The sequence below is a fragment of the Harpegnathos saltator genome, unplaced genomic scaffold, assembly GCF_003227715.2.
Source record: "Harpegnathos saltator strain DR-91 unplaced genomic scaffold, Hsal_v8.6 scaffold391, whole genome shotgun sequence".
Classification (NCBI taxonomy): domain Eukaryota; kingdom Metazoa; phylum Arthropoda; class Insecta; order Hymenoptera; family Formicidae; genus Harpegnathos; species Harpegnathos saltator.
This window is the reverse complement of record NW_020230196.1, coordinates 1-574,690: the sequence shown is the minus strand read 5'-3', so window position 1 is coordinate 574,690 and position 574,690 is coordinate 1. Positions and strand designations below refer to the sequence as shown.

General features: G+C 44.2%; 10 protein-coding genes, 1 long non-coding RNA gene and 1 pseudogene across 18 annotated transcripts; 6 read left to right on the top strand and 6 right to left on the bottom strand.

The window, feature by feature from the left end:
• Positions 1–33,378: 33,378 nt before the first annotated feature.
• LOC105185234 (AT-hook motif nuclear-localized protein 13-like) lies at positions 33,379–101,561 on the bottom strand. The gene is made up of 3 exons (XM_019842322.2): positions 99,321–101,561; positions 72,907–72,939; positions 33,379–33,674 (listed from the first exon to the last, which is right to left on the bottom strand). The coding sequence occupies exons 1-3, from the start codon at positions 99,892–99,894 to the stop codon at positions 33,448–33,450; spliced, it is 834 nt and encodes a 277-aa protein (XP_019697881.1). The 5' UTR covers positions 99,895–101,561; the 3' UTR covers positions 33,379–33,447.
• Positions 101,562–187,294: 85,733 nt separating this feature from the next.
• LOC105185233 (zinc finger protein 235) lies at positions 187,295–252,642 on the bottom strand. Its single transcript, XM_025300947.1, has 7 exons — positions 252,544–252,642; positions 207,050–207,458; positions 204,462–204,647; positions 203,284–203,750; positions 192,538–192,863; positions 191,358–191,734; positions 187,295–190,461 (listed from the first exon to the last, which is right to left on the bottom strand). Exons 4-7 carry the CDS (start codon positions 203,374–203,376, stop codon positions 190,229–190,231), a joined length of 1,029 nt encoding a protein of 342 aa, XP_025156732.1. The 5' UTR covers positions 203,377–203,750; positions 204,462–204,647; positions 207,050–207,458; positions 252,544–252,642; the 3' UTR covers positions 187,295–190,228.
• Positions 210,265–211,894, bottom strand: LOC105185232 (uncharacterized; annotated as a pseudogene).
• LOC105185227 (mitochondrial pyruvate carrier 1) lies at positions 238,624–242,036 on the top strand. Of its 2 annotated transcripts, none has more exons than XM_011144552.3 (3): positions 238,624–239,067; positions 240,836–240,936; positions 241,569–242,036. In XM_011144552.3, the coding sequence occupies exons 1-3, from the start codon at positions 238,994–238,996 to the stop codon at positions 241,736–241,738; spliced, it is 345 nt and encodes a 114-aa protein (XP_011142854.1). In that variant the 5' UTR covers positions 238,624–238,993; the 3' UTR covers positions 241,739–242,036. The 2 variants fall into 2 exon arrangements, with proteins under 2 accessions (XP_011142854.1, XP_011142855.1); XM_011144553.3 differs by lacking the exon at positions 238,624–239,067 and adding an exon at positions 239,607–240,366 and having other exon boundaries at positions 241,569–241,738.
• Positions 252,643–257,205: 4,563 nt separating the features above from the next.
• LOC105185225 (transmembrane protein 147) lies at positions 257,206–258,382 on the top strand. Its single transcript, XM_011144550.3, has 4 exons — positions 257,206–257,404; positions 257,478–257,616; positions 257,680–257,901; positions 258,020–258,382. The coding sequence occupies exons 1-4, from the start codon at positions 257,328–257,330 to the stop codon at positions 258,269–258,271; spliced, it is 690 nt and encodes a 229-aa protein (XP_011142852.2). The 5' UTR covers positions 257,206–257,327; the 3' UTR covers positions 258,272–258,382.
• Positions 258,383–262,079: 3,697 nt separating this feature from the next.
• Positions 262,080–272,549, top strand: LOC105185224 (6-phosphofructo-2-kinase/fructose-2,6-bisphosphatase). Its single transcript, XM_011144549.3, has 6 exons — positions 262,080–263,371; positions 267,806–267,970; positions 268,160–268,326; positions 268,606–268,989; positions 269,392–269,661; positions 269,902–272,549. Exons 1-6 carry the CDS (start codon positions 263,167–263,169, stop codon positions 270,328–270,330), a joined length of 1,620 nt encoding a protein of 539 aa, XP_011142851.1. The 5' UTR covers positions 262,080–263,166; the 3' UTR covers positions 270,331–272,549.
• Positions 272,550–273,770: 1,221 nt separating this feature from the next.
• Positions 273,771–278,321, bottom strand: LOC105185223 (uncharacterized). The gene is made up of 5 exons (XM_011144548.3): positions 277,309–278,321; positions 276,568–276,611; positions 276,329–276,391; positions 275,166–275,280; positions 273,771–274,319 (listed from the first exon to the last, which is right to left on the bottom strand). The coding sequence occupies exons 2-5, from the start codon at positions 276,583–276,585 to the stop codon at positions 273,880–273,882; spliced, it is 636 nt and encodes a 211-aa protein (XP_011142850.1). The 5' UTR covers positions 276,586–276,611; positions 277,309–278,321; the 3' UTR covers positions 273,771–273,879.
• A 1,006-nt stretch (positions 278,322–279,327) lies between these two features.
• LOC105185221 (neuropeptide CCHamide-1 receptor) lies at positions 279,328–309,921 on the bottom strand. 3 transcript variants are annotated; one of them, XM_025300948.1, is made up of 8 exons: positions 296,189–296,701; positions 282,812–283,069; positions 282,533–282,681; positions 281,794–281,993; positions 281,235–281,404; positions 280,890–281,104; positions 279,959–280,080; positions 279,328–279,782 (listed from the first exon to the last, which is right to left on the bottom strand). In XM_025300948.1, the coding sequence occupies exons 1-8, from the start codon at positions 296,201–296,203 to the stop codon at positions 279,778–279,780; spliced, it is 1,134 nt and encodes a 377-aa protein (XP_025156733.1). In that variant the 5' UTR covers positions 296,204–296,701; the 3' UTR covers positions 279,328–279,777. The 3 variants fall into 3 exon arrangements, with proteins under 3 accessions (XP_025156733.1, XP_011142848.1, XP_011142849.1); XM_011144547.2 differs by lacking the exon at positions 296,189–296,701 and adding exons at positions 309,270–309,355; positions 309,649–309,921 and having other exon boundaries at positions 279,376–280,080; XM_011144546.3 differs by having other exon boundaries at positions 279,328–280,080.
• A 14,342-nt stretch (positions 309,922–324,263) lies between these two features.
• LOC105185231 (neuropeptide CCHamide-1 receptor-like) lies at positions 324,264–362,617 on the top strand. Its single transcript, XM_011144559.3, has 7 exons — positions 324,264–324,370; positions 356,128–356,620; positions 359,559–359,751; positions 360,044–360,177; positions 360,361–360,534; positions 360,738–360,988; positions 361,705–362,617. The coding sequence occupies exons 2-7, from the start codon at positions 356,273–356,275 to the stop codon at positions 362,015–362,017; spliced, it is 1,413 nt and encodes a 470-aa protein (XP_011142861.1). The 5' UTR covers positions 324,264–324,370; positions 356,128–356,272; the 3' UTR covers positions 362,018–362,617.
• LOC105185219 (uncharacterized) lies at positions 340,241–344,145 on the bottom strand. The gene is made up of 4 exons (XR_849935.2): positions 343,948–344,145; positions 342,194–342,293; positions 340,662–340,751; positions 340,241–340,342 (listed from the first exon to the last, which is right to left on the bottom strand). It is a non-coding gene; the product is annotated as an uncharacterized LOC105185219 (long non-coding RNA).
• Positions 362,618–374,388: 11,771 nt separating the features above from the next.
• Positions 374,389–543,242, top strand: nrm (neuromusculin). Of its 5 annotated transcripts, XM_025300946.1 has the most exons (23): positions 374,389–375,159; positions 476,551–476,740; positions 483,285–483,439; positions 495,796–495,966; positions 496,851–497,012; positions 505,606–505,790; positions 509,946–510,096; positions 512,424–512,535; positions 512,875–513,053; positions 513,489–513,833; positions 514,444–514,710; positions 515,178–515,534; positions 516,038–516,298; positions 516,636–516,893; positions 517,466–517,483; positions 518,089–518,229; positions 520,766–520,802; positions 526,485–526,906; positions 528,469–528,579; positions 529,701–529,822; positions 535,662–536,249; positions 538,970–539,847; positions 543,073–543,242. In XM_025300946.1, the coding sequence occupies exons 1-22, from the start codon at positions 375,051–375,053 to the stop codon at positions 539,843–539,845; spliced, it is 5,217 nt and encodes a 1,738-aa protein (XP_025156731.1). In that variant the 5' UTR covers positions 374,389–375,050; the 3' UTR covers positions 539,846–539,847; positions 543,073–543,242. The 5 variants fall into 5 exon arrangements, with proteins under 5 accessions (XP_025156731.1, XP_025156727.1, XP_025156728.1 ...); XM_025300942.1 differs by lacking the exons at positions 520,766–520,802; positions 526,485–526,906; positions 528,469–528,579 and having other exon boundaries at positions 374,390–375,159; XM_025300943.1 differs by lacking the exons at positions 520,766–520,802; positions 526,485–526,906; positions 528,469–528,579; positions 543,073–543,242 and adding an exon at positions 541,684–541,745 and having other exon boundaries at positions 374,390–375,159.
• A 10,991-nt stretch (positions 543,243–554,233) lies between these two features.
• LOC105185218 (uncharacterized) lies at positions 554,234–556,316 on the top strand. The gene is made up of 2 exons (XM_011144542.3): positions 554,234–554,380; positions 555,585–556,316. Exons 1-2 carry the CDS (start codon positions 554,369–554,371, stop codon positions 555,984–555,986), a joined length of 414 nt encoding a protein of 137 aa, XP_011142844.1. The 5' UTR covers positions 554,234–554,368; the 3' UTR covers positions 555,987–556,316.
• Positions 556,317–574,690: the final 18,374 nt, after the last annotated feature.

Below are 574,690 nucleotides of genomic sequence, written 5' to 3'. Positions count from 1 at the left end.
CCGGATCGACGTTTTTCTTTATGTTGAACACGACCCAGCGTGCACATTGGCGATAAGCGATAACTTATATGTCTAATATAAAATAAGTAAACTCTCTCATAATTAGACAGAGAGAGAGAGAGAGAGAGAGAGAGAGAGAGAAATATATGCAAGCACGCATATCAAGTAAAAATCTGATAAGCTACATTATGCTCGCTTGGATGGTTTCGAGGCGTAGACTAACTTTCCCAAAGCCTTCAGGTTGAGCGAAAGTTATAAATTCCGACGTTTGGTGAAACTTATTTCCTTAACACGCAGAATTCCTTTAAATTCTAACGATCTCAGCCGTAAAACGAGAAAATCCTTGAATCTGAAATTACAATTTACTTTTACTTGCTATTTATGAGACAACACAAGCAGTGCAATTTAAGGTGCGATTAATGCATTATATTATATCAGTAAGATAAAGAGATGCAATCCAATGATACAGTCCGCCAGTATCGTCCGAATGGTTCGATTAATTCATAAAACTCGATCAATCCGGCGCGTTGCCGTATACGTACCGTGGACGGAAACGAGATTTTAATATTTAAGTCCGCGGCACGATACAATAAGTATAATAAGCATAGAAGCGGCCGTCGGTCGGCAGTTGCAAGAGACGGTTGCAATATTAATGCTGACATTTCGGTGCTTTGCGGTAGTTTAACCGCACTACGGACCCTCGCTCTAATGGATGCGGCTTTCCGACAAGGACGCTGCACGACTGTGCCAATCTCGTCAAGTGTCGTCAAGATACGCACTGTAACCAATCGATAAAGCCAGATAAAGGAAACGGGAATAAAAACGGAATATATAATTTGTAACAAATAAGTATAAATATAACTAATTCCCGTGAAAAAGAAAAGACAGCTATAAAAATCCACATATTTGACAATTAATAATCCGAATGCAGTCAGTAAACCTGCGCGACTAAATATATTATATATATATATATTTCTTTTTTCGAAAATGTTAATCAAATAACTTTCGCATAGTAGGCAATGAATTATTTATCATCAGCTTAAAGTTCAAAGTTCTCACGATGCAACATAAGCGTGTAATTATTCGTGCCCGGTGATGGTGTGTATCTCGCTTGTCTCGAGGTAAGCCAAGTTTATGAAATGAAATGTGACAGTATGTAAGCATGATACATCTGTACGGCATCACGCAGGAATAATTCATATAGTGACTTATTAATTCTGCATAAAGTCACGGTCGCGTCTTTTTCTTCTTCTCCCCTCTCTCCCTCTTCTCATTCTTTTCCTCCCTCTCTTTCTCTGCAGCCTTTTTCTGGGGCCGCGTCGTACAATCGAGCGCATGCTCACACACGGTGAAGACGTGCCTTCTCAGCGTTTTACGTCGAATCCGCTCGTTCGACTGAGCCGATCGCATGCAAATTAATGCAACGCGATGTACACCGTACCGTCACACTGTGACACGCACGAAGTAACAAGGAGATATCGCCAAGAAGGATGATATCTTCCTGGCGAATAGAATGCCACATTGTTCGCACGATTCGATTCTTCGCGGCGCGGCACAACGCATCCCTACGACGATCCGGCCACGCGGCCACTTGATTTTTTTCCATTTCTTCTCGCCCGATCAGCTTGGTCCCACCTTCAGTCCACCGCGCACCACCATGAATACAAGATGCGGCACCTGGATACATCTAGTTTGCGTGGCGGCGATCCAGCCCTCTCATCAATTTTTGAGAACCCGTGTCCGACGATATGTATGCACCGCCACCCCGACGCCGATAACCGATATGGAAACCACGTTCCGGTCGACCGACCGACCACGGCTGCGCCCATATGCCCGACCACCGCGGAAAATCATACGCCGTCCTGCAGCGCGCGTGAATAGTGATGAGAAATCGCGGCGAAGCATTCGCGCCAGGAGTCGATTGGGCGACCATCGGTACCGGCACGTGATCCTCAGCTCTTCAATTCAGCACCGTTACTCGAGCGAAGATAGTCGCACAACGAATACTTTTTAACACTGCGGCGCGCTTCGTATGCACCGGCGAGCGAGTCAACCGCGATTGGAAAACAATGATTTCGGGGAATCGAGCTTCTCACGGGCGTCGAGGTATTTATCGGGTCGGAGGAGCAGTGGGGCGACCTCGGAAATGTTTACCGCTTAATAAGATCTCCGGTGTTTCGCAAAAAAGCAATTACATAACTATAAAGTTCTATAATGTGTCGCGGACAAGCCGCGGCTAGTGGTTAGGTTTTACGCGTTTTTCGGAAAAATCCGGATGTTAGGTGAGACTTTAAATTCGAAACTTTCCAGGCGGAAGAGGGAAGAAACCAGCTGAGAACGTCGTGGAAAAAGAAGGTAGGAAGGAGCAGAAAGGGGGAGAGAGAGAGAGAGAGAGAGAGATAGAGCGAGAGTAGGGGAGAGGCAGAAATACGACAGGGGAACGGCTCATGTACACGAGTCGGGACTTTTTCCAATTACAAACGGCGCCATTCGCGAGCTGCTCGGCGGCGATTATTTTTGAAACAAGAATATTCCTCTCTGCTCCGGGACATAATGAGGAAGCGGGAGGTACGGTCGGAGGGCGCGATAATGGCGGCCGTTATGAAGAAATCAACCCACCGCGGCACAGCCACCCTCGTCTCACCCCGTCGGCAGGCCACGCTGGTAACCCACTTGATCTTCCGTTTCCATGGCGACCGCCTTGTCCAACGAACCCCCGCCGACTCGGCCGATGAGGATGGTGGTGGTGGTAGTTGCGAGCCTTCTCTCTTATTATGAGTTGCCCCACCCGGACGGAAGGGTTGGAAAGCCGCTCTCTCTCTCTCTCTCTCTCTCTCTCTCTTTCTCTTTCTCTCTCTCTCTCTCTCTCTCTCTCTCTCTCTTTCTCTCTACCTCTCTCTCGTTGCTCCCCTTAACGAGCGAGCCTCGCTTTCAGATTGCACATTTAATGACAACTCGGTAGGTCGAAAACAGATGGTGTTAAAAATCGATGCACTCGTGTGAAGCTTCAATCGCTGACATTAGCGACATGCAGAGTGACCGCAGCAGAATTGTATAGATTCGAAACACGCATCATTATAGATATTTCAATGATATTTCGAGATGTATAAATTTGTTGAGGCAACAGTACAATACAAAGCAAGTGGAAGAAATGGAAATACCCTGGTTATACCTCGGAACAAATAACAATGCTTTCTTGGTGCTCTCCTTTTCTTGTTTCTCACCCGCTCACATAACGCGGTCGAGCAGCTAGTACCCACGAGCATTTTGTGCATAACTACGATAATCTTCTGGCATAAAATAACCGATTATTTCCTTTCGAGACACTTCTGCGAACCCGTAGCCACTGCTACGGCAGTGACCCATAGGGCACACCGTCGACATTCGCGCATCCTGAATTCTGCGAAGCACGATGCATCTGATGCGGGCGTTGTAGATTAAACACATCCTCCTATTGCCACTAAAATAAAAATATCAGTTTCATCTTACGATATAAACTCAAGACGTCAATTTATATATTATATGAAATGGAAAGAAAATGTTTTTGTGTTTGTTGTGTGTGGTTGTTATTCTTTCTTCACCATTATTGAAATATTTCTTCTGCAACCCTCTAATAGCATAATCACATTCCGCCATAATGTGAAGTGTGAAAGAGAATCAGTAATTTTTCACAGCAAAATCAAGACAGATATTGAAAATATCTTTTCAAATAAATCTGTGATCACAGATATTCGTAAATATTCTTTTTAAATGCAAACGCAAAAATCAGAGGCCTTCGCCGCGCCTGATCGATCACCAGTCTGCACATTAATCGTTCTTAAGCGCGTTTTATCCCGCGGAGAAACTGATAGATTCCAAAATAATCGACGTTCAACTGTTTATTAATAATTCGGGATAGGGGAAAATTCGCAGGGGGTCAAGGTACGACAGGGCGATGCCCTCGCTCCTTGGACGGATGATGAACAGTGAGGCATGGCAGCCACAGGGATGCTGCGAGTAAACGAGAGGCGTATAAACGAGAGAAAGAAGAGAGAATGATGTCGCCCGACAGAGAAACGATTTGAAATTGATGAGACCGTCGCGACATGGAAGGGTTGGGGTCGCGTGCCGCACCTCGCATGCATAAAGAACCCCTAACCCCCTTTTTTGCTGCGCTCTATTCCCCGAGACGCCCCACCAAGCATGTTGTCTCTTGATGCACGCCCTCGTCTGCCCGAGATCTCTCTAAAATGGTGCTTCGGGGTGGATCTATCAATGATCGTGTGTGCCGATAGATAATTGAATCTCTGGTTTAATTCAACCTCAAAGAATAAAACGTGTCTGAAGATATATTCCAGAGGATCAAAACTCTTCCGTCGCGAACGCTGAGATTTTTCGCGAGGAATCTTAGCGGTGCTTACGATCGATTCATGCGACACACTACGCAACTATATTTGTTGCACATACCTTATTGCCAAGTTCAGAGGAGTCACGGCTTATCTCACGACCGACCACCCCATTTGAGGCGTATGTTAGCGACCGAGCGTCCAGCCTATGCTCTAGGTTATTCTCAGCGTTCGGTCGTAAGAGATAACGCCTGAGCTTTGCTTATTACAGTCTTTTCGTTCGGATTACCGTGATAGTGCACAGACACTATCCTCGCCACCGCGTGTCCGTTTCGTTGCACGTACAGCGGAGAGCGAGGGGCCGTTAACAGGGACGCGTGTACCAACATGTCGCCCGTGGGGGTGGTTTTCCATGGAGTCGAGAGGAGAGCACGGACTGTATCCGTAGGAGAAAAGGGAAAGAAAAGTGCTTCACGCGGCGAAGTAATGGAGCCGACTTATTCCTCGGAGAAACTTCTCGGCTGGGAGCAATCGAGGTGCTCAGCGATAAGGACGGCGAGGTATTCGAAGTATCGAGGGCGGTGGTGAGGATCGCTCGAGCGACGGATCGATACCAAGGTTGTTTCGTTCGCAACATGGAGAACTTATCACTATCGACGGGGAGATAAGTCTCCGGGCGTCTCGAGCACGATCTTTACATACGCCAAGTAAGTTGAATATTCTGCGCGCGATATATTGTTTCTAACATCGTACAAAATTCTCAGAGATGTATAGCACGTTCTTTCGAAAAGTTCTACACTCGACCAGACGTTGATCTTTCGGAATTATATAACTTGATGCCAATCCCCGTCTCGCAGACAATCAAGAAGATTCGACGTCACAATATTCTGATAGAGGCGGCAGTAGATCGCCGTTGTGGCAGATTGTGATTAACGAGCTTTAAATTAGATCTCGTGGCATACGATAGCGTTAATATCAAAAGCCCGAAGCTGCGCGTGTGATAAAATAGTCCGCTTCTGTCTTGCAGAAATAGTAAGTATGGACGTTTCTTGAAGACGTTTCTTTAAGACATGGACGAATTATTTTAGGAGGACTTCAGGGTGATGGGGGTGATCACAGATCATCGATACATTCAACGATACGTGACTCGGAAATGAAGAGCTCCAGAAATAACAGCGAAGAATCTATCGACGTGGGATCGCGACGATTCCTGAAACGGAGCGAAATCGCCAGACGATAAACCAACATTCCTGCAATCGTCGACATCATCAACATCGTTTAAATTATTATTATCGATCCGTACTTCACCGGGATCTGCCGATTGACGGCGCACGCACCGCAGTTTCATCACGCGATCGAGCGTCCGTCCGATTTTAATAAATAGCCGCTCTCGATTAAATATACGTCCGCGCCGATAAAATATTCATCGAATATAAAGGCGCGCGGCGCGTGTATAAGCTATTAAAAAATAATAGTGACAGAAATTCTCCTTAACCTTTAGAGGGTCGAAAAACCACTATGTGGTGGTAGACAACAGCTAGTTGCATTCATATTCAACATTCATCTACTTATGTATAGATATTCACATATCTAGATACAAGTTTGTACCCCCTGCCCTCCCCTACTCCTCTCCCTTTCCCCCTATTTGCAATTTTTTTCTTCATAAACGCGAAATTATATATTAGCGAAAATATGTAAATAAATAATTACATACACATACACGCCATAAGTTGCTATAACCTAAATAGGAAAAATAATACTTGAGTCAAAATATAACAACATTTCTAAAAAGTTGGAAAAAATGTTAGAGGTATAATTATAAAATGATGCATATAATTAGTATAAAAAATAAAAATTAAAAATAAAAAAAATAAAAATTGAAAAAAACAGAAAAGAAATTCTCAAAAACTAAAAATAAAAAACTAAAAAAAAAGAAAAAAAAAAAAGAAAGAGCTATACACTCTCTACGTCTACATCATCGACTCTGGATAACGCTAAAGGAGAGCATTATCATATTAGGGAACATCTCTCGGAATTTTTTGCGCGATATAACTATAAATTCTCATAATTTACAAAAACTGACAGTTCCATTTTATTCAGCGACCTCGAAAATCTCTAAGAACCTATTTTTTTCAAATTTGAAAATTTTAGCATTTTCTTTACCCCCCAGAGCCGGGACTACTACTTAAGTGGTGGTCTCCGTGATCAGTACTTTGTATACGATGAATATACGATATAAAGTACATTTTTTATCGATTTTCTTCGGGGAATCTTGTATTTCAAATGCCGGCCCTCTAAAGGTTAATTGGCGCAATAGCCAAGCCGAGCCGAGCCGAGCCGCGTTACGCCGCGCCGCGGCGGCACGACATGACGGCGCGAAGGGGCAACCCCCGTACAGTCCTGACAATTAAGCGCAACATGCGAGAGATCCTGTGTACGTATATAAGCCTCTCGCTGCGGCTGCTGCTCATAATTACGCGGTAATTAGAGGGGTTTGTCGGCAATTAACATCTTGAATATCATCGCGTTGCCGCGCGGTATCGGCCGGTATTGCCGTTACCCTTTGATCCGTCGGAAACTTGCTCCGGCGCCGGTTCCTGAGGACAAAAGATTTCAGCCCTCCCTTGCCACCTCTGGATCCTTTACAAAGTTGTTTATTCTAATTGCCTCTCGTATAGTTCCGCCTGCTCTTTATTTATGCGCTGTCTCCTCATTACCTTATTATTTCCCTTTCCAACGTAGCGTATTGAAATCGCATATCCATACACTCCAAGTGTCCATTTTTTCGCCAGCCGTCATGCGTTCTATTGAATTATAACTAAAGTATTGGCCAAAGACGACGGGGAAACGCCACTTGGATACCTTATGAACAAAGGCTGCTCATGCGTCATCGATCTCCAAAGCTCGCGCCCATAACCTCCTCGCCCGAGCGCTTCCATCTCTCGCACGAGGCACGTAGGCACTGGGATATCCTGAAGTTTCCGATCCAGGAGAGCCCTGTGTCTCGGCCGTTAATTGTTCCATCGACCGGAAGTCCGCGCGCGCGGAAGCTCACCCCCGCTGCAACAAAAGAAATCGAATATCCCGCCGTCGTTTCTCTCGCCCGTCTATCCCCTCTCTATCCCCCGTCCCGCGGCTATTCCCTGCTGCTACCTCCGTCCCTGGACTGAGATATAATTTCCCGAGGCAAGAAGTTTCTAATGACGGAAAATCTAATATATATCGCTTCGAGCCGGCGGTTCCGTCGGCGCTCTGCGAGCAGCTTTTCTTGTAATTAAGTTATAACTAAGGGCAGGCGCGGGCGCGGGCGCTATACGATGGAGATGGTTCCCCCGGGGGTGGTCGGCGGCTTGGAGGGAGGTAGGAGAGGCGGAGTGGAAGTGCTCGCTCTCCTCGCAAGAGTGGAAAACAATAAGAGGGCCTGCGCTAATCCGCGCCGTACATTGTGTAGCCCGCGTGTAGAGAGTGTTTCTGGCGCTGACCGGAAACCGGTACATATGGGCCGGCATTGTAATCTCCGGAAAATGGAGTTTGGTAACGAAATTAAGATTTCGTTGCGATACATTCGGGGGGAGCAAGAACAGAGAGCATCGAATAGCTTGAGGGAAACGCTTGAGGAAGCTGCCGGTAAAGTAATAAAGTAATAATCAATGGCCGATCGAGACTGCGGGTAGTTCTCAACGACGAGGAAAACGAGGAAAACGACAATTTGAGATCTTACGGTTTAACGAAAACTACTACGCAATGTGTATACCGCGACAAATTCTAGCACAAGTACCATAATTGCGGCGCGGCTCTTGCAACAGCAGAAGGCGGCGTGAGCTGCGTTTAGAAAAAAGAAGACACGAGAGCAAACGATGGTCATCGCGCTGGATTCGCTGGATTCGCGTGCGCACTCGCGCGGCGGACGTATTGTGCACATCTACGCGCCTTCGTATCGTGCGCTTTTCCCAAGCTACAGTTAACGACCACCTAGGTGGTCGCACACGACGTTGGTCGCATAAACGCGGTGGCACTCGTGATATGTAACGAGGCGCGCGTACGTGCACAGCGCACCTGTTCTCCGCGAATGCGAGAGGAGCGAGAGGGCGCGAAGGGGAGGGCCGGTCATTAGGTGATGGGGACTGATTTTTCCGGGGGGGGACTTTTATTTAGACATCGTGTGCGGCGGTTCCCTTGCCGCGCGACGGTTCCAAGTCGCCGGAGTCCGCGAGTTAATCAAGACTCTCTTTGTTAAATTGAAATTCGACGATGCCTGTGATAAAGTTATTTATAAAGTGGTAGATTTTTGTCTGCAAACGTATCTATATGTGTGTCCTTTAAATAGATAAATTTATCTTTATAGAGTGTACTTTAGGGAGTGCCCTTTAAATAGATATATCTGTATGTACCTTAGAGATATATTATCGCATATGATCGATTTCATATTGAAGATAAAGGTAATTCGAGAATCGTCTTGAGGAGTCACATTGTTTCATCTTTTTTTTTTATTGCGCGAGCGAGCCACGCAATAACTTCACGGAAACTGTCGTCGGGAGGACGGAGGAGCGAGTTGGTAGTTCGCGAGAGCAGCGGAATGGGGGAGGAGGAATAGAGCCGCGAATGGAATTGGCCGATAATTATCGTAGCGTGCAAATATCGATAATAACGCCGAGGTGGAAGTGGAAAACGGGAGAACGGTGGGTTGGGCGCCGCGCCTGGAAAGGAACAACTCAATTGCGCGAAATCGAGTTAGGTACCAGCGCCGGCGGGGATGTAATTAATTAATTCGAGAACGCCATCTTCTCTTGCTACTGACGGCCGAACGAGAAATATTATTTCCAGGACGCAGGGCACACACCGGGCTCCGGGAAGGGAGGGCAGAAAATTAAACGGGTTCAGTTCCCTCTTAATCCGTACCTTCGCCGCCATTCGTCCTTTCGGAACAAAGTGACGTCAAGCTTACGTGACGCGCTTTTCCCAGCTCAAGAGACACGTGAATGACGCAACCTCATATTGGTTAGTACATAATCGATTCGCTAAACAACATGTATTAACGTCTTGGACGTATTCATATTGCACGCTACTACCTCTTGTGTAACTAACTTCTTGTCCGAACAATACGGAGAATATAGTCTTTCGTTAACGAGGAGTTCAACTCATAACGCTTAATTAAGGTGCTGTACAAAGTAAGAACGAGAACCGTAGGAGCGAGAGGAGAGCCATGGGCAATCGGGCCCCGATCGTGACCGGCCCAGGGGCAGGAACGCGTTCAGATCCCCTGATAACGATCTGATAAACCGCCCTCCCAAGATCGCGAGGAGGCTACGTGCCCTGTGAAGGAAAAGAAGCGAACCCCATATGGTGTCACGAATAAATTCTGGGGCCAAATTAACTTCGACCTCGTTAAAACAGCTTTTCTACGGTCACAAGCGATTTTTCTTTTTTTCTAGCTAATCTGGGGACAACATGCAGTTCCCCGTCTCTTCACAATATTACAGATATACCGCTTAAACGTTTCAAGAGCGTTCAAAAACGTTCAGAGAAGAAGAGCTTAAAATGTATAAATCATATAAGAAAATAAGAAATAAGAGATTAAGCATGCCGAAGAAAAATATTTTAGAGAAAAGAACAAATGAACGCTATCAATTACCCTCTTGCTGTCTTATTGTCGCATTGAAAATTACGTTTAACAAAATGCATGGCAAAATTCGTTAGAATTGTGGCAAAAGATCGGTCGTTGGATACCTGTGCTCGCATAAAAGTTCGTAGGTTTCTTCAAGCTAGGAGACGTGCGCTCCGATTTCCACTTTTATAATCAGCTTCGCTTGGAAATCGATAAACATGCGAGAAATCCACCGATAATGCAAAGCATGACTGACATTCGACCTAGCGCGATATAATCCTATCAAACTATACCCCTAAGCTCACCGTGGAATCACCGCAAGTACTCGCGCCGTCGTTTCACGTCCACACATTAACGTATCATTAAAATTTATGAATTTTCCACTTGCAAGTGCGAGTTTATTTCCGAAGAAATTTCGATTTCTCTCTCATTCTCTCTCTCTCTCTCTCTCTCTCTCTCTCTCTCTCTCTCTCTCTCTCTCTCTCTCTCTCTCTCTCTTTGCCTCTCTTGTCAAACTAACGAACGTCAATCCGATTCTCCGATAAAGGGTACCTCATCTATATTCCATTTGTTGCACGAAGCTCGAAATTAAATCAAACAAATATCTGCCGTAACCGGCAACGAGATGAAGAATATTCGTGAAAGGAAATAACGCACGAGCCGGCCGTCGGCTCGGAGAGTGACGAGGACTCGAGTAATTCAAGTGCATCTACAGATTATCTAAAGCGGATGGGGCGACCCCGGAGTTTCAAGCGGGTGAAAATATGGGGAGGCTGTGCCTTAAAATAGCGAGGTCGTCCCCCACGACCTAAAAGCAACCCCAATCGCCGCACGCCGCTCTAATCACAGAAAGGGGATTGGTTTTATATTTTAAATCCTGCTGGCGTAACTATTGACCACGCGACGTTATCTACCGCAGGACTAATTCTTTACATTGTTTGAAATTGAGAATATGAAAGTGTGTGTGTGTGTGTATAATTTTTTATCTGGCCTAACACATGCGCATTATTGCATGCTTTACATGAAATATATCGCGTGAGTACATTGGATTCTATAAGTATACTAAATTTGCAAAATGCGACGAAATTTTGTCGGCTCGAGGAGCCAATGAGGGCGAGACTTGCATAATATATATTCGTGCTGGGAATGCATGCAAGAACGATGTTCCATAGCGAAGCGGAGGGAGAAACGATGATGGCAGTTAGACGACGCGATGAACGCCGCGATGTGGGTATCAGGAGTTGAATTGTAGGATATTTTTTTGTAGATACGTTAAAGTTTCGTGTGAAAGAGCACTGTGACTGATTTAAAGCGACACGCTTCCACATGCGGGAGACAATTTTTTCTCGTTAAAATTCGTCGAAATTCAGGCAGCTTAAATTATGCTGGTAGCATCGTCTATGACTAACATGGCATTAATGAATTTCAGGAATTGTACTAACTGATAACTTTCTATTCTAGATATATTTCTCTTAAAAACACAAAAATATTTACTAAGAATTAAAAAAATTAATATCTATGAAAAAAATAAAAATAAAATTTACTTCTTTCTCTCTCTAGATAAATATTATTTTAACTATTAACATAGCTCTCTCCTTACGTATTATCTTGGTCAGTTCCTTGTCGTTGATATTTCGCTCAGGATCCGTTGATATTGTCCTTGATATTGTCTTTAATAAACCCATTGACAACAACACTATCTTCTAACTGTTAATTTATCTTAACAACTTTGTGCAAGACGTTTGAGTTTATACAAAATTTTGCTCGATTTTGATTGAACGAATGACTTTAAACCAAGTTAATGAAACAAATCTAGAAAATACCCAATATGACACCGACCAAATGCGATTTATATCTTTTAATTTAAACGTCTCGTGCATGATTACGCACGAAATTATTTAAATGTTTTATGAAATCTTTAACGGTGAAATTCTCTTGAAATTTATTAATCACGTTTAAACTCAAGACTCGCGTGCATTTCTAGGCTAAAAAATCCGTTACACAACAATGCTCACCGTTGCAGAGTTAATCACTCTGCTTCTTTTAGTTCGCACTTTTTTCTCTGTGCTGTTACGTGAAAGTGAAGGCTTCAAGTTAACATGCCGGTTGCAACTTGTCTACTGGTGAGCCAAGAACGTCCGTTCACACTGGTCAGCGCTGCCCCTCTTCCTGCTCGCCCGAGGGATGTTACACCCTCACACAGATATTCGTAAGTGTGAGGAAAAGAGTGGGAGTTCCGTAAAGAGAGACAAGGAGATTCTACGTGGCTCTCGTGGAAATACCCGCTTTCCTCTCATCCGCACGGCCAAGGGTACATACATTATCCGTTCTCGATCCCCGATTCCGTTCGGCGAACGTTTCGATAGGTACCGTACTGAATTATAGAAACGTTTTTCCTCCACTTTTATCTCTCCCCCCTCTCTCTCTCTCTCTTTCGTCCCCACTTTTGTGCATATCGATGAGTGCAAAATTTTAATTTTGCCAATTAACAATTTCCGAGGTCATTCTGGGAAAATTTCTCAGAAATAAAAATAAATTCACTGTTTCTTAATCGATATTTCACAATGACCTGTCTTATTCGTCATTCGTAACGATTTTTATATCGTGGCATAGTTTTAAAATTTTCAGCGTATTAGCTATTAAATTTCATATACTGGTGATATCATTTGAAATGTTTGTTTGAACATATCATACGTCATTATAAATATATGTTACTTATATTATATATATTATTATTACATGTATTATATATATATGTAATATATATATTATTTATATATATATATATATATATATATATATATTACAAAAGAAAAGAAATAGATTCCTCAATAAAAAAAGAATAATATCTCTCAATTTCAGTGAAAACGTTCGTCTAAGTGCAAACATTGTTCGCAGAAACATCTGCATCTCTTCTTAGAATAATATCGAAACAGTGTCATTTTTTCTTTTTCTTTACTTTCTTTTTTCACTTTTTTCACTTCTTTCTTCACTTTTTCTTTCTTTTAATTTCAGCTTTTTTCCAATTCTATAAAAAAGTAGTTTTCCAAAATGAAACAAAAAATTGCATAAACGGCATATATTGATAAGATCACGCACAACTTCTACCATAAAAATGTAAAACAACTGCTTTAAAGAAAAAAGGAAAAAATACCTGAGTAACCTTAAAACGTTATTAGAAGCTATCGAACAATAAATTTACTTTAAATAATTGTAGTATTTAAAAGTTGCAAAAATTTGCAAAACAAGAAATTTCAAACGCACTAGCCAAGGACACAAAGTTTCTATTTTACCTTGTGATATATGTAGAAAATTTTTTGTAACGAACTATATAAATAGAATTTTGTCCAAAAAAAAAGGTCGAGATGAATTAACCTGACAATTTGTGACCTGCGTTCATTGTAAGAGAAATGTCAGGTCCATTCCAACCTTTTAGCAGGGGTCCTAACTTCAAGCATTTTTTTAACACGAAAAAGAACGTAAAAGATAATAACTGAGGACTGTAAGTTTCTCTTTCGGCATTTTTGTTTCAAACTGTATTCATGCATTGTAAAACGTAAGCGAGTCCCGCTAGTTTGTGTCTATGTATGATGTAAAAAAGAAAAACATTTCATAGATAACGAATTCACATTGATGCAACAAATCATTCCGAATCGCATATACCTCCGAAAAGAGCATTATTAGACATTTAACAAATATATTCCGTCCAGCTGAATGCTGCTATTAATTACTGTGAATGTCGATTAGGCAATTGCGATGGAATTGGCTTTATTGCAAAGCACAATATAAATAAACGTTCAGCCTGTAAAAAGGGAGAAGGAAAGAGAAAAAGAGAGCGATGCGTCGGGGCTCAATTACTTTTACGTCCGGATCGATCCGCAGATTATCTAATTCGGTTAATTAATCAATTGCCTTAATTATCGCCAGCCGGACCAGGCAACAGATACGCAGAGGCGCCTCCATCGTTCAATATGCCGTCTGAATGTAATCGAGTTTGTTAGTGGTCATTTCCAAGGCTTCGAGGCTTCCTTCTCATCTCCCACCCACATCAACCGTTATTAATTTATCGTTGTTACATGTTTTCCCAGGACGTTGTTACGTAAACAGAAAATTTTCCAGCTGGCACCGTACGATTCGGAGTTTGAAGAATTTAACACAGTGTTATTCATATACTGCTATGTATTGTCGATATATTTTACTGATATGTATACAATAATAACCAAATGAATAAACTTTTATTAAATGTAAATATAAATATTGTCAATTATATTTCAATGGAGTTACCTGATAAAATTTGTGAAGCATCAAATATATGAATAGAATTATGTCCATGATTATTATCTGCGGCTGCGTTCTTAAGAATTCTTGCAAGCAATTTTTAAAATATGTAACAGTACATTATTGGGTGCAACGAGAGAAGTATCTCCAGCGGAAGAGAATATATGTGCATACATTCTGGGAACGGCCGCAAGAGGAAAAAAGAGGAAGAAAGAGAGAGAAAGACAGAGAGAGATGCAAAACGAGGGAGAGATTGTACAAACAGGGAAACAGACGCAGCCGGCTGGGGTCCGCTACAGTCTGTTCCAATCTCACAGACCGATCGTTCGATGATGGATCATCCTTGTTGACGCGCTCGACTTGCAAATCGTTCTGATGCGAAGCGCTTTAAACGCATTAACGACGAGAAGCGTAATTCTCTTTTGTGCGATCGTCAGATGGCATCGATACTGAAAAAACACAAGCGACGCGTTTGATTTTTCACAGAGAAACACGTGGAAAAATCGGGCAACGCCTAGCTCTGAAAATAATCGCGCGTCGTGGCACGTGAAAATAATTGACTCGAGAAAATATATCCGCACGAAAATATATACGCACGCTGTGCGTATGTGTGCAAGTAAACGATATCGCTCCGATGCATCGTATATTATACGTTACGATGAGTATAATAAAACGCCCATCTCTCATTATTCATACGCTTGAGTGCATGTAATGGCAGACTCGTGCATCAAGCTGAGAGAGTGAGTGAGAGCGTTCGTGCTCTTCATATTAACGCATGTGCGGTAAATCCGAAAAAGAATACACGAAAACAGTAATTACTCAGACGAGAAGAAACTTATCATGTTACTGGCGGCCAATGTGTATCGGCAGATATCGCAGCCAGGCGTTTCTACGTTTTACTCTTTATCGGGAGTATCGGCTGATCAACGTGTGACTAATATGAGTTTCGTATTAACGAAACTTTTCCAGACACCCGAGTGAGATACACTATCGTTATTAAATTATAATGGCGAAATCATTGTGGTACGCGAGGCCATAAGGTGCCCCAGAGCAATTTTTACAGAGCTCATGGAGACATAAACTAAATTAAGACAAACATAAAAGTTTCATCTCGTATTGCGATATTCGCAATAATTATCGAATTAATTACAGAAGTCTGACGAATAAGCGCGCGCCGAGATGGCGATTGGAGAAGCGTCGCAGCCACTCGAGCCTTAGTGCAGCCCACTCTTTGGCGATAACTGTTGTCCAGTGGGCGGCCCAGTCATAGAGAGACAAAATACGGATAGAGTGGCGTTAGAACCAGAGTACAGACTTCTGCATAAGGCATAATATACAACGCTTCCTTTATTTCTGTCCTGAGGAGGGAAATGAAGAACTCTGATTCTCTTATGCGTTGTGTATTATGCGTTATACAAAAGCCTGTGTGATCTTGCCTTTGATCCTTTCGCTCGCGGCGCACTGGCAGTAGTTGCTAGATAGACTGGCTAGTTGCTGTGGACCGAGCGGCTGCAACGCTTCTCCAATTATCCATCTCGGCACGCGCTCATTCCTCAAATTTCTGTCATTAATAGCTCGATAACTATTGTGAATATCGTAAAACGCTATGGGATTTTTGTTTGTCTTAGTCCGCTCTATGTCTTCACGAGCTCTGTAAAAATCGTTCTGGGACATCCTGTGTAAGTATTTGTGAATATGCATGATAATTATATATCTTATTGCATGGCTCGCGGGTATTATACTATTTACCTCAAACGAAAACTCAATCGTCCTCGGAATAATTTTAATTATCGGATAAATTATCATTAATTACCACACGCGCGTCAAACGGAAATAATGCTCGACTTTGACTTTTGCATCGAATTTCGTTTCGTCGCGCGCAGATATCGAAGGAGGGGGAGGAAGGGGAGCTCAGGAAAAGGCAGCCGCGCGAAACCGTCTCATCGATTGAAAAGCGGGCTGACCTCACCCACGCTTTTTCGAGAGGGGGTAGAGTCAAAGATCGCCAAGCGCCCCTATTTTGCAACCACCCCCGTCTCGCCAACAGCAGTGCATTTGACCAAAGCATTGTCCGGAGGAATGGCCCATTGTCGGATTGAATCATCGGAACAGGGTAGAATATTTAGGGGTGGCCGATGGTCAGTGGCCATTATTGTTACCTACGCGTGTAGGGCCGTTCTGCTACCTTCCTCCTCCATCGATCCAATCGTGATCGACGGCTCGTCGAAGAAAATGGATACACTCGAAAATGTGGAACGCGGACAGCTCGGCCTTTCATTCGGCCGGACGCCCGTGTCGGATCTGCCCGTGCACGACCCTCACCTTGGCGGGGTGAATTATTGGTTTTAATTGTGTGCACGCGGTAATGGGCAGGCTGGACAAATTTCCGGGTGGGTTCCGCGATTCTCTGTGAGAGATCCGCGGGGGAATCCGACCGTCACAACGCGCGCGCGCCGCGCCACGCGACCCAGCCGAATTAAAACCGATTGAATGTTTTCGGGAAGTTCGCGTTAATATGTCGCGCGTCCCGTTGACAAAGATATTTATCGTCCCTTAAGCACAGAAGGGACATATGGATTCTGCAGTTCGAACTTGAAGATTCGACGACGTGAATTTATTGCCGTGACATCTGCACTGCGGTGAGGACGATATGCTACGTAGCGTTTGTGTTTTTAATTAGGGAGCTTTTGTAATAACGTTTCTCAGACACGGCGGACGCTGAAATCACTGAGTAACGCTAACGTTATTGGGTCAAAAAAGACGAAACTATGCATGCGCATCGTTCACTGTAAAGCCAAGTAGATAACATGGGATTTTATTATTTTAGAAATAACGATTTTAACGTTCGCTGTATCTGAAAAATATTATTGCAGAAATTCGTTATTATCGCTCAAACGCAAGATGCTTCGTTTTATGTTTTATTATTTTGCGCGCGAAAATTTGTATACTATACCCGCGCTAATAAAACCGATGTCCACTATATATCATGATGTTGCACAACTAATATATTTTTCGAATGTAGGATCACATTGTCCGCAACAAAGAAAAAGTTCGAAGGGTCAAAACAGACAGGTCGAAACTTGTATAGGGCGCGGTAGACTGTATCATTGTACGTTGTATGATGATATTTTTCATGTATCTTGACAGTCACGTGGTCAGCAAAGTCATAGGTCATCTTTTTGATAATTTGGGTTGATAAGTTGGGAATATACGCTTTGATTATGACGTATATAAAGCTTATATAGAGCCTTGAAAGGGAAAGTCATTTTTTACCAGTGATCTCGTTTCACAAGAAATTTCAAAGCTATAAGTCAAGATTTAATACCTTAATACCTTTAATACCTTAAACATGCCGACATCGAATTTGAAAAGCGTTTCTTAAGGTGCTTAAAATATTCGACCACACGTTTCATACTCTAGCATTCATTCTTCTGTCAATCACCAAATTTATGATCCTATAATGTGATTTTTCTATATTCTTTATATAACAAAAGAATCCTAGGCTAGTTTTGTATAGCCCATTGCTCTATAATACCAACCGTTAGAAATTCTAAACCAATCGTTTAGAACTTCTAGAGAAATATATAACGTTGTACAATAGTTTCTTTGTGTGTTTCTGTGTTCACAGTTTCACGGGAAGAAAATAAAACGCCATTCAAAATAATACCCAATGAGATTCAAGGTTTACGCGGAACCTTTCCTCAAAATTCAGGCAAATTATTTTGCGTTTGCTGGGATAATAAAGAATTTTATGCATTAGCAATAAATAATCATCAAAAAGTTAATGCACTAACAATAAGTAACATAGTGACAAATCACTTAAACAAATACATACTCATAGCATATGTAGGATTGTATCGTCAAGAAGAATCATACTTTCGCGAAATAGTAATACAAAAACAATAACAGAATTTTATTCTGTAGTCAATAAATTAAACGCCTATACAAAAGAAGAAGAAAACTCGCTACGCATCAACTCGCGTACGGAAAATTCGCCACGTTAAAGTCGAATATCGAAGTCGAAATCCAAAAACCGAGTCTATCTTTCTTTCTATTATTTCGTCGTCTCTTTTCCAGCATCGCCGGCTTTTTGTCTATTCTTCCTTGCGTTATTCTCTCGTTAGCAATGTTAACAGTATTTGTTCTTCGTCCTTTGTTAAGGTAACTAAAATATATATATATATACGAACGCTCCTCAATCTCGTGATCTTTCAGTCAAAAATCATATGAGAACCTACATAATTCGCTTGTTGATGTCTCACGATTTGTGTTTCTTCGCAATATCTGATTATCAAACGAAATGTTTTTACATCGCGCGAGAAACGCCAGTGATAGATCATGAGCAGCATGTGCTCATGTTCGTTTGTATCTGTCTAAAAACAGTTGATCCTCGCGAGTCTCCTTTGCACGTATCTACTTCATGATAATCAAAAGATAAACATATTACGACAAAGAAATAATATTACATCAAACATTGTTAAAATATTAACCGATCTTACAAAAAAAAACAAATGATGCCGAAAGCTTGTGAGATCTTTTCAAATGTAAATAATTATTAATAAAATCTACCGAACATCTCTCAGGCAAAAAAAATTCAAAAAAAACAAGGTCTGTCGAGCATGCCGGTACATACGGAATATCGTCGAAATCGACGAAATCATAATCCCAGGACTTTTGCATAGAAAGGAAGCCGATAGGTAGCCGAACTGCATTCCATATGCCCAGGCTTTTATGCTTGCTGCAGCAATCTCTCAGGACTGCGACCCAGGAAGTAGGTAATCATTTTGGGCGTAGGGCTCAGCAAAATTAGCAACCAAAGAACGAAGAAATGATTTTCCAAAATAACAAGTCCCTACCACAGAGAAGCAATTTCCCGGGCACCAGCTGCCAGCACCCTATCTGATTTATCATCTCGCCTTCCCGAAGTGGAGGCTCTCTTTTACCTCGGCTGACCGAGCGCAGGAACACCCCGTCCTGCGCGCGTTTTCTTTTCTCGAAGAAACTGGTCGAGGGACCTCTCCCGCTGGTAATTATCGTGCGCCAAGTCATCATGGAGCTTCCTCTGACACTTGAATGCCGCGCGAAACAAAAAGCAGGAAAAATACAATTTTCGTGAGTAGATTGAATATCAGTTAATTGAATCTCTTTTAGCGGGAGAAATTCGCCTGCGTTGCAAAGCTCGGGATTGTAAAAGTTCAAAGAGTTACTTGTTTTTACTTCCCTTTGGTATCCTTTCCTCCCTCTATGCGCTCACAGACGCACGTACATACTCAGTTAGCCGAGATCACGGTGACTTTACTAGGTGGGCAACCAAGTTTCCGGGTTTTTGTTTGATCAATGAAAAATGGGAAATTTCAAGAGAAATACAAAAAATTGGTTTATTCAAAGTATCGTCCCTCGCTAACTATACATTTTTGCCATCTCTCTGGCAATATATGAATAGCGCGACGATAAAACGACGCGTCTTTGGACCAAAACCATTCATCCAACCAATTTTGCACTTCTTCGAAATTGGCCAAGTGTTGCCCAGCCAAGCCATGCGCCATCGACCGGAACAAGTGATAATAGGAAGAAGCCAGGTCTGGCGAATACGGCTGCTGGTGCGGTAGCAGATCCCATTTCAGCGTTTTGATGGTGTCCTGGACGATGGAAGTGCGATGGCACGGAGCGTTGTCCATTCTGGCCGTTTTTCGAGCAATGTATGGTTCAAGTTGATCAGTTATTGTCGGTAGCGATTGACAGTTTCGCCCGGTTTCAGCAGCTCCATAGCTGGTCCCTTTCTGGTCCCACCAAACGCAGAGCATTGTCTCTTCTTTCCGAAGCGATTTGGCCGTGCCGTCGATGTTGATGCTTCGCCAGGTAAAAGCCACGATTTTTTGCGTTTGGGATTCTCGAAATATATCCACTTCTCATCGCCAGTAACAATTCGATGCAGGAAACTCTTTCTTTCATGCCGCAAAAGCAAAATTTCGGAAGTGGCTCTTCGATTTTCCATCTGTCTCTCAGTCAACTCATGCGGCACCCATTTTCCTTCTTTTTGAATTTTTCCCATGGCATGTAAACGTTTGGAAATACCTTGGCGAGTCATGTATAATACCTCCGCAAGTTGATCTTGTGTTTGCGTATCATCTTCATCCAATAACGCTTGCAGATCGGCGTCCTCCGGCTTGTTTTTGGTCTTCCGGAGCGCTCCTTGTCCTCAGTGTCGAAATCGTCACTTCTGAAGCGTTTAAACCAATCTTCACAGATAGTTTTCGATGGTGCATGTTCGTCGTAGACCTCCTCAAGCAAACGACGTGCTTCAGCTGCACTTTTTTTCAAGTTAAAGCAGAAAAGCAAAGCTTCCTCAAATGCTGTTTACTTGACACAAAACTCGACATCTCTGTTGTTAGAAAAAATATTTTTGCGTTGCGATATGTGTTGGTATTACGACTGGTTATTGTTAACAGATGTCCAAGCTATAAAAAAAAACACAACTTCAGACATGTATGTCGACTACATGTGTCGTTAGCGCCATCCATGTGTGAAACCCGGAAACTTAGTTGCGCACCTAGTAAGTACACGTCACATCGTTTCTCCTTTCTTTTCTCTCTTTTCGTCTCTTTTTTCTGCCTGGAGAGACCACGTCCTCGACGTCGATGTCGTTAAAACGTTAAAATGACCACGCTTCGTGTGAAAAATAACCACCCATTTCGAACTTCGAAAATTAATAATAATTTTCATCGGCCGCGTGCGCGGACCACACCAAATTGTCCACGACTACGATAAACTTCGCATCTGGGCTGCGAAACGCGGAATTGGTTGGCTGTTAGTTCGCCGGAATGCGATGGGGAAGCCAGATGGGGGTGGGGTGGGGTTTGTTCAATCGGTTATTGATTGGAAATGTAAGCCGGCGAGCGTGCAGAGGCCATGGGGCGGCTCGACTGAAGGAGAGAGACGATGTCAAGGGGAAGGGATAGGACATCAGCGCTGGTACGGACCGACAGATGGCCGCTGGTCAGCACGACCTCGTGAAGAAACGCCAATTGGGAAAACTACTTTTCGTTTGAGCCACGCCGTGGCTCGCCACCTTGTATCCCGGCCGTCCGCTGATTGCAGTCTTAACTTAACACCTGTCTAAGGTGCTGCGACCACGTTCTCTAACCCTTCGCACCGTGCGACTGCATTTCTTCTTTGCACATTGCTGCGGCGTTATCTTAGCGTGCAATTAAGGAAAGCGTATAATTTAAATAAATATCGCAATCAAGTGTCATTTGTTAACACACCCGCCAGGTTTACCTGGCAAGGTGCAACGTCGAATGGTACGTTACATCGGCGAATGGAAGCGAATTGACAGCTGGGAGAAAGAAAGCATAATTTTCTCTCGCAAAATCATCAATCTTGAACAAACTGTGCGTCATTATCGGTTCTATAACGCAGCGTGGTCGATTATCTCGTCGCGCTGACTACAAGTTGTTGCATTCACCGCGTCGCGATGAAGCATCACCGCCGAATCATGCAACGTATCCTCGCGCACGTCTTCATTATAAAACGGACGCTGCGCAGAGCTGCGCGATTTCCCCTGCGCGCAAGGCCACGACAAGGCCCGAGCGAGGAAGTCGATGGGGTTGACGAAGGTAGCGATTCTCGCTAATCGCTATCAACTTGGCGCGGCGCTATCAAGGCTGCACGCGGCCGCGGGAGACGGTTCAGAGGTCGCGCGGCTGGGTGCTTAGCGCCGTTGTAGGCGCGATATCGGCGTCAGCGATCGTTTACCTAAGTGCATCCCGCGCAAGAGATCACGTCGTTCGTCCGACATGTGCGCAACCGCGTATGTCCTATTGACGTAAATGCGCACGAGAGGCGCTACGTCGACCCTTCCTGGACCCCACCTTGGGTCACCTCTCTGCCTCATCCTGCGGCGCGGTCCAGGTCCGGTCACCTCACAGGCACCACCACCACCGTCAGCACGACGACAAGCAACGCCCGGCTCCCTCGCATCCCTCGGGCAATCTTTTCAATTTAAAGTCAAGTATTATGGCTTAAATTGCATTATGGTTTCCTTCCCCAGGAGGTAGGGCTCGAGAGGAGCAACGAAGGGCGGCTCCTTGTAAGCAAGACTCAATCACGCCGCTTAACCTCTGACCCGAAACCCACGAGACGCGCGCGCGCACATACACACACACACACACACGCGCGCGCGCGCGCGCGCGCGCATATACGATGCGTGTGCGCGCGAGAGGAAGACGCGCGTGCTCGCGATGCAGGCGTGTACGCACGCATACGCTCACGGCCGCGAGGAGTATCCTCACGTGCCGTGAAGGAACTGACCGTATGCGTCGCGCTCCCTTCGAAATTAGCCACGAAAACCTGTCGGAACGCAAGCGGGACGTGCGAACACTCGGCCGTCCCTCGGACGAGAAGGGAAGAAGTCTCGATGCGGCCTTAACGACTTCACCTCGGGACGCGTTCTCGAGCACCTACACCCGCTGTCAGTGTAACGACATCATTACTCTCGGCTCGGCGACCGATTCGACGGCGATCGCGGTGCGATATGGTGGCTCCAGCGCGTCTCCAGCGGTGTTGCACACGGGGAAGCGGGAGATACATACGTCAGGCAATGTTCGTTGCTGCTTATATGAATATCAGCGAACGTTCGATCGCTGGTAAAACACGCGCGCGACGCGAGGTAGTTCGATGTAACATCTTCAACTTTGTTTCCTTCGAAGGGTAAGTTTCAGCTTGTTCAGCTCTCCGTGAAGAAGTGAATGGAGATATTCACGAAACATCTCGAAAGCAAATTCTCGATTAGACACCATCCCGGTCAGACTACAAACCGAGACGTGGTAAACGATATTTTGAAATCTTTTCAAAGGGTGAGCCCTTCAGGTTGCTCCTCTCCGTGAAGAAGCGAATTGAAATGTTGCCGAAACGACGAATCCACCGATGGACCGATCCGGGAACCAAGTATTCTGGGAATCGAGCATTTTTCAGAGAATGCTCAGCCAATTGTAGCATTAAGCGCGCAGGAAAGGGGTAAAAAATGCCCTCGGCACTTACAAGGCCGAATACCTCCTTGAGCGACATCGCCAAGTGCTCATTCCTCAGGCACGCATCGCTATGTATACACACAGCCGATCGGAAAGCCACCGCGCGTATCTATAGCACTGCAACGTGCTCGAGCTATCCAGCCGCCGGATTGAGACCTACCTGCGTATACCGTACAAGCGCGCACGACGTAGCGCGCGAGATGCAAGGCCCGACTACACGCACATACTTTTCACACGAATGAATGAAACGACCCGGGCCCAACCCTGACCTTGAACTCGCTCGTCCAGGAAAAAAAGGCGCGATTCCTCCCGTACCGCCTCCCGACTGTAATAACGCGTTCCGCGCTGTCCATAAGGCATGTAACAGATACCTCGGCAAGGTGGTGCGCGCTTCTTACTTTTCCCTTTTCCCGTATTACGTTATCGGTTACTCCCCGGACTCGCCCGCGCGGGCGCGCGCGTTAGTGCGTGCATTTATCACGCGCGCGCAACCGCGCGGTGCGATAAGTATCGATAATTTTCATAGATCACTAATGCACACGCGGCGCTACGCGCGCGAGCAAGAGAGAGAGAGAGAGAGAGAGTAATTCCGCAGTGTTGATCTTGAGGACCGGTAACATCGCCGCCGCGGATAATGTTGTTCTCTGTCCAAGTGGCAAGTTTTAGCAATCTTCGAGTAAATTTGCGCGTCTCATGCGAATAGTATTCCTGCCCTCTCCTTGATCATAATTGCAGCAACGAATTCATAAAAAGTCGACTTTTTGTCAGTCTTCAGAAGAAGCCAAGGAGGGTCATTTCGATAGATTGTCATTGCGATCAATAGAAGAAAATAGATATTCAGTCCGTGGTAAAGGATAATGTTTGTCAGGCATATCAGCAATAATAATGATGCGCTTGACAAAAATAATTGGAATGTAGTTAAGAAAGATCTCTACTGCCGCTTCAAAGGTAACCATGATCTACGTTGCTTTCATAATTCACTCGTAACGAACTGTTCCAAAGTAATGAGCACGCTCTCAGAAATTACATGCTGAGCTTCTCGCCTGCCGCGCGGAAGTTAATAGGAACACGCTTGAAAATCGCGATGATAATGCGTGATGAAAATATATCCATCGCACAAATCACTTAAGGGGGGAGTATTAAAATTCGCCAAATAAAATATTTCTCCAAATAAAATTGTGAAATTACAAATCCAGAAGACACGTAAGTCAGTCAGCCAGCCGTGCTCATCGCCGGGAGCGTCTCGAACAAAAATGCGCGCCATCATTTCTCGCGATAATGAATTAAACAAACGTGATCGCGCACGCATACGAGAAGCCCCGTCTCCTTCTTACGATCGTTCTTACGATCAGCCGATAGCAGCGCAAACGGAACGATCTTGCATCTGAAATGAATATAAAGAATCTGGAAACATCTTCAACACGCATATACACATACACATATGTATATATATATATATATGTATATATATGTGATCCTCTCGTAATAAAAAAGCAATCGCGACGCGCGAAACTTCCATTATACTCGTCCCGTAACGAACCATCCCGAAATAACACATCCCCGGGAGTAAATTGCGGGCCGCGTTTCCTCGCCGCTTCGACGTGGCGATTCTTTCGAAAAAAAATCGGCGCAATGAATCCCGATAATGCCCGGCGCGTATCTACGTATACGTACATACAGAGTCGGGATCGCGACTACGGAAAATAGTTGCACCAGCTCGTTTTCTTAGCGCAGCGCGCCCGCGCGCGCGCGCGCTTCTTTAAGTAATATATTTCTCAGGGATAATTGCAGGCAGCGATTTCGTGCAGCTCGTTCAGATCCGGCAGATACGCGGCGGACTGTACCGCTCGGAACGTGTATTGCACGTGCAGGTAGGTAGGTACGAGCGGGGCCGGCTGGAGGATGAGAGAGAGAGAGAGAGCGAGAGCGAGAGAGAGAGAGAGAAAGGGGGGGGGAGGAGAGAGGAGGAGAGAAAGAGATGGAGAGGCGGGGACGAAGCGAAAGGGAAGAGCGCCGCACGTATGTCGGTAGGTTACACGCGTAGGTAGGCACTTACCTATCCACGTAGGTAGACACACTTATGTTTAAGGGAGGTTGTGCCCGGGCCCGAGAAGCGAGGGACGAGGTGTACGCGAGGGACGCGATAAGAGGTGGACGCGAGTGGGAGCGAGAGCGAGCACTGATAGAGCGTAACTGACTTCTTGGCCGGTGCATATTACCGGGCTGTTAGAGGGCGGAGTCGGCTGATGAGTTAGCAACGTATTGACTTTATAATAATCACGTTAGCCAGTCCACCGTGATCCCTTGGTATTACGCGGTGCTTCGCGCGAATTCACATACCGGGTGATGCCGTGCGTTCCGAGCGTACGCTCGCCTATACCAACGGTACATGCGTGCGTGCGTGCGTGCACGTCGTGCGGCAAAGAAAGAGAAGAAAACAAGGCGGCAACAATTTGCGTTAGCTCGTTAGAGACGGCCCGAGCTCTCTCACCCCGACTCGATTCGATTTTCTAATCGGCGCTGCCGATGGCCGATATAGCGCGCCGTCGCGTCGGCGCACCGAGGACGAGCGATAAGGTCGGAGTACCGCTGAATTTTCGCGGTAATTCTCGCTTATACGGAATGTTAATTCGCCGCTCGGACTCTCGGGCGTGCGCACGGCGCTCTCTCGCGCACGGCGCGTATCAAACGGTGCGCTAATCGCGAGACTGCCTCTCCCGCGAAGTGGTGTCCGTTCGCGCGTCACTTATCTCCGCGGATCGCGGCGTAGATCGCCGCTCGCGATTTCGCTCGGAGAGATGCAAACTGACGAGCGCGTGTACGCGCCAGAAACGCCGGTTGACATTTGGCCGTGCGGCTTGGCTGGCTGCACGAAGAAGCTGTTACACGCTGCTCGGGCGTATGAGATGCGTGGCCTAGAACACGGCGTAGTTCTTACCTGGCCTCTCCCCCTTAATTAGCGGTTCGGTTTATCTTAATCGTTCTCTCTCGGCTTCGCTCAGACTGCGAACCACGCGGAAGATGAGGAAGCACGTGAGAGAGAGAGAGAGAGAGAGAGAGAGAGAGAGAGAGAGAGAGAGAGAGGCGCGCAAGTCGTTACGTATTCACATGCAGCTGCTGCAGATAACGGCAGGTTATCTCTCAGGTAAAATAAGAGATCGAGGGAGATCGCGAGAAAGAGATGCCTCGTACCTCCCGCTCCCGTCCGCGCTTTCGTTCGCGTTCGCGCGCGCTCGCACGCGCGCGCGTGCGTTATTAATATTTCCTTGATCCTGGTGTCAATGGCATTGATGGATGACGCGGCCATTATACCTCTGGCTCCGTAGAAAACGGCTCGTTTATTATCAAACGAGAAGAATTATCGACTGTCGAAGGAGAGAAGCTAGCCGTTCCGAATATCCCGGCTGCGTGTCTTTAATTAGACACTCACCTGAGTGTGTTCGCCTGAGTTCCACCCTGACCATAGCGGGTTTTGACTTTTGCATGTGGACACGAGACGGTGCACACGACGGCTACTTGGAAATCACAGCGCCGATCGGCATCTTGCTCGCACGGAAAGTAAGATCGCCATTGCCTGTAACGACTTCCTATTGGCTTTTTCGTAATTACAATGGACAGTAATTACAAAATGGCCGCTCGTTAGGTACACAGATAATCGTAGAACTAGATACACCGGGATCTAGATATAATGAGTCTGCCCGCTCTCGTATTTCGCCGCTGCAACTTTCACGCGATCGATCAGCCGGACGCAATTTCCGGCGATACCTGGCCCGTGTAAGCGGGGCCTTTGCATGACGACGGAATCGAAAACTGTCAATGTAAGTCCCAAATTCGCCATTAAGAGATGCGTCGTTGTGCGAATCCGATTAATCAAGTTAACATCGTAAGAGAGCGCGTCGCGAGCGACTGCAGGGAGCAAAGAGCAACGCACGTCAACAGCGTGCGCAAACTCGCGAATCCGGCTTTATCACTGCTGCTTTCTGGGATACACTAGATTGGATCTAATCCACCAGCCACCACCTTCGGAAGAAATTTACCGCGTCTCGATTGTGTTCGTTCCCCGCAACAAGTCGGCGATGTAGCTCCGTCCGCTTGCTAGCGTGAACGCGCGCATGTGTATGTGTGTGTGTGTGTGTGTGTGTGTGTGTGTGTGCAATCGAGAAGATCCTCTTAATTTTCGTTTTCACGCATCGCCCTTCCTAGATTTAGATCGCGCGCGGATAGCAACTAACTTGCAAATCGCTCCTGTACCGTCCAGCAAGGGGGATAGCACGATGCGCGGTAACGGCCGATGCAGTCCTGACCTCCAATCTCACCTCAATTTGCCTACACGCCGCCATTTGCGTCAGCGCGAGCACGGAGAGAGAACGGCCTATCTAAAATTATGATCTGAAAAAGTGCACGACCGTGCGCGCACACGCTGTACGTTTGTGTATGTGTGCGCACACATACACACATCGTGTCGGTTGCACGCGAGAGGTCGAACATGCGCGCGTAGCCGATTAATTATAGCAAATCGCGTATTATTATAAATTTCGCGATTAATTGGTACCTTTTTGGAGCCACGCGAGGTACTCATTTAGCGTCGTGAATTCTCCTTGCCTGACGCGCCGCTCATTACGTATCGTAAAGTCGTAGGTGAAGGCGCGAAATTTTAGCACGAGAAGAAACTCGCATACAATTCTTACGATTTCTGTAATCAAACTCGTCGCTGATTCGTCGTGCCCCGTTGCGCTCGTCTCAACTGGCGATTTTTCTTCCGACGTTCTTCTTCACGATTTTCAACAATTTAAATGCTTTTTAATATAGTTTCGGTAGTTCGGCAGATAAATGAGCGCGACCAGCTGAGACTTTGCACTGGTGCGCAAAGGTCGTAAATATATCTTGATAATTCGCGTTAAAAATACGCGATGTAATTTCCGATGTGGGAAAAATAATTTTTTCCGTCGTGAGATCGGTCATCCGCGCACTGGCCTCGCGTCCACGTTTGACACAATCGCACTATCACGATTTAATGAGTCCTTTAACAGGTCGATCGGCCGCGCGATGTCTGCCGCAATGAATTTCGAGGGGCATGAACACCTGAGGGCGATGACAAATGAACACTTCCGGCGCGTGGGCACTCGGCTGGACGAATGGATTTTGATCGGAGCGGTTGACTTTAATGCGAGTTAATTAACTCTTCAATTATCGCTGCCGCGCCGACGGAACGGTAAATCGTCCGTGAATGAAGCGTTTACAGTCCGATGCTAATTTGCGGTACACCTGCTTTTTGGCGGAGCGGCCGAGGGCGCGAATGTTACCGCGCGCGCGATTTTTGCCGCAATTACTGCTCGCCGGTGATGTTTCAGCTCGTTCGTTGTCAATTATGGCTAAACGCACGCGCTCCTCCGTTGCGAACGAGTGACCGTCGGCGAACTGATCGTTACGCCGACGGTCGCTACCGGAAGAAATTTTATCGCAATTGACGTAACTCGCGCAGATAAATCGGCAAGAGGACAAAAATTTTTAAATACGCTTCACAATAAGACGTGTAAACAGAGACACTTGCATACAATATCGAGACTGAAGTCTCCCGAAAGCAGGCATCCTACGGGAGATTAAGCGAACACGTGGAACGTAACACTATCGCAAATGCTACGTTTCTGAGAGAAATTTTGCAAAACTTGGGGACAAGTGCGCAAATGCAAACATATCGATTGTTCGCGATAAAACGATGCACGCGGGTGGTCGTCTCGTTATACGAGTTTGCAGCGTTTATGTTGCATTTTACAATCGACCGGTGTATTTATTCGTCGGCCGGTGAGGAACGACGCTTGCGCTACACGATGGCGCGCCCTGATCGATTTAACGCCAAATGTCGCCGTGTTTTACACGCGGCAATAATGGTCGAAATCTATGTAGCCAATATTTCAAGCCACCCTTTCTCGCCTGCGCCCGTCCCCGAGCCCCACACGCGGAGAGCTCTCGTATACCGACGACACGTAGCCCTGGTTATTGGTCCGCATATGGACACCGCTCGATATTTCATATTCTACGGCGAAATGAAAGTATAAGCGCAATCACAACCGGCGTGTCCCGAAAAATGCGATTAATTGCTCATACGCGCGACGCGCGAGAATCATTCAACGAGGAGAATCGCGAGGACGAAGTACGGGTTTTCCGTTCTCTCTCCAGCGCGCTAAGTATCTTCTCTTTTTTAAGATATACAGTCCGCAGAATCGTCCAAGCGGAAGAAATAACAAAACGTACCAGAACAGAAAATGTCTGGGACGCACATTTTGGGCTGTATGCGGCAGAACGGGAAGTAAACCTGTAGGGACGATCGAATAAACGGAATTTAAATACTTCGGAGGCAAGAGGGCGCGCGATCCGAAGCGGAAGAATGATAGTCCCGAGGGAGGGATACGTACGATTCCTACCGCCCGAGGAATTCTTCCGTGACCGACGAGCGTAATTTACACGAAAACAAAGTACGTCGCACGCAGACTACGACGATTTCGAGGATTATTTTCTAGCCTATACCTTTTCTAACCTATACCTTAGTTCCTATATCTTCTCCTTCTTTAAACACGATACGCACACGTATCGTGTTTTCTGTTAACAGACATTCTATCCAATATTTAACCAACTTAACTCTTTACGACTTAAAATCAACACTGAAGAAATAAAGATATCATCCTCTCGCTAGATCTCAACTATCGCACCTGACGTTCACTCATTAGCCTATCTCTTTTACTGGCGACTTGAAACCTTCGTGATATCTTTCTTTGTCGAAGAGTACTCGACTATTACCAATGAATTATGTTTGATCACCTCCGATCGTTATCAATGAATATATTCTGTTAATGTGTGAATTCGCACGAATGATTTATGATATATTTACAGACTGTCGTCGTAGCTACATCGCGGATATATTTAACAATGGCTATCGTTTCTTCTTTCTTCTTTTTTTTTTTTTTTTTTTTATAAGGGAGCAGCGAAAGAACACGTCGTTGTAACACATGTGTCCTCGCACGCGTCCGTCCACGACCCTGTAATATTTTAGGGTGACTTCCCGGTCTTCGGCCTTTAAAAAGTAGCCGGTGCATATGTCGGCGCAAGCGACATAATGTTATCAAGCTGTCCAGAAGGACACGCCGCCGCCAGCGCTGGCGTCGCCGCTGCCACGCGAGGACGAGGTTCTCGGGGGACCATGTCCTCGCTCTCGCCCACTTCGTCCTTATTGATATACCGAATAAACACACTTGGCAGCTAGGCCAGGGCGGCTTTGCGAGGCAAATAGCTTCGCGAGAGAACCCTACGTCTGGGAAGATATCTTTCCTTCCTTAAAGTCGACATCGTGCTCGATGCCGATAACGATTCAGACACAGACAGAGAGACGGTTCTCCTCGGATTATTAATACTTGTAGAAGAGGAAAAACTTCTCGCGTCGAGCGTTAGCTCCTCATAAATTCTCTTCGTGCGAAATTATAAACGATAGCGGTGGCACTTTTACCGCCAGCTCTTGCGTTGCGAATAAGCAACGTATGCGTGCAAGTGTATCGTGAGATACGAGTCATACACGCCGGATTGTTGGGACGAAAGGACGAAGCGTGTGTGCCTGGCGGAACCGCCTCTGGCTTCATTTCTGGCGGAGAAATCGCTCCTTTCTTACGGTACCGTACGCTGTAATGAGATTGCTTCATTAGGCTTGACTTCGCACCGCGGCAAAAAGAGATTTTACCATCCACAGTCTAAGGAAGTAATCAATAAGTTTTAACATCGCCAGTCCCATCGGCATTCCTCTTTGTTCTTAACGACTCTCGTAGGCGCGGATGACCTTAAATTATTTTTTGTCGTGGCACAACATTTCTATCTCGGCGGGTCAATCTTTTCGCGACAAGCGTTTACCTTCGAGCGTAATTCAGTCACATCTGTGTACGCATTTTTCCTACTATATAATTAACAATTTTTTACCACTCCTCATCAACGAGAACTTTCGTTATCTCACGTCTTGGCACCTGCGTTGGTGGAAAAATGAGCTCCAAGTGAAGGCTCGGCTATCGCGCTGCGATACGACGGTTTTCTCTATTGAGAATCAGAATCGTGCGACGGGGGGCGATCGCATCGCACATTTAATGTCGGACACATTTTGAGATGATATGACGGACAGACGCTGTAAAACCACCCCGCAAAGTCCGACACACCGACGAAGCGTCATTTACCTCCCAAAATCGCTTGTGGAATCTCATTCCGGTCTCCGGTTTCACCCTCGTGGTGGCTTTTAAGTTTCGACCCTTATCGACCGCCACGGACTTAGCGCACCTCGCCGAGCGACGGTTATCCAGTAAATAAAGATGAGTAGTTTCCCCGACAACGCTCTCGCGCACACGCACGCACACAATCGCGAGCGAGTGTGCGTGCGTGCGACGCAGCGAGACGGTTTTAAATTCCGCGAGTCAAAGCGATGTTTGACATGGAAATGTTGAGCGATGCATTAAACATACCGCGCCGAGTGCCCCTTCCCCCCCGTCCTCGTCTTCGTCCTCGCCGCGATCGTAATTCCCCCTTTGCCCCCGTCCCCCGCCCGAGAAAGACGAAAACCGCTCTCCACTCCGGCAATCCGGAGGCCCGAACGTACGGCCCGACGGACCCCCGCGCAATTTTGCTCGCGTTGATCGAACGATGTTTATTTAAGCAAACGAAAGGGACCGCTGGTGATGGTTCCGCTAGTTCTCGGCTATCTCTCTCACTATTGTGAATTCCCACGAAGCAGCTCTCGGCTCGAATCGATAGTCATCACGGTGCGAGGAAAACGATAGGTCCGCCGGCAGGTGCTTCTATTTGCTTTGAACGATAAGAGTGTGTTACCCTTCGGCCGCGTACCGTTCTTATCTCCCGTAAATTATTTGCGGCCGATGCAGCGATGTATTTGAAGATTTTTCCTTTTATGGATATAGCTCGTTCGTTTATGGACGTAGCGTGTCTCGCTACGTCATTCTAAATCTTCGTGAACTTTTAAGAAAATATGAGAATATTTGACGGTTTCTTCAGAACGATAATCTTATATTCTTCGTCTCTTGTAAACCTCGAGTCCTTCGTCCTTTTGTAAACTTCGAGAGAAACACACACCAAAACAGGACCGAAAATAGGCACGAATAAGAAACTGTTAAGATATCAATGGCCTATGTGTAAAAAGAATGACAGTCGCTCGGCGATTCGCTGTAAATTATCTCGAGTGAGAGCGCGATGCATTTATTTGAGTAGATTTTAGATGATACATCGTGCAGTTGTAGTTATACACAATTTCACGGCAGCGAAAATTGCTCCGGATTTCTTGCGGCTTTGCGTTAATATGACATGCAAAGCTGTATCAATCGCCGGTATTATTATCGTCGGCGAATTGCGACGTACGGAGCAAGACCAGCATCGCGAATCCCAGAGTCGTGATTGGCGAAACAGTTGTCGAGGGTCGGAAGTACGCACCTGCGAGGCGCAATTTTACTGGGTCTCCCCATAAAAGGAACTCCCTCTCCATTGTCCGGCAAATGACATCAAGCTTATTGCATTATTTAAAGAGGCTTGCTTTAAGGCCGCTTTAAGCCACTGACCCTCGATTGTCAGAGTGCCGCGCCACAGTGAGGGCACAAACTGAGTTTCTCACGGGCGAATCGCGAGCACCCGGTGTTCTAAAAATTCGACGTTCCTTCGAGATATCACTTATTACTAGAAAAAGATAGGAAACGTCGAAATGCCACGCAGAAGTTGTCGCTAAACACATTTCTCACATTTTGTGTGTTATTTCTCGGATCTTGAAGCGCTTAGCATAGGAAAAATGTGTCAATAATTTTTATTAGATTACTTGAAATTTTTGTTTACTGCAATACGCTACTCGTTATAGTTAAATAAGTTATATAATTAATATATCGTTTAATGGAATTAGAAATTAATACAAATTAAATGTACTATTGAGATAATCGAGTATTAAGTCATTTTTAAATTAATATTTGTTTATATTTGTTTCTCTCAACGAAACAGCAATAAGTAAACCAATTGTAGCCAAAGAAGGTAATAATAAGACTTTCATATTATTATTATATGTACCAGAAAATTCTCCGTTATTACTCCTTCAAGATCGATCAAAAGGTGCAAGGTTAATGTAGAATGAAAATTTCGACTCCGGTATGTACAGTCACGAATCTGCTTGGTGCTTTGTCTCGCAGGATTTCTACTCACCGGGCGAGATGCCAAGCTTCGCATGCATGCTACTAGGGCTTCTGTGATCGGGGGTGGTAACAGGGGCTGCTATGGGTGGCGACAGGTGGGGATGTGCCAGTAGCCCACCACCTGTCGTCGTCGTGGTAGTCGTTGTGGCACAGGGATTTAAGGGTGATGTCCTCTTGAAAGACTGGTCGGTCCGCCACGCGACCTCACTGTCGCCTATCCAGACTTTACCTGCGCAAATCGGTCGAACGGGAATTAGGTACATGGAACGAATACGGAAACAGCTGGTCATGTAATAATGTCGCATTCAACGTTGTCGTCTTTCTGTATAAATACACCACGACATTATGCATGTACAAATTAAGGTGGAATTATATGAATAACCGAAAGATTATTTTGTAAATCAACTCCATAAAAACAAAATAGATTTTGTTCACAGTCGCACTTTTCCCTCGTTATTTTGAATATCCTGAAATATTTTTCTCACGAGAGAGGGCAAAGTGCCGCTGACATTTTCCTGAGAAATAAATTCGAACGGACGTCGCCATAAATACCGCCTTTCATAAATGCGAAAGCAAAAGATGCGCGACCTCCCTCGAACAGATACTACGGTAATATCAGTAACGGAAGATCAAATTGCAAAAGAGGCTCTCGAGATAAATTCTATACCCCGTGCACGTGTATTAATATAACACACACCGGCGAGGCTATGCGTGTGCAGAAAATGGCTTCTCTCCCCCCGAACGGACCCGTCGTAATTAGCGACCCTCTGAATCCCCTATCCCTGCCAGTTTTCCCAGTTTTCCCCCGTTTCCCTTAATTTCTGGGAACAATGCCCAGCTCTGGATGTTGTTCCAGACTGCAGTGTCTAATTACACGGGGGCATACCGAGCTTCTCCTCTCCTTTCCGAATTTGTAAGAGCGATGTACAGGGTGTGCCGAAATTCAAAGATAAAACCGTGAAACAATGCTATCGGGAGGCAGAATTTAACATATACGTATGTTAACTTTTATTAAACGCACGGATGACGTTATCGATAAAAAGAAATGGCACATGATGACCATTATTAATGACTCAGATTTATTGCTAGATCGCTACAAACATTTTTCTCGAGATACATTGTCATTAACGTGTTGTATTTCGTTAACTCATAAACGTCAATAAATTAGCATAATTATATTAATAATCGTTATAAATAAAAAATTCGTTAATTTCACGTAATTTAATCCATATTAATACTATTTTCGTAAATTATTGTACCGGTACGTACTGCTCTCGTAAATCAAACACCTCACGATTTCTATCCTCTTTGAATTTCCGTCACGCGCGAAATCTCGAGTATCCACATCGTGTCTTTACGAACACCCCGTAGGTGGCTACGTATTTATGAAACACGCGAATACCGTATCGCCCCCGCATGCGTGAATCATGACTCAGACTCGGAATTATTTGCCTGACGAATGATTTAGCCCGAGATACTTAGCTCGCTCTTCCCCACTAGCCCCGCCAACCCCCTGCTTTCCCCCGCCATCATCTCGCACCCTCTCTCTGGTAGGATGCTAACTTCTCTTCGTTCCTTTATCTGCGTTCCTAACTACGACCGGAGGAGAGCGTTACTCCAGAGACAGAAATATAGTAACCAGAAGACGAAAAGGGAAAAGAGGAGTGAGGCGGACGGAGAGGGAGGATTCAACGGGATGCAGGAGGGCGGCGAAGACAGACCGAGGGTGGTAACTGGAGGCCGTGGTTCCGCGAGAGAAAGAAAGAACGTTTTTCCTATCGAGAGGAAAAGGAGAGGCGGGAAAAGCGGTGGGGCTGAAGAAAGTGTAGCCGGCGCTAACTAAGGGCGTCGGCTAATCAATATCATCAGAGAATGGCCGCTGACCTCCATCCACTCTCCTCCCCTCCCCCACCCCCTCTAGATCGACCATTGTCCGGTATTCCGCGCTTCGAATGAGCTTCCACCGCGAATACGAACGAATCGATTTTTCCTCTTGTTCCTTTCCGTCGCGAGTTTAAAAGTCTCTAATGTCAAATTACCACGGCGGGTTTTAACGACGTTACGATGTCATTTCGTTACCGCTACCGCTTATCTTTATTCATAAAAAAGTACCGGTATAAATCGTTGTAATAATTAATCAGCTTATAATCAAATTATGTCTTCAATGCTGGATTTCAGGAAAATATCGTGTTTTAATTAATTAATTTATCACACAGTAATTGCTAAATGCTGAAATGTTTTCGGCCTATATTGGAAATTCTTCACTTCAATGCCACTTCCACAAAGACAGTTGGCTCGAGGCTACAATTCAAACGCCGACCACGGTATGGAGCCTTTCTTTAATCTCGTAGTGTTTGCATGGCCCCCTCGTCTCTTTCAACTCCACGGAGACAAACGAGACTACCCCTATGCAACGGCGAGTTTGATATAAAGTCGCGATTGTAGAGAACTCAATTATCTGAGCTTTTGGAAAAATCGTATCATGCATATCATGCGTCTCTTGATATTATTCGATAAAGAAATTATACAAAGTGTTATGATAGATTATTGATTTTTCCTCAATTGGACTCTTTTTATCTCGATATGAAGTGGATCCTTTTTCTAAAATTAGAAAGAGAAGAAATATACGTATCTCGATGACTACTTTATAATTTAGAAACATAAAAAATAAATGTATTATAACAAAATCATCCGTAGATGAACTTTGCGACGGTTCGTTCATCGACGCGATCTCCCCGCGTCGTTTCTTTCTCTCTCGCCCAATGAGGGTTGTCGTCACGTCCAAACGAAAACCAGTCGCATAAACAGAGCCATCCATTCCGCGATTTGCCTCCTTTCTTCCCCTCCCCGTCGCCCGCGTAGAAGTCCTTTCCCCTTCGTCCTTTGCATTTTCCCTCGCCCCATTCGTCCAACCCGGCGCGAACTCCATTCACGGGTTTATCACTGTCCAGATAACAACGATTTACCTACACGCGAACTCCTGCGGGTAGGGTTCCGGGAGTAGGAGGGTGCGTCTGGCGGGGTTGCGAGTGAGGAGGGACGAGGTGAGCCCCATAGCAAGGCTGTTGAAGAAGGCGAGACGGGCGGCCACCTTGCATTCGGGAGTATTTCACTTTAACGGCCCTCCGGGGGATTGGCTGACCCCGACCGAAGACCCCTTCACCGTTTCAGCATAATGGACCTCTACATTACTTATTCGTCCTGGCCAATGTCCTGCTAGCGGCATTCGCGACTACGCGAGAGGTCAGCGAGGACAAAGCCGCTCGTTTCCACATTTCGCTATTTACGGAACGCGATTAATCGCACGTTGCGGAAACGAGGATGTATAGTCGAAGTGATCGTTACCAATATTTTAACGTGAAAGAATTTGACTTGTGGGCATCTTTTTTGACAAGTAGGGCCATTAATAAGAGAGAGAGAGAGAGAGAGAGAGAGAGAGAGAGAGAGAGAGAGAGAGAGAGAGAGAGAGAGAGAGAGAGAGAGAAAGAGGAGTATATCGAAGCGTAGGACCTGAATATTTTGGATGGATAGTGCAATTGTTCAACAAGAGAAAAATTCCGGTCCAGTTTACCTCGATATATTTTTTCTGTTTTCTCACGAATTAGATGAAAAAATATTCAAGTGTTTAAACTGAATAAACTTAAGCACAGACACCGATAATACAAGTGATCCTGGACATACTCAGAATCTTTCAGAAAAGATGTCGCGTTCTGATGTCTCCAATTTTTCCAACCGATCACGTATTCCCGCCTTCTTCCCTGGCAACGACGACGACGAGACCATCTCCGCTGATTCCAGCTTCCGGGTACCGTCCGACAGCACGGAAGAGCAACATGCCTCAAGCAAACCGCTTTCCCCGCGGCACTCGAAAGAATTGAAAATTCCTGCTCGTCCAAGGGTTGAGGAGGTCGACGATGGAGGGTGGTGGCCAAGGGGGAGGACGGATGAAGAAAGGGGGGATGAGGAAGCGAACGCGGATAAAGCGCTCGATATAAGATTAATGCTAGAGGCCGCCGACCGGTCCCGCCGCACGTCGAGGGCCGTTCGGCCATATACGACGGCAATGGTGATTCCTCTTTGAAGGTAGAACCGTGGGTAGTGGCCAAATTGAATCCTGCTTAGGACAGAAGAAGCGTCGAGAGAACGGCAGGATGAGGGAAGGAGAGAGAGAGAGAGTCGGCGCGGAGCCCTTCCTCCAATAAATAAATCGCCGACCGTGCGTGGGTCTCCGATTTTCAGCTCGAACGTACGGATTAAAATCGACCGGCCGATTTGTAGCGACGAAACGCCGGAGGTAATTGCACGATTATCTTGTTCCGGTATCGCACGTCGATTTCGTTGTTTTTCTACTAAAATAGGAAGTTGCATAACAGGAACGCAGTCATCCACGTCGTACTTATTTCTCAGACATGCTTCGTATTATTATATGTACAAGTATATTATTTGCAAGAGATAATAAAAAAGAAAGTCAGATGGAAAGTCAGATGGAACTCAAGATGATCAAAGATGACGTATGGTAGTCCAATTTCAATGAACTTTAATACTCTTATGTGTTTTGCAGATCGCTAATATTAATCTCATATCTGCATCCAACAAACGCTATTAGCGTTGAGGCCTAGACGCATAAATGCGTCCTAAATTCGTTGACATTCGCCCTCGAAAAAAGTTATCGACTGTTGCGATGGGCATTCATATCGATGCACAACGTACAAACGTACAAGAGCCCAAAGTATTTTTTCTCAGTGACAGTATTTTCTTGAAGTGCTCTAAGATTGAAAGTGTAAGTGCAGCATTAGACGAACAAATGAATGACAATATTTCTACATTGCCCATTGACCCAAGTCAAGGAAGTTAAATTGATAAGAACAGATAAAACGGTTATTAGATAAAACAACGAGAAACGACAACAGAGGAAAAATTATTCGAAGTGTCAATATTCCGTGGTGATACATTTCCGATGCATCTCATCGAAGAAACGTTTCCAGTAGACAATCTTTTATCGTCGTTTGATTAAGCTTTATCGCGGGAATAATAACATGATATCAAAATTACCAAAACATGACATCTTCCACCGCGAGTTCGACTAGACTGCTTTTTCTCGTACTGATGATACATATTTCATATTACGACAATATAATTTCATTCGGAAAAACGAGATACGTCTAGGATGCAACGTCAATGTAGATATTTTTTCTACATAAATAGTTCTCGCTAATAATTAATATGAATTTCATATATTTAACATTAATAATAATCGCGGTATGTTTTCACATATATATCGCGGCACATAATCGTTAATTAAATTAAAGATATCACGATGTTATCGTGAGCACTTTTTGAACTTTCAATCTTACAAAACATTTCAATGTTCTTTGTGTACACGGAAATAGAACAGGAGATAAGTGGATTTAACATCTATTGCTGCACATTTTTTTGCAATGACATGATATTGTAACGATGATAGTGGAAAATTCATGCTATCTGTCTTGGAACTAATCTGAAGTTCTCCCGCATAAATATCTTGACTATCGCTTTATTAGCTCAAATTAACACGATATTAATAAACGAATATTCCACATCGTGAGAATTATGAAAATTATATTCCGCGACTTCAGACTTGTAATTTCAGTGAAAAAAAAATTGAACGACGTTACACGTATATATTTGTACATACACATATGTAGCTTCCATCAATCTTAATTTTATAAACCTTAATATTGTCAATATAATTATTGAAGGTAATAATATGATATAACGTGTGCAATAATAATGAATCTCGGTATTTTGCGATTACTTCCTTTAGTAGAATTACTCCTTTAATTCCTCGCCGCTTTCTCGAGTTTGGTGAAAACTCAACGACGTTCGCGAGGGAGAAAGACAAAGGATCAGCGTCCGTCGAGAGTTTCCCTATTTCTTGCTGCCCTTGTCGGAACGACGATCGATAAAGCCAACCCCTGCCCCCGCATTCTGGCTATCTTAATACTCGCATAAGCTTTTAACTTAGGAGATCCCAAAGTTCACACCTATGCTCATCATAATGGAACAATTGTTTAATTTATAATCAAGTTTTTTTTTCTTAACATTTGATTTAACTAATTTAACTAATCGCCATTCTTTACTTCCCCTCTCTCTCTCTCTCTCTCTCTTACTTTTTATCATTTATTTCACTAATCGATATTGAAATTTTAATCAGCTGAATCAAATTATGATTCCGCTTCAATGATTTCAAGTGAAGAAAATAAAGTTTCATCGCCAATATCTATTTCTGCCCACCGATCGCCATCATGCTACGCAAACTGCCCTGGCCTCGCCTTGCTGAATAAAAAATGTGAATAATAAAGAAACTCAGATCCGGCAAGGTGGAAGGGGTGGCTGTAGAAAGGCGGCAAGGGTTGTGAGCGCAAGCGCGAAACCGCCCCGCGAGCGAAGGATGTCGGATAACCACCCTTCGGCATAACTCCTTTCCGCCGACACCCAACCAATCTGCATGTAACCCGCGAAACGAGCCGCCATTTTGGACGAGGCTTTACAGTCGGAGGGGGGTGGAACCGCGCAACCACTTGCTATGATTTATAGGAAACAGAGCCGAAGGCGTGGGGTTGAGCACGAGTCGCTTACGTATTTCCGTCGCGTGGCAACGAGGAAAGAAAGTTAATATCGATAACACTTTCGACTGTATCAGTATGTGGAAATGGAAATAAAAATAGCGCTCATCAGAGTCGCCGCTGTTCACCTTCCCAGGTAGAGACGCATATCGCAGGACACTGTGAGCACAGCTGAATACCGTAACTCATGGATCGTAAAGGACACAGCGTTTTGGCACCCCTCTACGCACCATCGAGGTTCAAATAGACTCACAAAAGCGAGTTTCCAGAAACTCGCGCTTCCTCACTGTCTCGCCTGGGGCTGGAAAGAAAACGCATCAACGGAAACATATCTCAGCTTCCCACGGCCGTGCTTCATCGTCGCTATTTGGCAGAGAGAATCTACATAAGCGCGTGTGCTTTGAGAAATATTCCCGACAAATGTTACTCTTCGTCTCCAAACCGAAGAAATAGATGATTTCTCTGCTGAAGACCCAAGCTGTGTGTTAATCCAAAGATCAAATCATACGGTCAACCGCATCGCACCTACACGCCGAGCGGATCAGATAAGCGTTCGGCCGAGCCGGCAGCTCGTCCGGAGCAGGCTCGCGCCGTCATCGCCGCGCGGCCACTCCGAAGGGGTGAAAGAGTCTCCGCAGCTTCGTAATAGGTGGAGCTTTAACGAGCGACAGAAGCGGACGCGCGGTCGGGGTACCGATTTGAAAATTACAATGGCAGACACACGTCGCCGGCGTCTACCCATCCGTTCCGTTCCGTTCATCCCCCCCTTTCTCCCCTTCAGACACCGGCTGGCGGCTCCTGCCGCAGCATCTGCGTCTACCGCGCGCGCCTAAACGCTTCTCTCGCCTGTGCGCGAGAGACACGAGCCCGAAGGCCCTCGAACGCGTGCGTGAGAGAGTGCGTGAGCTCCCCCCTCACACACACACACACACACACACACGCGCGCGCGCACGCACACAACACAGAGCAGCGGACGCAACGCGTTGTACGTGCATGGCACGCGTTTCCAAAGGATCCGCAGGAACACAACCCCTGTGCCACTGGTACCTTGGGTGGTGCGGCCAAGAGGGAGCGCGCGGGGACGTAGTCTCCGCGCGGCCACCCCTTCCTCAAACATTTTAAACTTTTTTCGGAACCCCTCTGCACACGGCTGCGCTTCAGAGCGACGTTTAGCGACTTCGCGTCGAAAAGGGCTACATCACGCGACGGCCCGCTCTCGCCCTCTGCCGTTATGAAATTTTTTTTCTTGTACTGGATTATGTCGGACGCGGCCAAGTTTCACCCCTTGTCGCGATTGGCTGTGAAGGGAGGAGAACTGCGATTTGTATTGGAGATTGGAGATCGCGACGATTTCGCTGCTGCGTGTTCCTTCGGTTTGCCCTTTTGACTTGGACGAGTGACTTCGTTATTTTGACAATTGCGATTTGTTGTCGCGTGTGTCCCGCTCGCAACGCGCTTCGATTATTCGCAGGCGTATCGGCGGTATCCGAAACGGCGGATCGTCGATCGGCGATACAACAGGAAATGCCTGATTATCGCGGCGGACGAAACAGGAAGCGCATCGTGTTTCTGAAAAGACAGGAACGTTTAACATTCACTAGTCTAATTGGCAAGTATGTACCCGGCAGCGCAGCAGTGGAGAATAAAACAACTATTAACAAGCAATGAGAATTGCACTTATTACCGGCGAGTAATTAGCTATGATAATTCGGCGGATATTTGGAATTTCAATCTTGATAGCGGTAATGGGACTTCCTGCTGAGAAATCGAGCCTTGTTAACGGCGAGATGACAGAAATATAATACGGCACGGTGGCACAAAGGAGGCATGAAGTAGGATCGGCGTGTATCGCAACAGGCAACGATATCGCTCTTATTGTCAAACAGTCTACGAATTAATCCGCAAGCTGCATTATTCAAGCAATACTTCTTGCTAGTTTCTCGGCTTTTATTCCGACCGACCTTTCCCCAAAATACTCGCAGCTCCACCGACAACGTTTCCAATGAAACGAAAGAGAATCGCGAGACGTGCCTCGCTTGCGCGAGGCGCGCACGGTGCGCCTCGTGTTTAAAAATGAGCTCATTATTAAAATGAATGTTAATCGGAGGCGTCGATATTTCCCCGCTTTTCCCTTCGGTGGCGTAGCAGCGAGTAGCGGCTTTCTTGGAAAATCTCTACGGTTCAGCCTTCGCCAGTCTAATTGGCGGCGGCGTGCAGCATCGTTCGCTTGCTCACTCGCGCACGATGCACCGCGAAATGACCGTTTAATGAGTAACGAGAGTCCTGGTGATTAACTATGGTAATATCGCGGATATTCTGTTTCGGTCGAGACTCGCGCCGCGTGAGCTCCCCAGGCATCGGGAGGTTTCACTTATGCCCGGTTTGTCGGTGGATGCGTGCGTGCATGCGTGCGTGCGTGCGTGCGTGCGCGCGCGCGCGCGCGCGCGCGTTCGCTTGAGATCAAATCGTGTCTGCGGGCAGACAGTCGCGTATTCGCGATGCATTTATTATGCATTCGCAGTGAATAATGCCGAGTGCACGTGGGAACCGTCGATAGCGTCCGCGCGCTCGGAGGTGCCGGCGAGTGGGGGTCTTATTAAATTCCTGCCGGCTCCGTTCGGCCAATCGCCGGCAATCATCTCGGGGCCTCTTCTTCTCCCTTTTTCGTTCGGTGGCTAATTAATCTCTCGCCGCCGGTGCCCGTGTATCGTCGGCCGCGCGCACTTTTCCAGCCGACCGGTACCGCGCGCGCGCGCACGCGGTTGTTCGCGTTTGCGCGGCATATTAATCAGTGGCACCGGCGGCCTTTGCGCTTTCGATGGAATCGATGCTCCGCGTATCGGTATCTTCCACGAGAGGAAGGAAGAGGATCGGTGCTCGCGCGCGCGCGCGCGCGCGCGCGTGAGCACGAGTGCGGCGGCGGCGGCGATAAACGCGATAAACGCCCCTCGCAGCGGTGCGATATCGGGGCTGAGTGAGTACCGCACCGTCGGTAATCAGGGATCATTTGTGAGTCAAATTGCGCGATAGTTTGTTGATACACCCGCACGCGTTAGCATTCCACGTGCTGCTGCCGGGATCGACGTCTGCGAGCATCACACACGCGAGATACTTTCGATTCGGCTACTGCGATACACGTCTGGCGATAAGACGCGAGAGCGATTATTGTCGGTCGAGCGATACGTCTGATATATTCGTAATTAATGGACAGCTTCCCCAGGATGATCGTGGTAGAAAAGGAGGAAACACGATAACGGCACGCTCTGTTCTTTTCACCTCTCCTCCGCGAGCAATCGCAATCTCTCTCCTTCGGACGGGAATCACGTCCCGCTTGGCGGAATAAATTACTCGCCTATTTGTTCCTGGCACACATACAGAAAGACACGTTTCCACGAGGAATTTTCACGTAGTAATTTTTAGTCCCTTCGACCCTGTTAGCACTCCCTTCGCTACCTCCCGAGCCGTTTGATCCCCGGCCGGGAGAGCAGCTGCATCTTCTGAAGCAGGACCCCACGAGTCGCGGGACAAGGAAGCAACGGCGGCGAAGAAGCGCAAGCGGTCGGACTAACAGACAGACGTGAAGGGAAACTGGAGAATGGGAAGACGGAGGAGAGAAGGAACAGAGGAAGAAGAAGAAGAAGAAGAAGAAGAAGAAGAAGAAGTAAAGAAGAAGGAACAAGAAGATGCAAAAAAAATCGCCGCGGAGATCCTTAAAGCAAACTGCCCGCCTCAAAGAAGCCCGACTCGGCGGCCTGGAGGGGTGAATTCGTCGCTCGATAACCCGATTGGCTGGCCGTACCCGCCAATGCAACCGCGCTCTCACCGTGAATGCACTCGCTGCATCGCGTCACTGCTGACGCGTATGCGTCCGTGCATGCGTGCGTTTGTACGCGGTGCGTAGCGAGCAATGAGCGCGCGCGCGCACGCGCGCGAGCGCAAGAGAGCACGACGCTCGACGCGCGCGCGCGCGCGGTGCATCCCGCGACGACGACGTGCATGCGTAATGCGTCGCGTGTAGGCGCACTCCGCTTGTGCGGGTGCATGCGTACACGCATACGAAGCGTGCGTGCGCGTGTGTACGGGGCCTCGCGGGACCGTCGCAAAAACTGGTAGCCGGAGCCGCGACCGGTCGCCCGCATTGCCATTGCGAGACCGCTCTCCTCTCTCCCGATACGACGACTTCTCTCGGTCGTCCTGTTGCACTTTTGCAACCAGAGGGTGGGGTGGGGTGGGGTGGAGTGGACCTGCGGACAAGGAGTCGAGGGGCGAGCCGACGTCGATCGAGGGAGGACGGGCTTTTCTCACGGCGCGACCGGCGAAGAAATAAGGAGACGAAGAAACGAGCGAATGAAGGAGGACATTTCTGGGATGTCGAACGAATCTCCCGATGATGCTGAGGGACAGTACGTATAGATCGAACTGGGAGAGCTTCCCGTCTTACTGGGCGAGTGCAAAAGTTTTGATGGATTTTTGTGACAGCACAAAGAATGCGTGTGCGAACTGCAATAACTTTATTAAAAGCGATTTATTCAATCTATCAAATAATCGCCATTGTTTTTTCCATTGTCTTTTATATTTTATTATGTATATATATATATATATATATATGTATGTATATTTAAAAGTGCTGCCGTAAAACTAGAATATCCTTGAGAAATTCATGAAAATTTTTGCACTCACATAATATATTATTTATTTATTTGTTTCCCTCTCACACGTTCCCGCGACATTCGTACTTTTCTCACATGACTCGCCTCGTCTCGCGATCAAGGGAGAGGCTGCAGCGAGCTTTAGAGAACAATTTTAATAAAGATGCATGATATACGTATTCTATGTGAAGGCGGTTAGAGCGCTTCTGGCGTGACTTCCGCCGCGGTATGAGCGCGCAAGCCATAATAAGAAATCGCTGTTTCCTGCAAATTATTCACTTTTCCCGAAGCACTTTCTCTCTCCCCGTGCGTGAATCATTAGAATGTTCCGCCGATTTGCATAAGCAGTACCGATTCGGACCATAATTTTCCGCGAAACATCCAACTTTTTCCTCCCCTCCTCTCTCCGCTCCTCTCCGGGAGCTCTCAGTTCGTGCGCAGTTCTCCGTACGTTCGAGTTAATAGCGAGAAATTCCTTACGTTCGAGCGGTCTACCTGTCCAATTTTGGAGTTGGTTTTACATACGTACGTACGATTTCAGCGTTTGCTTATGCCACGGCGTTAATTATCAGAGTCCGCGAGAGGCGATTATTTCTCTCATATTTTCTACTTGCTCGTCTCTGTCTGTCGTTCGTCCCGAGAGGTAATTGGCGTGACGTCGACGTTATATCACGCAGGAGATAAAATGTTCGCGAAACGCGCCGCTATTTATTCATTTATGCACGCGAGATCTCAAATATGATAGCCCCTGGGCCTATGCTGTCGAAAGAAAGAGAAAAAGAAAAACATTCGGATGTAGCATGTACACCGCAAGAGCGTGTACACGCAATATCCGGACTCTCTTGATAATTCTATTACGATGTTGTCGCATGTGGCCACCTCTAGAACCGCCTCGAAACCACTCGCGCTATATATACCATCACGGAAGATTCCGTGAACACGTGAAAGCTTAATTGTCGATGTAGAACAAAGAATATGATGAATCCCCGTGTTCGTATCGTGAATCGCGTATTGGCTTTTACGCACAATTCCCAGCGAGTTTTCCAGTGAGAAGCAGATAAGAGGCAATATGCTGAGGACACGCCTTGGTTTTACATGTTTAACAATCAATAAGATTATCGTAGTGAATCAAACATCGCTGCGTGAGTTAAACTCACAGGCATCGATAACCTCGATGAGAGAGAGAGAGAGAGAGAGAGATATTCCGCGGGGATTTTCAGAAAGATACGTCTTATATATCGCGAACTTTCACGCTTTCCAGTCTCTCGTAAGTTACTTCTTATTACTGATATCTTAATATTTTAAATGAATATCTTCCGACATTCTCCTCCCCTCGATAAATACAGACTAGTGAGATATCTTAACTCTTTTACGTACATAAATGCAACCTATTTCTTTTCGTGACTTAGCTGATAATGATAAGCTATTAGATAAAAATACGTCGCTTACTCAAAATTAACAGGAAATCGTGTAATCTTAATAAATATCGAATATCGTAATACATTTAAAAATATATATATTTTTTTTTAACTAATCACACACGTATATATCGTTGATAATTCATTAATCACGCTTTGATCTTCTATCACGATTTATCTTTGTCAGTGATTAACTGCTGCAACAGAAAAATCTACATTCGATAATTCTGATTCTCGGTTTGTCACGAGATTGATAGTTGGTCAAATTTGGACGTGATATCAATCGGAAGCTTAATTCAACACCCCCAAACTTTTCCCTACCTGATATCATCAGATTTTAACGTGTTGTATCACTTTTTATTATACTTTTGCGCAACATCCTTCTCATATCACCGGCTAGTGTATCGATTGATCGCACGGTGACTGGGATGAACGAAAGTTTTACTTAAAGACCACAGAATGTGGCCATAAAACAGGACAAAGGAACAAAAAATGGGCACGTCTCAGGGGTATTGATACATGGTCGCCCTAATCTCGCATTACTGCGGCCAATTCCTTTTTATTCGATTGAGATTTCCATCGCGGTGCCATTATTAATTTAGAACTGAAACGACCACCAATGTGTGTAGCTCGGTGGAATTCGATACTTTACCCTACGGGAAAAACTTGTAAAAAGATAACGCTAATATCTTTACGATCAAGTTTGAGAGATATATTTTAATTTGATAAAAATTATTCTCCTGTTTTTAAGTCTCCTGAATTTAAGTAACATTCTAATAGCATAGTCGTACACATAATTTCAGGGACCAAAAGGGGGCAAGCAAAATTTCGAGAAGATGATTGGTCGGGTGTGGAAAATTTCGTTACGTTCAAACGCTGCTATCTGCTGGCATCGCGGCGTTTTAAAAGCCGCGCAACCCCCTTTCCCGTCATTCGAACCCCCACCAGGCCGAACGCGCAAAAACTGTGTGAAAAAGCGTTATTTTGGGGTGAAATCCGACGCTGCGCGGTCGTTTTTTCTCTTCGCGGGCAGCAACCCCCGTTTGAAAAAAAGAGGCGAGAAGCCACGGGGTCGTCGCGAAAGCATAGCGGGGTGCAGGTAAATTTTCTCGTGATTCTGGAAGATCACCACTCAGTGATCGCGCACACTTACGCGCACATGGCACGAAGGGGCGAGCTGGAAAGTAGGGATGATGCATATCCTGCATATTCACCGGATTTTTGTAGATCGCAGGGGGGAGGGGGGGGTAGCGTGGAGAGAGAAAAGAGCCGGGAGAAGCGAGCGGAGAAGAAGCCATTCACCCTAAAAAGTTCGAAGCAGAGAGAGGTTAAGGAGGGTCCGCAACGGGTAAAACCGCCTGTTTTTTGAACGCAAATCCGACGATCCTTTAGAATTCCCGATTTCTGGGTCATGGGAAGGTACCGAGATGAATGCGTCACGTTGCCCCGATCTTGGAAACTGATTTTTTCTTCTCTTAACATCTTCGTCCCCTCTCACTTCCCCCTCCCTACCCCGCCATCGCTGCTACTGCTTTTAGAATCTTCTTCGTCGTTGCGCGATCTCGTCCTACCTGTGTGCTCGTTCGATCGATTAATGCGACCCATATCTCGAAAAAAAGGGTTCCTTCTCAGGAAACAGAAATATTGGGAACCAGAGCAGTGAACTCGCGGCTTGGATCGCACGCGGAATACCGAATCTCTCAAAGGACGATCACACGTCGGCGAAACGTTACGTATACCTAAGCGCACGTGAAATTTCGCGAGTGAGTTGCGTCTCGCAGAAAATGTAAATCGTAAGTTTCTCGCTGTGAAAAACTGCACGTGGTGGTTAAAAAATAGTCCCTCGATGCAACGTCAAAATTTCGCGATGTAACAACAAGAATAACCTCGGTGAGTTCGGTGAAAAGGTGAAGCGCACATAAAAAATTGTTTGACTTCGAAGTGTTTGATAACCCCGACGCGAATTTCTCATCTTCAACAAAAGCTCGAGGAAAAAAAAAACAAAGCCAATGCAACCGCGTCTGTGAGAATCCTGTACGGTTGTGAATCGCCGAGTGGCATCGCGGTAAACAATTTCGCGAACGAGTAACGTTTCGGGCTCGCATACTATGTAAACTGCGTATTCACGTATCCATTCGCGTGCAATTCAGCCGCGATAGCGATCGGCACATTGTGCACAACGAGGAACTACGTATTGTGAATTCAAAATTGTCCCTGGCGGTGCAGCGCTATATTATATGCCTGTATTATAATTAGACGCACATTTGGCGCGGTGTCAGTTAATTACGTCGTGAGATTATTACCGTGATTATCATGACAGCGAATACGGAAACAGCGCGAGGAGCGAGATCGAGCCCGGGATATGCCCGTAATTACTCTCCTAAAGACACACAATGCCAGGAGAAAATCTCAATTATTTTATAGAACTTCCCCGTAATTGTGTCGACAGCGTCGATAATAAATGGCTGACTATTCGTGAAAATTTAGCCGAGCCAAGTCTCGCGGATTCTACACTCTGCGATGTCAAATTTACTTGGAAGTTTAACATCATCCATATATGCGCAATCCACCATGCGATGTACGCAACGAACTTTCTTCGTATACGAGCATACAACGACATTAATTAGTAGCTGTCAATTAGATCGGGCACGTATGCTACGTACTCTAGATGATCACGAGGTGGTCACAGAGAATGAATCAGGAACAGAGAGCGTAATCGAGATCGCGCTTCCGGAACGAGTGATCGTGCCGCCCGGAATCAGGACAAGAATACATCACGACGAATGTAAAATCATCGATTCCCCAATCGCTCTATCGGGCCACGCCGACGCGCAGGAATCTTTCCGTATGCGGGGAGAGAAATTCGAGCCTACCGTGAGTTCCCGGTGCATTGAAAATGCAACCGAGCGGCCGCTCCCTCCTGTACATATTGAATCGTCATAAAGCATTCGCGTGCATCAGACCGGGCTCATTGTCCTGTCATTCACTCGTCATCCCCCGCTTTTTTGGGCCGTGTCTATGTATGCGTGCATGTATGTATATACGAGCGCGTATGCACGAGCGGCTTTTAGATCGCCTCGCAGAAGAAAAAATAAACCACCCCTAATTCACGTTTACCTCCCCGGCACGACGCGCCGCGTCTCCGTGCGGAACACCGCGATCCTAAGCCAGGATCAAGACCTCGAAGACGTTCTCTCTCTCCCGCCCCTCTCGTCCGTTTTTATTCGAAACTGTTGCGTTTGAGGCTCACTGGGATTAAAGACGCCGGATTTGAAATCGAGGATTCTCTACCGGCAATTCGTCCCGCGGGCTGCTTTCGATGCAACGCGATGCTTCGTGTGCAACGATCTGAACGAATATTCTAAGGACTAGCTGCTGGCGCATACGATATGTATGCGAGAAATGTTTTAGTGTAAATATTAATACTTGTGCGAGAGAACACTTGTATAAACTTGTCGGATCCTTGCGCACGCAACGTCGAGAACTTTAAAAAGAACTCCATATATGAATATCAAACAAAATAAATATCAAAAATAAAAATATTAAATATACATCAAAATGATATAAATATTTTACACTGTAAAAAATCTCTTTTTCACACTCTGGGTCTGTAAAAAATAAAATATAGCTTAATTGTTAACTGCAATTACGAATACTTTTTCAATCGGCATTAACTGGAAAATCTACTACAATCGCAAATGGGGAGATATTAGAAGGGAGACGATGGGAAAAGAATTTTAGACTACGCGGCGATGATAAACCTCCCTTTTCATGCCTAAAAAATTCGATGCGACCGCCTAGCACGTGCAGATCGGCAAACGTAAATGTGACTTTTCAAAATTCAGCTAGGGTGAATTCGCAGCGAACAATAGATCGCTCCACGCAGCTGTCCCGTCATTACCAACCTCGTCATCGTAACTCTTATGTTACTATCCGGAAATCGTTCGACGAATTCTATTATACAATAGCGTAGAGTAATCTTCCCTCGTACGAAAATATAGACTATTTTTCCAAAGAAATACTGTCGGACAATTAAGCTCATCTCCGTCCGATTATCCGTCTGCAAATCCGACTTCTAGTGTTCCTTAACGAAACGAAGTAGCGCGTGGTAGCCATTGTCCGGCGACGTTGGTGAAATCAATTTCCAGCCAATTTACAGAGTCTTTGAGTGCAGGCGGGTGGCGCCTTAAAAGTGCGTAAATAAATAGATTCGGACGTGGGCGTAGCCTACGGATGAGGACCGAGGGTGAGGCCCGTGGAAACGAGACAATAAGCCCGGAGGGTCGTCGCCGAGAACTCAAAGAGTGCCCATGCTGCGACACTCGTCCGATAATCTAATAAAGGGGTGGCCGCCACTTTTCGCACCCCCTCCCAAGATGCGTGAACGTGCATTCCTTTTATCTTCTTTCTCATTCCCGCCAGCATTTCCATCGCGGATGATTCGAAGGTAAATATTACCCCAAAAGATTTCGATGGCCGGCTGCAAATGGGCAATTTCTCGGCCGCCCTTATATTCGCGCGAGATAAAAGGATGAAGATGAGAGGTGCGAGATTTTTCCGCTCAAGTTCGTGCGATCGAAGCGCAGAGAATTCCCGCTACGATCCTCCTCTTGTGAGAAGTGATGGAGAAATATTCTTGCTCTTCGCAATTTTGTACATATTAATAATCGATGCGTATACTCGTATATTCTGGTTGTTTTTGGGAAGAAACGGAAGCGTTTCGATCTTTGAGATAATTATACTGGGTAACTGCGTTAAAGACATGTTCTCTGTCTTCTTTTTTCAGGAATAATCGGCCAGAAATTCTGCCTTGCACGGCGTGAGATATGTTTTATACATGCTATAACTTGTTCCGTGCCCAATCGTTTTTCTAGTCAGGGACGTCAAGCAGCATATAGCATTTCCGAGAGATGTCTCCTATATGGCGTCTGATTCTGGTGGTCATTGGCATGGTTTCGAACGTGTTGCACGAGACTGACCTCGTCTGCTGCAGGACTTGTCAGAAAACTGCGGAACTTCCTCCCTCGCCAGACTGCAACCAACCCCCTCGAATGCGGCCACGACGTGTAATTGAATTGGGTTCTGGCTTATTCCAAGCAAATACATGGCGCGCTTTCCTCTCCTTCCTTTTGGATACAATCTTGGGTACGCGCGGAAATTTTGCGCCTGACAAGAGAGATCGAGAATAAAAGATATTTATTAAACAGAAATCCAGCGACATTTCAGATCGAGTGCACGAACGTGGCAGCACCTCGGCGTTAAACTGCGAGTAAAGCAAAGTTTGCCATTTTTTAAGCCCACCAGTTTGATCAACCTTTAATTGCTCGGCAAACCTTGCACTTATGGTAAATATAAATGTGAATGTTCAACTTTCACATGAGTGAGTGTATCTTCCCCATCGCTCATACTGGTATTACTCATGACACTCATATATTTACACTCGAATTAACGTCAACATACGGTAGCAGCCGCCGCGGTCGCCATGCGAAACGAATTCTCGCGAGATGGAAACAGACGCGACGTGTACGTGCGCGCGAGATACAGAAAGAGGAAGGGAGAAAGGTAAGAGGTCTTTCAGGAACGAGAGCTATTTGCGAGACTCAATGGAAGAGGGTCCTCGAAAGGGGGCGTCAGGCGGCCGCCCTCCCGCTATATCGACCGCTGGCTCCGCTCGGCCATTCCGCATTTTAAAGGGAAAATTTCCGTTTATTCGGGCCGGCTTCTCCCACGGAATTATTCGGAGGAGCTCGCTTCGCGGATAGCAGCTCAGATGGAAAATAACGTGACCTTTTGCTCGTGGCAGGTCTCCCGGGAGCCCGGCGAACGTTCCTCTCCTTCGCTTCCTTCGCCTCTCTCTCTCTCTCTCTCATTTTCGCTAGACATTTCGGCATGTCCCGACAGAACCGGGCGCGCACGGCGGAATCGGATCGTCGGAATTCACCGATCTTGAATTTGAACGCGTGAAATACATACGTCCATCGTGGCATTCGACGGGACGTCTATCTACACCCGCCGGATCTCTTTGTTTCCAACATATCTCGAGAACGTTTCTTGTAGACGTTGTCTTTCAAATCGATACGAAATCTTGTCACGTTGTATATGACGAGTTGAACGTTCGAAATCTGACAAATCCATCAGCGGCAAAAAACAGGATTGGACACGAGTTCCCGATGTGTAATTTCCCGTGCGCCGTTTGTGTATCAAATTTTCGCACTCGTCAACGTAATAATTTCCTGCGTATTATCCCAATTAATTAGGAAATATAAAACCAGTTAAAATAATCTAACGTAGAATCGTTATATATAATCGGGGGAGGGCGGGGGGGAGGGGGTGTTGAGTCGCGTATTTTACAAGTACCGTGGAAAGGGAAAGATGAGAATTCCAGATTTCTAAGTGGGACACCTCGGCGACATCGAGCGTTATATCGCGAATGGAAACATAGCGCGGCGAATATCGCAGGAGCGACACGCGATCGAATGGGACAAGAGGAATAGCGGAGGAGGCAGGGACTAAACAAACGAGACCTCTTCATCAGACAGCGAATTCCGGAGTTGTTTGCTCCGGCCGAACTTTGTGCACAGAGAAGGACTGTGCGAGCCAGTGCGGGAGCGAGCGAAAAAGATACGACGAGAAAAAGGGAGAGAGGGCGATCGGAGAAAGCGACTGCCAACAGTCCCGCACGTGACGTCCTTTCCGGCCTCGTCCTGCGTCCTTTTCCTTCGTTGGCCTTCCGTCGTTGGTCCCGCGCCTTGGTCTCCGATATTTATTCTAGTTATTTTATCACACGCCCGAGAAACGGGAACACCTCGCAAACTTCCGTTCGTTTAACTTGCCGAGCCTTCGATTTGGCATTAGATTTCGATACAGCTCAAAATCCGGCCTCCTGCCATTTTCCGCGCTCGTCGCATAACGCGAAGTAACAAACGCGGTGCGCGACGAAAAACGGAGGAAGAAAAGGATTCCGAGGCTATACTGCCGGAAGAAATTAAATGAAGCTCGGCGACGAGAGAGTTTTCGGTTAATTATTCAGAAAGTCGCTGACTAAGCCAATCTTAAACGCACTATGAGAAAGTTGTATTGTACAACGATTCGGAAAGCTCCTCTTATCGCGCGTTAATATCGCTCGGCATTTTGTAATGCGTCGTGAATGAAATCGATGGATATTATGCCGGGTACACTCATTACCCAAGAAGTGTAACGCGTGTCGGCGGACTCTTGATTAATTAAAATTATGCAGATCTCTTCTAATTAATAGAACAAGCTTAGCGTGAAATATTGCGTTTTGTTAACAAGTTTGCGAAACTTGTGGCTGAGCTTCCACTTCGAAGGTTTCCCCTTGGCAATAATTGTGCAAGTTTCTGTATGTAATAAGCGGTGCGCCCGTTCTAATTAGCATGCGGCATAAAAGTCGCCTAACGTAACAGCGTTACGCAACGATTTCGTACACCTCGCTCGCGCGCAAACGTCACGTACGATCCGCGTAGGCATTAATTATCCGCATGTGATGTCTGAACCGTTGGCTTATAAAGCCTGCTTTTTGCTCAAGGAATTGCAGCGTATCGCCCGACCTCGCGGAATTTCGTGCCCCTTTTCCTCTATGTTCCTCAACGATGTTGTTGGCAATTAGCGTTACACGCAGGAACTTTGCATACCGTTCGTCTAATAATTTAATTATTAGGCAAATAACCGCTGCGCCAGGCGCTGAATAATTAATCAGAATATTGCGCAAGGTGGATAGTAAAAGTTGCTCTGAAAGATCAGTGCCGCCTGCGGGCTGACACGCCGCCGCGGCAGAATTACCGCGCTTGGACGTAACATTCCGTCTTAATTGCGCTGTTAATTTATAATAGACCACGGCAGCGAAAATTCCATCGAAAAAATGTGCAATGTATACATGCGAGCGTATCGTATTTTACAAGTAATTTCTCAAGAATCATTCGCCGAGTATGCCGAGAGAACAAATTGATTTCATCGAGTAGAACGTTATCAGAGTCGGGGGGAGCTTAAATATACGAATTACCGTCGAGCCGATATTAATCGTCGACTTATGTAGGTCACACGAAGATCACAATAATCGTTGTCGAAGATAATGATTCACGCCTATCTAGCTGACGCATTTCCTAAAACACTGATATTTACGGTACAAAGTCATATCCCATCACGATGTAGCGATAAACTGAGGAATATACGATACCATCTCGATTGACCGTCGACGGAGAAACGATCGCTGATCACAGGAGCGAGTATGACCACCCACGTAACACAATTTATCCCACCGCGTAAGAATCAGGTCCCTGAACCCGTTTCTCGTGTAACCGCTCACGCGTCAAAGAATACAGGAAGATAACCCGATAACGAGTTAACGAAGGCGATCAGGTATATATCCGCGTTTTGCATCGATCCTCGGTGGGACGTAATCACCGGCGAGCACACACTCGGCCGCATCTCCAGGCGTACAGATATATGATTAAACCGCGCGATCGCGCATCCAGATCGCGCATACATCAAAGTCAACGTAAGCCGACGATTAATTAACAAGCGACGCCGACGCGCCTTCGTCCACGTGATCCTCGTGAACGCGCGAATGATTCCAACGAGTAGCCCGAACAACTCTGGAAGGATCAAGGCATCGAAGGTTTCTCCTACCGAACGTCCTTTCGACATCCTTTGACTACCTTCCTGACTCCTGCGAACAATCGCAAGTACGCATATGAGCAACAATAACCTTCTCACGACGGCAGCTCTCTCTCTCTCTCTCTCTCTCTCTCTCTCTCTCTCTCTCTCTCTCTCTCCTCAGGGCTCGAGCTCGATGTCCGCGTAGAGATGAGTCTCGCAGGAGCAAATCGCCGGGAGATCGACTCGCGTTCAGACGGGAGACGAACGATAAAGGCTGATCGAAGACTCCCGCGGAAGGTGGACGGATTATGCGATCGCGGGTGAAGACGCGAAGGATCCGTATGGGTGCTTCCCGTCCTGCTTTATGGCCGGCCAATCGCGGCCTCATATCTCCGCACCCCGAGATCATCCATCAACCTCCGCGAGCGAACAACCTACGTAGCCGACCTCGTCTGTCCTCCTACGAGTGTCATAACCTTCGCGAGCGTCACGACCTTACGTCGATGCCTCCGCAGGAACCTGCGCTCGTACGTTATATTCCGCGCTCGAAATAGCCTCGCGGCAGCGGCGGCGGCGGCGGCGGCGGCGGCGGCGGCAGTGGCGGCGGCGGTTCCCTTCATCGATTCAGCGGCGATGTATCTCGTGATTTGTCGGGAATACGATTTGATCTCGAGGTCGTTACCACCTCCGGAATTGTACGGCTACTTGGGTGATTATCTTCGCCGGTGTCCGTGACGCTTCGTGACGCGTTTGAAGCAGCACTTTAATAGTCATCATACTAAATCACTTCGCGATATGTATTATATATCGTGTACATATTTGTATGGGTAATCGTTTACGGTGATTGATAACGATGAGAATTCTTCACTCGATTCGATCGCTCAGGAAGCAGGTCGAATTGTACGAACACGAGCGAGTGTCGTCCGAGCAAATTGATCGTCGACTAGTAATGATGTTAATGTTATTGTTGCATCAGAGGCGATTATTTCGAATAAATGTCGGAATCGGAGGTTTGTTTAAATTGTACCACATTAAAAGCGGTACGGCATAATCATACCGTAGTATAATTGAGGCAGTCTTTCGAACTGTTCGAGGAATACGGTTGAAGGCGCTGTTAGTTTTGCGTAGCTACATTTTAAGGCTTCGATGAATCAGATAATTATGCAAGGCTAATAATTACAAGATGCCGATAATCTTCCCGTTGCATGTAATAACATGTGCAAGGTGCGTGAGTTTTATTGTTTCCCGGCGTTCCGCGATAAACCGCGGAGTTCGACGACTTGAGACTTTGCATGCCGGCTCGCGCATTCGTCAGGTTTATTTGCCAAGGTAAGCTGATGATGCTGCTTTATTACCTGTTTATTCGTTTCCGCGAAACGAGTCAGCACCTTCTTAATTGGACTACGTGATGGTCGCGATAATGTCTTCGGATGCCGGTCACGCGACCTCATCTTCGTCAAATTAATCGCTCCCGCTTTTTAACAATGCACTTAAATCGCTGCCCCAACAGGAAATCTGAGGCGTTCACGTTCAGCGTTTTACGTTCAGGTCGCACGCACCATTGCAGAAGCCCGAACGCTCCTTCGGTGTCATAAATGACAATCTCAGGTATCTCATTCTACGAAATTTCGCGGACTAATTGACTTTTTCGTACTTAAGAACAATACGTATGTCTAATTCGTTCGTATGTTTAATTCGTCGATGACAAATTAACAATTCGTGTCTCATAATACGGATATGTTTGAAAAATTAGGAATTATCACGTGTATTTTTTGCATTTTCCAGGAAGGTCCCAATATTGTCCAATACAATATTTTTCCGACCAATAATTGCGAGACAAAGACGCTACTGTTTCTCTAAGCACGCAGGTATATAAAAACGAATGGTGATTTTATGCAATTTGAGGGAAACGCGCACGGGCAATTTCGCAGCGAATTTGGCCATCGAGATCGTTGCACTTGTTGCCTGTAAAATTGCATTATTGCAGGGCAATAACGACCATTACGCGATTCTGATTCCTGATGCGCTTTACCTCTTCGTGCTTAACGAGACGCGCGTTAATGGCCTTTTATGCGCAGTATTATCAAAGATTGCGCGTAACGAGCAATCGGCCGAACTTTGTGCTTAATCGTGGTCGAAGCGCTATTTCCGCAAATGCTAATTCATACATCGGAAAACAACAGCATCGTATTTATTTATATATTTATGCGCGCAGGAATACCTAATGTGAATCGCTTAACTTATGCGTATACATAAGAAAACGACAACTATATAGACAATACGCAGACGCGTGAGGACACTCAACATCTCGAACGTCCTCGACTCAACATTGCCGACTTTCCACAAGAAACATCGCTCATGAAAAGGAGTGAAAAAATCTCAGTGCTCGAAGCGGCAGCGCGTGATCGCGAGAGAGATTATACTGCCCCGTTGTTTCTTTCCCTCTGTCTCTCCCCTACGCAGGAGGACGTCTCAATAATGCAGGTACCGAAGCGCGAGTAGTACTCCAAGTGGTGCCAAGAGCACCGTAATATATGGCCCTTAAATCATCAGGCAAGAGTGTGGATGTGGTGGCTCCAACGTCTAACCACCGCGCGGTAACCGCCCCGCAAACATATCAATCAGCGTAGTGTGTATGCGCTCCTAAAGAATCCTGCACGGCCGCCCTCGTTAATACAATATCCTTCGCCTCGATAGATCGCGTCGCGCGATCCTGATGCCTCTGTTCACTTCTTCCGTGTTCGTATTCCCAGGATGCTAATTGACACGATCTCGATAGCGGAAGAAGTCAACTTCACGGCGGGTAGGTATTTCGTCGAGAGCCAAGTCGCAGGGTCGCATCAGGCGGGAGCTTCTCGCAGACGACGATGGCACCGAAGATGCGAATAATAAAAGATGATAGTGCAAGTAAAAGCGACAAGACTAGAATTATGAGCTTTCAAATCCATATATCGATCAGAGCATAAAGCGCAGAGTGAGCGTATTAACTTGAAGCTGTGTTGCTGCTGTCTCTAGCTCTTCCGTTAACTTCCACGAGAAATATCTGCCAAGGTCTACCTCGCGCGCGCGCGCGCGCGCGACGGCCGTGCAATGACAGTCCCAGACGACGGGGAAAAATATAGAACGAGGAAGAGACTAATGGAGAACAGGCGATCGCGGAAGATTCCGCGCGATTCAGCGCAGGCTATCGCTTCGTTATATATAATATTATAAGAAGAGCAAAAGTCTTTCCCCGCGAAAGAGACCCGGACGAGTGCGATTCCACGTCGGCCACGGATCCATGTCGGCGGAATGGCGAAAAGTGCACAGCGTAATTCGAGAACGAGCGACGAAGAAAGAAACGCGGCCGAGCCGGCGAACGAAGAAGCGAGACGCACGCAACGCCGCGTCGCGTCGGCGCTTCCGCGGCGCTGCAACGCGCGGATTATGACTGCGGCGTACGTCGGCGTGCATCGCGTGCGTTCAGTCAATTCCTCGCGAACGCGGCGGGGAAACAGTGGGAGGAGATGGAGGAGGGAGAAGGGGAGGAGGTAAAAATCGCACGCAGTGTTTTCTGCTTATTTCTCTCTCGCTTGGCGCGCGCGAAGAGATATTAGCCGATGTTGCTGCCGAACGAGCAATTACGAGGTGCCGGGAAACGCCGGACGATTTCCCTCCGTGAAACACGGCCCCCGCCAGTCGGAATTAATTCGCAGCAACCTGTCGTTGCGTTATTTTCCGAGCGTGTTCGTGCGGCGATTGCAAATAATATCGGCGGACGGATAGTTAACAGTTAGTGCATGGTAATCGAATTTACAATGTCGGACCGCTTCGCCGCGCCGGCCAACATCGTCGACCGGGGGGGAGGAGGAAGAAGATGCATGATAACGTACGATTCGTCCGTATAGAACGCTCCCGGATAATTTCCACGGTTCAATTACCAACGAAATCGAGATTGCCGGCGAACGTGCATGCATCTCGCGCTGCATGGCGCAGTAATGATTTCATATCCGCGGCCGAAAGCCGTTGCCGTTGCCGTTGCCGTTGCCGTTCCCGCAGATTATCACGGTAATCAGGCGGTACTGACAGGCGCCTGAATGGTAGTAGCGTAGCCGCATGGCAGAGAGATGAAGTCGTATCGCGAGGACCGGTAACAATGAGTGCAATGATAATGCGTCCCGCGTCGCCGTGAATGGACGAGGTAAGACGAGGAAGGAAGAGCCGGAGGTAGGGAGGATGAGGATGCGCCGTGGATGCGCCGAGGAGATGCCTCAGGAGATCATTAGTCCACCTGGCTGCGGCCTCGGGTAACACTTAACCGCTTGACAAGCGTTGCGAGCCGTTATCGGTTTGCCTCTAATTATGCACACGTGACCACGCGTAATAAGTGCCTACCCAACCTTCGTTCCCGCCCGATTTGTCGTTCGCGCTCCATTGTTGAGACACGTGTTTAGCGAGGCCGCGGATCTCGTCGACACTGCGTCGCCGTGAAAGAATCGTATCCAAATTAATAACGACGAGCGGATGTTTCACATACATATGTATACATATTTATGTGTGTGTGTGTGTGTGTGTGTGTTCTTTATTTTCTTCTTGAGAATATATTACGAGTCTGGACTTGCATATGTCACCGGGAGAACAAGCGAACGTTGCGGCGAGATGACGGAATGAAAATTGGTTGGGTCGCGATGACCCGTAAATGTGCTCAGCGATTAAAACGTCTGCCATTGTCATCCCTTGAGAATCGTATCGCAGGCCGAATGCCGATCGATCCTCGGCCACGAGGGGAATGCGGGACGCTACGTTTGATTTATACCGAGCGGCAGTCCCGTACGCGCGCGTGTGCGTGTAGAAGCGAAAAAAGCCCAGCGGGGGACAAGAGATATGAGAAGACAGAAGTATGGCAGCGCAAATTTTAAATATGTCAAGGTAGAACGCGAAGGATCCGGATCGCGACGAATCGCAACGAAAAACGCGACAAGCAACCGAAGAGAGATGGTTTCTGAAGTACCGCGAGTTTTGAGTCCCGACGGTGTGCGGCTTCGCAGACGTTAAATTTGTTGACGCAACTGATAGTAGCGGAAGTAACAAAGTTTTAACAATAAATTGCACTACCTCACGGGACATTTCACGGTGAGAACTATATAGTCAAGAAATATACGCGCGACGATTTAGTCGAAATATAATTTATCGTATTCCTCAACGTGACGATGCCTCGATGTGAAATTAATGATAACAGCCATTACGTTATTGCAATATTCCACTATTTCCGCATGTACAACAATTATTACCTCTGCATGACTACAAAAGTGTTCAGGCACCTACTTCGAGCACAACGATGACGCGCGGGAGAAAAGGATGACCATTGCCTTGGCGTGGGTGGAGAAACTGCAGGAGAAGGAGAACGAAGGGAGCCCGGCGAAAGTGGATCCATGTAGCGCGCGGCGTGCACCGCACGGACACCAGGACGCCTCGGAATAGGCTTAATCGTGATTAATATCGCGAGCTCATACCGCATGTCGGTAATTATCTACACGTGTTTTACCGAGTCGAACCGATCGTCCGCCCGGCCTCCACGTGTGGGAACACGATTCGGACTGATCCTCGACACTCGCTACCATTCTCGACTCCGCTGCGTTCTCCTCTCGCCTTTATCCTTCTAGATCGCCGTTTGCATCAGTCGTCTCAATCGCTCGCTCTCGTTACTCGATAGTCAAATCGGCCGAGAACCGTCGCATAATTCCTCGCGTTTCACCTATCCATACTCTTGAGGGAACGGCCAACGTTATCTCTCCCGAGTGTTACGTAGGCGCGAAAAATCGCCGCGGACTTAATCGTGACCCGATACAATGGGAACGGGCCCATTGTGATCGGAAATATGCATACACACACGGCGTCTAATACAAATACAAATACCTTATTCAGAATTGCAAAACGCGCCTTCGATCTGTGTTAAGACTTCACGGGGCACCGTACACACGATTCCCTGAACGCATCTTTTAGCAACTCCATTGCATTACTAATTACTGTTCAACAGTCGTTCAATCAGAAATATTCTTATCGCCGAAAAAGGCACGTTATTTATTATTATTTAGAAATACTCACAACACACCTTGGTAGCGAGGAAAAATATCGTTACCACGTTTCTCCGCTTGCGAGACGTCGAATATATTTTTTTTCAATGTATCATTATCTCTCATCTCTCTCGTTTGAATAAGTACGCCTTGTTGCACGCGACGCGGCGCGTCTTCGCCAATTTTGAGCAACATGTGCCTCTAGAACCGCGGCTCTAACCGCGCTTTAACGCGCCCTAGTCTTCACCGGGGCAGCTGCTACAGAGTTATCGCGCTATCAGTAATGCGGAGCAAAGAAGAGGCTATCAGTAGTACGAGCAAAGAGGAGCAAAGCGCCGAGGAGGAAGGTCGGGATGAGCGGATCGGGAAAAATCAGGCAATGGTGGGAGGTAAGATCCCGGGCGCACACGAGAGTATAGCAGGACGTATTACCATATAGCAGCGTGACTCCGAGCGGCCGCGCCGGCTCATCTGAATAAATATCGTATTATAATTAAAGGAATCGTTCGATCCATAAATCAATGAGCTCGGTTTATATATCAGGCCTCACCTATATAATGTGTACCGGTGGAGGGCCCAGCGGGCCCTACACTCGCTGTGGGGGGTCCCCCTATGCTAATGGCACCCTCTCACGAAGACTTGGGGGAGGGAGGGAAAGAAAGAAAGGGAGAAAGAGAGAGAGAGAGAGAGAGAGAGAGACCGATAAAGACGCACTGTGTGTATCCGCGGTACGTTCTTCGCTCGGCCCTGACCTGAACCTTCATGAAATATAACCCCCCTCGCCCCCTTTCTCTTACCGGCGTTGAGCCTCTGATCTTCGCCGACCGCAACCGCTTATCAATTTGTTACCGAGCGCTGTTTGTTAAATCAAATCAAGGGCTCGCACGCCGGACCGATAAATAATCCTGCTTAATATGTGCCTCGATTTCTCTACAATCCCTCTACAATGTTAACTCTACGTGTTAACTCTCGGCAAATAAGCTGAGTCGCAGAATTCGGTAAATAGAAGTCGCGCCAAAGTGACGATGCGCGATCGCGAGGGAAATGCGCATGAACATTGTACAAAGTGCGCAGGTGAGGGCGCACAGCGACGTCCGCCGTGTGATTCTAATTTAACTAGCGCCTCTGGATAATCTGTTGACGCGAGCGGAGCGACTTGGACTCGTCGGTTTAACGATCGTCCATCTAACACATTACCGACTTCTCTAATGATCCTTCCTCGCCTCGATCCTCGCTCGGCGTTACCCTCCGGTATCCGTCACGTGTATTATCCTTTCGGACCGCGCCGCGCGCGCGTTCCCGGCTCCTTCGGCTCAGAAGGAGAGGGAAAAAAGAAACGACGCATGTCTCCTTTGTCCCCTTTACGTTTATTATGACGACTCCGGACGGAGCGTGGATGCACGGTAGTTTATTTGGGCGGCGATGCGGCTCCGATTTGCGGTCCCGAACGAATTAACGGCGCGGCCGCGATTAACAAAGGGCGATACAAATTAGATTAAATCGCCGTAGGGGGCGGCATCGCGGTAGAGAAAGGCGAATGATGATACTGCTTGATAAATAGATGAACGTCATGCGATGCCTAAACGGAGACTTCGTCCGGCTTCGAAATGGAATGCCAACGTCGATGGGATGCGTCCCGGCTATCTTTACGGGGAGAATATTTCCCCCACCGTACTGCGCCGTAAAAGCGGCTGTAATTAGCATAATTAACGTCGGAGCTATGCGCTTTATAATTTACGTGTCCTCCCGGTATCCAATTAATTAGGGACGCTTCTTAATCGATGGGGACGCATTAATCGGTCGCACATGGTCATGGAAAGATTTGTAAATCATTCGCGCGCCGCCGCCGCCGCCGCCGCTTTTCCCGCCCGTCCTTTCGTTAAAGACTGATGAATTTTCCATCCGGGAAATAAATCAATGAACGAAATCTCGTGCCTGGATGCAGAAGTCTCCTCGAGAAACGAGCAAGTGTTGGTCCGCCTGCCTACCTACCTACCTACCTATCTACCTACCTACCTACCTACCTAACCTACCTACCTACCTACCTACCTACCTACCTACCTACCTACCTACCTACCTACCTACCTACCTACCTACCTACCGGTGGCTGCAACCACCCACCTTCTTGCGTCCACATAAATTTCAGACACGCCATTCGGCACTATCATTATGTTTCCTCCACTGACGAGAAACGTCGCCGTAATTTTAACAAGTTCGTAGAAGTCTCGCAATTAAGGAAACGCGAGCATCACTTGCTTTCCGGCGCCGCGGCGTGGTTTCCTCGTGCAAGGGCCATCTTTTATTTATATAACACTGATTATATCCGCGCACGAAACAGAAACCGCAAATTGTTCTCGTAAGAGGAGAGCGGCCGATCAAATGTAATTGACACAGATACATCGTAACAATGTGCAGCTCTCACGAATTGCACAGCGGCATCGAGCGGTTCATTATCACCGGTTTTGCGATTTAAGGAAAAGAAAAGCCGAGCGAGAGAGGGAGAAAGAGAGGAAGTGTACGTTCCTCGTCAAATAATCGTCAAAACTGTGTTAAAGGTCATCGAGCCGAGAAAACGGCGTCTCGACTTTGTCGCAAAGATGACATGAATAGACACACGAATTCGTAGATTTTCCTTCCCTCCCCCCTCCACCTGCTTCTCTGTCTCACACCCGGAACCGACGCGTCGTGACGCAAGGTGCTCCTTTGTAGGGAAGAAAGCACGAAGAGAGCGAGGCAAGAAAAGGAAGAAGCGGCGATCGGGACCGGGGAGGCGAGGTGGGCAACGCAGGACGAAGAAGACGAGTACGAGTAAGGATTCAACGAACACACCCCTCGAAACGTTCGGTCCGGCCGGCCGGGCGGCCGGCCAATATTTAATTACGGATAATTACCGGTTATAATGCGCGGCAGATCGGCGGCCTGCCGTTTAATTGATCGGCTTTACGGTCTGATTTGTGTATCTGCCTTCGCGTTCGTGCGATCCGCCGTTAAAGCCGATTTTTAATCCTCCCGGTGCTGTTCCTGCGTCGCTTCGCGCGCCCATGCCTGCCGGAGAGGATCTCGCATTCGATCATTATTTAAAACTGCATTACGCAATCCACCCACCTCGTTGCCGCGCGGCTTTATTGCGCGTGTCCGCGAGTACCAATATATTCGAATGAAGCAGCGAGAGCGAGCGAGAGGAATCGTTGGGGGGAGGGGGGAGGGGGGAGGAGGGAACGACCAAAGACAGGGAGAAAAGAACTGAAGCAGCGTTCCCCTCAGCCGGCACCGTGAGAAAGCGATGGTGACTCGCGGAAAAGTGCGTTGTTTCGCGAAAGCGCGAATGATTGGTCGCGACCGTTGAGAATGAGTCAAGTCCCGTGTGTAATAATCAACGATACGCGAGGTAGTATCGCGTACGTTATCGCGTCGTCCAATCGCAATTCACCGCGATAGGACGACGCGTAGCAATCATATACTTTCATCTCACCGCTATCCAGCTGATTACGCGGAGATAATCATTACGTGGATTGCGTAGCGTCGCATAATTATCACTATCCGCGAGTGTGAAGAGACACATTGGAGAAGAATCGCGCGCAAATTTGTTTCAATTAGAAGCAAATTTGCTTCCCCGCAGTTAATTGACGCGACTCGGGTGGAATTCATAAATACCGCGACGCCAGGAGCGACGTTGCCTCGAGTAACATTGAGAATCCCTGGCTCGATAAATAGCTGGCAGGTCGGTGGATGTTCTGCACCTCCGCGGAGGTGCGGAGGTGGAGAGGTATCTTTTTACGGAGCGAGGGGGGAAGAAGGAGAAGAAAGAGCGAGAGAGAATATCGGGAGGAGAGTGCCCGGGGAAGTGCCGCCGCGCTCGGTATCCCGGTTCAATCCTCTATTGCGTTATTATCGCATTATATTGAAACGTGGGCCTCGAACTATCGGACCTCTCCTCCACCTGATCCTTTCCTCGTTCACCCCATCTCGGCGCGATCGCCATTCCGCTTGGACACGCGGAACACGCGTAAAAATCTCGCCGGTAATGCACGGAAAGTTCGGCACGGTCGGCTCCCTTTGCCGAGGTCGGAGCATGCAGATCCGACACGAAATATCATTAATAGTCGTTTGCCGGATGACCGAGCCCGGTAATCGGCCGTTCTGCGGTCCGGGATCGAATCACCCGAAAACCGCAACACGCCGGCGATGCCGCAGCATCGGCAGCGACGGTGACGGCAGCGACCGATGCGGCTTTAAACCCCCGTTCGCGTCGCAATTTATGTTCATGAACTCCACCTTGCCAAGTGCGAATAGTACAGCGCGGCGAGCCTCTCTCACGAGTGAGTCTCGTCGTCGCGTCGGCTTGGTCTCTTTGAGCTAATTTTCCGCTATCCGTCTGGAAACGAATGCATATCCAACGCGTATCCGGCACTTCACGAAAGCGAGAGCGAGAGAGCGCGAGCGACCGAGCGAGCGAGTGAGACGGAGAGAGAGAGAGAGAGAGAGAGAGAGAGAGAGAGATTGCGGAGAAGATTAATTAGCGGGCGAAAGTCCGCGAGAGTGAGCTGTTCGTGCTTCGCGACGGAAAGAGGCGTCGCTCGCTGTGTCGCACGATCGCGGCAAAAACACCGTGGCCGAGGGCACGGCGAGAAAGGGCTGAGGGGACGCGAGCGAGAGGGATGGAAGAGGGCGACAAGAAGCGGCAAGGAAGGAGGTCGCGCAAGAGCACGGCGGGGGAATCAGTTAAGGGCCCATTCTCGGCTCGGCGGTGGTGCGCCGAGCTTTTTGTCGCGGATTTAATAAGGCGTCGGGTGTGACGACCTCGCAAAAACACTGAGATCGAGCGGAGGGATGCGAGAGAGAGAGAGAGAGAGAGAGAGAGAGAGAGAGAGAGAGAGAGAGAGAGGGAGGGAGGGAGGGAGGGAGGGAGAGAGAGAGATGAACGAAGGGTGCAGGTAAGGAGGAAGACTCGAGGAGGAGGCGGCAGACAAGGAGAGCGGCATCGCTGCTGCTCGCGGGCCCTACGAGTGTTCTCACGTGAGCAGTGGAAGGCCCACACCGCGCCACCGCGTCGAGAGACCCGCGCGTTCGCTTTTTTTACGGCGCTTCCAGCAAGTCGTAAATACGGTCATCCGATGCAATAACGCGGCAAAACACAGCGGCAGCGCGAGCGCCGCGAGACTTTCCGGCGCAACGCGACGCAACACAGGCCCGCAAACGCGCGCGCGCGCGCATTGAGGAGCCTGTAACGACCCTTGCGCCGCGTCGCGACTCGCGCGCGCGGGCTCGCTTTTTCGATTTCCTCTCCTTTCGCGCCCAAGAGACTCGTGCCCGGGCCCACCTGGCCCCACAAAGAGAAAGGTTGCTGCGCGGGCCGGAAGCTAATCCCACGCACAATGTCCACCGAGACGCAACGCGAGCCGACGCGTGAAGTTACCTCTAGTCGGTGTCATTGTTCGCTTGATTGCTTCTGGGCAGCTCTACGACGCTCGCTTATGCGACTTTGCCTTTTATCGGGCCGCGATTAGACTCGCCGCTAGCCAGAGGCGGGAGTGATTCTCTCGTCGCTGTTCTTTTTATTCTGCCTCCTCGAACCACCTGCAATGTTTTCAAAATACCGTGAAAATGTACTCTCGCGTGCTCTCGCGGCGCGAGTCATCATACTGTGTGTCTCTTGATTTCAGGAAAATAAATTGAGAAATTTAACATTACATTATTCTCTCAAATATATATCATATATATTTATGTTAAGCGCGAAATATAAAGGGACTGTTTAAGATACTCTTGCAAGAGAAAGAAAGAGAGGGAGAGAGAGGGAAATTTCTGCCATTGCTACGTGCACGGCTGCGTGAGGTAAGATAAAATGAAGCACAAGTCGAGGCCTGTAGGACTGACTCTACACGGCCGACCGCTCCAAAGTACACGACGAGCGAAGTCCCGTCGACACGGCGAATAATTTCAGTCTCGCCGCGCTAATAGAAGTGAAATTACGATAATAAAGTGTCCTAGCGAGGCAAAGTGGCATCCATTAGTTACGTTCGAAAGTCTTCGAAGAAACGAACCTGCTCCAGATCCACTGGGAGTCGGGAGGCTTTGCAGCGCCTTTGCCGCGTCATCGCGATTCGCCCCGATACAAAGAGACAACGCCGCCGCCGCGAGGGACGACGACCCGAAAAAGTGGCTATGCTAAATAATAGTCCTTCCGTCGAGCCGCGCGTCATCCACTTGTCCCGCATAGTTCATTCATGAATCCGGATTCGGTATGCCTTTAGCGGCGGCGGCGGCGATGCAGTGATGCAAGCGTGTCGAATGCATCGGAAATCGAAAGACGAATAATATAGATCGAGAATTATTCGATGCAGTCACTCACTATATATATATAATCCACTTTTTCTCCCACGCATCAATCTCGTTGATGAGCACGACTGCGGATGATAACTGAAAAGGTAACGAAGACGTCGAGTTTTCCATCTCTCTGCAACGGTCCTCGTTTGGGAAGTGGTACGCGACACGATATTGTTTAAATTAAATATTGGTGGCAAGGTAGAGGCGTTGCAGGATTCAATTCGCGACTTCTATCTTCTCGCCTCGTACTCCGAGACGAGGACGTGGACGAAACCGCGTGATGCAATCGTAAATCGATAGCGAACTGAAATTTTACCCCCTCACTCTTGAGCGCAGTCAATTTTGCACGATAAAGCCTCGAACGGCACGCTCGTTCACGGATAAAACGAGGTGCCGTTCCGTCGGCAATACTCGAAGAAAGAAAAATATCTTCCGTCTCTCCGCCCAGCTAGCTTCCTTCCCCGCTCGAGTCCACCCGCGCTCTTTATCCTTCTCTCTTTCTCCCCCCCTCCTCTCTCGCTCTCTCTCTCTCTCTCTCTCTCTCTCCATCCGAACAGGAAAATAACTGCCGGATGCATGGATCTGTGTTCTCTCAGGCTCGCTTCCAGGAAAATGCGGCGGCAGCATTCACAAATTTGCGTAGGACCTAGGAGATTATTGTGACGAGGATCCCGGATCATGTTTTACATATTTTTTCTACCTCTCTTCCGCAGAAATGCACGGATATCACGTTCTTTCCTTCTTCTTTTTTCAAAGAGCCTTTGAGCCCAGACAAATGCCTGAATTGTTCCCTGCCGTTCTCATAGCGGAGCGGCGCCAGGACCGTCCGTAGCCTTTGCACGCAGCAGCGAACTACAGTGTGTTCTTTCCCTGCAGAAGGTGCTGAAGGTGAACGGACATTTCGCTCTCGGATAGAGGCCGGATAAGTCTCCGGTCTCCGGTTGTTTCTCATATTCGCTCGTTGACAGATTCCGGAAACACTCGCATTCCATCGCCGCTCTATTCAAGAGGCTGAATAACGCGCGCCGCGTGCCTCGTTGCGGTCGCGTATGCAAATTCGCGCGCGCGCGCGCGCGCGGGCAAGAGGGGATAATTACGGAAATTACCACAGGCAGTCCACTTTGAGACATGTTACCGCGCAATTTCCAGACTCACGCGTCTCTGTGAGACGTAAAATCGTCCCGGCACTCTTCCAGAAACGTTTCGTAGCGTCGCTGTTTAGAGAGTCAAAAGTGCGGTGAAATCTGCGTTCCTGCCTGGTTCCTGCCGTCGATCCCTAAACGGGACAAAGGTCTCAGGCGCGCGCCAACTCGGCGGCTCGTTGAACCGTCTTAACCATTTTAGAGAGGGCAAAAGGACGCGCCAGTGGAAGCTCTAAGATGAGGTTTTCTTGCGCACCCGCCGAACGAGTTCGAGACAGACGGCTGATGCTGTGTCCGCGGAGGAAAGAAAGAATCTCGTAACGGGATAAACGGGCGATCGAGAGCCGATCGTCGTAGTACAGTAGTACATTCCGATACGTAACGGCGAGGAGGAGGGACGCCATATCGCGTCCTCCCGGCGACCAGGTACGCGTGCACTGTGAATAGGCAACGACGGTTATATAAAATTTCTCGGAAGCGCGGCCTGCGAGAAGCGTGCATACACTTTTTGAGAAAACCGGCGGCAGGAGCAAGAGAGAAGAGGCTGAAGAGGGACAAGCGGCTGGCCGTACCGGTGCCTCTTGTGCGTGGAATTACTGTTCGCGGAAGAAATTTCTTTGATCGTGTTTGCGAGAACCGTAACAGATTTCCTGCGTAGAGTGGCTGCTCGGCTTGCTCTCTTCGCGCGCTCTTTGCAAATTAGATCGAGCCAGGATTAAAGTCCGTGCGAGAAGCGCTTCCGCAGGATGCCAGTTTTTAAGGTCGTTTAGCATTTTATCTCGGCCGTCGGTAACGTTAATCTCCCCGATATAAGCAAGTTCTTTCCCCTCGATGATCGGGACAAACGCGGATCCACAGGTTGAGAATCCACGTAGAACGTCGATTCCGCTGTTTGGACTCCAATTATTCAGCGGCGTGTCCCGAAACTCTCGATTCTTCTCGAATCTTGACCCCGAAGCGCACTCGCTCTTCCTTCCTTCCTTCCTTCCTTCCTTCCTTTCTTCTCCTTTTTCCCTGCATAGATAATAAACCACGGAAAAGGAAGCAAAGCGACTGAACGCGGGTGAACCGACGAACTAAAAAGCTTCACCTTCCACCCCCACGATTCACCGGCCACCATTTCCTGCTCGCACGGAGAGTACCTGCCCATAATCATTATTATTCGCCGCCAAATAGCCGGTGGCTCTCTTTCTCTCCCGCGCCACTGATTCATCTCCCTAATTTGAAAATGCCGAGGCAGTCGCGATTATCTCGGCGGAGAAATGCGGTACGCAAAATTTAGGAAAATTATTTCGCAACAACCAATTTAGATTATGACACGAAGTAAAACTTCAGGCTGAATTTAACAAAAATCTATTTTCTATTTACCTTTTGTGTGATGATTACAAAAGCCAAATTTTTTTCAAGGTCAACTTTATCGCATCCCTTTCCTCAACTAGTAAAAATTAATGATAATTGGTGCAAAATATCAGATGGAATAACGCGTACATTGTGTGGCGCACAGAGGTTATAATTTACGTTGGTTGTAATTTACTTAATGTAATTTCAAAGAGGAACGAGAGAAGACAGGCGATAAGAATGACAGAAATGCACACCGGATGCAAAGTACCGGCGAGGTCGCGACTCGTAAAGCCAAGCTGCTGCTCCGTCACCTTCGCAGGTAGTTGGTAGACGAAAGCATCGAGAGAAAAGGACTCGGATACCGTCGCGGGAGGAAGAGAGACGAGTGCAGAGAGAAGGGCGAAGAGAGAAAGGTGTACTCAGTCAGGGAGGAGGAACAAAGTAAAGAGACGTGGAAGTGGCAGGACGAAGAAGAAGAGAGTAAAGGCCCCGGGCGAGGTCACCCACCGCCCCCGCCCCCCTCACTCCCTCACACACCCTGATTATCCGCCGCCGGGGGCGGGACGCTCTGTAATGAGCATCGAAGAGGTGCTCAACCTCCGACTTTGCTGAAATTTTCCTAGCTATTATTAACGGACACTGAAGAGTCGAGTAAAAATTTTCGTCGCGTAAGTGAATTCAAGAAATACCACACACGCTGTAAAAATGAAAAAGAAAACGAGAAATTTATATTATTTATGAGATGTTAAAAATTCTCGAAATTTTCTTGCTGCCTTGCAAATGTATTATCACAAGATTGTCGATATTATTCCTCGTACAATGTAAAAATGAGATTTTATATCCATCTTTGAAATATCGCCAATAAATTGTTTAATTTTTACTTGTATGCACAATTTTTCGATAGAGTATACGCTATGATGTGAGAGAAGATGTCGAATACACACGTAGCTATCGAATCAACTGACAGCTATCTGTATGTTCATGTGGATAGGTTGACTCGCAACATACGTTGCAGGACAATCGCTGACAAGGTCGGTCAGGATTAGGATAGAGCAGCAGGAAGTGGCAAAGGTGACGGCATAGTAGTAAGCATTTGAATGGAGGAGCACGGCGTCGTCGGCTGTCTACGAAGACATCCGGATGATCGAGCGATGTTATTTTAAGTTTTCCGTGGGGGCCCTCGGCTCTCTCCCGCCTCGCTCTAATCGGCTGTCAGCCACCCCCGCGTGAAGCCGGCGGCCCACCCTTGCAACGCTTAATACACACGCGCGCGCGCGCGCGCGCGAGTAACACACGCGCGCAATTTCACCGATCGAGAGAGGAGCAGCCTGACACGACCCCCCACGGACAAGATTCGCCCTTTTTTCTCCTACATCGAGATTCGCGGCGAGGATTCATGCCCCTCGAAGGGTCAGATTCAAAACGCTTTACACTCTCATAACTGAGACCTGTTGATTCGACAACCCCCGAAAATCTCGACCACCTCGAGCCCGCCACCGAAACGCGAATTACAAAAGTCCTTCGGCGCATGTTCGTCCAAAGGTGCTCGAACTGATACGAACAATTTTTGAGTCGCGGACGATAAAACTTCTCGCTGAAGGAAGCAATAGCTAAGAGAAAGGTATCGTTTCTTTTCTTGACAAATTGAGCAAACGAGATTTTAAGCTTGGGTATTGAAAAGTCGTCGAACGAACAGATTCTTTCACTTGATATTACAATATTTTCACTAAACACGAACAAGCCAAGAATAATCCCAAGAGCATTCCGCCACCATTAGCAACGCAACACCTAGTCGACTACCGAGCCTCGGTGTTCTCAAACACAGGATAGACCGTGAAGATGGAGTCGCTTCAGGAAAGTTAGAGTGCCCTCGCAGGGCTGCGCGGCTCGTTTGATGGCTCTCCTCTTCCTCCGTCCTGGACCATCCACGTGTTTCCACCGGCTGGCCGTTTACACCATCAGGTTTGGTGGCACATATTATACACCCAAGGAAGGAAGCAGAAGAAGAGGAGGCCAAATGACGAAGACAGACGGAGCCAAAGGCAGTGACAGAGCGAGAAAGAGAGCGAGGTAGCGTGCGAGAGAGAAAGAAAGAGACAGAGAGAGAGAGAGAGAGAGAGGGAAGGAGATAGAGAGATAGAGAAAGAGAGAGAGAGAGAGAGAGAGAGCGCGAGATAGGCCGTTGCTTTCTTGGGCCCGGCGTGCTTATTGCGTGATATTAGCCACGGTCGCTGCCGCCACTGCTGGGATAATCATAATCTCGAAAGGGGGACAAAACACAGGCCCCGAATCGCATAACGCTGAATTTTACGACTTCTGGCATAGAGGAGTCGCGACCGGATGCAACGCGGCTTTTTATGCTCTTCTAACAGCCCCGACTTGATATCACGCCCGGAGATGGACGGCTTTTCGAAACGTCTTTCCGACCGTCGTCGGATTCGCTCAGCCGTCATTGAACGAATGTACGAAAGTGTCGACGAACGGCGGGGAAGCGGCAAGGAAGAGACGAAGCTAGCCAACGGCCACGTCGGGAATTACTCCGCGAAGATTCGCGGGAAATTGCATTTCGTCTGCCTAACGTGCTATCGGCAATGTGACGCGATAAAAGAAGACGCGACTCAGTCACATTATCTTGCTATTAAGCGCTCTCCTTCTTCTTCCTCTTCTTCTGGATACATGCAAACGAGATAAAGCATACCGTGATATTCTCACGGAGTCATTACAAGGCGCAGCTGCGTAACCTGTTACCTGTTACAACCGAAAGCACTTTTTGCCGGGATTTGATATTCTTGCGATATAAAACTAATCGGCCGCCGATACTTTCCACCGGCGGCAGTTATTCCGGGAATTTGAACTAATTTGCGCGTTTGCATAGGCGCACGACCGAGCCGGTGCACGCTATAAAAGAAACGGGAGAGAGGGATAGAGAGTGAGAGAGAGAGAGAGAGAGAGAGAGAGAGTGAAAGAAGGAGAGAGAGAGAGAGAGAGAGAGAGAGAGAGAGAGAGAGAGAGAGAGAGAGAGAGAGAGAGAGAGAGAGAGAGAGAGAGAGAGAGAGAGAGAGAAAAAGAACGGGCACCCAGCGGCGTTACATCGCGTTTCGCAATGCCGTATGAAATCAACGGCGAATGAGGCACTGAATGGAGGCGAATTGCGCTGACGGTAAGTCAACGCGATTCAAAGCACAGACTGCGTAATAGGAGGGATATTTTTTTTCACGGAAGATACTGAATAGAAGGTTCCGCGAGACGATTTTTACAGTGACCTAAGTACGGTCTTGTAATCTCTGGGAAATTGAGATCGTGAGTCACTCACCGTAAGGTCGCTCCGCAACGGGTTCGCACGAGTCTGCAACAGAAAGCATTTCGCATTCGATCAGCCATACTCCGGCGGCCCATAAGTGGAGCGATTAATTATTCGTTAGTGGATACTAGCCGGCCTTTTGGGTCTTTGGGCTAATGGCCGCTGCGATCAAGATAGGATGTCGCGTAATATCCTCCGAGAGCGATAGGGAGCGTCGCGATTATTAATTAAGATTTATAAATGACAATATCGTAAGTCGCGTGATAAGATCGCGCGCCAGGAAGAGAAACCTCGCGCGCGGCGCCACGAGATAACATTTCAAATTGCCCGCTATCGGACAGGATATGCCCGTTAACGTCGTTTTAATTTCACTACCTCACCTTGATAACGCTCGCGATGAACGTTTATTGGACTTTACTCGATAGCCTGTCACACATGACACCATCACCGTGCACAGAGAGAATTATCACCTCTCCCACGTCACTTCTAATTGCCAACAACCCCGAATAATTATCCTCTAACGTCAGCAGCGTTTCAATCTCATTTAGCGAGGATCAACCGGCAAGGCTATCTCAAGGGTATGTATGTACGCAAATACGCACATCTCGTAGCGCGGATCTCGCGCGTGTGAGTCCACCTCGGGAGGGGAAACAATGTGTTAAATCATACGCGACCTGCGCGGATAGAGAGGAAGCCACCGCGGATAATTCTGCCGACGATTTTTTTGTTTTGTTTATTCTCATCCTCTTAGTGACGCAGGTTAGCGCGCTACGCGTATCGACATGCCCGCTCATCCATGACGATTGCGGCGCGATCGTGATTCATTCCCGATATAATCGACGCAATCTCGACGCAATCGCAGCGGCGGCGGCGGCGACGCGGCGCGGCGGTTTCTGTCAGAGCACCGCTCGGCTGCCTCTTTTCTTTTCCTTTTTTTCCCTCTCATCTCCCCCCTCGTAATTTGCATACGTTCAGAGAAAATTCCCGCGATAATTTATCCAACCGCAGACCTCATCGCGGCCGGTAAAGGAGCCGATCGCCGTAAGTGATTTCTAACCGGTCGCGAGAGTCGCGACTTGTAATTCGCGCGGTAATGGAGGGCCTTGCGTAACGCCTCGGAGATCCTCGCACGGAGGCGCTCGCTAATGTGCCGAGCCGGCTAATAGCGTCGCGTCCTGAGCCCGGGATCGGATCGGGGCCCGAAGGCACGCGTCGCGCGTACAGCCGTGCGTAAAAGCGAGGAAGTTTTAAATGGTACCTCGAGTGCCGCGCCGGCCGGCCGGCCGCGCGCGGCACCTGCTAAAGCCGAGAGATCGGCTCGGCGGGAGCCGGTAAATGTCTCACTCAGACCGCGCTCGTACTCGGCTCTAATGGAAGCCGCTAGGTAGGTCATCGGCTGTCATAAACGCTCTCGCCTGTCCAAGTTTTCTCGCCGGCGCGGAGCGTGTTAATAGCCTCATTAGATATCGCGGCGCAGTGACGTACCACGATCGATCAGCCACCACTGATCAGCGAGGACTCGCGCAACTCTTTACTCTTAGCGAGCGCTCGCTCGTCAGGACCCGTTCGCGTAAACGTTGGACGAAGCTCTCTACGAGATTCTCTTATGTTACAGTGCGCCAGCGTTTTCGTTTAATTATCGTGTCTGGCATACAAAGTATACTAGATATCAATCCCCCGGTGTGTTTGCGCAGTCCATTTTCATCGAGCGCGTTGCGCTCGTCCGTTTGATTAAATATCCGATTAAAATCATAAACATGTGGTCATTAATTTCAGACCGAAGTGAGACATACGGTGAATGGCTAAATCGTGAAATGCGACGACATATTTGCGTAATTATGTCATAACCGTTCTCCCGACGTCGTACTCCGTACAGGATACCGGCATTATCTTTTTTTTTTCTCTCTCTCTCTCTCTCTCTCTCTCTCTCTCTCTCAATTATGACATCGACTTCTACAGTCATTAGCCTCGACATTAGCGCCAATGGGACACGGTCTTCCCAGGCTGTCAACCATTCAAGCATTGACCGTATCAAATGTTACTTAAGTTTGTTAATTAACTCTTCAATTGCCGCCGGTGTGTGAATCCAGTATAGCGTATAACCGTTCTAACAGCACTATCATTACCCCGCAGATATGTCGCTTACTCGTACGCCTTTCATGCGATCTCGCATGTTAGAAACGTAAAAATTTTCATCTTCATTCTTTGTAACAATGTAGAAACTACCTTCAGAGAGAGACAGAGAGAGAGAGAGAGAGAGAGAGAGAGCTGGAGAGGAGAAGAACTGCCCGCAAAAGATTCTCCCTCACGACTTTTTTAAGGTACGAAATACTCCCGCGGTCTTTTGCTGGAAGTGCGCGAAATGATGGCCGCTGACTCGAGGCGAAAGATGAAATTGAGAGAACTAGTCGGCAAACCGGACAGAGCGTTTTAGAAAATACTCACGCGTCGAGTTAATCAGGCCGTTATTATTCTCGCGCTGGCCGACGTCCTTGACGAATATGAGACAATGTTTCATTTCACGAGCGAACGCGACGCGAATTTACGGAAAAAACGCGCATTCACGCTTCGCACCTCGTTTGCATCGCGATCTCGCGCGTTTCTCGTCCAGATAAGCGGCCGACGAGGATTCCAGAGGCAAACATTTCGTAACGATCTTCCAGGAATCACGACAACGACGACGACGACGACGACGACGACGACGACGACAACGACGTTAGAGTCAGCCGAGCGATGTCACGACCCATTGAATGAATTGAGTTTCATTAGTTTCCACATTGACGCGCGTCTGCGTTCAACAATGTGCGCATCCAGTCGGTTGCGATCGAACGCGCAGATTACGTTCGCCAGGACGAAACGTCCTGCATCTGGAATTCCGTAGGACCTGCCGTAGTAGTCCGCGCAGACGGGCGCGAGTGTGCAAATAAAAAGCGAAAGAAAAAGAAAAAACAAAGGAGGATCCTCGCACCCGTCCGTTTATCCGTCGCTAATCGGCGACCACGACGTATTCTAATATTTTCCGTGAAGCGTCGCGCGCCATCACGAATTCTGATTGAGCCGGAGCCCTGGCCGGGGCCGGGGCCGGGGCCGGGGCCGAAGGGGGGTCCGATGTGTGTATCGGACGCCGAAGGTGCCAACGGGGTCGGCAGCGATGGTCGATAAATATTAAACGACTTTCCACCTGTCGCGTCGTCATCGTTCTGAGTGGGGACGCAAGAGGAGAGCCACTTCCGAGAGGGAGATGACTGAATGTTAATTAGCGAGGCGTGACAAGTGTTAAGTAATCCATCCATCTACCTACGTGCCGGGAGGGAGGAGCCTGCCTAACGCTCGGTAATTAACGCGACACACTCGCCGCCGCGACCACGCACCATCGGCGGCACACGGCTCGTTCTTGCGGACGAGCAAGAGCGCGCGCGCGCGCAATTAACCGGCGATATAGCAGTTAACCCCGAACAGGTGGGTAAGTGTAGAGAGAGAGAGAGAGAGAGAGATGGGGGAAGGGAAGGAAGGAGGATGAATCGTGCTTCGAATCCCGATACAGGTCCTCGTTGACTCCACTTCCTGATTGCTTTTTGTGCCGATAAGTGAGATTATTTAATTAAAATGTAGCGCGGAGGCCGCACGTTGAAACGAGCGTTTAATGTATGGTAAATAGCAACGTGAAGGATGAGGCAAATCTGATTTATAAGAACGGCCGAAACGAATGGTCCGATTAAATTTGCGGCGCGGCGCGGCGCGAAATGTACTCTCGCCCGCATACATAAACGTCGCCGGCGCGCTCGCAAATGAAACCGGTCGCCGTGACGCGTCGACTCGTATTAATTAGAATGGCCGATCCGATGGCTCGGCGCAGATAAACCGCCGCGGCGCAACGCTACGATGTTACCAAACAATGCCGCCGTTGGCCCGCCGCGCGTCTCAACCGGCCGCGGGACGGAGAGCAGCGCCGGCGATGTCTGCGTTAAGGGAACATTTACATCTCGGGCGGCCCGAGGTCCGCGTCCGGCCGAATCGCCGAATCATAGTCCGGCCGATCCGCGCTTGTCGATTAGATGTATCAGTGTAATTAACAACAAACAATGGCCGCGAGAGACGCGCGGCCACGATATCGCGTATTAATCGATTACCCTCGACCGGTCGGGCCCCGGAGATATACGCCGAAGCCGGCTGTTAATCATCACCGCGGGTGCGTTTGTACCACCGACTTTGTCCGTCGTTTTTTTCTCTCTCTCCCCCCTCTCCGCGCGTCCTCGTCCCCTCGCCGTGAGAGAGAAAGACCGATAACCCGCCTGAGTGTGTACGTCTGTACGTACGTATATATACGTAGCCCTGAGGACTTCTTCCGCTAACTACCATCGTAACACGTCATTCGCCCGCCCCTTCCGCCACCCCGCACGAAATACCAGAAACAATGTAACGATCTCGTTTGCCCGCCGCGAATTCCGCGTCTCATGGCGACGTATCGCGCGCCCATCTATCGATTAACCGATTACTTGCACTATTCGACGGGTGGCGAGTTAAAACAAGACGGGCCTCATGCCACGAAAACGCGCGCGGCTCCGCTCACGTGGCCTGACTCACGTGGACCTCTCGCGCCGGTGAGAGCTTCATTAGTGTGCCCCGTTCGAGCCGCGCGCTCTGCGAAACATTCCATTTTTCTTCTCTTTTTTTCCTAATTATTCATATCGAGGATTCGTGTCGCATTTTTTCATGCAGTGTGAAGGAAAGACGCAAACCTGGAATCTAGAATTCGGGATATTCCCCGCAACGAGCATGATTTACTTTGTCGAGATGAGGAAACACGTATCGCGAGATAAGAATTGCGAATGCGCACGAAATAACGCAGCATGCAAACGCGGCTGATTCCTGCTGCATACCACGACGAACCAGTTCTTCTCGCATGCTTCCACTCTCGTCGCACGGCTCACGAGAGACGTGAGAGCCTAAATTCGTTACCGTTGCCGGGTGCGGTATCGATGCCTCTCGTATGAGGTATCGATCATAGCGCACGCTTGCGTGTACTTCGAGACGTTCACGCGGCCGAGAGAGTACCGAGAGGATTGTTTCGCGGTGCCCCTCAGCAGTGCGCGCTAGAGATCGGAATCATTAGCGATTATCGATGACCATCAATGTGGAACAGTTTGCGAGCTATCATCAATTAGAGTTAAATAATAGCCCGCGTTGTCCATCCGTTAGCTCGTTCGCCGCGTCTACTTCCGGGAGCATCGACTACTCTTTTCTGTGACTTATTGCGGCTACGCCGCGTGGCCGGCCTCCACTGCCGCTCGATAATTCGCTCGGCGGATCCTCTCGTTTCGGCGGCGATCTCGCGCAGCCGTGTGTTCTCTCTCTCTCTCTCTCTCTCTCTCTCTCACGGCGCGAGCAAACGTCGCGAGCAACTATTAACCCCCCCCCGCGAGTTAACCCCGGCGAGTGACACGTGGCCGCGGCGTCGGCTCGAACGGAAAATTGGCGCGTTTGCTATTATTTGCTTCGGTGTTTTGCGCCGGCGAAATCGCGCGAGGGGACCAAATGTTTCCGACCGGTCTCTCATTGCCGCGACTATACTTCGCGATTATGTCGCTCGAACGTTGTTCGCGGACGCAGATGCAAATAAGTCGACGTGAAAATACGGAGAAGCAAAGAAGCTGTCAATTGACTCACGCTTCCCGCCCGTGGAAATCTGTTTCTATTGTTCCACGTGTGACGGCGGCGTGCATGCATACAAACACGTGTACCTGTATCCGACCCCGGTGAATAAAGAATGGCTAACGCACGGCGGTCTTCGACACTTCACGATTCCGTTCACGGTACGCTTTACAGCACGGATCGACAAGACCGCACGATCGGTCACGTACGATTCTACGATTAGCTAGACAAGTTCCACAAGACTTCATTCGGATCGGCTCAGCGGACAGTCAAACGCGAAAGAACAGAAAGAGAGTGACAACGCACTTTGCGTTCTTTGTCGGAGTTAATTTCCAAGGCGTTAATATCGGCAAGAAATATAATAGCGTTATCGCAAGTAAATTATCCCACAAATTATCTATCACTTTTCTTTCGCTTAAGCTTCACGCTCGGCGCCTGATATATTCAACGTTTCATTGAATTCACGACAAACATGTTGCGCGAACGACCTAAATGCCTAACGTGGAGCTGAATTGAATTAACATTATTATTGAATTATACGACATGCTATGAAGGCAAGAGAGCAGTAATATAAGAACTTACTTTACAAAAGTAAAATTCTACGCGCCAAGGAGCTTATCTCTGACAGATCAATCAGCCGGAAGATCATAGTCATTTCGATACAAGCCAACTCCGACGAGCGGAGTCGTCTTCCCGCCGGAAGACGAAGTCATTGCATTTCGTGCGTTTATAGACACACAAAACACAAAACCCGCCCCGCGGCACCTACCAGCCACTTCCGCCGCGCGATCCTCACGACAGAAGAGTGCCAACTATCAGACCCGCCCCCGGCTAACAATCCGTCACTGTACCTTTCTCCGTCTAGCCCGGCGAGTCCGAACGTCACGGAAGCTCAAGACGAGCGAGCGAGCGAGCGAGTGAATCACTGCGCCGACGGAAGGAGCACGTGGGACGGAAGATGAGATTTAACGTATGCGCGCGAACGAGAGTGAGAGAGAGAGAGAGAGAGAGAGAGAGAGAGAGAGCGACAGAGAAGCAAGACAAAGCCGATGAAGGTAATCAACGAGCGGGAGCGAGAAGAAGAACGAGAGAAAGGACGGGAGGATACGAGCAGGCGGGAGAAAGAGGGCCAAAAAGGAGGAAAGAGAAAGAATGACGCGCGGCGAGAGGGCGAAGAGTGGAGATGAGGTCTCGGTAGTAAAGTCAACGATTGCCGCCCCGGCAAAAAACTCAAATTGATCAAAATGAGAGTTACGTGGGCAAAAAAGTAAGCGACCGCGGTGGCGGTATAGGCACGCATTTCGTGCCGGGAGAGAGTTTAGGTAGAGCCGACGCGACGGTCTCTCGGGAGAGCGCGCGAGAGAGGAGCGGAAGACGGCCCCCGCCGCTCGGTCGCGAACAAAAGCTCGAACGACGGTCGATCATGAGATACCGCGATCCGCGAAACGCCGACTTCCTCCCTCGAGAGGGACACACCGCGCGCGCGCGCGCGGAAGTAGTAATCATTATCGCGTCGGCTTATGCGCGCAATGCCGGACTTTACGAGCGCTCGCCGCGACTCGTAAACCGCCGCCGAACCGCCGCTTCGGTGTTGCGCGCGGCATTTTTATTCCCGTCGAATCGGGCCCCTTTTTACACGTTGCCGTTGTCCGCAGCGCCTCCGTGAACCTCCTCGCGCGCTCCGTCGTTTTTACTAATACACTGTCATCCTTCGCCGACCGGAGCGCGGCTTTCTCCGACGTCACGCTGTCAAAGTTGCATGCCGATCGCGAAATCGCCGCTTCGAATTCAATCGAGAGTGTATCGCAGTCGTGGGGATCAACTCGCCGGTCGTGAGCGCCAAAGGTTACGAGTATACAAAACGAAAGAAAATAAGAAAAGATTACTCGGAAGAAAGCCATTAGATTGTGTTGCGCAATGAGAACGTCGAGTCTCGACGTATCCATCGCGATACTTTTATTCCCTGTGTCCCTAATAACAAGTTCTTCATGGCGCTTTAACTTTGTCATACTTTTACTTTTGACATGTATCTTGTATCTGCGCGTCATTCGATATAAATTTATTTGTCGTTTTTTACCGTTTATTTTAATTATTATTATTATTTAATTATTATTTATCATTTTCTATTTTTATTTATTGAATTTATCGATCGAAATTTTTCACAACTGTTGCCCGATTTATTCTATAGTCACGTAGTGACTGAAGATTAGGTTCTCGCCAGAAAAGTTACTTCCAAGCCGACGACTTGAATATCGACGCACGTAAGTGACGCAAATTACTCTAGCTGGTCCTTACGTGTTTAGAACACACCGCGGCCACTTGGGTGTACGAGTCGACAAAAAGCGCCGTTTTCAGGATTAATTTCCTCACGATTGCGCAAGACGCCGCTGTAATGCACGAAGCAACGAGAACGAAAGAAGGATGTATGTACGTGGTTTTCCTGCATCGCGCGAAGCGGCGAGCGGTCTTAATCGCGTCTCGGCGGGCGGACCCGCGCGGTTTATGCCACTTCGCGGAAAGCAGCTATCGATAAATCGATATTAAGATCCGTGAGTCGCGTTGTCGACAACAGTTACAAGCGGCTCGGGAATCGGGGGAAAAAGAAAGAGAAACCGATCGAGAAGCGGCCGCGTTGCGACAGCTCGTTTGACTATTATGACACCGAACCGATCAGCGAACGGAATCGGCAATACCAACGCGCGCTTTTCAGAACGACGCGAGAAGGAATGCCGTTTCTGCATTCGGCGGGATTCGTGCAACGCTGATTTTACGGCAGGACGCTTGCGGTCGCATTCAAGTATAAGAAACATAGCCGACCACCGAAAGTAATTTTATCAACGTTTTAATACTCGAGCGAGAGTCGAATTGTATAGTCACCTTTGATTTCCGATTAAATTCACTACGTTCCAATTAATTGCACGACCGTTTGCCATCGATCAGGTCATTCTTTCGCTTTAACTCCTCGATAAAGCAACACACGACATCGGATATTCAAGTGCGACGGTATTACCACACGGTAAAATGTAAGACTCGCGATTTCTACGCAAATCTGCCGCAGAGAATTCACATCACGACCAAAGCAGGCGTTAAAGGAAACTCTCGATCGATCGATCGAAAGGTATCGCGTTGCTTTCGCTGCAGATGTTTCACGCATAGCAATACACCTAGTAATATGAATAGACTACTTGAACAAGCAGAGCGTGTGCCGCGGGTTAATGTATGAATCACGAGTGAGCATCGCGAGCACCCTTCCTTACTTTTCCAGTATCCTGTGGATACGTTGACCTCTTTCCCGTGGAAATTCTGCATAAAACTGCGTCCCGGTGCAACGTTCGGAGCTGGAACGCCCGGCTACCCTTTGCTATTCTCACGCGCATACGTACGCACGCAGTCAGTCGATGAATCACCCGCACGGAACGACCCGTGCCATCGGGTAGACGGACGTAAACATCGCCTCGTGATGCCTCACGAGAGAGACGCGATCTCTAACCCTTTGGTAGGGTAGCGAGCGAGCGACGCGAAAATGACAATATCATTAGCCGGCTCGCTCAGCTGCGCCGGCGCGGCGCGGCGCGCGGATGATTCCGCTGGCGAAAGACAAATAAGAGAGGACGTCTGTCCGACATATGGCCGAGAGTCGCGAAAATGGCAAATTCCGCAGCTCGAGCTTTTTTTTTCTTTCCCCGATAAGTTCTCACAGGCACGTGAGGCACCCACACCCAGAACGATTAAGGAGGACGCGAGGAGGTGAAGAAAGAAAAAGAACGAAAGAGAATGAAATCACCGGCGTGATGAAGTCGTGTACGGTCGATTAAGAAGTCACCGGGGAGACACGTGCAAGTGGACCTTAAAATATGGCCGCTTACGAGACGCGGGGGTTAATTACCTCTGTCTTTCTGTACGCCCCGCAACAGTAATGTATTAACACGTTTAGGCACGGCCAGTTAATCCCGAGGAGCTGCTCAACGCACCGTTAAGCACGCTTGACTCGTTAAGTCAGCCAATATGTAGCACTGTACAAGAGATATTATACTTAAATGCGATGATCATCGCCCGGACGAACGTCCTCGCGATTCGTACGCTTCGCCTTCGTCCTAATTACCGGGTCTGTTCTCTTAAAATGTAATTAACATTCGATTACCTCCGTGACGGCGACGGCGATGGCGGCGGCGGCGACGATGACGATGACGATGACGACGATGGCGACGTTTGATTGTTACAGCGCGCAATCACGAAATGGTGCTCGTTTCGGGCGTAAACGTCTCGAGTACACACGATTCTCCTTCGTACGATAACGCACGTATCAGCAACGTGTAATTAGGCAGCTGGATATCCCGGACGAAAAAGCACGAGCACTCGCGCCGACTCTCGCATCTCGTACTTATCCGCGATTAAAGTTATAATGTGACTGATGTTAGAACGCCGATTCGTATCACTTACGAACTGATCGCTTATAAATGGCTGCCTCGAAATATCGCCGCAAAACGAGATAATTGTGGGAGATAATGCCGTGCTTGAAGTAACGACTTAAACGCGTGGTTTAATGCGGTAATTGGAACTTGGCGTTTATAAATTTGTAAATTGGAAAGAAAGTTGTCTTCTCCTCCTCCCTCCCTCCCCCCCCCTCTCTCTCTCTCTCTCTCGGAACATAAGCTTTTTATTCTCGCCATTATATGAACGTAAGATTTTCCTTGTTTAAGAAAAAAATAATGTTATGAAAAGATATATCACGCTGAAAAAGAGAGTACACATATTTACTTTGCCTCAACACGTTTCATGAAATTATTCGAGGTGACCTCGGTGACCGAGGTACGTGTAAAAATCATACATAGCGTGGAAACCTGTCCTTAGTCACGCGTGGACGTTCTTATCACACGGCAAGATCGTTCCGGAAGCATAACTCGATTTGCCTTTTCGTTGGTATTTGCATGTGCGGAAATAATTCCCATGATTCGCCGGAAACGTATCAGATAAGGGTCCCGTACTTCTATCCCAGTCGCATTAACGGGCTAATTAAAGCGCCGTAAACAATGGTCGACTCGGAGGGGCTTGCTCTTTCGGTTCGTCAGAAAATCCAGAACACGCGCAGCTATGTTTATACGCAAACATATGCGTTCTACTTACATATACCAGGTGTCCCGTAATCATAGACATTACCGAACATACCGGACGAAGAGGAAAATTATTCAGTTCTACACTAAATTATCCATAATAATGCGTACGAATTGGAAGATTGGAAACGGTAGGAGCGGTCGAAATTTCGTAGAGTTACAAAATTACAAGATTCCCAAGAAGCTTCCACAAAGTAAATAACACAAAGTAAACAACACAGTCTTATCTTTCTCACAGTCTTTCATCACTTCATCAAACGCTTTCGTGCACATTTCGTCCTGAAATAATCGATAACTTCGTGAGAGCTTACATATCAAAACACATGAGCGAAAACCAAAGCAGCTCTCGCGAAGGAAGAGCCTCCTGCTCGAGAAGACAACTTCTGGGATACCCCGTGTGTGCCATACCGAGATACCTGCGTAATCTTCACATGTACACCATGTTAACGTAACGCACGAGCAACACGAGCGGGCTAATCAACGGGCATCTAGATCGTTAAGCGTGTGCTTATGCATGGCTACGTGCACCTAAGTGCACACGCGGTAACAATATAGCACGGACATTAGCCGTATCTGCGTACACGCATGACCGCCTTCGCAGCGCGGCTGAAGGCTCAGCCGTAGATGCATGAAAAATTGACTGGTGCGTGACGCAGCTATATCGCCAATTAATATAAGCGGCCGTTTTGTCGGCCAATATATTTGCATTCTCATCATTGATAACGGCTGATTGGGGGATATCGAGATGCCTGAGCTACTGTTATCGTTGACCGATTGTGGCCCGTATACAAGTATACAAGTACGTAATTCGCTTCTATTGTAATAAAATTATATATGTGTGTGTGTGTGTGTGTGTGTGTGTGTGTGTCATTTCATTACAATAAAATGTGAGAATATTTCTCGCGAGATTGACATTCGTACATTGATAAACTACCACCGATATTAGTCCGGCTAGAATTTGTTTAAAAGATTTGAAGGATGAAAAGTAAATATTTCACGTATACGATATAAATGTTCGTGCTATAAATTTGAGGAGATGACCGGACGAATTATTAATTAATTGTCGTAATATACAAATCTCAGCCGATCGTATATCATCCAATAGAAATTTTCTCCACGGATACGAAACTATCCAAAACTAGCAAAAATACGTCAGAGCGCAAATTACCTTCCTTTTGTTTCTACTTGTTTGTTACATACTGTAATGCGTGTCTAATACGAAATTCGGAAGAATATAAAGACGTGAGAATATCTTTGCGTACGTGTGTTCCAGATACACCCGGGCACACGTGGCTTCAATTCTCCCGGAAATATGGGGGACTAATCTAGAAGAAATAAGTAAGAACAAACGAATAGTGAAAGAATAATCAATCCCGCTGGAATGGAAGTAGAAAGCAGCGGAGGTTTCCATTGATGCGAATTGCGCGGAGAGCCACGAACGCGACGGCGGCCGGCGCGGAGATCGTGACTACGATCGGGTGCATTGATCCATACGACGCAGTTAATTGATTATGCGGACAAGATAATTGCGCTTATGTTGCAATTACACTGGCGGGAATCCAGGAATTCTCGCATTATTGTGACCGGCGAATCGTTAAGTCGCAGGATACTTGCCAATCGCGATCGCCTCGTTACAAATTGGAGCACTGCGCCCGATTACATGATTAATTAATAGCGACGCGTCTAGCTGAACGGGGAATTTGAGTTTCTATCTAGATAACGCTGACAAGGGTGTAAAGATCGTTCTCGTGCCCGCGATCGTGTCCGCGGCTCGTGTTCCATCAATCTTGGCGGTGGCCGTGCGAGTTAACGCGACGATATCTCCGCTCGCAACTTCGCTGCAAATTTGTACGCGTTGCATGACGGCGAACGATTTATTAACCGCGAGGAAAACGGCTTAAAAACTTTCAGTAGAGCAGCATGAAAATTCATGACGATCCTCCCCGGGGGGAGGGGGGGGGGCAAAAGTCGGAATAAATTAAAATTCAGCAGAGTAAGTGCGAAACACAACGAGAGAGATGTTTTTGCGACGATAATTAAATATATCCAGCGATGATATCGCGGAAACGAATTAATGATATTAATGATACCGTTCGAATTAATGATATGCAACGCCACGGAGCATACGTAACAATTTTCTCACGTCTTTATATTCTTTATCCTCGGATCCGTTAGACGAAAGGAAGATAGCTCTCGCCGTTTTTCAGCACCCGCTTCTCCAGAAAGCAGGCAGAAAGTAAACTCCACGCGCGTAACCGCCGCAAGTACTTTAATATGATTAAACATGGCGAGTCTCGTTATTAATTTTAACCAAAGCGGGAGAGAGAGAGAGAGAGAGAGAGAGAAAGAAAAAGAAACGACAGAACACCGTCGGGATCGGTAAGGAGGATGCACAATCTGAATATCTAATCGTTCGCACATTAGCTGCTGCGTACGAAACGGAGAAAGAAAGAGGCATGTAAAAAAAAGGAGTCGGCTACCTCCTCTCTCTCTACTCCCGTCGTTTTATTCCTTCATACAGAACGAATTAATGATAAAGTCATTGCACAGACGCGTTCGCGAGGAAGAAATCGACGTTGCAGCCGGAGCGAGCCGAGTCTAATAAGTCAGTCACGCTACTATTAACAAGAAAGACCGCAAGTTCGACAGCATATTATCCCGGAATCAATGAACTAGAGATATATTATATAATATACGTATAAAATCGTTGTTAAGCAGAAAGAGAAAAGGCAAGGTTTTTCGTCTCGCTAATAATTATATCATCGCTACACCGTATCGTGTCGATTCGCCGACGAGCTCCTCTCTGAAGGAAGATATGCGCAACGTCGCATTGGGCAATTTAGCCGACGCGGCTAATAGGTCCGTGGCTGTGATTATTCATTATTTGGGGAATGCCCGACGCGACAGCGAGTCTCGGATTAGCATACGTAGCTTAAACTGCGAAAATAACATGACTGCGCGCACACGCACGCACGCACGCCCGCACGCACGCACGCACGCACGCACGCACGCACGCACTCTTACCGCACGCAACGGCGCGAGGGGAGACACAGAAACGACCCGAGCGACGAGGATGTCGTCGCGCGGCGGGGGAGGGAGCAGGAGAGGGGACGTGGTTCCTGGCATTAACATTGTGCTTTATCGAAGCCGCTCATCGTCGGCATATCCGGATTCAAATTACGCCTTTATGTTTATTTATCCAGTTATTAAAATTACATTAAGCGTCGCACCTAATTATGTCGCTCGCGGAACGTCCTCGGCTGCCGAAGAGCGCCCGGGACGCGCCGCACCGTCCGCCGCGGCGTCCGGAAGGAGTTATTAAACTCGGCGAGGAGAGGAGAGGAGAAAGCGAGAGGAAAAAGAAAACGAGACGGGACAAAGGAAGCAGATCCGAAGGAATCACGAAAAGATCGCGAGGACAGATTAGTTGCTTGGTGCGGGGCAATGATCTCTCTCTTCCTCGTTGCTACGACGCGCGCGAGTTGATACCTGAATACGTTTATAAGCACGCAGCTTCGTGGTCAGGCGCGCGCTTAATCATGCCGTTTGTGTCCTTTATATCTTTAAAGGACCACACTGTTCACACACACACACACACACACACTTCGAGTGCCGCGCTTTTTTCTTCCTTCCTTTTTAATCGAGACGCGATCACGCGGTTAATTATCGGCAGATAAGCTGATACGTCGATTAAGCTGCGGCGGAGGAGTGGAAGAGAGGAGGGAGGACTGTCTCCCGGCGCGTTAATATCTGGCATAATTTCCGGAATGAACGATCGGCCGCGCGCGAATGCGGTGGCAGGACTGTGCAAATTGTCGCGACGATCGAGAGTGTTGCACCGTCATGCGACTCGTGAAATCACGCGGTGCTTCTCCCGAGATCTGGCAGCGATGAGCGAAGACGTCCATAGGTCTCGTTTACCATCATCATTATCATTACGCACGAGCTCCATGACGGTGTTACGTGGTTCAATTTGAATACATGAGAGGCAGGAAGCGCGATGGGGGCCGCCTCTCGCGAAGACGTGTGTCGGCATTAGCCACGCATGTTCCTGTGTACACTGTCATTATCTTTACTTAAAACGACCCCCGGCTCCTTCGGCTGCGTCTGTCGCCATCATCCCGTTGCTGACTCATACAATGCTGCGAAATTCAAAACGACCTCCCGTGCGTATCATTTCGGACATCATTAGAGGGTATTAGTTTACCGATGGTCCCTTCGAAACGCAATCCTCCAAATTATGATGATTGTTAAGAAAGAGAAAAAGACGGGGAAAAAAGAGAGAGGGAGAAAGAGCGCAAGATATATATACGTATACCAGGCAAATGTTGCTGAGTTTCAATTTTCTCATCCGTCCGTAGCTTCTGCGGCTTCTGCGTTTACCGTAAATTTTACCTTTGCGTACACGTATACCGTTTTCGAATAATGTAGACCGCCCCGTCAAAACATCAGTCAAGGATCAAAGGCAATGGCGCGAGCATAAAGTCAATGGAAGCGGATTGATAATGTAACGCGTAAATCGTTAATAAAATGCAGATTATTCGCTGAATATGCAACTTGCGATCAAGTCAACCACACACACACACATACACACACACACACACACACACACACACACACACACACACACACACACACACACACACACACACACACACACGCACGCACACACATGTACACATACACGTACACACTTACGCGCAACGGAGCGTGCAACGTCGTGCGAGTACAATTATAGCGGCGCATAAGAAAGATTTTCTTAATCCTGGCCAATTTGCGCTTCGATGCATTATGCGATAAATATGCACCGATAAATCTTCCGCTCGTCCTGCTGCACGCGAATTCCGCTTTGATTATTCAAATTACATACTAATTCGCGCTAATCGCGCAACCGTCTGGCGAGACAATAACGCAATTAAAATGCCGTTCATGCGTACCGGCTTCTTTAAGCTTCAATCTATTCGCACGCGCGCTTTTTGCACAATGTTCGCCAAGAGTTCGCGAGTTACCGCGCGAATCGACACGCGGGGAAGTCGGCTGCCAAAGCTACGCATCCCGCCGCTTTGGGTCTCGATCGTGCGCGCTTCGCGGCGCATCTCCGTGGGGCACGAGAATCAGGATCCTGACTAACCGTATAAAGCGCGCACGAATTGTGCGTGTGACTTTATACTCGCGCCGAATAACGCAGCCGTAAGCGAATACCGCGCGGGATCTTCGACTGACACCGCCGCGCATCTGATTCAGCCGATTCGGCCGACGATACCTCCGCGCCGAAATTCATTCCGACGAATGGAAGAGGTGCGATCTGCATGCGAACATATGGTACGCGCGAGCCGTATGAAACCCCCGAATGCGCGACATGCAGGTCAAAATTTGCGGCGAAACGCGGCCACAGCAACGGCAAGCCGCGGCGCCGGCCGGCTCGAGCGAGGATGATTTTCGGCTTCACCGGCGCGGTATTCTCGTGTTTTCGTCAAAAGCACATTCGATCGACCTGCCTTTGTGCAGCCTGTCTGCGGACATACGGAAACGAGGAGCGATCCTCGTAGTCGCAATAGCTGCACAAGGTGAAGGATAATTTTATGCAAATTATCCCGCTCGCACAAAGTAAGCGAACTGTGGAAGGGACGGGTATTGTACGACAGGTATCGTTCGGAAATTGACGAGCGCATGCAAAGGAGAGGGACAGCAGCCTTTCAGTGGTGGTACCATTTTTGCACTTCCTTCGAACACCATTCTGGTAACTCGCTTATCGTTGACTCAACAAGCGCCGGATGACGGCAAGCTTTACACGCGCGTCGCGTTCCCCCTTATTCGCTCGCGCTTGCGACGCGGTTTTCGCTAAATCTGAGCAGCGAATTAACCTTCGAATTTTCGTAAGTCGCGTGGCATCTGTAATGACGCGGGGAACTTTCACGATCCTGCCGGAATCCGACGCGTTCCGTCTTTCGACACGCGCCGTCGTCCTCACATTCCTCGCAGATGATCCAGAACGATCGACTTCCCGTGGGGTAAATCACACGGAGAGAAGCTGGCGCAATCTGCGCGCGTATTATTCTGATTCACGCATCCGCGGCTACCGCGCTTCACGGAGGATACACGCGACGTTATACAAATCACGAGTCATAATCGATAATCGTAAGAGAGTGAGAAAGAGGGCGAGAGAGAGAGAGAGAGAGAGAGACAGAGAGAGAGAGAGATCATTTCATTCGCATGCCCGTACGTCCTTTCGTCCGTCCGATCCGGCATGCGCGTTGAGGTGAGCAACATCGTTATTTCATTACTTTTGCCGGGATTATCGAGGACGAAGGACGCGCGCGATCGTCCCCTTTTGCGGAACCTTCTCCTACTGCGATTCTAAGCGCGCGCTGCGCCGCGCGCTTCTTGTTAACATTTCTAACATTTCAAGGCGGACATTTTGTCGTGCGTTTTCCAGCCGTAGGCGAGTCGATTTCGTCGCAGGTATAATTCACTCGGGGCAGAGAGGACTCGGCCGAGATCGCGGTATTATGCAGCTTGTCCTTTTAGCTCGTATACGAGGCTGCGTGTGTACGAGCCGCCGCGCATCAACCTAGACTGCCAATCGAGCGCGTCGGCGAATTAGCATACGCGGCCACCAAATACGGCGAGCGGCTCGACGGCGGTGGTACGCCGACAAATGCAATGAATATGGTGATTTCCATCATTTATCCGGCTCGCTAGGTGCAAACGCATCTGCCGCGGTCCTTGAAGCGAGACGCTGCGCGCGTACGCGTCACTATCCCGCGACGTTGAGAAATATTATTGAAATTGATTCGTAGAGCGGGACGCGTTCTAGGAATTCAGATATCGACATCGATAACGAGCTTCGTTCGTCCGATCATTATCATTATCTATCGGTACTTTTATTCCAATGTTATTTGTTCTAACGCGTTAATCAAGTCGAGACGATTGGCCCTGAAAATCGGCGCGTGAGAAACATAAACATGCGACGTTCATTTCGTCCATCGAGATCGATCTAATCGCCGATATGCTAAGATACAGTATAAATTCAATCTCAGTTCGGTCGAGGCGTCGCGAGCGCAGAAATGCGTCGCGAGGAGACATTGGGTGCGTTCACAACAAGCTCAACAGTTGCACAACAGTTGAGCATCCGATGAGTGAATGATGAGTGAGCAGTAGAAATGTACACTGAACGCAACTGATCAGAGTTCTGCGCGATTTCGTTGCGCGGAAAAAATGTCAGATAAACGTACCAAATATTACGGCCCGTCTACACGCTTATGTGTCTTGTAATTATTAAATATTTTTAGAAATACAATTCATATGTGTCTGTTACAATGTATATTCCACACCAGCCTTGACATTCCCCGCTGTATATATTTGAATTTATATGACTATTTTCTTGGTTATTTTCTTTATTCATGGGCTGCGCCATGTTGGATCGGAGACTGATCAGTGAAGGTAGCGACGAATATTTATGATGAGAAAAAAGGCGACCGCTCATTCAACATGTTGCGAGTGAGCGCATCGCTCAGTAGCGTTCAGCGACGAAATCACTCAACAGTTGCACAACCGTTGAATGTCGTGAACGCACTCATTAATCGCGCGTAACATCGAAATGTACATCGCCGTAGGAGAGAGCTTAAACTTCGTCTAACAAGCAACACGCGTTTCGAGCGGTACACCCGGCGCGCTATAAAACCACGCGCCATCGTCCCGAGCCGTAAGCAGCCAATCTGCGAATATGAATCCGTGTGAACACGGAGTTTACATCCCACGAAACGTGGCCGCGATGTCCCTACGTGTCAGTGCGGCGTGCTCGACGCATTATCTCGCTGCGCGCCGTACATGCCGTGATAGGTTTCATTATGAGAAGTGCATTTCCTTTTCCGACGCAAGGCGGCAAGGTCGTCCGTGCACCTCTTGCCGAGCCCGATGCAGCCGCGTCCGGTGCATCCGTCATCGGCGCGAGAGATCGTATCGATCGCCCCGCGGAACGAGGTAACGATGCGAGTCATAATTTGCATGTCGCGCTCAGCAATGCTACGTTGTAACGAAGAGTTATGGCGCGACGTCGGCGAAACTTCCACGGAGGGAGCAAGGATTAGTGGCGATTACGATCGCATCGAGTTGCGAGCGAGATGTATCGATCGACGTCGACTCGCGCGTCCTTCGTCCGCGGCGCGATCCCGCGCGATCTTACTTCATCCTTTTTCTTCTTCCCTTTTTGGATTTTTATTTCGTCTGAAGCAGCGTAGCTTGAGTAAACGCACGAAAGCGCGTCCTTCGTACGAAGAATTATCGTTACAGACCTTTCTCAACGAAAATTCAACTGGTCGCTGTTTTTCCAACGAGAGCTCCTCCCCGATCTTGTAGCATCGGTTGAGCTGATAATTATAACTGGAAATACGATGCCATTTATATATACCCTTTACAGAGAGTGGCAAAAAGGACCACTTTGTAAGCTCAACTCGTGCATCTCCTTAAAAGCGATTCAATTCGACGTTAATCCTCTCGAGATAGGCTGATAGATAAAAACGCGACGCAGATGGCTTTTAGAGCACCTCGTCGCGGGAGAATACCTGGGTATTCCTAGGGTTAATGGAAGGTGTGAGAAAGTCGGTCGCGTGTCATGTCGCGGCAGTGATTTGTCGCCGCCGCGTGTACGTGAACAGTCGACGGTCCTGCACACGTGCACGCGTCGTAGCGCGTGCGCGCGCCGAAACGTATCCTCGGAGAGTCGGAAGAGAAGGGTTAAAGAAGAGGCCCTCGCCGGCTGTCTGCCTACCTGACCGCGTGGGTTTCGCGTGTCCTAGAAAAGGAGCGGGACGAGCGAAAGCCGGTGAGTGAGTGAGAGAGAGAGAGAGAGAGAGTGTGTGTGTGTGTGTGTGAGAGAGAGAGAGGCGGCTGAAAGGCACGAAACGAAGGAAAAGGAAGGAGCAGCCACGTGACCTCTGCACGGTCCTCCGTTTCACGGCGATATCCTCCCGGCCCAACCTGACCTATCCAAGGTGAGATTTATCCGTCGGCTTTACCTGCCACGAGCTGTATAGGTACCGTAGGTACGAGCATCCTTACCGTCTCTGCCTATCTACCGGGAATCCCCGCATTGCTATTTCCCATTCCCGCGAACCGACCCCTCCCCGCGCCCGGCGCCCAGCCGCCCACTCGTGCGGGTCACGTATCTCAAGCTTTTCCGTGCGACGAGTCCGTGTCTCCCAAAGTAACAGGTGAGATTTCCAAGACGATCGCGCCGGCCATGATCCAGCGGGCAGTGTTATTAAAGATATAGCGGGTCGCCCTGTCCGGTCCCGATTATGCCCTTCCGACTCTCTTGCTCAAACGGTGTACAATCAGTTCGATTCATTCGCGTGCAACAACTATAATAATCTCGGCCGAGTTGATTTTCCGATCTTACTTGCAATATTAGAATTCCTCGGGGAATTAATCGAGTTAACGGACGGTCGATCGCGCGCGGCGCCCGTCGCGAGTCGTGGGCGCAAACAGCGTAAAGTCGGCATCCTGAAGACCGGCATTACCTCGAGTGACGGACCCTCCCAGCGGGTCACGTGGGTCGGCGATCGTCCTCAGCAGAGAGTCAGAGACGCGCCGTGTGCCTCCCGACGTAACGTCGGGATTTCGTGTGCTAGCCCGGAGCGTTTCGGCCGAGGCCTTAATTCGAGGGCCGTACAGGGTATAATCGGAAACCCGGCGGACAATGCAAATAAGGAGGCATTATGCGCGCTGCCGGTGACGCAACGCGAACGGTCCGCAAGCCGCTTCCGCTTTCGGGCTCGAGGAATGGCCGGGTTTTTCATTAAAATCGTATCACCGGCCGAGCAGATATTCGACCGTGGCGGTCACGTGCACGCACGATGATTCGAGGTACGGTCTTAATGGAAGAGAGAGAGAGAGAGAGAGAGAGAGAGAGAGAGAGAAAGATGATCTCGCGAATAAATGTAAATCGAAGCGGTATTCTCTAAGTTTAATTGCGCGGCAGACAGAGAAGATCGCTATCGTGCCGCTTGTGTATTTGCACATGCCTCATCCTCGTCGCAATTATTTTCGATCGATTGCGCTGCCGTGTGCGGTTCGCGTGGTAGATCGCCGCCCATAGATTAATGACACAAACTCGCCATATAAATCCGCGAGATGTCACATTGTTGCGACAGAAGTCCGCACGACGCGAGCTATGGCCGCTTCCTCGCGGAGATTTTTCGGTACGACCAGTCATCATATATGTTGCCTCGCGTTCACTGGAATTCCAGTTTACGTGAAACGATGACGATGCGTAACCATTCAGAAATTCGCAGCTACGATCTACCATGCCTACCTAACGTCAAATATGTTTTTAGCGACACGTTTTAGCGTAAGAAAATGAAAAGAAAAAATTTTTTTCTAAATTCGCAGCTACGATCTACCATGCCTACCTAACGTCAAATATGTTTTTAGCGACAACGTTTTAGCGTAAGAAAATGAAAAGAAAAAATTTTTTTCTAAATTCGCAACAGTAACGATCTCTGTGTGTAAAACGAAAAGTATGTTATATATATATATTTTTTTTTTTTTGCGAATACAAGTTGCCACGTTAGGTTCTGCTTTAACTTTGAAGGAAGTGACAGTCACACACAACGCGTTAATTGTCATGCTTCAGATTGAAAATTTCCTTTATCACACGCCGTCCGCTTCCTCGCCGGCTATGTTATCCGTTGTGCAAATCCCATTGGATCGCGCGTCTTTATGTATTCATAGTCACTGTGCGTATTAGCCGTGCGAGGTACGCGCTTCCGGCCGCTTCTTTAACGCGTCGGCTTTTTATCTCTGAGCCAAGCCTTCGTTTCTCGAGTGACGCGAGCGAGAGATCGCCGATCGATAAAGGCCGTTTTACTCGCACAGCAAAGAGACGCAGACTAGGCCGTAAAGATAAATATATTATTCGACCGCGATTAAATATAGCCAAGAAGAGAGAGAGAGAGAGCCGATAAATGCGATTTTATCCGTCAGCAGCGGCCGTCGCACGGATTGCGATGAAACACCGGATGCGGCGCATCGTTGGTGCAGCGAGCATATCGATATACATTTTTAATCAATATCCACTCTGGCGTCACGGCTAATCGTGAGTTAATGACGGCGCGAGAGCATAAAATAGTGACGATGAAGCGGGTGCTCGTGCGCTTGCTTTCTCATTACTGCGCTGCAAAGCAACGTGAGCTGAAATAATGAATTGGCATCTCGTCAGTCTGCGAACGATTAGCAATCCTGAAACTCGAGGGTAATTTTTACGAGCGACGTTCTACCGAGGCGATAATCAAATGTATCGTTTAGTTAGTCGATATTTAACAACAATATGTCAATCCGCTGCTCGGCACCGTGACAGCGACGTAGGTAGAGAGAGAGAGTGAACTTAGGCGATGGACCGGATTCGTTTGAAAATCTCGCGCGCGCCAGCCCGGAAGTTCCTGCGTGTAATCCGCGCGAGACATGACCATGAGGTACAGATAGGCCCAGGAAACGGAAGATAAGAGGCTCTCCCGAGCGCGTCGCGAAAGAAAATGGCCACCTAAATAGCGAGACCCTACGCGTTCGCGGGGTTCGCGTTTCGTTCCAGGCGAGAACGGACTTCGCGGAATTTACATCGACACGTTCGAAGCTCGAAGATCACTGATCACGGAGCGAGAAACGCGAGAGGGATCGGCGTATACCCCGCCGAGTACTCTCACGAATCGGCAGGCCGTCTAATTTTCCGCACGCGAGTGATCCGACGGCACTGGGATGCGCCTCTCGGACGAGTCACTCGCCGAGAAAACGCTAATAAAGGAGAGAACGAGACGAGGCTCCTGGCGATGGTTAGTGGAAGCGATCATGATGAAAAAGATGATCCCAATAAGGATGATTTAAGCCGGTGGCCGCGAATCGTTATCGGAGGTTTACGCGGCACCACATCAAAGCGGTTCGTGCGCCTTCAGCTAAATTACGCAGAAACAAGCGGAAACTCTGGTTAATCGCATCAAGGCATGCCTCGAGAGGTACGGCGTTAATTAATGACGATAATCATCCCCGATAAAATAATACCGCCGGGAAAACCGGGATTCCAAGTGTGGCACTGTTGAGAATCGCGGAAGATTGCACCGCAAGCTGTGCGCGTCTTCTTGTGTGTTTCGTTAATGAAGATTTCAGTCTCAACGGAGAAGCCTGGTCGAGTGATATCATTTTCTTCTCGCGGAAATACACGTAGTTACTTCATATCGTGCAAATATTCGCGTGCAAATATGACGTGCGCGCATGCGAGGAAGTATTATATTTTGGTCGCGCTAGCGCTCGCCAGGCGTTGATTAGGAGACGTGAAAAAAGCGTGCAAAAGCAACGATCGAAATCAATGCGGAGGGAAGATACCCGAGAAAATTATTATCATCGCGCGCGTGCACAAACATACACACGCACGTACGGGCGCAAAACGCACGTGTGCACACGGCCGTTCGTCTGCATGCGTGATTTTTACCACGTCGAAACTCATCGACGCGTGATAAAGATTGCGTACGTACAGAATCTAATTACGCGATAAACATTGTTGCGCCGCTACACCTGCTCGTAAATAACATAGAATCAAACGCGTATCAGGTTACATCGTAATACACCCGGGCTCGGAGGGAACGGGTCATTGGGCCCGGCGAAACGGGTACCTGAAGCCGCCCGTACTCTATGTCCTGTCCGCACTTTCATCAAGGACGAGACGCGGAATCATCATCGTTGATTATGAACACCGTCGTAGCAAAGAGTGGATGCGATCGAAAGAATTTACAGCTTTGAGGTAGATTGAGTGCGAATGTTCTTTGTTTCTTTTTTATATCCAGCTGTGGTTCTCCTCTGCTTTCAGCGTTAGATTAGGAACTTTGACGGGAAACGTCTTGATCCAGTGTCACTTTATCAGCGTTAGTTTGATTGCTTGCAACGGTTTGCAATAACTATTCTCGCTTCTCCATTCTCGTTTTGTATAATTACGATCACAAGCGTACGGTATGTATTCATCACACACGTTCGAGGCGTGAAGGATAGATTTTTCTATCGACCGACCGGCGACGATAACAGCTAATCGATCACAATCAAAGTTTCGAGCAAGAGTCAAGTTTGATTTATGACTACGGTTTTTCTATATTATGTGATTCAATAACTAAACTGAATTACATAATGTCACGGAATTACAGGGATTAGAATTTCTTTACTTATATATTGGTCAAGCTGAGATATCACAAGATACGATACCGAATATTTTTCTTCCTCGTCTGTCGTCCGTATATTTACCGATATTCTTTCTTCTTTCATATTAGTGTAACTAATGTAATAAAGTGCAGAAGGGCGACGATTTATCATAACCTCGATACCAGGCACTCGAATACGAGGAATACATAGTCGTCACGTAATTGCCATAGATCAACCACGTCGGACAGATCACAGCGATACGCACTTTTTTTATAGATAATATCGGAAGACTAGCGATTTTTCTATCTCGCGAGTCTAATGCTTATCGCGGCTGATCGACGCCCATTAATGACATCTTCCATGTTATTAATTCTTTGTTTATCGTGTATGTCGTACTTAACAATGGGGACTCGTGTAAAAATAACATTACGTTTTATTAAAAGATCTAAATGCCCATTTCCCTAGATCAGAATATTTTACTTCAGAATATTTTACTCTTATCGTCTTCTCTAGTACATATATATTTTTAAGTCAATCTCTCTCATATCTTCAATCTCTCAGCTCTGAGGACATATGTGTAACAATATTTATGGAATATGTATTTCCTAATAAATTTCGTTGAGATATGAGCGACAACGATAAAATACACCATGAAAAGTACACTAACGATAGTAACAGATGTGTTATGTCATAAAAAAGTGACGTCAGGAGATGAGATATTTCATCTTGCTTCAAGTTATTTCAAATTTACCTCACATTTTATTTCGATCATAGAAGCAGCCTCGGCAGATCTTAGATCGATACTTAGCGATTCGCTTCTGCGGAATTCAATGTGGTCACAGATCATTATTTGTTATGCGTATTATCACACGGTACTGACGAGGAAGACTCGCTAAGGTCTTATCTATATGTCGCACGGTTGTTGACGAATCCGCGAGTGCAGGCAATACAAACGACACACATGCAGCACGGTGGAATCGTGTGTTTATCAGAAACCGGTAATACCGAATCGAAGCTGAAAGCGCGCGGCGCGTGCACCACGGCTATTAATAAACCCGCGTGTGTAAAGTTGCACGTAATTAATAACGCCCGAAGACGGCGCAGACGGAACATATATCATAGGCGTATAGCACAGCAGACAGTGTCGATCGAAGTCGCGCGATCGACATCTCGGCGCATGCTAATTATCGCCAAAGCCGCTGTGACTCAAACCCGCTGATACGCGCGTGATATGGATTCTTAAACTTCGCTCGTAGCGTAGACAGCGCCTGAACTAATTTTACTCGAACGTGCGAATGCGCATTAACGAGATAGCAGATCGCTAACATGTAACGATTAGTCACCGTCATCAGCGTGAGAACGTCATACTATCTTCGTGGTAATCGGCAATATAATCTGGATATTGTATACGTTAGCACTCAAGCTTATTGCTTTCCTTTCATATATTCTGCGAGCAATAATATAATCGTATAAATAGTTCTGGTTATTATCGCGCCTTATTTGAAATAGACGGAAAGAGAGAGAGAGAGAGAGAGAGAGAGAGAGAGAGAGAGAGAGAGAGAGAGAGAGAGAGGGAGAGAGAGAGAGAGAGAGAGAGAGAGAGGAGAGAGAGATGCAACGATACCGTTAACGTTAAAATAACTCAGGCCAGTCGACTAAATCTGGGTCTCTCTCAAATAAATTCATCGTAAGCGTTAGTTTATACCCTAAACTTGTCATTCGGTTTGGCAGATGCGCAAATGTAAAATCCGGCCGTTTCAGTTCTCGCGAGTGGGGGACTCACGACCTACACAATGCCACGATGCACAATGCAACCGTAGAGAGCAACAATGCAGCGCGGGGGCGTCGAGAATGTGACGGTAGACTGCGTTGACAGCTGACGATCGTAACGTTTGCACAAAATGCTCGACTTTTATTGCTCGTAATCATTCGGCATGTACAAAATTTCGTAGGAGCGAAAAATTTTAATTATTCAATAAGTATTCAATATTTATAACAATAAGAAGTAGTGGATCTTCCTTCGCCACGGGAGATTTGTGCAACATTCTCCGTCAATTCAGTCAATGAAGAAATTTAGATAGAAAGAGAAATAAATATCTGCTTACATCCGAGCTTAATTTGATACACAGTGTCCGTCATTCTTAAGAATGACGTTAGCGCTTCAGATAAGTGATAATGCAGTGGATTAATTCATATGTTTACACGACGGGATTAGATTATTACGTCATTGAGATTCGACTTACGCACTGCTCGGCTTCAACACGTTTGCATTTAAACAAAATCTTCGGAACGTTTGCGGGAATCACGAATAAAGTGTGTGCGATCATGGCGATACTTAAGACCTTTTCAATGATTGCCTATAGTTATCATAACAATAATATCGATTCGATCGAATAAATGGACGTCTTCTCAATTAAACGAATTAGCAAATCATGGCGATGACGAATATTTCTCAGACTCAGACGTAATGTGCAATTCGCTCACCTGAGGCGCCCCGAAGAGGCCCCGAAGGACTGCCGCCGGTAGAGACACCCTCATCTTCACTGCTGCTGGTGCTAGCCTCACTGGGGCTGTAACTTCGCCTGCTCACGTCTCCCTGTCTGGTGATTTTTTGGCCGCTAGCCGTGCCGTTGTTGTTGTCGTGCATTCTAATATGAAGTCTTTCATGCATAGTCCTCACGCGCGAATGCAGCCTTTGCTGCTGGAGGGAGCCAACGGAGAAGTCGAGTGGCTGATCGATCTCCGATTGCACTTGCGGCTGATGCCTCTGCACCTGGCCACACACCGATCCGGCCACTAAACTCTGCGGCTGGGACACCTGTGCGATGGAGGATATTTGTTGCTGCTGTGTTTCCTGATGAACACTACTGGGCGGGCTCCACCACTGGTGCCCGCCCTGATTCGGTCGCCAAGGCTCGATGGTATTATTGTTCGTGGGGCTTGTCTGCTTTTGCTTTTGCAACGACTGTTGGGACTGTTGCTGTTGTTGCTGTTGGGCCATAACAACCTCGACCAAGTTGTTGTTCTCAAGCAGATGCATACTGGGGCTCTGCGTCATCGATGCTGGCAGAACGAAGGGGGAGAGTCCTACCGACGGCGGACTGGCCTCCCGACGCTGTCTGTGGGCGGAATGATGATGCTGCTGCTGCTGCTGTTGCTGCTGCTGCTGCTGCTGCTGCTGGCGGTGATGATGATGCTGCTGCTGATGCTGCTGTGGTGAGCTCGTGGGCACTACCACCGGAGGCGGAATCGGCCGGACGGTACGCGCGGCCTCCGCGACCCACCGGCGCACCGCCTCACTGTCGAGACCCGCCAGCCCTGCGGACTTTGTCTTGGACTGGCCTCCGGACGATGATAAACCCTTGTCGGGTATCAGGCCGGATAGCGCGAGGACCCCGGTGCCCGCCACCGCGACCCTGGGTCCCGAAACGCCCCCGTAGGCAGCCAACGCCGCGAGATCCAACGTGGTCACCTGCTGGGTTCTACTTTCGACGAAGGATCGCGCCAGTTTACGCAGTGGGAGGCCGTTCACTGATAACTTAGTGCGCTACTTCGATCATCGTCGCTTGTTTGTGAGAATGCGCGAATGACGAAACACAGCTTAAAGATGTTGCCTCTAGGCTCGATTGGCTCGGTCAACGGACCGGGAGGACATCCGCGGTTCCAAATATTCGTTCTCGTTGCGAGTACAGCACTTTGAGACATTCAGCGGACCACGGTATCGACAGGATTTTTCTGCAGCTGCGATAAATTTAGTCAGTTGTGTCTCTGATTCTTCGATAACACAGTTCTTCACTTAAGAACTCAAGACACCCATGAAGAATCTTCACGGTAACGCACACGCGTCCTTTCGGTATGATGGTGGTGTGTGTATTCCAGTTTGAGAAATAATTATCCAATACACGATTTGTCTGACGCATGAGATTTGAGCGTTGCTGCTGTTGCTGCTGCTAATGTTGTTGTTGTTGTTGTTGTTGTTGTTGTTATTGTTGTTGTTGTTGTCGTCGTTGTCGTTGTTATTGTTGCTTGCGTATGAACAATCTCCACCTTCATCATAAATGCATCCTGACAACTGCAGTTTTTCGTACAGAATAGCGTTCCCGCCTGGTGACTGTCAAACATCGGCTGTAACGCACGTGAACACCGGTGCAGCTGTCACCGGCGAGAACTGTCAGTCCGCTTGGTTGAAGCCCAACCGAGTTGTCCCTCCCGACGATACACACTCTCTTCAGACACTCGGAACGACAGGCAGTCTTTGCGTCTACGTGATTTGCGACTGTCATTGATGTACCGGAGACAGAATCACCGGCTGACGAAGTCATCAACAAACACTACAACTCGTCAACATGAATAACCGCGAATTTGACTAGCGAGAGCCAGGTCACTCTACACCGATTCACCACTCGCTGCCGCCCATAAAACGCTCCCTGGGCGTCACGTCATTGTGAATAACACGTGACGCGATTAGCAGCGACCGTCACGACGCAATGTGTCGAGATAGCCGATAGCAACGCAGGTGGGAAGCGACTATTACGACCTGCCGACGGGTGAGTCAGGTCCAACCTGTCGACGTATCCTCCCTCGTACAGCGTGATCGTAGGCACGCTTGGATGAGAGTTCACGCGACAAGCTACGACGGCGGTAGCTACGGTTGCTGCGGCTGCGGCGGCTGGTGGTACGGCGGTCAGATGCTGTCGCGTGCATGTGTGCAGCTACACTAGAGGACTCATGTACACCCGCCTGGCCGCCTACCGGCCACAGCAAACGCGGCCGCGTATGCGAACCGGAGTAACTTGAGGTGGGGGAGTCGTTAGGTCTCCTGGCAGAAAGAGGAGAATCTGCGAGCGAGACGAGGAGAGAGAATATCCACGGCTCCGATGAAAAGGGAGCGCGACAAGGAGAGAAGCGCGTGGAGAGAACAGCGTGGACGGCAGTCAGCACAACCTGGGGACGGCGTTTCTGGTGGGGGCAGCAAAAGCGTCGGTGGGGAACACTCCTTCCAATCGCAGGAAAACGCGGATCACGAGCGGCTCCGCCCGCGAAGTAAAGGCGAGTTCCAGCCGTGGAACTCGCGTGAGCGCGAGCGCGAGAGTGCACCTTTTTCACCTGACGTGCATCGGCCGCTGCTGTTGCTGCCGCCGCTGCCGCCACCGCCGCCACCGCCGCCACCGCCGCCGCCGCTGCCGCCGCCGACGCCGCCGCCGCAGCCACCGTCGCTTTACCGTCGCCGCGAGGCCAAGGAGAGAAAGAGAGCGAGGAAGCAGACAAGCGGATTTGCATACGCAACGCTCGCATCCAATCACAGCGCTACCTACCCTACCCCGCCGAGATGATGACGATTAGACCTTGATACTTAAGGACCCGTTCCGTGACCGATACTTAAGAATTAAAGCCGACTCGATTCCGCGGCCGGCCAATCCGGTGCGAGTTGCATCGGACCGGTTCGATTCGCATGCTTCTTCGCGGTTTTCTTTAATGCGGACCGAGCGAGATTGTGAGCATACCCGTTGGATTATCAGGGGCCTTCACTGCTCGAGCAACATGCCAATCAATAAATGTTCGCTGCAGAGGCCAATCAAAATGTGCCTCGGCGCAGTCTCGTGTGAAAATGCACCATGCTTTGGACGATTACCTTAACTACCTTGGGAGTACCACGTGGTCACACAGGATGTGCAACCGCATAGTAGAGGATACAGCGCGGTTGATGCAGACGTAGGAAGATGGACTTAGTTAGACGGAGTAGCCGCAAGAAGGCCTCTCGCGCCGCCGGACCACCCACATAAACCCCTATCGTAGCAGCCACAATCGACTATTGGGGTAGTCTGTTGGATGGCGAGTGTGATTACGTCTCACGGGAAATTTTACATCGCATTCCAAACGTGATGAAATCGTCGAAAAACTCAATATCTCAGTATTTATGTCTATCGTTGTTATTTCTTTCTTTCCTATAAATGGATATACGAGAAATATTTCAGCAAATTCGTGCGACATTTGTAAAATTTATTTATACGTTGGGACATGTGATCCTAATTTGTTGTCCTAGCTCCTAATTATTCGATACTTGAGAAAATATTAAGGCCGGACACCACCGAGAGTACCGAGATGAGATAAACACACCGAGATCTTTTCTTCCAGAGATCTTGAGGACATACCTGGGGGGATTGGGGGCTTGTATTACGGTTCGATGACATCTGGGGTAGCAGCAGGTGGATATGGTTACAGATCCAGATCGCCGGTAAGAGCGATCTGCCAAATAATGTGATTATTGTGCTGGCCTAAGGTATATTTCTGCCAGCAGAAAGACATACCAAAATGATACACCACGAGCTGTACACTGTAATTCAAAGTTTCCGTCTTAGTTATCGTAATCATTGTCCTATAAATTATTTTTTTAGGGGATATTATACTTCAACTTTGTAGTAATTCAATGAGTAATCCCAACATGCTACCTGACATGACATGACCAGGCATGGCTTTTCACTTCGAAATATCGACGCCAACGTCACACAGGAGCGATATAAAAGTTTATCGTGAAAATATCGACGGGGGTGGTTGGGCCTCCATAAACCCTCCTATCGGCCGCCATGTCGACTCGGGCACCTCTCACCTATCATATTTCCATACAAATCCATCCAGCCTCACCACTCCCAAGATTTGAATTCAGCATGCGCAGTGCCGGTACAAAAAATAAGGCGCTTTAAACTGGCCCTTTTATTGGTCGCGCGAACCGTAGCACTCCCCCACCTTCGGCTATCCCCTTCGCGTTGCACACACATAGGCGTCAGTACCTTTCTTCTTTTTCTTATCGCGCTATCATATTTCCATACAGCCGACATCCTCCACCACCACCGCCACCCACCACTACCACCGTCGCCTCCACCACCATCGTCACTCTGCTTCCACCCCTACTTCCACTCGATACCTAGCTCGCCCAGATTTGAATCCGGCATGCGCAGTCCTGCGCGCAAAAAGGGCGCTTTAAAGAGGTTCTTATTGGCCATGGGAACGCCATCCCCCACTCCTTATCGCGTGTACCGCGTACCTCACATCACAAACGCAGCCTTCCTCTTATCGTGCCAGCCATCCCCTCGCCGCGCACCCCGAACTTTCGTCTTCCTCGTGCTTTTTCTCTCCCGCCTGCTCTCTCGTTTCTTCGTCCTGGTCCCCCCCACCAACGCCTCGTCCTTCGCCTCGCATGCCAGACAGGATACATAGGAAGGGGCAACCCCTACCGCGGTTCCGCCACCCTCGCGCGTCCGTGGCGCGACGAGGACGGAAATGATAAGGGAACAGAGACGACGATAGCGAGGGAAAGAAGAGAGAAGGAAATGGAGAGGAGAGAGCGCGCCGGTATTGATTTTAATGACGCCCCTACCGGCACGAAGTCACGAGAGAGGCGCGAATAATATGTACGCGCTTTGATTCTAATAGACGGCTATTATAAGTGCGTGCAAATAAATTTCCCCGGCTGCGCAGGAGATCCGCGGTTAGATACGTGTTTGAAACGTTCCGTGATCATAATTGATAACACCCGGCGAGACACTGAAAGTCGTCCGCGTTCTCACGATTCTCCCCGTCGACGTAACCAAGCAAGCTCGCGAGAGCCACTTCAAGGAGAAAGAAGAGAGTCATGCTCGAGATACGCCTGTAATGCCGCGACAATGTCGTCCCGATGCAGCTATCTCGTCGCGTGTCGCCACTGTCTTCAATTGTTAAGATGAATTATTAAAACGTCCCGCGGCATGTGTGTGCGTTCCCGTTCCGGGATGGAAGGATCTCCCCATGGGTGGAGTTCCGTCTGGCGATGAAGGGTGAAAACACTTGCCGTGTAAAATCAAGAGGATCAAGTGGCGTTACCAAGGGGGTCGCATTCAAATATCACGGGCGGGCCCCTAATCTGAATAAAGTGGCGAACCCTTTCCCCTACGCTATGTGGTGAACCCTCTCTTTTTATTCATCGCACGCAGGTATTTGCATGGGCCGGCTACTGACGGCAGGTGTCGAGCTCCCTCTTCTTTATATTCAATAGAAGAGAGAGCAGCTATATGGAAATAGATAGGTACCTGTCCGGTAATGTGCGCTCCGCGACGGAGAAGGGTTGATCCTCACCGTTGATTCGTCACCGGCACAGGTGAACCGTCTACCTGATCGCCATTATGCGGACGGCTGACTTTTCTTAAACGCCGCCAGTTCTGACAAAAGTCTTTCGCAAAGTATCGTATCTTTACAAGCAAGAAGCGAATGCGGTTTTGAGTAACGTTTTTTGCATGATGCGTACGTGCCTTATAAGAGGAAAGTATAGATTTATGTAGTGTACAAATTACATGTACAAATTTATATAATCCCCGTATGTGTTACGTGACATATCTTTTCATATCTAATTTCGAAATAAACTGTAATTTCAAAATATTTGCGATCGCACATCTCTAAAGTGTCTAATTGCAAATCATTTTGCAATTGCAAAACATTTCGTATGAATATTACGTCAGCGCAATTTATACGATCTAAAAGATCCTTCTTTCTATTTGAAACATAGGTATCCTAAACAGTTCATTCCTAAACAGTCAAACGCGAGACTAACGGCATAGTATCTACCGACGAAATACGAATCTCTCCCCGTTTACGTTGTGTACCGTTACGACACAGTACGGTTCTTAAAAATCACGAAAAAGGAACACGACTGACATTCGAGACTTATCTCGGGCTCGCCACGTGAGACCTTCGTACCCCCTACCAGTTTCTTTAGTGAAGTCCTCGGCTAGGGTCCACCCTCCAGCAACAGTAAAGACGAGCCATTACGGTCAAAATTAGAGGGTTTGATCCCAGTCGAGCGCTCGCGTTCCAGAAAATGGGAAAGAATACTTTTCTATGCTCGAACATTTTAACCATCACTAAGTGTGTGCGCAGTGAGAGCTCTTGAAGGGCCAGGTGCGCGCTACGTACATTTTTTTTTAATTCAAACCCACACAACGGCGTACAACGAATCGAGCTCGAGCTGTGACACGGGTCAAGCCTTTCGTGTTTGCGCGTGTTTGCCCCGAGGGATTACGAAATCCATTACTTCCGATACTTAAAAACGAAAACGCTCCTCGGCATCACTCGCCGTGTCACGGTGTGTTCCGTCTGAAATTCAATGGATTCTCTCCATACACGGACGAGCTAATTTTGCTTCGGTGTGTGCGCAATGGTACTTTTTAAATTCTTCACGTACCCATGGAAACTCGGAGCGAACTCGGGCGCGATTGTTCCCGGCACTTCTCGCGCGGAGAAGTTCCTGAGAGCCGGACTGAACTTTACTGGCTTGCTATTTTCGCCGAATAAGAGATCGTTTTTTCTTACTCTCCCCTCCTTCTCTTTCTCTTTCTCTCTTCTTGCCCCTCTGACAGGTTCAAGCCGGGCGCTTCACAGAAAGTTGAAATTTACAAAAAAAATTAAGAGTAGCGCGCGAACTAAGCTCCAACTGAGCGAGGTTCGCTAAAGGAATTTTTACAGCTTCATTGTCGACAGACATAATAGTGTGATAGCCAATGACTATTATTTACGATATTTATTTCTCACACCACTTATTTGTTGCGCAAATTTTCATTCGGCCTATCACCGACCGCAGGAACTGCTCATGTTTTGGCGCATACGGTTTGAAAATTTTTATTAACTTGAGTCCTGAACTCCATATTTGATTATTTTGTTTGTGTTTATGACCGAGCTCTCTACATTTCGTATTGCCAGATTTGTCATAACGAGCTCGTATAAATTTGAAAGAAAGTACTTTTACGACAGAATGAAGCACACACACATACACATAATCCGCGTCAATTGCATGCAGGAAAATCTTGCAATCTCTGGCAAATCTTGCAAAAGCAGATCTAAACAATTCTTGGTTATAAATATCCATATGCGAGTAATGATCAAGTAACGAAAATATAAAATCGGAAGATTGTTCGGAAGATTTAATAGTCACGTTTAATAATTTCCCGGTAACCAATTTCCCACAACTGAGTCCTGGTGCCGGCAATTAACAAAGACGCGAAATAAGTACGTGCTCGCAAATGTGTCACGTTTTCGTTCGCAAAGGTGAGCTTGTAATCTTCAATTTCAGCAACGCTCAATAGCACACATTCGATGTTATTTTTAATTATCTGAAGAAAAGACTCACTCTGCTTTCCGAAAGGCTCCAGAGGTGAAGAAGCTCCAGGGATTTCGAACATGAATTTGGGATAGTCACCGCCGAGAGATCGCTCAGTGGTTCTTATCCCGCGCGGACTGAAGCTCGTGGGTGTTATTTCGGGAAACGATTAATCTATACGGCGCCACGGGCGTGAAATCGAGGACCCCGCGGTCGGGAAAGTATCAGGTACGAGTCTCCAAGCCGCGAGAAAAATAATGAGATTTCGGTTTTGTGAGACGGCGCGGGCGCGGTAGTATATACATATCGGTGGATCAAAGGCAGCCGACCCGTGGCTGCCCCGCCGTCTCTCGCAATCTCGGGGTGCCCTTTTCGGACACCTCCGACTTCTATTTTCCGGATGGTCCACCTCTCGTTCCGAGACGCGTCCAGCCACCCTTCCACGCGCTCGAAAATATCCCGGGACGCTTCGCTCTTAACATACAGTACGGTTTACGCGGAGGGACGATAAACGAGGTCGTTCCGTCAATTGCAAGGGAGGAGGTGCCTCCTTTATTTACCTCCGTCAGACTTTTATCTCCGTTTGATCTCGGGATATGTTTCAGCGAGCGTTTCAGTCTGGGGATTGCCCCCGCTTCAGATGCGGGGGCAATTTGCAAGGATTATTGACGTCACGGCGGATTAAGAGAAGATCCCAAGTAAGAGGAAAACGCGAAACTCGTCTAGAGCACTTTTCTTAATCTGCGAAACTGAACTCGAGAAAATTAGAATGGTCGATTATCATATTGCGCGATTAATTATATATAATTCAAGAGTCAATAAGTTCGCGAGTTGCCACACAGCCTAGCTGGTTCAACTTTCATGCGAAGTACTATAACATTAAATATGTGATTTCATTGATCGAGTAATAATACATCATATTACTATATAATCATATGTTATTATGTAAATCGCCAGTTTCACAACACAGAGTAAACAAAAACAGCCGTAAAACCATGAATGAAAAAGACCAACGGACAAAACGTTTATTCGCATTCCCTGTCGCCTTGGCGCGACTCGTACGACCGATCGCTCGCCGGTCGCTAGCTGTCGGTCCAGCTAGCGGCGGATTATCCTCGGCTTTGCGGAAGTTTCGCATTAAAGGAAACGGAACTCTCAATTCTCGACGTAGCCGGTCATGCACTCGCGCGATGTCGAGCGCGCGTGACGACGACGACGACGAGAGAGCACGAAGGAGAGAGCGAGCGCGGCCCCGCTGCAATTTAATTTTTCCCGGCATTACGCATGTGAGGAAGCGCGATTACAAAATAAGCGGGTTCTTTTGTGGTAATTAGCGGATCAAGGCCGGCCTCCGGACGAATTCGGGAGAATGACGTTATGGCTGCACCTCCGGGACAGCGCGCGCGGTATTATATCGCACAAAGTAGACCGGCGGCGCATTGGCGTAGCACGGCCGCCGGCGCGAAGCCTCCGACACGCTCGTTTACCGCGGCTCAACAGTAGAGAGGATGCCGCGCGCGCGCTTGGAACTACGGCAGCGGCATCGCGAGTGCGGCACGCGATGATCTACTTACCATTTTATGATTACAGAAATTATCTCACCGCCGAGATAATGCGCGTTCCCCCCGCGTGGCCGGGGAGATGCGGCGCGATGGACGGCACGATCAAACGCCAGGCAGACCTTGTACATTCATAATTAACCGCTCTTAAATGAGCCGCGGCCTTGCGCGCATCGACAATCCGCGGCTGCACCTATCTGCGCGGCTGATTCTATCTTGACCACGATTTTCGTACTCGCGCTGCATTTAGAGTTAGGAAGCGAGAGAATGTAAAAGGGGGGAGCTCGTGCGGAATTCACAGTGAATGAATTTACGAATTCGTTAGCTGCTTCGGGAAGATCGAGGATGCTTCGTTCGATCTCACCTCTCATTCGCGTTGCGATCTAAACGAACGCTACGCGGCGAAGAAGCTGCGATCCTGTCTCGGGTCTCGGTATTCAGCATTCCGTGATTAATGTAAATTTCAACGATGCGTAATAGCGCCGCTCTTTCTCTCAGACATGCCTCATAATCGCCGCCGCCGCCGCTTCTACCCGGCGAAAAACAAGCTCCATCCCGCGGACTGTATAATAAGTAGGGGCGCATTCTTGGCATTCGTAATGTTTCGCGGACGCGAGCATCAAGTGACCTCTTGCCTCGGTCTTCTCCGGTCTCGCGATTTGCCAATTGTCCGACGCCCGTCCCCTCTCTCCCTCGCGTCCTCCCGGCGATCCTCCTTCCGCGCGCGAGCGGCCCTTTTATCCGACGGAATATTCACCGGATTAAGGTAATTGTAAGCGCGCGCGGTTGCGTGGGTGCGTGCGCACGCTCGCGCTTTGCGCTCGGCACGCGCGTAAAGGCGTGAGAGCGATCGGAGACGACGCGCCGAGAGAGCACCGTTCTTACACAACCTCTCCTGGTTTGTGCCTCTCCTGGACAGCGAGAATAACGCGATATAGTAAAGTTGTTGTTACTCACTGTTACCGGTATCTCAGCTGCTGGCCGCGGCTCTTCGCGATAACGAGGGAAATCCGCGATCGAAGACCGTGACGCGTGAATGAATTATCCAAGCAAAGGAGCTCAATTGCTCATGACACGAAAGCGATTCAATCGTTTAAGCAGCAACCTTGAAATGTACATCGCAGGCGAAATTAATATTCTCGCGCTTCATGCGGTAGGAGTCGCGTCGCCCACGCGATACTTAAGAAAGCGTTGAAATTGACGTTAGGTCGTGGCGAGAAGTGTTTTCATGAGAGATCAGCTGAAAAGTTATCGTTCTCGGTCTTTCTCTCTCGCGCGATGCCGAGATGGCGACGACACGTCGAGACTCATCGTCGCGAATTCAACGAATTACATTTATTTATTATTCAGGGATCAATGCAAAATATCTCAGCACACACTTAGCGCGAAACGCGGATCAGAAAAGTCCAAGTTCGTCCCCGATGAACGGTATTCGGTGGTGAGATATACTGTTTCGTTGGTGGTAATAGAGCCAAAGCGGTAGCAACAGCGGCGACCTAAGGGGTCGAGGTCTAAGCCGGCGGTGTTGAGTTTCACAGCGATATCAAGCGTAATATAGCACGCGCCTCAATTCAATCCAGCTGCTGCCAGCCGCTGTCACAGTTAACGAGTTGCACTTTAGCGGCCGGAAGGATTAATTCCTCCGTCAAAGCTCGCTGCGCGACAGTTCGATGGAAAATCAGGTGCCAAAGAGGAACTTCGAGCGAGCCTGTGACCGAATCCCAGATGTGCTTGCGGATCCTATGGGATTCCTCGCAACTCCTTCACTCTTCGTACCGCGTCAATCGCGAGCATAGAAAATCCGTTATTCCGCGACGTACTCGTCGCTCAAATTCGACGCTATTCGCCGCTGAAAATCGCAAAGCAATTCGATCGTGGGAAAACCAGCCCAGTTAATAGCTACAATTTTTAATTATAGTACTCGTTATCAATCAACTCGTTTGTAACGTACACTTTTACGCGAAATTCCCAGCTGCCAGAGCCAAAAGCGTGATCATTGCGCATTGCGCGCAACGGATGCGCTCTTCACGATCGACAACAAAGTGACGTTAATTGAACGGGGCGTTATTGAAGCAACCCTTCAGTGAACGTTCTCGCTGGTCATGGTAACGAGCTTCGTGGAAAAAATGGTAAGTGGCGTCGGAGGAATGGCACACGGTCGCGTGCGTGTACGACTTGTTCGCGGGAAGGGAGGAGAGGAGGAGAGCAAGGCCTCGCCGTTACGTTCTTCGTTCTCCGTTGTCGGTCCACGTTCTGGCGATAATACCGACCAGTGACGGATTTATCAGTGCAGGCGGACCACGTAATCCCTCAAAAATCCCACCGCCCGAGAGACCTGTGCGATTCGTTCTACGCCTTTCAAGCATCTGCTTTTTAAGGGTCCATAATTGTCGACTTAGGTAATCGCAGACTTCAGTAATCAGTACATATTTCAGCTTATGTACGAAGGATCCCCAAGTGTCACTTGGCTTGGGGCTCCTGCCGCTCTAAATCCATCACTGGTAGGGCCGGTTGCGGCGGGTGAAGGAATCATACGCAGAGTGTTACGCAGTTGCGTGGCACGAGTGTGTACGCACCGCGGCGTGCGGTAACATCAAAGAGGCGTCGTCTAGTTGAGCCACTTAACGTCCACGAGTTTCCACATTAGCGAGGCAAAAGCGCGGCGGCGGAGGAGGAGAAGAGGAAGGTGGGAGGAGGAGGAGGACCGGGCCGCACATCTTCGCGGAGGACATTTAACGCGAGGCTCCCTCTCTTTCTTTCTCTCTTCTCCCCTCCTCCCTTCCCCCTTTCTGCATGATAATATAACGCGATCGATGTCCGCCGAGTGCCGTAAAGGGACCGATTTCTTATGCATTTCGTTTTACGAGCCCGCCGCGGTCGGTAGTCACGTAAGTGAAATTATCGTTTTCTGGTATGAGCCTTCCACAGTTGGGGTTTTATTGCAACGGGTAATCCATAAATTATAACGTATCGCGCGTAAAGGATATGGCACGGCTTAAGATATGGCAATAAACGTGATATACACGGGAGAGTTAAATTTAATTAACTCTTAAATACGTGACCCTTTTAATGTCGCTTTAGATTCTAAAAGTGCGGTTCTTCTTTGTCTCCCTGGATCGAATATATTGCATAAAGTTATAAAAATATATACAATAAAATGAAAATTCGATGGCTCTGTGAAAGCGAGACAACAATGGTATCTTTTAACTTGAAAGTAAAAGAGAAGGAAATGGCACTACTTGTCTCTCTCTCTCTCCCCCTCTCTCTCTCTCTCTCTCTCTCTCTCTCTCTCTCTCTCTCTCAGGTGTGTCTATTTTAGAAAAAGGAAATTGCTGTCGATGAATAATTATATCAATTTCGCATCTCTAATCGAAAAGCCTCCTAGTCACTAATCGTTCCATGAAACGAGACTTGATACGAAACAAAACAACTAAAGCTAGCAATAGTTGGTCCTTAAGCCTTGCGTGCTGCGCTCGCATTAAGCGGGAGATATAAAGCGCGCTTGTCGAGATATGAACGATTCCCGGCGATCGCTAACGTTCTGAGTAAAATAATAATCAGATTTTTTAAGGTTAGCCGCGAATGGCGCCAGCGGAGTTACATTGACGTCGTCTGCTTGAAACGATCCGAGCGTAGACGACGCGCCATCGCGATCCCACTCGAGTAATTATTCTTCCGCGTCGTGTTTTCCCTCCATCTCGAGAGATGCATATAATTTTGCGTAAATTAAAACATTGATATACGCATATATAAATATGTCCGTCCGGAATAAATATCGAATATTCGGAAAATCCCGAGCGTCTCTCCTGTATTAATTTTAAAGAATACACAATACATCGTATTTACATAATCGGTTTTTAGGAAAGTAATAATTATCAAATGAATTTCAAACACATTTACAATAGCCCAACGATCGAAAATTATTTAACGAAGAATCCATTGACGCGTATACAAAAAGTTACTCGCAGCGACCAACGAGCTGCGAATCTGCACAATGCGTGTATTCTCATGCAGGACAAAAAAAACGTTAATAAATCAGATTAAATATGCCGTGAAAAGTACCGACCGTTTCGCACGCGCCTTTGACATTCTCTGCGAAAATCGTCGCACGCAGACGGAAGCTCGAGCATTCATCGTCCCACCTATTTGTCACGGGTCCTCAAAGGCCGGTCGTGATTTTATGCAAATATTGATTTTCCCGACAAAGGCGAAAAAAAAAAAACACGTAATGGGCTCTTTATCCGGCGCATCTACATCGAGCACAAAGCGTAGCAGCGTGGCGGTCATTTTCCGTACTTTTTTTCTCTCTTTTCGCTTTTCTACGTCCCCTAAACGAACGCTCCCTTCCCCCTTCTCATCTCACCGGCCGTCTCGCTCGCACTCACCGCCTGTTTTCCCGCGGATTCTCTCCCACTTTACGAGCTGACAGTTGGTCGGGCACATTTGGCCCGTAATTTCCAAAATGTCGAATAAGATAATGCGCTGGGCGCACTCGTCTCTCCCCCGATCTCTCACGAGTCAAAGTTACGTGGGGCCGCGTGCCCGTTTCGCTCCACTTTCGTCTTATCGTTCGCCCTCCCCTTATCACGATGGCCACGCACAACGGTGATCCTGTCTTTTCATCCATTTGCTCCTCATCGATTTCGCTTGATTAAAATGTAAGGACGTGACAAATGTAATTACTCGGCGCCTTATCGCGCCCACTCGGCCTCAATTTTCCAAACTTCGTTGCAAACGCACCAGCTGATGGATGCCTCACAGGGAATCTCGAAATGCGATTCTGCCCTTTGATGCTTCTTGCAGAAGCTACACGATCAGAGGATACTTATAATTGCTAGTTTTTACGTCTCAGTATGGCATATTGGTTGGATCAAAGGAGAAAACGAGAGAAGACAAAGTACGCACGGAAAAGAATTTTACTCTGGAATGTCATTGTATCTGCTGAAATTGCTGTGTCATTTTGTTCTACCGACATACGACACGATGATTGGAGTCATTTCGGACGAATTAAATTGTACCTTACAAATGTAACGGAAATTATTCGCGCGCGCGCGCTCGCGCGTATATCTGTAGATGTGCTTTCGGGTACACAGATAATTATTTTCCACGACGATCCCCGAATCACGCGACTGCCTTCTTCTTCTTCTTCTTGCCTTCCTTCATCGAAAACTCCGCTCATACCAATAATAATGGCTCGTTTAAACGGTAAATACGCGTACACATCGTGGGTGTAATGCATAGGCACGATCACATTCCTGCACTCCTATGAATGGCAAATGAGGGTACGCGCCGTTGGCTCGCGCCCAGTGGTGTATCTAGCCGGCAAAGTGCGCGATGCCCGGGTTCTCCCGATCATCTGAATACAATGCACCGTCCAGGTGCAATGCATTCCTTAATGGCACCGCGACTCTGCGACCTCTGCGCGACAAACTTCCCTCGAATACCGAATGGTATGCACCACGAGCACGCGCGCCGACGCATCGCGCCGCGCCACGTCGTAACGCAGGCTAAACGTTGTTTTATTAGATGATTAGCTGACGAGATGCGTGGGCGTGCGGCACCGCATGTTTCGCGTAAGACGCATGAGACGCGCACGGTGGAAAAAACGGCTCGGAAGAGATCGTCGATCGATGCGAGAAGCGCCCTGGTATGTCTCGGTGGTTGCTCGAGACGCTGCATTTGCACGAATTCTCTTTTTACTCAAATTATGCGGCACTTGTGACGTTTATCTGACAACGAGGATTAAATATAACGAACGACGTGATTTATTTATTTTTCATCTGCGTGGTTGCGTAATAATAACCGGTGAGTATAATTTATATACATATCTGATACATCTTTATCATGCGCAATCTTTAGGACTTATTTTTTGAGAATCGATTCGACTGTCATCTTCTCGAATAACTTTATGACCCTTGTCCGTAGCATGATTAATAACTAAATTAGAGAAAAAAATAGCCAGTCGCCCGTAGCATTTGCTGACTCTGACGGCAACGGTGGGGGTAAGCGGCGGTTACGTATAGAGGGGTTGCGCCGGCGAGAAGGGTGGCAAACTTTCGGCCATAAAGAGTCGCCTGTCAATTCATCTCTCCTATATATATCTCACGTCAAAATATTGCAATAAATCATCGTTGCAGCTACGAATAAGAAAAGAGAGACGACCAAAAGGAAGAGGTGGAGGGAGTGAAAGAGAAAGAGAGAGAGAGAAGAGAGGAGAACGTAGACGGAAGTCTCGATCCATGTTAAGTTGAGAGACTGATGATTGTACGAGCGCCGGCGTCTTTCATAAGGAGCAATATTAATCTTTGCGTTATTAACAGGATGAGAAATGACGGGATGTTTATGCACACACGACGAGATGTTTGTACCGTTCTGAAAAGATCCGCCTCGAAAGTTAGACAAGACGGCGCTGAGTGAAGTGTTTATTAGACTCGTGTATCCTTCACTTGTGATAAATTTATATTTTTCTTCTAAGTTCGCTCTGCTACAAGGATAATAATTCTATTCTCGTATTTCGTCTTAAAAGTTCCGTGTATCTCGGAGAAATGTTTCGTGAGTTTTCCGGTTCGAGAGCATAGTTTATCCGTTGAAATCTAAATTCAACGGTTTTCGTTCCTTCAATAATCGGCATTGAAATCGTCGTGAGAGCATTTGTTCGACTTCCCCGAGACGTATAATTATCCCAGCGGTGAACTCGAGTCCCCTACATCCTGCGCACAGCCACCAAAGTTCCCTCAAGGATTATGACTCGCTGCACAAGAGAAAACTACACGCAAATACATATCTATTGACCCGAGTAATGGAGCGCGAGGATAAGAGCGAAGACGAGATGAACGTGAAACTAGCGAGATAGCCACTTAACGATGGGATCAGCGGCTAAAATTGATGGGCGATTAGCCCCTTCAATCGATATCTAGTACAATCGATTTTCACGCGAATGAAAAACCGAGCAGAGGATGAGAGGGTGGGGATGAGAGAAGGAGAAATTATTCTTATATACTCGGGGAACAGTTTCCTACAGAACAAACAAAGTACGAAAATCAGAAATAAATGGAAACAAATCACAAAGAGAATAATTATCAAAATAATGAAGATAAATTTGAGGGAAGAAACATTGAGGGGCGCGAGTGGGGAACGAAGGGTGAGGACCGTGGCTGGACGTTACGCGTGACGATAAATTATTTCTAAAATAAGTTTGGGAGAATAGCTAACGACGAGCGAGGTGCTAAAGTTCGAGCCTGAAGTGGCAGGGGAACACTTGCAACGCTAGGAAGAATCGACACCGAGACGGAGGTTGGAGAGGTGAGGCGGGTGAGCAAGAGGACGTGGGGCAGGGGGCTATTAGCTGGCAGATTAGCAGTTAAAATTGAAATTTGCACAGACAGTTCGATGCGCGGCGGCGGCCGCGTCTGAAGAGGCCGAAGAGGGCGAGACTGAAAGTGCTCGGGACCGAAGATTGGAGAACCGAATCTGCCACGCATCGAGTCGCTTCTCGTCTTCTTCGTTCGTCCCCGGAGTCCTCTCTTCAGCCTCCTCCTCCTCCTCCTCCTCCTTCTCCTCCTCCTGCTCCACTATCCCTCCTGTTCATCCTGTATCTCATTTACGCTCCGTCTCACCTTCTCTCTCTGTCTTTGCAGGTATAAAATGAGCTATATAGGTGCAAGATCTTCTCTCGTAAGACATGGAAAGGGAAGACCAGAAGTGTATTTACAAAAGCTTCATATTTCTCGTATTCTTTCCTTCTACTCGTTAATCACGTGTCATCGCATGCATAAAATGAGGTAAAATCTACAATCTGTGGTTCGTTTTACCCACAGTGGTCTCATAATAAAGTAACAAAATCATATTCCTCTTTCTTCAAGGATGAGAATATATATGATATTACCGTGATTATTGTAACATGTTTTAAATTAAGACGGCGACTTTATCGTCGCGTGAGATACTAGTACTAGTTAATCGTTATTTTCTAATAACAAAACCACGGTACAAGCTGCAGTAGGATTCTAACGACAAGCGTCACGCGTCTCTCCGCGCTCCACCACCAGTCGCTTTCATAAGCATAACGACGAAAGCGAACGACCGTTTATCTTCGACTAACACTGCAAATTTGCAAGTTATGCGCCGAAGGGATTTTATTGGCGCGACGGCACGCCGCCGTACTTTTCTCTCCCCGTGGACCGTGACTAAAAGGGACTAACGCGGCAGTCGATCCTGCAACGAGTTAGCCATCGTTCTTTATTACTCGCGGTGCGGTGGCTGTAATTGCGAGCGAGCACCTCGAAAATTCATCCGGCGGATGCGCGTACGCGGATAGCCTTATGGTATCTCTCCCTTTCTCTCTTTCTCTTCGAGGTGGCTGCGCTTTTTTGCTCGCGAGCGTGACGAAAGAAGGTAACGCGGATCGAGTATCGGTATTTGGAAGCCGATCGGGGCCGGTGTGAAACGACTTCGCTACCGTTTCTCATTCCGGAATTAATTGCAGATACCTCGGAAACAATGCAATCTTACGGATTGACCGCGAAAATAGATTCCTTCGCGGTCGAAAATAAATATGCGATACGGGATCGTGAATATTTGTCAGGCGGAGATTTGTACATTCTACGCGTTATTATGCCTAATACTCGGTATACTTTATGTGCGTTCAACCAACGTGTGTATTTCTGTTCTCGATTCGTAATAACGACAAATTAACGCGACGACGTCGGTGGCGGCAGCGATAGCGGCGGCGGCGGCGGCGGCGGCGGCGGCGGCGGCAGCGGCAAAGATGAGAAAAATTATCCTGATAAACCGTCGACATGATTTATAATGATACGTCGGTATTGTTCATCAAACATGTTACCGGGCTTTTCGCGTTATTCGTAGGCGGCATGAGACTCGTTTACGGCTTTACGGTTCGCCGTGCCGGGATTCAAACGCCTCGCATTACCATAATATGAACCATTACGATGAACCAGCTGGTCGGGTGAAGCGATTTGTGCGACGAGCGAACGAGAGAACGACGAGGAGAGATACACCGCGGGCGGTGATGCGGAGAGATGAGAGGAGTGAGAGAGAGAGAGAGAGAGAGAGAGAGAGAGAGAGAGAGAGAGAGAGAGAGCGAAAGGGTGTTGCTATGATATTTTTTCAGCGGGTAATTAGGTGCGCTGCATAAGAAATGGTATTTTAATGAATCATAAAGCCACCAGTTTTGCGACATTACGGCGCGGCACCGCCAGTAATCTTTGCTGCCTGTAGATTATACGGCCATTAAAAAAAATGCATCGAATTGCGGCTGTAAATTTGACAATCGAAGCGCGCGCTCTTGAAATTCGCCGATGATATCGTCGCGAGTTTTTTCCTCCCGACCACAAGTATGTTTCGCAAATTTCGATGATGCGGTGCACGTTGCAACTCACACGTGACAAATACGGGCGATTAAATTTCTTTCCTTGAAAAAGGAAACAATAAAAATATATCGGTGCGTATGAAATTTCTCTAAAATTTCCTCCAATCTTTTTTCTCACTTTAAGACTCGTACCGAATTCATTTTGATACGCACATTATGAATGATCTCGATGTGCGTCACTCTTTTTGTTAGATGAGTTTATATCATTTTCACGCGCGGGTATTACAAACGTAAACACTCTCTCTCTCTCTCTCTCTCTCTCTCTCTCTCTCTCTCTCTCTCTCTCTCTGTGTCTCTTTTTTCTCGCTCTCCAGTTCTTCTCCATCTCATTTTGCCCGAGCCGGCACTACAAAGAAAGACGATCACGCGATTGACACTCGAGCGAATTTGTCGTAGTACACGTTTCGCGCGATTGGAGCGTCGTTAACTCTCCGGCCCGTTCTCGTCATTGTCGATTGCGTCACGGCTGCGCACGTGTCCGGAGCGGTTCTTCGGGGTCCGGCGGAGTCTGTGGGAAATAAAAATGGCAACGCGTCGCGGCGCTGGCGTTGAAGGTTGCTTTCATCCGACTCATTCGTCCGGATTACGAGGACCTGCGAAACGCATCTGCCATTCGCGGCTATGCGCGTGACTATGCGCGGACACGTATGATGTATGCCTCGCGGCTATTACGCACATACACGTACACGTCACACTGATCATCGTCGCATTGATAATCGAGCTGTCATCGCGTGATCCGGTTTCTGGTGCGACAGTCCTGCCGGTCTGCGTCATTAATTGCATTTCTTGTATCTTCGGCTTTTAACGAACGGAATATCCCCATCGCAAATCCCCTATATGAGAAGAAAACGACGAATAAAGTCGCGCGCGGATCAGCGAGCTAAAAACAGCCGCGTTACTTTGTATTCGCGAAATGAATGGACTCGCGGTGGATTATTAAGCGATTCCCGGCAAGAATTCTCACAGGGCGCCAATGTTTTCGATCATGCCGCGGCGAAACAGCGAGTGGAACGAATGTATCCTCGAACTCTCCTCACGCCTATGGCGGATCGACCGAAGAAGCGGGTGTGTCGAAACGCGTTAGAAGACATTCTACCTCCAACGAAGATTGCACCACGGAGGTGCTCCTTTGTTCCCTAGATTTGTCTCGCGGCTGTGGAGGCGACGTTTTCCACGTCAAAAAAATCCTCGATTATATCTTCGTTATTTCACGATTTTATTATGTCTCCGAACGTTTTTATCGTGATAGATTTATCGATGACAAAAGAAGAAAAAAAGCATTCGCAGCGTCACTGCAACAACTGCATCGCGATCTTTTTTCCTTTAACTAAAGTAAAAAGAAACTGTACAGTGCCTGAAATTTTCTGTTCATCGTCCCCTGCAATCTACCGTCCGCAGATTAAATCGATATCATTCTCGGCGATTTACATTGTAGCAGGTCGTGTATTCGCGCACGAAACACGATGTTATCGGCGACCCACGAAACACCGGTTCCGTCGCCGCGGATGAGAGTAGAGAGCGCGTCATTATGCAGTCCTAATTAAGATATAATTGAATGCAAAGCGCGCGCAACGCTAGATACGAGAAGATGCCGAAGCTGAAGGAGCGACGATCTCCTTCGCCGCGGAGAAATAAGGCGAATGGCAATTTTTTTCCTAATTACCATACTAATTGTCGCAATCAACGAGCGTATTATGATAATGACATGTGACAGGAAGAAGCAGCTCCCCGAATCGCTGTGCGCGATGCAGACTCAAGAAGACGGACGAAACTGCCGTCTCACACGCACGCACGCACGCACGCATGCACGCATGCACGCACGCACGCACGCACGCACGCACGCACGCACGCATGCACGTGCGCTCGTGGCGAGCTTCCGGTTGTCGGCCTGCACACGCGTCCGCACGACTGCAGCGGATCTCGTGTGCATCAAACGCTGAAGATCGGCTGCAGCCGCGCTGACACGTACTTGATGGGCTTCGAGCCGATACTTGTTTGCGATTTCCAAGCGAGTCAAGCACAGGTGCACAGGCTTAAAAGTTGCCGATATTTGTTTCGCAACCGGATTCATCATTACATCACATAACGCTAATTTAAATACGAGTTATATTTTTCAAGAGGCAAAATGACGCGAAGTGGCTGTTTAGGCATTACCGATTTTCGCAACTCCCGAATTCATCCAATGGAACACTTCTACCTTAAGCATTGCACATTACGCCTTAATACTGTTCCACGCTCGGGCTCTTTGGGGTTTTAAACGCGCCACGATTCTTGTCAACCGGCACGAAATGAAGAGAAATTTCGCTCTCGGAAGCATGGACAGGAACGACTGCGGGACGACAGAAGATTCGATTGAACGGAAACGATCTTCGTCGCGGCTCGATAATCTTGTTAGTTCCACGAGTCAACCAACGCTTCGTCATTATATTAAAACTGAGGTTACAAAGGGGCAATACGCAATGTTAGACGGCATGAAGAAGTATTGTACTTCCGACGTTCTCTATCCAGATCTATGCACTTTTCCGAAAGTATAATTATTAAAGTAAACGTTCTCCTGTACGATGCTACTCATTACAAATAGCGTATAAAAATGGTCGCTCTTGCTTGCAAACGCTTGTGCTTCTTCGACGATGCGGTCAAAATTACGCGACAGATTGAACCGTTTCGAAGAAAGGCGATCTTCTCACGCGGTGTAAGACCCTACCGGAGAGAGCGAAAGAGAGGATGTGTCGTACATCTTCAAAATCTACATCGCTCTGAGCGATCGCTATTGCAGCGACATAAGACTACATAAAACATGCTCGCGCATCGATCAACATTTCCCAGAGAGGGAGAGAGAGAGAGAGAGAGAGAGAGAAGCCGTTTGCTCGGTGAAATTCAATTGAAAATTGCAAATGAATCCGATCTGCTCGCTTCATGGCTGGGCATTAGTCACCCTCTTCCGCTCTCCGCTTCCTTCAGGAAGGAATAGCGTTACGGTGACCGTCGCGCACACGGTCAAGCGTTCGCAGCCAGGTGCGTACGAGGTCGACGAGCGCGCAGCGGCCGATCGTTTATGTACGGTGGCTTCTTTCCCGGCGATAAAATTGCGGCAAGTGTCCGCTCTCGCGGCCTGTGTGTGGGCTGCGGCCGTATATTCATCGTGGCACTCGCGTCGACTGCCATTAACCGTACTGCCCGATACGCATTTGTATGACGCGTCTGCATACGCACGGACGTGCATAGTGCTTGTCTGAATGGATGAAAGATAGCTTCTTTGAAAAATCTTTAGAATTCTCGAGAAAATCTAGTCGCTAGAAAATCTGCCAAGACATCAGCCAAGTGCAGCCGTACACAATCGCGAGTAATTGGACTAAATCGCGATGAAAACACTTTACATTCATTTAATACCACACGAGCGTAATACAATATATTACAACAACGTGATATTACATATATTTAATATTTCATAAAAATGGTTACATCCTCACATTCATTTACATTCATTTAATACCAGACGAGCGTAATACAACAACGTATATTACAACAACGTGATATATTACATATCAATATATTTAATATTTTATAAAAATAGTTACATCTTCTCATATTTCTGAATGATACTTCTATACCGAAGAGAAGATGGTTGTCGATTCTGCGTGGCGTTTGCACGAGAAAATAACACGTGTGACAACACGTAGCCCGAAAATCGCCATACATATCGAACAGCAACGTCGAATAGCGTAGACGTAGACTACTTTGACGTAAAAACGCAGACGCTAGGCATTGTGCCGGTTCTTTACCGATGATGAAATTGGGCGTACGGAGCTGCCGTGCAAAGGCAAAGAGATGCGATTTAACTCGACATTCGAGGAGAACACGATGGCAGACCTCGTTCCACATTCGGCGAACGTACCAACCCCAAATTACCCTATTCTGTCAGCAGCAGTCTGCCTACACTCTCTGATTCCGTAAAGCATTCCTTGTGGCGCAACGCTCGAACGACGTGTGCGACAACTGTAAACGTATTTTTAAATTTTCGGGATTCCGCGCGATGCGGTGTGTATATTCGCGCGAATGCAATTTACGTACGGCATTCAATTAACTCGTAATAGTTCTTTGTCGTTTCATAGAAGAACGTATTCCGGAAGAATTTATTATTTATTCCCTCCGAGTTGTCATATTTAATTCTAGAATCATTTGTTTTTAACATTATTTGTTCCGTGCGTTAATCCTCTTCAAAAAAGTGCGCGTCAATCGAAAGTCGAAATCTCTCGAATCTCTCGAAGTATTGAAGCCTCTTTTCCGCGACGCTGATTGGTCGTCACGACGACGTTGCATTGCAGCCGGCTTCGTGCCGTTTGCGGCTGTCATTGCGGCGAATGACAGCCAAGTGACAGTTTATACGAAAGGAGTAATAACGGGGTTATATCAGGTTAAAAATTTTATAACATAAAATAATAAGCTATAAAATAAAATAACGGGGACATATCAGGTTAACAAGTTTATAACAAAAAATAATAAGCTATAATTTATTTCCTTTTCTCGGGTAATGGTAATAAATATAACAAGAGAGAGAGAGAGAGAGAGAGAGAGAGGAGGGGATGTGTGAGAGAGAGAGAGAGAGAGTGTGAGAAAGAGTGAGAGTGTGAGAGATAGAGAGGGAGAGAGTGAGAGAAAAACAGAGGATTCGCCTCGCTGGTGGCTGGTAGCAAAGCTAATGAGGCCGCGGGGCAGCGTCGCCGGAGCGAGGCGACCGAGCCGAGCATTTTCGATTGGAAATGTATTTTGGAATGGAGTTACACTTATTTTGTTTTTCATAAATTCTACGGGTAGAATTACGTCACGAACTTCTAGAATATTCTGGAACCTTCAAGAACTTTCTAGAATCTCCATCGTTGGCCGACGGTACAACATCGTTGACCGGCTCGGTCGCCTCGCGCGACCGAGCCGAGCTACGGCGACGCTGCCACGCGGCTGGTAGCAAAGCTAATGTGGCTGCTGATGTGTGTGCTACCATGATGATGGTCCCATGGACCATCTATGGTATGGTATGGTACGAAAATGATGGTCCCACAGACCATGGTTATGGTATGGTACACGTCCTGTGGACGCCACCTTGCCGTGGTGGAGTGGCTTACGGGTCCCAATGAAGTGTAGAGCTGTGCCGGCGGGTAAGGACCTACCAGGAGGAGCTCCGGCTCCTGGTAGGTCTTACCTTGTCGGATTGGTCTACACTGAGGGATCCAACTAAGAGCGTCCCGGCGTGGGTCACTACAGAGTTCCCCCGTCGACCGAAGCAGACCCTGCTTCAGATGTGGCGACGGGGGACACTTCGCGAGAGATTGCCGCGCGAGGGTCGTCGGAAGCGATCTGTGCAGATCCGAGGGCCTCGCGTAGCATCATAGGATGGGTGGACGGTGGTGCGGGATGGTGGAGCGTACACCGTCCACGAAAGGTAGGAGGGGGGGATAGGCGTGGGCCATAGGATGGATTCCGGTTTGCCAGAGTTAGCGCTGTGGTCAGCGCAACGATCCTTTGGACCTGATGGGGATTGCTGGCCTGGGTTATTCTGGACACGGCTTCGGTCGATTGTCGGAGGATATCTGTTTGACCGGTTAGGGCGAGGGGGGAAGGGGTACGCAGACCCACTTACGAGGGCCTAGGCATGTATGCCACGGGGGTGACGGGGGGACTCGGACGTTATAGTGTAGACCTCGGTCAGTGCTGTTCCCGGGTCTCCCTGTCATGAGCCACGTGGTGGGCCGGGGGAGGTTTTAGTGGGTGCAAGCCCCACACTACCCCATGGTTCTGCGTAGCCATGGGGTGTGCGATAGGCATTTCCTCCTCTGTAACAAAAAAAAAAGGTACGAAAATGATGGTCCATGGACCATCTATGGTTTGGTATGGTACGAAAATTGTGGTCCGTGGACCATCTATGTTTATGGTTCGTTTTGTACCATGGACCATCTATGGGTATGGTATGGTACGAAAATGTTGGTACCATGGACCATCTATTAGTTATGGTATGATACCATGGACCATCTATGGTTATGGTATGGTACGAAAATGATGGTCAACGGACCATCTATGGTTATGATATGGTACGAAAATGATGGTACTATGGACCATCTATGGTATGGTTTGGTACGAAAATGATGGTACCGCGGACTATCTATGGTTATGGTATGAAAATGGTGGTATTATGGACCATCTATGGTTGTGGTATGGTACAAAAATGATGGTACCATGGACCATTTATGGTAGGATGGTGCCAAATGATGGTTTGGTATGGTGTATTTTCTTACCTTATGGATCTGGCTGGTAGCGGCACCGGTGCGAGGCGACCGAGCCGGTCAACGATGTTGTACCGTTGGCCAACGATGGAGATTCTAGAAAGTTCTTGAAGATTCCAGAATATTCTAGAAGTTCGTCACGTAATTCTACTCGTCGAATTTATAAGAAAAAAATAAGTGTAACTCCATTCCAACATACATTTGGAAATTGGAAAACTGAACAAATACAAAATCATTGTATACAAAGAGAAAGGAAAAACAAATGTTTCAACATCCAGAGAGGGGAAAGGGATTGAGGGGGAGAGGGCGAGAGAGCGAGATGGGGGAGAGAGGGAGTGTGAGAGAGATTGAGTGTGTGTGAGAGAGAAAGAGAGGGGGGGGGAGAGTATGAGACAGAGATTGTGTGAGAGAGAGCAAGAGAGAGATGGAGAGAGAGTGTTGAGAGAGAGAGAGGGAGTGAGAGAGAGAGAAAGACAGAGAGAGGGAGGGATATAGGGGGAATGTGAGAGAGAATGTGAGAAATAGAGTGTGTATGAGAGAGAGGGAGAGAGAGAGAGAGGGTAAGAGACAAAGATTGAAAGGGAGTGAGAGGGAGTATTTGGAGAGAATGGGGGAAAGAGGGGAAAGACTGAGAGCTTAAGATGATCTTGAATAAAATGTTAAACATCGAAATTTTCATTGGTTATACGATTACGCGTTATTATGCAGAAAATATTTGTCATGGAATTTCAAACTGTATGCTCCTAATACATCGTATGTTGGAGTCGGATAAAATATCTTAATGGTACCTGAGTAATATTTTGTACGAAAGAAGTTATAATGGGGTTATATCAGGTTTGCAATTTTATAACATAAAATAATAAGGTATAATTTGTTTTCTCCCTCGGGTAATAAATATAACGAGAGAGAGGGAGGGGAGGGAGGGGAGAGAGAGAGAATATGAGACAGAGATTGTGTGATGGAATGTGTGTGAGAGAGGGAGAGAGAGAGAGAGAGAGGGATGGGGAAAGGGGGGAGGGGGAGGGGGAGAGAGAGAGAGAGAGAGAGAGAGAGAGAGAGAGAGAGAGAGAGAGAGAGAGAGAGAGAGAGAGAGAGAGAGAGAGAGAGAGAGAGAGAGAGAGAGAGAGAGAGAGAGAGAGAGAGAGAGAGAGAGAGTACGAGGGAGAATAAGAGTGAGTGTACGAGTGAGTGTACGAGAGAGGAGAGTGTAGGAGAGAGAGAGAGTGTGAGAGGGAGAGAGAGTGTGAGAGAGGGAGAGTGAAGGAGAGAGTGTGAGAGAGAGGGTGAGAGAGAGAGAGTGAGAGACTGAGAAAGACAAAGAGGGAAAGAAAGAGAGAGTGAGGGGTGAAGAGTTTAAGATAGGCTTGAATAGAAATATTGAACGTCGATATTTTCATTGGTTATTCGGTTACGCGTTATTATCCAGAAAACATGTGTCATGGAATTTCAAACTATACGCGCCTAATACATTATATGTTAGAGTCGGAAATTATCGAACTTATATTATACTCCAGGGATTATTTTTAATTTATAATATTTATTCTGAACTTTAACATTAATAAGCTAAAATGACGCGCGCGTAGCGCGCGCTTGTAGTGTTCTAGTTAGAAGAAAAAGAAAATTCTTCGTCTGACTCCAACTTTCGTGCATTTTCTTGTTTCTTTGCTACAACATGACGTAAGTTCATTTTGTTAGTTTTCCCCAACTCAAAGGAAAAATCTCAAAATCTCGTGATAACGTTGATGACGATATCTACGAAATCAACTCGTAAAAAGGACAGACAAGCGTTCGCAGTGTAAGAAGGAGCAACGATAGACTCGTAACTCCTCAGTGATTACCCACGACGTGTGTATGTCAGGTAACGACACGGCGGTCAGGTGAATACACTCCGGTGTTATACCTACGCGCGTGCTTGCTTGTCTCTTGTAGGAAGCTGCCAACTGATTTCGCCGGCGATATACATATATGCATACATTCACGACATGCATACGTACATGTAGGCGCGTAAACGAATGCGCAAACGAAGCGAGAATTTCTTAGAATGTTCAGAATGCATGCAAACGTGCATTTCCTGTCTTTTCCTGTCTTGGATTAAAAGGTCTTATCGCTTAAAGGTTGAGCTATTTTCCATAAGCTCCGACTGTCGATTTGAAATTTCAAATGTCAAAATAACGCTCAAGTTTCAATTTAACTTAAACAACCAGAGAATGCCTCAAGCGTAATATCAAACACACAAATATTTACTTTTGTAAAGATAGAAAAAATTGGCTAATTTTTCATAAATTGTAGTATATTACTGAAAGATGATCGCACAATTATCACAAAGCTGTTCATGTTACACGTTCGTACGAAGATTCTACTCGCGCGGGAATCGCGTGGCCCGACAATAAGAAGAAATCGCGATTTATTTCCGAGCCTCATTACCGTTCGTACCGCGAGGAATGCAAAACTCGCGCTTAATTATTTAAATAAATGTACGCCGCACGAGGGACGAAATGGTAACACGCAATTCCGAGCGGGTAACTCGGCAAGTAACTTGTGTGCTTGCCATGCCGCGCCGCGCCGCGCGTCTTATTAGCATCGCTCATGATCCTACCGATAGCAAGAGTGTTTTCTCGGAAGCCGCTTCCCCCCTTTCGAGTTTTCTCAGTCATAACGCACGTACGTATCCGTGTAGACGCAAAGTACAGAAATTACCGGAGAGGCCAAGAATTATTCTTATTAGAAGGAGCAACATCGGCGCGCTCGCCGAGCTCGCAGTTTCGCACGTGTTGCCGAAGCTTTGACGCGAACAGAGTTTAATATTCTTCTCTTCTCTCTTTCTAATTAAATATTATTTGCGGGCATTTCCACCGTCTCGAAAGGGGAGCTAAGCTGTTGTTTCACGTGTGCCGGTGCACCACTCTGCACCGTTCGCGTGAAGAATATATAGATTCACAAAGGAAAGACGGTAACGGATGTTCGCAGGGCGCGTTTTCTCGCGTTAACAATGACGTCATACATTGGTATGCAAATTCCCAAAAGCAACGGAATTTCACTTCGTGTTCACGGCGAACGTATTCTGACGCGTTAATGTTTCCATTGATCTAGATGCGTGTTAATGTGTGTGTCGCAGCTAGCGAATATACGTGCCCTGCACGCGCTGCATGCGCCGTTGATGTCTCCGAAACGATCAATATGCGTAATAAGCCACGAGGCCGATATACAAATGCCACCCAGTATGCCTGTGATGCAAATAAAAGCTGAAAGCCGTTTCCTAATGCGTCCACGTGGCATTCTGGGCACGGACATATCGGATCATGACGATCGTTAGTGGTATTTTCTCCTAAATGGGAACGAAGTTAGCGCGCGGCGACGCAATCGTCGTTGCGCATTAGCCTAACGGCGTTGCCGTTAATACTGTCGTTAATGTCATTAACACTTGCATGCCTGTTAATTTCGCGCGGGCGAGATGAGATTTTATCGGTGTAATCTGCAATCGCTGCTGCAAGGTTCCGCCGAATTCGCTAAGCTCTCGAGATAATCAGCGTGTGGACCAAAATGCGAATAGCAAGAGCAGTAGAGGCAGGCAGAGATGAATGTAAATTAATGTGCAACTTTCTGAGACATTAGATATGTATATTGCGCGCGCGCGCGCGTTCGCGAGAGAGAGAGAGAGAGAGAGAGAGAGAGAGAGAGAGAGATCCCCACAGTCACTTAAACGAACATTAAATTCATGAGATTGAGTCGTTGAATGTTGCGAACGTAAATCATCGCAGGGGCCGCGGAATCGGAAGCAAATCGCACAGATACGTGTACACAATTAAGCTGATTATTACAATTACAGCAATTACTTATTTTTTTCACACAGTCATTATCCGTATGAAAATCAGCCGGCAGGCCGCACGACCTTCCATGCGGAAACGCGATGAGAATGTATGGAACAACCGATGCAATTATCAGTTGCCGGATGAAACAGACTAGCCGAGTATATTATGCCATGTGGACGCGCGAGAGTGCATAGGTCAGCCGCGAGATACGGGAGATACGGGAGAAGTCTCTCTTCACATCGAAACAGCCGCAAATCCATGCGAACCCAATCGGCTCTGCGTCGCGAAAATAGCGTCGCTTTTCCGAGAGAGTCGTCGTCGTTCGTTAGCTGCAGCTTTTGTAAATTTCCCATTGACGCACGGAAAACACGAATAAGGCAAAGTCGAGCCGCGACAGCTCGAATGCAGATGCGTGAGATTGCTGTTATCGCGCCGGTTGTTGCGCGCGATGTTTCGCACAGTTATTATCGACGTGAAAATCGCGCGTAGCGCTCGGAAGAATTCTCCGCGAGGTGGAATCCACCAGCTTCGATTGTGAGCCGCGGCCGAGCGTATCAAGACGCGCAAGCGCACGTATGATCTGAAGAAACGCGAGCTTCCGCGCGTCAATGGCGCGGCTAAGTAAAAGCCAATTTATTTATTTATTTATTCCGACCCGCGGCTGTGTGTGAATGGGTTTCGCGGCGCAGCTGGAAGCGAGGGAGGAAACTACCGCGCGGTCTCTCCGTGCGCGGCAAAAAAAGAAAGAAGACTCTCGTTTTTTCTCCGGGGCTTTCCCCGCTTGGGAAAGTCCCACCGATTGCGCTCCTTCTTCTGATTCTTAGGCATATTTTGTGTGATTTATATCTGATGCATGCGGATTTAACTCGTCATGCGCGCACCATTATAATAACATGTCCTATTTAGTGGAATGCGCGGCGTAACAATTACCGCAATTAAATATCCGCGCGTCGAGCCGCGCTCGCTGCGTAGCATGCAGCAATTAGGAATTTCTTTCTACGTGAGAAATAACGAGACACGACGATTAGCGGTCCTTTTTACGGTCAATGTGCGACTTGTTTTAATTCTTCCTCGTTTGTGGCCTTCGCTTGTTTTATACATTTATTAATATGTCGGGTATAACTGTAGTCTCTCGAGCAAAGAGAGCGCACGCAAGAAAATATATATTTTTTCTCCGTGAGACGTTCGTCGGACTGGATGGGGACCGCCGCTATTTGCGACACTTCCTGTTAACGCCAAAACTACCGACGGATCAGCATTGCGAGCGGTCGATTGCATCGATCGCGCACGAATGCGTGATTGATCGGTCGGCCTGCGATCGCTGCCAGCGGCCGATGATCACTACGGCTTTCGACGAATTACGCCTTGAATGCGTAATAAAATATTCGCGCCCGGCTCGCAATAAGAGAGCTCATTTCCATTCAGCCGTCGCGACGACATTTAGACGGATTTGCATGCACAACGTTCGGTTTCGACGATGACTGAAATAAAGTCCCTCCCTCTCGATAGGCTCGACAGGCCGCTCGCAACATTCCTCGTTACTTCGCGATGCGCTTGCTAAATAATAATAATAATACACTTCGCACGTCCATTTCGCCCGTTGGAACTTTCCGTCGCGTCGTAATTTTCACAGAATAATATCGTGTTCTACGAGCAACGAGCAAGTTTCGCGAGCGCCCGTCATAAATAGAAGACTCGCGAACCTGCGGATAATTTTTATGCAAATTACGTTCTTCATCGGACAATTCAAGGCGCACCTCTGCGACGCGTTTTATTTAATTGAGTTACTTAACTGCGCAAGACGAATGGCGCAGACGTGCGCGGGACGTAATCTCTTTCCTATTCAGTCGCATCGCGCGTCGTCCGCGCCGTAGCGCCGCGCGAGCTTTCACTGCCAATTTCACTGTCTGACAATACTCAGCGCGTTGTTCCGGCTCGCAAAGTAAATAGGCGAAAGGTGGCGGGGGCAACGCTCCACTGTCTTGCCTACAATTTGCATAACTATGCAAATGACGTGGCGGCAATTAGGCTACAAGGTTCGCCGGGCCTACTTTTTCTTCGCCCAAGGTCTCCGTTGAAGCACAGAGTCTTCAGCCTGCGAAATATCGTGCGGAAAGTGCAGCGTGAGTCACCCGGAGGTGACTTTTCGTCATTGCGTTCTGTGATTTCGTAAATGCCCGTTGCGCAATTTTCATAATTACGATGCAAGCATCTGCGTCGCGTCGCGTCGCGTCGCGTCGCGTCGGAGGGATTCTCGGCTTCGTCACAAATTGCCCGCTACGCAACGTGAGCGAGACGAATGGCCAAACCACAAACGTATTTGTATGTATGTGAGTGTGAGCTACGCTTGATTATATTGTTAACGCAACGTAACTCAACGACCCACCTCCCTCGTCGATTAATCGCCTCTCTGTGCAGCTCGCATCACTCGCGCAATTCGTGGACGTGGCTAAGTCGAAAGTATACGAAAACAATGAGGAGGTGGAGGATGTGGAAGGCGTCCGGGATAGCCAGAGGCGTCGCGATACCGGCGTCTCGGAAGCCTCCGCGAATAAAACCATATTATTAGACCGAGCTCTACCAGCGGGGTACCACCCGCAACCGGCTTCCAGGGACTCCGATTAATCGAGACCCATGTCTCCCCTCTGCCCCCTTCATCCTCTATCTCTCTTCTCCTCGGGTCTCTATTCTCCGAGTACCCATAAAGTTCCTAGACGAGAGCGCCTTTCGCGCGGCGCCGGATCTCTGTTATTAAACGCATATCAATCAGCTGCGCCTCACCAGGCGAAGAGGATAGAGGAGGTGGACGCTCTGATGCGCTTTTAAATGCGCCCCGCTTGATTTATCGAGCGCTTCCTCCGATTTCGAGCGATTCGTGACGGCGACCTTGGATACCGGATAGTCGTTCCATTAATTTGCAGATAACGAAGATCAAACGCTTTGCAAGTGACCGCCGAGGATACACGCGTTATAATCGAGTCGTCCCGCCCGAAATAAGAAGCGTCGATATATACTTTTAATATTTCTCAAAGCTAAAGCGTATCTTATCTTTCGGATATCTTTGAGATATCTTCCTCTCTGTCAGACACGTGTCGATGTCCGTCTAAAGAAGATAATTTCTCGCGTCATCACGATTGAAGAATTAAGTCATCTTCGCCAAACGACGCCTGATTATTAGCGATTAGTCAATCGGTTCGGTCTCGTCGCGCGATATCTTCCACGTCGATCTTGTCACGAAAGTCGGTTACGCCGCGGTCGACGATTGTGTCGCACGCGCGCGCGCGCGCGTTTGCATGAGCAGTGTGGCGATTAAGAGCGGCCGCTAATTACGTTTTGCGCGTCGCCATTTGTATGCGGCTAAGTTTTCGTTTAAGGCTCGCCGCTGGCGGAATGCGCCGATCCTCGAAACTGACAAACGCACCGTCACGTTCACGCACGGCGCGACGATCTTCGATCGGCAATCTGCATCCCGCGCGCGGATTGAACGCAGCAAACGCATGCGGCATCGCGGCCGCGCGTACTACAAAGTAGGCCGCGCGCGGATCGTTTTTCCGCGCGATCTTCCTTCCTCCTTTCCGTGCTCCACCTAGATCTTCAACCGGATGATACGGTGCTTGCGATGGAAAGTTCGACACGGTATGAATGCGTTATCGTGGAAATGATCGTTCACAGCCGGCACGGTCAGAATCGTGTGAGTCACGATTTAAAAATGCGCATAACTCGTCGAGTGTTACTAAGTATTGATGCAACAGACGCAACGGTTACCACGTTAAACACTATGATAGCTGTAAGTGTAACAATGTTATGATAACAACAGCGAGGTACAAACCGAGATACGCAGTGGTGTAAGTGGTACACACGTAGAGCGCGCGATGACGGTGCCATGATAAAAAGGCATGTTTTCCTCCGCCAGCAATTCTCATTGTGAATACTTCTCATTCGGAGCGATTCTCATTCAGAACGTTGCTACGTATCGCGCGCATGATAATGGAAAAATGCGTCTTATTTGTCTATATGCAGAGTATAAGTAATCACGTGGACGAAAATTGAAGAAAATTTACGTCTCATAGACGTAAATTTCATAATTACATCCTAACGGGCTTGTATCCTAACGGGAGCGAAGGTACTCGAACACGCCTTCTTCTTCGAAGCTGTTGAGAGACAAAGGCACACCCAATTTTGCTGCAATCGATCAACTTTCATTGTTACCTAACTCGGTATGACAGAGTATAAAGAGCTGAGAATCAACCTAATTAAATTATCTTTCTCACATGTCCCAGATATATATCGTTGATATTTTTATAACCCCTCCCTCTAAATTTCGTGAGTAATTGATAAAAATTACTCTCCGACGGTGATAGTTAAGCGATCGCAGGACGGGACGACGCGACGCTGTCGGGAGGTTGTCAGGTTCGATATCTGAGGCCCGGCGAATGGTGGGTCAGCGAGACGCTGGAACGTGCGGCCGGTGTTCCAGCAGGGACACAGAAAGGCGCGTCGTGTGGCAGGGATCCTTATCAGATTCGATCCAGCTTCCTGATAGTTAATTAACGAGTTCATTATGCACCCTTGCCCTCCGCCGAGGCCCACGTCTTTTCAGGGCCCCGTAGAAGCCAGGACCCGAAGTGAGGCATTACGGAGATCCTCGGCAGATAGCGACGGCCCAGTGGGTGGCGCTATTTTATTGCATCACGATTCACGGCGGGACCGCGACGGTGCATCGGGCCCAGCACTGTTGTGAGCACTTTCAGAACTTTCAGAAGCGCTCGTGAATCTCGCGAGGGTGGGGAGTCAGGCAGACCGGGCACACCGTCCATCACGAGCGACCTGAATATTATTCATGATGCACGATTTACATTGTCGGTGCCCCCACATACCCGGGAATGTACCGTTATCTTATCCGTGCTATGAATTTTTGCGCTGTGTATAACAAATGGTAGATACGTGTGCGAGTATTCGACGTGAGTAATTGAAGCGTGCTGAGAAAATTTATCGCTCCGCCACCAAGGGTTCGGCAAAAATCCAATACCAATACACTCACCAGTACACTTTATTTAAATCTTAAGCCACCTGTAATTCGAGGACTTGGGACAGAACTTTGCGCGCGAGGAAACATTTTCTGTGTGTTTGCGCAGCGCTCCTGAAATTATAAGTGGGCAATTCAAATTCGCAATTCGTAGATTCCCTAACGTCGGTTCCCGCAAAAAGATCAGAGAGGTTCTACATTTGATTGATACAATAGTTACCGTCGCGAGTTCGTGTGCGAAAGGCGAAGCAAAAACTGTAACAAGAACGGGCCCGTAGCCGCTTTACGCAGTCCGTCGGCTGTCGTAAAATCTGTCAGTGGTAAGATTTACTCCGTGCCCTGCGGAAGGACGTGTAACGGCGCTATTAGCGCCCTGTTTGCGCATACCTAATAATGCTCGGCTGGCGATAATCACTTTGCGCTAAGGACGCGCTAAAATGCACCCAAACTTGATTCCTTTAAGGTCCCAAACACCTAGCTCGTTCCTTCTCTGGCCCGCGCCCGGCAGCCTCTGATCTTTCGGCCCTATTTAATTTCCTGGAAAACGCCACGGCGCGGTTTCTGGGGGCAGCGGCATCAATCACCCCACCTGACATGGAAGCTGTAATTTGGCTAACCCGGTTCGAAGCCCTTCCTTCGCCCATTTTACCGACGGCCTTCGCACCCCGTGACTGAGGCAACCTCGAAAACGATGAGTTTAGTCAAATTGTTACGCGCGATCCCTTTTATGATCCTTTATTCCCGCAAAGCCGGATAATTAGCAGTGAACAGTGACGATTGCGAGATGCAAGATATGAAAGTGCAGGATACGAAGACATAACTTGTGCTGCACTGCGATCCTATTCTGGCAAGAAATATGTTGCGCGACCGAAGAATAAACTAGTCATTAGCTTTGATCCGACAAATCTGATGTTCGTCATCAAGTACTGCAAGAATGGAAATAAATATTGATATTCAATTTCAAAAGGTTCGGTATCGCGTAAAAAAGCTATACCGCGGAATTTCTCGGCGAGCAATGCTCTGCGGCGAAAATTTGTTGCGAGGGATTGCCAGTCGAGGAAGCGGCATAACCAAGACCAAGTGATTATAGGGGTGGCGCTAGAGATCTCCGGATGATTTACATCCCAGCGAGACTCGAGTCTGCCTAGTCTAGTTCTAAATCTCCCGGCCCAAATATCTGCGGTCGGGCACGGCTAGACGCGAGCCGTCCCTCCTGGCAACATTCAAATATTTCCCGCCATTCATAAATTCGTCAGTATACGCACGCCAAATTACCCACCAGCCGAAAGAGCCGCGTCTTCTCACGAATCTCTACCAGGCTTCGTTCACCGACAGACAAAAGAGACGCTAAGAGTGGCCTTGAATCGACGTCATACGGGTGGTCTCTCTCGCGATATAATGAGCCACGAATGTAATTTGAGTAAAACCAAAAGACACAATGTCACGAATCGCCGGGACAACAGCGGTCAAAAATACGCGTCGCAGACGTAAAAGAAGATCGACAACGCATTTATTGTTTATGTTATTAACAAATCGAGAACTTGTATGTATATCTCCTATAATGCAAATACCGCAAGATCACGTCCGCAAGAGGCCGGTTCCTCGCTGATAAACCCATCGAGGTGTTCATGTATAAAAATCGGGATTTCAAGAGGCGCGACTCGGCGCACTTTAAACGGCCAACCACGCGAAGTATTTTACCGGGGGATACGACAGAGAAATATTCCATGGATGACGCGAAGTCGCACGCTGATCCCCCAAGAAAACGGTCACGCCATGACTTACGTGGCTCGTAAAAGCCGCTGGTGGTTCCAGGAACACCTGGACGAGGTCAGGGATGTTTTTTAGGTCTCGCGCGAGGTGTAACTGCTCACAATGAAAACCGTTCCAGTCACGTAAACATCGTCCAGAACGGCGCGGAATACAATGCCTTAGATGTTAACGAGATTCAGGTGGAATCCGAGGCCGGTGGAAGCCAGATCCCGACGAAGCAAGTGAGAACGATACCCGATTCGATCGCGATTACGCGTGTAAAGCTGCATTTAGGACGATCTCGTAATAATCCCGTATATGATCTCTCTCTCTCTCTCTCTCTCTCTCTCTCTCTCTCTCTTTTGAGCGCGCGCGTGTAATTCGTAACCCGCCCTTCAACTTGGCGCGTTATATTTAGTGTATCATCCGAGATTATAAGAGAGATAAAAATGTTACACGGCATTTTCCGCGCAGCCTGCCGCTCCGGCTCGACTTTGATCTGGAATTCCGCGCCGTACGCGCTTCCTCCTCTCGAGCGAAGACTGTTAATGATAATTAAGGGACTAATAAAGTTAATGCGTTTTACGATTTCATGAGAATCTCCGATCCCGACACGATTTCCAGAGAAACTCCGCAGCTCTCGATCGTACGCGAAACGAGCCATTGTTTGCCAAGTAAAACGCGCGAGATCATCTTGGCCACAATGATGGCCGATCTTACTGCGATCCCTGTCCCGCGGAATGTGATACCGCGAATCTAACATCGGCGCGAGCGACGGCTATTATCGATCCGCGAGAACCGGATAAAATCGCGCCGCCGTATCGGGCTGACGCATCGTCGCCAATTGGACGCGGAGGTGCCCCGGTTATGTTTTACGAAAACATGATTTACATGGTCAAGTGAGGATACGAGCAAGAACCCGAACAAGAGCCAAGGACAATTCCCCCAAATGAAATATAAGGTGGTAATGATAGTGACAAATTTTTCTCCGTTTAAGTCACACCGATCGATCGCGCTACATCTATACCAGCGTGGTCGGGTAAAGCGTAAACGCAATTCATACAATTAGAGAATTTCAGGAGCGCGGTGAGAATCGAGACCTCAGCGACGCGCAGCTTCACGGTCGGTTGAGCTGCGCGATTTGCATTTAATAATAAACGACGCGCTCTGTGCACGTCAAGGATGGAAGGCGCTTTAGCATTCATCGCAAGCGCACAAACTCTCTCTCTCTCTCTCTCTCTGTAATTGTCTTATCTACTTACTAGGCGCGGCTAATTTGCGAAGCTGAAAACGCACATGGGTCGGATCGCGCGCGCGCGCGCGCGCGCGCGCGGATCGGTACACGCCTCTGGCTTGAAACACGCAATTCGCACCTTGTTGCATCAGTAAGATGAATCCATCGGGAGATTTACCGCGAGCGTGTAATTCGCAACCCGACCGGTACCGCGTTCGCATTCAATATCGCGTGCGAAACGATTAACGCGCGAATTTAGCAGATTTCAATATTAGCCGTCGGGCGATAACAAGCGGCGCGTGTGAAACGAGCCGTGCCGCTTCGAGTAAAAGGTGAAGAGGCCGAGAGAGGGCCAGGCGAGATGAGTTTCGGTTTATTCGACGCGTCATTCTATATCATCATTAGCATACCGGGAAAAGGGGGCGCACGGAACACCGCGGTGAATCCCATCGATAGGGTCGCGCGATCGCCTCCTCGCCATCGCCATAATGCTACACGAGAGAGAGTCCGGTTTTTCGCGGTGGTGCGGTCATCGTCCACCCGTTGCGCGCACATCTCGTTGTAATACTCGGCCGCGGCGTCGGCCCGACCGCGGAGTAATGCAATAATAGGCGTATACTAATGATACAGGGGGGGCCACGCGGGGCGGCCGGCCCCGAGAGAGAGAGAGAGAGAGAGAGAGAGAGAGAGAGAGAGAGAGAGAGAGAGAGAGAGGATTCAGTCACGTAGTTGTATTAAACTTAATATAAATAATAGCGGTTTGTGGAGCGTCCGGGTGAGCCGCGGACGGGGTATATACTCACCTATCTCCATCTACCCATCCGCCACTCGGTGGATGCCAGGACCATAATACACCGGGGTCTCTACGTCCCTGGACTCGCCTCCACTTAATAAGCAGGATCGTCCTGAATCACCACGGCAGCCGAGGCTCACCTCGCATCTCTCGACTCTCTCGGGGTCGTTACCGTTGGCCGTTACCTCTCTCTCTCTCTCTCTCTCTCTCTCTCTCTCTCTCTCTCTCTCTCTCTCTCTCTCTCTCTCTCTCTCTCTCGTGTATGCGCGCGCGCGCACGCTGGAACGTTCTCCTGGATCGAATTATTGGTTCTCGACGCACGAATATATAATTCGCCAAACTCGCGAGCACCGACGCTTCGCTATCGCGATGATACCGATCGTACAATTGTTGCCGGCTGATTCATATATATATATATATATGTGCATCTTTTTGCAGTCGTTAGACAAGAAAATTGTCCAAACACTGAGTGATCGGTGCTTGAGCGGAATAGACGGGGAAACGGAGGTCGTCTAATGTGGATCATTCGATGTGTATTACGCATATGTCAGAATTGCGATATAACATCGTGGATTATAATCCGTTGTGGATTCACAGATATACAGTCATGTCTATTGGCACACGATCTGTTTCTACAAGTACTCTGAGGAAAAGTTCTTCGGTATTTACGAGTTGACACGCCTTATGACGTGTCTTCACGAATGTCGGTCCCAGTTTTTGAAGTCGCCTATCCACCTATCACTGGGCCCCATTAAGAAGAGAAACAGAACGATCTATCATCAGAACTTGAAATATTACGTCGCGGACGAATCACAACTCGATCTAAACACGCGGACGTCGATAATAATGCAGAAACGAGACTCGCAACGACGTGACTCTCACGTGAAGCGCAATAAATAAATCGTGAATATCTCGATCGTTAGAATCGATGGGCCGATCTATTGATCGCGCGATCCCGGACTATAAATCCCCGGCGAGGCACGGAAGAGGTGCGAGCGCGAGTGCGTTTTCAGACTTGAAGAAATAATAAGCAGCATAACCATATCGTCGTTTCCCTTTCACCCCGCGAGCATCAGGTCGACGAGCACGTACACGCGGAACCTCGTTAACGTTATTAAATTATCATATTTACAATTCAATGTACTGCTATTGCCCGACGTGGTTGTATGTTCTTACTTGGCGCAGTTATAGTTATAAAATTCCAACTAGCGTTATTAAACTTCCGTTTGCCGTGGGTAACAGCTCTTCTCGAACTGACGTGATTAGCAAACGTATTGTTCTCCAATTTTATGCACTTCTTGCTGTGCAGTGGCGGCAAAGTTGCTGTGCAAAATAGCACATATTGCTCGCTGTTGCGTAGCAACGACGTAATATTAACAATGACTGTTGACGAATTGCAGCTTTGAAGGCACTACTTGTTTGTATGTCTTCTTTGACGTCACTTTTCGAGTAAGATATTCTATTTTACAACGACGCGGGCGATAATTACGGATATCGGACGGAGTATCATCTTCTTCTTGTTCTCTGTCTAGTGAGAAAGCAGATAATCGTTAACATTGTACACAGTTATGTGCAAGACAAAGTGTACACGATAAATTTTACGGAAATTGCGCTTGTGATTCTTATTAATCGTGACCAAGGGGAGCTCTCTCGAGAGAGTAAAAGGGGATAGGCAGCGAAAGCCACAGATGGATGGGAAAGAAGCGTATCGAAGAGCAAGAACGACGAACGTATCGACGATCACCGATTGGCGATCGTCCGCGGAAATTGGCCGTTCCGTTATTCGACGAATTAGAAGTATCTGAACTACCTTTACTTCTCGTCGGAATGCGTGGCATTTGCAGTCGCGAATCCGCGAACACGATGCGCCGTGCAATTTCGCGCGTTCTAACCCCAGTACCCGAGCAGATCGAGATCGACGAATCTACAATTATGTATTATTGGAAAATAATTCCAAGACTCTTTTCATGAAACATACCGGCAGAATGGAATTTCTTTCGCCACGACGCATCAAAACCTCTTCACGTTTACTGGATTTTTAGAGAATGCACATTCTCTCTCCAATGATACTAGATTATACAGTGAGAAAGGAGTGGGGGCGGGGGAAAGAGAGGGTGAGGGGAATCAACGCGCGTTGTTTACGTTTGAATTGTTCATATTCTGCGGAAGTAAGTCAAAACTTGCTGCGCGATTTAACGTGATACCGTGGAGGCGCGCCGCATTTACCGGCGCTAAAACTGAATTCCGCGAAATCAATGCGCTAATCCGTCGCGATCAATTTGATGGCGGATCGCGGCGTAAGAATGCGCGCTCTTCGTCGTGTTCTAAGAATCGCGTTGCCCCGCTTGTCGTAGTTGCCAATGCACGTCTTGGCTTAATAACCAGTTTTCCCCCACGCGTCTTTGAGGCCACTGGACTACCTCGGGGCGCTCTTTCTGCCGAGGGGCCGCCGACTTTTATCGTTCTCTTGACGGCTGTCTTAAAAAGTACAGGTCGAAAGAATGATTTGTATACGTCGCAGGAGCGTAGCGACTCGCGTCTATAAGTATAGGCCGAGTCGAAGAATGATTTGTACAGGATAGCACCGCAGGCTGTTTCGCGGCCCAACAATTTCCCAAATATCTACGAGGACGCACGTAGGATCTTCTAGGACGCGGTATACCCTCGCAGGATGGTCTAAGCCCGATTCCTAGCGGCGACCGCTGCCGGCCGGCTGGCTCATCATAATTGCCGGACGCCGCGTTTAAGATAACACGATAATTATGACGAGACAACGACGTCGGAGGAGCTAAGCCCGATCGGGTCGGCCTTTTCTCCCAGAAATTTGTTTGGGGAAACCATTTTTCACGGCTCGGACAGTAATAATAGCGCCGATCCCAATGACGGTCCATGATTATATCGCCCATGCGCGCTTCTCCACCTCCTTGGCGGGGGTATATTAATTCATTTTGTGGAATCATATCAAACCTCACGCTGTTATGCTATTCGCCCGAGCTGGAGAAAAGGATACGTGACCTCTGCGAGAAAATTGCCGTCGATATGTAAATCTCCTCCACTTATCGAACCTCGTCGTTTTCTCTGGCAATTTGTAAATTCCACGTGTGCTGTTTTTAAGCACAAGGGGGGCATTTACCGATTTATATGTTAAATGGAAGAGAGAACAAGAGTATGATAACGACGACTGGAAAGCCGCGACTTTGCGTGTATGCCCGTACGCAGTTATGTCACGATGAAAAATAAGTGAAACAAAAGGCCAACGATACGGTCGATGACAGCGAACGCGCTACATTCTGTCCCGTAGATAAGCATCGCATATATAAAACGTCGCTACTCGCATCGCGTCCCTCGAGTCTCTCCTCGGCTCCTCACGAGCGGTTAGATATCGACAATTTAAAGGCCGATCGTAAACTACTAGCCGTGATTTTTATCACGTTGCTACACGACGCTCCACTGTATCCTCTTTTTTCGTATTCCGCTGTTATCGCTTTTTTTTTTTTTTTTTTTTTTACTTAAATATTATCACAATTTTACACATTGCGGTATTATTTCAGAAATCTGTAAGTTACACATACGCGCGTAACTCTCTAAATTATACGTGTGTGATATAAATTCCGATAGAAAAGTTGCAAATGTGGAGTTCATATTTTCAATGTTTTGTTCAGTTTTAAACGGAAACTATATATATTTACAATACAACTTAAAACAGCGCGTTGTACATTTCCGCGAAGACTGAAAATGCACTTTTAATCATATGTCTGTTACTCGAGCAAACTCGAGGTTTACCCGTGGATCGAGACGAGTGTGCTGTATCGCACCAACTAATAATAGTTAAAGTAATAAAGCGGAGTGTGTGTATGTGTGTGACTTCAGCGTGTGCACAATGTTATACATACGACGTCTGGTACGGCCCGCGATCACGGACGATAAGGATTAATCGTTCTACAAGACTCTGCGCGGCCGAATGAATATTTGCAACTAATGCGTGTATGATTAACGTGAGACGCAGTAAACTATTGCTGCGCGATGCTCGTTCCGCCGATTACGATCGTTTTTAATTACAACGCGATGCGCGATGAGCGTTCTCACGTTAATACCGCGCGGCTGCTCGCGACGACGTTGCGTACCGCGCGGGTCTACCGGATCTCCCCGCTGTCGTTTATTCCTTCGTTTTCCCCCGGCTGTATCAATAATTAAGTTACTATCTCGCTGCGACAGGCTCATTCGTTCCCGCCATGATTTTTCCCCGCCTCCCCCTGCCCCCGTCCCGCCGTTTCGACGGCGATAAGCTCACGTAGACGGACGCGCGGCCGAACTTAATGAATCGGAAGGAATAACGGCAATCAGCGAAATATAAATGAAGGATAGCGGACTGATCTTTGGCTCGCACGTCACGCACGCACTGTGCCACATCGAATCATGACGAGAGAGAAACGGCTCTAGGTGAGAAGCGAAGCTTAATCACAGGAAAATCGAGGTGAGAGGATCAAGCTGTTTTACCGCGGTTAGCGACAAGGTGAAGGTGTCTGTCTCGCCGCAGTTTTCATTTATGCCCTGCCGAAAAGTACGAGTCAATGACCACGGCACGGAATAATCGATGTTCCGCAGACGAGCCGATGACGTCGTGCGAGTGTACACGACGCCGCGTCTCCGACAGTTTCTCCGACAAACCGACCGTCACGGCGGAAAATTAGCTATGCCGTGTACAAACGCAGACTCGCGCTCCTCCTAATTGCGTGTGGCGTCACGGCCGGGGGTGTTTCCAGGTCCGCGCCAAGACGCAAAGGGGAGCGGAGTCGTTCTTAGCCAGGCGAATGGTGCCGATTAATAAAAGCGGAGAAGCTCGGTGTGGAACTACGAAGGATTTTCCAGTCACGTTCGCCTTGGCCGGGAGTTAATTTACGAAATAAATAATATCTTCTTCTCGCGCCGCGCTCGCCGAGGGGCAGAGGAGAGCGAGAGGAAGAGTCGGTGCGGGAACAAGACGAAGAGGGAGAGAGAGAGAGAGAGAGAGAGAGAGAGAGAGGGAGAGAAAGAGAGCAGGGGAGAAGGGTCGCGGAGAACGTCGGAGGAGATATGGCGAAGGTCGAGGGACCAGGGGAGAGACTCATAAAGCTGCCTACGTGTCGAGCGTAATGAGAACCGGTGATTTTTCTTTCCGCGCTCGCGAATGTAAAAGAAAAATGAAGGCGCACTCTTTCTTCTCTTTGGAGGGTGTCGGTGTGTGGGTGCCACCACCGTGGTTTCCGCAGGTGGCGTCGCCACCACCAGGAACCCTCCTCCCTGTCTCGGTATCGCACACCGCCGGCTGGGCCGTCGGATCAGCGGTTCTCCGGAAATCAATGCGATCTTGTATATGAAGCGAAATCGAATTATGATTGTGGGGTTGTAACGGAATCGCCAACACGTCGTGGCTGTGTACGCGAGGCAAACTCGCCTACTCGCAGAAGATAAAGGTCTCGTATGTCCGCAGGATATGTTATGTATGTATGTATATTTCTTCGTTATATTGTAATGTTCAAAATCGCGCAGCTTACCCAGCCGACGATTGAGCGAATATCGCTGAGAGAAACATGCCTCGCAGCGAAATATTCTTCGCGCGTTCCTGAAGATTAAAACAATGACGCTGTTGACCTCTCACGCAGTCCTCGGAGACCGAGGGGGATACGTCACTGTTTCTTGTCATTTGGCACTATAAACTGGGTTAATTAAAAAAGATGCTGAAAAATGCCACACCGAGCGACGTATCGTGCACCACGTCGATGAACGAATCCCGAAGAGGCTTTATACTCGCGGCCTTCCCAGCTACCTAATACTCGGGGCATATACACGGGCATCATTTTTATAGCGGCAATTTCATTTGAGCCTCGACTCATGCAGTGGTTTCTGATGAGCGAACTAAAGCAACCCTCTTCCTCCGCCGCCGGCCGCCTCTCGCGCTCCCTCGCCGGCCAGTCCTTCCTTCGTCCTCCCACCCCCGCCGCGACGCCATCTTTTCATTAAAACGGTTCATCTGTGAGCCGTGCCGAGGCGCTGCCCTCCTCCGGATCTTCCGATGGTGAAGAGAAGGCGATAGGAAGAGAGGAACAGGGACAGAGAGAGAGAGAGAGAGAGAGAGAGAGAGGGGGAGAGAGGAGGAGGCCAGAAGAAACGGCGGAAGAAGAGGAAGCCGGTACGAGGTAAAGACCGAAGAGAGAGAGAGGGAGGGGAAGGTGGCTTCGCTAAGTTTTCCTTCGTTTCATATCTCAACTCACCCTTCCCCTCCGTCGACCTCCTCTCTTACCCCTCGGAGCAGACCGGCTAGGCGTGCTCTGATTAATGCCCCCGCTAATAACGTCTTCTCCCCGGGGAAAAGCAACCCCCCTCCCCCTGCCGCCGACTGAGCCGAGCAGACTTATGCGGAATTAAAAACACATCTCGCAAGCTATGGCGAGTTATTGCGGCGGGCATTGTCTCCGATCTTCCGCGTCGGTGAACTGTTTTTCGAAGGTTGCTCCCGGCGGCCCTCACTGCGAGGCGCGTTCGTCGCGAGATAAAGGCATCTATCCGCTCGTTTCTACGAATCATAGTTGCATCGTGCGATCTTATTTCGGCAGCGCAGAGATGCAAGTGATACAAACGCATCGCGATAATAACGAGGGACATGTTCGAATATTTTTGTACACGTTCCCGAGAAGCACATTCTTCGTTGTTGCTTTATACATCTAAACTCTTCGCCGCGCGCGCAATGCAAAATTCAATTAAGAATTTCATTACGATTTCATGATTTAGGTATCGTTGCCTTCGATAAAATTCTCCATACGTTAAAGTCGTAGGTCGTTCCTGCGAACGACGACAACCTGTGACAAGTGCAATGGTAATGCAAGGTAATAATAATAGGTAAACCAAGTGACAGTCATTCTGTCGATCAAGTCATTCGCCCGAGGGATGATCCGAATCCTTTGGAAATCATCGCGACTATAATCACGGCACTTCCCACGCGCTGGTGCGTCAAACGAAATCACCGTGTAAAAGCGCGGCAATTTGTAAATCTCGTTTTTCACCGGGGAGACCAATCTCTCGCGCGCCGAGCACGGGGAGTGCAGTTTCACCTGCGCGTTTTGTTCGTCTCGCGGTATCGCGTAGCCGTACAATGCCGGTTTCTCTTCCTGTGCAATTGCTTCTCCTTTTCGTCTATTTTTGCTGCTTTTTTTCGACGAAGAATCCGCCTCTTTCCGCGGGAACACGTGGAATTCCCTGCAAAGTGCGAGCGCAAAGAGGCGAGCGCCGCGGGAGAGAACTGTCAGACTGTCGTCACCTCCGCGCCGGTCTGTCGTTGATTAATGACGGTAATATTCCGCCGTATACGGTGACCCGACAGCAGCAGCACCGACACGGGAGACCCACACCGTATGTTGTATATAAACGGTACTGCTGTTGTACCGCGCGACGATGCGCAGCATCTCGGGCCGCTTTTACAGTGTCAAGCACGGCCGTCGACAAGAAACGCGCCACCCGTTGTAGGATTAGCGCGGATCTTCGGCTTTCCGCGAAATCGTTCTCGACCAGGCGTGGCTATCCATACACACCGCGATCGTTATTACGAAAGAGGCCACCAGGATTTTACACCCTCTTGCAATTCTCCAGCCTGCCGGCAAATCGCCCGCTGGAAGCCGCAAACTTGACGGATGCGTTCGTCAATATTCGAGCAAGTAACTATCGCGAGTTGCGGCAAGCCTACATCGCGTCTATATCTCGTTGTCTAACTGCGCTGTCTAATTGCCACTTCCGCGACAAGGACGATTGCGTTTCGTCGAGTCGATCGTGATTTACGGCGACGAGGTACCGCGCGACTTCGACTTGGTCGCGTTGCAAAAACCGAGCGGCGACGAGAAATTCTCACTTCCATACTGAGCGGTGATTCTTCGTCGGGGACTCTCGTTTACTCTCAAGTATTCGCGTATTCGACGCGTATTCGAGCGATTATTTCAGCCACACGTTCGCTTAATTCCACTCGATGATTTCGACTTTTGCTCCCGCGGGGCTGGTTGTCGCGTCATCATTTCTTTCGTGATACATTCACGGTGCGCGACGAGAGCAGCCGGACCAATCAAGCCGAACCGGATGGCGGAGTAAAGACGGCCGAATAAAACCGACGGCGGAATCTCGCGCCAATAAGCGATGCAATCATGTCACCTTGCTAGCACGAGACGGAGGAGGGACTGAAGGATTTCGCGGATCTCGTTGCCCGGCCGACAGCGGCTAGTGGAAGATGATACTCGGGGCTTGTTCCCACGTCGTTAACCAACCCGGTCGTCCCACCTCCGCTTCAAGGTTCTCTAGCAGCGAAGTCGACAAAGATGTTTTTGCATCGCGCCTAAGGCCGTGGACTGCAGCGATTTTCTTGCCCGCAGCTGGATACACCGGTATCCGTTTTACACCAAAGGCTCCGCTACGCACATCCTTCGGAGCACCTTTAGCTCTCAGATCGATTCGCGGCGTAAGTTGAAGGATTTGTCAGGGGAGCGCGTGACTTTAACGACGGCTTCGAGACGAATTGTTCGAGAGAAGCATTTCTATCGCTAAATTCTCGCTTCGTTGCGAGGCCAAGCAAAAATACGGCTTGTTTCGTGTTATAAATAAAATAAAACGGAACTCGCGTGCACAACAGGGTGAGGTCGGTGATATTATACGAAGAGGTATTTAAAGTTTTAGTAATCTGAAACATTGAAATTATATCTCATAAACAACCGCGCGTGCGCGCGTGCGCGCGCGCGCGCGCGCGCGCATCAACTGTGCGGAACGAATGAGGCGGCGCGGTGCATCAAGCAAATAAGAGAGGATGCAAGGTGAAGGATCTCGTTCACGAGGAAGATGATTTCGAGAGAGCGTGCTCAGGCAGGCGTGACAGCTCGTTAGCCATGATATTCGATTGGATCTCGATCGATTAGGTATCGGCATCGGTATCGAACCCGGCTCTTAGATGTATATATGCCCGTCGCCTATCTCTTTCTTTCTCACGCTTTATCCCTCAAGGGAATAAGCGTGTTTGAACGTCTCGATGGTTTCGTATCTTTATCACAAAATAATGATAATAAGCTATCGAGGAAACGGACAGATCCGAGTGAAACGGTACGACGAGGAAGAAAGGTGCGCCTGAAACGAAGAAAGATAAAAGATAGGATAGAGCAGATCGATGAAAACGGATGGCGGTAACAAGCAGGTCGTTTGCAGCTACTAAAAGGTCCTCATTACATTTATAGAGTTTGCGTCGATTTGTGGAACTGATAGGCCACGTATGAAATCGCGAGCGGTTTGTTTGTTCCCGCCAGATATTAGGTAGATACGCGAGCGAGCAATTAACGCCGCGCAATTACACGCCGAAGGAATTATCGAAACACCCCTTTGAAGGAACGCGCTTGCGTGAAAATGCAGAACGAATCTCAGCCGCGATAAATAATGAGAAATCACGAGTGCACTCGTAGAGCAGATTCGCGCGAGATACGAACGAGATGGGAACGCGTAACTGGAAGGATCAATTAGCAATCATCCGCGTGGACAGGATAATTTCGTTACCGTTACCAATCGTCCGTAAATTCGATTTCGCATTAAAGCTCGTTACGCGATCGATTCGATTAGATTAATGGATAATACTGCTGCCTAACGATCCAAGCGAAAGATGAGGAAGAAAGCGCAATCTAGTTCGAAGTTCGTCGAATCGCAATTGGTACAATCTAGTCCGTCCTACTCGTATTATCCTTAGCCCGGCGCGCAGTCGTCTAACACGAATGTTTGCAGGTGAGCACAGCCGACAATATTGTCGGAAACATCATTACTGACTATGTGGTTTAACGTAGCCAACTAAATCATCGATCGCCGATTGAATCGCCGGCTCTCGCTACGATTCGTCGATCCTCGATACGATAGATAACGATTGAGGTGTAGAATATGATTTTGACACGTTCGGTAAGGAGAAGTTATTTTTCGCTGCGGCGGCGTCGACATTAACTCGCGGCGTCAACCGTTCCTTTCAATGTGAAAGCCGCGTGTCTTGCGAAATCAAGTTAACGGCGTCTCACGTCATTTCTCTCCCCCGAAGGGGATTGCGCTACAATGCGCTCAACGACATCGCGCGCAATTATTCCCACCCGATGAGAACGGCTCGTTCGCAAGAGGCGCACCGTGTAAAACCGCCCAGGAATCCTCAGAGCCGTAACAACGGCGACGACCCACCGGTTAACTCCGCGCAAATATTACATATGTAGACGGCCCGAAGGGTAGACTGACGCGATCTCTATTAACCCCGCGTCGCAAGCCATTCCGTTCGCGTCTCGTCCGCGAGCTCTCCCGGCTGATAGGGTTCGATCGTAGCGTGGCGCGCAGCTACCGGTCGCTACCACCGTCGTCCGCGAAAGCGGCGTCATTACGTGCACGTGTAATCCATTCGATCCCCGTTACGAGCGACGTCTCCCGCTACGTTAACACCTGCGAGGATCAACCTCTCGCCCGACGACGACGACGACGACGACGACGACGACAACGACGACGCGGCTCGAGGGGCGCGGTGATTGCGAATAAATTCGCAATCGAATTCGACGTGTATGAGTTACGCCCGAGGATAACGGATGGACGACAAGGAGCCGGCCCGAGGAATGGCAGTCGGTTTCTCGGTTTGCTCCTGGTGAGCGTAGAACCTCTCGCTCTACGCAAGCTACGAATGTAAATGTAGACTTGGCAAAGCTAGAAATTCGCGCGCGCGTGCGCGACTCCAAGGAATTCGATCCCACTTCGCACGTAGAGAGAACGCGATATATCAAATTGATATGCACGTGTTCTTCGCGTACCGTCCGGGAAATAATTACCAACTAATAACCGAGATCGACGCGCTCCGCCGTAATGGACGGATCGCCACGAGGAGCGTTCACTATGCGAGGAGAAGCGGCGGGTGTATCAAGATTCCATCGGCACAGGGAAATCTCTATGCGGCGGAAGGGCCGCATCTCGATCATGGCGAGCGCATTCTCTCTCCTCCGCAGCCGGCAGCCTCGCAGGCCCCCAGGGAGACGCGACTTCCGAGGTAGGCGAGGCGTAATCCGGTACATAAAACAACAAGGAGCCCCTAGCATTGAACTTTGCCCGCGGGAATGGGCTGTCAGTGCGGGTGCCCGGCCGGGCAGGTAAGCATACGCGCGTGTGTGCATGCACTCTCACATGGCTCTCCGGACGCGCCCGACTATCGCCGCGGCCGAACAATTCTTTTTCGGCCTTCGAGGCTGAAGGGACCCGCGACGTGTTCCGACAAGGCATCGCGGAAAGGCGCCGTCGCGGAAAACCAAGTGGAATAATCGCAATTGGAAGTCACATTAGGGCGCACGTGAAAATGTCAAAGACAACAGGATCTTGATGAGGCATCTGCGATCTGCGACACGGAGCAGAAAGATTGGTCGAATTAAACAAGGACCCGATGGCACGAGTCTCAAACGCATTTCGCTCAAAGGGCAACGGAATTCCGGGTTGTTAGAATCGAATGCGGCGTGCGGAAGGAAGTGAAAATTCCGCTTGCCTCCAGCAAAACGCGCTTGACTCGTTCGTCATCGTCACGCTGAGTCAAGCGATCTCGTAGACGGAGATTGGTTCCCTCCCGAGCGCGCTAAGAGTCTCTCTAGGAGACTCCAAATCGCGGCGGATCCAAATCGCCATTGATCCAGGCCGCTTCCTTCCGAAACGTTCGGTCTTTGCCGCGCACCGGCCGGTCGTTGCACCGACAGCCGTACATTTACCGTTGACACTGCACTGTACTGTTGACGCACAATGCATTTGCGCTTGTGTAGAAGGAAGCATCAGCGCGTGATAATGCCGCCCGCCGCTCGGGCCGCAGTCTGAGGCGAGTCTCGGCGCAATATTTGCGTGCTACATTATCGGACGCTCATCCGCCGGCGCGCATATAAATAACGTCTCGCGCGCGATATGCAGTCTCGCCGGGCCGAAGGAACAACGCGCGCACTACACTTGCTAATGCTATTGCTGCTCGTCTCGATGGCCGATAAGCCGCGTGCAACGGACTTAGTATAATCTCGTCGGGGATTATTAACTCTTAAACAGATATTAGCGCGCGCGCGTGCGCGGCTGGTATTCAAAGAAAGCTCGCGCTAACGCAACGTCCGCGCTTCCTATCATACGCACGTTCGGCTGAATAGTAGTGCTAGTTTCACGTAGTACCTACGTAGGTGGTTGCATATTCTCCGCGGTACGGACGGAAGATAGCCTTTCCTCGCGGCCAAGTGTGAGCGAGGGACGATCAGAGACGCGCGCCTGGCCATTCGCGATGCTAATTCGCGGCTCGTTAACGAGATATCCCTTATCCTGACCGCTCGTTACCACAGTCGGGTACACATTTCATTTCATTGGCGTTTGAGTCTCGCGCGAATTGGCGCGAGACGACGGCTTTAAAGCGCGCGCGCGCGCGCGCGCCTCTCCTCTCCTCTCCTCTCCTCTCCCCGTACCCGTACCCGTATAAACAAGTACGCCGCTTCTCGCAGAAGCGGGCAGAAGTCGTGCGAGATCGGAGGGAACGATAAATCGCTCTTACCAATAAAGTTCGTTACCTCGGCGAACACGCACGCCCCGTGTAACGAAGGAGAAACGTCAAATTAAGTGAATTACGCGCATAATTACGATGCGTGCGTTTATCGCTCATCGACAAACATTCGTAATATGGGGTTGCCCGGTACAGCACCGTAACTTCGCGGTGGGACTCGCACGAACTCGCGCGCCAGAAATTATTTGCCTCGCGATATACGCTGGAATAGGCGAGAAGGAAGATGCAGGCAGATGCAGCCGCGTGTGAAATTCCCTCGCGTAAGCCTCGGCGGTTAACCCAATTCGCGGGCCGGATCAAGATTTAGGGTTGCATTCATAGGCGAGGCACGCCTACAGCGCGCTGCTTGCTTTCATTCTTCCCGACCGCCTGACGACTACACACGAATGTCTGGACATTTTGGGGATTCCCATATTTATGCTGATACTCAGCCCTGTCATTCGCAGCAACAAGAATCTCTGAGGAGCTATCGCTAGTCCACGACTCGTGATATTATTTGATGTTTGCTCGTTGCGCAATCGCGCAACGTTGATCCGCCGTCTTCGTTTGAGAATCCACGCGTTTCCCACTTTTCACTCGCGCGATCGCGACGCGCGTATGCCCGGTCGATGAACATCTACGGCGTATGCAAAGCGTTTCGTGTTTGCCATAACAAGCACCTCATTGACCCGTTGCACACGCGATACTGCTATTGTGTACCTGGCACGACGTAGAACCAGTTTACCCATTGGGTGGTATCGGGATCCGAGATGGTTACGACTTTCCTAGCTTGAATATCTATCGTCCGATATCGGGGACCGCGCCCTTTTTCGCGGGAAAAAGTGCGTTTGCTCTAGATAACGCGACTTACGTCGGCCCATGTGTACTATTCCATCTTAACGCGATGCAGCGCGATATTCGAAGCGTGCTATATTGCTAGCTGCGAAATTATTTTTGAATCTGTCCTCGACAGAATAAAAGAATGTACGTTTCCCTTAAAAAGAAAAAAAAAGATCTCCTTGCGGATGACAGATCATATGAAAATAGGCTTATACGGAAATATAAAGGCGAGAATGGAGGAACGCTAGAGAGAATTCAAAATGCCAGCGTTTCGTACCTACAGAATCTCGAGACGGTTCGCGAGAATTGTACTTATTGCAGGTTTGACGTAATCGCCGAGAAAAAGCCTCCCCCCCTCCAAAATGTGTTCCTTTTGCATTCACAATTCGCTCGGAATCCGATCGGGCCTGCAAAGATACGCGTACGAAGCGTAGCCGTGCGATCGCAGCGTGTCCGTAACCTCGCGGGTGCGAGGATCTCGATCCGGTGTCCCGATAGGATCTCTCCGGTCTCGGCCAATTACACCCGCCAGCCCGCAAGAGGCAGTGCGAGATCTAGCTGGGCTGGTCGCTCGATCGGGCCCGCTTTCGCTCGAGTTAACGCTGGGCCTTTACGTGTTCCTGCATACGTTTCGCCATCGCCATCGCCACGATATCCACCTCTTCTCGCGCGTCTCGCGGATCTTATCTACGCGTCACGTTACGTTACTTTAGCCCTTCACGTGTGCGTCGTGCGTGTACCGAAGCCGAACGACCGTTTACACCCGCTGTGAAACGGTAAACACCTCGTTGACTGTAATAGCGATTTTAGATCTGCTCGACTATGCAATTCCTAACCTTTCTATCGCGACTCTACTCGGTCCATATGAGATCAGTATGTGTATGCAGAATATGTTGTAATTTCCAATTCCGTCAGTTTGATGCAGCGAGATATTTAGACTTTATAAAGATATAATTAAAAGATTAAAAGATATAATTAAAAGATGGTATATGTATAATCGCGACCTCCGGTATAAATACGCAAAAGTATGCAGGAATAATCTTACCGTTCCGATATACTTTATTATTCGACGTGTGTTTTGTGTTATAATATAATATAATAATATTATATTATAACAGAATATTATTATATTATGATATATGTCGCGGTATATTCTGTGATATTAAACAATTTAATGCGCATTTGTCGCATTGCTGTACGTTACACAGCTACTGACCGTAAAAATTTGAAAACCGAAGGTTATCTAAACTATTAAAACCATTAATCATAGACTGGATACGCAAGTTTCACACTCTTAGATAAATGCATAATGTAATCGCGCGACTCTATTCCTAACCTATACCACAAAATCCCGGTAATCTTGTAAATCACTTGGCGTACTCTGATAAGACATAACCTTACTTGCGAATATCGCTGCCGACTAGTTACCGACCTCGGCACCACGAAAATACACGAGATATGTAAAATGTCACAGCGTAGTGCAATCTCAGAGTCCATTTTAAGCTTAAGATTATTAAGAATAAGTGAGCCAAGTAGAAAAATACAGATTGTTTGTGTGCACTTACTTTCGAGACAACTCCCCTCAGCTCTAACAGGATCTCGCTCTTCAAATTTCACGTTGCTGCAAGTGCTCGCGACGATTCCGGTTCGATGATCGCTCTCAACGAGTGTCGCAATTACTCTCACGTGCTTGCTAACCAATTGAAACAGATCGGAAAGAACGCGCGACTGCTCGCGATATGACCAATGTCGCTTGAAAGACACTAATGGCGTCGCGTCGCCGTCACTCACCTTCGCGCGTTATGCACTGTTGATAAATACGTCGCGCGATCTCTACAATAACAACGTAGACTTACAGTAAGCGGAGTGTATTGAAAATTCTCTGCGCAACATGTGTGTTTACCATAACTTTCTTCTCCGTACAGAGAACGGTCTGGTTTTTTCACACTCGAGTTTTACGTATTCCGTTTTTCCAATTAAAATTCGCGTGTTCACGGCTTTGCAAACGAATTAACGATACGAGACTTTTCTCTCAATTATCCGCAATAACAAAAGTGATTTTCCTATGCAACGAACTGATTCGCAAATATCGCGCAATCTTCGTAATCGGCCCCAGTGGGTGCAACATTGTTGGCAAGTTGTGCGTCGTAAATATTTATATCGCATTGTTGTATAACAATTATATCATGCACACTTACTCGTATGTATAAAGTATGCACAAAGCACCATTACGAGCACTGCGCTTCCGTGTTTTTCGCGTGCTCTTTACTTTGTATATACCTCGTGCCGGAAACATTGTAACGAATGAAATTAGAAAGATGTGCTTGATATTTATCACTGATATCATTAGGCCGATTGAGGCGTTTTCGCACAGCTGTTTGCGGTATTAAAGCAAACATCGGTAAAGTTCGCGTGCGCCACGAAACTTGCGCTTTCTGCCAATGCTGATCATCTCACAGGATTATGCGTGTTTCCTACTCTCGGCGATATTCTTACGAGATCCCGCTCCTTTCTCAGAAAGGGATGAGCAATGTACTCGCGCATTAAATCAAAATTAAAAGGAAAAGAAGCCGAGGGCGATGCGCGATAAAATATAAAAATATACCTCGAAATCTTTAGGCGCGTATATTTTTATAAAATGGCGGGTAAACGCGCGCGCGAATGAAACCCGGCGATCAACATTTCCACCGGCTTAAGATAGGTGCATAGTAACGTGTAATTAATCAAATAGCATTTCAAAGGCATCCCCGATGAATTAAATAGTGCTAGAGTGAAGTTGTCAGACGCAATGCACTAATTATACGCGATATAACGTGCATATGAGCTCGCGGGATGGACTCTCGCGTGTGCCACGAAAACCGCGTATCCTGCCTATGCTAATGACCGCGCGATATGCGCACATTTCCCTTGTTCTCTCCCCTGACGTTAACCTTTCCGTTCTGGGCTTCGTCGTTTCACCTCGGCCGTGCAGGCCGCCGAGTGCAAGCTGCGGCAACATATGGAGCATCGGCGTGCGGGTTAGCGTGCGTGTCCGCAATGCATCATGAAAAGGGGGAAGAGAGCGACGCGTCCGTGTGGCGTCTGGTTCGGTGGAGGCCCGGCTTGCTTTCCTATCGGGCTCAGAATCGAGTCGCGTAATTGGCCGCCTAAGAACGCACGATATTGCACCATGCAAATGCGCGCGTCCACCACGACGAGAGAGAAAATAAAACACCATGGCAACGTGGGGCCCGAACCCGCACTACGTGAAACCCCGAGAACCGCACAGCGATCAACGTATCGGGTGAGAAAGAAAGGCGGGATACTTTTCTCTCTCTCTCTCTCTCTCTCTCTCTCTCTCTCTCTCTCTCTCTCTCTCTCTCTCTCTCTCTCTCTCTCTCTCTCTCTCTCTCTCTCTCTCTCTCTCTCTGTCTGTCTCGCGTGCACACGAGGAGCTGGAGAATCGGTGAAGATTTATATCGCGCTGCGAATCGAGACGATCAACAGTCGCGAATATTTAAATTCGAGCATCGCGCGCATCGTCGACGCGCGTTCACGAGGTCGTTAATTTACCTTGGCGGTTTGTCACGTGACCTCTTGTCTCATCATCGTGGTGGATTCGCTCTCTCGTACTCGGGTCTTGTCGTACGTTCGACAAGCTTCGCTTCGTTATGACATGACGCAGCTGTCTTTCCCACAGTGATCGGCAGCTCATGGCAGCGAGCATGAAGTCGTCATTTTTACGATCGTCAAGTTTCAGCAACACAACGCGCGGCTCATTAGCGGCTCGTAACTAAGGCGATGGCCGCGACGAAGAAAATAGGAGACGTTAACGCGCCGTGACAGAATAATTCGCGGTCTGAACGTCAGGCGGGAGCCCGTTAAAAATCACCGAGAGAGTCGAGAGCTTGAATCGTGGTCCATCCTGCTGTGTTTGTACGCACAGGACTACGCACGCACGCGCGCACACACCCGGACCCGCGCTCGTACGTACACGTTGACACCGCGAAGGACCGCTCCGCTCACGAGAGTTTCTCTTAATTGGTCGCTTTTTATCCGCTCGGCTACAAATTGTTCTCGTTGTAGGTATGCGGCCTCACCTCATCGTCGTCGCAGCGGTGCTGCGGACCGGAGCACGTGGGACGAGGAACGCCCATGATGGACGAGGGGAAATCGCGACTGGGCCGCCCGGCAGCTCGTATTTTTCCTTTCGCCCGAAGTCGGCTAACTGATATTTCCGGGAAAAATTCGATGAGCTAGCTGTAACTGGTACAGCACGACTCCGAGCGAGACGAGACCGCGCGAAGAGACGTGTTGGCGTCGTGGAAACTTCGGCGGAGCTTTCTAGAGTCACTTTGATGGATCGGGAGAGATCAAATGTGCCGCAGAGATACACACATCGCGCGATCATGATCGGTTTTCGCGCTGAAAGCGGTTGGGGATTGTCCGCTTCTCTCCTCCACCATGCGTCCACATTAAATGTAATCTAAGCAGCTGTGTCCGGCCCGCATTGTTTGGTCGGAAGCGTTTGACAGCCTCACCGAGCGGCGAAAAGGAGTCACGCGTGATTTCACGTCTACGTTAATCCTCGCGCGCGCGGCAGTTTATTAGTAAAAGTTTGCGGTAGCCTATGGAGAAAAGCGAGGAGAGCCCGACAAGACCACGATTGCGAATTCAATGTGACTCCGGCATCGCATTACCGACCTTCTCCCCGCGCTTCAACCGTTCGTCGAGGTGACGATTCCAGATCGAGCTCGAGACCACGGAAGAATCGCCCGAAAACCGATGATTCGCCGTGCGATAATTTCGCCGTCGTCGATCGCGCGGGGCCGCATTATTCCGCGCACTTTTTCCGCGGTTGGGATTTACTAAAGCAAGATCAGATTCCGCGAATGGATTGGACTGCATTCCGTTCGCACTTGGCTCCTCGGGTTCGTTGCTTCTTCTGCGAGTCGGAGGACACCGTCTGGATTCGCGAGGAGAGCCACAGCCTTTTTCTTCCACGCTCCCGCTCGATCGCGCGTGTAACTAGGCGTGTCTTCATCGCGATCTATAGGGGCGAGGATCGCTCGATTGTGAAAGTTATGATCCAGAGCGTCTCATAACTCTCCGGGAGAAACGTCAACGCGTTTTCGCATTAAAATAACACAGTGGAAAAAGTAGGTGGGAGCAATACAGTAGAGAAAGGTCACGCATGTTCGGACAACGATGAGTAGAATAAAAGCGAATATGATATTAGCGACAAGCTGCTGCTGGTCTTCTTTCTCCCTTTTTCAAGAATAACAAGAATATTTTAACGCACAAACCAAAAAGTATGTTTTACGATTATAAACATTTTGTGTCGGTACGTTGAAAATACATAATAATAAATATTGCATGCAAGCGAAATATTACGTTAATATATTTGGCCAAAGCTGCGATTTTATAATATCTATTTCGTATAAGAAGAATAAATTGATCGACCAGAGAGTCCGGCAATATTTATGATATTAATGCGTCAGAGCTTGATGGTTGTCGAGATTCGCCCGGCAATATATCTTGAACTATACTTAACCGCCATTAAAGGTGAAGTCTCAGGAGACAGAGCGAGAAAGAGAGGGAATATGAGAACATTACATAGCGCGCATAAATATGTGAATGCAATTCAAGGAGGCAACGAAGCGCTCAAAGACGTCCACCGGCAGAACAGCAGCTGCGTTCCCGCCAACTCGCCCCCAGTGGTTCGCATAAACGCTTCTGCGAAGGGAAGAAGAACGCTTCAAGGCTTGCTTCTTCGTAATAACACGATCGAAAACGCATAAGATTTTCGTGTAATTTTTATGCCAGCATATTTCTTCACTTTTATTATTGTACGAATAATCACAGCATGTGCAAGAGTTGTATAAACATTAACTTTCCTCAATCAATAATTTATATTGCTTGATAAAAGACATAAAACACAGGACGTGTCGCTTCTTTCCAAGCAAATTCCAAGATGAATTCCGAAAGAGTTCCGTTAGAATACGCGTGTAAAAAATTTTTAGTTGTTCTCATCAACAAGCAGCATTGCTAAACCATCAATTGATTCGCTCAAATTCGCTGTAAAAGTATAAAGGACAATCTTGAAATCTTGAAATTTACTCCGACGTTCTTTGTGGGACAGGGAGAATCTAGAATCGAGCTTGTCTCAGCATTCAAATGGCTGTGGTAGACGGTGAGTGCCACTGCTGAAGGACAGTTTCTTGCGCATTGGGCGCGCCCGTAAAAACAATCGTATCAACTCAACTCACTCATGGCTGGCCGGTCGGTCCAGGCCGGTGCGCCAGCCGAGGAAGCCCGGTTGCAACGAACCGCTGCATCCTGAGATGCGGCGAGATGCAGCGGCGGCTGTAAGCCCGTCCACGATCGCCGACGGCTTCGTGGTCGTCGTCGTCGTCGTCGTCGTCGTCGTCAGAGATTCGTCGCTATGCCCGGTATTTTCCAGCAAGAATCCTTGATTCAGTGCGCGGCAGAAACGGCCGCATCGGGTCGCGGTGAGCGCGTTTTGCGGTCCCCCGCAGTTGCCTGTCCGCTTTCGCACATCGAGTAAAAATATACGTTTCATTTAATTATTTGTATCATTAACAGGCACGTTTTACGGGTTATGTTTTACGACAAGTTCTCGGATTTTTCTCGAGGTTTCTCGTGATTTTTAGAAGCATCGTAGCTCATGTGTAAAGAGCGACTCGTTCGATCCTTCCCCGTGGTCGAATCCTCGACTTTCCGAGCGGCATCGAGTGTATGAATACGTATCAGGCGCACGTTGTTGCGCAGCGTTGCATGCCCGTACGTGACCACGCATGTGTCGTGTTTTTGCTTCTTGAGAATGCCAGGACAGCGGTTTGTTTGAATTGGCCAGGTATCTTGATGGCAGCCGGTCGCGATTGTTATCGGCCGCCATCGGTCTGAAACGGACTGATTTCGTATGAGACACGGAGCAACCGGTTGATCACCGCGGAATTTGTAGCTCAATTATAGCGGCCGCCATTGCGCGTACTCGTCACTCGGTGGTGAGCCACCAGGCTTGGGGCTTCAGTCTCGTGGATCTTGGGATCGTAGACAGGACGACGGGGAAATCGTCGCACTCTGACGAATCGTTTCGAACTCGTTTCACAAAGAGTCTGCGAAGAGAGCTGCACTCTGCCTGCAGCTCTCTTCGCAGCCGGACGTCGAGATGCCCTCTAGAAAAAAATCCAAAAAGAGAGACCATCAGTTTAATATCTACCAAATTTATTGATACTCCCAGGTGAGCAATATTTTTTATTTCTCCCAAGAGGAACGAGTGAAAGGACATAATATAAAAATGCAATATTGCGTAACGCAACAATATCGCGTCTTTACTAAGTAAGTAAGTAAGACGACTATACTACGTTTGATCTACGTTTGATCTGCTGCTTGTCACAGGTGAAACAGCCCATAGACTGTAATGAATATTGAACAGGAATGATTTAGGGGCCCAATATAATTTCACTTAAGTCTCTCGCGCAAATGCGCATACGAACACAAGTAAATAAGTCTCTCCACAAAGAGACCGTTCCCTATCCGTGGACACTCACGTCAATGCTCAGGTCGTTAGTGGGATGTGCTAAGAGTCGGGGCAGTGCAACGGGTTTCTCGAATCCCGGTGATGCGGTCGGTCAATCTTGCCAGTCTTCACGTGTCCAGGAGGGATATAACCGCCTTCACGAGACATTACCGGTGATGTTTGCGCACGGGCGGCTCGCTACCGAAGCGGCGTCGGCCGTCGGCTTGAAATGCCCCGCCGGATCCTGCTGGGGTGGCGACTTGATTTATCCTTGCGGGGAATGCAGATACTTCATAAATTATATACATTGGACGTCGGACGTCGGACGTGCATGCGTTTCAAGCCGACGAGACGTCAGCAGGCACGCCAGGCACGAGGGCAGTTGAATGCCACCCCCTCTTCTGCGCGCTCGCTCGCTTTCGCCTCCTCTCTCTTTCTCTGTCTCCTCGAGTATCTTGTTCCTCGTGAATGACAATGCTAGACATTCGGCTTGATACGCGAGTTTCTGGACTACAAGAGCGAAGTACGAGCGCGCGCACGAGAACAGCCCTTGACGTTACCGCGTATTGACGCGATATCGTCAAATATCTGAACAGAAGAGACTTAATTGTATTAGGCTCTCATGTTATACAATCAATTACTTGAGTTAATTGAAGGGTCTGTAAAAGCTACGCACGGGTGTTGGCAACGAAATAATTCCTCGTGGGAGGGTAATAACGTCGGGGCGATGTTACGCAGTGTAATGTCGACAACTTAGACTCAGACACTTTCCGCGCACCTCCGCACCTACCTAGTGTATCCTAGGATGATTGATATCTCCTGTTCATCGTGAACGTAGTTAGCAAGTGCGGGTCCGCTGCGATCGCTGGGAGATGGACGGTGGGTCTGAGATTGCAGTTAGATTCGCCGACGACTGCAGTCGCTGCGGTACTCTTTCGAGCGAACCAGTTATTTTCTCTTTGAAATTGCTTTCCACTGATACGTTTCCCCGTTCTTCGTCTGATGAAGAACGATTAATTGCAGAGGCACACACGAGATGCATTCAAATATAGCGCAGGCTGTCGTTCTACTCCGGCAAGAAGCGCGTCGCGTACGCTGGACGTGTGCAGCCGCCACCCTTAATAACCCGCGCGGACGCGCACGCCATACTGCCTAGGTTCTTCCTCTTTTTATCATAAACGAGAGGCGAGCGCGAGGTTAAACAGGTTGTCAGCTGTCCCCTCTGCGCCGACAGTGGCTGCTGCATAATTTTACGATCCGCTACCAAGCAATCCCACCACGTTGTATCGCGACGATATTGCTCGCGCCCGTGTGCGAGCGCAAACGTGCATTTCTCTGGATAAATCAGGTTCGTCCTCATCAGCTAGCTCGAAGCTTACGAAGTACTTTGGTTCATCTCTAGATACGACACAGTTGCGACACAGTGCGAATCACACAATTACGAAGGTACGAATACCTTTGCTTAAGAAAAAAAAATCGTTAGAATTTTATGCGACTTTAATTATTTGTCAATGAATAGAAAGATCTCTTGTATAAAGAATCCTTGAAAGTTGTGTGATCCTTCCATAGTCTCGGCATTAATTTTGCAGTTTTCCAATACGTATGAGATAACTTAAAATATATCGAGCCCTCCCCTCCTTCGCCTAATTGGGAGCAGAAATAGAGTTTAGTGATGAACTCTTATCTGCTTAAGGACTTTTGGGATGTAACTGTAAAATTAAGAACGACACTGACCGTGCCAGCTTGCCAAGTCTCGCGGTAGGAAGAGGCGCGGACTGATAGCCGGGCCATACGTCATCCTTGACGCAGGAGCCTGCCGCTCCGCGATCCCCGTCATTCTTCTTGCACGAAGAAATCGGTCCTTCTTGTCCGCTATTCTCCCCGGACACGTCCTTTAACTTGTACGAGCGACACCGGCGCGACGCTTCGATCGCTACTTAAACAGCGTTCGTCTCTCATCGATATGTATGGACCGACACGCCGCTGGAATTTTAGTTGGTCTCTCACCTTCCGATGGACCGTACACGACGGGCAAATAAATAGATCGATGTCGTGACGCGGAAAAAGAAGAGAGGAAGAGAGACCCGTTCGCGCCAGGAGCACTTTGAATTTGTATGGCGTTCGATACGGGAATCCTTTGTGCCTTTGGCGTGGCCGGCAAGAAATCCTTCCCGATATCCCGCGAATACGTATCGGGAGAACACGAGTAGCTTCCTCACCGCGGCGTTTCGCCGCGAGAAACCTCTGACTAAAAATTTGTAGTTTCTAGTTTCGCGACAGTGCACGGCGCGGTTTGCGTGCTCGTTTTGCGGCTGATTTCCAAAGCGCTGGATCGTACTCGGTATGGATCACTGAGGCAAACCGATGAATCAAACGTTTTTTTCTTCTCCGCTCGATCGCTTCGAGCGGCTCAAGACTCTCGCGATCGTCAGCGATCATTTTACTGCATCCTCCTGCCTTCCAGAAACGAACACATTGCCGCGTCAAATCCGACGCCGGTTGCGCCATGTCGTGTTAACAAGATGGGAATGCATCTAACGAGCTGCGCGCATCTTCGCGATTACCGCGAGAAACGCGGTTTACATCGACGTGCATTCTTGCGAGATCTTTCAATATGTGTTCGCTGAAAGGGTATGAGAATGAGAGGAAGAGAGAAAAGGAAGATACAGAGAGAGAGAGAGAGAGAGAGAGAGAGAGAGAGAGAGAGAGAGAGAGGGAGGAGCGAAGAGTTACACGACGATCCGTTCGATTTCGCTCGAGCGAGGCAAATTTGTACACGCTCCATGATTTATGACATCATTATCTGCCAGCCCGATAATTATGCATCATCGCGCGCGATTAATTAGAAAGAAACGGCCCTTTGATACAAATTGCCAGATACGTTGCCGCAAAGCGCACCGTTCGGAGCGCGGGCCGATGTGTGATAACACGAGGGGCATCGTGAGGCATCGTGACTTCATAATCGCGAATCGAACGATCTATCATTGTCAATGCGCTCCTGGGGCGCGTCGGTAAAAAGTCCTGCTGCATCTCGCTGTGTAAACGACTCGCCGACGTGTATCACCGCAAGCCGGGCAAAACAATTATAAATTATTTAATATGTCCCGTAGGCATCGGGCTCGTGGGTCGTTCCTAATTGTAAGGCGAAGGGCCGCCCTTTAGAGCTGAGTCCTTTTTTCGCCTAGCGGTCCCCCGCCGCCGTCGCATCGATAGCTTCCCTGTGTCCCTTCTTTGCGTCGTTCTATCTCTCTCGCACTCGCCTCTGTGTATCCGTCTCTCCTCTTCCTCATTGCGTTTTTACTCGGTTGTTTTATTCTCAACAAATTACGAAGTCCGAGGCGGGAAGCCATTGACCCCGACGGGAGATAATGCTCTCTTCGATCGAGCGATACGCTCGTAATTTAACATCCAAGCCAGACGCGAGATACTTATCGGTCGCACTGCACGGGGATGGTAATGAAGATAGATGCAAATGCGATGCCGATGGAAACGCGACGGTTATACCTTGTAAAAAGCGTCTGACGTCCGTCGAAGAAGCGAAAAATTATTTGAGCCCTTGAAAAGGTTGGTGCGAACCAGCGGAGATGCTCATCGACCGGACCGAAGCTTACGAGATCGAGTGATTTACGGTCTACCTAGATTCTCTTTTTACCGGATTGCTTAAAGGGCGCTTAGAAGTCGTCACGCAATCACTCGAGTTGGTTAAAGCAATTGAGCTGGGTTGGGCAATCATCGAGGGAACCATGCCGACATAGCAGTAATTAACTGCCGATCGTTTCGACAAACGCCGTCGCGGACAGCTCCGGCGACTCGTGTAACTGACAAATTAATGTAATTTCGACGGCATCCTGTCGTTTATCTTCATTATGATCAACTTATGCGCCTCGATTAAACGGTCTCTAATAGAGACTCCGGCTCAAACTTATTGTATTCTAAAAGGTGAAATTGTCAGTCCGGCCGTCGGGAAATTAATTGAATTTGTCGGATGTTGGTAGATTAATTATTTGTTTAACTCATCAATTATTCTTAGGCTCTCCGATGGTTTGCATCCAACTCGGCTAATGTTTCTAAAGATCTGCACCTACGATTCGACGATGACGTACATTAATTTGGATTACTTTAGTCTAAGGGGAAAATGCTGATGCACGATATTTCGGAAGACTCGAGTCCATTCCGCTCACTCGGACTGCAGTACGACAGTTGCACGCGCGGTTCGTGCACTTGTCCCGTGGAATGTAGAAGCTGCGACGACGAGATCCAGGACCGTGGGAAGCAAAAAGTAGCTTGAGAACCCGTACGAGCTACGATAGGTCGTTGTATATACGGGGCTATTCCGACTCTAAGGAGGTGTCGTTCTACCCCTACCTCGTGCCCGCCTACGGACCGGCCAGTTTATCATCGATTTCGTATTTATCCCGGTATCCCGCCTTCTTCTTGGTCGGCTCGTTTCGATGACATGTTATCCGCCGTCTTGCAGCGATGGTCGCGAATAAATCGCGTGCCGAACATCCTCCGCTCGATGTCAAGGTTCGCGCGATGTAGGAACCTCGATGACATCTGACCCATGACATCTCGAAGACAGCTGAAGATGTCAGGGTGTCTGAAGCACTCGTATGTGTGCACAGACGGTTTCAGCAAGTTTGATTAAAATTTAAGACTATGAAAGACGAAGAAATGTGTGCAAAGTATGCGGGAATGTATCCAAACGACTTACACAATTTTCATATTTGTCCAATTGGTACTTTCCTACGCCTCAGTTTTGCGATGCTCGTGTAATCACGCGTACGTATCGTCGATATGGAAACATGAAGAGCGTGAAGAATATTCATCTCGTTGCGTGAGATGCTGTTGCAGCTGTTCGCGGCAACTATAACGCGAGACGTAATGCTTCGCGTTTGTTGCAGCAGTTGCACCGCGCGAGGTCGAATCCAAGCCATCGCTACTTCAACGCGGTCCAGCCGCAGACGCGCTGGACCAAGACGGCAAGATAAGCTGGAGAAGGGGTGAAGTAGTGGGAGAGAAAGACAGAGGTAGCGGTAGGGAGATGCAGTGAGATGTTTCTGAACCAATGGAGAAGCTGCGCCACCGTAACCGTATGCAAACTGCATCACCGCCTCCATCTCGAATGTTCATCGAGTATGCAAAGTCTTTGCTATGTGCTCCGCCCATCGAGACGGGTAGTAGTAGGACAGATTTCTACATGCACTTGCACACGTGCGCTGGTAATACACTTTTTTACTGCCCGCCTACGTACCTCCTGTATGCGCTCGATCACGAGTATCCGTTGCAGCCGATCTGCAAAAGTTGGACAATCATTCGCAAGGTCGTGCTTGCAGGCGCGAGCATCCCCTTCGAACGTCAATAACTTGCATAACAAAAATACTCCCTCGCACTGAAGCAATGGATTACACCTGCGACATGTAATATGCAAGTTGACGAATTTCATGTAACAATTACGTAATATTACTTCAATTTGCTAATCAGGAGTAACGTATTCGCTAGTATTGAACTAGCTCGTTACCAGGATAGCAGAAATCGAGCGTTACTGCATTGCAGTGATACATAAACTAAATTAGTCTCAACATGGTCTGTCTTCTGAGAAAACACTATTCCCACACATTCAAGATTTCTTACCCCCCCCCCTCCCCACTCCGCCTCTTTCCATCAAATTTCCACCAAATTTTTAGATATGTATATAATACGCAATCGTCGGCGCTGCGGTTCTCCGAGACTTCGGCGTAAGAGCGAACAGAGGCATAAAATATGTTACCTTGAAGTCGCATTAGCCCACGAACCGGAGGGAGAGAGAGGGGGAGTTGAAAAACGTCGGACTCAATCGACAATACACAAGGTATTCGCGATCGATAGGCTGTGCGCGCTACATATAGCCGTCGCCGCCACCCAGATCGTCGGGTCGGGGCGCGGGTTTAGGAAAACTTGATGGCAAAAAGCGACATAACGATTTCGAGTCATACTGATCCGCGAGCGACGACGACGCATGTTCGCCTCATACCACATGTATATATACAGCAGGTAGGCTCGGTAGTCACGTAAGGGCCTCGTAAAGAGATATATGTACAGGGGCGGGTTGAAAATCCATTATTAACCCACGGCGATCCGCCGCAATAAACGTAGGAGCGACGTCGTCCCTGGACTCGTCGTTCGGCTTGCGTCGCAAGCCGTGACGATTCGTCGCCGAGGGGTTGAAAGTCGTCAGGGCGCGACGGGAGTGCCGGCAAATCCGCGATATTACGCCAGCCGGCGAGGGCGAGAGCGGGGCTGGCTGTAAAAACAATAATTTCGCCTTAAAACCCGCGGCAACCGCCGGCTGCAAAATGCCCGCTGTGACGTCATATATCGCCGTGGTAATAATTACTTAGCTACGTGTCGGCCCCTGCGTACCGGCTGCTGCAACCCACCACCTATCCACCCCCGCGGCGTGGGGTGCGCGCGAATGCAAGCTCCACCCCGGCGACGCGTTCGCGACGCGTCGTCGTGGCCGAGGTACGGCGCGCTTATACGATAAGTTGAGGATCGTAAAGCCCGGGGAAGCTGAGAATTTTTTTCCCCGGGACATAGGATTCCGCTATCGACGTGTGCAGGGCAGTCGTAAAGAAACCACGGCCTTACGTAAACTAACGTTAACGGAAGGAATGAGTTCCCGCACACCGAGATGGTTGATAATAACGTCACGGCGATTCTCCGGTCGCTCAAGTCCGGGATATTTGTGCGACGGGCACTTTTATTTCGTACATCTCGCTACCACAGCGGGATACGGAAGTATGATTCCTCCGTGAAATTGCACTTTCTAAGTGTCGGGTCTTCACTTTCCTTTTTTTTTTTTATCAGCAAGGATATATTTTTGGAAAACCTCTGCCTTGCGATTGTCAACTCCAAGGTATATAGTAGATACGGAATGATCGAATGTATCAGCTTACTTACCTCTGCGGGTCTTTCTCGAGCCAGCGGGTTCTTAATGTCGGGTTCGCGTGAGACGTTAAATCCGCAAACATATGTAAGGGGACTTTGGTTTGGCAGCATGCAACGAAATTTTGGAACTGGACGGGAATGGGGACTCGCATGGGGAGGGAAATATTTTCAAGAATGAAAGACCGAGAGTTTATGGTGGTCTGTCGCCCGTTATCGGTGTTATACGGGCTGCAGGGGTGGTCACCAGCCCTCTCGCAGATATCAGCCACCCTCCGCAGACTTGTCCTTTCCTCTTCGCTTCCTTGCACACGATATATACACGGTATGGTGTGCGTCTATGCTCGCACGCATTAGACACCAGCCAATGTATGCGTGCGGATAATCTATAAAAACATGGATGTTTCTTACGATTCGGGATACATTCAGCTCGCCGATACACAGCTCTTATAGCGAAAGCACATGATAAAAATTGAAGGATGTAAAGAACATCAAATATATTCTTTGAACACATTTCGAGACTCAAAGACAAGAGTTCGAAGAAACATTTTTATCGCAAGTGAAAAAAAAATTAGGAATAGTAGGAATGTAAAACGTTGATTTTTCGGAAGAATACTAAAAAATTGAAATTATCGAGATCACGTTTTCATGAATTATTTTGCATTGATATATAGAAAAGAATACTTTCGCATGTGAGTTAAATAATTCACATAGAGCGAGTTACATGTTCTGTGAAGTAACGACTTCCGCGTCGGAGCCAAAAATCGCTCCTCCTTGGTATAAGGTGAGAGCGGAAAGATCGAAGAACTTCGCACAGGCAAAGGCTGGCGTTATGCCCGCTCGTTAGAGCTCGGAAGAGATCGGTGTCGTGATTCCGCCGATGGAGTAGATTAATGGTCATCGCTGTCACTTAAGCACCGAAAATCGAGATTTATCTCGGTAACGGGTATCTAATTGTTTAAGCCATCAGGCGGCGCAAGTTTGGATGAAAATTTCGACCATCTAACGATGCAAACCATATGCCGATTTCTATGCGAGAGAAAAAGAGCGAGTACAGTTTTACGAAACGTCATTTTCCTCGCCACTGGTGCCTCGAGAAATTTTAATTATCTTCGTAAATAATCCCAAGGATTCGTTTAATTTGCAAACTCCTCGATACATGTGGAGGAATATACGTTGAGGATGCAACTTGGGTACCGCGCAGGTAAGTTCGCCATCCCCTTCGATCCAAAGCAATGCGCGTCTCGCGAGGCGAACGCTCACGAGTCGGTTCGCGTTAACGAGCAAGAAGTGAAAGAAATCTCATATGATGCAACGTGGGAGAATCTCGAAAAGGCATCGAAAGTGTTCCTACTTCCCGATGCCTCTTCGGGAATCGATACACGCGACGTGCCGTTTCCGATACAGGTGCGAACTGTCGGCGCTTGTCGCATTAATGACTCGCCGCCGTATACGCACAGGCAAATGCATAATACGGCAACCCGCACCGTCGCCCGTGACGTGCGTACATACGTGCGTGCGTGCGTGCGTGCGTGCGTGCGTGCGTGCGTGGCCAGGCAGACGTGCATGCACGCGTGCATTCGAGGAGATGAACGGATAGACCTGCGACGGGCGATAAAGCGAGACGGTGGCATTTCTACGATGACCGGCCACGCGTGGGGGCGTCCTTTGATCCTCGCCGCCGCATCGACCTGAAGACGAGCGCGCACACGTGATCCTTAGCCGGCAAAGGAGCAAGAACACGGCCTCGGAATTTGCAGGATAACCCGTAACGCGATTTAACGCATGAAATCGATATTAATATTATTCTTTGATATGAGCTGTACCTATAAAGATGTTAATTAATTAAAATCAAACTTATTCGTCTCGTTCGGAAGACAGAATTAAAAAATGCAATGAATGACTTAAATATTAGGTAATTGCGACTAATGTTTACGAACAACAATCTTATAAATGATGATTAGTTTAGGCGCAAATAAACGTGCTACGTTACAGTCAGATATTTATATATTGCGAACTTATTTAGAAAATTTTAAGGGCAAATAAAATTATTTCAAGATAGCCTCGAGACATGTGACTGTTGCATGTGTAATATTGCGTTTAGCACAAACTTGGTTATATTTAAAGAGATTTGGAGAAAATATTATGTAAGACAATTTGGATTACTTATTTATTTATTTATTTATTATCATACTTTATTTATCATGATTTCCAAAGAAATATTACAATTCACTATTTACACGACATAAGACAAATAAGTATATACGAATTTATTGGCCGTGCCACCACGTGCGTAACCACGTAAATAACTCCATTACGTACAACAATGTCAGCCCGATAACTTCAATCCGATAAGATCGCGATATCTCATCCGGATGTTTATTTCAAAGGCGGAATTACGAGTCTGGAGCAACGCCAGGCGCCGTAAATTTCTCGAAGCGAGAAAAATGGCGTAAATTCCCTACTCTCCTTCTCTCTCCCTCTCTCGCTCTTTTCCTCTTTCTTTCTCTCTTTCTATCCACGCCTTCCGTCCGCGTTTAACGTTTCGTTGACAAGCTGCCTGCCAAAAGCTACAATAACGGAAAATAGATGCGTCAATGTAGATGTATCGAAACGTATCGATGAGATAAGATTGTTCATCAGAGGGAATATTTTATGCGACATTTCAGCAAAGAAGACGTGAAAATTATATTTGCATATTTTTTCGTCACGAAAATCTATTATTTCACATTTATAACCGATTGTGAAATCTAGTCTTGCTTCGTTTAGGTAGAAAATTCCACATTCCTTCCTGAATGAAATTGGTCCACGATAATAGATAACTTTGGGGAAAATATTATTCCGTTTGGCACAAGCTTATTCGTAATACTCGACGGCCGAGTGGAGGAACGAGAGGGAAAAACGCTGCAAATAATTCCAGAACGCTGTCGCACGTGTCAGCGCAAATTATACCTTATTGTTGCGCTAACAGCCATTAAAAGCGAGTAAAATCCACTTTTCCGTCGCTAATCTCGTGATATCCGTTTTACGAAGCTATAACTAAGGCATAGCTGCGCATGGTTGACTTGTCTTTATACACGCCTCAGTGACTTTTCCTTTATCCTGCAAAATGCGGAAGTCGCTGGAATTCCTCTCCAGCAGCTAACAACGATTCTCCTCCGTCGTAAAGAGTAACAATTACAGGCGGGCGAGCGAAAAGTGACAAAGTCGCAAAAAGACACCGCTCGCACTGCGTCGCGTCGATACGAATGCTTTTTCGTTCGGCAATATCCGTTACGTCTTCAACGACACAGCACGTCTCCTTTATCTTACTTGAACGTCGAGATACTCTCGCCGAAATAATTTCGCATTGAAAATGCCATTTAATAAATAGACTTTCACATTGAAATGAGTTTTATAAAAATCGTTGAAAAAATGTTGAAGTCGAGACTTCGAATCGTTGGGAAAATTCCCAACAAATTTATTACTTTTCACGATTTTAATCTTCTATCATTATTTTAAGTATATAAAATAAGCTATTATATTAATGATTAACTGTGCATAAAATAAGCTATATTCATCAAACGACCAAACTCACGATAAATATAAATAAAGGTGACAAAGATTTCATATAGAAAATCAATGACAAGAGAATCCATATCACGGTGCGCGTTTCCAGCAGGAGAGCGCATAAACGTACCTCGCAAGGCAACGTTGGAAGGCAGCAGGAGGTACTGGTGCGGTGGCCGGGGGTTGTTCCCGAGGTGGGGTGTTATACACCTCGCGATCCATATTTTACAATATGGCTGAGGGGGTGGCAGGCAGGTTAGGGGTGGCCTATAGGCGGCACGCTGATGTACGCAGGTCTGCCAACGATTGGTCGATAGCAACGCGACGATTCTCTCAGAGAAAGCTCCTCGTCCCTTTTTCCCTTCCGCGATCTTCTCGCCACTCACACGCACGCAATTTACGCCCTTCTGTGTGTATATGCGTACGTATGCAGATCTCCAAGGAGCAACCCCACCCGATCGTCGGTTCACCCCTCTAGAAAAAAACCCTTCTAGCAGTCACAGCCTATCACCCTTCGTCTTAACTCGCGGATCCTCGAGGGTGGATCTTTTTGCGTCAGACTTTGGCTCGTCTCTAAAAAATGGCGGCTTATTTTGTGAGTGGCACGAAATGTATGAAATGACACGAGTGGGGATGATAATTTCAAAAAAGTTTTTCCTTCCTTTGTAAAACAATTAAAACTATCACTGATATCATTATAAATCAGCAACGCTATTATTATACATTATACAAATCGTATAAAGTGAAACTCTCAGCGGCGCGAATAGCCTTAATCTTTCCAGGTAAATTTTTAACTATTTAACAAGCAAGAGATCTCTCGCGAATACACGCACGTCCCCGCGAAAGCAGAAGCGGGGAGAAGTGGGAGAGCGAACAACGAAAAGTTTTCCGGTTAGATGCCCCTTCCCTTACCCGAGCGGGTCGACTACTCGCCTCGAGAAACAACGAGAATGGCAAACAAAGGACCTCGAGCTAGGTACATTATGTCCTCTCGAACTCATAAGAAAACGAGACTTCGAAATAGTAATGATATTATGTTTGCGCCGCTTCTCTCCCGGCGAAGGAGTCGCGACGGATCCGAGGTGGAAGGAGGAAACAACGGAGGGAGGAAAGGATCGGCTTCCGCGACGGGGATACAAGGAGGCGAGCGGGGTGGAGGGAAACGCGTAGGCAACCAGGACGGGTCGCCAGGACGTGGAGGGTGCGGAATCCTCCGACGTCACGGGAGGCTGAGGCGTAATATCCCGAGTAAAACTTTTCACTCAACGCCAGAATAGGAGAGGGGTGGGCTCAGGGGTGGAGGCGAACGACGTACAGTTGCAGGAGCTACGAAACGAGGAACAGGCGGATGGGAGGAGGGGGTGGCACGAAGGGAGCGGTCGACTAAGTACAAAGAATGTAATGTCCTCCCCCACTCCCGCCGGTTCGCTATACCTTTCACTAGATTTCACTTGGATATGTCCGGCGGAATAATAAGGTAAATAATAAGGTAAAAAAAGACGAGAATACGAAACGACGTCATCGCACTATGATCTTTGTGGATGCTGGCACGATGAGGAAGCAGCAAAATCACGCGTGAGTCCATCATTAATCGAGATCCCTTTACCGAGAATCGGTAAAGGAACGCGCTCTGAACGCAAACCTGCTTTACGAATTCCTACGCGATGCGGATCGCGCGCGTCGGCTTTTCCCATCGACGACACTTTTGGAAATGCGGGTCATGAAAATTTCACGAGAATTTTTATATCGTTCTATATAAGACGCTCTCTCCCCACCCTTTCTCTCTCTCTCTCTCTCTCTCTCTCTCTCTCTCTCTCTCTCTCTCCCTCTCTTTCTGTCAATGCGCGCGACAGTGACTCGCAATCCATAAAGAGTGAAGAAATAAACTGCGCGATTTCCTCGTGCTATAAAGAGAACTTTCCAGTGAAGCTGGTTTATTTTTTTTACTATTTTTTCACGTCGCAATCATAGATCTTTTTTAATGCGCGGACAAGCGCGTGTTTATTCAACGGCGAGCACGGAATCAATGAACGCGCGCGCGCGCGAATCCCCCCGGTAACTGAAACATTCGCCGCAATAGCTGCTTTTTGCGGCGATTACTCTTCGATGGCGGGGAAAACGCGGGTCGGCAAAAAAGCGAAAAGAAACCGAGTGATCCCGCGCGCTCGGCGATGGTGGGAGTCCCGTGGTGACCGTTCCATAATGGACACCGTGAGAATTGGAACTGCCTATGCGCCACGGCGACAACGGCTTCGAGGAGCGTACGCGGGCACACTCTCGGCTAGATCAGCCACTAGAAAAACTCACCTTCATTATGCCACACAGGCATCGTAATATAATGGTTAAAATCGCCGTAAATGGCCGCGGCCTATACGCGCATTGCACGTGCATTGACGTGAGTCGACGTGAAAACGTTGTTTCAAGAGCTCGCGAATAATTGAGATTGTTATGCGATGATAACGTGATTGCGTTAATCAAGATGAGAAAGGAAAATGATGCGACGAGATGTATATGGTGTATGTGTGTGTGTGTGTGTGTGTGTGTGTGTGTATGCGTGCGTGTGCGTGTTTGCGAATGCAAAATGTGTATTTTAAGCTTCACACCTGTTTCTTTCCATTATACCGAGGCGAGAAGTTGCGAAAAATGCAGTTTATCGCGTCGATAATAGGCATGACTGCGCTGATAAATGATATATCAACGAAATGCAAACAGTGGACGTCTGATTGTTGTCGTCGTCAGCGCGGCGCGGCATTTCGCAAGCGCAAAAATGATCGACCATTAGTTCTGACGATCGCTGACTGACTGCCCGCTAATGTGGGAGAGCTACGCCGGCACCATGACCAATCACGTCCGATTCGAATACAAAGTCGCATTATCGGACCCGTGAGAATTACGTCGCGCGGTGTGTGTGTGTGTGTGTGTGCACACTAGCAATAAATATCCAGCGGGGAAATATGTAGTTATTTTTTTATAAAAAAGCGATCAATATTTCTAAACGCCCATTATCCGCCCATTATCTCAATTTGATCTGGACACAATTCAACGATCAACACTATTCAAATGCACTTATCGAAAACACTATCTCAACAATCGCGAGCAGCCGTGGACTCCCTGCACCTCGACGCGAGCTCACGAATCAGACGTAGCGCGAGATCTGAATGCTTAATTACAAGGTGAGGGGGAAGAAAATTTGCACACGCGCTAGCATCAATTAAAATCGACCGTCTGGACGTTCTAGATTCAAATCAGATACGGTAATACGTCTCAATCACCGCGTTTCCTCCCTAGATATTCATTCGCGCACACGAGATAAGATGTAACATTGTAACATATAATAACACCGAATGATTATAACAGGACCATTTGCTGTTGTAATGACATGGAATTATAATATACACCGCCGACCGGCGGCGGCCAGGCGGTGGTCAGGCGGGCGTCCGGCGAGATCTCCGTTTCATTCCTGAAACGATGAATCGTCGACATTGATTGTCAAGCACGCAGCTCCGGGATTATCTTGTGCAATCCCGGAATTCGCGGCGTCACGCCGCTCGCGGCAAATTTTCCGATAAACGCTCTCGCCGCCACGCCGCGCCGCTCGTCCGTCTCGCCCGCGCAAGACTCGCGTTTCCCCCGACTTTCGACGTGTTGCACATCGCACGTGATCCCCTCGGCGACGCGATATACGGCGCGCAACAATGCGGGGGCCGCGGGAGAGCGCAAGGAGTATGCAAGTGCGCGCCGCGGCTGCGCTAATGGCGGGCGCAGCGCGCTCGAGCGGCCGCGCGGCGGGTAATTGAGTAAGCCATTGCGAAGCGTGAAATGCTCAATCGTAAGTAAATTACAGGGCCTGGCTTACTGAATAACATGGTACATAAACGTAATGAATAATTACCAGGCAATTATGCCGGTGCGTGTAACACACGCGCGCGCGCGCGCGCGCGTGAAACGCATCGGAGACGCAACTACGCGCTGCGCGTACTGTACGCAGGTAGTAGAATCGCCGGCCGAAGATTTTTCCGTGTCGGCCGGCAAAACACGATCTGACACTAGCCGGCATTAATAGCCGGGAACAAGGAGCCTGCAATTGGCAAGGGAATCATGCTTCTTTACCCGAGTTCCGAGCCGCGCGCAGTTCCTGCGACACTGCTGAACCTGACGAGGCAAGTTTCCATCGGGCGCGCGATCATTGCGGCTAATTATATTCGAGTGATCTGAGCTTTCCACACATCAGCGTATCATGGTAGTGTCGTAGAATCGCCGAATGTGGAAATATTCCTCCGCGGTGACGGTAGTGCGTCTCGTGCGCGATGACCTCGGCAGACGTGCTACCTGCCCCTCCCGCGAGTTAATTTTCTACGTCGCTCTTGTTGTAACGCTCATCGCCGCTGGAAGCACGCAACGGGAGGGAGGAGAGCGGCGGATATTTTCGTCGCTGCGAGTGTGCGATGTTTTCGTATCATCGCGATGGAGTACTCGACGTGAGTGCGCCGGCATTCGATCTTGCTCGAGATCGTTTTCGGCCGTGCATTTAATTGCACGGCGGGTCGTAAAGTAAAATCAGCGTTATTTATAAGCTCATTTTCGGTTCCATAATTAAGGGCGATAAATGCGCGGCCACTCGTACGTTTCGGAGAGACGGGACCGCGGGTATACCGCTAATAGGTGGAGGCGAAGCCTCGGCGCAGCTGCCGCGAGTGATGCGCCGACAACGACGACGACGATGCTCCGCCGATTTTAATTGTGGCCGACCGGTGACCGCGCGAGGGCGCGGGGCGAACGGACGTCTACCCGTTCGTCCTACGACGCGTTCTCCACAACGGGATTCGACTTAGGAAGTCGTTCACTTCGCTCGCTCCCTCGCCCCCCCCCCCCCCCCCCTCGTCCTCCAGCTGCTCCCGGTCACCTTGACAATTTCACCGAGCTTCTTTCTCCGCGAAATGATACCGCGGCAATTGGAGTTAAATGGCGATTTTCTAGAAAGTGGCCTGTAATAAATTCGCCCCGCTAATTGTTAAGTGCGCGTCGACTTCTTGCGCGAAGCCGAGAGCAGCGGCTTACGCAATTCAGCTGCGTTTATATGTCGGTGCACGCGCGCGCGCACGCGCGTGTCACTATTCGATAAATATCGCTGCTCTTGTGACACGTGTTCCGTATCAGGGAGAAATCAGTTTTAGGAGATGTAAGAGAATTACCTTTTCGCGTGTAAACTCGTTTGGATTACGCGACTGTTCATAAATGATATGACCGACTGAAAGAGATGATAATGTCCGTTAAAAAGTCGACGACTATGCGCAGACTATAGATCCGTGATGTTTGAAATCGGTCTCTATAGACACTGATTATTTTCTTCTTTCAATCGTTCCAACACGAATAGGCTTGTCGGATAGCTGGAGCGACTCAGCGAACGACTTGTCACGGTGCTCACCTACGTTTACGATAGCACGTGTCACGCCTCGCTGAGGAAATGACGTCACGCCGCCACAATGAACGCATCGACAACGGCAGAACGCGCGTTTCGATGGAATGGGCGAGATTACGGCCAATGAAGCTAATCCAATGAAGATGATTAAATTATCGACGTTGAACATGCAAAGTCTTTATTCGCCAGTCTAGCAAATTGGTCGATAACGAGACCGGATCCATTTATTCAAACAATTAAATTAAGAATTATGATAACAAGTTAAAATATCGTTACGTTAAAGTATCATTTACAATAAATGTCGAGAATATTTGCATCGCAAAATATATAGTGGACACTTATATTTTATATAAATAATCTCTCTCTCCCTCTCTCTCTCTCTCTTTCTCTCTCTCTCTCCCTCTCTCTCTCTCTCTCTCTCTCTCTCTCTCTCTAAATATTTCCTTATTGCTAATTTCCAACATTATATATTGTAATTAAAGTTTCAAAGACTATTCGCAACACACGAAGAGCCGTTTCTGCCATCTTGAGGGAGACGTCCCAACTCTTGAATTCCGTAGCTGTTGAAAATCGATGAACTCGGCCGAATAATGCGCCCCCGCACGATTACGAGTCCCGGCGGGGAGAGAAGCTCTCAGCAGTTCTCAGCTAATCGCGATTGCAAAAATAGAATTCGACGGAAATCGCGGCGGCCGCTCTCTACCATACTTCCTGAAATTGTATAAGTTAGATTTGAAGAACGCTGTACCGAGACTGATACAATTCGAAATCTGACCGAAGGCTTAAGTGGAACAGTAGCGTTGACACTAACGGCAAAGATAATTATTCTTTTCGATAGTTGGCGAAACGACCGTGGTAAAGACGGAGTTGTTGACGGCCGAGCGGAGACGGTACTGACCGTGCAACTTCTTCGGGACGCGACTATTACTACTGCGTCGCGAAAGAAATTGCTCCGGCTAAGCGGCTGCATAAAGAATGCAATTAAGCGAATCATGTATTGTAATTAACGGCCATTCTCTTCTTTTAGCCGATGCGCTTCTCGTCAGACGCGTACAGACGCGCACACTCGAGTGGACATAATCCGCTCTCTTCTTCTTCTTCTTCTTCTTCTTCTTCTTCTTCTTCTTCTCCCGTTACGCCGCGCTCGGTCTATTCCTCCGGTGAGCGACGCGAGTCAGCTGTTACCGTATTCGAGGATATAGAGATCAGTGCGAACTGATAAGTTAATTTAAAAATAAACGAAAGAAAGGGAGTTTTTAATAACCCGCGTGTTGAATACGTGCGCAGGTGTATGTGTGTGTAATCGTTAATATTAATGAAATAAGCGCATATTATTTACGGTAGCTCCGTTATAATTTTATCACTACGCAGTAACGCCTTATCGAACAAAAACGTCTGATCTATGGTGTGAAAACTAAACTCGTTAAAATTATGTCGTTTTCAGCGAGTTTTATTTCTCGTTTCGGATGCAGCGCGCGAGTTACGTTTGCCGCGATGCTGCTGCATCATCGGTTATAATTTCAGCAACAACAACAACATAATCACAATAATCCATCAGCCGTTGTCGCTGTCAATAGATTCGCGGCACCTCGAGTTCAATTCGCGATGCTCGAAATGCCAATTAAAACAAATAAGCCGGTCGTTCCTCCCGGCTCGATTGTCGATTGACGGCATCGATCTGAATCCTCCGCGAGGACAATCGCGCGCGCTTAATTGGCGAGCTTAAACACGCCGAGCCAAGATGCGCTCGTACATTCTCGATCCCGACAATGCCTCGACCTTCGCGTTTCTTTCCACGATCTATTTATCGATAACAAGATCGCAGCACACGTTGCTTCTCGTTGTTCGTAAGATTTGCAAGTGAGAGTCAAAGATTCTACAACGACACCAGCGACTGAATTACGTTATGAAGGATATAGAGTTATACTTTGAGGAATGAAGGAATGAAGGAAATCCGAAGGATGCCCGGGCAAGATGACTAATTGACAGGGACGATCGCCAATCAGAACGGACTGAGGGAGCCGAAAGTTGATTGGCATCGGTCGCAAATTCAATTAAAAGTTGCGATTATTAGGTTGGACAATGAGTCCCCGGGGTCCGAGCGTTCGACGATAAAGGGGCGGGGGTGCGAAGGGAGCGGAGAGAAAAGGACGAAACGTAAAACTGATGGGGTCCTTGCTGATTCCGCCCGGCTGCCACCTTGATTAAGCTTCTCGCGACGCTTCGAGAAAATATAATGACTTCTTTGCTCTGCAAACTCCGTCGAATGAATTCCCGTTCCCTCACCGCGCCGCGAGTCCTCCGCTTCCTCGTTCTCATCCGATGGAAGACACACGCCCCCATCGGTAAATCAGCCGCGTGAATGTGACGCGAACGAAAGCAGGAGTTTCCTCGATTCGCCTCCTTTCGCGCGGCTTCCCGGTGACTGTTGTTGGCTCAAAGTCCAGGTATGCACCGCTGCGCGTTTGTCTCCCGAACTCGCGCACTCTCCGTCGGATACTTGAACTTTACCGTAAAAAGTCGAGCGGAATTAAATCCTATGTTCGAAATAGTAACAGGGACATTTCTTATCCTTACTACGTCAATTCTTTCAGGTTGAAATTTTCAGAGTAGGAAATTAAAGAAATATGTCACATATAAGAATGTTTATTTTTATTTGGACGTGAAAGAGTCTGTTATTTATTATTATACCCTTCGAGCGTTGGTGAGCGTAATATTATTTCCATCGTCAAAAACAGTGTTTACAGATATTAATATCGTTAAACGCTTGAGACTTTAGCGCTTGAGGTAATGAAATTAAGATAGCTCTCTTGCTAATCGCTAATCGCTCTTCAAATATTACACAAAAATAAAAAAATAAAAAAGTCTTTCTTTCCACCAATATCTCCTCGGTGGCCGTACAAAGGCAGCCTCCTCGGGGATAGTCCGTAATTTTCGCGGAATGCTCGAAAAAGTTGAAAAACGCGAGCTCTGCAATCAATCATCCGGATCAAAAGCGGACGGAGAAGAGGCGCGGATATGCTTACGCAGCGCGGATTATTATGATAATCGGCGGCTTAATTAAGACCTTACGGTATAACGCGCCGGATAAGAGGCAGTCACGGGGGCCGTCGATAGGGTCTAAACAACGCCACGGGAATGGCCTCCCCGAATTGCTCGTGGTCGGCAATCTTGGCGGAGTCTCGGGGCCGAGATTAAGGGAATAAATATCCAGGCCCGATAATTGTATTGGTAGTTTCAGTAACTAATGATCTAAAAGTCGTTAGCACAGCCGATCGTGAAGGGTGTTACGAGCCTTATACTTTGGCACCGTGGTGGCTGGCAACGGGGTGCAGCAAAGGGTTCGGCGCTCCCGGCGAAAATGAAACTGGGACCTACGTACATTCATCGACCAATTCGAGGTTTGCACGATGGTAATTCACGATCGGCCGATCGACAGGTGTGGCAGATTGTCGACAGGGGTGTGAATCCCGACGGGGATTTCGACGGCGCGGACGCGTGTGGATGAAGTTGCGGATGAAGACCGGAACTCGCGGTACAGGCAGAACGATTAGATTCGATTTACTCGTGAAACGTGAGAATTTCAGGGAATGAAAAGCGATATGACGGATAAAAGTGATACCGCGTAAACCTTTATTCGATTATTAATTTTATGCTGATTAAAAGAGAGCAATTCAGATGATAATTCTCAACTTGAGGAGAGACTGGTGATCAAACTTGATCTCTCTTTCTCAAGATAAATTATAATAATATTTCATCTCTCTTCCTCACACTCATGGTTTCCCAGACTCGATGCAGAAATATGTTCGAGGAGGCATCGCTCAGGCACCGATCGAGTCGGACATAAAATATCCGAGTATTCGCACGCGCTTTTATCCCTCCTCACCTCGCCGAGACGATCGCGAGAGGCCCGAACGACACGGAGGGAACTTGCATTGTTCCGCCTTCCGAGATGTTTTTGAGAGAAATATCGATACGACGGCTTGCACGCGGCAAAAGCGCGTCCGGCTGTTATGTCGACGGCTGACCCTTCCGCGCGACCTCCGTGCGAGCGAGTCGGAGCACGACGATCGGAGACATAATTTCTCCGTACGCAGCGGCGGGCGTGCAGGAAAAAGCGAGAGCGTGCATCGGTAAGCCGGAGTGATAAATAACGCGCAAAGTGGCGGTGCATAGGCGCGAGAGCACGCATAACGATTTCGCGCGCGTCTCTGCTGCGAGAGCGCGAGTTATGAGGATGCAGCGTCGGCCGATGCACTCGGTGCTAGATCCTGCGCCCAGCAGGACGTCCGGCAGGCGATACCGCGGCAGGCCGCAACTGGAATAGAGACGCGACCCGGACAATGTGTTAAACGAGCGCCTCGGCGCGGCGCGGCGCGCCTCGTCGCGGCCGGCCGCTTTTAATCCGCCTTTAATTGAAAACTCGCTGCACTCGCGCGCGCGCGCGCACAGCAACATTGCGGCCGACGGTAGCAGCGCGAGACTGCAGCCGGTGTCGCCCGGGGCTGGAGCGAACGAAGTTTCAGGTCGAACGGTGCAAACTAGTTTCCAACCGACGCGACGTTTCTTCTTTCCCGCGGACAGCGCGACGGATAATTACAGCGTGACGGATGAATGAACAATGTGGAGTCCTCGAAGGACGAAGACGAGCGATCTCGCGCGGGCGCTTCAATGATCCCCGGCGATAAGGACTCGCGCACTCGCGCGAGTCGACCTATCGGTATCAGCGATGCGTCGTTATCAGTGCCAGCGGAAACGCCGCCGGCTGCCATTGAACAGGACCGGGGAGGGGCCGAACGCGAGGAGGGGAGAAGCAAGGATAAGATGATGCGCTTTTAATGCGGCCGATCCGCCGCGGACAGATTTGATGCATCGGCGGATAAGTAGCCGCGAGTTCTCACTTCATTTATCAAAGAACTGGCCCACCTGTCGTCACCTCGCTGCCTCCATTCATCGGCGGCCGCCCGACACACAACCCGTGCACAACCCGTCCCGATGCATTTGGCCGCTGCGCGCGGCACGTGCATTAGATGCTCGCGCGCGGATTGCACGACGCGAAAGGTGCGCGCCCGCGCGACGCGATAAAATACGGCCGGCCGATTTAACGGATGATCTCAGCCGCGCAGCGTGTCTGATAAGGCTCGCGGGATTTCTCATCGGACTCTCCCCCTACCCGCCGCTCGCGCGACTTCGGCGAGCGCATCATCAGCGGGGATTATTTACGGCCGCGCATACGTCGCCTGTAATTACGCTCGCGATCGTAATAAGTAATTCCGTGGGGGCTGCGCTCGCGAAACACGCGCAACGACAACGTGAGATGCTCGCATCGGTAGGAAAAACACACTTGCGCCAGTATTATCGCGCGGATATTATTCAAGACCTCGACGAAATACGCAGGCACGCACGTGTTCCTCGACGTCACTATTTATCAGCGAATATCGACGTGCATACCTGTAACGTAACGATCGCTGCAGGTATAACGAGGAGAGTCCTGACGGGCCGCGCCTTTCGGGACACTCGAATCCACAGCGGCGCGCTCCGAAAAACCGACTCCTTCGGAGGATGCGAGCGAGACAGGGAGGGAGGGGGAGAGAGAGAGAGAGAGAGAGAGAGAGAGAGAGAGAGAGAGAGAGAGAGAGAGAGAGAGAGAGAGAGAGAGAGAGAGAGAGAGAGAAAAGGACGAGAGATCGGAGGGAGCGAAAGGCGAGTGCACTCGGCGGCTGCGTAAATTATCTCGGCGGTGTGTATTTACCCGGAGATTTACAAGCGGGCAGCGCGCGTTTGATTTACACGCCCGTGCGCCCGTGTGCTCGTAGCCACGCTGAAACGGCTAAAAGGGTTCTCGAGGTGAAATATGCAACAGGATGCGCCAGGACCCTTCGGACGCGAATCCACCGGGCGTCATCGCGCTCTCGCCGCGCGCATTCGTCGTACGCTCTCTCTCTCTCTCTCTCTCTCTACGCTCTGTATGCACCTGCATGCCTGTCTGTCAATGATGCCGCCCTCGTTACGCGTGTAACGAGTCGCTCCCGTCGGCATCGGGGGCGTGTATTTGTTCCTCGAGGAGAAATGGCTAGAGGCGCGTCGGCGAGACGAAAGTGGGCCCACGAGCCCGGAGGAGCTCGTGCTCGAATTTTCTCCGGGACCGTCGAGCGTTTCGGATATATTCGATGAATCTTCGCGAAAGTCGTATCTCGCGATACTCGCGTCCTCTTCTGCCTCTTGCCGATCCTGCGAGGTGCTCGCGCTCGTTCACTGGTCGCGTTCACTGATCCACAATCAATCCGCCGAGTTCACGGTGGGCGTTCTCCGACCGAAAAGATCCTTTCGCCGCGGCCGAGCGCGCGCGGACGAGAATCGGCTCGGTGAAGAGATGCCGGACTTCGGGAGGCTGCGCGAGAAGACCGGTAAACGACGGCCGTTCATACATCGCCGGGCTATGAATCGTCGGAGCGTGAGATCGTAAAGTCGTCCTTATCATCGTCTGCATCTTAATGCAGGCTAACCCGTACGTTACGTACTTCAGCGTACGTTACGTGCTGCAACGGCGTGCGTGTGCATCTACATAGACACGCGGTTGCCGGGCGGCGTACGTTATGGGGTTTCGCAGGACGAGAAAGAAAGATAGGCAGAGGCACGGAGGGAGGAAGAGAAATCTCGGAACGAGGAAGAGGTGGAAGAGGAAGAAGAAGAAGAAGAAGCGGTCCGTATGCAGAGCCGGCAGGCCGGGGCACAGGTGTCCGACGCCTCAAACAACATCTTTATGCCCTGCTCTTAACCTTAAGGAGCTCGCGCTTGTGCGATATAATATATTTCTTTGGGTGCGCGCGCGCACGCACGCACACATTTACGCGCACACGGGCACGCATTAGACCCGCATGTTTTATTTAATGCGTTATTCCCACATGCGTGTGTGTGCGTGTGCGCGCGTGCGTATGAACGTCGAGGACGTTCGACAGAGTCGTAACGTAGGCTCCCTCACCGTCGAGGAGCGGACGACTCCGCAGGAGAATCCTAGAAATGATTGGCTACAGTTTAATCTCAACGTGCAGCGCGTCTGCTGTTATTTGTGCCGTATTTTGACACGTTGAATGGTTCCAGCCCCACTAATTTCAGGAGATCTGTTAAGGGGGATCGTTAATTTTAACAATAGGTATCCTCGAGAATCCTCGGCTGATGTTGGGAGACTAAGTGAAGGGAGAAAACGAAGCTTCACGCGCTTCCTGATTAGTTAGTTTCTGCGGATAATATAATTATTCTGCGCACATAGTAGACGTGCGCAATGCTGAGATAGTAGACAGTACAATAGTGCAACGTGTACTTTATTGTTGCATTCTGGAGACCTAATTTACGATCTAATTACAACATGTAAGTACACATATATATATATCATTCATGTATGATGTTAATGAATACATTTCCCGGCTTAACGCGAAATATCAAAACGCGATGTACACCCGCGGGTTTCCGTTTTATATAAATTGGGAAACACGTCGGAAGGCGTTGTGTTGCATTCGAAAATACACACGGAAATAATTATCCGAGAACATCTAATGGCTCGTGTTAGATCGCAGGAGTAGACAAACAGTGCCGCGCCGCGGCACTAATGGCCCCGTGTAATTATTCCGTAACACGAGGACGCGACGTTCGCTAAACATCCAGTCGGCAACCTCGCAATTATATCCTCGCTGATTTGAGATCCGATCATCGCCCCGAGCGCGTGCGACTACATAATAGATTCTCACCCTGCTCACATAAACCGGATATCAATGATCCTCGGAGGATCGCATTACAGACGGTGCCGCTCGCCGGCCATTCCAACGCCCGCCCGAAAATCACTCATCGGTTCGCCTAAAATTGCATTCGTCAATTATATAAATCGCCACAGCCATTTGCAGTGATTAACTCACCTAAATATATCGATTTGCACGAAAGACCGAATACGCACGAAGGCAAAAAAAGATTTGTCGCGTTCGTCCGAGATTCCGAGCTTCTGCCCTGCAAGAATGACGATTCGCGGACGAACGAGTCGATGATGCCTGCGTGTCCCCCATCGAGATTCCAGAAACAATTCCCATCATACGCCGCCCCGTCGCGTCGTCGGTCTCCGGGGATTCCAAAAAAGCGTGCTCGTCATCGTCGCATATTCCGACGATAGCGCATTCAAATAAAGGCGAGGCCGGCGCGCTGCCCGCCGAGAGCTGGTGACAAGGCCTGACGCTACCCGCTTTTGATGTCGCCGCCGCTGTCGGCATCTGATTAGCATCCTCCTTCTTCCGCCGCGCTCCACCTCGTTCCACTTCCCCCGTGCGTCACGAGAAACACCACGTCGTGGAGCGGAAAGAACGACTGGCGGATCGCGACGCGGTGGATATCAGGAGAGAGCGAGAGAAAGAGAGAAGTTGGGTGGGAGGGAGAGGAGAGGAGGGAACGTAGAAGAGTCCGCGATGTCACTCTGGACCGTTGACTGAGCCGCGTCTCTCCTCGTTCGTCCATCTCTAGCTCGTCTCTAACCTTTCCTTCGGTGACTGAGACGAACAGGAAACGAGAGGGACGAGGGGAAAGCGCGCCGCTCTGAGTTATTCTTGCCGGTATTTCTCTCTCTCTCTCTCTCTCTCTCTCTCTCTCTCTCTCTCTCTCTCTCTCTCTCGCGGGTCGAGCTGCGGCGACATCATTTAAATGTCCCTTTGCGGAGCGCGTCCGCGAGTTTTTAGTCCCTCATCTCCGAGAAGCCAACGGCCCTGGACAACCAGGAATACGAGAGCAGCTTAGAGACCGAGCTGGTATGAGACGGATACCGGAGGGACGTAGAAGCGGACTAGTTTTCCTGGAGATTCTTCAGCATCGCGGTCTGCGCGCTCGTCGAGTGGCAACTAAAGCAGCGGCGTTCGCCGCTCTTACGCGTGAAGCAGCAATTATACTCGTTCTTATTAGACTCGAGCCGATTATCCACGCGCCTCGATGTCGGTGTCGGTTTCGTGAATTTCCAACCTGAAATTGCTAAAATTACAGACTGTGGAAATTCTCCGCAGTTGCTCGCAGGATGTCGAACGTCTCGCGCGCAATAACGCCGCTGGCTAACAGCAGTGACAATGCATTCCGAGTGCTCTCGAATCGACGGCCGAGGGAGGCGAGGAGCGTTTAACCGCGTCTTCGGTAATTGTCATTTCTGGCCAGCCTGACATACCTACCGCGCGGCTCCCGCGCAGTCCTCGTTCTCCTTATAATAATATGCGACCGCATGCGGCAGCGGTGTCCTCTGTGTGTCTTCGACGGGCCCGGACTTCCAGTCGGCAGCCCAGTCGCCTAATAAAACGATCGTCGATTATCGTGCAATTATGCCGTCTCATTAATCCAACGGCAATTATGCTCCCTCCAGGCGTCTCCCGCTCCCTCGCCAGCGCGCCTAACTCCATCCATCTCGCTCCGCAGCTTCGATCGCCGCGTCCTGCTCCTCGCTCAGGTCTTCAGGATCCACGTATCGTTCGTCTTGCTCTCTTCTTCCGCGCTCGCGAAGCCGTCGCGGGTGGGAGAGCGGGCGGCAGGACCTTATCCGCCAGTTTCATAACTTATGAACGTCGGCGCGCACATGCAGCAATGTTGGGACAAGCGCCGACGTCGTTCCTCCCGTCGTCGGAAGCGGCAATTACACCCTACTTGGAACCAAAGGACTCGCCCGGCCGCTCCTTTTTTCTCGACTGACGCGCCGGAGCCGGAAAGACGGCCGCGGAGATACGAGCGGCGACAGATCGCGGATGGATCTTTCGAAGGATATACAATTTGAGACGGATATACAAAAAGGTTCTTATCGATACCACGGGATTCAGCTCCCAGGGTGGAGTGCTTTCTAGGGGCGCAACACACGGGACACCTTCGTAGACTCGATTCCGCTATTCACGCGAGCGTCTTTGTTCATCCTCGGACGCGATACTTGGCGCGCGCGTCTCTAATTGCCGCTCTGATGATTACCGTGGGAGGAGCCGGCTTGCTTCCGCGAGGAGAACGGTGGTGCATGCGGAACGGAGGAATAGGAATCAGCGGGAATCTTCGTGGCGGCCCCCGATGATTGAGAGAAAAAGAAAAATACCCCGCCCCGGCGATGACGCTTCGACATGAGAGGCCTCCCTTCCGCTGCGGTGGCGGCGGCGGCGGCCATCGGCCGCTGCTGGAATAACGTCAGCGGCGGCGCTTTTGCCGCGATGTAGATTTGTTTGCATTTAAAAATCAAATCAACCGCACACCCTCCTCCTCCTCACCATCCTCCCTCTTCTCTCGGTAGGGCGCACTGCGCTGAAGGAGGTTGGTATGCGTGGCTCTACCGATGGAACACAGAAATTCTCTCTCTCTCTCTCTCTCTCTCTCTCTTTCTGTGCTCCTCTCTGCCGCTCTCTCGCTTCGCAACCCAGTCCCTCTCTCGTTCTCTCCGCTCTTCCTCCTCCCCTCTCGCCGCGAGCTCTCAGTTGGGGACAATGCACGCCAGTTTTTGCGTCGTTTGCTTCCACGGAGACGGACGATGGATCTGCCGGCAGCTCCGCTGCTTCTCTCCGTTTTCCTCCAGCCTCCTCGCCCCCTCCTCGCCCCCATCGCTTCTTCTTCCTCCTCTTTCTTCGTCCGCGGCGTCGGCGCTTTCTCTCCTTCTTTCCGCGACGTCTTCCTCGCCCTACGCCTCGTGGCTTCTCTTTTTCCTGCCTCCGAGCTCCGACGAAGAGGACTCACGGTCCGGGCTCAACCCCTCGCATACAATGAAACCGAAAATCTCCGCGGCACTCGGGGAATGCGGCGCATGATTACCTACATCGAAACGAAGAACCGACCGGCAAGAAGAAGCGCCGCGCGCTCTCTTTCTTCCTCCATCTCTCTACCTCTGCGAAGCAACGCGGCACTTCCACCTCATGGAGCGAGAGCGTTCGCAGCGAGAATCGAGCTCTGCGATCGAACCTCGAATCGTCCTCCTCGTCGTCGTCGTCGTCGTCGTCGTCGTCGTCGGCGGCAGCGGCGGTGGTGTTGCGAAACAATGAGCTTACTGCCAAAGCCGACGCGAAAAGACAGCGAGCTTCGTTCTTTGGACGATCGAACTTGTTGCAAAAAGTGCCACTTAGTGAAGCGACTGCCGATGGTTTGAGATGGAATTTTTTCGCGATGCTTCGAATTCGCGAGCTTGCAATCATTTCGCGTTAACGTTGACGTTGATCTTCGCAGCGTTCCGCGCAAGTTCTATTTTGTATAAATCGATTAAAACCGACTGCTACGAAAGGCTGCTTGACCGGACTGGAGCAGAGCCAGACGAAAGATGATGAGAATGAATCGACGAAAACCTATCGTCACTCACGTCAACGGTGCAGACGTTGGGTGCGGCGAGCGAGCACGCGACATCTCCGCCGTCGGTCTCGTGACCGTGAACCGTTAAGATCGCGAGATCGATCCGTCGTGATTTGTAGTACGATCAGCACGGATCGTGGATCGATCGGCCAAACGACATGGTGCTGAAGCTTAGAAGAAATATCTCTCGACGTGAAAGTTGTCCCAGTTTGATTTCAGTCGTTTCTTTTTTTTTTTGCGACAATGAACTTGACTGTGCTTCGTCGTAATCTTAGTGATTTACCGTAAATTTTATCGTGTCGCGGATGTTACCGCGATTACCTTTCATCAACTCGTTCACATTGCCATCATGTGTGACTTGTGTGTACCAACGACGACGCGGATGTCTCGGATTCGTGTGTGCGTTTTGACTCTGAAGGATGATCCACTTTTATACTAGAAAAAAATGCAAAGTCGATTGAATACCTTTCCCGATCGCAAATCGGTAAACGAACAATGCTGCCCAGTGGGTGCCGGGCGCTCGCTGTTTGAGAAGGTCGCGCGGCTTGGATAGACTGCAGCGCGATTATGCGCGCACAGGGGACTCTTACTCCGCAGAAAAAGATGACGGATGCATGAGCGTACGCGACGCATTGCGTCCGCTTGCGCAGGCGGAAAATATGAATTTCAAATCTCACCGCGCCGCTGAGATTTTTGTCTGAATTTCGTTGACTTAATTTCATATCCAATTAGATTGCATCGGATTGCGCCAGCGTATAAGAAGCACGCTCTCGCCCGCCTTCAATTGTTCCTCTCTCCGAGCGCGCGATCGAGAGAGTACCGTCGAGGACGATTTGTTTCTCGTTGGAGCCCCGGGAATATAAAACCGATGGTGTATTCTATTACGCGGGGTGTATATCACATCCTATCTTTCGTATTTTCGCACATGATGCGCCGTTGGAAAATGCTGGGAATACGGCGGTAATTGACGTGCGCGACGGGAAATCGTGCTCTTTCCGTTGTCGGGGCGATAACGCGCAGCTAAATGTTTCATTCTTACGAGCATACGTTACTCGCGAGATTTTGCGGACGCGCGTAAGGGAGCGCATTTTATGTGATTCCTCACATTATGTATCAGGATTTTCTTGGGAACGCAGCGATTACGCTTTGTCGGTGCTTAAATTATAGATCGCTCGGCTCGACGGATCTAACATCGAAAGCCTAAGAATACGCCGGTCATGCTATCCGCGTAGCTTCCCTCCGTATTGTGAATTAAATGCGCATTAACCCTAGAATCGCGCGGCACGCGATTACGATCAGGAGAATCGCGCTAATTAAAGGCGTGGAAGACGAGGTCGTCCGCTAAATAATTCGCATGTATATTTAAGCAAATAACCATCGTCTGCATTATTTTTCATTTTTGCCGATCTCTCACGCTTACGATTTCCTCCCGAGGCGGATCCCGAGGAGCGAATTACTTGTAAAATCGGTGGCGCGATTGATCGAAACCGGAAGCGCGGAATACCGCGGCGGCGGCGGCGGCGTTGAATCTATTTTTCCAACTAAATATGGATCGGCGCGGTGTGTGCGTGTATGCGCGCGTATGCGCGTGTGTGTTTGTGTGTGTAGAAAGGACACGCAACGATCTCCTTCACGAAAATGAATTCTATTAAGCGGAAATACAGCATTCCGCGCATTTCGCGTGGGAAGAGAGACTATGCGACAGCGAGCAATTATATCATAATCGCAATTAATCGAGAACGCTTGCCTCCTGCCTCTGTCGAGAGGCCCTTCGCCCTTTGCGACACCGGGCCTTCTGGAAATAATCGATTCAAATGACCGGCGCGAGTTTGCTGCTCGCGTCGGCAGCCGAGTTTCGTCTTTGTGTGTTATCGATTAACAAGGCGAGGCGATGAAAGAGTTCGATGAAATAATGATGGGACCAGGTCGATAAATAGTACGCCTCTGCTTCGGACCTCTCAGGGGCGGAGATATTCGGGTGGAGGGGCGACCGATGGCGGGGCCCTTCGGGGCCCGCGCTAATGCCAGCCGAGAGAAGACAGCTATCAAAAGCCCGTATTTAAATATTATCAATGAAATTACAGTGCTCACTGCTCGCGCAGCCTGCTCGGTCATTACCGACTGGCAATTCGGGCTCTTTAATCGCCGTTGTCAATACTAATCGACATCGTCGTTATTTAATATGCTCCGTCCCATTTTTCTTTTGCCGGCCGGCCGAGCCATCCGCCGTTTTCGCTCTTTTCTACTACGGCGCCTGAGAACGGCCCGGCTCTCGTTCGCGCCAAGCGCACGGATCAGACGGAGATTGCATGATTGCATGCGCAAAATACGCTCGGTATCGTCGCAATTACTATCACAAATCAACGGCGGCGGCGATGTTAAAAAATACGCACAACGACATATTTGCAATAGAGAATAGCGAGCGAATTTATTCTTCCATTTATTCTTATTTCCGTCTCGTTCTGTTACAACGTTCTTTTCTATCGCAATATTAGTCGTGCCCATAATTAGTAATTTTGCATCAACAGGCGCTTCTTTTCTATCGGACGGGAAAAATAGCCGGGCTTGTTATGTAACAAAAGTGCACAACCGGGACAGTAGCTGCCGTCGTTACGTATTTCCCGCGAGTTTCCAAATCCACCGTCCGCTCTGGACGCGCGTAATCGTGAGCTCGCAATTAGTAACCGGTACGGCAAATAGTATCGGCGTTACTATCTGCATTAAGCGCCATTAGCATACCGGCGAACGGAGCAACGATAGAGAGGGGAGGGGGGGGGGAATAATTAAAGCGCTATGATCGCTATCTAAATAATTAGGACTTGGCGTGACTCTCTGCGTGCCGCTGTGCAATGTCTGTACGCGAACTGTCAGATCGTAGATTTCGTGAGGCGCGGGCATAATTAGGCGAGAGATATGAGCGGTGGGACTCGCGTATTTAAATCGCACCGTTGCGAGGAAACCGTGTGCGTCCAGACCGCGCGTAGACGGAACGAGTTTCGTCTGGTCCCGCGAAGTGGCCGAGACATCGCGCGATGGATCGACGATTCATAAATTTACACTCGTAATTTACGTTCACGCCGAAAAGACATTTCTTTTGCCGCTTCCGAAACAGAGACAGTATAGGAAAGTGCCGCTTGTATGAGATGTCATCGACTTCGTGATTACAAAATCCTTTTTATTCTTTTTTTCATAAAAGAGGTCACTACGAAAGCAACGTGTGTACAATTTGGAAAGAGTTCTAGAGATAATTATATCTAATCTGTCTTGCACAATATTGGGATTGATTTAATGATGCTATCTAGACCCTGCTCCACTATCGCTGCTTCGAATATATCGTACAAATGTCTACTTAAATATTTAGTTGTTCTGTTGAATTACATATTATATGGTATGTGCTTCTTCGAGTAAGATCAAAATTAGACCGTCGAGAGGAAGACAAAGAGCTGGACTCTTATCTAAGTTGTCAGTGAGTCAGAGACGAAATCGTAACGGTCTACTTACACGTACCCGTCCGCTTTCGAGCGGATTGCATAATCTATCGATGAATTTTTCATAAGTCTCCGCGTGGCCGCCGTTTCTATTGTAAAAAATAATCGTTGAGTGAAACCTGACGTTCGGGAAAAGTTTTTCTTCTTTCCTTACGACCAGCGCGGTTTATCGCGATCCGGCACATTACGAAACGCGTAGGTGCAATTATAATGATCCATTTTGAGCCGCGCATGCGGGAAACCATGGCCGAATGTCGCAGCATGACAATAGAACGCGTAGGCCATTTCAAGACGGGGTCTCTGTCCATATACGTTTCGGTATATGCAACAATTCTACCGCAACACGCCGTTCAACTCACACGATTAATTACCCGAGTTCAGGGAAATGAAAGGTTTGAATAATAAAGCCGAAACGCGCGCCTCCGCTTCAAATGATTCATCGATCCTTCGAGAGATTTCTCGTGATTGCGCACACGTTGTTTCATTTTTTTTTTTTTTTTTATTGATACCGGACGTGAGGTGTCGTATTGCAAAATTTTCGCACGACTTTTAAAAATTCCACCTCTCCGCGTCTCCGCTCTAAAAACTATACGCAGTTTGGAAAAAGAAATTGGCAAATGCGCATGTGAATTGTTTCACTTTTCACATGTCTCTCTCAGTAAATCTATCATTTAACGCACAATGTAAATTGCGACGACGTCACTTTTTCTTCGGGCTCTCTGCCGGGCCGAAATAGAGAAACGGGGTCAAAAGGCGGATACGTGTCGGCACTGTCAAAGAGTTTAGCCGCAAGGCACGCGAATCGCAGATGCGACCTGATAAGAAGCGAAGCATCTCAGATTACTGGCGTACAAGCCCCCGCTGTGTCCACGCACCTTAAAGCACCATTCTCACGTGCGGCGACATAAGCGGAGCCCACGTGCTCGAGATACTGCCGAGAGACAGCCGTCAAAGAGACGCTGCACATTAATACCGCGGAGGTAATTGCATGTACATTCTACATTTACGAGTCCTTATTGGTATCTCTCCCGCGATAATCCCTAACTTTAAGCGATTGCAACAAATACACTTGGCGGCAATTGAAGTAAAATCGTCGCTTTAAAAGCGGCAGTACCGTCAGGTAAAAGTAAAGTATTGCTTTCAAAGGACTCTCTTACGTCCTGGGAGTTGCATTAATTCTCCGCAGCGCCGTGCGATGATCCCGGCGGTCACGTTCGAGCAATATCGAATAAAGACTGTGATTATATACGATACGTTGATGACGAACCTAAGCCGACCTATCCGGCGAGCCGGCAGGCAGCTCCGAGCTCGAAACCAATCCGTATCGAGTCGGTCCAGTCTGGGATTAATCGGTGTTTTGTTCTGCGGCGAAGTGCTTATTAAGGCCATGCCTTATTAAGCTTCACGGGCATGCAAACACGGACGGGATCCGTGAGGATAGATTTGATCACGAATGAAATGGCGGCGGCTATTATATCAAGCCAAGCGAGGAACGAGTCTTATTATAAGCGATCGTGACAGATGATAATTAATATAATCGAGCGAGCGCAATATCTACGCCTCAAAAATCGTGTCATACGAAACTCGCAAAGAAATACAAGTATTCTCGGTACATCCTTTTTTTTCTTATCTTTCAGCGGCTTGCGCGCGAGTTCAATAGACATCTTTCGACAATACACTTCTCTGTACACGCATTTTCGAGATAATTGTGAAATCAATATTTTAGCGAACTCCCAAACTCTCGGTGGCCGAACGGATGAGGTTTGTGGAGTTTTCAGTTTCGACGACTTGTTGGGCAAGATCGCGCATCTGTGTGCTTTCAATTGATATCTCTCGCCATCTGACGCCCGCAAATATCACACTTGTCAAGATTTTCGTCGAAGTGCGTACAAACGTGATTCGCGAGTTTTGTCTTCAGGACGAAGCGCAACTTGCAGAAGTCGCACTCGAATCGCTTTGAATCGCCGGTATGACGATATCGATGATGCACTTTCAGGCCGCAAGATTTTCCGTAGCTCTCGCCGCAACCTTCGCATCTGTACGGTTTGCCGCCTGCAAAATGAGACTATTTTACAAACTTGTTCGGTCGTATCAATTCGGTTGTACCGCTACATGATATTTCGCCTATAATACATTTATAATACATTTTTTCTCTTTCTAATTAATCGCGGGGTTTGCGAGGAGAAGTGAAATTCAAAGCACATTATTTGGAATTTTGAAGTATCGCAAACTTCAATTCAATTGAAAGATTTGCGACAACGATCCTCCTGCAATCCTACTTCGTACATCGCACTTTTACCTGCCTCTTTCTGACGTTTCGTCGATCGAAATCCTGACACGACAAAGAAGTACATAACTAACAGAGCCACAAATCTTTCACATAAATTAGTAATTACCAAGTTGTCTGTACGCAAAGTATGAATCGCAGGGGTGCGATATTAATAACCATAATATCTCTGAATCCGCGGAAGAGCGGATTTTTCAAGCGGATTCGAAGGCGCGCGGTGAAGAGCGAAGAAGTTCCTTCCATACGTTCACCCCGGTTAGACAGAGGTTAATTAAAAGTCCGGAATACATTTCCGCCGCGGAACGCCCAGGTCGCGCGAGAAGCGCGAATGCATCTGAGCGCGTTGAAAAACGCGTTTATGCGCACGTGATCATTTTGTAAGGCGCGCTACGCCGAGCGCGAACGGAGCGGAGCTTCCGATTATCTGCGAAACGTTCCTTTGTCCGCGATCATCATTTCACAGACTGAACGCTCCGCTGGATTTATATGAGAGAGAAGCTGCTGATTCGCGCGCCGCGCGGCGCGCCCGCCGGGATGAGGAATAAAAATAATAAAGATATAAAACGGCGCAACTTCGCGCGGTATTACGTCCTAATCAGACCGGCAGATACGTTCGGCTTCCTACCGTGCGCCAGTTGTGAGAATATTCACAAGCTCTCACCGTAATGCGCCAGTACGTGGTGTTTCTTCGGTGCGCCTTTCAGGTGGAAACGATGCTTGCAGATGTCGCACTCGAATCTTCTCACGCCCGTGTGCGTCAGCTTGTGCGTCTTCAGCACCGACGATCTTTTGTACCTCGCCGGGCGGAGGTTGCACGCGAACGGCGGGTCCGCGGTGTGGACGACCTGCGAGGCTGCTGGACTTCCGGAAGCTCTTGCCGCAGGTCGCGCACTCGTACGTCCTCGCGTTAGTCCGCGTCGGTTTATGATGGCGCAACGACCGCTGGTATGGTCATTTTTTCCCGCAGGCGGAACACTCGAATGTTTTTCTTTCGGGATGCGTCTCGGCTCGAGCTCGTCCTCGCAGCGCGCGTTTCCCCTGACGAAACGGTCGAATTTAATTAATATTAAAAAGCACGACAAATACCCAGAAGACGTCTGAGAAGCATTCGAGTCTCTTGACGCAGCCTTTGGATGTCTGTCAAACGTGTCCTGATGGTATTATTAAGTTTTTTCTTCTCTGATAGATTATTCTCTGATAGTGATAAATTGTATAGATGGTTTGTAATTTTACGCGTAACGGGATATTTTAGCAAGCATCCATTGGACTGAATGCGTGGTAAGTGAGCATGTCGGTTTGTGCAGCAAAAAGTTCGAAGGGATCTGATATCAAGACGATAATATCTACGAATGGTTATTAGCATTAACTACCTGAAATTGAAGCTCACAGTGTCTGCACGCGAAAGACCTTCGGAATGAAATGCATATGCAGGTGATCCCTTAGGGTTGTCGATCTTGATGGAAACATAATTGCATTATTAGTAATAAGTACTATGTAGCGGCGACGGTTGCTTCGAGCTTAATAAAGAAGCAGCAGCATTTTAATATTTGTGTCGAATTGACTGCACGTGCATAATGACGTCTGTATCTTAAATGTGCACACGCGAAAGCGTCACGAGGAAGAACAGCAATTGCATTAACTCTATATTCTCCGCTTGCTTCTAAATACAAGTCAGTCATTTCATCGATACAATTTACCCTAATGTGTATAAATATCGTGCCTATAATATTTCTTCTTATTATATTTATGGCACGATTCAGTTTTTACTTGTGATGATAACATAAACACGGTGTGAAATCATAAAATAACAGTTCTCCATATTATTTGGACATTCTTCGTACCTTGAGAATTGTTTCCAGCAAAATTTGCACCGAAGAACTTTCTCATGGCTGTGTCCGATTATGCGAGACTCGGATTCGGCCTTCTTCGGAAGTTCAATCCCGCAGACGTTGCACATTAAAAGCTTACTGTATTCATCCATTTGTTTCAGAGAAAGTGAAACGCTTGCATTTCTCTGACAGTCTGATTCTGGGGTCTGATCGGAATTTTCATGGTGTGATACTTGTTCCGTCCCCTCGTTCGTCACACGAACGCATTCTTCGATATCCAGCTCATCATCGGGCGAAAAATTCTCAATCTCATCCAGGACCTCGATTTTTATTTTAATCTTGGGGAATAAAGAAAATGATTAATATTAATATTATTATCGTCAAAATAATTCCCACGTAAGATAAAATGTAGCGCGGATTATTTTGCGCAAAATAAATGAGCTTATCGACACACATTTTATCTCGCCATCTTATACTTTCCAATCTATCTATCCATTAATTTTTATTTTAATTACGATTAATGACGATTTTATCAATTTTCTTTTTTCTCAAAAACTCAGATAAGATTATTGCGTTTATATTAGGATTAAACGCAATCTTCGCAGCAGATAAATAAAGCCTAATGAAGCGGCTAGTGACCATCTCAACGTTAAATAGAGCACAAAATAGAAAGTTAAGAACAATGTGTCTCATAACACTTATAACTTGACGAGGGATAAATACACGAGCAGCGAGACGTACTTGGCGGCAAGGTTTCCCGTTGCCGACAATCCGCGTCAGAGATTCTGAGAGTGACCTCCGATAACAAAACTCTTACTCTCCATCGTTCTCGCAAAGTTCATGGTACCCCTTTGCGCTCGGAGCAGATCATGAGATGTGCAAACGAAATATAATATTACTCGTATACGGTAGACATCAAACTAACGAGACAATCGAAAGAGTTACAAATAAGTCCGCCTTTTCGGAATATTTATATTCCTCGGAATATTCTCGGATGCATTGTTCTAGAGGCTCTTGTTTCTATGGTGCGTTTCATGGATCGCAAGCGTATTTAATGAAAGATGAGATTTACGATAGTTGATGTCTTCAAAGTACAGAATCTTAATGAGTAATTAAGTAATAACATTTAGTAATTAATTAATAATATCTGATGCAAATGGAAAGTAAATTCGAGAGTAAATTTAAGGTAAATTTAAAAAGTAAAGAGTATATTATACTTATTTTTATATGTATTTGAATGATTGCCTTTCTATTATTTCCGCTTCATACCAAAGCGATGTTACTGAACTCGGCGTTGATAATCTCTTTTCCCTGTGCGCCGAAATGTTCGTAAGGATACTTAAAAAACGGCGAGACGGGAGGAAATGCATCGCACGCCGAGTTTTTATCACTTTATACTAATTGGACGACTTCGATACTAATTTACTCGAATTATTAATCCAATTACGAGCGGAGATCCAATTATGAAATCAGTACGCCATTAAGTTACCTATTCCTACTGGTCGGAGATACCTATGTTAAGACCTCACGTGGATTAATTACAAAAGTTACTAAGAACGCAGTGCGATATTTTATTACCGCGTGAATAATGAGCATAATAGCAGCGAAGCGTAAGTTATGCTACGGCTCAGAGTAAATATGTATAAGCCGAAAGAGAAGATAATCAGAGGAGGGCGCGTCGTTGCGCTCTTGAAATTAACGAATGGTCGGAAAGATGCGAAGAGATACGTCCGCGCGCTGCACATTACCGAACGCCGTGCGATTATCGACAGCCTCGGCGAACGGTCGGCGAACGCAACGCCCGCAACGCGCAACGCGTTTCTACACCGATATGCAGTTGTGCGGCTAATTAAAGTGGGAAACGCCGCGGCGAGATAAGACGCGTGCGCGCGGGATCTTTAAAAATTCGTCACGAGATCGCGCAGTCAAGTGTATATATTTATATCGTCGATTGCGCGAGGAATATGTACGTTGCGAAGACGAGAGCACGGGACCCGGCCGTGCCGCGAGTTTTATCCGGCGTAATAAGCGGCTACTAGCGAGACTGACTTGCTGACTGTTTGCATAGAACAGTGTAATTGAATGAGATTAGAGGAAACGCGCGTTGCGCGCTTCTTCCGTTTGTACACTCGGAAAAGCCAGGAGGAAGCATCGCGCGCATCGAATAATTCTCGCGCCGGCATAGGAAGCGGCTCGGTTGATGATCCCTCCCCGCTCGCTGCTCACGCCTGTGCGTTTTCATCTGCCGCTGACTGAACAATTAGATTCAATCAACGAAGCCCTGATTATACGGCATATTTCTATATTCCAAATTATGCGCGTGCGCGCGCGTATGTAATCAGTTGGAATTCATCACCGTCGTACGTAAGTGTACGCATATATCACTCGGCGTTTCTCGCGAGGCGTTTCTTCTAATTGCCAGATACTTTGTATAGGTATGATTAAAAATACAATATAATTAACGAGCTATCCCGTTAATTGCGTATACACCGTGACAACACATATGATACCGTTGGTATCGCGACGCTCGGGTAGCGAAGAAAACGACAGCCGCGATTTAGAAGTATTGAGGATAAATGTCGAACGAAGGTATCGAGCGAGGTGAATCTCGCCCCGTGTTTATCGATATACGAGATAAACCAGACGGAAGGCCGTTTTGTAAATCTCGCGATCTGTACCGGGTGTCACGAACGAAAGCGGAGGCTGCTCACTTCCGTCCCCATGGTCGTTTTCCCTCGCCGCCGCGCGTTCGTCGTCGCACACGCGACCGGAAAGTGGAAACTCCTCCGCTGTGGTCAGACTCGGCTGGACTTGCGCGCTCCGTCGGACGCATGCACGGTCTCTCATTGTTGCTGTTATCATTCATTAAACTCGATCGGCACAAGCGGCATCTCATTCTCTCTCTCTCTCTCTCTCTCTCTCTCTGATCTGACGCGTATCGCGACATCGGATTCGTCGCCGAACGACCCATTTCGCACGCGTAGCGCACGAAGGCGTCGCGCTTTTCCGCGGCTTTCCCACGGCAGTTTTCCCCGCTGTTCAATTCTCCTGCGACCTCGACTTTGCATCCCCGCGTGTCCTGCCTGACGAGGCGCGCGCCGCGCAAAAAGCTCGCCAGCGCTCCTCCTCACGAGAACGATCGCCGTCGATCGCGCAAATAAATCCGCGACGCTCAGCGCATCATGCGCGATCGCTCTGATGCATTGTTTCATGGAACTGCGGCGAGACTTGCGACCGCACTCGCCACGGTTGGGCAAAGAGAAAGAGGAAGAGAGACGGGGCGCGCGTACGGGCGAGCGGGCGCGTGTGGGAAACTCGACGGATGCATTATGTATTTATCGCTTTACTTACTTAGTTGGGAATTACTTTGACATCGTAATGGCTTTCAGGTAGCGGGCTATCTTAGAAATGCCATACGCCTGATTTATCGGTCGAATCGTGTTTTTCTCGGCCGCGGCTTTTGCACAGAGTTTACCTGTCCCACCTGCCACCCCCCCCCCCCGCCGTCGAGCGTCCACGAGCGACGTCGGACTCAATAATTCCGAATTGCAGTTGTAAATCGCGATTGAGAGGGATAGCCTCTTCAACGGGATGTTCTGACGAATCTTGTCGTTCTCGTCGTAAGCTTGGAAGTGGCGCGACATCATTGAACGCAAAACTTCAATAGTGCGCAACAATATAAAGAGATTATTTTATGAATCAAACAATGCGCCAGATCGTGCATCATGAGCGGATATCGCGCGAGAAATTGGTCACGCTCCTTTTCAATCGCGAAGACAAACGTTGTTGCTCCGCACAAAATCCGGTTGTCGATACTGATGACTGAGATGATGAGCAACGGAGAATTTTAGGAAATCTAGGAAGCGAATTAAACGATAATTTACAGAGCGTCTTCGAGTTACTTGCCGCGGTAGAACGCGGCACGCCGCATTACATATCGCACGCGCAGAGAATTATTGGATAATAAGCGATATTGTTCATGCATCGGACCACCTGCCGGAGTTTAATCTCTGACGTGATGGATGCGCGCTGGAGAGGCGCCTGCGTAAAGGAGCGTGTCCGCGAGCGCGCACGAGTTGCCGTGCGGATAATATCGGGAAATTGAATACGCGCAACGTATCTAGCATTAATGAACTAATTATGGCGAGGATATATCCAGGCGGTGTCTGAGAGCGCCTTCAGCGAGACGACGCCGATGCGGATACCGGCGCTCGAGAGCGGCTAAAGAAATCGTATTTATTTTTTCATGCAATCATTTCGCTAATTGCCTCTCGCGCTATGCCCGTGTGCATGAGAAGACGCAATAAATATTCGTGATTAATTAAGGATACGAGATATGCGGGCGTTTTATATAGAGGGGAGGGGGGGAGGAGAGCGAGAGAGCGGGAGAAAGGGAGGGGAAAGGGAGGATAGGGAAAAAGAAGAAGGCGCTTATAGGTTCTTCTAATTGGACGCATCGTACAGCCGTTTTGCGTCTCGTACAATTTTCTTACGACGGACGGTACGTCGTGAATTAACGCCTGCATTGCGAAGGGCATGTGTTGCGCGTGTGTTTAACTCGCGATCAATCATGACGCACGACAGGGCGTGGTTTTTTTTAATGTTTGCGAGAGCTCGACGATGTGATGTTGCACGCGGCTCGAGAGATACAACGTGTATCACTTATTGCCAACGTCCATGTGGAATTCTTTTCATTCTACTTATTCATTTTGATATTATACTAATTTACTACTAATTTATTACTATTACGATAAACACACACACGCAGAGAAATATTTGGTTGAATAAAACAATCTTGAAATAAACGTGAAATATGTAAACGATTAAAAAACTGCGATTGAAAATACATTATGTATTATGTAATGTATTAGAATCCTGTTTAAGTTAATCAGAAAGCTTGATAATGTTAGACTAAACTTTGATAATTTCAATTGGAATCTCCGAATTATACTTCGTTTATATTTCATGAGAAAATTGTTTCATTCGACCAAACATTTTCCTCCGTGTACTTTTTACGTAATTAGACGATTTTCTCACTCGTTCAAGAGAAATGAGCGTAATGTAGCAAGCAGTCGCAAGGTGGTAATTTAATTAACGTTGCATTTTCAAAGTTTACATTTTATCATCCACTCCTATATTTGCGAAGATAAGAGCAAATAACAAGCGTCACAAAGTATTAAGAATACGTACGATGTATATTAAACATCGGAAAAAATTTGTAGAAGCAAGGTAATTTACTTCGCCTGATAAATGGTGCCTTATCTGATATTATTCGAAGGTTTATATATTAACAGCGCGAAGTGTTGGAAAAAATAGTCGGAGAAAGAAGAAAACGCTATCGCTCTTATCCGACCGGTGGAATTGAATAAACAAACGCGGAAGATATTAAGATCGAGCAAATGCTTGCACATCCACATACAGGCAAATACACGACGCTTTTTATTCCGCGTGAGCGTTAGTTTATCGAGTGGCGATGTATTTTATCGGCGCTATCGATAAACCTAGATAATTCTACTACGGCGTAATAGAACGGAACGACTAAACGTCGATCGTATGAAGATGACTCTCCGATTTTACAGATCCGGTGAACAATGTTTGCTTTCTAAATTTCGCAAAAGAGGATAAAAGCTTAACCGGGAAGAGGGAAGCTCTTAGACAACTTTCGTATCTCATGTGCAGCGAAAAAAATGAAGGAACCGATTATTTGCAATGCTCGTAGCGACATCGGGAATGAGCGTCAGCAGGTCGATGAAAATCGCAGTGTGCTTTCCGCGAAGAATTATTGTACCGCACCAGTTTTCTCGGGCGTAAATACGCACAGATACGCGGAAAAAGACCCGGGAGAGGGATTGGGGCGGGGTCCGGAGAGGATCATGACGGAATTTCCCTGATGGCGACGATAAATCAGCTTGCGCGCGATTCGCAGCGCGCGGCCGTTTAACGACACAATGAGCAGCCGAGAAAACTGTCCCGCGCCATGACAGGGTATGTCATTACTGCGTTACTTATAAGCCCCTCCGCGGCCACGCACGCCGCATACGAATGAGACTGCCTCGCGGACGCGGCTATTACAAAACCTATAGAAAAAGCGACCTACCCGGCATGTCACGTATGCAAGGATACGACCGCGAGAATCCGTCCGCACGGCTCTTAATCGAGCATTAACATGCACGTTGAATATTGATCGATCGATCCGTGGAAAAGCGGCGAGTTTCTTTCGCGCCTGGAATCCGCCTCGCGTTTTCATCATGCGCCGATGCGTCCGCGCGGAGGGAACAAATCGTCTCGACGGCTGCGGAGTCGCAAAGTTCTGTCGGGTTATCGAAGTTACTGTATTTCCATAACAAGGAATCGCGCGACCGGTTTGTAAATTAACCGACGGCTCTTGGCAGCAGCGGTCGAAGCGCAAAAATGCCGGCGAGTGAAAAAGTCGAGTTTGAACGTCTCCCGAACATCATTCCGGGAAGGACAATTTTAATGACACTTCCAAGCCAATCGCAATAACCTCGCCGGTCCCGAGATGGACGAGCGAATCATCGTCGGCGCGTTAGTTCCGCGAGGAACGCAATCTGCGTAAAGAATCGTATTCCCAGCCAGCTCAATTCTCGCGACGTCCCGAGGTGCGCCGCGAGATTCCATCGAAGCGACGACGCCGTCGACATCTATCCCATAAATAATCTCGACATCGAAATTCGCTTGACGGATCCGCCGATCGGCGATGAGTTTTCTCCCCACCCGCGGTCGACGGTGGAGACGCGAACGTCGTGGCTGTCGCTCGCGGTAGCATCCCGTCGGACAGGTTGCGCGGATGCCCTTCGACGCCCGGCAAACACGGCGCTTCTCAAACGGGCAGAAAACCGAGCCGCTGATCCCGTCCGTAATGCTCGTGTCCACGGACTCGACCAGTCCCGCGACCCGAACCGGGCTGCTCTCGGGGCTGAAGCTTCACCGACGGTGAAGAAGACGGGAGAGGAGGTGAGTCGCGCTCGGAGACGGGCTAAACGGGCCATAATATCGTAGCTTCCGCCGTCAAACACGTATAACGTCGGACCTACCTAACCGAGACCCTCGACCACCCGTGCCACCGCTCTCTCTTCTCCGGGAGACACCGTCTCGAGAAACAAAACGATTCGGGAAAATATGAGTCTTCGTGCACCGGCGAGCAATAACCACTCGGTGAACACAAGGGGTGGCGCGCTGGGAGCGACACTCGCTCGCTAGCGGAAACTGACTCTGTCAGGGCGTGAATTGAGGCGTCGGCCGGACAAGTGCCCGACGACGATAAGGTTGCGGCGAACATTAAGAACGCAGGAGCGCAAACGAAGACTCATTCGCGGGTTTGGGGATTTGACGATTTAACGCGTCGCGGCTGGGCGTTAATTAGTCTCGCCAAGATGTTTACGACGGACGACTATGCGAGGAAATACGACGTCCAGTTCAAGAAGTCGTAGATGAAAGAAATGTTGATACTTCTGGAACACCCAGTATGGATGTATGTAAGGGTAGCTCGCGGGGGATATCAAACCCTGCTGGAACTTCACTGGAGGAAGCGCTCCGCCGTCGCCGCCGCCGCCGCCGCCGCCGTCGCTGTCGGCGTCGGATGCGCTTCTGGATCGGTAAACTTTTCAACGGCACCCCGGCGAACTTAGGGATGTATACAGCCTAAATTGCTTCTGGAGCGTAATAATATCGTTCGCTTGCGCGCGCGCGCGCGCGTGTGTGTGTGTGTGGTGTGCAAGTATGTGTGTGTGTGTGTGTGTTCGTTCGAAGAAGAGTGAGGATCGATGAAAATAATATAAGATTGGGAGGAAAGAAATTTGATTTCCAATCTCGCGTCGATCAACGATATAACTGCGATTCCAACAGCGATATCACAGCGATAATTGTTGCAATCAGACGTTGCTGCATTACAATCGATGACGTTGTCGATCTGCCGGTTCACCTCAAATGCAGCTATGGAATATTCCTCCGCGCGAAGACGACAGAAATAGAAAACTACGGATAATTCGCTATCGAAAAATCTTCAGATAAGAAATGCTTGTTTAATACACTCGACGATATTATTAAGATTAATTTTATTATCCAATGAACGAAATCAATCTAATCGTTCTTGGCAAAAAATTACCGATAAGCGTGCGCTCGGTAATTTATGTTTTTGCAACCCAATAGTTGCGACAAAGTTATCATTACGGATAAGATAATAGTCGAGAAATGCAGCAATAACTACTAGGCGACGGCGAGCAAACATTAACAGAGTATTCAGCGGAGAATATTTACGATATCGAGACATTTGACCTTTCGTCCTTAAAATCAATGCAAAATTTTAAAAAGTCATCAAATTTTCGAGCCTGCACTCGCGCTCCGGCTGAAAGTTTGAGGCGCGTACGCTCTTTACACGCTGCAGCAATTCGGCGGAAAAAAATGTCATGTAACTGTAACTTTACGACGCGATCGTTGATCTTAGCGGGTGTAAAATAATGCAGATCCATGAAAAATGGAGCGGGAATCTTCACAATTCGCCGCGGTATGTACCATCTTACATATTTATGACGACTCTAATGAGCGCTGTTGCTAAACGTGTACGAGAGAATCCGCGGCCGAGCGAGTTGTTCGACAACGCGAAGCCAATTCGCGTTCTCACCGTCTTACGCATCGCGGCCAAGATGAAGAAAAAAAAAAAGAAGAAAAGAGGAAAAAACGAGAGAAACCGCCACGAAACGTGCCGTAAATCCACCTCTACACGGCAGCACGTACTGGCGTGAAATTAAAGGAGAAATAGCGAGCCGCTCGCAACGATGCACCATTCGCGTCTACATCGAAATATTTCCTCGTGTGAAACATTTCGCTCTTCGATCGAAAGACTCTAATAATATTCGTAAATATATCTAATGGTATTTATGAATGATCAATTACAAAAAGACACGTGTATTTTCTTCGCATTTTGCGAGAGGAGAGCTCGGTTGAAATAATCAGCGAGGCGCGTTCCTATTCCTCTCTCTCGGAAATCTTCCTAGTCTTCCATATTTGGCCGCGTGTTGAGATCACTTCGTATTCATTGAGTCGGCAATTAAAACGCATAAATCATACTGCCAGAGATATCAGACTTTTCTAAACATCATGCGTGAGCATCGGCGAGATCCACTTTTCCCTGCGTCACGTGTGGCTGATTTTGTTCCCCCTCCCCCCCCCCCGCCCACTGGCGATGTAAATTTCGAGCTTGCTTCTCCCGCGCTTATTTCCTCTCCTTCCTCCGCAGCGCTTTCTACTGTTTCCTATCGCGCTGGAAACCTTCCTCGCGCCGCATGCGCGCGCGGGGCGGATATAGCGGCGTTAAATAATTTCCGCGCGGGGACGGAAAGTACTTTAAGCCACCGTTATCTTGCGCCGACAAAAGGACGAGAGGAATCGTTCGACAAGAAACCGATGAAGGGTTTATCTTAATCCACGGTTCGCCGAGCAGACGAGCTCTTCGCCAATACCATTCGACCACCCCTTTCATCGCTTATGCCCGCCCTCTCGCACGTAAGCGATCACACTTCGCTTGTTTCACTAGCGCACTTTTTGCCATCCGGACCACTTGTAATCGCGGCCGCGTTTGTAACGAGCCGGATAGTACAATCGCCCTCTTCGTCTGCAAAAACCACTTAGTCTCGATGTTTTTCTTCAAATCGACTGCTTCTTGCGCCCGCACCCGCAGTGTGCGAGCAGCAGTAACACACACGCCGGTTGCCGACTTTTCGATCGCTGTGTCTCGATATCTCTCGCAGCCGAATGTATCATTACGCATTGAAATGGAACAGGGAACAAGTGGTCCGGACGTTTCGGCGGACAATTGAAACGGCGTCGCGACCGCGACGGTCGTCCGATAACAGCGCTCTCTCAGAGGGCACGCGGTGACAGCAAAAAGCCCACTTTTAAAACGTTCTATCGTCGAAGCGCTTCCGGAAACCTCCGATTCTGCATGCCGAGTAAAAACAGTTAACGAAGTTATTGCTCGTCTTTGGCCGCAGGATACCGACAGGATACCGGCAAAAACGCGCGCAATGCCGCAGCGAGCGGCGAAGAAACGAGGATGGCGGGTGGCGACGAGGCGGCTCTCCAAGTAGAACGAACCGGTCGACGTAGCGCGGCTGCCTCGTGCGCGCGGACGCGCGCGCGCGCGCGAGAGAGCGAGCGCGAGTGCGCGCGCGCGCGCGCGATCGGTTGACATTTTCCCAGAGAACGTAACTATTTCTCACTCGCGGGTGGCGAAGGAAACACACCGCGGCGAAAGGACGAGCCGGGAGAGGGAAAGTCTGACGAAGCGATTCGAAAGGATGTCACCGGAGCGGAGACTGCGAACCGGCCGAACACCTGTAACACCGTGTTCACGGCGTCACGTGCCCCGGGTGTTGCCGTGACGAAAGTCCCGATGATCGTGCAAGAAGCGGCCCGAGCTCGGCAAAAAGCCGATCGGGCTCGCGCTCGGTTCGGGAAGCCGGGGCATCCCCGGCGGAGCGTGCCATGGGAAACGTTAAAGCGAGAATTTGTCGTTAGATCGTGAGATCGGCGATTAGACGACGAGCGCGATCGGCCGAACGAATCGGAAGATCAACGTTGCAGCATCGATGCGCGCTTCCACAAGCTGATGGAACCAGCTCGCTCGTTGTTTCCTCGCGCGGTTGCGTGAACCGCGGCGGTCGTGCACGCTTGCCGATTCGTTTACGCGAAACCATGTCGATTACGTATGACGAGGAAAGCATTACCGCTGCCACATACTCGAGCCTGCGCTCCGACGCGAGGGCGAATGATCGGCGACTCTCCAGCGGTCGGCCGGCCGTGCCGACTGTGTGCGATCGAAAAGTGTCCCATCAGCTTGTGTTGTACAGCCGGGGAACCTCCGCGGCATACAACACGTTAAGTTATCCGCCAGGCGAGCGTGCGCGTACTCGTTTCTCCGATCAGATACACAGTCAGCATGACTCCGCGATCCGCACCCTCGACCACCGACGGTGTCCCGCTGACTATTTATCTTGTTACATCGAAGTGATCCGATTCTAACGGGAGATCAATGACGGCCGCCGACCACCGCGGCTTTCCGGCTTCTTGTTGCGTGCGATTCCTCGTTGAAACGCGACGATCGCACGAGAGGCTCCGCCGCGCCGTGCGGATGGGACATCACAGGCGGTCACACTCGCAAATTTGCACGGTCTCGCAGGAGTCTCGTGTGGGGGTGTACTCTGCAACTGAAAATCAATCGAGATCAGTCGAAAAGTTCAATATTCGGATTTCCGCCTGCTTCGCGGTAAATCGCCTGTCGCGGAGGAAATGTACGGAAGTCGACGTTGGAAATTTAACGAAGGATTGTAAGTAACGATGATGGTTACTTGATTGACAACCGATTCACTTTCACTTTGAATTTGTGATCGATAAAGCAACAAGAAGTCAAAGTTGTCTAGAAGATGTTTGGAGTGGTTCAATCATTCGAATTCTACAGCAGGTGTTACACTCTGCTAATCATCGATATTGTACAAAGATACTTCGCAACGCAAAACACGACTCGGCATCCTCGTTGTGCTCGGTGATCGATCGCGCACGCCGATGTATACCTTGCGCTTTGGTACGCAGAAGCGCAATGAGTCACGCGGTTAATTCTAATTAATCCGCTGCAGGAGGGACAGAGGGCATCTTATGAGAATGCATGTCGTCTCTCGTGTAACACGATTATTTCTCACGTATCCTCCCGATTAATCGGCGCTGCAACAAGCAGCCGGATATGACGCGAACACTCGAATAATGCCGAGGGCAATGAATCAATAATGCAAGAGCAGTCGGAGGAATGGCCGTATAACGTGCAGGCGAACACTTAAAGCGAGCAACGGAGGCACGTCCGGGGGCCATGTGTTACCTAATAATCGCGTTCGGCAGTCGCCCAACAAATATTTATTGCTACTTACCGGACAGTGAATGTAAACGGACCGGACCGCTCTAATGGAGGGCACCTAATTTCGCCCGCGCGCTCGCAATCGAGCTGCTCGTGTCTGTGAAAATTAATTCGGCCGTAGCTCCGCTCTCCGATAATGCCGGCATCTTTCGTGTCGCCGGCCGATCTCGCCGTGAGTCATCAGTCGCGGCTGAACTGTCTGAAATTTACACGAGAGGTGTGTGAGCGATTGCATGTGATCATTTCTGCCGTTGTTCGAGAGACCTCTCTTTGCGGCGCGGTGATTGCCGTTTGTGTAATCGTGGCAAATTTTTGCCCGCATCAGAGGCTTGATTTGCAGCCTTACGCAATTAATTGCTCGATCTATATATATTGACGATGTGGACGCGGCACGAGGCTGCGTCGTGGCATTGACTTCGACACCATCGAACGGCTACGACACAATTTCCTTTAGACGCTAATCGAACAAAAGTGCCGGGGAAAAGTACACGGACCGGTCGGGATAATATGGATAAACGACGACGACGAAAACGCTAGGGCGGCTGGCAACAGGAACCGGAACGCACGTCAGCTCGTCATCGTCGCCGAAATGTCGTAGGTGTTTGACCAGGTCGCTAATGTAATATTGTTTGCGGGAGTATCGGATGTAGACAGCGAGTAACTCTCTCGGGAAGAATCGTTAAGGAAGTTTCTAAAGTCTCTCACCGCCAGCGATATGTCCCTCGCCGTCTCTTTTAACGGTGAAAGAGCGCAATGATATTATACACTGACAAAAATATTTCTCTCCCGGCATCTTACGTCTCTCGACACAGTTTTATATTTATATGACGTAATATATATAATTTATAATTAATATATATACTCTCTCTCTCTCTCTCTCTCTCTCCCTATTTTTCTCTCATAAGCTCTTCTTATCCTTTTCATCCTTATACTTTCAAATAACGTCTTCATCGCTACTTCATAAATACCATCTTGACGCACAAGTTTAAGTAAAAATCAACCGGATCCTTCTTCCAGCGTTTCACAGTTGTTTTATACTTGTCAAATATTCTCTCGTAAAGAAGAATCCCTTTCTCTTCTCTTTCCCCGTGTGAATGACATCTTCGCCATCTCATAAAGCAGCGATCTCGCGCTCTATAAATTAAAAGAGAAAAAGGCCGACCGAATGAACGGCCGAAATCATCCGCAGTTGTGGTGGCGATGTTTCAGCAATTATCGCACGTGATAATTTATCTTACGTCCAAAGCACCGAACGCCATAAAGTGCAACCTGGCGGAGTCGGCGAATTGCATTTTCCGCGGCGTAGCCGTCCGCGGCACCGCCGCCGTAGCCGTAGCCGTAACCCCCGTGTGCTCACCGTGCCATCTAATTTACACGGATACGATATGTTCCGATTAATCGCGGACCAGTTACACCGGCGCTAATTAACTTATCGTTCGTGCTCGGCCAGAGCGCAACACTCGCCGCTGCCGCCGCCGCCGCCGCCGCCGCCGCCGCCGCGGTGCAGCCGGCTGTTGAGAGTATTGCGAATCAGGCGTATACGTGGAAATCATAAATATAATCGACCGAGTGGGAGCGTGTACCGGGCATAAATTGCTTTCGCATTAACGAGATCCGAGCGCGTGCAACGCTCCTTCGAGCGTGCATTTCCCCGATTTCCAGGGAAACGCTGCGGCGGCAGCTCGTTAGACGTTATTGAGCATGGTGCGCGCTTGTCCGACGTGTCGAACCTGTTTCTGTGTTCATTCGATGATCGCGGGGTTCATTAGACGCGCGATTTTGTCGCGGCTCTAACGCGCCGCGCTCGCTTAGGTGTCGAATCGACGTATTACCTCGCTCGAGTGCTGTTATCTCGTCGCCGCCGGGTATAATGATAAGCTGCGTTCGTCACGGATGAAAGACTGTCGGGGCTATTAGGAGCTCGTCTATTAGTCGGATAAGATATCCCATCGATTCTCGTCTAACTATGTAAATTGCACATATTGGTGGTGCGTCATCGAATCGTGCGGAAACTGACACAACGAGCGTGTAACGTCTCGCTGTGTCAAATTCTCTAAACACGCGTTTGGAGAAGTTGTAAGAAATTACCAGCGGGTATATTTGCATTATCAATTTCTACACTCCCAACCGTCGGAGATAACGTACAAATTAATTCACGGAGGCACGAGAGCGTGCAGCAAAAAGCTTAAGGCAGAAAACGCTTCCTTCAGATGCGCATATGTGTCTGTTTTAATTACGATACTGACGTGCATGACAGACATTTTATTTCGCCTGACTATCAGCCACGCCGCAATAAAAGCGATATACATTTCCGTCTAAGATACTCGGGTGATCTTGATAGCCGCTCGAAAACGCGACCTGGATGTATCATCTAGCCACGCCTCGTGTTGCGTGTTTCCGCGTGCTGAATTATACCGCCGTAAAATTGTAATTATGCAAATGACGGAGGATATGGTCAAAACGATCAAAATGTTTCGCGCTGCGCGTTGATTCACACAAAGACCGCGCTCGGGTTTCTCTTCGACCGCGCTAGCGCGCGGTGCATTCGTGTGCGAATTTGACATACCGCGATTTGCATACAGCCGGCCGCGCGATACTCACCGGAAGATTTCGCGCCGAGCGGCTCGTACGCCTCCATTGATCGCGGCCGATTCATCGGCCGTTGATCAACATCCGACGGCGGATTCTCGTCACGGCGATCGCGAGGTCGTTTCTTCTGTTCGCCGCTCAGCTAATGGCTCCGTTTCTCTGCTGTGCCGATCCGTCATTGGCTTCCGGACGTGTCCGCGGCCAACCGTTTCGCGACGCCGTAACTCGTGCCAATCGACGGCGGATTTGCGTGACCGTGACGCAAAATGCAGCACGGTGCCTCCCACTTCGTCCGATTTTTGCTACGCGGCATTTTAATGTCTCCTCGGAGTGAACGGTGATTCAGCCGTCGTTTCGTTCTCTGTAATTTATCGTCCCGCCGACCGGCCGCTTTCTTCCGCGCCGCCGCCGTTCGCACGTGCTGCGGATAAAGGCGAATGTTACGTTAATCCATTAGGCTGCTATAATTATATTTTGTCGTGACAGCGAGAAGAGACGTAGCGCTTTCGAGCAAGTATCGCGCGCTGGAGGAGAATAGATTAATGTACGGTATAAATAAAAATTTCCAAATGTCCCAAAGAGACCTCCGTCGTTTGATATTTTGGTAGCACTACGATCGAGTCGACGGGGAAATTATTGTAAATTCATAGCTATTCACTAATCTCGGTAAAATGTAACTTCTCTCTCTCTCTCTCTCTCTCTCTCTCTTTCTTTCTCTCTCTCTCTCTCTCTCTCTCTCTCTCTCTCTCTCTCTCTCTCTCTCTCTCTCTCTCTCTCTCTCTCTCTGCCTTTCCATAACCATGGCATAACCGTTACATGTAAGAAAGACAATCAGTTATTTAGGAAAAACGCGATCGTGCGTGAAAACCGAGATCGATTGGAGTTGCCGACCGTTAAAAATTGAATTACTACGTATTTTAATCGGATCTAGTAATCGATTAGTCACGATCGTAGATCAGTGACCGCCCACATAGTCTGCTCGGACTATAAATACGACGCTAACAGCTTTCAAGCCGCTTCTCTTAATTCATCCTCTGTAATTCATGTCGTGGTTCCCGATAACATCTGCAATAATCGCAATGATATAGTGTTAATAACGTCGAGGCAATAATTTTACTCCAGTTTTTAATGGGTTAATAGATTATTATCGTTTGTTTGTCAAGTCCTTGTTTCGACACGACGCGAAAAATTGGACAGATTTGTTACAAATACAATAGTCGTGTGACACAATTTAGATTGTTACGTCGTCGTTATGTCGTTATATTGTTAATCATGTGGAGATGAGGTGATATGATTCGATTGCAAGTGACTGTGTGTAATCAAATATATAAAAAAGAATTTATCAGGCGTCCTTTTAATACATGAGCGAGCTTATCATTGATTTAATTGCTCGCTATGGAGCACTTTTAGGATCGTATACGTTTGACAACTTTCAATTCCTTTATCTTCCATTAATTTTTCCAACAATTATTCAGATGACTGTGTGAATAATTATCCTGCGTTCGTTCGGTTTATCGTGATAAATGGCCTGTCCGATCGTTATCGTTTGATTAACATTTGATTAACTGCTGATTATTCAATTACGGGGAAATATCTCGTTACGCTCAATTGAGCCTTCATAAAGGTACAATAAGGCACAACAGCATGCTAATGTAATTATATAGCCGTAAATAATCCATTTATAGTTGAACGAAATGCCCATAAGTTTCATCGAGGTCGATCGTTATGATCAATGTGACATCTCGAACGCGACTCTGATGTAAAGTTTCGCCCTCTTAAAACTAAGAACGACTATTGATCACATTCCGCTGACTTTCACTAATACAGAACAGTAACGGTTGGACCACTTTGATGTTCTAATTACTCACATTCTCCGTTATGGTGATCGCAAGGGTCAACGAATAGCCACCTCCGAATGTAATTCCAATATAATAAATAACAATTCCACGGACTTCCGGGCAGAGACCCCCCCGTTCGCCGTAAGAAACCGCAGAAACCCGGCAGGAAAGATGATTGGCGACCGGGAGGGAGAAACGAGTTTATCCGGGTGGAGCCCCCCCGCTTGCCCCAACCCCCCGCTGTCGAACGCGCGATGGGAATAAAATGTGAAACTGTAAATTGTGCGTGGGAAGAATCGGTCCCTGGGCGGTCGTGGCGGTCGACCATGCTTTTCGTAGGGTGGTCGAAGGTGGAATGGCGAACGGGGGTGGAAGGGCTGGACGGGAAGAGCAGCGCGAGAGGATCGGTTCTCGCGCGAGCTGAGTGAGATCTTGGAGGATTTAAATGCGCGTTCGGGCGAACGAGACTGAGAGGGTGTATCTCGTAGGGTTGGGGCTGGAAATTTGTTAGGTTACGTCGGACTATCACTCCCCAGTGAATATGAAAAAGGAATTCCTCGCGAAGCTTTCGAGGGTCGACGCGGCTAGGGCTGTTGGTGGCGGTGATGGTGATGGTGATGGTGCTGGTGCTGCTGCTGCTGCTGCCGCTGCTGCTGCTGGTGCTGGTGCTAGTGGTGGTGGTAGAGCTCCTCCCGACACCCTTTACCCCCGTGACGGAGCGGACTCGGTGCGGTGCGAGGGTTGAGGTGATGGTTGTACGGAGAAGCCGGCGACCGGAGGGTAGGAGGGATGTAACACGGTGCCAGGAATATAAAGCGGGGGATAAAGGAGATGGCGGTCACATATGCGACTCGTAAAAGCTCTTCTGAAAAGCTGCATCCGTCCCGCCACCGTGTCCTCCCTCCCTTCCTCTCTTTTTCCGACGACTCCGTCAGAAGAGGAACCCGGCTAGCTACCTCCATTCCAACGAAGACGACGACAACGGCGACGACGACGATGACGGCGCGGCTCCCAAGCTCTCTCTCTCTCTCTCTCTCTCTCTCTCTCTCTCTCTCTCTCTCTCTCTCTCTCTCTCTCTCTCTCTCTCTCCTACGTCACCGTTGACCACAAAAATCTGAACCTTCGTATGTATGATTTAACGTGATGGAACGGGCTGTGTTCGTGTACGCGCCATTTTGATAAATCGTCTTGATTCTTCTCGTGGAGCTGATGATTTATTCTCGTGTCTCGCGCGTTGTCGATGACGATCGTTGAAGCAACGAGGTGATTGATGCCATTCCATATTTTGCCTGAGCAGATCTTGCGCCTAAGTTGAAAATGAACATTACCAGCAGATACCGAGTGAAACGGATGCAAATTCGCGCATTCGTACACAGGATGCCACGTTCCAGCAGAGCACGATCGTTGCATGACCGCTCGATCACGAAACACGGCGACATTACGTTTCTATGGAAACGCGGCTTACCACGGTTATCTCCCGATATCGGCGAATATTAAGAAATGCCGCACTCGAGCGGCATTTCCGTACGCTTGCGGACAGAAAATGAGCCATTCGTTTGCCGAGCGGAACGAGGTGCTGTCTATGCATGGCACGGACGCACCACCATCCAACCGTGCCATAAATAATCGCTCCTCTCTTTTAGCCACAACCCCCTTCTTCTTCTTTCGAACTCAACCCTCCCTTTTCCTTTCATCGCCCTCTCGCCTGCCTTCTCTTCCTGCACCGATGTATATATTTTCTAGATATCCTATGCGAGCGTTCTAGGATAAGGAAAATACATAATGACATGAGAATCGTAATAATAATTATGGCGGATAACGTGGCCAAGTTCAAAAAACTTGATCTTTTCTTTCAGATTGTCGCATCTTTCTTTATCGAAATTTTTGTTTCTAGAAATATCTAGACCGTAAAATTATTAGTACTACAAATTCAAATGGACGCTCTTGTGCTGTGCAGAACGAAAATTTATTTTTCATTAGCGATAGTATAGCGATAGTATAGATAGTTGGCAGTATTAGGAACTTGAATAAATCCAGAAGACAGATAATTGTCAAGGCGTTTTATCAGAGAACTGGTAACGGGCCAATAATTAAAATCTCTCTTGCCAGAAATTTCGAAAAACGTCGACGCATCCGCTACGATGAAAAACTTTTGGTTCACAATGTTCGTCGCAAACAAAGTGTAGCTCGTTTATCTCATTCTCTCGTAGCATTCTTTTAACGTTGCAGATGTAAACGGCGAATTGGAAAACACACTTCGTTTTGAATGCGACTACTTTTTGCGGACGTACTGACTGACGCTTCCAGACAATTCTTGGCGGGTTTGTCGATCGTTTAATCGTCCATTTCCACCTGTCAGCCGGGGTCGATGGAAGCACAAAGGCGATCTCTATCCTGAGGAGAAACTCTGGCAAGAAAGCGAGGCAACATTCGGCAAAGGGGGGTTGCAGGAGCGGGTTCGAGGAAGGAGGATGTGCGGTCAGGGCAAGAAGAAGTCTGACATTCGAGGAGTCGACAAAGATTATGAAGCGCATACTGTGGCGAATAAAAATGGTTTCCGCGGCGGGGGAGAAACGGAAAACAGAGACATTGTTCGTCGCGGGGAGTTGCTGGAGGACGCTTCGTGGGAGAACCGAGAGAAGCGGATGGTCGGGCTAACGATAAATGTGCTGCGGTTAGCGTACAACGTGCAATTTTACACGACGCGATATCTCGCATTAATTCTTTGACATTCCTCACGCGGTGAGAAAATTAAAAATCTTATTATTGTCAGGGTTGTCTAAATGTGTAATATACGAGGCACATTCGCGACACTCGTAAAAATATTACGAGGTTCTCGAGCGTAACGCGACGAGATCTCTGTAATAATCGGAGGATTAAAGTACCTTCAACGTCATTATACCTCTGCAATAAGAAAGTATGCCATTAAGGACGATACCGAGATCATCTCAACTGCATAATCAGGAATCGTCCAGCGAGCGGACGTCAAACAAATGGCTATTAAATTATTGTACCGCATATCTGGCATCGGCGCGTCACGCATTGAGCGTTGCAAAATCGATTATAATTGCAGCTCGCGGATAGGCGCGAACATATCGGACAGTATCAAAAAAGCTTTGCGAATATGCGAGATGCAGGCGGGACGTGCGAGATTCGTAGCGATCGCGGAAAGCAGACAATGGGTCCTGCATAATGCTCGCGAAGTGGAGAACTTAAAATAATTAATCGTACTTAACGGTAGTGACTCGACGAGATTTAAGCCGGCAAAGCGCGTTCCGCTTCCTTCGCGCGAGCGTGTCGGATTACGGCAAAAATAAATATTTTTTACGCGAGAAATTATCATTCCTAGTAACAGGTAAACATCAGAGACTCGCAGATTGCGTTGAACACGGAACGATATTACTCCAGCGATAATACGTTCGCTCATAATGTTGCTCTAATGAGCTCAATATACATTGCATAAGACCACACGGCATGGAATTTACCAGCGCTCGCGCCCGGTGGCTTAACTTTTTCCTTTACACTCGGTGAGTTACGAAAATGAGACGTTTGCTTGACAAACGCAGGTTGAATAATACAACAACACATTGGGACACATTGGAGACTTATTTTAATAAATGTAACTTGAAGTTAATAATTCGACGAAAAAGTGCCCCGACTGATATCTCCGGCAAAACTGTCCAGCGACCAATCTGTGGTCCCGTGGTGATCGAAGCAAAATCGCGATTACAGGCAAGGGGGTGAGATCTTGAGTGACGCCAGGACCAGGCAGGCTAGGTTTCTTGCCCGATGGACACCTTTTTCTTGCGCCGATTGTGTGTTGCGTGGTCGTCGCGGCACAAATAGCGTATGATTGAGTGAGCGCCGCGAGGGATTTTCCGGCGTAGGAATGGCGGAGTGAGTTTCCGAGCGACGCGACGCGACGAGGGGCGGAATGGTAGGAGGAACGTGGACATTTAGCTGTACGGAGAGGGTAAGGCACCCTGTGCAGCCTCGCGGGAGCGTAACAGCCCCTAAAACGACGTCGGCGGAGATATAGTCGTGCCTCTCTCTTTCCCGAAACTTCTGCACACCGACACGCATTCGGATTCTTTTATCGCACCGAATTTCTCGCGCTTGTATCAGCCTCTTGTAGACGAGGATTTCATTATTCGTTATTATCCGTCAATGTTAACAAATCCATAATTGGATTTCTCGTGAGTTACTTGATCATATTGTTCGATTATTTTAGGAGTAGTTAAGGAGTCGGTAAAATTTTTACCTGTCACATTTTTAAAGCAACGTTCCAATTATTTTCATTTTACTGCAGCATAAGTTAGGAATCATCAATCCGATACATCGTAAATGTTTCCTTTACGGTACGGTAAATATGATAATATACGGAATTATACGAGCAAAAAGAGCTTTATGATAAAACGGTGTTGACAAGTAATGTTAGGAATTAAACAACCGCGTACGGTGGAATTAGTCGAGCAGAGAGAAGCATCCGTGTTGCAAGAACTGGAATTGCACTGTAACGTATACCATTGCTGCGGCTTTATTCGCTCCTTTCCATTTGAGGTAAACGAAATCATCGATAGTCGCCGAGGTCGATCAAGTAGACGTAATCCCTGAGCTCGACTCGACTCCTGTCTCTCTGTTTCTCTCTCTCTCTCTCTCTCTCTCTTTCGTTCTACGCCATCAGTAGAAACGGAAGGGGAGGGTTCGGCGGTTCCTGGTTTATCCCGACCGGCGTTTCTGTCCGGGTATCGCGCTATCCTATCGTATCGATATGACGGCCCTGAGGGTTGCTTGCCCGAAGTAAAATCATTAGTAATACCATTGTGCCGCCCTCCATCCTCAACCGTTCTCGTTCCCGTCCTCGGGAACAACCGCAGCCTGACATGCCCGCGGCCGTTTTTGCAAAATTCGAGCGGAAATAGACGAGACGGACCGATCGTCAGATTGTTTTGTATATATATCTCGGTATATACAGGGTGTCCAGGATCTTTTGGAAAAGAAAAATTGTGAAGATTAATCAGATGAAACTGAGAAGAAAAGTCAAGTACTATTTTGCAAATAAGTACGCAAATTTTCAAGTTAAAAATTAAAAGAGCTTCTAGACGTGGTCACTTTCAATCATTAATAACTTAATAACTTAATATTGTGATTTTTGCAGAATGGTACTTGACTTTTTTCTCAGTTTTTCTCAGTTTGATCCGATTAATCCTCACAATTTTTCTTTACCAAAAGATCCCAGACACCCTGTATAAGAACTTGTACATTTATTAATATAAAAAATAAATATTAACGCAATGATGCACGAATTACGATGAGTCGGCTTATCCAATAGTTTAAGTCAATCATTGTACGAGATCATAAACTTCAAAATCCCTTTCGTGCAAATTTATATCTTGACGAGCAGTCTGCATAAATTACGGTTTTTGGTACATTGCACGATATACACACGCATAGTGTTCTGTATGTTGTAGTGAAATTTACACATAAAGTAAATATTTGTTTCGCAGAGTTGCGATTTAATAATCACGTGCGCGTCTCGATAATATAGCACTATTGAAATACAATTACAAAGGACCATCTATAATTCCTGTAATTCGATTCGCAAAGTATGAGAGAAGAATCTCGCGTGTTATGAAGCAGAATAATATCTCGCCAATGACCCGGCGATATTTTACATCGATCAAAACAACCTCCATCCTCCAGCACTCAGTATCGCACGCACCGCCTAAAACGTTTGGAGCGGAAACTTTTCACTTTGATTCCAGTATTTATCGGCACTCGTTACGATCACTGTAATCGACATGCAATTAGCTCGAGCAGATTAATACCGCTCGAATACTGGTAATGGGTACTTTGCTGATACGTACAGGTCGGTGTGTATTTCGTGCACAAATACACGCGAATGCCTATTATGAGAGAGATACGGGCCGTATGCACTGCACAACAGGAAGAAGAAAACGAAAAAAAGAGGCCGGTGTCCATCCGGTACTTCGAAAGCGCATTATACCGAGCTGAGGATGTATTCGAGGATGCATGCGCGATTCGAGTACACGGTAAGATAACATAGCGCAATTTATTTCTTTAATTGGTGAACGATGATCACGCTCAGAGACGTGCCAGTTATGACCTCGTGGCTAATTACCGCTCCGATAAAAAAAAATTGATATGCAGAGGAATACAAAAATATACGACACAATATAGAATATGCGAGTCGAATTGTCATTATCGCCCGTCAATTTTAATTACAGCCTTTCCTTCACGTGTCAATTCGCGGAATTTTTTTTGGGGGGGGGGGGGGGGGGGGAGAATCTTTGCTGCGAATTTATGCAGATTCGACCGCTCCTCCCTGACAAATCGTGTGTCAATTTGCGAAGGTCGAAATTTCGCAATAAATAGCACTTCCGCCGAAAGTAATCCGCCGCACATTCTGGGTCGCGCTATAAGATATCCCGTAGCGCAGCGTCTCCACTCGAGACGACGAGAAGATACGACGTCCATTCGATATTTCGCGAGATATAATATAGATACACGTGCACACACGATATTCCGTCCGTATACATACGGACGATACGACGTATCGATACAGTGCGGTGGGTAGGTAGAAGAAGATACGGGGAATATGATGCGCTCTATCCAGATATGTGAACGACGCAGATATAATACAGGTACGTACCTATATGGGATGCCCGAGTCCGGGATTCTGCCGCGGACGTCTGCTTCACGATAAGATACGGCGCAGCTCCCGGCCGAGGTCTCTCCGGTTTTGCAGAAAATTCGCGGACCCCCCTTTATCGAGTTTTCTGATAGCGTTCCTTTTTTCCTTACGGGCCGGGGGCAGGCGGGACGAGCCGGGGAAAAAAGGAAGTTGAAGTCCACGCCGGAGTGGATATCGACATTTGGTTCCGTATAAGCGGCTCGAATCAGATTAGAAGCCCGATCGCTGGACGCCGCCGGCGACTTCGATATAATCAAAACGAATTTTCGACGAGTCTTGATAGTTACGACGTAATAACTGTCGCTAGCATAAGTTGCCTCGAGTATTAGACGTAAGGCCGGCGCTGAGAAAAATTGTGTCGGGAAGGGTCGGCCTTCGGGTGATGCGGAAGAACCTGCAACGAATAACTCGCTACGTTAGTTTGATCGATTTTACAAGTACGAATTACGCTTTTATTCCCTTCCGTCGCCGAATATTTAGGCATTCAACCTTACGATCGACCACCAAGGTGCGACCTTGGTGCGGACCAAGTGTAAGACACACCATTTTTCCATATCTGTACGGAATCTATATTATTTATATATCCCGTCGTATTATACGTGAATGCAAAAGTAAATTAGCCGTAAATGCGCATTGTCTTCGATATTCCCGTAACTTTATCGCCGTATATTGTGCAATGCGCCTTTTCCATCGAGTCGAACAAAGTAGCGAGTCGTAGGGCTTTGCGCGACGCGAACAATGGCACCGATGATCAACGGAATTTAAACGTCACGTCGAAAGGATTTCGGATTAGATACCGCCTGCATCTTACGGCGCGACTACCTTTCGGCTTTTCGACAACGGGCGCTGAACAAAACAGCAATCAATAAAGACGAAGTTAGGATCCGTACGGCGGATTCCTTCAATCAAATTAGGAACATCAAAGTACCCAGCAAAGCGAAGGAAGAGGACGAAAGGACGAAAAGGTGGACGAGAGGAGAGCCTGTGCAGGGTGGAGGTCGAACATTCCTCGAGGGGTGGCAGCCAGGAATTAGCCTCTATCTCCAGAATCCGAGTCTCCGAGACAAAGAACCAACCCTCCCTTCAGCTCTCTATCCGTCCCTAGCCCTAGCTCTCTTCGTCATCTTCCTCGGCTCGTGTAGCCGAGGCTCCTTCTGCTTCCTGATACTGGCTCGCTTAAAGAATCGTCTTGGGCGTGGTCTTCGAATCGAGTTCCAATAATTTGCCCTCAGAATGCTAAACCACCGTTACGCCACCCCTCGTGAGATATAAGACGACACTAACGATTCGTAAATTCCACCTTTCACAGCTCGGCGAGTTTAGTTCAATCGTATAAGAGAGAAAGTCATAAATATAATGCAAAATTACTCAATCGCTCATCGGGATCAGTTTAGCAGAATATTCGGTAAATATGCGTTCTAGCAATTGTACGAACGATTAATGACGAATATTCGCCGCGCGCTGCACTTCTAATCGACATTAAACGTGAGATATAAAATGTGCAGTGAAAGGATGGTAAGATGGTAAGAAGGTTCTTTAACGGTATTCTCGAGGCAGATTCCGCGGGAAAGCTCGTGTGTGCACGACATCGTTTTCCCGCGACTTCGTTCCCCGTTAGAAATACGCACGCACGATACTATCTCGTAATTGCGCGCGGCGCGTAGCAATCAGAATGAAAAACTCTCGGTCTGTTTGATATTACAGCACGCATGGCGCACGACCGGCTGATGAGACGCGGGCGAGTCATGCGCGTATCCGTAAAAATCTAGCGAATCGGCATTTTCCGCGCGGTATGTGGCGCGTGTCGTCATTACATATTTATTTATTACAACGCCGCGCGATTTCCCAGACCCGAGGCGAGGCGAGCGGAGTTTGTTGCGCAGAAACAATCGCATCCGTACGTACGTTACTCGTAATGAAATCCACTGCGGCTCAGCTACGAGGTCGTACGTAGTAAAAGTAGACTAGTAACAACAGCGGTGCAAGTAGTAACGGTAGTAAGTAGAAATGGTAGCAATAATAACGCTAATTAAAAACGAGAAAACATTGTAACAGTTTCATGTGCGTACGTGTGTGTGTGCGTAAATGTTTAAACGTTACGCAGGAATACTAAAAAAAGATACTAAAATTAATTAAATATTGTTTCATAATTCGTCCCTTGCATTCGTAGACAACGCGTGCAAGTGCGAAGAGAGGAGATCCCATGGCGGAAGAAAGTATCTCAGAAATCGGCGAAACCTACGAGTGAATGCCGAGGCGCGCCGGAAGAAAGTCTCGAATTTTCGCGTGCGAGCAAATCTCCCTCGATCGTCATCTCGTCCGTCGCGCGCCCGATGGATGCGACATTCTTCTCGAGCACATCGCCGTCATGGACGCTCTCGATCGTACGTCGGTCGGAAGTCCCAAAAATCGTGTAAACGACCGCTCCTCTCCGACCGGGCGGAGTGTTGTTCCGCTTTGGGGGTGGGAAGATTTGACGCGTAGACAATGGCCGTTGCATCGTCGAGCGGCACGACGAAGCGGCGGAGGAGAACGAGGAGGGTTGCGAGGGGGTCCTGGTAGTTGCAAAGACGTGGCGGAGTCGGGAAGAGGGAGGGAAAGCCGCGCAAGCGCCCCCAGGAAAGTGGCGGCATAAGCGGCCGCACGGGAGAAACCACCCCGGCGGTACGGCGGTAAGGTCGAGACGGAGCTTCGCGAGAGAAAAAGAGAGGACGAGAGAGCGCGGGAGGGAGCGTAAGACGGGGGCGAGTGGGGGGATGTAAATGCCCCCGTGATGTATCGGATCGATGCGGCAGCATCCAGACATCCCCGCTTTACTACGCGACCTAAAAACGTTCTCCGGGGCAGGGATGAGTTACGGCTATCCTTTTCCTTTCGACGTAATTTCGTGCCACCGGCTGGTTATCCGGCTGCTGGAAATTCGGGATCTTCGTCACGCAGCGTCGTTGCAAGACGTGACTACATGGATCAAATATCGCAGAGCAATTTGGCTTGAATAGATTCCCGGCGGATTATATTTAGATGTGACGTTAGATTGAAAGTTGTGCCGTCCAGCATACTTTTCTCCGCTCGTTTCATTTGTTGCAGTTTTATATTTGCAAGGGCAGCGTAAATTCCATCTGTGTACATGAATATTTGTCACATTAATTTATGTATATTTATTTTTCTCCATATGCAGGAGCAGCTGCATATATTGAATCAGTACGAAGCGGCCAAACTTGATTCTATCACGAAATTCCGTCGCAAATATCTCCGGTCTTTATTAAAAACTGTCAACGCAAGTCCCTGTCGCGATCGATCGATCGGCGGCAGCGCGGCGCGGCGCGGCGCGGCGCAGCGCAGCGCAGCGCAATGCGCGGGACTTGTAATAACTGCGTTTAAGCTCGCGATGATACTGCCGGGTATCGTTAGAGAAAGTTCTCGCAGTCGCAGTTTTCGAGATTTCCTCGTTTGCCGAACTTTTTTGCACCGAATCTCGACAACCGTCGGCCCCATCGCCGCGCCGGCAGTACATAGCCGCGCGCGCCACATACACACACACACGGTGGGTGGCTAGCGCCTGTACGTCCCGAAGCAAGTTTACGGATAGATACATTTTCCGCGAGCCAGAAACGCGGCGACGACGGCGACTGGTAAAGCGAAGTTACTCGGAATTGCGGGCGAGGCGACGATGTTCGTGCTTTTACTTGCCGGCAACTTTTCTGCGACCGAAGGGACGGTGCTCTCGCGCACGAAAGCCCCTGGAACACCACCGGCTCCATCGGCGGGAACCGACGTATGCTATTAATGAACACGTGTGAGCCACCATCTTGCGCGCCGTCCAGTTTTCACGCTACTTCCCCCCCCCCCCCGGTGGTCTTTTTAGGTTTACGGTCCGCTCTTTAGCTTACGCCAGCCGGATTCGATCTTCTTCTCCACGCGGATATATTACGTTCCGGAAGAGGCACTCGATGTCGAGCGACTGGCAGTCGGTCGGTAGTCGATACCCTACGAGCTGCCGGGAATAAATTATGCGCGAATGAAGCAAGCGCGATAATGATTTTTCCAAGCAGTGTCGTCAGACAGACAGGGTATCGCTCGAGGAGCATGGATGGAGGCGCTCGGCCGGGACTTGTTACGAGAAACTTCAGGATCGAGCATCGCGTCAGAGAGAAACCTGGCGCGCAGCAGACGGCGCGCGCTTGTCGAAAGTACACGCGAGCTTTCACATCGCGGATCCCATTCCGGTTCGTCGATTGTTCGTCTTATCGCGCGTTACCGACGCGGAATTAAAAAGCACAAACCACGTGCCACGTGCTCGTCGTGTTCACGGCGAGGGAACGCCGCCGCGCGCCATCCGCGAGCCATCGATCGCCCGCGCGCCAGCACATTTTTCGATTCCCCCCGCGCGAACAGATCTGCATTTATCGATAACGTTGACGCGGAGCGCAATAAAGCAGCGGTAATTGCCGACGTTAAGTTATGACTGCGTCTGCTCATTAGCACCCGGCGATGCGGCTACTTTAATTAGCAAGCCCCGAAGGAACCCCGTGGCGCGCACGTTCCGTATAAAAAGTCCGTCTTAATGGACGACCGCGATAGCGTTTAGCAGATGCATTTTCATACGGCCGCCGGCAATGACGTACTTACATCCGGATGAGAGTCGGATCGCGGCGCAAACGCCGACCGGGGGTAAGGATGCGTTGTACGGTAAAAGCGCATACGCTTAAGCACGGCGCACGGCGGGAAAAGAGAGAAGGCGATTTTTATCGAATCTCGAGGCACACATTATGGTAGACGGGTTCTGTCTGTTCGCGGATAATTAGGGGAAAAGCCAAGTGGCCAGAGACTGGCTCGCCGACTGTAGCAGCGTAAAGTGGAGAATAATTGCCGTGATAAATTTATTAAAAGCCGGTTAAATACGCCATTCGTTTCGTTTACTATATTACTGGGCTATCATCGCACATCTAAGGTATGACGTACGTCTTGGTCTTTAACGAGAATCTAGCTCATTAACGAATCTAGGTTCATTCGAATGCCAGCTTTCTCTCTTTCTCTCTGAAAATGTCCCAAGCCTCCTGGATTATTAGATGGTTATGAGTCGAATTGGCATCTTTTTTGAACAGAGCTTTATTTATTGCTAACAGAATAATAATATTTTATATATCACGTATTTTACTTTGCTGTATTTCAACGGTGGTTTTAAATGGTAGTGACGTTTAACAATGCGGCGGACACCCAACGATAAGCGTAAGCATGGTAGCTTGAAAACTCCGTGAAAAGCGCCTGCCTCATAAGGTGAAAATAACATTAATCATTAAGAATCTAAGGATATAATAAATGCTTTTCTCTGCGCCGCTTATCTATGACAACTACGAGATTTATCTAGAGACGGCTACCGGGGGAACACGTTACATCGTAAAACAAGTAGCTGTTTCCGCATATTCATAAGGAATATATGAGACAACAGATACCGTATCAAGGAAGCAAGCCCTTATATTTTTATCGAGTCATGTTTTATCTCATAAATTTGAGCAGCCTTAGGATGGAGAGTACGCCGATCTCACATTATACTTGATAAATTTTATTCCTTAATTGTTAAAGTGAATCAATCTCAATTAAGCAACGCATGCGCGAGTTTAAATTACTTCCCCTAAAACTAAGCCGATATTTATTCCTATTTTATCGTGTTGAAAGCGTTAAGAATCTCTTTTATTATTTATTTTTACGAAAAATATATATAAAATAAAGCGTGGCAAAAAGGGTTAGTATAATAATAATAATACAGATTCCTATGCGCGAATATCTAAACGTGTGAGATGAAGTCTTTTTTTCCACTTATACCTATAGCGTCAGTAATATTATCTATTATACTTGTGTAACAATGCTGTCATCAGCGATTCAGTTAACTCAGATTACTAACGATTACTAATTACAAGAAATTGTGTAGCGTCCGCTTGCGGAAAATTTAAGAGGCGCGAATGTAGATAAAAGGGGCTTCCGCGTATTATAAAAACAAACTAGAAAACGAGCTTATAGTGGTGCATTAGCAATAATACGTGTCTGCCGACATGGCGCGACCGACTCACTTACTCTGAGAAAAAGGCAACTCGATGGCGATAAGGATACCGTAACATGCAGACGGCGAAAAAAATGTTGCACACCAGTAGAGCTGTCCGTTCATGTTTATTTATGGTCAGCCGTGGTACAAGCTGCTGCCGCGGTATATAAGCAGCTACCGCGATAATTTCATCGAAATCTCTCAACTACAGCGCACCTTATCGATGATCGAACAGCGATCTCTCATCCAGCGCGGAGCGCGTTATGTAGGAACGCGGTGCGCCACCGCGGAAAATTAGAGGGAAATGCGGCAGATAGACGATCTCGATTATGCCCGCGCTAAATATAGAATCAGGCTGTGAGCGCGCAGCGATATTTAATTAACGTCCATGCGGCATTCTTCTCGCGCGAAGCGAAAGAATTTGCCTGCTATCGCGAAGAAACGCCCACGGGATCCCCGCGTTTCCTCGCTAATGACGGCGAATCTGATAAAATCTGTTCACCGCGAGATGCGATCGCGACCGGACGGTGCGAGAAGAGTCGATAACGCCTCATCAGGCGAGCATTTAAGCTCTGAGCAAAGGTTCATTCGCCGCGGTTGGCAGGTGTCACCCCGCGGCGACTCAACGAGGATAGAGATATTATCGAACGCGCGTATGTGACTTCCTTAATTAAAACGGCCGATCGTCGGCCGGTGAATTACGTATACGCGAACGATCTTATGGAAATGAGGGATTTCTCATCGCAGCCTTCTCATATCGAACGGAGACATTTGGTCGATTAAATGGTCTCTGTTCGCCTTTTGCATTTTTCGTAGCACGTCCCGTGAAATTGTGGGAAAATATTCACCTTTCTCTTGACGGCGGATAGGAGGCACTTTTGCGTCGACGCGACCGAAAATCCTAAGTGGTCGGAACGACCTCCGTCTCGCTCACGCGATCTTTCGGTTAGTATCAGCACCCTCAGTGTTCGCGAAAATTGGCGGAATATCTCCCACAAGCACGCAAAGTGCTGAAGGCCCGATTCCTTGGTTAAACCGCATGAAAAATACAGCGTCCGTCGGCATATCGCGATATTGCGCAACAGAGAAGTCCCGACAAAGTTGGAAGTTAATTGTAAAACAATTATTATTAGCTAAATATACTATTAGGCCATTACGACACTTGCATTATTTTAATGTATAATTTTATGAACGCCATGTGCGGTAACAGTGTGACAAGATCATTATGGAATAATATACAATCTGTACGTGTTATAGAGATTAATTTATACCGCGTTTAATATATATGATTCGCCTTGTAGATACTCGTGTGATTATCCCTTGTCGTTATTATCGGAAGTCTCTCGTACTTCCGTTAAATCTGCTCTCTATAACGATTTCTCATTCGCAAAACGTTTAAGTAAACGTTTTCACGGGAGGTAGCGGCGCGTCATCGCATTCAATGCAAACCATCTAACGAACCATCGATTCGCTTCGCTCCCACGATATTCATCCTAAACGGATTTGGCTTCATTAACCACCCGTAGGCCCACCCCTATTGCAACCCCGGCAATTTTCTCCGACACACAAGCACGTTCTCTCGCGTCGTAACTATGGCAACAATAGTAAAGGCAGTTGGAATTAGCGCAGTCGCATACGAAAGGACGAGGTGAAAGATATGATTAAATCCAACCAATATTCCGTAATGACGAGGCTTTATCTCGCAATCGCTCGATCAAAAAGAAAATGAGCAACGAGAAATATAGTGACAAAGACATCTTCAAGTGTAATCAGATGCCGACTTGAAATTTCTAAATTATTTTCGTGCACTCGTGCTCTTGTCGAAATTGATGATAGGATTAGTGCGTTGAACACTCCTTCATGTTGGAGTGGTTGAAAGCGTATAGCGAATCACGTCTCGCAATGAGTCTCAGCCAATCGAGTGCCTCGGGAGGAAGAAACTCCCTTCACGGTTTAAATTACAAAAGGGAAGGGTGCGTTTCACCCTTCTAAAGGGTCGTACACGCACATGCGCGAGATGTATGCAAAGTAGGAGGGTTTCTCTCTGCTGAATAAGATAGCTTCAAAATGTAAAGGGTTCTATTATAAATGTTGCGTAAAGCATAAATAAAGTAACTAAACAGCAAAGAAGCACGTAAAGACTTTATTTGTGACGCAAAAGCAAATCGATCGTCACCACTCTTGAGGAAAGGTTTAGAATAAGTATGAAGAAGTGAATCATAAAAAATTGCTAAGAGCTTCTTGTAAGAAATTTTTCCAGTTAATTATCTTGATTTCTTGATAAAGATAAAAGTAAAAAGATAACTTATTGGCGCAATACGTTCAAATCTAATCACCCTCGCCCGAGCAGATGCATCCGCCAATCGAGAGTCAGTGAGATCCTGATAGCTTTTTAAATAAGGGCTGAAGAAGGGCGATGGTTACAACCCTTCGACAAAGGGTTGCAAACGCACATGCGCGCATGCAAAACGACTAGGGATAGAGCGAGGCAGCCAATGACGAGGCTTTAAAGTTAATTCCCAGTCCGTCCCTCGTGACCATCGCGACCACTCTGGAATGAGACCAACCCTGAAGACTCGCCCTTATCGGGAGGGAGCAGGCAGTGAGACTTAAAAAATGATCCATCGCTACCACCAATCACGCGGCGGGTGGTAGCGAGTCCCTCTCTGATTGAGACGAGCTTCCAGCGCGCCTGGAAAACGATCTACCCAGCGCGGATCCGCGGGGAGAAAAGTGTTAGCCATAAAACACGACCATATATCAGCCCGAGAAATATTATCGCGCGCGCAGTCGATACTGCGTGGCCCGTGCGTTTGCGAAAAAAACCCCCGTCTGCAATTACTCGACCCGCTCATCGGAACAGCGCGTAGAGACTCATACGCGTCTTGAGATGCGTCTGAGATGAAGCGTTAACTCTTTAAACGGTAATTGACAAATATTGAGTTGTCGCAAGTTCCATTAGTGACTAATGAATCTATCGCCCGTTTCTTTCATCTGTTCGAAAAATTGGCGAGTTTGTTAAAAATTGTCATTTTACGATAAGTAAAAATTGAGCCCTAATCAAGACTTGATTATAAATTATTTGGTAACAAAAAAGCCTGCTCGTACGCCATGAATGCGAGAGCGCTTGCAGGTACAGACAACAGAGATCGGCTGAATAAGCGCGAAAATAAACAATGCGGTTCCCTTGTACACATTCTGCCAAAACAGCCGATAAGCCGATATCTCGCGGCTGCTCCACTCCGAAGGGTCTCAGCAAGAAGATCGAAACATTCTTCCGTCCAAGAAGCTCAAGCTCTATTCTAAAGTAAGATTCAAGCCTCTCGTGAGATCCTCTTAACATCCCCAGAATATCAACGGCGCTTAATCAACGGTAATCTTACAAAGTTAATCCATTTTACCAGCTATGCAATGAATGCAAAAATTATTGAAATATTGTAAACAGCACGAGGCACGTGCTATTCTCCTGAACAACATGCTGCATCTTAATAGCGAACAAACGGGAAAAGCCTCGCACAGGCCTATTAGACCAATGTGACGCAACATTTGATTATAGTACATACTTGACGTGAATTCCGAGAGAGTAAGCAACGTTTGCACGAACGAGTTATAAAGCGTATCGACGGAGGAGCTTCTGCCGCCATTATCGGACGCGTGCATCCGTCAAAAATAAAAATGTCGTTATCGTCGTCCACGACGACGTTGAGGCCCGCGACGCCAAACGGAAGGCAAAGCCAGCAGCAAAATAAGGGCGACTGCGGAGCCGACCAGCCCCCTTCCCTCCCGCTTTCCCACTCACCCCCTCACCGCCCCGCCCTCCCACGCTCGCTCGCTCGCTCGCGCTGCGGGGTAGTTGGCGTCCATTCCTTCTTTCTTTTAATCTTACTTTTCCCGCAAACGGGCAGCCAGGCGTTAATTCAACGGCATTGATTGCCACACGGCAATCCCCCACCGGTTCTGTGCGAGCGACCGACTGAGCGAGGGGGTGAGTCCCCGCGCTCTGCCTTTCTCCCTCTTCTCCCGCGGCGCGCCTGGTAAGGAACGACGCTTTTCCACCCTTCTCCGCGTCTTCTTCGATCCCGCGCGCACAGCGCTCGTTTCCTCGGTTACATTCTCTTACTCGGCTGCCCGACTACCCCCGCCTAGGAGCACGACACGATGGAAATGCTTATTTCCACGCTTCGATCGTGACCCTCGGTAACGCCGCTGCCCTCTTGACGTTCGTCGATGTCTGCAGGCTGTGTCTTCACAAGTTGAATCTTATTCCATTTTCAATTGTTACTTTTGCTCTCTCTCTCTCTCTCTCTCTCTCTCTCTCTCTCTCTCTCTCTCTCCCTCTCTCTCTCTCTCTCTCTTTCTTTCGATTTCGTCATGTCTGGTATTCAAATTCTGATGTATTTGCCATGTGCAACCGTGAAAATAATATAACCATGTCGTCGGATGAGTTTCGCTGTATTTCGAGAGACAAATGAGCGAAGCGCGGGAATATCGGGTGGTTTTAATATCGCGTAACAAGGAGGTGAGCAGCGACGTTATGACGATGAGCTCGGCGGGCTCGTCCGATGCAAACGATCGAGATAAATGGTCCAAAGGGTGTGGACTCGAGATAGACGGGAGAGTTCCCTGGGGTTGCCGGCAGGGACATCGGGGGAGACACAAAGAAAGAAAGAGAGAGAAAGAACAGCGGGAGAGGAAGGTAGGGGTCGAGTGCCCGGGGTCAATCTATAATAAAGCTGGCGTTATCTCGACCGGCTAGCGTGAACGAAGGCTAGAGCCTCGTAAAAAAAGGGAGAACGCTGCTTAAGAACGGATTACGGGAATGAAATCGGAGAACCGATGTTCGCAGCCGGAATACCCCGCGGCGTCAACTTCTCCGGGAGAGACCGGCGTCGCGATTAAAAATAAAGACAATGCCCGTTATTGTTCTAAATAAAAATAGGAGGGGGAGGAGGTAGAAATACGATCCGTCCATGGTCCATACTTGATACGCGAAGCTGCGCGTTTCCAGAATTTGTCGAAGGAAAATTCGCGCCGCAAATCGAAATGTGAGTAAATCAAGCGTAGAGACTTAGACGACGTTAATGACCGGTCCTTGTTGCGCGGAAGCGAAAATCGCAACGAATGATTCTAATATGCTGACTTTCGTCCCTTCGAACTACCATGGTTATCGTTATTCCGCGCGATTGAGTGCAGTTGTCAGCAATTGGCAATTCAGTACAATCGTAGACAAGACGCCGAAGGTAGCGGCGAGGGAGAAGATCGCGCGCTGCGCAGCAACTATGGAAAATATTATGCGAAAAACCGGCAAGTAAATAAAAGCGGAGCAAGTCAGGGTGTCGCTAAGCGCATAAAAATTATGTTTCGAACAAGAAACGCACTCGAGTCACGTAAATCTAAAAACGAGGCGGAGTAAAACAGCCTCGACAGCCACCTGAGCAATTGCGAGCCGATACATCGCAAGCAAAGCGCATGTCTAATCGTTATAACGAAACGGAAATTACATATTCACTCGTCGTAGGGCGCTTCGCAACCCTTCGTAGGGGCAGGCGGCCCTCGCTGCTAGTGCTCGCTCGCAGGCATCGCCAGATCCATTATAACGTTACGTGGAAGAATCACCTGTCGGCCTACCTGTTACTCGAGCTAACACGCGTGAAACTCATTGTAATGCATAAGGGACGCACCGACTAACCCTTTATGCTAATACCGCCGAGGTGGATGTTACGCTGGGGTGATTTTTATCGCGCGTTTTAAGGCCCATTTGCTTAATGAGCCGCGGAACATGCGCGTTTAGGGCACCATTTGGGCTTGAAAACGATCGCCGTAATATCGCAGCGCGATGTCTATTGTCCCGTTAGTGCCTCTGTTGCCGTTTTATAATGTTCTTTTCTTATTTATACGTTACATTAACGTACAATGCGTGATTATAGCGTATAATTAAATCACCGCGTACACCAAGGCGTATCCATATCGCGTTTCGATCGCGAGTTGATACGTCTAATATGCCGTTATCTAAATTTTGCAAGATGGCCTATCAAGGACGGCGCTATACCAACAAATTATCTCGCAAGTTCACGCGTGTGGATTCATCATACGCGTCCGAACTTAAAATCACGCTCTTATACCGCGTAATAAATTCAATACTCGCGAACATTACCTCGAGTCGAAGAGACGACGCGACTTCGCGAAACGCGAAATCCCGTGAAGTGCCGTGATATTCGGCCGTAATTTCGGTTATTACAGTTCTACTTCGGCACATACCGTCTTGTGCTTCTTGCGGAATCCATAATAGCCGAGCCCGCAAACAATACAAAAATTATGTTCACGGGAGTTCCGCCGGAGTTCCGCAATCTTTCTCCCGAATAGTTTCATCCCGGAGCGTGTCGAGAGCTCGCCGTTTATTCGGGACACATGACGAGCAGTTGCGCGAGTATATTGGTTTACAAATACACACGTGTGTATGTATATGTGCGCGTATCGGTGTGTTTAACCAGCTACGTGTACGAGGCCGCAAAAATATATCTCGAACTTGCGCCCGGTAACTTTCTCGATTTAGAAATGATTTGCGAGCATTGAGAAGAAGTAGCAATTTCTCCGCTCCGGAAGCAGCCCGCCCGCCCGCGCCGACGCTCGTGCTGCTCGTTTATTAGTTTTTTACTCTTTACCGGCGTTTTTGCATTTTATCGACAGCCTTACGAATAAACGCGTCGATCATTTTGGGGGTAACCGAATTTGCCAAACGTTAAAGTCGACATCGGACATTCGTCCCGGAACGGACGATAATTATGACGATTAAATAATATAAGTTACGTCACACTCGGGTAACTTTTATCCGAGAGGTGAATCTCTCTAGACTGGTGTCTTCACTTACGAGTACCGGTGCGCTGCGAGATAAAGTTTTTCAGGAAGAAAAACAAGAGATGCGGGGAGTCCGTGGACATTAAAAGCTTAAGCTCAAGCTTGTCCTATCAGACAAGCGGGCCGTGTGCGTGCAATTTTCTATCGCTTAGTGATACGACGCTTTTGCGCCTATCTCACAGGCGCAGATGTATCCGCCGGCCTTCGTCGATGGCGCGGACCCGTCATAAAGAAGAGCGCTCTCGCGTCCCACCGTAACTGAAGTTCGTGCCACGATCTCGCGCCCTCGAACGAGGAGGTTTCTTTTAATTAAACTGCCCCCACTTGCCTGCCTAGTTATCCCGCCTTTTCCGGCCAAAACGGGATTCTCGAGAGACATAACAACCGGCAGGCACGCGTTATCAGTGCTCACCAGCTCTCCCCAGCCAGTTTTCATCCCTTCTGACACAGATCCGACCCTGGCTTTGTTGTAAAACTCGCACCCGGACGGATATTAACGACGACACGTCCTATCGTCATCGCTCGATGATGCGATATCCTTGCGGAAGATAGAGAACATTTCAGAATCATACCGATTCTGCGCTTGTACGTACAATTATTCCAAAATTACAAAAAGAAACTCAACCGCGATACTTTGCGCGACCCCTTTGGCCATCTTTTAACTTTGTATTAGGAGTATATCTGTAAGACTAAATTTATACGAAAGAGGGACAATCCGTAAACACATTTAGATTATTCGTAACTCGCAATGTACGTCGCAGACGTACTCGAATGTAACGTTACGATCCATTCTTATCTGCCAAGTTAGGCATGAACGAGGCTATGATTATCTCCTCTCTGTGAGAAATTAAAAAGGATCAAACGGCGAATATAGATCAGGACGTAGTTACAAGTCCGGTGTCGCAGTGCACAATCATAATCTCGAGCAACGTCGCACCTTCGCACATTCGTTTCTACCCTTGCTTTTTTCCTTCTTTCTCCTCTCCTCAGTGAAATTACTTATAATATCTGTCAGCGGTCAGACACGGCGCCGTTACCATCGCGCTGCAGCAATCCCTTAGAGAAATGCCCTCTTTATTATCTATCAGAAGCAATCTACCGAACACTTTCTTCCTTGTTCCTTCTTCCGTTCGTTTTCCGTTTGTCCCTCCGTCTTCACCCTTCCTCTGCCCCTGCTACTTCTTCTACCCTCTCTGTCCTTTCCCGTTTTCGCCCCGGGCTTAACGTCTCAGACTAATTCTGAAGCGATTCTGAATTCAGCCGAAACTGGTTTTACGATTTGCGAACGATTTCGTCCAAGACGAAGCCTTTTGGTTGCAAAACGATTGTTCAGTCATCGATTATTCCTTCTTAGTTACTACAATTGCGAATAACTTCTTCGCGCATGTCATACTTTAGTGCCTTGAGAAATCTATAGATTAATTGGACATATTAAACGTTTAAATTGAAGCTTCCCGCTACATTTACTACGTCTAATCGGTACAAGACGAAAATGAGCTTGAACATATTTGTATTAAACATGGTAAAGGCAATTTTAACATCGCTTTCCGTCTTTATGCGGTCTTAAACTAGTTTCGCGAAGAATATGTAAAGATTGCGGCATTGATCGCGATTGGTTCCAGCCGCATCAAGGCCTCCCGCAGTATAAAGCGGGCCGATCGACAAAGATCGACAAAGAAATCGGATCACATCGGCGCGGTGTGCGGCTCGAGTTGACGGCTTTTCAGGTTCACTAGGAATGCCTCGAACGTCCCGCCGTATAAACTGGCCGGCTAATTTAGACCGACTGTCCCGTGAAATTACCGGGGCTCGCGGGTAATGAGAGGGTGAATGGGGAGGGATAGGCAACCCTTGGACAGTGGCCGGCTAATCACGGCCGCTCGTTAGCGAATTGAATGCGCCTCCAGTCGTATCGGCGGGTAGAAAGTCAAAGAGCTCTTTTCTGCCTTAAGAAGGCATAGCTGGCCATTGCCGGGCGTCTCTCAAAACTCGGCACGTCCGCAAATCGCTGTCGCGAAGCACGATAGCGTGCCTCCCACGAACATTTGAAACGGTCTCGTTTGCGACTGACATCTGTGTCGCGACGATAATTACGCGACGGTGTGTGGGTGAATAATTTAAGCGTAACTCCTTTAATTTGATATCTTTTCTTTTTTTAATGTCGAAATAATATCGAGGGTTGTGTAATATTGTGATTATTTAAACGTGCAATTGTAATTCCTTTCTTACGGAAGCAGAGGTCGTGGCAAATAAGATGAATAGAAAGATAGGCAGCAGACAGAACCGGTTTATAATGAATTACGAATCAAGAATTTTGTATTTTTACGCACGCATCTGGACAATAAAATAAAATTACAACGAAATAACTGTCTAAAAATGCGGAGAAATATATGTAAAACTAGTTACGCGCGTTTTGTTGCTTGACAATGTCGTTGTTTGTCGCTGATCGAAAATTTGCGCGAGTCCACACCGACAGTAAATACCGTTGGATTTACAGAGGGATTGTACAATGCATCGATTGTCGCTAACTTAATGGACACCCTATATTTGCTCATTAACGAACCCTCTGTCGCGAGTCCGGAGCGTTTCCACCAATACGAAGGCAATGCTGACAGACGAGAAGGATGCTGAGAAGAATAAGGAGAAGAAGGTGAATCCAGGCGGTGGATGGAGATGGGAAGGAGAAAAGGAAGAAGAAGAAAGACGGGTCCCTCGTTACAACTTCTGCGAGGAGAGGAGCAATACGTCCAGCTTTCCAGCGACACAAATTACGTTTTCGAAACTAGCGAGCGTTCGTAAAATGTCGCGAGCGATGTTTTAAATCGTTATAAAGAAAGAGTAAAATCAATGTTAATTGATTTATGCAAATTATCAGTATGTACGAGTAATGGTTTTGCCAACAAACCGATCAATCGTAAAGATTGTTTGTCATGTGTGCGCAAACAAATGAGTTTTACAATTGACACGATTAATTGTTCGAGAAACGGAGTATATGGCGAGACGTAAATTTAGTATTAGTGAATAAGAAGTGGACATACACATACACATATGTGAGAGGTACAAAGATGGTAAAACATGGTACATAAGATTCGTCAGCGACCTATAGACACGTCCTCGACACCGTAAACCGCCCTTCAAATCGACGCTCTTCTTCTTGCTGGTGCGATCACGAAGAATGGAACGCCGATGCTATTACAAAGAAGAAAAGTAAGGTCAGATTCGATTTCTTATTGACAAATTCCCCTGTCGATTTCGCCGTTCATCTCGTTCCCCCGTCTCTCTGTTTCTTTCCTTTGTCCACCGCTGCATGAATATTCATGACGAGACGCCTTATGCAGAACATTTCAAACGAGACGCAAAGAGGAAGACAAGTCTGCAGAGGGATCATCCGGATCGACACGTTCTCCACCGAGGCGATCTCGCGCTCACCTTTTTCCTCTCCCCACGAGTTTCTTCTTTCGCGATCGGTTCGCCGTATTTTTCCCTCAAACGCGACAGCGCAAATCGTCCCTGTGTTTAATTAATGAGAGGATCAATCAAGGATGAGACGCGTATTTCAATAGACAGCGAATGCGAGAGGAAGAAGGTAACGGAAAATATCGGTTAAATTCTTGAAGAATCTGAAAAAATAACAAATGCGCGAACTTCAAACATACAAAATATTGTGACAAATATAATTATTCGTAAATAGCAACTCGCCATAAAAACCATACAAAATATTACAACAAATATATTTACTTGTAAATAGCAACGCGCAGGTCCTCAAAATTTCTCATTCCTTCCTCGTACTCCTAGAGCGGTTCGCGAAAAGAACGAGCATGCTGTAAAAAGAAAAAGGAGCGAGAAACGGGAGAAGGAAAGAGAAAACCAACACGACGTTCGATCTCGTCTTGCGACAGTTTGGAATTGATACAAAAGAGTTTCCAGCCAGCTCCACCTCGCACTTTTCCCGTTTCCCGCGTGGGGTGAAACAGTAACGTTTAAAGCGCCGAGCGGTCACCACCACCACCACCACCACCTCCTCCTTCTCCCTTTCCTCCGGGAGGGTGGGCGAGGACCTCGCCAAATATTTGGTTAGTCTTTGATGGGCTTCGAGAAAGGACAAGGAAGGTACAGCGCGGCGCGGCGGGAGGAAGATTCGGCCAGAAGGAACGAAAAGGTAAGGAATGGAAAGGGAGGGAGGCCCGAAGGGACGAAAGGGAGGAGGGCGGAGGAGATGGAGGCGCGTGCTAAGGTCCACGAACGGAGCGGCGGATGAGCCGTAAGAGCCGGAGAATGCCGGGCATTTTTATTGGTTCCAGCTTTGGCTCTCCTTGAAACTCGGGAAGCCGATCAGCCGGACAGAAGGATCGTCGAATCTGATCTCATATGTGCCTATATTCCCTTTTCCCTGGACAAGGCTCGCGCAAAGGTGAAGGAAAGTTTCAGGACGTGTACTTGGCGACGTTAGTTGCGTCGAATTTCACACTCGAATAGTCTAGGACTTTGACGAGTTCGATACTCGTGGTGTCATCCATTTCCTGATGGAGTAAATATGACCGGAGCATAGAATTCAACAAACTTGATACCTGGTTCTCGATTTAACGCGAAGTTTGAACGATACCTAAAATTTTCACGTATCACATTCGTCATCGTGTTTATACGTTTTTCGATATTGCAAGTTAATGAGATTACACACTATCGCGACGTCCTGTATGATTACACACCTTCAACACGCGTAGATTTATGTATCGTGTATTTCATGATTCAGGCCCGACCGCTTTGTTCGCTGGTAATTCAGACAGTTCCATTCGCCGCGTACACATTTCCGCGATGTTCATTCACGACGGCGAAGCATCGCGGACGCAATTCTGTAAAAACACACGATTTTACCGCGGAGGTATATCACCCCCGCCTATATTCCCACCGCTCGCGATCCCCCGCCGTACAATAACAGCCCGCTCTTTCCGCTTTTATATTTTGTAAGTCAATTCGAAACATGAATCGTATAATAATTCAACGAAGCTAAGGAAAACACGACGGATATTATTCGTCCCACCTAGCCCGCCCCTCGACCAAACTCCATATTTATGGGAACGGGGGTAGTTCGCGGAAGGTTGGATCTTCGCATTTCCGTACATACGTTTTATCGCTTTTAAAACATGGTCGCGGTTATTTTCACTATAAACGTACGAAATCGAAGAGGGAAGATTACGAATGAGGGTCGGTTTACGCAGCGGACGTTTCGAGTGAAGGTAGTCTATATGATCGAAACCTTTTTCTTCAAAAGACCTCATTTCTGTAAATATACTCTCTTTAAATAGCGAGCGAGTGAAACTGAATAATTAAAGAAGAACAAAAAGAAGGGGATCCTTCTCATTAATGTCTAACTGAATTCACGTCTTGTCTTATAATTGACAATTTGCAAGATTTTGTTTGTTTCTCGGACGAAGAGAAAGGACGTAAGAAAAAAATATTTATTTAATTCGGAGGGAAGCTTTTCGACGTACAAAGTACAAAGAGGTACAATCCTGACTTTTTGCCTAAAATTATACCGGGTGGGCGTGGCATAATGTATGTAGTCCACCGTGGAGGCGAACTAGTTGCAATTCCAATGAGAAAACTGAGTGCTATGTGAGCTTCGTATCTCGACGGATTTCTGTCTTCTCGCCTCTCATACATATTGTGATTACTTCTCAAGGAAGAGGAGAAAGCGAGAGGAGAAGAAGGGCATGTACTCGCACACTTACCGTAGGACGGGATAACGAAAATGCACGGTATCTCTACAAACATGGTAACGTCGGGCGGGAGATACGTCGAGGAAGAAGATCTCGCAATCTAGGAGATATGTAATGCATTTCTTTGTGAGGCATTGTGGCACAAGACAATCCTTAAATTGTCGCGCAAGCGAAAATTACTCCTCGTGCCCTCTAATCGCCGGCAAAGCGCGAGCAACTTTTGAGAATGAATAGTTCGTGTAGTCGGCGCGAGATTAAAGTAGACTCTAAAAAGCAGCGCGGTGATCGATCGGTGACGATAACGAATCGTTTCGCGCTGCAGCAACAACGATTTTATCGGCGAAGTTTCCATTTCCGTTCGCTCGCTCGCTCGCTCGCTCGCTCGACCGTCCGTTCTCGCAGTAGTTCATCGAGCTTTCCCTATCGGGAATTTTCCACCCCTGCCTTCTCCCTCTCTTCCTGTCCGCCCTTCCATTTTCTTCCTATTTCGTATTACCCGCGTTTCTCCCTTTTCTCGATTCTCTCCTCTCCGCACGATACCTAACCGATGCTAAATAGCAGAAACATAATTCCGTGAGTGCGAGAAAATTGCTTTATCGCGCGGAATAATGGCCTGTATTCACGTGTAGCCCTCATAAGTCTCGTCCCGATACTGCACTTTTCGGAGATTGCACGTGGCCGTGCCGGACTGCCGAACCGAACCACCCACGCATCCTTTTTGCATGAATGTCGCGTACCGAACACGCTGCCATGGTGTATGGGATACTACAACCATCGGAAACGGAAGGGGACGAGGGTACATTGTAGTCGAACGTGACAGCTTCGCCACACGCGTGTACTACATCGGCGTTCTGACAAATGCGGAAAATCAATACTTCGTACGCGCGTTTCACTACGTGCCGCGCCGCCAGCGTCTATACATCAATCGTTCCTCACGTCTCATATCTGTGTACTTTGAATAGTTCAGTTGAATATATAAATCCGTGATGTCCTAAGATTTTCAAAAAGATTTTTATCGCAAAATTCATATTTGACTTATTGGATTTTTACGTAGAAAATTTTTTACGTAAATAATGCAGAATCCTTTTATGATTATATACGAGATATGAGAATATCTCGCAGAAATGTTTTAAAACAATAAATTCAGGATATCCGCGCTACCGCGAATTACTTAATTTCAGTCGAGAAATCGACAATGTAACGAGAATCGAAACAGAAGTTGGTACATATATCTCCGTCCGTCTCTAAAGTCGTTATTTAATTAAAGAAAAGATTTAATTAAAAAGAAGATTAATCTTCGGAATTTTGTGATCCCAGGCGGAAAGCTCGAAATCTTAGTTATTAATGGCACCGTTTCGAATATTTGTCAGAATGGGATGAAATTATCGTATCTTTGTTGTCAAATTAAGAGAATACCAGACGACCAAAGAAATCGAAATGGAATTGACTAATTATTAATTATGCAAGAATTTCATAATAATAATAAAATGGATGCAATTTAGTGTAAACATGTATAAATTAACTCAGGATTAAATATTATTTATTTTTGATTCAACGGGGTTGCACGATTTTTTTCAATTACCATCGACGATAGGATACAACGGCATTTACTATGCCACACATGATCCGTATGACAAATTTTATTTGATTATTGTACCGAGAGATATTATATATATATATAATACACCCACACACGCGCGCGCGCGCACTTGCAGACAATTTCTTTTACACCCGCGAGAAAAATTGTTAAGAGAAATTTTCCTGACTTTAAGTGACATTGATGTACGAGCGTAAACGAGAGAACGCCTGCAGGAATGTCCGATTCTTTTATTCCTTGCGAAAGGCACAGAAACCAACAGCCCAAGCAGATAGCGCAATCCCGCAATTAAGAAGTGCGAATTGCTAAGCCGCGCGCAATTTCGATGACAAAGTCATGCGAAAGGAGCTCGGCCGTATGACATGGTCGATGATTTCCGAATGGAAACGCACGAGAGAGAAGGAAACGAAGAGCCGTGACCAGTGTAATTAAATGTTCGTAATTTTACAAGTTCTTAGTTCGCTCGTAATGACATACGAGGCAAGGGCAATGGGATATAAATTGTGAGATTTTTTCACGGGCGTCCCGTCGAGGCGGGCGAATCTGGCAATCATTCCTCCTCTAATTGTGCACTTTAATTAGCCCAGCATCAATCGGAGGTAGCGCCGGTTTCATACGTCGGCGGAGACCGCGGCCTATAATTCGATCCGTACATCGAACTCTCCGCGGCGGGTAATTAAAAGCATTGTCAGAGCGGTATACGCGGGGCGCGGACCAAAGGGACAGAATCCGCCGAGGGAAAAAGGACGCTCTCGTTTCGCGTTCAAGTCCGATCGGTAATTACAAGTCACGAGTATAATTTTAATGAAACGCGACTTACATTGAGGAATGCGACGGTCGTAACGTGCAGCCGGCGCGGCGAGATCGCAACCGCTCGCGGTACCGCGGTCACAAACTTGCAATTATAAAACAACTGATGAGTTGTCATCAATGAGTTATTTAACGCAATAACAATCATACGTAATTTGCGGGCACGCAAATTATCGTGGTACGAATTTGACTGATTGTGTTTTTACCCGGGTTTTTACCACCCCTTTGAACAATCAAAATTTCACGTCACATTTTTAGTCGCGCGATGTCATCGACGGGAGCGGAGTCGAGAAGCGTGTTGCCAGCAGAGTGCGGTTCTAAATCTTACGACCGTGTCGCTTGCGTGTGCGACGATTTCGCAGGACGAAGGTTCGCCCTCCCCCAAACACGAGGCGAACTCACGTGAACACGCGACTTTTTATTCGCAGGGGGATGAAACGTGTCGTGCGCGAGAGGAGGAGACGGCGGCGGCGGCGGCGGCGGTGACGGCGAGTGCTTGCCGACGGCCGACTCTGAAAAGACGTAGAGCGCGGGGGCGTTGGCAAATACGTAGGACGCATTCAGATCAGTTTCCGCAGGCCGAGGGAACCCCACCGGACGGAACGGGAAAGAGACGACGGTGGAGTAGAAAAGGTTTTTCGGGGCGCGTCAGCAAGAGACATCAGAGGCCGTGCCATTTCCTCCGGCCGAATACAAATGAAATACGTGCGAATGTACCGCGTGTTTTTGCTTTGTGCCACGTAGGAATTGATGCGTGGAGTCGGTTAACTTCGTTTCGACTTCGCTCTTCGTACTTCCACGTCCTGCGCGAATAATTAACGAATTCGCCGAACTTTCAACGAGTGCTTTCGCTTGCCGTAATTTCATCCATTATAGCGCGAGGCTACGCTTCTTGTCTGTGGCTTGATGGTATTAACCGCATGTGAATATTTCATCCTCGGGACGCTATTTGATCGTAAAGTTTTATTCAGGAGATATCATGCGTTGTAATAAAAGAAGTTGAATATTCCGGCGTTATTGTTCGTACGTTTACACTTTCACATTTATACGCGGCGCAGCTTTTTTGAAACGCAAGAAGTCAAGTGTTGTAAATGTAACGATATCTTGAAAGATTTTCGGAGCGGCTGATAGGTCAGAATAAATATTGATACATGTCAAAGGGAACACGTCGCGTGTAAATGACATTCCTGGAGGATCGCGAAATGCGCGCCACGGCGTAATACGCGAGACGGAAAATAGCGGCAATACTCTTGAGTGCCTCGGATGGTGGCCTGGGGGACTTAGGGACCGCGGGATAAGGATTTGCTTTCGGATGGGGAGAGACACTCGTGCGAACGCTACATACGGGAATGCATATGCAGGGAACACAGTCGATTCTAGGTGCGTGTATATCGGGCGCCTGTCCGGGGCGCTCGACACGTAATCGAGTCTCTTCTGAAAATTGGATACCACGGCAACGGGACGAGAAGAGAAAGTTCTCTCCTACTGTATTTTACATAAACAGCCGACAGAGAGCTCTTCTGCTTTTTCGCGGCTGAAGGTCGACCTCGGCGTATGAATTGCGCGTATGAAGAGATCGACGAAGGACCTGTGTCCTCACAACGTCGCCCAAGTAATAAATCCTAAAATTATCTGCACGCGACACAGTTCAGTGAAGTAGAGAACGTTTCAGAAATTATATAACGGATGAAATTGCATCGGACATTCACGCCGTACGATAAGAGAATAATCCGCTCGTCAGCCAAGCAACTACTGTAATTTTACGAGTCTCGCGGGAGTCTGAATCGGAAATACAACTCGATCGTGGCATAACACCGGAAGAGAAATAACATTTGAGAATAAAAGTACAATGTACTTTGATTCAACACAACCTTCCGCGTGGAAAGTCTACCCTGCGACCACACTTCCGCGTGTCTCCTCAAGCTGCCCGCAAAGCAATGCAGTGTATTTACTCGGAGAGAGGAATTGCTCCAAGATTCTGTCGGTGGCGATCATGATCGCTTATCGAACTTGGAATATCGTCAGGCCGAGGGTGCCGAGGTCGCCTTGACACACTGCTGGTCTTCGAGGGTCTTATAGTCCGCCCCCTTCCTAGATCAATAATACCATTCCCGCGGCGACGCATGCGCCCAGCAGCATCCCCCGTTACAACCCCCATACGCGAGCTGGTTTCCACCCCCGTTGAGCCGCGCTCAGGACGTCGTGTACCCCTCCATGCAACATTCATAGCGCCATCAATATTATACGCGCGAAATAATAACCTGTGCATTTATTATGAGAAGAACAAGAGGCAGTCTTCTCGCGCAAGCGTCACTCCGTAAGACGACACAAAAAAAAGGAAAACTGGAGACGGCTTACGATGAAATATTTGCGTGCGAACTGTTATGCAGATCGATCGACTGACAACGAAGGGTCCTGACAGAAGACGGATCGGCGCGAAATGTCTATTGTCCAGTTGGTGAGCAAATTGTCTAATCAACGCTTAAATCGAGAACATATCGCGACATCCGAGAATAGTAATTTTCTTTCTACTATCAACTCCCACACACTTGCGTTCTGATAGCTCTGATTCTAAGGACATTTTATTGTGAATTTATCATTGTCTACATGAAAGACTACGCACACAGAAGTCAAGTGAGCAATAAAAATGCACAGAAGACTGGAAACTTTATGATATTCATTCATAAGCTCCACTTGTAAGCTGATCGCCGGATAAACTGAATACCAAAGTATCTGGAGCTGCAGGAAAATCGACTGACATCGTAAATCGAATATAAAAACGTGCATATTAATAGTTGCATATTCTCGCATTCATAATACGTGTTTGTCTGCCAAGCAGTACGCGACGATAAGCTCACAACCTTGATATGCAAATCGGTTGCCACACCAGGAAAATACCTGTTGCGAAACGATATCTAACGATGCTTATTTCGTAAACAGCGAATCGAAAGATCTTGACTTGGAATTCCGGTTTTCTGACGATCCGTAGTACCGACAGTTGGCGTTCAGTAGTCACGGACTCGGCTGAAAAAGGTCGCGCTCGGTCAGCTCGGCCGTTTGAAACTGCCATAAAAGACGCGTTAGTCCGAGTATTAGAACGACTTCGAATCAAAGTGCGGAAAGTACAAACGCGTTGCTCGTCTCAGAAACTGCTTTACAACTTTGTCCGTTATCGCGGTGATAATATCATGTCACTTATCAACCGTCAGTCATAGCGCTTCGGTGTGTGATTCCGCGTACACGCGCGTATATGTATGTATGTATGCGCATGGAGCGTGTGTATTCATGCCTTAAAATTTAATTTCTCAAAAAAAAATCCAAGAGTGTGCAATAAGATAACGCGTGGTTGCGTCAATCACAACGCTGCGTGCACACTCAAGGAGGAAATTACCGTGGAAATTGACGCCGATTAGAAATCCTCGAGATGATGATAAGCGAGATCGCATGCCCGTGATAAAATCATAAGAAGTCGCGATAACGGAAGTAACGACCGCTTGGAAATCAACTGTGTTTCCGGGTATTGGCTTTATCGTTTGATTTCGACGCCTTTCAGTTGAAACTGTCAATGTCGGAGCTGATTAGGGTTATACATTTAGACTAAATATAACCAATTTTCTGCGATTCACGTGACCTCGTGGTGCGTGCGTGACTAAAATCGTTCTTGTTAACATCGGAAACGTGTCACGACTTCCGCCGTCATGTCTAGGAGAGTGCCGAAACCTCTGATAACCAAAGAAACTAGAGATTACTTAACGAGGTAACGTTCGCGCAAAATATGCACGCATGTCGACTTGAAAATATCGCATATGACGCATGAAACAGCGATTATGTTAAATCAGAAATCTCTATTTGTCGTTAAATAAGAAATATAATGCGAAAGAAAAATATATAGCATTATCTGATATTTACGAACTTTTACTTGGATCTTAATAATAATTCCATCGACGAATTTATACATAAAAAGTCCATTTCTTTTTTCCCTCAGTGAAAAATCTGTCACGCACATTACGCTTTCTCATTTACCAATATTTGATACGCAACTCTCAATCTATAATTCTTGCTTCCGTTGGCATACACACATTTATTATTTATAGTATATTACTTTGTCAATCATAGTCGTGAATGAGAGTAGATTTGTCTTTCTCTCAGTCGACTGCTCTCGGTACTTTAGCGCTCGTACCTCCATCGCAAGAGCATAATTTATGGAAAATGGATTACTTTTTAAGCACGCACTTCTGGGGCCCGGTATTCAACTGGATGATACCTATAGCGGCCATATCCGACACGCGAAAGCATCCGAGAATCATTAGCGGCAAAATGACTTTAGGTGAGTTCGACATAGCTCCACTGCCGGACCTTTCGAAGAATTCATTCTCCGTCTCATAATAATCACGTATCGCGACAGAGCGAGAGGGTGCGCGGCGAGCAGTGCAGCTGAGTGGCAAGGGGGTGAGGCGGGGGCTTGGGGAGGGACCCATAAAATAATTGCTGCTCGGGCGCAGCAAATAGCCGTTTATTTCTTAATGAGCGGCACGCCGCGAATGTCTGGGATGCATACCGGTCTAAAACGCGTATACAAGTAAAATGTTACAGTAAAATGTTACGAGCCACGTTCAAGCGTTCGAACGTAATGTTCGCTGCCGAAAGCTTCTTCTGAATCTTCGCGAAGCGGTGAGCAGCGAATCATGACTTTCTGCGAGAAGAAACCTCTTGAAACTTATCTAGACGCTAATGAAATATAAATGAATGAATATAATGGACGACGAGTCTCTCTTTGAAGCGCATTGCTGCATCGCACGCACATACATCAAAGCTCGCTCTCTTCGCTCTTTGTTTACATACTTTTACCTTTTAGTTGAATTCGCATTGCAAGAGAGATGAAATTTGCAATACAGATCCGCGCGTATCGACCGCGCAGCTTTTGCGTGCGATTTAATTTTTCTTCCGAACAATTTTCAGCCTTGACCCTCTATTCCATGGTATTCATGCGATTCGCTTGGAAAGTACAACCACGAAATCTGTTACTGCTGGCGTGCCACGTGACTAACGCCGGGGCCCAACTCACGCAAGGTTACAGGTACCTTGACTACCACTACGGCGGCAGGCAGCAATTCGACCAGAAGAAATGATATGGGATAAGCCATGCCTGTAGCCATGCGAAAAATACATTGCGTGTGCACATGTTTGCAAATACAAAATCCACGCTCTCTCTCTCTCTCTTTGTGCGCATTTGTTCGTTAACCTTCTTTCGCTCTGAAACTTTGTCTCAAGATAGTTGCAATAAAATAGTAAAACGACTTAATACAGACGAAGAAGTACTCCAACAAGACTATTTTGCATCGTGGCATGGTGAAAAATGAAATTTAAACTAAAGATAGACGCAAAATGTTAATATCGAAGCAATGAAGCAATAAAAAAGATATTCCTTTTCTCAGAACATTCCTTACTCTTTGTTCACTTTATCACGCATAATATACATAAAAATATATTCTACACTATCTTCTTGTGCTTCTTATCAAGTAGCAACGCTCTGATACTCGCGGTAAACTTCATCATTGCTCAACAGCTTTATTGCAATAATCCGAGATGCAAACAATAGCGGCGCGGCACTGGATTTATCTACGGCAATTATTAAAAAGCGTGCGCGTAGGCGTGTAATGTATTGTAATAATTGCTAATACATTGGAAAGCCGACTCCTCGGGGTATGGCGTAATGTACCCTGGCGCAATGTTAACACTGTTGCGTATATCCGAGCGATTCCGCTTATTAAGTTATTCCGTTACTGTTCTACTGGTGGTAATTGTGGCTAACGCGATATTTACGATTCAGCGATTGCATACTAGAACAAGACCAACTCGTACTCTCCAAGACGTACGCAGCATATTATTTTTTGCAAGATTGTGTATCTCTCCTGGGTTGTAAGAAGAGGAACGATAAGGGATCACAGGGTTTTTCAGATACGAGACATTTGATATTTATAGCATTTCTTGCGTGTAAACGATATCACGCCCCGCGTTCATTTCCGTCCTTCTCATCAACGAGACTGTTGACTTTATTTTACAAGACTAATTCGACTCGATTTTAATGAAATCGACCGAATCGTCATCCTTGCGATTTCGCTGCTTTCGGTATTATATATCTCGAAATTATTTGCCAATGGACACTTCTTTCTCCTCATCTTGCGATCGTGTACATTTCTCCCGATGATGCAGCGTTAAATGTTAGGCACACAGTCGCGACTTAACAAATCTCATAAATTTCTTCAAAAAAAAAAAAAAAAAGACGTATAAAATGATCAGTTCGCTCAGTCGTAATTCCGACCTCCTCGTCCATCCTCTTCTGCGAGGCAATCGTTATTTTCCCGATCGTATCCAAAGGGCATGAGTTTATTCGACTCGGCCCCAATTCGGCAGTACGGACGAATATATAAGGAGAGCAATAATTTTCCGGGGTGGCCTCTCGCGCGCGCGCGCGATAGTACCGAGGGTGCGGGCGCGGCATGGCGGGCACTCGATCGTGCTAGGGGTCATTTTATGGGATCTGGCACGGATCAGACGCACGAATCTATCCCCGGTATTCTGGTTTTTCCGAATACTAAGCTGCGCAGTCCTCCGTGCCCCCGCGAAGCTCTCCCTCTTTGTCCCTCTCTCCCACTCACTTTCCGTATCTTCAGTCCTGTGTCCAAGGATATAAAGTTCAGCCCCGCTGAATAAATAACTAGCTGAATAAATATATATGGCCTTATTAGCCCTGCTTGGCGTCGATCATGCGACACGCCCCGTCGGCGCTCCTTTGCTGATCGCCGATGAAAATGTTTCGCTTGACGTCATACATCGATTTCTGCTCCTGCGCGGAGCAAATTATATTTCTGAAAAATTGATTATTAGTAGCAGTCTCGCCCTCTCTCTTTCTCCTTCTAAACTCACACGTGAAACTCGGAAACGCGTGTCTCGACTGTTTCGAGCGTCTTTTCTGCGAAGATGTTGCATTTCGCACACAGTTAAAACATGGTCGCGCACGCGCGGAGTGCCTCGGTCTGCCTATCGTGCGCCGTTTACGTTAATCGATAGGAAAGAATCGCTCGCACGCTCGCACACTCGCCGCTCGATAAGACGCACGCATCCCGCGCGTTTTCCATTCACGTCCTTCGGTCCTGTGAGTTTTGTCGTGCCTGCGCGGAGACAATCGGCGAATCGGGCGGCATGGTGGCACGGAGACGACGAAGCGACGGGCCGAGTCCTGCGGGACTGATTTCACAAACAAATGCCGCCGATTGAATCCTGGCATGTCGCAAGATGGATCGCTCTCTTTGAATCACAGATTACCCGCCGCCTACCTTCCACTTCGTCTCGCGTATATATATCGCTCCTTCTCGCGTACCGCCGCGTCTATCGTCCACTCCTCCGCTTCGTCCTTCCTGCTGGTCTCGCCACTTCGTCCTTCGCGGAGGCGCCTCCACCTCCGTGGACGGTTCCCTTCCAGCGGGCAGCTCGACAATTTGCCACATGCCTACGCAGATGCGACCCTCTCTCGTTCTCGTTCTTCCCCCCCCCCTCTCTCTCTCTCTCTCTTTCGTTCCCTTGTTACTTGACGTTCCGAATCTTGCGTCAACCGACGACCGGATCGAAATCGGTAAGATGCCAAAGAAGTCGACCGATCGACAAAGGACACGCGGTATCGATCGCGCGAGGAGTCAAAGTCCGTACGATTAGAAGGGTTCATTTCTGGAGAGATGAAAAATTAACGTACCGCTTATTCGCTACGACTGACGGTTAAATAAAGTCGATGCATCTGTACTATTGAATGTATTTCTATACCTCTATATTCTAATTATAACGTATCGATGATGTGCGAAACAATTCGCGACATTAACTTCGTTAATTATCTACGGATACGCCCGCCCAGATGCAATGAGAGACTGAATGAGTAAATAACCGGAATCGAATAACGTTATAAGTAACGACGGAGTAGAGACATTGGGAGAGCAAACAGAGCGTCACTAATTCGATCGAGTTTCCGCCGATCGAAATCGCGCGAGAAACGGCGCCTCGGAAACGCCGAGCACAATCGGAGAGCGTTTCCGTCGACGAGATCGAAATAATTCGATGAAGAGGAAAAGAGCGCCGCCGCGAGCGAAATGAACTGTAAAGCGGAATGCTCGGATTGTAAAGCCGCCACCGCGCGCGGAGCTGCATGAACTGTGATGGATGAAAAAAACGAAAGAACAGAATAGAAAGGAAGAGAGAGAGAGAGAGGGAGGGAGGGAGGGAGAGAGACTGAGAGAAAGCCGAGGGGAACGACCCTCGCGCCCAAGACTTTTCGACGCTGGACGATCTTTAAATTAAGTGCGTCAGCTTATGACGCCCGTGTAAAGTCTTCGCAGGGTGGATTTTCGATGCGCGCGCGAGCCGAGCGAAAAGACTTCTGAAATGCGTGGCGAATGTGCGCCGGCGGGGACCCCGAGGGTGAGATGAATCAAGCACACCCTCACCATGCAGGACATATATTAGGCTGACACTGGACTCGCCATTCGGAATGCTGACGATTTCTTATGTCGAGAGAGCGGGGAGGAATAAGAGTGTTTCTGGAAAATCGAGGGAATATTTCGCGCGTACTCGAACGGAGAGGGTCGCGACGCCAGTCATAATCGTTAAGTCCACCTACAATGTTTCTGATTATGGCGCATAACAACGCGCTTTCTAAAGGAACATGTTTCATGTCAAGAGAGGAGAAGCTCTCTTCTTCTCCTGATCCCTTAAGTAAACATTATTTTGCGGATGTGCGTGCAGATCCGAAATTAACAAATCATTTTGCGATCAATTTTTGGTGACGCCTCAGGTAGAATTTGCGTAAAGGCAGACTCGAATATTTTTTCTACCGCATTGTCCCAACAAAACTTCGCCGCGGGAGGTTGCCTCAACGAAAATATCACCATCAGTTTTTGATCGAGATCTTCATACTACGATTCCTCGAGAATTACTGAATCGTCCGAGTAGATTGTTATCGCACAGTCAGCCGTTGCTTCGGCAACGAGAAATAGACGCTTTCAGGTCTGTTGGACATGGCTACAAAAACGACGAACGGAAAACATCCCGCGGAGTTTAACGCACCGGTCGCGAGGCGCGCACATTCCTGATGGTGGATTCATAAAAGTGTACTTCAGCCGCCCCTGTAAAATAACACGGGAGAGTTACCGCGCGATCGTAAGCCCGTCATAAGAGCGTGAAAGCGTGTTGCGTTAAAAAATCATGAGAGCGCCATCCTGCGTATCGTCCCTCCAAATTACACGAGCGTAAATTCGACCACGTAACTTTTTCTCTTCCGGAGAGAGCACCGTACGTGCCCCACGTCTATGAATACGCGTTCGCGAAAATCGCGCATCATCCCCCCGAAGTGACAAGGATACACACGACCGAGCGTACAATTCTCGGTTTGCGATGGGCGCTATAATTCGGCCGAAGATGCAAGTAATTTCAAGAAATAGGAACGAGTGCTTGGCCATTTCTCTCGAACAGGTTTACGACAAATAAGAAACGAAAATTCACGAGGAATGACGAACGTAAGAGTGCGAAAGGTTATGGGGTTGGGCCGACTGGTCGGCGCACTAGGACGAGATGTTTTCGTTTGAGGGGGTGAGGTCAGCGTAGATGGCAACATAATCCCCGATCGAGAAGCCTGGCACACATGGGAACATAGGGGACATCTTATCTTCATATTACACACCCGTCGTGGTTCTCAACTTCAATTGTCAGCGCAGTGTAGGTATATCCACCACATCTCATAAATATCCCAAATATTGACAGAGACGAGTTACTTTAATCAATGATATAAAAATCTATTTTTCATCAAAAGCCTCCAAAATATGGATCGTTTTTCACGTTTCATTCCTGAAAATATATTAAAGACAGCTCGATAAAAGAACGTTTCCCTCTCGCTTTGCTGCTATATATAGAAACTCTTCGAAATACGCATATCTTATATTCTCAGGCCAAATTCATATTATACAGAATGCGCTTTCTCCGGTGTTTCATCGGTGTGCTGTTACATTTTACCGAAATACCGACACCTCGTCAGATTAATAAATGTCAAATCGACGCTACGAACGAATCGATCGGTGACGAGTAACGCGCACTTGGATCGCGTTACTTCGAAAGTTCGCAGAAAGCAGTAAACAACTCCTGCTTCTCGTGCTCGGCGAGAATCACGCGTGTTACCCTGCGGATCCGGAAGTAGATAGACGAGTGCGCGCGCGTGCAAGGGCGTGTGCACGTGCACACGCATACGCGCGCAAACACTCGCATATAGAACGATTTCAGCGACTGAGGATGGTTTATGACCCGTAACCTTCCTGCCCCTCGGCTCCTACCTTCGCGGATCTCCACCCGCGCTGTATCCCGCGCAACGTGACTCCATCCCCTGTAAACTCGACCCAATATATTAGGGTTAGCTTCAGCGGGAAGAAGCTATCGACGCCGACCTACCGAATCGCCATCTTCGCCATTTTTCGCCCTTGGAACTCTCGGACTCGCGCTATGTTTTGGGCCTCGAGGATCGATAGAAAAACCAGCGGGTCGCGGAGGACAGTCAAACCCGGCGAGAATGTGCAAATCAAAGATGATTGCGTTCTTCGGGTGTGATTTGTTGTACTTAATAATAATTGCCGAATGAGAGAAAAATGCGAAAGAAGAATATATATACATCGCCGAAGGAATCCTGAATGTGAGTCGGTAAAGAACAAATAAATCGCCGGATGATTGTTACTCTCTCTCTCTCTCTCTCTCTCTCTCTCTCTTTCTCTTCAGAGGGCGAACTCGGATCGAGCAATTTTGCCGAGTGAAGATCGCGAGTTCTGAGATTAGTTTCCCGACACTTGGATTACGAGCCGGCTTTATTGCGGCGAAAGCCGCGATAACGCACGACCTTCTTTCCCTTCGATCCCCTTCGATTTCCATTTTATCCGATATACAGTGCTCCGCACTTCAGTCCGGGGAACTGCCGCTACATACCGGCCCCGCCAGACGCTGGGGTTGGCAACTTTGAAGGATATTTTTTATTCATGTGACGTGTTTGAGGGCGCGGAAAAACACATTCTGCCGAACCGAGCCGGGATCGAACCATGGGAATCGTACTTCTACCTACGTCTCTCTCGGCCAGAATCTTCAATTTTAAAATTCTCCCCGAGCAAGAGGTCTACGTTCTCGTCCCCTTCGATCAGGATAGACGAGCCGTCGTAGAGTAATTCGGTTGAAGTACGAAAACTGGTCAGCTTTGATTCTGACGAACTTTAACATGTACGTGTAGCAGGTTTTCCTTTTACCTAGTGGTTACTTTTTCAGAAGCGATACATTTCATAAGTTATATCCCGCTCGCTCCAGTTATTTATTATATATAGTGCCAAATTATCATTAAAATGAGGCATTAAATAATTGTAACGTTAAAATTGTACGTAGTCAAATATCTTGCTGAAAAATATATTAAACAGCAACAGTAATAACAGAGTGAATGATTAAACAACGTTCCGAAGTTTCCGTTTGCTAAGGTTTTAGTTCGTGTTTAACATTTCCATCGAATTATGAAGTGAAAAATAGAAAAAAATTGCGGTTTCAAGACGCGATACAGGTTTTCTTTAGTGCGGATGAAGCGACGCTGAAAAAAAGCTCTCTTGCTAATTGATCGCTGAAAATCGAAGGACGGGGAGATTCCCGGCGAACTTGCGAGACGCAGATGGTCTCATGGGATATCAAGGAAATTCTACGGATCCGGAGGCTTTTCAAATATTTAGCAGCAATATCCAATTTCGCTTTCCGTATCTCCACAATTCTTCATAGTTGATTTGCCGAGGCCGTCGTTCGACTAAAAGCTATCTTCGATCGATCGCGAAACCGCGCACAACTTTATAATTAGAAAACTATAAAAGTATCGTGCGGTATTACTCCGTGCGGTAATACTAATGTTAATCGCGCTGTGCAGTACAGCAGCGAAGTTATTTTCAGTTTGTACACAATCGCAATTTAGTATTTTTCTTCCAAAATATCTATAAGTCGTTCCATTCTTCCCCAAGATATATCACAGGAGATCGAATCGATAATATTCAAAATTAAGCAATCGTATTTAAGGATGACACAGAGGATAGTTTCCGAAAGCCCTCGATTTACACGAGGCCTGATAATCAAAGTTCATCAACGCGATCAGACATGTTAGGACGAATTGTACGTCCGAATAACTCTTTGGTAAATTGTTGTTTTCGCCGGATAATTCTAGTGTGCGAGAGAAGTGCGGACACACCAACGACATATAATGGCTCGTCAATTTAGGAATGACAAGACGACCGGTCGCGCGGACATCGCCAAATGGAACTTCTAAATGGATAAGATATAAGAGTTAACACTTGAGCGAAAGGAGGAATTAGGTGTCTGATGTATGAGCCGGCGTCGTCTACCCGCTAGTGAGCTTCCGATGAAGCATGCGCGTCGTAAATGATAGCGACATTTTCTTCGCGCCGTTCTTTTGAGAACGTGATAAATTCGCGTGGGCACGCCGCGAGAATGAGGATCGCCGCCGTTCAAAATGTCGAAAAATCGCGAAGCGATTTCACATTCACTTTACGACGCGGAAACTTTTCGCGCTCTTTCGCGCGTGAGAATCGTCGAATTAAATCGCCCATTCCGAGCATCCCATCCAGAAACGTGCAAGAGTTCCCGCAAATTTATATCGCCTATATAACCTAAAAATATCGAAAAATATCGAATATACGCGGTACCGATGTGACACGCTAGACGAGGAATTTCCTTCGCGCGAAGTTTGCAGATTCGATCTCGCGATATTGACGCGAGCAAACGCAGAAGTCAGGGAAGCGGAGGTGGATGGCAGGGTGATGCATGTCCCGTGTACCAAGGGGCGAGGGGATGGCCCGAGAACGTGATCCTGTGACTGATCCGTGAAAGCGTGAAAGGGTTTCCACTCCTTTTTCCACCCCTTTATCCACTCTACGAGAACACAGAGGTGTCGCGAGGCGACGATCAATCACTCCGTGCCACAGCACCGACGCGCACCTCCCTTCCTACCTAACTGACATCCTCCCTCGTCGCTCTCCCCCACCGGTTCAGGATATCCACATAAAGGGTTTCCACTGATACAGCCAAAACGAACGGCCCTCCTCCTGAACCAAATGCATCGCCCACGCGATCTGTCTACATCGTCCACGCGTTGTTTATCGTTACTTAAGCTCCTGAATTCACGAAAATAGCAAGGGGACCAGCTGTTATTACATCAACAATGCTCCTACAACCGCCGGAACATCGCGTGAATGTCGCGTATATTGCTAAAAAATGATGTCGCTCACGACGAAAACAATGTGTCAATTTTTTATGAACGGATCCGACGAACACGTCTCGAAGAGAACGTTTGATGCACAATACGGCATTTTCTTCGATAAGATATCGGCTATTGAAGAAAGGAAGGAAGGAAAGAAGGAAAGACAGTGAGAAAACGAGTGAACAGCGAGAAAGAGAAAAAGAGCGAGCGAGGGGCGATTAAGGATCGTAGAGAAGCAGGCACGCACTGGAAATCGTAGGTCAAGATATCCAATGCCGCTTTTACGGGCCGTGTTCGTGTCGGGAGATACTAAAACTAATGTATTCATGAGATAATTATTTCTTGCATTCATTACGGGGCTGTAAAGTTTTTATTGGCCGCGGTCGGGCCGGCGAAGCGCGAGACACCCTTACAAAGTTAGAGATGACTCGCTCGCCTCTTTCTTCTATTTCATTCGGGCCTGTTTACGGCACATTTAAGGACAGTCCTTAGCCCCGGATCGCGCCGATAACCGAAACACAAACAAGCTAGCGATATCTGGAATGTTAAAAGCATTCTTTAATAATGCTTAACGGCCTGGGCAATATTCAAAGGCAGCATTTCGCTCTCCCGCTGCGTCATGCGTCATGAGAAAAATACAGCTCCATTTTAAACCTTATGCATGCATGCTGCTTGATTTCGAGAGACTAAAGTGAGACGGACGTTATTCTGGAAATACAATACAACAATAAGTGCGTAAAGAGATTCGATACTCGCCTTTATACATCGGCTAATTATATGTCTTTAATTGGAATCACTTTCGCGCAGTATCATCTCAGACGTTAAATAATAAAAGAGACGCTTGTTAAAAGAAACTTTTCTCGCCCATCCTCTCTGCCGTTTTTCCCTTCCAGATCTCAAATATGTAAATCGCGGCTTAATGGCCAATCAAAGATTTCGTTTGAAAGTTACGCCACGATCCGGTGTCTACTTCATTAAGCGCCTTTGCAGTTGAGATCGTTCCTTTGCCTCCCCCCACCATCCTCTTTCTTTATTACTATCAAATAAATGCAACGATCCTTTTGTACAATCTTGATACGACGCTGATAGACTTGTATAGCGCGTGATCACGATTGTCGTATCATATTACGACGTATTAATGCGATGCGTTAAACAGGAGAAAAGCAACCGCAATTTAATGTAACGAAATATCATAAATGTATCCTCGAGAACAGAACGTAAATGAAAATTTCTTTTTGAAATACACGTAATTTCACAAAATCTAAACACGACAGAGAAATTAAAAAAATCTCTAAGATATGCAAAAATTTTGCAGATGCCTTATATAGATATCTTTTGAACATCTTCCGGATTCTTGCGTCGTACGAAGATCTCTGAAGAAACCCACTTAAAGGTTTCCATTCGATTCAACCTATGTCCTATTAAACTCCTACATCGCAATCCGGGATTCGTTTCTCCGTACTAGTACTCCGTCTCAGTATTATAGAACCAAAAAACAGTAAAAGAAGGAGTAAGAGCGGATGATGGGAGAGGCTGTCCCAGAAGGATGGAGGCGCCGGTGGAATATCAACGACTTCGCCAGCAGCGCTGAACAAAGGGCGTTATTCCTTTCCGTAGTGGCGAGTGGAAAAGATACATCAACCTCTCTGTCATATAAAAATGTGTTTATGCGCTGCGCACGGGGAATGGAAAACATCGTTCCAAGGAATTTCTCGTGTCCCAGCGTCGGGATAGCTTGGCGATATGCGGGCGTCTAGGGAACAAGCGATTCTCTTGAATTTTCCAAGAAGAATTTCGTCCGATTGTTAAAGTAGTTCTGTGAATTTTTCTATTATGTTTTTCCCTTCATTGCAATATTCACTCTGATATGTCTCTTTAATATGTATGTGCGCAAAAACTGTACATGTAAGAGCGAACAATATTTATTAAAAGATCAGCTTTTTCGTGCAAGAAGCAGATGATGTCGAAAACTACAAATGACAAGGACCCTTAAGAGATCGAGTTTTCGAGAATCGACATAAAGGGGCGGAAACCTTCGATGTGCAAGGGAGAAGACGGGGCTAACATACGGAGGCAGAACACGGAAGAATGGAGTTGACGGTGCGAAAATCATGAAGACCGGAAACGGAAACGAAGGTCATCGTTATACACTGCCTCGACGTCAATGGAAAAATATGTCTCTGACTGAGACTGTCTGTCTCAACTTAATGTGTGAACAATATAATCGACGCGACGTGAACAAATTTTATAGTAATAATTTACGTATTTAATATTCTGTTTTACATCACAAGAAGAGGAAGAGAGATAGAGAGAGAGATAGAGAGAGAGAGAGAGAGAGAGAGAGAGAGAGAGAGAGAGAGAGAGAGAGAGAGAGAGAGAGAGAGATAGATAGATAGAAAATTTTAAGCAGAAAATTTTATTTTAAAATTTCATGAAAAAACAACTTGTTATATAAATAATATATAACGAAACAGGTGGAATAAAGTTCAAAATTAGACAAATGTCACACTTTCGTGATTATTTGTGTTTCTTGACGAATTCACTATCCGATAATTTTATATTGTAAATCAGAGGTATCGCAACATCATTCATTTTCTTTGCAAGTCAAGCGTTACTCACCGAAGAAATGAAGGGAGAATTGGAGAGATCCGATTTTCTCGACGAGAAGCGCTAAACGGGAAGAACGATCGATGCCGTGGGTGCAAACGTCGAGACACGAGATTTTCGCACGTGTTCACGAGCCTGTCTACGCGATTCCCGTAATCCCGCGCGGTTCGCACTCGTGCTTTCGTTTCTCCCTGTAAAAAGGAGAGCGGAATTGAAATCGGCTTTCCGAAATTGCGCGCTGCCCCGTAAGCATCCCTAGGGAGGGAAATGCAAACATGCTTTCGACGAACACGTGGATCTGTCAAGAAGAGGGAAAACGACAAAGACGTTCACTTCGAGATTGAGAGAGCGAGACGTCCGTGTCCTTACTCCCAGGATTCAGCCCCTCGAATCTAAATCCAAGGTAAGTCCAAGAAAAGCAATGGAAAGCTTCTAGTTGGGCAAACGAGTCGTTTGTACGCGCTTGGTGAAAATATAAAGAATAGGCAATTTCTTTGAACGAAAAGAATGAGTTATCGAATATTAGTGTGAGATGGTTTCATCTCGTAACGTAGCTTTTATAATAATGAACCAAATATCGAGTGAATATTAATAATAGTTAAGAAGCGATGTTATAAATAATAAGTGTAACTTGTTCATTTTTTGTTACATTACATTATTTATTATTTTAATAGAAAAAAGTTCATTATTCGTATTATGAGAATAAATTACTTTAAACGTTATGGATGTTATTCAGAAGCAATATTCCGTAATAATCTTACGGAATAATTTTACTTTGGTCCTGACTTGTGTGCTTAGTCCTTCGAGAGTCTAGCTTATTCATGGACTAACAATAAACTAAAAATGGATGTTATTCGGAAACATTTTTTTTAAATGATTTACATTTGGTATTTGGTCTAAGGAGATTAAACCTTTTGAGCGATATTCATAGTAGGATCTTATATTATTTGGGTCACAGAGGAGAAAATTTCCTGACGGATTCGATATTAGAAAGAAAGAACATTATCGAATAAAGATGTACGGACACGAGTACGAACAAGGCTAAACAAAAATGTTGGAAGAGAATTTTTGATGATATCAATATATATATCAGGGCATATATATACGCCTGTAGCAGTTAAAAGCTTAAACCAACCTATCCCTACAAGTAGTTTAAATCTAAGCTGAGTTTAATATAAGACTAAATTATAAAAAAATGTTTCTAAATATAAATGTCAGTCTTTTTATATTATTGTTAGACTACGATTAAACTAAGCTCGTTTTGTTTTTGAATAGCACCCTAAATACATACTGAAATTATGTAAAATCATTTTGTAAAATATATATAAAGTTAATAGCCTGTCATCTGTTGTAATTAAGAGATACTACAATTACGTCTGCTAGAATATATGTATGGTGAGAAATCAATTGTAGCGCCATCGTACGAACATCATTTGAAACCTGTATCCAAGTCTTTGGGGACTCCAAAAATCAATATTTTCAAAAATAGCACAGGAATATATATTTATTTCGAAAAATTATCTATATAAAAATACACTATCTAAATATCTATATCTATATAAAAATTTATCAAATTTAAATCAAATAAGATGAATAATGTGTTAATTAATAATTCTCACAAAAGTTGGAAAGAGATACATTGGCTCATACTCTGAACTCTCTTTTATCATTAAAAATGACTATAAAAATGGCTTATAAGTCTCCCGATTGACTGTAAGCCACCACTTTTATAGTCACTTCTAGTGGTGAAAGAGAGTTCAAAATATAGGCCTATGTATATAATAAATAAAGGAAATATTCTAGAATAATTAATATCAGCCAAATTTTGTCACATTACAACATAAAATTAACCATGATAATTTTATCTGTCATTATTAATATGCTACTTAATATTAAAAATGATTTCTCTTTTAGACATAGAAGAAACTTGACAATTAAAAATAAATTATCTTACCTTCTGCCTGTATAGCATATCCTTTAGAATACACACACATACACACACAAATAATTAATATTATATACCACAAATTTAAAGTGATTTGCTTAAATTCTGTCATTTAATAATAATTTTGAAAAATATACAATTTATGCTATGAAGATAAAGTAATGAAATCACATTGTACTTATATTATAAAATAACTAAAAATATATAAAATTATCTTTTTTGAATTACTGAAGAAGATATCACCCTATATATCCTTTCACCCTTGAGTTTCACTGTAAAACTGACTATCCTTTTCCCAGAGTCTTATATGGAAAGTAGGAGGGAATATAAGCTCCACCCATTTCCCATTCTCTCTCATGGAAAGTACAATTTTATATTATATATTTTTATATTACATATATTAACCAAACATATTTTGAAAAGAATCCTTTCATGTTGATAGAGAAACCTTGCTATTTCATTATATAATACAAGTTATATATTATGTACTTATGTTACTTCTTAATATATTTCACTTTTTATTATACTTATAATTATTCATCATGGATCTGGTTTAAGATGGTCTATTTAATAAATAAATTCAATTCCATAAATGGTATATTGCACATTGAGACTACAGTATATAGCATTGAAGCTATTTTTGAGGGTTGGGCAGATGAAAGGGTGGATATTTTCTCTTCACTAAAGGATAAAAAAGGATGAAGGGTTGAAATAGGAAAGGGGAGAAATCACACATTTCTCAGTCACAGTATATAATATTACCGTATCTGCTTCAACAGTATTAGAAAGTAATGGGTGATTTCAATATTGCAGTTACAGATAATGCAACAATATAAAATATTTGTGGTATTTTCCAAAATATATCTGTGAATAATCTAATAGAAAAATTTGTACTAACAAGTGTCCAATTTTGCTCACATATTATTCAGACATCTGTTTATTTTACTAGATAAAGATTAAAACAATTAAATTTTGAACTTTATGGAATAAAGCTTTGTACAAAATTGACTCCATTACACAGGCATTGTTAAAATAATTTATAAAAATATATGTGAACAGATATAAAAAAATATGAAGAACAATAGATGTAAAGAAAATAAAACACAATATATAAGATATTGATTCCTTACAACATACTATGTATGTATTCTGGATAAATATAATTTCTTATAGTGCAATATATGTATTAAAACTGTTATACACTTTCAAAATCACCACTGCCACCAAATAATTCTGTCTTGACAGCTGTTTGATAAAAAGTACACTACGAGGCAGATTCAACAACAGCCTGTGGCAAACTGAGCTACCCTTCCCACGTAGAGCAGCTCGTGGGGTAGATCCAATACGATCCTGGCCAACCACCACCAGCTCTCAACCAATCCCTAGGAGCGTATCTGCTGCTAGAAACGTTGGAAAGGGACAGCAGTCAGCGGTCTCAGGAAGACGGAGCATGCTCTGACGGAGTATTCTAAATCCTGCGAACTAAGGGTTGTATCCCACTATCTACAGCTGTAAGTTGGAGAAAATTTTGACCATACTAACATCTACTAGCAGTAAAGAATAAAAGATATTGTGTCAATATTTAATTCACTAGTGTCATTGGTTCTAGCTTAAATAATATGAAAATTTTTATATGCTACATAACATTTATTTATAATATATATGAAAACTTTAATGTATATATATATATATATATATATATTGCAAATTGCTTAGGAGAAACATAGTCAATACTTCTGCTGCTGCAACACCCTTTTTTAGCTGCTACCCCTTTTTATAGGAAAGGGGTGATGGTACCCCTTTCAAAGGGGTTAAAATATAAAAGAGGGGTCCGCAATGTGGCATCAGAGAAAATCTCTCCCTACAAAGGGTCAGCTGGTTAAATTTGATGATAGCAGTAGAATGCGCGTACGATACCCTTGGTAAAGTTTCTTTTATTATAACTGTCAAATTTCACGACACAATTTATATTTCGAAGTTATAAACAACAATCTGTTTCGAAGCATCACTATACGAATGGTACTTTTAAAGTATAAGCTTCGCATTTTAATTTAATAAAAATATTAAAAATGTTTTATATAGAAGAATTTATAAATATCCTCGTAACACTTTCCATAACCTAACAATTAAATATATTCAACGATTTCTTTTTTCTGAACCATCTTATAAATAATCAAACTACTTCACATATCTCAAATATAAATAACAATATATTGTATCAATCTTAATTTTAAAAACGCAACTTACACTTTTTAATTGACAAAATTTTTACATAACTGACACGTTCCTCAAATATACCGATGAAGCCTCTCTTGAAGTTTAGAATCGAATGAGTAGAATTCCTTTTTACCTACAGAGATTCTACCTACAGAGAAAATATTGACTGCTAGTCCCAAGAATCCCATGTAAGGCCCCTTGCAGGCAACAAGCAATAGGAATAAAAATAGACCAATCACAATCGATTATTACAAGAATAATCTATTGTGATTGGTCTATTTTTATTCTTATTGCCTGGCATTGTGCAAGGGGCCTAAGCCATAGCAAGTCATAATGATAGTATGAAAAGTCATATTAAAAATAGATAGAATGTTTCTTTATCTACAGTACAATATACTAATTTCCTTTTATCATTATAGTTAGCATATTTCATGGCAGATGCGAATGAAACTGAAATAGTAGCGACACATAGCGAAGATTTCAGAACTAATAAAAGCAACGAATAACCTATTTCTAGTCATCGTTCATCATGGTTTCTGATTGTTCATGATGATTGTGTGTTGTGAATAATTTTATTATGATTGACTGATCATTCCTCAATTAGTACCGCAAACTGACTGAACATTATAGAAAAATGACGTTATATCACTTCGGAAACTGTTTAGCTTTAGTATATGTACCTTATCACTTAACTTACAAATATTCCGGTCTGTAAGTATATCAAGAATTTGATATTAACCTAAATTAAACAAATGGTGCAAATGATAAGGTAAATTGATTTCAGATCAGAATATGGTGCATTTTGGAAATGCATTCAAGCAGGTGGAATTTATATTTTTACACAGCTTGTAAAAATGCTGGCTCTTGCCACATTTTTCCCAACAGCTGACAATGTTGGGGAAGAAGGTTTTGATATCTTTGGAGTATGTATTATTAAATATCAAAATTATACTGATATTTTAATAAATTAAGAAATATGTTTCCAGGAATTTTTGAAGTCTTCCATTGACTTAGCAGACTTGGTAGGATTTTTGCTGGTATTAAATAGTATTCCAGGTAAAGGTCATGCCAAAGTTTTAACCGCTGGTATAGGATGGGCGGGAGCAGAAGTATTACTTACAAGATTCCTATTACTTTGGGTTGGTGCACGTGGCGCAGAATTTGATTGGAAATATATCCAAAAGAGTCTTGAATCAAATATCAACTTGGTAAGAGTTTATTGTTCATATTTGATACATAGAAATTAAAGACAACTTTCATGTCATTCATGTCACATGAAATTCACTAGGGAAAATTTATGAAATTTATGTCATATTTTCCTGACAGGTACAACATATAACAACTGCAACATTGGTTTGGTTATGGTCCAGACACGATTTACGACGCGGTTTATTTCCTATAGTAATTGGTATGCTTCTACTGACAGTATACAGGTCGCTTGTGTTTGACTTCCTTTCATCACTTTTATTAGCTGGTCCATGGTTGACACTTATTATTAAGGCAGTTACCACTTTCTTCATGGGTGCAATGACATTACATATTTATGCAGGTCTTGCACATTCAATTGGAATTTTCTGAATAATCTGTACAAATTAATTATGAAACATTTGTGTTAAAATCTCCCATTCCATTCTCCCATAATATACTATGTACATTGTACAATAAATACTTTTATGTGTTTATGTTATATTTTGTGGTCTATCTTTTCCATTTTACCATACAAATTTCATCATCCGATAAATAAAGAACATTAAATTGACATCTTAAAATATTAATTTTATATATTAGATAATGTAATCTTTTCGAATATTGTACAAATGTTTGAAATATTGAATTGGTAGGACAACGTTAAAAATTACATATTAGAGAATATCATACACTATTATTGCATACTTAAATATTATTGTAAAAACGCTCTATCAATAATTGCACTCATTAGGCACATATATATACACACATAGAGAAAAATTTACTGAAACCTAATAATAAGAATTATAGATATATAGTAAAAGAGATGAAATAATTATGTTTTGTATATTGCTATATAGAATCGATATAATGTTTATATAGTTTTGAAACTATTACTATGATATGTTCGTAAAATTATTATCGAATAAGAGACATGGATAGATCAACTACATAAATTTAATTATATAAATTGCTATGCTCTTTCGAATGTTACATTTTCAATACAATAGTAAATATGACTTTTGACGAATATACTTTTTTGTCACTTAGTTGATTCGTTTCTTGAAAGTATTTAATAATGGTTTTAGTTTTTTTCACAACAATATATGTTGATAGAATCTTGACATCCACTGTTATATTATTTATAGCACAATTTCATCACATATACTGATTTCTATTCTTGTTCGAGATTCTTTAGAGAATACTAGCCAAACGGTCTCTACTTTTGTTCTTCTCATTTTATTCTTCATTCTAGAGGCATGACACTATTGCGGTTAATGGACTACAGTATCCGCAGGCCTGTATGTAGAGCATCATATGTCTGTATTGTCTGAGTGCATACTTAGCGCTAAATGTGACCATCCGATACTCAACGTGAAATAAGATTGTACGTGACCTTCGTTTGAGATAAATAAAGCAGGTAGCCGCTATTTCAAATTAAATGTGCAGGTTCAGAATACGGCTCATAGTTACTTCAGAATAGAGCTGGTTAATAAGCTTTGTCTGTTTCAAATTCAAAGCTAAGCCAAAATTAAAAGCGGCAAACTTATTCTCTTATTTGAAATGAGTTTTATTAGAAGATTTTAAGCGGAGAAAGCTCGTATTACTGATCACACATTTGTTGTCTTTCTCTTTAAACTCATTGTCAGTATTGACTTAAAATTTTTTTTTTAATGTATTTCAATAACTGTGAAAATATATTTTAACCCGGCGTCATTGAGGCTGGGTCATGGCGACCCGAGACGTTGTTAAAGCCATTAAATATTTCATTAAATTATTAAGAGACTACTGTTCTATAAAAGCTAACCTAGCTTTCCAAAACCTAAGTTGACACTGCGAAGGTGGACCAAATCGGATAATCATGACTCGCCCCAACGTGCGTGTAACATTTTACCACCATAATGACGCAGGGTTAATAAAATATATTTTATTAACACAAATTAGTTTTTCACGCGAGAGTATAAGTTTTAATATAAAAAAATTGACCTAATCTATATAACGCGTGAATTGATTCGTATGATATGAGGAAATCATATAGTAGAATTTCGATTCTGAATATTGACTGAACGATGAAATTTATTATAAATGCTATAAATTATAATTTATTATAAAGATTATAAAGGCTAAAGGTATAAAAATTTTCTTGCTCTTAATATTTAAAAAGTAGCAATTCAAAAAATTCATTTAATAATATTAATATAATTTCCATCATCTGCATGGGGCAACAAAAAATCTGTATACAGACCTGTCCATTATTCTTCCAGTTGGTTTGATATAGAGCTTCGTTGACAATAGTGGAATTCAAATTGACTCTTAACCTTAAATAACGCAAATTATATCAATAAACTGTTGGTTGGTCAACTGAAGGTTAATGAAAGAATATTTTGCACAACTATGGTTACAACTTCAGCTATATATAGAGTGATATAAACAATAAGACAAAGGAAAGAGAAATATCAGAGAACTAAGAAGCATATTACTAAAAAAAAATAATAAAGATATTCAGTTTTTATAGATTAGCAAATTAAATTCGACGGAGATCAAGCGAAAAATAGAAAAAAAAAATTAAATTTTTTTAAATCTTTGTAACATGTTATTAACTGTTGATGTGAATAATATACTATATGCAAATGCATGTTAACGTACTATTACAACGGAATATTCATGGCTAATCGCGACTGCAGTCTCATAAATTTGTTTTGTTACATTTCACTAGATCATGTCAGACTTTTATCGCGCGTTGAAGCAACATTCATTACGTGCAGCCGCAAATACACGTTTTATGTGCTTCCCTATTATCATTTAATGAGTTAAGCTTCTGACGTCTATCTTTACGTTGGTGCCATAAGAAAAATCTTATATTTCAATGCACACAGATGTGCTTTGTTATCGTAAATATTCTTTTCTGTTGAATTTCGGAATTTAATGTCTTCAAAAATTTGCATAGTATATTGCGTCAAGCAAAAGTGAGCAGCGAGAAAGTGTAGACACGTATAACAAAAAACAAATCAAATTTTTAATTGTGTATTAATGATAATTTTTTTACAAAAGAAAAAGGAGAAGAACGAGGAAACATTTAAGGGTTTTACCAAATGTTTCAAGGAAAAGAGAGGAAAATACAATCTCTTTTTTTCCAATGCCATATAGCCGCTCTTAGAATATCTTTTGGCCAAGTTTCTCCCTGTGTGAACATCTTCGAAACGCGGGCACGTTTATTTATAGATATTTCGTAACAAAAGACACATATAGCAAATATGATTGTCCTCGTTTTTTTGTGCGAACTTTCGATTGATTAATCCACGGGGTCATTTCAAAAATATTTCTCTGCTCGCAAATATATATATATATATATATACGAGTTTCACTTACGTTTCGACATTTTAATATTAATTCAAGTTGCACACATGTAAAAATTTTCCAAATAAAATTACTTTTTTCAAAATGGTATGAAACGCTATTTTCACATGATATCGAAGCAGGTTCTAAAGTTCACGTGCATATATAAAGAAGCCGTTCGACGTATACTGGCATATATATGATGTAACCACGAAAGTGGTAGGTCAAAACATTAATGATCCGACGTCTTTTCATTTAACTCAATGACACCAAATGCATACGCGCCTGGACGGCCGTTTGCCAAACGATTACGTGAAAATAGGAAAAACAACCGTGGACTTCGAACTCGCGACCAGCCAAGAAAAATGCGATGCTGTTTCATCAGGCGTATACATATACAATTTATGATCTCAATCAAGCACGTGTTAGATTGTCGTCAACAGCGTAGGTCATCGGGATGACATCGCGTGGAAATATCGAATGTGGTTGCGAACCTCAGATTGTTTAAATTTAGGAAAAGAAATATAGCTCTGAAGCGAAGCGTTCAAAGGTATGAATCGCAAGAATTATCAACATCGAAGGAAATCGAAGTCGAAGTCAAACTCTAATGACGTATAAAGGACAAGATCCTCTTTTCATGGTTGACGACTTTGCGCGAGCACAGTTTAGGCTAATAAATTTTCATTGCTCGCAACTTTCGCGATGAATAGCACGATGTCGGCTTACAACCATGAGGAAAAGCGAATATTTGCCCAACGCGCGCAAGTTTATTCGACGTCCTAGTAGAGGGGCCAGCTGATATTCCATTGGCTCACCACGCGGAGTACGCTCGTTCGTGGGTTCTGGTCGATGATGCTAAAAGCCGCGGTGGAACCAGACAACTAGTCGTCAGAGAGTCGAGAAGCGCATATCGACCAGTCGGGTCCGCAACCGGAGTTCTATCCTCGTTCGAACGTACTACAATTGAACGTACTCACACGCCTTCATCGCGATTCTCTGATCAACGCTGAAAAACCGGCGGATTACGAGTGACACTAGCTAGCGAGAAGCGTCAGTAGAAGTTCTACGACAAGTTTCGAGAAGCATCCGTCGAAATTTCTCCCAGCTCTATCGGCTATATCTAGCCGATTATATTTATATTGACAGGGCGTCCATCCGGCTTGGTCGAGAGGAAGTAGGAGAGGAAGGCAAGAAAATAGTGGTAAATCAGGCACATATTAGTGATCTCGCAACCACGACTTCGAGCTCAGAATCTCAAAGGAGAAAAGTGGTCCGTGAGATTGGAGCAAGACGTCGCTGTTACTATGTAAATTAGCAGTAGCTATATCCTCTCGTGCGCGCGCACTGTCGCCGACCAGCAACGACACCAGCTGTGAGAATATCATCATCGATAGCGGAGTTTGCGAAAGGAACGAAAGCCGCCAGTGACAAAAAATCACGCGGCACAAGACTTCGAACTAGAGACCTGGGCTTCTCTCTGACCGATCCCAAGGAAGCCCGCAAACTGGCTCCGGAGGTGAGGATCAAGCAAATTGGAATGAGGGAGGATCTGTTGTCTATAATACGACACACGAGCAGCGACCACTTTTCGGAAGAACTTTAGCCGAGAGCTCAACCGGAAAGCAGAGGAAGAGAAACTAAGCAGACTGATGCGATAACACGAGATTAGAATAGGGGCGGCTCTTCAGCTTTTTGGAGCAGCGGGACGCAATCGGGCTTCCTTTTGTTCCGAGCGATATCTTAACAAGTCATAAACCTATCACGATTTATAAAATAAATAAGGAAACGGAGTGCTAGAGACATAGCGACAAAGAGGAAGAAAGAGAGAGTGAAATAGAGAAGAAGAGAAAGAGAGAGAGAGAGAGAGACAGAAAAAGAGGGAGAGCAAAAGAATAAAAAAGCTGGTACTTGATAAACCGGTTTTTCTCCCCAATAAGGGTTTCTCGGTTATGCCCTGGGTCGTCGCATGTTTTGATCTGCTGGCAACTCCGTTACTGGGTTATTGTATCGCACTCAGAAAACTCGCCCTGCAAGCCGGCGTTCTGCTAGAGAAAAAAACCGATTTAATTAGGAAACAAAGGTCCAACACGGAAGTACTCCTGAACGCCGGCATTACAACCAACATGGTCCCTAATACGGAAGAGCAGCGTCAAGGTAAAGTTTCACACGGGGGATGAAGTTGACTGACGACTCACGGAGGATTACTGATGTCTACTTATGTAATTTGAATATTCTCTCACGTTGTTACTTTCAAAAACTCGCTTTTATGTACCGAGTAAAATGAATTATCTGAACGATTAAATAACCGAGTTGCGAGGTTGATTCAAACGTGCAAGAGAACTTAACACCCGCTCAGATAACACAGGCAGACATATCTCAGGCTTCTGTGCCGTTGAAGAGCATTTTGTTACGTAATTTAAGAGAGAACCTTAGAGCCTGAGAACGAGAGAGGACCTTAATAAATAATCTACGCAGCAAAGCGTTACGAGATTCTAATTATAGGGGAGATGTTGTTATTGCGTGTTATTCTTGTTCAAAATTTTTCGCTCACTAAGAAGTCTAATATTTTTTAAAAATTATTGCAGACGAAATATAAATATGTTTTCTGTAACAAAGCTGTATATCAAACCAATTCCATCAAATGTCAGTCGATTCGTTTTCGTAACATATAAAAATGAATATTTATATAGAAAGACAGATAAGAATAAAAAACGCAAATCTCGCATCTTTTACATACATGAATTTTTCTATTTGAACATACATACATAGAACATGTACATCACATAGATAGCTGGTTTAATGAAATTCGAAGGAGATGAAAAGTGAAAGGAAAACAACGAGACTCGGGTATTGAGGTCGCCGTCTACGATATCGCACCGCTGTCTTGCTCTTTTTATGCTTTTACCGCATTTTTTGCTTTTATCTTATTCATATTTTCGCGTGAAATTAACGACATCGAATTTCTCGCGTGTAGAGCTCTATGAACATGCGTAAATCCGTATTGTATTCTCATTACCTACGCATGAGGGAACACGCGGTAGCTAAAATTGTAGAGGATATAAATAAGCACGCGGATGCAATCCATAAAATTAACCTTCACCACTTTTATTTTCTATATACAATTCCCGTCATCGCGAGTAATTATCGATACGCGAAGAAGAGATAAATAATCTTTAGCTTTGTAAAGATTAAGTTTTTCAACGCGTTAACACAAACTCGCAAGGATGCACGAACGCGAAGCGGTCGTCTCACTAGTTTCGCTTATGCTACGATATCCGTATTTTTTATTTGCGACACCGTTCTCGTGTTACAAACAACATTGTTTCACATAGGATCGGGTTTCTTTGATGGTTATTCATCCTATAATTCTGCCAATAAATTGTGCATTCTTGAAAGTGAAATGGCATTTAATCGAAATCGATTAAGAGGTAATAAATAAACTCATATTAAAAATGTAAACGCGACATTTATGAATTCTGCTTATTATACGTAACGTCATATTCGGCTTGGTCAAATCACTTATACATATGACGTCGCAGAATTCTATTAAAATAATCATTCATGACGATATACGAAAAATATAGATGTCAAAATCGTAATATATAAAATTCATAATGGAATCTGAGTAGACAGAAATAACACACTGGACAACGTATGACATGCGGTATATTTATAATTAAAATGAAATTTATTTATAAAGTCGTGGGACAATATTTTTTGCAAAGAAACACGCAAGTTGGGTCAACTTTTATCTGATATATTTTTATTTTCTTGTCTTGAACTATATAGTATTTCATGTAGTACGTCGCGAAAGAATCGCTGTCTGAAAGTCAAATCGCATGAGTCTCTGTGATAATTCTATGTAAACTATCATATCGTATCCGATTTATCGTTCTAAAATGGCATTGAGAAATCGATAACTTATCGTTACGTTATCAAGAATCGTACTCTCAGTAATTTCAAATCAATTCAATTTCTTACACCAGAAATGAATTGCTATTAGCTTCTTGCATTTTGCAAGTGATTAAGAATTTGAAATTTTACGAATTTTGGATGTATTATATGTACAGAATGTGTTGAAATTTTTACGTGATTAAATAGAGATATATCTTATCATTTTTAAGTATCTCTATATATCACTGTGACTGTTGGATAATTTGCGTGTGACGATTACCCAACAGAACGAGACATAAAATTAAAGATAACACACAAGGTCCTCAAAAGTGTGCAACGCAAGAAAATGTTTAAACGATAAAATATATTTCCTTAAAATTTTTAATAATTTAATAATGAATATTTTAAATAGCGTGGGGTATATTTTTTCAGTATCATGTAAGTAAATCGAATTTCTGTAAGAGTAAAATTAAATTTAAATTTAAATTGAGTTATAAGTAATCATGTGTTTGATATCGCTCCTTTTTTAACAATATTTACAAAATATCATTCTTTGTTGTATATAATAAATATGTTATATGTATTATGCATAAAGTATAAAATGCATAGAGTAAAGGAAATATTTTCTGGATATGCAAAATATTACAAATAATTTCGTATTTTACGCGCGCAGTAATTGAAAACAAGTAATTAAAACACAGTTTTATATATTTTTTGTAATTGCAAACAAATGAACTAGATCACTGGGGTTAAACTATTATTTCTAACTTAGATATGAACCAATAAAATCAAGCTTTGCAAATGATGTTACGTATTTTTACAGACCTTATGTGTTATCTTTCATTTGCATATTTTATTCCGTTAGGTAACCGTTATGTGTAGGTTATCTAAGAGTCAAGTAATAACTATAGAGTTATCGACGGACTGTCACTCATTGACATACCATTTTATGTAAATAATGTAATAAGAATTTTAATCAATATAATTCTTTTCAACATACAAAATTGTTGATAAATATTTGAACGAACGGATATAGCGCAAATTTTCGTATTTAAGAAGAAATCAGATTAACATATAATTGTCTCCTTCTTGTACATGCAGTAATTGGAATTTTACCGCGTTTGAAAGGTGAACCATTGTTGGCTGGTAACGCACGGGAAAGGCCAAGCAAGACAAATGCGCGCACATTCACAATTCTAAATATAAAGTGCGCTCCTGGTGGGACACGAGGCATCGTATATTCCATTGTCCGCTCGTTTGACAATTCAGTAGACGTCATAATTATGCAGAGTCCAGAATGAATGTAGAATAATCGTATTTTGCGATCTTGATGTTGAACTTATCTTTAATCTTTCGTTTTAGTCAACGACGATTCGAAGGCACTTTAACAGTATCTTCGATCTTAGTAAAAATATGTGCATATTAGATAAGCTGATATTATTTTATATATATTTCGCATGCAAAATTGATAATTAATTTAATCACCGATTTTATATTTTTATAATCTTCAAATTATCATGAGGAGAGGATAAATCATTAAGAAAAATGTTGTATGAGATATTAAGATATATATCACTTATATATGAAAGTAATCTTCAAGATAATATTAATCTTGTAAGCTATGCTTCTTAATTTTACTGCACGTATATTCCGCGAAGTAATCATTTTCTGTTTTTGTTTGTTTTTTTTTATGAGAGCGCGGTAATAATTCTTCCTTATGAGTTGTTGATATTAAATGCTTGAGATAGTTTGAATTAAGTTTTCGTTACGCTTCAACTAATCCGAGACTTAACCGCGATAGTTAAAATAGATAAAAACCTATATTTTTTTTCGTTCGATCTATGAGGTGTACTCCACAAATCTTGCAGACTCATCAGAGAGAGAGAGAGAGAGAGAGAGAGAGAAAGAGAGAGAGCGAGAGAGAGAATCATCGTATATTTTATAAATACGTGTATTCTCTTCGTCTGCAAGAATGTAAAACGCAAAATATTTCTTCTGCACATGACAATATGAAACAACATTTCATAATACAAAAATTATACTTTTCTGTAAACACAAATGATATGTTATCGCAAGCGAACGTGAAATAACGTTTAAGTTAATAAATAACGCTATATTGTCCAACTCTTCGCATTTTGCGCACTTCTGTTATTTTTCAGTGCTTACCTGTCGTAAACATTTTACGATTAATGTTATTTTCAAGAAGCACAAGTTTCCACATTATGTTCTCACGAATTCGAACGTCATACTTGACGTCATACTCATGATGTGCGCAGATTTTATTATGTATCGAAGATTATATATATGTTTTATCATGCTCACACGTTACTTAGTGAGTTTCGTGTCTATAGTTAGATGAATTGCCAAAATATTCCCGTTAGTGGAGCAAAGTCCTCGTTCAACGAAGCTCTGACTAATAATATTATATTTAGCTATTGTATGCTATGTCCTGTTATTCCCAAAAATTATATTTGCGTCATTTCGGCGCAAGTATTTCTCTCTCTCTCTCTCTCTCCCTTTCTCTCTCTTTCTCTTATCACCATATTTTTATCTCTCAGATATATGTTCTCGTTAATCATGTACTTCATTTTCTAAGAAATCAAAAGAGCCGAAAGAATATGCATCGTTGATTTGTACAATTGCGTAAGAAATGGCGATACAGTTCTCAATATTACATTGTCTATTTTCACGTAGACCCTGGCAAAGAGAAGGCCATCGCGAGAATGCCCGGAGTGGCGAAGTCATCGCGCAAGTTTGCGGGAGTTGTCATTGCCACTTGCGGTCTACCGGCTTGCGGAAAAAGCCAGATAGGAAAAAACCTCGCTCGCAGACTCAACTGGAATGGCATAACCACGAAAGGTAAATGCATAATCAATCATTTAGTCGACAATAGATAATGTATTCATTAAACCAAGCCGCGAATTCATTGTATTCGTTAATAAAATTTCCTTGATTTTCACTTTTATTTTTAATCCAACATTAAATTAGAAAGCCTGTTTGCTCGTGAGAAAGCTCCATGGAACTACGTTATTATAATTTTATTTTCAGTGTTCCACGTGATCGATTATCGGAAAAAGCAATCCGAACCTCACACATCTCATGATGTTACATTCTTTCGATTGGATCAGGCGGCAAGCAACGCCACAAGAATTCTCGCGCAGAGAGATGCTATGCAAGATTGCGCGTCATGGCTCGCGTCTGGCAATAATGTAGCAGTAAGTATTCAGAAACGTTCAGGAATCTTTGTATTCACGAGATCTGTGAAGGTATAGCAATATATTTTTCGGGTACGATCTTCAGTCACATGTTACCGGGGATTACGAATTGCTTAGCCAAGAATGATCTACGTTTAAAAACTACGCATGGCAATGAAACGACGTAAAATGAAATGGAAGAGAAATTCAATACGAAAACGGCAATAAAATCAAATGGAATTGAAACGGACAAAAGAAGCCACGTATCGCGGTCATTATCTAGAGCTTCTTCGTTTCTAGATCCTCGACGCTATGTTGATCACGACAGCAGAACGCACCGAAGTCTACGACTATTTTTCCGCTCAGCTCGGTTACCGCGTTCTTTTCATCGAGTGCGTTTGCCACGACCCGGTGGTTCTGCAGCGTAACCAACAAGAGATGGTGAAACACAATGCTGATTACGCCGACGTGGATGCCACTCTGGTCGCAGAGTACCTGTGTTCAAAAATCGCTTATTACACCGAATTGTACGAGCCCATGTACGAGAGATCCTACCCCAGAATCAGAATTGACACCGCTACTATGGACATCGAGACTTGCAAGGTTACCGGTCATATTGAAACCAAGGTGTTGGGATATCTTGGAGACATCAGTCTCAAACCGCACACTCTTTATTTCTCAAGAGTAAGCAGATCAATTTCATACAATTATTCAAGGCTTGCAAAAGTTTACCGGATTGTCGACAAATTGAAGCAAAAAAGATAAATTACTTTGCAGATGTAGAAGCAATAATTTGAGAAATGGCAGGAAGTGGCGAGTACTTTAAACGAGAGTAACATGTATGCTGTTTTGTTATTATTAATGAAAGAAATATAGCCAAATTTCCGACAAACTTCTGCTAGTCCCCGATAATTTAATCGTAATGAAAATTAAAAATAATTTCGTATCGCGATAAGAAAAATGCGGAAAGCGAGTGACGGGAAAGAATATAAAATCCCGAAATTGATCCTTCCGCGGAAGGATCCGTTCCGCCTTCTGCTCGATTGCCTCTGGCGCGTTTAAGTAATTTAAACAACATTATTGCAGCATGGTGAAAGCGAATACAACGTGCTCGGCAAAATTGGCGGTGACGCAGTTTTAAGCGCCAGAGGTGAGCGATACGCACAAGCGTTGTCGACCAGATTCAACGCCATGCGCATCCCCGATCTGCGGGTTCTCACCAGCCGCCTCCGCAGAACAATCGCCACGGCACGGGGCATCGAGGCTCCTCAAGAACACGTGGCCGCTTTGAACGAACTTCACGCCGGGGTGTGCGAAGGCCTATCTTACGAGGAGATGCAAGAGCGCTATCCGCAGGTAATGATTCATCGGTACTTCTAAGCTGTCGGGACGAATCTTGATTAATTAGCCGGAGCCTTACGCGAGGAATTTATAATCGCTGATCGGCGGCAATAAATGTTTAGTGTCCGGGCTTGCAGACCGAAGTTCAAGTTCGGGAAAGTTGGAGTAACTAACTTCGATCGCGAAGATAGCCATCGGTCGGAACGCGGTAATCAATTCGCGATGGTCATGGAGTTAATGTAACTTCCTCGGCAGGAATTCGCATGGCGCGATCAAGACAAGCTGCGTTATCGTTATCCGTGGGGCGAGAGCTACATCGACGCGATGCAACGTGTCGAGCCGGTGATCGCCGAACTGCAGCGCTCGAACAACGTGCTCGTGGTGTCGCACCAGGCGGTTCTGCGCTGCATCATCGGCTTCTTCCTCGACAAGAAACCCGAGGAAGTGCCCTACATGGAAGTGCCGCTGCATACGATCATCCGCCTCACCAGCCAGGGTCACAACTACAAGCTCGAGTTCATCAAGCTGCCGATCGAGTGCGTCGACACCACCCGCGTCAAGCCAAACAATTGCAGCGGCGACCGCACCGCGGCCGACGCTCTGCTCACGGTCCCCGCGCACTTCGATATACCAGATCCTTGGAGGAATCCCGGCAACGGGCCTACTCTTGTGCAACAGCACTAGCAAAGGAAAGGCAAGGTCGACTTTGAAAGTGGCGCGAGCCGAATTCGGGAACATCGTATCTGTTGGACCGAATGGTTTTTCACGAGCAATGCAAGATCAAATGCAGAGACAAATTTTAGATCTCCTGGTTCTGTGCGAACCGTTTTACTTCAACACATGTTTAATGCAGAAATTCTTTATAAAAATTATTTTACAATTTATTTTTATAAAATATTTCACGAGACACACAAAAAGTAACGGGGAGAAATTGTGAATAGAAATTGAATCACCAAGACAGTTCTTCTGAAAGAAAATTTATGCGAAGCTTGAGAAATACAAAACACCTTTCAGTTGATGGGATCACGTAGCGATTTGTCTGTTTCAGTTAAAATGGCTGTAGTGTGATTTCCACAAGTTGATTTACGTCATGTTCGAGATAAGCTTAGCTTATGTTCATAGTTAGCTGTGACACTCGCGGCGCTACTGGAATAATTTACTTCAAGTAGACTTGTTCGTAGCCCCGGAGATATATGGAGATATATGGAGATAATTCACTTGTAGGAGGGAAAATTAGATCGTTATGTTATTAGCGACGGCTGAAACGAACCAACTTGACCTAATTACAATTAATGCATGGACATGATATATGCACGTTTGGTATAGAATCTTAGCCGGAAGATTTTCCGTTTAATGGAGAGAACGCACAGATTCCAGCATGAATATCTTTGACACTGATCGTCGGCGAAGTTTTGCGAGTGTCTTGTGTCGGCTTCGACGACAGGTCTACGATAACCAAATATTACAACACGCCTTTTCAACGAATAGCAACTGGAAGCCCATCGCTCGGCCCTCTACGCATCGCGTGATATAATTACGTTAATAATTTATAGGATTATCACACATATAGTGTGCTTGGTAATTCGTGTTACAAATTAATACGCGTTAAGGTACATTACCTGTTGTGCTAAATATATATATATATAAGTTTATAGATTTGTATAAAGAATGGGAAATTATATATCGAAAACTGTTTGTGTATGTGTGAGAGAGAGAGAGAGAGAGAGAGACAGAGAGGAAGGGAAAGAAAGAAAGAAAGAAAAAGAAAAGGATAGATACGGACGTTGAAATTGAACATTGAAATTAATATATTTTCGTATTTTAGAATTTCTACGATCGATTCCTCTCGAGACGTGTTGCGAAACTTTTCTTTCGTACTGTGATCGTTAATATTTCCATCGAATGCACAATCTTTTTTGTTATAGACGCGTGTCATCGAATTTATAACAATGTTGAATAACGAGAGATTAAGAGATATAAATAGAAACGTTCAAATATACGGAAGTTATCGTGTGCAAAACTCGATTTTCATATATTATGGATTAATTATCCGGCCTCTCTTTTTGTAATGACGATCAAAACGGTAGGATATATATTCAGCTATTGTAAGACTATTCTTATATTTTTATAAAAAAAAAAAACAAATATATATATATATATTAGATGTAATAATGTAGCGATTTTGTTTATGACAATTGATGCGTTATATATTTTAATCAATAATTTTAATCAGTAAATGTCTATATTTTTACTCTTGTTTAGCTCACAAATATAAAATTTTTCGTTATATATAATCACTGCATTGTTTTCGAGGAAAATTACTTCTATGAATTGGATAAAAGCAAAAATGTATTATATTGTGCTTGAGGTCTGATAGAATTTCTTGTTAAAATGTTCCATGACGATATTACTTATATTCCGTAGCTTTCAAAGTATCTCGTGTGCTCTAGGCGGTGTTTTTGTGTCACAAATCAATTAGAGAACACGGGAAATATCGTTGATCTTTACTTTTCCTGAAACAAAGCAGCATACATTCGTTTCCATATATTGGCTGAATATTATTTATAACATGGAGAGTCTCATTTCTATTACTATATTCATTCTCTCTGTGTATTGTATATCGCAGTAGCGAATGACAGAAACTTTAATTGCCTTGTTTCGATTTTCTTGATAATTTATTTTAATTTTGTACAATACTTTTCCGTGAAGTTGAAACCTCGACTCGAATTTTCTGCAAATATGATCAAATTGCAAATGATTCTGTATTTAGGATAAATATGTTGCATTGCATTTGCAACGTAAAACTGTTTAATTCAATATGTTCTTGTGTCGATATATTAGAATGTGTATTTTTAATGTAGATACAACGAGATATACAGAAATGCAAACATTATAATAATATATATTTTAGTATGCATTTTAGTAGTAACAAATTATTAACCATATTAAATTCATCAAATTTAAATTGAAGATTGTATATAATATTTTGCATGAGTTTGCAATAATTTTGGTGTAATTATGAAGTTGATAAATTAGTGATATTTTATGGAGAAATAGATAAATTAATGTTTATACACCGTTTATCAACATTTTATATTGTGTGTTTGAATTCATTAAGATAGTTTATCGCATAAACGCACATAATACCGTATGAATACATGAAGTTCTTCGAGATTCGATAACAGGAATTCGAAGTGTGCACTTGTAGAAATTACTTTGACAAGTTTACTTGCTGTAGGGAAATCTGTTTATATGTGCTATGTACGTCTTCCTCTTTAACAAGAACGTCTAGTCGATCTTTTGACGTCTCGACCGTAAAATATTTCGTGGCCTTATATGCCCGAATGCCCCGAAAAATAATTATAATCTGTAATTTGTACGATATGCAATTAAGACATGTAATTCAAACAGAGAGTTTGGAAGCCTTAAGTTTTTTATTTGTACACTCTGAATAAATGTTTTTTACAAAACTACCTTGGATCTTTGTGTTTCTCTTTTATATGATTTAATTATTCCTCTTATTGAACTATGAAAATTCAAAGAAATATAGGAGGCATTTATTTACTTGAATTTCAAGATGTCGTAGAATGTTATGAACATATTAAATTATTTATTCATACAAAGTTTTACAAAGCATTATATTAAATGAATTATAGTGCACATATAATTTTATTCATAGACTTTAGAAAAAGAGTAAAATCTGAATAGAATAATAAATTCTATCGTACCCTATAATGCATCTACGATTTCTAAAATAAATAAGTAGCTTTGCAAAATAATTATGCTTATGGCAGGTTATGACTAGCAAGTTACATATGACTAGATAAGTTTTTGCAAGTTTTCGCTGCAAGAGCTGAGATCGGTTCTGCATTAAAAGCGAAGCTTCGACTTTGCTTAAAAAATGTTTATGTAAAATATGTGTTCAATAACTTAACCTATTATTGTAAATTTAAATAAATGATATGTATCATATTTGACTTATTGCCCACAAAACGATCTGCTAATATTTTGTAAAAAAAAAATAATAATCGTTTGACGGTATTCTTTATGACTAGAAAAGAGAGAGAGAGAGAGAGAAATATATAAAAAATATTGATAATATCTAAATAAACATAATATCCCAGGTAAAATATACTGTGCAATGAATTTTCATTGCATTAATACCCGGCGGAAATATAATTCAGATATTTTGTTTTTTCGATTCATTCGCTTTAGAGTGTCAAAAACATAGAGTTATATAGCCGATCTCATTAATTTAGCCGTGTAGTCTCTTTGTTTAGCGGCTAAGTGCAAATCCAGACTTTTCAACATTCTTATCCGAATTTCTTGCGCATCAGTCGCGCTAGGTTCTCGCAAATCGTTCGCTAGAATCCCATTTCTCGAATAAAACGATTCGTCTCGCGGTACAGACAAATCGTAGCGACCAATTTCTAATGAAGAGAATCTGCCCCGTGTTTCTCGCACCACCGTCTTCATGAACTCGAGAGTAATTCTCCGACAAGCATCGAAACCTAGTAATTGTATCCTTTTATTGCGGATCGCGTCCATACGACGACTTTTCCAGAGTGTTTCTCTGTCTATTATCTTAGCGATCGAATCAGATGTCCCTGGCAGATCTTGAAACACTTTGGCAAGGATCTCTTTCGTTAAATCTTCTTCACTGCCCGATACGTCTGCGAAATAATAAAGATATATCACGGATAGATTTAATGGCCGTAGTCAAAATCTTGAATAAAAAGATAAATGAAATTAAGCCTCGAGTACAAAAGGTGCTCTTCTTACAATATTTAATTATTTATATTTTGAGTTCCAGAGATTTCTGAAGTGAGATTTATTAGGATTAAAAATAAATAGATATAAATATATAAAAAACTAACGAATAAGATTTAAAAAATATATGATTTTCGAATTGCTGCTTGCCTTCTTTTATTTATTCTCTTGTTAAGATTTAACAAAACATATTTAATATATTTAATATTGATTTGTCAGGTTTATAAAACACCGATAAATCGAGTAGCTTATTCCAATTGACGTGCCACATGAACTGATACGAAATTGGCGTCATGTCGCGTTGAGAGTCATGCGTAAATTTGACGAGACTGTCAGGATATCTCGCGAAGACAGTTTCCATCTAACCGCGTAGAGACCTACCGTCATCTCACGTACAATTTTTATTTTACACATCCGGCATTTTACTTCACATAGGTTCTTTTAAAATACTTGTGTCACACGACATAATACAATCGGCAACGAAATACATTTCAACTAATAAATTTCTTTACGGAGATATCATCTGTTGCGATAATTGCTCGAATAAATCATTCCTATGCGATATTTCGAAACTCATTACGATGTATCGGATCAAAGGAATAAAGTTTGCTCGGAACTTTATGAGAGGTCTAACAAGCGATACCAATCTTTTTCCCCGTAGAAACATTGCGGAAGTTCCCGCTGATAATAAAGGTAAGTTACGCAATATCTGAAGAGAGAGTCAAAGTGCGAAACAAGTTTTATGTTACCCAGATCGTTACTGCCATTATCGATTTCTGTGACGTATGTGCCTTCCTCGATTTCTCGTTGTAATTCTAGGATTCTGGCTAATGCCAATTGGAGATATTCTCTTGTATCTGGACCCTGTGAAAATATAAAAAACATGCATGCCGGATTCAGCAAACGTCTCATAAAAATCGTATTGATATTTGCCACAATAAATTCTTACGATATCGATATACATTCACTTTCGAAGTGTTATCAAAATTTTATCTATTTGTACCGCCATCAAAATCCTTTTATTAAATACAAATTTTGCTTTATCTTTAAGACACATATATACACGCACGCACACTTTTTACGTTTGATTATTTAAATTACGATAAATATCGAGTTATATATATTCAATATAAAATAGTGGAAAATAATACATATGTATATGCATATTAATTTTGTCAATGTGTATATACGTATACATGTCGTTGCAATCTAACCGTTTTGTTACGGCTAAACTGACTATAGAACGATAGATCCAAACATCACAAAATAAGCTAATCAAAGGTGATTGCGTCTCGACTCTTACAACACAATCGTTATATCTAACACTTTTAAAAAAGTTTGTCAGAAAAGTGGAATAAAATAATTAAAAAGAATTTATAAAAGTATTTTTGGTTGGTTGGAGAAAAACTTCTCGTTTGTGTAAGGCTTTCCATTTTGTAAAATTTCAACTTTCGCGAGATGTAACACGTGAAACAAATTGATATAGAAAAAAACGATACAGTTTCCGTTATATTAACCACAAAAACACGAATGTGGTTTCGTGATCCAATAGCGAAGTACCAGATCATTCGCCTCTGGCAAATTGTTATATATCTTCACGAAAAACTTGAAAACAAATATAACTTTCGTTTTGCAGTACAATTGTATAGCTCCTAAAGTTAAAACATCTGCTTATATGATTCTGTTAATGCAGTCAAGAACACTAATCATAGACAAAGAGTATAATTGCTAACAATATCGAACTTTATGAAAAATTTTAGTGAAATAACTTTTACCATCCTTATATAATAACATTCTTAATTAAGTTGCGACTTTGGCTTGCAGTTGCATCCACTATTCATGTTATTTCAGTTGACATATTAAATGTTAAAACTTAATGTCAAAACGAAACAGTGAAGAATTTTTAACTTACTGCGCGTTGCTCATCTTCTCTTGTTCTTTTAATGTCATTACCTACGTCTTCCAGACAAGGTGCCTATTTTTGGACATAATAGCGTGTTAAAATTTCTTCTTGTCGTTTTAAACATACTGAAAGCATTTCTATTTGCTGTCGTATTAAAAATGTTCGTACATATAATAATAGATTTTACATATGTTTCAGTGATTTTTTACAAAGCTATTGTCACGTAATTTATTTTTATCATGCCTTACCGATGAGTATCTCTTCATTATGCCTTGATTTAATTCTTATCCACCTGTAACCCAACGATATTTGATGATTAAAAACGATGCAACTCAAAACTTTAATTTCTCAGATATTATATTCATAAATATCTATAACGAATAAATTTTTTACAAGATCGCAAAATGTGTGTATGTGCAGTATTATTTAAATAAGAATGTTTTTCGCTAAACTATGTAAAAATTTGGAATCTGTTTATTTGGTTGATCATTTCTCGTCGTATATTCTGTACGTAATTATATATCTAGGCATCGCATGGCAATGCATCGCGTTGCAAACCGTTGTTTGGAGTAATACCAACTCTCTATGTTCCCATATAATACCCGTTAATACGTTTCGCCGCAATTGTTCCCACGTAATGATGTTCAATCAGGTTAATTGGTTTCGTTAATCGATTAATACGTTCGACTTTTCGACATTTTGACTTTGATATTCTTCGTTTTCTGGTGTCCACGTGCTCTTGCGTAGAAATAAATCACGCACACAATTATATTTTATTTTCATCTCGCTCGATATTTTCTTTCACTTTTCAAAATATCTTCAAAAGGATTTTTTCCATACTTACCGTCAAATATTCATTTGATGATAATTCCGATTAAATCGATACAAATTTGAACTGACCGAATGTACATGTTACAAAGCTGGTATTTGTGAGATAATCGTCTTATGGTGTCATTACATGGATGTAATGATATCGTTCTTTTACTTACGCGACTTTGTCTTCCTACAGAAACGAGTTTGTCCCTTAACCTTTTATCCGTTGTATCAGCTTCGTTATCAGGTGCCAGCGTCACAAGATATTTCTCGCGCGTGAGAACCCACTAATGATCCCTTTACCGTGCAACTTCTTTACCTTCACTAAGCTCTTTCTTGTAAGGTGCGCCTCTTTCTGTCTCCTCTTTCTATGTCGAAAAACTCTACATCCTTTCGTTTATACCCGTTATACAGTACACTACTTGCGCGCGGACAACTGTTAATGAAAACGACCGTTGACCAACGTCGACGGCCGCGTACTACCAACCCCCTCACTTTCACGATTGTTGCCGAAGAGGTGGGGGTCTATGTGCGAGGGTGCTGATCCAGCACCGGTTCCCTTCGACTCGTCGTTCCCTTCAACCGTCGTGTTAAGGTCTGAAAAAGCGGCAGATGCAAGTCTCCCTCTTTCTCTCTCTCTCTCTCTCTCTCCCTCCCTCCCTCTTTCTTTGCTTTTGGTGAGCCCTTGCGACGTGTCCCTGCGCGTGCCCTACTGTTGAAGGGAGTGGACGAGTGGCACGTGCGAGCGAGCTCGTTGCACGCGTGCCGAGCAGTCTCATCGATTATTTCTGTTCGACTCAAAAATGATGCCCGCGACTTAAAAATAATTCGCGCTGGTTGCTTCTTTTCTCTGTTTTATACGTTCCAACAAGAATAATTTACTTGCGCAAGAGAAACATTTTCCAAACGACATTTTCCACGTTAAATTATATATAGCGCGTTATCTTTATTACTAAAATTCTCATCCTTACGAAGCATGTGGAAAAAGGCACAAAATATTTACGGCTGGATCTAAGTTTGGGTTGAAGTTTAAGATTGGGTTTAACATTAGAAGACACTGGTGACACTTAAACGCGCACACAACTACGTTTCGCAATGCTCCGAAACCAGTGGTATGTGTTTTGATAATAAGTTGTTTAAATCATCTAAAGCTGACTATTCCGTGTCTAAGTATAAATTTTGTGAGAGATCAAACCACAATAATTTTGGAACATCCCGAATAACTAGGATGTAAAACAGCGAAATGGTATACGCAATGGAAATAATGACAAATTATTTATTTGAATTAACCTCTACGTATTTATGCGAATGATCTATTTAGATAGTAAATCTAAATCGGGACTAAAGAAATAACACTCTATAATAAGAGACTGGCTAAACGATATATCAATAGTATCGAGAACAGCACCGTGTAAGTTCAATGAGTTACTTTACGAGCTTTCGGACCATAAGAGCAGAGTTCATTTTTCTTTACTGAACGTAAATGGAAGGGATGGATATCTAGTTGATGTGCACTTATAAAAAACTGTAAGATAATGCCGGACTTACAGCTATTTAAAGTACCAGGGCACGAAATAAATTCTATTTTACGTCTGTTTCGCGCTCTCGCGCTTTTCCTCCTCTCGCGCGACACTCTCTTGTAATACTATTTACAATTTCGTTCGCTGAGAGTCAAGCTCTCCCGCTTACAAGAGGGGCGATAGAAGATTCATGGAATAGAATAATGTCAGATCGTATCTCGTTGTACTTCCAGTTGTTTAGTCTTACTCTCCTTTCCACTGACAACTATTTATGTATTTATCGCATTAATGAACGAATTCGGTTTTCGTTGTTTTGACAATTCCAATGAACGGGACTAATGGTCGGCTGTACTGTTTCAAGATCTACTCTTAAACCTAATCTCTTTGAACACGAGGAACGTGTAGAAAGGGATAACAGATACTAATAAATAATTCTCAATCAAATTGAACAAGAGATACACATCGCACATACATGTACATATAATACGAAATACTGCCTTATTTATACTATGTTCTAGTAGTAGAAAGAACATAGAGATACCGTCTTTGAGATTAATTTTCTTTGGTTCTTTTATTCGGGTTTGATCGAAGTGGAAGAAAGAAGAGAAATATCTTGTTTTGCAACAAGAAGAAATTAATTAAGTGAATCCTAATAAATCATGACTCTTTTCACTACTTCGCCCACTTAAATAATAAATCTCTGCATAAAGATTCGATAACATAAATTACACGAAAGTACCATCGAGGAATAAAGAAGTCGCACACACACAATTTGAGTTTATAAAAAAAAAATGTCTAACATATGAAAGAGATTGCCTGTATATAGTCGACCCGTGTAGTCGTACCGTAGAGTGAAAAATGTCGTATACGCATCATTTTAAATCGGTACTTCAAGCAAAGTGATTATAAGCGGACACTTATATAAGTTTCGCAACTGTCGTCGCATTAGCCGCCTAATACCCGAATAAGGATTACCTGCGAGACTTGTCATCGCATTTCTTTCATACAACCGTAATTCGTGGCTCGCAGCTTTGACGTTATACAATACGCATACCATTCCAACGAAGCGTTTCGCATCCGCTTTAGTCCATCATTATCGGCAATGACGGTTCATCGAGACTGCATTCATGCTGCAATTTACATCAGCATCCATGCCCTGTTTATAACCCTCGAGATTATTCCGCCAGCAACCTCCGATCGCACGGGGTAGATTTAGCCTTTTCTATGCTGGCCATCTCGAATACCCCGGTCGATTCTTGAGTGTGTCTGCGGAAAGTGGAACCGAAACTGGTCTCATAAAACGTACCCCGTATGCCGCGACTTCTTTGCGAAAAACCAGTATCTCCGTGAGTTCCGCCCCTTTCCAAGCGTCTACCGCCGCAGACAGCGCAACCACCCGGTAGACAATAGCACAAATATTTATTGAATCTACGACAAACAAAGAATGGGGTTAGCAGATTGAAGGCAAATATTGTGTTTGTGCGACACGAGCCATGATCCAATTTATTAGATATTAAGGGCTGTGCCACTCTCGGATGTTACATCACTCTTGTGAAGATATAGATTTATATCGAATAAGACGATTGTTAAGGTTATTTTATCTGAAATATTTAATAATGTATTCGTTGATATCTCAGTGTTAATTTTATTAATCATTTTCCTTAATCCATCCAACAACCTCGACTAATCGTGGGTAAGAGGTCATCGTTCAGAAAACACGCCGAGTTCGAATAATGTTTTCTAAAAAATCGAAGAAATTCATAATTTCATAGCACTTTTATGGATAAATTATTGCGCTGAGATTTCACACACAAATAATTTGGGAGGAGTAGTTTATCGGCAGGGAAAAAGTTCATACGCTATTCTCTGTTGGAAACATCCGCGAATGAAATTTAAACTTGACGAGAGATTGCAAAGGAAAATCGCTATTATATATTATATTATATATTCTGTTGCTAAACTCGACCTTATAATATATACGGCGGTAAGTTTAACCGATTATGGTTTATTTAAATGTTCTTCTCTCACATAGTGCAAGCAAGAGCTTTTGCTCGCTACGGTAAGTTCCGTTGCGATATGATTTCAATGTGAAATTTTTCCATCACGGCATTTTTGCTCGTTCAATTCGAAATGATGCATATTATAGTAATTATCCGCGAATTAATCATTGACTTCCAATTAATTCCAATGATTCGTTCTATCACGTTTCATTGCAGATATCATACGTGTGGGCGTACCTTTGACGAAATGTGCCGCTGATGAAATAGAGAGCTATCGGATTCACGCAGCTGTTGCTGAAACTGAGGCAGAAGCCGACTATCCTGAATACATGCCAGAAAATGTTATAATCATCCCGCGACGAAGGCCAGAAGTGAAACCATAGCATGAACACGTGGTATGGCAGAAAGCAAATCACGAAAACGATTATGAAGGACAACACCATTTTGCCCACCTGTTAATCACAGCAGTAAACGAAACGGTTAATGCACTCTGCGAAACGTGATCACATCGCGAAGAGTAAGAAGAAAAAACGTTGAAAAGCACACAATTTTCGTCTTAAAAAGATATCAATGGCTATGTACCCTCCTGCGCGCCCTTATCTGTTCGCAGCCGGGAAGTTCACCTGGCATGTTCCTGGTAGACAATATTAGATGACGTGCCATGCCTAGATAGAAACCGGCTATTACGCACAGAGGTATCGCGTAATACGCCAAGAACTTGAACATTACTATGCCCTTCTGGTACCCGTCTCCTGCAATGTAAAAGCACATAACAGGATGTCTGCTCCCGCGCAAACGGTTAATTGTTGCATCGTGAAGTTCGTACTCTCCGTAAACCCAATTGCGTAAGCAAATTGCGATTTGATTACGTATCACTCTACGAGATATTTCGTACGTGTGATGTGTGGTCGAAAGCCTCGGAGTTAACACCTTAATACCAGCCGCGCGATGAAAACGTCAAAGTTGTTACAATTTTATCGTTAACAAGTTACATCGGAACAAGTTCTCTTGGTAACTTGTTTCCTTCCCGCGCAAGATGACATCGTATAATTGCAAACTCGGCGCCATTTACATTCGCGCATTTCGAAGCAATGTTCGCGACAATTGCGATTGTATCCCAGCAAGATGCGCCGTCCCTTACCGAATTCTTCGGGGAAAGGGCTGCAGATTAGAATGCTGTGGTTTTCTCCCAATGGTATAGTCGGCACGTGAGAGAAGAGTACGGCGGGCAGAGCTAAGACAATTGCTAGTACCCAGATAAGAGATGCCGTTAAAACGGTTAGCGGTTTCGCGCTCAAACCCGCCACATGGCGTCGAATGGGGTTCACGATGGCGCAGTATCTACGACATGTAGGAAATTACGAAAATGCATTATATTTTGAAAGCAACGCGAGCTCACGTTCACTCCGCCGGCCACTTCGCGGTGCGAGTATTGCGATTAGCTCGCGCATATTAGGCGGCTGCACATTATTGTTCCCCGCCGAGCAAATCTCGCGTTCGAATAATATAACATTACATATCGAGTAAAATATCGAGAGAATATAATTGGAATTATTTTAATAAAACGCATTAGGTTTCATCGAAAATTACTTGATAATCATTGATATGTAATATAATCGATTTAACATGATGTACATTAAACGATCCCTCAGAAATAACGCTGCCCTGTTTAACGAAAAGAGCTGCTAAATGCACTCGTGCGTTGAATAAATTCGAGAGTGGATTATGCAAATTTTCAGGCTGTATAATTCCGGCCTAGCCGCTCGACGCGAAAGTTAACTCAAACCGCAATTACGCGTGTAGTGTCGTCTCGTGAAGTTTGTCTAATAATTTCCCGGTTTAGCATGCACGGCGCGATGAAGCTTTCGGTAGGCGTTTACCTTTCGGCTGCCAAAGCTGCTAGAGTAAATACCGACACACCGATCGAGATATCCTTAACGTATTCGGACAGTTTGCAGATAGACAAGCCCCATGGCCACGACTCAAGCGTGTAAAGGATAGACGTGAAAGGTACACAGGTCACGATCAACTGCAACAACGTATTATCGTTACAAATATCACGAGTAAGTGTAGTAAGTATAGCAACAGATACGACACAAAGAACGGCCGGTAGTGTCGTGTTGTGGGCGACACCGGTCAATGGATGATCTGCTGCTCACCAATAGATCGCCCAAGGCCAAAGATAGCACATAAATGTTCGGCACATTTCTCATATTTGCATGGCATAGTAAAATGAGAATCAAGGTGCCGTTTCCCGTGACACCCACGACCAAGATTATTGAAAACACTATGGGCACGATGTAAGTTTCGGGTCGTTGATCATACGGTACGTAAACATCATCGACGTCGTCGTATTCCTCTATCACGGGGCTTCTGCTTGTATTCAGAACGTCATTCGCTATTACCATCATCATCATCTGTAATAAATGAAGTACAGCTTCGTCGTAACAACGTTACGTTAGGGAAGACTGGAGCAACAGAGAAGCGACGTTGCATCGTTCGCTTTTTTGAAGATCCGAAATTTAACAAAAAATTTAATAACAATGTATGTAAAACAATTTATAAAAATGTAGTTTTTACATAATCTAACGATAGCCAAACTATGATCTTTAAACAAATATTTGATGCGAATCTTTGACGCACAAATTGTTTAAAGGAGAAAGCTAGTAGAAGTCATCGTTCGGTTTTGAACGCAATAATTGAAAATAAGGGAGAACAATATAATATCTCGCACGTGTATTTCGAACTGCAAATTTCTCTCGAAGAATTTTAAATGTTGCTTTAATCTTTTATTTCTATTTCATTTCATTAAATTTTTTATTACAATAATATTAATATACTATCCCCTTCTCGCTTAAAAAGGAATGAAATTGATAAAATAAATCGGGGAAAACCGATTTCATTTCAAAGAATACGAGCGACGTTTAAAGCGTAAAAGAAAGTTTCGGCATGGAACGCTCTTATGTGAAGCAATATTATCCTCCTGTGTTTCCAATTACCGCGTTTAAAATCCAGCAACGGCTCTTGCTAATCTCTCCTGTGATTTAAACTACGAGCACAACATCAAATATAAGAGAAAAATCACTCGTACGAAGCACTAGGAAGAATGAAAATATCAACGCACTGCTTCATTGATGTATTTGTTTGGAGAAGAAAGGAACGTTTGTTTAATAAATATATAATTAACATACGATAAACAATGTAACGTAAAATTGCAACAAAGATGCATGTGAGAAAAAGGAACGAGATGGATATTGCTCGAGAACGAAGCAGACACTGTGGAGGAGAAAATATTAATCTGATAAGCGTTATGATAAAATATACTAAGCTGAATCGATAATGATAAATATGATAGATGTTGTGCAATCTCTCAGAGGCGGATGCATACAATTTTACATCCGGCAAACGTGACGAGGCAAAATGCACTCGTTATCGCCGATGTAATCTGTATACACTTCTGTTCGCAGTGTATTTTATCGCAAATAGAATCATATATTTATTTCAGATAGTACGATAGATGCAATCAGAGATGAAATAGAACTCTATCCTATTGTCGCTAGTATATATTTAAAGCGGATGTGTCTTTCTGATTCTATCAATATCAAATCTAAAATATGCAATGAAATGTGAAAAGTATGCAGCAATAAACATTTGGCAACTCTTTCTTTCTTTTGCTTCATTATAAATAAAACCAGTCTTTTTTTTAAGAAACGTTCGCACAAAATGACTGACTCGAATAAAAACTCCATAGCATAAGTCGCAAAATTAATTAATACAAGCAAAATTCTGATCTGCGTATAATATCAATGAGAGAAGAACCAGATTGTGTGTGCGTGTAAGAATAACTAGAATATTTTTCTATACTTTATGTTTGCTTTGTATCGTATTTATATGCACACAATACCGTAAGTATATAACTTGTCCACAGTACATAACGTGTACATATAACGTTACATATGACAATGTAGATAGACACGGTTTATCACTAAAGGCTTTTTATTGTGCTTATTTAGTTTGCGAGTACATATCTCGTCAGACGAAAAAGAAAGAGATTTCTCGGCAGACGAAAAAGAAAGAGAGAGATTTTCTACTTTGAAAAATTCGATATACTAGTTCCTGTCACGCTGGATAGGTTCCACGCGGATTCAATACGCCGACGGTCCATTTACAGCGTGCGCGAGACGTGTTTGTGTTTTTTTTAACTATAGATTTCAACTGTAACTTTCAATTATAAATGCTTCAACAAATTCAAATATGTAGATTTACTACAATATTATTTATTACTATTACTATTAACAAGAAGATATTAATTTTTATGTTCATTTGCATTGCTATATTAGTTTTATCGGCGTTCCGAAAAATCCGGCAACTTGATACACTCTTCGATATCTTGATATGGAGACGTATAATTGTAATAAAAAAACATTGTATGGTACATGCAATTATGACCACAATCGGATTATTTAAGAATTACACGATATATCGTAGACGTAATCTCCGTAATTATGTTCAGGTATAATAACATATATAATGAAAAGAAAATATATATATTTCTCTCAAACTATAAATAGTAAAGAACAACTGATTAAGCAAAGTAAAGCAATTGATTATAATTATCATCGCAACAATATGTATATTATTTTGCACATTTAAAATTCATTTGTCCGTTACTGATATCTCGTATGGTTTTATTACACCGGATGAGAAGCAACACGCACAGAAAACACATATAGAAAACAATCAATCACGATAGAGGTTTTAATTTAATAGACGTATCACCTGCATCGAGTTTTTAACCAATTGCGCTTTTTGATTTAAAGTCAACGCGAGTTAAAATTCAATTTTCTTCTATTTTGACATGGTTCATTATCATTGAATTTATAGTCGAGTAATGAGATCCTCTCTTAAGAGATAATCGTCCGGTTATTTACTATACACTTGGAAATCGATAATATAGCGTTCGATATTACCTCATCGTCGAATTTTAAAGTACCAAACTTCTAAAATGCAGAAGTTGCAAGGCAATTTAAATGGAAAATTCAATCGAGCGTAAATACATACAAACATAAACACATACACACATACATTCCATGAACTCGTATACCTCTCGCGCATTTCGGCTTTCATACGTACTTCCGTTTTGACACGAACACAAACTTTGGAATTGAATCATTGATCAAAACTATTAATATAATGTATTTATTTATCGCGTATAAATATTTTAACTCATTGCAATCTCGTATATATTTTAATAAATTCGGGCATACGTATATGTTAAAAAATCGTGTGTTAAAATATACCACATCTACCAGAATGCAAAAAAATAGAATCGCTCTCTTAAAACATGAAAATACATCGTTTATTTTGAAATTATGACCGATGCGTCGGCAGACGAGCAATCCCCTCGCAGCCGGATGGAGCGTAACAAAACGCAACTCCGTTTTTTACGTGCGAATGACTTCTTGTCCAAATAAATTCAACAAAACTCGGGATCCGCGGAGCTAACAGCATCCTGGGATCGTAATAATGCCTTTGCTAGTAACGAAAACTGTCGAACTGTTGTTCAATAACTGTTTAATAATAACTTCAACTTTTACGTTGTCTCAAATATAGTCGTCTGTGTTTTTTTACGCAGTATCGGAAGATAAATAAAACAGATATGCGAATCTAAATAGAACGCATCTAACGGAGTAAACATAAAAAGAAGGTAAACAAACTTTTGTTTCTCGAACGGTATTACTTCAGTTTCTCCTCGTATAAATCTAACAATGAGATGCCCGCCCACGCGGATACGAGATATTGCGCGTATAATATATTGATTAATGTCGTCGACGTTCGATTTCGCGCAGAAAATTATGGCTACTGGTGTTCGGAAAATCCGTACCTCACGAAAATAAACGACCGCATTTGGCGAGGGCGAGCTAAATGAAGTTAAAAATACATCTCTTTCAACGGAAACGTATCCGCGATGACAACGTGGCAAATTGTTTTTCCATAGAAGAATTATCTATCGCCGTAGAATCATATTTTCCACCGTGCATCCACGGTTTCGATCGGGCGACACGTCCTTTTCGTCTTTAAAGCTGACCGACCATTACAGATTGCAAGCCTCCTCGCTGTTTATCGTAAAAATTTGATAATTCGTGAGGATCGTAAAAAAACGAAACGTAGGAATTCTTGTTACACCGCATGTGCATGCTGAAAAATCCGCGAGTACGCGAGTGTATTGTGGAAACTCCAATCTACAATAATCGACCATTGCGCAATAATGCCTGTGCTCAATAATCCGCACGGTGAGTAATGTAATGGTGTGCATTTCTGAATACATCGAACCATGTGCGTATCAATGTTCTCTTTAGTAATTCATAATTAAAATGTTTTCCCCGCGTCTCTTACAGTAAACATTCGTAATTGAATGAAACGTTGTCGCATTTGATTATAATTCACGGTGATTTTGATTGATTATGCATACTAGTAGATATATCTTTTGTGATACACGTTTTGTGTGCACTTTTGTGTGCACGTTCAAAATAAATTCCCAGCGTCTGCACGTGTACATCGACTAAATGGTACAAATTAAAGACAAAGTTTACGCACGACGACAGAATTGAGGACAAAGTTGATGTAAGATCGTCGCAGTGTGTACGTTCCTTATAAACCGATAGACTTGCTAAGAGGCAACTTCTGCATCGACATACCTTTTAATCAATGTTTAAACTTTAAACTCCGACCTAGTCCAGTTTAAATTTAAGATAAAACAATCACGCGCCCGCGCGCGCACGACGTACCCGTCATGCTCGTCTTCCCTCGTCTATTTCATCGTACGATGAAATCGTATCTTTGGCTGAACCATCCGCCTCGTGGCATCCGCCAAGATAACCCACCCGCTTTCGAAAGGTTCTCTCGATCAGTCTGTTATCCGCTGCGATGCACACGGCTATTAATAAGCGCCATTCGGTGAGGAGCACTGAGCAACCGCGCACGATTTCCGTTCATTTAGTCAGCTCTCTCTTTCCCCGTAGATCGATCTTCACAGAGCTTACCGACGAGTATCTGGACTTCGGTTTACGCTGAGGCTTTGACTCTCGTAGCGTCATTCGCTATGCCGAATACACGCTCGTTATTCATTATTTATGGCCGCGCTCCATCGACATTGGCCGCGCTAAAATTCCACGCGCGATATTCGGTTTGCATATGCACGCGGTAGCGTGCGGACTGCGCGAAAACATCTGCCGATCCCGTGATCAGTAATTACGATGAATCTCGCGAAAATTTCGTCTTCCCTTTGCGCCGAAACAGTTTAATGTGCACTAACAAACAAAGAATCGACAAACGCATACTGCAATCTCAGAAACTTCATAATGTTTAATGATAGCAGGTGAAGTCCAGATTCTTTTTCTCTCTCTTTCTCTCTTAGGAATTCGATATTAAAACTATGTAAGAGGACTTTCTTGATTATTTTTTTGAAAAACCATAAAAGACGCAATTTATTGTACAAAAGTTTTACGATGTTGTTTCTTTTCCTTATTTATTTTTTTAGCAATTTCCTTCATTGAGAAAAAATTGTATTAAAATTAAACAAATCTTTGTTCGAATACGATTGTGAATAAATTTATTCAAATTAAGCGACTAATTTCTAAAATGAAATACAGAGGTTCTGAATGTAAACTTTTTTCTTGAACTTTAGAAAATAATCACTTAATTTAAATAAATGTATTCACAGTTGTATTCGAGCAAAGATTTGTTTAATTTTAATACAATTTTTTCTCAGTGTTGATATGATTTTCGTTGAGATTTAATGTTGATATTGTTGTTCAAGTTTGATCCAGCTGTCCGAGCTTCGGCAAAATGCGTCAATGTGAATGTGGAGCTAATGCGCTAGGATTTAACTGTGAAAACGTTTTAAGCCCGCTTCATGTGAATTATTGCGTTTTCCTCGCGAATGGACATTTCGATTGCCAGCGATGGTCGTGAGAGTCAGTTGGTTTTTCATGATAACAGTATTGACAGTCGCGATATGCGTACTGAGCCCAGTGTTCCATTAGCGTGCCCAATGGAACGATCAAAACATTAATTATGTAATTATACAGCCTAATTAGCGGTCAGTGTCGCGATCACGACATGCGATAGCAAATCAGTCCGCGAAATTCCGATGAAAAAGCGCGCGAAGAGCGGAATTAACATTCGTGCAATTTGATCCGCGGCGTGCGGATACATCTCAGTCGCATGATATATTGATCGATCGATAGCGTTATCTGCCAGAAACGATTAATCGAATGTGTCGGTCAATTTTTCCTAGTTTATGTCAAATTACCGTGACGTTATTAGGATGCCCGGCAACATTCGAACGTTATATTTGCGCGTCACGCGACGAAATTTAACTAAATCACAATTATTTTCGTGTTTATTAATTTCAGCAGTAACTACATGCAGCGTACACGCGGTTGCGGTTTGCGCACTTGCTAACGTGATAGTACGTCAAACCTGTGTGCCTCGTCAATTGGGGCATTTTAGCAGAACTCTCTACACGGGCTCGAGAGCTAATTGCGAAAGGATTTTAATCAGCTTATTCGTTGATAAAAAAGGATAAAAAAAAACAGCACATTGAGTTAAGCTCTCTAAAAAAAGAGGGGCAGGAAGCGTGTGCGCTGTGCATACATCGCGACTCTCGTTGATTTAATTTCCGGCCACCATTCTTTTTGCGCGAAAATTTGTGCGATCTGCCTTGTTTGACGATGTTTCATAAACAATTAATTAGAATGCACTACGCTGCTTTGTCATACTTAACGTAAGTTTGCTTACGGAGCGGAAATTTTGTAATTGCTTACCTCATCCAACTTTTTTCAAATTGTTTTATAAGATATTATGTTTCCAATATAAACTTCGGGCTAAGTATAGAGCTTCTCTCGGATAGTTGACTTTTAGATGGTAAGCATATAAAACTTTTTTGTTGATGGCTAGTTTGCACTGTCTTTTATTCATCCAGTCATACAAAAGAGTTGGAAAAATTAATAATTCATTATAAATATGAACTATGTTATCGTTATTATTATTCGTTAGTCGGTTAGTACGTTTATACCGCATATCTAAATAATAGAGAAACGTTTAAAAAAAAGGATAGTAAGAACAGAATGCAGGTTTTTAAATTGCTCGATTAAATCAAATTCTAATGAAATATCTACGGTTGAAAGTTCATAATTAAAAAAATGCGAAATTCTCCATTTAAGCCTTTTACATTCAAGCACACATAAACCGATTCAAACGAACTCCCCAAACTTCCAAGAGACCCAATGAGAAACTTCATTAAGACTTTGACAGAGAATAACGTAACTTTTCCAATTGACAGAAAATTTCGCAAAGTGGAATTCTCACGCGTTTATATTGACCGTTTAAACTCACAAGTATGACATTGTATAGAAATCGAGGATAGCACAAGGAACAGAACGCTAATCAGTATATTTTACTGTCTAATTATTAAACTCAATTTTGATTGTTTCTTTTTAATCATAAGATAGTCGTGTAAATGTGACTTTATAAACATATTTTTATATATTCAAATTTACTAGACGTGTCATGATGACACTGAAAGTTGATTATGTTTATAACAAAAAATCCTGTTCCACGAGATATTACCCCCGTATATAAATAATGACAACGTATTTCACGAAGGGGATAAAACTGTCGTTTCTTCTGATAGAATTTTAATGAAAGTCTACGACAACATCCAAAAAGTATAATTGGATGTTTAATTGGAGTTAATTGGACCTTCTTCGAAATGAAATATTAATCCTCTTCACCGTCAAAGTTCTTCTCTGCAGGGTCAAAGTTCTGCTTCTTTGGGCGAGTAAAATCGAACATAGGATATAGCAACGGAGCATTCCCCACTTAGTTGACAGGATAAAATGCATTATCGCAAGAGAGGCGGCGCAATTTAACGATTTGTCACTCGTTCCGTCGTTTGAGAAATTAATTCGATGTCTTTCGCGGCGTTCGATATCCTTGGCATATTCTCGACAACTTTAATTTCTACAGTAATTTCGAATCAAATACAATTCTCATCGATTTTGTCCTGGAATACGTTTCGTTTACAAAGTTTAACGTAGATACCGACGCGGAAACGAATTCACGTCCCTCCATTATATTATGCAATTTAAAGCGCACATGAAACTTGAACGCCGACATTGCAATTTAATATGTATGAAATACTCGCGAATTTGTCTCTCCATATAAAATTCACGTGCCATAAGTTCAATAAGTAATCTTAGAGTTAACCACAAGGTACGTCAGACGCATTTATTATTAAACCGCGAGCGATGCCGAGATTGAACAGTTTACAGTTTATAGGCAATAAAAGAAATCAATTGACCAAATTTGTTCCTGCAACGGTTTTGTCGTAGTTATTTCTGCAATCAACGAGTTTGTGAAACTGACGTGAGTCCGGGATATGTGAAGCTTTGAAAGTGACATTAGTCAATTTTGCACGACGGTAAATTTAAGTCACATCCAGATATAAACGCGATGACACACGTATCTATCCTGAAGAAAGAGATTCGATATTTGACCTATGCTATATATAAGGAAATATTTCATTTATCGCACGTATCAAGCCGCCGAATGCGCTTCCGAGCGTGATAAATCAGAAATCGATCACGGTAACGTAGACCACGTTACAACCAGATTGTACGTTACTTCAATGACGCAATCAATTTATCGGTACATTAACGAATGACAAAAGGTTTTAATTTATCGTTCCGGCGCGACCGATGCCCAACTGCGTTTGAAAATACACTTGTATCAACTACTTCGCAATTTTCAAGGCTTTTGTTTCTTATAATTGGGATCATACAAATGACGGGATTGTATGCATCATTCGCAGTCATGGATAGTGGAACATTCTTTTCTTCTTTTATCATCATCAATATGCATTGTATATAATTAGTCACCTATTTGCAACTTCTGATGGAAATCAACTTCCGTACAGCTCACCATTTAAAAATATATACGATTAATCAATGTACGAATAGACGGATCAGTGAAATTCAGGTTAAAGAATAATGCGATAAATCAAAATATACGATCTCACGAATAATTAGGAAGTCCCGTACGCGACATAAATAAATAACATGTTATTTATTATCATTTAACACTGTGAAATACGATCCGATATCGTTTTGATCAACATTTATCGGAAACGTCTGCAGGATAAATGTAAATATCCCTACGCGACTTATTATTCTCACGTAATTTGGTAAAACACATGGGTCATATAATCACATAATCTTATCACATTCGTAATCTATACAGAATACACACGTATTCGTTTTCTCATAATATTATGTGGAATAACGATTACTTCCGCCCCCAAAGCAGCGATCACTATTTTATAGCTAATATTTGTAGTGAAATGTTTGCAAAGTCGATTATTTTGCGATAATAAATACGCTACTCTTCGCGTTTCTCTGTCCAACGAAGAGCTGTGCAAATTTACATCGATTCTCTACCATTGTGCTTGCTCAATCTTTGTCTTCCGTATACTTACAAACACTCAGAGAAGCAAGTCTCAAGAAAACGTATTTCTAAAATATTTTTTTTCATAATATTATCGTATCAATTTTAAATTCAATTTATTGTTTCTCGTATTATAACGCAAATATATCATATAGTATGTGCACACAAATTTTTATTTTAAGTGAAGAAAGTGACATTTTTTTGCATAGCAAATACCCTCGCGATGATTAAATTGTTGCGAAACTAATTAATAATATCGTTTTTTGTTTGATATTTTCGAAACTGTTGTAACTTTGTAGAATGAGAATGCGTCTTCAAATAGGCCTGAAGTAATATAGGACATTTACATTTCTATGATTTCAGGCATAATATACAGAAGCTCGTGCGACTAGCGTGAAATATAGTCTGATATTTTCTTCACACAGTACAAAACTTCATACTCAACTTTCATGGGTTTATCATAAACCGTCGCTTCCATCCAAGAAAAATTCTAAAGTGCTTCTTGAGCCTTGCAAAAATACAAAATTAATACAGAGACTATTATATATTTTCTCCTTCTTTACACATATTTGACAAATACGACTGGCGTTAGTCCGGTCGCCACTTTTAACAATTTATCGTATTAGGAAATTATCATTGTTTTGCGATTTCGCTAATTAATTAAACGCTACATCATAATCCTTGTTGATATTCTTCTCAAACTATTTTACATATATTATTCACCAATGTATGTATCAGCTGTCCGCAACATTTTCTACTCTGCCAAGTGCACGATGATCGATTGTGTGCATTTAGAAGTAGGAAACTAGTTTAACTGATCGGTCAAGTGTCAAATGTCCCGCGAAAGAAAAATACCCTTTGCCCCTTCTCCCGGGAAATTGCAAACAAGCTGGGAGAAATTTTCCAGCGTTTCTTTTCTCTTCTCCAAATTGCCGACAGAAAAAATCATCAACATCTCGCTTATCACGGATTTATTCGTTAGTTTCCACGTTAACTCTCTCGGTGCCGGATCGCTTTTGTAAGCCGTGAAGTTCTACAGCCGGGACGATGGCAGTTGACGATTCGAAGTATCGGCGAAGTATTAAATCGATAGTTACTACGTTCTGTTACGGACTTGGGAGTTTGGTGCGTACGCTTGGCGCGAATAATCGCTCGGAGCTTCGGAGTCCGGGACTTTGACGTGAGTGAAGCATGCGATCTAAAAGTTTCCAAGTGACGCACGTACAAATTGCAGCGCCGACTACGGCCATGGCCAGTTCTTAGCGGCTAATGTCATCGTCTTTATCACAGCGTCTCTCTCTTCGTCGCGGCATACAACAACGAACGCTCTGAATCGCAGCTTCTGTCCGTAACGGGCCAACTTACTGTCTGCCTGTTGTACGTGTATATAAATGTGTATGCATGTGTGTGCCAATCCCGCTTTGATATGCGCATAAATGAGAGGACGTTCCCGAGAGACATATCGCTTTTAGCGTGTTCTCTGTACAGAATGATGTATATCATACGTTCCGTCTTTCTACACGGATTGCTCTGCGACGTATGCTATCGTGGTATTTCTCTCACGGCTATGTGTGCGAAATCGCAACGCGAAAGACACAAGTAGCTTCTTATCCCGCACACCTCAAAGGGTTCAAATGGTATGGAAATTCACGCGAGGCAGTTGCTCGATCGCTCGCTCGCATCGCTGAATAAAAGAGCGCGGCGGAAGTTTCAGCGGACAAACTGGCCGCGGGGAACGCGGGAGAGATACGCGGTAAGCCGAGAATTTAAAAGCGACGACGGTGAAAGAAAGGATAAAATGGCGAGGGAAAAAAGTATCGGCCACGTTTGCATTTCGGATATCGCTGTCGAATCGCTCGACGGCAATTTATATGTTTCGCGCTGCCGACGGCTATCGTGTGCATGTCCTCTTGGTTCTGATATCTATAAAATAAAACTAAGAGATCATCCGCCACGTTCACACGATCTCTTGCACATTCGATGTCATAGATCCTTGACCATTACAACTAAAGTTACTTGTATGATTTTCAACCTTATACCATACATGTAAGTACGAGGTTGGAAATCGTATATGTAATTTTAGTTACAATGGCCAGAAATGCATAACGCCGTCTCTACGTTATTTTACACGTAAATTCGTGCTTGTACCGTAACGTTCGACTTGGTTAGATCCGAATCAGCCCCGGTAATTTTATTACAGAATACTAATCGACAAGGAAGATATCAATGTTAACGCTAATGAGCTACATCGATTACGTTCATAGCTTTTGATTTATGTTCTGTATGTGCAATCGATGGTTTATTTTCAATCGTTCATCTTGTTACAGAAATTGCATTGGTTAATATTAAACAGGAGAAAAAACGGCCGGCGGTTAACGTGTATATGTGTGCGTGTCTTGTACGCTCAAACAAAATTTCGAGATATTCCGCACGGCGTTCCGCCCGGTAATCTGCGAAGATAAACTCGATAATCCAACCTACATCATCCCTTATCGCTGCAACTTAATTAAAGCTCTTGTTCTAATTAAGAATTTTATCATCCTTACGTACGCTATTTACATGATTTATGTCTTTATCATCATTCCTAAATATGTACGGAGTATATCAGATACTGCAGGAGTTTCTCTGTGAAACAATCTACTAGTTTTTAATAAAACGTAACATAACAATAACATTTGTTCTCAACTAAATCATATTTTATACATAAGTCATAAATTTGTATAAGTAATTTTGTATATATATGTAATAGTTTTTCATTTATTAATACAGAAATAGTAGCAATTGAGATTGTTTTTTCCAAAATCCCTTTGTATAATTATTTGCAAAATCCCCCCTGCATAATTATGCATGTATCGTTAATGATACTGCAGTACTTTATATATGCGTAATATTTGTAATTATAATGATATTTATATCGCAGTTGTGTTCTTATCACGTGTACATCCTTTTTCTCGTCATTCCCGTTACGTGTCAATATATTCAAGAGAGGACAACGTCAGACAAGCTGAGCTTTTACCGTCATAACTGCTGACAGTTCTTTGATCATATTTTCGCGTCGTTTCTTGCATATGTCACCATCTAGAAATCTATTCGAGATATAGAGTTGACAGTGTAAAGTAACATGTCCTAGAAAGGAAACGTGCGCTCGAGTAAGCAATACATTGCTCAATTTATGCTCATAATGTTATGTTACCAGTTCCATCGCAACTATAAAATCTAAAAAAAAGTAGCTTTTCAATGACATCATATTTCATTAGGCAACAGTTGCCAATATATTGCATGAAATAATTAATGCAGAAAAGAAATCTGAAATTGCTTGTTCCGTTATAAGTTACTTTATCGATTAGCGCGCAACTGACATAATTTACCAAGTACCGAGTTATTCTGTGTTTTTCGTATATTCCTCTGAAGGCACCCGTATTAAGAATACGCTCGGATTGTCACGTCTTTGTCTTTAGGAATAAATGATAAAAGTTGTGTATATCAGTCATGAATTTAACCATCGAAATTGTTCACATTTTTTATATAATATTATAATTTCATTATTTTCGTGTAATAATTTCGGTAGTTAATTTTAAATAAAATCGTAAAAGGAGATTATTGTTTATCGAGGACAAAGTATAAACATTCGAGAGAATAATTCAGAACTATGTGTATTCTGCATCTTTCTGTACGCGGAACAACAACCAGCAGGATGTGATGATAAGAACCTTCGTTTCTCCCAAAACAACTTCGCTTCCTATTGAATCAATCTGCGAAAAAGTAGCACACACACGCAAGCGGAGAAAGCAGGAAGACGTCAAAGGACACGTGCGTCCCAGCGAGCGCTGGGACAGAAATATGGTAAAGAAAACGGTCGTCGAATTCATAAAATCTCTATCCAGGAAAGAAAGGACGTACGAACCGCGCGCGCATACTGTAATCTTATCGGATATATGTAAATCGTCGTCGGGACTTTTCGTTTGAGGAAAGAAATCACGTTCCCCGTGATTTTTCATGAAGCTCTCTTCATAACGCTCATTACTTACATTTTCGTCGAGCATTTCATTATTTCTTCTTCATTTTGAGATGATTTGAGTACCTCCAGTTTCGCGTGTAAATTCCTGCCGTAAGTACGAAGCAACGCAGCGAGAAGCTTATTGGGGGTGAAGGAGGATGAAGCATAACACACCTGCCAGTCGTTAATGAAAACAATTTACATTGAGGAAGTTTGCGACGAGCGCAACAAGTAGATAAGATAATGCGAACGGGCGGATAAGTGAACCGCTGAAAATCCACGTTGGTGAATTATTAGCATGAGGAGAGAATGAAAATCAGACGTTACGACCGCACTTCCTCCCTATTTCGCGAAAATGTCCCGCGGAGAATCAACTGTGGATAGCTCGTTTCTTTCTTACGCAACACCCCCGCGGGAGCGCAGTTGCCATTCTATCTGCACAATGCATCGTCGACTATTAATTTCGTGCATAACACTATCCTGCGTAGAATATATTCGCGCGAATACAAGCGCACGCGCGTTTATGTGCGCACTCGAGAGAATGGAACGAAACACTGCGACTCGTGAGTGAGACTCGTTCCTGAGAGTACACACCACCGCACACCGAGATATTCTATTATCGCGGCGCATTGATATTTATTACACTGCCTTGTGCAATCTGAATGCGCGGTCGCTTGTGCTGCAGATATCACGAATTCTCCAGACTGTGGCCAAACAGCCACGCGGGGTAATCCAACCAACTATTTCGGCATTATAAAAGTCGTGACAGAACACAACGTTCCCGTCGCGAAATCGTGTGCGGCATATGCATTCGGTGTTCGGATATTCTTTTAATGTCGGGTTCTCTCGCGGGACAATGAAAGTCGCAAGCGGAGCGAAAAGGAGTCTCTCACTCGCTCGCGCATGAATTCTCTCCATTGGGACAATTTACTAGATGCACAAACAATGATATACCTATATACGTCATTCAGTTCGAAAAATCGCGCAAATTGTTGCTGATGCTGTAAAAAAATGTTGTCCTCATCGTCGCGACAAATCGCCATTTGTCTCATTGAATTTCTCCTACGAATGGTAAGTTGTTGCTAATTTTGTTACCCGGTGCGTTTCAGAAGAAGAGCCGCGCCGTTTCTCCCCCTCTTTCTCTCTCTTTCTCGCTTTGCAGTTCCCAATATCGTAAACTCCATTATTTAAACATAAACTGCAGCGCAAATCAATGATAATCTTTTTACGAGTTTTTACGAGTGTTCTTTGACTACCAGAGATGCGAGAACGCTCTCTTAAGAGCTCTTGTTTGCACATTATGCGTATCTGAATAAATTTCATGAAAACAACTTCTAAATGTTCTCAAAGCAATCTATGAATTTTTTGAAGAGCACGCGAGATTGTCTTGGAAAGGAGTTCCTCCGACGGAAGGGGCTAGGGGCAGTTCTTCTTTAAAAGGGGCTTGATTCCTTGCCAGGTACACTTTTAAGCTAGCGTTTGCACAAAGCCTGATCTTTTCTGTTATCGATTTTCAAGAACATTTAGAGAGATTAAGAGAGCGCGTTTTCAGGAAGTACGCGAAGTTATCCGCGTACTTCGTTGCCGCTCGTATTGCCCTTAAGCGTTTCCAACGCGACCAGAGCAGGGAGAAGAATAAAATGCGTAAGTGGCCAGACTCGCGATAGCGAAGTATAGTGGGACATATTGATTTTTTTATTCGTAAGTACACATTGGCGATATTTCGGCACTCAAGAACAATCAGCTGTAAGTATAACTTACAATCGATGAGAAAAATGTCGGTCGTTCGATATTTGCGCAGACAAGTCATTCTATCTTAGAACAAGATACCGAAATTTCTCTGGTAGAGTCATCCGTTTCTCATAACAATCACTGCCCTATTTTTTACTTCCCGAATATCTAACAGACTTATATCCGTGTCGGCCACGGAGCGTACCGTAATGTCATCTGCAACACTGTACGTTGCCGAGATGGATTCGGCCAAGATTAATGAAAAAAGTTTATATGCGCATATGGTCAAAGTGTGTCGTATCGCGAAACGGAAGCACGTACGAGCCGAGCAGCGCCTTCATGGTAGCTGAGAATCCGTTTTATCCTGGACTGATCTCACAAGTTGAGCCCCGCGGTTTTTACATATTGCACCGCTTAAAATTCATCATATGCGACATTTGTCGGCGACGTCGAAGCAGTCCCGCCAAGAGTGCAGTCAAGTCACCAAGGCGAGCACCGGCTGGATATTGCGAACGATAGTCGCAATTGCGTCGAAACCGCATCACCGTTCATGTGTGAAACGTGTGTGAAACCATGAGGTTTCAGGTTATTTTTATCTTGTATCTCGCCCTCTAAGAGTACTTCTCCCTGCGTGCGTTACGACATGTGTTACTGCGACCAGCGGTATTCCTCGACAGTTGAATGTCGAGATGGAAGATCGAAGGGCTCCGCATATCTTTAAGGGTGTTCCATCATCGCCCGGCTATTTGCACTCAATTACATTAGGCTGTTTAGTTGTTTATTCGTAGTGTATTGTCGCGAGTCAACCTCGACGTCGTGATTCAATCTCGACAGAGAACGTCGCCGCGGCATGCTCCGAAGAGAAAATTCAATGAATATTTTAATATACCATGCATACTCTATACGTATGCTTCATTACACAGTTGCAGCAGGCAGTACATCGCTTGTATCAAATGCGGGGAAATGATATCACGTGCACGAACATCCGATGAGTTTATCTTCGTTAAAAGTAGCGCGCATAACAATAACGTGCATTACTGCCTGTTGATGATGAAGTAACACGTGGTTCATTCTCAAGAAAAGGAAAAAGCGAGGAACACGGCTAAAATGGATGAGCAAACAAAAACTATCGGAAATATCGATACGAGAGAGATTGTTCCCTCGAAAGTTCCTCCTGCGAGAAAAGGCAATCTCGATGCGTTCTTCGCGGTAATTCTTGTTTTTTTCATGTCACTATCGTATGCTCCTCGAGGTCTACGGACAAGCTATTAATTAACGACGCGCCCTGTTGTCGCGCGGCGGCTTAAAATATACAAGAAAAAAAAACGGAGAAATAGCGGAAAATTAAATCAAAATATCCATATGCGAAAGAGTGTGGTAAATTAATGCCGATAGTTCACGCGAAATGTACGCTTTAATACAATAATCTCAACGTCAGCGCAATTTTTGCGGATGTACCTTCCGCCAATCTACCTGCTATGTAGCCGGGTGACGCAAATACAATAGAATGCGCGAACGGAAAAATTAAGAGAAGCGCGAAAACCATCGTCGGTCCCATGTGAGAGGTACAATTGCAGTAAAACGCCATTACCTTCGTAACTTGAAAATCCACAGACAATCGAGCGCGCGGTTAATGCGCACGGAAGGAACCGTAATGAAAAAATGTGGAAACGGGAGCATAGCGCGATATGACCTCCAGACACAGGATGCGTATATCTATTTTCACGAAAAAAAAAAAAAATTCCACGAAAAAAGAATTACTAAGCGTTAGTTCGTATTCGCGTTCGCGATTATTCATTCGTTCAATATTATCATCTATAATTTCAATCCGTAATTCCATATTCCTTTCCCTCCCGGCGGAGCTTAACGTTGAAACGCTTAAATATTAAACGTTAAGTATATCTGTATATGATCGACCGGGTTTCTCTTTATATGGATGTCTCTAATATAAATTTTCAACCCCGACACACGCGGGCGCTTGACAAACGCACTCGCCGAGGAATATTAATTGCCCGTGAAGAGGCGGACGTAAATACGAAATACAAGTGAGGTGCTCTGAGGAGACATAATGTTTCGTGGAAATACCGAATAGGCGCGAGCTAGAGAGCCTCCGATGTTGCCCGATCAAAGATGGTGGATGGTGCGGACAACCACCGTCGTATATCGCCATATTTTCCTGCTTGCGGCAGCTCTCTCCGCGGCATTCACAGTCGTTTAAATTACTCGTTCCTCTCTGTCGCAAGCGAACGCGCGTCTTACAGTATCAGCCTCGTGGCTGCGAGTAGAGCCGTCCGGTGGCTTCCAGTTCCGCGGAACTGGAAGCCACCGGACGGCAAATAGTAACCACCGGTTAAAAATAACTCGGTCACGGCCGGTCTCGCCTTGACGAAAGCCGCCTTCGATAATTTACGCGATTTTAAAAGACTCCGACGCGAGAGCGCGAACCCTGGGAAAATATTGATCCACATTCGTCATCGCGACGGAGCGCTTCCCGGCAGTAACGTCCATGTGTACGTCGTAGACGAAACATTTCAATTACGCCGCCTCGTCGTTCTCTCGTTTAAACATAGATTAACCGCGCTTCGAGACAGCATTATTCAACGTTTATGCCAATTATCCTCGCAGACCAAAGAATATGCCGCGCGGCATACGGGATTTCCCATGCGAGAGCGCGACAAACTCGCGACTCGCGACAAAGAGAACGTGTATGAAATCTGTTTTTCCATCTAGCGGTGAAATTAATATATTTTTTTGTTTTGTTTTTCTATGCCACATTCTGTATTTTAATATCGTTCGCAATATTCTATAAATGGATACCGCAGAAACTTCCGCATCCTTCATGGATGTTATTGACCGCGCTGTAATTTTTCGTTCTGAAAAGATCAGGAAAATCCCGTGAAAATCTTTGCTGCCTCCTCCTCCTTTTTTTTTTCCATCGGGACATCCTGAGACCATCTCGTTGCTGGTAATCGCTCGCGCATTTTCTCCTTTCCTTCTTTAGCTTTTCTATCATTCTTTTTTTTACAGTAGTATCCGACGCTTCTTTAAAGCCGACATTAAATCGATACTCACTCCCGAGGGAACTCTTGGCGTCTAAAGTGCCTGTTTTTCAATAGGTCGCGCATACGTCTTCACGTAACATTTACTTCTTAAGACGAGGCACGATGTGCACGCGACTTGGTATCTATTACTCTCTATGCAACAGATCTACTATATCTTGCATGCAATGTAACGTTATAAATTGCGCTGCTGGAATCACTGGAATCTCTCGTCGCCGGCAATCTCACCGTCGATAAAAATCTACGTTACTCTTCACGCAATCCTGATGGTATACTTTAACGAGGCAAACAATTTTTGCATTTTATCCGCGCGAAACTTCCCTCTGATGAAATATGCGTTTATCTTTCTCTCTCTCTCTCTCTCTCTTTCCCTCCCTCTTTCCTTGTTTTTAGACCGAGTTACGTCAATCTTCACGCTTATTTAATGCTCATCGGCAGAAAAAATAATCATCGATGACAATTTGTGTCCGAGCGAGATGCAAACAACTCAAATCGTCAATTTGCCGCGTTGAACGCTTCATCTCGACCCATTTAGCATATTCATATATTCATTAACCTTGAATTCGGGCTACATCGCAGCGACACGTTAAGAGCGAAGACTTTCAACTGAACATCCGACGGGGGATGTACTTGCTTATTCCACGTTCACAGGGGTGTTTCGCTAATGAGAGTTTCTCTCAGGACAGTAGCGCTCCAAAAAGCCCTCTCTCAGTCTTGCCGCTTAACATATCTTTCATTCGAGCGTACGCATAACTTTGACATAGTCGTACATCACTAGCCGATAGAACTTCGTTGTATCGCGCAAGTTGGACTCTCTTCCGATATCCATCTGAGGCTTCATTAGCTAAATCAACATAACACCGAATAAGTTCTAAACCAGTTTCTAGCCGCCCACAAATTAATCTTTACTGATAAGCGGCACGTTACGGCTAGAAAGTTGCCGGGTTTCCCGCGTCGGCATGGAGCTTTTCTATGCTCCCGTGCATTTTCACTCCGACCGCGTAAATCAAGTTACTTCGATAAGGCGTGTGTCTCGTTAATTTCGCTGAAATAATATATTCCGCGAGGAACGAGAGATAGAGAAGGGATAAAACGACAACTGCAGCAGCATTTTGCGCGTACAAACGCACCGTAAATGCAATAGCTGTTCGGACGGCTAATTAACCGCGGGAGTAAAACGCTCTTATCAGTTACTTGTAGCATGAGCTGACGCGATCATATAAAGATAATGCGCGAATTTCTTATTTACCGATTATTCATAGCTATGAGACGTTTATTTTATGAAGAGACGCGGGCCGTTATACTCACTTGATGCGCGATATAACTCACGAGATTATTAGCGGATAAAAGAAGCAATTATATATATACGACGCGACGTAGCGATTATCAGCTTATCGTTGCTTATAGTATTAAGTATGATGAAGTTGCATCGCTGGATAATCTCTAATACTCGACGAGTATTTGAGTGATCAACATTTTGTAAATATAAAAAGGATGATCTGTCTGTTATAAAAGTAACACGTCGACTATCATTTGGCTAAGTTTAATACGTAACGCTTTACAATGCTTTATGCGACGAACATTTAAATTTTCTCTCCTGGCAAAGGGAAATATTTTGACTTACGCTGCTTTTATCACGTACCAAAGACAACGACACGATTCTATCCTTTATCGCTACAATATGTACGCAGTATCGATGTTACAAAGCGAGAAGATCACAGAGTCGAAAGTCCTTTTATATCGTTGTCGCTTTCAGCTTTTGCTATACATAATATCTTTCTAGTTCGCCTCTTCTATACCCCGTGGCAACATTTTGCTGAGAGCAAAAGATCGTTAATTAAATTGACTTTAATTAGTTGAAACCTAGCTTGCAATTGAAATAATGAACATCAAAATATCGACGATGGGTCGGCAATGGTGTTCGTTCTAGGTGCAACGCAGCTCATCGTGGAAACTGTTTCGTAAGCTGCGACCGATTTCATCGAAGAAATCCCCTCGAATCTTGGCCATGTACTTTAAGTGTCGAATAAAATGAGGGGAGAGCCGTCGAATTTAATCGGTCGAGTCTGGTTTGTATGGCAAGTGGCTCGAAATAATGAAGTCACGATTCATGAGCCTCTTTTTTCCTACTTGACGCGTAAAATAATAAAACCGAAAGATTTTGATCAACACGGATTCTTCTGCTATTTATTAACATAAACTTTATCTCGTAAGACTTATATTGAAGGTCGGTTTAGAACGTGTGTATCACCAGAAAATGTTGCAGGATTTGAAGAAAAAAAAAAAAGGAAAAGTAAAGATAAAAAGGATTTGTCCTTAATGGGAAAAAAGAACATATACGTCTCTCGCAGATACGAATTATCCCATTCATGTAATCAAATTTGCATGCACTCGTTTCATCATTGCAAGCTTCCGTGTTAACTACACATTGTTGCTGCCAACGTAACTCCTGAAATTAACAGCGAGGGTCTAACTGCAAAATTCATTATCAAGAATATTCCCCGATAAAATATATTATATCTAGCGATATTTCGACAGCCACATTAGAGGCTGCTGAAACCGATGCAGCTACATTAGCTGAATTATTCATCGCATCAATGTAGAGAAGTAGAGTTTCTACATGAATTGTCTAGAGCGAAAGAAAATGTCTGTCTATTAGAAAATAAAATAAACATAAAAATTTGTTACTAAATTAACGCAATACAATTATTGCGAATAAAGAATGGTAGAAATTGCAGCAATAAATAATTTAGAAAATACACCATGTTATAAATGAAATATTTTACATTGCGAGAAAAGTAGTGAAATGAATATATATGTTTGTGTGCATAAAAATTTAACTGATAAAATACAATAAACTTTCGTCTATTTTGTAGCATCTCTTGTAGCATCTCTTATGTTTTTTTTTATTTTTATTTAATTAATCCATTGGAAATGATAGTGCTTTTGGAATATTTTCATTTTAATATCTTTTTCACTTACAATGTTATTTTCATAACACTTATCACTAATTATATCTTTATGTTTCACCTGTGCTTGATCCGTCTTACTTAATTCGTATAAACAGACCGTAAACCATGTCTACAGCTTTAAGACGGTCTGTTTATGCATTTGCTATGGTCGATGGATTAAGCATGTGCATGAACAAACCGCATATCGCTTTGTCGAAGGTTTACAGAGTACTACAATTTAGTGCCAGCGTCTTGATTCATGCAGTAACTCTATATACATATTATCAAGTTATCCCTTTGCCAGAATTCTAGAAATGTGTTCACTTAAGCAAAATCGGCAGAAGCTACCTCCGAATTGAATTTTATTGAATTTGAATTTAGTGGGTTTTTGAATTGAATTTGAATTTAGTGGGCTGTCAACGACTGTAATTGTCAACGATATGAACGTATCATCTCGTAATACTGCGAAAATGGCTGGGAACCTCAAGCAAAGTAACGAAAATTCATGCAGTAGAATTTACGCGGAGGGAACACCTACCGCACAAAGAGCATCGAGTAATTTCATTCTCCTTCGAAATTCGCTCGCAGTCATTACGATGATTATATTTCAATTCATATCTGAGAGAAAGAGATAAGAGATAAATGCTCTGGAAGAGATACGGGTCTTTAAACCACGAAGTAATATAAAATCTTTTTCTTTTTTTCCGGAAAAATAGCAAATTTAAGACAACAATATATACGTTTGGAGTTTTACGTATTATATATCAATGATACAAGTATAAATTTTATGAGATCATTAAAATTTTACGAGTCAGTTAAACATTTTTATACCTCTTAACTTTTTTATACTTCTTGAAACTTCTTCTTTCTATACTTCTTATCTCTTTTTCTCTCTTTTATACTTCTACTTGATCTTGAAAATTGACGATGTCAATTTTATGTTTCCGGACTTTTATTTTATTTCTAATTTTTTTTCTCTTGTAAACAGCGTTAAACACTGCAATACTTCGATGAAAATGCGAGTAGAGTGAAAAATTCAACGGCTGCGGAGTTTTTAATTCTCTTTGTTCAGTCTGTTATAAAACGAAGTGGGACCAAATCGAAGGTGACTCTGGTGTCCGGATAGTTTCAATCGGTATGTACGGACTCACACTATGATAGTGACAATTTCTGCTAAAGTGCGAACTGATCAACGCGACATCGGCATGTTATTTGATATTGTTTGCCAAAGCCAAACTGTCATTGACGATAGTAGTAACGTGATGCTTATCCGACATTAGTAAAATCGAGCAAACCGACTGCCATATTTCACGATGTGTCAAACCTTTCGACGAGAAAATAAATCAAAAAAGCGAACCATCTGTATATTCCTGTGACAGTTATTGGTTGGGTTTTTCGGTTTTTCTTTATACTTGTATGAAATGTTCTCTGCAATGGTGTCGATGATGCAGTAGTAGCAGCGGGTCGGAATATGAAATGGATATAGAAAATATTATCGAAAAGCAGGTGCGGCAAAGCAGCAAACATGAGAGTTCTATATCCGAGAAGTTATTTTAATAAATATTTATAATAAATTATAATAAATATTTAATAAAAATGAATTTTTCAGGAACAGCGCGCGTGTTTGAGCGCTATATTGATGAGGACATCGATATTGTGTAGATATGTATAAAGACGCTCAACTTGTAGGAAAATTGCTTACAGGAAGTATAAAAGATTTTCTTTTATGATATAGCGTTCATGCTTCTATTGTAGTTGAGTCGGATATCCGTCCCCTAGAGAACGCACTACTCAACGGCACAGTTTTCTATGGTTTTCTATGTTGCTCTTGAGTGCAACTCGTGGACTTGCATGTTAGATATCCTGAGAATTTTGCACAAATCATTCTCGAAGGCGCGACGTGTATTCTGGCGCACTCACCGAAAACAGCGGTTCGTGGGTCGCTTTAACAAAGTTCCGAAGGATTAAATTCAGCATGTGTAATTTATGTAGTCCATGAATCACATAATGGTCCACTTTTCCGGCTGTTCAAAAATTTTACACATGAATGATATTTGTAACGAGGAAACTTTACGCGCGCGCTTTGTTGAAATGCCCCCCTATTAAAGAAACATATTCACGACGAGAAATATTCCATTGTCAAATCACATCGCAATTTGCGCACACAAAGAGTGTTTTGTATCCTGTTCTAAAACAAAAGATACTTTACATACATAACATTTGTTACGCTGGACAATCGTGATGTATTTAAATAAACGCGCGCAGTCATCTTCACGAAAAAAGTAGTGAATTGTGCTTTCCGTGAACAAAATAAAAAAAAAATGTATGAAAGAACAATATCGTTTATTTCATTTTATAAACAACATTTAAAATTTATTCTACATTATAATTGATATTTATGAAAAGTTTCCCAATATAATAAATATATGACCGCAATATATATATTTCAAAGAAATTTCACGAACAAAGATCTGATAGAATTTTTATATTACTAAGTTGGATCGAACTATTATTTGCAATTAATTCAAACGAGTTTCGCGATTCCTCCATTCCAAGATGTCCAAATTTCATTTAAAAAAGTAAATTTTAAAGTGAATTCTTAAAATTCTCTTCCTTTATTATTTCCTTTATTCTTTTATTCCTCTATTTAAATATGTGAAATATATGCTATTGTTAAAATAAGTTCTTTTTATCATCTAATTGTATACGCAAAACACTTCGTAAATTTGTCACAATTCAACTTACGATTAAGGATTCTTACGATTGGGATTTTATCACAATCAAAATATGATTTCTCTAATTTTACCGTTTAGGACAGTTTTGATTTTCGATTTTGGTTAACATATTATTAGGTAATTAATTGCAAAATGTAACGAAAAAGTATTTCAACTATTTTTATAAAGTGCATCACAATGTTGTGGGACTAAATTTCGGTATAATTCTAGAGAAAGATATTTCATGCATATTATCGACATACTTTCAAGAATTTAAGCAATGTTATGATTATGCTGTACGATACTAACTTCTATCGGTTACTAAACTTCCGAAGGCTATACATCATATAAGTAGGTTATTTTAATATGCATGTTAATTTAAAATAATTTAAAATAATGGTGATAACATTGTTCGTTATATCACAATTGTAGAATAAAAATTACTTAATATTATAGAAAAGATTGTAACGAGAGGTACTCTATGATTAATAATGCAATTAATTAACATTAAACCCCCAATTAAACATCGTAACGAGCAAATTTTAGTACGTTTTTATGGCTTAAATTCATTGAATAGCTTCGCTATGTTGTTGCAAACTGCAAACGAAATAATGGTAATAATAATACTTTATTGGTCGTTTTGATACAATTGAGATATAAACGTGTGAATGAGTATAGATATAAGTAACTCGGCCAAAAGGTGTGGCAACAGCTAATAGCTGGTATTATTGCCATACTTAAGACTAATTGCTAATGAGTACTTTCGACATTATGAACAACTTTCATACTTGTGCTTGAAAAGATGAAACATCGTTAAAGAATTTAATAAAGAATTATTTCAATCATGATTGAAATTAATTATATATTAATTATCGTTGATTCTCGTTTATAATTAGTCGTCTATTGTTGTTATCAAGAGACGAAAGTTTTCTAAATTATTAAGTTTATATTAAATTTAAAAAAAAAAAACCAAACACGTAATTATTATGCGATTTGCCTTGTTATCCCTTTCATACATTTTTGAGAGAAAAAGAGAGAAATGTTTCAGTTTATAATATCTCTGATAATCTCCTGAAACTTTTTGATAGCGACGTCATACAATGCTCCTCTTCTCGAATATACTTGAATAGACTTGAGCAAGAATACGTTACGTTCAATTGAAGGAGGCGAATGAAGTTGTAGAACAATTGAAACGCTCGCGCAATAACGATCGAAAGAAAATTGCACGTATCATCGACGGCAATAGTAACTACCCATTTGAATATCAATGCCTACAGGTCTGTCGAAACTTTCTACTTGATATTGGTGACAGGCGCCAAATAGTCGTTGCAACATGCTTGAAAGCGCTTCTGAAGTAACTTAACATTAACCTAGTTACTGATATCGTGCCTACACGACATCTATAGCACATTTCCGAGCTGTGTGTATTAGCGCGCAAAGAGGAAAGATCTAGCAGCGTATTGTTTGCGTATTTAAAGAGTTACCAAAGTTAATGTTTTTAGATGCGATATACTTCTATATACGTTGTTGTATAAAACTGGACATATAAGAAATTATTACTTCTAATTAAAAAAATATATAATTAATTTAAAATTTAAGTGCCCTTTTCTCTCATCCCCTGCCCTCTCACGCTCTTTATCTCTGTCTATCTCATCTATTCTCTGTAAAGGGAAGGAGACAGCGTGTAAAGCAGGAGCTTCATTTACGTTAAGGCTTAGGACTACAAGTTTAAATCCGGTACTGTTTTAACATTTCATCGAGATGTACATACTATGCGATTAAACGCGAATTGTGATGAATAATAGCGATAATCCTGAAGTACATTTGTAAATCATTTATCTGCAGTTGCATTAATTTATTAATCAATTTATGTTTGTCGTCGCGTTTCAATAAACGGCTATTGCATAAAAAATCTTTCTCTAAACCACAAAAATCATTTTCACGAAAATTGCACGTCACATAAAATATCATTCTCCAAAGTTTAAATAATTATTGTTTTTTTATTATTTCTTTTAGTACATAAAAATGATAATTCTTTTTTCTCAGTTGATTATCTTCAAATTATGAATATTTTAGGTTGTGCGTTAAGATCAAAATTCAGCAACTGAGAAATATGTTACTACAAGAGCTGACAACACATTGTCACTACTATAATTTACTAAAGCATATCTATCTCTCAATTTGTTAAATTATGTAACGAGTAGTCGGAGATGTAAAGTTAGATATTCAAACACTCCTTTATTAATTACATTCTGTCATAAATTCTGTCATAATTCTCAAATAATAAATTAGAACGGTTGGCACGAATTTAATACAATAACAATCTTAATTATCCATTTACTGTATGCTGTTAGTTGCAACATTGTCGATAATAGTGTCGTCTCATTTCACAGTGTATTAAAAAATTTAGACTTTTATGACGAGTCACACCAGCAAAAGAATCTACTATGTGTTATTTGCCGCATAAAGACAAGAAAAGAAAAACAATCATGCAGCTTCTTGGCATATCTTACGAAAAAATGAATTGTAGCTACATATTTGTAATTCAGAAAAAAATTGCGTTTACGAATTATTTTCGTTTATCTTGTTTGTTTTGAAATGTTTCATTGTTGGTTGAAGCAATGACAATAAGAAAGCGACTTTTGAAAATTGCTTACCTCGTGAGTTCCTCTCTCAGTATTTTGTTTTACGGGACTGGCGCGTTTTCTCGAAACGAAGTTAAATCAAGTTTCGTTTGCCGTTACTGCAACACGATTTTATTAATTCCTTTTGTTTTTATTTTCGTAAACTATACGTGTCATGCGGTTATTCTATTCGCTTATTTTTTTCATTATCCTTTTCCGAATCATAATTATAAAGTAGACAATAAAATATACCATGAGTCATAAAAACTAATGCCAAGTTGCACATAGATATGAGAAATATGAGAAACTGAGAAACGCAGAAACTTTTCCGTCGCATGTTATTTTACTTTTAGCGTCACCGCGTTGAATTTTAACAAAAACCATCCACGTAAATTACAACGTCTGACGATACCTTAACGATCGGCTATTCCGTGAGAAAAATTCGTCACGTCCGATATGTTAATTTTAATTTCGAAGACCGGAGATTCGACGCGCAGCCGGGAGAAGCGAATCGATCAGCATCAAAACTACCGACAAAACGTTAATAACTCGAAGACACATTACTACAAATTTCGCGCAACAGAGGAAGGTACGCTACGATGGAATTGCTTTTTTCATATACAGCAACGAGATATCAATTTGGCAGATCGGGTGCGCAGCGTAAACTGAAGGGAATCTTGGATTCACGGTGGATCCACGTCCGTTCGACGCAGTCGCAAAACACGGTGCAACCGAGTACTCCCGTCTTTCTCTTTCCGTCCCATGGCACCCTCTGCCTCGCTCGCACCACCGGTGCCTCCGTGTGGTACATAAGAGAATCACACTTTCTAGGAGAAATAATGAATTGGGAGGTACTCGTCATGTTCAACGAAATTATTAAATTGCGCGTTGCTTCACTATTTTCAATTAGCGTAATTCCCGTTAACTTATATGCTCGAGGGTGCTGTAAAATAACCCAGATCTATTTACATAAGTAGATAAATCCTTTGTCAGAGGTTCTTTTATCCTACTTTCGCAGAAATAGAAAGCCAGTGTATCCCCGGATTAAATCTGTCGAGAGGAAAATAATTTTATACGTAAGAATATATCTTTCTGTAGAAATGACTAAAGGGGAACAGAAAGTTCTTTCAATTTCGATTACACGCTAACTTTCATAAAGCGGCTCACATTGGCCTAAAAATGGCTGACATAATTACCATGTTATAATGACAAATCGTAATGTTCTTTATTTGGACGCGTACGGCCGGCAACGCGCATGTTGCAGTTCGTATTTTATTTGCGTAGAGAAGATTGCAGGTACAATGATATATAATTTATATGACGGCGGTTGTGCAGCCGATCGCAATATCGCGCGAGGAGATTTGGAAATCTGCGATTTGGTTACAAAATTTCAGTCCGCGATTACAATCTGCCGTCTGATCCTAGTTTTAGTCAAACATGCATTAAATTCGTAGATTCATACTGACAGCAGTCGCGCGAACAACAGAATATATTATCGTTCATAGCAATCGCGCTTCATAGCTATGTGGTATATAGATGTATTGTACAATTACATTAATCTACAATGGCTGGGACGTCTGTATGATTTAGAATTTAGGTAAATGTTTCAATTAAATGACCCACTTCCAGTGACCCTCCCCTTGACACATGTCGTCAAGGTCGTGATCTTGAGTAACCTGCCAAAAGTTTCAGCCCCGTCGCACAATGTTTTTTTGAAAAATTATTGACAAAGGAACTTGAATGAAATGTACATAATTTTCGAACAACGTGTATATAAAAAAGAGCTTGTATGTTAATTTATTTTAAAATTTGTCAATATTCACTACCGCTTATATTTACTATTATTTACATTGTTTGATAAAAAACTTTCGCTCTTACTTCACATATATATATACGAGCTCCGTCATAAATAACGACTGAAACTTTTGACAGTCAGAGACATGATCTTGACAACGTGTGTCAAGATGGGAGTCATTGAAGGAGGAGAGATGGGTTGGTTAACATAAACCTTTATCAAAAATATATTATTAATTGGTGTGGATCTTGGATTCTCTCTCTCTCTCTGCCACTTCAAACGCGGCTGTATAAATCTCATCCTCGCGATGACGATCTCGTCTTTCATGTAATCGCACTCGCCGAATGACCGCGCCGCGTCGTCCGTGATAAATCGCTCGTACGTGTCTCCGTCACATTCGCGATGCTTTTTCTTTTCTGGGCGTCCTCCATATCGAGAGACGTCGAAAGAGATATTCTAGAAGCGATCAACTGCTCTAAACTACCGCTCTCGGTCGTTCGACGTTCTGTGTGCGCGCGTTTGCACATCCACTTGGAATTCAATTAGAATTCTCACGGTAAGTGAGGCAGCGAACGGACCAGTCGCGGTTACATCGAGTCCTCGTGTACATTTACACTTTCCCGGTATCGTCGCGGATTGTCCTCTCTTTTTTTTTTCTTTTCCTCTTCTTCTCAGTGCCGATCGTCAAGAGCGGAGTGTCAAAACGCGAGATTCCCTTCGTCGCTTTCTCGGATTTCGCAACGCGGCTTTCCGCGCGCACTTTACCGTTTTATCCGCGAATGACCGGATTCTCGAGTTGGCGATCTCATTGATTGCTCGCGATTGATTGTACGTTGTTGAGAACAAACAGCAACGAGATTGAAAGGACTAGGCGAGGGTAAACGACGAGAAGGTACGTGCTTTTGTGCGATTTGGCTATCCTCTCTCAATCAAATGTATCTCTGTTTCTCACATGGAAGAACTCCGAATTGCGACGTATAAGATCGACTGGTAGCGAACTACGCTTGACTGACCGACGATTTCGATGTGCTCTCGGGTTGGAGGAAGGACAATAGTCGTTAGAAAGACACGAATCTCGATTGGTGGGCAATTTTGTCGGCGTTAGGTTTGGTACTAGAAGCTGTTAAGCGAATGTATCGACAACCGGATCGATTTGCCCCGACACATCGTGCGCGCGACGACGCGGCCAGTGTCATCTGACGAAATTACATCGCCTGCGAGAGGGAACTTCGCAACCTGTGCATTTTAGCACTCCGCTATCGGAATTTCAATTTGAATATATTTCGCCGTTTGGTGTATATATTCCCCCTCACAGCCGCCGGGCGAACAGTCGCTGTGTGACTTGAATGAATTTAATTGCTCGCGCGCTCACTAGATATCTCATACTACAAATTTCTTTAAGTGACTAACTTTAAGTACGCGTTAACAAGAGCTCCATTACCAGTGGTGCGTATCGTCGGCGCGTTTGTATCCCGTTACCATTCTATTGATCAAACGCACGTGTTTTATCAAACGTAGGCATCCGTCCAAAAATAGAGAAATCGGTTTCGGCTCTCCATCTCCTCCTTCTCCTCCTCCTCTATCTACACGCTTGACGCTCGTGGAGCGTAAAGAGCGAGGAGCGTCGTGAGTTTGAGAGACAATGCGACAACCGAAGTGTATCAACCTATTTCGAGGGTAAAAAGTAAAAAGGATTCTGCGGGTTATTTGCGGATCGTTACGCCCGTTTAGTCGGCTGGTCGTACACAAAACAAACAAGGTGGTTAGCTGTGGCACAGTGCCTGCGATATATATCGTCATGAGACGTAGGGTACACTTTGCGACGTTTCGGTAACGGTTGAGTCTGCGAGGATATGTTTTGTTCCCGTACAGTCGGTGCGTTATCATTCCCCGGGGAAAAATGGGACAATTATCGGAGCTTCTACCGCATGAAAGTTTCACAGCATGAAGTTTCGAGTCTTCCTCACATGACTATAACTTTTCGTCGATAATTATCAATTTGAATGTAAAATATAAAGTTGAACATAAACAACACAAAATTTCAAAAATTTCTTGTAAACCTTGAAAATCAGCACGACGACTTTTGAATCAGTTTAAAAACTGATGCGGTTCGTCTGCTAGATTTAAAATTCGGGAAGCTGCAACGTTTTGGAAATTCTGTTGGCGTCCATTACGAGATCCTTGAAAGGTAAAGAGCTAAATAATTGTTAAATCGAAAATATCAATTCAATGACATTTAGATAGCAATTTAAATGTATACTTGACTATAAATAAACTGGTCAAACGATATTTCCGAATGTTCAAATAAAAGAAGCTCTGTCATCCCCAGAAAGGAAAATATATTTCGAATAATATTTGCATTTTTCGTGTAATTCTTATGAAAAGTCCGCTTCGAAAAAGTGTAATATGTCTCGCAGATGACGAGCGCGATATTTTCTCGAGGAGCTTAAGCTTGAGCGCGCGAACGTTGCGTATGTGGCATAAACATGAAACAACCCATGATATGCTATTTACCCAACTCACGAGACCTTGCAGTCAAAGTGAGTGAAACGCCGAGGAAGGATAGAGAACACAGTGTGCACTAATGTGCCGTCTCACTTCACATTTGCCATGTGTGAAAAGCTAAAGGGCAACAGGCAAGCGGCTTTCTAATGAGAACATTTTGCACTGATGTTTATAATGAGTCCCCAGATTTGATTAAACAACATACGAATCACGCGATGCTCGTATCGATCAAGTGTAATGGGCCGGTACGCTTCAATTCTTAATAAATTTGCAATTAAATGTGTTATTAATTTTCCGTTAACAAAAACGTGACATGAAACCCATCAAAATACCGGCGATTAAAAAAAATGACAGCCTTTTATAAAGCATCGCATAAACTTCCAATTAATATGTATATGCGTACGTTAGGCGTTTATAGTCGCGCAACGTAATGAATAATAAATAATCCAAAAATTATCTCAATGCACCAGATAAAAATGCTTCCAATAAAACGTTTAGAAAGAGAAAGAAACCACATTAAAATATAAATAAATAATATAAAATATTACAGAGAGAGAGAGAGAGAGAGAGAGAGAGAGAGAGGGAGAAGGAGAAAGAAAGATTTTATTTTATTTGTACATGTCAGCTGGATAAAAAGAATTGCGAGAGTAGTTAACGAGTTCCTCATTCGATCCATGCTACGTCTTTAACGATTCAATATACACTTAACAAAGTACTTGTTTGATACAAATCCACTTTTGTTAGATGTGCAATTTTTATGTTTGTAATCATCTTGTAAGCTCCAAGCCTGCATTTCTGTGCTGTAGTAATTATTAAGTATGAAATAAGATGTTAAACATTCTCTTGTTAAACATTCAGTCATCTTATGATCGGCCGAAGATGTTTTCACGTGTAATTTCTTCTTATTTCGTTCTTGTATATTTCTTTTCAGCAGTCAGTTTTTAATGGAATTATGTGGAACATTACGTGACAAATTGCGTCGTATGCATTACTGTTTCCAATCGTTCGTAAAATTTCTTCTTTACACGGGAGAAAACGGGGCGAGAATACTTGCTGTGTGTATGCGAAGACAAATTCTTTCAAGCAATTGAATAGCTTATGATTTATTTTTTAGTTCTTACAGTCTGTGTTTCTGTAAAGTATTGAACTGCGAGATGGTTCAATCTTAGCCTCTCTCCTTCTATATTTCCTACACGAGATTTCCGCTACATTATTTTAATATTTCGTAATTTTTCTTCAAAATCTCAAGATGTCAGAAACCTTTCGTGAATATCACCAATCGTATAAATCGGATAACCACTTGAGAAGTGGTAGAAAATAATGAATAACAATAGTAGATCATTTGATTATCATGTACTGTTTTGTTATTATTAATAAAATAAAAATTCTCCGACTCTGACTTTTTCAAGCTATTAATATGAAGAATCTTTTTTGAAAATTTTTTCCCATCTTTTTTTTTCATTTTAATACTTTTAGTGTTTTATTCTTCAACGATATAAGATTCAATTACAATTATCGAAGTATTAATGACCAAACCAGGATATTGGACTCGAAAGATCCTTTGTCTTTTTTGTGCTTGTATGATCGTGTATATAATATATATTTTATATAGATACTCGTCAGTTACCTCGCGGTTCTTGCCCGTAAAAGTGGAAAGGATACTGCAATAAAGGTCGCGTCGTGCTTCCTCTCTTGCTGGAACGTCTTACCTGCCTTGGTTTCTCAGCGCTTCGATATGTCTTTATAACCACACACAAAAAGTGATATATACATAGCTATGTATCTCTCTCTCTCTCTCTCTCTCTCTCTCTCTCTCTCTCTCTCTCTCTCTCTCTCTCTCCTTTATTTTTTTCAGTTTTTACCATTACGCAAAACTATGAAAGCTGACATTTCAGTATTGTTTGTAGCTTGAGGCGTGGGAGAACGGAAGTCGCGCTATTAAAATATCATATTTGCAACTGTCAGATGTATCGCGCTAACAAAGTGTGGTCACCTCGTCAAGTTTAAATGGAAAATAAGCCACGGAGTATGCCACGTGACATGAGTCCAGCAAATAAATATTATGCGTTAAGTATTTTGTTTCTTAGATGAGCACTTCAATCGTCCTTTTCCTAAAGAAGCAAGATCTCAGAGTATATTATATTTTTCCAGCGGTAATTTAAACGTGACAAGCCAATTACACATTTATTTAATATTAAAAGTTAAAGGATTTAATCGAATTAATAACATTCCATACTTTTTAATTTATTTTTAATAAATATATATATATATATATATAATTTTCTCTCTGTATAGATGTTTAATTACAAACTTGTGACAAACGGTGAAATAGGATTATATATTCGTCGAGAAATTTATCGTAAATCAAACACTAAAAGTATTGATGAAGCTTAACATATTGATTTAAAACCTTTTTTGTTGTTCAATAACCTTGTTATTGAAAACATATTCAATAACAAAAAGGATTTCCGAGCGAATCAAGGATTTAGAATGACTCTCTATTACCTTCATTGAAATTTTATTTAACCACCAAGAATAAAGATTCGCAAAGTTAAACTAGCTCAAGTAAATGTAGTCTCTTTAATAAAAGGACTATATTGTTCTAATAAATGTGCACATTATACGTTTTATTGCAAAGAGAGTATATTAAGAAATTACGAAATATTTTATTTCATCGAAACAAATATAACTCTTTATGATCGTTCTTTGATATGTGATATTTGCAGTTGCACTCGAAGTACATACGAACATAACGTATAAACTTCATTCGACAGTCGCAATAATTTAGTAAATATAACGATATTAATTACTCTCCGAGACGAAAGAGAATATTGCAACGAGTACTTTGCAAGAGAACACAAAGAAGTTCAAGATCGTTCCGTCGACGAGAAGACGTCGCTCGATTAAATCATTCATCTGTAAAATGGAATTTATCGAAACATGCTGTATACTTGCAGCAAAGTTGCTCACCCTTCCATGTATCACTGACAAACAATTTGCAAGACTATTTTCCGAACGGAACGTATCGCTTGTCGATTGAAAGGCATTCGATGTATTGACAGATCATTTAATTTGCTTGACGTGCAATTTGCAGTAACTTGATATTGATCAACAAGTATAGTACGAATTGAAAATACGGTTATATAGAACTGCGGTAACGATAACGAATACTCGCTTTTTGGCATTTGTTTCGGCAAGAAATGTCACAATTGTCAGGAAAATCGGAAAATGGTACCGTTTAACGTTACCGGACGATCGAAGGAAAGCAATGTGAGAAGAGATTGCGGTTCTTTCTTCGCAATCTCTTCCCACATTGCACAATACAGTTTGATTCGCATGGCAAATTTGAAAAAAAAAAGTGAAAAATCGAATTACGAAGAGCCACATTAAATATTCGGTTGATTCTCGATAATACCTCCATTACCTGACAAATAAAATTCCGATTAACGACGGTTACATTTAGCTAACGCGCGATATGGTGCGATATTGAGAAACGATGCCGTTTTATTATTGAAATAACACACAGCCGAGGGGTGAAAGATCGATATGAAATACACGCTTGACTCCCGATGCGAAGATTAAAATAAACACGCCGAAAATTCCGCATTTTCTGCATGCTACGCGGAAACTGCCTACGTAATGAAAACGATCGTTATCAACAAGGCAATAAAGCTCGATGCGTTGCAATAGATCAAACGCGTGCGAAAAAGTATTGCGCGTACATCACGTATCGTCGCGTACGCGCGTGTGAAAACGAGTCTGTAAAATGTGGTTTTCGTTGCAGCGGGCAATTGCATCTTGCTTCCTTAAATCGATGATCACGGCAATAACGGGGGATGACATTTCGAAATCGGAAATCAATGCTTTTTAGGTGCGCCTCACCAAAGCGCAATTCAGCGAGAAGCTGTTAGAACGAGGACCGTTCCTCTTGTTCTACCTGATAGTAGAGAATTGGCAATTATTCCAGAAGATTAAATTACTCCGTGCGACCATTCCGGAGGCGGCGCGACTTATGAAACGTAAGTTTCACCGGTAAGTTTTTATGTATAGATTTGCTCCCAAAAGATAAATATATCACGCGAGATGTAACGCGTCGCATCGAGAATACAATCATTTTGTTATCCCGGCTTTTGGAAGCATCAAAACGTGATGATACACGACGAGAAAAAAAGCCGCGAGAGAGAACAAAATGGACACGTATCCTCGGGCATATCCGGAAACTAGTTGCGCGAAGGATCGCGAAAATGCCAACGCTATGTGCGGCTGCCAGGACAGTTAACGCGGGTAAAGGGTCCGTGTAAATAGACGCCGTTTCATCGCGCTGGGTGCAATTTTACACGGTACGCTATCAAAGGATCAAGCACTCGGCTGACATTCAATTCCGGCAGCTTGCAATTCCTTTTCGGTCCAGCGACAATTCCTTAAATATTTGAATGCATTACAATTTAAGAAAAGTGTTTTCAGTCATTGTCCGATCTCTCATAACGGTATTATCGGTATTAGAACGGTGAGAAGTCATGGTAAGAATCAGATGAATATTTAATGATTTCTCTCAAAATATGATTATAATTATTACTTCGCGTCTTTTAATCAAATGTTAATTTTTCACATTATACAAAAAAAGAAAAGTAATATTTTAATGTCTCAAACATTAAACACATTATTTCAACATTCTTCACACCGATTGAGGAACTTGCTTGATAGCTTATAAAAAATAAAAAAATAAAAATGTTACAATTATAAGATAAAGAAAACGTGACGATTGATTATTGATGTTCTTGAAAGGATAAATGTAAGTTATACATAATGTCGCCACCTATAGGATATTTGTCTGACTATGAAAGAAACGCGAGAGAACAAGATAATTTCTCAGCAAGAATTGCTAATTAATAAAATCGGATATAAATATTCTTGCTTTAATTAATAGAACATAATTAACCATGAATTAAAATATAAATTGCTTTTTAATAAACCCTTGATGAGACAAAAATCGCTAAAAAAACAACTGAAAAAGGTTCATATGGACACAATTATATAATTTTTACTTGTCCAAATTTCAAAATGTTCGATTAAATAATATTATCGTTGTAAAATTTATTTTTATCAATAATAATATTTTACCGATAGTAATGTCAAAATGCCAGTAAGATATTGTCGTTCGTCAGTAAATCAGAACACTACCTTATCTGTTGCAAGAATACCGTAACTAAATGGAGACGATCGATATTTACGACGCAGTCGGCCTGGAAGAGCAGTATAGCATTATAGTCTGATAAATTTTAATATACCTCACTCATTCTAGTTATATGATCCACAATTCCAGTATCTGAATGTCATATTTTATTACGTTTTAGTTATATATTTTATTACGTTTTAGTATCAAATCTTTCAAGTTAAATATGCATACACATGCAGTTTTATTAAAACAAAATTAATTTAGACAAAATAAAATCATTAAGCATACGTATATTTTATATGAAGTTCTCAAATAAATACGCACATTAAATAAAGTAATTAATATAAATTAGCTATCAATTAATTAAATATTTAAATAAGGCTTTCATATAAAATTTGGTGTTTCCTATTATTTTTTCTTTTGTGCAAAAATAAAAAATATATAAATTTTATCTAAATAAGATTACATTAAAATAATATTATATTTAAAAGTTTTATATAAAATCTGATTCCTAAATCATTTTCTTATAGATTAAATACGCAATTATTTTACTATCTACAAGTAAATATATTTGCCTAAAAAACGTTTGTCATGATATATTTTGATAAAGAATATAGATATTATTACGTCTCAGAGAATTCTTCACGTGATTTTTTTTTCAATTGTTAAATGTATATTAATCTTGAGTGCAACGTTCCAACTTGGAACGATTAACACGATGGATTATGTGCAGTAGCAAATCTAACGTATACATTTACTTTCAGATAAGAGCGTCCGGGAACAATGAGCGCAGTTTTAGCGGAATACTTAATCGAGCGTGGCGTTCACAGTGCTACTCCGATACGATGTTGTTTCGATATTACAGTGGTTAAGAAAAAAAAAAAAAGAAAGAAAGAAAACAAAAAGAAGAAAACGCAAATGCGTGTTTTAATAACACATGTTATGTAAAGAAGTTTGCAATGTGGCGAAAAATGGTTGGGATAAAGTGAACAGACAATACGAAAGTCTTATTGAAGCACAGGCAAGTTATTTTCATACGATTATTCCTCTAGCCAATTGAAATAAAACATGTGAATTTAATTGAGGAAGAGAGAATGATATTCCAGCATTGAGTAACAAAAACGGAAAATTTCCGTTCCAAAAGAAATTAAACGCGATGTCATATCTTGTCACAAAGGAACTACATAAAGATCTGTATTATCACGCATTGAGCATGTCTTTCCTTAATGAATGTTTCCTCAGATGCTCTTTCTATCTTATTGTCGAATATTCAACATTAGATATTCCGTTATCAAACTTATTAGGCGCGAAGATTCTGGGCGATAATTCGGTCATTGATTATATTTATAATTTATAATAGCTAATATCATTATCATCGGTTGAAGTTATCCAGGCACGAACTGCGAAATTCCTGGGCCGTAAAATCGCATTATCAACTTATACCGAATACAATAGACGACGAAATGTAGCAATTAAAATGTAGATTTTTGGCGAGTTGTATTGTAAAAGTTTTCACTTTTATTGTGTAAACGTCGTTGCGTGAGGATGATTTTAAAGGCGAGAAATATTTTGATATTTCCTTGCTTGAATTAAATTAATATTAATATTAAAAACTACAATATGTGGATTTTCGCAAACTTTAATTCAAACAGCTCATATCTCATGAGAATTTTCTTTCATTGTACTTTTTCTTCCATGTTTATCAGAAAGACCAAATGTTCACAATAACAATCTTCATACCTTGCACTCAAGAGACATTTTAATATGTACGTTTATTTAAATTAAAAATTGATTTGACATTAATTAGAAATTGTAGGAGACTATGATAACACATACCTATCAATAAAATATGTGCAAGGAAAATATTAATATTAATAGAGGAATAACAAGAAAAAGTTTTAAAAATATACAAATGCTCTTTTTCTCGTCTCATCTTAATAGTTCTCGTTTGAATAAATAATGAAGAAAGCATGTGAATGCATAAATCTAATTTTAGTTGAGATTATAGTTACTCGAAGTGAATAAAAACATATTAGAATGCAACATTGCGGTACGATCGTGTGATTCATATGTATTCTTCTGGGTGCTTGTCAGACTTAAAGCCTCCCTAAATTATTCTCGCACATATATCTTTAATACACATCAAGATTTACGGACTTTAATTATGCGCGATTTCTCATCTCTCAAAACATTATATATCTCTTCATCTCCAAGTCAGTTATCCCTTTTTTACATCTGATGTTATTTTTCATGGGTTTAGCAGGATTATATACTACGGACTCAAAGAGAACCTCAAGAATAAAGTGGCACGATTTATCATGTAATTCTCTTAGCGGCCAATTCCGGTGAGACTCCTTAATAGCGAGCGATACAAAAAAGAGATTATGCATGATTTATTACAACAGAAGAAATTACTTTGTTGATACAAAATAAAAATTACGCTGACCGCTTGATCGAAGTACGGTTCATCGCGCGTTTTTATCGACAGAATTTTATCTACAGAAGAAATTCACTGTATTTCAGGATATCAGACAGACTGTTTATGACTTTACCGTTCGCTCAAAGCGGAAAATTGCCTCACGGATTGTTTGCTGCTCAAGATCTTTTTCTTTTGCAAAAATATGTTATTAGATGGACTTGATCGATCAGCTGTCCCGCTTCAAGTATTACAAATATTTTAAGTTTTTTTAATTAGAATTCCAAGACAAAGTCGCACATTGATAAAAATTGTGTTCACAATTAATTTAATCGCGGTTTATTTATAATTTTACGTAAATGCAAAGTCTTGGTCAATCCACATAACTTGTGTAATATCCTTACGTTCGAATATAATATCGCAAATTTAATTTAAAGTTGATAAAAAGTTGGTAAAACGCGAAATACGTATAAAAGTTGATAAGAATTAATGGGACCGCTCTATTTATTATTTTACTGGCGATATGTAAACAATAGTTAGGGACAACTAATGAGGTCGTCTACTAAACAGATAACAATTGAAACAGATTGAATACCAAATTAGCTTGCACGTGCGCGATAATAAGATATCCCTAGTGCTGCGCGGAGCTTTCTCTATAGGGATATAGACTTCAGAGTATCCAGAATTGCAAAAATAAATATTCGATGCTATTATTATTGCAATTACCATGGTTATGAAAATTCTAGAAGAAATTTAAAATATTCTTTTCAAGAAGAAAAATTGCATTATTCGATTAATTCCACCATCATCATCATTATTAGATTAAACCTATTTTCTCTCTCTCTCTTTCTCTCTCTCTCTCTCTTTCTTTAAAAAAATATCAGATTTAAAGAATGTTTGTAGATACTGCTGTTTCCGCGAACGTGAGACAAAAATTTATATAAAAAACGCGAGGAAATAGGAAGAGCGTTAATGAGACTGCTATTCATTATGCTGATTTATCATAAAAAAAAAATGTCGGCAAGATAATATTTTCTACATCCATTTTTTTAACAATAAGCAATATGGAGGCGCGAAAAACCCCGTACGTTATGACATATACGAAGCATTTATAAATTCCGTATTGATAATATACCATGTGCAAACGAATGTCCCGTTTGCTTAGTATATTACGCTGTAATGTCGAAGCTATATACCGAATAACACGAGAGGATAGATGAATATATTCAAATATTTTCATAACATTTTCCGCGCATATATTTCACATTTGTCTTTCGTTGTGTGTGGGAAATTGTAACGTACACAGATCAAAGTGATATTTTAATTTTTTTCACGTGTATACGCTTGATATAATAAATACACACGTATTAAGTCAATGAAAAAAAGCGGTAAACAGTTTTGCGAAATAAACTGCATGTTTTCGGAGACGCTCTTCTGGCTTGCGATTCGCAACTTCGATATGGCTCAAAATGTAAAATGCGAGGAATAGCGACGGAAAGATAAATCACTTTCATTTTATACCATATCTATAATGAGAAAGTGTAAGGATGAGACAGAAATATTTTGTAGAACGGCGGGACTCGCTTTTATAGGGAAAACGTAATACTACGAGAGCATAAATCTCCTCTTTCCAACCAATTACGCACATCACGATGATATTTATCTCTCCAATGTGCAATACTTAAACTGGAATGATAATTAAACTATGATAAATGATAATTAATACTACAGCAAAAAAATGTGCTTTCTTACAAACTGCAGTAATTAAAAAAGAGCCAATAAATTCAAATGAACTTTGTGAAGTAAACTTTTGCCAAAATGGATTATCTATTTCAAAGAAGCTTTTAGATCTTCAAAGTTAACTCAATATTAGTTTCATTTCTAGTACTCGCGTACATGCATAAAATGACTTGCGAAGCTTCATCAGCGCAAACATCTTTTTTACTCAATTAATGCATAAATACGTATATTATTCATCGCACGATGCTGTGATATTCAAATCTGTCGATATACTAGAAAGATTCCATTCAAACTGCTTAAATCTCAAATAGATTTTTAATTAAGCGCGACAGGAAGCGCAATTAAAATTAGATTGAGAGAGATTAGATAGAAAATTAGATGTTGTAATAATAATATGTACATATTAATTGAAGATATAGAGTATAATTGAAGAATTCTACGACAACCTAATCCAATGATATTTAAAAATAGATATTTTAACAATATCATTGGAAAAAGCTATTATTATCGAAGTTAAAATAATGCTAAATGAATCGTAAATAGCAAGTAAGTGCATAAAATAACGTCTATTATATTACCTTGCTTTGTAATATTTTCAATTAACATAATTGCCAATAATTACTGTAATGTAGTTTGTAAAAGTCGATAATCGATAACAACAATAACAATGTGAAACGTAAAAAACTTACGTATCCTACGTATAAGACTAAAGTTGTATGAAAAATGAAAATTCTAATGTTACGTAAAAGCTACTTAATTCGACATAAAAGTAACACAACTTTAGAAACTTATTAGATGCGATATTTTAATTTTCTTCAATAGAATACCTACGTTATATAATTGTAAGATATATAATACAAAAATATTATAGCTAAAAATATTTATCCCCATTAAAATGTCAGTTAATTGTATAATTTAACATATGAATTTATAAATACATATCTTCCTTATACAAAAAACTTTACTCTGCGGAAGAAATATAGAAACTGTGCGTGCGATCGCGGAACTGAAACGAGAGAGAGAGAGAGAGAGAGAGAAACGCACGGGTCTAAACCGATCTCGGTTCCTCGAATGAATTTCAAACTTAAGTTTAATTCATTATGATGATAAATGATCTTTCAGTTGAGGAGTTAATATCGATCGGTGACGAACCACCAACGTAGTCACTGTCAAACGTAGCGAATCACGTGGTTATGCCTCGACGGCTCCAAAGTCGTAGTCGACAGGATATTGTAGTTTGGATAAAGGATTTCTCGATCAGTTCTATGCGTAGCGAGAGCTCGCACGACGAGGGGTTGATTCTGTCCCGGGGGTAAGTGGTGGTGGATCGCACAGGGCGAACGACGCGTTCGTTCTCGCGCGGGTGAAGCCACCGTCGCCAGTAGCGTCGCGGTGCCGAGCCGGCGTGGTTCCTCTCTACTTCCGATCTCATTGGTCTCCCTCTCTCTCTCTCTGCTTTTGTTCTATTTCCAACTTTCGTTCCGAACTGCGAGCATCAGTCCGTAAGTACGCGCCGGATGATGCTTTGGTGGGACCACAGTCGCGGGTTGAATTCGAATTAAAGTCGGTATACTTGCGGTGAATTCAACGTTCAACGTTGCCGATCCCGGAAAACAATGCGTCTTATAAGTCACGTTCTTCATCGTTATGTTAAAGTAAAAAAAAAGAAAAGAAGAGAAGACAAATGTGAAAGTTTTTTCGGTGTGTTACATAGCAGCGTCGGCGTTTGAATTCATCGATATCATACCGGATTTAGAGACTGTTTTCGCGAGCGAGCTAGTTTTTACACATATTAATCGCAAATTTCTATCGATGAGTTTTATGGAAGAGTCGACCGTTCACTTCTACCGGGTAAATTTCGCAAGAAATAAAGGAAGTGTGCTGAGATCATCAAGTATTATCCATCTTAATGTTCTGGTTAATTCTAAACTCGTAAAAGTGGTGTTATAGTTAGATTATAACAGAGAAATCAGTTTAAAAATTTAACACATTTCTGCCGAACATGTTAAAAAGTATATTTATTTTTGTTTCTTTAATCAAATCTATGTTTCGATGTAGGCTTATTTACTTCTCGGAAGTTTTCATGTACAATAGAAAGAAATTTTGTATGAAATGTCTTATTTATTTGATTATCTTCCGGTGTATTTGTTGCCGAAGATTTCCGCGACACGAATTTGAGAAATTTGACGTTCTACCATTATGGATGATGGATTTATGCGCGTCCGTTTATTATCTACGTCACACTTGTTTGTGCCACATTTCTACTATCCCTATCTATGCATGGATATGATTCAATATATTTAAACAGCGATTCTTCGTACGCATGAGATACAGAATTTGCGTTTCGCATTCTCTTTTCATCCATAAATAATCTTTGGTCGATGCTGATTTTTGCTTAGTCATGATTCGATCAACTACTGCTCTCTCCCTGTCTCTCTCTCTCGTTATGTATTTATTTTCATATTTAATATTAGATCTCTCTCAACGCTTTCTTTCTTATTAATCAGTATAGCCATTGGATTTTTCTCATAAAAAATATAAAAGAAACATGTACAATTGCGCATATTATAAAAGAACGTCGTATCTAAAAAAGTTGTCATCGCAAATATACATTATTATTGACGTTTTTATTGTTGTACAAGTTCTTTTTCATTTTTTCCTCTTTCTCTTATTATGGATATCTTTTTTAGCATACAACATCATTCTCTTGTTACATGCTGTTAGTAAAATTTCCGTAAAATTGTAAATAAAATATACTTCTTTTAGTGATATGTACATTTCTAACATTGAGTCCCGATTGTATCTTTTGAGAGGTCATAAAAAATACGGAGAATAAATATAAATATTTGTAGACAGAAAGTACAAATTATTTTACCATATAAATTTCCAAATTGTCTCAACTAAATTATAGGAAATCAATTTTAAAATATTTGACATCATGCGGTACATTAATTGTAAAATAGGATTATTTCTTTTTTAAACAATATATGGCTTATCTCATATCAACGACAGAAAGCGATGCAATTCTGTAAAAATATTTTGTAATATTTTTGTCTATTATATCGCAAAGGGGAGATCTTCTGTGAAAATAAGCTATTAAAAATTATTTTGTAAACTTTCCAAGGCAATTTTTAACGGTGTCGCACTATGGTACAACGACTTTGACGATACATGGGATAAAATTGTTTTTTCTGATGCATATTCAAATAATTTTTCATTTGCATCTCAGTGGAACATGCGTTGTCCTGAATGTGACGTACAGTGGCATGAATTCCAATATTTTCCTATCAGTGTTCGACAAAAATGTCAAATCATGTTGAAAGGAACCTACCAAGTACCTCGATCACTCGCGTTCGTAAATTGCACGGCCACTTTCGTTCTTTCTACTCATCATTTTGTCACTTTTTTATATTATATCACGCGTTACTTTATGTTGCAGTTTTGTCATGCAAATCTTATGTAACTGAATGGATTTTTAATCTCTCATATTTCATTAAAGTTGATCGTCTTTCGTTAGCTACTCTTTGTAATTATTTTCGTGCAGTTCGAAGCAACATAATACGTGAGAATCCAACTTTAGTATATAATATATATAGTAATGGTTTTTGATAGAGCTTAGTAACTTCATATTATACTAAGAAAAAGTACATCATTTGTTCTTTCTTTCAAGTCGAATGCCATGTGTTCTAATAATTATCTCACATAAAGAATACATATGTAAAACAAGAGAAATTATTAACCGAACAATATATTATTAATAACTACCCTGATAGAGCCGATATTGTAAGCGTCGAGTGTAGTTTCATAGATAAAAATGGAGTGTAACGATTATAATTCATAAATCACGCGATTTAGCTATTAATTTCCTAGAATATAAACAAAGTGATTGTTATTTCTACTAGGTAACTACCTCTTCAATTAGATTCTCGTCGTATATAATATTCGATATTCGTTCGGCATTCGATACTCGTTGTATAAATATGCAAAAATTACCACACGTGCTAATTTGAGCATTGAACACACAATCGTATACAAACAGACATGATGGCCTTAAAATTTAGCGGAATTACATAAGATTTTCTTGATCAAACACATCTTGTCCGTACGTTCGTGCATTATGACTGTCGATTATTCAACAAATAAGGAAGATACGAAAATATCAAATGTTGCTGCCTCTGTTATTATTAATTTCAGATTTTATTTTATAATTTTCGAGTAATATTTAAAGTTTTCTAATAATATTTTTAACAACGCTACCGCTTCACTGAACGATCAACAGTCGCGATGCACGGATATGCCGGCATTATGTCGACTGAAAAATCCTGGCTACTATTGTGCCGCTAGATGTAAAAGCTATTACACGCCGTTGTGCGTACAGCTGACGCTAACACGTCATCTAGTATTGATCGTTTTTCTTTTAGCCTTTCGCACAAATGCAATCTTAGCGTATCTCTATTGCTCAAAGCAAGTTGCGCTGAATACGCAATTGAAAGAATTTCTTTGTGCGACTCATGCGATATAGAGGATTCCGAGCTATCTTTAGGGGAGAAAGACTTCTATTTTATTTATCTCAACCGGGATGAGAATTTCGGTATCGTATTTGCGAACTATTCTACGTAGGAAGTGACGAGTTTCGACGAAACATGAAATAGATAATATAGACAAAAATATGCACAACAAAAAGACCCATGAGATAACGGAAACTGATATCGCGCAACAGGAATAAAAATAATCATATCGAGAGGAATATTCCAGATCGATATGATTATTTTTTGTGCAGACCTGCCGTCGACTCCGTTCATTTCATTTATCCGAGGTTTACGTTCGAAGAATAATGAAGTTATGGTTGGTATTTTAGAGATGTTTACTCTTGAGCGCGTCTGCCTTTAGTTCGAGTTTCATATCCAGGAAAGATGGGAAATTGAGCTGTAATACTATCAAAACAAAATCTCCTTGTAATTATCATCGTCTCTTTCACGATGCTTTGCTAATAAACATTTACCCGTTGCGTCATCTGCCTTGACGATATTACAACGGAAAGATTGAAGGGAATAGACTCAAAGAAATTTCTCGTTGAAATACTGTCCATGACAGCCTCTCTCTCTCTCTCTCTCTCTCTCTCTCTCTCTCTCTCTCTCTCTCTCTCTCTCTCTCTCTCTCTCTCTCTTTCTCTCTCTCTCTCTCTCTCTCGCCCTCTCTCTTTCCCATAGTGTTCCGTAATTTTATTTGTTCTCTTTTATAACCGATAACGGATCTTTTTGTCACATATAGAGGTGCCGCGTACGAATCGCGTAGAGAAAACTTCCTAATTAAGACATTAAATCTACTTTTCCGTGCGCTCACGTCTCACACGTGGGCTCTTGAAAAGTTTACATTTGTCAAGTTACTTCGGTTATGATCGAACGTGATTCCCGTGACAAAGATTCCCGCCTAAGTATATTTGAACGAACCTTACCGACGTAAAATAGCGCAGCTTTCGTCAAGTTTATTTGTATCATCGAATTTCAATTTCAATGCTTGACTAAAATAGATTTCGGAATTCTTCCAAGCAGATGGTAGAGTCATGATCGCATAATCGACCTACTCGCCATACCGTTCGCCTCGTCGTCCGGGCTACCGCAATAATGAATAGCTTTAATTAAAACACATACCCGAGAAACAAATACACACGTACGATCGCCTGTAAATTGTCCTGTAAAACCGCACACGTGTCGTCGATACCAGATCGGTTCAAAAGAGAAAAGACATATTTGCGCGTTGCAATTTCAAACGTATGACTTCCAGTTAGTTTTCGCGGAATTAGTTGAAATCCGGTGCAATCGTACATACGTTGCTGAACGTTTGCTCGGTGGATTATATTGGACTTGTTGCAAAATGGCCCTTGGAGATTTTCTCAGTAAAATCGAAGGGATATTGTATGTTTTCTTACGTACTGCACGTACTTAATGTGTTTTCTCTGTTGAACCAACCTGAAAAATCGCATTATATCTCTTTGGAAGAATTTTTCCTCTCTTTCAAATAATTTTGTTTCTTAAATTCCTTGGATAAAGATAGGAAGAAATAGCCTATCGAACAAACAGTTAGCGCATGATGTTCGCATAAACTAGGTCAAGGTATCATGGGAAGGGGCAAAGAGTAGCAATCTACGGTTAATTGAAGATTATAATGGAGACGCAGAGTAAGCTGATATGTCTGCGATAGAGACTACTATTCTCATTATTCCAGCTCGTCTCTCGTTCTTGTCCGGGTACTCGCACTCCGTGTAAGATAATTATCCTTGTACAAGATAACGCATAAAGGACATATTCTATCTGTCGCAGATAGAAAATTGTGCTAACCCCCCTTGCTATTCTGCAGATAAGAGAATATATCGACTTTCAATATTAATTTCTTGCCATCTTATCTCATATTGTAAATTTTCCGTTTTGCATGGGACGAACACGACAAACGAACACGACTATTTCTAATCACGGTTCCTGTTAGAAGGACAACCAATTTCACGACTTAAAATACGTTATAACGATGTTAGCATAGTCTCGTAACGACAGAATCTCGCCTGGAAACATAGTTACGTGCAACGTTAACGCAATTTTTGCTTCATGATTTTCGCGATCTTTCGTCTTGGGAAAAAACAATTTACCGCAGGAATGTCGTTATTCATTATATCATTTTCACTAACCGCATTAAAACTTCCGCCAGTGAAAGACGTTATCTCTTATTGTTCTCGACAAATACCTCGACAAATACTCGACCAAAATGTTCCCTCATGCATGCGACGTTTCACAGTAATCCGCGAACCTAGAGAGGATCTATGAGAACACCGCGGTAATTGGTTTCAAATAAAATTTGCTTCCGTCGATTATACACGACGATTAGATTGATATCAATCCAAATTCACGAGATTAGGATAAGCTGAGCACACGCGATATTACTTTTGACGAGATTTTAATATGCGTATTCAAGCGTGAGATCTGGCAGATTGTTGTAACAAAGTGCGACGGCTCGTGCATTCTGAAACAAACCGGTAATGTCACGTTCGGAGCTTTCCTTGAGTGCCCAGCCACAGCTCCGCAATGCTATCAATCCGAATGTCTCCTGTATGCGAAAGCTTCCGCGCGCAAACACTACCCTACCCTGTTAATCCTGTGTGTCGAGACCCGTGTCGAAGATCAAGTAAAATAACACACATGTGAGGCATGCGCTTCCGAGCAATTAAGTAAATACTATCATAAACGGTTACGTTAAATGCATATCTTTAGTAAAATACACTTCGCAACTTTCCCGTTGTACCATAATCGAGACAAGTTTAATTAATGTGACGATAGTTACGACGACAGTTACAACGTCAAAATGTATGTGTGCGTGTGTGTGTTTCCAACAAATAACGATATACTGTTTGGTGTTCGCCGAAGTAGATCCCAGGACTGCGAGACCATAGTGAAATATCTCGCGATAAGAGGTAATTTTTCGGGGTATTGTACCCGGGTACTCGATATCGCGCTTCAGCTTTCCGCTCTACGTTATTCCATATCGTATTCAAATTACAGCAGCAGATACACTGTGCGCGAATATCACGAGATTGTTGGTTACGTTCAGCGGAAAAAACAGCTTTGCAGGCAATTGTTGCGATATTACTGAACGACACGATTTGCTCGTTTAACAACGATTAGCTTCATCAACATGTTTACTAAACGGTCGTCATTTTTCCCCAAGTGCACTTTCAACACCACATAGTGAACACGTCGGAGAAGCGCAAGTGCCGTTTAGCAAAAAATCTGACGACAGTTGCGAGTTGCTGCTGACAGCACGGCAGCCAAGCGCTTGTTAAGTCGCTCTTTTTGCTGAACGTGTGACCACACTCGCCGTCCCGCGTGAAGCTACACGCGTGAAGCTACACGCATGACTTATTAAAAAAACAATCGTAAATGCATTTATGCAAATGCAACATTGTTTTTCCTGCATGGGATGCTTTCCGTGCATCTGAAAATCACATCGGTTTTCACGAGGCAGACTCCCGCGGAAGCGTTTCAAATCTCTCACTTTCGGAATAACGACAGCCTGAACCTGCGAAAACCCAGCTGGATCTACGCGAGCCTGGCCCCAATGGCGCTTCTTCGTCTACGGAAACTGATTGTCGTAGCTCGCGTAAGGTACGCCGCAATCGAACCGAACGTCTGGTCATTTCCAATGCGCCCAGCCCACGTCGAGCCCGCAGCGTTCGCGTCGGGTGTTTTCTCTTTTCTCGTTATGATATCCCGCGAGTGGATTCAACGCTGCACAACTTGAGCGAAAAATCGCGCGACGCTATCAAGGGATCGCAGATTCAGATAACAATGGCGCCGGAATCTAGCCGTACACCGCGCATGTTTATATAGAGATTAATAATTACGCGGAGTGTAGCGATAATCCGAGAAACGATGTAATTTAGAGTATTTACGGATGAATAGTAACGTTAACGAACGGAATGCGCGTCAAATGCGAATGCATGTTATGTGATTAATCAGGAAGTCGAATACGCTTGAGCGCTGTTTCGACAAAGTAATATATACGCGAACGTAGCAAAACAAAACGATCATTTTATTTACGAGAATAATGCGTAAATATTATAAAAAATGTTTAACGACGCGCGTCCAAACCGACACGCTTCAAACGCCAGATTTTCAATGTTACTGATCAAGTGTGCGGGTATATGTGTGTACGCGTCAGATTATAACCAATAGCGTGAATGATCTTTGGATAAATCTGAAAGCGATTTGTGCGCACTGCTGCGGGGATCTTTTTCCGCTTATTCGGCTCATTAATATTCCGTGCAGACGCAGCCGGTGCGTAGCTCCAAGTGGAACAACGACGCATTTGCGTTCCCCCCGAATATTTCAGAAAGATCACAAGAGCGCGTCGAACGAATTCGCACGTAAACCCCGCGAGAGCGATTCCAATTTAACGTGAAAACTTTCGCCGACGCGTGTTCACATTCAAATCGGGAACTTGCCTCTCACGGTGCCTCCTCTATTCGCAACTTGCCCATTGTTACGAAACTTGAAACGTCACGATTCGACGGCGATGTATTAGCGCGGCGTAATAAAACTTTAATCGTCACGTAATATAGTCCTCGATATGTCTATAACTATGCGCCGACTATACGGCAATAAACGAATCGATCCGGTTAGACGGGTGAAAAGTTCGAAGGTTAATGCGATTATCGGTTGGCGTTTACTATCGAAATAGCACGACCAGCGCTTGCCAGGCAAAAAGCCATACCCGTCGAAATTCCGCGGGAGCCAGCTGTAGCGCAGAAATGAATCAGTTCAGAAGCGCGTGCAAAGGAAGAGAGAGAAAGAGAGACGCACTTTCACGACAAAGTAAATATGCTCTGCAAATATGTTCTGCGTTAAATCGTAAACTAATTTACACGGGAGAAATTCACGGGCTCCTTGCCGGTTCCAGTTTAATTTGTGTGTGCGCCAACATTTCTCCAATCTGAATCCTCTCTTTACGCGACGAACGGATAAAAAAAAACGGTGTGACGTAAACAAGCCTTACGGAAAGTCGCAGGCTATATAACGAGGAGGACGACGACGTCGGCGTCGTTGAGATTAATGACGACAATAACGATAACGAGAATCATAATGGCAAGGCTGTAGAATATATCGATACGAGATCTAATGAGAGTCAGTGAACGGCGTCAGGTTTCTCGTTGAGAGTTAGCAGTTTATCGTCAGCATCGATCTCTTACCCGAAAGTACCCGTTACGTACTCAAACAACGAGGAGTAAAAATAAGACAGAGAGAGACACAAATTAACGGCACGAGAGACAACCGGCTGCGGCTAATCACGAACGCGACACAGTGCGTTGCCCGCGAAATTGATTCTCGTATTTCTTTGTCCTCTTTTTTAGCCGCTAATCATCATCTTTTATTCATTACTACTCTCGTTCTTGTCATTATCTCATCATCCGCTTCATCATTACCTGACTTTTTCTTCCTCAACGTACGTTTGCTCTGCAATGAGACTCGGCTCTGTCGCGCTATTATACACACCGCAACCAGACTGCGCCGTTTAATGTCGCCGCGAGAAGCCGCGTGACTTACGCGTAAATTCATTAAGTACGCGTGTTTCCCCGAGCCCTACATACTCGCGAATATCCCTTAGCCTGCGCCTTCGTTTCAGAAGCCACCGATGGATCGATCTCCTTCTCTACGGAAATCCTTAATTATTCTCGCTCATATTCCCGATGATTACACGTCGACCTCGACTTCGCTCCTAATTGTCGTGACGTCCGCGACACATAGAAGGAACACTTTGTCTCAATTATAAACCCTAGTACCTTAATTCCCAGATGCGTACCCCGGCACGACGTTAAGTTACACGACGTACGAATCTCGGTGGGCAGTCGGCCCGTAAAATGCATCTTGAGATTAACGAGCTCTGGGCAGATTAATGCGGAGTCGCTGTCTCGTTAATGGTTAATTAAGTTACTTCGTATACGTATGACATTCCTGCCAAGTGGAATCCGCAGGCGAGCCCGACACGTGAAAGGCATCGGAATGTGCATTAAGAGAGAAATGGAATACTACGTCGATATTGTTCTTCTCTCTCTCTCTCTCTCTCTCTCTCTCTCTCTCTCTCTCTCTCTCTCTCTCTCTCTCTGTGATACAATACGGTATCGGGGATGCGTCGTGTGTCAATGGCGTGCTACAGAGACGAGGCTGTCATCGGATATTACCTTGTTGACGAAATACTTGCACAGCCTCATCCCGCCGCAATTTATAACACTATCGAGTAGTTCGTACCGTCGACTCTGTTCGTGGAGTGCGTCACCGGTGAGTCAAGTACAAATAACTTTTGCACAATTAATCCGCGACTCGCAAATTGAACATGCAGATCGTACCGGCGCTCGTGACGCTTTCGGCTCGCCCTGTAACGGAGTTGCGGTACTTTACAACGTTGTGGGCTGAGAGGCATACATCGTCGAATGCAGCCGAGTGGATTACTACGGATGCTCCGTATTTCTCAGCCGACTCGGCTTGCGGCCGATTCGACGGCTGCTCGATATGTGCAACCTGCTCCGTAAACAGTAACTTGTTTCTGCCTCATGCATGTTTCTTTTATCGACACACTTTTATCGAGTCTACGTATTCTTGCCGAGTCGCGCGAGAGAGAATCGACGCGCGATTTCCATCGGACACAGATCAACGACGCGAAACTCCACTTTTCTCCGAGTGTGTTCGCCGAAATGCGATTCCGCTGTCGGATTATGGACCGCGGCCGGAGTTGTCGTTTTCGACCCTTGTATCGCGTGCGCAGTATAATATTACGGAAGCAACGCTCGCTTCAATCTCGCTATCGACACGGAACCGGCGCGCGGACGGCGGTGTATTTCTCGTATGATAGTCGCGTTACACGCGCTCTTAACATCCGGCAACTCCCCGAACTCCCCGAATAAAGTTCAAAAATTCTGATCCTCTCATTCGTTTCGCCTCGCCGTCTTCCACTTTTTCGCAGGATATTATGGGCTCGATGGATGAGCGTACATGAGTGGACACTTCCGCCGCGTGCTTCCGGCGCTCGAGAAAATCCGCGCTCGGATTTTCCTGTATCTCTCAATATAAGCCGGGGGGGGATCGGCTGCTTGTCCCATTGCTGATCCGTAATATGCCCTGATGGGCTCGCTCGCGAAACCGAAACCGCAGATTAGATCCGGTTGTTACGTACAGACGCGAGAAATTCGTTTGGGGCGGATCACGTCCCGATGGTTTAACGAAACGGAAGTTTTCTCCTTTCGTCGTTAATACGCTCCTCGACTGTGACGGACTGCCTTGCAGTTTTTGCAACACCCACGACCCACTGCTGCCGGACATTGCTCGGACCTGTTACATCGGCCGGCCGATTTTATCTACGATCGATCGATCCTCAAAGTCCTCCTAATTTTGTTTTCCGTGATATATGAACACGGCTATCGCGGAATCTGATTTACGGATTAGATCCATCACGCGCGTAGCAAGCAACACACGGTAGAATTCGCCCGGAGGCCCGATCTATCGAAATGTCCGTCGGCGTATGGCCGGCTATTTAGGATAAACGTATGCGGATCCTTTCACGTTGATTTTCCGATAATGAAACGTTCGCTTATACAGAAAATTAATACGGATGATTTAGTTCGCCGCGCACCACATGCGCATGTACAAGAGGGAGAGGAGAAGCCGAGCTCTTTTTCTTTCTTGCCGTTCGCTCTAATATGCATTATACAGCGCGCGCCTTGCACGCATATCGAACAGATACCAAAATACGCTTTTGCTTCTTTCTCTTTTTTGTATATCGCATGTTTTACCTCTTGTCCATTTAATGCGATCGATGTTACAGCGATGCGTGTAGATGCGTATAGATGTGTTAGTAAACGCGTATCTCTCAATTGTACCTCTGTATCTTTTAACTCTGTTACATGTGTGTTTGGTTTACCTTCCGGCAATTTAGCAATTAGTTTAGCGATATAGTGCCCTGTCTATTAGTCTATTAAAAAATACCTAGCTTGTTAAAAAAAAGATGAAAATTCAATCAAGTTGTTCACAAACGGGAAATCCATCGATCCATTAGTTCGTATCCACGGTTGCAGTTACTTTGCCCGTCGATATTCAAAGTTAGAATTTTCTGGTATCAAAAGCAATTTCTAGATAATTTCGCACATACATGTGTGTGTTTATATTATACATGTGCATCGCTGGCAATTTTACGAAGCAGTTTCTGCTTTAAAGTTAGTAGAGCGTTTATCTTTTTCAAACCTCTGACACTAAATCGACACACATATTTAGTTACGATCGCGTTAATTCGCCCAAGATCAGTCGCAGGCGATGCAATTAAAAAATTACAAGCAATCCAACATGTTATTGTACTATCACACACACAGATATGGAGATATTAATCTACGAAAATACATTTACAAAAGCGGTAAAAATAAACGTGCTCTTGACACACAGGCGGAAGCTTTATGTTCTCAAATTAATGGTTATGGAGGCATAATTTTCCGATAAATTCGACGTATGGCTTTTACCCGTTGCCGGATATATATATATATATCATTGTATAATAATACTAAGGAAACAAGATCAATATAAGAACCATATCGGCGGGTTGATGTTCATAAAAAGCGGCTTTATTACACGAGACCGTAAAAATGCATCGAACGTTAAGTTAGCACTTTGAGATTTCTTCGCGCCATATGTATATATAATACATACAATATAAACCTCCGCTACTGTTGCTACATTACGTTCGTAAAAGAGCGAAAGCTGCAGAGATGAAATGTATATGATATAGAAAAAAAAAAGGTGATATTTAGATCAATACGCGCGCGCGCAAAATAATTAAATCCGAGGTGAGAGCTGTATATTTCGTTATAATATTTCCGCGTCTTTTGCAGAGGAGACATGCTTTGCGTGTCATGAAAGATATAATATGTTTCATAGTCGCGTGTCAATAGGCGATTTAATTACTTAGACGGCATAAATATTTGAGAACGTCGCACGAGCACGTAAAAAACGCTTTAATCTTTCAAACATCCTTCAAACGTCTTTTACAGGAATATCCAACATTATTTCTTTATTTCCTCAAGAAATAATCGCTTCGACAATTTCGCCTAGATATGTAAGCGTTAGATTGTCAACGATATATCGGAAAGGTTGAATCTTTTAGTTTTGCCCGTTTAGTTTACACATTTTATTAACAAAGCACTATAGAACGGCAGAAAATTAATACCGTTCCTCATTAATTTTCTGTAAGAAATACAGGGGGGAGAGCTAAGTAAACGCACGACAGCAATAAGACGCGGATAATGACGCGTGCTGACTTTCTTATGTGACGCGTTTGAACAGTTTGTACTACCTAGGAAAGTGCAAACTGGCATGATAATGAGTTGCTGACATTACTAATCTTCCTGCATTTTGTTTATGAAACGCGGATTAAACACGAATAGATTGTTCAGATTAGCAAAAGGTATCGTTCGAGTTTCGTAGCTTACGGACACGCTGTCTATAGTTTCTCCTCTTCTGTTCCCCGCTTCCCATGATACTGTTCTATATCGAAAAATTAAAACCCAATTAGGTACTTAAATATTTGTACTGCAACAACTTCCATTTGATCTTCTCCTTTGGTATATTTGTTCCGCGTTTGTTTAGTGACTTATAATTAAGAAGTTACTGTTTAAGAAAAGATTTACGTAAGAAACTTGACAGAAACTTGACAAGAATGATGCATGATTTTCCAAAGATACAAACGCAACTTGGAATTAGCACGCGTTAGTATCTCTCTCACTTTGATAAAAAAAAAAGTCTGACTAAACAAACAAAAGAAAAGCCTTAGCCAAGGTACTACTTCAGTATTCAAACGAAACTAATCGTGTTATAACTTAATATCGAAGTATAAACGCATTTGTTTTTCTTTTATATTATTTCTTTTGTATTTCATTTTTAATGCCGTTAGATCATAAATGCCGTTAAAGGTGAGACAGAAGAAGCAAGTTCAGAAAATCATGAAACTTCGATAAAAGAGACCGCTTCATATATTTTTAACGACATTTCCTTCGAATGTCAGGGGTAGGTTCTTTTCTTATTTACACTTTTCTTCGTTTGTGATGTCACGAAAATCCTACACTGGACTGTCCAGACGGGAAATGAATGGAGAACTCTTTGCCTAACGTAAAACTTTTTCTCTAACTTTCCCTGTTTTCCTTTCACTCGATACGTACAAATATCTTTCTCAAACTTCAGTCATCGTGATCTTTGAGGGAAAAACATCCGACATCGATTGGCTTAACCTTTACTCCCAAATTTTACGCAGAGAAACGCGAGTTAGCTCTTATTTATCGTCTAATAATATATTACGCAAGATATGAAATAGATCATATTTGAAGTTTTTATCATGTATCTAGATGCAAATAAAGCGCTCTCAGTTTGCACAGCTTGATAAGAATCAGCGACGTGCAAAATCCCGTGGAACAAATTAAACTAACAAATACGCAAGATATAACATAAGCCATTAATGCGATTAATATGATTTTATGTTGTCTAGTGTAATTTCTGGATTATTCTGCCGTTTTTGCCACATATTCAGCGCATATGAAGTTTTATTCTATGCCGAAGCGAACCAACAGTGAAATGGCACACGCAAATTAATTTATGCGCATTGAAATATTTTTTATACGTTTATGGCTTATAATCAACGAGTATAGTAATTATTTAAACAGATTATTTGAAACAAATTACTTTTTATTGTGAGGAAATGTTGGTCTTCAATCTACCCGTGAAAGATTTAAGCTTTAGCATATTAACGCGGAATTATTGTATAAACCGCAGAAATTGTGATATTTTTTGTTATTTTTTGATGTTTTTCGGTTTTTCTCTAACTACGCTAGCGATTGCGATTATAACAAAGATATGACTGAACAAAGAGAAGATTGACCGTAATTTGAAAACTTATTTCATCTTAAAGTGGTAGTTTCATCCTTTGAAGTCAATCAGAAGTTTCAAATTTACTTTTGAGTTTACGCGCGCACACAGATGAGTGAAAATTCCTTTGTAGTCTCATTTACCACGAACTTCTCAATCAGAGTTTCCCGATAAAAGAATAAACTGCTATTAAATTGCTGGCATGTTATAGAACAATGTTTTAGAACAAATCATATACATTTCTCAAAGTTTCATAAAAACGCAATGGTTCCGGAATTCTTAATCATATTAATTAATTGTGCATCTTAATGCACAATATGCTCATACATGATATTCAAAAACTGCCATACAGTATTTCAATAGCATATTCTGAAGTTCAATTAGAATCTAAAATTACAGCAGGAAAATATTGAATTACAATCGTTTTTTCCTTATAAGTGATTAAACCTTGCCAACGACATTGTGAAAGTTCTGCTTGCTCAGACTTATAGCCATCCAACTGTGCAAAATTTATGTGATATCGCTGATCAAATACTGCGATCTCGATATTTTCATATTACTATCTACGACTTTTCACTTTAAGCTTCGGAATATGCTATTAGAATATTTTCAATACGAATATTAAATTATCTGAATGTCAACTGCGTTAAACAGCGTTAAACAGAGTTAAACAGTATCGTATTGTTGATTGGTATAATTTCATATTCGTATTCTTTCGTTGTGAATCAATGCGATATACCATTATTACTACGTGATAGAACACTCTGTAAGTGTTAAAATTCAACACTCACTATTGATTAAATCCACCGGCGTCCAGCGTGATCCTCCCAGTCAGATCCTTCAATGTCCAAGTTCATGGATGAGATCTACCGTTGCATCCCGATTCGCCTCGCTCTGCATCGGAAATTCCATAACGTCCCGCGTAGTCCCGAACGTTGATTGCACTTCACTTTATTATGCTTCATACGCGACGCGATTAATATTCACATTATAACGTTTACTGAATATTTCGACGATGTTAAAGCAAACTATCTCAAAGCGCGATCTGTGAATTTGATCAGCGAAAATTCGAAAGATTGCATGCTAAAAATGCAGAATCGTTCAAAACGAATATGTATCGCGGCTCAATAAATTCCGGCACGGTAAAAATATACTGAGAAATCGCGAATCGCATGTAAAAAGTGGCGAACTAAAAAGCGATTTTAACAAAATCAAATGCATAAAAAATATATATATAAAATCGAACGTACGTATTACTTCTACTTTCCGAAAAATGAATTTCTCGTTTCACGAATTTGTTACATGCTGTTATTTTAATATATTCGTATTGTGAATCGCGATTTGCGCATAAAAAGTTGCGAAATAAAGAGCGATATGAGCGAAAAATCAACAGGACGAAAGATATAATTCCACTTCAATTTTCCGAGAAATAAGTTTCCCGTTTCATGAATTTTATTTTAATATTATTGTAATTTACTCGTACCACGAATCCCGCATAAAAAATTAATAATGAAGGCGGTATATCAAAGTCCGCCAGTGAAGTATTCGTAAGTTTCGCATATGGTGGCGCAGTATGTGATGCGCATTATACACTGTTCAAAATAATGTAAGTAGGGAATTGCACGCAATGAAAATTTCTGTTAATAAATTTTGTAGCTCTTGAACCAAACGTGAAAGTAAATAACTAAAAGGTAACATTAAAGTAAAAATATATATGCTTACTGAAGTTCAAATTAAATTAAATCGAAATTAGTTATTTGAAAGAGAAATAATTACAAGTAAAATAAAATTCCAAATGGATATAAAGTATCGTAAACAATTGAGAAAACAATCTCCTATTATATTTTGAACAGTGTGTGTTATTCGACGGCACATACATGTATATGTAAAAATCTACGTGATAAATCGCATTGATACGAACGAGTTTCATAAACACCCACCATCATAAATCGCTGTTCCCGTTACCTTAGAAATTTGATATCCATTTTTCTCACTCACCGAAATACCGCAGGGGTCGGCCACATTCAGCTTACATTTCTGAAACAAAATAACACAGTTCCATTGATTAGATTTAACAGCTCAATTTAATGAAGGCAATATAGGTTAGCTCTTTGCGATCGTAAGTGAAGGATTTTTGTTTCAACTATATCTTACACCCGTATTCATAGTTAGGCCTTATATTTAAGGCTTCCTTAAGTTTATCTTCAGATGGTCTGGTAGCCAATAAAATAATCCGTGCAGCATTTAAAGATGGATATAAGGAGGCTTCAAATATAAGACCTGTCTATGAGTACGGGTATTAGTTTTCCGATCACAAAGGGACAAATGGAGGAATACGACAGATCTGGAAACTTACTTTCGAGCCGACCCCACTCGGCCCGAACCGGATCCTCCGGTTCACCATCCGCATCTACGGAAACTATCTTCACAGTCCGCTTCATCCGACCTGAAACAAAAAATAATTCTGATTAGTTGCAGTAATAAAGAGCTTATTAGATAAGAGCATATATATATACATATATATATATTGCATTATATTTAGCTATATAGTAGTCACGTTTTCTAAATTCCGATAAACTTTTATTGCTCACGACAATCTCGGTACGAAAACTGCGCTGGCGAAATCTTGTAGATACTTTCGCATACGTTTGAGTCAATTTAAAACAGTCGGAAATAGTATCAACTTCCAATGTATTTACCTTCACCTCTAAGACTGTTATCACTCCGAATATAATGTCTATTTACATTTATGTCGTTCCGGAGGTCACAACAACCTTCAAAAGGATAACGCATGTACGTGAAAGCACAGTTACATGTTTTCTTTCATAATTTGAGAGAATATAATGTCAATATTTCTTGTTATGTTGTAATATTTAATTATTTAATACGTGTTCTCTCCGATATTTATAATATTTGTCGCGTATTTGTTATGCAGCTGCCGACTATATAAAACTTAAGATTACATATTGAAAGAACAAAGCGAGTTACTAAGTTAGAAAAAAGTTTAACTTGTCATTTTGCTTTTACGACAATGGTACAAATATTGCGAGAACATTGACAAAGAATTATATACAATGACAATTATTTGCTTAACAAATAATTTGTTTCCGGTTAATTAATCACAGTAATAGAGGACGTTTATTTTCACTTTAAATCAATTGAAAACGTGTGAAACTGTATTTCATTTAAATTTAATACATATGAAATCTGTTGTTTACTATTTCCATTTAATGACTCCTCCACTGATTAGGCATGATCCGAACATATTGATCGCGGCGCACGATGTTAGTTACATTAGCCTTAATTAATTAAAGCTAAAGCTAAAGCTAAAGCTAAAACTAATTAATTGATGATAAATGAGTTATTTAATATCATCAGATAAAAACAAATTTCGGCGCCACGCCATTGATCGACTTTCCTCGTTAATAACTTTGTTATTAATAGTCGAGGAAAAATGCAAGAGGAACTTTCGATTCAGAATTTCATTCTCTTCACATTCCCAAAAGATAATCGCGCATTTTGAAACACTCTGTATACGTTAAATGCGTGGTACATTAAAAGCCACACAATTACCGAGGTAACACAACGCACGTCAATTTGTGACGCACTTGCGTAGAGATAGATTGACAATATTGCATAAAGTTTCCTAAATTGACGTTTAACTTATATAAAATTAACTCAAGAAAACGTAAATCACTTTTCCACAATAAACGTAAGAATAATCATGGAATAAAAATATAACTTTGCTGATTTAAAAACGCAATTTAACGAGGAACAGATCAAATTGCTCTTTCTGGTCATAGGTGAACCATTTTTATTTCGACAATTATATTTTTCGTCCAATTGCAAAGGATCAAGTTGTCTATTATAAAAAGTCTATAAGTTTACCTTCGAGATAACTACATTCAGCCCGAACCGGATCCTCCGGTACCGCATCCGCATTTACCGAAATTATCTTTGTAGTATGGTCACAACTTTCGTTAGAAACCTGAAACAAAAAAATTTTTGTTGATTAGTTATAAATCGATTGACCGCTTTGTTACAATAAATCAAGAGAATAAAAGTATTAGGAGCAATCGAGAATACGAGTTGCAACCCTTTATGTTCCGTATATCATACTCTTTTAAACACAACAAAACTTAATTATGTGCGCTAATTACCGTTTTTAAATTTCGAGACGTTCCTACGTTCCGTTCACAACTATCTCGGCACGTCTACTCGCGAAAGATCGTAAATATTTTTACATGCGTTTCAATTAATTTAGAAAAGCAATCGAAAATAGCGCGTAAGAGCTCCCGACATGTTGATTTTTTAACGTCCTGCTAAAGACTGTTATGATTTCAAGTATGGCGCTCGCTTATATAAGCTTATATACGAAAAGTTTCGAAACTCCTTAATATCTCGGAAAATATGCATTTTAGAAAAAAATGTTTTATATAAAGTTAGTAGAGTTTTATAAGGCGTACTACATGGCAATTATTATGACCTTGAATAGCGTTATCAAGGTCACGTGAAAGTTATCTTAAATTTCTTAAATAGAACTCCCTATTTTTCATTACATATTCTTATAGCTTATCCCGAGGGTTTTCCAAAGTACCATAATTAAATTTTTTTCGTTAGGTATTTTTCAAGTTACAAGATTTAAAAGTTGCAGTACCGCGGGCATTAGCATTACCCAAGGTATACCGCGTGGAAGTTGTATGATCGGATTTACACCTCTTTTGTGTGTGCGTGCGTGTGCGTGTGCGTATGCGTGTGCGTGTGCGTGTGCGTGTGTGTGTGAGGTGCACCGTCGATTTTACTATTCTTATTTTTGTGTGCGAAAACCCTATTTCCAATTTTAACATTAGACTGGCACATTGTCAGACTGTTAATGGCCAGCAATTTGAACATTAATTATGAATGCAAACGCTCAGAAACATGTAGCGGTATTTACGCACACTTAAATAAAAATATGTATTGTAAGAGTAACGTATAGGATGTATAAATAACGTATAGGTTATATAAATGGAGGGAGTCCCTACAGACATGACCTTCCTCCTTTTGTTTATTTGCCTTATGCATACACACTAAGAACCGAATGAATAGACGAGCCGTTCGAGGTAGTAAACACAAAAAGAACAATAGATAGCATAACGATAATATAATTCAGACGCCCGTCGGTGAAAGTCGAGCGGGATACGGAGACGCACCGAGTGCTAGAACACCTTCGAGTCAGGCTTTCGCGCAATTATCTCACGCGATAATTAATTAAAAATGGCTGTCCGAATGGGTATACATACGTTCGAACCGCTAGCGGGCAGTCGGTAGGAAAGCGCACGAGAAAATCACCAACATATCCCAGCCTAAAGACCACCATCTAGCACCAAGAATGGACATCGCGAGAAAGTGCACGAGATGTCCCTCTCAGCTGCTGGTTCAGATCATTTAGGTTATACCGCCCCCTCCCCGCCCCTCGGGAAAACGCACAGCGAGCCCGATCTGATAACCAAGAAAACATCTGAATCGATGCCGAAGGAGAAACGCACGACGATATCGGTATTCGGAATTAAGAGAAATCAACTAATTATATAAAGGAACAACAATGCTCGATCCCGGTCACACGATGAACATTAGAAAACAATGGTTTAATTAACACTCACCAACTTTCTGCGCGAGTGGCGATGACACGTCTACTTCGGGCGTCCAACAGCGACTAACTGTCTACCTCACTCGCGACATCGTTTTTATAATCCGCGTGTCTATCTTCCAAACATAAACACATCGCTTTCTCCACCATTGACCTTACTGTGATCGTTATTGTTTTTCAACGCTCCGAATGCCCATTTCGGATTTTCATATGCAATATTCACACCTCGTACGATATAAATGGTTAGATTAGGTTAGATTAGGTTAGGTTAGGTTAGGTTAGGTATTAGAAGTAATAAATTCAATATTTTTATTACAATTGTGTGCTTTTCTTCAAAGGTATATACCAGGTAACAACAGATCGACGGCATTCTGTAGAAAAGGAAACAGAAGAAGGGGCGAACAAGCAAAGAAAACAAAAAAGAAAAGAATATTTGTCTCATAGTATGCATGTATATACGCACGAGGGCACACGTCGCGCGCCCGCACACACATGCACGCGCGCGCACACGCACACACATACACACACACACACACAAAAGAAGTGTAAATTCGGCCATACAACCTCCACGCGACACACCTTGGGTAATGTCTTGCAACTCGAAAAATACCTAACGAAAAAACATTTAATTATAGTGTTTTGGAAAGCCCTCGAGATAAGCTACAAGAATATATAATGAAAAATAGGGAGTCCATTTCAGAAATTTAAGATGAGTCCTTCACGTGATCTTGACAACGCTATTCAAGGTTATAATATTGCCATGTAATACGCCTTATAAAAGCCTTATACGCCTACTAACTTTGTATGAAATATTTTTTTCTAAAATGCATATTTTCCGAGATATTAAGGAATTTCGAAACTTTTCGTACATCCTATATATGTTGTCAGTCCGTAGATCATTAGTCCATAGTTTGACCTTCGGAGAAACAATAACATACATTAATAAGCTAAAGCATCATTGCGTGATTTATTCTACTATTTATAATAATATATTCTACAATTTATAAAAATTTATAATAATTCTACATTATATTTTTTTTTCGTTATATCGTATATCTAATGCGCCATTCAATAACGTTTACTGTGTTTCAGAATGTTACTGTTACTGAATACTTGTTAAAATCTTAATAAGTACAAAGAACACGAGAAGAGTTACAGGAGAACTCTCTCTCTCTTTCTCTCTCCCTCTCTTAACAAGTGGAAAATATGGGAATTTCGATTGTATCTTTTATTAAGTTTACATTATACTTATATCTTTTATTTAAATTTAACAAATATAAAGTGCTATTCATATTCTCAAATTAATGATGCTCTTACTCATCACAATGATCTCTATATGTTAACCGCGATGTACGAATTTAATATTGGTTGTGATATTACCTTTAATTAATTTGATAAATCTAAATGACGGACGACATCTGTATGTGTTCGCACGGTCGTGTCGAGGATTGTTATGATGTTACGTATCGAGAACATGTACAGTGTATCGAGAAAACCGTGCGATCTTCGGAATAACAAACCATACATGGGTTTGCGTATGACGCGTTAGCGCAGAGAGCGGAAATGTTATGACATTTCGTGTAATGACATGTAATTTTTATCAAAAAAATAGTACAATTAAATATTATAATTATTTCAATTTTATACAAAAATTTCTTTGACCGGAAAACATGTGCAAACATTTCTCTCGAATATTTTAGCTAATTGTTACATCACAGAAAAGCTGATATATAGAGAATGTGTAATTTTTTTCGCATAATAAGCTATTTTCCGTAAATCCGAAATAAAACAACAAAGCGCTTTCAATACATTCTGTGAGCTCCGAATTCACAATTATAATAATTTTGAATTATTTATTTCTCTCCCCGAGGGGTATCCATTTCATCCGCAGAAATCTAAACGAGCGTTTACAAAGGACTTGGCTTGGTTTCCGTAAAAAGAAACTTTTAATTAAAGTTTTTTTCATATATTTTATGGTGTCGGCGTCATATGGTCACGATCGCGTACGCCCTTATAGTCTCCAATAACTGTTCCAACCCCTAAACCTGCAATAAAGCACGTATAAAAAATGCGCGTCCCTTATCTCGAGCCATTCTGCAACGTACTCCATAAAAATCAAAGAGAAAATGGCGAATATCTCGCCGTGAGACTTTGTTTTTTTTTTCGGCCATATTGCTCAGCAGTGCGACATGTCCGACGTTGATGTCTTATTTGAGAAGTAAGAACCCTCCGGTCGAATAACCTGTGGTCGGTCGGACATGTGCCGAAGAGGCCGAAGAGAGGCCGTGAAAGCTCTTACAGATTACTCGCGACACGAAAAGGTGACCGATGAGCGACCAGGAGGATGCGCTTAAAAGGTAGCTGAAGGATAACGGCCGGCGGAGAGCGGGTGCTTTTGTAATTTTACGGTGATCCCACGAGAGGTGGCCGCCGGAGGAGGTTTATGTTGCTTCTCTCGAGGGAGGTACTCGCGGCCGATGGCTTATATACGCCTGACCTGTGCCATCTGGCGAATACGTTAACGCGTTCTTCCTCGCCGCTCGAGGGAGATATTATGGAAAAAATTGGCTCCAACGGAGCTGTCTCTCCTTGCCGGCGCGCTCGTCCACGTGGTTTCGCGTTCTTCTACCGCCGCGACGTGCGCGAAACGCATTTCGCTCCTAATTAAACCGTTCATTATACGCGCGCCAATTAATCAGGCGTAGGTTTTAACGGCGATACACAACCCTCGCGCCTGACTTAATTATGTCAAGACATATCCGCAATGGAACGAGGGGAGTGCGCGTATAGATCTTCGCAGGAGAGTTTCCTGAGAGTCGTGTTGAATAATTCCCTCGCGTTTCTTTAGCGGACGGATGTAACATTTCTGCCGCGAGAAGAACAAGGTTGATCATTTGATGATACTGACACGTCGAGAGGAACTTTTACATTTATTTCATTCAAGCTGTTATAATTATACGTATGATCGTGCGCGTATGAGAGAATAGAAAAGAAGAGAGACGAGTAATGGTATGTTCTGGCGACAGTCGCGCGGGAGTTTGATAAATTAGAGGGGACATGTGATATTTTTGTGACGAGAGAACGCACAAATCAGATGCCAAAATATTTCCATGAATATTTTCTCCTTGTTAAAGTGCGCAAGTGTCAACGTCAATTCTGCGCGTTAAACGCCAAAGTTCCGTGTTGCGTTGATATTCATGGAAAATCGCACAATTTTTTGGCTCCAGAATTAAAAAAAAAAGAAACTATATCTTTACTGCAGATGTACACGCTTTCTCCTGGACACACGGTATAATCTACGAACCTTCAAATATCGGCCCGTACATTCACGATGGAAATCTCATTATTTACTTTACGTTGAAAAAATAACAAAATGAAGTCACGGCAGAAAACGAAAGAGCTTTCGCGGCGAGCGAGACGACATTTCCAGGAAGAACTACGTCATCGTGTAAAACGCGTTAAGATTTATGTTCGTTTATGCAGCAAAGTAAAACTCTTGCGTGCTTAATTACGTGCACTTGTTGCACTTTGTGGCTGATCGCGGCGGAACTTATTGCCGAGGGCAAGACGCAGTGGAAGTTTTTAATTACTTCAGCTCACAGACGGATTTAACGGCTTTTATATGCATGACTCCGCTTTATGTTCTAATTAGACGTGAATACAAACGACTTTGTGCAGATAAATATCGTTATCTATGATGGAAATGCAATCGATAAGAGAGCAAACACAGAGAAAGCTGGTAAGCGGCTTGCAAAAGCTATTTGAGATAACAAGAAACCGGAATGAGAATATGATCCGATTATGAATACGCGTGCGCCGTTTACGTGTAATATTCCTATCATGCTTGTCACGTAATTTAAATGTTTTTTTGTAAACTCCTCCTTGGAATTCCGTTTACGCTCGTCGCGCTTGCATCGCCTCGGCAACGCGAGAGATTGCTGTCCCTCACAATATCGACTAATTTGATAAATTTGCGTGAAATTTATGAAAGTATGCAAGTTTATAAAATAACAGATGTTGAAGCAGGTATCCGGGATCGTGTCCCTTATTGGGCGAGCGATTAAAGAATCACACAAGGGAAGAAAAGACGTTTCAATCTTCCTCTTGGAATGCTTTCCTTTCTTGGAATACTTTCAGGAATATTAAACGGCTCTTAAGGACAGCCATTAAGAATATTTATCGTTGCAAGAAAGGGACGCTGGAATCGTCCGTATATCGTAGCGTGTTTGGGGCGAACTTACATCAGGGTGGCGCGGTCCTGTAGTTACCGTTTCAATAAAAAATGTAAGAGATTCATGATGGAGAGAGCGGCAGCGCTCACGCGAATATCCGAAAGGTATGAATTATTCCCGCGCATAATACCGTGGATGAATCGTCGCGTTATCCTCTCGTATACTTCTCCATCGGTCTCGTTGACTTTCCCGCCGTCGGGAATAAGACGGACTCGTCGGTGCCGACCCGTCATCTCGCAAGAAACGAAACGTCCGGTGTGTCATATATTCTTTTCCTCTCTCTTCTTTGTGTGCGCGGCGACATAGATTTCGCTCGCTGCGGCAAATAATTCGTAATCGCGACGACTCGTCCGACCTCGTCCGACCTGCGCGCGTATATATCTTCCGGGAAAAGCGGTCGATATTTTTCAGCTTTATTGCGCCGACTGTAGTCGGAATAATCGCGGCTTCCACGAAGAACTGTCGCGCTCGCAAATCCCCGTGTGTCGCTGGCAGAGAGGCTTCATTATATTATATCAAAGTTACTGCAAGTGCACGAGCTATCGGCGTTTTACAGGCGTCGCACTGCGTCAGCGTGTGTAAAGATGACACGAGCACCGGGGGTGATTATCCAGTAAATCCCACCACAATTTTAAACGGTATTACGCATCGGAGCTTAGGCAATCCGGCAGTGCTAGCCGGTGGAATGGCACCGCGCTGATTATGCCCGCGGATCAGAGATTACGAGGCTTTATCCGCCGCTAATATCCGCGGAAAAAATACAGTTTGCATTTTGCGAAACGCTTTTCGCCGGCGGTTTAAAGGCACGTCCGCCGCGGTGATCGCCCACGCAGAGAAATCGACACCTAATATTTGTGTTCCTTGATGTTTTTAACGCGATTATTTCGCTTGTCAAGATCGTGCCGGATAACCTACTACTAATTCGAGCTTTCTTTATATCTATCTGTACACGCGCAGACGTATGGCCACCAAATGGCTCTGTCGTTTCATATGTAGATCCGCATAAATCTCTTTCAATTGTCCGTTGCCACATACACGCGCGCGCGTGTGTGTTACTGATGATAATTCTCGTGCATAAAAACTGTTAACACGTTTGCTACTGCAATTCGCATTCGGAGAACCATCCTCACAGCCCATCCTGTATGCTGCGTGTGTATTATTTTTTTTTTTTTTATGTAATTGTACAAATTCAACTTGCCTATGGACTTCGTCCATACATAGGCGTAAAACAAAAATGATCCCTGTCACACACATGTGAGCGCTGATCTACCATGAGGGATCGGCGCTAGCGGCGAGCGTGTCGAAAAATATGCAGCGTGTAAGCGAAACGATCTTTGAATTTCGCGCGTTTCATCGTTTCGCTCGGATGTGCATTCGTAGGGCAAACAACTGCTTCCGGCTCGGCGCGCCGGTTGCAATTCAAATGACACGTCTTATCAACGTGGAGTCTCATTTTCGCAACGAGCAGCGGCGAAGGACGGCGTTAAATTGGCTTGCTGTAACTCCGCTCGATGTTAGTTAAGATAGCAGCCGCAAACACGTTCTCCCCCTCGCAATGCGGAGGGCCGAAGGTCGCGGCGAAAAGTAGCGAGACGCAGAAGTGCATGAAACACGGTGTTTCCGCGTCCGCTGCGCTGCCGCAGTCTCGCGAAATTCGCCGGTGCGAAATTCTCAACGTCACTCGCGCATGTGTCCGCTGTTGCGCGCATCATCGCGGCGCGTGCGGACTAATAAATGCATTTCGGACAGATCGCCGACGCGTGCGTGCCGTACGGCTGGCCAATGACGTTTCCTCACACCGTAACGCGCGTAAACGTGCGTCCCGCCATGAAATATTTATGCCGATGTTAATCGGCACCGATGCTAATTGAGCGGTATTTATCAACTGTACACTCGGGGCTTGTAATAGAACGCGCGCACGCGCAGTTTATCAGTGCACGGTCGATTTATCATTCGAGTATCGGCCGGCAGTATCGTCGTTCTTGCCGGCGAAAGTACACACAGTAACGCGCGTAGCGCACGAGGGATATTGGGTTGGCAACTAAGTGATTGCGGATTTTAAATAAGAATGAAAATTCAAAATTTTAAGTTTGCTTTTTTAAATTTTTTTCAATGCATGTATGCGATACATTGAGCTTCTCTGCAATATCACGTGTTGTGCTATGACGATCTGAATCGATAATGGCCTTGATATGGGTCTCATCGACTTCAATTGGACGGCCAGATCGTTGAGCATTTTTCTGTGAAAAATCACCAGAACGAAATCTGGCAAACCAATTTTGACACTGCCTTTCTTTCAAGGCTTCATTCCCATATACGGCACATAACTTCTCGTGTGCTTGCGATGCGTTCTTGCCTTTTCGGAAATAATACAATAAAATATGTCTGAAGTGCACGTCTTGCTCTTCCATTTTTAAATTGGGATACAAACAAAACTAAGGAACTAATCGATATAATTTTTGTACTAAATGAAAGGTAGAAGTCCAAACAATAAGAAAAAAATATAGGTTAGGTACTTTGAACACGTTAACGAAACAAAAGAAAGTGTAAAATCCATCTGTCGACAAAATCCGCAATCACTTAGTTGCCAACCCAATATATGTCGCTGTAAAAATCACCGAAAAATACAACGTCGCGCGGAATATCGATCCTCCCCCTCCCTCGCCCTCCTCACCTGGCTCGTGTCTCATCTCGTGAGCTTGGACGATAAACCGCCGGAGTTCTATCTTTCGTATCGGAAAGCAGTATCTAATGCGCCGAGTGTCGGCTCGAGAAGCGGAACCACTTGACGACTATTACTACGTCTCGCTGGAATATCCATATTGCGGCCTAAGTCGTGCATGCGGATAATCACGTTCGTCGTAAGAGGATGCCGGCAATTTCGGCGAGATCTTCACGTCGAGTATAATTAACGCGCTAATACTCATCGAGCGCGTCGCAACTCGAGGCGGCAGTATTCCGCTTTCTCCACCCTCGCTGGCACTTTATCGCCGCTGACACGGCTATTGTTTCTCGCTATGCGACACGTTATATATACGCTACGCTCTCTCTTTCTCTTACACACGTTATCACGTAATCGATATTGCGGCTATCGACGTCGCAATGATATGAACGAATGTTCTTTGACGAGTTTGTAATTGTTCATTAAGGGAGTTTCCAATGAAATGCCTGTTAAAGCGCTGCAAAATAAGTCGCGTCTCGATAGCTACGACTCGTCATGCTGCACCGTATCTCGCTCGTACTCGTGAATTTTAATCTGGCTGTATTATTCCACGTTGAATGACGCGCGTTCAGATGATGTTTCTCGGCCATTCGGTTTACCGGGAAATTTGTGAAAGGAAGAAACCTCAACTGTACAGATTTCCGCGTTTCATTATGCTTTTGGGTCTTGGATCAGTGCGTGTTCGTTTTTCTTTAGCGTTTTTTCTATTTTTCGCGCCAACGTGCCGCACGAATCTTTCCTCGAGAAATGCTCAATCGAAGCGAATTCGAGGCTCAAAAGCAGTTCTGTTTGTGCCATTAGAGCTCCTTCACTGGGACGTTAATTAAGTTCCAGTCATTGAAAGCGTGAACTTTTTCACCCACGAAAGTTGCGGAGACCGCCAAGACGGCGTCGGTCGCGCCGTTGCGGTGGTATAGGTAGTTGAGTTATTACGAGGTCAGGTAGATCGTAAATGGAGGGAAATCACCCGAGGCTGACGAAAAGAAATTTCTTTAGCTCTTGTATCGATCGGGCGCGAGCGCAAACTGTGTGGCGCGGCAAATCTGTCTAATGTTTTCGCGTCGGTACGACTCGGTAACTGATTAACTCGACGATTCGATATTTCTCTTCGGGCCGATCGCTCCGCTTCCTTCTGCCTCTTTTCCCCGGGGAGGAGCAGATAGCACGGTACATGTCGCGAGGGCGAGAAACGCTCGATTAAACGCAGTACCGAGTTAATCTGTCTCGAAGAGAGTGAGATATCGGGATGTGTCGTTTTAGAAAGGAAGAGAAAATATTCTGGAAATGTAGAAATGAGCGAAAACGCGTCACCTCATTTCGCACGTCGCAAAAGAGGTCGCGTGTGATCAGAACGCGAGAACGTTACGCTGCTTTCGATGATGATCCGGTGATGCCGAGACGTGTATCGACATCGCGGTACATTTAAGCGATAACACATTCTTCCCTTAATCCAGTACCCGACGATAAAGTGTAGACATCGGATCCGCGAATTAAAGCGTCCGAGTAAGAACGGAAACGTAACTTCCAGCGATGATGATGGTCGTTATAGGGTGACGAAGATGGTAAGAACCGCAAGTTCCGTCGGGCCATGTGCCAGGCTCTGATTATTTTCTCGACCCAATTAACGGCCAGCATTTGATTCACGACACTCCCCTGAGAGGGAAACGGTTAAAACGATCCCCCGCCATGGGTCGTTAAAATGTTTACGACGCCGCTAGCCGAGATTTCGCGTTTTACACGATGCGCCGTTCTTCGTTTCTGCAAAGGGACGCGATAACGATGGATATTTCGTGATTGTCGGAGGAGCTTTAGCCATTGCTTTCGCCGCGAAAGGTTCGCGGAAGTTGCGACGTAATGATGCCGGTCCGAAGGAAGCTGCGATTTGTTGCTCTGCGTTCAAACCGCTGCGCACTCTGGAAAGACTCTGGAAGACTTATCTGAGAGACGAGAAACGTTACTTCAATATCCCGCAAATAAAATTGCACATCGCTCTGCCGCTCGAAGCCCAAAACCGTATAATCTGTCATTTTCAAAGTCTATCATGCGGCAAAGTTCAGGAGATTCTCAACGATTCGGCAATTCCATACTTTGAACTTGAACTCGAATTCATAAGTCACTCTTCTTTCGCCGGTGTCTAAATATTGATCGTACCCAATCGAGATCCCCTTGACGTATAATCCTGTGCCATCGTTAATACAAACTAACTATACCTATGCGTTGCGTCATAGCCAGATCAGCGGTACTATAAATATTCCGGCCGCGCGTTTTCTTTGAGATCGGTGTATAAATTGCCGCTAATATATAAGACGCACGGACGGATATTTTTAGAGGCGTAATTACAATGCAACGCGGGGCGACTTAAGTGAAGAGTTACTTTTAACACAATTATCTCGCCCCAAAGGGAGCACACCGTAGCGATCGTACAATCGAGACACGGCGGAGAGATTAAAGCGCAACAAGTAACGGATATAAGAAGTTTAATTAGCGTACACATAAAAAAAAGGGCAGAAGAACAGGAGAGAAAATCCAGCCGAACGGGAACAAGCGTTTTCCGATATTTTACATAAAAAACGCCGTGCAACGTTTATCGGAGACGAGAGAGCGCAGCGACTGGAGGGCCTCCTGCGGAGCCCCTCCGCGCTCCTTTTCGCAGAACTCGCGCTGATAAATACCTGAACACGACACACTTTCCCTTCAAATCGTTTGCTCAGTCACGTCGCTTTTTCGCTCAGTAAAGATCGCTGCTGGGCAATCTCACAATTTAAGTCGAGCTGCGCGCTTCTTCCGACACCTGCACCCACGCTCGCATACGGACGTTCTGTCTGCGACAGACGAACGGAAAGACATCCTTCCGCGGAGATGTTCAGCGACAAGCAAGTCAAAGCGGCAAGATATTGCATATTCGGCACTCACATCGACCGGCTGCGAGGGTGGTCCATTATAATCATGGAAATTCGAGATCAAATACAGGAGCGCGATATTCCTGGTAGTCTGCACGCACGCGCGCCCACGTCAACGATACAGATCGCGTTGCTTTCAGGAATCCCATCTTACTGCCGTACGACATCGGGATTAACTAGTTTCTGCGCTGTGTGAATTTATCAGACCGCAATTTGCCGCGATCTGTCGTTCTCGCTTTCACTAATCCGTCTACTAGTTGCACACGAGTATCGGCAATGCAATCAACAGAGCGCCACAATTCGTGCAATCGGCTGATGCCGCTGGAAACAACCGCGTTTACCGCACAGTCGTCGCTTCTGCCTCCGCGATGCCTCGCGGTGCGAATTCATCGCGTGGCAAGGTTTGAGATGTAAGAAGGACATCCATGGGAAATAAATCGCAGGTTTTGCATTTAATCCGGGAGGTCCGTAGCGACGGTGTGCGTCACAAGGCCCCATCGTGAATTCGAGTTTTAACTCGGCGCTCATTGACAGCCGCTCGATCGCATCTCGCCGCCGCGTAGTCGCGCTGTGACGCCGCCGACGGCGAAATGGAAGTGTAACAGCGTTAATGACATTTTGGCACTTGCGTTAAATGCTGTATTTGCCTGTCATGGAATCTAATCCCACGTAATGTGCCTGGTCTTGTTTACGACCTTTAAATTTAGATCCGATTTATACGAGCGACGGGCTGCACAGATTTCACCCCGTGAAGCCGCGCGTGTCGCGTTCGCGACTGAGCAAAGTATTGTTCGCCGCGACATGCACGCGAGATTATCGCTGATCTCGAAGGTGTCGGGCGTCTAAACACGCGCACAGCCCGCACGTGACACGTCCGTGCGAAGAGGGGGGGAAGAGAAAAAGATGGCGAAATGTCAACGTTAAATATAAGTGCGCTCGTCTCCATCTTGGTCCGAGACGAGGACTCAAAGGGCGAAACTTTTCTGATTGATGCTCGATGTTCCCCCATGCCTTTGTCGCGCAATCTCTTCGTGTAATTCGCCACTTTTATATATCGGATATCCGCGCTGTCGTAAAGCTATATATAGTCCGCGATAGAATGGCGAGGAAAACTCAAGGAGAACCGGGGCTGATATAGTGGAGGAGAAAGTTGCGAGGGCACGGCGGCGTGGCTTGTGCGGTCAGTCCAAGTTTTCGAAGCGGGGGAGACGTGCGATTTAGTAACCCTTGTCTGATCAGGATACTCGATACACTTCACATCTTATAACTTATCTATAATAAACGGTGCTTTTACACGCGTGAGTAGTTTCATTATCGCCCGCTTCCTTCTTTTTTCTCTTTCACTCGCGGGACAACGCGCGGCTCTCGTCACAGGGAGTTGTTTATATGCCGCGCTTTCGGATCCAATTTCACGTGACGATCGGCGATTTTCTTTCGCACGAGGTTGCGATATGTCGAAAATACGCCAAAGGTTCGGCAATTTGTCGGGCCGTTATCGGGTGCGAGCGCGAGACGCGAGCTTGACTGATACCGTCTCGCAGGGTCAACGCTATTTCTCCCTCTGTGTCGCTACATGAAACGTTTCGTGATCGATTAACGGCTAACGAGATATCGCTGGAGGATTGCACCCACACGCGCGTCGCGACACCCGGCGACTCGCACGGTATTCGTTTAACATTTCGAGCTGCGTGGGAAATTACGAAATGAGCCGTGAATTCTGTTATAATTTTCAGGAAGGCACTTAGCGACAATTACTTGCGTATCGGTGACAAACGGATCTCTGCAGATAACTCTATCGGTCGAGTGTTCCGTTGCGCATCCCCCAACTGCGGCCCGCTGATAAATGAGGTTATTTATTACCAGTGATTTGACGTGTTTGGATATAACCGTAATTTAGCGCACGTGTCCAGTATGCGCAAGTACGTGTCGTTTGTGCCGGCGTATAGCTACACACAGAGTTACGTTAACACCGCGCGTAAGCTACGGCGCATTACAGCGATACGATAAAGTGCGCGGCATTACGCGCGAGTCGTGCATCCTTCAGCGCGACGTTCATAATGCCGAATGTTTGTAATCCGTTTATATAATTCGATGCTCAACCAGGATGCTTCGCCCGGACAAATTTCGTGATTTTTAAAACGCGACTCATACTTGTTAAAGCTCGCTCGCTAAAAACGCTGAAGGCAGCGCTCGCTATATATCTCGAATGTTATTTCAAACGCGCTTGCGCTCACGGCTCGTAAGCGTCCAGCAAGACTGTGCTGCCCGGTGTTAAACGAACCTGCGCTTTCGGGCTTTCATCAAACTTTCATCACAACCCTCTTCCCTTTATTTTACAGCTGCCGCGTGTAACTGTCGCCGGAAGGCTTCATAACTCGGACGGCGGGAGGAAGGAGATCAGAATGCAAAGCGGCTCGTATTATCGTTAAACGGACGAAAAAAACACTTCTCTCGAGGAGAGCGCTCGAATCGGCACGGTCAATCATGTCCTGGCCATATGCGACGAGTGTGTCGCCGTCCTCCTCGTTCACGGTATTGATGGTGACAGCGCAGACGACACTGTCGACGCTAACGTTAAATTACACGGCAGGCAACGTTGGTACCGTCGGCGACGTAATCGGCGACATCGTGACGAGGAAGGCCGACGAAGAGGAAGAATATATACCTTACAGCGATCGGCCCGAGACGTACATCGTGCCGGTCATCTTATTCCTGATCATGGTGATCGGTCTCACCGGGAATGGTGTGTTGGCCTTCACGATCCTGCGACACGCCAACATGAGAAACGTACCCAACACGTACGTGCTGTCGCTGGCGCTTGGAGATTTACTGGCACGTAACGTTTGGATTCCTTCATCGAAAAATCCAACCTACGCGACCTACGGCAAAACATACCTCTCGCAAACGCCGGCTACTCAGTTGAGCAGGCTCACCGAATCTGAAACTCTGAATTCTGAAATATTTCTGCGATCGTGCGCGGAAACGTCTGTCAAAGGCTGCACAGGCATACAAATACACACACACACACACACACACACACACACACACACATGCATACACATATACGACGCATTTACGTTCATATAAATGTTGCTCTTTTGTTTGCGCTGCTTACGTTATCGCTTTTCACGCTAGTATTTTCGCGAGTGAAATCTCGGACAAGCAAGTCACCGTTTCACACGCGAGCTCCATAGCGCGGAAAGGAAAATGCGAGAGGGATATGAAAATCACTAATAAATGAGTTAAATGTAATCGTATCAAGTGGCTGTATTATTTATCGGAACGCGAAAATTCAAACACATTCGAGAACTTAACGTTATTTATAAGCACTGAAGCATAATAATTCACTGCAGGGCAGACGGCAATATCGTAAAATTCCTGTCACGCGCATATACCTTCCTTTTCACATAATCGGAAAAAAACGCGGCATGAAAGAATTATATATCGATTGACACAAATATGCGTCTCAACTTTTACGAGCGTATTTCGATGACAAAAGTAACATTGCATCCATCATGCTTAGCTCATGAATCATAGAGGTAAATAAAACGTTAAAAAGTTACATCACGACGTCAACCTTTAAACTTTTGACGAATTGCCGCTCCAGTCTCACTCTTTCTAAATTCTTCTCTTTGACACTGCGCGAGGTGCATTCTTTAGTCCGTCGAAAGTTTTCCCGCGTTTTCAATTAAGTCAGGAGCGTGATCGATTTATCCGCTTCACTGACGAAAATGTTCGTATTGTCAGAGGAAACATCAACCGCTGAGGCAACGAGCGACGAGGAAAGAACCTCCGCCCGTTTTTCAATCCCCGATTTTCAAATTAAATTTTATGCGAAATGATAGCTCACGATAAGACATTAATCACAAAACAGTTTTACATTGAGCATACTATTGGTTTCAGAGATATAGAGGGTCAAATTGGTCACTACCTACTAAGGAAGTTTGACACTAATAACTTTTTATCCCGCGAATTTTTGCGAAATTTAGTATGCTAAAAGATAGTTCATGATGAGACATTAATTACAGAAAAGTGTTACGTTGAGCATACGATCGGTTTCAAAGATGTAGAGGGTCAAAGTGGTCACTACCTACTAAGAAAGTATGACACCGATAATTTATCGCACGAATTTTTGCAAAATTCGGTATCTATAGGCTCTTTGAGTTGCTTATTACGAATTCGATGTCAGATTTAAGGAATTCAAGATGGCGGATGTAATATAGCGGACGCAAATAGTGAAACAATTATTTACTTTTATTAAAACTGTTACGTTGTGGTTTTTTCGGCTAGCCGATTGCGAATTTTCTATCAGATTTACATTTACCTTCAGTGTAGGCAAGATGAAAAAGTTATCCAGCCAATGAAGGCAAGGTAAAAATGTTATCCAGCCAATGAAGGCAAGATGAAAAAGTTATTCAGCCAATGAAGGCAAGATAAGCTTCTAAATACAACAAATAAAACTATCATGTTATCCTTTATGCGTCATGTAACGTATCAATTTGAATTTGATACTTTTTTTATGAAAAAACAATAAAAAAAAATACTTTCTCCACTCAAAATTGTTGTTGAAAAAATTATTTTCGAAAACCTAATAGAAAATTCGCAATCAGCTAGCCAAAAAAACTACAACATAACAGTTCCAATAAAAGTAAATGATTGTTTCACTATGCGTGTCCGCCATGTTGCACCTGCCATCTTGAATTTTTAAAATCCGACATCAAATCTTTTAAATCTGACATCAGATTCATAATCAGCGACTGAAAGAACCCATAGATACGGAATTTTGCAAAAATTCGATAAAGCATTGTTAGTGTCATACTTTCTTAGTAGATAGCGACCACTTTGACCCTCTACATCTTTGAAACCAATCGTATGCTCAACGTAAAACTTTTCTATAATTAATGTCTCATCATGAACTATCTTTTGGCATAAAATTCGACTCCAAAATCGAGGACCGGAAAACGGGCAAGAAATCGACCCTTTTTGCGGAGGTTCTTTATTATTCATCCTGAACGTACTGGTACTGAACGTACTTGAGATGGCCGTCTCGCGATCCCGCGACGAAAGACACGACGAAGCTTATCCGTGCCACATTCTTAGCGTGTACCGCTATACGTAAGAGCGCAAAATCGATCGGTTTCGTTGTGACGTCGGTATGTAGTACAGTGGCATAAGTCCGTTGATTCCCGCTTCACCGTTTCACGGTAAATCCCATGTAATGCGGACGGTTCGTCGTACGCCTCTCAGCGTCGTGCATACCAAAACCGCGACGCTAAGCGCGGCATACGGAGTTCTTGGCCTGTAATATTAACCGTCTCGTATATCATTCCTGAAATTTCCAGCGACAGCTTCTCGATGTACCCTCGATCTTCGCTTGTCTCTCCAAGCTTATTGCTCTTTCTTCCCTACAAATAGCTTACATTCTCATACAATGTAATGCGTGATGCGTGTGGCGATGAGTTCCTGAAGGACGCGACGGCCACTCGTCGTCGTTTAAGGCAAGATCTTTCAGGAAGAAATTGACGGATGAAACGCGATCGACTCGTCCGCAAATACAATAATTTTGCCAAACGAATAAGTCCCGCGCACGAATTCCGACTGGAGGTAGTTCAGCAGCGTTCACGTTGCAAATGTCACGCTTCGTCGACGTGCTTTCAGTTGGAATAACCGAAAATGTCAACTGTCGTTAAAACTGTCTATACATATCCCTTTAACTGTAATTCTCTTTCCGCGGCCGACTGATTGCGTGACTTTTCGTTCTATTTTACAGCTCATAGTGATAAGTGTCCCCTTCACCGCCATTGTCTACATTTTGGATTCTTGGCCCTTCGGTCTCTTATTATGCAAACTCGGCGAGTCTGCGAAGGATATTTCCATCGGAGTTTCCGTATTCACGCTAACTGCTCTCTCGGCAGACAGATTTTTCGCCATTGTGGATCCCATGCGGAAATTGCATGTTACAGGTATTCATTCCGAATCGCACGAGAAAAAGTCACACGAAACGCGAAACAAAGGTCAGATAGAGCTGCAGAAATTACGAATACGAGCTTCGCAGAAGATATAACGCGTGATATAACGAATGATCAGAATGATCAGAATGAGATCAGAATAATATATCCTTTCCCAGACATTAAAACACATCGTCCGAATGTATCTTAAAATAGCCGTTGAACACTCGCGTCTTTTTCCCAAGTATCAGCGCATAAAAGTCAGCATTAAAATACAGCGATTAAATCACTTGCTCATTCGTTCAAGGCGGCGACAAGCGAGCCACGCACTTCACCGTGATCGTCGCTGTGATGATCTGGATCTTGGCTATAGTGTGCGCAACCCCGGCCTCCTTCTCGTACATCAGAGTCTTCAGGGTCAACCGAAACGTGAGCTTTAGCGTAAGTTCGATCATCGTGCTCGTAAAGATTCCCGTTTTAGACGGAGCTTGTAGAAGCACTCGTAAGCTCGGCCTTACGTATTACGGCGAGATTATCGAAGTGAACCACGACGCTCCACTTTACATGACTAACGGAGCAACGTCTTTCTCATAACGATTCTGATATGCGTGCGCAATTGTGAAGGTATGCTACCCGTTCCCCGAGGAATTTGGACCGAGCTACCCGAAAGTGATAGTGATATGTCGCTTCTTCATTTACTACGTAATACCTCTCAGCATCATCGCCGTCTTCTACATACTGATGGCCAGGCATCTCATGCACAGTACGAGGACCATACCCGGCGAGATGCACGGCCAGGTAACGCACATCCTTAACGATAATAATAATAATAATCTCCTCTAAATCTAAAGGCTTTGTTTCTTCAATTTTCTCGGAATTCTGTCTCGTTATCCCCGCGCGGGCGAGATCCTAGCGAAGATTTATGAAATTATTTCAATCTTGAGTTGGTCCGCGCAGTAACGGTTTGTACCCGGTTATTCCCGACGTGCGTTGTATTTCAGGTGAGGCAAGTGCTGGCCCGTAAAAAGGTAGCAAAGATGGTGATGGCTTTCGTTATTATATTCGCCATCTGTTTCTTTCCGCAACACGTCTTTATGTTGTGGTTTTATATCAATCCGACCGCGCCACAAGATTACAATACTTTCTGGCACTATTTCCGTATCCTGGGCTTCTGTCTCGCATTTACCAACAGCTGCATCAACCCCATCGCTCTCTACTGTGTGAGTGGTACTTTCAGGAAGTACTTCGACAGGTGAGCTCAATGCCTTAAGTGTATTGTAGCAACGACGCGAATGATAACAGCTCGGAAAAATAACGCGCCACGGAGATGAAGGAAGAAAGGACTTTCTTTGTCCCGTTCCGGGGATGTAAAAATTATAAGAATTGTAAGATATTCTCTCAGGCATTCTTTTGCCGAATTTGAAAATGACCCCGTATCCTCGAAAGGACAGCGACAGCGACAATCTTCGCGTTCACCTAGTTTCTTGGAACTAAACCGTTGCCAGCGCGTTACTCAAGCGTGAACGATATATTACCACCGCAAGAATTAGATCGAAACAACCTGGCGCGCGTTATATTTCGAGAATGTCCTGCGACTAAAAAGCTGAAGCTTTTAGCAGAATCGGAATTTAAATGTCCCCACAAAGGGGACGTTGAATCGAGGCAGGAATTTTTAATCAAGTTTTTATGTGTTAAAAAAATTTAATTACTACCCTACTATATACTAGCTTAATGTCACACAAGCAAGAAATGCTTGAAACTTGAAGACCTAATCAAAATCTGCCAAGATCTCAGTAACTTGCCTTCCTTCGACCAAACGTTTTGAAAATCAAAATATATTCATCTCTCAAACTTCACGAAGGAATCTCTCGAAGTTTCCTCTTGCTGCGGGGCTGACAATATTAATCGGTTCCGATCGATATATCTACTTCGCTAATTATGTTGAAATAACTTCGAAATTTGCATCAGATACCTGTTGTGCTGCGCCGTGAAGAAGATGCGGGGACGGCATCGACGATCGTCGGATCTAAGTTCCCGTGGGCGTGGGCAAAGTTTCTCGCTCGTCAGCTCGAGGAGGTGCTTGAGCGAATCTCGTCGAGAACAACGAAGTGTCATGCGCCTCTCTATCATGGCGGATAGCGTTCGAACAAAGGACATTCCGATCAAGGAACAGGAAACCACTATTACTTTGTCGGCCTACCCGAACGGCAACGACGAATCACTGAGACACCAACGAATCTCGATGGAACCAACTGTGCGCGATCGATTAATCATCCCATAAAGAGGATACCGAACGGAAGCTGACGCATTTCCGATTATCCACGTTTCTACAAATCCGTATAAAATAATTCCTATAGCAATCACCTCAAGATGAACTATAACCTATATTTAATCTATGTATAATCTATCTATGTTTTAATTACGACATCTTCTCACGAGGGTCGCAATCTCGAGATTGCTGAAGTACAACTCGTGCAGTCGCAACAGAGAGAAAGTAGTACTATTTTTCATACGTATTTAACAGTTGCGCCTAATAGTCAAAGTTTTTAATATTCGGATTACTTGGTCATAATATTATATATATATATATATATATAACGTGACGTGTCGTTGGATCCGATATAGTAAGCCGCGAGTAAGTTTTCGTTTCCAAGTGTTTTGTGTGCATGACGCATGGAAGGATAAGTCGCGTTAAATGATAAGATATTTTAATACTAGAACTAGCGACATAAGCGATGTATACTAAGAGAATTGACTTCGTATGAATTTACGAAGAATTTTAATATATCATCCGACCAAGAGAAAGATACTACATTCCGCCGAATAAGTAACAGTATTAGAACTTACAGCTTCAATAGGGAAAACAAAGTCAAATTATAAAGAGAAAATTATTATAATATTGGCGATTATAAGATTGGCATTTATATATATGTTTGTAAAAGAAATAACAAACGCGTAGAAGAGGCCAAAGTTATACGATATACGAATCGCTAAGGGAAACGCGATGTAATAAATAATAAACAGGAACTTAATTAAGCCAACAGCGCAACATTGATCTCGATTACATCCTGAAGAGGACTTATGTGACACTTAACCGATAGCCGTGTTATACTTTTATGGTGTTTATCTATAAAATTAATTAGCACATATCTGTGTTAGTTTTGTACTTAATATGTACAAAAACAAGGAATAGGTACTAAGGGAGTAATATTACTCGCTAGTATAAATGTTAAAATATGTGCATTGGAATAAAGAGTACTGCAAAGTCACATTATTTCTAAATCAAAATATTTTCTTGCAATGTGTTTCTCTTCTTCAAAAGAAAAAGTTTCTTATTGCGGAAGAAGGGTACAATAATTGTTTTTTTTTACTGACAATTATAAAAAGATGCGAGTTATCACTTCCTTCCATTTCTGCACATTTTATTCGCGATCGTAGAAAAAGTAGAAAAAGCCGTTTCCAACGCTTGCTCGAGCTTCGCCAAATTAAATAAATTACACATAGAATGCAGTACATTTCCGATAACAATAAAAATAGGATCTACCATGTACAAAAAACATTTGTTGTAATGTAGTTGCGGCGCGTTTCATTAAGCATCAACATTTTTTCAACTATATATAATTAAATTGCCGCACGTAATCTTTAAATAACGCTTTGTTTGTCATTTGAACTTTTACCTTTGATATTAACGCTAACAGCTAGACATATGTCAAAAAGAAAGTGCAGAAGAAATGCGTATCTGATATGTGTCACTGATTTGAAAAATCTCTTGAAAATGCAGACTATGTAATGCTGCTATTAACAGACGACGAAATATACTTTTTGTAAATTTAACACTTGTATAGATATAACACTTGTATAATATTAATAAAATGTTATTCTGTGTAAATGTACAGGGTGTAACAGCAACATACAGGTCAGTATGAGTTGTTTGCCCTTATTCGGATGATAATGTAGAGGTTGCCGAAAAAGTCACTCGTTGACTTTATTGATAATGATATTTGCAGTGTTCCCAGTTATGACTAATGCAACTAACAATTGCACTATAATTGTTGTGACAGTTTATCGACCGTTTACCGACAGGAGTCGAGCCTCATTGAATTAGAAAAGATATTTAAAAAATGAAGCTGAGAAATAAATATTACGAAATAAAGCAGAATAAACAAGAATAATACTTAAAGAGATAAATAATACAATATATTTTCTGGTTTGGCATTGTTTTTCGAAATTTTTTGCATCTTGATAGTTGCAGTCGATTAAATTGCAACCAATATGTATATTGCGTTTGTAGTCTATTCATACTTTTGCAGAAGCGATTTTTTGTAGAAACATGGATGAAATACAGTATATAAGACTTTTAAATATTTTTGTATCGTTCTTCCTAATCTCAAATTTCTATCGAACTTTCCAACGTGAGAAAACAATTAAGGAATTATGCGAAACCAGGAAATATGTTGTATTATTAACTGGGAACACTGCAAATATCGTTATCAACAAAGTTAACGAGTGACTTTTTTCGGAAACCTCTGCATTATCATCCGAATAGAGACAAGCAACCCGTCATACTGACCTGTATGTTGCTGTTACACCCTGTACATTCCGTTAATATATTTTCAAAATTTTCCATGCCTTAATAACAAAATATTTGCATATTTTTTTGAAAAATATCATTTATCACGCATTTTACTGGCTCTATTTCCATACAAATGCTTATTCTAATATTCTATCAGATTGTATAAACGGTGGATAGCAATTTATAAATAAATAACTGATCGATATTGCTCGACAAACTACCGACGAAATGAACTTACCGACCAAAACTTCTTCATACAAGGGAAAGATTATTTTCTCACGTCTTATTTAAACAAATATTAACAGAAAAGTCTATATCAGTCTGTTAACCGTAGAAAACCATTGAAATTAAATATATCTTGTGTTTGATCTCCAGTAAGGAAAATTCACTAGTTACCACAAGTGAGTAAAGAAGGGCAGCGAAGTATAGCGATAATTTTAATTGTTTTTTGTTAATATTAATAACTTATCAAATATTAAGCAGTAGTACAGAAGAATTCAAAGTTGATAAATTGATTTTTTTTACATGTATATATATATATATATATAATTTATATAATTCTTATAAGAAATTATGAAGTTTTATAATCGATTATCTGAGCAATGATTCTTCTTCTTAATATTTTCTATATGCAACGGCATGTGAAAGATTAATTAAAGTTTCCTACAGTAGACACACACAGTATATACGTGCATAGTTAACGGCAGATGGTTAACGGTATCCATTCATTTACTTTCCAGGAAAGTCCTTCCTGTACATTACAAGATAAGTCTCTTTGATACTCTGCGGATAAAAAGGTTATCAAAAATTTACAGAAAAAAAGTTTAATATATTTTATTCGTAAATTATCTTAATCTACATCTTTATGTAGATCTAGTATGTAAATAGTAAATATATAATCAAGTAGTTTGACTTGGCATTTACTATTGATTGTGTAAATTAGATAAAAACTACAACTTGAAAAGTGCGCACACTTTATTCGCACGAGCACAGCACAATTTTAAACGATTTCAAATATCTCTTTGACAAAGAGAAAAAATTAATCAAGTTAACACTAACAAAGATTATTAGATTGAAGGAAATTATTTTTTTTCGATTAAAAACTCTCATCCGCTATATTTATTAAAATTCATCCCAAACTGGTTCCATCATCAACTACGCATAATTTTCAGCAGATGGCAACGCCATATTGATTATAGATTGGACACACCAAACGTTAAACTTTAATTTTTAGTTACACAACTTTTTTTGTATAAAACAGATAAAGAAATGAGAGAACAATGTGATGCAATAAATCAATAATAAATGATACCATCATAAATATCGCGATATAGTGGTTTTGCGCAGTAGCCCTGACGACACGTAGGATGAAATACGCAGAACAGAATAATCATGGCTAAACTATATAATAAGCATATTTCATTAAGATAATGGCACGAATCGCGTGGTTCCGTTTGCTACGCAACCATGTAATAATGAAACCGTGTAACGAAGAGGACGGACACGAAGAGAATTATTTCACGAGAACCGCTCCCGCGTCCGATTATAATGATTAAGAGGAAATAGCGTCGCTCGCAATTAAAGTCCGACACGGAGTCTCCGGTTGCCAAAGAGTCTGAGAGCATGTAAAAGAAGAAAGGGAGGAGAAAGGGAAAGAAAAGTGCGCACACTTTATTCGCACGAGCACAGCACAAGCGGATCTTGAACACGATCGTAATTCTCCCGGACAGATTTTCCTCTCGGGCAACTTGCTCTCGCACCATGTTTGCCCTGTATAATAGCGGAGTATAAAGTTTCTGTACGAGAGCTTACTACGAATGGATATCTCCGCAAGCACTTTCTCGCTTGCCCACCCGCTAGTGCCCGAATTCGAAAGCAATCGCAGCCTCGGAGCTGCTTCCACCCCGCGGCGTGGTAATCTGATTTTGGTGCGGAGAGCGGCTTTGCCGGTGCCTCTACCTGCCACCCTAAAACACTCGAGCACAGGTAGGATTATGTGTTCGTTATGTAGGGTAAATAAAAGCTCTCTTTTGTACATACTAAGTGTTCATTTACAACCACCTAGTGTTTCAGCTCCACACGGGAGGGGGGGAGGGGTGTCCCCGTTCGCGGATTTTTCCAACGATTTGATATCTTCGAAGCGAATTACGAGATATCGACAAATTCGAGATCGCGAGCGATTACAATTGGAGATTGGAGATTTCTACTGTCCTCAGTTAGCAAAGCGTTATTAGTTGTATTCAAAATGTATGTCGTTTATAATTACGAGAGAGAGAGAGAACGAAGAAGAGAAACGGGAAGAAAAGCACAAAGCACACGAATAAACGGTAGCAGCTAGAGGGAATATCGTGCGATTATTATTTTTTATCCATTTCACTTTTGGAAATGTAGCAAGAACGAAACAGAGAATAATATCGCAACGAATATAAAAACATACAGGCAATCTAAAATACACTCTGCAGCGTCGGGCCGTTTCTATCTCTCAAATATCGTTCGTCAGGTGCGCCGCGGTACATCAGGTGCACTATTGTCGCTGTTCGAGAGATTTCCGAGTCGCAGCCGCACACATTTAGTCTCGTTGATTTCGCTCTCGGCGATAGTCTCGGGAGATGTAGGTCGAATCGACGTTAAATCACGAGTCACAAACAGGTCGGTGGAAATATGTTTTTACGCGTACAACTTTTACAGTCCATCGTTCCGCGCGTGATCTACGCGCATAGGGAGACCACTGCATCCTTCGACAAAACGAGAACGTTTTTATGACTCGTAAAGGAAAAAGAAAAAAAAAAAAAAAATACCGACCACTTCATCGACGTACACCTTTTTTGATCGCGCATTCTGGCTCTAAACTCGGCTCGTGCGTACTACTAAACGCTTCACGTACGCGCGCCTTATTGTACGGTAATTTTGGGACATCCCGTATGAACGAATAATCCTTACGTAAAAAGCACTCGCTTCGGCTTTAGCGAACTGGGACGCGTGATATTAAATTCTTCCACTATCGCAAGAACTCCGACGCCATCCTCTTGGAAAAGAAACTCCCTCTGAGCATTCGGATATCAAATAATAGCGCGACGCGTTCAAAAATTTGCATTTTGCATTTTTGCAAATCTATCGCGACGTACTCGGCAATACCATGGCCAGCGGCGTGCTTATAATTTCGCTAACACCCATAGATTCCATGCCTCAGCCGTGCGGGTGATTTCGCATTCGCGCGGTGATTTCACGTGCGCGCGGGTACGGGTTACGGATTTGCGCGGTTACGTATCGAGCGAGCGTTTTGGCCAAAATTCTGATTTTCACAAATCTTGCGGATATGGTATGCTTAGTACAAACGCGCGCAGATGCGCCCGGGAGAAAGAGCTGACGCTCGAGCTTTTTTCGCAACTTCATCGAATCGGTCGCGTGAATGGTTAAGAGGGTAGAAACTTGTTAGCCGATTGATTCAGGTGGACAAAAGCTGACGATTCCGGGGGGAAGGGGGAGGGGGGTAGACATCCACGGCAGAGAGACAAGCCGAGTGTCCAACCCTCATTGTCCAATGTTCCCTCGTTCGTTCTCGTCATTGCTTCCCAAGGTCGGGAAGCCGACCCGCCCCTCCCGCTCGCCGAGGATGAAGAATCATTTTGCCTTTTAGCTTTATCCCGCAAATCACTTACTTAGGATCAATGCGACTAGCAATGCGTTGGCTAACTCGGGTAAATGAAATCCTCGAATCTGATAGAACGCGTGTGTCGTGTGCAGGAACAAATCGAGCCGGTGAAATAGTGTGTGTGTGTGTATCGCTGAGTCCCGATTACTCCGGAGTCTCGTCATAAGGTCGACCGTAAGGTAGCCTTTTCTCTCTTTTACATTGTGCACGATTGTATTGTATATCGCGGGGAAAGAGAGATGCGCGTTCCTCACAGTGAAATGAAGTAACGGTCTGAAGGTAAAGTTACTCGGATTTATAGCGGCGCGGTAAACACGGGCGTCGCAAATCAGCCCCTCGGAAACGACAGCGAGAGCTTTCTTAAGCTTTTCCGAAGTGAATATTTTCACGAGAGATTACCGCACATTTGGCGCAAATTATTTGCATCCAGGTTCCGTGTAATATTTAATGGATTATGCGACAATGTCACGCGAACGTGTGGCGGAGAGTAAGATAGCATTAGGGAGCGCGAGTCACGAAAGCGCGGCACGCACGCTACACCATTAGCGTCGTTTCAGACTGGAGGGAAAGCATTGAAAGACAACGTTAAACGTTCTTATCGACGCTATTTACTCAATGCGCATTTCCATACGGAGGCTCGATTCGCCGGTAGTAATTTTCTGTTTTAATTTTCCGATTAAATCGAAGATCTCAGATACCAGGGTGGGGCTCGGTTGAAATATTCGCAGAGTGAAAAAGCGATCTCTCGGAATCCGACGCGAAAATATCACCTGGCTGATTGTTTGCAATTTTTACATCGGGCGCTCCGCACGTTCCAATTTTGCCGATAATTGTACGATGAATAAACACACACGGGCGCTCGCGCGCTCGCAGCGAGATACGTTCGACGGAAGGACGTAAATTACGTACGCGTAAGCCGCATTATGCTGCTGATAGTTCGAATTATCGCGGGCGAACAATTCCGTGCCTCTTTTTATCTTCCTCCCCTCCCCCTGCTCTTCCTCTTTTTCTTTTTGTTTTTACCCTTTTCTTTGTCAACGGTCGCGATTGCCGCGGGCAGGTTCGGAATATTGGAGCATTTTCGGGAGAGTTTCTTCGCTATGGTGACGACAATTGCACCAATACTACCTCCCTAAGTCCAATCCCTAAGGATCACCACGGTTCGAAAGATTACGGTCGACATCTCCAGCTACAGTATTTCGATGGAATCTTTCTGCCCGCGGTGAAAAACGGGAACCCCGATAAGATTGCATCCGACCGAAGGAGGGGACCGACGTCGTGATATATGTACCTTGTTCACTCCAAGCTCGCTTGATTAATTATTATGAAAGTAATCTCGCCGAGATTATCGTTCCCCGACCGATCTTACGGTTCGACGTGTGTGAGCGTTATCTCCGGGCGAGCCGGGCGAATGTAATCGAAATTATTCTTCGCCGTTCCCGCTTCATATTGCAACAGATTATTTTATTTTCAACAGGCGACGGAGACGAGATAAAACATCCGTTTGGAGTCACGGATCGGGAAACTACGTCATTTAAAGTAGAGCGCAGTGTCCGACGAATCTATTAAAGTAACCTGCAAGATATTGATGTATCGACTGGCACTTGTCGAATGTGTCGCTCGCATGACACATATTTTAAGCGCGACTGACGCGATATGCACGCCGGGGCGAGTAAAATTCTTATATTGCGCGCGTGTCGCGAATAAAATGCACGCGCGCGTGCGCGCTCCTCCTACGAATTCTGTCATTCGACCATGAATGCTGTCGTGTGTTTTTAACCGAAGGCGAACAGCGGAAACATCCTAGACATTGCCAACGGACTGGGGCCAAACTATTTTCGAAGCATAGTTTCGTAGCTTTTTAGCCTTCCGTATGAATGAAGACAGACGAGGGATAAAACGCAAAAACGAGATATCTTCCCCGACTACGCTTTTACATCGAATATTTGCCAGACTTTTTTTACAAAATAAAACAGGCAACGTCGCGGGGCGAACATTCTGGTGGACGTTCGACAACAACGCACTCGTTACAATCGTTATGCAAAACGATCGCTGGCGCTAAGCGCAGCTAATCGAACGTAATTAATTGAGAGTGTGTGTCGCGTATCTTGCATATTCGAACTTGCCCGGTCGGTTTGTCCGAGAAGATTGAGCGAGAAGGGCGGCGCGCGGCTCGAGACTATTGAAAGTTTGTCTGCAAACTATCTGGACACAATTGCCGGACATCCTGCGTGTTCACACTAGAGAGTTATGGTGAAATAGTTGGAAATTTCACGCGCGGCAGGGGGTAAGTACTATTGTGCCGTGCACACGTTCGAGGGATCCTTTATATAAAGTCTAGGAAGAAGTGAAAAATGGAACGACAAAAAGGAAAAGGCAAGATCGGCCGGTTTGGAAGTCGCTATCCTGGCACGTGTTTGTCATGATTGGGCTGCTTCTTCTTGTAGCTCTGTTTCGTGTGCCAAAAATATCTTACGGTATGATTTTTCTGTCACAGCAAACGCGGAGACGTATCGCCGCTGTATCGGCTCAAGGAGATACGCGGATTCTTCGCGCGACGAAACATCGGAGCTCTCGTTCGACTCGTGTATTGCAACACTTGACTCTTGAACGAATCTCTTGAATCAATCCTTGACACGTTGACCGTTCGAATATTTTCCAAGTTACGGCAAAGGGAAATGTAGGTCACTTTCGAAAAACGCTTCATTCCGGATATTAATATTAAACACACCGGCCTCGCGTGAGAGAACGACGATTTTTCGAATTGCGGGCTGTAGGAGATAACGTAATTATCGGTATCTTTATACCACACTCGTCCGCTCAAATTACAAAGCGAATTAACGAAGTACAAGAGTAAAATCCTGTTTACAAATTCGATTAATTGTCAAACGTGTCTCTCGTACGGACGTGCGCGGAATGCGAGTGTGAAATACGTATCAAAATGTAGATAATAAACAGACTTCGTGAAAAATACCGATTGTCAATAACATATTCTGATTTGTTGTACGAGCGCTGACGTGTTTCCGCGTTTGGCTCCCCTGTATTCTCTTAACCGGCATCGGATTTGTCTTTACATTTTACAGTGCCTAGATAGCGCCGGGGATTGAATTTAATGTCGCAAAATGTACGAAAACAACGTAATTACTCGTGCATCGCGCATCGATTTCACGTCACTGTGGGACAGTGGGCACATCCCGTGAAAAGAACCTCGACGTTTCTGTTGCTTATGCAAAACTTGTGTAGAAAAAAATAACGTTCGTTCAAAGCGCATTTAAGCTATCAAGAGCACTAGCGTTTATTTTTGCGAACTCGTGCAAAAGTCGACATTTTGTGTTTTATTTCGCACCGAGTGTGGAAACGATAACATCTTCATCTCGAACTCTCAGCGCATTTTCAAACAATACCTCAACATTTTATACACTCCTCTGAAAGCATTTGAAATACAGAGAGCAGTTAGTGTCGCAAGAACGCAGACGCTATTTTGCGCAACGGCCCAGAAAGAGAGTGTCCACGGCTGGATGCACTTTTATGTGTGTGGGTAGAGCCCGATTTTCTCTTACTTTAACAATATTTCCCAGAGTCGCAAAGCGTATCATATATATACACACGCATACATACTCGCGAAGCATGCGAAACACGCGAGGCGTATATATGATTGTATTTAGGTCAGAAATGAGTCTCCGCGCAATTCACACAATACGTATACAACGCGCGCGAGAGTTTCATTTAATTCCTGCGTAAAAGAATACAAATCATACTCGTGCGCAGATGCACGACGTTGCATAGTACGCAGACGTTGTTTCAGAGCAATATGCTTAGCTGTTTGCAAATGAGATTATGCAGTTTACCGATCGCACTTTTTGCCGTTTGATTAATTTTTGTCGATTATCGGAGAGATATTGCGAGTCGTAACGTTCTTCATTCTTTAATGCAGCAATTTATATCACGGAAAAGAATATTCAAGGATCCCAAAAGTACTGAAGCACCATGAATACGGAGAAAAGATTTTCTTGATGAAAAAATTATGCGTGTGCTTTATGCGTGTGAAAATTTTGTTTATAATATGACAACACAGCAGCATACACCAAACGTTTGATGTTCCGCTTTTTCAACTAAGCAAGTTGCGCACTCTTGAATTAAATATACTTCCGTGTATATACACACACGCCACGCATATCGTCGTATGCGTATGCAGGCATGCGATAAATTAATTTTATATTTATGTTAAAGTAGTCTGTGAAAGATCACAGAAAAAGACATTGAATTGTTAAACCTTGAAATGTCACGCTTCTTTATTTGTTGCATTGGCTATATACGCACGTAGCCCGGATGCTTGAACGTTACCGTGGAAAAGTTATATATATAACTTTGGGTCAATGTTCAGTGAACATTTTTATTTTTATCACATGGATCATCATTTGTAGACTGTGTGTTATCGCTTTAAGATGTTTAGTTTTCTACATATGCGCATTGCACATAAATAGTACAGTCAAAGTAGCAGCGCAATTATCCAAATATCGATTATCTCAGCTTTCCACTATTCCAGTACTCATTGAGTTGAGTAATCGATGATTCTGCTGTTAAATCTCGAACCTGGGTGGAGTGAGGGCACGGAAATGATCGCACATTTCTAGATGTTACTTCACGAAAATATACTTCTCCTTACTCGGATGAGATAAAGCTTCGTATTTTTCTCATCGCACATGTGTAAAATTTCTTGGTTTTTTACCAAAAATAATATTTGGTATGTTGCTCTTGTAAATTTTAATAAAATAACGGTAGTTTTTAGTACAATTACTCGTCCTGAATATATCCCCGGAAAATTACGAAAACGGGAAAAACAATAAATTCAAGAGAAGATGTTGGCCAAAAGGAAAGTAATGAACCACAAGACAGTGTTTATGGCACAAGCGGCTTAACTTCTTTTATTTTTCGCTCAAGCTGCGTCTTTTGTCATAGGATAAACGCAAAGTAACTGCACGACTATTTGGTGAGCACCGAGCTCTTTCTCTCTGGATTTCATATTTTTTAGAGGAATAAATCTCGAATGTGTAGAATAAATTATACGAGATAATACGGCGAGATTGGCTAAAAACTTATTAAAACTGTCATATTGTTGATACAAAATATTTGCGGAAAGATAAATTGTTATTTATACGGGCTTTATTTTCATGATTTTGTAATACTCACTCGCCTGATAACGCCGACACGGAAACGCTTTTGGGAGATAAAAATTTTAATCGAGGCTTTAGATAGCTTCAGACGTCAACAGTTCCTAATCTTCCTCAAGCCGCTTCCGATGTGATATATATTTTTGCATCTTACCGAAAGTTCTAAAAGCGTAGTATACTGTTTGAAAAAGTAACGTCTACATCGTCTACTACTGTTGCAAAATGTAGCTCGGAGCAGACAACAGACGGGATCTTCCTTCATGCGCGTCCTCAGGGTATTAGATTCTTATTTAAAGTTTCTTTTTAAGCATTATATTCGTGAGAGCAGTGCTCGAAGCCTCTTCTCGCTGAAGCATTCGATAAGTTCAGCATCTTCATCGTTTCCGCCGGAGGTCCTTTTATGTTAAATTCAAGATTCAAACACTGACGCGAGCCACGAACACCCGTATCCCTCTGTCTCGTGCAAGCGCTCCGATATTAAAAATGCATCCTCGACCGTTAAGGACGACAGAAGCACGTGGCGCGCGCTCGGCGATACATCGTAAACACGCCAATCTCGAGCCACATATATCGCGCCTCAGAGTACATCCCGAATCCCGACCGAACGCCCTTCAGTACCGCCGCGACCTGCCCCAAAGTCGACCGTTGACGTCAATCAACCGAGTCGTCGAGCCAGGCAGCCAGGCGGAGGTGATTCCGAGCTCGGAGCTGGCGGATCGCGCGGAAAATCTTAATTTGGCATTCACACGCCGACACCTTCCGTCTCCGCGCGGATTGCACTCCGTTCCCTTCTTTCCGCCTGCTCGAGTCCTCCTCAGTCTACCGCACCATAGCAGCCCATCGACCTTCCCTCTCACACGTCTCTCCCACCTGCAGCCACCCTCATCCCCGCAGGACGGACGAGCTGCTCTGGCAGCCGGTTGTCGGCTTCCCTCCTAGGGACATGCGCAGCGACCCGCGGAACGACAGGTGCGCGCCGCGCCGTCGGCCGCGAATCGCTTAGTTTCGGGTAAGCGCACGATTCGCCTCTGTCGCTCCACCTCGCCTCGAGACTCGCCAGTCGCTCGCGACTCTGTCTCAGGCTAGGTTGTTCGTTCACCAGCCTCCTCGTCGGCGACCTCTTCTTCTTCCACTTCCTCCTATGCTGTGAAGTAGCCAGGCGATCGAAAGGAGAGAGCGAGAGAGTGAGTGAGTGAGAGAGAGAGAGACAGAGAGAGAGAGAGAGAGAGAGAGAGAGAAAAAGAGAGAGAGAAAGAGAGAGAGGGAAAGAGAGAGGGGGGAGAGAGAGAGAGAGAGAGAGAGAGAGAGAAAGAGAGAGAAAAATCGTCCACCGTGCCAGAGGCAATCGTGTCCCGCGTAAATCGCGACACAGTCTTCCTCGGTCGGGGTCCTCGTCGTGAAGATCACCCACTGGCAAGCTACCGCTGGAATTGTCGACGCCCTGGAGCCGCGGTGATTCTGCCGCTTATCGAGCGCGCACGTGTTCTCCGCCTCCGCTTTCTACGTTCTTCCTGTCAGTCTTCCTTCCCCACGGACTTCTCCGGTCGATCGAGATAACTTCTCCGGAAACGGTAGTTGTGCTGTTCGCTTTCTTGCCCCTCGATTGGACCTCCATCGTGTCATCATCGTCGTCGTTTCCACCTCATCCACCGATTTTTTACGATTATACCGACGCTAATCCTCGAGTGTGCAGCATCTCACGCGGGCGGATGGTGATCTCGCGATCGAGCGGAAACAAGTGAGCCCGGGCGAGCGATTGAGATGAAACAATGAGTTCCCGCCAGTTCCGTTAATTCGACCGCGATTGTGAATTACTGTGGCTATTTTGAACGTCGTCGCGCGGTGCTCTTGATGAATGTGGTGCGCTAGGAAAGTTTAAATCCGTCGCGTCCCGGCATCCCAGGTGGATCCCTCGATCATGCATCCGGGATTGGATCTTCTCCGCAGGACTATGGAAATGCAAGCGTCCGTGACGATCGTTCTGCTGCTGCTGTTCGGTGGATCCGTCGTGTTACGTGGAGTCGAAGGTGAGTCACTATAATCTTGCGCTCGAGATCTTGGTTCACGAATAAACCGGGAATTATCGGAGTTCTGCGACCTCGCGCGCGCGCGCGTGCGTGTGTGTGTGTGCGTGTGTGTACGCGCGCGAGTGGGTGTGTACGTGTGTGATTTATCGTGTGCGTGGCATGTGTTTGTCTAAACGAGACACACAGACGCAAACTTGCTAACAGAGATTCACCGTGTAATCTGGCAGCTTGAAGTAAGGAGAACGCATGGAAAAAATAAAAATCGCGTCCGCTAAAAATCACAGTGCCGTGTTCCACGTGAAAATATTACGAGGCAACAAAAGAGACGCCCGCGTCACAGCACGTAAATAAACGTCTGCTTGAGATTCACTCGATCCACCATATCCGAAAATCGTTTCAACGTCCATAAATAAACGGGTGTAAACGGCAATGATGTTGTTCGCCGAGCGGAGCTTTCTTGGTAGCTCTTACTCAGTGTGCGCGCGAGCGGTACATTTTCAATCGTCGAATACCTCGTCGCGAGAGACGTCCACGAATACTTCGATATATATATATATATATATATATATTGAATGACTACGCTGGACGCGAGCGCGAGAAAGAGGAGCTATAATTGCTCTGGGTTAACAATGACGTAGCTGTATGTTAAAATATTCCACCGAATATTTATTCACGCGATAGAGTTATCGATTCTCGTTATTCTCGGAGAACACCCCTCAATATTTAAAGCCAACCTCTGCGGGAGGAGTGCAAAAGTACAAAAGAAAGTCGCGCTCTCGTATGTAACGTGACGTCAAAAGTACACGGGAAAATAACCTAGAATCAGGGTAGTAGAAAATATACAACGAGCGAGCAAGCAGTGTCGGGGTCCTTAATGCCTCCCCGAAGGGTTGAAAAGCCCAGTGGAAGAAGCGGGCCGCGACGGGCTGGGAAAACAATAATGCCCAGCGCGTGCAGAGGAACACGAAGAAAAACGCTTTTATGCCCAGGTATAATTTCCCCTGCGGAAAAGCGCCGCCGCTGTCCCACCTGCGATTCAGCGAAACGAGATTTTAATGTTGCACGAATGCGAACGTTCGCGCCCGCGCTCGCGCTCACACTCGCGCTCGCGGACGCGCGAGCCGCTGCAGGTCGTAACGTAAACTGCGCGAGGACGGGCCTCGCGTGTTCAAGGCCGCGGAATAATACCGGCCGCCGCACAGCCCCCGGATATATGCACGGCCATTGAAAATCAGATGAAAGGGAAAGAAACGGACGCGCGCGGTATCAGCACATCTTGAGGGGCTGCGGGAAAAATTCAAGCCGCACGCGTGCGCACATGTATGCATGCACACAAAACACACGCACACATAGTGTCTCACGTAGGTCGTTATTCGATACACGCGCTCGTCATCGAATTCTCGTATCGCGTGTGGAAAGGCCGTCTGATCGAGCTTCGTCGCGAATCCCGATATTGCAAGACAGAGCAAAAAACATTTTCGCACATCACGGTCGGTGTGCGGAGCCCGTCGCGCGCCTCGCATTCGGAGAAAGACGACGTGGATTGAGATCGCGGTTTTCGCGAATATCGATTACCCTTTACGAGTGAGATGTGTCATTCCCGCGAGCGAGATTTTGCGCAGAGGTTCCTGTTATTCGCGTCGGCGGAATTAGTTACATACGACGAGACGACATTTGGACATCACCGCCTATCATGCCTTTGTCGCCGGTTTAACCGGCGAACCGCTCTGATTCATATTAGTTGTAAAGTTGTTGCTACTTGCGAATTCACGTACGTAATTTATGCGGCCGTGGGACGCACGAACGACGTGAGATGTGGGCGCTCACACAGTGGCGCTCGAAGATTATCTCAAAGATGCGGCGGCTACGCGCGATTCAACCACGCTGAGCTGCCATATGCAACGTTAACAACATTGACCTCGGAGTGACTCGTCGAATCGACTGTATTAAAAATGTCACTTTTCGCCTGATCGTAGCGAAAGAGTGCTGTCACGGCTTAAAAATAGCGATACCGGAGAGCCGGTACGTACGTCAATATATTGCGCGGTGCGCGGTGTGCGCGAGCGAGCTCTTTAAATACACCCGTCGAGAATAAATTTACGCTGACCCTATCTATGCTATTATACGACGCATACATAGATGTTATCTCGTGCGAAAAAATGTATAAATCGCCGCTGGTTGGTTCGGCGACCGATGTGTATCTTTGCATATAAACGACGTCCTGAAAATCACTTAACGCTATTTCGCAGCGTTAGCCCCGTAACTTTCGTTGCACGAAACAGTTTCGAACTATGCGCGCGAATGCATATATATGTATCGCGTGCCGTTGATGCGTTTAGAGAAGAGTCGTACGTAGCGAATATTAAGTCGCGAGCAGAATTGGAAGTGAAATAATACCGAAGCTTCTTCGAGCTCGGCGAATAATAAACCGCTGATTTCGCAACGAAAGGGCTTTAACGGGGGCGGGGGCGATTATTGAATTATTTGCAATTAACCTTTCGCACGAAAGTATCCGTCTTGCTGTCGAATAACTCGCCGGCGATAAATATGTAAGGTATTTCGAGCTTATCTAATAACCCTTTGAACACAATGCCGTGTAACTTGGCAAACACTTTAGCGAAATTAGTTTACGCCGCTATTTCCCGATGTTGCCTTGAAATAAAGCCTTAAATGCGTTACATAAGATCATGCCGTACTACTTGCACGTTGTGTGTGCAATTACGTCGGAAATACCTCAAATTCTAGTAATCTGGAAGCACGTCACGTGTTGGCCAAGTCCCAAGGAAGTTCTAAATCCGTGACCGCTTGCTCACAGGAACTAACAAATATAATACGATAGGCCGCGAAGCGCGTTTGCGCGCTAATGTGGCGAACGCACAGAGGAAGGCGAGTGCAACAGAAGCTTTCTAAAAGCGGCGCAGAGACCACTTGGAACGCGATATGTCGCATCCGCATAGCGATAATGCACAAGTGCGCGGACTAACGCAAATTACGGGAGTTGAGCGTTATTTGCCGCTCGGTAGCGTACGAAATTGAGAGTTGAGAGCCGTCAAACGCGACTAAACCACACGCGTGTATTGGTAAAAAAAAAAAAAAAAAAAAAGAGGCAAACTAAGTTTAACGGTAACCTTTAAGATTTAATTCCCTTCGACCAGTCGAATCTTCAAATACACCGCGACCAATTCGAAAGTTTCGATTCGATACTCAATAATAAATATCTTCCGTAAACGTGAATTTGTGAGCGATACGTCGTAATAAAACATCTGAAACACCTGAAAGCGAGCCCGCCTCAGTTACCTCGAAATCGCGATAAGGATTTTGTGACGTAGCGTCAAATGTATATATACGCCTTTATTAAATTCGATTCTAGCGTTTTAAATCAATAGAACGCATGGAGAAGGCATATATAATTCGTTATGTTTAATGCGTGTGCTGTTGGAGTAATTCCAATAATGAGTACACAGTTATCATGTAGCCAGCAAAAACTGTTATTCTAAATAAACGATCCGATTCAGCGAATATGGATTTATCATCGTAATGTCATCACCGTGTTTGCGAACACGCACACGATGCATCAATGCTTTCGCGCATGTATTTATACTACATTATATCACAGCAGCTTTGTAAATGCGAGGAACATTTTTCTCCAGTTTCTAACCTCTTCTCCTTTTTTTTCTATTTCGATAATAATATCGCATCAATTTGTATCTCTACTGTGACTCGATGAGCGCACAACAATATTTTGCTAATCTTCCACTATCCGCAATTATTTCCTTTGTCTTTACTCCCCGTCCGATAATTTTCATACGAGAGAATGTTGCGTTCCGGAACAAAAGGAAATTTCCCTTTCATGTCGATTTGGAAAAAGTAAGTGGAAATTGTCCAAAAGGAATGTTAAAGTATCATTACCGCGTGTATGAACATATGCAAATTTTACTTTTTCCACATTTTCTATGCATAGAAGTTTCCTGATATTTTCTGAACGACCACACCCACATGCTGTATCGTCACGACAGCCTGCAAGCTTAGCGGCGCGCAGCCGTAAGTACAACGAATATCTTTTTCAGGATACGCTCCAACTTTCAAGTTTTGTAAAAAATGTAGAAGCTCCGGCGAAAAAATGTACGATGAATTCAGAAATACGGAAACGTGTCTCGAAAGTGCAATTATCTCGACGGTATTCGCGAAAAGGCGCACATCAATGAGAAGCGAATGATACGCTTTCAGCCACAAGCTGTACTCGCAAGATAATCAGATTGGAGAAACGTGCTTTCGTGCTTACACGGTTCTCTTGAATTTGCCCGAATTGAGAGAGCAACTTTTATACAATCTTATAAATAATAACTTAGACTGCTCACCTTTACTTCCTAGGGTACATCTTAATACACGTCCGCGCACGTTACGTACAGCTTCGCTTTTCTAGCTTCCCATATTTAAGATTAATTTAAATCATGTTGATCTCCAATTACAAGGATTTGCCTATCTTTCTGTCGCGTCTCAGTTTCATCTGATTTCTTTGATGGATCATTTTTGCAGTTGTTTCATTTTTACCCTCTGTTGTGCCTCTAAATTACAAACTAATTTGTTGTAGTAAGTTGCGCTTTTGCATCGATGCATAAGATATTTATTTTTCTTCATTTATTCTTGCTGGTGTGTGCCATACTATGTGTCTCGTACAATGCGTCTGCTAGAATCATTGCACGGTGAACTGAGTGATGTAAAATAAATAAATTTCCCAAAATTAATAATGGGTGGCTTCGACCGACAAGGTGCAGGAATATCTTCCGGAAATGGAATAAAGTTCCGGAGCACGAGCAATACTCGTTTGCGTTAATAATACTCGTTTTTATGCGCTTATCGAGTCAAAGTTCGTCTCGCGACTCACATCGCCGCCAAGCACGCGGTTGATTAATTAGAAAAGTCTCTGTTTGCAAATTGTCGCGCGTTAATATTAGATGTATTCTCTTCAACGTCTCATAATGGAACACCTCTACTTGTTTATAATTGCATAAACTACATAGATTCGTCGCACACATTCTCGCAAGCGTACCGACAACGTCTCTCTCTCTCTCTCCTCCCCCCTCCAGCGTGCGCGCATATTCCGAGCGGTACAAACGGAATATAATACGTAAACCGGGGCTCCTGTTAGAGATGGTTTGTCACAAATTTCGTCTCGGACTTCATCTCGAGCAGCCATCAAAAGTTCTGTTAACTCGTGCAAAAGTTTTATCAATTTACATCCAAAGGATATCGCAGGGAGATATTAATCACAGTCACGCCATGAACGGAGGGAGAGAGACTGGATCTCTAAATACTTACTTCTCCTGGAAAGTTTTGCATAAAAGTAAGCACAAGTACGAATTTCCCTGGTGATATCGCGCGCTGCGCAATTTTTTTTTTCCCGAATGTACTTTAATAAGATACTTAACGGAAACACCGTCTACTTCTGCAAAAATAGCGGGACATTCGGAATAACTACGCGCGAACCAACGAACCGTGAACAAACGGTGTCCAGAAATAGAGGTCCCACTATACATAGCGACCCAAACGTATCATGTATCCTCTCGGTCTCAAAATCAGACCACAGTTTATCGATTCGTGGCAACATAAGAACATAGTTCGTCCAGAAGCGGGTTCTCGATTTATATCAAACATCAAATATTTCGATAAATATTTCGATTGTGTAACCAAATCTTCATGTGTAAGTTAAAATTGAGTCTACGTGGAGGTATAATTGAAAATAAACCTGTAAACAATCTATGCATACGAAGGTATCAAACGAAAGAAGAAACATCACGAAATTGGGTTCGTACTCATCGCAAATTGACTATGAGAGAGAAACAGAAGAAGAAGGAGGGGGGGGGGAGAGAGAGAGAGAGAGAGAGAGAGAGAGAGAGAGAGAGAGAGAGAGTGTGCTCGAACGAAATAATTATATTTCAGCCGATGATCTCAAGTTTCGCGCTACTCGTTCCCGTTCGCTCTCGCATAACGGTTGAAATATGCGAAAACACCGCGGCTCCGTTTCACGCTTATCAATCCCACCAGCTTGGCAAGTTTAAATGAAATAAGTTTTTGGATAGGCGCACGGTATGTGTGTGTGTGTGTGTGTGTGTGTGTGTGTGTGTGTGTGTGTGTGTGTGTGTGTGTGTGTGTGTGTGTGTGTGTGTGTGTGTGTGTGTGTGTGTGTGTGTGTGTGTGTGTGTGTGTGTGTGTGTGTGTGGTGTGTGTGTGTGTGTGTGTGTGTGTGTGTGTGTGTGTGTGTGTGTGTGTGTGTGTGTGTGTGTGTGTGTGTGTGTGTGTGTGTGTGTGTGTGTGTGGTGTGTGTGTGTGTGTGTGTGTGTGTGTGTGTGTGTGTGTGTGTGTGTGTGTGTGTGTGTGTGTGCGTACGTATGCATGCATATATGTGTGTGCCTTACGTAACTTTAGCGTCATCCCTGGTGGCGCCGGCTCATTTCACGGGAAGCGCGTCGCTGCAGACGGAAATAATTACCCTTGCCGTAGGTTCACACGATAATAATAATTAGGCGTGTACTTTTCGCGCGCGACCGGTGTGCTTCGGCGACGCGGGCACACACGTATCTCTATGCAACGGGTGATGCGCATAACAAGGGCGCGATCAAAGTCACAACTCCACTCATTTTATTCCGCGCGGGAGTGGCGGTGGCTTCAACTGTGTTCGGGCCGCGACTCTTATCTCGAAAATATACAGAGAGGAATGTCGAGCCGCGGCCGCGGATCACACGAATTAACGGTAAATACGTTTACCTTCGTTTACAGTTGCTCCGCTTACGAACGCGGCTGCGGTCTTTCTCGGTTCTCCGTGTAAATTTACACTTAGAGGATAATCCTTATCGAGACGTATCGGGCGATACCTATTCCGGTCCGATGCAAATTCTGGGTAAAGCATCGGTAGCGAGTTAGTTTGCGGATTCGATGAATACCCGCGTGATATGCGTCTACCCTGGAATAAGAAGATTACGTTGGCACATATGTGTGTACTCTCCGCTCGCGCGTACACATTGTACGCAGAGCCTCGCGAGTTTTCCAGAGAGCAGGTCGCAGTTGCGCAAAAATTCTGTATTCATAAGCGCTTTTCTGAGAGAAAGACGTGCCTGATTATTCCCGATAACCCAGGCGACCCAGTAGCTTGACCTCGGCAGGACGTCGCCAATGATCGTAAAAATATTTCAATTGACCTTACGTTGAATGTTACTTAATTGCGTTTTCTTCATGATATTATCGTGACTTTCAACCAGCCGGTTGTTCCGGCGAGAAACGAATACGAATAATGGCAAGGGGGATCGCGATTTGTCGAAATCGTGGCGATTTGCCGTGAATTGATGGCGCGACTGTGAGATATAACGCGAACAATTTGCGGTAACAAAGTGCGTTCTCACGCAGACGTTTGACGTCGTTGAATCGGACTTATGGGCAAATTTACGCCGCAGTAAATTTATTGGATAGATGAAACCGATTCCACAGGAAAGGAAAGCTAATGGCTCGCGAAACATTGCTCCCGAATTTGGGCTACGACGCCGTACGCACAGTTCGCATATATTCGTATGGAAAGAATTTCCCGTTTTCACGGAAGAACCGTATGAAATGCGGAATTTTCATTGGAGCATCGTTTGTGTGTGTTTGTGTGTGTGTGTGTGTGTGTTTGTGTGTGCGCGCGCGCGTGTATACGTAACGTATGTGCCTTCAGCTGCAGCGAAGTCGGGGTGAAATTCCGAGCCGTGCAAAAAATATGACTCAGCCTGTGTGATATTAGAAGACGATGAAACACGGCCGTTACTTGGCAAACAAGGCGTCCGCGGTTAATGCAGGCAACAAACAACTTAATTAATGAACGCGACAGCGGAGCATCTTGCTACAGACACTGTCGGCGAGATCGCGCGCGAGATCGTGCGCCGTAAAATATGGAATTAAACTCGAAGACTTCAAGTGAACAAATTTTGACTTTCATCGCGACAGACGTATTATCCGCATTTCCGAGAACGAGGGGCCCCAAGCGCCGGCTTTCCATCGTGGCCGGACTATGGTAATTCGCTGCAAAGCTCTGTGATTCTTGTCGCAGGGAAAAAATGTGCAAGGAGAGCGCTGGCTCATTAATCATGTAACTGCGAAGTCGAAGTAGCGTTGACAGTGAAACTCTCGACGTCCGCGAACTTGTTGGCATGTCCGAAAGACTCTACATATTGTTACATGAAAGCTCCGGCTATACACCTGAGAACATTTATTTCCCTGAAGTATGTGGAGCGGACCGAACTCGTCTATATGCTGCCTCACTCTCACGGTTAAGTAACTCTTGTTTTACAAGCAACTTTTCGCATTTTAACGCGAACTATCCAGCGGAGCGACCCGCAGTACGCGAGAGAAGTTGGTCGGAAGGAGATGCAAGACGAGTTAATTAAACATCAGGATTAACACTCCGAAGAAACGTATCGCGAAGCAGCCTCTAATTCGCCGATTCGTTTGCGAGAACGACTGTGATATCCTAACACGTTGACTGCCATGTTGTTCAACAGCCACCAGCGACCAGCGTTATAATATCACCGCGTCTGACGGATTTATATGCAAAAACGTAACCAACAAATGAAATACATGGTCGACAGAGACTCGATATATCAAACGAGCTAACGAGTAGGTGCGTCGCAAATTGCATTTATTCACTGCGTCTTTGGTGATTCAAACTTGAGTTGAACATTGAAATAATGGAAAGTGAAAATTAGAGCGATAGTCAACAATAGAGCGAATGTAAACAATTTATTCACGGAGAAAAAAGATTGATTCGATTCGTGGCAATAAACGAACCAAGGACGTTTCGGTTTCGGAGAGGGACAGAATTTCTGATCTTTACGATCGAATCTAACGATAATGATCGAAATAAAAAATAAAAATTCTGGTTCCTAAAGAAGCTTTTGACTTATTCCTTATCATTATCAATGCAGTCTATTTTCTCCGTATTAAACGCGACATGTCCTCATTCAAGAATCCATATAAATAAATCGATATTGTCAAAAGTTAATAGGCGAGACCTTCCTAAAATGGAGAGAGCATGATAACAAATTATCACGAAGAATTAAAATTTAATCGACGAATCAAATTCGGTCTGAATCTCTTGAGAAAAAGAAGACTGTTCTATTCATACTTCATCGTGTACGTGCGTGTATTGTGTGTGTCCGCACAAAATACAGAGACCTATTTCGCTGCGGATCAATTTGGACGGACGGACGGACAGTTGTTAGCATAAAAAGTCACTTCACCTCTTTCCCGGAAAAAAATAGACGAGGAATAATAAAATAATTACACGCCCTACACACAGCGCTGTCGTGAGTTGCACGACAACGCGTGTGTCACGGTATTAAATGAAAATCGCAGTGCGCATTGTTAGCATACAACAATCGCTTTTGCCTGATTGACGCGCGTGAAAATAAGGACGCCTGATAACGCTCGGTTAATAATACCGCTATACATGCTGTTCAAACAGTATGTAATTACAATGACACGGTGATAAAATATTATTTATCACCGTCATTATACCGATGAATTATACATAGAGATCAAAGCATGTCGATAGCGATTCCATAGTTTCATATTAAACAGGCGAACATGCCGAACGCACAATACAATCCTGCGCGGTTGTTATTAACGGCAGAAATTAAACAGTACGCAGACGTCGCAATTGCGAAATACGGCCGGTTTTAAATATTCCCCGTGTCCCTTCGTCTCTCCCCCCGCAATACCACTTTTTGAATAGGAGTGCGAAGCTGCAGTATCGTCGTAAGTCCTCGCGAGTTATTTCGCCGGATTGCGGAGTGAATAATCACGGCTGCTGTTTAATTCCCTCCCAGCAATTCGCGGGGCGATTCGCAAAACGCGATAAACAATACGACTGTAAATAAGGTCGGGAAGTTTCTGCGCGCGCGTCCCTTCGATCGAGGGCGCGCCAAACTCGTCGCAGATTAAAGCGAGAGCGCAAAGTGCACGTAGAAGTTACCACGCGAGTTTCTCGCATGTGTTTAGCCCGATATTATGAATCATAATATTTAGCGGCGTCCCCATCACCGTATAACTATGAATTAAAGTGGGTTCGTCACATAATATATACGTCGTACATATATATATATATATACACACATATATATATATATGTATGCATATGCATATAATTATCGTGCGCGAACGCATATCGATCGTATTTTACGACGACGAAAGCGGTGATTGCAAACGCCGGATAAACTCATCACCTTTGCATTGAATTTGCCGCGGCTACATATTCTCGCGTTATCGCGATGGAGTAATGCATACCGGAATTGTGTCACTGACCTCGTAAATACAAGCCCCTCGTCGCCCGTTTAAATCAAGGCCGACTCCAAGTGGCTGATTTTTCCCTGTAATTCGGTTACACTCTCGCTGTGCGTCCTATCACACGCGCACTTGCTCTCCTCCTTGTTACCTATTAACGATATTGTTTTTCGATAACGTCATATATCGATAGCGGCGTTAATTTATCGAATATCGGGACTGCGCGGCGGTTCGCAGTTAGTTGCGCGGCAATCATGCATCAACAATATTATGTGTTTTTCTCTCGTTTCCTGTTTCCTATTTTTTTATTTTTTCTTTTTTATTCTTTGTTCTCGTTGATCCCTTCTTCTCTACATGTTAGCATATGATAATTTCATCGTCTCTCCACGCAGCGGTTTAAATTTTCAGAAGTAATTGCTCGGGTAAGAGCTCGCGCTAGAGTGGAATGGTAAATGATGGATGAGTTACATGAGTAACATGATTGATAAAAGCGAGTTCACGTTACGTTATATCGTGCATGCTACTATCATATCGAAGACAAATGATCATGAATGTGTTGTGACATCTCATATCGCGCGGGAGAGGGTCTTAATAGCGGGCGAAGAAACAGCGTATATGGTGACAATGGATGTTACATGCTTCGTACATCTGACTATACGCCTGCATAAGTTGTCAGATTAGATGCTAGAAAGTTAATTTTCTTCCACTCTCTTTTTTTCATTTGATTATCTCATTTTCATCGCGTCCCATTATGGTCTGAAACAGTGGGCTCACGTTCATTCCCCGAGACTTGTTGTATCCACTTACATTCAACGATTTATAATGAAAGTCTGAAAGTTTCTTACACGGGCGGGTAACGATCGTGTTAGCATGAAACGTATTATTTTTGCGCCAATTCTCCGTTGAAATACGCAGCTAGAAGTGGACGCGCAGAGAGATTACATTGCGAGCTCATTTCGCATTTATTATTTGAATTAAAATTGTTACAGACTTCCATCGCGTCGTCTCTCGATTGCTATGGTGCCGTAATCGCGCGAGCGAGCAAATTTGCATATGTGCAGCGCGAGAATAGAGAACAGGGAGAGAAGCGGGACACACACAATTTTATTTATATTTCTTCCCGTCGACACACTTAATGCCGTTACGGATTAAAATAAATACGCGAGCAAAACTTTACGCGTTCTAGTGATATTTTTCGACATTTCTCTCTCTCTCTCTCTCTCTCTCTCTCTCTCTCTCTTTCTTGTGATACATATATATTCTACATGAGAAAAGCAAAAATACGAGCACGGAAAGTACAGAGCAATCCGCGCGACGTAACAATCCCGCCATTACTTCCAGGGAAAATTCTAGAATGTAACTTCACGTTCTTTATTGCGCCGTCCCAATGGAATTCGCTTTGTCAAGATTCCTGTAAATCCAATTTGGATATTCAGAGCTATTTTCGGGATTTGTTTATATTCGCATTATTCCTTCGTGTATTCTAGTGGAAATGTCTCGTTATTTTTAAAAACAAACGTTGTATATTTTTAAGGTTTTTCAAAGATTTTCTAATCTTACAAATATGAAGTTGTCGTAACGAAGTCGAAACTTCTTCCTACTAGCTCCAACCGTGCAGCACACGAAAACAAAGTTGAAGAAGTGGCACGAGGCAGTGTATGTTATAAAGCTAATCGTATATTGCGCTGCATCCAAGTTCTATATCGGCTGTCGATTGACAGAGTTATCGAAACATTGTTGCACTCGGTGCACGTAATATGTTTTCTTCCTTTTCTCACAATAATGATAAATAAAACCGTATTTATTAAAACGTTCTACCTATATCTAATAATTTTATGAACACTATGTGAGAGCTATTTTTCGATACGTCTAATCGCACGCTTATTGTGTTGCATATATGTAGAATCATGCAATTTCTAAACAATCAATGCGAGAAATACCCTCAATATATCTAAATTACAGTAAATTTTACAGATTTCCAGTTTTAGACATTCTATATCCTACGACAAATTCGAATTCGAACGGTGTATTTGTAATTTTATGTGATGTGCAGTGTGAAACGTTTGAATTTTTTGAATATGCCTCTACAAACAGAACTCTTTTAACTACAAATGTTGTCACAAGTTATAAATTATGAAAGTGAATCTTTAAAAAATAATATTTTTTTCCGATTAACAGATACATTTTCGGCGAACGATTATTGAGCACATATCATGAATTCTCTTTATCTCAGCTAAAACCAGCTGAAACAGACCTTTTAAATGAGCAACGCGGAATTGCTTATGAAAAAAGAGAAAACAATTTAGTAGATGTTATGTATATAAGTTTTCTTTCCCCCGACATGATGATGACAAAGTAAAAACGCGTATTCTCCTTGGGATAAACCATTTGGACAAAGTAAAAACGAGCCAGAGGAAGATGAAATAATGTCGACGGCGTTATGTCCTTCGAGCAGCATCGATGCGGAAAAAAGCGGAGGGTATCAAAGAAGAGGCGCCCCATCAAAAGCTCACGTAAAGTACGTTACATCACGTTCATCTTTCGCGAACTTTCAAATTTGCGCTTTTGTCGTGCTATTTGTTCGCATTACTTCCGCGTGAGAGGACTGTCTCAACCTCGGGAAATTTAAACCCTCCCTCCCGATTATCGATGTTGAAAATCGGTATCGGATTTCTATGCGCGCGTTATTCGTATTCAATCGAACATATCGCAACGCGCGCGCGGAAACTCCTGAAACTGCAATTGCTACCGCGCCGTTGTAACCGATGCGTTTTATCCGCGGAATACGCGCCCATCGGCGTTATAACATCACCCACGGTATTATTCTCCGGTGGCCCCTTAAAATTTACAATATCCGCAGCGACTTGACGCGTTTTGTGCATCGGTGAAAATTTTCCGTGTCACGTGTGCCGTACGTGCGCGATACCATTTTGCTTTTGTCGGGCCGCATTTCTCGGCGACCGGCTGACACGTTAATTTGTAAGCGTGTCAACCGTGGCCCCGTCCGTCTCGCACATGCTGTTAATTGCGCGCTCGCGGCGCTGTCAAGTCCGCAGAACAGCCTGCTTAATGATTATATTAATGGATTTGTGCATTCTCCTGCCGCGCGAAGCCCGAGCGTCGTATCGCATGAATTAATCGCACGATGTGTGATCGAAATCCTTCATATCACGCGCCCTGCCTCGGAACGCACCGGCCGTTATCGTCGGTTACGTCGGTTATCGCGCGTAAGGATAAAAAAAATCGTCGACCTTGGAACTCATATACATAACCGACTCATATTTTATGTGCGTACGTCGCCGGAATTAAATTTCCCCTACGCTGAAAATAGGAGCACGTGCATCTATCTGGATATATTTATCTCTCGTTGGCGCGCATTACGCGGCATTGGACGCGTCTAACGTTAACGCATTAACCGCGAAATCGTGCGTAAATTTCCCGGCCGACGTATCGCGCGCGATACCGCCTGACGGATTTAACAATAGGTGTGTATTTTTCAAAGGAATACCGTTACTACCGCGCGTGAGTGCGCGCGGAACGGAGCTTTAGAAAAATTTTTATTATCAGCCGTAGTCTCTCTAAGTAGTTGTAAATCCGATATCGCTTTTATGCACTGTGCGCGAGCACGATAAGAAAACATTTTGTAAAGCTTCTTTGAATAGACTTAGCCAAGTAGGTTCTGCTGCATGGCTGTCCTGCGGGTGAAAGGCAGGAAACGCGAATCGTCTTTCCAGACGCTTTCCCGACGTTAATTTTGAATTGTTTAGGAGCAGGTCGTTTAACTAGAAACGACGACAGTAATGTGACAACTTCATGGTAGATAGCAACAAATTGATAAAGTCGGAGAGAGCAGATGGGAGAGAGAATAAAGTATTATAAATGTTACTTTAAATAAAAGTTTCACGCGTCAAAGATCAATTTTCAACTTTTTGCGGAAAATGTATGACAATGGTCGATCGAAGCGTATTCAATACGTAATATCGCGAACGTAATTAATTATCAAACATTCGCTGCTGAATTTGTATCTGTCAAATCACCCGTGCACATTCGTCCGACTTCTGGTTTCACTGATCGATACTTTGTATCCGTAGTGATATTATGAAGCCATTTTCTATTTTTAACAATCTCCAAAATTGACGTCCCGCGGAAATATCGGCTAATGATAATTTCAACGCGTCCAATAAAACGCGGCTGTGTAAATGTAGTAGTAATGTATTCAAATGCAGCTGTTCCCATTTGTATACTCGATACCTTTTGCCACAATTGCGTGCTTCTCTCTTGCTTCTCCCCCTTCATCCCTGCCCTTCCCCCCCCCCTCTCTCTCTCTCTCTAATTTGCGCTGTAACTCGCGTCGTTTTCCAACGTCCTGAAATCAACGGTTGAAAGCATTCTGCAGAACGACGGTCTAATTAATATGGTCTGCTCATAGGGCAGCGAATTTGGGGAGACAACATGAAATGTTCCCGGTGCGGTCCTTCGACAGTAAAGGAGACATCGTAGGTACATAATTCGCGGACGCATATTCTCGAAACATGTGATGTACGAGTATACGATTACTGGCAACGGCTATACGGCTTTCGGCAGATTAGCACATCGATCAATATCTCTCTTGATGCATTCGTTACTTACATCGACGTGACAGATTGTGTCCTAGCGTTCGTCGTCACTAAACAGCTACTGCGAAAAAAGATGACTTGGGAAAATCGATGTGTGAAGCAGATGACCGATATCTTCCCAGGGTTAAACAGTCTTTTTTTATAGCGGCGCTTCGGAATTTTAATTTTCACACAGTGCCCCTTTTCTAACAGTGTCAACAGTGTTTATGTATATTTTCTTCTGCCACAAAAAAAAATGAAACAAAAAACGAGTCTTCGATTTTCTTTCTAAAGATCTTCGTGCAAGTTTTTCTTTGCTAATGAAACGAAATGCTATTTGGCACCTGCGTTAATTACGTTTATTTTAAGGTAGGAATGAGCTCTCGAATCTCTTTCTTGTTCTTTTCTTATTCCTTTCTTTCTTTCTTTTTTCTGTTTTTTTAATAGTCGGCAAAATCGTACGTGGATAATTTATTTTCGATGCAAGTTAGTCGAGACGCAACTACTAGGAAGTTGAACGCACAACCGAGTTTCCAATAGTGACCGATATGAGGTCACATAACTTACGCTAGTTTAGATCCAGTCAAACTTCGTTACGGAAAGTTCGCCTACGCTCGCTGTGGGGTTAGAGATTGCGAAATGACAAGAAATCGTGAGAGAGGGAGAGAGAGAGCGAGTGAGAAAGAGATAGTTCCCAAATCCTATCGATTCGTAAGTATAATAATCCACCTTGTGTATACTCAGCGCACCGGATATCGCATTTACGTTAACCTCATTTTGGAATTCCACTCCTCATTGACTCACGTTGCGAAAACTACATGCAGCAAATATATATTTAACCCAATTTCAGCAGTTCAAACATTAAGCGCTAAAAGTATATGACAACGGGATACGATTAAATATTGATACTCTTTGCAGGGCTCTTTAAATTTTTAATGACAAATACCTTTTTGTATTTTCTGTATTTTCGTCAGCTAAGCCAGGCACTGATACATCAATCTTACCTGAGAAAATGCGGAAATCTTACTTCATTCTGAAATATTTCATCGAGTTTTATGTACTCCCATTAAAATCTGCGATTAAATGTAAATTCGATTCGATTTGATAGCTGCTACTAGACGGAATCCTATGGCAATTACTGTCTCATTTAATAAACCGAACGTGTCCGATTGGTTGGCCGCGTGCAGTGACTTACGAGGAGTAGAAACGAGGAGTGCGACCAGACATTGAGAAAACGATGAATCTCGAATGGCGTATCTACGTGTAATGAAAGTCCAGATTCTCGGTGCAGAGGTTCGCTATCCTGCCCAAGAGAAGCGAAACTTGCTAGTTAACCACTTTGGTACATGTAATTCTGCTGACTTGTCTTTTGTGGATAAATTCCCCACATTGTGTGCACAGAACAAATGGGAATACTCGCCTGGATGCCACAGTTCTATCTCGAAAACTAGAAAGGGCTATTATATCTATGTTCCTTCAAAGCCCATTCTTACATTAAAACAGACCGACGTAATTAACGTAAGAAGAAAATAGCAATTTTACTTTATTAATGAAGGAACTTGCGCGAAGGTCTTTAAAAAGAGTTAGGCAGTCGGTTCTCAATTGATTCTTTCAAAAATTTGAATAGATTGGAACCTGACGAAACGTTTATTCTCTCTCTCTCTCTCTCTCTCTCTCTCTCTCTCTCTCTCTCTCTCTCTCTCTCTCTCTCTCTCTCTCTCTCCCCCTCCCTCCCTCCCTCTCTCTCTCTACACAGGAGCATAAATAGTACTCACTCATCGACAAAAATGACAACTCGAGGATGATGACAACAATGATGATAATAATTTATAATTTTCCACGTCAATTCTGCCCTGACCTACATACACCTATATATACTTACGTATATACCTACTTATATACTTATGTATGATTCTTGAAACCGAAACCGTCTCACAATTTACACACGAGTCAACGAGGGAACCGTGAAGATTTTAATTATCATTAGTGCAGACGGAGACGTGCCGCGAAATCTTTATTTAAAACTTCACCGCAGCAGACACTATGTTGAATTAACCAAACCTCGAAATATAATAATTTAAATCAAATCGTTTTTTATGGCAGCGTTGATTTCACAATTTGCACTCGTTATTTCTGCATTACATAGAGTGTTAAATATCGAAGCTCGTATATACAAAATTTGTCAGTTAAATCTCCAGTGATTTATTCATCGTACGACTACCAACTACTCGCGGGAATGAAATGGAAAACATCGATTTTAACGACTAAATATATTGCAACGAGTGTTCATTATAGGTTTATGAAGGGATCGAGTGAAACGAGTGTATTTAACATATTTGCGCGCAAGATAGTTATTTTGTCCTTGCCATACTCTCAGATTCTCTCAAATTTTTTCATATCACAAAAATATTCCATTTATTTCGTTATTGTATTATTCGTAACATTTTAATCGAAAAATCGACAAAAACATCACGCTATAAAATCATCGTCGCAAATGGAAGCGATTCTGAGTAATTTAATTCTGCGAGAAAATTAATCCAGTACATATATATTATTTTTTATTATATATATGTATATATATATCATAATGAATAAATCAGACTGTTCTCCTCGCCACATAAATTTTATGTTACTCGAAAGATAGTTTCGTCGTGACGTCACGTAAAAAGAGCGACGTGAAGTTTGCGTTTAAGTAGCTCAACTCATTAGCGTTAAATCTCGGGACTTCTAGCGTGGCCACATTTTTGCATAATGCCGTCAAATAGTGTAAACGCTATTACGATATACTCCGCTCATAAATTCTTCATCGCGGCATGCTGCTGTAATCCTATTTTCGTTGTCAAAGTCCGCCCGTAACGTCATTATTTTATGCACTTATTTGCTACTACAGACCGCAAATAAACCGCGCAGTTACGTCGCCTGTCTCACACGCGCGTTTTCCTTCTTTTTCTTATTTCTCACTTCTTTCTAAACAAATCACAATTTCAAGCGCACGTATACTTTCTCAAACAATATAAGTTATAATTAATGTATCTTCTGATAGCCAATTCTGCCTTCGGCTATCAGTGACTGTATTATTTTCAGCCAATAAATCATCAAAACTTGTTTGTTACAAATTTCTCATTATTCATGAACGATACGTATTGACTTCCCGTGAAAAGTCACCCGCTCCGATAATTAATCACACTAACCATTCTCAATAATTGAACTTTTTATCTCTCGCGTGAGCAGCAGGAAAGAAAGGAAAAACGTGGGCATTGTTGGTAGAAAATTTCGCGTCATAACACAGTCACTCGATACGCTCGTAATACCGAATGTGAACGCACATAAAAATATTTCTCTTTCACTTTAGCACTTTAGCTCTCCGCGCACGATGATGCGCGACTCGAGTCGGTACGATTTCGGTCATATTCCTACTACGGCAATATTATCCGAACGGAAATACGTAAACACGACGTGGTTGAATATCCAACACAATCTCGACATGGATCGCACTACCGTGCTGCGCTTTAATGAAATCCGGAACTGACCCTCTCTCCATCCAATGCCATTTATTCCGCGGAGCGACTCGGAGAGTTTAGGAGATATATACCATTGAGACTTTAAATATTTGCTATTTACATAAGTGGACTGTAGGCAAAGTAAACCGCTGCAGCTGCAATTATTGTAAGTGGACAGACTATAATTCCACTGAAAATGTGTAGATGAATGGCGTTGAAAAAGTAACGCGATTAAAAATTTATAGCCGGACGGCGGAGCTCAGGGAGCAAGAAATCTCCCTCGAATGTTTTGCCGCGCCATTCTCGTCGGCATCTTATCCTAACAAGAAACATGAAGAATAAAACGTTCCTTCGCGCGACATGGCGGTCTAAGAACGAGACTGAAGAACAACGAATGGCGGAATACGTGAATCCCCCTTACCTCTATCCGACGTTATCACACTTATCCCAGCGATGTTTGGCTCTCGCTTCCGTAAACGCGTATTAACGACGACGCGGACAATATCGACGTTGTTTATCGTAACCGCGCCCTTATTTACAGCAACTCGAAACTCAGCAATAACGCAACGCAGCCATAATAAAAGCCGCATTGTTTCATCGAAACTGACGGTTTACCTTTCGGCCAACAACCGCGCTGGCGCGATCCGACGTGCTATCGGAAGTCTAAATATTTGATCTCTTAGACATCGCTAGACTATGCCGCATGCGTGGGCGAAAGACGCGCGGATGTAACTACCCCTCTCGTGACTGACCTACCTATCGCCCCGTAGCCAGGAGCTATCGGCCGACGGCTAGATTCTTGGTCGGTTGAGACTCAAGACACGAACTCAATTCTGGATCGCTGCGAGCACTCCACCCACTTAGGAACAACGGCCGCACTCAATCGTGCCGACTTCACCGAATCCTGTACAGAGTGTCTTGAAAGTCTAGCCACTGTTTTTCATTCGTCTGTTCCCCGGCCAATTTGGATTCAATTTTTTCGCCAAGAAAATATCAACGGATCTGTGGTAGTCTGCTGAATTATGAATGACAGCGAAAGAAGAAGAAACTCCCGCAAACGTTGTGGAGCACTTTGCAGTGCGAAGATAAATATAACCGGATAGCTGTAGGAAGCCCTCTTGAAGGGTAACATTTCATCAATTTCGCGTAAAGGTGCGAAAATTGCGAAAGACGTATCGTCAGTAAGAGATTTCGTGGAAAAAGGAAGGGAATGGAAATGCAACCCGTGGCATATGCAAAAAGCACGTAAATAGAGGATAATGTTAGATGAGCGTAGAAGTTTTGATGGATTCCGCGATGGTAGAAAAATATATGTATTGTGTGTGTAGATTACGTAATTTTATTAAAAATTATTATTATTCATTCTACCAAACAATATCGTTTCTTCTACTTCTTTGGTATATCGCACTGTAATAAATGATGTGTTAAATTTAATATATTTCATGTGTCTCTCAAATCATCCACTCTCATTTATATGTTAATTTAACATACAGCAAATATGTTAAAACATAACGCACATAATATGTAAAAAATTAACACAAAAATTTAACATTCGAATGCCGTCAAGAATCACAGTTTGTGTTCAATTGACATACGATGAATGTTACTTTAACATTTGAAAAAAAGTAATGATCTACGATTTAATGAAATGAAAATGTTAGATTGACATAATCTATGTGTTAAAAATCCAATCTTTACATACCAGAAATGTTAACATTACACATTTAACACACGATAACTGTTACAGTAAGAGGAAAGTAACATATTTTAGATGTTGACTTCAACATATAAAATATGTCGTAGCAAGAATTCATGCATTTACATAATAAATTGTGTTATTTTAATACTTGGAAATGCCATTTTAACACTTGAAAATAGATAATCTTAATTTAACACAAGAAAGTCTAGGTAACACAACAACGATATGTTAAATTAACACACGACTGTGTAAAAAATTTAGCATACAAAACTTTCTACACACAAATAATTTTAACAAGAGTACGAAATGTTTTTAACTGTGTATACATATCTTCGTATTTGTAAATGCTGCCATGAAAATGGATTAGTCACGACGATCCATTTGAGAAATTCATCAAAACTTTTACACTCAGTCAATGTGAGGCACAGTGATGTTTCCGGAACACCATGTATATTAGCCAAACCAAAGGCTTATCGCAGTTGGAATTAGATTCGCGTAGAGTAGAAGAACGTGGTTACATCATTACGTTAGTTCGTCGACCGCTACAACGCGGACCAGTAAACTGGCACGGTATCTTTTCCTTCGTCGTTTTTGATACTCCCATAGATATATATGTATATATCACGGTGGATGATAGATACGATGAAAGATACCCGATATTGATTTTCAGTTTTGCACCCTCGAGACAGAGCGGGAGGATGATCTGCACGGTGAGAGGTGAAGCATGACGGATATTAAGAACACGTGGAGAATGCATACCGTGTGCATACGTTTTTTCAGATAAATATCTATTAGTACTAGGGGAATTTTCTCTCCCGGCGGAAAGAACGAACGAGACGCGGATTCTGCGAAAGATTGGATTAGAGGGTGAAACTGGTGTAAAGAGCAAAACGTAACTAAAAGCATACATTTCGAGATTACATTACGGTAATATTCAACCTACTTTAAACACGAGTGCTCTCCTGAACAGACCGTCGGTCGACTTGCGGCGCAAATTCGAGCGAGGAAGTGCTCAGTTGTTGAAATCTGAATAAAATACTTTACAATCGAGAATTTTATAGGCGTCTGCATGCGAATAAAACGGAGCGGGAAATAATAAGCCTGAAGGCTGCAGGAGTTAATTAAACCGAATTTATTCGTCCGAGGGAACGATATTTCTGATGCACACAATTTCCTCGTAGGAAACGCTCGATCCGTAAGCTCCATATGTGAAATAAAGAAAAGCGCTTGTCGATCGATCTTCGCGCCCCCGGCTACGACGCGTAACATTTCATTCGGATTTCATCGAAAGCGATTCAACGGCCGGAATTTTGGGGCGCGCGCGTATACATGCACGTGCATCACACATCGTGGTGAGTACATACATGTATCGCGATCGTGCGCTGCGTCAGTTTGCCCGGCTTTTAAATATGATGGATCAGTTTGCGCGCGTCTCCCTTCTCGCGCGTGACTAATTTTCAAAACGGGCCTAACACACATTTCAGGCCATTCCGAGGGGAATTCTGTTCTCCGTCGGATTTTTTCTCTCACCCGTGCGCCAAAGCGAAGCGTGCAAACACGTTCGGAAGTGACTACGAATCTACCAACTCTTTCCTGGCGAAACGGGCATTTACATACTTCCGTTTCCTTCGATTGTTCCCCCAACGTCCGTCGATTTGATCGTCATCGGACTACCGACGATGCGTCCTCGCGTAACTAATAATTTCAGCAGCGCATAACACTTGACGACTTGAATTTCTTCAAGATATAATATATGCGTACTTTTAAAAATGTATACATTACAGCAGCTAACGATAGAATTTTATTCCATTCGGAGCCGCCTCCATGGCGGAATAACGAATACATCGCTCTCGTATGTCACTTGAAACCGAATGTCGTACTTTAAGCGGAGCTTGTTCCGGAAATTCAGCCGTAACGAGCAAACGTTTCTCCCGGCAAAAAACAAAGTTCCCACAATTAGAAAGTTTCGTCCACGAAAGCGGAGACTTTGCACTCGGTAGTGGCTTCGCTAAGGTATACATTCTCAGCGGCTTAACTCACCGGACATGCGGACGTTTACTCGACGGAAGTAAATTTTCTAATCGAGACCGCGTCGGATTAAAATGCACCCCACGGCGACCGTATAACTCCACCGATCGCACGGATAAATCGATCGATCAAATTTTTTTCACCCGCCTCCTCGCAGCTTCTCCTTTTTTTGCTCGAACCTGCATCCTATAAGTCGACTGATGAATGGTTCATCGTAAAAACAAATGTGGAACGATAACCCCGTTTACATCGCCACTTTTCGCGCGCGCGAACGCGCGTTTGTCTATCTATATGCGTATGTATGTGTGTGTGCGCGTGTGCGTGCGTGCGTGCGTGCGTGCGTGCGTGTATGTGTGAGTGTGTGTGTGTGTGTGTGTGTGCGCGAAATCGCGTATTATGGACACTTCGGCTCGGTCAAATTCCATAGTGCATTTAATGAAAGAAAGGCCCGGCGCACACGTAATTTGCGTATATGTAAAACGCTGTTTTGCGGTTGTGGTAATTGGCCGCATTTCACGAAAATTTAATCAGCCTAACAGAGTTCCACGAATATCTGTAACGCAGTACCCTGGGATTAAACGTTCGACGTAAATCGAATTATGTAGTAAAAGTTACTCGAGCAGTTGGCCAAAACGACCGTGATTATCGATCAATTTTAATCCATTCAACCCAGTTAAATATCCATTAAGAAGTAGCATTTTATTTTGTTTGAATAACTAACTGTCAAAGTTCCTTAATGGGCTTCCATTTAAGCTTCTCTCCTTCTCTCATCCGCCCTTTCCCGGCGACTTCTTTCTTTTTTTTTTTCTAATTCCGTATTAAACGCGCACTCTCGCGAATAACAAACTTTGGGAATGCTTCAGTAACGGGTATAAAGGGATTTGCCACTATCCACAGCTGCTTTCCTCAGCAAGCAAGTTACCGAGGTTGATGCAAAGACGAATGATAAACCTGAGAGAGAGAGAGAGAGAGAGAGAGAGAGAGAGAGAGAGAGAGAGAGAGAGAGAGAGAGACGATATTTCAAAATCGATCCTCTCCATTATAGAGAAGCAACAAAGTTGGAAACACGACTCGTGTCGTCGAAATACGGAGAAAGTTACCATGGAAATACGTGTGCCGTGACACAATGATTGAATCACTCAACGTCACACGACAAAAACACACACACAAGGTGGTTTAGCTCGAAAATAATTTTTCCCGCTGCAGAGCACAGATCGAAATGCGTTTTGTCGCTGCAGTGTTCAATTTAATGCTCGATCCAAGCGCGGTACTTGATTCTCGTATCGCCAGCTGGATTCGAGCGTTTTGCCCGTTTCTTCGAATACGCAGAGCAAAGCCGTTTTCAAACAATGCTCCTCAAATGGGAGCGAGCTATCAGTACAACCATTTGTGCACGTACTTCATCCATTTTACACTAGAGACGCACGAAACTGACGCATATCTGACACGTGAAAGCGAAATCCTATATTCCGGCGTGCACAGTCGAGCCAGTTAGTAGAAACGCGTTGCGTTTTACAGCGCAACACCGACCATGCCGAAAATAACGCGTTGGTTTTAACGCGGATATCTGTCAATATGTGAACTACGTGCCAAATGTTCCTTCTAAGAGCGCCACGTCTCGACCTATTGGTACATGAAATGTCCATATCTACAAGAGCCACGGAATCAGCGTTCTTGAATATCAATCTGCCGGAACGGATATGTAATATCCGTTACGTATCTCACGGGTGTCACTAGATACTCGCACGGAGTTACGATAATAGCTCGCATATGTTTTCTACGTGCTGGGGGAAATTGCTTTGCTTCAAGTGACAATTTTTAGCCAGCAGATCTCGTTAATGAACAGTTAAGGTAGAATTGAACGATTTATCTGTACACGCAGCGCACTCGGGCTCCGTTGCATATAAAGGCAAGAGAAAACAATAAAGGAACATGCAACGAAAGCGAAATATAGCGATGAAATAGACAGAGGTAAATTTTCATCTAGACATAATCTAAACGTAATCATTGCAAAGAATTTTCTGTCAAAGCGGTCATCGTGATCGTCTGATCAATTATAAGCAATTTTTCTTATCCATATTGCTTGCGAAACGCACGAAATTTGGGCATGCAACGGAAAATCTTTTCAATATCTAATCAATATTCAAAATTGCGCTGATAAGGAACTAATCACATTGCGATGTAATCGTTGAAATTTATAACGCAAACAGTGAAATATTTGTCGTTAGTCGTGACGCTCTATTTACTCTCGTATCATCGATGAGAAACATCGCGTTGTGGATTGTAGAGAATGAACATTAAATATACGAGATTGCCGAAATGCCGTATGTTTGATTATGAAAATTCTATGCCAAGCTTCGAAATCCTAATATTTGAGAATAATGAGGTGAAATTTGAGAATTGTCAATGTTCTTCTGATCGAAACTTAAAGAAGAAAAACGAATGCTTTCTCTCTCTCTCTCTCTCTCTCTCTCTCTCTGTCTCTCTTAATTTAAGAAAGATTCTTGAATGCCCTATATTATATTTCTAAACTTTCTAATGCCATAAATTATATACAATCTCTACGAAAATCGATAATTACGAGAATGCTATTAATTCACGAAGTTGAAAGTACTGTTTTGTGTACAGTTAATAATGGTGTCTGATTAAACTTTACGAGGTTGTGTATGATCGCAGCATTTTCGATTCACACATATACACACAACTATTTGAGAAGTATTAATAACATTCATGTTGTCGCTGAAACAAATCATTAACGCATCGATATGAATAATTATTAAGGTAAATAATCAGTGTTTTATGAATCCGTAGTTATTTGCAAAATAGCAACAAACGATGAATACCAATATAAATTTCGTTTCGGAGGACATATCCTTATGTTCGGTGAATTTGTCAAATTTGTCCGTTGAAATCGGAAATATCATATATAATGAATGACTTCATACATTTGGAAATATATGACTTGTCGCGGTTCTCGCTCCAGCGTTCAATGTCCTAGCTTTCCCGTTCAGCACATTGCACTTCGCTATTTCGTGACATTTCGGACACTAACTTTTCTCAGTGACATTCGTGTAAGCGCGAATTAAATCGCACAAACGCGTGTCAATTAACACGACACCAAGATGAGAGCTTGATCGAATATTTCCAAAGTTAAGAATATATTATAATCGTCTGTCGAGAATCGCGTAATTATAACGTATTAATATACGTATTTTAATACGTGAGAGAGTGTGTGTGTGTGTATGTATATTCGTCGAGACTCAAGACGGGGTCATGGGAAAACACAATATGCGCGCGAGAGTAGCAAAACAATAAGCAAAAAAGGATATATCAATCCCGTCAATCGACAGCCGTCGCTGTACGTTATTGAACGGCCGGAGAAATGACAACAAACACTTTCGAAACATTCTCCCTTTAAGGTCGAACTTATTCTCTTACTTGTCAGAATGTTTCGAGCTACATTTCGAGCAATGGCGAGTATGTCGCGGAGCAGATATATTGATACACTGATTATCGTTCTCACATCGTGTCGGATGATTAAAATATTTTGTCGACTTCTGGAATATTTAATTGAGCTCTCGCCGTGTTAATTAACATACATTTCTCCGATCGAATCGCATCTACACGAGTGTCAGTGACACGAATAAGTATCCAGAGTGCAAAGGGGATCACGATGTCAGGACACGGGCAGCGATACATCATTTATTTCCAGATTTATTTCATCATTTATTAATCATTTATTATGCAGGGAATATCCGATTTTAATGAAAGTTTGACGAACTTAATGAGAGTGAAGATGTGATCGAAGTGCAGGCTAGCATTCATAGTCTGTCAATATTTGGCTCGTAATTATATAACTTCTCCGCTTATTCGTTAATATCTATCTATATTTACTTCATACGACAAAAAATATTGATCCGAACAACCAAAAAATTCATGAATACGAAGCGTCTTCTTTCCGTTTCTGTTTAAAGCTATTGTCATTGTGCCAAGTCTAAGTTTAAGAATATCTCATTGCTCAATGTTATTGGACATGTGAGTGTTCTCCTCGCTCTTACAAGTTCTCTCTTCGATTTCTCTTAAATCTATGGAAATTTCCATCAATAGAAAAATAATAACAAAGAGACTACAAATAAAGAATTAATTCCATTAATACCACTAGTTGCCCATATTGATAAATATCTTGTTTCGTATATTCCAACTCCCTCCGGATTAATTACATAATGAATACATTACCCATTGAAATCAAGAATAACAATTAAACGCAAATAGAATATTACGATATATAATTGAATATGAAATTATGTTAAAATAAATATTTAAGACTCTGCGTGGAAAAGGCGGCAATAAATAAGCGTAAACAAGATAAGATCTTAATTTGCACGGTGTTACATCTAGAGATTTTTATTGGTCCTTCAAGCTCGACGAAATTTGCAGACGATTAACGTGCGTAGAATCAGAATTTCGATCTGATAAATAAAGCCAGGTTACACGTAATTATTCAGTTATTTTTATCACCTTGCGTTGCACTTAATGTCACGCAGAGCCTCCTTTTTGAGTCCGCGCGAAGTATAATCGATAGAAATGCTTCACGCCATTCCTTAAGCGTTCGCCTTGTGCACTCACAAACTCGTACATTTACATGTCTCCGTGACTGTTTTTAGTAGATCTTACTTTATTCCACTTTCCCCTCGACCTCGCTCGGCAAATCTCCGACGTAATTTCATAACACCGACCGACATCTCGCCGCGTTTCAAGTTTCACGGGCTCGCGCACCTCCGAGCACGAATATTAATCGCGATTATAATTCGGGATATGCTGTTTTACTCGGAAACGAAACTTCGCGCAGGCAGGAAATGGACAAGGGACGTCCCTTGCAAGGAATAAATTAGACATTTCCGTAAACAAACGCGTTTCGCATTGAAACATTGCGCTCGCCTTCCTCTTCGCGTCGGCTTCGTGAAGCTCTTCAACGGTTTCAGCCGCGAAGAGAAACGTCGCACGACCTCGCTCGCCATTTCCAATCGTGTTCCATAAACGTCGGAAAACAGCGTTAACAAGAGGTGAACTCTGGCTCAGGTCATCTAATTTTCTCTTTATCTAATTTCCCGCGTCTTTCCACTCGACTCTCAAATCCCTAGCCGCTCCACGAATTGTAAGTTCGTCGATTGTAGTTTGAAACAATGGAACACGCCAGCGTGTTATCGAAAACGTCGTTAAAGTTGCCCGCTCAGTTCGATCGAACGGACGAAGACGGAATGGCAAAATCGCGTTATAATAATATTACGAATTTTGAAATAAACGCGTATACCTTTTCAAGATATTATTTCTACGATATTTCCAACGAATTTTCTCCTGCACACATCAGAAATATATGATAACCTATAATTATTTTCGCTTAATAAAGAACCCAATTTCAGATAGACGTGTTCGGATAGACTTGATTCAAATATTACAACGCAGGTGAGAAGAACGGTTGTTTAAATTCGACGTAGTGCGGAGCTTGACAAGAATTGCGTTAATTTCTCTTGATACGTAGGAGTTAAATTTTTATTCTTCCAATAATTCACTACGCGTTACTTAGCTTTTTTCGTCGCCTGGAGAGCGCATTAAAACAAGCTTCGATCAATAATAGAGTGCTGCTATATTTAAAACGGGTGCTCTCGCTTAATAATTCACAGCGTTGCGAAATGTCAAACGAGTAGGAATTAAAATCCGGACGTATCACTAATTCATAGGGGCTGTAAAACGAGAATATATTTTTGCGAAGCGTCGATCTGAAACACATGTCACCTTTTCAATGCATTAATAAAGGCCCCACTCATAATTTATATAGCGTTTTATAAGAGCGTTGAAAATACGGCTTGTGACAATCACGATCGTACGAGCGCATCTGTAAAGGAAATCGCGTCGACGATAAAGGATTAATTATCCGTGCGAAGTATGTATCACAGATGATTATACACCGTGCTATCATCGCTCTTTAAACTTGTCACACGCAGATATGCACCCGCTAATTATGAGCCGATGATATTATCGATGAAATCGCCGCGCTACAGCCAGTGCACATTGAACATAATTACTAAAATATGCGTAAGCAGGCTGTATCAGTCATTACAATTATACTCACCGTGTGCTTGCGCGCGCAAAGACACAGAAACAAAGACGCGTCGCTAAAAAGTGTGCGAACACCCCCGAGAAGACAAATGCGCGACGCGACAAACAGACAACAGGGTCGAAACGTTCTTACGCGAACGAGAAATGTCCCTAGCAGCCTCGCGAGATTCGAAACGGATACTTTCCGGCATATCACACTGCCCGGTGACGTACTGTGCCATCGACCACTGCCGCGCAATGTCACGCAGTTTATTTCCCCCCTTTTTCTTTTTTAATCAATTTGTTACGAGCAATGCAACACCCGTTGAAAAAAACATCGTCCTCCGTGACGGTTCGGACGGATACGCTACACATATGTATGTACATTTTAGCGCGCTGGGACATACGTTCCACTATTTCTATTTTTGAGAACAGCGATAAATAGCGTGACACCGGGAGACGTGACTTTTTACGCTGTTTTGCGAATACATGCAAAACATGTCTGACCTGTGTGTTGCAGCAACGTCACACAGACTTACAGATAAAACAGCGACCCGCGGCCGCTCGCCCTCTTATCTAGTGGTAAATTATTCATCTATCTCGTTATTAAAGATGGGCTTCGCGTCGCGTCGCGTCGCGCCGCGATTAACAAAAATCTCTTCGAGCATCGAATTAACCGTTAGTCGGTCTCATCTTTTCAAAGACGCTCCGACGAACCGGCCGTCTCGTGTCGTTCTGCTGAGCCGCCGGGTCGTCTTTGCAGCCTGTAAAAACACTGATGAAAATCTTATTTACCGCTGCGGACGACCATAGATTGCTCGGGAGATTAGTCGCAGCTTTATGTCACTGTAATTACGAAGATGACGTCTCTCCCCCTTCGTCGGCCCTTCGCTCCCGCCGCCGTTCTAGCAAACTTTCTAATGAAGCTGGATGAAGATGTTGAACTTTGATACTACAAAGACGTATTTGCAATAAATTCACACACCTGCGCGTAATAACAAGCCGCGCGACGGGTAAGGCGAGGAGAGCTGCGCGAAAACGCAGAAACTTGCAGTCGACGTAATCGCGACTAATTAAAACGGACAAGTTATTGCATTACCGGATCAAATGGTCGGAAGTGGCGGAAGCGAGAGATTTTCCTTCCTGCGCGATTGAACGCGCAGAAGGAGTTCGTTGCGCGCGCCACACCGCGTCTGTTGTAGGATTTCCTCCTCCTTCTTCCCCTTTTTTTTCATTTTCTTCTTGTTTTTTTTTCATAGAATTGTTGAACTTCCGTGCCTTTGTCGGCGCGTTTTATTACTGGCCCGCTCCCCGAGAGCAGGAGCGACATGACGTTCCGCGCGGATCAGCAAAGTTACGCAAGCGTCGTTGTTCGGCTCGTTGTAATCCGCGAACGGTGCTCGGAGGAGCACCGGGAGGAGCAAATTTCGCAGTTCGCACGCGATGGAATTTTAACTGGCCGCTCCCAGCCCGAGCTATCACGCAACATAATCGCATTTGCTCGAATGTCTGGACGGTGATCGACAAGAGTGCTATTCGCCGCTGCCGCGCCGTCCGTATCGGTACGCCCGGATCAATCCGCGTAACGTCGCGTGAGAGGCACCCAGAGGCGCAATGTAAACGGCCCGGCTCCACCAAAATGTCGACGTGATAATTCGCTCGCGTGTGCAAAACAATCACGCCGCGTTCGATCGCGCGCCAAGGATCGCGTCGTGCCGTTATTTTCTCGCCGCGGTCGCGATTTATTCAACGGCGACCACGGCGACGTTTCATCGAGCCAAAAATTACGGACGCCCGTCTAGACTAATTCGGTTGGGACGCTAGTTTCAAAAGGCAACTCTCGCCGTAAAAAACATCAGGGGAATCGGCGAGATCCGATTCCGTACTAAATCCGTTCTCCTCGACGATGTGATGATGTGCAAATCCCGTGAAAGTTTCACAGACGGCAAAATGCGAGCAGAACGCGCGCGCGCGCGCGCGACCATCTAAATTGCACGCGCCCGTTGCAGACGCGGCGCGGCGCGGTCTCGTTTTGAACTAGTTATGAAGACGGCAGGAAGCTAACGCACCACGGTTATCTGACGGAACACACGTCTCGCGGAGCAACGGCATCGTTGACGGACATCGCGCGCGAATACGTGTTCCCCTTTGACGCCGGCTTGCCTCGGCTCCTGCCGTACTTACCGCATCATAGTTGACTTAATGGAGTGCTTCGTCGTCCTCATTAGCGGACGTAACGAACAAGTGCTCCGTCCGCGCATACATTTTCCGCGCAAGAACCCGATATATATACGTGCCTACATTTTTACGGGGCGCACCCTCTCTCGAGCCGAGCGGCGCCGAGCGATCCTTCTCGCGTCCTATTATTCCGCAATCCGCACGCGGATATATCGCTCCCGTTTCCGACGAGAGCCTCGTGAAAATATGAATACGTTGAAAATTCGTGAAAATCAATTTTTTTTTTTTTTATTTCTCTCCCGTGCTGCCGCGCGGGAGAGCTCGCGCTTACGTGAAATTGCATTTCCGTCAACTCACGGGGCGATTCTCTTTCGTAAGGAGACGTAAGGACACGTAAGCTAAAAATTATCGTAATTTTCGCGACTGTGTCTGCTTATGTAGCTGTAAATTCCTCCCTTTGCCCGATACGATTGAACGTACGAGCTTTTGAAGGTTATCTGTACGTTTTCACGAAAAAAACTTTTAACCTGGATTCATACGACGACTCGTTGAAAAGCGAATAGAAGGGTAACAAGTCGCATGTCTAGCTATTTAATGTATTCCCGCGATAAAGTCAGACTGACTGAATTAGCGATACTGATAATCGTGGCAAGCATGTGCGCAAAGGCCCCTTTCAAATGAGCAGTCTATAGATCACGGGACATTTCGCTGCCATGTGAGAAAAGCTACGAGTAAATATCTATACACCTCCCGCCTTTGATACATGGTCGCGATTTTTTCGTTATACTCCCTTTTCACCAAATCCCGCCAACATTTCTCGCAAATCCCTTCGTACGTCTGCTTTTACCATTTTCTCAAGCACAGTATTGTGGCGTTGCGAAGATAGTTATTCACAGTCCGCGTTACACACAGCCGTAATATCGAAGTTACATCGCATCACATTTTTACACGCCCCGGCGTTTCGCAGCAGGGAAATTCAAGGCGAAATAGAGACGTTCGTTAACATTTTCTCATTTTACATTGGGGCCCCTTGCAGGCCCGTACATACCTTTATTATATACTTTCCTCCGCGAAAGCTATTAAATCTGCAGACACGAAGCCGTGTACAAATTTCAGCGCGAGAGCACATGCGCGTTGCGGCCGACCGCGATATTATTTTGCATACGTCTCGCTACGCCCGATGCGAAAGTTAACGTCCTCTCCTAACGCTTTTCAAAAGTGACACGAATTTTTTTTCAAGTCCATGATCCCAACGCACCCATGCAGCATGATTTAATAAAAAATTCAGCAACGCACGAAAATGGAAGTGGCACGTCATCAAGTCGCCATGGATGTCGGACATATGAATATTTCAGCGAGCGTGAGAGAGGCGCAATGTTGTTACGTGCGCGTTTTCAATTTCTACAAAGTAATGTATCATGCCATACCGGCCCACGCGAACGATACAAAACGCTTCCTATCAGTTTCTGGCGATAGATCCATGGAAATTTAAGAAGCCTTCCATCGGCTGCGTCAAAAAAAGAAAAAAAAAGGTTCGCCAGGGCGAACGCATACCAGCGCAAAATTGCGAGTCTCGTAACGGCTCTCGCTCTCTCTCTCTCTCTCTCTGTGCGGCGTAAAAAAAAAAACTGGTATCGCGCGATGGAGGTAAAGTACTCTAACAGTTATTAACTTTGTTCCACGGAGACTAAATACTTTACCGTCGTCAGAGACCGTTCCTCTGCTGGTACCGAAAATTGACCTTGCCCGAATGACCATTTCGGCACTGACGCTGACGGTTAAAAGCGCGCTTTTAACCGCGTCAGCGTCAAGTAAGATGTGAGACGCGATCTTTCAATTCTCATAGCTTTCGAATTCTTTAATGTTCCTCAAACTTTAATATCGATATGCCGCGGCAGCGGCAGCGAGCGAGTTATGAAATCTTACATCTAAAGCGACGGTATTTGAAACGCTAAAAATGTATCCAATAAAAAGTAGCGCATAAATGTTTTAATACATTCACACGAGAAACTTTGTGTCAAACTCTGAATATTCACAACGCGACGGAGACGTAGTTTCTTTCCAATAAATTGCTTATATTAGTTTTTACATGTCTATCGAGTAAGTTATTAGTATTCGATTTTATGTCCTTTTTTTCGGTAAGCTCTGCATCACATGCAGATATAACGTACACCATTGTATAACGTAGGAATTCATGTAGAACGTAGAAGATATTTCATACATCTTGATCATCTGAAATATTTCTGTTGTGTTTGATGATACGGAGAAACGTCTGGAGAGAAAGTCGCACTGTTCAAGGGAACAATTATGATGATGGCAAGATTTCTTTCACGGCTGAAATCATCCAGTCAGATTGAACCATACATTTTTGTTGGGACGATCTTGGAGCCGGCGTCGAGTGGATTTCAGCGCAATAACGCAATAATAATCCATCGATAATTTTTGACATGGGAAATACACATGTTCGAGAAAAGTATGAAAGTAAAAAGATTATACTTTTCAGCGCAATAATTTAGAATAAATAAAAAATTCGTAAAAGAAGATCTTGAACTAAAAGAAATTTCTAGAAAAATTACTTTGAGAAAAAATGTCGCTTTTACACATATTACAATTGTCCTCTTAAATAGCGCCGCCGCATTTCCTCTTTGGACATTTTTTCACATCATCAAACACACAACGGCAATATTTCAGGTGGTCAAGATGTACGAAATACTACCCTGTAGGTCAACCCGCCTATCTATCCGACGGAGAGCACGAGACCTCAAGCAATTTTTTCATTTCCACTCGCCGGTGATTTGCATGACTGTGGTTTCGATTTCTATTTCGCATCAAACTTTAATTTATGTTCCGCGTTTAAATTTATCCATGCGTACGTGGCAGTCGTAAGCACGTATTGACATTACAATAGAACCAAGCGATATTATAACCGAGCGCCATAGCTGCGCCGCCCGGACAAATAACGCGCGTTACATAACGCGCAGCCTTTAATTAAAACAATGGTAGTAAAATTTACTAATCCGGCCGGTAAGTGCAACTTGCTCGGACGATGTTACTTCCGGAAGGAAATGGCAGGAAATGGACTACAGCGTGGTCGATCCGGCTGAGAAACACATGCGCGAGATATATTTCGCCAACATCGCGATTTCCACATTCCGCGAACACGACACGGTGGGCCTCACGGTGTAACATTAAATAAGATTAATTTCGACGATATCGAAATTGCGAGCAACACGCGCAGATGCACGGCACACAGCGAGAGAAGAATTTACAATAACAATTACACGGACCATCAGCAGTAACGCACCGTCGCGCGTTTTTCACTTTACGTCGTTTGAAATGAATTTTCTTTATTTATGGTCAAAATGGGTCTCGCGCAGGTCACAATCCCGGTATCACACATACACCCCCCCCCTCTCTCTTTCTCTCAGTCTCTCCCTCTCTGTCTATCTGTCTGTCGTTGCTTATATGCATAGCCTGCAGCCACGCGAAAATTGAAATGCACCATGCAAACTCCATTCAGCTCTAAACGCCGCGCCTACATCACACCGGGCTATTATTCGAGTGCCTTAAGAGTGCCCCATTTAGGCGAGGTCGTCTTCGTGTTTCGGCATTGTACAAGAAGAGATTTCCAACTGCTGCTCGGCCGGGCGAAAGATTAAATACCGCCGCTGTAATATAACTTCCTGCTCGACTGCGCCGTTCGCCAAGTTTATTTATTCGCAATTAAAACAGTCGTCGAAAACGGCTGGTCGAAACAGCCGCGCGCCGAGAGGTGTCCTCAGAAGAAAGACGAAGAAAGACGCGCGTCGGCGATCTCTCTCACGAGTGGTATTTAACAGGCGCAGAATTTTAATCACCCTTGCGGCATGAAATTACGCTCCTCCGATACTTATTCGATGAGACTGTAAGCGACAACTTTTGCTTATACCCCGTTCCGCTGCCGCTCGGCAAATTCTCTCCTTCATGGGGTCGTGGCCGACTCGTGGAAAGCTCGCCGGCAATGCGGCGAGACCCGATTTAATTAAGGATCAACCCGACGCAATTTTTACCGGACGGCGGAGGATCGCGCCGCGCTGTGTGATTACGCAGCATAATTGCACTTCGACATTCTCGTGTCGCCACGCGCCAGAAATTCGTGTGTCGAAGTCCCCTCCCCCCTCCCCACCGAAATGGATATGTCGCTGGCAAAAATCTGATCTGGAATATGAAACAGTGCTTGGCGCAATATGAGACTAACGATGAATGACGTTTATCGCACATACTCACACACACACGCACGCATGCACGCGCTCACACGCACGCATAGGCCAACAGAACCATCCTTTGAACGTTAAACAATAGCAAATGGAATATTTGTCCGTGCGCTAGTTGAAATTTCGGTAAAATGGTTGTTTAATTTTTTGTCAAATGGTACGCGGTACCGCTGCAGTGGAGAGAGAGAGAGAGAGAGAGAGAGAGAGAGAGAGAGAGAGAGAGAAAAAAGCACATTTCACCGTAGAAGGCACGTAATGCATGTACCGTTCACGAAACGGCACATGTTCGGTAGACAATGCTTTTCCGCACGGATCAAACAAATGGTCCTGAGCATTTCGCGCAACTGCATATTTTTCACTGTCTTGTCGCCCTCTCGAGCGAGCGCGTTCGTACTTATCTCGGCGAACGATATTTTTATCGGGAAACGTCTGTGCATTCTCCCTAGAGCCCAGTTATATACATCGTGCATTTTTCTCGAAATTCTTGCCGCGAATAATAACGTACAAGAACGCATTCGCGTACCGCAGCGGCGTGGGCGGACGGAGAGGGGGGGGGATGGGGGGTAGAAAATCATGCCGACGGAACCGTTTCTTACTGCGAATTCGGCGTGCATGCGCGAGCGTGTGAAACAGATAAGCGCGATTCATTACTGACTCGATCTCATTGTGCAGACTTCGCCCCCGAGGCGCTTGCCTCCGGTTTTAGTTTACTCAGGGACGATGATGCAGCTGCGTCAAAGTGCATTCGCATGTATAGCACGCTTGTATCTTCGGTCGAATGTTGGAAAATCTAAAGCTACCGCTGCTGCTGCTGCTGCTGCTGCCGCTGCAACGGCGGCGGCAAAGCATATCCGCATTCGAAGGAGCTTGGTATTCCCCGCTACTCACCTTCGTAAGCACCCAAGAAATCGCTAACGAGGGAACTCCGTAAGCCGCTACTCGATTCGGGCGGAAATCGCAAATTTACAGAACCCTATCGCGCGCTTTGTACACAGCGGAAAAACCTCCGACGAACTGCTATTACGTGGTTTTCGAACGAATCCAGTTTTTGCCGATTAAACGCATATAATGGCTGTAATGGCTACTGGAAAGCGTCGAAAACGTTCGCCGTCGAATTATATCGATTATTCACACACGTACACGCGTATGCACGGAACGTTCCATTTCCGCGGAATTTATGAAAATTTCAGCTACGTTAAACACGAAGGTATAAAAGAGAATAAAAAAAAAAAAAAATAAAGTAGAAAAGGTAGGTCGAGGGAAAAAGTCGCTTATTAGTCATCACAAATATTATCTAATTCAAAGCGAGTTATTTTCAGAAACCCTCCAGCTCTCGAGAAATAGAGAAGGCGGAAAATATTTTACGTTTACTCCGTAAATTCTCTCTCTCTCTCTCTCTCTGTCTCTCTCTCTCTCTCTCTCTCTTTTTCTCTCCCTCTCTCCCCTTCCCTCTCTCTAGATAAAATGCGAGAGAATATAACGTGAAAACCGCGTAGAAATTGTGAAAATATCATTTTTATTAGTGCAATAAATCCCGAGGTTATCAAACCTTCAGCTAATATTCAACAGTAGTCGACGTAAAGTGCGTAAAAGCAGTTCCTTCCCTTTGCTGTACTCTAGTGAGAATTCACTTTTAGCCGACGCGGCGCGGCGCGCTGCGTCGCCCACACAACGTACGTGAGTGTGTGTGTATACGTGTATCACGGTGTGCAAGAGGCGCATTGTTCACCGGACGAGGCACGCCGGCGCGCCATTTGTACGTTCAGTATTCTCTAATGTGGCGGCTTGTTATTCGCGACTTTGCGTAATGCTCCACCTGCTCCACGCGAGGCGAACTTTCTCCCTTCTAGTCGTCTCCGCAAAACACGCACCCGTGCGAACGTACTCCTTATATACGAGACAATTATCCGTATACTCGTTTTCCCGTACACCCATCTCGGATGGATACCCCCGGCCCCGGGTTGTTATTCGCTGGAAAAATTGCGCCGAGAAGTCCGGATTTCCCCTGCTTTCAATTCGCGTCCGCAAAATAATAACGCGTAATTACTCGAACGCGATAAGAATGTTGAAAAGCGTAACACGGCGAGTTCTCATTGCGCCGCAGTTGTAGTAATGCATATTTAATAGGTCCGGTTATCTCGACCCCGAATGGGGAGGTAACGCGTTGGAGCTCTGCGCGAGCTTTTATTTTCCATGAAAATACGCTCTCCCGTGGCGATTTTTAAAGTATTGCTCTTCGCCTTGTAAAACATAGAATAAATCTTCCGGTTTTTGTCTCTCTTTCTTTCCCTCCCTCCCTCCCTCCCTCCTTCCCTCTCACTCACTCTCACTCTCTCTCTCTCTCTCTCTCTCTCTCTCTCTCTCTCTCTCTCTCTCTCTCTCTGTGTGTGTGTGTTCCTCTCTCCGTCTCTCTCACTTTCTTTCTCTCTTTTATTTACCAAACGATCCTTTAAGAAGCTCGCTATCAGCTTGGAAACAGAAATCCCCTTGAGAATTATGATCTGGATTCTTTTTGGAGTGCAAGTAGCTAGCTATCATGTGTATCTTCGTAGATGAAACTGATGTACGGCAAAAGCACGAAATATATATGAACAGTTAAATTCTCGTGTTCCGCTTTTACGCTTCCGACGCAAAATATCAGTATGATCGCTGTTTGCCGATGACCCTCCTGAATCCTTGTCAACGCTACGTACCTACTTCAATTCGGACTTGGGAATGCAGAAACGAAATCAAATAAACTAGTACCAGCGCGGCTGTAGCTTCCTCAAGAAGTAAGGATTTAGAATTTGTAGCGTCAGTCCGTAGCCGGATACAACCCAAGTTGAAATTTTGGCATCTACTGGGATTTCTTTCTCTAACAATATATCCTGTGGGACGCGAGTTTTCCCTTGAACACGCCAGTCCTTTTTAATTCTGTTTAGCTTTGTTATTGCGCGAAATTCCAAATTTTAAATATATATTAGCGTTTGCACAACTGCTCTCTTGAGTCTTCTTCGACTTCTTCTTCTCCTTTATGCTCTTTAAACATTCAAATTCTACCCAAACTCCACGCGCCAATAAAAGAGAGGTAACAAAAAGGATTAGAAACGAAGAAAACGCATGGTTTTATTTAACCATTAATTTCACTCTGCCGCTGATTGCATTGAAATGGAAATGACGACTAAAAATGCAGATGGAATATCGAGATATTATTAAATTATTCTCGAACGAGTTGAAACCTCAGCATGAGGAAAACGATGAAACAAGTAACTAACTGTTTGTTGCATCACGATAGGACATGACAGTGCCTGTATAATGTTACACTTCGAAATTTCCCACTGATCCTTCGAGTTCGTTGGAAATTGCGAAATTACGTAGACCTAACATTTCGATCCGGGAAGTTATTACCTTAAATCGTCAACAGCTCGCGATATAGAGGCAAACTCGTCGACATATATTTTATTGACGTGCGCTAACGTAGCTATTCACATTACTCACATCTAACTAGAATGCGTCGTAGCGGTACGCAAGCGTCCTGGCTATGAATTAATGATTCGCACATAGCGTTAAGAGCTACGGGCGCACATACTCGCACAGTAAAATGTCGGAGATGCATATAACGCCAAATATATATATATATATATATGTATATATGTATATACAGAGAGATATATATATATATATAGCTCAGCGCGCCACGATTACGCTCAGCCGTTTGCCCCGTAGCTGTGTTCCTTCCGTGGTGCACTTTAATGAACCCATGTGCCATTGAGGTAAATAGTTAAACCGTGAAACAGCCTGATCGAAAGATCAATCGGTATTTGACAGTTAATTCGTGCTAATGACTGCAGCCATCGAATGTGTCGTTTAACTGTTTAGCCGTTTCGGCGATATGTAATCAATCGAATGTAACTATAATTGGAACCAAATGTGCGGCGGCGGCTGCTGCTGCTGCTCGCCGCGACAATGGACCACGCGTGCAACCGGCTGCAAATTGGAAACGCAAAATAGAATATTTTTCCGCGGGAATGTTACACACGACACGCACGTCTTTCCGTCTTTCGATTCGAAAAACACGAATAAAAACTCGGCGGAACGCAACCGCGAAATATATTCCGGAGCTTGTATTAAATGATTTTTTACATTTCGCGCGTGTTACGCGCCGCTGCGAAGGAAGGGAAAAAGATAAATAGAACGCGCGGCGAAATTAATTTTTCTATTTCTCTTTTAAACAAACCTTCTGTCCCTTCTGTCTCCCTTCGCGTCTCTTTCTGTACGATTCGCTCCGAACGGCGACGGCTCGGGAATGTGAAGAGAGCGCAAATGTGCCGATGGCGAGTGAAACGTTTCCGTTCAATTATCTCGGACCAGTCCGGACCGTGAGTCGTTCGGTCGCAAAAGAAGCAGCGGAACTTGGCTTTCGCGCCGTTTGCCGACTCGTTATAATTTCGCGTGACAACTTTAATGCTCAAATAAGTGGCTCGAATCAATTTAAATTCTCGAATATCATTATCACCATATTTTCGCCGACGTAGTCGCGCTCGTTCCCGCCCGTCGCAAAGTCGCTCCGATCTCTCGCGGTCGAAATCGCGGTTTGTCGTGTCGCGCTAAAGTCGACGAGCGCATTATTGACGGTATCAGCGGACAAGACTAATCTCGCCCCGCATATCCCACGTTCCAATGCGCGCCGGCGTGGATATAGGGGCAAGTTATTGGACCGGCTAAGTTATAGACATTCTGAAGCCGGAGATTGGAAAATTAGCACGTCGATGTTGTGTCTAGCACGTGCGATTTAGAGCTGCAAGGCTAGGGCCGCCTCGAATGAGCCTTGCCCAACTATGAGTAATGAGGCCGTTTTGACGCTGACGTGCGCATCAAGTATGACGGGATTTGGTAGCGCCGCTGCTGTGCAATCGGAGCATGAGAGACCTCCTCTCCGATTGGTGTGTAACACGAAGTTACGGAAGCGTAGATCAGTTAACTTCTCGAATACCTGTGCGAGCGAGTCTGCAATTAATTCTCCATTTCCGCGACTGATCGATCGAATGATACGGCTGATTGATCTTAATTTATAATGCATTGACCTCGGGAATTTTGTTTCCGGCCGCCGTGATTCCGAAGATCGCAGCTCGATAGACAGAGAGAGAGAGAGAGAGAGACGAGATACAGGTGAGAGGACACGCGGGAACACGCGAGCACGCAAAGAGGATCCGCCGAGATCCGCTCGGCGGAGAATCTTTGCGAGTCGTTCTAAATTCATTACAGACGCGAATTATTATCTGCAAAAAGCCGCGACGAATGAACGAGCGAGCCCAGCGTAACGAGGAAAGATGCAGTAGCTACCGATGTAACTGGGTTAGCAAAATACAGTCGTCGTAAGGCCGAATACGCGCCGCTGAAATAATGCATAACAAACATGCGACTTGAATAATATTAAAATGCGATGCGAGAGCGCGTGGCATAGTCTGGGACCCGATTTACATGCAGTTAAATTTATGCATACGGCTAATCTAATATACGATCGCGATATTATCGTGGGACGCGGTATAACGTACCGTTATAACACTGCATTCAATGCGAGATTGATAAAACGCCGCGGGGGAAAAAAAATGCATTCGAGGCACGGGCTAATCGGCTTTCACGATTCGACGCCAAGCATCGACCTAACAACCTGAGAGCAAAGCTGGCTTAATTATTCAACTAAGTACATAGACGCGTTCCCGAAGGTCGCGAGACTTCCGTGTATACAGGGTGACTCAAAAGGCTGAGTCAATCCCGAAAAGGGTTGTCGAGCGCGATGTTTGGAACGAAAACTGTAATAAACGTGCCCCGCGCTGCGATTCACTATCACGTCCGAGTCACACAGTGCAGCGAAACTTTTTCACCACGGCCGGCTCGAGACAGTTTTTATCGGACACAGCGGGAGCAGTTTCGCTATTTAGTTATTCGTTGAAGGTATATTTAAACTCTCTCTCGTACTTGCGTGCACGTCGGCCGGCTGTCTGCGATTGCTAATTTAATTCGAGAGATACGATAAAACAAAGCACAGGAGGGGCTACTGTCAAATATTAAACGAACAAACCGCACTATTCTGACTCCCAATATCGCGATTCGGAAATTACACGAGCGATCGATATTCGATATGGGTCAACATTTCCAGACGAAAAGGCGCAATCCAAAAGGGACAACGAGCCTGAAGCAAGAGAAAAGGACGAAAGTTTCTTTCGTCCTTTTCATGGTTACTTTTACACAATCATGGAAACTTTCCTCGCACCCGGTATACCTGCCCTCAACGCGCGACGAGCGCAACGTGATGGCTTTATAATATAATCCTGATGATATGCATTAGCTATTCACCAATAACGTACGCTGATCGCGCTGACATCACACTCGTGGATGATAAACACGCGGGCGATATTGTTGCATAATACGCCGCCAAACATAGGAACGGTAAGATGGTTTTAACAGCAGAGCAGTGCCAGCAACAGTCTCTCTCGCATGGGCGTAGCCAGGATACGAGAGAATACATTTCCACACTCCAATCGATATAACTTTACGTTACATTGTTGCTTACATAAATGAGAAGCGCGGCGAATGTAAAGTTCGCGCGATGGTGTGCGTATTTCGCGCGAAATAACACGCCCAAAGAGAATTCAGCTCGAAGAAAACACCGAAATTCATTACGACCCGCCATTGTGTTGAATGTTATATTCCGTTATTACCATATCATTATGTATTAATAAACGTTTACGAAATATTTGCTCACTGCCGAAATTTCCGAATCTCTCCTATGCTCCTCTCCCCTTTCTCTCTCTCTCTCTCTCTCTCTCTCTCTCTCTCTTATTGCTACCACTATCACATTACTGCTACCTAGATGTCCTAGCGCTCCAGGACGCGCAGGTCGCAAATACGCTCGCACGCCACGAACGCGAGTGTCATCCGCAGTTGTTGCTTCGCGCGAATGTACATCTCCGATCGTGCGCCGGCACGTTTTACATGAAACGTAAATACAACGCCTTGGTATGCATACCGGTTGAGTTGCCTGGCCCGGTAACTTACGACAGTTATCAAAGTTCCCTTCCGCTAAGCTGTATAAAACTATGAACGATCGAGCTCACGTAGGGATCGCGTTCGTTGTCTGGGCACACGCGTTCTCTCGAGGGGGGGGGGGAGGGAGAGCAAGAGGAGGAGGCGCGCAAACCCCTTAATGCAGTTTCGTAACTGCGCGCATTTTATTTCCGGGTGTTAACGCCGCGCACCGACGTACCGTAAGCCGGAAACCGAATTTTTCCTTTCTTCTTTCTGTCTTTGTTTCCTTCCTTTTTCCCCTTTTGGTTTTGTCTGCTTCTTGTTTCGCTTCGCCGCCGCGTAGCGCTTTAATCCAAGTTCTAGTTTCATATCGAATGTAGCATAAAGCGACTAGCGAACGCCGACGTGAAGCGCATAAAAATGCGATTGCGTCTTTACGCGAAGCCGTGGTGGGAACGAGGCAGAAATTGGATTAAGGAACAACCGCATTAATCTCCTATAAATAGCGATTTTCTCTTTTCAATCAGCGTAACTGCGGCGGTTTCGAGGAATTCAAATTAAAGCACGCGACAGCAATAAATGGATGTAACGAAGCTAACGAACTTTTACCGCTATTGGACATTAAATAGTACCTCCTCTCTCTCTCTCTCTCTCTCTCTCTCTTTCCTCTTCCTCCTTTTTTTTTAACACCAAGAAATGTTTGAAACGGGAGTCATCTCGCCATTTGAAATACACCGTTCTGTAATTGGAAAGCAATCCTTTGGCGGAAATAGATGCGGCGCAAGTTTGCAGGGACTAAAGAAATGGGTCAATTATGGGGGTTAATGCTGCAGGAGAACTCGAATGGAGGAATCTTGTTTGACATACTGATTTATTGTAGTACCAGCCGAGAATCCTAAAAACGACTTACCGCCTGAAATATCCCCCTGTCGGTGGTAAATCTTACTTTGTCGAATGGACGAAATTACAGATTCTTCTAGATTAATGTAGCTCACCGGAGCCATTGTTAAAAGCCGTCGAGAGTCGCGGCCGATTTATTAAATTCTTTATGTGTATACGGGGAAAGACGTATCCTCTCGTATTATCGATCTATGACGTGAAAACTCACGAATCGCGTCGTGCATTTTACTGAATGAAACAAAATCGCACAGCAGTCGCGTTCGAGATGAGACGCAAAATTATTACGCGTCATCTTTTCGCAAATCAGATAACAAAGCCACACGCTGCGCGATTCGCCGCGCAGCGTAATTTAGGACGGAGAAATTCTCAGACACGCATCGCTGACTGTCCAGTGAAAAGAGAAATGTAGATAATATGTTCCTTTGCGATCAATCGCTGTGCGTTATTGGAAACACGGGGTCAATTGTGCGAGGTCAGTGTCTCGAGAGGAAGGAATTGTAACGGTGACATATCGGCTCACGTTGCAGCGTACCCGCAATATCACGCATACATCAGAGTTAGGGAGACCAATTTTGGAAGTTTCCTTCTATTACGTTGCATGCATACAAACGCGTGCGCATACGGGTCAGTGATCGCTTTCTGACGATTTGGCATCTCGACGTGAAACCGCATTAAACCAAAATTTTTCGTCGTTCGTCCGCTCGTTCGACAGAGAGAGAGAGAGAGAAAGAGAACTGTCGTCTTGAATACGAACGTGAATGGAAAAAGACACACTTCGTGTATTTCGCGCTTTTCCTGTACGCAAATTGGATTTGTCAGAATCCCTACACATGATGTCGCCTATTCTTTGTTTTTTTTTCTTTATTCAAGCGTACGCTTAAATGGCACAAGTGAAGCCTAAAAATATCCTTTCAGTTGTCACTTCGTTTTTATTATTTACGCCGTGCAAATGTGCGAACACTCGCGCACGTTATTACGTGAAACGATCGAATTTTCCGAACATCCGGCAACTCAAAACAAATTTAGTTACAAGAAATAAATTATCCGTTTATCGTAGCGCTGCGCGCAGCGAACGAAATCCGCAAACATTTATTTTGCAATCGCATTACCGGCTATTTAGCGCACTCAATCAGATTTTTTTTCTCTCTCCCGCGGCATCTCATTAACTTAAATTACAAATGGATTGCGACAAACGTTTCGCGGCGAAGATAATTACTTCATCCAATTTAGGCTACAAAACGGTCTCGCCCGCACATTATGCCCCGATATAATTACGACTTTGCATTCAAGCATTGCGCGAGCCATCCAACGGTTATGAAAATTAATTAGGATTAATTGGCAGTTCAAATTCAGAGAAGAAGGCATAATCTGATTTACCTCAATACCTTGATAATTATTATTTGTAACATCGTAAAAATACGATAATTGGAAGGTGCGGATGCACACCGAGAGCCCTGTAAACGCGCGAAGTGTCGCGCATGGAGCAACGTTAAGCGGAAACCTTGCGCCAAAATACAGCTGATCAAATGTCTAGCTAAAATAACATTGGCACAGATACCATTCGCTTCTCGGAGGGGATTAACATCCGCTTACCTGGAACGTGTCGAAAATGTTCTTCATTCTGATTTAATCAGATCCCCCGTCGTTCGTCGAGCCAAGCCAAGAACGCCCACGCGCTTCACGCTATTTGAGCTCGTGACGTGAGAATCTGCAACAAACATAACAAGCCGTTCAATATGTGTGTGCACGATCGTCTCTCTCTCTCTCTCTCTCTCTCTCTCTCTCTCTCTCTCTCTCTCTCTCGCAGAATATAGCCCGGCCGATTTGCCGATAAAAGCAGGCCACTTATTAATTCTCATCAGCGCCATTATACGCGCGGTAATTACATCGGAAAGGGATGCTGACAGTTCCCGGCCGAAAAAATGAAAGATCTGCTTGAAGGCGCTTTAAGAGTCACTCATAACCCGCACGCCCCAAACAAATCGAGGCCAATATCTCGCGCGATTAGCCAACGGCTTTCGCTAATTCAATTAGGTTCTTATGAGGCCCAGTCCGGGGCCATTTGTTATTGCGAGAAGAAAAGGCAGATCTCTCGAGGTAGATCTCCCGAGCGGAGCCCGCTTGGCGCCGCTCTGTCTGGCAAAGTTTCAACCCCTTAAACGGACGGGGGAAAAAACTTTTCCGCCATGTTGCATTAGAGAAGTGGCCCCGTGATGAATTCATCTTGCCGAGCAATTTATGATTATGAATATCAAAACGATAGGAGAGAGAAAGAGAGAAGAGGAGTGAGAAAGAGAGAGAGAGAGAGAGAGAGAGAGAGAGGGAGAGAGAGAGAGAGAGAGCGGAGAAGGAAGAGAGCGAGAGAACAAGCGACCGGGAATTTTCGCACGATCGCGACGCAGCCGGAATGGCTTCCGGCACGTTGCCGCGGGGGAGAATCGATTCTCCCGTTAAGTCACGAGGATATTCAGATTGAATTATTGTCGCGCGTGCTCGCAACGTAATCGGTAAATTAACGGAATTAATTACCAGAGATGCCGTATAACTCGGCATTTTTGTCGCCCGATGATAAAATGTAAACGAGACCGCGCTGGAAAAGTCTCGCGGTTGCGCGGGTGCGACTGTGTGACACTCGCGAAGCGCTATCTGCCTGTCTGGGTGTCGCCGCGTTTTGCGCTTAGGCGAAGTTAAAATTTATACTACGTCGCATCGTTCTGCACATGCGACGCTTGCCTTAGACGTTGCCCGAATTACGTATGCAAGTCAATAATGCATCGTATAAATTTAGATGGTGACGGTAACGCGCTTCCGAGTTGCACATACTCGCTGTTTCGGCATGTTTCGCCATGCGGCGGTTTAAAGCAAGGTTTAGGCGACGCTGATGCGATTACTCCCCCGCGGCAGACACGCGTATAATATCTCGATAACTCTAACCGACTGCCGTTACGTCGACGACACTGCGTAATTGTAACACAGTCACGACGCATGCCGCCACGCAAGCGTCTTATTTATTTGTCCGATATCCCGTCAATCGTCTGTTTGTTTGAGCGAGTCGCGCGGAACGCTATAACTCGGAGGACGTTTTCGTATTTGCGCATATAAATTCTCACCCCGTCCTCTACGCTTCGTAACATTTTTGATGCCGCGAGCTTGCGCCAGACGTACGCTTTACGTACGAGTTCTACGTGACTGCCGCCGCGAGGATTCTCCTCAAAATACAGGATTTCTCGACAGTGCCGGATGTCCTTTCAGCTACGGATAGTGAGACCAAACTCGGGGAAAATGACGTATATTTCAATGTCCAAGTATCAAGGCGGCAAAGTTATTCGACTTTAAAAATTAAGCCCTTTTGGCAAGACAAATCGGCTGCGCGGCAGTGAGACTTTCGGACTTTTTTACCGGCGAAACTTGCACGGCGAGCTTACATGAGCTTTATATACTGCCGCGCGTCCCTCATCGCGCTCGTTCTTCTTTGAGCGCACCAGAGTTGACCGCACTAAGTCCTCATTCAAGTTTTATCATTAGGCAACAACGTTACAAAGTGCGACGCGACAAGCCGCCGCGATGCTTCCTAAAAGCGCAGCGAAAGGATCAAAATAAGGAGAAATCGGCCGCGGGGCGGGAATGCAGTGGGGGAGGGGGAGGGGGGAGTAAAAGCACGTCTTGTGTCTGTGGGATTGTCGTGCTGCACCGTGATTTGCTGCAGCCTCTGGAGGACGATTGTACTCCATCTTGATGAATAATTCATCAGTCAAGCACAGAGACCGCGCAAGTTCCGCGATTGGGCTACCCGGTAACGTGTCCCGAAATGTTTCAATAAATCCTCCGGCACGTCGCCACCGCCACCGTCGCCGCCGCCGCCGCCGCCGCCGCCGCCTCCACCGCCGCCGCCACCGCCGTTACCGTCGCTGCCCCGCTATTGTTCGCTCTCCGAAAGCAAAGCACAACGGCCGTGTCTTTAAATTTCAAATGGCACTTTATCTTCATTGATTGTGACTCTATGATGTGTGTGTGTGTGTGTGTGTGTGTGTGTATATCATCGTCGTGCTCGCGCCTCGCGGCTCCGATAAATTCCCCGTAGCTTCCGGATGAATGGCCGACGGAATAAAATGTTAATTTTATTCGGCTTTACGCGCCGTCCTACCGCTCGTCCCATTCGGCGCGTACGGAAAATCGCGGTCATCAACGTGACCGTCTTTTAAAAGCGTATAACTTTTTCGCACTTTTCAACTCGCCACTGCGAGCCCGAACAGAGCCATTCCGCTCATAGCCATATGCGGCGAAGTCCGGACACGCCGGCGTGGTTGTCGTCAGGAAACGTTGACATCCTGTAAATCAATCTCTCGTTTCTTTTTGTGTCTGCCTTCTGCCTAGCGGAAACTCGTTCTCTCCCTGTTTGCGGAACTTCGTACAGGAAAACACTCCGGGACGCCCTATGTGCTCGCCCAGGAGATATCCTCGTTGTCTTCCTCTCTTTGTCCCTTCCTCTGCCTCTCCATGTCTATCCATCTCTATCTATCTCTTTCTCTCTCACTCTCTCTCTCTCTCTCTCTCTCTCTCTCTCTCTCTCTCTCTCTCTCTCTCTCCCTCTCTCTCCCTCTCCCTATCTCCCCATTTTCGGGAAGATTTGTATCCGTGAGTGTGCTAGTGTCTCCTGTTCTGAATTCCGTGATATACTTTACTTACGTGTGTTGTCTCGTGCAAACCGTAGACTCCTAACTAATCGGCCGATGCGGGAGATACGCGCGCGTATATGCGCTTAACGAGAGCCTGGGTCTCGCGATTAATCCGCGGCATACCGGCACCGCGTTGTATCGCGCCAGCATCGAAAAGCGGTGAAGTCGAATACTTGTCGGAGCACGAGCAAGAAATTGCACAAATACGTGGAATAACTCCGCCGATCGCTTTACCGTTTGCACTCGCCCAGATCGTCGATAATTACGTCACTTGGGCGAATCGAAGGGAAGTTTAAATCGATGAATTTCGCGATGTAGGGGAAGAGATTGCAACATATTTATCGTCTTCTCCCCTTCTTCCCGTGTGGGCTTATTGAATCGCCGCGAGGCAGACACGGGGTAATTCGAATGCCGGGCCAATGAAATGAGCCGAATGCACGGACACGGTCTAGTAATCACGATTTTCGCGAGATGCGCTTCATTGTATTTGTACATTTCACTGGGCTTCTTTACAATAAGCGTTAAAAATCACGCTGCACGGGATTCATCGCGCATACAGAATCCAATCGACCATTGTGAATTAATTCATTTCAATCCGGGGTCTCTCCCTACGCGTCCTCTCTACGATTGAAATTTTAATGGAATCCCCGTTACAAAAAGTTTCATATCCATCGTATATACTCATGACGGAGATACGAGTTACATCTGTTGAAAAGAAAACTTGCCGACATATAAATTGATTTGCACAAATGGCACAAAATTCGGTGTCTAGTCTAGTCAAGTTATTTTCGAAAATAACTTGACGATTCACCGAACTCTAGCGGCCGATCAAGCGGCCGTGCATTCGCTCAAAGTAAATTCTCCCTGATGATCGAGACATTTGCTCGAGACGGTGCAGTATCATATTTAATATGCGAAATGGAATTTATTCGGCGGAAATGGAATAATATTTAATATGAGATTAGCTAACGCGCGCGAGTAGCGTAGAGTTACGTTCTGTCAGCCACATAAAACATAAGCTCAGCATATATCCATGAAACTCCGCGAGGTCGGCGTCTCCCTCCGCGATGCACAAATATATTCTACAACTGAAGGTCTTGAGGCAATAACACGGTAAACCACGTAAGGGAAAGCGGTGCGAAACTCTTACTTTACCTTAATTTACGAGTTGGGGGAATAGCACGTTGAAGAGTGAATTCGAAAGTTCCTGAGAAGAATACTACATCTCATTAACCCTTACATTACCAAGTCTATGGGAGGAATACGTAGTGGTAGACATTCGTCCATCTGGCTACTTCCTCGAAATTTCCCCGAGCTACGTTTCCCTGGACAAAAAAATTCGCTCAAGTGTCTTGAAAATTAATCGAACGAAATGCAGCCGAAATGGACGTGATTTTTCAAGCGGAAGCAAGAACCGTGTCGGATGAAAAAATTTCGCAATTTACACGCGTTTAATGATTCAATATATTAATAATTCACAACACCTTGTGCGATCGCTCGCCGGCACGATGAGTCGTTATTCGTCCGAAAATACATTACTCTTCTTTAAAAATCAATCGTCCTATCTGTTGCGTTTGTAAAATACAATACTTGGAATTTTCCAGCGCGGCTGAATATTTTCTTGTTTTTTTTTCTCCTCCTCCTCCTCCTTTTTCTTTTTTCGGCGGAACCACGCAACATCGATAAACGATATATCTGGCGAGATCGTACATTTGAGAAAATACCGCTGCAGCAATATTAAATTAACGTTGACTTTAATGCTCGCAGTCATGCAACGAGGCATGCGCACGTTTTATGAATCGCGCGCAATTTATCGCATTTAATCCGACAACATTTCCGCGTTTCCTTGCATTTCTCGCGCGGACCAGGAAGCTTTTTTCCCCGCTTCTGATACTCGACGGACGCGCTTAACGACCCAATAAATGCTTCATTATTCAGAGAGCGGGAAAAAACGCAGTGCTCCGGCGAGTTTCTTAAACTTCCATCGAAGTTAAAGGGCGCGTTGATTTATAAGATCGCTACTGAATATTAAACTTTCCATTCAGCTTTCAGCCCTCCCTGGACTCTCCGATCAATTCTTCCTTGGCATCGTTCGCGACGAGTGGACGCGACGCTCACGGATTAATCCTTAACTTATCGCCACCTTGCGTTGATTATTACATTACCCCCCTATCTTTCTTGCGCATGCGGAACGTGTGCAGATATACTATCGACCGGCAACGAGGAATACAATGAAATTGCGCGAGAAGCAAGAGACAACTAATTCCCTCGATATTGAGACGCTCGCGCGCGCTGACGAGACTTTCAAAAGCTCGCATGGCTCCGACACATGGCCCATGAGGCCGTATAGGCTGCTCGCTCCTTCGACTTCGTTACCAGCGCGATGTGCGATACCATACAAAGCGGTGGGAGCGGTAATTGTCCCGATGCAACGGGCCTCCTTAAGCAGACTACGTGCGGCCCGCAGGTTCCCACGTGCAGGCTTCCTGTATATTCGGCCGCAGTCAACGACACGTAAAGTCGCGTCTAGGGTCAGACCGGAGTTCCCTCGAGCGTGGTTCCTTCGGCTCGGTTCTCATCGACCGACCGGCATACCTTTCACGGTGCTACGGCTACGTGCGAGGAGCTTCCGACGGCCTCGAACATCCGCGCTGTGAAACTTTAAACCGCCGAGGCGTTTTGAAACATTTTGACGCGCGGCGCGCATGTAAGATTACTCGCTCCCGCGAATTATATATACAATTTGTCCTGAATCGCGTCCAGACGCCGCGCAAAGCGGGGAGAACGAGCAAGAACGGCATACAAATGTCTCGTTTCGACATTTACTCTCGTTCGTCGAGACGTGTGTTATTTTGAGAACAGGAGAGACCGCGCGGAGTACGATAAGGTGCTGCGACAAGTAGTATAATGAAATAAGAAAGCTCAGCTAAGTACACGTGAATGACAATAAATGGCTATAAAGACGCGGAATAAGCTGCACCGAAGGGCTGATGGCATTTGGTGACTTTATTGTTAACACTGCAAAGTTATGCTACTTGAGAGCTATCTGGAACACCGCAGAAAGGAATGGGCGAACGCGAAAGAATAGAACAGAGGGAGGGAGAGAGAGAGAGAGAGAGAGAGAGAGAGATTTTATTCCGGGAATTTAATTCCTCGACAAACGACACAAGAAGCAGAAGATAAGTACAAAATATTCACACACAGTATACAAGGGCGAATAAATTAGTGATATAAATGCATTAAGGAGCATTAAGACAGAGCGATAAGTCGTGACAATAACAATAAAGCTGCAGAAATCAACTGCTTTCACACGAGATGTTCCAAAGAAGATATTTTATGACCTTCGAACGTAGGAACGCAGGACTCTTCGATAAATTCGACTGATAAGGAGTAATTAGTTGCAAAAAAGGGAGCAACTAAATACCGTCGGCGATAGGATAGTTCCAATTATCTCAAACTTTCTCCGCGCTCTATTGCTACTTATTTTCTCCCATATCACTAATAGCGTCGTTCCTTCGTTTCTTGCTCCTTTTCACGAGTTAGACCACGCCGTCGTCGAGGCGTGAAAAGGGTAAGAGCCAAGGAACGAACCTACCTAAATTACTCGTGGGACATTCGTGGGAAATTTATACAATCTTGATTACGTAAGAAATTTATGCAAATCGGAGTTAGGGAATCTACCAGATGCCGTACGCCGTACTCCGGGAAATAGCGTCGCGGGCGCAGCGGTGGTTCGCGCGCTGTGCCTCGCGCGGATTTTGCGCCAAGTTGGCGATGACAAGGCAATGACACCGCGTCCTTGTAATCAAAATATCCGTTTACAACAAACGGATCCGTCCACACAGCCAAGGGGAGGGGAGATTTCTGGTGACGCGCGGAAACCGCGAAAGCGGAAGCAAATTATTCGCTATCGCCGAAAATAATATTATCTCTGAAATTATCTGGAAATTCTATTTCACGGCGGAATCACTAGGATTTTCTCGCTGATACGCGAAACTGCGGGAAACGATTGTCATTGGAGGAGAACGCAAGTCTTGGAAAACGCGGCGAGGAAACTCGCATGAATCGCGACGCTCCGGGCGTCGTATTAAAACCGCCGACAGCCTTGATTAACACCTCTGTCGATATTCGCACCGCAAACCGAAATAATCACAGTTGCGTACTTTGGGGTAATGAAACAACGCGAGAGAGAGAGAGAGAGAGAGAGAGAGAGAGAGGGAGAGAGAGCGAGCAGTTTCTCTATCTCAAATGAATATCGAGCGCGACTTGGAACAAAGATTATTATTTTTGTTACAGCCCGCGCATACGCGAGCGTATGCAAATGCACGTGCCGCTCGCACAATCACAATGGGGGAGAAAGTTTTCTAATACGGGGGAAATTCACGTCGTATCTTAGAATAATAGCTCCGTATAATTCTTTGCGCATCTGCTATGCAACACCAGCACGTGCAATAACGTTTAAAGCTGGCGAATAATTGATTTACAATAATAGTCAAAGATAACATTACAGGCGAGTGTGGGTGAGTGTAATTTAACATAAAATACACATACACCTTATATTTCCGATTGCTTCGCATTCACTTGCAAAAATAACACAGATTTGCGTGTATATGAAGACAACACGATCGTTCGTTTACTCATTGTATTCAAGATTGATAAAAGAGATAAGCGAACTGGAAAATATTTCTTTCTCATCGATCATCGCGCGAAAGCGAGCAATGCGAGTCGAAAAACGTACTCAATGCTGATCTCGGAACGATTTCCACACGAGAAACAATAGCGCTGATTTTCTCACGATACCCGCTTGCACGGCAGGATGCAGCTTTGAATTTAATTCAAATCGGGAACGTGCGAAGTGTAATCTGTTATCGTCACGTATACCTCACCTCAATCGCGAGCAAAGTAACGGTCCATTTACTTCCGTAACAATGGTGATGATACATATGTATGCATACATATGTGCAAGTCCATGGGTGAGAGAATGTAACGAATGTAATAACGTTACAACTTGTGTAAGAAATAGATGTCAAAGGATTAAGGTCACAACGCGATGGGGTGATAAGCCCGAAATACATAGAAAAAGAATTTGATCAGACATTGCATCTGCAAGTGTACGTGTCTGTGTGTGTGTGTGTGTGTGTGTGTACAGATGCGCACGTGTGTGAACGCCCAAGTACGGAAATTTCCAAAGCTGCAATGTGTCACGAAGAGATATTTAATGTTTGAGGAAAGTGACTTTGGCCGTACGGTAATACTCCCATGGTACTTTCTTAGGAAGTTTCGTCGGAAAGTTCCGCGACTACATCTCCTCCAATTCGCATCGTAATGAGGCTGTCAGACTGGCCATCGCGCGGTGTTAACTACCAGTCCCGACCCACCATCGTCTTGCAAAAGACGCGCTGCATATATATTTAAAACCAACCGGAAGAAATTAGAATTCTCTCTCAACGATATTTCTTTTTCTAAACTTAATTGTCGTCGAAACAAATCTCTCGTCGAAAACTCTTCTGGAAACTTTAAAACGGCTCGTGTCGTGCACGTTTTTGCACACCCTCGAGAGAGAAATATCGAGGAAATAATGACTGAACTTTTCATGGTGGTATTTCAAAAGTGGTATTTTATTCGATAAAAAATATGAGGGGAAAAGAGAAAAAAGGTAACGATTCGAAAGAGAGACGTCAGAGGAATAGTCACGGGAATGGCTCGTACTTCACATGTGAGACGTTTTATGTCAGCGATGAATACTAAAGTACAATAACTTTGGAAATTCGAGGACTGTGCGCTTCGCATTACGCTATTCTGGCCACACATTTCACTTTGAGACAGTGTACACGGCCAATGAAATAGCGATGCCTTTGTTGGAGAATACGTTGATAAAATTATGCTCGGAGAATGAGCAAATGAAATGCTTATGAATATTATGGCTGTCAAAGAAGAGCATCTCGCCTTGGTTTTCATACGCCAAAACACAGTCTACACGAACCGAATTTAGGTATTCTTGGAACGCGCGGGCATTAATCTCGGAGAACGATACGTTGTTGCATATTTGACGATTTCCTCGCAAATATGAAAACACATAAAATACACAGAAACATTTACAAACGACAGTGATACACGATCGATCCGTGTTCCTCTCCGTGAAATATCAATTCGTGAGAAATAACCGTCCGGAGAATCAGTGCATTAATGCGTTCGCGAAATCAATAGAAGCGCTTTCCGGCTAGCTCTCGAATATCAACTATAGCGGCAATTTGAAACTTTCGATCGAAAACCAATCATCGAAGCTGTCTCAAATTCAATATGATTTAACGTGTGTTGCCTGCAGCGGCCAAAGCGCGTTGCAAAAGCGTAAAATCATCTCACGCGATCGCTGGCAGACGTCGCTCGGGCAACTTTAATTTGAAAAAAATATTAATAACGAGATCAAAGAGCTCAACGGGATACCCGATATAATCGTTGACACAGATTACGTTATGACATATTCGCAAGAGTATAATCGAACTGATTTTCAAGCTTCTTTTGCAATTTACGGACGATTCAAGAGAATTTAATTATTCATACCACAACAACATTTCCACTTGGTGACATAATCATTGTGTCGACACGCGAATATCAAATTCCAACGCGACTATATGGAAAAATCACCTTGTCGCTGTTAACAGGAAAGCTCATAATAATTGAATGCAATTTAACCGTTCTACACTGTGCGAGCTTCTATATTTCGCTAATGAAATGTCGCATAATTGAGTTTAATTAAAAGGGCCTTGAGTTTCTCTCCTGGCAGCCAAAGGCTCTCAGTACATCGACCATTACTTATGGCCGTTACGCGATCGCCTAAGTATAGCAGCAACTATGCGGTAATTTCGTTTTCACCTTTGAGCATCAGGCGAATACGCAGTGAGTCATCGTACGGTCGTACCCTCAGAAATTTCCACGTTGCTTCAAACTGTCTTCAAACGTTAAATTTTTATTTAAATTTTTGATGAATTTATATAAAATTTATAGAAAATTTAAGGTGCAGGGAGGAGAGAGCGTGCAAAAAATTATATCGTATCAAAATATACAAAGAAGGCACAAAAACATGAAACGCACAAAGTATTTTCCCGAGTTTCATTCGCTTTTCATCTCAGCGTAATTTTTCTGCTGCATAAGCTGGTGTATGCATCGCATTTTGCCGATGCTTCAGCAGTATTGTGCGCGTAGGAAAAATCGCTCGCTCGATACGCTCGCTCTTCGACTAATTCTCAAAATTATCGACGCTCGTTTCCTTAAGCGGCAACTCGTAAAAATTTCTTCCGACGCCGGAATAATCTCCGCGATAGCAGTGATAATGTTCGTCCGTGGAATATAAGCGCGCCTGTATTAGCGATAATGGGCGCATAAAGAATTTATATTATTGGAATTAAGTGCTCGCGAAGAAGGCGGTCGAGTGAATTCCCGTTACGAGAATTTTCCGATTATTGGAATTGATATATCCGTCCAACTGCTCCGAATAAATGAAATTCTGCGGCCTAGACATGGCGGTATGTAAAAAGCAGAGCGATATTCATATTCCCCTGCACGGCATGTCTATGCGTTGTATGCAAATATCACGCATAGACAAAATCTCAATCGCGATTATGCGCACAAGCACTCTAATGCAAAATCCGATACGTTCAACGACAGGGAAAGCATACGGGATCAACAAGGCGTGCGCTTACTAATTAATTAATGCATAAATCCTCCAACAAGCATTATATTTGTATAAATATTATAAATAAAAAATATTGGAAACGATATTACTTTATAGAATAATTATCGAAATGTTCATTTAATGTATATTATGTTTTGTTACAAATTCCCCCCAAACAAATCAATGTTATCTCTCATATAATAAATTCTTCGTTAAAATGAATTTTTTTATTATTGTTGTGCGCATTTTTCTCATATAGAAAACGCATAGAATTTTTTTTTTTGTACGGGTTGCCTCTTGCCGGGGAGTAATTTTAGCGATTTCTCTAGCGGTATTAATTGGTTTTACATTTCAACGTTCTCTGCTACAAGGACTTTTATATACTGAGTTATTGCGTACGTGTCAGTTTCTATTTCAGCATATCGACGAAGCATTTCACAACACAAATTCTTCGCGCCGCAAATATTTCATAAAACGAGGTCGGCTATATTTGTCCGAATGGATTATATCGAGTCGCGGAAAGAAGCCTATTTTATTTCGCTGCGAGAGAACACGCATCGTTGTTAATTATTATCTTTGTGGAACAATAGAGCCGGGTATATCCTTGAAATGGTTTATACAGCTCCAACAACGGGAGCTGGTCTGATGCATTTCGCGCTCAGACACGTCGCATCAAAGTGACTGATATAATTGTGTATATACCTTCTACACATGGGAGAATGAGCTTTGTTTATACATAATTAAGCCACTTATACGTAATTAGATATAAATGTATTCGGACGAGGGTATTTTGTGCGCGTGGCAACGTGGTTAGGTTAGGTTATCGTGCACTTGGCAATCTGTGCGACTTCAGTCTGTTCTCCCGCATGGTTTCAATCTTTTCAAGAGTTAATAAGAATATTCTTAGCAAGTTTCAGAGAAAATCAGAGAAGCTGAGAAGGTCAACGATAATTTTGCGTCTTTAATAGCGACTTTAATAGCGACCTCGAGTTGGAAATGTCACGTGAACGTATTCGATCGTGGTACTTTTAAAAGAGCCGTGGCTGTTTGAAACGCAAGACAAGTGTAACAATAACGCCGCAAGCTTCATTGAAAAGCGTAAATGACGCACGTTGACAATTAATGTTGCGACACGTGTAGCAAAACGCTTTATCGCCTCTTGGCTCTTGCTCTCTATTTATACGTCGCTTGCCAACTCACGAGACATCAGAGGCAGACGACAGCTATAATGAACAAGATGCGTGTTTTTCATCCTACATATCACGCGCGAATTTTGGAGCGCTTCCGAATGAAACGTTACACGTGCACTCGTATTTGCTCCGGCCGATTGTTTTAACGTGTATGTACATTTCGATTTCTCTTCGTGCTCTGTCATTCTGTAATGTGTGTAAGATCGTTGATTGGACAACAATAAAAAAAAGTTTTAAACGTCAGTAACAGTATATGGATACTCGGCTACGCAGAATATATATTTCACAACAGCACTGAAAATAATTGCCAATAAATTTTATCTCTCGCGTGCGGCACCGAGCCGAGCTGCCGTGCTTGCTTTTTAATATGGGTCTACGAATATCGATGGAACGGTGATGTATTTCATTTAGGAACTTTGCGGTCACTTTGATCGAAACGTGCGTACATTTTCAGCGCACGGTTTACACAACTTGCCGAAACTCCTGGGATAACCTCGACAAAAAATCGATGGTTATATCCGAATGTATCGTCAATAAAATCTGATCGATTTTTGCGCCACTAACTTGAAGACAATGCAGCTGTGTAACACATCGCGACTCTAATTAGCCAATTATTGGGAAAATCCAAAGCTCTTAGCCTCTTCGCAAAATTTTCGATAACAACGATGATGCAGCTCGGTAAAGGTAGAGGAAAAAACTCAAGAGAGATCTGGTCATTATGATTGATATTTTCTCAGGACAGCACCGATACTCGATCTTATTTTATGAAGCACCCTTATTAACGTTACTCTGTTATTCAACTTGTTTAGCCGTTTATTAGTTAGAAAATTATATACTCTGAAAATGAAAAGTTTCGTGTCGTCAACGTGAAATGTCTGCGCATTATCTATCTGGGAAATACACGGAGGAAATTGAATATATTTTAAATGAAAATTATCGCAGATTTTAATCCGTAATCTCATTTTGACGTGGAAATTTTAATGACGGGAACAGCCGAAAATCGATATCTCTTAAATCTCTTCAGATTTCAGATATTAAATTTTGAATACCGGTATTCATTTCCCTGACGTTAATGTAACTCCAGTGAAAGCAATAATTTCGTGCTGCTAACCATTTGCGCGATATCAACGGGATCCCGCAATCACAAAATAACATTAGCCCGCGCAATTACTTACGTTCCGTCGCGTTTCCCTCATAGCTATAGGAAATGGAAGAACACCTCCCTCACGAAAGTAGGTCACAGAGTTCTGCGAGTGAATTATGTCACTTTGACGCCGATATATAATGAACGCGATCAGTCTCCGGAAGACGTTTGATTATTAAAGCATTTTAAAGATTGACGAATAGTCCCGGATAATCTCTCGGAATTGAACGTTTCACGTGCAGCAGAAGCGTGATACGCGCGCGCGCGCGTGCGCGCGCGAGAGAGACGCCTCGATTTTCAAACCGGGGATGATCCCGTCTGCACGAAACGTCCGCACGGATGCATTCAATTTCGCAGCGCACCGCTGCGCTCGTCGAGCAAAGGAACGGAGACGTATAAGGGCATCGAGCACACGCAGATTAGCGGAACATATCGATCGCTCATTTATGCGGTTTCATGGCGGTCTGCCGTGCGATGTTCCCCGGAATGGGAAGACTGTCTCTCCCTTTCTCTCACACTCCTTCTGTTTCTCCTCCCTCCCCCCCTCTCTCTCTCTCTCTCTCTTTCTCTGGGTCCGCGACCTCCACCTATTTTCGTATAGCAAGAAATTGGCATGCAGCCACGGCCGCAGCCGCCTCCCGGCCGCTCGACAAAGCCACGGTAGCTGACATCTGCCGCCGATTACGGCGATTACATCATCTGTCTCGCATGTCGCTGCGAAAATACGAGACGCGCGATTTCGCGACTGGGCCTCGCGACCGTTTCTCTATTTGTGCGACTGCGAAGCCAGCGGCGACGAGGACAACGGCGGCTTCGCTAGATCGCAAAGCACTTTTCGTAGGAACGTTTCGGGCTCTGTCGGGATCGATACTCTTGCCCGCCTCTCCTGGCTCCAGTCGGGAAACGCTGGGAACTCGAGGAGATTTACTTGGGTTCGATGCCGAAGGGTTGGTTCGTTTTATGCGCTCGTTCGGGAGCGACCGTGGCTCATGGGTAATTTCACCGTAACCGACATGTAAGCTAATGCATGTGTTACATACATGTGTTTAAGATCTTCACACTATCTCGGAAGAAAATACTCACGTGCAAAGTCACACAGTCGAGTCGACACACACTCCACCTCGAAATGGTATAACGTTACAATAAAACTCGATCGTTGCTATAATTATTGTGAAGTCGAAGAGAGAGAACAACGTGAGCAATTGTAGAAGCAATCGAATTCGCTGGATTGTCTATCAATTGTGTTTGTGTGTGAGTATAACGTCACTGCTCAGTACAAAAGCTGCTATTCTGCAGATATAAATCTAACGATAAGATCTAACGAGACTGAATCGCGGCGATGCCCTCTTTCATTTCTACAACGATTGGATTTTACGCACAATTATTCGGTCATGTCACGTGAATATTATTCAGAATATTCTTATTATCGTTATAATTATCCTCCTTTGCTCTCTACTTTAAGATTTTAATACAAAATGTCCCTGTTGCCTCGAGACGCGGTAAGGCCGGAAGAATACGCGACGTTATTCATGCTTTCACCCTGTGATAGAACCATATTTCTACGGTGAAATCGTAGCTTTCTATGCCACGGCAAAACTAGAACGCGAGCGATTCCACTTCGTACTTCGTTACGGAGAAGCAATTATGACATCTCATTAGAGCAGAGAGTAATTCTATTCGCCGAGAAGCCAAATATACTTTCTTGAATCTTGATCTATGGCTTCCTTTTGTTTACTTATTTATTTACTTATTAAAGTTTCAGTAATCGCTGATTGCATCGGATGATACACGAGGGAAATCGCATTCGGTTATTGCTTCGCTCGCATTAAAAGAAGCCACAATTCATGCACGTTTCTGCAAAGTTCGACTGTTTATCTCGATATTCTCTCATATATTGGTCAACCTCCCGTGTAATTTCGCGTAATTCTGACCCTTATCCATGTTGCAATATAATCCACTTCCACCTCCAGTCCTGACGATATAATCACCGTTTTAGCGGCAGTGAGTCACGCAAGATATTCGGATCTGCATATTTCGATCGAACGACGACATTACCAGCGGACAGGAAAAACGAAAACAGAAAGAATCCTCTCGATCCCGCGACTCTCATTTTCTCGAGTTAACGAATTTCATGTATAATCACGCGTCATCCACCGACTAATAAGGAGAACCCTTGTTACTCCGGCTCGGCGTCCGGATTAAACGAAATATTTGCGCGCTTTTCGTTCGCGAGGGAAATTAATATTGAACGAGAGTTGACCATTACGCGGCATTTGTGGTAAGTGGTGATGTGCATGTTTTAAGCTTTCGCGAAACACGCATGTGTGTTACATTAATCCGTCGATGTAATCAGCAGAACATCCCACGTTCCGATGGTTTACCGTAGTGCGTAAACTCGTTGTAACTCGCGAACGGGAGCCGCGTAACCGCGCGCGGATGCTTCTGCATTTTTATTAAAAGGAGAAGAGAAAAAAACAGAAATGCGAGCGAAAAGCGCGCACGATCTGTCGGAAGAATACGCGAATTAAGCTTAAGGAGTGGGATCCGCGTAAAAATCCGTGAAACGTTCCGTGTATTCTCTCCGCCGGCTTTTAATTCGGCTTCCATTTACCTTTGCTTTCAGACACAAGAGCTAACAGGATATATATATATATATATATATAAAGTCTCTTCAATAAGGACGTTTCCCGATTTTTCGCGAAAACCAATAAAAGGCGGCACGGATGATACGTGCGCGTGCAGAACTATTTTTCCTGAGCAAATTTCATTCGAAACAGTTTCCGTTATTCCTCCAATCCACTGCGTTATTCGTGCCGATCATATAAGTTTGCACGGCGGATCTCATACGCGATTCATACACTGCGGTGTATTTCAACGGGATCATTTTTCGAGTTTCGATTTTCTCGTGACACTCATCCGCCGTTCGCGACGAAGCGCTGCCGGCGCTTCCACGCGCGCGGCGCGCGCGGCGCGCGTCCACGGCGCGTGTCATCAACGATTCTTTTTCATCTGCGGTTTCAAAGGCGTTGCCCTAGGTGCTGTCGCGATTTTAAGAACGTTGCCACGAATAGCGAGATCGCGTGACGCTCGTCGCGAGCGTAATTCGCGCGCAGTGTTATCTCTCTGCGACGTCGATAACGCCTATAGGAACATTCAGAGGTATAATGCGCGCGAAGAGCAAACTGTTTGTTCTTCATTCTGTCACGGGACGACGACCGGTGCGTAATAATTGTCCATACAGTAATTACAAGACATCCTGTTGATATTGCGCAAGAATCGGTATTTATGCCCGTAAATGGATACGCGAGAGTTCGCACACGTTAGCGTCGTTCGGACGAATAAACAGCGTAACTGGCCACATGCAGGAAAATATCGCGCTCGGTGCTCGGTACATCGTGTGTGATTCAACGAACGTGAAATTTCTGAGATTTCTCATTTTTGATTTCCGATTAAAGAGTCGCATAATTAGTAAAGCCGACTTGGACGCTAATGATAATTGGGTACCGGCGACCGAAAAATTAATTTTCCGCGTTTCGCCGTAGCCACTTGGAAATGAAGCAAGATACTGCGACGTACCTCTGTGTAATAGCTCATTTAAGCATATTCCATTTTCACCACCTTTGTCCATGTTTGCCGCGAGACAATGGAAGGAAAATTAAGCTCGGAAGAAAGAGCTCAAATTTCAAGTATACTTCTTAGAAGCACAGTCGGAGAATGCAAAGATGAGGAGACCGTGCCAACTTTACGCGATGCGTTTGGTGATCATTAGTTGAGTGTTCTTTGCGTATTAAGCACAACTTTCATAACTCGACGAATTATATTTTCTCCTGTAATTGCGATCAATGCATGGCTGCAATTTCTCGGCTTCGTCTTCGTAATTGCGACAACTGGTCCCACAGTATTAAGTGCTATATCGCACAGTAATTAAGTTAAGTGAATTCTTGCTTAAAATTCCGCAATAAAGCATTATTTTTCTCCTGATATTTGTCTACGGCATTTGCGATAACTTGTTGTACGAATTAATTTGCCAAAATGTTCGCTGTTTCACCGAGATACATTTCATTCGCTAGAGTTTGGTTCACGTTACATCGCAACAAATACAATTAATTTAATTGATATAAAGTATAATATAATTTATCTTACGAAACACCATTACATTAATACCGTTCTCATCTTCTCCGAATGGTATTTGAGCAAGTACCCGTAAAGTTGGACCCGTTCAAGTAATATAGCATAAGACGAGAAATATCTAATAAAACATTCATGGTGAGCAAACCAAGTATATTTTTCGTGCAACCGCTAAGTATTAATAATTCAAATTATACATTGACGAAAGGGCAATATTTGCAATATAAATGCAACAGGTACTATAATTGTGATTAATTATTATTATGCAAGCTGAAGATGAATTGCGCGCGCGCGCGCGCACTTACATAAATAAACTTGCCCACATCAAATTAATATCGTCGTTAGACATTTTTAAATTATTAATAATATCGTGCATTGTACACACGTAGATATATATTTCTTTCTAGTTTTTAATGCATGCGAGCTTAAAATGTTCCCTTCGAAGTTCCGATTAAGCTTCTCCTTCCTATTTTTCCGCGGTCGCAGATACCCCATGCGAATAATCGCAGTCGCGATGGTAGCTGCGAGGTATAACTTCATCCGCTTCCATCCTGCCACCGGCAGAGTATGGATTTCCTTACCTGCTCAACTTCTCAAAGCAATGAGACGGTCGAGCACGGAATTCCAACTTCGCGGCAGGCATACGCATACGAATACGAATGCGAATGCACACGGCCGACCGACCAACAGGCAGACAGACAGACAGACATACAGACAGACCGGCCAGGCGCGTGATTTGGGCGCAGGCCAACCTGCGTGACGCTGCATCTGCATTTCATGGACATGAAAATAGCATAGCCCCCGCTAATTTGTATCCGCGATCCGCGCGGCGTTTTCCTAATTCGGAAGCGAAATGATGTATCCATTCCGTGACGCGTATGTCATGTTTGGCCACCGACCGAAGGGAATGATTTATTCATGCTCGCATCTGCGCAAAGTGATGCGAAATAGCATCAAAGAGAGCCGTAATAACGAAAAATCCTTTTGCGCTTCTTTGCACGATAATACTCAAAAATGGCTTTACATATTACCTTGTATAACCACGTGTGCTTTATTTTGGATAAGGGGATAATATATATTAGAAATCGTGATTGTCATTGTCCGACGTAAAACAATATGAAACGTTAGATGAGATTTTTTCAAAACAATTTCGACATTCTTACAATTTACGATGGAAACATGGAAAACATTTACGACGGATCCATTAATATTTTTATTTTAATTTTACTGCACCGAACATGGAACAGCTATTTCGAATATAAAAACACAGAGAAATCACTAATTGCTTAAACTGCAAATATGTCGGCACTCACAATGAAAAGAGATATGTTAATAACGAGATAGTGAGAGAGAGAGAGAGAGAAAGAGAGAAAGAGAGAGAGAGAGAGAGAGAGAGACAGAGTGAAAGAGAGAGAGAGAGAGAAAGAGAGAAAGGAAAGGGGGGAAGAGACACAGAGAGAGAAAGAAGCTTTGTATAACAACGAAATAGAATCTCTCGCATATCACGAATTCTAGAATTTTGCCTGAAACATAAAGATCCAAGAGGACCTTCTGAAATGTCTCAAATAATTGCGATGATACTCTCAGCCGTCATACTTTTCGCGAGCCTGGATACATAAATTCTCTCCATTGGTAGTGTAATTAATGTGACCGCGGCGGTATTCCCTTTGCATTCCCGGTATTTCTATGAGATATATAATAGAGTGGAGAAAAGAATATCTACTTTTGATATCGGTTACAAAGAGGGAGAGATCTCATTTTGCAGTGTTTCGCTAAGAATGAACTTCACGGTAATGTTCACTGTTCCCGCAATATATCGCGCGCGCGCGCGCACGCGACTTGAAGGGAAGCGTTTTTCCTATGGCTCGACATGACCACCGCTCGTATATCTCAGTTTCATACAGCTTTGACGTCACGTTATATGTTATGCTATGCATAATGGATAGCACGCTGCAAAAAAAAGTCAATTAAATCTCAGCATGCTGCGTCTGGTACTTGGGTTTTATGCTAATCAAAATTATTTACTCGATACGATATGTTAATGCCGCGAGAAACGAGAGAGAGAGAGAGAGAGAGAGAGAGAGCTGCGGGGTGCAATAAAATATTCGCACCGCAGCCTTGACGAAATATCGATAAGGCAGACATTCGTAATCTATAGAAAAGTTTACGAAAAGTCAAACGTCGTCGTTCAAATTATCGGAAAATACGAAGGTCTTCAGGAGAGACCTGGGGACTCGTCAAAGAAAGTCGATTGAAAAGTATTTGCTGAAATTAATTTATTTCGAGCCAGGCTTGGAGGTGCGCCCTAATTTAATTGCTAGTCGCGACGTCGAGATATGATCTGTTCTTCTTGTTTTCTTTCCCCTTATCGCAAAATTTGCCGAGGAGGAAGAAGAATATTTCTTAAGCTGTTGATAAAAAAAATCGGAAAGGAAACCAACGCGAGAAACGCGAGAGGAAAAATAATCGAAGTTTGTCTCGTTATTTGAGAAAAGATCTAAGAAAGTTGGTCGAAGGAATACAGCAGATTTGTGTTAATTAAGTTGGCCGTTATAGTGATAAAATGAAAGTTGTAGCGTTGTTACGATGGTAAAAGTACACACAATATATAGCACGATTTTAATGCTGACCGTGAGCTTGGAACGGCTGTGTTGTGAGAATTAGTAGGTTACCGGACAGACCGAGATGTACCAATTAGATTTGCAAGAAACTCATTAAAACGTTAACGATTTCATGGCCAGACGCGCGTGACGTAAGCAAATTGTCGCGCAAAGGACTAGCGCGCTAACTTATTTAGCACTTAATCCAATGTAAAACGCGCCTCTCATCCAGGCGCGTGTGTCATCTCGCTGGATGGATTTGCGTGTAATAAAATTTGCACGTTACGAGAAAAAGATTTGCATCCAGCAACTGACGATCGCGCGTATTTAACGTTCCAAAGCTCCCGTGAGAAAGTTTAGCTGTTCTCTTTGAAATGTTGCTTTTAATAAAATTCGCTCCTATCGATCGCTTCTATCCGCGACCATATCCGTGCCGCGCCGCGCCGCGCCGCGCCGCGCCATGCTGCGGCACAGCATCGACATATTGCACTTTTCCTAACTTTATTCGATTTATCTGAAATATTAACAGAGCGCCATATCAGTTTTCCGATCTCCAAATTCCACGCGCAGCCGTGTGTGCGAACGGTGTATAATCGCGACTTGGCAGCGACTTCTTTGTCGCCATGGTGCACCATCCATTTGAAATCGGAACGAGCGCGACGAGCGGAGATGAAAAGAAATGCTCGTGACGGCAGAGCGGTGTTTTTAGAGCGTGGCTTTCCACGACATTAGATGCGGACGAGTTAAAACAAACACGGGAAATTTGTCCGCGTCCTGCTCTCGCAGCTTCCTGCGGCTCCCGCATATTGATCGACAGCTGTATTTCGTTGGATCTATCGCAGCCACGAAACTGTGAATGTTTCATTCAATTTCCAGAGCAGCTCTAATTGCTACATCTCATTGGTCTATTCTGGGTAGCGTGTTCGTTGTTAATCGAGGTCAACGATACACATCGCGCTGCTGCTTTTTCTCTTTCCCTCTCTCGCAATCCGAGCCTCTTCCGGTCTCACGATATCACGCGTCACTGCGAAATATGTATATGCGGGCGGATGTCGTGCGAAGAAGAAGAAGTTCCATGGTGACACGACGACGTTCGTGAGCATCATGCAGAAGTTTCATCATCACGTCGTGGATGACAGAAGATCGAACGCCCATTCGAGTCACGCGCTGCTACACGTGCATAATTTTCTCTCTAATATCCTATCGAATTCCGGTCAGTTTCAGCGCTCTGTCGGCGAAACAAGCGATAGAACTTGAGATTACTGTACTGGTACTATCGGGAGAGTGTCCGGAATAGTATCCTCCTCGTGATCGCCCGGGTCCCGGCAATAATTCTGTGGGATTGGAAGTCGGCAGTTATCCAAGTCAGAAATTAGCCGTAAGAGACGAGCCGCGGAGCCGGAGAGCGTAACTAACGAGGGAGCAGCGCGCGCGAGACGGACGCGCGACGGTTCGCCGATCGATTATTCCGCGAGCACCGCTGATACTAATGCGTATTGAAAGTCAAATAAATATAAAATCTCTCCGGGCGCGATCGAGCGCGCTCGGCAGCCTCAGCGAGTACTCGCTGAGTCAAAGCCTGGTACACGATCGCAAGCCAAATTGTCCATCACCGCCGTAAACTTCCCGCGAAGTATCTGTCTCGTCCAATTTGTATTCGAGACGCGACCTCCGGCTGTATGATTTTTGCAAATACGATGATCGATCTGCGGCCTCTCCTTAGGTTACACGCTATTTCCAAGCAGCCCCGCCGTTATACCGTATAATTTCCGCCGCGTATCCTTTTACTTTACGTCAGCGTCTGGATCCAGACAGCTCCCTATGTCTAAGATCAAAGAGTGCTCTAACGCGAAATATGCCCTCACCCGAGAAGCTCCGCGCGCGCGTCACACACTTTAGATTAATAAATCTTGTAAATTTTCTTACGCGAGAAATATATTTTTCGCAACTTGTATTATATTGGGTTGGCAACTAAGTGATTGCGGATTTTAAATAAGAATGAAAATTCAAAATTTTTAATTTGCTTTTTTAAATTTTTTTCAATGTATGCGATACATTGAGCTTCTCTGCAATATCACGTGTTGTGCTATGACGATCTGAATCGATAATGGCCTTGATATGGGTCTCATCGACTTCAACTGGACGGCCAGATCGTTGAGCATTTTTCTGTGAAAAATCACCAGAACGAAATCTGGCAAACCAATTTTGACACTGCCTTTCTTTCAAGGCTTCATTCCCATATACGGCACATAACTTCTCGTGTGCTTGCGATGCGTTCTTGCCTTTTCGGAAATAATACAATAAAATATGTCTGAAGTGCACGTCTTGCTCTTCCATTTTTAAATTGGGATAAAAACAAAACTAAACAACTAATCGATATAATTTTTGTACTAAATGAAAGGTAGAAGTCCAAACAATAAGAAAAAAATACAGGTTAGGTACTTTGAACACGTTAACGAAACAAAAGAAAGTGTAAAATCCATCTGTCGACAAAATCCGCAATCACTTAATTGCCAACCCAATACATACAGATTAGACGTTATTTCGATGCATATTCAATTAATTATGAACGGGTTGTCCGAGTCGAAGTAAAGGGATCCAAATGGAATGTCAATCTTGAATATCTATCCGATCCGGTGTTATAAATTTTAGAGACCTTTAAATTCGCAAATTGTTTTAAATAAATGTTTGAATCCATGCGTTTCTTCTCGCGTCACTTGGGACTTTAAAGACACGTGTTGATCTTGCATATTTTTATACAAATTTTATTCGCTCCATTCTTGCGTCAATGCAGATATAGATGTACGGTTTACATTTTTAATTAAAAATCTTGCAAATTTTACAACCGTCTCGAGTTTTCACAGACGGAAGTGCACGTGATGTAATTCTACGTAAATAGAATCAAAATTAATATTTGACTTGAACGAGCAGAGCACTTCCGTCGTGTCGAAGAAATAGATAGGTGATAGACGCAGCAGGGGATTAAACGCACGGATTAACGTTATTAGATTTCCAGTCTGTATCAGAGCCCTTTTATATCGCCCATAAAGTGCGAGGTATCTGCACCGAATGCGAAACGAGAAGTGCCAGGCGTGAAACATAGAACAGGGATATTAAAACAAGGATACCGGTGGCTCGCGCGCAGTGTCTGGAAGCCGAAATATCGTCCTACTCTTTAATGGCGGTTCATCGGCGGTAAACGGCGGAGCAATATCTGCCGGTTGGCTCCGGAATAAAGCGATGTCTCCGTCGACAAATGGCATTCGGCTTCTGCTCCCTGTTCCCACGAGTAAACTATTCGCCGTATATCCGATCTCTCTCTCTCTCTCTCTCTCTCTCTCTCTCTCTCTCTCTCGCTCGCGTACGGTGTGCACCGTTACGGCTTCACGCATCATATGCGTAGCCGATCCGCGGAAGAAATTTGATATATCGCGGCAGCTCGGGCTATCCGAGCTGCGGCGACGCAGCCTGGTTCTGCTAGGACTTTTGCCGTATCCTTTCTCTGACCACTGCACTGTTATATTCCTCCGCGGCAAGATATAGCATTACGCCGCGCCGGCCCGATGACGTCGCATCCGGTACGGTGCGCGTAGCGTATCCCTTCGCGATTCGTGCCCTTAATTCCAACGACAGCTCCAGCCCCGGATTTCGGAGTCGAGTCTTCCGCGATAACGAAACGGAGAATATACATCCCACCACCGCGAGAGAGAGAGAGAGAGAGAGAGAGAGAGAGAGAGAGAGAGAGAGAAAGAGAGAGCACGAATATTTCGGTATGTAAAACGATTGAACGTGAAGGGCTTTCCGGCTTCGCGTCCGCGATTCCAAATTTGTTTCAAAAAATAACGCGCACATAACAGTAACACCCTGGATGCGCGGAGCGCGCTAAAATTCTCCGGCGATTTTAACACGCCCATGGATTCCTGTGAAATATAGATGACTGGAAATTTTGCTAATGGATCCAATAGCTGCGAAAGTTGCTTCTGTGCCGTACGATCGTTATGCCGCAGCGTAGCAATTTAGCATACTGCCGAAAGAATTAACGTGTTGAAAGTGAAGGATTGCGCGATGGGATTATATATATTCGACCAAGCATGTTTGTGAAAAAATATCAACTCCGAGCGTATCAACGAGTTTGCAGATGGAAACAGCAGCAACAGTTCCGGCGTACTCTATTTATGTGCCAAAGCAGGCCAACCGGCAAAACAATTCCGATGATAATAGAGGGGAAAATGCGTTTCCAGAGCAAACTTGAGCTTCGTACGGTTTCACGGTTGAGTTAACGAACCCGATTTAACGTAGGTTCGCAATCCCAATTCCGATACTTTTACGTTAATCTCGGACAACGTTGCGATCAAAATTAAATGGCTATTAACCTTTTAAATGCAAGGTGCATTTTCTGCAACGTATTTTGCGTTATATTGTTCGCGGTAAAATTTTACCGTGCGCAATTATGTCGGCTTTTCCATTAACCGTTAACGTGAGTTAACGTGACTGGCGAGCGAACGCACCGAATGGTTTCTTTATTCTTATGAAATATTCCGCCCAAATGCACATTGATAAGTCACTTCTCCCCGATTTGGTTGCTCAGTTTTGGTTCAAAAGAAGCGGCTTCATTTCCGCGTTTGGAAATCTTGATTCTTCGAACGGTTATTTAAGATTAGAAACGGAAAGATAATCGATATCGTCTGGGTTTGTTTCTCTTAACAGTGCTTCTCGTATACATTGACTAGACTTCCGCCTGCCTACTATTTCAAAAGTTGAATCTCAAACATCTCCTTATTTCATTTCAAGTATATAATAGAATGAAAGCCGGCTGTTTGATAAGAGAACGGATCTATTATTATATCGCGGAGAAAAATATTTTGCCATCACAAACTTTCCAGATTCGCAGTTCTTACTTGGCGTTACGCTCTATTCTTAGCTCAGTACAAACTCCAGCGCGATATTTTATTATCGTATTACTTTTACCGCGTGGAGCAAATGCGATAAAGCAATAATTCCACGAAATTACCGGCTAATTACCGAAGTTGGGAATTACTAACTAAAGTCAAGCTGAGAAGGACTTAGCTAATGAGAGTTGCCTCGCACTAATATTGCCCGAATCGATTATTTACAAATTTCACCAAACTTATAATGGATTAACGGAATCAACTTGGCAGAAGGTTCGAGCAATTAACATTTGTAAACACGCAGCCGAGTTCTCAAGAACGTAACGCGATTTCTATCTACATCGCACCAAAATTCCCACTTTATACGCGTAATTACTGCGGCACACATCCAAGCGGAGTAGTAGCCGTGTTGCCTGGTAATTAACATGCTTGATTTCCATCAGAAAAGTTTTGTCCAACAAAAAAATTACGAGCGAATCGGAAGAGTGGTTTTGTTGTGTCTAAAAAGAAAGCATGTGGAAGCCTGACTAACCGACCGGCCGGCAGAAGTCTGTTGAAGAATAAATTTACTCGCTAATATACCTGTTAACTTATCAAAGATCCCAGATAAAAAGTACAAATAATATATATGTTGCAATATTAGCAGAGAAGCGAGCGAAATTTGCAATAATGTAGATAAATATCTATTTTCGCAAATTGCTGATAAAACGAGCTTTTTCATATGAAATGAAGTAGCAAACTTGTCGCATCATTTTCTTATCATATCGCACATCTACGATATTTATCGAGAAATACTTGCGTATAGAGAAGAGTTTTGGAACGGATTTTTTCGAAACTGTCGATGTGATATCGCAGTGAATCGAGCAATAAAAAAACAATATCTATTGATCACGCTCTCTTCGTCGATAACCGCATACGAAAAAACATTGTAGGTAGTTTCAACGCGTTTTGTATTGACAACTGTGATTTATTATACACGCGGATCCGAAAGCATGCTTGCACCAGCTCCAATCCGTTTTAATCTGAAATTTCAGCGAATGGCTCGTGACAGTTCTTCGCGCCAGACGTATTTTTGCTCTTATTATTAAACGACAGATTATATTACCTAACCTAGATGCCAGCTAAAGCCAAGATCAGGTCGGTACGCACGGAAGTCCTTCGTTCTAAAAGGAACACATCGAATTATCTTCATGTTTTGACAGTAATACGGACATCGCGAGACAGAAAGTTAGCTCTAACTGTATAACCGAGTGTAAGAAAGGAAGAGAATAAAGCCAAATATATCAAGATTTCCATTCCGTTCTTTTCGCTTGACGATCGAGCTTGAACACGACATTATACGAATTACTAATGCACGACAAACAAATGTCCACCAAGTCGTACATTTCTTTCTCTCTCCTGTATACACAATTACGACTGATACGGTCGAAGGGGCAATGGGCGCTCGAAAAGCGAAAAATTGCGGTTAATTAGAAGCTACGGCAGAACAATTTGTCCTTGTATGCATTATCGTTATCGCGCAAGTGCCACGGAAAATATCCTGCCTCTTATTCATTCAAGTCAAGTTTATAGTCTTATTGCGTGTGGTTTATATGAAACGCAGTCAATTTACTCGCACGCGGAGGCAGTTGGCAGTTGGCACAAATTATTCGCGATATTTGTCGAGAGCACAGCACGATAATTGATTAATATATTAAATTCCCCTAGTTATACGAGTAATGAGAAAGTAACAGCCGTAGGGGATCGTCGTCGCGTCTCATCCGTTGTTACGTCTCACGCTCAACCCATAAGAGGAAGTCGTCAAGTTGTTTATATGTCACGGTGTAGCGTAATAAACACCGCTCTAATATCAAGTAACAGAGCGGCGCGTGTCCTGAGGCGTGTAGACTCCTTTAACGTTAATTCACGTTAGTGAAGGAATCTAACGTTAATCAACGTTAGAAATTCGTCATAACCGAGACGCGTTGCGAAGGAATCGCGTCGTCGTATATATATGGTATATATATATATATATATGGTATATATATATATATATATATTGCATCAGCGACTGCCAATTCTCAATTGAGCGCTGCCCTCATCCTCGCCTCGCGCCGACGTTGCGCAAAAAGATTTGGCGCCTTTGAATTCTCTCGGGTGTTGCGCAAAAATTTGACCATCCCTGGATTTTCTCAGGTGCCCCGCGGCGCGCCGGTAATGGCAGGCATACCCGAGCGGAATCAGCATTCGCCAGTTTGATCTTCTTCTGTTAATAGCATTTTTGATGAACGCTGGTGGTGCACATTAAGAGAGCACTTCTATGAATACGAAAAGCTCGATCGTGGACTGTAGCACGTTACTTCTGCGGTGCTCGTGCTCGATTGGAAATGGACGCGATGTGGAGATCCTCCCCTCGTTCGGCCCAACCTTGAACAAATTTTCCCTCCGTTTTCCTTCCTCCGTTCTCTCTTTACCTATAAATCGTCGCCGCTCGGTGGTCTCTCTTGTTCTAATTTCCAGAAACAGTCGACAGGACGACAAGTCGAATGAAACGATTCATTCCACTTCGTCGCGAATAGCGACGTTTCCGCCGCGAGATCTTGGAATACGTTTGGCCAAGTGCTGGCCAAACTACTACCACTGATTACGCAGAGACATTATTACGTACTGAATATCTCATCTCGAGATTATACCTAGGATGGTTAACGTTTGAGGAACACATTCTCACTTCCACACGTTCCGCGACGATCCGCGCACATTCGCGCGGATAGTTAATTGCGAAAATAAAGAACGAATATCGACGAGAGATTAACATTTCTCACTTTATAGCCGCGATCTTCGCTCATAAAATACGCGCGATGCATTAAACATGTCGCAGGACCGTTTCGTGAGAGTCAGAGCGGTTTCTCGGCGAAAGATAAGCATATCCGGGATTAAAAGAACGGATGGTAACCAGCGCAGAATAGCTTCTACTCAGCGCGAGGAAGCTTTTTCCACGGTCTGAGCTCTCACTTTTCTACCGGCTGCTCTCTAATGCTCGCTACAACATACGAAGGTGGAAGTGGAGAGAATGAGCCTGCTGCTTAGCGGTCGCTGACGATATTGAACCACAAATACGATCGTCCGATAACGTGCGATTTTATTCAGCGATAAATTCAGTTCGTCTCGAAATCTGCCAATGTCTCAGATATACGTTGTAAATTATTGGATTGAATCGTGATGTACTCGATCTTATAATTAACTTCCTTAATCGTTGTTACAATTTTCATAATGCAGTACACGTTCAATTTCACGTAATTTAATACCGTTTCGTTCTTTTGATAACACGAGTGATTGACACAATTTCAAGAGGAATAATTTATTTCTCTACAGCTCCATTTCCAGCAGCGAAAATAGTCGCATTCAATTTTAATGTATTATAATTTGCAGTGGAGGTTCAGGAACACGACTAAATGTCATTTCTTATTCATTGGATCTCTCTACTTGTGCGACCATTGTGTAATGACTCAGTAATGAGGTAGCCAGAGAAAAAAAATTTTTAATGGAAAACGAGCACGAGCTGTAAAACGTTCTCGAGGGTCTTGTTTTACATTTTCCTCTTCCGCGAAACGATCGATATTGCAGTTTTGAACTTTAAGTACTTCACGATTTATACTTGTGCGTATACGTGTGATGTATGTGCATGTGATATATATATATGTGTGTGTGTGTATATATGTGTACATGTAGGTATATAGAAGCGATAGCATGTTCGAATATTGTCAGTTGCCAATCGTGCACCACCGTGAGCTTGTCTCGCTTCATAGATACATGCGCGCACGCGATACATCTATACGTATAAAATATATAATAGCTAGGTCGAGAAAGAGAGAGAGAGAGAGAGAGAGAGAGAGAGAGAGAGAAAGAGAGAGAGAGAGAGAGAGAGAGACAGAGAGAGAGAGACAGAGAGAGAGAGAAAGACAGAGAGAGAGAGAGAGAGAAGTGTGATATGGCCATCTAACCAACAGAGGAAAAAAATGCTCGCACGGTGATATATGTGCGTCCGAATAATAACTAGCGTGCAACGGTGAGCGTAGAAAAAGGATCCCGTACAATTTTTGGATTAGAGATGCATGCCCCAGCACGAGCTGTTGCGAAACACGTGGATCGTGGAGCTTAATCAAATTTAATTGTCCGTTTCCTATGCAGACATACGTTAACGCTGCCGCGGAATACGCACGATATATACCAGACTGCAGTTAAATCTGCCGCTTCTCACGAGGGAAGTCGGCTTTAAACATAAACGCTGCCAGAACGCGGTTGCGTCGCCCTTTAAGTGTAAGTTTAATTAGCCGTAAAGTTTGTCATTTAAATAATTAATATTAACGATGCGACTCGTGTAGGAAAAAATAATTTGCATCGCCTGCGAAAAAAGAAACGGAATAAAAGGAATTAAATTTCCCTTCTCCCTCCCTCCAGCTACATCTTTATAAAAAAATGGAAAATTATTCCTTAGAGTGGCCGCCAACTCTCTCGGTCGTTTTAGCGTTAAAAGAACTGCGCAAACCTAATTATCAATTAGCCGATTCAAACGAGCGTTCCCGAATGCGAACAATGTTAACCTCATTATTCATTATCGCAGGGACGTGCATTGATGCGTGAAGAAATTAAACTCAGGCGATTTAATATAAATGGTATTATCAGTCGGACGTTCTTTCCGTCCCCGTCGACATGAGAGAACGATGATAATCGCAGTAAATTATTCTGCATACGCAGGACGTTTCGTCTGGATCGCGATCTCAGCAACATCGGCCGAAGAGATACTAGACCGCGACACCGTGAAAGAATTCGAACGTTTTCTTTCGGCGCATCATCCGCGTCATCGAGGTCGCGTTATCGATCACGGCCATCGCCGCCGCCGCCGTTGCCGCCGTCGACGCCACGTTTCCGCCACCGCGGGTCCACCATTCATCCCTTAACGGAGGGGAAGCCGCGTTCGCACCGCTAACTTACACCACTCCACGAGAGCTGGTGACACCCCGGCAGTCTTCGTATTTGTCCAACGCCCCCGCGACCCTCGAGTAGCGCTTAACCGGCAACTTAGAGTGGAAAAGTTCCTCTGTCGTGGACGTTTCGAGCTACTGGGTCGAAGGGTTATTGCGGATTTCCACGCATCGTAACAGCTCGCGACATGACACGAGCACCGTTAAGCGAGATGTAGCGATCCCGAGATAAATTTCTCGTTGGCCGCGCTCTCGCCAAAGTTGCGAGAGAGCGCGGTGACTCGACGACTTGTCGAGTTACAGAGAAGAGCGACTATTGACCAAACCTCGCGGCATCCCATAACGTGAAGAGACGTACTTGATGCAAACGCCGTTATTCAACGATGATCGATGAGTATGGGCATTTTTCTCTCGGCTAGCCAACAGAGTTGTTCGGGAACGAAATAGCGACACAGAGAGAGAGAGAGAGAGAGAGAGAGAGAGAGAGAGAGAGAGTGTGTGTGTGTGTGTATAAAGAAGGGAGAGAGGGAGAGAATCGAGTGTCTGCCGGTATCACGTCACTGAGCTAGCCTCCGCCGCTGTTTTTGCAATAAAATAAGTTTCGAGTAGATACGACCGGCCCGGCGATATTGGATATAGAAGAGATTAATGAGAGGCGATATTACAATAAAGTTAAATTTGAAAGATTAAAGAGAGAAAAAAAAAAGACACAATAGGAACGAGTGACGAGGCAGAGCCGGTAAAAATTATTGAAACATGGACCGAGGACCGCTAGAATAGAAGCAACACTTGAACGTGTACTCTCAATTATTCCAGTTTCCTTTTCTCTTTCTTGCTTTCTTTAGAAGAGAAAGACACACAAATATTTTCCTTCAACTGGGTATTCAAGGGAAGAGCATCGTCAACTTTGAAATTTCATCAGTGAGTTTTATCGAAAGGGGGATGTTTTGTTTTGCAGAGATTATATGACAATTTCAGTCTTGTCCCGTTTACGTCTGGTATTGGAGTTACGCAAAGCGCAATTCAGTAGCGTATTCACGCGGAAATTCGCGGCCGAAAGTTGGCCACGGCACGAACAAATGTTGAAATAATACTGAACTTTACAAGAATAGATTAAACGGGGCGGGATGTAAACGGCGTGGTGGAATTCGCCGCACAGTCGTCCACAGTTCGCCACGAATGGTCAATGGTGAGTGTGTCGCGGACAAATAGACGATCTCACGAAGAGCGGGATGTGTGCGTAAATTTTCCTCTAAATTGCGACCGCTCATAAACGGGCTTAACAATAATAAAAAGTGTAGCTGGTTGACCGAATTTAAAATTATCGCTCTGCCAAATCTGCCAGTCTATCCAAAAATTTCAGCAATAATCAGCGATAATCGTTGCAAGCATCTAGCAATTTGCAAAGATGAAAATCAACACATTATGAACAGGTCAATGATTCTTTTTTTAATCAATTTTGGAGATAGCAATAATCCATCCCTATCTCGAAAATTCCAGACGAAATTTTCGTTCCAAACAATACCAGCGCGCGCGCAATTGCCTATATAAATATTTTTAAAATATGCATTTCTCTATCTCCCTCCTTCCCTCGTAACTTTTTGCGATATTTTAATATACATTTTTGTTTTCGCGAGTGATTAAGAATTAATCCATTGAAAAAGGAATTTTATTTTGACCTGTTTTTCATGATTATCAGTTCTGTTATTCCGTCTGTATTTCTGTAGTTAAACATTGAATGATGTGAAGGACATTATTGGCCTCGTAATGTTACGTTTCCGAGACGTCAACAATGAATCATGTTTCTGTCGGTCCCATTGTATAAAAATAGGTTGCATCGGATTTTCTGGGTGCTTTCCAATCGACCCCAATGGCACAAGCGGGTTTCGGTGCATCGCGAGTTTCTTTAGAACAATGGATATCTGCGGTGGTACGCGGTCGGCATACACTGCGAAACGCACATTTCATTATTACTCCGGCGCGAAACCTCCGTTGCAGCTCTGAATCCAAAAAATATTATGCAATTACGGGTAGCCTGTGCACAAAGCTCGGTGAAATTATAGCTCTTGCTTAATCATCGTTTACAGTTTGTTTGTAGTTTACACTTAGCCGCTAATAAAATTTATACGACGCTTACGTGGTACACCAACGATGATTGATTAAAGAATTATGAAAGACTAAGGAAAATCTCGCCGCCGAAAAATTCTCGAATATTAATATGCAATATACTCAGGATAACAATGTTGGACGTACGAATGCAATAACATGTCTGCGTTTATACATCTTGAAGTAAATGTGCAGTGCGTGAAAAATATCATTTTACGCTACAAATTTCCTGAAGATTTATTGAATTCTGCATACAATGCTCGGCGTAGCTAAAAGAAATATACGTTTTCAAGAGAGAGCTCGGAGCTGGCACTAATGAAAATATCATTCGCATCGGAGTTAATAATATCCGCTGCTGGCACAAAGGGACCACCAGAGTACTGTTAATGGCGGATCTTTAGAAGGAAGAAAAAGTTAGCGACGCTTGTACAATAATATCGAGTGCTCGTAGCGAGTCAACTGATCGAACTGATTCCATTTAAATGAGAAATGATCGAGAGATCGGGCTATCGGAGCACGTATATGGCGAATAATTCAGCACGACGCTCCGCGAGCGTTGTGGATACTGCATCCTTCGTGGAACAAACAGACCAGAGCAAACTCGAGGCGACCGTAATTATTTCAATATCGAACTCTCATTGCCCGGTCGCAGGGACATGGAAAAATGTGTGTTTCACAGCCGATTGATTAATTTCTCCATCTTCTTCTTGAGAAAAAAACCAATTACGGCTATTTAAATGTTCGTCAAAGAATCTACAATCAGAGGAAGAAGGTATGCACGATGCGTCTATGATGCGCGCGATCTCTTGCATTAAAAATATTAATATTCACATCCTCTTGCATCTTATAATATTATTCCGTTACTATTATGTTATTCATATCTTCATAATATCGTGTGTCGATAAAAATATCTCAAACATGATTCAAAATTTTCATGGATAAAAATGCACACGTTTCTCTCGAAAAAAACACGCACGTCCGCCTTCTTGTTGCAATTCGTAACATGCAGATTTTTAAATGCTAATTTGAAGCATGCAACGCACCAAGAGAATGTTCATTTTTTTCAGGCCAAAAGATAGAATAGATTGAACGACTAACTTTGCTCAAACGGAAAGCACTTGAACAGCATCCATTCAAAATTTATTTGTCAAACTAGGAAATTTAAAGCCAAGTTAGACTTTAGTTTCAATAGGGCAATATTTGAGAGATGACTGCACCAACGTCGAGGTAAAAAAGAGAGAGAGAGAGAGAGAGAGAGAGAGAGAGAGAGAGAGGGGGGGGGAGAGAGTAGCGAGTACCCGTTCAAGCAGTGATTATTCCACTCTCGTTTGCAGATATGAAGGCTCGACTTTTGTTCGCGCATTTTTTCGCATTAATGCTTGCTTTGAGCGGCCACGCGAGTGTGATGAAATAGCTCGTCGAAAAACGCTATCCCATGGGTTTCGCATCGACGTCAATAACTGATCGAATCGCTATAGCGTCACAGTCGCGTGCTGAATATTTGCCTTTAAACGGTCGCAACAATATTTATGCTATCATTTTTATTAGACGACGACAACGACGACGCGCATACCGTGAGAATTCAGGGCTTTGCATCCCCTCGACGCGACTGTCAAACTGCAGCTTTCCGATTGGTTCAACCTAGGATTTAAATATGATCGATGAGAGAGCGACGCGTCTCTCGATCTCTGGTAGTCCGATCGCTAGGATTTCTTCCTCTTGCCCCCCCCCCCCTCCCACCCCCGACGCGCTCCGTAACGAAGACCGACGTAAGCCACTAATATTGGTATCGATCGTGTACTCGCATCGTCGTCGCGCAATCACATCGCCGCGGATGCGGATGCATCGAGCGATCGTCCGTCATTCCCGCTCGGGGACGGATTAATCGCGCCGGAGGCAAATGATTTTACCGATGCGCCGCGAGGCGAGGAACGGTCGTTTCGCAAAATGAAGAATCCCGCGGCGGAGATAAGGCACAGCCCGCTCCCGTTTTCATCGAGATTGCCAACGTAAGATGGTGTCGATGTCGCTCTCACGACAAATGTGCAGCAAACATTGCACCGCCGCCAGACGCGGTGCGCGCTTACTCATTGTCAGTCTCGTCGGTCTCTCTCTCTCTCTCTCTCTCTCTCTCTCTCTCTCTCTCTCTCTCTCTCTCTCTCTCTCTCTCTCTCTCTCTCTCTCTCGTCCCGCGTATATATACGTACGTATATGTGCTATGCGGGTATAACGATCTCCCACTGGGGCCGTACGCGGTCGTGCCAAAAGTGCATTGACCTGCGGCGTGCAATACCATTTCGCGCACTAATATTTTGCCACGACGCCGAATATCGCTCTATAAAGCGCCGCGGATACGCCGCAGAAGTTCATTCGCGGGCGGTATCGAAAGCGTTGACATGTCGGCGGAATAAAACGGCGTATAACGCGCATAACGGGCAACGTGTAACGGGCGAATTTAGCGGAACTCTCGCCGCCGCGGCGCGGCGGCCCGACGCGGCATCGCCGCTATGTGTAATCCGCGACCGGCGGAATCCGAAAGCTTTCGATCGCGCGCACGAGGATTGAGTGCGCTGTCTGTGCAAAGCCGGAGCACTTGGCGTCGGGTGTACACCCGGCAGGCGGCTATCGTTAACTCGGTTTAACTAAATTTTATTTTGTTTGCGTTACGAACGACGCGCTCTGATCCAGAAAAAACCCTGTAAATCGCCAACTGAGGATTAGTTGATTCGGGCTTGTCGCGCGTATGCGACTCGCTGGAACCGAGTGCGTGTTCCGTATGTGTGTGTGTGTGTGTGTGTGCTGCTACTGCTGCTGTGTGTGTGTGTGTGTGTGTGTGTTTGTTTGGTTGTGTGCACTTGGCGCATGATAATTTCCGGAACTCGCTGCTTGCAATATGCGTCGCGGATATGACACAAATATCCTGCCGCTTGTACGCAATATCTGTGTCGAATTCATTGTTGTATAAATTACATTTCGTTCGGAAAGGCATCAAAAGCCGCGGCGACGCGACGTCAATTTTCCACGATTAAATGCGAAATCGAGGAGCAACGCAGACCTATTTGCACTGTCGAAAATACATGGGCGCGAAATACGCGCGCGCTCGCTGTTTTACGTTGGAACGCGGCCTCATAATTAATATCGCCCGGCGAAGCGAGATGGGAGAATCTTTCTATTGGAACTTCGTCAATTGATATACGCGAAAGCGCTGCTTTGCATTATACACGATTTAACTTCGCTAAGGATGGAAATGTGTTTGATATAATTATACCGTCGCATAATGACGCTATGCATGCACGCTCACGTAGGTGTGTACCTACGCGGAATATAATGGTCGTAGCGATCGATAATCATCAAAGGATGTATTAATTATCGGAACGCTGTCAAATTATATGCAACGAATATCCATTCGTCCGCGACGAAACGTGGCGCGCGTCTTACGTCGTGGGAAAAGCGACAGAAACAACGCGTATTGTATCGCGCACACGCGCGCACGCATATACACAAAAGTAATTCAAACTTGCCCTTTACCTCGCGACCCCGCGAGGTGGAAGCTAGACTGTGTTTCCCTGTGCTAATTACTTCCCCTACGGGATTAATAGAATTGTATATACAGACTGCGTAATTGCTCTGTCTCGTACCACTAAGCGGAAAGACAATACGCGAAAGACTGCTATTATATGAGGGATCATGAGCGCATTAAGAGCGCTTGAAACCTTTAAACTACTCACAATAATATCGACTCGCGGTCGGTGAGAGCGTTTCGCGAAGGACGCCGTGATTTCGCCTCTGATTATCGCCTTTGATTTTGCCTTGATTCCGAGACGCGGTGTTTCCCGATGGATAATTCGGAGATAATTAGAGATGCGCGGTCGCGTAGCGCTATCGGCAAAGATAATCTACGGATTGGAGTAAACGACGACGATGCATTAATTATAGGTTTCCGACCTGCGTGAGACAAACAAGCGTGTGTTAAATGGGATTGAATTAATCTCTCTTTTCGTTCCGCCTCCTTCCTCTGGAAGAAACTTGGGACCCCGAGACGCCGATGCAATCTGCGACGGCGAAATTTCGGGGAGAGGGACTCCACGTTGAGCGAGATTTCGTGCGGATCATCGAACTTCATGAAATATCCATGGCGAAAGAAATGAAACTCGGCATAAAGGACTTAGGCGAGACTTCGGGGACTCCGAGCTGTGCAAACAGGAAATTTGACCGCTTCTACCCCGTGAACAAATACCGAGAGAGAGAGAGAGTTCGGCTGTTCCGATCTTTTGCTGTGTGATCCGCGCGCGCGCGCGCGCGCACGCGGGAGTCCTGTTAGCATTACTTCTCGCCAACTTGGAGCGAAAACGAATAGTCCCGCGTGCTCAATGCAGTGTGGCGCTACAACATTTAATCGGATTACACTCGAACGTATGCTGTCAGATGATGTAGGTCGGGCTTAATTTGGATTCAGGGATAAGTCCGCGCGCGCGCGCGCGCGCGACGTGATAAAACGGAGATTCAGTGAACGGTGATCTCTCCTCAGTCGCAGCCAGCATCGATTAATTGGCATCCTGTTATGGCGAATCTAATCGTATTTCACGTACACGATCGGAAGTGCAATTAATCCAATCAATCCAGCAGTGTTTGCTCATCGAGGCTCGTTAACCGGCGCTCTTGTCGATTGATAATCTCCCATCAGCTGCGCGTCGCGCGTCTTTATTCTCAGATTATGGACGAGAACGTCCTGTAATATATACGACATCAGCTCGTTTTTTACATTACGCGCGATTAATGGCGCGATGTACGTGCGAGCAAGCGTGTGCTGCTGTGTATCGCGCGCGCAACACGCGGACTCTCCTGCACAAAAGGAAGGATCAACGGAAATAACATACTCTCGACGCAGACGAGCAGCGTGAGCGACGAAACGGAATCCCGAGCAGCTCCGGGCAAATCACTTTTAAACGCGATACATTCGAAAAGAGAAAAACGAGCGAGATCGGCGGCAGCACGCCGGCCGCTTAAAATAAGCCGCTCGCAAAGCTCCGCTATTCGACCGCCAACCGAAAATACTTGACACAGTGGCGTAGAGATTGACGCTGCGCGATTTATCCATTTAACGAAGGTGTCGACTTGCAGAGAGCAGAGAGCTTCGTTAAGCGTGCACCGTTGTGCTGTCGTATTAAAATATTCAGTAGGGCCACTACGGGGAACGGTTAGATGTAACCGCGTATAGATCGCGAATAGATCGTCGTCTGTCACCTTAATAGTCCGCTCCGCGACACCCCGAAGCGTCGCGTTTCGTCGCGATCGATTGCCCGGAAATTCGGCGCGCTCGGATTAATCGTGCCGAGCGTAATTTGCATTTATATAAAAGTGCGCTTTTTCCTGAAATCGACAACGTCAGACTTATCAAGGGCGGCCGTAATAACGGCGATACACCACACCACGGTCGTATCCTAGCTGTTGTATTAGCTGACAGAAAAACACGGCGCCATGGGAACGACGCCGACGCCGCCGCCGACGACGACGACGACGACGACGGGGAGGAGAGGCGAGAGAGCCGGCGATGGAAGGAAATGAGCACGTTCTTTCGTAACGGAAAATTTCAACCCGATATACAATCCTGCACGTGGCTTGTTGCGCGAGATTCGCGATATCTGCTCAAATTCGTTCTCTCGCACTTGGTACACCTTGTCGAGCTCGCGCGAGCGGATCGTGTATCACTCTATCACGGCTCCTTCGACCTCCATTCCTTTCCGCGTCGTCACGGGGGCGGGAATGAACGAAGGAATTTCGCCGAGCAATTTCGAGTTCACCATCGAGTGTCTCCAGACAATTTCTATATACGCGAATAGAAAAGAAAGTAAAGTAGCGAGAAAACACGAGAAAACTCTTTTACGCGAGGGCGAGCTCTCCGTCATAACCGCCTCCGGGGAGAAAATGCACGAAGAATTAATAGAATTAAACGCCCACGCCGGCATAATGAATTTCATCTCGTCGCGATACACGATACACGGAATCGACGGCTCCTCTAAAGTTTCTTCACGAGAGTACTATATAAGAGAGCGACTGTAATAAAAAATTTTTATCTGCATGCAAACAGATAGTAAAAGACCCTTCGAGGAGGGGGGGAGGGTGTGGGAGGAAGATGGACGCGCGATTTTTTAATCTTCCGATAGTTTACAGCGTCCGGGACCGGTGGAAGCTACAAAGTATCTCGCGAGCGAAAATTCCTTATCCTGGAAACTATTTTATGGCGCGCAGGTGCATACAACGATCCTTTACCCTTTTACTCTCGATGAGTTTCGCTCGTTACACGCCGGCGACGCGATATAACACGAAACGGCTCGATCCGTTGTAACGAACGTACCGTTCTCATTTAATTTTGATTTCCAATCGATAAGAGGGGGCAGGGGGTGCAAGAGAGAGAGAGAGAGAGAGAGAGAAGGAAAGTTAGAGTCAGGGGAATAGAGAGTGCGCAATTTCCGTGCGAGCATTTTGCTCGTTGGAATTAGTTCAATTAGTACTTTCAACGGTGTCTGGCGTTATTTTAATACGACGAAGTGTGATCTACGTGACCAGAGCTCCGCACATAGCATTCGTCACTCTTAATTATACATTTTGTTAAAAAAAAAGGAAAAGAAATATTCCGCCGAAATGCACGCGGTTAAAATTATGAAGCTGCGCGATATAATTGCTATTTCCTCTTTAAGCAAGAGTAAAGAGAACGAACGCGCGCTATCATCAGCGAATGCAGTCCACGTGAACGTAATAAAATATTTTTTTCTCGAATAGTAATATAAGAAAATACGTTCTTATTTTAGTTCTGACAGAAGTTTGAAATTACTTCCCACGGCTGTGAAAGACGACTTCCGCTGTGAGGCGGAATAACTTTATTCTTTAAAGAGGTCAAACATAAGATCTTTTAAAAGAATAAACGTTACTCTAGTAGTAGCTTTCATATTGAAATCTATTTTGCGTGATTCGTAATTCCACACAGTAACGTAAAACTCATTTAACCGAATTAACGGATATAATTTTCTGCACTCGCGGTATTCCTTTTCCATATTGGTTTTCGTTCCCGTTGTTGTCGCAATTATTAAGTTGACGAAATCTGTTCTCCCTATCCATTACCACTGTTACATCTTAAAGCGTCGGTCTTTAAAAGTAATAGTAACCTCGCTGTAAAACAACAAAATGACTTTAATCAGTTTCGTACCGTAAAAAGTCAAACCTCCGTCCGTGATCGGATTAGAGGATTACTTTGCGCAATCCGTGTTTCAATATAAATCACAACGTTGGAATAATATCCGATTAACATCTAATCCTGTATATAATAATCTGCAATTTTCAAACGCATATTCTATTAACGGGGCGCTATAATAATGTTATTAACTGCTATAAACTGTTAACACAAGTTAAGTATAATTTTACAATCGCTTAAACGCTAAATTTCGCAAGGGCGCCCGCGAGTGTGTGTTTTTGCCTTCCTTCTGTTCCTCTCAAAATCACGCGCCTAAATTGAAAGCAACAGGCGAAAACGTAAAATGAAAACGAAGCGGATGAGTGAATCGACCGCGAAACACGTAGAAAATAATTTGAATCGCATTTCGTGATTTACGAGCCTCCGCACATACCGGCAAGAGAGGTAGGTAACGTCAGGTTTACTATAAAGCAATATTTCTCGGAGACGTTGCGTCGAAATGGAAGCAATGAATTTCTCCGGGAATAACGGTCAATATTCTGAAATATCGTTCTCGGCAACGTTATTTTCTTCGAGACTTCAATCACGCGTAAACGAACTTTGCGTGGAATATCAGAACTGCCAACCAATTTCGAGCGACAAGATTATTTCAGATTTTGAATCGAGAGGCTTACTTAAACGACTATCGTTTAAACGGAAGAACAATACAAAATAATTATATATACGGCACGTCACAAGTACGCTTTGCAACTTGACGCACGGGAAGAGAGAGAGAGAGAGAGAGAGAGAGAGAGAGAAGTCGTGCGACGATTAAATACGAGAAAATTTAATTTGTGTCAAATTAAATGTCCGTGATTATTCTCGTTGTAAAAAGGAATCGCCAGATTAAATAGGACAAAACGATTGCGCTCGGCGACAAAAATTTATCGACGAACTTATACGCGCGCGCACGAGTAATATCTACAATCTAAACTAGTATCGCGGGCAATCTGGGGCACGAAGACTGAGGTGCGGATTACACGATGCAAGCAATGTTTCTCCGAGAAGAGAAATTTATTACGGCAAGGCCATGTCCCGTCCGCAATGCTAAACCTGATCGGGGCTCAACGTAACGTTGAAAATTTAAAGCAGATCTGTTTCACTCGACAGTTTTTGCGTGTTTAATCTCCTTAACGCAACGGCAATGGTCTCCGGTCTCCTCCTGCGCTCTCCGTAAATCTCCCAAACGCATCTTTTATTTCACGTTCATTTCGCATCAACTGTCCTCCCGTCCTCACGTCGTTCGGCACAACGGGGGGACCTTAGAAAGAGAAGAAATACCCCGTCCGCTCGTTTGTTACGAGACCCGCTTTAAATACCTTCGTTCCATCATCGATTCAGTCTGTTATAATGAAGCAAACAATGAAGATAATTGCGCGTCCGCCACGGTGCGTCCCCGGTCCCCAGAATATCGTGAAAATTGCATAGCGCAGCCTCTCTCGCCGGCTAATCGAAATCATAATAAATATGGAAATAAGTCCAATACGGAAAAAAAAGAAAAGACAGCTTCGATTGCGCGCAATGAGAAAGACACGGAGTCGACGACGCGCGCGCCTCCATTAGCGGTCTTCTCGTCGTGAGTCGCCGCACGTAAAGACGCCGCGGTAAGCTAATTGCGTACTTAGCGAAAAGTTACTATCGATTACTGGGCGCATGAAAAAGAATATTAATGCGCTACGCGGCGGAGTATCGTCGAGCCGCTTTTAAGGGACGTCTTTTGCGTGCGAGAACGCAGGAGGAGGATCAGCGTCGCTCGCGCGATACTTTAGCTGCGGAGAACACGCGCGCGGAATGTGTCCCGTGCATCTGGAAATGGTGGAAATCGCGCGATGTAAAATTCTCCGACACGAGACATCTCGAACTTCCGACGCTATCGGGATCTAGATGCGACCGGGGAATCTAATTTATCTAATAGCCCCGGGCACGAGGAGGAATATGTAGGGATTAATTTTGGTCCGACACGCCGCATGTGTTAATTAGTCGCACCGCGCCTTGTACAAGCAACCGCAGCCTTGCCTTTTTCGGCGCGAAACCGAGCGTGTCTAACCGCTATATCTCGCCGCTGTCACGAGCGGTGTTAAAGTGGCGTTTGTATCTATTTGCTATCAACTTTAAACGCTTCGCTTTCGCTTGTTTCATGAGCGGTTTACGGTTCATCATCCGTTCTGTGTGTGTGTGCGTGTTCGTGCGAGATATGTGTCGAGAAATACAAAATCACCAGAAAAATAAATCATTCTGCCTCTTTCCCTGACTGTCGCCATCGGATTTCCAAACATGTAACTTGGAGGTTTTGAGAAATAATGAAGCTAGCTCGCAAGTAATACGATCCAATAAATACTTGAACTTTTAGTTAAATTTAAAGACACCCGTGCTCTCTTTCTCGTGGCTCAACAGAGATTACCGAGTTTTCCCTAACGAGCATAGAATGACGTAAAACGAGCAAGCACGCATATTGAAGCGGTGATAAATTCTCCGTAGAATTGCTTGTCTTTGAAATTGCTCCCGCCCGACTCCTCTTTCGCTCCCGAATAACGGACAGGATCAAAGCCTTCGGAGGGCTTATTACCCGATCGCAAACCAGCGGGATGTTTGTGGTTTCGTCGGAAAGCCGAGCCGAATCTTTTGCACTGTCCCATTTGATATACCTACATGTATGTGTGTGTGTGTGTGTGTGTGTGTGTATATATATATATATATGTGTGTATGTGTGTGTGTGTGTGTGTGTAGGTGATTACGCCATCCCAATACGCTGTATCCGCCGTTCAATAATGAAAAACGAACTCACACGAAAGACGTTGGATTTTTCCACATAGCATCTAAAATGTATATACATTTTTTACTAAATATATATATACAAAAAATACAAGTGAAAAAGAGAAAAGAAGCGAGATTGCACTTCGTGAGAGAACTTGTATATTCCGATAACGAACTAGGACTTTTGTCGATTGCGCGTCAATTCTACGGCTGACGAAAGTTTAAGCTCATTATCGGAGTACAAGTTACGATCGCAAAAATAAAATCCGGCGAAGATAAAAATATAAAAAGCTCTCTCCCATAAAAGATGCGAGAGGAAACGGTGTGCCCTGACGCTTAATGTCCTTCCGCTGTTTGTTCAGAAAGATCAAGATTGTATCGCGAAGTGCTTCTGGTTCGGGAAAAGAGCAAGAGGCGAAACGGACTCTGCTCGTCCGCTCTTCCTCCTCCTCCTCCTCCTCCTCCTCCTTCTCCTCCTCCTTCTCCATCTCCACCCTCGTTCGACGATCAGCGATAAGGCTAACTATATTTTAATTAAAGTGATTGACTTAGCCGGAAGCCGACGTTCCGGACGACAGGCACGTCTGTCGTTGGCCTTGCGGTAGTCGAGTTCTCCGATATCGCATTGAGCTTCATCAATCGAATCGCATCGTGGGTTTTGTTTTAGTTACAAGCAGAGAACGGTGGGGAATCTTTCATGTCCAGCTCTCCCGCTCGAGAGCGAAATTGGATTGTAGCGAGCTTGGATGCCACGTGGAAACCTTTGAAAAGATTCCACTCTGAACGATCGACGTGACTCCGTTCACCTCCAGACCATATGGACCACATGTGAAAGAATCAGCAGCAATCGGTGCACGTTATGTGCACCTCTATAAAGCCAAAAACTTCCCGACACGGTGCGCGCGCGCGCGAGTATCACGGCGGCGCACGATAAAAGGAGAAACCTATTTTCTCACACTGCATGTGCAGAACTGCATTCGCATTACGTACGGCTTCCGACCGCAACCGCTGCTGTCAAAGCTTACGTAATAACCGTCGCGGAATATTCTGGCGCCGCATAATGTGTTTGAATAAAAGCTAAATACAAGGCGCTCCGTGCTGGTAAATTAATTAAGGATCGCGCGAGGTAAAGCGTAACACGATGGAAAACGGGCATTTGTCTTTGAATTTCTTTTTAGACGGATACGAAAACTCCTAATGAGATTACGCGCCGATTACGTGGATGTATCACCGCCGAAACTGCCATTTTAGCAACGCGACGACTTCAGCAGATTAATCATGAAATTCTCACTGCTGATAAACCGCAACGTCACAGACGGGAACATCGCGATGTTACTTCGTCCGTAAATACCTCTTTCTTATTTACATGATGTTTTGCTGGATTCTGGCGGCTTGCCTGATAGACAGATTTTCTCGAGCATTGTTTTTTTCCACCTACTAATATAACTCGATCGATCGTCGCGCACTGGCTTTTGGCCAGTGATGCAACTTTGTGAGAAATTAAATAGCTAACATACAATTCTGTCTCTTGCGCGCCCCGTGTCTACAAATGAAATAATCGCGAATCATCCTCAAATAATAATTGTCGCGACTATAAAAAGAAAGGGGAATAACGAACGGTACTGATAAATGTAAATTGTGTGCAAATTACGTGCTTGCCGTTCGCCGCAATCGAATTTTTAGCGAAAATTGCACGGAAGGCATTCACCGTTGTTATTTTCGATATTCGGCGCTTGATATTTTGACAACCACCGGTATGTTGTATCAGAGCGTAATACAGTTTGCAGCTTTTGCTTCTTTGATGTCGTATTTAGCACGCGACAGAACGCTCCGTAATATTATTTTCTTCCACTTCCACATACTTCCGCATAGACCGCAATGCGAGCGTACTTGCGGAGGGCTTTGTATAAGCCGTACAAACAAGTCGAGATATCGCGCGAATTTGGCTATTTTTCGCGCGAAAACGTGAATTATCGTTTATTCGCGCGCAAGAGCAGAATGTAAAAGCAAAAAGCAAGATCGGTGGTTTGAAAATTTACTTAGCACTTGCGCAGCGTCGAATCGATCGAATTCTTTGCACAACAACGGGACGTGCGCATGAACAATTCCCTCGCTTGAGACTGGGGGACGAGTCGGAGTTTTACGTTTCTGCGAGAGAGCTCGGTGTTTATCGGATATATGCGCGCGAAATCAGCGCGTGCCGCGATGACGAGAGCATGTGTGCGGTAATGTCAACAATCCAGTAAGTGGATAACACACGTGTCACTCATGATACACGCGGCATCAATTCGCCGGCGAGCTGTGCGATGCGAACAATATTCCCAAGTACCGCGCAATAATTGTGTACTTGCGCGGAAGTTCCTGTGTGAGCTTGCAAGTGTCTTATCGCGGATTCCGTGTGTTATGTTGCCGATCTAATTAAAACTCACGGCTTGGAGTTCTATTTTGCGCATCGGCCGTATTATACAATAATGAATAAACGGAAACGCGGCGGGGAAAAAGATTTAATTACGTTCGCCAAATAGGAAGGCACCGCGCTCGCGACCGCACATTTAATCCTCCGGATGATTTATTTCGTTGCACGAAAACTATTTCCCCGTGCTCTCGGGCAGATAAAAACTCACATTCGGCATTAAAGGAGTGTTGGCAGAAGAGCCGGGCTGGGGAGGAGAAGGGAGAAAGAGAGGCAGGGAGGAAGGCAGCGAGTAATTAAGCGCTGATTCGGCACTTTATGTTTTTCCACAGATAGTGCAATTTGTTTTTATGACACGTGATACACGTGACACACACACACACACACCTAAATACACACCGTGGCTGATGCACGCGTCGAAGTTATAGTATGTTATACGTTCATTTTCCAGAAAACACGTACAGCGTGTCAATGGCGGTCTGCGTATATGTATTCGAAGATTAAATTGTGGCTGCAAAATTGCAGTAATTTAGCGGGGCAATGAGCATAAGCGGCATTAGTTGGAACAACGTGAAATCCTAGAACTAGTGTTAACGATGCGCGACATATTATACCGCGCTTTAATTCCCTTTCAAAAGCTCCATGCAGTGATGGTAGCATCCATTAGAAGCTGCAGTGTGCCTTTGTTTTCTGAGATCCTTGCAGATTCAGATGCGCGATATATCCTCAGAAAGGGATGCGGAGATGAAGGCGGAGGCAGTCGCGGCGCGGCGCGGCGCGGCGCGGCGCGGCGCGGCGTGGCGCGGCGCGGCGGCGGCGGCGGCGGCGGCGGTGACGGCGGTGGTGGTGGTGGTGGTGGTGACGGTGACGGTAGCGGGTAGCGGCGACGGTGGTGGCGGCGCGGGTCTCACGTTGAATAAGAAATTCCGCATTAATACCGACAAAGGTACACGGCTGGAAAGGTACAAAAGGACGAGGTGCGAAAGCCACAAAAGACGGCACTTAATACGGCAAACTTAATATACCGCCCGCGTAATTTTCCGAAACCCTCGAGCACACGTATATTTCGTTGCTGGAGCCGTTCGAGAAATTAACGTCGCTCATGAGAGTTTACACAAGGCAGACCGTACGTACGGTATCCGCAATCCCACCGCAAATTTACCGTTTAGAGCAGTAAGCGAAGTAAAAGCGGAATATTTAACGATCAGAAGCCTTGACGACGAATAATCGAGAGAGACGGCATCCTTGACAAACGTGACGATTGAATTAAACCGACGCCCGCGGCCGTGTCCGCGGAGTCTGTTTGCCTCCTAGCCGATTCCTAGACGCAGATGCCGACGATAAAAGCAGAAGGAGGCGTCTTCGACACGGATATAGCGGGAACGTAGGGAACGTAGGGACGGAGAACTTTCTTCCTCATCTCTGGATAAAAGTCGCTCCGCGCGAACGCACCCGTATGTATCAATATACGCACAAATCACATAGTTCAGTGCGCCACAAGCGATGCGTTAAAATTAAATTTCGCCGAAATAAGACTCTCCTCCTCGCGCCGTTGACAGAAGCTTATCCGAGGAACGGGAGCGGAAGGTAAGAACACGAAAAGTAGAACTACGAGTATTCGACGAATCCCTCCCCCCCCTCCCCCCACTGTAACTCGGCCGTACAAACGGAATTCCGGCACGAGAATGCAGTTCGATCGTGGCGTCAAACATGGATTTGCCTGCTCGCGGCTATTTCAGGAATGAAAAGTCACCCCCGCGCCGAGCGCGCGCGCACGAGGATGGGTGCGAGAACACGCATTTGAAAGTCGAAAATGCGTCGCGAGAGAAAGTACAAAAGCCTCGGCCGTTACGTATACTCAGCGTCGCCCCCGTTGCGGCAGAGCCGTAACAACCGGGGAAACGGTCTTTCTGAAGTGTGAAAATCGCGACGCCGGATGCCGACGGCGGAACAGTGGAAACGCTTAGCGGGAGACTCGTCGCAATCGTCGCACTCTTAATGGAACATCATCTGCATAATTGAGCGAGTTCCCGGAGAATCATGATCTCACATCATCTGCATAATCGAAGGGGTTTCCTGCACGGCCGGAATCGAGCTCGCGATTTATTTACTGTGACTCGCGATCATCCGCGTCTGTCAAGAGAGAAGCTTAAAAAACAGATTCTCGAAGCAACGTTTCTGCGAAGGATAAAAGAGAAAAGGAACGTTGCGTCAAATAAACATGCGAAGTCGGCGCGACACGACGAGAATGCATGAGCGATGCGCCGACGAGGATGAACGTACCTGTCATTTGGCCCGCACGTAAGCTTCCTTTGTATCTGTCTTGATTTATTATCCTCCGCCTTCTCCCCCCGCCTGCTCCACGCGTCTCTCTGAAAAAGGAAATCCCGCCGAGAGTTACGTAATTTTACTGTTCGCTCGAAGAATAATACAAATAAATAACGCAGTTTGCAGCGACGCGCGGTCGCAAATTCGGTGCGCGGCATGCCGCGCACCGAAACGTTACTCCTTCGCTTTTACACGAGGTGCACTTTAAAAACTGTATCCTACTGCGAGTTAATCCGATCACACTCGAGTAAAGCCGCCGTGGTCCGCTCCATGGGTCGACTACGAGTACGCGAAAGCCGTGCGCGGTATCGGATGGTTGGAAGTCGTAATGCCGCGAGAGATGCCCAAGGGCGCTAAAATATCTGCCAGATATGCTCGTGGAGATATCTCCCTAAATCGCCACTACGAACCTTAAAAGCTGACTTTCCAAGCTCGGATACGAATGCAACGCACGTGGATCCACCGACGCGCACGACTCTCGAGGAGAGAAAGTCGAGCGAGGTAAAAGCAAGTAGAAGAGTTGAACATTGCGCCGACGGTCGGTCAGACCGTCGCTTAAACGCTAATCACTTAACGCTGATGTGGCAACGGGCTCGCGAGTTGTAAGAATTGTCTGTGTAAGGAAGCCTACTCGTCTTATAATTCAACTGACACATTTCGCGAAGCAACTGTAGCAGATACGCCGGATGTGTACGAATTAACACCCTCGAATGTTGCTTCCGTGTAATCTCTTTAATGTTCAGTCTCTTTGGTATTTATGATCGAGGAGATATTCGACTACTACACAGCTTACACATTCGCCGAGCAAAATGTCATTTTAATAATTCAACGTACGCCAGATGCAGTATTATTTAAACTTCAATTTCGTGTGTTGAATTTTGTACTAATTTCACATCTCTTTAAATGAAGTTTCAACTTTTCTCTCTCTCTCTCTCTCTCTCTCTCTCTCTCTCACTTTACAAGGTGCAATTTCGCGTCTAAAGCGGCCTTAATTTAGCCCAGGGCTATCACGTAAATGCACTGACTCAAAAAAAGAAACGGACGTAAATGATAAATGAGCAGATGTTTCACCCTAAATTACACCGCGCGAATAATATCGTCAGATATTATTTATCACCAGATATTAATGTCGTCAGATACTCGCCGAAATATGTCGATTATTCGAATCTACAATTCGTAGGATTGTGACGTCGATCTAACGCGCGAGCCGTCTGCAATTTGATTTTTTTGCAGGAAAATCCCACCTCCCCCCTCTCCCCCCCCCCCCACACCCGGCTGCTTTTATGCGATAGTTTCGTAAAAGTGTATTTTGATCGGAGTAATTACCGCGTTATTAGTATATCGCATTCGAAAGTTTTCGGCAAAAGTTGTGCGGCTGAGGGAACAACGTTGAAGTTATCCGGATAATTTCAAAAATTTTTATCTTCCTTCTAATATTAGCTCGTGGAAAACTAGTGAAAAAGAAAGCTGTTATCTGCTCCCAAGACAAACGATGCCACATTCTTTTCCCCGACGAAACCTCGTTGCCACGCCTTGGCACATCAGTTTAAAGTTACTTTTTCGCCCCGAGAATCCCCTTCGAAAACAATTCTTCAAACCATGCTCGTAAACTTCTCGAGTTAAAAGTCGAAGCCCTATCTCCTAGCCCGCCTATCTTCAAATCTTAATTAATTCCGAGGGCATATATTATACGGTCTGACTTTCTGCCGGCGGAAGTTCCTCGGACTTCAGGACTACGAAGCAAGTTGTTTACGTGTACGTTCTTCAGAATGGTGGGTATTCTCTGTGCCACGGCACCCGCCCTTAAACTTTCCAGGATGCGTATAGTTAGCAGCGAGGCAGCGCGAAGCTTGCTCCTCAAGGATACGCACCATATTTCTTTCCGAAGTCCCGCCAACGAGCGTGAGGAGGACGCTTCTGGAAACCGGGAGAACGTTAAAGTCTCATTCTTAATGCCATAAATGGCAGACAGAAACGTCTCGCTCTAGCGTCAATGCAATAAGCTCGTCCGATATACGTGAGGAGCTTTCGTGATAGCGGAGGTATCGGTTGATAGAACGGACGGACGGACGGACGGACGGACAAGCGAATTGTCCTGGTTAAGGATATTGTTAATCCATCGTGCGCTATTTTCGCAATTGGGTGCGCCATGTGTCGATCGCTCCAACGCCCGAAGGGCGATAAATTGAAATTGAACGGATTTTAACAGCTATGCGTATTATCAATGGTCGTACTCGTATATACAAAATTGAACCGGTATATAGCAGTGCGTACACGCCGATGCGAATTCGATGCATCGCGCGTTCGAGCATGTCATGCGAACGTGCCGCGTTGTATATGTACCGGCGCGAAAACACGCGTCGATCTGCACCGCTGAAACATTTTGTCATTTGTAATATTCCATGGCGCCTGGCGATGTTAATTGCGATCCGCTAAAGTATCGATCGCTCGTAGCTTACATTCGACCCGTTTACATTATATCCGCGCTGCCATAAGATTAATCCTTCCCGCGCACAATCGATCGTACACACAGTTCAAAGAACGGTCGGTGTTCCGAAATGCTACCGACAACCGAATAAACAACTGGACAAATGTTGCTGAATTTTAAACAGATTCGTTTCAAATATTACTCAAATTGCCAATCATGTGAGCGAGATCATCCGCCATGTGAATTTATCACGTGCGTGAGCTTTTATATCGTATAAACTAGTGCGTTGCAAACTCTTTGACATGTCTGTCATATAGATTTCACGATCGTGCATATTGCAGTACATAAATCTTTTATCCTCAACCCGGGGCTCTGAATTAAACTTTCAGTTTTCAACTTTTCACTTCCTCGGAAATGGTCATATCGCTCTTATAAAAGTTGCGCAAAAGAAAATTACGAATTCAACCGACCAACTCCCGCGAAAGGGATCGATCGATTTAGGTGCGAGATGTTGTGACTGAAAGTTCGTGCGCGTTCTGCGAAACGACTTCTCAGAAGAGCGACGTATTGCGAGACGTCGCAATATCATTGCGGAAAACAATAGCCGCGGAGCGGCTCCGGGGCGTTGCGCACGCCGCCGTAAGGTGCGCTATCCACGAGAAATGCAAATTAAGCATAAAATGAACCGACATTTGCGATTTAAAACTGGGTCGTTGAATTTGTAATTTGCCGCTACGGCAGATTTTGCACAGCGACGACATTTGCAGAAGACACCCAGGCGTGGTCTATTTAAAAAGGCATGGTGCACCATCGTTGCGCTGATACGAAATTTATATCACGCGCGTTCATTGCGCTCGCACATTTTCCTTTGCGAGCGCGATGCGCTGGGTGTTTACGATGTTAGCGCTTGGCATCCCGCGTGTGCGCCGCCCCGGTTTCGGGGCGAAAAATTATCGTGTGTAAAGTTAAACCTCCCCTAAGGACCACCGCAACAAAATATGACACATCGGACTTAGTTTCTTTGTCATATCTGCTCCCCTTTGGTAAAAGAAAAGAGCACCGGTCTAAGCCACTGATCGAGTCCCTGAGAACCGGTTTTTCCGTCGGAGCTTAAGTCTAAGCTTAAGGGACTTCCAGCTCGAACATATACGTATGTATACGCGCGCCATTGTTTGAGACACACAGGCTGGTGTGCGTTAAGCCTTCGCTTTTAAAATGGCGGAAAATTGATGTTCCCGCACAGATCGATAATCGAAGTTAGTGCAACTTCTCGTAGCACACGGCGGTCTTTTGGGAACAATAAACTCTGCGTGGGTATAAGGAACAATGTAAGAGAAGCTTCTACGTGCTATAAAAGACAATGCGATCGGAAAATGCACTGCAAAAAGGACTCTCTCATTTTTAAGATGTAAATAATTCCAACTGACGCGCCGGAACAATCGGAGACTGCTGTCGCGTGTTCGTTAAAGTCGGCGGAAGAACCGCACGAGAACGAGCACATGCAATTGGTGCTGCAGTATGATAACTGGCATGAGATCTGGATCATCTTGCTCGCTGCGATGCATCTGGAAAAATGGCCCAGTCGGTCAAAGAGCAGTTGCGACGCTTTGTTAAGTGATCTCAATTACGGGGCGCGGTAAACAGGAACTTGTGAACATTTCCGCGCTACTGTTCCGGCAACTGTCAACTGCGTCATCACCGGCGCGGCGTGACGATACGGTGGCGGAACGAGGCGACCGAAAATGTTATAATAATTATACACGATGCGCAATATAATTACGCGTAATCGGGTAAAAAGAGATTACAACGCGCACACGCGTTGCATTCGCGTTTATATATTAATGACTCAATAAAGAATTCCGCGAAGAAAGCTAACGCGCTTGTGTATCAGTTATTGATGTATGTTAATGCACTGTATCCATATGTTAATTATTATATACATTATTTACTATAGATAATGCCCATAGATGATATAATTGCGTAAAGCACCATTTAATAGCTATCTCGCTGTGCGTTCATTTAAAGTAACAGAATTAAATCCATCACGTCAGCAATTTTAATTGTATTACATATTACTGGTCACGTGTGTCTATGTGTGTGTGTGTGTGTGTGCAAGCGCGCGTTAATTCTATCACAGCTGGCCTATCCTAAAATCGCGGCACGTCATAATGGCTGAACATAAATCAGGAGATGTTCATGCACCGTCGCATTTCGTTAAATAACCCCGAGTCAGATTTACCTCGGCGCCGCCTCGGCGTCCAACTCCTAATGTTTAGGTCGACACCTAATGTTTTTCCGATGCAACGAAAATAATTCCGCGTCAAGAGTCCATTCTTAAAGGCAGCTGCAACAACAACCAAAATGCATCGCTACGTTTCAATACACAGATAACGCAGATATTTATTATCAGATATTATAAACGCGCGGCACACACTCGGGAATGTCACTCGGTTTTGTGACAGTTACCTGCGGCGGAAAATCGCGGCGAATGAATATTTATAAGCCAAGATTTACGACGTAACAATATAAATTGATTGTAGACGGCACAGACATTTTTATCCGTCTTTTTGCCCTCCTAGTTTTCTATCGCGGGCTTTCCAATTTTATCTCGCCTTCGCGTAGAAATATACATTAAAGCTTTTACGGCGCGGCCTTTCACAGAGAGCGTGTAAGCCAATTTATCCTGGAGTAGACCATAATGTCACCCCTTTGAATAGCAATTTTACTATTAATTTCCATCATGACACCAATAAACTCTTTTTTCCGGAAGTAAGCGCGTCGCTTAATTTATGCCGGCGCTTCGACACACACGCACTCTGTGTGGCAGCTACTTATAACGCAATAATAGGCTCTTACGCGTCTCGACAAAAGTTCGATGATTAAAGACACGCGAGAAGCCCATGGAGTCATTATCAAAGCGGGTCCCGTAATCTTTTTATCATGGAAAAAGGATTACATCGCAAAGCGCGCAATATAGATGCGACGTAAAATTCAAAAGTCACACCTTTGACCTTTGTGCATAATCGACGACGCGAAAAAGCGCTGTAACTGCGTGTAACATTGGAGACATTCTCGGACTTTAGTAGAGATTCTCGATAGCTGAACTCGAGAAAACGATGTACGTATGTGGAATAAAGTGCAGCGCTGACGAAACTGTATTCACGATCACCGTTGCACTGTTGTATCAAACGGTTATATTCGCCGCAACAACGCACGCGATTTTCTTTAAAAACAATCGTCATCTATTATTAAAGGAGAGAGATTTCTCTTATCGCAGCAATCACCAGAAATTAAACTCCTCTCGCTCTCGAGCACCTCGCACAAGAAAGTCTCACGTCTCAAATCAGAACTTCCGTTACCCTTCCAGCTCATAAGATCGCAGCCTGTCTGAATGTTAATCGCAATAATTCCCGGTGCTATTATATAATAACAATTCTCACGACGAGCACGGATGAAGGCTGTCGCACGAGTATACTGCTCATATAACATCTCATGTAACAACATCTTCGTAACAAGCTGTATAACAAATATACCCTTTCTTTCACCCGTTGCGAGCTCTTTTGTCATTATCGTATCCGCAGAATGACTTTTCGCCGAATGAGAAATTACGATTATATCTATGACGTTGTTCGTAACTCGATAAAAATATTCGTGCGTGAAACTGCAGCAACCACAAGTCCCACAAAGTTACGATTGATATACATAGTGCGTCACAATTATCGTCCGACAGTGACATAGTTTTCGGGACTGCTCTGTACAAACAATTTTCCCGGGAACTTTGTTAAAGCTATTCGTCGATGTGGTATATCATTAAATTAATATGAAGCAGAAAAGTTAGGGGGCACGTCGCTCTCTAACGAGCGGGGCAATTTAATTGCGGGCTAACTATCTCCCGATCGTGTTTCCTCTCTGTCTCTTTTTATAGATTTCTGAATTATTTCTTTAATCCGGACATCTGGAAATTTCGAATTGCGGGAACGAATTGAGGATGCGAACATCACGAAATTATCGATAACTCAAGATCACGCATCGTTACATCTTCACTCTCGATGCTATTGTTTAACATTGTTTCGCTGTTAGCACGTCGCGCAGTTTCGCGCATTTCAGAGCGATGCGCACAAACACGCCATAAAGGAACCCGCAAACCGACGTGGAATGCGGGATGCGGGAGAGAGAGTGAGAGAGAACCCCGACGCCGCCGTCGAGGGGAAAAATGCTATCCAACTGGATATACAGGGTCATTTGCTTTGCCGTTCACGATTGATCATCAGCTGAAACAAATATTCTTCTTTACCAAGCGGAACGTGTGCCATTGTTGCAGATTTAGTTGTGCCGCCGTCACAGACACCTCCCCCCAATTAAGTTCGGCGCAAAACAAAATTACCAAAAACACGCGATCAAGATTCGACGGATTCGCCGTCCGGTTCCACTCCGAGCGAGCGGAGTATCTAACCAGCAGCATCCGCCCCTATCGGGTGTCTCATTAGACGCCCGAGATGACGCAACGAGACATGTAGTTGTACCGGACGCATCATAAATATCGCGTTTCCGATATTTATACGCGCATCGTCCGTCCGTCCGACGCTAAATCCCTGTCTCGGATAATTCCCCGTCCGGCCCGTCTCAGTCCGCTCTGTCTGTCTCCCAGCTGGTTCTATGCTAATGCAGACTGCAATTTGTATAATTTCGAAATGGGTTAAGCACGCGTCGGAGCATCCGAGGTCGATAACTTTTTTCTGCCCTCGCGATAGAACGTCGTTATCTGCACGTGCTCTTCCGCAACGGCGCTCGTTCCAAAGCATAGTGCTTACTTTACATTTTAATGTCTCCGGAGTCACGTCGACATCTCGAAATACCACTAATTTCATGGGCCCTTGACTGTAAACTACTGGTCGCAGCAGCGATTTGAGCGAGCGTACGAGTAAAATTGCCCGGTAAGCACGCGCATCCTTTCGCGGACAAACTGCGGGGTCACAATAGGGAGTCACACAGCGGAGTCACAAATCGTGCAATTCGGCCTCTGCGTATAATCCTTCTGTAAACACGCGCGAGCGAGAGAGAGAGAGAGAGAGAGAGAGAGAGAAAACGACAAATCGAACATCGTCGAAATACGATACGAATTCCAAGCGGGTGGCTTTCAATGGTTGGTGGCTTCGATCATAAAGCATTGAATTAACGGCATTAATCGTGATCGCTGAAGCGTTAAGATGTCCCGATAGTCGATTTAGCTTGTACAGTCTGATTCGCAGAGTTGTCGTCTACCGTTTTCAGTTCTTATCTAGAAGGTTATCTAACTTTCGCTAACTCTGGCCAATTTACAATGTACACCGAGCGAGTCGCGGAGTGGAGAAAAATATAATTTGCCCAACGTGCAACGTGCTCTTGGAAAAAGAGACGAAACGTTTTTCCGTTGCGATACAGTGATTAAAATTAAGTAACAATCCGGACAACCGAACAAACTCTCCGACGTTTGCTCGCGTACGCGCGTTTCCTCTCTTTCTCTCGTTATAAAATACGCTGAAATAATTAATTCGGCGAAAAAGTAGCGCATTTCGTCCGTCCGATTCGACATATCAATATTCCAGATCGTTCAACGTAATTTTCATCAGTTTCTATAGCTTTTTTATCAAGCGCTCGTACAGAGCCATGACGCGCTGAAGGAAGAAGTACCTTCGAGCTTGAAACTTTATTTTAAACCGTTCTTTTGTTAAAGCTTTAACGCAGGATTTAATTACCAACTCGATAAAAAAATCAAGTTAAAATCTGAATTAAAATTGAAATTAAATATCCCGCTTGAGGAGGGCGCAAGTGGATTGAACACGCGATCAACGAGAAGAACGTTACATTAGCAATTATTTAGTTAGCGGGTTGCTACTAACGAGCTCGGAAGATGGCGAAGTGCACGTGCAGTATTTCGCACCGTCGTACTTGCAGGGGGCAAACCGTGCAAGAAGTTTCGGCCAGGAAACCGACCAGGAAACTGAAAGTACCGTCAAGTGCAATAATTATCATTGTTACAACTACTCGCTCCCGCTACCTCGTTTAAAAACTTTATGCATACGTGGCAAAATTTGCTGCGAACGCCGGTAATTAGTAGCGTTGAATGCAACGAATGCTCCGCAAACAGCACTCACCCTCGCCCCCACCCCTTTATACTTCAAACCACTGCCTCTTCAAGACGCATTAAGACGCTCGTTTGGCGGTGTATAAATATTAGCGCACGTCTGTTTGCCTGAGCCGCTCGGCAGAAAAGCCGCATTATTTTCGGATAAATTGACTTTCTCGCCGCTTAATCGCGGCGGGCAGCTTTACGAGGGGCGGTTTGTGGAATCAATACTTGATTCGCGGCGCGCGAGAAAATATCCTCACGGTGGAAAATTTATTGTTGCAGGCAGTGTTGGTACGCTTGCGAATTACTCACCTCGTTAAATTATTAAACTTTTAATTAAAATCGGACAAAGGGAGCATTTTTCCCTACCATTTTGTCTTGCCTCGTCTTTCCGCCTCACCCGGTAGCCCGATATTTCGCGATATGCATCGCAGCTGCAAACAACCTCGTACGATCTCCGCGTCTTTGCGCAAGGAAATTTATAAATTTTCACGACCTGCTCATACGCGACGATCCAAAGACAGATTATAAGCGTGTATACGCTTATGTATACACGCGGAATTAATCCGGCGCGAACATCTGCCGCGATTGATTTTTCAATGAATCCCTGATATACCCTGATATACACGCGAATATATATACCAAGGCAAAGTCGTTTAAACTACACTAAGGCCGCGGAAATTCAATCGACAGTGATGGACATCCATGTTTGGCCGATAAATCATTGTTTGTAGATATTCGCGCAAAGGCCATAAATCGTAATCCTTCCGTGTTCCGAATGTTCATGCGCCATATGTCCCCTCGACCTCGCGAGCAACACCGACTGTCGCATGCGCAAACTTATTACAAATGCGTTATTCATGCTGTCGCTTTTATCTACTGTTTCAAATTCTCGCCAAGTACACGCGATTAGTTTACAACAAGAGCGCGCATAATATCGGACGAGTAATCCGTGAATAAGAGACACGCGTAGCAAGATACGCGCCGCAAAATGCGCGACGCAATCCGGAATCTCCGTAAATCTCTATTATCGCGATACACTAAACGATAAAAGATGGCGGATTATTGCTCTCTCGCGTCACCGCGATCGCTCCGCCGCGCCGCGTCGCAGTGGTTAGCGAAGAGAGCTCGTGATTACACGAGCCCATATAATATCATTAACGCAGAGAGCGAGTCTTTCTTTCCACCGCAATAAAGGTCTCTTGAAAGCTTTTAAAAGTCAATTCGGTGTCTCGGCAGTGTTAATTGCGACCGAGTCCGCAAAAGTCTCGGATACATGGGAAAAAAGGGGGCATGGAGGGAAGGGAGAGAAAGGGAGGCAGAGAAAAAAGGAACGAGCTCATCCACCCGCGACCTTTGTACAGAGTGCGTGAAACGGCGAGATGGATTTCCTTCCTCTTTCTCTTGAAGAAACACTTTGGATGAGAACAAACGACTAAACAGTCATCCTAGTAATATCCGAGCTGAAAGCAGCCAAACAAACCTCTCGCACGTCCGCGAGAGGCGGCTGGGAAGCCGTAACGCGATTCCCTCTGACGTTCTCCATTATTCCCCACTTAGATCCCCAGTAATATTTACTGTGCCACACGATATGGCTTCAGGATTCAAGTCTTCGCCGGGGCAATTCGCGGGGCGAACGCCTCGCGCCCGCGCCGAATCCAGCCTCTCCGCTTTAACCGCGATATTAATTAACGACGTATCAATTAACGTACTCTTTCTACGTTCTCCAAGAAAGATCCCGCACGATAACAGCGTGTTATCGTGCGGGATACGATAAACGCCGAAGCTACGACTGAGCGGGAGCGAATCGCGGATCTAATGATAACGCGAGCTCGACGATAAAGATCAGCGCGATAATCCGCTGTTGTCTCCCGTATCTTCGACCCGGACGTACGATCTTAGCCGCGCGAGTTCGCCATAAATGAAGCATGGAATCACAAGAAAGAGAGAGAGAGAGAGAGAGAGAGAGAGAGAGAGAGAGAGAGAGAGAGAGAGAGAGAGAGAGAGAGAGAGCACGCTAACAATAAACGGAGTCATGTTCTCGGAAAAGCACGATGTCGAGAGCGACGAGACTACTCTCTTCCGGCGATAACATTTTCGATAAGCGCCATGGATATTTAATGCGTTGCAGACGCTCCAATTACAGGTCCGACATCGGACGAATATGTTGCCTCTAAATCCGTACGTACGTTTGTTTCAGGCAGCGGAGAGCCGTGGCTGAGGAGCGAGAAACATGCCGAGCTAGGTACCGAGGTTTTGCTACCCTGCGTCCTGAAATCACCGCAATGCGAGGGTCTACACAGCATTAAGTGGTACCGCGGACCCACGCGGATTTTCATTTTCAGCGAGGACGCCGGAATTATACGAGGCAGCAACGACATCGCCATCAGGTAATTAAAAGATTATATTGACGTGAATGCATTAATGCACCGGTGGGCACGCCTCGCGCCTTGACTTAATCAGGCGGCTCTTTTGCATTTTTTAAAGTGAACGGACTGAATTTCGGTGCTCCTTAGTGTCGGCGCCGCGCCGCGCCTTGCGCCTTGCGGATGCTCCAATGTAGCATAAGTTTATTAAAACTTGCCGTAGAGACGAGCTATCAACACCGCGAGCGACGTAAGCCGAGAGAATAAATGAAAATGACTTTCCACGTCGTCCAGGATATCGTCGATTTAACGAAACGATCTGCGGCGCTCGCATCACGTCTTAGTTTCTTTTTCCTCTTAAACTGATTAGATAAATTAGACAAAGTTATGCACTCGTTCGTGCGCGAGGTTGCATTCTTTTTTTCTCGGGTTCTTTTTCTTTACGTTGGTAGCTGCGCACACGCTTAAGATACTTCACTGGCGGGGGGGGGGAGGGTCTATAAAATCTCTTGGCGTAGCAGGGCTCTCGTTAACATTCCTCTGGTTTTCTATCCCTTGCCCGCAAACGGTGTTAAAAGTATTATAGCGCGTTATTTGTACGGGACTTAACAGTTGGCGGCATATCCTCTCGTGCTATCCACATGGTTTTGATAATTTGCCGTTGCCGCGAGTTTGTAACTACCACGATTATGCCCATTCCGGGGGCGTCAGCCTGTAATTGCATTTTGTGGCCCACGGTCTATATTTGGGGAACTTGGCCGAGCCTCCTAGCCCCGACATGTGCGATACGTTAAACGCGTGTGCACACTTGAATATTTAGAGCGTGACACTTCCAATTGCTAATTATCGCAAACTCTGATTGCTTCGAACATCGCCCGTTTCGCCGGCAACTGATTCGATATTGTTTGCCTTTGCGTATAAATTCGTTGACGTATCTATCGACATGCAGTAGTAGACACCGCGAACCATGTAATCGCGCGCGCATAATCGCGCTCTATCACGCTCTATTTCTCACCGCTCTTGCCTACCAGAGCGCTCCTCGTTGCTCCTCGTTTGCGGTAAAAAAAAAATCGGAGAAAGAAAAACGAGTCGATCGAAATTTGATCGACTTACACTTGCGATGAATGAGATGAAAACTATCCGTTTAATTAATTCCCATTAACTAGGACGAATTTGCACTGGTTAAATCCGCAAATGAGTTAAACCCGCAAAGTCATTAAGCAAGACTAAGCGCATCTTTCGATTGTGATTCGCCGCTCTAATACAAGCATTTACTCCGAGCATTATTGCCTCGCTGCACGCTGCAATTGGCGCACGAACTCAAGTCTCGAGTGCATCCACAGTTCCTTAGAGATTTCGTCCGATAGCCGAGAGCCCGAGAACAGCGCGTTTCTCCGCATGCCAATTCGCATTAATGATGAGAACAAACTAATTTATCGATACTCCGATGTAATTAACGACAACGAGTGCAACGAGCTTTCCTCGAGCGCAATGAATGATTCCCGGATTTATCTGTCTTTCTGTTCTCTCCGTCGAAAAATTTGTAATAACAATTTTTATCAAAAACTCAACACGCGATTCTATCTCCGTTTATTTAGCCGCGCACAAAGCCGCGCGCGAGCAACGAAATTGATTTGCCGATAAACTTCGTTCCGCTACTGAAAAAAGGATGTAATTAACGACGGTAATCTTGTCACAAGATTTATAAGTGCGGAAATGCTAGAATTGTGGAACGTTCAGTTTGGCGCGGTTCAAGCTTTGCCGCACGCAGCCAAGCGAATAAACTCTGCTTGAATTAAAGTGACGCGATTGACGCCGTGGAAAATGCGCGGATTAGCCGTTAATAAGTGTGGAAGCTTTCATTTAGACAATCAATTAGCGCCTTTTAGACGCTTCAAGAGCCATTATCGCGCTCTTTTCCACAGTCTCTCCTATACAGTCGGCCATGGCGGTATAATATGGGATGGATTTGTGCGGCATATACGCAAATTCGCTTTTTGTGGAAACAAAAGCGCTAGGCGGCAATGTTATTTTTTACGTCAGCAGAGAGGAGGAGATAGAGAAAGACAGAGGAGAAAGAGAGAAAGAGAGAGGAAGAGGAAAATGAGTAGGAGGAGGGAAAAAGAGAGAAAGAGACGGGTCCAACAATATACGAGAAAATACCCGGTTCGCACGGCGCGTTTGACTTGTTTGGCTTAATGTGCTCGCTGTACTTGACGAAAAATAACGAGGTCGTGTACGGTGACACGATGATGAAAGGCAAACCTGCTTGATACGTACGAGAGGCAAACACGTTCCTCGAAAATTTCGCCCCGAGATATACCTCAACGGTACAACGGTACTTTCTCTTCTATTCTTGAGAAAAAACGTACGAGATATCGATTTAGTAAATTCTCCGATTTACTTCCCCGCTCATTCACTTTCGATTAATTTCCTCCGACGTTGCACCACGACGTTTTATCTCGAGTTTTTATCGCGTCGCGTAAGGGTGAATCGATTTTTCGCCAAGACGTTGCACTCAGAATGGCTTGCAGCCTGCTACACTGAGAGAAAAGTATATGATATTTGGAACTATAATGATACAGTAACTAAATTATAGTCCGAAATATCATATTTACAGTAAGTATTACCGTAATATCGGCAATAATTACGATATAGGCATAGTACAAAACCAACCATATAATATTTTTACTAAGAATTACAGTAAGTTAAACTAAAATTATTGTATGGATGCAAATATAAAATGGTAGGTAAAGTAAAGTCTTTTATATAGTCAATATTACCAGAATATTTGCCAAATGATGACAGATGTAACTATATGAATATTAAATCTCACTATATTTGTGAATGAGAAATTACCATATATATGCGGTAAAAGAAGTAACTAAACAATTTTTTAAAACAATCGTTGACTATATATTTGTGTTTATTCTACTATTTCTTGCAGGTTCGACGAACTGTAAAAATATGATTGACGCCAAAATGAACTAAAAAATATAGTGAGATTATAGTTAATTCAACTATATTTTTCTATCAGTGTAATTTCACAAGTAGCATTTCACAAAAGCTTCTGTTTGCCATTATGGATACTTTGGTGCACATTTCGCGGCAAAGATCTCCTACAGAGGCGGTGTCCTTTGACGAGCAGTAAACTCTTGTTACCACGTATTCCTCGGAGCTTTAATGAAATGTTACAACGGTGCTCGTATTGCCAAACGCGACGCGCTGGTATTACAGTTGTAAGTACATTTCGCGCGACCCGATGATACTTGATCAAAACCGTGTTACTATCGACTGGGATGGTCCTTTCGATATCTTTATACATCTATCGACAAAAGTACGCCGAAGGGAGAAACAATAGTCGCACAATCGCAACGTTACGCGCGATTGAAAGTGTTTAGTCTGCTGGTTTCGCGTCGCTGTTGAAAAAAAGAAAAAAAAAAAATTATCGACAATGTCGACGGAAGTTTTCCGCCGATGAGTAATATCGGCGCTGATAGAATTGCGATACGATGGCTGTTGTTTTCGGAAGACTACAAAACTGACATCATGATTCCCAGCGAGAAGTTTCTACGCTCATTACATCGGTATCATTACCGTTCTCCTCTTTTTCTCGCGGAATTTAACATCTCGCGTTAGTTGCGTAGATTTGGAAAGCAATTTGAGGCAATCTACTCTCGCGCGCACGTCACTCGCGAGCACGTGATACGATAGCAAAGCAATATCCGGTAATTATGCTCGTGAATTATATACGTACGCACTACGTCTGTGTGCACTCCGTTGGGAGTGCTAGTGGTGTTGTACATACGCGATGGAAACAGCGTGTAAAAATTTCCATTTAATTGCGATACGAATTGCATTTAGTCAAAGCGTGCAGCCTTTCATCAATTTGACGCAGCACTTTACGTAATATAATATGTGCATCCGCAATTGGAAATAAAAGCGTGGCGTGCGGAATTTTGGGATATTTCACGAAGGAAGATCATGCAGCTTTTTTTCTCCCCGTTCTTTCTCCCCTCCCCCGCCCCCTCCTCTTTTTCGCTCTTTCCTCGTGCAACACGCCCTTTGATATCGCAAATTACAAGAGAGGAGAGCGCTATACCGGCAATATTAATGCAGAATGTGTGCGCTATTTATAGCGTATTTTATAATGCGGCATGCTGTTATCCGGATTAGTCGGAGTCCGGGTTTGGACCGGGGGAATACAATGTCGCGTGTGCTTTGTCGTTGTATGTGATTTTATTATACTCTGTGTGCCACAAAGAGTACATAACGACTATCTACCGTCGCGAGTATTACCAGCGACAAACTTGAATTCATGACAACTCTGAAATTTCGAAAATTACATATACTTATTTAGATCCGCTAGTTAGCTTGGACTCCAGTCGCGCGGGGTCATTCCTAACGGGATAAAACCGCCGGGAAGTGTTTCAATTAAAGAAACGTTCGGTCACGAATCTGCGATAAAGATTGTCGTAAGTGTCGCATGGGAAATGTTATACGCGAAAAGAAGAAGCCTTTCTTCCATCGGAGTGCAATGTATAAACGCGGCGCGATTAAGAGATATCACTCGTGGGATATTCATTCCGCGGTTCACGATATCGGTAATCCGATTATGTACGAAGGTAAGAGCAGTAATACAGTTTCGTGTTATGTCGCTGATTAGCGGTGTAGCGCATTACCGTAACGACAATGCACTAATGGTAAACACGGCGTAAACGGTTCGCTGATCAAACAACACGGCAAAACGTCGGTTGACCGCGATCACCTGCATTTCATACCAGAGCGGAATTTGCGGCTTGCAAAAACAATGATTCGTCGTCGCACACGTTTCGCCGGCGAGCGGGAAATAAAAGCAACACGTGCATTTCAGTTAAAAATCGTCCGCGGCGACGTTTTAATCTGGCTAATAAACGCGGTACTGGATTTTGGACTACGGTATGGCCGTACATATATGGACGGCATGTATTGAATCTGAGTTTTCGATACGGACACACACGTACATTCTCTCTCTACCACACACATGTGCGTGTGAATGCGCGGCAGTATTTTCACTTTTCGAACGGACATCCTCGTAAGCTTAGCGTTACGGTTTTCTAAAAAAGAAAAAAAAAAGAGAGAGAGAGAGAGAGAGAGAGGGAGGAAAATAGAAAAGAAAACAAAGAAAACAAAAACAGGAGAGGAAAGCATTGTCTTCAGAGTTTGTATCGATTGTTCTTCTGTTCTTATTTCGCCCGTTGATTATTTCGTCCGTTTACTCGTATGTACGTGCGATGCACGCGCGTGTGAGTTTTTCGTCAGCAGAGAAGAGATAGCTGAGAGAGAGAGAGAGAGAGAGAGAGAGAGAGAGAGAGAGAGAGAGAGAGAGAGAGAGAGAGTCAGCTGAGATAACGGCAGGCGCAAGCAATCAATTTGATGGACACGTAAATTGTATCGAATTGTGGCAAGTTCAATACAGCAATGCCGGCTGTACCGGGCCGTCGTACTTACGTGTCCGTGGAGATACTCAGTCGCGTCTATTCACGGAATATCGGACACGACCTACATACATTGACTACTATGCGTCTACTCGGCATTCGCCGATATAAATGCCGGGGACCTTCAACTGACGCGTCTCTCGTTGCTTCGTAGCAGCTCGCTATCGTGCATTAGTGGTCCCCGCAAGGGCGCCCTCGCGTCGTGCGACGCGGAATTGCGAGCGATTGAATTACAAGCGATCAAATTTAATTACGAGCATTCGAATATCTCTACAGCGCAGCATCACGCACGGGAGCTTTCCTTTATACAATTTATCCCCGTTGCGAATTATTAATGCAAGCAATTGTATCAAGGGTCGTTGGTATCTGGTTAATATTTTGCAGATGAAGCGCATACGTATAAACATACGTGTACGCGCTCGCACGCACGCGTGGATGTACGCGTCGAAACGGCGCAATCGTATAATATGTAGAACTGGATTGAATGGTATATGCGACATGGCGATAACATCGCCACCTTATCGTTACAAATGGATTACACTACTCAGCCGGGATAACGACCAGATTAATCTCATTGATTGTCCGATTCATTACCCGGTGTTAATCGCAATTTGAGATTGACATTACGTGAGGTCATTATACTTGCGTTGGCACGAACTATGCCCGGGCATAATGCCGAGAGCGACCGCCATTAATAAAGTTCACAAACAATCGGCGTGTTCACGATTAATGAGAGAACCGTGCGTTAATTGCAAATGCGCCGACATTAATTACATAAAAAATGAGCCGACAGGAATGTAGCGAGAGCGAGATTTATTAGATTCGACGGGGAACTTCATTTCCACCATTGTTGTCACACGAAATGCCTAATAAAAGTCCGTTAAACAAAGCGTCCCGTCAATATTGCCGTGTTTACGCCCGCGTACCCGCTGGATTTTTCGTCGAGCGTTGTATCACATTAAACGGACGAAAGTCCGTTTCGCCAATCGAAATTAATTGGTGAATTTGCCGCGGCAAATCAACAAGGCGGTCTCGCGAAGTCGCAATTTTCCAATTATTCTCACACACGCCGTCGTTGCAAATTGTTCCAGGGCTGACATCGAATATTCGACGAACTCGTCGAAAACGTATCTCAAGATACCCGGCGTCAAGCTGAAAGACGAGGGCCTCTACAAGTGCGAAGCTACATACATGGCGGTCAACCGCGAGTGCAACAACGTGCAGCACATTATCCTCAACGTTACGGGTAAGCTTACGTTGCATTACGCAACGTTACCGTTGCATTAACGCACTCCCTCGCGAAGAATTCATATTCCAAAATTTATACTCTTGCGGAATGCACATAGATTGCGAGAGGCATCGAAAAAGCACCGTTAAACCTCCCTGCTATCTTACGCGAGGTGCATAAAGATATGTTTTGTTGTTCTTTTCTCCTTTTCTTTCCCGTTCTTTCTCTTTCTCGCGATAATTCACTATATCGTAATATTGCGAAAGAGATTTATCGGAATCATTCCGAGGGACAAGTTTTCGCGCGAACGCCGTAAACTGCACGCGTCTAGGAATTATTTTTGCGCCGTGCGCGATCTGTCTTTGCACCATCTACGCACCTCGTTCGTATTTTAAAAACATGATTGCAAGAGAGCAGCCTGCATCATCACCGAGGGTGCAATGCGAGGCATACAGAGCACATTTCATCGCTTCGTATTATACGTACGTAAATCTGTTTTCCCGCTTTCGTTTTTACCGCGTCGCGTCGTATTTATCATACCATTATTCTGTAACTTGAACGCGGCACTTCTCGGAAGTAGCGCGTTGCGCGACTTGATCCACTTATATCTTTCACGCGGCGTTTCGTATGTGTACGTGATATATTTATGGTGGCCGTGTGGCGCACTCGGAAGGGTGAAAATGGCATGTGCAAATCGGGACATAGCTATACTCGCCGTATAGCCGGCTCTCGCGTTCCATAAATCAGGCAATGTTTATTTCAGACCAACGGTTACACGTGATCGTTCTCGCCAATATTTCAATTTTGCGCGCTTGGTCTGAACGATAGACGACTCGTTACAGATGGCCCTTTTACGAGATTGGCAAGCAACGATGCGTGTGTTTTACTTTGAAGCACTTTTACACCGCGGAAATAGAAATCTCATTCACATCTTATGGTTAATTGCCGAAATTCAACGAGCCTCGCTGCTCTTCCCCCGCTCGTGTTTCCGGCACTCCGTTATTTTGCGTCGTTTTGTACAGCAATACGTTCGGCAGAGAGAGAGAGAGAGAGAGAGAGAGAGAGAGAGAGAGAGAAACGAGGAATACAAAGAATTTATCGCAGAAAAACTGCGATGCTGTTTCAAACGTTGCAGTGTTCTTATTTTGTCGACTGCGAGCGATGTTTATATTATATCCGTACAAAAATATCATAGAACTAAATATCACGCAAAATATTTCATCGAAGCGCCTCTCGCGTCTTGAATTCTCAAGATACCGCTTCTCCCGATATCCGCACTGACTTCTCCCTGGTTAAAGTTCCGCCCGCAGTTTCGAGTGTTTTTCTACGATTATCCGCACCGTGTTAGTCTATAACATACGAATTCGAGCGTAGAGAGAATGTAAGAGAGTGAGAGAGAGAGAGAGAGAGAGAGAGAGAGAGAGGAAGGAAGGGCAAGGGGAGAGAGCACACTTCGTCGCGCGCACTAGTTAATTTTCGCGGAAGCTGGATAACCACGGACGGTGATCTGGGTTAAACCTACTTCAAATTATACATCGATAGCTCAGGTTAGATCGGATAACTCCTAACTTTCCGAAGAGTCAATGCCGACAAGTTGAACTCAAGTTAGAACCTCACCGGCCCGGTATCTCACGTAGCCTGGGATACGCGAGTTCTCGCCGGTGATACTTGACTATTCCATTTAACGTTGCTCGTTAATTTTGTAAACACGTTTTACGCGCGCCCGTGCGCGCACGTCGCAGGTCCGTTTAACGGACTAAATAGCGTAATCACGGCGGGATGTTATTTAACCGGGTTAATGCTTCATCATCAGACTGCGGTGTCGCGGTTTGCCCGCCCGCCCGCACCAACTTATCTCGCGTAAAATTTATATATGCGCGCGAAATCTTTGAAAGTCAGAGATGCGCAGAGGGAGGTAGCCCGGGGAATTACGATGCGCAATTACGGAACGCTCAAAAATTCATTTTGTATTTACAAAATGTATAGCTTGGTGCATACGCGATGAATGTCGGCAGCGTGTTTACCACGACGACTTACCACGCTTTGAATATTAAAACGAAAACGCGAGAGACGGGGTGTGTAACACGATTTACACATTTTCGCGTATTCAATGATAATGAATTTAGCAAGAATAGAGATAGAGGAGAAAAATCTTATCCGTAACAGCTGCGCCGCCGTCAGTGAAGCCGAAGGCGACGGCAAACCCAAGGAAGAACCCGAATATCACTCAAGCCTCTTCTCCTCGCGAGATTACCGGAAACGAAATTAGCGGCGGAAGGAACATTAGTGGTTTCTAATTATCCAGCGGGGAGTTGCAGGTTAATTGCGCTATTAAGTAGCTCCGTAATAAGACAGCCACTTAAATTTTCGATAAGGAAAAGTCGGAGTCCAAATTCGTCAGAGGAAACGTTTCTCCAGCGTCGAGACGCGGACGCGTTTTTGAGCCCTCCGCATTTAAGCGTTATTGTATTACGCGATATTATCTCTCGCGTTATCTCTGGAAGTTTATGAAGAATGAGAGCATTCCGGCCGGGGCGGTTTATTCGTCGACGGACGTAACCGATTTTCCGCGAGCGCGTACGCAAGTCGTCATCGCGCTCAGCGGCGGACGTGAATAGAATTACTGTGTATACGAAATTCTGGCTGCTGATCTGTCTACTTCGCTGTCGCGCACCATGTCTCGTGATATCGCGAGTTAAACGAGTAGGGCGGAGGAGTTTTCATCAGGAGTGTCATCGCGACAGTACCTACCTACACGCGCGCGCGTAAGCGGTGTTCAGAAACTTTCTCAGTCTCATAATGGGGGATCATATTCTTCTTGAAGTTTCAAGCAGGGTCTGTCTCGGCAGAAATTAATTTTGAGGTCTAATTAAAAAGATGAAATTCCCCCGGTAATCACACTCCCGAAACGTCACCGAATATCTTAAATGCGGATAAGGCAGAATGTTCGTCGCGGGACGTTCGTCGGTCTCATCTCGTTTACATTTTTTATCATTGCATTGTAACTTTTTATATTGCGTGACTGCGCTACCGCTTTACATCTCGACGACAGTTCGAGTAACAACAAATGGAATATACAAAGCCGGACGCGAACATTCCTTCGGGAACAGTAGAAGATAACTTTTTATCGTCCGCTCACTTTATCGTTTATTTTAGCACGAAACGTTTTAAATAGGGGCGTTTTTCCGCGAAACCTATGCAAGGAATTCTCCAACTTTTATCCCTTTGGTTGCGAAACCCTCAATTGAAACGCGAAAGAAACACAAAAGAACTTGAGAGAAGTTGCTCTTGACGCATAAGTGATCGCGACCCCAATTTGTCGAAGTTAAACCGCTGTCTCGTGAATTTATATATCAGGCTGCTCTCCGCCCTCCCTCCTCCCTTTCCTCCAGAAGGATGAACGTGTCTTGAATTCTGTCACGAAACGTAATATCATCGTGTTTGGCAATTTAGGCCGTGCAAAATCGTTTCTACGACACGAAGGTAGAAGTAATCGGACATCTTGGAATTTGCGCCTGGGAAAGTCTCGACGAATATTTTTCATTTTCCATAAACTGTTGCTGCAAAACTGTGTTAACGTCAAACGTCAAGCTAGCACTTAAAACACCAAATGAAACGGTTAAGTGAATTTATTCATAAAGTCTAAATGAATCGTAAAACATTTTTCTACGATTTCTACGAAAAATCAAATTTCATTTTTGTATCGAGATTTTATCTAGTTTAAAAGCCTGCGATAAATATTTAGATACAAGATCAGAAAACAGATGCTGTGTAAATGAGCTATTCATAATTCCTCTTTCTTTAGTAAATTAAACATTATCGAGTTAAGAGCTGACGATTTGAGGTTGATAAATAACTTTAATGAGCCTTCCGGAGTTGAACAGCGGAAAAGAGAGAGATAAAGCGAAAAGTAAAATAAGAAAAATACATGGTATTACTTCCTTGGTATTTTGCTTCGCGGAATATAATTTCATCACGGCATGTAGCAGCTGTATCTTAGACATTATTTTAACAACAAAATCGCACAGAGCAGGAATTACTTCGGGAATTAATGACAGCAACAATAAACTTTTCACCGCATTATTTTCAGATGCATCCACCGTTACATCTTCTTATTATTTTGCAAGTAGAAAAACACAGACAGAAACACAGAGCAAAGAAATTAACGACTTCGAAATATTGAAGAAATGGTTCCATCTGCAAAGATATTAAAATTCTCCGCGCTCCGCGTATATGTATATTTTTATGCATTCATAATTATCTTAAAGCTTAAGATGACACAGAAGTGACGCGATAAAAGTGGAAATAAGAGCGTAACGGTAAGCTCCGTTGAGAAAGAAGTAGCGCGATAAAATTGAACGAAGATCTCGTCGCAATTTTCGAGACTGATATTTACGAGCGACTAAATGGCGTCAATTTTGATAAAATACGTCGGATATACGTCGCACCCATTACACCGCAGCAGGGTAAAGTGATGACGTAAAAGTAGCTTGCGAGCTCTCCTGCGACAGGCGTCGACATTAATCTACATAGAAGAGTATAGCACGAAGCTATGCACGAAACGATATCGCGTATCACACTCGCGCTTGCACTTACCTAAACTCGCATACGCGGGCGCGTACAGTGCCGGATTATCCGAACGTCTCATCCTGGCTAGGACATCACTCACTGCAGATTTATCATCAGACAGATAATGTTATCGGGAAAGTAGGGCGCACTAACAGGACCGAGGCGAAGAAAGCCGACGATTTTCAGAGTCGATTATTTTCTGATGAAAGTCGGCGCTCCACTCTATTACAGTCCGTCTGAATCATATTACGGGCGGAAGATAAAAGAATTTTGCACGTAGTCGAAATTTCACGCGGAACGGGAGCGCACGTGCGCACCCCATTGTACTCCCTCTATTATTAGGTTACAATGATAAAAATCATTATATCAACTTTTTACCATCTCGAGACTAACGGCGCGGATTTTGAAATTACTCCTTATGTCACCGCCGCCTCCCCCTCCCTGTCTCTCTCTCTCTCTCTCTCTCTCTCTCTCTCTCTCTCTATTTCGCGCAGCGGCTCATTTGCTAGATTGCGCCATTACAAACTCGGATAAAGCTCCGTAAAATAGCTGCAGGCACGTCGTAGGATTTTAACACCGCCAGTGCGACACGGATGCGCTTTCATACTGAGATTAGACAGCGGCCCGAGCTACAGTACACGGAGCGCTATTTCTTCTTTCGTTCCGTACGTGCTCCGCTTTGCGGAGCGACGCTGTCTTCGCTCCGTGAAACTACCGACGATTGCGACGATACCTCCTTTTAAGTTTCGACGACGACGAACTCGAGCGTCGCGGATGCACGGATTCGCCGTAGACGGGCGTCTACGGAGATCCTATCAAAATCATTTTCGCGAATTCTCCACGAGACGCAAAGTACGAGCACACGTGCGCCCGCGCGCGCGTCCGTTCGATCGAGTCCTCGCTGCGCGTTGTGTGCTCGTTAAATTGCCCGATTCTCCCCGCGGCGTCTCAATGATCTCCCCTCCGCCGTTTACAGCGTATCCCTTTTATGCGAAGGGTAAACGGAAGCGCCGCTGTTACTTCGCGCTCTCACGCATTACGACGTGTCGTCGCGCCGGCGACCGGAAGGAGATGTCACAGGCGAAAGATGCCTCCGCCGCTACCGCCGAGGCGAACAATCGCGACCGTGGACGATTGTCCGGAACGCACGGGGAAAATTATCGGTGTTTCGCGCCGCTCTCTATTATCATATAAACTATAGTTGTTTACATTTTAATTGGAATTCGGTTATAGTTGGCGAGGCACGTTGTGATGCATGTAGGGGAAATCAAAGGGTCGTTTTCGCGAATGGCTGATTAGATGGGATTCGGATCTGCAGCGCGATAGTGTGCGCTGTTATCCAGCGCGGAGCACAATGCAGTATACCGTACACCTATCCTTTTCCGATACGCACGGAAGATCGTGGCAATCGGACAATGCATGTATTTGAGTTTGCCGGGCGAAGTTGCCGCGGAGGATTACCATGCATTCTGCGCGTGTATCGGTAGCGCCCTCGCCTCCCCCACCCCTCCCTGGCCACCCGCCGCGCCTCGTGGATTATAATATCAATGAATTCCAGACGGATGTTTGGGAGCAGGTTAGCTGCGCGAGGGCAAACAACTTTGCGCTTTTACGGCTCTTACCAGGGTAAGGAAATATCATTTTGCCAACTGGCGTACAAGGACGAGCGATAAAAGGTCGCCCAAGTTTCGGACTCAGTTCGTAAGTCACGCCAATCCCAGTAAGGAATACGCGAGACGCGCCGGGAGAAAAATCCAGAAACCGTCTGGTAAAAAATCGCGAAAGCTACTTACGATCTAATGACGCTACCCCTCCTTCTTTCACTCTCTCTCTCTCTCTCTCTCTCTCTTACTCACGAAGTAATCTCTTTCTATAGTAGTACAAAGTTGCCGTCGTAGCTGGTGGTCGTTGAGGGGACTTTAAAAGTCGTTTTCAAGTATATTATTCATAAACTTTATCGTCGCCGTTGGAGTGCGCGGAATGTTCGCGGACCGGCCGGATCGCCTTTCATCGTAATTTTCTGGGAATGGCAGGGAGCGCAATGACAATGATAAATCGGCTGACCGGCGAGCGAGGGATTTTGTCCGAGGCTCGGAATTTTTTTTTTTTTTTTGCAATTAAGAGAGATCGAATTTCTCGTCGCGGCTGCCAATTAAACGCGCCGACCGTACTCGCGTGTACCGTACATTGCGCGTCTACGTCGACGCTGGGGAATTTTCGACGTTTCGCGCCGCATCGATCGCCATGCTCAACGAGATGATCGCGAGACGCGCGAGCGATTGCGCGGCAAATTTACTTAATCCAGTGAATCGCATCCATTTTCTGTAACGCGCAAGAAACGGTCCATCGCGGACGCGTTTTCCAATATCCATTATGGTGGGCCGCGCGGTCACCGTCCCGCTTCGAATACCGCTCGCAATCGCGCGAAAACAATCGACCGTATGACCGCTCGAATTACCGGCCGTGTAAAACGGGAAAATTAATGCCGCGCGCGGCCCGTGCAGGACTTCTCTCATTTGGACTTGTAATAATAGCGTGCGAGCGCGACTGTTTTCCCAGCGTGCGCGCGCGCGTATTATTGTCGAACAGTGCGATTTTACGAAAGCGCCGTGTCGTCATGCAAATACCGAGCTTTTCGCAATTTTTAGCGTCACGAGTAAAGTTCCCAGGCTTTGTCAGAGTGAAAAAAAATTTCACTTCAATTTCCTTGTCGAGAGTTCGGTTCGTTCCCGAGAGTAGTGCGCGCGGCCGCGGTGGCGGTGATGGCGACAGCGGCGGCGGCGGCGGCGGCGGCGGCGGCGGCGGCGGCGGCGGCGGCGGCGGCGGCGGCGGCGGCGGCGGCGGCGGCGGCGGCGGCGGCGGTGGCGGCGGCGGGGGCGGCGGCAGCGGCGGCGGTCTCGTATGTAAGGCACCGAAGCTTTTTCGTTTGCAACCGTGCGCACCATCTGCCGTCCAATCCCGTTTTTCGCATTGACCGAGACGGGAGATTTTTAATCGACAATAGTAGCAGTCGCGCTATTCCCAGTATTAAGGGGTTACAAACGAGGAACGTGGTCGACCGGTCGTCGGAGGTACGCGCGCGACTCCCGACAGATTTACATCGGCGTCGCTGAGCATTCTCAGCGAACTTTGTTTCATTTCATTTCACGAAGGTGATGCACTCTCGTCTCTTTGTGGCTTTAAAGCCTCTTGCGCGTCGGAATTTGTGTCTCCAGTGTATTCAGCTTGCCATTAATTTGCTGAAGGACTTTGAATAACCTTGTTTACTCGTCTGACGCTTATCAAACACGTTCGTTGGGAAGGAGTAAAGGAGAGAGGGATTGGAAGAGAGAGAGAGAGAGATCACGCGATGCTCGTTGGTTGGCGGTGGAATTTGATTTTGGTTTTGTCCAAAAAAATACATCGAGTGACATTGACCGGCGACAAAATAGACACGAACGAGACGGAATACTATCCATGTATTATTACGGATATATCTATGACGTTTTGCGATACCACGTAACTTCTCACCGCAAGCACACTTCGCCGTTCCCGTGTAATTTAGCTGGATAATTTATCGAACAAAAGTGCAATGCAGCTTCGGTTGGTGGCGAGCGCCGTTTCGGTGCTACTCATATTTTATGAAGGACCACTTGTCTCGCGACAGATCCAATTGAATCTCCTCCACGGCGAAAATTGTGGCCTTCGAGAATATGGGGCGTGAGCTCAGCCGGCGCTTCTCTGATTGGATGAGCACCCGTTATATTCTCTTAACTCGGAGCCATCGACGTGATTTAATGCGACTGCATCTTATTAAAATATGCGTCAAGGACTATCTTAACGGGCATTAGAGCGCGAGGTATAACGAACACGATGTGAGATTATCGAGTCCTCCCGACGTGCCGAGGCAAATTGACATTATTGGTATCAGGGCATTATCACCTGGGCATATCACCTGGTGGAAGAAATGTGTGCTACGCGCAGAGGTAATGCAATTTGTTGCTAATCCCGGACACGGAGCGAAACGTGTTGTTCCCCGGGAATGAAAGGCGACAGAAAGGCGTAAGCTGTATAGAAACTCGTTAACAAATTGTTTAACGAACCGCGCGCGCATCACGTTTCATCAAATATCGATCAACGTCTGGAACTCGTTAGCGGACTTTATAATAGATCACTTTCCGTGGAAACGTGTCTTTTTGTAAAAAGGCTCCGTGTAAAAAGGTATACCTGCCATCAAAAGAGCGATAATATCGATCTCTCGGGTCGACAAAAGTGACGCGGGTTTGCCGTGTGCCATCAGATGCCAACGAGCAGTCTGTCAACAAATCCTGCCGTGTTGCCGAGTACGACGAAGAGCACGGACCGACTCTGTTTCGCTCTGAATATCAACGGCGCGCGTCCGCCTGATAATTCCCCTGATTCGCGAAGAATCGCGAGAGCAAATTAAAATTACGCGACAACGTACACGACAGTAAAAATTTACCGTTTCGCCAAGGGCGCAGCTCGCGAGAGCGCGCGATATGAATCTCACTGAAAAGAGTTATTTGATATTCAGGCACTCGAAAGTCCAATATACCTGCGCGCGGACTACTGTTGCGCGCGCGTATGTCGGGAAAATCGCGAATGGTTACACTTTGCGATAGTATTGCGACTTTGCGATACGACTGCTGCGACTTTGACTGTAAAAGGGAAATACTACAATAGTTCCCTCGCGGACGCCACTTGCACATATTGAAGAGTTTATTCGTATCCATCGCATTTTTCGTTCAAATGAACGACGCGGGAGAACGACGTGGTTCTTTCTGGCTCGTTTTAAGGCGTCATTTTAAGCCAGTTTACCGCGCAACTTACGATGTCGCATTTAGATTAGAAATTGCGACTATTCGCCGTGAAAACACGCATGACAAATATGCAAAACGCGCGACTCATATGCCCGCATTTTCTACTCGCGCAATACTTGTAACAAACGTAAATTTAAAAAGCAGTTGCTTATGATCACAGCGCAGCACTTAATTGATTATTCTGAATATTACAAGGTGGAGACGACAATTTTAATAATTTTCAGTCGGTCTCTCCACAGCTTAAAAACGACACGATTTTTCAATAATCCATCCTCCTTCACTTTTCATAAAAAGATATCCAATGCCCAGCAATGCATTTTAATTTAGCGATCCCAAATCGTGCATGAAAACCGTTGCGAATAGAATCGATTAACAAAATATATCATTTACGTGCTTCATTTAACGTTTGACTGATTATTTTTACCAGCCCGCAGGCAAACTGACGCGTCGCGCGAAATTATTGCGGTTGATCTCTCTTTCTCTCTCTCTCTCTCTCTCTCTATAACAATTCGACTCAACTCCCGAACTGGAATTCAGAAATAAGTAGTAAAAAAAGGCTCATGTAGCCCGCTTTCTAGAACGTCGCGCCGTAAAGACTTCAATTTAGTGCGAGTGTAAGCTGCGGATGAAGTTCCGGAAATGGTTAAATGGACGATGCGAGGTGTAAGCAACGGAAAAAGCGAGAGAAGCTGATACATTTTCGCCTTCGACATTTCCTACCGGACGAAACGTATCGAAAGAGAAAAAGAGAGAGCGAGCGAGTAAAAGAGAGAGATCTCATTGTCTGAGAGAAATCTAAAGGATATATCCAGATATCATGAGGAAGAGGAATTACCGATTAACATAGAATCATATAAAATATCTTGAAGAATATCTTAACGTAAGCAGATTCGTATTTTAATTCACTTATAGGTATTTGTGATTCCCTCCGAGAGGAATACGTTCAGTATTTCGAATGTAATATTTATAAAGTATCAATTTCAATAATTTATAAATAATTTAATATTATGAGAGACTTTTTGTAATACTACCTGATTTCTTGATCTAGTAGTAATAAAAATTCTTCCCTAAATCTCATCTTTCATCATTTGTCAACAGCACGACCGTATCGACCGCATATTGTAAAAAAAGAAAAGAAAAGGAAAAAAAAAAGACATACGGAAAAAGACAATTAGTAGAAAAATAGAAGACCGAATCTTACCACTGAAATATCTGATTTAAGCTAATTCTTTTGGGTCTTCGTGTCATTTATAAACTCAACGGGAATATCCGAGATCTCTTTCTTGGCATTTCGCTCAACTCGTATTCATATCTGCCGGCTGCCGGCACTGAGCTGGGTGATGCAGCGAAAGCATATTCCGTAAACTATGGAACGTTAAATGCACATGGATATACGTTTCATCATTAACGACTCCATAACTCATTTCTGTCGTATAGTTACCCTTAAAAATTCGCGCGCAGGTACACTTAACGCTGCGTCAAGTAAACACAAACGTGAGTATACAAATATTTCCATAGTGTACGTGACACGGTACGTTTGTGCGTGCATATATGCATACGTACGTGCGTGCGTGCGTGCGTGCGTGCGTGCGTGCGTGCGTGCGTGCGTGCGTGCGTGTATGTACACCACGGCTACATAATAGAGCACACCAGGACTTGGGGGCATTCGATGTTGGCGAGCACCTGATTTATAGTGTCCCAAGAACAGGTCGCGTATTCGATAAGTGGAGGTCACTTAACTCTCGTAGGAATTGTAGAAAGTTAGAAAACTTTTCTCGGTCTGGAAAATCGATATGGCGGCGGTTTAAAATTTCAAGCCATGCAATACTTATCAGTTTACTTCTCCGCCGCGCGAAAAGACAAAGACTTATCGGATCGAACGTGCCATGAGCAGAGATGGGCGCGGTAGAGCTTCCGAATGTCGCGATCGAATTTCTCATTACGGGAAAGCATGCGTTACCGGAGAAAAAGCTTTCCTCTCTCGGATTGAAAGACTTTATCTGTCGGTCGGATTATTGTTGCTGCAATTGCAAGCTTCAGCGCGATATGTAAATCGGCGATATAATTAACGTGTGTTATTTAAAAACTTGCCGTATGAACTTAAGCTGATACTTCAGCCTTTCGACTAGGGAAAATAAATCGAAAAGCGTACTGACATTTGTGTCTGTAACTCAATACTATCGAGATAAATGATATCCGCACGTTGCGTATAAGAGACGATGCAATTTGCATCTACCTTTTTATACGAGACAAATATAAACGTTATCGATCTGAGCGAGACGAAACTACGTTGAAAATACCGGCATGCTCGCGTTGCAGTCGCGGTTTCGTTATTTACGGCGTACAAACGTTGGACGGCAGATTAAGTGTTGACATTTGTGACATTTTGCGCAACGGTCGATTCGCGTATGACTTTAAGCGAGCGTCGGATATTTCCATAAATACGTTATTTATTACGAGATATCGTAGATGCAATGTTTTTTGCAGAGCGTTCTCTTCGTTACTTTCTTAAACATCAAAGCGAATACGGATGATTTTCTAACAAGGCAACCGAGCGCTATCTTCGTGTGTAAGAGAATATACGATGTACATTCTTGTTAAGAGATTCCATAATGCGAAATAAAGGTTATCCCGTCAAAGAGTTTATTTAAAGAATGCATTTATTCGGAGACGAAAGATAGCGGAGGAAAAGAATGCGCTATTTTGCCGCACGCGTATATACTTAAGAAGTATATACAGTGAGATTATCCACGAAAACAAAGTATTGCGTTTACGTGGCAGATTATTGAATACCATGTGTCGTGACATGCAAGAGAGAGAGAGAGAGAGAGAGAGAGAGAGAGAGAGAGAGAGAGAGAGAGAGAGATGGAGAGAACCGCTGAAATAAAATTTGAAAATTTTATGTAATATTTAAAACAACGAAAGCCAAATGGGAATAGCTTTGCGAAACAATTTTCAATATGAATGCATTTATATATGTTGCAGTGCAACCAGCGTACATACGTGTCGTCGATGAAAACTCAAAGAAAACTCTGAGTACTGGTGCCACTTTAGGACCTATAAACGAGGGTTCAACGATATCCTTATATTGCGAGAGCGGCGAGGGCAAACCTGTACCCACGGTTGGGTGGTTTAAAGGTGACCAACTACTCGAAGGTAAGATTTGCAATCTATCGTGATATCGACCCGATTGAAAGCGATATGATGCATCAAGTCAGTTAATATTATTACGCGCGTCTTTGTAGAAATTTCGTACGAGATACAGACGAAGTACGGCTAGCCTCTTGAATCAATAGTAGCGTGTCTGTCATTATTGACAATTTATTACCATTTTATTGGCAACTCGTACGTTGCGCTTCGCAGTTGTTTCTACAACAAACAACTACTTACGTGAATATCTGCAAACTTATAAACTGACTTGACCTCTTGGATCTTGTTGGAGTAATATCTTGCCTTTCCATGATCAAAATTTGCGGTACTGCCTTGACGAGAGTAATAAATAATATTAACGTCTGCTAGACGCAGACAATTGCTAGAATACACATAAGCATAATGCACTTCAATACGCTTTGTTTCTCTCGCAAGCTCCCGCAGACGAAACTTCATTTCATACATAATATCCTAGTTGAAGATAAATGAACGCCGCAAATGTATAATTTTATTTCCACGCTTCGGTGGAATTGCGGTGTGAATTAAAATGTAGAGGGATCGTTACCACTAAACCATTATTCAAACGGGACTGCTGAAAGGCAAGAGAATACTTGACGCGTTCTTCATTAATCAGTTAGTGGATAATGATACCGACCATTATTAAGAGAATTTCTCAATTTTCATTTAATTGTTAAAAAAGTATCGATTTTATATCAATCTTATGCGAATAACGAAATTCAGTGTTCTGAAATTCAAACCATCGCTGTAAATGCATGCACGTATCTCGATGTATGTTGCGTTCTAAACTCATGCTGCGCTTTTTAGAACGCGTAACTAGGATCGTGCGTTCAACATGTACACGTCGAGAAATATAAACTGTTTCATTACAGCGACGAGTTCGTCGACCATCGCTGATACTGGAATAGGCACTAGCAGTAGTTTGCTGGAGATGCAAATTACACGGAAAGAGTTAGGCGCAACGTTCACGTGTAAAGTCAACAGTATTGCTCTCATGGAACCACTCACGGTTGATATTAAACCAGATGTGCACGGTGAGTATATATATAACTTTTTCAAGAAAACGCGAGACAAGATATTCCTCCTACCGCGAAACAGCGTCCATAACATATGCACGCGATATTATATTAAAAATTCTTCATTCTTGCGATCACTTTTTCTTACATTTTGATAAACCTTTACGAGCACAACAAAAAGACATTTTGACATACTTTATCATATTTTAATATACCAAATTGCAACAGTTTTTGGTATTTTAATAGTTGTTCCTTTCGCGGAATAACTATCATCTAAACTATTTAAACCGACAACTCGCGACAACTTGTCTCGGTAAATTTAATCTGTTCCACAGTTTTCGTCACGAAACTCTTCACATGCTGTAAAAAGCAGCGCTAAAATTTATCGACATATATCCGCAAAAGTATCTTGTGAAATCTATCGATTCGCCCCATCGTGCAAAGAATTTTCTCAAACCTATCGATTAGCCACCGTGCAAAGAATCAGCTTTATATAGATTTATTAGTGAATGTGACGCCGATTACCGATGGAAAATTGTATGCGTCCGAGTCGCCCCACAATTTCAGTCACATAGAGCAATTTGTGCGCGATATACGCCATTCCGTCGATAACCGTTATACCGATACAAACTCAATACGAACATACATAGTAATAGGATGAACGAATGTGGGTATTTTGACCTAAATTTGCAACAATTCCGACGGGTATCGTTTATTCATTAAATCAAAACATGGGTACATCGGGTAAACTCACCGTCGGAGTATGAATATGAATGGTACCACGACCAAAGCGCTATATCAACCTAGCGGAAACGAGGAGAATTTTTGTGCCAAGTGTATTTGCCGTAGAATATAAAGTAGCTCAAGTTTCGAAGTCAATTAACGTTTTCTACCAAGAACTCGGGCGAGTTGTGTAACTTGAAAGATTAAAGAGTTTCAGGCGAATCATATCTTTCCGAAGGTGCGAACAGAAAACGGAATTTTGTTCCTTAATTACAAATGGATTTTCATTTAACGACGACTGAGGACGAGATTGATTCTCGAGTTACTTGTTACAAAATGAACGTTTAGTCATTTGGCAACCACCACTTATCTGATTCTCGAAAAAGCGTCTAACTCAGCTCCAAACTCTCTGCAGGTTGAAAAATATAAATACAAATAAACTACAGAAATATACTCAAAATGTTCGTAATTACACAAGAGATGCTCTCAAACACCCGAGAGTTTTAATTTGCTTTAAAGAATATCGAATATCACATCTCGGTAATTAAAACCGTATCAAATGATACGGTAAAAATATATGTCTGTGCTATGTGTATAATTCTAGATTTCAATAATATAGGATTATAACAATAATAGACATTGAACCGTAGTTTCGTGAAAATAGTTAACAATTATTATTCACTTGTATAAACTGAACCAACGAATTAAGCGATAGTTTGAAATTTTGAATGCATGCATAACGCATATAAACAGCCGATACTTCCTATTTGCCCAAATATTTCCGACAAAATGCATTATATCTCGTGGTAACCTAAATTCATCAATGGCGAGGTTATGTATGCTGTATGAAATTAATTTCATATATCTGTTACGTTTATGTATTGTAAAATAGGATAGGTAGGCCACGCCCGTGGACGTGCGTGTACTATTAAACCCTCTCAGAACACGGAACAGAATTCAGACATGTCAAGCGGCCATTTCATCCCGTACAATGTAATAGTGTGCTTAAAGCGGAGGTTTTGTTCTAATGTTACTCGTATTCAGCACGAGATATTGCGATATTATCCGACTTAGAGTTATTCCGCAGTTTCGCGAGCGCTCTCACTCGCGTCTCGTCGCAGGATTAACCCCCGTAAGAAACAGCTTGATGAAGAGGGGAAAAAAAGGTGCATCTCGCTTCGCACACGGTCATCCATATTTTATCGCACAATAACACAATTCTGCCGATCCACGGGTACGAAGTTCGGGATTCGCTTTGAAGGATGGCTCCGCGCTTAAATGCGAAATTCGCGCAAAGAGGTATGCGAGTGCAGACTTCGTGCTTTTGAAGAGGCTCGTGTAAAGCGAGAGTACACGAAATTCGATTTGATGCGGGAAAGTGGTTTACATCTCGGATTTGAATTCCTGCACGCACGCGAACAGGACCGCGCGTACCAGTCATAAACCACTTTTCCACCGAATTTTTGCAGGAGAAACTGGGGCAGGACATATTTCTAAATTTCTTCTACCCAACCATCTCAGGCCGGGCTAATTCAGATTTGTAAGTACGACGCGAGATGTATGTAACAATGTAATTTTATGTAGGCCGTATAATTTCGCCGCGTGTTCATTATCGCCGCGGTAGAGAAGTTCCGAAGCACACATTTCTTTTTCACGTACACGTTAAACAGGCTGAAATAAGGTGAAGGCGTCGGCGAATCGATTATTCAGCGCGCAATTTCTCAAACTCTTGCCGGGGGGGGGGGGGGGGAGAAGAGGAAAAAAAGAGAAACTTGTACAAGGGTATGTAAAGTACTCTTGCGCATTTCTTACACACTACCCGGGCAACTAAAGTTTTACATTGAGCTGCCTTGTGAGAAGCGTCGAACTAATGTTTCCAAATGAGGCAAAAAATGTGCACCGCATGCATTCTTAATTACTCGGCCGGAGAACACGCTTAATTTAATTGCATAAATTACATTGCACATTACGTCGAATTACCACAACACGTGGTCGCCGCCCCGATGTATCGAAATAATGACGATACTTTAATGGAAGTCTCCTATTAACTGTACGCCAGCGCATATATGTAATTTAGAAAATGCTCCGCTTCGCCGAGATATGCCGTTTTCGTATAAATGGCGAGCGGTTTTAATAACCCGCTCACGTTGCCGTTGCATTTAAAACTGTGGCGGCCCATAAATTACTCAAGATTACTAAACGATGTATCCGCGGCACAGACTACACGACCCCCTCATCCCTATAATTTTAACGACGTATAAGCCAACTACGGCGTCTAAGAAGAATACAATTTTTTTTCTCGTTCCTGGCTGAAACGAGACTAAAATATTCAGAAATTTAGTCGTTTCTTTACCACCTGCATGCATCGTCACGAATCAGCACGAATTCGCCGAGTAAAGTCCACCCGTTATTACGGTGGTACTTGTAATTATGGCACGCTGGGTTGCAGGGTATCCGTTAGTTGAGCGCATAATTACGGATCCGCCCGCACATACGAATTTTGCATGTTGTAAATAATTAAATGTCCATCATTTTCGCGAAAAGAGATTTCCTCGCGTGCGCGCAAACGCGTAAGATCGTTGGTGAATTTATGAAATTAACGTGTGTTGTCTCTCTCTCTCTCTCTCTCTCTCTCTCTCTCTCTCTCCCTCTCCCTCTCCGTTTCGCGATTAGAAATTTATTAACAGTGGTCAATCATCGCCGCGCGTGTTGTATTACCGCATAATATCATCGCGATATTATTGTACAAATATGCGATTACGTAACTCTCGGCGTATCGATAAAATGAACGTTATTAACTTTGAAGTCGAGATTAATTTCCTTGCTAGCGTGGATACACGTCGATTAATAAATTTGTTAAATTATCGCGTTAATCTCTCGTAAATGAATCATACATTTATTCACATTCAGGCAGTAATTATGCTTAATTGGTATGACGTGTCGTGTGGTGGTACTACCAAAGAGAAAATTAATATCTTACAAGCTGTGACTTTTAATATTCGTACTGTGTAATCCGTCGGCACTATGCATGGATAGATAAAGCCGGGAGTTTTCGTCGTTTATATTTGCCTTTCGAAAGTCACAATTAGATTTCGGTGATATAATAATCGTGATGAAGATTATTTCAATCTGATAAATGAATCACGCAATTATTCACGTCGTCAGATCGTAAGACTGCCTGCGTCAACTTTGGTCAGTCTCGTTACTCGCTGTCGTTATAAATCGTATTAAAAGAGAAACACACTCGGTACGCGAGATTACGAAGACGTTGAAAGGCATTGAAATGAGCAAGTCTTGCGTGCTATTTCCAACAGATTCGAAACATAACTTCAACAAAGGTTAATAATATATTATTTACTTGTAGAAAAATACAACGATACCGCCACGAAAACAGGTTTGCAAGGCCTTGATCTTCCGTCGTGATAGAGTCATGAATTATGGGTCAAACGTTAACCGTACGCCACATGCAATACTCGACAGTAGCGGATTCTATTCCGTAAAGTTATTTTTATTTTGCAGAAATAGATGAAAATTCGAGTGTTTTCGATATAATATTTTTCCGGCTATACGTAGATACGGAAAAATATTTCTCGGTTCTCGTCTCGTCGAAAGTTACTGCATCGAAAATCTCGTTACTGCTATTAACGATACTTCTACAACATGCACGTATCATAAAATACGATATCGTCTAATGCTTTTGCTAACACGTCGACAAGAATCGCTTCAATCTCGCGTCGTGAAAAATGGCTTGTCACGATAAAAACCAGATATATGATAGGACATACACAGCGCTAGAATAAAAACAAAAAATAAAAAGAAATAACAGTCGCTCCGTCGAATGTCAACGTGAAGCGCAATTTGGGATTCCTCAACGCGCGCACGCGCGCGTGGTCAGTTCGATATGGAAAATATAAATATAAACTTCTGGCGAACCGTTCTTAACGACCTGCGGTGAATTTAAAGTGGAAATGTCGCGAATGCCCGTGGGATATCTGCGAAAATCTCACGGCCCCGCAGCTGCTCGTTGAAAGTCGTGGAAGCAAGGTTGCGGGAGTGACGAGAACTCGCGAGCAGGCACCTGGCGGAGTTTTCAGGCGGTGCGCTTCTTATAGGCAAACAAAACCAGGAAATCGCATTGCCATCGGCTACAGACTTAAAAAGTCTCGCGGTCGGCTTACCGGGTTGCGAACTCTCAGGAATTTTCGGGCGAGGAGGAAAACGGTTGAATGGTGAATTCCCAGAAGTAAAGGCGGGATCTTCTTTCCCCTTGATATTTTTCAGACGACTCGTTCTCGAAGGGTGTTCGTGTACACGCCCGGACCGTCATTAGAAAATATCTTGTATCTATGGGATTTTTTTTTTTAGAGCTATCCGGAAAAGAAAGACAATTGGCATCGCGCAAAAACCTCCCGCGGAACAAAGGGAACTATCTCTTTTATATCGCTGCGCTGTATCTCTACGATATTATTGCAACCCAGAGAGAATTCATTGACCCTGTCCTTGATTACGATTGTTAATTAAACAAATATTAAACTTCCGAAGATTGTCGAAACTTTTAGAAATCTATCAAAATTTCATAGCTTTATTTTCCCCATAATCGCTTACCTCATCTAAAGCTATATAAATCGTATTGCGTATGCAAGTTAAAATATTCAACCTGCATTGCCTCGACAGCTTAAGCCAACCAACAATTGGATTAACAATTAAGCAGAATGATTAGTAAATAACAAATTATTCACGATAAATCTCTCTCCCTCTCCCTCTCTCTCTCTCTCTCTCTCTCTCTCTCTCTCTCTCTCTCTCTCTCTCTCTCTCTCTATCTCTCTCGCCCTGCCTCTTGCCGAATGCTGAACGAGAAGACAATTCACTCGCGAATTTTCACGGAAACGTCAAGTTACACCATCACACGCCGAACAATGCATCCACGTCACACCTTTGAAATGCATTGTTGGATGCGATAAAACACGTCCGATAATGCAATCCACTGGCATCCGTACGGATTAAAAGTAAACGTCGGTGAAGAGATTTGTTCCAGGATCAAAAGCGTCAGCACATTTCCCGACGAAAAAACTATTTGCGCGAAGGAGATGCGACTTTTTACCTTTTTTTCCGCACCACTGTCACCGTTCCCTTCTCTCCGCACTAGTCTCTCTCTCCTCCCCCCCCTTCCTTTCTCTGCTGCATCCACCAGTGCCATCAGGTAGGGAAGTGCAGTCGGAGCAATTGAAGGCAAATGCAATTCCCGATATTAGATTCGCCATTCGCTCTCTATTCCGACTCCGCGCCCTTTCTTTTCGTATTCTTCTTGTATTGAGTACCGCTCATCGAGTTTTGCCGGTGAATTATCGGCCGATGTTTTCTGAATGTCTCCACGAGGACCGTCAACAATCAGCCCACTGAAACGCACAACTACGTTACGTATTTTTTAATACGTTGATCAATTTTCAGCGAGGTGCATCAGTTTAAAGTTATGAAATATGTATATGTCGAGAATCTCCGATTCTCTAATTGAGCAGAATACGCACAAAACACGTCTACTTTCGACGAAAGCTGTATGAGACGTTTCATCACGTCGGCTGAGAATTTTGCCCGAAAAATCTCCTTCGACATTTGACATGTACTCGCAGGTGGGCAGGTGGGTAATTAAAATCTGACGACACTCGTCAAATTGCCCAGCCGGCGGAATCGCTCCGTGGGGTGTTCGAACGAGGAATTTACCTAAGTTTCTGACAATTCTCGCGCAAAAATCCAGAGATACGGAGATGTAATAGCTCGGGGGAAATTCGATCGTGAATCTCACGCTACACGGTGATGCACGTGACGGCCCGTTACCCCGAAATCCATCGGCGCTAATGGATATATCTACATGTGTATCCACGGATACACACCGTTGCCGTTTAACACGCTCCTATAGACCGTTTTTATCGCGGGGCTTATGTCCTCGTAGAGGAACTTCCGGATCGATTTAACGATAGCCGCGCGCGCGCGCGCGCGCGCGAAATGACAGTTTTCGAATATTCCATTAACCGTGAATTTCGGAACAAGGCCGGCGGTATAAGCATTGAAAAGTTGTCGATCCGCGCCATCGACATCTCTCCTACAGCATCGATATACACGGTGTCCCGCGAAGTTTCGTATACGCGACTGTATTGCACGGCATTGCTATTGTTATTGTTATTGTTATTGTTATTGTTATTATTATTATTATTATACCATCATCATTACGCCGCGAAATAAGCTGTAGTATGTAATTTATCAGAGTAACAGCTGCATTCTCTCGCAAGAGAACTACTGAAATAGGACCGAGTTGAGATACATTTCTGCTTCAAACCGCTCGAACAAGGCGATCCTCGTAATTTTCAACGTGCTACGTACGAGATTTCGCGTGCAACACCGACGTGTAACAACAGTTATTCCAACGCGCGCGATTCTCCTACAAGGATTGCACGCACGTAAACAGAGATCCGCGCTCACGTATCTCGGGGTATAGTCATACTTTCGAGTCGAGGCTGTCGGAGTGCGCGTTGGCCCGCGGCCACCATAACTCCGTTGCACGTCAGAAAACGTCAGGGCCGATATGAAACTGTCGACATTGACATTTCGCGCATCTCGCGCGTACATTCGATCGTGCGCGTCGGTCTCTGTTTCCCGGATTACACATACCAAACCTAATGCCGACGCGACGCCATGCGAAGCCCAGATACCGCGCAATCATCATTACATGATGTCTACGACTGACTACGGACGGCTCTATATTCTGTGTATGTCAACACACACACACACACACACACACACAGAAATGGCAGTGGGCTTAACGTCGAACAGACGGCTACGGGGATCGCCGAATGCGACGTGCGAACTTGGTGGCTTTGCTGAACGGCGCACAAAGGACTGCCATAAACGCTCTAGGATATGATCGTCAGTGTTCAAAAATCACGGCCGTTTACGCCGTAAAATGGCGTTCGCGGCTCGACGCTTGTGAGAACGGACGGGATGAGGATGGCGACATAAAAAGATAGTGTGGCTGATACCGCGCTCTTTATCGTCGTCCTCGTGTTATTCTCTCCCGCCAAGAACCCCTTCTGAGATCATGCGTGTAGCAATTAGGTCGTAACGGGGGCGTGTAATAACAGTTTGTATGGCGTATTTGTGCAGTAATATTAAACTTCGTTTGTACGATTAAATTAATATGTATATATTAAACGGCGAATATTAAATATTTACCAGCGCCAAACAAGCCTACATGTACGCGCGCGTGTCCGTCAGAAATCAAATCAAACCCAAATGCCAAATCAGAGTAGAAGAGCAAAATATAAACTTTTCTTAAATCTGAGACCAAAGATAAAATATCATAAATTCTTCTTTCTTGATTTAAGGCTGTTTTGGATGAACAGGAAACAACACTGGCGTGAAAATTAACGCGCGAAATATTAAAGCAAAATCCCCACGGCACAACCTATTACTTTAATGTATAATCACGCGTGACAATTAACCTTTAGCGTCACCTCGGCGCGATAATGTGAAAATATCCTGGCCTTTTCGCCCTTTTGATATCGCTGCTAAAAGACAAGATGAAAATGTGAGATGGCTGAAAAAATGTTGAGAATACAAACGCGTGGGTTTTATTACGGCAACACGACGAATATCCGCATGTGGCTCGTGATTTGGAGCTGCATCTTTCGAGTACGAAATTACACATTTAATCAGAAATTCCGTACTCCCGAGCTCTTCTTCATTTCGGGATAGGCTTTTTGCGCGATCCCCTTCTTAAACAAGACCGCCTTGAGCGCTACATGGATATTTATAGAAACATCAATCTTAATTGCGGCCCCGCGGTTAGTAGCCGGGCTAATATCGCGGTTTTCCGACGTTGCTATTATCTTTACAGTGCGCCCGCTGAAGATGGACTTAAACGGAGTGGTTGGTCATGCCGTGCAGGGCACCAAGATCTTATTGCAGTGCACAGTACGTGCGGCCCGGCCCCCCGCCAACGTGACCTGGCAGAACGGAACGCAATCCTTGAGTGAAAGCAACGAAAGACTCGAGATGTTTAAAACGGAAATACACGAAAACGTGAGTAAACGCCGCGACATTATATTTACGTCTGACGCAAGGTGAAGCCGTTACTTCCGCTCCAGTTCGGCTAATTTCCCCATCGGAATAACTATTTTTCCGTGTGTCTATTATTACACCGTCGTGATATTATTTGCGTATTAGATCGCTTGTTTATTTTTCATATAAAGCCACTGAATAGAGTGCATTCTCGTGCGCAGGCTGTTCGCAATTATCGATAACAGATGCATTAAAGATATACATGATAATATTCTTCGTGGAGAGAGAGAGAGAGAGAGAGAGAGAGAGAGAGAGAGAGAGAGAGAGAGAGAGAGAGAGAGAGAGAGAGAGAGTCAGAGAAAATAGAATGATTTTTATCTTTGAGAAGAACGTTAGAACATAATATTAGGTTAGACTTTGACCTAACGGCGCAAAGTTGCCAAAGTATCTTAAAGTTAAAACTTGGAAAAACCGTTAATATCTCCTGCCCGCTCGACGTGGAGAAAGATGATTTCAGTTTTCAGCGAAAGGGATATTTCCCCGTTCGCTGAATGCGCCCATTACCGGACGCTCTGTATAGAACTCCCAATGTGCGTTCTTAACGGAGCGCTGAATTTTGCGCCAGCATTACTGTCGTTTGCATCAAAATAAATGTACGGGAGGAGCGTGCTAGGTGGCACGCGACAATGAATAGCGCTTCGCGAAAGTTTTAATTCGGTTACTTACTCGAGATGAGAGCATACAGACTCGCAAGTTGCCGCAGTAACTCACGAAACTGCAGCGTTCCGGGAAATACTAAATCGATCGATACAGCACCTGTCGTACATTTTTATTCCCATTGAACGTTTTGCGAGGCAACAAATTTTCGCGCCCGCTCGCAGGAAAAGTGGTGGAGTCGAATCGAATTTAGAATCCAGCAACGGATTCTAAACGACGATTTAGGACCGATCGATACACCCCTCGGGGCTTCTTCCCGGACTATATCCAGTTTTTATTAGGTACGATTTAGCTTTGTTTAAAAGCGGGATTTCGCGTCTAAAAAGGCCACATTATCCGCGATTTATCTCCCTCCCTCGTTGTTTCGCGCGGCTGAAATAGACGAACAATGTTCTTCCTCTGCGTAAAAGCGCGAGCGACAAAAGAATGTTCGCGGAAATTTGAAAAAGGTCGGATAAAACCAAAGACTTTTGCGTTGAACAGAGTATGTTTCAAAGAAATAATCAGAATCACGATTAGGAAATTCGCGGAATTGTATTCCACGATTTCATCAACCATTTTTCGAGTATCATCAAAGCAACTAGCAATCCTTGATTATCCTCGAAGCGCAAGTTAAAGGGACTGGACGAGAGGAAATGAAATGGTTCCGGAGAGAAAACGTCAAAGAACGTGATTTACCTTCGAGTCACGTGGCACTGTTTTGTTCTCGGCTCGTAAAAAATCAATTTCATAGTCGAGCAAGTAGCTGTGCGGCGCCGGCATCGAAAAATCATTAGACCCTGCCATATATACACTCAACACACAAACACACACATATACATGCATACACATATGTGTGTGTATATATAACATGTCGCAGCGCTATCACGTTTACGTATATATGCATGTAAAAGTCGTAGGCGTCACGCAGCTATCATAAATCCATTACGGAAGTATCTGAAGCTATAAAGCCGCGTGCACGCGAAATAACTACATACAGGACCACCTACACCTACGTGATGCAATTAGCGTAAAAAAGTGGGGAAGGGGAAGGAGATATAAACGTCGCCACGGTTAAAAGTCATAAAGTAGATGAAACACCACGATATCTTGATAACAAAGAGTTCTTTATGCATAAAAAATGTCTCACCGGATGCGACAGTAACGTCTATTGCGGTTATCTTTATCGCTTTACTCCTCTCTCTCTCTCTCTCTCTCTCTCTCTCTCTCTCTCTCTCTCTCTCTCTCTCTCTCTCTCTCTCTGGACACATTCAGTGTGCAAAGTCTTTAATCGACGGAATTATGGGAAAATATATATAATGCCGTTGGGAAAAAAAGTAAATCTATTTTCGAAACGCGACCCACGTTATGAAAATCACAATGTTAATACGCAGTAGTAATGTACATGACGATAATAATTTTTTTTTTATTTTACGCGCAACACCGACCTATCTAATGTAATCAGTCCGGCGGCATAACAAGCACTACGCGACAGTGCGGAATAGTAAGATAACGACGAGTTCAATTCATTTGACGCTGTCAATTAACATTGTTTGAGGAAGAACCGCCGATTCGATACGTCGGCGTAGTTAACGAATCGGTTATTTACCCGAATTGTCCGACACCGTGTCATTGCGATTATCGATTTGCCTTTCTAACATTTGCAATCCCACAATGATCGCGATATCATAATTAGCATTGTTTACTAAGTGGCTGATTACGGGAACGCACGGCGGCGTGGCATAGCGCGACTAAATCCGTTAACGACGCAGTACCTGATAGCACCTACTATCTATATAGCGGCAAGCAATTACATGCCGCAAATTTCTGCCGATGTGAGCGTCGCGTCATAACGGGATTAAGCGGATCACATTTTTGAGCTTGATTACTCCCTTTCGCGCGAAGCGGGATATTACGAACGCGTAATTCGAGGTGGCTTTACAAAGGTTTCCCGGCAAGTATCGTCTCGTGTTCTCCTTTAGTGTGCTTTTACGGATTCGCCTGGTAGAGCGCGATTGACGCCACACAGAATGACAAATCGCTTCGCTGAACGTCAATTAATAAGTTGATAAGAAAGATTGTCTGAAGGAATGATAAAAGAGGAGATTGCAAGCACGTACTAGCAGCAGGATTGACTTGAAATTGAATGCCGAGAATATGTTGGCTTCGTTCCCATGTAATTTTCACACGAGCTGTGACAACGCGAACAAAAATGAAAATAATTTCTCGCAGATTTTGCAAAATTTCTACGTGAATTAGCGTGTACATGTCGTTAATATAAATGATTACTAATTTGCGTTGCATCATACGAAATTTTATACGATGAACGTGTCGACCAGCTTTGACGCATATTATGCAAATTTCACGTATAGTAAAAAACGTGAAATTTATATGGGTTAATTATTACTATCTCTCGCAATATGTCCTAAATAATTAAATCGACGTTTTTCTATGTATAAAATATTTCTAGAAAAGTGTCCACCGTTTCGATCTTTTTTGTGCTGCATAGATTTCGGTTTCCCTGAAAAAAAAAAAAAAATTTACAACTGTGTCTCAATTTTCAGTTCAACGTTGAAGATTTAAAAAATGTGGTGACTGAAACAAGTTGAGATTGATCAAATGTCGCGCAAAATGCTTCCTCTTTTTATATTATATGAAGTATAAATATGATGTGCAATAAACGCATTTTAGTGGGAACTTTAATAAAAATTCGAGCTTTTGTCGTTATATTGCCGAAATATATCCGAATATATCCAGTCAATTTTGGGTGGCTGACGTTTGTTTTATTTATTGATCCCTCAAGTTTCTACGCTGCGACTACTTCGCCATGATTGAATTCTAGATTCCATCGGCTGAGAATTCGTATGTAGAAGACACCTATTGGAGACTTATGTCGACGAAATCGACAGTATATGTGTATATGTGTGTGTGTAAAAATGAGGATATATATACATGCAGTGTTTAAATAATGTTATCATAAATTGAAGGTAATTAACTCGTTAAAATTATATAAAGCACATACAGTATGTAGCATTGCGCTATTTCTATATATCTCATTGGAGACTGATATTTTCTTTTTAAATTTGATATGTTCGACAATAAAAATATACTATAGAAATTCAATATAGCCGAGTCGATTCCTGCAGTTAAAGCCGTTAAAAATAACTCGAAACTGACCGGATCGTTTTTATCAAAAATCTCGAATTTCTCAAAATATTCCGAGGTATAACCTATAATTCATGCGGCGTTATTATCAATTCTTGTCGCGTACAAATTGGAGCGGTTTAAGTGGCGGTTGAAATTACGACCGGAACGATCCAGTTGGAAAATAAGTGCGCCCAACGCGGTAATGCCCATCGTTTTTCATAAGTACCGTCCTAATTTAAAACACTTGGCCGAAGCGCTTAGCAAAACTGGCGGCGTAAATAACCCAAGTTCGACATTATTTCCATCGGCCGTTTAAAACCACTCTGTTCGCAGGAGGACGGCACTTCAGAGACGATAAGTTATCTCGCTTTTACGGCATCGGTATACGACAACGGCAAAACGTTCAAATGCTATGCCGAGAATTCGGTAACCCGTACTGAAGACCTGAAGCCAATGAAGGAAACAACCACGATCGAAGTGTTATGTAAGTATTACGAGTCGAGGTGACAAACGAGGTAGGCATTGTCGGCACCGACAGGCCTCCCGCCTGATAATATTTTACGGTATTCTATTCTATCGACACACGCTCTCCGATCTCTTTACGGTTACGTAAAAAAAAAAAAAAAAAAAAAAAAAAAGAAAAAAAAAAGAAGAACGAAAAAATGGAAACGAACGCTAAAAACGCGGCTTACTGCCTCGCGAAAAAAGAGAATCCGATCGGAGCGAAGGTTCAGTAATTTTGCAAGGAGATCGGCCTAAATAATAATAACAACGTTCTACATCCTTCACAGGCAATAACAGCCGAGGAATTGTGGTCCGTTTAATTTTTAATCGTTACAATTACGTTTAACAGCATTGTAACAACGGCTGTTGCAACAAGATTGCGTTGTAACCTAAAATACATATATTTGCATACCACTGCGAGCATATTCTACGTTTGCGCGAAACTACGAGCTGCGACGGCGGTTATTAACATTTGCATGCACTTAGCCCTTATGAAGTAAATCCTTTAAATAAATAACTCGGCACACCCGTACGCCATTCATCAGCATAATGTTATGCAAATTACGTAACTTCGCAGCGAACAATCAGAAGAAGTTATCTCGTAGCCCGAAAACTCGCTCCCTCTTGCCGCAAAACGAAACTTAAAACGCGGAATCTAACGCGCAATCGCTACAATCCCGACAGATACATAGACGATTTGAAGAACCAAGCGGAGAGGCTTTATAAAGAGGTGCGTAAAGCAGAATTGTAAATTTATTCGCGTCGTCTCTTTTGCACGAGCCTCACGGCTTACGTTCGTATCTCTCATCTTCAAAGTCGACGACCTTCCAAGCGGAATAAGGACGAAACTTGAAAATGAATCGTATCGTAATATCGGTAGAAAAATAAAATAAGTATATAATTGGAGATCTCGTAGACTTGGAAAATTACGCTACGAAAGTCAAAGGGAAAAGCTGCTCAAAGGAAGCGATTGAAAATTTCGGGACGATGGGCGAGGGGAGGAGAGAAGTTCCATGGTCCAAGAATATTTATCGTTTCACCGTGCGATAAATATTTATGCTGCCCTTACGAGGAAATAGCTTCCAAAACGTACCACGTTTATACGATTTTTCCGGTCGCGTACTCCTGCGGACTAACGTCGATACGCCGTACTTAAGGGAATCAGGAATGGAGAGACAACTTCTGCTGGTTGTACCTGCGCACTCTTTCGCGACATTTTCCGGTGATGTAGTGGCGTAACTCCGAAAAATACAATGATTTGATTTCCATATTGCCGTATTGTATAAATGTATAGAAATCTCCAATACAGGTGTAGCACAATGCTTCAAATTGCAGAGAAATTCTCAGCTGCGGCAGAAAAATCGATTGGCCGAAAGTTGAAAGAAGAGAAAACGATTGTCTCAGATTGCATGCAACTGATGTCAAGTAATTACTCTTCTTTAAAGTCCCACAATGCCATTACGTTCAAGTCGCTTTATCGGAATATCGATCGTCGCGCGCTCTTATGATACTGCGGAGTCCAAAATGCTGATGTCGCAGCTGTGACTTTTTTCCATTCAAGATACGATGTCTTGATTACGCGTGCACGGGGACGCGCAAAAAGAAGACGGACGGGTTGTGTATCTCCCCTGATGTTTCCAGTTACAGCGCGAAATGGCGGAGAAACTTTCGTTTTGCAGCCAGAACGAGGACTATCCACGGATTGGAAACGAGAAACTCCAGACATCGAGTTTGGCACGTTTCCAACGTTCCGGCTCTAGCATCGTGACAGGCCACTCTCGCGTCTACGTACTTACGAGAATTTTGTTTTATATTCCTCGTTCTGCCGCGCCGCGTTAAGAGCATAATATTGTGACCGGGGCGAACCTGAATTTTACATTCAATTTAAGTTTCGCGTTATCCATCTGGAACAGGGGATAACCGCGGACGCACAAAGGATCCTTACGATCTTAGATACAGAAACGATAGGCTGACTTAAGAGCACCGTCGAGATATCGCAAGGGGTTGATTCATGTTTCACGATCTGTCTCCCGCATAACGCACTTAGACACTTCCAGCGCTTAAATATTCAACCAACTTTTCCCTCGATTGAAAATCGATCGATATGCTACAGTAGAAATGTTTTAATAAGTTTCTTAGCGCGCACAGGAGAGGTGAGGAATGTCTATTTTGAAATGGAGGTTTTATATAGACAATATATCTTCTCCTCTCTTTTTTATTTCTCCAACGAATTTTTCTTCTCCCTATGCTTACGTATCTAAATCGAGTTTTCATTGCCCGTAACGCCCATCTTTTTGTCTGATGCAGATCCGCCGATAGTTAAAATGAGTCCAAACAACATAACGGTTAACGAGACAGATGATATTCTAATATTCTGCGACTACGAAGCAAACCCGGCTTCGCTGATTAAGGTCACGTGGTGAGTGATATTTTTTCCATCCACTGATACTTATTAGCGTAATAAATAACGACCAAAGGCTGTTATTCAATTAATAATTAAACGAAGAGCCAACAAAAGCTCAATTACCAGTATAAATTAACTCGAAGTAGCACTAATGTCCTTAAATAATTAAACGTTGCTTCGATTGATTAAAGATAAATTAGGTCGACGGAAACGTTGAAACACGTTTTCATTTTGTTGTCGTCTCTCTCTCTCTCTCTCTCTCTCTCTCTCTTTGCTTCTCCTTGTCTCACTCGTTTTCGAAAATAAATTGCCACTTTCTTTATTTTATCTCTTTCGATCCCTCGGGTAATGTAGGTTACGAGACGACGAAGAATTAGTATTAAACGACGACCATTACGACGGCGGAATCACAGAACAAACAGCGCTCACGGTGAAAAACGCGACTCCTAGCGACATGGGTTCTTACAAATGCATCCTGGAAAACAACGCCGGCTCAACGGCTTCAGAGGACATCGTAGAAGTTTCGGTCTTTTGTATGTATATCACTGCGGCCCAGATAACAGCGACCGATCTCGGAATATATAATATAATATCGCGAGAGAGAGTCGATAAAATGCAAAATTGAAAATCTCGATCTCTTATGCGGATCATAAAGCTCCGAATAATAATAAATTTGAAATCCGGAAGAGGGGGGGGGGGCGGGTGCGGGAAGGGTAGACGCCATTACAAAGCAATGGTGGCGAGAGAGAGAGCTCGCCTTCTTATTTCTCACGGCGTAACTCTCCAGCGAGACGGTTTATTCCTTTATTAGAAAACGACAGCTTTATTGAAAGCTACGCGATTACATCGGGAATAAAGTTGGAGAGCTCGGCGGGCGCGCGCGCGGCCATACCACGTCGAACTCGCGCTCGCGCGCGTGTGATTTATGCAGGCGCGTATATATATATATATTCCGTTTTATCACGCAGACAAACCAGTAGTCGAAGTGATAATGGATCCGGAAACACCTGTGAACGAGGCGGATCGTCTGAATGTTTCGTTAACGTGCGATGTCGATTCCGGCAATCCGGCGACGCTGACAGCCGTTCGCTGGTATTTGGACGGTGATCTATTGAAAGAACTTCCGGACTGCGCGAGAAACAGCACTGCCATGACAACGACCACCGAGGAATCGTTGACATTCTGCGACATCGACCCCAGCAAGCTACTGCTCGAAGCCGTCGGCCGTTCCTTCCACGGCAACTATTCCTGCGAGGGGAGAAACGAGGCCGGCTGGGGGCCAATTTCCCCGAGCACGCCTGTCGTAGTTTATTGTAAGTCTTTTCCGTCAAGCGTCACTCGCCCTTATTATGCCGCGACGGGAGGGAAAGTGGCGATGCGATTAGCACTTATCATGTTTACGATCATAATTTGTTACGTCCGTTCGCATATTCGTGTCTTCGCAATTTTACTCAGCCTCCGCGCGGTGAGCGCGAATTTTACACAAGACGCCGTCGCGCGTAGATACCTCCTATATATATATATATATATATATATATATATAGATGAAACGTAATATGTTCTTCGTTTGTGTTGAGAAGAGAATTCAGTCGCGCGCAGTTGTCGCAGATCGAAATCCGCGCAAGTGACGGCGTCACTGTATATCATGAGTTATAATTGCGAGATTCTGCAATATTTCGCTCGTCGAGATATATATATATATATATATATCGCGACGTCGTAAAAGCGATCATTGATACCCGACGCTAATTACGAGAGCGACAGCGAGAAGTTATCGATTGAGGACTTTATCTTGCATATGTATGCAAGCGATACACCGCTTAGCTACTACACACAGTATATATCCGATCCTGTTACATTAATCGGATTATATTTAGCAAGCGCCGATCCCTCGTATCCTATAATCCTGGAACATTTCCGTAGATAAGCCCGGTCCGGCGTCGATATCGTACGCACCTCAGCAAGTAGTGAAGAAATATCCATTATCCATCACTTGTTCCGTCTCGGATCCCGGACGGCCGAAGGTGCTGGGCTTCAAGTGGCTGCGCGGCTGGCACCGACTTCCAGACGAGAACGACGCCACCCTCTTCATCGAGTCGGTTAATTTGGAAACCAAGGCGAATTTCACATGCCTGGCTTACAACGAAGCGGGCGACGGCGACCAGGCCACAACGTTTATCGACGTATCTGGTGAGCGACACATGTCAATGAGCCCGAAACTACAGCGAGCAATTACTGAATTGCACAGCGACATTTCAGACGCCAGTCCCAATAATGATATTTCAGAGTTGGTGCAATTTAGATCGATTCCCTCATTACACACGTACATACAGAAGCGCATATGCGCTCTGACTAAATTTACGATCAGCAATTTCGAGACACCTTGCGCTCCACTTCTGCACGTGTTGCAGTCTATGGACTCACACTCGTCTTTAGATATTTTTGAAACCTTGCAAGACATTCGCGACACGATACACATTTGATCGACTTGCATGTAACAAATTTTATTTTATTTAAAGAAAGAAATTTTACTATTTAAAGAATGCAGCATGTCCGTTTCTCTGCGCGACGCGCGCTCTTCTTGCTCGCTTCTCCCGCGCGCGTCAAATAACAAGTCCCGTTGCATTTAATGAACATGAATTGTCGTCCCTCATTAGCGGCCCCGACATTTATTAAGAAGCTGTCTTCGTATCGCGGTTTTGCCTACAATTGGCATAACGTGAGCATCATGTGTTGGATCGAGTGCGCTCCGATCTGCAATATTTCTTGGCTGAGAAATGACACTCCCATGGACTTCTCGAAAACGAATCGATACTACGTGTCGAACGTTTATTATCCGCCTGACCCAAGGACCAACGACTTCGAGAGCATCCGCTCGACTCTCATGTGGAATCTGACGGCCTGGCCGAACAATCATCTCGACCGCGCCGAGGATGACGTGAAATTCACCTGCAAAAGCAGCAGCAACGGGATTGGCCCGGGCGTAGAGAGCAGCACTTACTTTCACGTCGAGTGTACGTTTTCCATTCCGTGCTTTTTTTAGCAATGACGTATATCTCTGCCTGCTTATACTTGATTGCGCGACTTTGAGCGATCGGTGTAGAGGAGACGGTGTAGCGGGACGTTCCTGTCGTCAGTCATCCGAGAAAGTTTTTTCGGTATCAGAAGAGTTGCGCGCGTGTACACGGTGTAAAGTTACCTAATTCAATTTCCTGATAAATTCTTGATTTCCGCTCGTATTAATAGAAGAAGTGACGTTATAAAAGAGACTTCTCTCTCATAACTTGGAAATTAATTAATGAGTAATCTTATAATCGTAGTGCTGAGTAGTAGTCGTTTGAGGAGCGACGGGATTTTAAAGAGCAATGAAATCCAGCCGGAGAGATTCATTTTCCACGTTACGAAATTACTGACGAAAAATGTCATTTTCATCGCGCGACAATGTAAACTTCATTATAACGATATCGATATTAAACTCCAAGACAAAGAATGAGCAAAACTTGTCTTTTCCTTCAAGTCCCGCCGGAAAATATCACGATCTCGAAGAAAATAATCAACGTGACGGTGGACACTATGCCGGAGACAGTCACATGCGACGCAAAAGCACGACCGACACCGAGTTTTCGGTGGTTCCGCGAAGGATCCACCGACACCATTGTGGAGGGCCATGTGCTTGACTTGAAAATGCCAATACCTCGGCGAAGTAACGGCACTTACTACTGCGAGGCGTCGAATCGTCATGGTATCCTGAATATCTCGATGGTCATGAATGTGCAATGTACGTTCCACTGCGCATCTTTAAGCTCGAGTCAAGTGAATACAATCTTCGAGAAGGAGATACCTAAATTGAACAGTTGGTCTAAAAGTGGCGCACCAAAAATACGTGAAATTTTCTTGTTTTTTCACCTTTCAAACTTGTTTGATCAGATCTAAGAGAATAACATTCTTTGAGTTCTATCGTGTATCTATTGCAAACAATTATAGGCTTTTGCAATTGAATCCTATTACGCATTCTTCTTTTGGAATAATCTGAATTTTCCGGCTATGCATTATCAAGACGACAGTTAACGACAGTACGACAACGTAACGACTTTACGTTAACGTTTCTCGTGCAGTTAAGCCGGAGTGCCACATAGAGAGAGAACGATTCGAAGGCAAGGATTACGTGGTCTGCTTGGCCATTGCCAATCCGAAGGAGATGGACTTTGTCTGGTCCTTGAAGAACGACAACGACACGCTAGAACAGGTCGCCGAAATGCGAAACGGACGAAGTTACATGCTGCTCGATACCTCGATCACTAATTCCCGGACATACGTGTGCGTCGCGAACAATACGATTGGCCATTCTACGCCCTGCGAACGAGACGTGGCAGGTTAGTAGAAAAAATTTTTCATCGACTCGCTAATATCGCGTCGCCGCGATGTCACGGAAAAAGATGCAAGTGTTCTCTCTCTCTCTCTCTCTCTCTCTCTCTCTCTCTCTTTCTCTCTGTCCGTTTCCAAAACGTTTGATCAAACTTTATTGGAAAGTATTATCGCATGTCGACACTCTCTCTCTCTCTCTCTCTCTCTCTCTCTCTCTCTCTCTCTCTCTCTCTCTCTCTCTCTCTCTCTCTCTCTCTATTGGTTCATATCTATGAGAACGTGAAAAATGTACTAATGTAGTACGAAAGACTTTTTGTAGCGGTCGTGTGGAGTTCATGAGTTTGCGTTATACGATTAAAAAGTTACTGCGCGAGCTTTAAAGTTTTCCGCTACATGTATATGATGTAAAGACTTACGATATTAAAGAAAAAAAAATAAATTTATATTGAGGATTATGCTATGTCGTAATTATTTGCGCGATATCTCGCGATTTGTGACGTTTAACCGATAATCACAATGTCAAAATGATGATCCTTAATGAGCAATTTGCAAATATTCAAAAGATTCTGTTGCTTTACAGCCCACCATGGACACAAAAGTAAGTCGTGTCTACTACAACATTTTATCTCAGGTTTCGTGTGCAACATGTGTACATGTTTTACATGTAATTCGCACACGTGACTGTTATTTAGCGCGCGTATTGTCGGGACATGCAATTTTCAGCAGTTTATTTGTAAGTTTAATTAAAACACACATCGTATCGCGTAATGTTGCATTTAAGCGCGCTGCGTAAATGAATGAATCCGAAACAAAGACGTTATTTTCGCGTCGAACTTCGACATCGCGCTTCCCGGCTACAACGCGAGTAAATTCACCGCACACCCGTGCGAGACCGGTCGCATCAATTGTAAACGCGATACGCGGCTCCCTTTTCAATTAACTTTTTTTTCCTTCACTACCGCACAATTTCAACGGACATCTCGGGTCGTTTAACGAAGTTTCGGCGCAATACTCGGCTTGTTTATCCGCGAATCTTGCAGTACGGATTACGGGCGGGATCGATCGTATCATTCTTCATCTCGCCGTTGTGTTTGTAGTATTGATGTATAAATAACGAAATGCACCGCGTGCGCGTTTATCTACGGTACACGTCGCTTCATGTCGTTATCGATTACCATACGATTGTAACGTATCACGTTGCAGGCCATATACCCTGGTGGCATCGGTTGGAGGGTAATCTCCTCCTGATTATTATCATTGTAGCGGTGGTCATCATTCTGGTGCTAATACTAATTTGCGTCGCCATCTTCATCGTGTGTCGACGGAAACGCAACCAAGTGAAATGTAAGTTACTCTCTCTCTCTCTCTCTCTCTCTCTCTCTCTCTCTCTCTCTCTCTCTCTCTCTCTCTCTCTCTCTCTCTCTCTGACGTATCGTGTCATTATCGTGACGATCGTTTGCTCGTCGCAGCGATTTGCATGACGTAGACCGTAAAGTGAGATTTCCTCGAGGCTTTGAGGAATCGATTCGACGACTCGGTCGTTATTTATCGAGATTGTCGTGATTACGCCGAGGCTCTATCGCGATACAATGATTTATCATTTATTCGTGTATTCTCGTAAAATTTAACGTCTCCTGTGATAAGGAATATGACTCGAGTTCTTTTTTAATCAACCGTACGCGAAACGTGCGGAATTCTGACGAAGCTCGCTGACGGATAACTGAGCCTCGAGGAAATCCGATCCAGCGATCTACATAACTATTATAACAATTACACACATATATATTACGATTACATACACAAGTAACAGAATGCATAAGTTATTTCGTACAATTAACATATACGATCAGTGTACATCACATATGTATGTTCTATACATATTCAGAATAATCACGAAATGTGGATATCATTCTCTTGCAATACCATTATCGCGTCAGAGATTATTTTTCCGTAATTTGAGGACGAATTGCCACAATCGCCAGGAGGCTAGGTACATAACTCATAATTGCAATTAATAATTACTCCTTCAGTATGCTAACAATGTACCTTCCCCGCTCAGTAAAGTATCAGCTATTGTGTTATCGTCTGTTCGTGCCCTTAGTACATAATGTATTATCTTTGCAATGTACAAAGTATTGCCCCAAATGGTTGACACGTATGAAAAGCTTGAATTTACGCAAGTTCACTTTTTTCTTTCTTGTCTTAAGAATTATTAACTAAATAACTGAATACTAGTTGTGAACGTAACTCTATTTTTTCGACTGAAATATAGCTTCTTCTAACAAGTAAACGGCTTCTTAATCGCGCGTAATCGTAAGTATTATATATCAAAGTTACCTTAACTATATACGTGTATCCTTGAGGCAATCACGCGAACTGATTTATTTGTTTGATATCTACATTCATACAAAAGGAAAGTACGTTGCCTCAAAATTCTCGTTTCTTAGTGGAACAAACCGTTGTTAAACCAATCCGTGCAGACACACAGACGTAGATATATATTACACATATTATATACACAATATTATACTATCTTATATAGTTTATGCTAGGTAGAATAAAAGCATGCTCACTATTTGATATCTCTGTATAAAGTAGTTGAACAATGTGAGATTTCCATTTAAATATGGAGATACATATAAACAATTTTTTAAGAGAAACACGTGCCACGTTGCTATAACGTTGATCGAAACTAATCCCGTCCGTATTTCTGTAATTTTTAATATTCCTCCCCTCCAATTTGAAATATAAAATATGATGGCGTGATACTACAATACATACTGATGATAAATATCTAAAAATATTTTAACACTCCGTTAAAAGTATCACGCATAAATCATATTTCGTGATAATTATATATGAATAAAATAAAATTAGGTTATTTAAAGTAGACGTTAATCTTTCTGGCGAATCAGTTGTCTTCTAATTTTCTCCGAATAAACTCCGAATGAACCGAAAAAATAACGATTAATTAATTTCTATATTAGTATTCCATTGTTGCTTTAACAAAATTGAGAATATTCTATTGCGCCATTTACGATTTCTATGTAAATACGACGCGCTTGATCGTACGCCAATATTCATTTCCTCTCAGTTCCAATTTGTTCCTCCGTGTTATAAAGAATGCTGTGTGAATAGAAAAAACAAATCGATAATTCAGAGTCAATAATATATCGCCTAACATATATCTTACACTTAATAAGATTTTAATCGGATGGATTAATTAATTCGTGTGTCACGCTGCGGGCACATAAGAATATGATAAAAGGAGCGGCAACCCATATTTTTGTGCGTGCGAAACACCCATTTGTAAAGCGGAGTGATACTGTTCACCGTTACACACATGTACCATACACGATACCATAAATTAAATTTACAATTTCCTGTTGTAATGAGTTTAGTGATATCGTGCTCGAAGGGCATAACAGAATCTTCTTTCGGTGTGGCGTTGCCACTTCAAGTTAGCTGTTTCGTAATAATTGCGACGACGAGTAGATATCGTATCCACTGTTCTAATTAATCACAAGGGAGTTTTTCATCTCTCGTTTCCTCCTCCTCCGCGATTACTTCAATTAATTGCACATAACCCACGTGCGTTGGTATCGCACCAATGTAAATTCTGCCAAGCGCATGTGAATATTTGACATCAAAAGTGGAACGGATTAATTGATATCAAACTACCTCCTACAACAGTTGTATCTTTGTGTAAACTTATAAGAACCTCGCAAATTGCTCCCGAGAAGGTACGCCAGACTGGTTAATAATTAATGATGATCGACGTTAGCAGCGTGAGCACGCGTTCTTCCGGTAGTTTTCACTAACACGAAACTGATTCGTTTCTGCTCTACTTTTTAATTTGGACTTGCTAAACAAAACACAGACAGTAATCGGGTGGTCGAGCTGGAGGAACGCGAGCAGTAAGTACGAACCGCAGCACACTGTGTTTTTTATTTATGTTGTTTTAGTTAAACAATCGGTCTTCATTTTCCGGCGTTGGTTCAGCTTCGCTTAGTTTACTCGCACATAGCGCAAGAGCGATACGCTGGTGAATGGCCGCCAGCTACTCGCTAAAGGTTGAACACATTTTTGCTTTATAAAACACGTAGCATTCCACCTTCTGTGAAAAAATGCATCAGCTTTACCGTATACTATGTTCCCTGTATATATATATATATATATATATATATATGTTCTCTATTAATGTACATATAATTTGTGTAACTTAGTGCTGTTAGTGCCATTACACACCGTAATACTTTGAATTAGAGGTAATAATAAATAATAGCAGTAGCAGAGGGATGTATAATCGCGAACAAATGCAAAAAAAGATGTCTCATTAATCTCTTTGGTAAACTTCCTCAAATTTGTCGATACACTATTTTTGGAAAAACAAGTGACGGCTTTAAAACACGCTTTTAATTAATCGTACGTACACCGGCAAAAATAATTAGGCAGGTAAGCAGAAGTGCAAAAAGATTTGAACCAATTTGCCGTGAAACAAGTTGTTATTATTATTGTTCCGTATTAATAATATTAATACGGAACAATAATATGTATTAATAATATTAATAATATTCATTTCACCGACAAAAATAGCAGCAGTAATATTGTAATTATTATTACTGTAAAAAGAAGGATTTTTTATATTTAAAGTAGCGGAATAAAAGAATAAAAATTCTTTAAAAGCATCATGTCTCGTCTAATCAAGGATTAGACATTATTACTGTCGAAATTAATGTATTCGCGGAACACAAGAGTATTATAAAAACACGGATTATTAGCACTTTACATGGCACTTGCAGAAATCACTAGTGGACTAGCCCGACACGAATACGAGACAAATATATACGCAAATAAGCAGGAACACCGCACACCGCACGTTGTCATCACACGTGTTGCCACACGTTGGAATACTTGATGATATAATCATCAGGTTGCACGTTCGCTTTGCTTCACTTTACACCGAACAAAGACACGCCGGACTGTTGGCCGTTTGCACAATATATCAATTCCATGCATTAACTAACAAAAGTAATATTTCACGCTTGCTGATCGATGCGCATAAAGGATAGCCGGCCGGTTCCGTTTGGCGCTCGCGTACGTCGTTGTGCAGCACGCAAGTTTGTCTCCGATCTGAAATCTCCCTCGCAGAGGAAGTGATCCTCTCCGCACACGCCTGAATGCACATCCTATTGCATAATTTAACGACTACTTCCGGCTTATAATAGTTTACTGTCAACTTACCGCGCGAGTAAGGTAGGTGTAATGGCTGTTCGCGAGAGCGAACCGGGCATTACATGACGCTCTTTCGACGGTGCGGCAGTTACCTATGCGTGTACAACTCTCTGCATAATTCAACAACGATCGCTTGTAATCGTTAATACGGCTTTGTAGCGGCCGTGCAAAGTTGCCGGGGGATGTCTTCGAAATTACAAGGTAGGTGGTGGGTAGCACGGATTAAGGTATAAGCATTTCCCACGAGGCCTATCGATCTTGAGGATCGACGGTAGCTGAATTGAAAAGTGCCACTGGCTGTTGCTATTAAATTAGCAATTTCGGAACTGTGCCGAAACGTGTAGCGAAAGTTTCATGCGATCCTGTTTATAAACCATCCTGCACGGGGGGGGGGGAAGCACGATACATAATTAAAGCACGCTGGCACAAGGAGCTTCATCTTCTCTCGTGTGGACTATTTACGTAGATTAAAATTATCCTATTTTCCAACCTATCTATAGAAGCGTTCTAGGAGAGCATAACCTTTTGTTGTTGGAAAAATACACGCCGCAAGTTTCTTGCAACGCAACGACGACGTTACGAGTTACGTGCTACAAAGGAGTGGTCGGAAAATATTTTTAAACGCGAACGCTCAAGGCCACTCTCTCTCTACTACGATATTTTCCAAAAGAATGCATCCGCATTTTCGCCGTACGGCTCTCATCGCATGCACGACCTTTGATATACAGGACGGCATGGTCGCGCTTTATCGCGCTAGTCTACGAGCTGCGCCGCGAGTTTACATTTAATTTAGTCCTTTCTCTTATCGATGTTAGTTCTCTTGCTCGGTATATCTTTGTATTTCCAAGAAAATTTACAGAGAGAGCCATTTATAACGGACGCACACGGCGGCCCGGTCTGCTGGGCACACAATAAACGTGTTGCATTTCGCAGCCTTTACGACGCGCAAACGAGAAGTCAGCGGTGTCCGATTTAAAGAGCAAAAGGGAAAAAAATAGGAAGGAAAAAATGTAATATGACGTCCGTGCGAAAGTTGTCCGGCGCGAACGAGACGCGCACGTGTTTATTTTACCGCCACACCGGCGACCAAGCGACTGCGCATTTTTATTGTCATACCATTGAAAGAGCTCTCTTCGACAATCATATTCATCGCGTGACGGCGAAATTGCGTGACTTACAATGACAAAAGGGACTGCGCAGCGCACACTGTGTGCGAATTGTTTCCTCTCGGCTCTATGCATTCACTCCTGCACGAAAATAGAAGACGTTAGAAATTTGTTCGCCGTAGATCAAAATCACACCCGCACGTAAAATAGCATGTCTCAAGCAGTAGACGTACTTTCTTTCTCCTTTAATTACTCACAGCGACTAAATCTTGAATTGTTATAACGAATTTTGATCGATTAGCTGAGGAGCAGAGTGCATACGCGGAATCATCGGAGAATAATAATCGTGCGAATAATTGTCTCTCTTCTCTCTATCTCTCTCTCTCTCTCTCTCTCTCTCTCTCGGCTGAGATAACTTAATTAACGAATCATGACGCGGGAACAATTTCAATTAAAGACAGACAGTCTATATCCGTGCAAAAACGGAATCAACAGTTTCAAAAAGTTCTACCTTCTCGAGTACTACTTATAGCTTCCCAGATTTGGCAGATTCGTATCTTCGTTCCGTGCAAGTTAGATAAAATTGATCGCGTAATACGTTATGCATCTCGGGCTGTACGTGCTAAATTAAACGACCGCGTGGACGCAGCAAACGTTAAACCGCGGCACGTGTACTCTAATTTCGCGTAACGACCAGGCGATAATTGTTTCATTTTCTGGATTAGTCCGATTTCACGGTTTAACGTGCCCGCCGCTCTGCCGATATCTGCCCGATCTCTGTGAAATGCGCAATTTTATGGATTCGCAATCTCATCGTAACTTCTTTCCGTGCCACACATTTGTCAGTGCTTTGACAAATCGAACAAAAAATACGCTCACGTATGACATCGCGATAAGACCCTTTTGATAGATTGCCACTGCACGGTGCATTCGATGTACGTGCATCGCATCTTGAAAGGCACTTGCCGTCTTCGCCTCCGCCTCCGCTGCCGCGGCGCGTCGTTCGCACTCTCGACAAATTATTTTATTTTAGACGGGGTCAAGGTTCGCGCAGTCGGCTCGATTTAGCGGACACGAGTCATTAAATTAATCGCGACGCGCGCGTGCAAGCCGTGATCGCCGATAATTGCTGTCGTCCGCCGAGCGAGTTTCGATCTACGAACGCGACGTCGAGATACGCTTTAAAGCGGCGCAGGCGCGATGGAAAACTGTATACGGAAAACCTCTGGCAAAGCTGCGAAACGACAGCTGTAAGACGCAATGACGTAAGCAAGGGTGCCAAAAGGACGAAAGAGGAAGCAGTAAAGAGAAAAAAGAAGAAGAAGGGGTGGGAGGAGCAAAGAATAAAAAAGAAGAAAAAGAAAAAAGGCAGGAGACAAGAGGAAAGAGAGAAGTACAGAGAAAAAGAAAGCATTAGCGGAAGCACGCGAGAGAATAGCAAGCGAAATAAAAGGAGACAGGAAAGCAGAAATAAAAGCAGGCAGACGGGCGGGCAAGAAAGAAGAAAGGAAGAAAGAAAGGAAGGAGCACGGAGGGAAAGATCGACGTAGTCTAAAATAAAGGGCGAAAGGTTCCTTAAATTTTTCCAGCGGAAGAGGAGGCACCCTGAACGCTGGTTACGTTACTGGCGGGAAATATACCGAATGGAAAACGTCGCGGGCGAATCGTACCGGAGCAATCGCAGTTTTCCGCAATGCAATCTTTTATGCCTTACGCGCGCAATATGCGCGCTTGACGGCGATACCCCGTGGCGCTCGACCCCGACATCCTCGACAACATTTTTCCGCCGTTCCCTTGAGAACTCTGTTCCGCGCGATTCGAAAATTTCGCGCATTAACGTTAGCTTGCGCAGAGACACCGCGTTTAAAAACCGCACCATTTTTATCGGGGGAATTTTATAGCGATCCCGTCGCATAAAGAATATGAGAGTTAAATATACAGTCACTCTCCTCCGCAGAATTTCCCGTAAGGATACTCGTATCTTTTTATTGTCGCGTGACTTTCGCGTCGCTTTTTTCATAGATTCGCCTGGCTTAGCATTGATCGACCCTAGAGGGACCCTAGAGGGGCGCGCGGCTGGGGAAGCGGGGCTAGCTCTTTCTAGTCTCTCATTCGCGAAATTTATCTCTAAGATTATCCTGACTTATTTGTGAGAATTTATATCTCTATCGGATTAAGACGCGCGTTGTAAACGCTGCGCTTCCTGCAGTGCAATTAGTACAGCCGACTTGCTTAGTCACGCTAATTGTACTGCGCGCTTCGTACATGCACATCTAAATCGTGCAATAAAACGTGGAACGTGCAAACTTGTTAGGCTTGTGCACTTTTTCGCCCCACGGATGATTATTGCCCGATGAATTTGCAAAGCAAATGAAGCTTATCGTTCGGTCACGATAACTCACTCTGGACGAAAAATTAATTTGTCCGCGGAATCCCGTATCGATCAAGCTTCCATCTTATCGGTTACCGTCGGAGTATCGTTGTTTCGAGAGCGGAGAGCGGAGGAGAAAGACAAACGTGCTTGTAGAAATATCGCGGATACAGCGGATCTCCTTGCCGAGATTTATTTCCGTCTTTAGATACTGATCCCTCCGGGGACACGACGCAGCACGCAATATATATATATATAAAAAAGTATATATATATATATATACTTTCTCGATTTAGGTAATATAATATAATTCCAAACATATATATATATATATAATAGCTAAATATAAAAATACATCATAGTTTTATAAAAGTGGAACGTTACCGAGAGACTTAAGGAAAACTTCACATTTTACGGACGCGTGATTTCTCTGCCGAGAGATATGAGCTTATTTATCAAAATTTTTCCGACGTTTCGCGCGAAACTTAAAGCACTATTTTTTTTGTTTTCAAAAACGGTTAAAAGAGCATCTAGCACCCTGCCAAATACAGAACGCTTAACCACCCTGCAATAGATTCATCTTCCTGCCCGTTCTCTTTCTCTCTCTCTCTCTCTCTCTCTCTCTCTCTCTCTCTCTCGCACGCGCAGCAGTCAAGTTGGCGCCACACAGCTGGGTTCGAATGGGATAACTGCAATCCTTGGCTAAATGGGACAACCCAATGATACGCACACTCAATCGATTTCGTGCCTGATTCGGCTCGAATTTTAATAAATAATCTCGCGCGTTTTTACCTTCCACAGTCTAACTTTATCGCTAAAAAGTCAACGGGTCGTCCCGTTTAGCCGACCGGCTCGATTAGCCCATGTGACCACGATCGTTATCACAGTCCAGACGGTGGACCGCCCAGTCCGACGGTATCCTCGCACTCGGTGCAAACCCCGGCGCATCCGACGGCCGCGCCGAGATGGCCCTTGAAGCCGGGCGTGCTGGTGCACATCAATCGGACCCACAGCCTACGATCCGGCCTGAGCGTTCGCGCAAACGAGGGTCTGCGTAACGAGCTAATGGCCAAACATAACGACGAGCCGCTGAGGCAGAGGTTCCTCGACGAGACTTCGTTGTCGTCGATCGGACGGAATCCGGCGCGCGTATTTCGTCGCAGGAAAGAACCGCATACGCAACGAGCGAGCAGCATTACCGGTCTGCACGACGAGAGTATGCTCGCTCGAGCCAACAAAATAAAAGCCATGTTTGGCGTACAGCTCAAAGAGCAGGCCACTCTGCCCGGTATATCTAGGGAAAAGACAGGTAAGTCGTATGGGAGGGGGGGGGGAGGAGTCGTCGCGTCGCTCTGTCGAGCTGTTTACTCGCGACGCAGCGAACTATGAACTCCGATGTTAGCCCCCCGCATTTACATTCACAATCGCGACCACTCCGGCTTCGTGTCGACTACACCACGTTGAGCCCACGAGCGAAATTTCGTCGTGATTTTCCGTCAGACAAAATATTTAGACGCGAGTAACTTTTAATATCGTCGCGAAATTATCCGCGCGCGCTTAACATACCCGGTACCGGCTTACGAAGATATCAGCTAGATACGTGATCGCGTACCAGGGGAGGATGCAAATATTTGTGGATGCAAATGGGTTGAACAAACGGCTCTTCCATGTCGATGGTACGTCAAATGTACCCCCCCCCTCCCCCTACTCGCCTACCGTCGATCTCTTCCGCGCTCGCAAGATGTAGCACACGGCGCGGCACAATTGCAAGATCTCGTCTCGGCTTTTTCTCTGAAATAATAACGACACACTTTTCACGTGCGTCCTGAGTCCTCTCCCGAGACGATTGCGTTATCGACTCCATGAGTGTTGTACACGACAACGTATCTCGACTCTATTATTGTATCTTTAAAGATCGGTCACAATGCGATCGATATTACGTATCTAGTAATCTAGTTATCATATCGATACTTGAGAAGTATTGATTTTGATTCTCGATGGAACTCGTAGCGCGCGTTACGTTACGCTTTTTCCTTTCCCAGTAGCAGTTCTTTTCTCTCCGACCCGACCGTCGTCACAGGTAATAACCGGACCTTATTGTTTTATCTATTGTTATCGGTGAATTTTCTGCTCCTTCTTTTTTCTCCCTCCTTTCCGCCTCTTACACGTCTCTTCCACGTCACTAACGGAAACATTACCGCGTATTGCAAATACTCGGCGCGCTTGTTCCGTACACGTCGTCGCAGACGACTTTGAAACACCATTAAGCATACAGCTGTGTACACGACGCGTAATTAATCCTCTAACTTTTCCACGCCGTTGCCGGCGGAAACTTTGTGTTTCGGCGAATGCTCGATCTTGCTGTGTCTTGAACAACGCTTGTTTAAGAGCTTTATCGTTACTTAATCAGTGAATTAAAAAACGAGATTCTTCGGAGGCGAGATTTCAACACAATTATTTTCCTTTTTTCTCTTGTTTCAAAAAAACACTCTGAAAACATTCTAGCGGCGTATCATCAAAGTTAGTTAAATTTATGTTAGTAAAATTTCCTCAAGTTCTCTCTCATTCATACATATTTTGCTAGTTCGTAAAATATTCTTGATATCGTTCAAGCAAGACGGGAGCGGCCCGTTAAAAATAAAAAACTACATTTTAGCAGCAAACACATTCCTGCGTTTTTTCATATACAGAGGAAGACATATTGAAAGATTCTTTGATGATACGCCGATCTCGAAACGTGAAACTCAACACTGTTCTTGTATTTTCCAACATTCACAAACGCGTCGATTTGTTTACGTTTGATTAAGATACCGCATGAGAAAAGCTTTATGTGTCTGTGACAATGCTCGTCGTTGATTGTGTGTTTCTCAGCCGTGACTTATAAGAGAATCGTGCCGCGTCAGCAGATATTGCACACCGTGGAATCATCTCACGAGCTACATCATGGCAATATGTCTCGTAAGCGAAAACGTCCCGGAGCAGGTACGTAGAAATTATTTTTGTAACACGCACGTTCTCTCTATCTCGCTCTCTCGCATATGCTTAGAATCCTCCTCGACGGCGGTCCTTGGCGGTCTTATCTTCCGGACTGACGTGTTATTTATTATTGCTGTTTATTCTCTACACACGAATATTTATTCACCGTTAAACCGTTAAAAGAATATATATATATATATATACATGTATATGTTATACACACACATGTACACACAAACATGTACATTTATCATAAATGTGTGCACACACGATCGTTAGAGTGCAAAGTAGAGAATTATTTAGTTATAGGTGGTCACGCGCGCGCACGCAAGAATTAATAGTTTACACGTAAATGGAAAGTACACACAACAGCAAGCCACCACATAAATTTTACTTATCGCAGCAACTATTAATCATGAGTATTATTCATTCTCTGATTTATATCATAGCTATAGCTCCGCGCACTCGTACCGCAGCAACGCTCATTGCGATATTACTATCTCTTCTCGACCTTTACCACTTTGTCACAATCATATTTCTCTATCGTTCTATCCGCCGATCCTGAAGCTCCTTACCGAGGGGAATGTCGTTAGTAAGAACTATAAATAGATAATGATGAATGTCAGTAATAATATAAACGCGACACGAGACATTATTCTTCTGCTGTGTGTCGATGTATGTCGGAATGTAACACTACTCTCACGGCGAGAGTTGTAAAGCGTGAATCGGATGAGAGACGAGGAGCGCGAATCATGGAATCCAGGATCAAATCGCGGAGCTCGAGAATTCAGAATTCCGATACGAGACAGAGCGCGGTATCATTCGGAATTCTTTCTTTATACCGTCGATCTCATCATGGATTCCAACTCATAACTTTGTCCCGCGATTCGGACTTTACGATTATCTCCTTTTTTTCACTGTTCCATCTTTTATACTAATATAGCTCGTCGTTATTGGATTAAGTCGGAATGTATTGGTCGATCGTGAAACGTTGATTTTCTCTCTCTCTCTCTCTCTCTCTCTCTCTCTCTCTCTCTCTCTCTCTCTCTCTGTCTCTCTTTATAACCGTCATTGACACTTTTCGCCAAAAACGTTTCGCTGACGTCGCTCTCTTTTTCCAATTGCAGATCCCAATCAAGCTGCGAATAACAATCATGTGAACAGCGTTTCGGAGGGTCTTCCCGAATCCGGGACAAAGACGTTCTACGAGAATTTACCCTTCCACGGGATCCAAGCGCCACCTAACAAGGTTAGTATAGCAGAATGAAAAATAGCAGCGTTTTGTCAGACCGCATGAGCTAGGCTCGACTTGCAACTTGCATATTAGCGTGATTATCAAAAAAAAAAAAAAAGCAATGACGGCAAATGTGTCAGTTCGACGAAAGATCAATTTTGCTGGCTATAATTCGCAACGTCAGATACTGATTAAGAAGGTTAAATAATATTTTCAATTATAACTGAAGGAGGAAAATGCACAGCACACGCGACTGTCTTATTCGATTTTCCAACTGATCTGAAAACAAAACGGTACTAGAACGGTCTCAGAAAAGCTTGACGGGGAAAGGTGATAGAATTTCGAGAGGAACGTATCGACCTAAGTGGACACCGATATCCTTTCGATGCATTTCCAGCAGTTAGCAGTTTCGTGAACAGCTCGTCGATTAACGGTGCCTTCTCTCTCCTTCCCTTTCTATCTCATTCTGTCTCTCTCTCTCTCTCTCTCTCTCTCTCTCTCTCTCTCTCTCTCTCTCTCTCTCTCTCTCTCTCTCTCTCTCTCTCTCTCTCTCTCTCTTCACCAAATACGCTCAAGAGGTGATAGCGAGTGAAATGCGGTGAAAGGCCAAGAGGATAGATATTAGTACGACCCTTCTGCGTTCAACCCCTCCGTTCGAAGACCCTCAGCACTCAGGAGTGCCTCGCTACATCGACATATGGTTCTCGGCTATTGCTCGTGCTTCACTTTGTACGAAGCCGAACTCCACGAAGCCCTTTCAACCCTTATAATGGCGTTTACTTCACGGTGACTTTCGGTATCGCTGTCTCGCAATTAAGAGGACCGCTGCCAGTCCCGATGCTCATGATATCCGCCGACCCTATCGAATTACTGCACACGGGTGCATTCGTCATCCCTCTCTCGTCGCTTTTCAACCCTTTTCAAAAGCACACCCAGCAGTCCCATTATATCGCATGTAATCGCGGTTAATTGATTCGCCGAGCAGACGTTTAAATAATTAATTTCTCCATTTCACAACCGGCTGGCCTTTTCGCTTGCGTTTAAGTGATTAAAGCCGGAGCTAAGGGGTGTGTCTTGTACGTGCCGGAAGAGCCGTGAAATCTTCCAGGATAACAGATTTCACGTTGAGCTATCTCCAAATTACGCGTACGAGGAGTTGCCACGCGCAGAGAAATCTCGATAATTGGAACGCCAGAGTCGAGCTATCTCGTATATCCAGAGAGATAGCATTTTGCGTATGACCCGAGTGAAAAGGCACGTTTTTCTTGCGTATCAGAAGACTCCCTCCTGCAATACGTGGGTTTTTATAATAAAAGGACTGCTGCCTTAGAAACGCATTCGATTACATCTTATAGATCTTTACGATGTAAATTCCACCGTCTAAGGCAATTCCGCCACGTCGCATTCTCCGAACGAGTAAATATATCGTCTTCCTGAATCGTCGAGTATTCTACAAAGGATGTTCTACTTCATGGCAGTCAGTCCGACTGAATGAACGTTACGGACCCTTTTGTGCTCCGATCTGTCTTGATGCTAATGCGGTCGAATCGATATCGCCTTATCCCGTAAACAATCCTCTACGATATACAACAATACTTTACATTCAGTGTGGGTCAGTGTTTATGTGCGTGTGTAAAAAGTTTCGTACTACGATCTTTTTTTTTATATTTAATTTGTATATTTTAATTTGTATCGTTTTAATTCTGTCGAAATTTTTATCGAAGAACGGGAATAATTGCATACAGCGACTGACAATTTGCTGCTCATTATTTTTTGCACTGACAGTGCATAAATATACAAATAGCCGCTTGTCAATTTAATCGCAAAGCTGAGATGCGTAATCGTGATGCGTAATCACTTTTGGTAATATCGTATGAAATCGATGTTGCTAAAATAGCATGTCATGTAAAACCGTCCGGTACGTCGTCGAAACGTTTCAATTATTAATCGCGTGAAACTTCATAATGGTACTCCGCACGCACAACGAATCAACTGCTGATCAAAAGCAGACGAAATTTTCATCAAAATTAATACACGACATTCCGAAATACGTCATATTGACGATCGCATGTTCATAATATTTTTTTCTCTAACTTTCAAGTCTCATTAATCGCTCAAATATAATTATACGCTATCCACCGGCCTGTTGCTTGTTACGTAATTTCACGTCATAACCATGTATCGTGCCATTAATTGTCTTACAGATAATTGCAATACCGATTAATTAAGAGTTTAATGAAATTTGTCAATGAGAAGGAAACGAAATTGTATTAGCTCTTAGTAAGTAAGTGGCTGTGCTATTAACTTTTTGCGCTCTCTCTCTCTCTCTCTCTCTCTCTCTCTTTCTCTATCTCGGATATTTAATTATATATTGTTTTACAAACTTCCGGACACTATTTTATTATTAGCTACAGAAAGTCTCGTAGCCCGATCAATAGTGGAAAAAACGAACAACGTGGTGGACAGGTAATTCAATGCAGTGCGAGTTTAACAAGCATTTTGATGAAAATGAACTTACCGCTCGCTTCTTTTAACTTTCTTTTCTATAACGGTATTATAATATTAACACAATTGCGACAAAATTAATCATTCCGATGAGTTTCCAAGAACTCGTGTGTCTTAGAGAGTGATATAACTCCGTATTACTATACGAACGATTTTTGAAATGTTATTCATATTAAAATTGATCGGTTCGATTTTGTGCTGATTAACGTACGAATCGTTTGTTCACACGTCCGACGGAAAGTAGGCCGATATCGCCTACATTCTTCATTTAAGAATTCGATGAGATTCGCCACGTTATCGCAATTCGATATCAAGCGAACGAAACTAGCGAGATCGATTGACTCGCGCACACACAAATACACACACACACACACAGACATTCTACCGTCTACGCAAAAATAATAGAAAAAAAAGTTAATTAACTTAGCGCACGCTTTTACAGTCGGTTTTTTGTCGGCAGATTTGACGAAGAAATATTAAATTCCACTACAGTTCAATTAAAAGTTCTTCCAAAGTATACACATCTCTATTGTATATAATGTATCTCAGAATTACTTAACAGACCAATAGAACTCGTAAAACTACAAACAAAAGAACCTTAAATAAATATAGGTTTGCAAATTGAGCTTTTCGAAATATCCAATTGTTTGTTTTGTAAATTACGTTCTTTGTACGGTTATATATATATATACACATACCGTAGAGTAACTGATATCTGACATTTAATTTCAGTTTTTAAAAAATTGACAATTCGTAAAGTTTTCCTTTAATTTAATATATATCTTTTGGTACCGTCCTTTTTCTTCACAAATCACTAAATGGATGTAAATAGTTTCCAAAAATGCCAAAATGAGGGAAGAAAATTTTGTATCAATAATTTATTCAATTATTTCAATTGTACCTTTCCCACCGAAAATACAAAATCGACGTTTTATTGATGTTATTGATTCCAATCGAGGATTCTTTGTCTCTATTAGAAACTAATTTCCGCATTAATTCGAAAATGAACGTTTTCTATCGCGATAATGCAACTTCATAAAGTAATTCTTATTTGAAAAAAAAAAAAAAAAAACGATCGCACGCCTAAACGCGACAACTTCCAACCAAGTTTTGGTTTCATGTGGCTACGACCATCAGAAAACAAAATATCGGCCATAATCGAGCCCTGCTCTTTATCAGTACGACGCTGTCGAAATGACGTCAATGGCACCTGCTAAGTTCCGTAGCACGTGGAATGCATGTTTGTAAACGCATTACAAAACAGACCCACGCGGCCTTATCCCTACTCTGAGGCTGCGTCACACGAGACATTCGGTCATGAAGGTCGTTTGGCCACGCGGTCATTCATCCCTACAAGCACACGGTAACATATAACGAGCTAACGATCGTTTAAAGGGCAGCCGCTCAGTAGCGGGATTCTGTAACTCGTTATGCAGTCGTTACGATAACGACACTGTCGTTGCGCAAGTATAATATATAACAGAAAAGATGCGCAACATTATATAACGAACCGAAAACCGTCATTATTAGCATCGTAACAAGTTACGGAATCCCGCTACGGAAAAGAATCGACGTGCAGCATGAAACTAAATTCGATTGTTTCGACACGCGATATTTCTTCTTTTCTTTTCTCTTTTTTCTTTGTAAAATTGCAGTGAAACGTCGTGACAGATTTAATATTCAGCGATTAATGTAAAGAGAAGCTCGCTATACGGCATTAATATTAATAATCTTTCATATGCAAATATTTGGGACAAATAAACTCCAAAAATGCTATTATCAAGAAATATAAACAAGATCAAAATGTCCCTCAATTTTCCAAGATATCAGTCATTCCACAACATATGTAATTGTACAAAGGACGTGACTTGCAAAGTAAAAGGCCAGTATCTCGAGAATGATTAGTTTAGACCTATGTTTATTAATATTTGTCTTGAGTTTTATATGTTCTATTAGGTTAATTAATTAAGTTCTCGTCTATAAATTTGAAACATCCCGCATAAATGTAAACTGCAATTGTTATATTTATTGAGTAGCAGTGCAGTAAGAATACATATTTTCAGGTTATATCCCAACTAATTAATCCCAACTAAATTTTTGTATGGCTCTCAAATCACCAATGTACTGTGTGTTTCATAATCCCTTGCATTATTAAGATGCAGAACAGTAGACGCTAGATTCACGCTGACATAGTTACGTGCTTGATCATTTATCTCTCGCTGTCGCAGTAGATGCTCTTCGTATACATTGTTGATGGAGCTGTCCGTGAGCGGACAATGTTGTTAGTATGTTTTAATCACACCGATGGACTGTTATTATTTAACGAGTTATATCTCTTATCTGACATCGTGAACATTCATAAGCGCAAAGCTCATTTCGGCAAGCCCGCCAACTGAATAAGCCGGTTTACCTAATTCGCTAGTATTCACAATCCGCGCGCAATCCGAATCAATCAACGTATAATTCGATGAGAGGCAATAAGCACGGATGCTGGCACGAGGCACTCGATAATTAGGGCTAATGCTCGACGGATGATTGTCCTAACGCACCGCCGATACTCTCAGTACGCGCTATTTTCCAGACTGCTGTCTCTCTGTATTTCAATTAACGGTAATTATCGCGAAAAATCGTGTTGAAAAATGTTCGGCCGTCTGTTCCACCGGCGCTCTCTCATCAATAATGTCAGGCGAAATTGCGATTCTGATTTGTTGTCGAAATAAATCAATAAGTTAGAAACAGTTTCACCTTTGTGCCGGATCGCAGTTGCTCGATAACGTTGCTGATGTAACGTAATGTAATGCAATAATTTTTTCTTACATAATGCGAGAAAAAAAAACAGATTAAAATTGCAATTACCGTCAAAGGTAATATACATATCGATGTTCCCTTCATATCGGATTCTTTATTACTAATTTAACCGCGTAGCGTCGGCCGGCCAGGCGATATTTATCTCGTTACTCGTGTGCACGTAATAATGTTAAAATCACGGACGCGTTCCCGTTACCGAGTGCACAACGTTGAGATAACTTCCCCGGAGTTGTCACAAGCGACGTAACTATATCAGTGGTCCTCGTCCAAATGCCAATAGCAACTCAGAAATTGACAGAAATTGCCTCCTTATGTCCTACGGCGAGGAAGTGCCGTTCCGGCCAATCTGCTGTACGAAGCCGACTTCAGCCTCTCATTAATTGAATGATCGCGATCGCCGAAACGTCATTAGCCTCGGGTGGTACGGCCGTGGTCGTTAGCGGCGCGCGCAATAATCGAACGTTATTCAGCACAAAATCGGCCATCGGCTCTCACAAGACGTGTGTGTATGCGAATGGCCGCTGGCTGCATTTTGTTTTAGTTGGTTACTCCTAAGTTTGCCCAAGTTTCGGCTTTGCATGGCACGTTGCATCATTCCGTCACGACCTCGCCGTGTTCCTCGCGGCCACCCAGCAGAGCTATCAGTCTCTGCGACGGCAGTTCCGGCTACGAGTCGACCAGAAGTCACCTAGGGCCTCACTACAACATTTACAACGTGCCCAGGAGCAATTCGCCGATGCTTAAATACAACAGCCTGAAGCCACGTCGACGCAAGCAGAAGCACTCGCAGCAATTCTATTCGCTGCGGCTGTGCCGTCGGCACGAGAACATCCGCAGGAAATACGAGCTGTATGCAATACCGATCTATAAAACATGTCCGCATAAGAGCGACAGCACTACCACGATCGCGACGATCGTCAGATCGATGGAGGACGCACCGTCGTTGACCCTGAGCCAATCGGCGTCGGTGAGCCTGACCCGATCTGCGCCGTCGACGCCGATACCGTCACCGACACCGCCGGTACCAGCGCCGAGGACGCCCAGAAAAACTGACCCGTCCAAACACACCTACCAAAACGTCCCTCCCCCTGTTTTTCCACCGAAAGACGCTTCGTTGCCTAAGCTTAAGGTTTGTCGACTACTGATGATCTATGATAGGAAGATCTCCCCGCATCTCGTTACGCCCACGGATGTTGTCGCGGGCGATCTTCTCGGGTGCCTCTCGATCGATCCCGTCGCCATTGGCTCGTATTGTCGGGTGATCCTTTCGTTGGTATCAGTATCGGGGTATCATTTTCAATTGTCGCGGTGATCTTTATGCCGTGAGACGCTGAGAGAACGCGGACAAGTATTTCCGCAACACAAGACGGAACTTCGTATTATCGAGTGCTAGAGTTGAAGAAATATTTTCGTCGAAATTTACGCACCTACGAGCCAACGTATTCGGTAAAAAATGCATCGACATGTAGTCGATAGAATCGAGCAGGAAATACCTAAAGATATATGTGTGGCTACATGAGAGACGTGGCTACATGTTTTGACTTTAATATTGCTAGAAGCCTTAGTTAGCTTGTACGAGATTCTTTCGATGCATTTCATCATCAAACGCCACGAATGAAACACAACGCTCATAAAAGAAATCGTAAAATATTGATGTAAAAATTCTCGCGGTCTGCAATAAACGCGATTTCATGTCATCTAGTCCCTATGACGTAGATAGATTGCCATTATTAATTTAATGTCTTAAAATAATTTAGATTTTTTTCTTTGGTCTTTCTTAATGTAATTCTTTTCGCGATAATAATAATAATGATAATAATATATATTTTTTTTAATAGAACAAGAGCTGGAAAAATTCTGTAGTTACATAATGAAAAAGAAAATATTTTATCGAATGCCCGTTATTGTAACGTACTATGTGAAATTAGTAAAATTTCGGACAAATTTCGAACAAAACAAAGTAACTCATTAAAACGGTCATGTTGCATAATGAATTGCGTTTATTAATTGATAACACGGAGCCTAGCCAAATTCAACAACGGACCAATATATAATTATATAAATGCAAAAGTTACATTGGAGAATGCTATATATGCATACTTAATTTATAATTAATCTTCAAAGAGCATATGTTATTTTATCTAAATTAACTCGTTTTCCGACGGCTTTCAAAGCAAAATCGTTTTCGCTATTATCATGTACATAAGAGATTCGCTAGGAATCTTTTAGTAAATCTGACTAAATTAATTTTGCGTCGATTATTGTATAAAGCTTATAGACCTTGCACACAGAGTACAATCATTCCTCACACACACACACACACATATATTCCCTTAAAGATTTTTATTCGCTTCAATTGAATAGTCACGCTACTCTGTGATAAAAAAAAAACTCGTCGAAACTGATTCATCAACGTCATCTGTCACTGTCATTCGATCGGGCGTAATTGAAAGAATGTCCTCGAGAGAATACTGCGATCGGTCGCTGCGACTTTACGAGCATCATCGTGGCATCTCTCGCGATCGCGAGAACGCGATTTCTTTTAATTCCCTCGATCGGACTATTCGACTAACTAATTACAAGAGTCGCGAGCACGCGATCGACGCATCGCGGCAATGTCCCACGAGCGAAAAGTCAATCCGTTCCCTTAAGCACCGAGTAACATTAGCATCGCGCCTATTGCATGAGTACGATTTACGTGTCCGTAATAGATATAAAACAGCAGCTTCGAGCAAGTAGGAGGTAGAGTTGCTGGAAGCCGAGTTATAATCGGAAATCATATTTTCCCTGCTAAGCTGGATCCGGGCATCTATGTAGCGACCGCCCTTGTGCATGTTGGCCGCGCGTCAAGTAAGTTTCCACTGTCACACACGCTTAACCAAATGACTCGAGCTCTCGATTGTTTCGAACACGGACAAGCCTGGGATATTACTTCGAGCGTTCTCGATATATCGTTATACACGTAATACCCGTTTTCGTATAATCTACTTACATTCTTATTTTCATATAATACGACATGAATGTCGCGGCATCGCGAATTCCGCGAGGGGAGCATTTCCCTCCGCTTATCGATCTATAGGGCGAACTTTAACATCGTTTCTCCGATCGTCGTTTCAGGTATCAGTATATCGATAAACGTCGTCAACGAGGATTCTTTGAAGCCGTGCAAAGAGGATGTATGAATATTCAAAATATCTATCGCGCGAATAATACTCCGTAAATCCTTTACGTCTTAAAATATGAACGCTGTCGGGCTAACTGCATTTGAAGGTACATCCTGTGTATCGGTAAATTAACGTCGAGGCAATCGTCCTCGCGGGTCATCGGAAAATCGTTGAACGACCCGTCGAACGACCCGTCGAACGATCCGGCAAATATATATATATATATATATATCGTAGATCGATGGAACTTTGAGAACACACACCTCGCACTCCCACACACATGCGCGCGCACGCTACTCAGAATTATACGGCATGATGAAGCTATGAAACGCTCTTTCTGCGCTCTATCCGCCGTTTCAACAATAGATAACACATGACATGCATGTGAGTCAATGGACCATATTCGTGTTTGCACATAGCATCTCCGACGTACAACCCGTCCACCTATTGATGGAGCACTTTTGTGACGAGATATACACCGTGTTGCACCAGGCAACCTCCCGAAATCTACGTTCCACGCTCCGACGTAATGCGACGTAATCACTCGCACACAGACTCCCAGAACAGACAAAGAATCGAAGTAATGTCTCAGTCACGTCCGATCGACTCACGCACACAGAACGTCGCGTTAACTGCTCGCCGCGCCCCGTCGCCTGGTCCCAACTACTAACCGTGCCTGTTGCAGACCGACAGCCTATACAACTACAAAGAACACTACCAGCAGCAGCATCGTCAGGAGATACAGCAGTACAGCTACCCCTTACCGAGCAACAGTTCGAACCAACTAACACTGCCACTAACGCGCAGCCTCTACCATTCCTCGATAGTTAGTCCCCTGCAGACCTCCTTCGCCCACACTAACAACAGCCGGCCGTCCACCCTGATGCACCACGAGGCCACCGAGAACCACCTGCCCGCGGTGCATCGGGATGAAGAGCAGGAGCATCAGCAGCAGCAACAGCCGAGTTACGGCAACCACGACGCGAGACAGTCGCGTCGGCACACGACGAATCGTCGTAACGAACGTAACCGGAAGTACCGGAAGCACGAACGTACGTCGGCCGATCGTAAATCGAAGTCGAGCCGAAGAGGGGAAGCGCGACGTGCCGACGCCTTCGTCGGCTCGCCCGCCTGCGAGACCAGTTTCCACCAGATTCCAGATCTGGGTGTGCCGGAGACGTACGAGGTTTCGTATCCGCACTATTACGAAGACGACATCGCGGAGTGTCCAGCCGACTATCACAGACCGAACTCGGCGGCGCGTCAGCAACAGCAGCTGCAGCAGCAGCAGCAGCAGCAACAGCAGCAACAGCAGCAACAGCTGCAACAGCCGCAGCTGCCACAACAGCAGCAGCAACAGCAGCAATCGTGGGAGCGCCAATCGAATCGCTGCATCTGCAACAACACGCAATCCGCGGACGCGGGCGACGCGAAAAACCGCAACAAAACGTCGAAGAGGCTGTCGACGAGTCTCGGCGACGCCCGATCGCCGTCTGCGCCCACGATAATGCAGTACGCCGAGCTTCACTTCCGGGATGTCGGTCAGGAGATCGATGTCTAAAGGTTAGTGGCCCGAATCCTAGTGCAGCGGCACGGACGTTCCTCGGAGGAACGCGGCATGGCGATCCCAGCGATCGCGCGGGTGATCGCATTTTTTTCGAAGAATGCCATGGCAATTTGTTAGGCCCCGAGGTTCTCTGCTACGTGCTGCGTCTTAGAGGTAATACCCGCGCGTGCCGAGAGTGACATTCTTTAAGATGTTCTCCACGTACGTCGTGCTCAAAAGGTAGGGCAAATGAAGATTTTCTTCCTGTTTTTCTCTTCTATTTCGTTTACTTGGTGAAACATCGCTATGTCTCTCTTTTTCCAAACGCTGGTCTCTGTCTCTGTTGTGTCTTGAATTCTTGTCGTGTCTCTCGTGTGTGTGAACTTTGGCTTCTGCATTTGCTTTCGCATTTGCTCGTAAGTTGTTGCACAATCTTGGGTGCGGGTGTTGCTGAGGTTTTAACATCTTCCTCTTCTTCTTTCGGACTTGAACTAACAATTTCATTCGCGGACTACTCTGCGCAATGCTATATTTATTATGCCTCGTAATAATGCCATTAACAACTGATATTACGCAATATTGCCGTCATTTGATATTATCGGAATTGGGAACGCTGCGTCCTAAAAAGCGTCACGCTCTTTGATGATCGCACAACGTGATGTGATGTTTCAAAAATGGAAGTATCGATAACACAACATATAAATCTTTACCCAGACTCGCTTTTTATTTTAACATAGTTTCAGCGATTTCGCTATGATAAACCGCACGCTGTAAATCAATATTGCAATAAAACTTTACGAGAGGAAAAAATCGTAATGCCGAGCGACGGAAAACATTATTGCGCGCGGACGGACTGGCCGCCCGCCATGCCGCCAGTCGATAACGCGGATTGAATATTTTCAATATTTAAAATTCGATTCAAAACATTCAATTTACAAAAGGAAACAGCATTGCGTCCGCGCGCGTATCTGCAAAAGTTGACGTAGCTTTGCCGAACGTGGAAAAAAAATGGCATAGATGCATAAGGCAAAAACCGATAGTTCGTCAGGTTTGAGCATAACCTGCTGCAGAAAATTGATAAGACGGACAATGCAATCCGCAATAGCAGATGTGAGACCACGCATGTGTGGCCGATAGCGAGCAGACTATCCAATTCGGTACATATAGCTAACCACAAAGCACACGGGGTGTCGTGAGTCGGACTCGAGCAGGAACAATAAACTCTCGTATTCTCTATCGAATTCGCCGAGCGTCGAATTTTTCCAGATACCCGGTATACGAACACGCAATAACATATAAATACGCCTGGCGCGGTTTATACCGTCTTATTTCGTTACTGTTACCAGCTATCGGAATAAACCGCAGACCTTTATAGGCAATATCTGATCGATAGCGGCCGTAAATTTGTGTATAATAAAAATGGCGCGTACACTACATAGAGGAACGGTACAGCAGAGATGGGTCGTCGTCATCTGCGAAAGTCGATAGAATATGCAACGGCACTGACAATTTGTAGTATTGTATCTCATCTTGCGGCACAATTCAGCCTTACCCCGGCGGCCCTGTTTAGCTCGAAATTGTTTATATTCCTCGGACTATCTCTCCAAATAGTCTCCAATAATTTCGTATCGTTCTCTTCCGATCGCACCTCAAAGCCGAATGAAATGATCGTGCAAATGAAAAGACGACTTCGTTCGCTGTATTATCTTGCATGTCTCTGTGTCTCTCTCTATTTATTCGTCTCGAACATACCCTGCCCACGTGTGGCAGCTGACGTGAGAAGCGTAATTGAACGACACGAAAAAAATATTGCATGCCTGCCATACCAATTGTATCTCAATGTTTGTTCGTAGGAGGGTCAGCTGACTAAGAGCGATACGTACATTTACTAGGACAATTTGGCGTCCGACAGGCCCTGTAGGTACATTGTACGGAGTATGTCACGCTGCTTACACGCATAACGTAAATCGAGATATAGAATGTCCACTCGCGCGCGGAGGAAGCAAAACTCGAACGCGCTTTGCCTGTAGAGACACAACAATATTGACTTTCTCAAAACGCCCTGACCGCTACACCTCTTTCTCACGCGTTGATTTCAATTCTTACTTGCCGCACTTGTAAATATTCTGTACAAAGAGAAGAGGAAAATATTCGCCACACTTGGTTAGAAGACTGCACACAATGTGCCCAATGCCATTGACATTATACTATCTGTAGAGATAGTCGCTTCAGATAAAAGAATGTAGGAAGTTATTAAGCCTCTGTCAAATATTTAAATTCCAGCCAGCTACTATATGTCGCACGATATCGTAAAACTGATCGCGCGGGGGAAAAGTGCCTATCCATTTCTCTCTTCGACACACAAATTACTTTATCAGATACCGATTACACTATAGTCTACTACCGTCTGCTACTGTCGTCGCTCTTGCTACGTACAACAATAAGAGCTTCAAGCACGTTAGATAGCATCGTGTCGAACATAATAGCCGGAATGACAATCCTCTCAATTCCGTCCCCACGCATGCCAGTTCGAAGTTTATGGAATGCCCAGCGTGCAGCATGATAACACTCGTCACGGCTACACTTGATGTTAACAATTGAAGAGCTGAGAATTATAAGCGGATTATCGACCGGCCGATTTAATCGATAGCTCACTTGTAATTGCCTGATCTTCGATTAATCTCCCTGTCCGTTTATTTAATTAAATCTCGTGTCCTCGTGCGACACGTCGTTGTCTAACTGACAGACATCGATCATGAACAAGAAAGCTTTAGCACCCGGAATAGTACACCAGATCATTTGCTTCGATCGCTTGTACAGCAGGTCTGTTACGAAACTTCCCGAATTGTCCACCATAGAACTATCTAGTGTGCCTAATCGTCCGCGAAGCACGATTAGAGCCCAAACAATACAAAGGTTCGAGAGGCGTCTTAATGCTTTATCGCTTAGGCTCGATGTAATCCAAATTTTGCTGAACAATTCAGTGCAAGCAGACAATTGATTACGCGCGTCTATTTCGATGGTCGTTGAAACATCGATTCTGATGGAAATATTGCGATGATATATGAATTTGACACAACAATTACTCTGTCTGGGCAAAATCCCACTTAATCTTGTTTCGAGTTAACGTCGTTAGTAGAGAAATGAACAGGAAGATTACGGCGTCTTTTAAATGTTTGCGTTGTCTGGGATATAAATCATCCTCTTCTCGAGATATTTGTCACGTTTTTCTGTTTATGCAGCCCTTCAAGCCGGAATTCTCGGATCTCGATTACGCTGACGTGGACTACAAATCGTACGGGCCGATTAACTATAAAGCCGCTAGTATCGCGCTTCTGCAAAAGCAACAGCAGGCTCAGCAGCAGCAGCAGCAGCAGCAGCAGCAGCAGCAACAGCGACTTTTGGATAGAAGGCCGCAGATGTACGGTGCTCCGGACGATAACGAGGAACTGCTTTAACCCTTTCCCGTTCACATCTTTTGTTAACATATTTCATAGAGATCCAGATATTTTAGCCTTCTCGGAGAGATGCAATGATAAGATATGTTTTGTAAGAGCGATAAGAACTTGCTAAAACTCGTTAAATTCAGTACGCACGAGACGCACGTTGCCATAACAAATTTGTAGAATTACAATTCTCGTATGAAATGAATGTAACGAGTAATAGTTAAAATTCTGTGCCGCGTAATGCGTTTGTTAACAAACATTTATGAACATGGTTGGCATGCTTATGGAGAGAAGTTGAGAATCGTGAGATTGTTTCTTACAAGGTACGTATTAAATTGAGAGGAAAGCACGACAAATTAAAAAATTACGAAAAATATTCGATCCACAAACATTCTTTTGTTTGATAATGATCGCCGATTAAGGACATATATTTAAAAAATTCAAAAAGTTTTGCTAAATCGTCCGTTTCGGAAGTGGTATAACTCTAAACTGTTGCAAGTCTAATGATAAAATACTGAAATCAAAAGGTACTTCGTTTAAATTTATCGCATTTTTAAAACTGGCTTGTGTCACTTCCGAAGCGGATAGATTAAAGTATCTTTTGTTATGACGGGTGTAATATAATATGCGATATGTTCGACATTCAAAGGAACTATTAATTTCTCATATTACGGATAATATCGAGATGCGTAATAATCGCGTGTCTGCGAGTACGTTTACACAATGTCCAATTGCTCCTAAAATATCCCGGATAGCATGTCCAGCTAAATATACGCTTAATATATTTTCTTTATATATAACGTGATTGTTTATGTTATGTTACTCCCTATGTCCCGTTTTAATATCACTTCGTTCAATATCACATAGCTACGTTACAAATTAAACTGTCTCAGATGGGATTAGCTCGCTTTGGTTACACGTAAGTTCGAACGTTTCAGGAAAAGGTCGATACAATCACTCATCCTCATCTATTCGTACCGGCAAAATACGACGATGTACGAACTCGATAAAATATCCACGCCAAAATTAAGATAAAAATAAAAAAGAAAAAACGCGCGATGCCTGTAAATTTATAAATATCTTTATATAAAATTATTGATACGATGTACATTTATAAGCTATCGAAATGTGTTCTGGGATCAAATTATCGGAAATAACGCACGACTCGGAGAGAAAGAGAGAGAGAGAGAGAGAGAGAGAGAGAGAGAGAGAGAGAGAGAGAGAGAGAGAGAGAGAGAGAGAGAGAGAGAGAGAGAGAGAGAAATAGAAAAATCTTGTTAAATATCGAATTAGAAGAAAAGTGAAACACACATATCGCAGCCAGTTAATTATTAATCCCAATTTATCCGTTCCGTGTATTATTGTTATATATATATATATATTATACATATAATTATTAATAACCCTTCCCATGACGCTAGACAAATATAATTCTGTTGATATATTACTCTCGAATATCTTCCTACGTGCGTTTGTCAATTTGTAATTACATGATTGACAGGCAGTTGTTGGTGTACAGATTAGATCGATTAGATCGAATGCCATCGCCTAATCACAGACATAGCCCAATGGGTTGAGCCATCGAGAGTCTTGTTGTAAATAATGTATCCTTATAACTGTTATATAATAACATTCACGTTCATACCGGTCGTGAATGATTAGTTACGATAATACGTTTCACCGAATGTTGGTTTGAGAAGCCGATCTACTTTTCGATCGTTTGTGAAACGTTCGAGAAATTTTATACATACGTAATCATACAGGGAAAAGAGAGAACATGTATTGCACGCATGTTCGGTGCACTGTAATAAAATTACAGTAATGAAATTATAGTTTGTAAAAAGACTCGGTCGCGCGCTTACTCAGTTCTAATTGACTTGTACAATTCATTTTGTATTGTTAATAGTAACGAAGCATTAGAGAAACTAAATAGAGCATGAGGCCCGCATTTCTATATGGTGATATGTCTTTTCGTATCTTTTTATTCGTCAACGTCCCTCTCCACGGTCCATTGGATTTCGTTTTTCTTTTGCCGCGTACTACGACGTATCCCGCTTCGATTCAATTGCGTCCCTTTGCTACCATCCCCGAGTCAACGTTCATTGATATACACACCGATTGCCGCACGTTTCTCTGGGGATCTCAGTACCTCCTTTCATTTACGAGTTCTTTGACCAATTTAGAATCGATTTTATCGCGGCGAAAATTTGATTGGGCACCAATTCTTTTTTACGGCTCTTCAATATCATGCATTACGTTCTCGTGACTAAGTTTAAAATTACGAACCTATCAAAGTACAATTTACTCCAAAAAAAAAAAAAAGAAAAAAAAAACAGGGGACGACTTTTTATATAATTCAATTTTCGACTATCAGAATTTTTAATATTGTACATTAGAAAATTGTGGGAAATGATAGACGTCCATTAAATTCCTTCTGTGAAAAACTCCACTCTTTTATCGAAAAAGTCTGAATGACTGCAAACGTGGCAAATCTTGACGCTTCTATGCATTACATTTTTATACAGGATGTACCAAATCAATGACTTCAACTTGTTCATACAAGCGTGTACAAAATAATAATTTTTTGAAAACAAATACGAAAATGTGTTCGCCGTGTGTATCTCTTATCGGATCTCATTCGATTAAAAAGAGATATAACTTTTTTCAATATCACTGTTTTGAAAAACATTAGAGGTATGAGGTTCATCAATTTCGATATATACACGTGCTTTAAAGCAATGCGTGATGAATGGGATAGATTGTATCTTTACAAATGAAAATTAGATTCTGCAAAGCTTGGATAGATATTAAATGAACGATGAAACACGAGAATATTATGTCTTGCATTCGATATCCAATTATTGCATAAAATATATTTATTCAACGCATTCAGACGTCTCTATTCATAATAATTTATTACACCGTCATTCTCGAATATACAAATAATGCACAATTGAGTGCACAGTTTATAAAAAAAATGGAAATTGACTTAATTTATTCGATATCGGTACAATATTATGAATATTGGCCTGCCAATCTTACAAAAGGCTGTGCTCCCGTAATCGTACTATCGATTTGGTCCTTTTCATCGAAACGCGTCATACGGAGCAATATTTGCTACCGTATCTATTTCACTTAAACAATACAAGTAATTACGTGTTAGCATAACGCGTGTGGCCTGAATTAACTAATTATTAGTACTTGTTAGTACTCCCGATGCTTCCGTGGAACCATAAATCTCAAGAGATATTTTAGTCTCGTCAATGTGTAAAATGTATAAAATTATAGTCCTCTCTAACGTAAGATGAGAGAACTTTGAAAGATTTCGGATCTGATTTGAACGTCGCAAAAGAATCGTCCGGTCGACGACATGTACACGTATTCGAACTAGCCATTAATGTATGCATAAACTTGTATAAACGTGTCTGTGTAATAATAATTTATAAGAGTGTAAAGTGATTTTTCACCATTTTTTATATTCGGGACATCGCCCTGTGAACTGTTGCTCGGTGAATTGAATAGTTTGTAACGCGCACTGTATGCATATGTACGTTATTACGTTAATACCGGATTAGTGCCGCAAATTGCGGTCTCTAAGCGTTCAAGAACAGTAAGACATTAAACTGTATACAATAAGAATTGAATAACCGTTAGAGTATGTGTATAGATTTAACGGAACATTTATGAAGCTCCAGACGATAATTTTCTTGAATCCCACGACAAAATAGCGATCGATCATTTGTAATATATTTACAAAGGCTCTCAGCAAAGACTAATAATTGGAAAATTTATAAAAACGAAAAGTATTAAAGTAACGATTAAAAGATTCTTTGAAAAAAAAAGAAATAAAAAGAAGTAGACGTACACGAAAGACGTATACCCAATTATACACAGAAGCAATGAGCACGAATCACACATATTTTTACAATGAGAATGTACGTTTCTACGTATGACATTTTCTTCGGACTTCAGCCGTTTCTTTTATACGCGTCGTTGTACACAGAATACTAAAATAACAATAAATGCATTTAAAAGAATCGAAAAGATTAATGAATGAAGAAGTTACATTAGAGATGTTTAATTTTGTAATAAACTGTAGATTTGCGTAAAATTAAGAGAGAATTACATTTGCGTCGCCTTTATTGTTAACGTGTAACGTCCAATAAAATTCTGATATACGCAAAGTCTTACGTTCATTTCTCATTACCCTAGAGAGCCGACAAAGTTACAAATGCAGGAGAAAATACGGCGTAAAATTGTGTGAAATTGTATGAAAAGAACCAAACGCACGGGATTGAGAGAGAGAGAGAGAAATAATAATTTCATTTCATAATAAAAGTAAACGTTAACATATGGATATTTTTCACGACACCGCCCTCAGTGCTAATATTTATAATTTTTTCAAGCAATCAATATCAAAACTGTGATTATAAACATTGCCTTCTCGCATATAAAACCATATTTCAATATTACTTCAAGCGATTGTCGTTCCATTGTTTACTCCATCTCAAAATAAATCGTATACGTAACTTGATTCGTAAGATTTCTTCCTCTCGCGCACAGAAATAATTGCATTATTCATTTCACTAATATAAGTCTAGAGATCGAAACATGAAAAAGAAATGTCGCACGAATTTTACATCTTTAAGCATTAAATTCAACAGCGCCGATGTTCACAGTTTCATATGCAAATCAATGCGGAAATCATCGGAAAAATGTGTCGCAATGGATTTTATGTCGTCACAAAAATTCTGACGCGTAGAAATCGTCACATCGATAGAAAACATATTGCGTGTTATTCGCGCATCTATTCCCACAGGAACCCCATGGTACGGAGCCGATATTGCTATACGAGATGCCCCACATTGTACAATGCATAAAGTTCAATTTAGTTGCTTGTTCTCCGTGCACGAAATAAGACATACTTCATATCTTTTTATAGAGGAGCATGCGTTTCCCGACAGAAAGTGAGTATTGCGATGTTCTCACAACACAGACACATACATACACGCACACTCTCTCTCTCTCCCCCTCTCTCTCTCTCTCTCTCTCTCTCTCTTTCTCTCTCTCTCGCTCGCTCTCCTTCATTCGTGCATGGTAACAAACTCCCAAGCGAAATACATATTATGTTACAATTAAGCCGTTGGAATAGGCCGCAGTTTGTAACCATCGTGCGTAATGTTTTAACCCTGACGCTAATTAACTCCCCATGGAACAATTTTCTACATGAATTGATATGATATCTATACATACCTCATGTGCCAAAATATGGAATACGTATCTGCTTCGAAATATAATCTCACGTTTTAAATTTCATATTATAATTATAATGTAATATAACATGATGTGTAATACACCGTTGTTTAAGTAATATTAATTATTATATAATTAGCAACATCTAGTGCAAATATTATGAAACATAAATATAATACGCGGAATATCTTTTTGCGCGACGACAAACTTATACAAAAAAGCTATATTTATCGAGATAAATGGAAGATACTGAATGAAGCGGCATTTCTTTTCTTTTAACCCTTTAACTGCTGAGATATTAAATGACCAGTATAAACCATCTTTGCTGAGTTATTTTTACAATTATAAAATATTTTATAATGATATAAGAGATGGCACTATATGCCCGCTCAATTCAAATGCTTTTTACAAACTAAATTAAATGGGTATTACACATTGAAAATCCAAATCGAGCAAAAAACTCGATCGTAGCATGCCCGTCATTTTTTTCCACATTCGAGTTATCTCGACCGTAGCAGTTAAATGGTTAATAGATAAGTGACATTTTAGCACATCTCTAATAATAATCCCATCGCTACTCGTACATATTTTGAAGATATGAAGAAAAATAATCAATTCAATACCCAGGTCGTATATACATCCAATAATACCTGTGGTAAGAATGTTATAAACTTTAAATCTCAATAATAGAATCGACTGCTAGTCATAAATCTACCATATAAACTCAGTATCAAAAGTCAGTGAAAGTACATGAATATGTGAAACTTATCTCACTGTAATATTCGCTCGCAAGAAAACGTCATTGTCACGTGATTCAAACACCTATTCCGCTCCCTACACACAATCCTGTTAGATTCAACGCGTCTTCTCGAGATTTACGTCAAAATTATACTATCCTCAAGCTGATGGCACTCGAGGGAAAGTGGCGAAATTATATTTCTATGTAGCACGTATGGCACATTGTACACATATAAAAACGTAACCTGTACTCGAAAGAATGTTTTAAAAATACAAAATATATAATATGTGCCTTCAAAACCATCGGCGTTCATCCCAGCAGGTTTTACCTCTATGTTATCGGTAAATCTACAGTCACAATTATACATTGTACTTTTTAATAATAATTATCCTTTATCCTAATTAGGCTATAATTTAGTAATAATTATCCTTTATCCTTATTAGGCTATAATCGTATCGATATCAGAGAAGATAACCGCATATTAGTTTTCTTCCCACGAACTCTCTTGATCGCCACATTTTTAAGTATGTTAAATAGTCAAGTGGAATCAACTTGCAGTTTCATTTTTCCGCTTGTGATAGTGAAAAATCACGAAAGTGTAAATGACATCGATGACGATTTATCACGTTTAATCTAGGTTATCATCATCGTTACTACCATTGAATTCTTACTAGTAATTATATGTAAATATTATAATCCGTCGCGAATGATTCTACGTATTCATTAATTTTACAGTCGTCTGATTTTAATTCATAATGATTGAGATAAATTTAACGTTCTTTTTTCTTCGTAATCTCATGTACAATTATTTCATCAACATAATAGGAAAAGAGTAAAATTGTAGTCGCGTGTATTTTAATTTATTCATATTAAAATTAATTTGATTTATCGGTTATTATTAACACGTAACGTGTTATATATATTTTATTATAGTAATTCAGAATTGAGCGTCTTCTTTAAAACGACATCAAGTTAAAATAATGTTTTATAAACATTATTAATTAGAAAGCCACATTGAATATATCGTACATGTAAATATGATTTTACTAAATACGTCCAATATAACGAAGCTTTTAATACTCTATCGGAGTGAAAGACTCGATAATGTGTGTCGATCTCACCTTTCTTCGAACATCTATCAAATTTTCAACGCGGCCAGATTTTCCCAATACAACCGATAATCCATTTAATCTTAGTTTCTTTTTCGATTTATGTTTTATTTTCATCGGCCGATCACGAGAAAATGAACTAATTAATTAAAGATAGCTCTTTTTCTTCAAGAGAGATTATCACGTTTTAATCTTCCCAATGTATTATTTTATTAGAGTATTTCAGAAGAGACCAAAACTATCCGAGACGCGGGTATTGTAAAAACTAAATTGAGCAAAGAGAGATGACAAAATCGTCGAGACGATTAAAAGATTCTTAAGACGTAAGAACTTTATCATGTATAAGTTTAACTCAGTATGATAGATATCCTGATTACGCTCTTCAATTCGATAATTCTAAAGTATTTGCAGATGAGCTAATGAATTTGTAACGATATAATAAATTAGAGCATCTGAGAATATTCTCACACATTCTGCACATATCTTTAATCAAAATATATATCCTGTCCATGTTCTACAATGCGGAAGAAGACAAAGGAAGAATATATCTACGGAGATTTTGAATATAGTGTACAACATGTACAATATTATATTATCATTATAATCGCTGGAATATTACTGGAAATGTACGACACACTATACTAATTTTTATTTACAGCGCTGGATATTTACTGCTAGGCTTTATATTAACTGTTTTGATGAAAGACAATTTGAAACGACAAGATGCGAGAAAAAAGGTTCCACTTGAGGAAATCGTGAGAATAACCGACAAGAACAACGTCGGCGATGTTCTAAAAAGTAATACATTTATTGATAAAATTAATTGACATATCTTGACATCATTGTATATCAATAAATTCTCAAGAGATTCTGCACTAATATTCTTAATTTTATAATATCCCAGCTTAGATTTATATAATCGAAGTAATATATATATAACAATTATATAAAAAATTAATACTTTATAGTGCACAAGTCAAATAAAAGCCACGCTTCGTTTTTTACGAGATCACAGAACCGTGCATTCAATTTTTTTACAAAACGAACTCTTACCATTGATATTGCCTCTACCGTAAAAATGGAATGAAATTACTTCAACGAGATTAACTTCACAATATGGTAGAGAAAGAGGATTTTAGTACCATCTAGTTTCTAAAAAAAAAGAATGTAATGGAAACATTAAGAATTCGATTTGTATTAAAATTAAACATTTTTTATATCTTCTTAAGAACTAGATAATTAAAACATTGTACTAAACCTCTTAGCACGTGTACAAAATTAACATTTCGATTTTATTTTGCTACGTATGATGTTTAATTAGATAGTTGCACATAAAACAATGAGACTCATATATAACCAGTTTTCAATTTTGATATTTAATACAATTGTTTAATACATTTGTTAATTTTGTTATCAATTTGTTAATTGTTTGATGTTTAATACAATTGTTTGGTTTTTAAAGTAGCGTTTTTCTAAATATTAACTATGCATCATATCATGTAAAATAAAAAACACAAATAAGACGCGGACATAAATTAATAGAATAAATTTGTATCAATAGAAAATACCAAAATACATTTTGGAAATGTTTTAACGCCCCATATTTTAAAAAATATAGATAACTAAAAGATCGCTAAACGTTATATAAATCGATACTTCATATTTTGCGTGGAAATTAAAATTTCAGTCCCTTTGATCAGTATTGTATGCGATCAAAAAATAAATGTTATATGTATTATTTAATGATAGGCACTTTCATCTGTTGGAAAAGCAATCGCAAAGCGATATTTTTGTCCATCAAAATCCACTCTCCCTCCCTCTCTACCTCTTCTTACTGTCTTCTTCCCTTTTTCTCACTGCCTCTCTATTTATTTCTCTTTTTTCACTCTTTTTTCACAAATATAGCACTCATACACTTTGAAACTTCGCATTTTTATTAATCTTCTATTTTGCATTTTGAAAAATTCCATCTCGGTAACTGCCTTGAAATATTCAGCTCGTCGTAGAGACGCGAAAATTCCGCCGTATCGATTCCACGCGCGCATCGTTGAATAGGAGAAGCCATTTCGAGTGTCGGCGCGGAACTTTTATCGACGCGGGGAGAGGACACCTCGCCGTTGTTTTTAGATAACACAAAGCCATGAAAATGAACGCTGCATAATACGCTGCATTTGACGCGTGACATGACAGACGCGTCCACCACTTGTTACTCGACCGGAATACTTGATATACTCAATCAAAGGACAAAAGTTCTCGACGCGGGCTATTATATCGCATGCTTTCGATCAAACCGACACTCGTGCCGTCTGTCTGCGACAGCGTTGTTATCTCGATTTTGAACCGCGTGCTAGCGCGAACTGCAGCCGCCTTTTCCATTTATCTTTCTCATTCGGAGCAGAGAACGCAGCTCAGTAATAAGTTCAACGGCAAAATTTCTCAAATAGAACCATTCCTTCCCTTACTTATACGGTAGATGCTTACAAATAAGTACGAGCAAACGTCTGTTGCGCACAGACGTCTTTCTTATCTAACAGAATAAAAAAATTTATGTCACGCTCATTTTAGAAAAATATAAGTAAAAATCGATACAAAATTCAAGTCAAGGAGTTCAAAAAGATCCGTCCGTCGTAGAGATTTAATAACGTAAGAAAAGCGATTATCTCTGATACGTAGGAATAATATCTGTATGAATAAAAGCCGATAACAGAGAAAAGATTCTGACGCGCGAATGAGTAATAATAAATCTCACGGACAAGTGTCACAGCGCGAGGTGTGGAATCGACGGCAGATGACAGCCGGCAAGTTCTAAACAGAGGACCGCCAGAATTCTAATTAGCATTGTCACTCAACTTCACTGTCAATCCGACGATTAGTTCGCGCGCCACGTTTCTAGATTACACCGACCGAATTCGTATAGGCGAGCGAACGACGTCTACCGATCTTGCGAATTCACAGGGTATACGTTACAGTTGCACGCGATCTTAAATTCCGGACACGTCCTTAATTCACGTAAGACATTGCAAAAGCCGCTACTACAATGAATGTGCTCTCGTGTCCACGTTTAAAACACCCAATAGTGAAAGAGCAATGATGAAGAGTGTAAAAGTCGACTCGGTGTACGATAGACAAAACACGTGCGTTCGCGGTTATTATTGCGAGACTTTTCATTCTCGATCGCTATGATACGAAACAATCGCCGTGTGCTTCTTAATTTAAATTCCAGTCTCTCGTGAGCTCTAGATCAGAGCTGTTTAACATGCACTCGCAAGCGACAAACTCACTTTCTTACGGCAAAAAGAAGACAAGGTGCGAGATGGTCGTCGCTCGCATATTAGACAGCTCCCATCTCCCTAGTTGTGCCCGGAAGAAGCGCGATAATTTATTCCGCAAATAAATTTGAATAGTTCGCGTTTCGGAAAACTCGCTGTGTTTTACTGTGTTAATTTTAGCGAAGCATTTATCGACGTCCGAATCGCTAATTTGTTAGGCAGCGAGAAACACGCCGCAAAATTTATTCCATTATTATCGCGGTAACGTTACACCATATTACCACTGTCTGTTTGCGAAACAAGCATTGTACGTAAGCCCGAATATGAAGATCATGACGGCTACAGAAACGCACAAACTCGAATGATCGCGTGTTCGATTCGTGATGCGATACAATTTTTATATCGTGCAGTTCCCGCGGGTGGAACGGAAGCGATCGGGTTGGGCGTTCGACACAAAACTGACGCGCATCCAAAATATAGCGACAGACGTCAATTCACCGCACGAAACTATTCTCAACACGTAATATGGGTCCGCCGTATTACGAAACGATAAGCAACGAAACGAAATCGTCTTCGTCTTCGCCTTGTTTCGTATTCACGCAGCCTAGAGTGTCCGATCCCGCGCACGTCGCTTCGCATATAAAGACAGAACGGACACTTGGGCAAAGGCCAGTCCGAAAATTTTCGGTGCGAGCTCAACAGTGGGGTTACATCGAACGAAAATGAGGAGGACGGTAAAAGAGTATTCTATTTGCTCGGTCTGTGTAACAAAGAAAAGAACGTTGGAGGAGCGCGCTTTGCCATTGAAGAAAGAACTGCCAGCTCACCGACAGCGGATTTGACACTCCGATGAGTTTACAGGCACTGTGTGTGTGAGTGACACCCTTGCCGGAGAGTTGTAGTAACGACGGTGCACTAGTGCAACCCGCCAGAGTGTTAATCCGTCGTTGGCGAGAGACACGACACTCGATATAATTAATTGTCTCATACGGAGTGTCGAGCAAACTTCCTCGTGTCACGACCAACTTCCATTTGCGATATCTGTGCGACTCGATTTTTCTCCTTGGGCAAGAATCTGACAGACCGTTACTTTTTCGCAACGACTTCTAAATTCTTACGACGTTAAATGTCCGTTAAAGTGAAATGCTTCACGAGTGCTGCTTGCTCTAATTAAACTCAAGTTCCGATATTCCAATTTTCTTCGGTCGTTTCCTTTGTTCAAGACTCGGATATATTCTGGATAGATTCAAATCAAGATTACGCGTAGATTTAGAAGAAAAGCAGCGTATACTGCAATTTTCGATATCCTGTAAATGTACTCGGCTATTCAATAAACGAACGAACGAACGAACGAACGAACGAACGAACGAACGAACGAACGAACGAACGAACGAACGAACGAACGAACGAACAACGAATGAACGAACAAACGAACGAACGAACGAACGAACGAACGAACGAACGAACGAACGAACGAACGAACGAACGAACGAACGAACGAACGAACGAACGAACGAACGAACGAACGAACGAACGAACGAACGAACGAACGAACGAACGAACGAACGAACGAACGAACGAACGAACGAACGAACGAACGAACGAACGAACGAACGAACGAACGAACGAACAAACGAACGAACAAACGAACGAACGAACGAACGAACGAACGAACGAACGAACGAACGAACGAATGAATAAACGAACGGACAAATAGACGGACGAACGAATGAATGAATAAACAAATGAACGAATGAACGAACAAACAAACGAACGAACAAACGAACGAACAAACAAACGAACGAACAAACGAACGAACAAACGAACGAACAGGCGAACGTACGAACGAACGAACGAACAAGTATAACTCCGCGGAGCCGCTCGAGCACGCATCGCCTCGTAGGTTTATAAACCGACTCTGTGTTTTTTTTTTTCTAGCTCATCCTCGTTCTCCTTTATATCGGACTGGCGGCGACGTCAGATTTATCGGGATATAAGCCCAGGGGGTGGCGTCCTAATGGCCAGCAGTTTAATCCCAATAACAATCGATTGCACGCGTATTACGGAACCCCGGGATTACAAAGCTACGAACCTCCGGATACCGCGACTACCCAACGCGTCCCGTTATTCACCACTACGACTACGCCGCGGACCGTCGCGACCACCGTAAAAACCACAACGACACCTCGCAGCAGGGAGCCGACGACGGTGCCGGGCGAGCAAACTGAGGATGAATTCGATTCTAATCCGGCTCTGGCGATCGCGAACTCCTTCGCATTCAATCGACCTGTATATGTCTACAACACCTTCCCGTTCCTACCGGCACAGATTTTCGCGTAATGACGCGAGATGAAAGATGACTATATCGCGCGAGATGCGCGATTAGAATAAATAATAAAGACGCGAGTATCGTCGTAGCAAGAGCAGCTTCTTTCTGTGAGTTTTCGAAATTCGAGATGTCGGAATTGTTTAGAGACTGTTATTACAACAATCACAGATATAAGACAAACTTTGTACACCAAGGTTTATCATGGGAAAATGTGGGAAATCACGCAAATAATCCTTGCGTGATTTCCAAAAAATAATCTTCGTGTAGTACTAGCATATATTGCGTTAGAGATGTCTCGTAAAACTTCAATCAACATCATACGTCAGTCATTCAATGTCACTCAAGCCTTTCTGACATTTCGCTTGATTTTTCTTTTTATATGTATAAAAGTATTATAAATGTATAAATAAATCATGCTATTATGCAACTTTCTTACGTGTCAAGTTGTATGTCATTATATCTTCCTCTCCTTTTGTTTCTTTTATATATACTTATCATGTAAATTAAATTATTTTATAGTACAAGTATAGTATAAGTTATAGTATAAGTAAACAAGCAAGAAGATAATAAGCAAATGTGTAAAAGCCTGGTATTTTGACCAAACATTTAATAATAAATATGCTATTAGACTCTAATACTTATGTTGAATTATATGTTGAAGTGAAAAGAATTCACAGATGCTCTGACGAGCATTGTGTTCAATGATTTACCTACGGTAGTCATCTAACGTACCAGCAAAACATAAAAAGCAGTCGGTAATAAACTGTCGATAAAAAAAACTGTTGGTTACTACTGAAGATAAATCAAATGTTACCGTGATAAAAGACGTTCATTACTTGCGATTATTTTTTACGAATATCATCTATAAGATTCTACTAAGACTGTTGTAAATAGATATTTATATACATCAATAGGCCCACTCGTCTATAAAAATATTATAAAAAATCATCAACACTAATAAAATTTCGCAAATGTATGCAAGAGTAAAACAATAATTAAGAAAAAGAATTGAAAATGATAAAGAGAGTATCTATTTTATCGATAGTGTTTTCGCCTTTCGTTCTATAGATGGCCTACAGTCATATGTGGGATAACTGCCAATGCATAATATTAGTTATATTGAAAGAAAATAAGATTTTTGATATAATTATCAATTGTCAAAACACATCACGAAGAGAAATCCCAGACCGTACATATGTCTAAAACTGGGACATAACACGTCTTTAAGGCATCTTTAAGTCGTCTTTAAGATGTCTGAAAATAAGACATCTTTAAGTTGTCTTAAAGATATCTTAAAGACGTCTTATGTCCCAGTTTTGGACATTGTGCTGTCTGGGATATTAATTTAAGTTACAATCTATAAAAAGCACAACAATGCTCTCCATATTTCTTTACTTTGATACTTGATTTTAGGCAGTATGCCGTTTTTGTTATCTTGCACAAAAATCAGTCATCTTACATTATTTATTTATATAAAACCGCGAATCATACGACTCAACACGCAACAGTCGTGAGCATTCTATTGCACTCACCGATTTCTTCTTTTGCTGGAACTCCAAACTGCCGTAATACAACGAACGAGTGACATCTCGACCGGCATGTCCGATAATAATCCGCTGGGAGATCGGAAACGTAAAGAGAGCAGCAGTCCTATAACATACATTTCGACTACAGTAATATGTCGAACGTGCGAGGCATTTCACTCAGTATTCCCGATGGACTGTTCCGCGAAATATTCACTTTCGGCGACTATTTAATGGTATTAACCTCTGGGAAACTTACTTTCAGTACTCCCGACGATGGTTCGCGTACTAGACTCTTCGACGGCTCGTAGATATAACGCCCAACGGTTTAAACTCGATACCACCATAACGCAATGAACGCACGAAACTTTACTCGACGATCCGACGACCCAAGATATTCATCTCCTACGACTACTTAATGATATTTTCCATAACCAACGCGCGAAACTTACTCCCAGCACTCCCGACGACGATATTTCATACATGAGACTTACTGATGCATTAAAATCACGCGAAATAAGGAGGAGCTCCCGAGACCCGTGCTAACCCGTACTCCGAGACCCGTATTTTAACTGAATATAGCTACAAATTACAGTGATTGCGATTCTCGAAGATTATCGAAATACGTGACGCAGCCATCCAATCATGATGAGATCCATTTACACTCGCATTTATACTCGGTGCTAACTCGCGGCAATTTCACGTCGCTTGTCGCCACGTCCGAATGCTGCGATCGTTCCGCGCTCATTGCATTCTTTTACCCGACAACAGTAAATTTCGCGTGCCAACAAATAGCGAGAATACCGAATCAACGGGCAATCATTCCGAGTGTCAATCGATCCGCGCGAGTATAATTGAACGCGATATCTTTCGGCATCATATTCGCCGATATTCAACGTATCGCGTGTGAAACATGTAGTCTGTTCTTTTTAGTTGTACTGCGGAACTAGCAATAAGTTAGAATGAGACAACTATATTTTTTCTCACTTTAACTTATTGCACCAGTTCAGCAGCTAATAAAAATAGACTCATGTTAGATTTTCAGTAAGTCAGAGTCTTTTATTCAAACTAATATAGACTTCAACCAAATCCGTTGAGCCAAATCCGTTTATTACTATCGATAAATAGTAATAATTAAATCAAAAATTCAATGATTCGAAGATAATCAGATCGATTATATGAATAAATGTCTAGACGGATAAGCTATAATTCAATGCTTAAAATCTAAAATTCGGTCGTGCCCCCGAATACTGACAATCACGCATTCTCGTCAACACGTCGGATTAAAGAGAATTTTGTTGCGGAACTCAATAGACAAATAAATAATTAAAGAACACTAATATTTCGATTGTCGATAACACCACAATATAACATGCATAAGTTAATTAGGCATTAGCGTAACATTTTATTTATCATATGACGAATTTATCGGATACATCAATTCATCTATCAGGGTACCTATTATGGAACTCATCGGAATCGATTCCGATCGAATTTATTCCGTTATTTCCTAGATTTCTATTGTCTTTTCTAGGGGAAACGGAATTATTCCAATCGGAATCGATTCCGACGAATTCCATAATAGCTACCCGGATAAGGAATTTTTAGGATACCTAGGAAAAAATATTTGTATTAGGGTCTTGGAAATTCAACAGCCAATCAGCACGTCTGACAATATTCATCGTACCACTTAAAATGTTAACGTGCCCTAGACAGTTTAACCTAGAAATCTTGTGCATTGCACAAGTGAATGCACTAGTTGCATTTTGACCTTTTACGAGATCGCTAGAGATTAAACCTATTAATACATAGTATCTTGCAATAGACAGTTTAACTAACTACGATACCGTAATTGTTTTATTCGGCTCCATCAGTGCGATTATTTTTAACCGAAACCACGTGGGATAACACGACAGTGACACATGTGGTGTAGCTTAAATCAGAGAGGAACGTGAGAGCGGCCAACACGGCGTTTTCGGCGACACCGACTTTCCGCACTGGGAAAGGACGCCATCTGCATCCATTTTGAGAGGGGAACTACGATGCTACATTCACTTTCAGGTTTCGATGGTAAAATGCAAATGGAAAATAAAACTAAACGAATCAAAATCAGTTCACCTCAACTTTACAAATAAGAATTATAGTTATATACCAATTAGGATAAATAACACTATGGTCCCGTATGCAAACGAGGCTAAATACCTAGGAATGACCTTGGACGCAAAGTTACGCTGGAAAGCGCACGTGAGGAAAAAATGTGAGGAGCTAAAACTAAAATATAGGAAGATGTACTGGCTTTTAGAGAGAGGATCCCAGCTATCCACACAGAATAAACTGTTGCTTTATCACCAAATCCTAAAGCCAATCTGAACCTATGGTATACAACTCTGGCACGGTATCAAGCAAAGCAATACACAATGTATTCAAATTCAGCAAAATAGAGTTCTTAGAAATATGATAGCTGCCTCTTGGTACTCCCGAAACTCCCGCGACATCCATAAGGATCTCCAAGTTGGAACAGTAGCTGAGGAAATAAAAAAATTTGCCAAAAACCACTACGACAGGCTTGGACAGCGTGTCAATTCGGAAGCATCAAGAATAATTGCAATGGACAATGGCGGACTTGTGAAAAGGCTCAAGAGGATCAAACCTTTCGAATTGGTCAAGAAATAGAAGTTATAAAGTCAACGGATAGGCGAAATCCTTTCTGCAGTAGCGAAGCTAACCTATCGTTTTATACTGTTAGTCTCTAGGTCCACCCGATGGGAGTGGCCACCAGTCCCAATGTACTTTAATAATTTAAGTTAGGGAAAAATGTTTATTAGTCTGACTAGTCACATAAGGAGTCGGCCCGGCCCATGGACCACTTATATATAAAAAAAAAAATAATAAAAAAAATTAACGCGGATAAATGAACGATTCTTATCAATTTATCCTTTTCTTATAAAGCAATGAAAGAGTAAATCAGTATCGAAAATCGAATACCGATTAATAGCATAAATCAGTGTCAGAAAATTGTCCAATGACAATTTGATCTCATTTTTCAGGTAGTTACAGCTGTAATTTACACAACAAATTAACTCGGTTAAACGAACGATTCGTATCAATTTTTCTTGTCTTATAAAGAAATGAAAAAATAAATCAGTACCGAAAATCGAAGACTGTTCAATATTTAATTTTTTCATCAAATTAACGCGGATAAACGAATGATTCGTGTCAATTTTTTTGTCTTTTAAAAAAATGAGAAAATAAATCAGTACCGAAAACCGAATATCGATTAATACCATAAATCAGTGTCAAAAAATTGTCCAAGTGCAATGACAATTTGTTTTCATTTTTCAAGTACTTACCCCTCTGATCTTATTCAACAAATTAACTCGGATAAACGAACGATTCGTATCAATTATTTTTGTCTTATAAAAAAATGAGAGAATAAATCAGTACCGAAAACCGAAGACTGATCAATATTTAATTTATTCATCAAATTAACACGGATAAATGAACGATTCGTATGAATTTTTTTTCTTATAGGGAAATGAAAAAGTAAATCAGTACCGAAAATTGAATATCGATTAATACCATAAATCAGTGCCAAAAAATTGTCCAAGTGCAATGACAATTTGTTTTCACTTTTCAGGTACTTACCCCTCTAATCTTATTCAACAAATTAACTCGGATAAACGAACGATTCGTATCAATTTTTTTGTCTTATAAAAAAATGAGAAAATAAATCAGTACCGACAACCGAAGACTGATCAATACCATAAATCAATGTCAAGAAAATTGTCCAAGTGCAATGACAATTGTTTTCATCTTGCAGGTACTTACCCCACTAATTTACTCAACAAATTAAGTCGGATAAAAGAACGATTCGTATCAATTTTTATTCTGATATAAAGAAATTAAAGAATCAGTCAGTACCGAAAATTGAAGACTGATCAATATTTAATTTATTCATCAAATTAACGCGGGTAAATGGACGATTCATATGAATTTTTTTCTCTTATTCAGAAATGAAAGAGTAAATCAATACCAAAAATCAAATATCGATTAATACCATAAATCAGTGTCAAAAAATTGTCCAAGTGCAATGACAATTTGTTCTCATTTTCCAGGTTCTTTTAATCTTATTCAACAAATTAACTCGGATAAACGAACGATGCGTATCAATTTTGTTTGTCTTATAAAACAATGAGAAAATAAATCAGTACCGAAAATTGAAGACCGATCAATATTTAATTTATTCATCAAATTAACGCGGATAAACGAACGATTCGTGACAATTTTTTTGTCTTTTAAAAATCTTTTAAAAAAATGAGAAAATATATCAGTACCGAAAACCGAAGACTGATCAATACCATAAATCAATGTCAAGAAAATTGTCCAAGTGCAATGACAATTGTTTTCATCTTGCAGGTACTTACCCCACTAATTTACTCAACAAATTACGTCGGATAAAAGAACGATTCGTATCAATTTTTATTTTCTGATAAAGAAATTAAAGAATCAGTCAGTACCGAAAATTGAAGACCGATCAATATTTAATTTATTCATCAAATTAACGCGGATAAACGAACGATTCGTGTCAATTCTTTTTGTCTTTTAAAAAAATGAAAAAATAAATCAGTACCGAAAACCGAATATCGATTAATACCATAAATCAGTGTCAGAAAATTGTCCAAGTGCAATGACAATTTGTTCTCATTATTCAAGTACTTACCCCTCTAATTTACTCAACAAATTAACTCGAATAAACGAATGATTCGTATCAATTTTTCTCGTCTTATAAAGAAATGAGAGAATAAATCAGTACTGAAAATTGAAGACCGATCAATATTTAATTTATTCATCAAAAATAACTCGGTTAAACGAACGATCCGTATCAATCTTTCTTTTCTTATAAAGAAATGTCAGAATAAATCAGTACCGAAAACCGAAGACCGATCAATACCTAATTTCTTCATCAAATTAACGCGGATAAATGAACGATTCGTATTAATTTTCTGTTTTCTTATAGGGAAATGAAAGAGTAAATCAGTACCGAAAATCGAATATCGATTAATACCAGAAATCAATGTCAAAAAACTGTCCAAGTGCAATGACAATTTGTTCTCACTTTTCAGGTACTTACCCCTCTAATCTTATTCAACAAATTAACTCGGATGAACGAACAATTCGTATCAATTTCTTTTGTCTTATAAAAAAATGAGAAAATAAATCAGTACTGAAAACCGAAGACTGATCAATATTTAATTTCTTCATCAAATTAACGCGGATAAATGAACGATTCGTATTAATTTTTTTTCTTATAAAGAAATGAAAAAGTAAGTCAGTACCGAAAATTGAATATCGATTAATACCATAAATCAATGTCAAAAAATTGTCCAAGTGCAATGACAATTTGTTCTCACTTTTCAGGTACTTACCCCTCTAATCTTATTCAACAAATTAACTCGGATGAACGAACGATTCGTATCAATTTTTTTTGTCTTATAAAAAAATGAGAAAATAAATCAGTACTGAAAACCGAAGACTGATCAATATTTAATTTCTTCATCAAATTAACGCGGATAAATGAACGATTCGTATAAATTTTTTTTCTTATAAAGAAATGAAAAAGTAAATCAGTACCGAAAATTGAATATCGATTAATACCATAAATCAGTGTCAAAAAATTGTCCAAGTGCAATGACAATTTGTTTTCATTTTTCAGGTATTTATCCCTCTGATCTTATTCAACAAATTAACTCGGATAAACGAACGATTCGTATCAATTATTTTTGTTTTATAAAAAAATGAGAGAATAAATCAGTACCGAAAACCGAAGACTGATCAATATTTAATTTATTCATCAAATTAACACGGATAAATGAACGATTCGTATGAATTTTTTTTCTTATAGAGAAATGAAAAAGTAAATCAGTACCGAAAATTGAATATCGATTAATACCATAAATCAGTGTCAAAAAATTGTCCAAGTGCAATGACAATTTGTTCTCACTTTTCAGGTACTTACCCCTCTAATCTTATTCAACAAATTAACTCGGATAAACGGACGATTCGTATCAATTTTTTTTTTATAAAAATATGAGAAAATAAATCAGTACCGAAAACTGAAGACTGATCAATACCATAAATCAATGTCAAGAAAATTGTCCAAGTGCAATGACAAGTTATTTTCATCTTGGAGGTACTTACCCCACTAATTTACTCAACAAATTAAATCGGATAAAAGAACGATTCGTATCAATTTTTATTCTGTTATAAAGAAATTAAAGAATCAGTCAGTATTGAAAACCGAAGACTGATCAATATTTAATTTATTCATCAAATTAACGCGGGTAAATGGACGATTCGTATGAGCTTTTTTCTCTTATTGAGAAATGAAAGAGTAAATCAATACCAAAAATCAAATATCGATTAATACCATAAAGCAATGTTAAAAAATTGTCCAAGTGCAATGACAATTTGTTCTCATTTTCCAGGTTCTTCTAATCTTATTCAACAAATTAACTCGGATAAACGAACGATTCGTATCAATTTTGTTTATCTTATAAAACAATGAGAAAATAAATCAGTACCGAAAATCGAAGACCGTTCAATATCTAATTTTTTCATCAAATTAACGCGGATAAATGAACAGTTTGTATCAATCTTTTTTTCTTTTATAGAGAAATCAAAGACTAAATCAGTATCGAAAACCGGATATTGATTAATATTATAAATCAGCGTTAGAAAATTGTCTAAGTGCAATGACAAGTTGCTTTCATCTTGCAGGTATTTGATAAAAAAAAAGAGTAAATCAGTACCGAAAATCGAATATCGATCAATACCAGAAATCAGTGTTAGAAGATTGTCCAAGTGCAATGACAATTCGTTCCCATTCCCGAGTCTTTCCCGAGTCGAAATATTAATTCTACATTGATCCTGCAAATTGCACCCAATTTGAAAAATCAATGCAGAATATCTAGATGCGCAATAGTGAACAAGCTTTGTCCTACCTGAACGTTACATCTGGCTACTCTCGCAGTCTCGCCCATGATGAGTCTTCAACAGCGACGTATTCCGCAGTTATTTAATACTCGTTTATCTCGATAATGTATATGTACTTAATCCTTATATTCTTAATTTAAATGAGCAATTTTTGTTCATGTTGATTACATATTCGCTTAACAGCGCAAGAAAGAGAACAAAGATAAAAACGTAAATAGAACTGCCTTTGTTAGAACTGCGCGTGAGATAAATATATAAGGATTAAGTAATCATATAAGAATTAGAGGAAATGGGAGATGAAAAACACTTTTTATTCTCATCATTCTCAATGTTCTTTTTTCCTTTTTTCTTCTCTTTTTTTTTTCTTTTTTCTAATGAGAATGATGAGAATTGTAGCTCTTAAAAGAGCTGAAGCTGCAAAAAGACAACGGTTATGTCTAATAATGCTGTTTCACTAATAGAGATTTTAATTCAGATTCGGTACAATAAGAAAGATAAGCAAGAATGAGAAATGGACATTCTAGCAGATTCTAAACGAAAACAGCAATCTGAGCATTATTAGACGAATAGAAATCAACACTTGTAAAATTTTTTTCAGATTCTAAGATCATTATTCATAGTTTTCTAAATTATGTGCAACTTTTTATCGAGAACGTAATTAAAAATTTGTATTTATAAACCTTAGCTTGCCTCAGCAACCTTGCTTGAATAGACATTCATACTTTATGAGAAAAGAAAAGTAGAACTCATGTTACGTGAAATTAGGTTAACGAATAATCAAATCTCAAGCTATTTTATCATTTTTCAGTTAATAAACTATGAATGTTGATCTAATTTCGACTCGGGTATGTCCTTATTTCGAGTAAGGTCCGTTAAAATCAGAAAAATCCTACGTAATAATAAATACTCGAGATACCTCGAATACCATACATAATATATCGCTGTCCACGTCTCTCGGCGCGCTCCAAGTCCTCTCCATCCTGACTTCTCGATCCGACGTCCTTCTGGTTGCTCCGTCGCAGCACCCTCGGATACTCCATCGTAGCACTGGCGACGACACTGACTCTAGCTCTAACACTCGCGCAAGTAAAATTCGGGGACAAAGAAACGCGTATTAACCGCGATACGACTATCGACACTCGTACTACTCTACGCGTCGCGGTATGCGCGTCGTTCGTCGGCCCGAAGCGCAATGTCCTTTCCGCAATCACGGAGTCATATACAAGGGTACGAAACCAAACAATCGGGAAGGCACGGTTACCCCCCACCAGTCGCTGACCTTGCCGATCAGTGTTGATGCCTGCGTCGTCCGTTAGCTGAAAATGAAAACAACTCGTGTTTTCAAAGCATGCCTGTGAGAGACTCGCTTCAAACTTCACAATACTTATTTACGTCTGTTCCAAGAATCATATTACGCCGAATTCAAACTGAAATTTTACAACGTTTTTCGTTCGAATAATGTATAGTAAGTTTTTCTGCTGAACACAGTCAATGTGAACGAAGCATCTTAAAATAAACTTATAACTTATAACTTATATAAACTTATATAAACTTATAAGTTATATAAAATAATACAGATGATTTTATATACAAAAATTATATTAAATAAATATGAATAATAAATAAAATGATAAATAAAAATGAAAATTATACACACAGATGCATACACACAGATGTTTTCCATTTCATTTCTGTTGCAGGAAATACTAAGTTAGAAAAATGGTCTTCTCACTCCCTTAGATACGCGGGATTGTGCGAAGACCATTTCAATGATGCATCATTTCTGACAAGCACGAAGAAACGTTTAAAATTGGATGCAGTTCCAATTCATTTCGAGAGCGAACATGTTAATGAAAATGTAGAACAAGTGAAGAAAAGGAGACATATAGAAGTGGAAAAACTCCCTGAAGAAGTAGAAATCGGAGAGAACACCATACCAACTGTTCTTACAAGTCACATTTCGGAAATGAATATTAATATAGACGAGCAATTAATAGAACAGTATTCACTTCGAACATATGACACATATAACATAATTAATCTGCGAATAGTCGATAGACCTTTAAGAGAAAAGCTCGTACATCGAAAAGACGTGAGTTCGCCTTTTTCGCCGAATTGAAGTGCCGGATCTCGGACAGTCGCAGTCGAACGTGCTAGCAGGAAAGAGAGACAAGCTTTTCGAGCGAGAAGGATTGTGTTGTTTTTCACTGCTACTTGTAATATCTGGACGCGAGTGCGTTACAAGGATTATTGTGCGAACGCATGCCGCATTCAAGAGAACAATTCGTCCGGACTGCGAATAACGCCGCACGACGCGTCATGTGGAGCGTGATCACGAGTCTCTCTCGGTCTTGTCTCTTTTGCCAGAATATTTCAGAAATAAGCAAATCTTGTCGTTCGAATCTCGAACAACTACACTATCATGAAACAAAGCTTCCAAAATATTTAGAGAAGGAAACAACCCAGTCGACACAGAACATTATATTTATGTTAAAATTTCGCACTCAACAATATAAATGTAATATAATACACATGGTGTTGAGTGTGAAATTTTAATATAAATGTAATGTAACTAATGCTCTGTGTCGACTGGGAATTACCGCCTGCTCTTGTTACGAATTACGAATGTAACAAGAGATAATAATTCGGATAATAATTAGAAGATGCAATTTTTTACAAAAATATGTACAGAAATGCATATGTACAGAAAAAGAATCATGTGCTGTTGAACCAGGTGTAAGTTTGTGCGCGATGCCGTGTTTCTCAAATCCGCAATTATAGGCATACCACAGATACGAATCGCCAGTAAATGGGCGTAGAACGGACACGCACCAAATAGAGACTTTACCGGCAGCGTCTGCAAATAGGCGTAATCTACGTAGTTCCCGGCTACAAATGGGTGCAGATGACGTTAAAATCAGTCATTAAAATGCATGTCGCCAAAAACGCCGGCGTGGCCGCTTTCAGCAGAGAGTAACCTGAGAGCGGCCAATACGACATTTTCTGTGACACCGACTTTCCGCACTGGAAAAGGACGCCATCTGCATCCATTTTGAGAGGGGAACTACGATAGTACATCCACTTTCAGGTTTCGGTGGTAAAATCTACATATGGAAGTCCATGCTACATCCACTTTCAGGCGGTTTATGTCCGTGCTGCAATGACAGTTGCCATCTCTATGCCAGACTATGCCCGGTGGTCTAAAAAGAGCGGGCGAGAGGGGGGGAGGAGCAGAAAAAATAAAAGTACATATTAAATGTTAAATCTTCGAATATATATTGCCGTATCAAAGTCTCTTCTATAATAAACAATTTGACATGTATGGAGACGCATGATGTATCGTTGTCCGCGTCCCGTTCACTTCGTCTTGTTTTTTAATTCAGCATCCCGTCCGCTCCGGACATTCGCTCGTGGCACTGACAGTGGTCGTCGGTGAGCATTCGATCCGCTCGGAGGAGCACGTGTTATTCACGTAATTAACGTGACGAGACTCCGATTATAAATATCCCTCGAGTCGACGAAATATTTGAACTAAAAAAAGCATCAAAGAAAATCACGTTAATGTTGTCATGGGTAAAATATCACCCCGGTATACATTTTCTTATTTTCGAAATAAAAAAAGCCAAACGAATGCAATTAAATGTTATTTATCATCATTGAATATTAAATGAAAAGTAGAAGAGTTATTATCCGCAGCGGATAATCTACCTGTATAAAATGTCGAACTGAAACATATTAAAAAGTATTGACATTTTGAATACGTCTGAATTCTGCTTTCTGATCCGAAGAAAGGGAAAATAAAAAGTATTAGTTCCCATTAAATTTCACCGCGCTAAATGCGAGATGGCAGTAGTGAATGTTTCGCATTAACAAGGATTCAATTCGTTTCAAATATGCCTTGTATTCAATCGCAATCGATAATTTTTAAATGCGAACTTTCGTATTGAAAAATATTCACTTCTTCTCCTAATCGTTTTCGGATTCAGAGGCATACAAGATTTTCATGTTCTATTCCCCGTCGCATTAAAAAGTATTCACCCGCGATCCAATCTGAGAGCAGAATTCACGACAAAATCTCGTGAATGCGAAACAATACTTTTAAATACGACATTTTATAGAGGACTAATATTTAATAATTTAAAAATGTAACCTTCGGTATCTCCTAAACGGCTCAAGATACAGGAACGCGCTTTTGCCTCAATATAGTCCTGTATCAACCCTATTCTCACCATAAATCTCGACTCTCAATTCCCAGTAGAAGCGGAGATATGAACATTTAAATTCAAATTTCAATTAAAATTAACTTAAAATTTAAAAATGTAACCTTCGGTATCTCCTAAACGGCTCAAGATACAGGAACGCGCTTTTGCCTCAATATAGTCCTGTATCAACCCTATTCTCATCATAAATCTCGACTCTCAATTCCCAGTAGAAGCGGAGATATGAACATTTAAATTCAAATTTCAATTAAAATTAACTTAAAATTTAAAAATGTAACCTTCGGTATCTCCTAAACGGCTCAAGATACAGGAACGCGCTTTTGCCTCAATATAGTCCTGTATCAACCCTATTCTCACCATAAATCTCGACTCTCAATTCCCAGTAGAATTTAAATGTTCATATCTCCGCTTCTACTGGGAATTGAGAGTCGAGATTTATGGTGAGAATAGGGTTGATACAGGACTATATTGAGGCAAAAGCGCGTTCCTGTATCTTGAGCCGTTTAGGAGATACCGAAGGTTACATTTTCTAATTTTAAGTTAATTTTAATTGAAATTTGAATTTAAATGTTCATATCTCCGCTTCTACTGGGGATTGAGAGTCGAGATTTATGGTGAGAATAGGGTTGATACAGGACTATATTGAGGCAAAAGCGCGTTCCTGTATCTTGAGCCGTTTAGGAGATATCGAAGGTTACATTTTTAAATTTTAAGTTAATTTTAATTGAAATTTGAATTTAAATGTTCATATCTCCGCTTCTACTGGGAATTGAGAGTCGAGATTCATGGTGAGAATAAAGTTGATACAGGACTATATTGAGGCAAAACCGCGTTCCTGTATCTTGAGCCGTTTAGGAGATACCGAAGGTTACATTTTTAAATTTTAAGTTAATTTTAATTGAAATTTGAATTTAAATGTTCATATCTCCGCTTCTACTGGGAATTGAGAGTCGAGATTTATGGTGAGAATAGGGTTGATACAGGACTATATTGAGGCAAAAGCGCGTTCCTGTATCTTGAGCCATTTAGGAGATACCGAAGGTTACACTTTTAAATTTAAAGTTAATTTTAATTGAAATTAGAATTTAAATGTTCATATCTCTGCTTCTACTGTGAATTGAGAGTCGAGATTTATGGTGAGAATAGGGTTGATACAGGACTATATTGAGGCAAAAGCGCGATCCTGTATCTTGAGCCGTTTAGGAGATACCGAAGGTTACATTTTTTAATTTTAAGTTAATTTTAATTGAAATTTGAATTTAAATGTTCATATCTCCGCTTCTACTGGGAATTGAGAGTCGAGATTTATGGTGAGAATAGGGTTGACACAGGACTATATTGAGGCAAAAGCGCGTTCCTGTATCTTGAGCCGTTTAGGAGATACCGAAGGTTACATTTTTAAATTTTAAGCTAATTTTAATTGAAATTTGAATTTAAATGTTCATATCTACGCTTCTACTGGGAATTGAGAGTCGAGATTTATGGTGAGAATAGGGTTGATACAGGACTATATTGAGGCAAAAGCGCGTTCCTGTATCTTGAGCCGTTTAGGAGATACCGAAGGTTACATTTTTAAATTTTAAGTTAATTTTAATTGAAATTTGAATTTAAATGTTCATATCTCCGCTTCTACTGGGAGTAGAGAGTCGTCCATGTAGTCCAAAATGTAGGGTTTTGAAAGGGCTTTAATTTGGTACCTGTCCGAAGCCTGTATCTCTAACCGTTTAGGAGATATCGAAGGTTAAAGTTTTCCAACCTTTCTCCGTCGATATCCAGCCTTCATCCGTCGATATCTCCGCTTCTACTGGGAGTAGAGAGTCGTCCATGTAGTCCAAAATGTGGGGTTTTGAAAGGGCTTTAATTTGGTACCTGTCCGAAGCCTGTATCTCTAACCGTTTAGGAGATATCGAAGGTTAAAGTTTTCCAACCTTTCTCCGTCGATATCCAGTCTTCATCCGTCGATATCTCCGCTTCTACTGGGAGTAGAGAGTCGTCCATGTAGTCCAAAATGTAGGGTTTTGAAAGGGCTTTAATTTGGTACCTGTCCGAAGTCTGTATCTCTAACCGTTTAGGAGATATCGAAGGTTAAAGTTTTCCAACCTTTCTCCGTCGATATCTCCGCTTCTACTGGGAGTAGAGAGTCGTCCATGTAGTGCAAAATGTAGGGTTTTCAAAGGGCTTTAATTTGGTACCTGTCCGAAGCCTGTATCTCTAACCGTTTAGGAGATATCGAAGGTTAAAGTTTTCAAACCTTTCTCCGTCGATATCCAGCCTTCATCCGTCGATATCTCCGCTTCTATTGGGAGTAGAGGGTCGTCATTGTAGTCCAAAATGTAGGGTTTTGAAAGGGCTTTAATTTGGTACCTGTCCGAAGCCTGTATCTCTAACCGTTTAGGAGATATCGAAGGTTAAAGTTTTCTAACCTTTCTCCGTCGATATCCAGCCTTCATCCGTCGATATCTCCGCTTCTATTGGGAGTAGAGGGTCGTCATTGTAGTCCAAAATGTAGGGTTTTGAAAGGGCTTTAATTTGGTACCTGTCCGAAGCCTGTATCTCTAACCGTTTAGGAGATATCGAAGGTTAAAGTTTTCTAACCTTTCTCCGTCGATATCCAGCCTTCATTCGTCGATATCTCCGCTTCTATTGGGAGTAGAGGGTCGTCATTGTAGTCCAAAATGTAGGGTTTTGAAAGGGCTTTAATTTGGTACCTGTCCGAAGCCTGTATCTCTAACCGTTTAGGAGATATCGAAGGTTAAAGTTTTCTAACCTTTCTCCGTCGATATCCAGCCTTCATTCGTCGATATCTCCGCTTCTATTGGGAGTAGAGGGTCGTCATTGTAGTCCAAAATGTAGGGTTTTGAAAGGGCTTTAATTTGGTAGCTGTCCGAAGCCTGTATCTCTAACCGTTTAGGAGATATCGAAGGTTAAAGTTTTCTAACCTTTCTCCGTCGATATCCAGCCTTCATCCGTCGATATCTCCGCTTCTATTGGGAGTAGAGGGTCGTCATTGTAGTCCAAAATGTAGGGTTTTGAAAGGGCTTTAATTTGGTACCTGTCCGAAGCCTGTATCTCTAACCGTTTAGGAGATATCGAAGGTTAAAGTTTTCTAACCTTTCTCCGTCGATATCCAGCCTTCATCCGTCGATATCTCCGCTTCTATTGGGAGTAGAGGGTCGTCATTGTAGTCCAAAATGTAGGGTTTTGAAAGGGCTTTAATTTGGTAGCTGTCCGAAGCCTGTATCTCTAACCGTTTAGGAGATATCGAAGGTTAAAGTTTTCTAACCTTTCTCCGTCGATATCCAGCCTTCATCCGTCGATATCTCCGCTTCTATTGGGAGTAGAGGGTCGTCATTGTAGTCCAAAATGTAGGGTTTTGAAAGGGCTTTAATTTGGTACCTGTCCGAAGCCTGTATCTCTAACCGTTTAGGAGATATCGAAGGTTAAAGTTTTCTAACCTTTCTCCGTCGATATCCAGCCTTCATCCGTCGATATCTCCGCTTCTATTGGGAGTAGAGGGTCGTCATTGTAGTCCAAAATGTAGGGTTTTGAAAGGGCTTTAATTTGGTACCTGTCCGAAGCCTGTATCTCTAACCGTTTAGGAGATATCGAAGGTTAAAGTTTTCCAACCTTTCTCCGTCGATATCTCCGCTTCTATTGGGAGTAGAGGGTCGTCATTGTAGTCCAAAATGTAGGGTTTTGAAAGGGCTTTAATTTGGTACCTGTCCGAAGCCTGTATCTCTAACCGTTTAGGAGATATCGAAGGTTAAAGTTTTCTAACCTTTTCTCCGTCGATATCCAGCCTTCATTCGTCGATATCTCCGCTTCTATTGGGAGTAGAGGGTCGTCATTGTAGTCCAAAATGTAGGGTTTTGAAAGGGCTTTAATTTGGTACCTGTCCGAAGCCTGTATCTCTAACCGTTTAGGAGATATCGAAGGTTAAAGTTTTCTAACCTTTCTCCGTCGATATCCAGCCTTCATTCGTCGATATCTCCGCTTCTATTGGGAGTAGAGGGTCGTCATTGTAGTCCAAAATGTAGGGTTTTGAAAGGGCTTTAATTTGGTACCTGTCCGAAGCCTGTATCTCTAACCGTTTAGGAGATATCGAAGGTTAAAGTTTTCTAACCTTTCTCCGTCGATATCCAGCCTTCATCCGTCGATATCTCCGCTTCTATTGGGAGTAGAGGTCGTCATTGTAGTCCAAAATGTAGGGTTTTGAAAGGGCTTTAATTTGGTACCTGTCCGAAGCCTGTATCTCTAACCGTTTAGGAGATATCGAAGGTTAAAGTTTTCTAACCTTTCTCCGTCGATATCCAGCCTTCATTCGTCGATATCTCCGCTTCTATTGGGAGTAGAGGGTCGTCATTGTAGTCCAAAATGTAGGGTTTTGAAAGGGCTTTAATTTGGTACCTGTCCGAAGCCTGTATCTCTAACCGTTTAGGAGATATCGAAGGTTAAAGTTTTCAAACCTTTCTCCGTCGATATCCAGCCTTCATCCGTCGATATCTCCGCTTCTATTGGGAGTAGAGGGTCGTCATTGTAGTCCAAAATGTAGGGTTTTGAAAGGGCTTTAATTTGGTACCTGTCCGAAGCCTGTATCTCTAACCGTTTAGGAGATATCGAAGGTTAAAGTTTTCTAACCTTTCTCCGTCGATATCCAGCCTTCATCCGTCGATATCTCCGCTTCTATTGGGAGTAGAGGGTCGTCATTGTAGTCCAAATGTAGGGTTTTGAAAGGGCTTTAATTTGGTACCTGTCCGAAGCCTGTATCTCTAACCGTTTAGGAGATATCGAAGGTTAAAGTTTTCTAACCTTTCTCCGTCGATATCCAGCCTTCATTCGTCGATATCTCCGCTTCTATTGGGAGTAGAGGGTCGTCATTGTAGTCCAAAATGTAGGGTTTTGAAAGGGCTTTAATTTGGTACCTGTCCGAAGCCTGTATCTCTAACCGTTTAGGAGATATCGAAGGTTAAAGTTTTCTAACCTTTCTCCGTCGATATCCAGCCTTCATCCGTCGATATCTCCGCTTCTATTGGGAGTAGAGGGTCGTCATTGTAGTCCAAAATGTAGGGTTTTGAAAGGGCTTTAATTTGGTACCTGTCCGAAGCCTGTATCTCTAACCGTTTAGGAGATATCGAAGGTTAAAGTTTTCTAACCTTTCTCCGTCGATATCCAGCCTTCATCCGTCGATATCTCCGCTTCTATTGGGAGTAGAGGGTCGTCATTGTAGTCCAAAATGTAGGGTTTTGAAAGGGCTTTAATTTGGTACCTGTCCGAAGCCTGTATCTCTAACCGTTTAGGAGATATCGAAGGTTAAAGTTTTCTAACCTTTCTCCGTCGATATCCAGCCTTCATTCGTCGATATCTCCGCTTCTATTGGGAGTAGAGGGTCGTCATTGTAGTCCAAAATGTAGGGTTTTGAAAGGGCTTTAATTTGGTACCTGTCCGAAGCCTGTATCTCTAACCGTTTAGGAGATATCGAAGGTTAAAGTTTTCTAACCTTTCTCCGTCGATATCCAGCCTTCATCCGTCGATATCTCCGCTTCTATTGGGAGTAGAGGGTCGTCCATGTAGTCCAAAATGTAGGGTTTTGAAAGGGCTTTAATTGGTACCTGTCCGAAGCCTGTATCTCTAACCGTTTAGGAGATATCGAAGGTTAAAGTTTTCTAACCTTTCTCCGTCGATATCCAGCCTTCATTCGTCGATATCTCCGCTTCTATTGGGAGGAGAGGTCGTCCATTGAGTCCAAAATGTAGGGTTTTGAAAGGGCTTTAATTTGGTACCTGTCCGAAGCCTGTATCTCTAACCGTTTAGGAGATATCGAAGGTTAAAGTTTTCTAACCTTTCTTCCGTCGATATCCAAAGCCCTTCATCCGTCAATATAATCCGGCTTCTATTGGGAGTAGAGGGTCGTCATTGTTAGTTCCAAAATGTAGGTTTTGAAAAGGGCTTAATTTGTAACCTGTCCGAAACCTGTATCTC

Bases quoted from the DNA above. Each gene is read 5' to 3' on its own strand.
- LOC105185225 (XM_011144550.3), top strand. From the start codon at position 257,328: ATGACGTTATATCACTTCGGAAACTGTTTAGCTTTAGTATATGTACCT. The intron at 257,617-257,679 runs GTATGTATTATT...ATATGTTTCCAG, and splicing joins AAGGTTTTGATATCTTTGGA to GAATTTTTGAAGTCTTCCAT. The intron at 257,902-258,019 runs GTAAGAGTTTAT...TTTTCCTGACAG, and splicing joins TTGAATCAAATATCAACTTG to GTACAACATATAACAACTGC.
- LOC105185224 (XM_011144549.3), top strand. From the start codon at position 263,167: ATGCCCTGGGTCGTCGCATGTTTTGATCTGCTGGCAACTCCGTTACTG. The intron at 263,372-267,805 runs GTAAAGTTTCAC...ATTTTCACGTAG, and splicing joins TACGGAAGAGCAGCGTCAAG to ACCCTGGCAAAGAGAAGGCC. The intron at 267,971-268,159 runs GTAAATGCATAA...TTTTATTTTCAG, and splicing joins GAATGGCATAACCACGAAAG to TGTTCCACGTGATCGATTAT.
- LOC105185233 (XM_025300947.1), bottom strand. From the start codon at position 203,376: ATGGGACACTTTTCGATCGCACACAGTCGGCACGGCCGGCCGACCGCT. The intron at 192,864-203,283 runs GTATGTGGCAGC...TTATTCCCCAAG, and splicing joins GCGTCGGAGCGCAGGCTCGA to ATTAAAATAAAAATCGAGGT. The intron at 190,462-191,357 runs GTGAGAGCTTGT...CTCATTTTGCAG, and splicing joins CCACGTACTGGCGCATTACG to GCGGCAAACCGTACAGATGC.
- nrm (XM_025300946.1), top strand. From the start codon at position 375,051: ATGCATCCGGGATTGGATCTTCTCCGCAGGACTATGGAAATGCAAGCG. The intron at 516,299-516,635 runs GTACGTTCCACT...TTTCTCGTGCAG, and splicing joins GATGGTCATGAATGTGCAAT to TTAAGCCGGAGTGCCACATA. The intron at 518,230-520,765 runs GTAAGTTACTCT...AACAAAACACAG, and splicing joins GAAACGCAACCAAGTGAAAT to ACAGTAATCGGGTGGTCGAG.
- LOC105185227 (XM_011144552.3), top strand. From the start codon at position 238,994: ATGCAGATCGATCGACTGACAACGAAGGGTCCTGACAGAAGACGGATC. The intron at 239,068-240,835 runs GTGAGCAAATTG...TTACTTTTTAAG, and splicing joins AAATGTCTATTGTCCAGTTG to CACGCACTTCTGGGGCCCGG. The intron at 240,937-241,568 runs GTGAGTTCGACA...AACAATTTTCAG, and splicing joins TAGCGGCAAAATGACTTTAG to CCTTGACCCTCTATTCCATG.
- LOC105185221 (XM_011144546.3), bottom strand. The intron at 281,405-281,793 runs GTAAGGGACGGC...TTTACATTGCAG, and splicing joins CCCTTTCCCCGAAGAATTCG to GAGACGGGTACCAGAAGGGC. The intron at 280,081-280,889 runs GTACGCCCACAC...TGTTTGTCGTAG, and splicing joins AGCGGCACATTTCGTCAAAG to ATTCAATAAATATTTGTGCT.
- LOC105185234 (XM_019842322.2), bottom strand. From the start codon at position 99,894: ATGACGCAGAGCCCCAGTATGCATCTGCTTGAGAACAACAACTTGGTC. The intron at 72,940-99,320 runs GTGAGCGAATTG...TTTCTGTTGCAG, and splicing joins GCCTCTTCGGGGCGCCTCAG to ACTCGTGCGAACCCGTTGCG. The intron at 33,675-72,906 runs GTGAGTGACTCA...CGATTTGCGCAG, and splicing joins CGTTGCGGAGCGACCTTACG to GTAAAGTCTGGATAGGCGAC.
- LOC105185223 (XM_011144548.3), bottom strand. The intron at 275,281-276,328 runs GTAAGTTAAAAA...ATATTTTCACAG, and splicing joins GAGAAGATGAGCAACGCGCA to GGTCCAGATACAAGAGAATA. The intron at 274,320-275,165 runs GTAACATAAAAC...ATTATTTCGCAG, and splicing joins TAATGGCAGTAACGATCTGG to ACGTATCGGGCAGTGAAGAA.
- LOC105185231 (XM_011144559.3), top strand. From the start codon at position 356,273: ATGTCCTGGCCATATGCGACGAGTGTGTCGCCGTCCTCCTCGTTCACG. The intron at 356,621-359,558 runs GCACGTAACGTT...TCTATTTTACAG, and splicing joins TGGCGCTTGGAGATTTACTG to CTCATAGTGATAAGTGTCCC. The intron at 360,535-360,737 runs GTAACGCACATC...GTTGTATTTCAG, and splicing joins CCGGCGAGATGCACGGCCAG to GTGAGGCAAGTGCTGGCCCG.